At 41.0% G+C, this 576,716-nt stretch overlaps 5 protein-coding genes, 1 long non-coding RNA gene and 1 other non-coding gene across 20 annotated transcripts; 3 read left to right on the top strand and 4 right to left on the bottom strand.

Moving 5' to 3' along the window:
- Positions 1-59,673: 59,673 nt before the first annotated feature.
- Positions 59,674-125,730, bottom strand: GPR50 (G protein-coupled receptor 50). 2 transcript variants are annotated; one of them, XM_031945233.1, is made up of 3 exons: positions 125,449-125,730; positions 79,416-79,613; positions 59,674-63,454 (listed from the first exon to the last, which is right to left on the bottom strand). In XM_031945233.1, the coding sequence occupies exons 2-3, from the start codon at positions 79,600-79,602 to the stop codon at positions 62,586-62,588; spliced, it is 1,056 nt and encodes a 351-aa protein (XP_031801093.1). In that variant the 5' UTR covers positions 79,603-79,613; positions 125,449-125,730; the 3' UTR covers positions 59,674-62,585. The 2 variants fall into 2 exon arrangements, with proteins under 2 accessions (XP_031801093.1, XP_031801094.1); XM_031945234.1 differs by lacking the exon at positions 125,449-125,730 and adding an exon at positions 81,612-82,155.
- Positions 125,731-206,150: 80,420 nt separating this feature from the next.
- On the top strand, positions 206,151-219,998 carry LOC111721595. 2 transcript variants are annotated; one of them, XR_004230627.1, is made up of 7 exons: positions 206,151-207,373; positions 211,683-211,785; positions 213,991-214,181; positions 215,142-215,334; positions 216,868-216,946; positions 218,410-218,483; positions 219,199-219,998. It is a non-coding gene; the product is annotated as an uncharacterized LOC111721595 (long non-coding RNA). The 2 variants fall into 2 exon arrangements; XR_004230626.1 differs by having other exon boundaries at positions 213,991-214,190.
- Positions 219,999-224,947: 4,949 nt separating this feature from the next.
- On the bottom strand, positions 224,948-241,169 carry HMGB3 (high mobility group box 3). Of its 3 annotated transcripts, none has more exons than XM_003774828.4 (5): positions 241,070-241,169; positions 237,851-238,008; positions 236,950-237,089; positions 235,552-235,726; positions 224,948-233,382 (listed from the first exon to the last, which is right to left on the bottom strand). In XM_003774828.4, exons 2-5 carry the CDS (start codon positions 237,998-238,000, stop codon positions 233,242-233,244), a joined length of 606 nt encoding a protein of 201 aa, XP_003774876.1. In that variant the 5' UTR covers positions 238,001-238,008; positions 241,070-241,169; the 3' UTR covers positions 224,948-233,241. The 3 variants fall into 3 exon arrangements, with proteins under 3 accessions (XP_003774876.1, XP_031800789.1, XP_023362753.1); XM_031944929.1 differs by lacking the exon at positions 241,070-241,169 and adding an exon at positions 240,777-240,875; XM_023506985.2 differs by lacking the exon at positions 241,070-241,169 and adding an exon at positions 239,043-239,484.
- A 12,392-nt stretch (positions 241,170-253,561) lies between these two features.
- CD99L2 (CD99 molecule like 2) lies at positions 253,562-397,220 on the top strand. The gene is made up of 15 exons (XM_031945067.1): positions 253,562-253,607; positions 253,862-253,956; positions 254,123-254,314; positions 306,732-307,126; positions 317,469-317,560; positions 354,549-354,596; positions 363,731-363,826; positions 366,881-366,943; positions 367,304-367,366; positions 369,533-369,631; positions 377,067-377,129; positions 383,767-383,805; positions 385,970-386,089; positions 395,647-395,712; positions 396,017-397,220. The coding sequence occupies exons 1-15, from the start codon at positions 253,562-253,564 to the stop codon at positions 396,079-396,081; spliced, it is 1,542 nt and encodes a 513-aa protein (XP_031800927.1). The 3' UTR covers positions 396,082-397,220.
- Positions 272,189-272,297, top strand: LOC111721596. Its single transcript, XR_002770713.1, has one exon. It is a non-coding gene; the product is annotated as a U6 spliceosomal RNA (small nuclear RNA).
- A 3,339-nt stretch (positions 397,221-400,559) lies between the features above and the next one.
- Positions 400,560-467,791, bottom strand: MTMR1 (myotubularin related protein 1). Of its 8 annotated transcripts, none has more exons than XM_031944532.1 (18): positions 467,381-467,791; positions 463,138-463,243; positions 450,367-450,390; positions 449,741-449,767; positions 447,892-447,945; positions 445,071-445,146; positions 442,865-442,959; positions 440,886-440,993; positions 439,954-440,055; positions 439,560-439,643; positions 438,198-438,347; positions 434,506-434,694; positions 427,250-427,435; positions 424,612-424,818; positions 423,869-423,961; positions 420,999-421,112; positions 412,724-412,900; positions 400,560-403,309 (listed from the first exon to the last, which is right to left on the bottom strand). In XM_031944532.1, the coding sequence occupies exons 1-18, from the start codon at positions 467,509-467,511 to the stop codon at positions 403,145-403,147; spliced, it is 2,088 nt and encodes a 695-aa protein (XP_031800392.1). In that variant the 5' UTR covers positions 467,512-467,791; the 3' UTR covers positions 400,560-403,144. The 8 variants fall into 8 exon arrangements, with proteins under 8 accessions (XP_031800392.1, XP_031800393.1, XP_031800395.1 ...); XM_031944533.1 differs by having other exon boundaries at positions 447,892-447,942; XM_031944535.1 differs by lacking the exon at positions 449,741-449,767 and having other exon boundaries at positions 447,892-447,942.
- An 8,701-nt stretch (positions 467,792-476,492) lies between these two features.
- Positions 476,493-576,504, bottom strand: MTM1 (myotubularin 1). Of its 3 annotated transcripts, none has more exons than XM_023506976.2 (15): positions 576,152-576,504; positions 544,750-544,813; positions 542,150-542,222; positions 539,744-539,838; positions 526,210-526,320; positions 511,208-511,309; positions 506,147-506,230; positions 503,072-503,221; positions 493,429-493,617; positions 489,833-490,018; positions 487,864-488,070; positions 486,491-486,583; positions 484,808-484,921; positions 481,692-481,868; positions 476,493-479,087 (listed from the first exon to the last, which is right to left on the bottom strand). In XM_023506976.2, the coding sequence occupies exons 2-15, from the start codon at positions 544,810-544,812 to the stop codon at positions 478,920-478,922; spliced, it is 1,812 nt and encodes a 603-aa protein (XP_023362744.1). In that variant the 5' UTR covers position 544,813; positions 576,152-576,504; the 3' UTR covers positions 476,493-478,919. The 3 variants fall into 3 exon arrangements, with proteins under 3 accessions (XP_023362744.1, XP_003774868.1, XP_023362745.1); XM_003774820.4 differs by having other exon boundaries at positions 576,185-576,504; XM_023506977.2 differs by having other exon boundaries at positions 476,493-479,084; positions 576,185-576,504.
- Positions 576,505-576,716: the final 212 nt, after the last annotated feature.

Below are 576,716 nucleotides of genomic sequence, written 5' to 3'. Positions count from 1 at the left end.
CAACTGGGACTTCTGGAAGAGATGAAGGCAGGATAGGGGCTTTTCTATTTGTGGTGCTCATTACTTCTGAGACAAAACTTTTTTTATCCTGTAAGGTAGAGAGTGCTTGAAGAAGACCCTGGATGGACTCTCATCAGGGGGTTAAGCTAGCAAACCATCTCCTAAGAGTTCTTCCAGTGTTCCCGATTGTTTAACTGCAAAGCACTTCACCAACAGCCTCTATGGACCAAATTCTTCTATGTTTGCAATTTACATATTGAAGAACATAGTCCAGATGAGGCAGATGGAGGAAGGGTAGAAGCAATTCAGGTTATTGTGCTGCTTTCCTTTTAAATATGCTCATTCTTCTACACAATCCATTTGTAGCTTGACCTCCTACAGAGGGCAAGAAAAAGCTGGTGTGAAAATAAAAGAAATCAGGAAAATTCGGGCTTATGAGAATCAGTATTTCCCTCATCTGATTCAACAACAGACAGCAGGTCTGGTAGGTCTACAGATTTCCCAAATCAGAGAAGAAAGTGACCTCAGAGATAAAAGAATCCTTTCTTCTACCTCAAGAACCAAATTTATTTACAACATAAAGCCGAAATATTCAACTCATACCAATTCAAACATGTTTAACTCATTAAGTATTAATCACTCTCCAATCTATACATACATGCACAAATACAGATTTACATCTCCAAAAAAGGAAAATCAAACCATCATATCAAACGTACCCAAGTCCTGTGAAGCAACACTTCCCATTGGCCTCGTCCCAAAATGCCCATCTCCTGTCAGTGGTGTGTTTCTTCTTTGGACGCCCAGGGTCCTCATGCTCTCCCACTATTATCACCAAGTTGGGCATAATGTGGGGGAAAACTGTGCTATCAATCCAAGCTATCCATAAGAATGATGTGAATGAAGAGAAAGGAGGATTTCTCCACTCAGAAATCTCTGAACTTCTACTAAGAAAATCCAAAGGAATTGTCCTCTTGGGTTTTCTACGGGGCGATACTCATCCTGAAGTTCTCTCCATACTGTGGCTATTTCACTACAGATGTCTTTGCTAAAAAAAAAAAAAAAAACAAAAAAAAACCAGTGTGGACAAGAGATTGTTTGGGGGAAAATCCACAAAATGAAGCACCTTAACCAGAAGGGGTAACTGGAAAAGATGGAAGCAGCACAGGGACTTTTGCATATGATATTCTCATACTCCTCAATGAGACAGTTGCTTGAAAGAACATAAATACAGGCATGGGAAGTTAGGCCTGTTAAACCTCAGCCATTTCCCTGACAAAAAACAGTTGTACTTTCAGGTTATTATTTAAATAGCACACTAGTATCAATACGGTACATTAAATGAGGGGAAATGGCTCAAACAAAAAGGTTGTTCACAAGATAAGTCAAAAGCAAATTCTTAAATTAATTTCAGTTCAATTCAATTCTTAATGTATTTTTATAAGAATTTATTTTCTCTAGTTCCCCCATCAGTCCTATCCCCCCCCCTCCTTCCATATCAGAAGACAAAAAAAGTAGAAATAAGTCTTTTAATAAATAAGCAGTCAAATCAAATAAATTCCTTCATTAAATCCAACCATAAGCACGAATCTCATTCTGAATTGCAACCCTATCAGCTCTTGGATGGGAGGTCAATAGTGTACTTCATCTTTAATTTTCCCCATGTATTTGTGAAAGGTAAAATTAGGCTTCTTGTGAGGAAAGCCCTCTTAACGGACTGAACTATGCTGGTACTTGACTAGTGAATAGGGACCACCCACACCTCAATGGAAGTGTTCAAGGAACGTCTCGACAGATATTCGTCTATGGAAAGTTTCAGTGAATAATTAGTGTTTCTTGGCCTCATCATCTCTGAACTCATCACCACTGGGCTAAAATCGTTTTCTCCAAGAGCCACTGTTGCACAAGACGCAACGTTTCATAAAATCTAGAAAATGGAGTGCCTGGTACAACTGGGGCACATGGAAGGCCATAGAAGAAGCATACGTGGTTTGTCTTATGATCTTTATTCAGAGCCAACCAGTTGAACATGTTTTAAAGAGGCATGTGTTGGATAGCATTGGCTGAATAAATCACAGCATAATACCAAGGGATCACGGAGTTATAAAATGTCTCTGACAATTGATGATATCCAACCTCAAACCCTGTATAGGAAAATCAATTTTGTTGTATATTTTGTTGTATTTATATTATCTGTTGTATATAGAAAGGAAAGTAATTGCTGAGGTCAGCTCCTCCATTCCCCTCCAAGAAACAAAGAAACAAGTCTAAAACATAGTTTATAAAATGATGCTAAGTGCAATTATGTTTCATTCCAAATAGATTGAGTAGAGTGAATGGCAGTAGTACTTTTCTTACCTCCTTAAGGGTCTTTCAGCAGAAGCCTCCAGGGGCTTTCTTCAATGGCCATCTTTGTTCCAACAGTGGTTTTGCACTTGCAGCTCTCTGACTGGAAGTTTTCTCCAACAGCCTTTAAAGAAAAGGCATTTATTTTGGCAACATTCACAAAAGAGAGGACCTTATCCAAACGGGACTACTAGGCAGGACAGTTGACTTTCAGTTACCTTGACCAATGGTATCACCATAATGGTGATGGTCTGGCTGGAACTTTCTTCCCAATAGCCTTCAAAGGAAAAGTGTTGAATACCTTATCCAAGTGGTTCTGCTAGGCAAGCTGGTTGACTTTCTGTAGCCTTCTCCCAATGATGCTTCCATACTCATGATGGTTTCCCTGGGAAGTTCTCTCTCACCAAGATCTTTCTCAGCAGCCTCCAAGGATAAGGTAAATTATTTTGGCAAAATTTGCAAAATAAGAATACCTTATCCAAGCAAGGCTGCTGGGCAGGCTAGCTGACTTTCTCTATCCTTGACTAATGGTGCCTCCATACTGCTGGTGGTTTAGCTGGCAAGCTCTTTCTCAGCAGCCTCCAAGGATAAGGTAAATTTATTTTGGCAAAATTCACAAAATAACAATACCTTATCCAAGCGGGGCTGCTGAGTAGACTAGCTGACTTTCTCTAGCCTTGACCAATGATGTCTCCATACTGTTGGTGATTCGACTGAGAAGTTCATTCCCAACAGTCTCCAAAGATAAGGTAAATTATTCTGGCAAGATTCACATTCGACTGAGAAGTTCATTCCCAACAGTCTCCAAGGATAAGGTAAATTATTGTGGCAAAATTCACAAAATAAGAATACCTTATCCAAGCAAGGCTGCTGGGCAGGCTAGTTTGACTTTCTCTAGCCTTGACTAATGGTGCCTCCATACTGTTGGTGGTTTAGCTTGCAAGTTCTTTCCCAGAAGCCTCCAAGGAAAAGGTAAATTATTTTGGCAAAATACACAAAATAGAGCGCCTTACCCAAGTGAGGTTGCTGCGTAGGCTAGCTGACTTTCTCTAGCCTTGACTAATGGTATCTCCATACGGTTGGTGGTTTAGCTGGGAAGTTGTCTCTCAATGGCCTCCAAGGATAAGGTAATTTATTTTGGAAAAATTCAAAAAATAAGAATACCTTATCCAAGCGGGGCTGCTGAGCAGGCTAGCTATAGGCTGCTCCTAGTGGTACCTCCATATTGTTGGTGATTCTGCTGGGAAGGTTTTTCCCAACAGCTTCCAAGGATAAGGTAAATTATTCTCACAAAATACACAAAATAAGAATACCTTATCCAAGCAAGGCTGCTGGGCAGGCTAGCTAAATTTTCTCTAGCCTTGACCAATGATGTCTCCATACTGTTGGTGATTCACCTGAGAAGTTCATTCCCAACAGTCTCCAAGGATAAGGTAATTTATTTTGGCAAAATTCACAAGATAAGAATACCTTATCCAAGCGGGGCTGCTGAGCAGCCTAGCTGACGTTCTCTAGCCTTCTCCTAGTAGTACCTTCATATTGTTGGTGACTGGGCTAGGAAGTTCTTTCCCAACAGCCTCCAAGGATAAGGTAATTTATTGTGGTAAAATTCACAAAATAAGAATACCTTATCCAAGCGAGGTTGCTGAGAAGGCTAGCTGACTTTCTCTAGCCTTGACCAATGGTGATTCGATTGGGAAGTTCATTCCCAAAAGTCTCCAAGGATAAGATAAATCATTCTGGCAAAATACACAAAATAGAATGCCTTACCTAAGTGAGGTTGCCACATAGGCTACCTGACTTTCTCTAGCCTTGATCAATGATGTCTCCATACTGTTGGTGATTCAACCGATAAGTTCATTCCCAACAGTCTCCAAGGATAAGGTAAATTATTGTGGCAAAATTCACAAAATAAGAATACCTTATCCAAGCAAGGCTGCTGGGCAGGCTAGCTGACTTTCTCTAGCTTTGACTAATGGTGTCTCCATACTGTGGGTGATTCGGCTAAGAAGTTCATTCCCAACAGTCTCCAAGGATAAGGTAATTTATTTTGGCAAAATTCACAAGATAAGAATACCTTATCCAAGCAGGGCTGCTGAGCAGGCTAGCTGACGTTCTGTAGCCTTCTCCCAGCCGTGCCTCCATACTATACTGTTGGTGGTTTAGCTGACAAGTTCTTTCCCAACAGCCTCCAAGGATAAGGTAATTTATTTTGGTAAAATTCACAAAATAAGAATGCCTTATCCAAGCGAGGTTGCTGAGCAGGCTAGCTGACTTTCTCTAGCCTTGACCAATGGTGATTCAACTGGGAAGTTCATTCCCAAAAGTCTCCAAGGATAAGATAAATCATTCTGGCAAAATACACAAAATAGAGCACCTTACCTAAATGAGGTTGCCACATAGGCTAGCCGACTTTCTCCAGCCTTGACTAATGTTGTTTCCATACTGTCGGTGATTCAACTGAGAAATTCATTCCCAACAGTCTCCAAGGATAAGGTAAATTATTCTGGCAAAATTCACAAAATAAGAATACCTTATCCAAGCAAGGCTGCTGGGCAGGCTAGCTGACTTTCTCTAGCCTTGACTAATGGTGTCTCCATACTGTTGATGGTTTAGCTGGCAAGCTCTTTCTCAGCAGCCTCCAAGGATATGGTAAATTATTCTGGCAAAATACACAAAATAGTGCCTTACCCAAGTGGGGCTGCTGAGCAGGCTAGCTGACGTTCTCTAGCCTTCTCCTAGTGGTACCTCCATATTGTTGATGGTTCTACTGGGAAGTTTATTTTTTTTCCAAACAGCCTCCAAGGATATGGTAAATTATTCTGGCAAAATACACAAAATAGAGTGCCTTACCCAAGTGGGGCTGCTGAGCAGGCTAGCTGACTTTCTCTAGCCTTGATTAATGGTGCCTCCATACTATTGGTGGTTTAGCTGGCAAGCTCTTTCTCAGCAGCCTCCAAGGATAAGGTAAATTTATTTTGGCAAAATTCACAAAATAACAATACCTTATCCAAGCGAGGTTGCTGAGCAGGCTAGCTGACTTTCTCTAGCCTTGACCAATGATGTCTCCATACTGTTGGTGGTTTAGCTGGCAAGCTCTTTCCCAATAGCATAAGGTAAATCATTCTGGCAAAATACACAAAATAGAATGCCTTACCCAAGCGAGGTTGCCACATAGGCTAGCCGACTTTCTCTAACCTTGACCAATGTTGTTTCCATACGGTTGTTGATTCAATTGAAGTTCATTCCCAATAGTATCCAAGGATAAGGTAAATTATTCTGGCAAAATTCACAAAATAAGAATACCTTATCCAAGCAAGGCTGCTGGGCAGGCTAGCTGACTTTCTCTAGCCTTGACTAATGGTGTCTCCATACTGTTGATGGTTTAGCTGGCAAGCTCTTTCTCAGCACCCTCCAAGGATAAGGTAATTTATTTTGGCAAAATTCACAAGATAAGAATACCTTATCCAAGGAAAGCTGCTAAGCAGGATAGCTGACGTTCTATAGGCTGCTCCTAGTGGTACCTCCATATTGTTGATGGTTCTACTGGGAAGTTTTTTTTTTCCCCCCAACAGCCTCCAAGGATATGGTAAATTCTTCTGGCAAAATACACAAAATAGAGTGCCTTACCCAAGTGGAGCTGCTGAGCAGGCTAGCTGACTTTCTCTAGCCTTGACTAATGGTGTCTCCATACTGTTGATGGTTTAGCTGGCAAGCTCTTTCTCAGCAGCCTCCAAGGATAAGGTAATTTATTTTGGCAAAATTCACAAGATAAAAATACCTTATCCAAGCGGGGCGGCTGAGCAGGCTAGCTGACATTCTATACACTGATCCTAGTGGTATCTCCATATTACTGATGGTTCTACTGGGAAGTTTTTTTTCCCCCAACAGCCTCCAAGGATAAGGTAAATTGTTCTGGCAAAATACACAAAGTAGAGTGCCTTACCCAAGTGGGGCTGCTGAGCAGGCTTGCTGACTTTCTTTAGTCTTGACCAATGATGTCTCCATACTGTTGGTGATTCGACTGAGAAGTTCATTCCCAACAGTCTCCAAGGATAAGGTAAATTATTCTGGCAAAATTCGCAAAATAAGAATACCTTATCCAAGCAAGGCTGCTGGGTAGGCTAGCTGACTTTCTCTACCCTTGACTAATGGTGCCTCCATACTGTTGGTGGTTTAGCTGGCAAGCTCTTTCTCAGCAGCCTCCAAGGATAAGGTAAATTTATTTTGGCAAAATTCACAAAATAACAATACCTTATCCAAGCGGGGCTGCTGAGTAGACTAGCTGACTTTCTCTACCCTTTACGAATGATGTCTCCATACTGTTGGTGATTTGGCTAAGAAGTTCATTCCCAACAGTCTCCAAGGATAAGGTAATTTATTTTGAGAAAATTCACAAGATAAGAATACCTTATCCAAGCAGGGCTGCTGAGCAGGCTAGCTGATGTTCTGTAGCCTTCTCCCAGCCGTGCCTCCATACTGTTGGTGGTTTAGCTGGCAAGTTCTTTCCCAACAGCCTCCAAGGATAAAGTAAATTATTCTGGCAAAATACACAAAATAGAGCATCTTACCTAAATGAGGTTGCCACATAGGCTAGCCGACTTTCCTCCAGCCTTGACCAATGTTGTTTCCATACTGTCGGTGATTCAACTGAGAAATTCATTCCCAACAGTCTCCAAGGATAAGGTAAATTATTCTGGCAAAATTCACAAAATAAGAATACTTTATCCAAGCAAGGCTGCTGGGCAGGCTAGCTGACGTTCTCTAGCCTTCTCCTAGTGGTATGTTCATATTGTTGGTGACTGGGCTAGGAAGTTCTTTCCCAACAGCCTCCAAGGATAAGGTAATTTATTTTGGTAAAATTCACAAAATAAGAATACCTTATCCAAGCGAGGTTGCTGAGAAGGCTAGCTGACTTTCTCTAGCCTTGACCAATAGTGATTCGACTGGGAAGTTCATTCCCAAAAGTCTCTAAGGATAAGGTAAATTTTTCTGGCAAAATACATGAAATAAGAGTGCCTTACCCAAGTGGGGATACTGAGCAGGCTAATTGACTTTCTGTAGACTTCTCCTAGTGGTACCTCCATATTGTTGTCGACTTGGCTAGGAAGTTCTTTCCCAACAGCCTCCAAGGATAAGGTAAATTATTCTGGCAAAATTCACAAAATAGAGTACCTTATCCAAGCAAGGCTGCTGGGCAGGCTAGCTGACGTTCTCTAGTCTTGACTAATGGGGCCTCTATACTATTAGTGGTTCAGCTGGGAAGTTATGGCAAAACCCACAAAAATGAGTGCATTTTCTGAGTGAGGTTACTGGAAAGGATGGTGGCTAAGTATTTTTTACAAAAGCACTAGTGAGTTATTAATAAAGTTGCCTGAAATTAAAGTAAAATAATATGATCTCCAACTTGTAAGATTCCTCAGAGCTTTAATTCAATTAAATGCTGTTCAATAGGTACTTAAAAATATTTTTAAGAAGTTTTATTTCTGACTTGCATGATCTGATACTAAGTGAAAAATGAGTACAACCAAGAGAACATTGTACACAGCAACGAGACTATGTGACAGTCAACTGTGATAAACTTGTCCCTTTTTAAAAAAAAAAATAATAGCAAGTAATTCAATGTATGTTAAACATGTGCATTTCTTCTATACATATTTCCACAATTATTATGCTGCACAAGAAAAATAAGATCAGAAAGGGAAAAAAAGCAAGCAAACAACCAAGAGAATGTGAAAATAATGTTGTGATCCACATTCACTCCCCATAGTCCTCTTTCTGGATGCATGGACTTGACTCTTTTCAACAATGAAGCGATTCAATGAAGCAGATAGCTCTCTCCATCACCAGTCCATTGGAATTGCCATCTGCAGCCAAGAGAGAGAACTGTGGAGGCTGAATGTGAATCAAAGCTTAGTGTTTTCACTTTCTATTATTGTCATCATCGTTTCTTGGGGTTTTTTTTCCTTTCACCTTTTGATTTAGTTTTTCTGGTGCAGCATGACAAATATGGAAATATGTTTAGAAGAATTGCACAATTAACCTGTATTGGATTACTTGCTGTCTCAGGGGAGATGAGAAGTGAGGGAGAAAATTTTGGATCACAAGGTGAATGTTGAAAACTATTTTTGCATGTATTTTAAAGATAAAAAGCTACTAAAATTTTTTAAAGTTCTCTTTAATTTCTCATACTTTAACTATAATTATAAGAGAAGAAATAAAATCTTAATGCCAAATACACATAGAACAGAGTAGATGATCTTAAAATCGAGAATGAGATTTCTATTTCTTCTGCACATGGCCACTGAGGTTAGTTGCTTAATTTTTCTAAGGTGAATAAGGTGCTATATCGTTAATCTTATTGAATCATGGTCTTATTCATGGATTTATGAGAAGCAATTTCAAGTCAGTACAGACCACCAATCATGTGGAGGTTTTTCATCCTTCCATACTACCTTGTTTGACTATAAACTTCTGTCCCAAGAACTTCCATTGTACAAGATTTGTTTGGGCAAAATCCACAAAATGGATCTTATTGTGCAAATGGAGTAGCTGGGAGGGACAGAGGCAGGAATAGGGGCATTTCTGTTTGCCTGATCACACATGTGGGACCAACCATTTACAGCCTGTTGATTGTCCGGGAAAGTAATCCGGATGGACGCTCACCAAAGGATTAGTTGTTTGGCAAACCATGTTCCAATTGTGCTTCCAACTTCATGGTTATTAAGCCACAGAGCACTTTACGCCTCTTTGGACCAAATACTTCTTTGTATAAAATCTACAAATTGAAGAACATGGTCCACATGAGGCAGAGGAAGGATAGAGAAGGAATTGGGGTGAGATTGCTGTTTTTCTCTTGGGTCTGCTCATTCTTTTGAGTCACCCATTCCTAGGTTGACTTTCTACAGAGGATTAGATGAAACTGGTAAAAACAAAGGCATAATGAGGGGGAACTCAGGCCTAGAAGTACTCTAAGAGTATTTAGTTATCTTCACCAGACAACAGACCTGCTAGGTCTACAATTTTTAGAAACAAAGAAAAGTGACCTCAGATGTCAAACAAATCCTTCTCGCTACCAGAAGAACCAAGCTCATCTACAACACTGAGCAGAAATGTTCAATTTGGTTCAGTTCAGCAAGTAGGTTTAAAGCATTAACTTTTCCCCCCAAGTCACACACATACACAAATTCAAACACACAAAACATATTACATATCACCAACCAAAAAAAATATGAAAACAAATATACTTAATCAAGTGAAGCAACACTTCTCATTGGCCACCTCCCACAGTGCCCATTTCCTGTCAGGTGGTGAGTGGTCTCTCTTCTGGTACTTTCCCACTACTAGTTAACAGCAAATTTGGCATAATGTCAGGAAAATTGCACTATCAACCCAAGCTATCCATATATATTGAGCTGAAGGAGAAAGTAGAATCCCCCACTCACAAATCTCTGAAAATCTTCAAGGAAAACCCAGAGGAATAATTAACTAGGGTTTTCCATGTTCTTGTCCAACAGGACCCTCCACACCCTTGAGTTTTTCACAGTAAACACGTTTGCCAACACAAGATGCTCTTTTGGAGAAAAATCCACAAAATGGAACACTTTGTCCAGAAGGGACGGCTAGAAATGACGGAGGCAGGGACTTTTGTGTATGATATTCTCATATTTCTCAATGAACAGCTGGAGTCTGTAGGACTGGAAGAAATTGTTTAAAACAACTTAAGTATAGGCATGGCAAGTAAGGCCTGTTAGAACTCAAATATTTTTCCTCATTCAATGCACTAATCAGTATAGCAGATATTAATATGCTACTCAGAAAACTAATCCCTTCCTCTGCCAACCAATCCACAGGTCAGAAAAGAATTGTTAATTCAATTTTTTTGATTCAATTCTTTAGGTATTTTTACAAGTATTTTTTCTCTAGTTTCCATTGCATTTCTTTCTGTCCTGTCCCTACCTGACATTTGAAAAAACAAAAAATGAAGAATAAATGCCTTGTAATAAATATACAGTCAAATGAAGTAAATTGGTCTTGTCTTTAAATATTTATCTCACTTTGAATTATGAGTTCCGTTAGCTCTTGGTCAGGAGGTCAATAGCGTACTTCATATCTTTGATCCTCAGGAATTTTTGTTCTACCAAGTATCTGTGAGAGGCAAATTTAGGCTCGATGTGCAAAAGTCCCTCTTGACCTCCTGAGCTATGTATACACAAATATAATAAGCTAATGAGGAGTGACTAGAGATCGTGTACACATTACATCTATGGAAGTGTTCCCAAGAAAAGTCTAAACAATCACCAGGGGAAGGTTTCAGAGGATAGTTAGCAGTTTGGGATCCCCGATCTCTAATCTCTAATCTAATCTAATCATGTTGGAAGGTTTTTCTCCAAAAGCCACTAGTCGTACAAGATATAATGCTTCACACAATCAAAACATGTAGCATCTGGTACAATTGGGGCACATGGAGGGAAGTGGGGATAGGATAGGTTTATCTTTTTCTCTTTATTTAGAACCAAACAATTGAATCCAATAGTGACGATATATAGATATATATATTGAATGGCATTTGCTAGGAAAAAAAAAAATCGAGGCACTCGGGGATCACACTGATGAAAGCTATCTATGACAACTGACCATATCCAACCTCCAACCCATTAGGGGAGATACCTTTTTGTGGTACAATCTCAGAAAGGACAATTAACTTCTGAAACCAGTTCTTTCATTACTTCGACCCAACATAAGAGTCAAATCTAGAACAAAGCAGAGAAATGGATGGTGAATGTAATTATGTTCAATTCCACATATACTGGTAAGAGGTAAATTTAAACTAGAACGTACGGAAAGATGTCCAAAGCAAAATAGGTTTTGTGAAATAGCATCAGTACCTTCCTCACCTCCTTAGTAGTCTTTCTAGCAGGGTCTGATGGACAATCTTTATGAGGTTTTCTTTCCTTGTCCCAAAAAGGCCTTCAGACTTCCAGCTGTTTGGCTTGAAGTGCTTTTCCAACAGCCACCAAGGATAAAAGGTGTTTATTTTGGCAAAATTCACAAAATAAAATGCCTTATCCAAGGGTGGCGGCTAGAATAGATGGTGGTAGGATAACTGACTTCTGGTTGCCTTGTTCCAATAGTCCCTCCAAACTGCTGGTAGTTTTGCTGGAAAGTTCCTTCCCAACAGCCTCTACATAGAGAATCCACAAAATAGAGAGTCATATCCAACTGGGTCTCCTAGAAGGGATGGTGACAGGAGAGTTGATTTTCCTTTAAAGCACTTGTAAATGCTGGTGGGAGCCGACTTGAAAGAACCATAGAAAATTCATGTTATGTATAGCTTATAATATTCCTTGGAGTTTTTACCAGATGCAGTCTTCTATTCTGTACAGTGTATCCTTTGTAATTTCCAATTTCAAATATCAAAGTGACCTCATAAGTCAACCCCCATCTATCCCTGGTGTGAAGAAGAAATCTGATCTACAAAAGATCAGAAATGAATGGTCAGTTGGATTTGATTAAATGCAATTCATCAGACGTTTTTAAATGATTTTAATTCCACACACACACACACACACACACACACACACACACACTTGCCATATTCCATTATACAAAACAGTAAAAGGAAAGAAAAAAATACTAGTGCTAAATATTCATCATGGTCAAATCATGAAAATGCCCTTATTTGGGCACGTGTAGAAATACAAATCTCATTCAACATTTTAAGCTTATCACCTCTCTGGTTTAAGGTGAATGAGTAGGGGACTAAATCACTGGATCTTCTGCAATAGTGGTCTTATTCATAGATTTATGAGAGGCAATTTTAAGACACTAAGGACCAACAATCGTGAGGTTTGGGGGAGAGAGAGATCCTTCATCTAATCCACCTCCATACACAGTTGTTTGGCTTACAAGGTCTGTGCCAAGAGCTCCCATTACATAAGAAACTCCCTTTGGGCACAATCCACAAAATGGAGTCAATTTTGTGAATGAGGCAGCTAGAAGAGATGTAGGCAAGATAGGGGCTTTTCTGTTTCTGACATTCAGTACTTCTGAACCACTCTATTGTAGCTTGCAGTTGAAAAAGGAGTAGGTGAAGTTAGTTTCCTTTGACTCTGCTTTTGTTTGCACTAATTTCTAGGAGATCTCCAAGAGCATTTACTTTATCCAATTCACCAGACTGCACAGCTAGTGAGTGTAATTTCCGTGAATCAAAGATGAGAGGGACCTCAGAGTCATACAATCCATTCCCCTATCTGAAGAATCAAGCTCATCTACAACATGGAACAGAAATTGTCAATTGAATTCAGTTAAATTCACAATTCAGCATGTGTTTTTAAAAGCATTAATTTCTTCTTGTTCTCTCTATTTATACACACATATACACGTGTACACGTACACACACACACGCATACAAAGTATATTGTTTTAAAAAGAATATGAAATTGATCATACTAAATATGCTTAGATAACTGAACTAAATTTCATTGGCCACATCCAAAATTGGCCACCTCATGGCCAAGAAGCATTCTTCTTCTATGGTGTCTTATAGTATCCTCTTTCTCCATCAGTGTTGCTAGCAGCCACTTTAGCTTTGATGCCTGGAAAACTTTTACCAATCCAAAACCATTATCTGGGGATTTTCTAGGTTAGCAATCCTTGTCCCAGGACGTCTTTCCATACTGTCACTCCTTCAAAGTTCTTTGCTAACAGCCTCTATGGACAAGATGCTCTTTTGGAGAAAATTCACAAAATGGAGCATCTTGACCAAAAGGGGTGGCTAGAAGGGATGAAGGCAGGATAGGATGCATTTTGTGTACAGTGTTCTCCCCCTTCTTAATGACCAACTGGAGTCTGTAGTACTGGAGAGAGCTGGTAGAAAGAGCAGAAGCATAATCATTGGAAGTCGGGCCTGTTAGACTTCTCAAAGGTCTTACCTCACTTAAGGTACCAATCAGTAAAGCAGATATTTCTTTGACTGTCATTGTCAATCAGAGATTATGGTGACCCCAGAGTTCAATTAATTCATCCTCCTCCTGAAAAAAAAAAAGTAAAGTTGCTGTAAAACATTGATGAGAAATGAGGTTAATTTTTTTTCAGTGTACTTATAAATAAATACATTTAACAAGTCCTTCTCTTTTCTAGTTCCCATTTCATTCTCCATTTCCCATTTAGATATCAAAAAAAGGGAAAAAAAAGAAATCCCTCATAACAAATGTATAGTCACTTGAAAAAAATTCCCTCATTTTTCTTCTCGAAAACACGTATGGTATTCTGAATTATCAGCCTATGAGCTCTTTGTCAGTAGGTAAATAATGTACTTCATCTTTGGATCTGTGGAAATTTGGTTCTCCCCTAGTATTTGTGAGGGGCAGTTTTAAGCTTCATGAGAAAAACCTTCTGGGGCCTCCAGAGCTATGCACAAATTTAATAAAAGCTGCATGATGTTGAAATAGGGACCCCTTCCAAACAGACACACACACACACACAAACACACTCCTCCATGGAAGTGTTTAAGGTAAGTGTGGACAATGATTTTAGGATACAGAGGATAATTAGTATTCCTTGGCCCCACCATCTCTGAACTCATGGCTCTCAGGCTAGAAGGGTTTTCTCCAACAGCCACTAGTGCACAAGATGCAACATTTCACACAATCTCTAAAATGCAGCATCTAGTACAGCTGGGGCACATGGAGGGCATGATGGCAGGATAGATGATTTGTTTTTAATTATGATCCTTATTAAAAGTCAACCAGTTGAAACCAATACAAAAAAACCCCACCATACCTACAGATCACAGAGCTGAAAGACCTGACATTTGACCATAAGCAACCATGAACTCAGTATGGAAGACAGCTTTTGTTTGCATATGTTTAGAAAGTTAAGTAACTTCAAAATTAGCTCTTTCATTCCCCCAAGGGAACAAGCAGGCAAGTGGAAAATGCAGTATATAGATATGGATGGCAAATGCAAGTATATCCAATTGCACATGAATGAGCCAAGGAACAAATTTTAAGTTGAAATGAATAGAAAGTTGTCCACATAATAAGAGCTATTCTAAAGCAGAATAAATTTCCTAAAATGGCAGTTAATGCCTTCCTCACCTCTTCTGAAAGTGTTCCAACAGGGTTGGGGACTGGATGCACAATCATCAGGGCAGTTTTCTTCCATAGCCATCTTTGTCTCAACGATCCCTCTATATTTCCAGTGGTTTGGCTGAATGGTCCATGCCAACAGCTTCCATGGATAAAGTCCTTATTTCAGCATTATCCACAAAATAAAGCACTTTATCCAAGTGAGGCTGCTGGAGGTGATCAGGGTAGGATAATCACCTTTCTAATGACTTGTCCCAACAGTCCCTCGGTACTCTGCTGGTGCTTTGGTTGCAAAGTTCTTTCCCAACAGCCTCTGTGGATAAAGAGGAACAGGAGAACTGATTGATTTGTTCATACTTCTTTGCCAAGTAAATGTATCCTGAAGTACCGATGAGTGCCGGATGAAGATGGCTAAAAGAAAGGAAAATTGTGATCTCTGGCTTATGAAATTATTCAAAGATTTGACATGATGCAATCCCTTCGTTCTGGAAGTAGATGACTCTATGATTTCCAATCTTAAATGCCATAATGAATGCACGGATCAACTAATCCATCTCCCTTGTAAAGAAGGAACGCCATCTACAACAAAGGTTCGAAATAACTGGTTAGTTGAATTCTACTTAAATGCACTTCAAGTATTTTATGATTACTTTTCTCTCCCTTTCTCATTTCTCATACCCCAAACACAACTACCTAAGCAAGGAAAAAAATAAAATCCCAATGCCAACTATACATGGAAAAATAAAGTGTTCTCATTTAGCCATGTGTACAAATACAAGTCTCGTTCTGCATTTTAAACATATCCCCTCTCTATCCTGAGTTGGTACAAACAACAAAAACATAATAAACGGAACTCAGGCCAGCTTAACAAGATCTCCAAGAGTCTTTATCTCATCTAATTCAGCAGACCTGATTGATCTATAATTTCCAGAAATCAAGAGATAAAAGTTATCTCAGAGGTCAATGCAATTCATCCCCTGCTTGAAGAGTCAGTCAAACTCATCAACAACATGGGGCCATAATCAACTAAATTCATTTCAGCTCAACAAGTATAAAAGTACTAGCTTTCTCTCCAACATATGCACACACACACCAATAACCAAAATAATTGCAATCAGTGTGTATCAAATGTACCTACTAAAGTGAAGCAAAACTCTCTCAGTGTCCACATCCCCAAATAGCCATCTCCAAGACGTGACTTGTATGCTTTTGTTCCCCCAGAGCCTGGGGCTCCACCAGTACATGTTAACATCAAATTTATTCTTGATGAGGGCAAAGCTATGCTGTTAACCCAAGATAGTCATAAACATAATAAGATGTATTAGAGAGAAAAGACTTCCTCCATCTGAAATCTGTACATTTCTTCAAGGAAAATCCAGAGGATCTATTATCCAATGTTTTTTAGGGTAGGAAGCCTTTTCCCAGAGGTCCCTCCACACTCTTGGGTATTTATTTCCCTGTAAAGATCTTTGCCAACAGCCTCTATGGACAAGATGCTCTTTTTGGGAGAATCCACAAAACAGAGCACCTTGTCCAAATGAGGCGGCTGGAAGGGATGAAGGGAGGATATGGGGCTTTTCTCTTTTATGCTCTCATGTTCCTGAATGACCAATTTTATCCTGTTGCAAGAACAAAAGTAAACTCATGGGAAATAAAGCCTTATAACCTTCTCAGAGAATTTATACCATCTAATATGTCAATCAATGGAGCAGATGGGTCTATGATTTCCATGCAGAGTTGACAGTGACCTAAGAATTCAATTGGTCCACCCGCTTGCCTAAGAACAGGTCTTTTATAGCATAAGTCAAAAATGAATGACCAATTTGATTCTACATATACTTTTATAAGCATTTATTTTCCCTAGTTCCCATTTCATCTCCCCCCACCCAATAACTGAAAGCCATAACAAAAAGAAATCCTTTATAATAAATAATCAACTAAAGTAAGTTCATTTATTAATTAGTCCTACTCCAAAGCATATCCGATTATATGAAAAGTGATTCTCCCCAAGTATTTGTGAGGGACAAATTTAGGTTGGATCCCTTCTCCCCCACCATTTCTTGGCTATTGGCTAGCAGGTTCATCTCCAATAGCCACCATTGCACAAGATGCAACGTTTCAGACAGTCTAGAAAATGGAGCATCTGGTGCAATTGAGGCACATGGAGGGCATGGTGTATGATTTGTATCTTTTATATCCTTACTTTAGAGTCACCTCATAGAAATTGATATCAATGGTGTATGTAGAATAGCACTGGTTGGAAAAAAAACAACATAATATCCAAGGATCACTGAGCTGTGACGGTTGACCACATCGAAGTACTTTCACTTGTATAATCTCAGAAAACTAAGTAACTTCAGAGGAATACTTCCATTTCCCCAAGAGAATAAGGTATCAAGTTCTATATATTATAGTCTAGATATAGAATAAAAATGGATTGTGAATGGAATTATATGGATTTACCTTTAAACAAACCACAATGAAATATATAAGTTGGAATGGATGGAAAGGTGTTCAAATAATAAGAGCTGTCCTAAAGTAGAATGGGTTTCCTAAGATGGCAGCAGTGCCCTACTTACCTCCTTTGAAGGTCTTCCAACAGGTTGCACATTCATCAAGGAGTTTCCTTGGACAGCCATGTTTGTCTCAATACTTGTGGTAGTTTGGTTCTTCTGCCAACAGCCTCCTTGGATAAGGTCATTATTTTGGCAGTATTCACAAAATAGTGCGCCTCATCCAAGTGGGGCTGCAGGTAGTTGGAGTAAGTAGAGTAGTTGACTTTCTGTTGCCCTGTCTCGATGGTTCTTCTACACGGTTGTATGACTCAAAAGTTCCTTGCCAATAGTCTCTATGGATAAGGCCCTTACTACGATATAAATCACCAAATAAAGTTCCTTATCCAAGTGGGACCATTGGAGGGATGGTAGCAACCAATTGTACCCTGAAGTACTGGTCAGTCCTGGATGAAAATTGGTTAACCAATAATAGTCTGAACATGAAATCTCGAACTGAAGATTCTTCAAGAGTTTGAAGTAACCTTGCACTCGATCATCCTATGATTTCTAATTTCAAATGTGAAAATGGCATCACAAGTCAACTCATTCATCCCTAGTGTAAAGGAAGCTTATCTAGAAAAAGACGAGAAATGACCGATCAACTAAAGTCAATACAATTCAATGAGCAATTTTAATTGTTTCCTCTCTTTTCCTAAAGCTCAGTGTACAAAAGTGCCAAAAGAAGGAAAAAATATAATCTGAATGCTAAATATACAGTCAAAGAAAGGAAATATTCTCATTTGGCCTTGTGCAGAAAAGCATATTTCATTTGATACATTTTTAAACCCATTCATATCTCTGTCCTAATGTGAGTATGGCAGAGAAAAACCTATCATAACAAATATACAGACAAGCAAAGCAAATAACCTCACTGGCCATATCTGTAAATGACCATCTCCTGCTTTTTAAGCCTATAACATCTCAATTATGAAAAGGGTAATATACTTCATCTTCATTTCTTTGGAATTGGGCTTTTCTTTATGTAATTGAGAGAGGAAAATTTAGGCTGGCTGTCAAGAAAATCATCCCACTGTTCAGAGATATGGGTGAGTAGAATGAGCTACATTAATAAAGTAAGGGCCTTCCACTTACCAAAAAGTCTAGAGGGGGAAATTGTCAGGAGTTTTGCAGAGTAGAGAGCTCCTTAGACCAACCGTCTGTCTCAAAACCTTGGATTGTCTGGCTCAGATCTTCTTCAGGAACAACCACCATTCCACAAGATACACTATTTTCCACCATCTATGGAATGTAACATCTGCTACAAATGGAACAGACAGAGGGCATGGTGTCAAACCAGGAGTATCACTAAGACTCCAACTGCAGAGGCAGTCGATTGTAATCCGCACCGGTTGGTATGTTCCTAAACAAATCTAATATTTTGGTACCACATAGCACAAAAACCTGGGAGACTTGAGCCTTATCCCCTCACCCCCAATATGGGAGTTCACTTCATGTTGTCAAATCTCAAGAGTAGAAAGTGACCTCAGACATGAACACTCCTCATTCATTTGACAAAGAAAGAGAACCATCTAGAACTTATCTCAGAAATGGATGGCCAAGAAATTGCATTCGATTCAACAGTTAGAGGCCTCTGGTTAGAGGCAAATTTAAGTTTGATATATAGGGGAGATAGATATGCAAACAAAGAGAACTATCCCAGAATAAATTTCCTATGATGGTCATAGTGTCTCATTCATTCACTGAAAGTCCAAATACAATATGAAAGCATAATCACATAGAGGTTTGAGAAACACAGTCCTTGTCTCTGAACAATCTAGTCATACTCTTCATTTCCTGCAAAGCTCTTAGCCAGCAGCCACTCCGGATAAGGTCCTGCTTTTCAAAAGAACCTATGAAATAAGAGGACCTTATCCACCTAGAGCAGCTAATTATGGAGGCAGCAGAGTTGCTTTTCAGTTCAAATTGCTCATGTTTATAAATGAATAAATTATAATTTATTGTTCTCGTGAATACTGAAGTTGGTTGAAAGAGCAAAAATAGAATCATGGGAACTTAAGCTTGTAAGATCCCTCAGACTTTTTACCTCATCCAGTCTGCTACAGCAGGAGCTTCTACAATTTCCAATCTCAGAGATGAAAGGGATCTCAGAGGTCAATCAATCCATCCCCCAGCTGGAAAATTGTTCATCTATAACAAAGATCAGAAACGAAATGTCAATGGAATTAAATTGAAATCAATTCTGTAGGTATTTTTAAAAGCATTTCTTTCCCCTCCCCACTTTCCTGACTCCAACTGAACAAAAAGCAAGAAAACCATGGCAACTAATAGACAATGCATTTCATTCTCCATTTTTATTATCAGCATGACAAGCAGGTAGTAGTTACTGTGCCTCGTCTTTGGTCCTCTGGGAAAGGTGCTCCACGTTTATGTTTGACTTCAGGAAAACCATCTTTTCCATCAGAGCTGTCCATAGGCAGAATGATCTGAATTAGGATGAAGGAAAAGGACTCCACCTTCCAGGAAGTGCCAGTTCCAACCAAGTTCCAACCATGCAAAGTTCCCTTGTTCATCCATCTCTATTCTCTCGGGGTGTTGAAGTTCTTCTCCACCGGCCACTGTTGCACTAGATGTATCATTTATTAGAAAATGGAACACCTGGTACAACTGAGGCAGAAGGAGGGCACGGTGAAGAAGAAATAGCTGTCTCTTAGCTGTGCTTCTCTTGTGGAGCCAACAACTCGTAACTCGTCCACTGGGAAGCATCTGCCAAGTTTGATTTTTTTAAAAAAGCAAAGTCATATCTGGGGATGACCAAACTATGGGTCTTATCTGCATTGTAGACTCTCAGAATAGAAGGTACCATCAGAGGGATGTCCCATTCCTCTACTGGAGGAAGGAGAAAAATCTCAAAGACAGCTTAGAAATAGATGATCAAAGCAGTGACATTCAATTCACTATATATTGATCAAAAGGAAATTTCAGAGGGATGTGGGGGAAACTATCCAAATAATAAGCGCTACTCCCAGGTAAAGGAGCAAATACTACAAGCATCCAGAAAGCAATAATTCTAGTATGATACAGCCAGGCTAACACAAGATTTAGCAGCTTGTACATTAAATGATCAGAGGGATTAGAATGATATTCTGGAGAGCAAAGGAGCTAAGAAGAGAACCGAGAATCGCCTAGCTAGCAAAACTGAGTATGATCCCTGGTGGGGGGAGGGAAGGAATGGATATTCAATGAAAGAGGACTCTCAAGCATTCATGATGACCAGAGCTGAAAATCAGACTTTCCGAAAAAATCAAAAGAACCAAATGATGACGGCCTAAAGCTGAACAGGCTTCCTAGGATGAGAATAGTACCTACCTCTCCCCACTGGAAGACTTCAGACAAGAATCTGGATCCACAATCGTCAAGAGATTCTGGAGGAGCGTGACCCTTCTCCAAACAATCCTCAGTTGTTTGGCTGCAGAGTTCTCTGCCAGCAGCTTCTCTAGACCCCATTCTTCTTTGTGCAAAATCCACAAATTAAAGAATGTTGTCCACAGGAAACTATTGGAGGAATGGTGGCAGGATCACGGATTTTCTGATAGACGTGCTTCTTCGGAGGCACCCAATTGTAGCTTCTAAGACCAATGTATGCTAGAGGAAGCAAGAGATAGCAGAACTAAAATCCTGGGAACTCAGGCCTGTATGATCTCTAAGAGTTTTTACCAATCTAATTTGCCACACAGTACACTTGGACATTCACTGATTCAGAAATGAAAGTGACCTCAGAGGTCAACCAATCCACCCTCTTGCTGGAAGAAGGAAGCTTATCTATAACACAGCTCTGAAATCAACAATTGAATTCAATTCAAATCAATTTGACGTGTGTTTTTAATTAAATTTTTTTCCTTTATGACTGCCCTTGCTTAATACTGTACAACAGTGGGGAAAAAAATGAAACTATTATGACAAAGGTATACATCTCACTTTAACCCCATTATGCCTCTGTCAGAAGATGGATGGTCCTCTTGAATCGTGGTTTTCTCCATAGAGCTATGAGAAGCAAGTTTAAGAGCTTGATGTCAAAAACGAAAACGAATTTTGCTGTGGGTCAGAATCCAAATTGAGATTAGACATGAGCTTAACTGGAGGCAGGATGTGTTCCTCCAAACTTTCCAGAAAATCTTCACAGGGAGAGTGTGCAGGAATAGTCATCAAGGGTTTTGTAGGAGAGTAAACCTTGCATTCCTATTTGCTTGACTGCAAAGTTCTTTCCCAACAGCCTCTATGGCTAGGATCCTCATTTTGACAAGATCTACAAAAAGAGAATCTTAACCAACTGAGGCAGTTGTAAAATTACTTTTCTCTTTGATATGTCCATTCTTCTAAATCGCCTAATTGTAGCATGTAGACCTGGTAAATGCTGGGTGAAGTTCACTTGAAAGAACAGAAGGATGTGATGGGACGGAGAGCTTTAGGATCAGAGTACAGTATGTGATTTTTTTGAAAATTTCTAATCTCAGTGATGAACATGACCTCAGAGATCAACCAATCTATGCTCATCTTTAAAAAAAGAACAGAAACAATTCAGTCCTACATTTATTTTTAAAGTATTTTTCCTTTCCCCTCACCACTTGCACATACCCAAATGAACAATACCAAAGTAGGGGATATCCACCTACCTTGAAGACTTTGAGCAAAGTCCAAATGAGACAATTATGGACTTTACAACATTGTTCCAACTGTCTCTGAACTCTTGATTTTCTGGCACAGATGCACTTCTCCAAATGCCGCTATTGCACAGGAAGTACCTTTTTTAGCAATCTATAAAAGGTAACATCTGGTACAACTGGGGCAGATGGAGAGTATAATGCCTGAATATAGACTTCTATCTGTTAGTTACACTTCTACTGCAGAGTCAGTCAGTGGCAAATGGTAGCACTGGTGTATGCTGGATAAGGCTAATTGAAAAATGAAATAGCCCCAAGATCACCAACTTAAAGACATCCCAAGAGTTGACCCTATCAAACCTCATACCTAGTATATGGCTTTTGCTTCATGTTGTAGAATTTCCGAGTTAAAAGTAACATCAGATCAGTTTTTCCATTCCCCAAACAAGAAAAGGAAATACATCTAGATGTAGCTCAGTAAGTTACACTCAAAACATAACACGCTCAATTCAACATATATAGGTTAGAGGAAAATGTAAGATTAATCAGTAAAAGAAACTATCCAAGTAGTAAAAGCTATGCTACAGCAGATTGGATTTCCTTAAATAGGAGTGGAATCCCCATTACCACTTAGTGTCTTCAAGCAGTGTGGAGATGACCAATCCCAAGAGGTTTTAGAGAAGAGTGATCCTGATCCAAACAGTCCCTCTGGGTTCTTGTTTCTTTGGCTGCAGAGATCTTTGCCAACAGCCTCCATTATACAAGATATTCCTTTGAATGGAAACCACAAAATGGAACACCTTGTACAATGGAGGCGGCTAGAAAGGATGATGCCAGAGAGAGTTGCTTTTCTGTTAGATGTGTTCATATTTCTGAACCCATTGTAGCCTGCAGATGATGGTTATGGAAAGATCCAAAGTAGAACCATGTCCACTTCCAGACAAAAAAACTGCTAAGAGCCTGAATGCAGATTGGAGCATACTATTTTTCAACTTTCTTTTTATATTTTTTTTGGGTTTTCTTTCACCACATGATTAATATGGAAATATTTTACACGTGTGTAACCTACATAAATTTGCTTGCCTTCTCAGGGAGAGGGGACAGAAAGGGGAGAAGGGATGGAAGGGAACCCAAAATTTACAAAAATTAATATTAAATTTGTTTTTACATGTAATTGGAAAAAATGCTATTTTAAAACACAATTAAGGGATACCAGCCCTGAAATTTCTGAGATTCCTTTTTAACTTCATTCAATCCACTACCCTATATAGAAGATGATTCTATGATTTCTACTCAGAGATGGGAGGATCCTAAAGAGTTCGATTTATTCAAACTCCTGCCTAAAGTTGGAAGCTTACCTACATCCAACATGGCTCAGAGATGAATGGTCAGTTAAAGTTGACTAAATTCAATTTTCTCTTTATTTTTAAAAGCATTTTATTTTTTCTTCCTGTCACTTCCCCATTCCTACTAAACAAAAACCACCATTAGGAAAAATAAAGAAAATGGTCACAATGAAGAGACTTACTTAAACAAAGTAAATCCCATCCCTGATCAGGTTCAGGGATGCTCATCTTGGTGTGTATTTTCAGTCCATCAGCTCTCAATCAGGAGGTGGGATGGTGTTCTTCATCTTTGGTCCTCTGGAAGTGTGGTTCTCTTCAAGTATTTCTGTGGCAAATTTAGGTTTCCCGTCAGGAAACTGCTGCTTATCAGGCCTGTCCAACAAAAAGAACGAGTTCTTCATGAGAATGCGGAAGAGACCCTTCACCTCCCTGGAAATCTGGACACGCAATCATCATAATTTTTAGAAGACAGGGTGTCTTATCCTTATCATCTCTCTTGCTTGTCTACATAGAAGGAGTTAATATGTAAAATCAGATGTAAGTAGGGTAGCAACAGCCATCTCTTCATTTTTCTCCAGTAGTAAAGGCAGCTAACTGTGAAAGCTGTCCCACTGGTATGTATTTGATGAGTCTCATTGAAAAAGTCAACATAATATCTTGGTATCACTGAGCTAAAAGACCTCTGAGAAGTAACCTTGTTCAACCCCACACTAAGGGTGCAAGGTGGTTTCCATAGACTATCAGATCAATTCAAAGTTAAAAGCAAATTAAGTTGCAATGTATGGCAAGCTATCCAAATAATAAGAATTATGCTAAAGCAAAAAGTCTTTCCTGAGAAGATTAGTTTACTCTCCTTACCTCCCTGGAGTCTTCTAGCAGAGGCTCAAATGTACAATCAATGAGGGGTTTTGCTAGGTAGCCATCTTTGTCCATTCTCCTGCTCGTTTAGCTTAGAAGTTCTTTGCCAACAGCCTCTATGGATAAGGTGCTCATTTTGACAGCATGTACAATAGAGTACCTTATCCAGCTGAGGCAGTGGGAAGGGATGGCAGTATGAGAGTTGCCTTTGTATCGCTTTGCCTCAATAGCTGTTTTGCCAGCAGCCTCCATGGATAAGGTACTTATTTTGGCAAAATTCACAAAAAAATCAAGTGCCTTATCCAAATGGAGCCACAAGAAGGGATGGTGGCCAGAGAGTGGCCTTTCAGTTGCCTCGTCCCAACAGTCCCTCTACTTCTGGTTGTTTGACTAGAATATTCTTTGCCCACAGCCTCCGTGGATAAAGTGATTATTTTGGCAAAATCCACAAAATAGAATGCCTTATCCACGTAGGGCTGCAGGAAGACATAGTGGCAGTCTTCTTTGTTGCCTTTGTCCCAACAGTCCCTCCTCCACACTTCTGGTCAAGTGGCTAGAAGACTCCTTGCTAACAGCCTCTGGATACAAGTCCCTTACTTTGGCAGAACCCACAAAATCAAGTACCTTATCCAAGCAGGGATGCAAAAACACACGCTGGCAGGAAAGTTGACTTTGTTGCCTTGTTCTGAAGGTCCAGTCACACTTCATTCACCGGTCATTTAGTTGGAGGAAAATTCTTTGCCCACAGCCTCCGTGGATAAAGTGATTATTTTGGCAAAACTCACAAAATAGAATGCCTTATCCACGTAGGGCTGCAGGAAGACATGGTGGCAGGAGAGTTGTCTTTCTGTTGCCTTCTCCAAACAGTCCTTCCATACTACTAGTTGTTTGGCTAGAAGACTCTTTGCCAACAGCCTCTATGGACAAGGGCCTCTTTTTGGAAGAATCCACAAAATGGAGGACCTTTTCCACATGGGGCGGTTGGAAAGAATGATAGCAGGGTCGTTGTTTTTCTGCTTTATATATTCAGGTATATATACTTCTGAGCCAACCAATCAGCAATACTATATACCACAGTACATAGTACATAAGTCTCAGATAAAGCTGGTTGAAAGAAGAACAGTACAATGTTGGGAATTCAGGCCTATAAGTTCTCTCAGAATTTTAGCTTTTAGATCCAAATCACCACTCAATACAGTAAGCAACTCTGATTGCCAATCTCAGAGATAAAAGCAACTGAGAGGTTCACCAATTCATCCCCTGCCTAAAAATGAAGATTTTCCACAGTACAACTGAGAAAAATCACAGTTATCCACAAAGGGAATGAAAACTCATAATCTGGATAAACAATCACCAAGGGTTTTTCAGGGTAGTCCTCGTCATCTCTATAATCTTAATTGTCTGGCAACAATGTTCTTTGTCAATGGCCTCTATTTCCCAAGATGCTCATTTTCATATACTCTATAATATGTAATATCAAGTACCACTAGTCAGCGGGAGGGAATGGTGGCAGGAGATGGGCATTTCTTGGTTTTGCTAATACAGACAATTAATTGAAACTGTAATAGCATATTGAAGGAACTTCATTGCATAATCGGAGGGAACAGAAAAGGAGAGAAGGGATGAGGTAGAGGTAAGGCACATGGATCAAATCCATAGGTAATAAACAGTAAAAAAAGATAACTCCAATAGTTTCTCGGGGAAAAAAAGGGCTACAGGAAAATGGCTGAAGTGATAGAAAAAGAAATTGAAATAGAGAGAAAAATACATCCTTTGAGAGAGTTTTATACCTCCACAGACAACATGCTGGCTTAGGAGAAGGGAAATCAGAGCTCCTGGGAACAATTGGTATCAAGAACAGTGGGGAGGACATCGACCTAAGGGAGAAGACTGCACAGAAAATTCGGAAAAAAAAATAATCATGGGGAGGACAGGGTTTAGAACTGGGCCAGACAACTTGGGACACAGAAATTTCTACCCTCGGACAACCTCTATCCTCAGGAATTGAAATTTCTAAGAATAAGCCACAAGAGAAAATGAGTATGAAGGACAAGATCTATTAGGCATAAATCACTTAGAAGAAACTCAAACACTGAATATTTAATCCCACAATAAACACAGAAAGACTAAGAAGGAAATAAGTATAAAGAAATATAGAACAAAGAAGGGTTTAAAATAGACAGAAAGGAATAGAATGAAAACAAAGTACAGATATTTTTCAAGGAAAAAGCACAGAAAAACAAAGTATTACTAGACAAAGGAAGTTGGAGGACATGGAAGTTTTTAAATTAACCGTTTAATTGAGAAGGGAGGAAAAGAAAGGAAGAATCAAATAACTAAATACAAGGAAAAAAATTAATTTATAAGCCAAATTCTAAAACTAGGGAAAGGGACACAATTGGGAAGGGAAGGCAAGAGTTGAGGCTGAAAGACAGCCTGTGGGAATAAGGTTTCCATAAAGTAGATTAAGCAAAATTAATCATAGAAACAGAGTACTAACTAAAAAGAGAATTGGTAATCCCCCAAAATCCTAGAGCCACAAAAGGAATAAGACCTATTTCTCCCAATTTTAAATGTTTATAATTATATTGTAATTAAAAATACATAAGGAAACTACATTATTAAAAATACACTAAAGACCATGACATAACAAAATCAGTCTTAGCGAGTTAAACAGCAAATCATAATAACAATAATTATGTGAAAAAAAAACCAATGATATCTATATTAGCCAAATTTAACACTGTGTTAAACATTCATTTTAATTTACAAATCCAGTGAATAACCAAAACCCAAAATAAGTACAAAAAAAGAAAATACTGAAAATTAAAGGAAATGTATTCAATTAGGAACTTTAAAATACTATAGAAATTACAAATAAGCTAAAGCCTAGATCTTTGAAAAGACTAATAAAATCGATAGATGTATAATTGATTCAAGTATAAATTGATTTAAAAAGGACAGAAAAATCAACAGAAGAACATAAGTTAAAATAACAAAATCAGAAGAAATTTTTAAAATTATAAAAACCTACTATGAACTGTTTATCTGACAACAAAAAGTAACAGAGAATCGCCATATGAGAAATAAATTCTCAAAAGAACAGAATACCAGATATCTTAAATACCAGTCTCAGAAAAGAAAAGAAAAGCATAAAGGAATTATCAAAGGCAAAGCCTACTAGTACTGACGAATGTAGAGAAAAATTCTATGAACTTATTAAAAATAAATGTGATACCATATTGTACAAAATATTCCCAAAAAAAAAAATCAAAAAAGAAAGCACTCTACACATCTTTTGAGACAAATATAATTTTAATACCTAAACAAGAAAAGGATAATTAGAGGACATTATCACTAATGAATACTTATTCCAAATTTATAAATAAAATACTGTCAAACAGACTAAAGCAATTTATCCAGGAGCTTATTTATTATTATCCATTGGATTTAGACCAGGGATACAAATTTGTTCAAAATTAACAACTAATTCATCAATAATATTAAAACAAAGATATCTAGAACCATAGGATTATTTCGATAGATGTAGACAAAGCTTTTCACAAAATGTAATACTTATTAATGTTAACACCCCTTCAAAGCATAGTCATAGAGAGATCATTTCTAATACCCTAAAAAGTAGATAACTAAAACTAAAATTAAACATCTACAAAGAGCATGCAGTAGAAGCTTTCCTAGTAAATATGCATTTCCCATTATTTTTTGATATAGTTGTAGAAATTCCAGCAATAACAAAAAGAGAAATTATAAGCATAAAGATTGACGGAGAAAAAACTATCATCATTTGCTGATGACATCTTAAGTTACTTAGAAGATCCTAGGAATTTTGAAAAATCTGTGAAAGTAGAAAAGTGTGTGTGTGTAAAATTTAATTCAGAGATTTACATAGTGGAAATTTGCATCCTCTTCTATGCCATACAAAGTATATGGAAATGTTTATTTTTGCTTATTATTTGTTAAGTTTAGAATAAAAACAAAATGAGAGTTTTTTAAAATGTATAGTAGCATGAATTGTATTTGAGAAAAATCATATTTTTCAGGAAACTGGGAAAAAACCATTATCACAAGTTTCTCCCAAAATATCTCTTTTCTAATTAGATATATAGGGAACTGAATCAAATTTACAAAAAGACGCATTCTCTAATTGATAAATTGTCAAAGGATATGAATGAGCAGTTTACAGGAGAAATCCAAGCTATCAATAACAAGTTGAAAAAAAATCTTCTAAATGGCTAATAATGAGAGAAATTCAAATTAAACAACTTGTACCATCTCACACCCATTTAGTTGGCTAAAAATTTGGAACTATGCACAAAAAGTTATTAAACTGTTGCCTTGTTACTACCTATTCTTGACCCCAAAGAGATCAAAGAAAGAGAAGAGACATCTATATATATATATGTGAGAAAAATATTTAGAGCAGCTTTTTTGGAGGTGGAAAATAAATTTTGAGTGGATGTCCCTTCACTGGGGAATCTCTGAACAAATTGAAGGTAATGGAATACTGTTATGCCATGAAGTAAGCAAGGGAATGGTTTCCAGAAAACCTAGGAAGACTTTTATGAAGTGATGCAAAATGAAATAAGCAGAACCACCAGGAGAGCAACTTGCATAATAACAACAATATTAGCAACTTTGATCAATAATGGCCAATTATAATTCCAAAAGACATAATGATACATGTTATCCACCTCCAGAGAGAGAGAGCTGATTTTCTTCTCTTTTTTCTTTATTTTTTGGGGGAAAGAACATAGTTAATGCAGGAATCTGTCCTCCAATACACAAATCTACAATGGCTTTTGGTTTTCTTGCCTTCTCAACAGGTGGGGGGAACAAAAGAAGAAGAGAGAATTCAAAACAGAAAATAAAATTGAATTTAAAGGAAAGAGAAAAAATTTTCATGCATTTGCTCTTTGGGATCACCAGTGTTTTAGGGCAGGTAACTTGATGAACCTGGGCACCAAGACTGACACAAAAGATTATTGAAATAGCCACATTGAGCCAAAGTTGACCTGATTGCTGGAAAATAGTAGTTTCCATTTATTTGGAATGACAATGGACTCTTGACACAAAGCTATCCCCTCCCTCACTTCTGCCAGTCACTACAAGCCATGCTCAAAGAAAGGGATTTACAGGATTTCAGATGGACTCAGTCCCATTCTTTAAAACCCTGCAGCCCCCAGAAGATTTCATTTACAAAGAGGTAAAGATCCAGCGATTCTTTCCAGGAAAATCCAACAAATGCTCCTGGAGCTCCCACCTCTCATGATTGGTTTATAAAGTTTCATTGGTATTAAATTAAGTTCTCACAAGCAGCTCAGAGAGAGCACTTTATAAATAATACATCTCTGCAGCTGACCACAGCTGGGAAAGTCAATTAATTCAGTTGAATTTGCATATCAATTCAGCTTTGGAAGGAAGAGAGCCTTATTCCACAGCAAAAATGGAAAGAGTACACCTTCCTTCCACTTATTGTGTCCAAAGTAAGCCTGGATTTGTAGTTTGTTCTAAGAATAGAGTAATAATCTTCCAGGACCTACTCCTACTACTGTAACAGGAGCTGACCAATGGAGGATCCAACAAGAGGCAGGAGACCCACATGAAGACTCAGCGAAGCTGCTTCTATAAACTTTTGATGAAGTGCAATGCAAAGGGGGCCTAGCTCTCCATTTCAGAGCACGTACAAATATTCTATGGCTATTTCTTGTTCATTCATTGCATGGTTAAGAGGATCCTTCCGGTTAGCTGCTCAGGTAGAAAAATGGCCTACTGGAAGAACTTCCACTCTTTTCTTCCTTTTGGCCATGAGGTCTAGGTCAACTCTCTAAGCTCCAAAGGGCTGGCCCACCCGGTCCCTTGCCCCACCATTAGAGGCATTAAATTTTAGCGACATCCAGAAGATGGAAGCAAAGGTGGATAAGGGAAAATGAACCTGAAAGTGTGGTCCAATCTCAATAGGAATGTTTTCAGGAGCACTAAAGCTTGGAGTAAGAAAAGAAAGCCCCCAAAACAAACTAAAAAAAGTTCTTGTTTGCTTTGTTTGGGGCTCTTTTTTATTTATATTGATGAAAAGAGGAAGATCAAAGAAGGGGGAGGAGCATTGCCAAGATGGATGAGGCTGTGGTAGTGATGATAGATAAAAGACAGCTTCTCACCTCTCATTTTCTTTCAGTTTTCTCTGCCAAGGAAAATCATTTTGAGCCTGAAAAGGACAGACTGAATATAACTAATAAGGAATTGAGACTCAAGATAAATGATAAGAGAACTACTAGCTTCCCTTGATGAGTTCCAAGCAAGTTGCACTATATCCCCAAGGTACTGGAAAAAGAACTAAGAGATTTGATTGCTGAACCATTGTCATTGATCTTTGAAAGATGAAAGAGAATAGAAGGTGGGGGAACAATTTTAGAGAAGGGATCTTTTCTAAGTTAAGAAAATGCATCTTCAACCTATAAGCCCGGGAGTTTGACTTTCCTAAGGGAGGAAGAGGGTGAACTGAATGAAGCAATGAATCACCACAACCCCCAAGGAGAGTAACTAGCAGGATACCCTGTCAGACACTTTCATCAGGTGAGACCACCTGTCTATTCAATCATCTATATAGAAAAGTTCTTAATCCATTTGGAAGGAGGGAAATCCATTGGGGAAAAATAAGACAATGCTAAACAAAGTGCATTAGTTGGTTCAAGAGTCCTTAGTGGTCGATAGGGCTTGGACCAAAACAAGATACAGCAGTCCAATAAGAAGTCTGCTCAGTGGTAGAACAAATCCAGTTAAGAAATGGATAAGGAACGCCTAGGAAACAGGAGGAGGCGATTTGATCCAAAAAGGGCCACCAACATGCCACCAAGAACAGGTAACTTCAGTTTATTTTTTTCCTAAATTGACTCAACTGGTAGCTCAATGGAATATTCTAGGTCTAATGTAGCTAGATTTTATCACATGATATGACAGAATCTTTCATGATGTTCTTATGTAACCCACAGATGAACCCAGAAAGTGGCATTTTGGTTTGTCCCAGGGTGAGGCAACTCTACCAAAAGGCACTTTCCTCTTCACTCTAAGCAGCGTAAGGGTCTCCATATTCCATGGTCCACGCTTCTATTACCTGACTCACTCTAGAAGCTTGAAGTTCAGGTGACAGTAGTCTACTACCACTTTAAACCACATGAATCTTACTAGGTCTGCAGTGAAAGGCCCAAGTGACCTATGGGTACAAATCATTTTTTTTTTCCTTTAATAACATCCTTGAAAGGTTTAGTGAATAGACCTCTTTCCTGGAGTTGTGAAAACCTGGACTCAAATCCAGCTTCTGACGCTTATCATCTGTATGACCCTGGGTAAATTACTTAATCTGTGAGCCTTACTTTCTCATAGGTAAAAATGGATGGGGTGGGGGTGGAGTAAAGAAAATGACCTCAAGGATTCCTACCAGCTCAAATCTGCTCCTTTGCTACCTACCTCTCAGCAAAAGCCAGAAGTTGTAGGTCTGCATTAGTAAAGAGAGATTCTACCCCAGAAATTCTCCATACAGCGAAAATCAGAGGTCCAGATTAAAACAAGCACCATCCTTAGAGTATAATAATGTCCAACATTCATATAGCACTTTACGAATATCTCCTTTCATCCTCATGACAAACCTGGGAAAGAGGGACCATTATTATTCTCCTCTTACAGAGGAGGAAGTGGAGTCCCACAACTTGTAAGTGTTTAAGGCTGTATTTAAATTGAGGTGTCTCCATATTCCAGATTCAGAGTTCCATCCCATGTCCTATCTAGCAGCCTACAGACAATATGGTCTGGGTAAGAAGACTGGCTCGGGCAAAGGGTACGCAGGGGGAGATTTCATAACTCAAAAAAATTGGTCAGGAGTGTATTAGAATGCCTATTGTCCCTGGCCCTTCCCCCCCAACCTGGCCAGTGCTAGATTGAATCTCTCTTTGTCACTTTGAGGGATAGAAGATGGCCCCGGAAAGTTGGTCTTATTTGCCTTTCTCTGATTATTAAGTAATTTGAATAATTTTCAAGTGACTATTAGCAATTTGGGTTTCCTAATTTAAGAATTACACTTAGCCACCAAAAAATAGGCCTTAGTCTTATAAAATTCTGAATTCTTTATAGAATCTGGATGTTAAATTTTTTCTTTTTACATAAGATCTGGATGCTAAAGATTCCCCTCTCCTGCATCCCCACCAATCGGTTTTCTTTTTTAAAAAAAACCTCCAAATTGCATTGTACCAAACTCCTCCTTTACTCCATATAATCAAATTCATCTCTTCTGTCTCCTATAAGTTCTTTCTGTAGTTTGAGAAGATTTCCCCCCCCCCCTAGTGTTGAGATAAACACATCATTCCTGTTTCTTCCCTTTTTTTAAATGTCTTGTTTTTGCAAACATTGATCCAACTGGAATTTATTGTAATATAAAAGGCAGCAGAGTACGGTAGACAGAGAGCTCGATTTGCACTTGGAAGACCCACTTCCAGATGCCAGCTTTGTTCCTTTAAAACCCAAGGGATTTGGGGCATGAAATTTTTCTCTCTGTAGGCCTCAGTTTCCTCATTTTCAAAATAAAAGCATTAGATGAGATAACCTCCAAAATCCTCTCCAGTTCTGAATCCTTGGGTCTCAAATGCTGTGGTGTGAGGTGAGAATTTAAATATGTTTTTCACCATCTGATTTTCAAAACCATTATTCCAAAATATATATTCTTTCCCCTATGCTTTGTTACAGGGATCTATCAAATCCAAATCTATTATGTGCCTTTGCAAAGGATAACAATCAGAGCTGCGTTTCTATGGTACTTTCAAATTCTCAAAGCACTTCACATCTTAATCTCATTTTAGCCTAATGTGAATTAAGTTCCATGGGTATTATTAACCCCATTCTATAGACAGAGAGACTAAGATTCAGAGAGAGGATAGCCCTAGAGTACAGGAAAACCAAGCTAGGTGAATCCGGATGATTCTCTTCACCTTGTCTGCCTCTTTTCCCCATCTGTAAAAACGAGCTGGCAAAGAAAATGGCAAACCACTCCAGTATCTTTGTCAAGAAAACCCCAAATAGGTCACAAAGCAGAGTCAGACACCGTTGAAACCAACTGAATGATAGTTTTGGAGGGTGACAGTGCTAGTAGAAGCCAAGAGGTTGGATTTCCATCAAGGTCTTCTGGACCCCAAACCCAAATTCTCCATCTACTCTACATGCTGGGTTCCATCTAATATAATCTGACAAACATTTGTTGATCACTCAACCCTAGGCAATCCAAGCAACTGGCTTTTCTTCAACACCTACTTGGTGCTAGTGACTGAGGGCGACAAGAGGAAAGTAAAAGTGCTTCCATTCTAAATGATGAGGTATTCTAGTCATGGTGATAAGAAATGGGCAATATCAAGCTCACTTTTAGCTGATAGGCTTCAGAGCTTAAGTTTATCATTGTACTGAACCACTCCATTTTACATTTTTAGAAATAGAAAGGGGTCATCAAGCTAGCCAAGAGAAGAGGCAATCCTAGAAGCTGAGCATTCTCATTCTCAGTCCAAAGCTTATTCCCACTGCACCACACCTACAGAGCTCCAACTCGGGTTCAAAGTTCAGAATGATTCTTTTCTATTCAACAAATTTTGATTAAGCCGCTATTTTGTTTGAGAATTGGAAAAATGACAATCCCTGTTTTTGAGGAGCTTATTATCTATGAGTTTGAGAGAATCAGCCATGTACACAAAGGTATGATGTAAAGATCAAACATTTTGAAAGCAAAGGAGAGGGCCAACAAAATACTACAGGAAAATTGCCCAGAGGGATCACGGAGGGGGTAGCACTGAGCTGGTCTTATCTTACTTCCTCTAGCACTCTTCCCGGCATCCCACAGCTTCTTCAAACAACAGACAGGAGGGAGAGGAGTACACAGACAAGACCTCCTGGCAGAGACCATGCCTTAAGTACAGAATACTGCGTATGTTGTCAAACATGGCCAACGTGTCAATTTGTTTTGCTTAATAACTGTACTTTTTTGTTGGGGGGGTGGGGGGGTGGGAGGTTGGCACTTGTTGGGAAGGGACAGAGATTTTTTTTTTAAGAAAATCAATTGAAGATTTTCTTTTAAAAAAAAAAAAAAGCCCAAAGTGTATCTCAAACTGCTGGGGGTCCCCAGCTCTAGAGAGCATTAGGGAGGAGGCAGGCTCTGCAGGAGCCCCAAATCCCTCTGGGGTCCAAGATGGCTTTATTCTTCTGGAGCCAACTCCAAATGACAGTTTCAAGTCAATGTCAACTCAAGGTGGGGGAGCTGGAAGGCCCACAAATCCTAAGAGAATATGAAACCCCCATCACAAGGATAGAACACTCATCGTGGCCTGCTTCCAAAGCCTATTGAAAGCTAAGTTAATGTGAAAAATCTCTTTAATTCCCTTTTCAATTATTGCAGCGCACAGGGCTTCAATCCATGTTCTTTTCTGTTATGAACAATTCAACTCGGTTTCCAGTAATCCCCGTGCCTCTCACCTCCATCTGCTTCATTGGAGGGGGCGGAGGTCAGCCAGGGGAGATCTTTCTCTAACCCCACACCTATTCCCATGACAACCCAGTAGAGATGGTTATGCAGGAACATTACTAAAGGCTGTGTGTGTGGTATGGTCTGGACTCTTGGGACCAAGGGCCAGGGACTTTCCGGAAAAGAGAATGGGCTTCCATTCGATCGGGGGCAAAGGGCTAAGGGGTCAGATGGAGAGGCCCCGAGGCTGGCAAAGAGGGAACCCTAAAAGCCATCTAGGATTCAACAGGGGAGCACACACCTTCCCATGATTGCCCTACCTTCTCTCGATCTTCTCTCCTTCCTTCTTTCCACGTCTCTAGTCGTTGCTCAGTGGTTTTCAGCCATGTCCGACTCTTGGTGTTCTCATCTGGGTTTTCTTGGCAGAGACACTGGAGGGGTTTACCATTTCCATCTCCAGCTCATTTTGCATATGAGGAAAATGAGGCAGACAGGGTGAAGTGATTTGTCCAGACTCCACATGGCTATTAAAGTGTCTTGAGGCTGGCTTCAAACTCAAGAAGGTCGAAGTCTTATGGCTCTGCATAGACATGGAAAAGACCTGAAATACATCTATCACTTAGGATTTCTACCCCATTTTACAGATGTAAAAACTGAGGTGAAAGAGGGGAGATTGCCAGGGTCAATCTAAACAAAGCCTTCCGTCTCAAACAGAATATGATCAAGCTCTTAGGATCATTTACTTAAAACTACAAGGCACCTTCCTGCCCCACAAACACACATGCCCCTTCTCAACGTTAAAATAGACACCCACATTTCCAGCTAAGCTGAGGGGAATCTTCTGGAAAGAAATTCTTATTATTTAAATAATTATCCCCTCATTTCTCATTCTTTGGTTCAGTTTTGATGCTCCTGTTTGACAGAGGTTTGGATAGACGGCTCCCAGAGTTTTAGAAAGGAGGCTAAGAGATCTGGTAACTCCCCTCATAGTATAAAGGAGGAAACTGAGACTTACAACAGGGACCCCCACTGCTTGGACCTGGTGGACGCTGAATCGTCTTTGGGGTTGCAGCTGTGGCCGCCTACTAGCCCTTCCCCAGCCCCCCACCCCCATCCCAAGGACCAGCTCTCACCATCTACCACAGGCTGCTGGTTGGGCGAGTCAAACACGGACTCTCCCAAAATCGACCTTCAATGAACATTGTCTTTGAGTGAATGTTTGCAATCAAACACCTCAGTCAGGTTTAATGTCATGTGGCCAATTCAGCTCCCTGTGGACGTTTTACTCATCAGGCTGTTTGGAAATGTCTTGTCATTTTCAATTCTGCTTCAACTATCCTTGCCTCTTACTAGCCGTGTGACCTTGGACAGGTCTTTAATTTCAAAGCCTCAGTTTTCTGATCTATCAAACAAGGGGCTTGGACCAGATGATCTCCAGGGTCCCAAGTCTATGACCCTAAGTCAAGAGAAAGCTCATTTTTGTGCTGAATACAAATTGAGCCAAATCAGATTCCTTATTTTCATTCTGTTCAATCCACCCAGAATTTACAGAGTGCCTACATTGTGCCAGGCATCGGGCCAGAAGTCCCATCATTTGAGGAGCTGACATTCTCCCAGGGAGAACATTAACAACTGGGAAGGAGAGGCTGGGAAGGGAAGGTTTACCATGAGGTGACCCTTGAACTAAGCCTTGAAAGAGACAAAGCAAAAAAATTCATAATAATAAGCATAATAATCATAATAATAAAGAAAAACTAATAGAAGAAAAAAGCTTCTGAGGGGTGGGAAATGAGAAAGGGTTCCACGGTAGGCGGTGGGCAAAGCCTGCAGAGACACGGAATCAAGTTCAGGGACCATCTAGGCGGCTCCTTTGGCTAAAGGATAATGTGTGTAACTTCCAGATTTATTCTTTGCTTCTTGGGCTTCTAAAACACTATACTACCCTCTAAATGAACCATTTTTGGTCAGTATTCTTTGGTCCCTGGCTAAGTGACTTGCCTAGGAACATAGAGCTTCTAAGACAGAGACAGAATTTGAAAGTGGGCCTCCTGTACTTAGAAATCACTGGATTAGAGACCAAAGTCCTGCGTTCAAATCTTGGCTGATCTTTTTCACCTGTTGGACCAGATGCCCCGACTCTCTCGAAGCTCAGCATTCTTTCGAGTAGGCTGCTATAATGCTCCGAGAAAGTCACTGGATTTCCATCAGAAATCTTCTAGACCATCAGCCCCCTTTTTTTTTTATCAATATACCAGCTTCTATACATTTCTGTCCCACCAACCATGGTCCAGCCTACCACAGGATCTTCTACAGAGTAGGCATCACGGACGGTTGGTCAGGTCAGGCCTTTGCCTTCATCCTGAACAGCATTTTCACAGAGATCCTACTTTTGGGGCCTAACCTGGGGTAAAAATGTGGCTAATTCTCCCTCACCTACACAGATGGGCAACTGTAGAAAAGAGGCTAGTTAGTAAGTCTGGTGATAGGTTAAGGAACTTGCCCCAGTCACAGAGCCCAGAAGGATCAGGGGTGGAACTTGATCCCATGTTGCCTCAACACTAAATGAGCATCCTCTTTCCCCTTTTGATTTAAAAGAATTTTTAAGAAATCTTGAAACAACAATCTCTACCAACAAGAAAGCAAGCAGCCCTTGCTATCTATCCTAGAGTGAATCTTGACTGCTATAAAAGCAGCTGGGAATGGGGGGAGGAGGGAGGAGGACAGCACAGATGGGAACCAGAGAGGGAAAGGAGGGAGCATTTCAAGGTCTGTCTCGGTCCTTCCCCTAATCTCTCCCTCGTTGGCTTTCTGCATCTCTAACTTGAATGCCGAACCATCTTGTAGATGAATGTCAAAATCCAGGGAAGCGTCGATTATGGCAGAAATGCCATTGTCCTTGGAGCTCTTTGTCAATTCATCAGCTAAAATAACTGCTCACGGCTCAGTCAATTGAGCTGTGCTTTTGTTGTCTGATGGTCCGGTGGCCCACTCCTCCCACCTTGTTTGCATTAGCTGGGGTCATGATGCTCCTCAGCTATGTGGCTGTTATGGGTGTTATTCCTACAGTTCCTTTCTGTGACCTTGTGCAAGTAGTCAAGACAGTAGATCCAACCACTGCCTCTCAGATGCTTAACTAGCTGTGTGATCTTGGGCAACTAATTCACTTTTAACTTTTGTGCCTCAAATTCCCTCAACTGTAAAATGAAGTTGAACTCCATTGCTTCTAACGCTAATTCTATGATCTAAGTCACTTCTCTCTGGGCCTCAGTTTCCTCCTCTGTCAACTGAGAGACCTGTACAAGACAAGAGGATCAAAGGCAGACAATCGAGTCCAAACCCAAGAAGGTGGTACGGTCTGCTAGAACACGAAATCCCCAAATGAACAAGCCAACAAGAATTTATCAAGAGCCTGTTAACAGCAGGGCGCTGTTCTAGGTGCTGAAGGGAAATAAAGACTACATTTGAAAATAGTCCCTATTAAAAAAAAAAAAAAAAAACCTTACAATAGTGACCATAATTTACTCTGCTCAAAAATCATTCTACTTGCATAATAAATGCCTATTACTTAAAAAAAAAAAAGAGTCCCTATACTCACAAGGTGGGGCAGGGTGAACAACAACTAAACAGGTGAGGACATATGTGATAATCTTGGGAGGGAAATGGAGAGAGTATGAATAACTAAGAAAAATCAGAGAAGTCTTTCCATAGGAGATGGTACGAGCTGAATACAGAAAACAAAAGTTTAACTGCTGCTTCTACACTCTCCTACTTCTGTGACCAGGTAAGGCTCTTCCCATCTCCCCACAATTCCCCAATCTACACAGCCTAAAGGACTAGTGTCCTAACCAAATGGAGTGAAGAGCTTCAGACTTGGCAGATGTCCTATAACTCTGTACCCATTTTGACAACGAAGGCCACCCAAGGTCTACCTGAGCTGGGCATGAAATCCTTCTTGGGTATCTTTGCCTGCTGAGGCTAAAGAAACCTCTTTTTTAAAAACTGATGAATGACTGCCAAGTGTCTCATTTTGTCCCAATACCACACTGGGGACAAGCCCAAGTCGGGCCCCGGGCCACCACAGGAGATTAGCCTAGATGATGTTTGAGGTCCAACCCTAATATATAATGGTTCTAGCTGATACACTGGATGATTTGGGAAAGAGGAGGCTGGGATTAAAACCAGTTGGGGGAGTGTGGGAGCTGGGTGAAGGTGCTGGAAAGGGGATATTCATATCTTTAATTCATCAGAAAATACTAAAAAAAAAAAAAAAAAGGCAGGCTATGGTCTAGAATGAATTTTTACTTTTAAAATAAGTTTCAAATCCATCCCAACCCATAAGTAAAAGAGATGTTTGAAGACAGCCTCCCAATTCCAAATTTCTAAGGGGGGTTGGTTCACCAGAATCCCATGGGTACTTTTTCCTGGAAAGAGCTTAAAAGCTCTGGGGAAGAAGCAGGGAGTTCCCCTGGTCCAGGCTCCCTTCCAAACATTAAAAAGCTTCCCTACTGGGCTCTGGGGAGAAAAATGGCATGATAATTCAAAGCCCCACTATAATCCTATATATTAGGGAGAGAGAATGGCAGATTAGGGCTCTCCTGAGAAGGACGAGTAAGTGAGCCTGAGTTTAAAAGGCTCGATTATAGAGTGATAGAGGAATTCAGGGGAGGGCATAGGGTGAAGCAGCAGGAATCAGAGTTGGCCAAAAAGTCTCCCTGAAGGTGTGGGAAGAAGGGGATGGTTTGAGTGGGTCCTTAAGGCATTTGCCAGGATTTCAGAAGAGAAGGCATTTTAACCGCAGTAGGACTGAGTTGGGGGAGAGAAGAAGGGGAGCCCAAAGTAAGGAAGGCTGGCCTGGCTGGTGAGAAGAAGCTTGTGGTCCACCCACATTGGCTGGCCAGGGCAGGCATCGTCAAGGCTAAACCCAAATCCAACTCGATTCTCCTCAGGCCAGTACCTCTTCCAAACTCCTCTGTCCATTATCCATTCTCTCATACTATATATGAGGCCCCAGAAACAAAAGACAAAAATTAAAAACTTTCCTTTAGTTTATGTTCTACTGGAAGGGAACTTTTGTCCACAGATAAACAAATACAAAAAAATAAACGTCAACATATAAAGTAATGGGAGGGGAGAAAAAATGGGGAAGGAACACACTAACTAGGGGAATGAGGAAAGGCTTCTCATAGAAGGCAGAATTTCAACTGGGCCTTGAAGGGAATCTGAGATTCTAAGAGGCCGATGCAAAGGCTTGGAGATGGTAGATGGAATGGCAAACAAGATAGTTTTGGCTGGAACAAAGTGGGCAAGTGGGAACAGTGTGAGATTATTCTTCTTACATTCCGCTTTCCCAGTCATTCCCTATATATTAATTAGTCACCTAATGTTGTCAATTTCTCCTTTAAAATGGCTCTCACATGTGCCTCCTCATCTACTCTATCTTACTACATTTGTCCCCTCCTCTCTATTCTGACTGCACCCTAATCCTCCTGAATGCAAAATTACTGTCAGAGCTATAGCTGACCTCCCTGTTTCCAGTCTCCCTAGCCATCCTGGTACTTCTACTGGATCTGATCACATCTATCTCCTGCTCTAAAACCTTCCCTGGCTCCCCATTGATGTTAAGCCTAGGCTGGCTTTGCCTAACACACAAAGCCCTAAAGCACTGAATCTCACCTCTTACTACAACGGTAAACTGGGGACCTTACTAATCTGGCACCCAACCTGTCCTTCTAGCCTTACCTCACCCAAACTAAACCAAATCAGTCCCCTTTCTATTCCTCCCTTTTTCCCAGAATTCCAATCATTCCCACCTCAGTGCTTTTGCTCATGCTGTACCTCTACCCAGAATTCTCTCCTTCCTTTCTCCAGAAGTCTTTCTTAATCATCCCTGCCCACAATAATTTGGTCATTCAGCAAATATTGATTAAACGCTGACGGATCTTTCCATCCCCTGAACTCCCCTAACATTTACCATCTCTGTTCTACCCATTAATCATCTCCTACCCAATACTGGGAATTAAGTTGTATGTCTTACTTCCCTGACCAGACTCTTAAGTTCCCTGAAGATCATGACTGTGGTTTATCAGTTTCTCGATTCCTCATGCTACCTAAGTCACTGCTATGCACATAGTAGGTGTTCAATAAATCCACATTGAGGGAATGGATGAATAAAGAAGGGACTTTGAATGCTGGTTAAGATCAAATGTAGACTTAGATTATCGGAGCAAGGGGAGGGATGTGACCAGTGTGACTTTTTTTTGCAAGAAATCAGGCGGGGATGCTAGAGGATAAGTCTGTCTAGACTCCTGTCCAAAGGGATTTATTATTAGAAGACTCAGAAGATCCATGCTATACCATAAAACATCGTCCTGTAGCATGTTGTGTGGCCTCCAAGGAGAATATCAGAGCTGGACTCCAGAGAACTTGAGAAAATTAACTACACAAGAAGCTCACTGGTTAGAGCTGGCAAGCAAAGCGTGCTACAATGGAAAGAATCTGTTGTCAGAGAATCCGGGATGAAATTTTGCTTCTCCTGTTCACTGGCTGGGTAAGCTTGAGCCAATAGCTTTTCCTCTAGCTCACAACCTCATCCTGTGTCAAATGAAGGAGTTGGATATCCAGAGTCCCCTTTGGTTCTAAATGTTTGAACATATTCAAAAAACCGAGACCCAGGGAAGGAAGCTGTTCCCCAATGGCACACAGTGGGTCAGTGGCTAAAAGCCGAAGCCTCCATCCCCCCACACTTTTGCCGCACTGCTAGTCTCATCTGTGGTTTATCCCCATATGACGGTCCTTTCTAGCCTCCTGCTGCCTTTATGTGGGACTATTAGTGGTCCTGGCTGCAGGGGGAATAGCCAGCGATGCTTTCTCAGCCCATCAGCACGGTGGTTAAGCAATCAGTGTTAGATGAGAAAGATTACGGCCCTCGAAAGTCAGAAACCAGAGCGATTCTTGCTCCCGCTATCTCGTCTCGTCTGGCCCTTCCGTTCTCTATTCCTCAGTAACCTCACCTACTTATGCTACCTACTCCACCAAGGTGGTATGAGGACCAAGTGAGGGAATGCATGGGAAATGCTTTGCAAACCATCAGACACTACATAAATGGCAGATATAATGGAGGGAACATGGTACGGTGGAAAGTATGCCATTCTGGGAGTCAAGAGACCCAGTTTCAAATCTTGGCTCTATCACTGTCAGATTTTATGTCACTTTTCTGGGCCTCAATTTTCCTCCCCTATAAAATGGACCCAATATATATACATATATATATATATATATATATATATATATATATATATATATATACACACACATACTTAATATCTTCAAGATATTCTTCAGAAATCTTCAAACCATGATAGTAATATGGCCTATTGTTATTTATTAAGAAAATCTGGACAAGTGAGAACTTCATCCTGTAAAAGCTCTCTCTACTGGCTTGTTTTAACAAGAGACCTCGACAGTAGTTAGGAAGCCTAACCCTTTTGTGCTCAGGAGAAAGGAAAATTTCCTCAGAACACCAAAAGCGATGTGTCCATCGTGCTTCAAGAAAACCCATTTTTAGGAATCTGCAAAATATGTTCCCCAATAACAATTGCCTTCATCCGCAAGCATCGTGCTGGGGACCTTTGGCAATATCGTAAGACACCGGCCCTGCTTATAGAGAAGATAGGACACTGACATAGTGTTAAAAGCTCAATCCCACCTTGAGGATTTCAAAGTCTTTCCTCACAATCATCCTCAGAAGTAAGATTATCCCCATTTTACAGGTAAGAAAAATGGAGGCCCAGAAAGCAAGACGTGACTGGCACATAGATACCGAATGTGGAGTTTGATCCAGGACTCGAGTCCAGGGCTTACCGATTCCCAAAACATCCCCCACAGTGGGCGGCCCCTGGGAAAGAGAGCTGCGGCAGAGATGCCCTGCCAAATGTGTGGTGGGTGCAGAGAGAAAATGCAGCAGGAATCCAGAGGAAGGAGAGGTCTTCAGTCCTATTAAACTAATTGAGTCTGAGAGAAGGCCAGAGGATCCGCAAGACATCGTAATTAAATGAAACCGATCGATGCCAGCCCTTAGCAGCAGCAAAACCTCCAAAGCCATTGGCTGGGACGGGCACAACTGCTCTGTTTGAGGAGCCACAGAAATGAATTACGGCTGCAATTATGCAAGTGATAAAATGCTCATCTAAATGGGAGCTGTCAAGACTTCATTTGGTTAAATGCTCTGCCCAGAAGCAGGCCACCAGCCGCTATATCATTGCCCGTTTTTCTGGCCTGTGGTCCACATGATTAATGAGGACCCTTCTGGGCTCCTCTAGGAAAAAGGCAATCCCACTACTCAAGAGGGTGGAGGTTTCCAGCAAGAAGGGGGTGGAGCTAGTGTCTCTGCCCTCCATCCCTGAAACAGCTTCCCTCCTTCTCAAGCTCTGAATCAGAAGGTTGAAAGCAGGAAGGTGCCTTTCGAGCTCTTTTGTCCGAGTCCCTCATTATACAGCAGGAAACTGAGGCCCACTGACAAGAAATGATTTGTGGACACAGATAGTTAAGTACGAGGGCAAAACGACCAGCACTGAGGATGATCACGCTCTGCTACCATTACAGGTGAGTCCAAGGAAGCCATCCCAGGTAAAGGTCAAATAAATGATAGGATTTAGAGCCGGAGGTGTCTTAGATGCCTCAGTTTCCTCATCTGTAAAATAAGCTGAAGAAACGGCAAACCACTCTAGAATCTTCACCAAAAAAAAACAAAAAACAAAAAACAAGAAAAACACCCAAACGAGGTCATGGGGAGTCAGACACAGCTGAAAATAGAAGACTGAACAATAAACTCCCCAAGATTACAGATGAGGAAAGTGAGGTCCATTGAGGAAAGAATCTGTCCATGGTCACACAAGTAGTGAATAGCAGGATTAGTAAGAGCTCATAAAATGTGCATGTCATTTAAAGGTAAAATATTGGATGATAGAATCCTTTTTTTCTAAAGATCTCAACAGACCAAAATAATGTGCAGCTTAGAAGAAACTATTAAATATAGAGATAAATGTGAAGGTCATACAGTTGGATTCAAAAAACCATCTGCCCCAGTAGAAGATGGAAGGTGCTTGGCTAGGCCACAGTTCACCAAAAAAAAAAAAAAAAAAAATGGAGAAAGGGGAAGAGGTGAAATCAAGTGAACTGCAAGGTCAAAATGAGTCATGTGATCTGGGGTTATACTATTAGAAGCAGGGTATTCAAAAAGGAAGGAAATGAGAATGAATAACCTCTGGCCTGGTTAGCCCACCTCTGAAGTATTATGTTTGGTTTTAGGCACTCCATTTTTAAAAGGATGTCACTAGATCGGGGAGCTTCCAGGAACTGGCAAGCCTCAAGAACATCAAGAACTGAGATTGAGCCTGAGGAAGAGAAGACCAAATACATGTGGGAATAAAGGTAAGATTTTCTGTGCTTGGACCTTAGAGGGCAGAGCAAGGAAAAGCAAGTGGAAGGGTCAAAGGGGTAAAGGGCCAAAAATCGGGCAGACCGTAAGGAGTACAGAGATCAATTTAGGGTTGGGCCCAATTGTCAGAAGAAGTAAGAGGGCAAGAGCTTGCAAATTATGGACCCAGTAAGCTACTTTGGATTCTTGGCAAAATTCTAGGTGAGCTAATTAAAAGAATGGATCATGAGCACTTAGAAACACTTAGAATTAGAAGAATCCAGGGATCTTGCTCTGGAACATGTCCTGCCAGCCTTAATTTCATTCTTTTTTTTGGACAGGGTTGCTAGATCAGGGGAATGCCCCACAATGCCTGGATTTCAAACTATTCACTGTTCCCTCCTATTATTTTTGTGAATGAGACAGAAAGATGGAGGCCACGCAATCATCCAGTTGGATGGAGATGCTGAATTTGTAAGACCATCCCAAGCAGAAGCAATTTCACATCTCTAGCCTCTGATCTGAGGCCTTTCCTCACCTCTACCCCTTAACATTTTCTCCCTCCTCAGATGACTTTGCCACTTTCTCTCTGAATGTTATATTCCTTCCTCCCTCTGCTTCCCCTAGTAAAATGTGAGATATGTAAAAATAAGGGTTATCCACGTGTATGTATACACACACCAAAGTTATACACCTGAAGCCGCCAACTCAACCGTTCAATTTTCAGTATGAAAATCTACATCGTAGCAAACTACAAATAGGGGCTTCATTTATTTTGTTAATTATCTAGACTTTAGTACTAAAAATATTTCTAATGCAGATTAAATCAGTGTGTCATGGAAACATTTTTAGTAGAGTCAACATCCCCCTCTAAATATGTTTGTATGTATACACAGGCATATTGTTGCTTTGTGTCTGTATCCCCATTGTCTTATTCGTAATAGCTACCGAGTCAATATTTTTTTTAACTGAACCGAAGTCAGGTATCATGTCTCCCCTCAGCCTTCTCTTCTTCAGACTAAACCCTTTCATGTCCCCTCAACATGCTGGTCACTCTCTAATCTGTTAAGTCTGGAAGGTGACCCTCAGAATCCTCTTGATGGGCTCTGTCCAGGTCAGAGGACAACGGAACTACCAAGAGGAAATCACCTCCTGTTTCTGGGACCTAGCTTCCTCTTCTGGCAAATGCCTGGGGCACTACTCCCAGAATGGTGAAGTAAGGAGGTTAGCTGAGGTTCTAGAGCCATTAATGAAGAAGGCCAGAAAGCCCCCTTGACTGTTCTTGTGCCTTCCTTAATGCAGCCTAAGATAACACACACAGTCTGGCTACCCTGACTCTCCTTAAGTGGAGACTCATCTCTGGGCTCCTGCAGCCAGTCACTGGCTGCTGAATGGACTAGGTTAGCAGCTCAGTGGTGGTGGCTGCAGAGAGCCATGCTGTGCTTAAAATGGATTGGAAAGAGGAGCAAATTGTGTGGACGGAGTTGTACTCATCCTGTGTCTCGTTCATTCGTCCAGCCACAGGGATGTGCGGTATTGTCATTCGACTAACAAACAGGAAGTGCCCGCTATGCACTGGTTGCGATAGGTACTGGGGGTACCAATGATAGGCATCGGGAATACCAAGGGAAAAGACTCCCCCTACCCTCAAAGTTTTCCTGGGGTGGGATACGATATTTAAATGATAAGCAAATAAATACAAGGGGAGAAGGTAATCAGTAAGCCTAAAGGCTTACTGTATGCCAGCCCAGGGGATAGAAAGACAGAAAAAAAAAAACCCCACCCCCTCGTTCCTGTCCTGGGAGCTCATAGTGGACTCTGCTTCCAAAACCTCCCTCTAATCTACACCTTTGTCGAGTTGCCACTAACTTCATGGCCTCTTGCATAAAGACTAGCCTCATTTCCAATTCAGTACCATTGCCAGTGTGGCCTTCTAATTCCGTCCTCCTACCCAACTAGCAGGATGACCAGAGCCAAGTTACTTAACCGATCCTCATCTACAAACTGGATATACTGTGTACATCATAATATGGTTGGGAAGCTTATGACTAAGAGGAATCCTGGCAGAAAGAGAAGAAGGAAGTCTTGGGTTGTGGACTTCCACCCCCACCCCCACCCCCCAGGGGAACCCTAGTAAGTCACAGAACCTCTCAAAGTCCCAGGCCATTTCCAATTGAAAGGCTGATCTGCTTTTAGTAAATATGCTTATCTCCTCTCCACCAAATGCTCCTCCAGGGGAGCCCCCCTACCCTTTTACAATGCAAATGCTCCAGGCCCAGTAACTCAATCTGGTTTTTTCAGTTTAGAGGATTTCTTCCTAAGGTGTCTGGACTCTGAAAGCCCAAGGTTAGAGGATGTGGGAAGGCCAAGAAGGAAAGCACAACAGAAAATGGAAAAGGAAGGGGCAGGCCTCAAACAGACTTGGCTGACCTGAGAAGAGACCATCTAGTCCAGTTCTCTCATTATATAGAAAGGGAAACCAGGCCCACCAGAAAGAAATGACTTGCCCAAGATCACATGGCAGAGCGGGTGTGCAAACCAAGTTCTCTTAACTCTAAAGTCCGTGTTCTTTCTACCGAGTTCTCAGACACATTTTAGAAAGAAGCACGGAACCTATTTTGTGCTAAGATCAGTCACCTACTACTTCCAAAGTACTGAACTCCACCTGGTACCGTGCTGAGCACTAGAGATATGAGAGGAAGACAAAAACCCAATTCCTGCCCTCAAGGAGCCCCCGTTCCTACGTACATACAAGATACAGACAAAGGTGGAAGCTAATCTCGGGGGGATAAGCTGCAGAGAGGGAGGGAGAAAGGCCTCTAGCAAAAGGTGGGAGGCAGAAATAGAAAGGGAGAACAGACAAGGAAACAGTGCATAGCAGGAGATGGGAGATGAAAGAATAGCAAGAAGGATCATATGGCTAGATCAGAGTGTGTGTAGGGGAGTAATATGTAAGAAAACTGGAACAATACAGAGGGGCCAGACTGTGAAACAGGAGGCCTTTATATAGCTCCTGGAGGTAATAAGAGAGCCATGCTCAATCTTTCTATGCTCCGGTCTGACCATGTCACCCCCTCTCACCTCCAGGATCAAATATAAGATCCTGTTTGGCTTTGAAAGCCCATCATAACCTGCCCCTCCCTCCCTTTCCAGGCTTCTTACGCCTTCAACACCTCCCCCACCATCACCCAGCAGCCATCACCACAACCACACTCTGAGATCCAGAGATATTGTCCTCCTTGCTATTCCTCAAAGCTGGCACTTCATCTCCAGGCTCCAGGCATTTTCACTGGCAATTTCCCATACCTCGGGTGTTTTCCCTCCTCCGTTTCCCCCTCCTGGCTTCCTTCAAGTCCCAGCTAACAATCCTACCTGGGGCAGGGAGCCTTTTCCCATTCCTCTTCATCGCAGAGGCTTCCCTCTCTTGATTATTTCCACGTTATCCTGCATATAACTTGTTTGTACACGATTGTCCGCCTGTTGTCAGACTCCTTGAGGGGCAGGGGTGTCTTTTTGCCTTGGGTGCTTAGCGTGGCAGGGAGGGGTGACATGGTCAAACCTGAGATCTTTTTAAATCACCTTGGAAACTGAGGCTGGAAGAGGGAAGGCCTTGATGCAGAAAGCTGCTGCAACTGTCCAGGCACAGGTTAATGCCTCCCCCTGAACTAGAGTGGTAAGTGTGTGGAAGGAAAGGGACCTAAATATTGAGAAGGTAGAAAGGACAAGTTTTGTATGGGGGGAGGGGTAAGGGGACAGAGGGGAGAGCAGAACAAAGAGAGAAGGACAGCAGTGAGGTTAAAGAGCCTAGGGGACCTGGGCTATGCAGGTGCCCTGCCCTAGAGAGTCAGGGAGGTCAGGGATAGGCTGGAGCCAGCTCAAACCAGCTGGAGCCCATTGTTAAATCTCCATGGGAGGATTTACACCAAGGCTCGATTGTTTTGTAGATTGTCTGGACTTAAGAAATTGAAGGAGAAATTATTAAAAATGCAGATTTCACTTGAAAGAGTGAATTTTCCCCAACAACCAGTAGCTAAACAATTACTAGCTTGCCCCCTGCAGTTGGGCAGTTTGGAAAAGGCTAGTGAGTGGAGGAAGATAAAAGAGCTCTCTTTAGAGAGAGGATAGCCAGTGTTTCTGATTCCACACTAAAAGCCTAGCCGCAGGGGGGGTAAAGGAAAACCAAGGTCAGCAGACAAAAACTGACCTTGCTAAGGGAGTAGCTAGGCAGCCCAGAACCCAGGACCCAGGACCAAGATGGGCTCCACAGTATGAGGGACAAACCAGCTGAGCTGTGGGCGGTGGGAGATTCATTCCGAAGCTCAGTAGCCCAGGGAAGACTTTTATTTGGGGGAGGAGGACAGGTAGGGCTGGGTTATTAAACAATAGCACCACAAAGAGCAAAACTTATATTTGTTCAATTGAATTTTAAAAGACTTTAAAAGAAAAGTACTGGGCTAAGAATAAGGAGGCCTGGATTCCAGTCCCAGCTCTGACACCGTATGTTATTGGGCAAGACGCGTCCTTCCCTACGTGCCCCAGTTTCCCCATTTATAAAGGGGTGTGTGTGGATTAGCTAGATGGTCTCTAGGGCTTTTCCAGCTCTAACTTTGTAGAAATCAATGGTTTAAAATTATTTAACATGTATTGGTCTACCTGCCATCTGGGAAAGGGGGTGGGGGAAAACAGGGGGGGGGGGAAATCAATGGTTTATAGCAGGGGATATGGGAAAGTGCTTTAGAAAAAACACTGGGTGTGGAGTCAGGGGACTTGGATTCCAACCCTACCTAGGTCAGCAGCCTAACTTGCTGTGTGAATTTAGACAAGTAGGTCTCCTTTGACACCTGCAAATCCCATATTGATAAGTATCTGAAGCCATATTTGAACTTGGAAAGATGAGTCTTGCCCACTCCAGGCCTGACATTCCGTCCGCTGCAGCGCCCCCTAGCTGCCATGTGGCCTGCAGGGATCTTTATGCACTATTCAGTGGCCCCGTTTCTATTTGAGCCAACCCTAGCCGGTCTACTGCCCACTCCCACCTCTTCGTGTACTCTGTACATGAGGCTGCCATAGAGTTCTAGGGACCCAGGGACCAATCGCCTTGTGAGGTCACACTCCAGCCCAACAAAAGAGGTCGAAGTCTCACAAGGGTGAACGTGGACCTCCTGGGATGGGGCAAGAAGAGCAGAGTCGGACAATCAATTAACAGGGGTCAGAAAGAGAACGTGGACCTTGGGACTCAAGGCTCCACGGTGAGGAAAACAGAAACCTTGTGACACTAGAAGGTCACTGCCTGAGGAAGAAGCAGAATGGGAGAGGGAGGGAGAGAGCTTTGTATTTTAATTAATGAGCCTGGCTATCTTGGTGCAAAGCCAACAGACTAGAAGCCCACTCTCCAAGACACCGAGTTGTAGAGCAAGTGCCCTTCTAAACTTGTAAAGGGAGGCTCCTCATTACGACTTCCTTTTGCCAGTGAAATCATTGATCTGGGGGAAGGGGTGGGTGGGAAATAAATCATGTGTGCTTGAAACATTCATCAAGAAAAGTGGGAGCAGAGAGTATAAAGAAATTACTAGGACTAACGTAGGGAGACAAGACCAGATGGGAAGGGAATAGGAAGAGACTGGCTATCCCAGCTCCTTCCATAATGATAACCAAGATCTCACGAGTGTACCCGACTGGGGCAGTCAGAGAGAAATCCAAAGAGAAACTGCTACCTTGTCTTTCTAGCCTAAGGTAACCAATTCTACCAACAGAGAGCCGACTAGAGCGGAAACCGTGACAATAGCTATGAATCAGGATTGTGCCCCAGGGTTCTGAAGAAGACTGGGCCAACAGCCCAGGACCACGATATCTGATCCTGGACTCGGCACCACCCTGGGAAAGTTAATGTTGCCTATGTTGTAGTTAGGCAGTTCCTCACAACTAACTCCTAACAACTAACAACTGGGACCACCCAGGAAGACAGTGATCAGACTGAGCCCTTGATCTGACTGAGTTCACAGGAAATTTGCAGTTTCCTGTGATCCCTGAAGAACAGAACACTCAATTCCTAAAGAATAAGGCAGCAGAACCCCAAATAAAATAGGCCAAGATTATTAGGCTGCCACAATAGTTCTGACATTAGTGCAGAACCTGGCACCAAGTCTCAATTTGGGAAGGAAAGCTGGAAACGGAGAATAACTCCAAATCACTTGTAAGTGCATAGCCTCAAAAAGCAACATCACAACAGTTCGTCCACCAGATCGACTGGAAGTCATCGACAAATTAAAGCAAGAGTTTGAAAATGAGTTTTAAATAATACTGGAAATGAGAGGGATAGAGCAAAGATTGGAAAAGAAATGAGTTGCAGAGGAAAAGCTTGGAAAGAGAATCAACGGCTTAATTCGGTGAGTCCATAACACAATATTAAAATAACCAAAAGATCACAAAAGTAGGAAAAAAAAAGTTTAGTAGTAGCCCTTCTAGAAAACAACTGACCCCGGAAAAACAGATCAAGAAGGGATAAATCAAGAATCACTGGATTCCCTAGAAAGCCAAGGCCAAAAAAAGCCCAAAAAACCCAAAAAGAGATTTGGCCATCGTTCTTCTTTAAAGAAATAATGAAAGAAAACTGCCTAGATCCGGTAGAATAGCAATAATAATAGCTATCACTTATGTAGCTCCAGAGGCAACTGTTTTTGAATAATTCCCAGCTAAGAAAGGCTTTTACATTTTAAAATAAAGTTTGATTGTTATTTTAAAATGCAAAATCAATTCTTAGCTGAGGGGGGAGGGAGAAGGTCAACAGAATCGGACCCTCAGGCCATAGTCTGCAGAACCTTATTCTAATGTAAGAATTCTAATGGCATCAGAGGTTAAAAAGAAAGTCAAGTAAGACATCTGGTACATACATATATATAATTATATATACATTTTTTTAAGAAAAGGGAAGAAGGGGAAGATGGATGAGAAATGTAATAGTCGGATCTAAAAATAGGAGGGAAATTGGTTCAGGCCAGCCTTCCATCTACCATCTATGTGAACACAACAGTTTAGTGACACCACTGGAGCCACAAGGGAAGTCTGAGTCTTAGTCCTTTTGTGCCTGGTCATCAAAATCTCTCTTCCTTCAATTTCTGCTCTTGATCTTTCTGCTCTCTGCGGGTACAACTCTCAGATTTGGGAAGAACTTCCTACCCATTCTCCACTGCCCTTCGAGTTCCAATGTCCCATTTCCACCACCCACACTCCTGAGATCTAGCCTAGATCTCCCCTAAGTGAGTTACTTCAACTCTTTTGCGGTTGTCCTCTTCTGGACATAGTCCAGTTTGTGGACATCCCTCTTCAAATCTGGTGCTCAGAACTGAATTCAGGATTCCTGTCATGATCCGAACAGGGAAACGAACACCTCGGTCATTCTGGCCATAACAGGGCCTACTTGTCCAAGTGAATTGAGCCCTGACTAAATTTGACAAGACGGCTAATGAAGCCGATACGCTTATATGACTATATTATATTTATATTACTGTTCATTTCTAAAATGTTTCTATGACTTACAAGATGGGTATGGCCCAACCCCAGCAGCCGAGACCTCGCCAGTGTGGGTGTTCCCCTGACTGCAGCCTGTCCCCAGAAGTTCCCTCAAACTCTTCACTAGGGAGCCGGCCACCCAAGGTGCGTTGACTAACCTTGGATACAAATGGAAGCTAGGACTGCCCACGGGTCCCAGGCTCCTCTCTCCATGTGTCCTGCCCAGCTTCTCTTTTCCTCTCCGATATCACTTCTCCTGCATATTTTTCCTGGTCTATGATTTGTGGCCAGCTGCTCATGCCCACCCCGGGCCCGTTAGCTGCCAAGCTTGATGGCCCAGTCTTGTCCCGGGACAGCTGATTTTTATAATCCCCGACATAAAACATTACATTTAATCCTAGAAAATATCATCTTGCTGACTTGCAGTCCCCATTTCTAGCCTGTTGAGATTAGACTCTGCCCTGCTTAGTTGAGGAAAAGCATCGAGATCCAGAAGGGAAGGGAAGGGAAGTAAATGCTGTGAAACTAGCAAGGACCCAGGCAAGAAGGAAAGGCTCTGGAACTAGGGCTTAATTAGAGTCTATGGCGATGGTAATAACCGAGTCCCCAAAATAAAGTTCTTAGGCGAGAGACTTTGGGGTTGGGGAAGGGAAGGTCCTAGAGAGTGGAATGGACGACAAGAGCCTGAAGAGCAGAAAGGCTTCTCTTCCGTCCAGTCACCACCCCATTTTCTCCCTCCCTTTCCCTCCCCCCCCCCCAAGAGTGCTTAGCACAAGCTGGGGCACAAAACACACTCAATGAATTTCAATCGACTTTCTCAGGGGCCACGCCCAAGGAGCTTAAGAGGAAGGTCAGAAGGGATGTGGAAAAAAGGGGGGCCAAGGGTATTACAGAAATGCCCCCTTTCCCTTGGGGGGGAGGTCTCTCCAAGGCTTATGGGAGTTCAGCAAGGAACTCCTCAATTATGAGGGAGAGGAAGGAAGCGGTGAATAATTTTCTGCTCTTGATGAAAGCAGTAGAACCTGGCCCTCATCTGAACTGGATTTAGAATCGGAACCCAATGCCGGACTTGAGCTCCTTGAATTTTTCTCTGTGTGACCTTGTGCCAGTCACTTCAAACCCTCCGAGTCTCCACCCCCCCCCCATAAAGTAAGACTTCAAGGATAGGATAATGTGAGGGTCAAGTTCTTTGCCCTTGTCCACAAAGAGCTCTCAGAACTCCCATCTAAATTCATTCTCTTTGCCCCTTAATCCCTCTCTCGGCCTCCTTCCCAATCGTGGTGGAGAGCACCACCGCTCTCACCTCCCCATATCCTCCCCCCCCCCATATCCAATCTGTGGCCAAGTCCTGTTTCTTCTGCCCTTGTAACAACTCTTGGGTAGAGCCCCCTTTCCTCCAGCGCCCCACTACAGGTCCACATTACCTCCCACTTGGACTAGAGCGCAAGAACTCTGGGAGGGCTGCCTGGCAAGTCTCCCCACCCCTTTCCCTTACTCCCCCTCTCACCCCCACTCCAGTCCAGTGATCTCCCTAAGCGTACGGCGACTCGTGGGACTCTTACCCCCCCCCCAGCCCCACCCCATTCAGCAAAGTCCGGGAGCCCCAGTTCCCTCCAGGATCAAATCTACAACGGTCCCTTTGGCTGGCATAGCCTCTCCGAATGCGGCTCCTCCTACCTTCCCAGCGCTCTTTCCCAGGGCCAAGGCACTCCTCCAGATTCCGAGCATTTTCTTGGGCCGTCCCATTTCTGGACCGCTCTCCCCTCTCCTTTCTGCTCCTGGCTTCCTTCTAGCCTGGGCTAAAACCTCACCTTCCAACCGAAGCCTTTCCTGATCCTACTTAATTGATTAGTGCCTTCCCCCGGAAGATTAGCTCCAATTTATCCCGTCTGCATCTTGTTTGCAAATTGTCTGCCCCATTAGATTGCGAGCCGCTCGAGAGCAGGGATTAAGGATTGTTTTCTCCCTTCTCCCTATATCCCTCCAGCACTTAGCACAGGGCCTAACACTTACCTAATTGCTTAATAATAAATGCTTCCCTACAGACTCCTCGTTGTGCCTCCCCCCCCCCAGCCCCGTGCTCCCCTTTCTCTAACTTTCTCTTCCAACCAGCCAGCCTGGAACCTGGGGCCAGCCGAGCCTCCCAGCCTCCTCTGTCTCTCACCCCCACAGCCAATCTGCTCGCACGTTCTGGCAATCCCGACTTGGAAACGTCTCTTATATGTGTCCTCTCCACTGACACTGCCACCACCTGTTGCAGGCCATCATCTCCCTCCCAGCCTCGTCTCCCCCCCCCCCCATTCCAGGCCATCCCTCCCCTCAGCTCTCAAGTGTTCTCCCAAAAATGCAGGGCTGACTCATATGACTCCCTACCCCACCCCTTTAATCAACTCCGGGGCCCCCTCCTCTTCCCTCCGGGATTAAACATGAACTCCTCTCTTTGCCTCTGAAAGCCTGTCATAAGGCAAGCCCTCCTTACTTTTCCACGCCTCTATGCCATCCCAAACCCTCCCTATGTGCAGACTCCCAGCTTTTCCGCCTGGAATACTCTGCCTCCATCTTTTTTTCCCCGACTTCCTGAGACTCCTTGCAATCTCAGCTACAATCTCATAGACTACCAGAAGTCTTTCCCAGTCCCTCTTCCATCCTAATGGCTTCCCTGTGTGCAAGTCTCCCCTTTATCTTCCCTATAGGATATTTGTGCAGAGTTATTTGCATGCTGTGTCCCCCCCACCCCATGAGTTTGGGAACTTCTTCAGAGCAGGGACTTCTCCCCCCCCTTTTTTTTTTCTTATTAGTGTCCGATACAGAGCTGGCTGATTGATTTCTTCCTCTCCTACAGAGATCCCACGGGGAACCCGGAGAAGGGATGGTATGACCACAGGCTCTCTCCACAGAGAAAGTGGGGGCTGGGGAGAGGAGGAGGGTCATGGGGGTTCAGGGAGCGTTCTAAGAGCTCTAGCAGGGAATGTGATCTTTGACTACCTGAAGAATTCCCAGGAGGCCTGAGGCTGTGGTCACAAGATGGTAGGGCCAACTCTGAGCTGGTGAAAGTAGGGAGTTTCCAGGTTCTCGTGAGGGGTCCCCCCCACCCTTAAGTTCCATAAGGGCAGAAGCTATTTTGGGTGGGTCTCTCTTTCCCCAACACATAGCTCGATGATTGGCTTATACATAGTACACTTAAGTGTCTGCTGAATGAAGGAAGGCCGCTGGGTGTTCTGGAGGTCTAGCTGTGGATAAGGGGTGGGGGCCCGAAGCCAGAGGATTACTATTACTACGTCTAGAACTGGAAGGGGACCTTAGAGAATACAGCTAGAGAGCTGATCCCTTCCCTGTGCCCTCCCCAATGTTACAGATGAAGACCCTGAGACCGAGACCGAGACTTACCTGAGAACTTCTAAGTCGAGCCTTGGCTTTGTGTCCGATTCCAGCCCAACTGGGTCTGGTCCCACCTCTCATCCCTTTCACCAAACCGCACTGCCCAGGAGTCTGGGCAGATTAAGAGGCTCGGCAACAGGGAACAGGACCCCAAGCAGAGCTTGGAGGGCAGAAGCAGGATTCTAGTTCTTCAGAAGACTTGGCCGGGGCACCGGGGCAAGGGCTTCGGTCCTGAAGGAAGGGAGTGGAGGGGCAGGGCCTCGTGGCTCTGGGGCCTTGTGGCTCTGGGGCCTTGTGTCTCTGGGACTCGAGCAGCTCCAGGATGGGAGACGGGCCAGCCAGCTGACTCTTATAGGGGAGAGAGCTCCTCCAAGCTATGAATAAGACCTGAGCTATGAATGTGAATGAAGACAACTGATTCTCTGCCTGAAGCCTGCATTTATCGTAACCGGGGATGGTCAGGGGGCAGGTGGGGTGGGGGCGGGGGCCAGGGGCAGCATTGTGTAACCTGGGGAGGCAGGTCGGCCTTCAGCAAAGGTGTTTAGCTCACCAAGGAGCAGTTACCCGGAATCCCCGACTCCCTGCAGGAACTAGGAAAACCATTATCTCTCCCTGAAGTCCACGGCGGAGGCCTGTTTCCCTACCCCCCACCCCCCAACCCCAATCTAGGATTTGGGTCCTACCCAATCCAGCCTGACGTTTTTAAGTACCTACTATGCACAAACCCCCCCACCCCATGCTTGGAGCTGAAACCCCAAAACCAAAAGTGCCAAATGGGCAAGGGGGGAGGGGAGCAGGAAGTGGATGAGACAGACAAAAGAAAAATAAAAAAAGAGAGCACTTACGACTTGAACACCGGGGAAGGCTTCGGTGGGAGGCGGGAGCCATGGAGCGTTCAGGTGGAGGTACAGGAGTCCTTTCCTGCCGGGCATGCATAAGGGACAGCTGGTGCGTGAGATGGGCAAGGCAATGTTGCTGTAGGGCAGGGCTCCTTTGCCTTTTGTGGGGGTGGACCTCTTGGATAGTCTAGTTAAGCCTAGGGTCCGTTTTCAGAATGTTTTCAATACAGCAAATAAAATACATCGTAATACAAAGGAAACCATTTGTATTGAAATATAGTTGCCAATACATTTAAAGGCTTTAACATTTTCAAAGTTGATGGCCCCCAAGTTAAGAAGTGGGATGGGTGGGCGAGGGCAGACTGGGGAGATTGTCCAATTGACTTGAGAAGCTTTACAAAAGTTTGGGGATCTCCAAGGGGACCTAGTATTGAAGAGCTTGCACATGCGCAAGTGACTCTTTCTAAATTTGGTGTGGAACAATTGGGGATTAATTGGTTGTTTGGGACTGTTGTGGGACGAATTCATGCGGTCTGAGCCACTCCTCTGTGCCAGCCTCCATCACAGGCTTTGTCTTTTTTTGCCTATTTTGTCTTTGCCCCCTTTTCAGATGGATCCAGTTATGAACCTCCCCCCCACCTCCCCCTGCCCCACATACACCCTCACTTCCCAGGAAGGAACCGCTAATGGCTGTCTTAAAGCAGAACCACGTAATCATTCTATGTGTTCTGACCCATGCCTCCTAGAGAGAGGCCTTCTGGACCCCACGGTCCCAGCCCAGGCAGAATGGCGTAACTTCCAAGCTCAAGAGATGACACCCCGTGCATCTGGGAGCCACATGTGATCTTGGACTGAACATAGCCTCAGTGCCCAGGATGTGGGAAGTGGCCTCTATCCAGGGCCAGCGTCCCCTATCCCTGAAATGTTGGCCTTAGTTCTGGGCTCCGAGGCCTAGGAAAGACTCCGATGGCGAACCGGAGGATCCAGATGTAAGCAGTCAGGCTGCTGGGAAGTCTTAAGTTTACACCATACGGGGACTGGCGGAAGGAGATGGGAACAGAGAACCCGGAGTAGCCTCGGGGGATCCAATGATGGCACAGCCTCCAGCCAGGGCAGTGGGCTGCGCCAGGCCAGAGGGGCTGGTTAGCCATCTTCAGGAGCCGAGTTTGATAGGAGATTCTATTCTAGGTGTGGGTTTGACAAGACAGTGTCCCTTCCGGCTCTGAGTTTCTGAGGCAGGGTGGTGAGGACCCCCGAACTCCAGGGTTACAAAGCATGGCCTCGCTTACCTAAATTCAAAAGTTTGAGGAAGCCTTCAAAATAGAGAAGAGGAATTCTGGGCAGTGCTCACTTCTTGGAGAGAGGTGGGGTCCACTTCTGTGGCCCCTAGGGCTAGCAGGGAGAAATAGCAAGGTAACTGGTGAGCCAAAGAATGGTCTTTGCCCTCCTACGGTATCATGAATTATTTAGACAATAAAGGGGAGGATGGGCGAGGGGTCCTATCTGCAGCAACTCCATTTTGCTTTCTTTCTGGATGTCTAAACTCTTAGGCTAATACCAGAGGGCTGAATTCCTGTGCAGGGGCATGCTGGTAAATGTTTCATTAACAACCAGCTCTCCAAGGGGAAAAAAAAAAATACTTGTGACACTTTTCAATTTAATCTGTGATATTAAGATTTTGTCCATCACTCTCTTAATGAAGTCCCGGCGATCAACAAAATGATAAATCAAATTCTGATGTGTAACGTTTGCCAATTTCTGAGGTGTAAATAATGTTCGTGCTGAAAATGTCACTATCAGCTGGGGTTTGAGCTGGCTAGAGCAGGGCTCTGTGCCTGTGTGGGTACCTGGATGAAGGGGTGTGGGAGGGAAGGTGATAATGGGACTCACCTGAATGTTGGAAGGATGCTTTTCTACTGAATTCCAGGGGAGTCCAAGCCCGGGGTAGTCCTATATAGTTGGAGACCTGGATTCATCTCTGGAGCAAAAGCAGGATTCACCAGAATGCCGGGGGTTGCCCCGCTAGCAGCTGCAAATTTCCACCCCCCTGCCCACAAAGGGAACCCGAGGATTCATTTAGACTGGGTGTGCCTCTGAGCCTCTTCAGATGGAAAGAGAAGGTAGGATGGAAGAGAAGGGTTGTACTGATTATGGGCCACTTGGGGTCCCTTATATCCTGGGTCATTCAGCATTTTCTATGGGGTGAAATAAAGGTTGTCCTAGATCTTGTTAGCTTGAGGGGAAAGGGAGTGTGGGCACCCTTTGACCCACATCTGTGGAGACCTGATGACGAGCTTTAGTCAAGCTACCTTCTGGGATGGGGCAAAGCAAGTGAGAGCTATTCTCTGGAGGCTACACCCGAGACTGAATCCAATCTGTCTAAACCCAAAGTTTGGAGTGTTTGGGGCACTGGACCCTGAGTTCTATTGACTTGGAGGAAAAGTCTAACTGGAGAATGGGATGTAGAGAATAGGGAGAAAAGCGAGTTAAGATATTGTCACAGAGGCAATTAGGACCCACTAAAAACTTTTGAGAAGGAGAAGTGACATGATTAGAATCGTTGTGGCACCTGAGAGGAGGACGACGGACGGCATGCCCTGGCTATGAAGGGCTTCTCCACCATGGGATTTCACGTCCCAGTTCTGAAGAGAATTGGCTATGTAATCTTGGACAAGTTAGTGGGGTTAGTCAGTTAGTGGTGGCTTGGACTCTTGAGGGCAGCCTCAACAATATGGTGGCACATGGATTTTGGTTTCCCGTTAACCATTTTGGTCCCATCCTTTCCCAGATTCGGAGGCCTTATCTGTAAGACAGGGGGACTGGATGAAATCAGGGGTTCTTAACCTGGAGTCTGTGAATATTTAAAAGCAATTATTTTCAATGGAATTGGTTTCTTTTCTAATTCTATGCATTTAATTTCATGCATTTGTCAACAACAACATTTTGAGAAAAGGTCCACAGGATTCAACAGACTGCCAGAGTTCCATGACACAAAAAAGGTTAAGAACGCCAAGACTAGTATGTCCCTCCCAGCCATCCTCGGCCACTATGCTCCAGATCCTTCCCTTCCCTTCCCTTCCCTTCCCCATGAGAGTCCTAGCCCCCCAGTCTCCCATCACCATAGGGCTCTTCGAAGTCTAACTGACGGGAGAAATAAATTCATACAAACGTTTTGATAGCCAATTTTGTCCCAAAGTAGAATGGGCTGCTATGAGAAGTAGTGAGTTGCCCCTCTCTGTGGGTGTTCAAGCAAAAGTCAGAGGACCACCTGCTGGTTGAGACAGTGGAGGGATTGGTTCTAAAGTTCGGGTTGAATTAGATGGCCTCCGACATTCCTTCCATCCCTCAGACTGAAGTTCCAGCTTGGGTACCGATTGTCATTTTACCTCTCCTAGCCTCAGTTTCTTCAGCTGTAAAATGACTAGAGCTATGAGAATCCATTCACAATCTACTCCATAGGCTCCCTCAGGAGGAAAGCACTTTGTAAACCCTAAGGCTGCAGAGAAATGGGAGCTGGGAGGAGTCCATGGTTCTTTCTGTCTGAGAGAGTTCTTTTTCCTCCTTGTTAGTCTCTGCTTCTGCCTCCCTAACAGGTCAGTGAGACTCCACCCCCACCCTCCCCATCCCCAAGTACCCAAGTGTTTCCAAGGAAGTCAATCACACCTTTTTTTGTTGTTTTTTTCTAATGCCACGAAAATACGTTTTATTGTTACATTAAACACACACTTTTTAAGGCAGTTAGATAATAAAAATCCAGTGCTTTAAGGCATGATTTCATATAATAAATCCAACTCTAATAGAATTCTTTTAAATAAATTTAAATTTTTTTATTCTTCTCTCCTGACTTTTATGAAAGAATCACTATCTAGGTTTTAATATGGTGCTGATCTCTCAATCCTGTCCATCGATCATCTCAACTATCCAAAATTCTTGCCATTCAGTGTCCCAGGGACAGCAAAGTGAGTGGCAGAGCTGAGAAAAGAGGTCAGAGTGGGGACCCCAGCAGCTAAGAAAGCCATTAGGAAACACTAAGGTTAGCACCCCACATTCTCCCAGCCCAGATAGGGGCTGGAGGCCAAAGCGGTATAGACTAGGGGCCAGATTTCTGAAGCACCGCCATTCTTCCAGGCTTCTCTAGGCTCATTCTCCCGTCTGCCACCTTCAGCCACCGAGTTCTTGGTGCTCTCGGGTCCGAATCCTCTCACACTCTTCCAGCGGTGACAAATGGATTCACGGCTCAGCTGGTCGGCTTCATAGGGACCGTGGAGCCATCATCTCCTTTGGTTTTCTTCTTCTTCTTCTTTGTCCCCCACCTTGGGCTCAGGTGGAGGAGGCAGTTGGAGATTGGGTTCATTTGAATGGACTCCAAAATGGGTATTTTCATTAGAGTTTATTAAAGTGCCATCTTCTTTGGGGAAAATCCACAGGAGCAGAGGGAAGATATGAGGGAATTTGCACATTTGTCCAGGTGAGAGCCACTGGGTGAAGGAGAAGGGAGTGGAGTGGGGGTTGTGGCCCTAAGGGAGTGAAATAGTTGGGGTTGTGGCCTGAAGTGAGATGGAATCCTGGCCAACTCTAAGAAAAGAGACATGACCCCAAACAGTGCAGTAGCTAAAGGGGAAGAGTCTCTTAGCAAATGAGATGGCCTTGAATTTCTCTGAACAGAAAAAGCAACCTTACAGAGCTACATAACCACAAAGAGAAAGGAACAGGTCTGATGAGTGTTCCTGGTGGTTGTTCCTTAGAATGCTTGGTGAATGAAAGAAATGAATTTAACCACTAAGAAAACAATTTTTAAAAAATCTAACTAGGAAAATCAGTGGGCCACAACTAGATTTGTTTTTCCAGTGTGTCTGAGTTGAAGATTTGTTGAAAAAGAGAGATTAGAATTCATCACATAAATAAAGGAAAGAAATGTCCTTTCCATATTAATACTTTTTAAGCAATAAATAATAAATAGATGTGTGTGAAAATCTGTTCTTTAAATACTTCTTAAGCAATAAATAATAATAGGTATGTCTATTTCACGAAGAAAGGAGATTATGCTCCAGTTTGGTGGCGGACTGCCTCGAGTTGGGACTCTGAAAAGTGCCAGTGGGGCAGCTCTCAGGTTGAATCCAAGTACAGGATCTGTATCTGAGCTCTGCCTACAATGCTGCTGTCCATACTACTTCCCCGTAGCATCTACTGTGCAGAGGCCATTTGAAAAGTCACTTCGTTTCTGTGAACTAAACTTCCCTGCTGTTCTTCCTACTCCTCCGACCACTCCTAGCGACCATCCAAGTCATCAGACAGACCGGTTTTCTGCCTGGGAACTCATCACTCACTCCCCAAGTGGCCTTCTACTCGTGTCCCTTCCCTCTCTATCTCTTAGCTTCTTCTACTTCCACCCTATTCCCCTCCAAATAAGGTCATGGACAGCAATCTCTTCCTTCCTTTGTCCATTTAATTCCACATGCATCAATATTATTATCATTATCACTACTGGTTTTGTTCAGTATGTGGTAAAAAGTCTGGACATGGACAAGACGGATGAGGATGGGCTCTGTTTGTCCCTCTTAATATCTCCCTGTGGCAGAAACTGAGAGGGATGCTTCCAAGGAGGACCGGCCACTATCCAGTGGAGCATCCCTGAAATTAAGCTTCTACTCCAAAACTCTTGCGAAAATTTGATGATCTCATTTGTTCTATTTTTACGCCCGGTCTGGGAAAGAGAAAATTGACGGGGCTCTTTTGGTTACAAGATTCAATTAAGAAAGTATAGCAGACACGGCTTGGGACTGTCCTCTACCTTAACTTTCCCGGAAAAAAACAAACAAACAAACAAACCAAGCACCTCCCAAATGTGAAAGCCAGTGCTTGCTCAGATCTAGGCACCCCACTTTCAGATACTCTCATTAGAACGTTGCCCCGCCCGGGGGGGGGGGGGAGGGAGGGAATGAACACTTGGGACCTTTGGAGAACAGCAGCAGGAGGAAGGAGCAGCAGTACCTTCTGCCCTGGGAGATTCTGCCTGATGGCCAGGACTGGGGAAAGTGTTCCAACCCCCTCGGGGCACCGTTCAACTCTTCAACTGACTGACTGACTGACTGACTGGTTCTAAGAATTAAGTCAGAGGTGAGCTTCCCAATTGAATTCAGTAGACATCAGAGTAACTTTTTGCAGCTGAAATTTAGGAAAGATGCCATTCGTTTAAAGTACTGGATTATCTCACCGGCTTCCGTGACTGCCATTTGAAGCACAGGTGGGCCCGCTTAAATATGTGTAAATTCACGCTCACAAAACAGATTACTAGGCTGTCATATTCATGCGACCAAAAGATACTTCATTTACAAGAGGGCTTCACCACAAGCTTCCCTTAGGAGCTCCCCCAATATATCAATTGGTTATCTACAGAGATAACTAGCCACTTAACAAAGAGGCTGGGGGGAGCAGGGAAAACAAAAGGGGAAGAGAAAACTTGCGTGGGGAGCCATTGCCAAATGAAGATCAATCGGAAAGAAAGCTGAAGTAGCTGGGAAATTAGAATGGCAAACAGTGGGGAACTCGAGTTCCCTAAATTGTATTATGTCTTGTTAAAGATAGGCTACTATTACGCAAAGTATAAGGTACACTTGCACGATGAGCTAAAACACACTCACTAATTTGTACTTCTAAGCCTGCTGGTGTAACATGTGTAGTGTGTAGGTTTGTGTCGAGTATATGTGTGCATGCATGTGCACATAGGGGTGTGTGTATATACATGTTCATATAAGGGGTATGTTGTGTGTACATGTTCATAAGGGGTGCATTGTATGTACATGTTCATATAAGGGGTGCGTTTGTGTGTATATGTTCATATAAGGGGTGCATGTGTGTGTGTGTGCAGATAGGGTGTGTGTGTGTGTGTATGTGTGTGCGTGTGTGTGTGTGTGCACAGATGGGGGGGGTGTGCGTGTGTGTGCGCGCAGATAGGGGGGGTGTGCGCGCAGATAGGGGGTGCGTGTGTGTGTACAGACTGTGTGTCAGAGCAGGGAGAAGTACGGTGCATCAAGCAATTTAAGCGTATAGTATGCGGAGCAAACTTAGAACTGGGACCTGTCACTTAGCCATCACTAAGGACACTGGATGAGACTCGGTCTTCACAGGTAGGTGTCGCCTTGAATGCGCCTGGCCCGGGCGTAAGTCGGCTTGCGTCTCATCCTCATCTCACGGATTTGCTCCTGCAGGTCAACGACAAAGTAGTAGGCCGTCTCCTTGGTGTCACGGACGATGCGCTGGTATTCCTTGCGGAAGTTCTGGTTCAGCGTGCCATAGATCATGGCGTTCACACAGCTGTTGAAGTAGGCCAAGTAGTAGCTCCCGATGTATACCCACTCTGGGACACGTGGTCCCATCCCCAAAGGATCGAAGACTCCAGCAAGCTTCAAGAAATTCAGCGGGCCCCAGCACAGAGCGAACAGGACAAAGACCAGGAACATCGTCATGAAGTTGCGGATGTCGACCAGCATGAACTTCGGCTTGGTGACCCTGACCCGATGATTGACTTGGAGGACCAGAATCCAGATCTTCAGGTAACAGAACGCCACTACCGTCAGGGGGATGAGGAAGTGGAGGGCCGTCACTACGAAGGTGTAGAAGGTAGTAGAAGTGGGGACAAAGGTGCAGGTGTAGACCGTGGGATTGTACTGCACGGTGGCCACGAAGTAGTTGGGGATGAGAGCCAACATGGTCATCAGCCAGGTCACGATAAGGATGAGGGTGGTATTCCTCTCAGTGAAGATCTTCTCATACAGGAGGCTATGGCAGATGTAGCAGTAGCGATTGAGGGCTATCACCATGATGTTAAAGACGGAGCTAACAGCGCTAATGCTCGTAAGGAGGCCGCTCAGTTGACAGTGGAGTTTTCCCATGGTCCAGCCGTTGTTCAAGATGGCAATCAAGGTCATAGGGTAAGGATACACGGCAACAAGCATGTCGGCCACAGATAAACTGATTACAAAGACGTTCCCTGGAAAAGAAGGGTAGGGGGGAAAAGAAACAAAGAAGGAAAAAAGAGAAGAAGGAAGAAAAAGGATCAACTGAAGAACATTCAAATCTCATTGAGTTAGACTAATTAACAGAAAAGGTCAGTTGGAATTAGACAAGACCCGAAGGATATGGAGAGAAAAAATTGAAAGCAATGAAATTCAGAGTGGATAGTACTGGGGAGAGAAAGACACTTGTTCACGGCTAATAGAATCACAAACTTATTGAGAACAGATATGGCAGCCTATAGTACCAGACCCCTCAAAAACCCATCATCCAATGCCCAACCTTCCAGTGATGAGCTCCATATTTACTTAGCTTGGTCCTCAGGAAACAGAAACCCGATGCTAAGCAGGAGCAGGTCCTATCCTCAAAGTTTTTCCACCTTGGTGGACTTGCAAACATTGAGGCTTTCCAGACCTGGTACACATTGTCCCACATTCTGGGTGTTTCACTGTCTCCCACCGCTACTTCCCCTCTCCCAATATGACGTGGGCAGGCATTGCAATTTTCATAGATGACAGGGCTATGGACCCTATCCAGACCTCAAACAAATCCCCACAACTGTGCTTCCAAAAAATGCATATATCAAAACCAAAGGCTCCCACTCTACGAGATCAAATTGCGTCCCATTTTCAGAAAGCTGAAATGGAGTACTCTGGGCAGCTTGAGGGAAATAAGTGGAGGAGGAGGAAGAGAAGGAAGAAGAGTAAGAGAAAGAAGAGGAGGGGGAAAAAGAGGGGGAGAAGGAGAAAGAAGAAGAAAAATGAAGGGTGCTTAAAGACAAACTTGCCCCTTCCCACAGCCCTGATAACATGGCTCCATTTCCATCCCAGATATCCCCCAGTTCGGAATTTTCCTCATTGCAACTGGAGATTTACTTTGCCTAGCTCTAAATAAGTGAGTTCTTCTTTGAAAATCAAGAATGCTCCCTGCCACAGGGCTGGACTCCAGATCCAGAGTCAGGCAGCTTAATGAAATTCAAAGCCATGCAGTCTGAAGGATTGCACACTTCTCTGGACTATCATTAAGACAATGACAAAAATATAACTAGAGATAAATGGTCACAAAAGAGCATTAGGGATGCCATTTTCTTAAAAAGCTTTTTTTTTTTTTTAATGGGATCAGATATAAATGGGGCGGAAGTATAGGAAAGAGGAAAAGACTATGGCAAAATGGTTTACGGGCTATGGCGCCCCTAAGCTACTTCTTCAGATGAAAGTAGACATTTAAAGAAGTCCATTAACTCTTTGAGGATACTAAGGGTCTTTGCTGTTCCTACTAAGGATGCTTGGAGCCGGAGACAGCAGTCAAAAAATACATCCCGGTGTTCTTCCTCACAGGACCGTCCTCATTTCCCAAGATATCAGCCTTGCCTCCATTTCTATGAGTTTAAATATGATCACCTTCCCTTTGCTTGGGGGGAGGGGCACTTGAGAGGAAAATGACAAAGCAATTTCCCTTTGTTCAGTAATCAGAACCGGGACTGTGGCCCACAATCTTTTCACCCAGGCTGGGCAATTAAGTCCATTAACCAGGTCCTGATTAGTCAACCCACCAAAGCTGAGTCTGGAGCAGTGACCTATCTTTCCCTTTGACCTTCCCTAGTCCGGAATGCTGCCTGCAAGGTTAGCATAACCAGTTAAGTGAAGCTCGCCTTCCAATGAGACAATTTACTTTTGGCACATCCACTGAAGCAGTACAGCCTTTGGATGCAGACTAAGGATGGCATGATTAAAGATCGTTGATGCTGGTAATCGATCAAGGGCCACTGCTCCATCTTTTTGCATATTACCCTTTTCTGTGATTGGAAATAAATTCCCAGCACCCAGACTACCACCAAGGCTCTGTGGTATAAATCAAGGTCACTAACTCTTGTTCTAAGAGTCACTCTTCTGAAGAGGATTTTAATCTACAGCAAGAGAGCAAAGTGCTTTAAGACTGATTTGGAAATTTTTGTAATTTGTCAGTCGTTTGCCCGCTTGTTTTGACGCCATCATCAGCCTGAGTAGAAGCAGCAGCAGTTATTTGGTTACTTGTGCTGTGCTTCAGGGCGCAAGAAGGTGACATTTGATTTAGAAACGCTCAATCTTGATGTTCCCAATTTCTCACTATAGTCTTTCTACATCTACAAGCGCCTCTCTCCATTTCCCAGGAAACATTCTAAGCAGAGACCGGGATCTTTTCTCAGTCTCACATTGCCTAGGTTACAGATACATAGACTCCTACTAGATGTCAGAGATGGTTGGGACCTTAAGGATCAGCTAGTCTAAGCCCTGAACTTGTCAGAAGGGTTTCCCCTTCTGACTCAGGAAGCTCAGGGCTCAGGAAGGCTGATTTGCCCAAATGGGTAATCAAGGAAAGAGGTGGCATCTGGCCATTGTTTTGAATTTGGGGCACAGAATAAAGTAAAAGTTCTATGGATTAAAGGGAAATGGAGGCCAAAAGAAAAAATGAGAAGGGTGTGAAGAGGAAGAAGTAGGTGGGGGGGGGGTAGTTTTTTGGGGGGAGGAAGAGGATGTAGCCCTGTAGCATGAAAGTTACAGGAGGAGAAAATTTGTGAAATGTAGTCCCAGCATTGATTCATTGTTGGTGGAGTTGTGAACGAATCCAACCATTTTGGACAGTAGTTTGGAACTATGCTCAAAAAGTTATCAAACTGTGCATACCCTTTGATCCAGCAGTGTTACTACTGGGATTATATCCCAAAGAGATTATAAAGAAGGGAAAGGGACCTGTATGTGCACGAATGTTTGTGGCAGCCCTTTTTGTAGTGGCTAGAAACTGGAAACTGAATGGATGTCCATCAGTTGGAGAATGGCTGAATAAATTGTGGTATATGAAAATTATGGAATATTACTGTTCTGTAAGAAATGACCAACAGGATGATTTCAGAAAGGCCTGGAGAGACTTACACGAACTGATGCTAAGTGAAATGAGCAGGACCAGGAGATCATTATATACTTCAACAACAATACTAGATGATGACCAGTTCTGATGGATCAGGCCATCCCTCAGCAACGAGATCAACCAAATCATTTCTAATGGAGCAGTAATGAACTGAACTAGCTATACCCAGAAAAAGAACTCTGGGAGATGACTAAAAACCATTACATTGAATTCCCAGTCCCTATATTTATGCACACCTGCATCTTTGATTTCCTTCACAAGCTAATTGTACAATAATTCAGAGTCTGATTCTTTTTGTACAGCAAAATAATGTTTTGGTCATGTATACTTATTGTGTATCTAAGTTATATTTTAATATATTTAACATCTACTGGTCATCCTGCCATTTAGGGGAGGGGGTGGGGGGGGTAAGAGGTGAAAAATTGGAACAAGAGGTTTGGCAATTGTTAATGCTGTAAAGTTACCCATGTATATATCCTGTAAATTAAAGGCTATTAAATTAAAAAAAAAAAAAGAAATGTAGTCCCAGAAAAAAAAAATTTAGAGACAAAAAAATATTTAGCAGAAAAAAAAATCAGGACTCTACTCTTGGAAAGCCATTAGCATTAGCATCTAGTTTATCGTTTGCCCATTAACAGAGTCCCTATCTAGTCAAGCACACTCCAGATTATCTGTCCACTAAATCTTAATGGATTTATGGCAAGCTATTTTGATTCTGGAGCCTGCACAGTCTTCCACATTCAGCTACCATAGCTACCATCCCCAGCTTTGGCTATGATCCTTGCCTTGGGTTGACTACAAGCATCCTGGCTACATGATCCCAATGAAGAGGGGGGTTGGGGGGGAGAGGGCAAAGTGCCCTGGTCACTGGAGACTGATCTAAGCAGGGCCAAAGCTCTTCAGGGGAACTGCCACAAAATATAAAAATGTTTCAAAGAATATAAAAATAATAGACAAGGACACTAATTTTTTACAGGAAAAAAAGGTTGTTTTTTTTTTTTTTAACATATTCCTGCTATTTCCACTCTTTCTGTTATTGATTGCATTTTTGTTTTCTTTCTCGGGTTTTTTTACTTTATTTCTAGATCCGATTTTTCTTGGGCAGCAAGATAACTGTATAAATATGTATACATATATTGTGTTTAACATATACTTTAACATATTTAACATGTATTGGACTACCTGCCATCTAGGGGAGGGGGTGGGGGGAAGGAGGGGAAAATTTGGAACAGACGATTTTGCAAGGGTCAATGTTGAAAAATTACCCATAAATATATTTTGTAAATAAAAAGATATAATAACAATAAATAAATAAACAAACAAACAAATAAATAAGTAAATGAGTGTTCCTGCTAACCAGGTCTTAACCTATGGAATGTTAAGTTTTATCCTTGAAAAAATGGAAAATAGAAAATTTTTCAAATACATTTTAAAAGGGACTGGGTACGGGGATAGGGGGAAGAGTCTAGGAGAACCCAGCAAGTGGTCTTCATATGGGAGTAGAGCCAGAGAAGAGAAGGATTTTAGAAGTTAAATAATCACACACACACACACACACACACACACACACACACACACACACTCCTATCTCAATGAGGGTGAGGATGATAAAGTTGAAAGTGACTATTGCAAAAGAGATCAAGCCTAGTTTCCTTTTGGTGAAGGATCTTGTTGATCAAGTCAAGAGATAACATAGGACCCTGGCAATGGAGAAGAGAATTTGGCCATGGGATCTTGGACACATTGCTTTTACTCTCTGAATGTCAGTGCAAAATGGACTGACTGATCTCAAGGTGCTGGAAGCCTGGGAAAGGCAGTTTTGTCATCCCAGCATGTGGAAGCCTTTCTCCCTTCCCATTTCCCTCCCTAAAGGGACAAAGCCTAAACAGAGCAGCCTTTAGTTAGTATCTAAACAGGAACCTGAGTCTGGGCAGGACCAGCAGAGGTTGTGGCCCTCAGATCCTTGGATGCCCCCTGCTATAAGAAGGGGAGACTAGCCTCAGTCATTTATCTGAGGGACCTCTTCCTATACTTCCCAGTTACTTCTCTCCTCCCCCAACCCCCCAAAAGCACCCATAAAAGCTCAGGAAAAATAATACCCACTTGTTTTGCATAAATTTACATAAATTGTATAATATTTATGTCTAATTACAACTTAGTAATAAGTAGGCAGATCATTAAATAGGTAGCATATTAATTTTGCTGTGTTTTTCCCCCATTCATTCAGACCCTTCCTGAGCACTTGGGCCGGAAACACAAATCTCAATGGCTCCCAGTCCCTGCCCTGAAGAAGCTCCTCGTCTAGTGGGGGGGGGGGTGGAGGTGGGAGAAGTAGGATGGGCAGCAAAATGGGCTTAGAATGAACAGAGTCACGTTTTAGCCCCGGCAAATGCCTCCCTTCCTTCCCCCTCTCAGGGCCTCATCTGCTTCCCCCAGCTGCAAAAAAGGGGGGGAGGGGGCTGGGGGAGCCGAAGGCACAGGCGGGAAGGTTGGATTAAAGGCTCTCTCAAATCCCTTCCAGCTCTGACATTCTTTGAATTGACACGTACACAAATAACCAGAAGGTGTATTTAATTACAAACACTCTACTTCGTCCTGGATGTTCTGGCTTCATAATTTGTGACTTGCCCCTAGTGTGGCTGTCAGTGCACAGCTAAAAGAAATTCCAGGGGAAAAAGCTATGACCATTTAATGGGGTAATTTCTGGTGTCGGGAGACATTTCTGAAAATATTCCTGCAAGATGGAGTTTGCTCATTGAAAGACCTTTGTTCGAAGGGGGGGGTGGGGTGGGTGGGAAGCAAGAGTTCTGCTTGCTGGAATGAGAGTGGGGGGGGGGGAGGGCAACTAACGCTGACCTGTGTATTTGAAAATCAGTTTTTAAAAAACAGTTCAAGTGTCATGGACAAGGAGCTGTATGGCTTAATCTAACAGCATTCATTCCCAATGTTTTCATTTTCTTTTCGTGTTTTTTTTTTCTTTTTCTTAAATGCCCATTTGATGAGATTAGTGAAAAGGAAAAATAGGGAAAGATAACGAGGGTGAACAAAAGAGTACCTAGCAAAGAGACCGGGGAACAGTAAGTGTCCAGTAAATGTTTGTTGAATGAATGCATTAATGAATGCATGCAACACTGTCCTACAGCAAATGAGAGCTCTCCGTGGAGGAAGCAGCCTTGCCAACAGACTGGTGGTCCCTAAGGCAGCTGAGGAGCACAAAATTCGGAAACGACTCACTTGGGTTTCTCGAGAGAGTAGGGAAACTGGCTGTAACTCTGGGAGAGCAGCAAAATTGCCATTACTTGTCTGCAAGGTTGCCTGCTGGCTCTTACACTTCCCAACTAGAAACATTTCCTAGCCAAGCTCTCAGAGGCGGTTTAATTTCATGCTGAGAATTTACAAACCGCTACAACAGATGTAAAGCTGTAAGGAGTAATTACACAGCTACTGCTTACCCAAGCAAAACCCGCGTTTGCATCTTTCCTGCAGATTAATCAGTGAGAAAGAAAAATGACAGTAATTGATGGTGCAAATTACGGCTACAGGGCGATGTATTTAATGGGGGCTCTGAGAAGTTATGGGACAAATTGTCACTGCAAAGTCTCCCATCAGCCACAAATGATTAGGCAGACTTGGGCTGGGCCGGCCCAAAAGGTTGACAGCCAGTTTCACAGAATCACAGAGCCGGAAAGCTCTACAGAGGCCAACGAGTCTAAGCCACGACTGCCCAAGAATCCTCTCGAGCATCAGCCGCAGCAGTGGTCTAACAGCCTCTGCTGGGAGGGAGACCTTCACTGAGGGGAACCTCCCGAATTGCCAAGGCAACCCCCTCGACTCTGGCTTGTTAGGAAACGGACCCACAAGTGCCTCCCACAACCTGCTTGCAGCAACTTACTGCACCTAGCTCGGAAGAGTTTTTTTAACAACTCGAATGAATAAATAATAATTAGTGAACCAAAATACAATAGCTGACAGAGTGGGTTCACATCTGCTTTGTGCTTTTACATACATCATTTCATTTGATCTTCACAGTGCTCCTGGGAGGTGTTATCAGTCCCACTTTATAAATGAAACAACAGAGGCACAGAGCCGAAATGTCCTTGCCTGTAGTCCACAACTAGTGTCAGAGGCGAGTCAAACCCAGGCTGCCTCTCCAGATTCTATCCCTAGCACTCTCTCAACTCCATTATGCCATTATGTCTTGCACATCATCTTTTTTTGGTTGTTCTTACTTTTGGTTATTTTTTTATTATAGCTTTTTATTTACAAAACAAATGCATGGGTCATTTTTCAACACTGACCCTTGCAAAAACTTCTGTTCCAACTTTTCCCCTCCTTCCCTCCATCCTCTGCCCTAGAAGGTAGGTAGTCCCATACATGTTAACTATGTTAAAGTATATGTTAAATACAATATATGTATACATATTTATATAGTGGCTTGAACATCATCTTACACACACACACACACACACTCTTGTCCTCCTTTATTCTGGACACTCTGTCTCTATTAATGGAGCCTGAGCTTTCATTCACTTTTGTTTGTTGGCCATGACCAAAGACTGTGAAAGGATGAAACTACTAAAACCGACAAGGTTTAGACTCTATTATTTTTTGATACTATAAGGCTCATAGATTTGGAGCTGGGAAAGATCTCAGAAGCCATCTAGTCAAGTCCCCTCTTTTTTAACAGTGGAAGAAACTGGGGCCATGGAGGTTAAGTAATATTTGCCCAAGATCACACAGGTAAGAAATAGCAACCAGAATTTGAAATCAGTACAATAATAAGAGGTTTTGATCCAGTACCCAACAATTTAACATACTAACCACATTCTTGCTAGGATCAAAAAACACCAAGAAGTTGAAGTTGTAGCTACATGGAAGGGCTGTCACAACAAATGAAACTGAATATATCTTAACAGGCAGGACACGATTGGTTACCTACTAGGAAGTCACTTCAAAATCATCTGTCTGTGTGCAGGCAGATTAATGACCGATTAGAGGAAAGTCCCAAATCAATACCAAATTAGAAGAAAGACAAAGATAAGAAGGTACTTCGTGCACTTACAAACAACTCCAACCTGACCGATTTCAATAAACTGTTGTTGACCATGAAAAATGGGAAATGGATAAAAGTAAAGACATTGATTTTGGTTATCGCTATTTGGACAACTAAAATGTAAATTTTAAAAAATTAAATTTAAAGTTTCTCCTGTGTATTCTCATTTTCTTGTCTATATAATGAAGAATTCTCTTCCAGATCTAAAGACTAGGTGTGCAAGAATTGTTATCTTCTATATGGCACTTCATGTTAGCAACCATAAAATATATATTCACCATAGGTGCCTGAAGGTTATCAAAAACTCCTGAAGTATTAAACAAACAAACCAAAAAAAACACCTCGGCACAAAATAGACAACTTCCTGGTTATTGCTCTATCCTCACAAATCTCTGAGTTACATGTGAAGTGAGTATTATCTCCATTTTAAAGATGGAGAAGTTTAAAAAGGCAAAGAGACTTGGTCACAGGCAAAAGGCTACTAAACTAAGTACTGGAGACAGAACTCAAAACCCAGGTCTTTGGACTAATAGTCCACCATAAAAAGTAGCACTGAAAGGAAGGAAAGAAAGGAGAGGAAAGGAGGGAGAGATAGAAAAAAGAAGGGAAAGGAAAGAAGAGGGAGGAAAAGAAGGAAGACAGGAGAGAAAGAAAAGTAAGAAGGAGGAAGGGGGAAAGAAGGAGGGAGAGAAAAAAGAAAGGAAGAAGAAATGGAGAAGGACAGAGAGAAAGAAAGGAAGGAAGAGGAGAGAGAGAGAGAGAGAGAGAGAGAGAGAGAGAGAGAGAAGAAAATGATGAGAAAAGAAACCAAAAAGGGCAAAGCATGATTTAAGCAAGGCTTCCTGCACAAGTCACCAAGAGCTAGTCTTCCCCAGCCTGGGAGGGACTGTGCTCCGACGCAACAGGGCTCAGTGGAATTAATGTTTTACTCAAAGGAGAGGGTAATGAGTTCTAATCCTCCCTATTTCCGGTGCAGCCATGGGCAAATTTCTTACCCTCAGGAGGCTCTTGTTAACAACTAGCTCTAGGAACTGTTGCCAAGCATAAAAGGAGCCAATAAAATGGAGTGAACAGCGGGGTCAGCAATCCTAAATGCTCTCTAACAGCTCAGAATAAAAAAATTCTGCTTTATTAAAAAAAAAAAAAAAAAAAGTGTCTCACCCAAAAACTGAGCTTTCTAACAACACCCTTTTTCCTCAGTTCCAGTGCCAAATGTTTGCAACAGGATCAAAGCTATTGTTGAGAAGTAAATTCAGAAAGTCACTACCTGCTGGGGGGGGGGGGGTGTGGATAAATCTATATTATCAGCTCTACAATTTCCACACCAACCTTCTCTAATCTTGGGGATGGTTTTCCACTGGAATCTAATTTTATGCCCTCGGTTACAAAAATCCAAACTGCTTTGGTTAGAGTAATCACTTCTCTAGGCAAATGTTCGAGAATAAAAAGAAATCCTCGGTCCTAGGTACTGGTAAGATTTTCACCATATTATTTTTCCACCGGCCCCGAGAGGATTTTTCCTTTTTGAACCATTTAGACCAGGGCAGACTTAGAGTACAACGGCATGGCAAAGGGAGAAGAGAAACCCCTATCTGGGCTCTAAAGAGCTGGGAGTAAATTTTGCCTTTGCCGATCACTAGCTATGTGAGCTGGAGCTCTTTCTGAGCCTCAGTTTCCTTATCTGTTAAAAAAAAAAGATGGGGAGTAAAAGGGGGGGTTGGACTAGGTGACCTCTGAGATCCCTTCTAGCTCTAAATCTCGGACCAGACTGGGCTCCAAAGACCTGCCTTCACAGAAACATAGCATTTGTTTCCCATACAATACATTAGCAAGAGAGTTGCTGACTCCCTAGAAGGCATTTTCTCAATTCATTCTGCACCCAGACTGCCAACTTCATCTAAAACAATTAAGTGGATTAGGGAAGCTTTAGCTCAAGTGAAATTTCACAGCACAGCCTGAGGTTTGAGAGAAAGCCAAGAAGCAAAGCCACACAGTTAATGACAGGGATCGAGGTGATGTCCTTATCACTCAATGAGGGAAAAGAAAGAAAGAAAGAAACCACCAAAATCGGCTCGAATTCGGCTCTCCTTTTACATGAGAGCCCAAATCTGGCCCAGTTTGCACGGGGCGCCTGTGACATAGCCCACAGCAGGCCATCTTGCTGAACCCTTCGGAAACACGGTTAAAACTGAGCACACATTTCCTTGCCCCTCCCCTCCCCCATCCTTTCCCCAGGCCCCAAAGACCAGAGATGTAAAGGACACTTCCCGCCCCCCCCCATAAGCCAAACCAATCAAACACTTAAAACTTTTCCATAAATTCAGCACAACACATTGACATCCCGCATGATATTCTCCGGAACCTCACAAAAGGTGATCCCCCACTTCTTTTTTTCCAATCTTCATTTAGCTCAGCATATTTTTAAATAATAATAAATCCCCCTCCAAGAAATTCATTTGTTTGCTCCGGGGGAAAAACAAATGGCTGAAAAGCTCTTTCAGATTATAATCAAGGAAGGATGGGGGGGAGGGAGGGGCGAGGGCTTTAGGGGCCCCACCGAGGAGGTCCGAGATGCTCCAAAGCTCCATTTGGTATAAACAATGTCCTTTCCGAGGATGAAAAACCTGATTTTTATTTTAAATTTAAATTTAAAATTCACTGACGTGTAATCTACATTAAACAGCTGGACACACTGGCTTTATTTTCTCCCTTAATATTTTAATATGTTGGAGGGGGCAGAACTTCGGGGAGACAAGTCAAGGAAAGAAAATTGCTTTTGGAGTCTGGGAACCTGGGTATGAATCTCAGCCCTGCCATTTATTAGCTTAATGACCTCGGGCAACGCCCTTAACCTGCCTCAGCCTCAGTTTCCTTCTCTGTAAAAAACGGAGTTCTTCACCTTTTTGGTACCATGGAGCCCTTGGGCAGTCTGATGGCATCAGCCTATGAAACCTTTCTCAAAATCCCCAGATAATCATAAATTTTTCAAATGCATAAAATCAAATACATAAGATTGCAAAGAAAATCAATGTATTGAAATAGTTATCCAAATACAAAAAACAAAAGCAATTTCACAAACCCCGGTTAAAAACCTTTGTCTTCAGACCACAAATCCTCTCCTAGAAGAGAGCTGAGAACCCTTGAATTCATGGTGATGTGAAAATTAATTGAAAGGCCATGTCTATATAACCACTTGTTACAGTGGCGTGCTTTGGGAGGTCCCCCCCCCCAAGTGAATATTTGAATTCACTAGAGAGCTTAGGCCGGTGACAAGCAAAAATCCCCTCGTACTCAGACACACGCGGACCCCCAAAAGGAGGCCCGAAATCTCTGCAGCCGTAAAGCGCCGGCCCCCACACGCTGGAGCTCCCAGAGCTCGCCTGCCTTAGGATGGACACTGCAGGGGGCTGCGAAGAAAAAACCTTAGGAAATGCACCATTTCCCCTCTCCGCATCGCCGCAGCCCGGCCGGCTGCCTTCGGCCTCCTTCCGCTAGCCAAAGACCACTCAGATCCTGCCAGCCACAAGCGGTCGCGGCGCAGCCGGCAGTCCAGTCCGAGGCCTCCCCAGGCCCCTGCGCCCTGCCGCCGCAAAGGCCAAAAGCAGGGCCTCGAGAGGCCAGCAGGGATTTTGAGTGACGCCTTCCCATCAACAAGTAAATGCATCTCCTGTTTGTCACTGCAAGCATCTCCCCTCCCCCTTTGTCACCTTCTTTCCCTAAGTACTGTTCCCATTATTTGCAATGATTTCTACACAGGACTGTTGCTAGGCAGTCATATAAGCTATAGTACCATCATCTGGGGGTGACAAAGAGAGAGAGAGAGAGAGAGAGAGAGAAAAAAAAAAAAAAAAACCCGGGCGAGGCTTAGAAAATCGGGCCGGGGGTGCAGGCTGCAGGCTACTGTGCAAATGAAAAAGCCCACGGGAAGCTGGAAGGGGCAAGGAGGGAAACTGCAAAATGACTGCCCGTCCCTGAAAGTCTGCTTTCAGAGGCGATTTCTGGGTGGCTGAGGCTTTTTACCAGGCCAAATGCCCTTCCAGTTGAATCGCATTGCCTTCCTGCTCCTCACTTCCCCGGCCCGGGAAGACAACAGCCGGTGTCTGAGTGTGGGAGCAGCCTGTTAATTAAGGGATGGGGAGTGGAAGCAGGCCGAAGCCCCCCGCGGCTTCTGTGAAGGGGAGGGTCGCCCAGCGCCCAAATCCCATTCTGCCGCTTTGCAGGGGCACAGGCCGCCTCTAGGGGATTTTCCACAAACGTACAGAAGAGAGAGCAAAAAGGGAAAACGAGCCCAACTGGCGTGTGGAGGCGGCTGGGGTGCCCGTCCTAGGGGAAGGTCTTAACCCGGAGACGGGGGCTGGGGGAAGGGGGGGGCTTGGCCTGAGATCTGCCACCTTCCCAGAAGCTGGAGCAAATGCCGAGACTCGGCTGTTTTCTGGGAAGATTCTGCCCCCCACTGGGCAGCTTTTAAGTTCATTCATTTCAGCGGTGAGGCTCGTTGGCAGCTGTGCCTCAGTGAGCAAGCTCGCTCCTGAGGGGCAGTGGGCACCGATCTCCGGCGCCGACTCCCCTGCCCCCTGGCTGCTGCTCAGCCCAGCTCTAGGGGTGGGGGGCCTGGTCCCCGCCTCTGATCTTCCCTGGGGCTCCCCACACTCCCACCTAGGCATGAGTCCCGGGCACTAACTGGGTGGCTCTCACTGCATCTGGAGCTGGGGGCTATGAGAAGCAGAGCTTTCCTCCCCGATTCGGGCTCAGAGGGCGGGGCCTACTCGAATAAGACCCTACAAATGGGGTCTCATATGGCACGGGCCTCAATTTCCTCACTCTGGAAAATGGGTGGGTGAAATGCCATGCACCTTGCCACCTGCAGCACTGCCCTGTATTCAGCTCACGTCCAGACACAGAAGTGCCCAATTCCTCCCAGACTCTTGCTGGGCTCCACCCCTCCTCCCCCAGACCTCTGCTCGTTTCCTGGCATCCCCAATCCTATAGCAAGGTTGTCTAGACCCTACTCTGGCCGCAGGGCCTCTGTCATGGCCACTGGAGGGAGGGGGGGTGATTCTTGCCTCAAGATGGCTAGATACCGCACCGAGGTGTGCCCACCCAGGGCATCGTCTCTGCCAGGAGTGCCGAGGCTGGCCAATCAAAGCTAGGTGCGTGCCTCGGTGCACTGGCCGAGTGCTGTCATTGGGCTCCCTAGGGAAATCCGGCCACTCTGCTTCCTTCACACGGCCATCAGAGCCCCTCAATTTCCTTGCCAACTGTACCTCTGTGAACCCTCTTGCTGGAACTGCTCACCTCCCTTGCCCCACAGCTCTACCAGGTTTCCAGGTTATCATCATCATTGCTTTAGAGCTGGAAAGGACCTTAGAAGTCATTTAGTTTTCAGCCCACCTCACCACACACACACACACACACACACACACACACACACACACTCACACACACTCACACTCACACACACCAACCATACAATACTGGGAACCCCAAAACAGACACTTATTTTGAGCTTTCCCAAATTCCTATACTGGGCAGCACCTATATTCACCTAGTTCCTAACCCTTGCTCTTTCCAGGCCCTAGTTCCACAGGGGATTGCTATGGATGAATAAATGGCTGCTCTCTCTCTCTCTAAACCCCCCCCCCCCCATCTCTCTGCTTGGAGACACTGGCTCAGCAACCTTTATCTATAGCCCTGATGCTCATCTGCCATCTTAGGAAGGCTGTGGGGTTCCACAAGGGAGCCCTAACTTCACCCCCACATTTATTAGGGGGAGAGGTCACCAGCCTCTTCCCTCAAGTTGACAATGGGGTTCAGATTTCGGGTAGATTTAACTCTGCTTTTCTCTCCGACCTCAGACAAGGACAGTGCACTCCCCTACCACCTGAGCATTCTGAAATGTACTGGGAAGAAGGTCTCTCTGACCCCTTCTCCAGAGGAGCCCATACTTAGGTTCCTTTTAGCCCCAGGGGTAGCCCGTAAGAGACCCCCTACCCTTAGACACCCAGACATTTACTAAGGAGGGGGACAGAAAGGACACTACCCTTCTTTCTACAGAGGAGCACATATATAGGCTAGGTTCAATTGGGCTCTGTTCTACTCCAAAGATAGCCTGTGGGGACCCCTTAACAACTTAGACATCCTGATATTTAAGCGGGGATGGTGAGAAGGCTCTTTGTACCCCATTCTCTGCAGAAGAGTTTATACTTAGGCTGGATTCAGCTGAGCTCTCTCCAACCCCAAGGGAAGCCTGCAAGGACTCCCAACTCAGACACCCCAACATTTAAGGGATCTGCTCCTCCTCTGCAGAGGAGGGGATTATTTAATATGGCTTTTGTGAGGCTCTCTCTGCAAACCCTAGGAGAAGCCTAAAAGGTCCCTCTTTCCACTTAGATACCCGGAGATCTGGGGGCTTTTTGCCTCTTCCCCTCTGCAGAGGAGACCACACTCAGGGCAAGATCAGCTCTAGATGCCAATAGGGTTTCTGTCTCTGATACCAAATTGACCAGGAGGAGACCGTGATCCCACCCCGAATTATGTAGCCCCCCCTATTTCCCGAGGGTGTTTTTGAGTCCCCCTCCCACGGGGCTCTGCAGCATTTTGGCTCTATTCCCTGGCTTTTGCCTGCCCAGCTCTAGGAGGGTGAGCATGCCCATCTTGCGGACCCGGGAGTGGGGGCCACAGGACTCAACCCCAGTCTATCCCGGCAGACCCTGGGAGCTTTTTCCAGCGGTGAAACAGGCACTGGAGTCAACCCCCGCCCCTGATTTGAAGTCCCGGGGGAAGGGGGAGGGGGAAGGGAAAGGGGGGGAAGAGGAGGATGGAGGAAGGAGCTGCCTCTGCAGCACGGCACTTCAGTCAAACACACACTTTTTCTTTCTTTTCTTTTTCTTTTCTTTTTTCCTTTTTCAATTTCAAGCCGCTTTTCAGACGAAGGACTCTTCCTAGCCCTAGGCGAGGGAGCCTGTCTCCCAGATGTCTTCCCAACCCCAAGCCGCAGACCCCCGTAGGGGCTCGGCGACCCCCACCCATCCCACTTCCTGGCTCTGCCCAGTTCCCCGAAGCCCTGCACTTAATTAATTTCGCGCTGTTCGGCTGTGGCAGCCCCAGGCAGGCAACTGGCCTGCCCCCAGCCTCGGGACCCTCTAAAGGCTTAGAGATCGCTTCCCAATCAAATCCAGACACATTTCCTGTGCTTTCCCCGGCGTCTATTCGCAGCCTGGGCACTTACCTGGGCTCGCTCCTGCTCTGGACGCCAAGGAGAGCGGCTCTTCTGCCGGCCCCAGCCGCGCGACTGGTGTGTGTATGTGTGTGTGGGGGGGGGCCCCGAGGACCGGAGGGGCTTTTCCAAGCCCCCTGGGGGCTAGCTTTGCAGCCAGCCGCTCCCAAGCCCCTAGGCAGCCTCAGCACTTACCTCCTCAGCTCTCTGCCTCTGTCCGAGCTCGGGATGGCAGTCCCCCGCCCCCCCCCCACAGCTCGGGATCCCCAGAAACCTAAGCTCAGACACCTCGACATTTCCTTGGAGGAAGAGTCTCCTCGCCCCCCCCCCATCTCCCTGGGATTCCAGCTCCACGAGCCTTGGCTGCTATGCGGCCCCACGGGCGCCGCAGGCTGCAGGAAAGCCGCCCCCCCCCCTCCCCCGGCTCCCTCTCCGGGGGTCGCTCCCGTCCCACGCCAGCCCCGTGGCTCTCCGGAAAAGGGGCTCACTTCGAATTTCTCTCCTCTGAGAGGCCGGGGAAGGTGCGGACAGACTCCGGCCCGACCCTACTGGACCCCAGCTCGAACCCCTCGAGTTCTCCCCCCCAACCCCGGGCTGCCGGCTGTATCGAGGGCAGGCGGGCGCTAAGTCTGTAAGGTTCCACTCCCCGTGGGCTTATGCCGGCCTGCCGTCGCCGGGACTTGGGGACCGGGGCGAACAGCAGGATGGGGGCACGGCGGGCAGGGGCGCGGGCCACGGGGCCGCAGCGGGGTGCGGACGGCTTACCGAGGTTGCGGAGCCTCTCGTTCTTGGTCACGGCAGCTATGACAAACGAGTTGCCCACCAGGTCCATCACGATGGTGAAACAAAGCAGCAAGGACAAGAAGCTGGTCAGGAATATGTTCTGGGGCCGGGGGGTCTTGGGCTGCCACCAGTCGGGGATCGTGGTCGTGTCGTTGTGAGCCGCCTCCATGGTGCTGGAAGCTGGGGAAAGAAGAGCCCGGTGAGAGCCGTGCCGCCGCCGCCAGCATCGCCCCCCCCCCAACCCCAATCCCCGGGCCAGGCTCCCGGCCCCTCGGCCGGGACTCCCCGGGCTCGCCCGAGTGGAAGGCTGCCGGCCGCCGGCCGGCTCCCTTAGCTCCTGAAGCTCCCAAGTTCCCTCCGAGGAGCAGGCGCCGAGGCTCCCTCCCGGGGAGGCAACTTTGCTTTCGGCTTTACCTGCTCCCCACCCCGCTAGCCTGCAGACGCTTCCACCTCCCAGCCCTACAGGGCTCGAATTTGCCCCGCACCGAGGATTCGTCTCCAGGGCGTGGTGCCCGGGAGCATGCCCCTAGGTGTCCGAGAAACCGGAGCTTTGGGGCTCCTTGGCGGCGCCCTCCCGAAGTGGCGCTTCCCGAGCCCTGGGAGAGGCTCCTGCCGCCACCGCCGCCGCGGGCGCACTGAGTGCCGATCCCACAGCCCCTCAGTCTAGCTCTGCCGCCTGCACAGAGTGCGGGCTCTTAAGCCCTCCCCCTGGCGAGCGCAGCTGCCGCTCACAGAGTGCGGGCTCCTGCGCCCGGAGGAGGAGCCCGGCCGCCGCGCACAGAGCGCCGCCAGACCAGTGGCGGGGCCCGAGCCCTCAGCAAGGGCGGTGCCGCCTCGCGCGCCGTGCCAGGGCAGCGCCGGACTCCGGGGCGAACGGATGACCGCTGCCGCGCGCGCGCAAAATGCCAGGGCAGCTAGCGGGGGCCCGCGGCTCCCGGGAAGGGCGCCGCCGCCCCGAACAAAGTGCCGGAGCGCCGCCGGGGCTCCGCAGCCTGGGCCCGGAGCACCGCAGCCGTGGCCAGGGCGCCGCCGGGGCTCCGCAGCCCCCACGACGGGCGCCGCCACAGTGCACCAAGTGCCCCGTCCCCACGAGGCTCCGGAGCTCCCGGGAAGGGCGCTAGCGCGACCCAGAAAGAGCCGGGGACTCCGGAGCCTCGGGGACGGACAATGAAGCCGCGCGTAAAACACCGGGGCATCGTCGGGGTTCCTAAGTCTCTGGCGCCGACAATGCCGCCGGGTTTAAATTGCCGAGGCATCGCCGGGGCTCCGGAACCCCGGGAAGGCCACTGCCGCCACGAAGAAAGCGCAGGGGGTATTGCCGGGGCTTCGGGGTACCGGGAAGGGTGCTGCCCCTGCATATAAAGAGTGCATAAAGTCCCGGGGCACAGTGGGGGTCGGGGAGGAGATCCGGAGTCCGAGAAGGGGATCCGGGGTCCGGGAGGGGGATCCGGGGTCCGGGAGGGGGAATCTGGAGCGGGGAAAGGGAAACGGGAGCCGGGAAAGGGATTCGGGGGCCGGGAAAGGGACTCAGGGGCCGGGAAAGGGATTCGGGGGCCGGGAAAGGGACTCGGGGGCCGGAAAAGGATTCGGGAACCGGGAAAAGGAATTCGGTGCCCGGGAAGGGCGCTGCCGCCTAGCATAAAGTGCCGAAGCATGGCCGTGACTTCGGGGTTCCTTGGAAGGCAGATGCCTCCTCGCTGAAAGTGCCGGGGCATTGGCGGTGGATCCGGCCCCCCGGAAGGGGGGCTGCAGCCGTCTCCGTACCGGCTAGGCTCCAAAATCGGAGCGGAGCTCAGAAAGCATAGGGAGAGCAGACTCTGTTGCCTTTGCTCCCACCCCAAGCCCCAAACTCCCCGGATCTGATTGCGGGGGACCCCCGGACGCCTCTTCCCCTTCCGCTTCTCTTTCCCTTTCTCCCCGTGAGGAGGACGGGGAAGAGAAATCTGGTCAGTTAAACAACTACAACAAAATAAATCAATCCCCGTCCTCCCTTTACCCCCGGCCCGCTGTGAAGCGGCGGCCGGGCGCAGTCTCCGGGATTGCCGAGCCGCTGGGCCAGCCCGCCAGGGGCTTCGGAAGGCAAGCGGGGCTGAAGCGGCGGAGCTTCGCGAACCCCCCCCACCCCGGCCCCCGCCCCCGCGCCGGCTCGCGGCCCCTCGCCGCGGCCTCGGAGCTTACAGAAGGGGCTGTAATCCCCGGAGGCAGCGCCCTCCTGGCCGGCGGCGCCGGTCACCGCAGGCAGCAAGTCCCCCAGCAGGCGAGACGCGTTAGGCAGAAACATCGCTGCTGAACTGAGCCGGCCGGCCCGGCCGGCCTTTTATAGGGACTTTACCACCTGACTTCCGACGTAATACCTACGACATCGAAATTAATGACAGGGGCAACCTCCCAAACACCTGTAAGCACTTAAAGCCCCTTGGGAGACCTTTGGCCACCCCCCCCTTTTGGCAGAACTGACCTGGGAGGGGCTGGGACCGCCCGGCTCCCTTTGCAAAGCCGGAGCGGCGATCCCGGCCCTCTCCCGAGCTATTCACGGCCGTGGGGCTGCGCCTGCTCTTGAAACGGGCGCCTGGGTCACCCCGGGCCGGGAGCGGCGTGGTAACCTCAGCTACTCCGCGCCCCTCCGAGCAGTCCGGCTCGCCCAGGGCCAGAAGGAAGTTCCAAAGGTCGCGGGAGGCTTCCAGGGGAGTCGGCGTGCCCCCGGAGCCCTGCGCCGGGCATAGGCCCGGCCCCCCCAACAGCCTCCGCCTTCGCACCTAACCCCCCTCCACGTTTTTGCTTTCACTCACTGTCTTCCCGAAAGGCGAAGCTATCCAGCGACAGCGAAGCCGGGGCCACCCGGAGGCGGTCCTCTGAGCAACGAAAAGCTCAGTCCCATCCCACTCCTTAAGGGATCCCCTGGGGATGTCAAGGTGGGACCCCATCCTCCCAACTCGGAACTTCTGGTCTCTAAAGTGCCCAAGGCGCCGAAAACCAAGAGCTCTCTCGGCCAGCGGGAGCCAGAGCTAGAATTCGAACTCCCAGAAGCTCCAAGCACCCTCCATCCAATGGGAAGCCAGAAAGCTCCGCCGTCCACTCCCAAGAAGGGACACGGAGATGTTCAGGGTTCAAGTCCCGGAGAGCCCAGAAAACCATTTCCCCTTTTCCTTGGAACTCACTACATGAATTAAAAAGGAAAACAAATCCTAACCAAACACTTGTCTGTCCCTTTTCGTTTTCAGAAGCGCCAACTGCCTGGGTGAGCATGGAGCCCCCTCCCCAATACTGGCTGGCCCCAAAGTACCCCAAAATCGTGCTTTTAATGGATGCTAAAACTTCTTTCTTTTTTTGCTGAGGCGATTGGGGTTAAGTCAGGCAGGCCAGATTTGAACTCGGGTCCTCCTGACTTCAGGGCTGGTGCCTAAACCTTTTTTTTTTTTTTTTTTCAAGTGTTCACGGATTTATTAACAAAGAAACCAAACTCAGTCGCAAAGAAACAAATTTTGGTTTGGGGACTTGGGGCGGGCAGGGGAGATCTTAGAGATAAGGTGATTTAATTAAGCAGAGTTAATATTGGAGCCATAAGGAACCAGATGAGAAATTTAGTCCAAAGTCATTATTTTAAATGTGAAAAACAGCATCAGGGAGGCTATGACTTGGCCAGCATCATACAGCAAATGATGGAAGAACAGAGTTTTTGAACCGAGGACTTCTAGCTTAAGATCAGAATCTTGGATGCACCACAGACCTTTGAGCTTCAATGTATCTTAAGGCTAAAGCCCACTCGGACCCTTCATTTCATTTTGTTTGACTTGATTTACTTAATACAAATGTTATTACCAAAAGTTAGATTTCATCAGCCAGAACGTATCGTCTGGGTGTTAGAACTAGAGGAGGCCTGAGGCAACACTTAGTCTCCCACCCCCACATTTCCTACAAGGGGAAACTGAGGACCAGAGGTTACTTGTCACATAGGAAATGAAGAGGAGAGGGTTTTTCCGACCAGATTCTCTCTCTCTGGCTCCAGTTCTCTTTCTGTGTCCTTAAATCATGTTTCCAGCCCGCTCTCTTAGAGATTCAAGAAATGGCTAATTTAAGACTATTACTACCATTGAGTTGGCCAGAGCTCATAGCATCATACTTCTAGAGCTGAATGGGGGTCTTAGAAAATATTTAGCTTGGATCCTCTTATTTTATAGGCAAGAAGCCTGAAGAACAGAGAGGGTGAACAATTTGGCCAGTACTACACAGCAATTAAATAACAACACCAGGGTTTTAAGTTCTGGTCCTCTGGCTCCAAATTCGGTTTTTCCCACGGAACCAGAGGCTTTAAAGCAGGACTATTGTGGAGAACTTCTAATGCAAGGAGAAATGTTGATATTCTTTTGTTTCCAGTCTTGCAAAATGATTTTTGTTCTTGCCACAAATTAGCAAGAGTTCCTAAGAGCACAGCTTGGGAGCTAGAAGAGACCCTAGACAATATTTATTCCAAGGACTTCGTTTTACACAAGAGGGAGCTGAAGAATAGAGACTGGTTAAGTGACTTGGCCAAGACCACACAGCAAATTTCCCGAGTGTGATTGTTGTCACCAGGTGGTAAAAGATACCTTGGAAATTGACTACTCTAATTATCCTTCCCTCTTTCCTCTTCCTCCCTCCCTCCCTCTCTCCCTCCTCCTTTCCTCCCTCTCTGTGTCTCTATCTCTAGTTCTTTCTCCTCTTTCTCTCTCTGTGTCTTTCTCTCCCTTTTTCCTCTTCCTCTTCTCTCTTTTGTTCTTTCTCTTCTCTTGGTCTCTGAGTGTCTCTTTTTCTCTTCTCTTTTTTCTCTCTTTCTCTCTCTCTTTTTCTTTCTCTTCTCTCTGTCCTCTTTCTTCTTTATCTCTGTCTCTCTATTCTCTTCCCCCCTCTCCCTTTCTCTTTTTTCTTTCTCTTCTCTCTGTCTCACTTGCCTCTCTCTATCTTTCTATTCTTTTTTTCTTTCTCCTCTGTTTCTCTTCTCTCTCTTCCCTTTCCCTCCCTCCCTTTTCTCTTTCTCCCCCGTTTCTCTCTGTGTGTCTGTTTCTTTGTCTGTCTCTCTCTTTCTGCTCTCTCTCCCCCCCACATCCTCTCTTTCTCCTTCTTTATTTCTTTCTCTCTCTTTTCTCTTTCTCTTCTCTATGTGTCTGTCTCTTCTCTTTCTTTTTTCTCTCTCTTCTCTCTCCCTTCTCTCTTTGTCCTTTCTCCTCTCTCTTTGTCTGTCTCTTCTCTCTCTTTTTCCTTTCTCCTCTCTCTGTGTCTGTATCTCTCTCAGTCTCTTTCTCTCTTTTCTCTTTCTCCTCTCTGTGTTTGTCTGTCTCTGTCTCTGTCTTTCTCCATTTTTCTTCTCTCTCCTCCCTCTTTCTGTCTCTTTTTTCTCTCTTCTCTGTCTCTCACTTCTCTGTCTTTCTCCTCTATCTCTCTGTGTGTCTGTCTGTTTGACTCCTCTCTTTCTCTTCTCTCTCCTATTTCTCTTTTTCCTCTTTCTCCTCTCTCTTTGTCTCTCTGTATCTTTTTGTCTTTTCTCTCTCTTTCCTCTCTTTCTCCTCTCTGTGTGTCTGTCGGTTGGTCTGTCTCTCCTCCCTCTTTCTTTCTGTCTCTGTCTCTCTGTTCTCCTGTCTCTTTATTCTCTCTCTCTCCCTCTCTCTCTCTCTCTCTCTCTCTCTCTCTCTCTCTCTCTCTCTCTCCCCTTTTCCTCCTCTCTCACTTTCTCTTTTTTTCTCATTCTCCTCTCTCTTTTTTCTCTTTCTCTTCTCTCTCCCTTCTCTTTTTCCTCTTTCTCCTCTTTGCTTCTTTCGGTCTCTTCTCTCTCTTTCTCTTTTTTCCTTTCCCCTCTCTCTGTCTCTGTGACTCTTTCTGGCTTTCTCTTTCTCCTTTCTGTGTCTTTCTGTCTGTCTCTCCCCCCTTTTCTCTGTCTCTGTCTCTCTCTGTTTCTCTGTCTTCCTGTCTCTCCTCTCCTCCCCTCCCCTCTCCTCTCCTCTCCCCCCCCCCCCCCCCCCCTTCTCTCTCTCTCTCTCTCTCTCTCTCTCTCTCTCTCTCTCTCTCTCTCTCTCTCTCCCCTTTCTCTTCCTATTTTCTTTAAATATAGATAATCTACATCTTAGGATAGCTAGATGGCACAGTTGATAGAACACCAACCTTGGAGTCAAGAAGACCTGAGTTCAAATCTAGTCTCCAACATTTGACACTTACTAGCTGTATGACACTGGATAAGTCACTTAACCCTGATGCCTTGCCTCCCCCCAAATATAGATAGAAAGATATCTTAATTTTTTTTCAATTGCCAAAAATTATATGAGGTGACTTAATTAGAATTTAGAAAAGCAGATTTTCAGTTCAAAGAGGGTTCTTAGACAACAGTTCAATCCCTATATTTTAAAATTAAAATATTTTATTATTATTATAAATTAAGATGTTAAGATTATCAATTGAGTCAGATTTCATGAAATCATTATTTCTGAAGGGAAAAGGTCCTTTTATGTTGTTCATTAGTTACTCCAACCTCCCATTGGAGGACTAGAGGGGTTAGGTGACTAAGTCAACATCACACAGTACTGGAGTGGCAAAGCAGATGGACTGGCAGCTAGAGAACCTGAGCTGGCAAAGTATGTGTCTCATGCACTGAGTAATTTGAAGCTGGAAGGAGTCTTGTAAATCAGCCATTATTTTAGATAGTTTTTTAGGGGGTAAAATATTTGAATGATGACTATAAATGAGCTAAGGGGATTTAAGTAGTCAGATGAGATTGGTCGTAGCTATATTTTTTAGAGCTTATTGAGATCTTAGACATAATTTGGTATAACCTCCCTGTTTTCCATTCAAAACCAAAGAGAGATTAGGTAATTTGCTCAAGATCACATAGCAAGTAAATGGCTTGCCGGCAAATGAGAATCTGGGCTCACATTCTCTTGCTTAGAGTCCAACTCTGGTGCCTCTGTACCCAGTGGGCCCAGGAAAGCATCTGGTATAATACTTGTTAGATTTGGTTTGGTTTGGCTCTTAATTTTTTTTTTTACAGGGCAGCTAAGTGGTGCAGTGGATAGAGTACCAGCCCTGAAGTCAGGAGGACCTGAGTTCAAATCTGAACTCAGACGCTTAACACTTCCTAGCTGTGTGACCCTGGGTGGGTCACTTAGTTCCAATTGCTTTAGTCAAAAAGAAATTATTTCTATAAATTAAGTAGCATTAATTAGTCAAATTTCATGGAATCGTGGGTTTCGTGCCTTCTCAATGGAGGGGGTTGGGGAGGAAGGGAGAGAATCTGAAACTCAAAGTTTTAAAAAAACAAATTTTTTTAAATGTGTTGCATGTTACAGGGAAAACAAAAATATTTTTTTAAAAAATTACACAGCAAATGAGTGGCAAAGCAGATTTTGATTCCAGGGGCTTTGCCTCCCAAGTTTTTACTTCTCTTTCCTCTATACTTAAGGATTTAGAACTGGGCGGGTTCTTGGAAATCATCTAGTCTTTAGGTGTTTCTTGCTTTTGCTAAAATATTTTAATGGTGACTATAAATTAGCTAGGAGGATTTAAGTGGTCAGAGGGCTTTGGATCATATTTTTACAGCTGGTAGGGACCTTAGCCATCATTTAGTCCAAGCATCTTATTTTACACTCAAGGAAACTAAGAAACAGCAAGGTTCAGTAACTTTCCCAATATCACATAACAAGTAAAGGCAGAGAAATGGTTCTGGGCTCAGATTCTCTTGTTCAGGGAGCAGCTCTCTCACCTCTGTGCCAGTCGTCGGCCTGGGAGTGGATCGGATGTCATAATCATTAGATTTGATTTTTTTTAATTTAGTATGTCTATAAATTAATCAACATGAGTTAATTAATCAAATTTCATGGGAATACAGGTTTAGAAGCAGTAGGGGCCTGAGACAATATCTATTCCAATGAAATCAATCTGCAGAAGAGAAACTGAGGACCAGAGAGATACCGTGTTTTGGCCAGTGTCACACAGAAAGTAAATCTCAGAGCAGGGTTTTTTTTAAAGACCAGGTTCCTAATCCAGAATCCTTAGTATAATTTCTTCTTCATAGTTTCTTGGTTTTTTTTTAATATTCATCGTTATTATAAATACTTTGAGATTTCATTTTATAGATGAGAAAACTGAAAATCAGAGATGATACGGCAAAAATGATAAAGCTACAAAATGGCAAAAGATCCTTTTTTCTATCCCTTTTCTCTGCCCCCACATCTAACTTCTTGTTTTAGTTTGGTTTTATTTTGTTAAAATATTTTCTTATTGTTAGAAATTAATTTTTATTTTGTCAAAATATTTTTATACTTACTAGAAATTAATCAACATCTCTTAATTAGTCAGAGTTCATAGAATCATTTTTTTGAGCTAAAGGGGGCCTTATATCCCTCACTTAACAGATATGGACAATGAAGATTAGAGAGGTAGAGGATTTGCCCCAAATCACACAGCATATGGGTGGCAAAGCAGATTTGGGCCTAGCTCTTCTGGTTACTAGCCCCATTCTCTTTACCATCCTCTAAAGGATTTTGAACAAGGAAGGAATCTCCGGAATCATTTAGTTCAATTTCCTTGTTTTAAGAGGATTTTCCCTTTTTTCCTTATTACTATAAGTTAGTTAAATTGGCCAAATTAGCCCAAGTTCATTGGATCATATTTTTAGAGCTGGTGGAGATCTTAGCCATCATTTAGTCCCACCTCCTCATTTTATATGCAAAGAAACCAAGAACCAGACAGGTTAAGTGACTTGCTCAAGCTCAACCTGCAAGTCAATGTCAGAACAGTGATTTGGAAGTTAGATCGTCTACCTCAATCTCCAGCTTTCTTGCCACCATAGAAGAGAAAGTTTTTTGGAGAGCATCTAAAAACCTGGCCAAGCATCTACTTGCAGGGGTCCTCAAACTTTTTAAATAGGGGGCCAGTTCACTGTCCCTCAGACTGTTGGAGGGCTGGACTATAGTCAAAACAAAAACTTTGTTTTGTGGGCCTTTAAATAAAGAAACTTCATGCCCTGGATGAGGGGGATAAATGTCCTCAGCTGCTCCATCTGGCCCGCGGCCGTAGTTTGAGGACCCCGATCTACTTGGATATAGATACTCTATAAGATCAATCAGCTTGGCACTTTTCATAAAATAACCTTGTTAGTATTATAGTTGGGGGGGGGGTTCTCAAATTTAAAAAATTATTTCCATTAATTCCAATTAATTATGATTTAATTAATCAGGGTATATTAGCATGTAGTGTGGGGACTGGTAGGGACTTTAGACATGATCTATTCCACCCAACTCATTTTGCAGAAGAGAAAATGATGACCAGGGTGGTTATGTGAATGGCCAAGGTCTCAAAGCAAGGGATTGGAAGAGTCCATTCCAAGAGACTGGAAAAGTCTGGCTTCTCTAGTTCCCATGCATGTTCAGATCCGGAGCAGGAAGGAGTTTCTAACCCTACTCTGGTATGATCCCCTTGTTAGCTTTCCTCCGTTTTAACCTATATTTTTTATTCTTACTGTAAATTAATTAATGTGATTTAAAAAAAAAAAAGACAGAGGAAGATATTCAATTAGAGGCCAAAGGATCATTATTTTAAAGTTAGAGGATACCTTAGACAAGCTGGAATTGTGGTCACTAAACCATACAGAAGGACCCCTGTAGGCCACCATATTAATTTTTTAAAAACACATATTGACATTATCTCTGTCCTGTTGTATTTTTATTTACCCATTTAGAGTTGAATCTGAAGGCTACATGGGAATGAGGGATCATGCTTTGACAATATCTGGTCCAATCCCCTCATCTGCTAGATGAAGAAACTGAAAAGAATGACTTGCCCAAGATCCTCAAGTACCGATTTCAACTCGAATTCATATGTTTCTTTGGACTCAAGAGGTGGGAGGGGATTTTAGAGTTTATCTGTTTCAACCTCCTCTCTTTAAATTTGGTTTAAGACCACTACTATAATTGTTTTATTATTATCATTATTACCCCAAATTTTCTAAGGTGATTTAGTTGGTATCAGCTACAGGTTGAAAGGCTTTGAGCTGGAAATGTAAAAAAGTTTCCCATCATTTCTTTTCCACATTGAATTCCTCTTTGCTGTCCAGAGCAAGATCCAGAATTGCTATTTTCCTTATCACCTTTTCAAAAATGAAACTGTTATTAAGGCGAGCCAGAAATTGATCAGGCATTTGCTCCAGTAGGCTCCCAGATGGGTAACATTTCCAACTGGTGCCATATCAGGCTCAGGGGTACCCAAGAAAAAACAGTAAAAACAAGCAACTCAGTGTCTACTTAAAGATCCCCACTGCTGCTTGTGAAATCCAAGATGTCTATTCCAAAGTTTTTTAAAGAATTCTCCAAATTTCAAAATAGAATTAATTTCCCATCATTACTTGTTTTGAGAGAAGGGAGAATTCACCATTCTAGCTATTTGGAAGGGAGTGTTTAGAAATCATTTATATGTGACAACTCTCCAGGCACCACATCAAATACCACAGGGTGCCACTGATCATCTCTCGGGGGTACCACTGGGACCCTAAGGAGATATAAATGAGCTCTTGGGATCTGACTCCTCAGTGGGAGCGGGAATTGGGATAAGGATGTCCCAGAGCCATGTTCAGTTCCATTCAACAAACATTTGTTTCCGTGTCTGCCCTGAGCTAGGCATTATATGGGTAGCTGGGGATACAGAGAAAAGCACAGTAATTCTTACTTTCAAAGGGCTTCCAGTCTAGAAAACGTACACAAGTAAAGACAAAATAATTTCAAGAGAGAGTATTAATAACCGGCTGGGGATCTGCAGCCCCTCTGGAAGAAAGGAAGACTGGACCAACATGAAAGAGGACTGGACACAGAGGGCCCTGGGGAGCAGAAAGGGGAGTTGTTATCAAACTAGAGAAAGTAGCAGCAATGGGTCTAGGGTAGCCATCAAAAAAGAACTATCCAATGGAAAGAGATTCAAAGGATTTAGCGATACAAAGGAGTTAATATTACCATTATGAAAAATAGTGAACATTTTAAAAAATGGAAGCCAGTTGGGTATTCTTGTCCCATAATGCACCAAGACACTTGAAGATTAACAAGACAACAGCTTGGGAAAAGACTGAGGAAGGAAAGAGTCCATAGGAACTCCCATGTTCGAGAATGTTAATAAGAGGGACCATGAAAAGGAGAGAGGTATAAAGAGATCAGTTCAATCTAAGGTACACTTTGTGATCTGGGAGCTCATACAACCTCAAATGCGATTGATAAAAGCTACCTGGTGCCACCATATTGGTATGAGGAAGCAGAGTAAAAACGAAACTGCTGATCTGCCAGGTACCTGGGGGAAGGAAGAAAGCCGGGACCCTCAAGATGACCTTGATCCTCAGAAATGGCTTTGCCTGGTTGGCCTCTGGCACCCTGCCATCTCCCATCTCACCCCAAACCACATTCCATTCTCCACAACAACACTCCCCGGCCTTAGCTCCGAGACACCTGGATTTGAATCCCACCTGTGACATAACAACTCGGGGCAACCTGCTTTCCCTCTGTAAGGTCAGTTTCCTGATTTGTAAAATCTGGATGGCAATACTGCCCTCGGGCAGCTTAAGGTGCTAAGAGAAATTGTATCTGTAATTGGCATTGCCCAGGAAAAGGCTGACAGGTTTGACTTGAAGGGGAAAATCCCCCTCGGGAAGGTTTGTTTGTCTTTTGGCTCCACAAACTGAGTTATTTCATAACAGGGTGTTTTGAGCCATAGATGTAACTAAAGCAGGCCTCCTCTTCTGGGCAGGGTAAGTCCTCAGGCACTGATCCTGAGAGATGGCATACATGAGACATGGGGCCTTCCCCGGCAGCTGGCCTGCTCATGGGTGAGCTGATGCTGGAGAAAGCCAAGAGCACTTAATCAGACACATGGCCCTTGCTGGTGACAAGGGTTCTGCCCTGGGGGACGCTAGACAGGATAACACTGTGAACCCAAGGTGCCGCTGGGGATGTTCTCACCTTTTTCACATCTCACCTGCTCCCAGATCACGCAGAAGCCTGCTGGATGGGGAGTACCAAAGGCAGCCTTTTTTTTTAAGGAACCAGCTAGGAGGGTGACATCATTCAAAAATAGTACTCTGCATGGCCGATGCTGCCTGCTGGGCCCATTTTATACCCAGCGTTCCTATCTGTAGAGCATTCGCAGGTTGCCAAAGGGCCACCCATCTATCCATTATCTCCTTTGGCTCTCACTGGCACCTCTGTAGGGCAGAGGGGTCAAACACACAGACCAAAGGAGCTCCATGTTCCCATACCATTCCCAGGGTAGCTTCAAATGTCGTGGGGAAAAAGTTATTAAAATAAAGAAATAAATTAAATTAAATTAAAAAATTAAAATAAAAGAAATAAAAATACGATAAAACAGAGATAACATCCCAAGTCAATAGCCTGCAGAGTGGATGGAATAGCAATACCCATTTCTACTAGAGTTTGATACCATTGCTCTAAAGGGTTTATTATGATGATGGTGCCCATTTTCCAGGTGAGGACATTGAAACTTAAAAAGGGATTAGATATGTATACTTGTATTGGATTTAACATATATTTTAACATATCTAACATGTATTGGACTACCTTCCAGCTAGGGGAGGGGGTGGGGGGAAGGAGGGAAAATTTGGAACAGAAAGTTTCGGCAAGGGTCAATGTTGCAAAATTACCCATGCATAGGTTTTGTAAATAAAAAAAAAGAGAACAAAGGACAAACAATAACAACAACAAAAAAAGAGGATTAGAAGTGGTCTGACCAATAAAAAAAAAGAATGCTGAAAAATTTTGTTTATGTGTATTTGAGAAAAAAGAAAATTCAAATGAAATATTAAAAAAAAAGAAATCCCTTGCCCAGGATCACCGAGGTAGCAAGTGGCAGGGATGGATTTGGGTCTGGACTTCCAATCTCAGGATTCCCATATTGACTACTGACCTCTAACTTTGAGTCCGAGAGAGTTTATGGAAGTGTGAAGGTGTTACATGGTCTGCCTCTGGTCCCACAGCTTAGAAAGGTGACAAGGGTAAGTTTTCAACTCAGGTCTTCCTCACATCAATATCAGTATTGCATCCACTATCCCACATGACGTCGTTTAGAGTACCTGAGATCTTAGTGCGAGGTAGGCAAGGCTCACGCTAAGCAGAGACTTTGGGAGGTTCTGGGTGGGCACTCAAGACACCCAGGGCCCCAGTTCAGAGCGTGAGTGATTTCCTTATTATTGGGGCTGGGGGCAGGGGAGTTTCCATCCCCTTTATTCGCTAGCCACTGTCCCTAGGAGCTAGCAAAGGGCACGTTGCAGAATGTAGGCTGTTTTGAAGAGCTCTGCAGCAGCCCAGCCTCTTTTCTCTCCCAGGTCTTGTCCCCAGCCTCCTTGGGCAGACTTGGGCAAGCACTGCTGTGCTTTGGCTTGATGAGGTTCCTTGAGGGAGACTGAGCCAAATGGCTGAGTTTGTTAATCTGCAAAGTGCCCTCTGGGCAAAGACCTGGGATCAGCAATTGGAGAGGGCCATGCCAGCCCTGGTGGTGCAGTGCAGACCTCTCGAAAGGGGGATTCAGCTTCCCAATTCTAAAGGAAAAGACCGTACAAAGGCCCCAGAGGATTGCCTTCTATTCTGTCACTATGGAACCCTTGGAGGAGCCATAGGAGCTGCAGCTCATTAGAATGGGAGCTGACAAAGCCCTTGGAGACCTTTTAATCCAAGCCTCCCCATCCTTATTTAGCAGATGAGGAAACTGAGACCCAAAAAGGACAAGGAGGTTGCCTGGAGTCAAAGGATTTTCCTTCAGGTCCTTTGACCCCCCCAAAGTCAACACTCTCTCCATTGCCCCATGCTATCCCTCTTCTCCAGACTTAAGTGTCCTCTTCCAGAAAATGGAAAGGGGAAATAGATGTCTCTGTTGGTGTCTTACAGCCTCCAAGCTCTGGCATTCTAGGATTCCTGCTGGACGACTGGAATCAGGGCCACCCCCGGCTTACCATGGGGCTCTTCTGTCCTGAGTTTCTAACCATCTTACCCTTCCCCTTTTCCATGTTCTTTAAATATGTGCCTTCCTGTCTTTAGGCTGCATGGCCTTTTACCCTTTTGCTGCCAACTAGATGAGCCAAGGCCTTCTTCTGGTCTCCTTCCAAGTCCCACTTCCTCTTTGAACTTCTCCGATTGAACAGAAGCAAGGCGATTGAGTTCCTGCAGCAACCCAACCCGACCCAAGCCAGTGAACATAATCACTCTGCAGATTGTACTCAATAGTCAGTCAACAAGCAAATTGTTCACTTTCACACAGAATGGAAAAGCCAACATACAATCATGTAAAACAAAATTTAGACAGGTGATAATGGTGATGGGGAAAGAGAGACCGTCAAAGGCCACCTACAGAGGCAGGGACTTGAGCTGAACCTAGGAAGGCAGAAATGGAAGGCCAGAATTGATGTCATTTCGCACACAGTAGGCACTTAATAAAGGTTTATTGACTGACTAACACTACGGAGGCATGAAGATGAGAGATGAAGTGTCTTGAGAAACAAGAAGGCCAATGAGGAGAGGAGCAGGACAGTCTAAAGAAGACTAAAAAGGTAGAAAGAGCCTAGAGAGTGAAGGGTCTTCAAAATCAGGTAGAGTATTTTAGATTTGATTCTGGTGGTAATAGGGATCCACTTTTAGTTTATAGAATTGGGGGTGATGGGGCAGGGAAGGGATTGTGTGACGTAGTCTTCTATGTACTTTCAGATCCTAGCATCCCAGTATAGGATGGATTGGAGGAGGGGCGGGAAGAGACTTTAGGCAGAGGGACTAACCAGAAACACACACTCTAGAGCCTTTGAGCCATAACTCCATTGCCAAGCTTGTGCCTTCTAATCGCCAATTACATGCTTATAGTATAGCCACGAGGCAACTAGTGAAGCTGAAGTGGATAGACTGTCAGTGGGTAGACTGGAGTCAGGAAGACTCATCTTCCTGATTTGAAATGTGACCTCAGATACTTCCTAGTTGTGTGACAAGTCATTTAGCCCTGTTTCCTCAGTTTCCTCATCTGTAAAAGGAGCTGGAGAAGGAAATGGCCAACCACTCCAGTGTCTCTACTCAGAAAACCCCAAATGGGGTCACAAAGAGCTGAACACAACTGAAAAATGACCGAACAGTAAAGGGAAATCCCAGTCTCTGCATCATCAGCACCAGCTGGTTTTTGTTCTAAATTCTTCTCCTGCTAAGGGTCCTCATTATTTGTTTTCAGTGTGGATATACTGGCTCCCTGTGTGATCTTGGACAACTCATTTCCTTTCTCTAGAACTGGAGCTGGGGGGAGGGGGTGGCAATCAGCTCTTTGTCCTAAGGTGGTAAGTTGGTCCATGTCTTCCCTAGCCCACAGCCACCACTCCCATTCCCTGCCAGTAGTTTCAAATTCAAATAGAAAAGGAGCCACTAAATCATCCAAAAGGATACCTGTGGGCAGTATATTGACTTAGTTTTAATGTTTTATTGGATTCTTATTTATTTTGTGAGCTATTTCCCAATGACATTTTAATCTGGTGCTAGGGAGTCCTAGGGGACCCCAGATTCCAGCAACCTGTGTTTGACACCTCTGCCCTGAGAGTCCTGGCCCTCCTCTAGTTTGCAGAGAGTCACAGGATGCTGCCGGGGTTGGTTTGTCTTTCTGCTCAGCATCAGGACCCTGTGCTCCCTCCTACCTTCCAACTGAATTGGGATCCGATGTCCCCTCTTCTGCCTTGCCCTCAGTCTCCCAGGCTGCAAAATGAAGGACTTTGATTAGATTATCTCCAAGGTTCCTTCTGACCCTCACATTTCCTTCTATTCTGTCCTGCAGATGATCATTGATTCTCAGTGAGTAATGTTTGGGAAGAATATTTTTCTTTTCCATCATTTTTACTCTACCATGAACCACTGCTACATCTCCCTGGCTCACAATCAGCCAACAGTCTCGTTTTCCTGGTTTGAAGGTAAGAGTTTAATCAGCCTAAGACGTTGCTGGCTCCTCTCCATTCCCCCTTCTCCCCCCACCTCACTGTGGCTTAGCCCCAGTCTATCCCAATAACACATGCATCCTAAGCACTAGAAACCAATCGTTGAAAATGGCCTCACTCTGGCCTTGCAAGAATACAAAGCTATAATATGAAACCCACTGTTAACTGCCAAGAAGGAGCTGTCTCACAGGTAGTGAGTTCCTCATCACAGGGGGTGTTCGAGCAGAGTAGAGGTCAGAGAGCCAAATTCTCAAGGGAGGATGATGTAAAAAGGATTCCCAAACCAGGCAGATGGTTGGGGTTTATGATTCCCAAGGTCTCCTCCAACCCTGAACTCCTCTGAGTAGCCAATCGCTCAACCTGACTTTAACAAATGGACTCATTTGGGCCACTAAGAGAAATCGATAATAATTAGTGAACGCCTCTGAGAATATCTAGTGCCACAATTTCTCCCCTGTGACAGGAGTACTGTGTTTAAATTTTTAAGCAAGTTATTCACAAGGTAGATGTCAGGAGCAAAAAAACAAAACAAAACAAACAACAATGCGGCCTAGTGGCTATCGTGCCGGACCTAGAATTGGGAAGGCCTGGAGTTTCAATCCTGCCTCAGACAGTTATTAGCTGTGTGACCCCTAATTTCTCCCTATATCAAATGGAATCAATGGCCTGTGCTTTGCAACTGTTAAAGTTCTCTTAAGGGAGCATGACAGGGGAAGAAGGAACCATTCATAGCTGTTTGGGGCTCAAGTAGGAAGGACATTTCAAGGGAATAGCTTTTATTTTTCCTTTTAAAATTTTCTATTCTGTACTTCAATACCAAAAAAGAGAATATGTCCATATATAAAGTGGAACAGAAACACTATTCTGTATAGTTCGCTAAAAAAAAAAATTAACTTGTTACTTTCTTTTTTTTTTTTTTTTTTTTTTTTTTTTTTTTTTTTTTTTTTAATTTAATAGCCTTTTATTTACAGGATATATACATGGGTAACTTTACAGGATAACTTGTTACTTTCAAAGCTATCTTGCTTATCTGTGTTTCCTTCTAGACTTCCTTTGCTTCTCCTCTGTGCATTTTAAAAAATACTTCCATGACCCTATTTTCCTTTTTTCCTCACCTAATAGTATTTTTTCAATTACATGCAAAATAGTTTTCAGCATTCATTTTTGTAAGATTTTGACTCTACATTTTTCTCCTTCCTTCTTTCCTTCTCTTCTCCCCAAGACAGCAATCTGATATAGGTTATACAAATATGACCTTATTTTCTTTCTTGTCTTTCTTCCTTCATTCTTCCCTCCTTCCTCTCCTCCCTCTCTTTCTTTTTTCTTTCTCTCTCTCTTCCTTTCTTCTTTTCTCTCTCTTTCTTTCTTTCTCTCTTCTTCCTTTCCTTTCTTTCTCTAGTTTTCTATCTTTTTTCTTTCTTTCTCTATTTCTTTCTCTCTCCTTTCTCTCTTTTCTTTTCCTTTCTTTCTCTATTTTCTATCTATTTGTTTTTCTCTCTTCCTTTCTCTTTCTTTGTTTCTTTCTTTCTTTTCTTCCTTTCCTTTTTTCTTTCTCTATTTTTCTCTTTCTTTTCTCTCTCCCCTTCCTTCCTTTCTTCCTCTTTCTTTCTCTTTCTCCCTTCCTTCCTGCCTTCCTTCCTCCCTCTCCTCCTTTCTTGCTTCCTTCTTTCCTTCCTTCCTTCATTTCTTTTTTCTTCCTTCCTCTCTTTCTTTCTTTTTTTCCTTCCTTTCTTGTTGGTAACCTATCATTAGTTACCTCCTCACTAATTTCCCCCTTCAACTGAAAAAAACCAAACCAGAGCCTAATTACTAAGCCATTTTGAGAATGAGGCTTATGTACCACTGATGCCAGTCCAGGGCTTCCTTTTAGCTAGATAGGATAATGAGGTTACTGGGTGGCGTACATGCTGCGGGAGACAATGGGGCTAGCAACAAGCTCCTCTGCCAATTGGAGCATGGGATCAGGATTAGAGCCAGCGAGGACCACAGGGACCAGCTTGTCCAACCCCTTTAGAAGAGGAAACTGAGGAAAGTGAGAATCCTAGATCTAGTGCTGGAAGGGACTTCAGACTTTGTGGAATCTACTCATCTTCATTTTACAGATCAGGAAACTGAGGTACAGATAGAAAGTGCTTGCCCAAAGTCAGATGGCTAGTGGGTAGCAAAGGGAGGTCTAGAACTCCAAATGCAGGTCTCTTTCCATGACATCACATAGGAGCTGGCCAAAGCCTTCAGCATTGTTGGCAGGGGCATCCTGGAGCCGGCTTGAAGCAGCTCACGAGAGCCCATTGTTAAATTTTTATTAGCATATATATCTCAGAAATAGGCAAACATTAAAAACTGGGCCTTGATTTGTTGTTCCATGGATTGGCTAGTATGAAGAGAGTGAAGGAGAAGGCTGCAGATTAAGCTAAAATGTTGGACTTTTTCCAAGAGCCAGGTGTATGTCAGCATATCCTAGCACACTCTCACAGTGGGGCAATGTGGCGCCAGGCTCTAAGAAGGCCGGCCCGTGCTGTTGTCTAGTAAAATAAGGCCTGGGCCTACGGCCGGACAAGGGCAGTGTGTGTTGGACAGGATATGGTGGGGGACAGGCCCAGGAGGCAGACAAGCACATTGAAGTCCTACCTCGGGCACCTAGTTAGCTAAGTGCTCCTGGATCAGTCACTAGCCTTCAGGGAAGTCTCATTTTCCTCCTTCCTAAATGGAGTGGGGTAAGATAAGGCTCATCACCCAGCATAACCTGAGGGAGGGCTCCACCGGGTTGCGACCCTCCCTCAGCAGCCCCAGGGCCCACAGACCCTAGTTAATGGGCCGAAGGTCAGAGGGGCCTTGGCATTTCTTGCTGATTATCATCCGGTACATCAAGGGCATCTGTGTCCCTGTGGGAGGCTGAAATATGCTCGGGACTGCATTCCTCCCCCAACACCCATTTATCTGACTGCCAGGACAGCTTTCCCAGCGTGGGGAAGAGCCGGGATCAGCCGGATTCCTGGAGCTGCCTGAAGGCCTGGCCCCGCCCCCTGGGCCGGAAGCAGCTGCCTGAGCTGTGAGGTTCTGCTGCCCCCAGCTGGGGCATGTCCTCAGAAGGAGGCCACTTGAGGCATGGGCTGGGGGAGGCGCCGGGGGGGGGGGGGCGGAAGGGGCTCCCTCATTCCAGGCTCGCTGCCCCCTTGGCTCTAGCAGGGCTCAGGAAGCCTTAAGCAAGCAGGTGTCAAAATGGGGATTTTTCCTTCCATGGGGGCAGAATGAGAAATAAACCTGGCATCCAGTACTGCCTCTGATGCCTACTACCTGTGTGACCCTGGGCAGGTCATTTCACCTCTATATTTCCTCCAATTTCCTTCTCTGTAAAAAGAAGGCAGGGCAGCTAGGCAGCAGCACAGTGGGTAGACCACCAGCCCTGAAGTCAGAAGGAGCTGAGTTCAAATCTAGCCTCAGACACTTAACACTTCCTAGTTGTCTGACCCTGGGCAAGTAGTCACTTAACCCCAACTGCCTCAGCAGGGGAAAAAAAAAAGAGACTCTGGCCTCCCTGGCTTTGGAGGTCCCTTTTGGTCCTATCTATGATCCTGTGATGTCAATAGATGATGAAGAGCCATATTTAGGCCTTCCAGTACCTGGGACAAAATCAGTGGGGGAGGGGGGGAAGGTGGGTTCCTCCCCCAGGTAGGATAAAGTCATTTAGGGAAACCTCATGGCACAGCTAGCTAATGGGAGAAGAGAACATGGGGACTCGGCGGGCTGAAAAATGGTAGAAGAATGATGGTGGAGGCAGGTGATCCTGGGAGACAGTCACGACTATCTTAGGCCAGACAGTATGAAGCTGGAGGACCAGGAGATACGGGATCAGAAGACTAGAAGACTGCCTGAAGGAGAAAGAGATCTACCTCCACCATTCTGGGACAAAGGTTCACTTGCCCTTGACGGATGGTCCATATTTCCATTGGCCCACTGCTCTAAACTTTCTTCTGAGATACCTCACACAGACCTCTTTAGTTGGGTCTGGTAGCCCCGACACTCTGAAGCCTTCCTACTTCTAATATTATGGGTGGTGGTTCTCGGTACACAGAAATGGAGCAATGGCAGACCAAGTGACCCCACTATTTCTCAAGTGACTCTTCTTGTTTACATGGGGTGGGAGAAATGAATCAAACTTCTCAAGGGCACGGTTCATATTTCTCACATCAAAGGTCATCAAGCCTGGGGGTGGATTTCCACACAGAAGATACAACTTAAAATCAGCTACTGTTTCCATCTCTTCCCTGGAAGGACGGCTGGGAACCTGAAAGATCTTAACCTTGAAACTGCCTATGGGGCATTTCCAGGCAGAGAACAGGGCTTTGGGGGAGGTTCAGAGAGGGTTTCTGACCAGGGCCCCTTCCTTGATGATTTCTTGAGGCTGTCTGGAATGGACCACTTTGGCCAAAATTCTCAAAGCTTCCTGGGGTCCCTGGGAGGGACCTTTCTGTCAGCACCAGTACACAAGCAGCTCGGCATTCCAACCCCACCTCCATTTGCTGACCGGTCCCTGGCACATGGCAGAAGAATCACAAAATGGCCGAGCCGGAAGGAGCCAGAAAGTTAATGAAGCAGCCCGAGGTGGCAGCCGATCATTCGGTCAAGGTTACAGAGCTAGGAACCCGAATCCCATTCCAGTCACAAAATCAGAATCAGGGAATTTCAGAGTTAGAAGAGATTTTAAAGGGCCATGTAGTCTAATCCAGACCTGAAGGAGCAGTTCTTCCAGTCCATAGTTTCACAAGCTTCTCATCTCTTCCCTTTACTTCCTCCCATATCCAACCCCAACCTCCCCCCTCAACAGCCAGTCTGTTATTAAATTCTGTCATTTCTCCATCTTCACCATGTCTCACTTTAGTTCTTTTCTCTCCACTCATATGGCCACCCTCCTCACTTCCTTGAACTATTAGAATAGCCTCCTAATTATTTTTGCCACCAATCTCTCCTTTTTAACCACCTCTTCTCCACATAACTGCCAAGCTGATATTCCTAAAGTGCCAATCTGATTCTCAAGAAGCTTTGGTGGCTCCCCATTGCTTTTGGGAGAGAGTAGAAATTTCTGTTTTACATTTAGAGCTGTACACAACTGGGCTCCGATCTACCTTTCCAAGTTGGCTACGACATTATTTCCTTTCACAAACAATGTTCCAGACAAACCAACCTACTCACTGTTCACCGTATATAACATTTCATTTCCCACTTACATACCTTTGGACAGATGACCCTGGATTCCACACCTAGAACGCTGTCATTCTTTGTCTCTGCCTCCTGGAACCTCCAGGTCCTTTTAAGGTTCAGTTCAAGTGTTAGTACTCTGGGGGGGGGAAGGTATGGGGTGCTCAGGGAAAGCTTGCCAAGCCATTTTTCCGGCAGCTCATCCACCTTTGGCATCTGCTTGACCCCCCAACTCTCATCTGTGGCTCCAAGAAGCTGGAGCATACTAAGTAGCCACACCCCCGTAAAACTGTCTCAGCAGACGGGGTTAAACAGACCTCAAACCTGTCAGTTAATAAGAGGGATGACTTCCCCTCAGGTGAAGTCTTCCCTGGCAGAATAGGTGGATAAGAACAATTTGTTCCAATGGGCACGGAGGCGGTAGAAACAGGTATCATGGAGAGCTTAGAGCTCGGTCAGGCATGGAAGACACCAAGATCACCCATTGCATCCTGGACCATCGCCAGGAAGCATAACTTTTGCCCCGTCACTGGGCTTTGATGATGCTAGAAGAGAGAGTGAGGCCAATGGCTCCATGCAACTCCGGTTCACTTAAATCCGATTCGTGAGCAAGTCAAGACATCACCATGATGTCACAGGTGCTCTTCAAAAGGAAAGACAACAGTGAGTCTTTTCTCATGTATCTTTGTATTTTGAGGTCAGGGACTATTCCACTTTTCTCTTCATTCCCCAGTTTCTAACATACACAGGTACTTAATAAAAATCTGCTGATTGATTGAATAAGAATCTCACCTACACCCATCCCAGACCAGTAGTCATCCAATCTCTCCTTGAAGATCTCCTGTGAGGTCGGGGAACTCCCTACCTACCAAAGCAGCCCATTTCACTTGAGTGAAAGTGGAATTACTCCACTTGAGTAATTGTCAAGAAGAATTTCCTTCCATTGAGCCTAAATTTTCCCCAGCCTAACTTCTCATCTCCTCACCCTGCTAAGACCTAATGGGCACAAGTCCACTCCCTTTTCCTCCAGATATCTCTTCAAAGGCTAGACAACACTAGTATTTCTCCCTAGGGGCTGTTCTTCTCCAGGCTAAACCTTCCCACTTCCTTCCCATGATCCTTCAATGAGATGCTAAAGAATAGTGAATTTGGCATCAGAGGGCCTGAATTGGAATCCTGATTCTTTGACTGTCTCCCTGGGAGACCTTGGGCAAACCATGAAACATCCCTGAGACTTGGGTGTCTCGCCTGGAAAATGAGACTCCCAAAGGCTGCTTTCAGTTTTCAGTTTGTGAGCCCTTCCCCTTGCCCCTCCTGGGGGCTCTCTGCTGGATGTCCTTCCTCAACTTCTTCATAGTCCCCCCACCTGCACCAACACAAGCATTCATTCATAGAGTTGCTGGATCGCAGATCATAGCATCTTTAATTTAAGGATGAACAGAACTTTTAGGCTAAATTCAACTTCCTTATTTGATGGAAGAGGAAACCAAGGCACAGAGAAATTCAGCAATTTGCTTAAGGTCACACAGCTAGCAAGAATCTGAGGTCGGGGTCGAATTCTATCTCAGATCTTTCTGACTCCAAGTTCATCCCTCCAGCCATTCGATGAGTACTCTATGCCCAAGGCCACGGTCAAGTACCGGGGCTACATAGAACAGAAAATACAGAATATTCCCTGACCTTAAGGTCTAACTCAGGCCTCTGGCTTTCCTGGGTTTCCCTGAGCTGCCGAGACATATTGGAGGCTTCCAGGAGGTTCCTATCTTTTGGGGGTTTTCAAGAAGTTTGCTCTTCACCGCCTCAGCAGATAAATGTGGAGCTGATGGTTGCCTGCTAAGAGGATGATGTTGTTAATATATGTCACACCTGTGCTGACACTTGTCATCCACTCTGCTTAATTCATCATATTTAAGAGCAATTTCTTCGCTCCCCGTGGTGGCAGTGTGAGTGCTGCCGACACAAATTTCCTCTAGCGTAAGCAAGAACCAGCCAAAATAATTAGCACTTGCTATTTTGCAGCTTTCAAAATCTGAACAAGACTTTAGGGGAGGTGGTTATAGACCAAATTGGACGAGGACGGCGCCTCCAGTGGGATAACTGTCGTCAAGGACAGAAGGAAACATTAATGAATTTGGGCGGACGATTCGTCTTCCCTCCTCTTACACAAGCTGATGGCTGGTTAGAATTTTATTTTTTGAGGTAGCGACACCATGGTGGGCATCTCAAAGTAGTCCCTCTTGGCAAACTCCCACCTTTCTGGTTCTCTCTAACCTCTACTTGGGCTCCTAGAGTCTTCCATCGGATGCAGGGGAACTGGCCCTACCCATGGAAATCCCCCGATACACTTTCCAGTCCCAAGTTGGCAGCCTGATGTGCCTGGAAATATCAGTGACCCCGTTGTAGGGCCCCTGGCCTCTGGGGAGAGATGAGCTTGCCATCTAATCCTGGTACACAGCTAATCCTGAATACCACTGGCTTAGCCAGGCCCTCAGAAAGCCTCTGGCATTCCCCCTTCTCGTCTCCCCCAAAGAGCCCGACTTTGGCTGACTTCTGTTTCCTGACTGACTGCCACCACCTGTTGTTCCCCACCCCCACTCCCCAAGATCCCATTGCAAAAAGAGAAGCAGAGGCTCAGCTTCTGCTGGTCCCAAGCAAGCATACGATCAACCGTGGAAAACTGACCATAGACTCTTGACGGGAAATCACAAAGAATAAAGCAAAAAAAGAGAGGAAAACCTTACAAGTGCTAGCAGTGGGGGGGAAGGGGAAGATAATTTTCCAGGGCCTCAGTTTCCTCATCTCTGAAATGAGCGGGCTGGTGACCACTGACTTCCCTTTTGATTCCAGATCCCTGATCCCATGAAGAAAGCTATCAGAAGGAACAACAAAACAACCTTCTAAGGAGTAGCCATCCCGGCTTTGTTTGGAGGTGAAAGATGAGAGAACTTCCCAGAATCTCTTCCCTTTCCTATGCCTCCTTTTCTTGGGAAGCAGCCCCACCCAAACTTTTTCTTACACTTTGGAGAGGCTGTTCCTGGTCTCAGCTGCAGAGCACCAGGGGATACAGGACTGGATGGGAAGTTGGGATATCAGTAAATGTAACCTTCTAATAAAGAACACATCAGCCTTTCATGATGGCCCTTGATGCCAGTGCCTTCTCTCCATTGATTATCTCCAACGAAGCCTGCCTTCTGTTTGTCTTACGTTGTCATTTATCTATCAGACTCTACCCCATTAGACTGGGAGCTCCTTAAGGACATGATCCGGAATCTCGTTTTACCTTTGTATATCCAGAACAGTGCCTGGCACATAATAGGTACTACATAAATTTTTTTTGATTTGATGGGAGTTTCCTGTCTTACTAGGTTTAACTTGGGGGGGGGGGTGGAGGGAGAGGGAAGCCGTGAGGAGGAAGCTGCCTTATAATCACTGAATTAAACAAGTATCTACCCTTAGGAACTAGAGCCAAAAGGACATCATCCTCTAGGGTGCGTGGAATCTCAGATGATTTTTTTTCTCCAAGCCCTTGTCCATATAATAACCAATCTGACTGAAAAATCTATTATGAGATTCATGAACCCATGTGAGCTATAGTGATTTACTAATAAAGATTTAGACTAACTAGCTTACGACATTCATCTTTTATGATTTAGACTAAATTCAGATTATTCTTCTAGTCCACATGAGTAGGCCACTTGAGTCCCAATTCCATGCCCACTCTTGATAGAGTGAATCCCCTCATTCATCCTCTTGACTATTAAAAACACTGCATTATTCTTCTCATATTCCTCCATGATGGTTCCCCCACTCCTATACTCAATATACCACAAAAATCCAAAGCTTCATTTTCAGAAAGTATTTTCACCATCATTCTCCAGCTGATGCCCAGAAGTTACAATAAATGCATCAAACAGCTCACTCTCATTTCCCAATAATACACATTCCAAGAAAGCCAGAAAATATCACCCCTTTTGCAACAGCATGTATCTATGTGAATAAAAACATTATCATAGATCAGAACTCTAATTTGGCACATTTCCCTGAAAAAAAAAAAAAAGGCCCTTCCTAGTAGGGTGCTAATAATGATATGCATTTTCATGGAATAGATCGTTTTAGAGATAATTATTGTTGTGTTTTACACTAAACCTTAAATTGCTATTGTAAAATATTTGTTGTGTTGGAAGTGCAAATAAAACAGGGAATGAAATGTCGATATTGTCTTTACGCTGTTTTGTGAAACCTCAGATACAGTAGCTATCTTCTTTGAAATTAAAATAATAACCACTTTGTGTTACATGTACAAAACATATCAAAATTATAATTTAAGAAAATGCAATCAAGTGGAACTTATCGCTTAATTGTTGATACAAATTCATAATAATATTTTTGTACTAAATCCTGTGATGTACTTTGGCGGGGGTGGGGGCGGGGGCGGAGGCGGGAGGTTTACACTGCATGACAGTTTAAGCACACAAAAGTTCATAATTAAAACATTTAGGTCTATACAGAAACTCTCCATAACAGAAGACGCCATCCTATCCAATAATACCCGCACTTTGATGATAACCATGTGTCAATCTTTCCCTTTGTTAGACAGGAGAACCTTTAAGCTTATTGTCTATAGCAAGATTTATGACTACAAAATATTTTTTGACAAATTTTTTTAAAAATCGTGGTTTTTGTTGTGAATTTTTAAGAAAGCACCCAGAATTTTTAAGCAGCCAACAAGGGACACATTAGAAATGCTAAGAACAAACCCAGTATTTCAAAAGCAGTTAACTGCTTAGAACATAAGACAGTGTGCTCCCAATATCAATATTTAAGGATTAATATTTTGTTTAACGGTATGGGTACATACATAACCTATAGCAGATTGCTTGCTGTTTTGGGGAGGGGGGAGGGAAGGAAAAAATTTGGAACACAAAGTCTTACAAAAAGGAATGTTGAATCTACTGGTCATCCTGCCATCTGGGGGAGGAGGTGGAGGGTAAGAGGTGAAAAATTGGAACAAGAGGTTTGGCAATTGTTAATGCTGTGAAGTTACCCATGCATATAACCTGTAAATAAAAGGCTATTAAATTAAAAAAAAAGGAATGTTGAAAGCTATCTTTACATGTATTTGGAAAAATAAAATACCATTGAGGAAAAAATAAAAATTAGATCCTTAAGCTGCAGTATAATATATGGCATCTCATTTCCTTTCTCTGTGGCTTAGCCCAGACTGTACATACCTCATGCCTAAAATTCTCTCTCTCCTTCCTCTACCTCTTCAGTCCTTAATACCCTTTAAATCTCAGCTGAGTTGCCATCTCCTTTAAGAGAGCTTTTTCTGATTCCCTTAGTTGTTAGCTCTACTTCAAATCATGTATATTTTAGTTTGCCTGTACCTGTGCACATGTTACCTCCCTCTTATAAAAGACTTGTTTATGCTTTACTCTTGAAGAAGATTAATGACAAAATGTAAAGTCACAGAGGACAAGGATAAAAGGTGATTGTTCGTCCTTCCTTCACTAAGAAGACCAGTGACAAAATGGAAACTTATGGGGGGAAAGGTCTTCCTTTTATGTTTTTTTATCACTAGCAAGAGTAGGCTCTTAATACATGCTTATTGTTGAGGCACTGACACTATAAAAATAAAGATATAATTCTTCATGGAACTTACCAGTTATGACGTGTGTGCAAATAATGAAGTAGAGAGAGCTCAAGAAGAATTTAGGTGGGAGAAAACTTAGAACTAGCAGGTTCTCCACTGAACCTTAAGGGGAAAGAAGACTTTTGATATCTGAGGCACCAGAAAAAAAAAACCAGCAGAAAAAGTTTGGAGAAACACTCCTGATGCTAGCTGGCTGGAATACAATTGTAGAAGATTAATAATGCAAACAAAATGAAATCGCAGCAATACACAACTTCAAACAAAATATGGAATGAAATGTATAAGACTGCTTGCTATCTAGGGGAGGGGATGGAGGGAGGGAAGGGAAAAGTCGGAACAGAAGTGAGTGCAAGGGATAATGTTGTAAAAAATTACCCAGGCATATGTTCTGTCAATAAAAAGTTATTAAAAAATATGGAATGAAACAACTACCAAGAAAATAGAAGTTAAAAAGTAGCAAAAATTCTGACAGGGAGTGTGCGTGTGTGTGTGTGTGTGTGTGTGTGTGTGTGTGTGTGCCATTGTAAAAAAAAGAGCTAGTCCTGAAGCCAGGAAACATGGGTTTGATGTCCTGACTCTGCTCCATACCTGCTGTGCGACCCCCTCCCCCGGGCAATTCAAAAGTCTCTCAATGCTCTAGGTAATTTCCTAGGTCTATAAATTGCAGAAAAGATGAAAGCCAGCATTAGTAGGGGGGGATTTCCTCCCTTAAACTAATGAATTCACCCCTTTGGTCCTATCCTAAAAGTCAGTACTCTGATGAATATAAAAATGTTCACTGACTTATGATCCACCATTGATTGTTGTCTTGAATTTCTTTCAATAAAGTAGTTAAAAAATTCAGATGCTAGTGAATTATATAAATGAAATCATCTGAATGATTAATTACTGATCTATTTATCATTTAGAAGTCTGCCCTAGCAGCCAGGACCTTCGAAGTTTTTAAAAAATAATAAAGCATGTTTAATCATACTGTTCTCACAAAAATTAATATTTTAGTGAGAGCAAAGAGGTTTGTGCCATTAATAAATCACAATAAAATAGCATAAAATTGTTTATTTCATTTTATCTTCTTTTAATGTTTTTGTATATGTTTTATAACATTATATTAGAATAGTAGCACATGCATGTCATTTATAAATAAACTATTTTTTTTTTACTGATAGGAGAGCATTGTCAAAATCACGTAGAGAACCCTGGCTTGAGGCTCTAAGAGTTTAAGTGACTTGCCCAAGATCACACAGCTAGCCAGTGGCAGGGACCAGCCTCTTCTAAACCAAGCAGCTTCTCCAAAGCTCCTGACATTGAACTGAAGTATGCCTCCTTGCAGATGGATTCCATTCATTTCTAATCCCCCCCAATTTAAGCAACAGGTGAAAAAAGAGTCTGCTTCCAAATGCAGTATTTCTGAAATTTCAAAGGTAGGGCTTTAGACATTTAGACCAGATGGTACAGTAGATAGAGCAGCCAACTTATAATCAAAAAGACCCAAGTTCAAATGTTGCCCCTCACACTTACTAGCTATGTGCTCCTAGGCAAGAAGCACATTTTACTTCATTTTACTTTTTTTCATCCTCAGTTTTCTTACCTGTAAGATGGGAATTATGGCACCTACCTCACTGTGCCAGGGGACCTACTCTCGAAGCAGTGAAGTTCTTCCCACCCCAATTTTAATAATTGCTTTGTGCCTATGAAGAAGGGGGTCCTAATAGAGGTTTTGAGGGTTATCTCAAATGTTAAATGGATTTAATTTTTTCGTTTGTGTGGATGTTCCTTCTACTCCACATATCAACTTTTTTATACTTTAATAGGCCACTTTTGTAAAATTATCAGACTCCTCAAAGTATATAGACTTCTCAGAAGTTACTACTGAATGCAGTTTTTGTATATGTTTCTAGCCAGTAGATATGCCCATTTTTCTGTCTTAAATGTTATTTATATCACTAACTAAAGCTTCCTAAGCATGGAATCATTAACATTGATATTATTTGATAAATAAATTTTGTCCTGTGCCCCACCTTAAAAAAAAAGAAAGGATCTTCCCTTCCAGCCCAGGCAAAGGCTCTGCTTACCCAGATCTAGGCACCTGGGATACAAATAAAAGTGAAATAGTTCTTACCTTCAGAAAACTTGCACTGGGGAGGTGGGGAAGGGGATTCGGGAGCAACTTGTACACGGATAAGTAGAAAATATAGGAATAGAAATCTGACCTCAGATTTCTCTGGCACAGGAAACTAGGAAGTGAATGAACTCCCTCTTACTTTGATAAGTTGGCAACTTCTCGTCTTAAGCAAGGGAAAAGTGAACCTTTTGGCCAGAGTAACACAGTCAAGATGAGTCAGAGTTGAAGCTTCAAGTCAGGTCTTCCAAGCTGCCCTCAAGTAGTAAGTGATCTGAAGGAAGCTGCAGGGGCAGCTGGGAGAGTGGAGAGAGGCAGGGAGCAGGAAGGACTTCAAGAGGTGGAACATGAGATGAGCCTGGGAGGAAGCTGGGATTACCCAAGATGGAGATGAGAAGGGTCAACAGGAGATGAGAGCCATAGTTCGAATCTTTCCAAATGCCTACACTGCAGCCCAATACTCTAGGAAATCTCTAGAGTAAATAGATATAAAAAAAGTAAATAGAATAAAAAGAGTAAGAGAGGCAGACTGGGTGACCATCAAGGGCAAGGAGATGCCTGCCTTTGCCAAGCTGGACACCCCGACTAAAACATCAACTGAGACTCAGCAGTCTTAGCTTTTCAGGGCAGGGACCGGAGAAGCAGTGTAGTGGTTATTGCACCAGGCTGGAAGCAGAAGCCTCCCGAGATCATGACTTCACTACGTTCCCTTCATAGCAAGTTGTCCATGCTTAGGAGTCCCAGTAGCAGAAACCAGTAAATGGATGATACATGGATAGATAGATAGATACTGAAATAGACAGACATGTGTATAGATGATAGAGAATTATTTCCAATGTAATTAGCTTCCTTTGTAATCAAATGCATTTGATTTTAAGCATTTAAAAAGATTATTTTGAGAATGTATCTCCAGATTTCCTCAGAAAGTTCAGAGGAAGCTTGTTTCTTCCTTCTTCCTCTTCCTCCTCACCTTCTGAAGCACTGAACAGGATAGACTAGAAATGAGGAAGAGGGGAAGTCTTTCCCATTCCTCTGAGACTTTTCATTCCCCTCCTGCCCCCGACCCTCAGTGAGAGGTTGTGGAATCGAAAGGGAGCCAAAGGCTTCCTGCAGCAGCAGCCACAGCGAGCCTTTCCTTACAAAGCTCAGTGAGCAGTACTGGGGGAGCCGCCTGGAGGAAGTGGGGCTGCGTGACCTCTTGGGGCTCCCCCACCTCATCTCCATGCTGCTGCAGTGACCTACAGGCCTCTCCGGCCCGGGGCCCGGGACTCTATCAGATGATGCTTTGGCCTCCTGAACCATCCCACCCGAGGCAGGGACGGCGGCTGCCAGGATGACATTCTGCTGCCATGGGGCACCATGCCCGCCAGACTGGCCGAGTAGCCGCCTGAGAAGAGAGGACTCGCTAGCCGCCCTGCCCTCTCGTGGCCCCCTTGTCGGCCACCCCCAGGGAGGCGCTCTAGGACTCCCCCGCCCCAGAGCCTCCCGTTGGCGGCTCCCCTCCAGACCCGGGAGGCTCTTGGCTGGGTAGACGGAGGATCCCCATCAAGCCAGGCCTGGAACCCCTGCTGGCTCCTCCCAGGGTCTGCAATCTCCCTCCCCTGCCTGGGCCATCCAAGCATGTTTATTTCCCCAAGAAAAAGCTCCTCACCTCACGCTTGCTTTAGTTTAATGAAATAATTAAGCTGCTCAAATGAGAAAAGCTTTGAAGTAATTGCCCAAGCTCCGGTCCCTGGCAGGATGGCACTGAGGAGCCCTTCTCCCCCAAAGCGGCCTGAGGAGAGCAGCTCCCCACTCCCGCCCTGCCAAGGGCCTGGCTTTTCCCATGGCTCCAGGGCCAGCCCTCCGTGCTGCTGGCACTGATGGTGGGCGCTGTGCTGGCAGCCCTTGTCTGTGCCAAAAGCCAGTCCGACCTCCTCCCATGACACTGATCCATGCCCTGGGCAGTCTCCCCCTGCTCTGCCTTCCCACCCAGCTCCTCTGCTAGGGCTCTCCTTGGTCCCCAGGTCCCTCTAGGGTGTGTGTGTGTGTGTGTGTGTGTGTGTGTGTGTATGAATGTTTTGAGGGGGGCATTGTCCCTTGCTATTTCTCCTAAGTGATGGACGAAACCCCAGCCCCGTCCACCACGACACAGCCCCTCTCCAGACATCCTTCCTATTACACGGGGCAGTAAAGCTTAAATGGCACTGAGACTGTGGGGACACCCTGTGTATGCTTGGAGGGACCCGGAACGGCGCCCCCCCCCCGGGGTCCTCCTGCCCAGGAAGCCACCTGTAACTCCCCCAAGGCCTCCGATCCCGAACCTTTGCCCTTCTCATCAGTCCTCCCCACTGAGGTCTACCCAGCAGGCGGAGGGGAGGGGGCCCTTGAATTGAATGATGGGGGTGTCATTGTACTTCCTGGTCCCACTCATCTTACAGGGCCTTAGAAAGCTTCCTGCGTTACAGTGGAAGTCATTTCCCTTTTATTCGATGTGGCCCCTGTGGTCATTTGGCGAATAAATTGGGTTTTAGGGTCATGAGTCAGAAGCACAGGCCCTGTGATAACGCTCTCCCCGGGGGAACCTGACTCGACGTCCATCATTTGAAATCCAGAGCGGTCTCGGTTCGTAACCCCCCGGGAGCTTCAGGAGGGCCCGATTGGGCAGTAAGGGGCTCCTGCCAGTGGGTCGGAGCCCATGCCAGAGGGAGGGTTTCAGTTGGGTCTCCTCAGCAGGGTGCCCGAGCTCCCCTAGGCCAGCTGGAGCTTCTGAAAGAAGGGTGGGCGGCTGTGGACGGCTCCCCGCTGCTGCCATGCCAGCCTCGGGCCCGCCAGAGAGTCGACCTGCTCCTTCCCTGTGGCCCCCACCAGGCAGGGTCTGGGATCCAAACCCAAACCTTAGGTTCCTGGACTTCGGGGAGACACACAAGCCCGTGGGAGCTGAAATCCAGTGACACCCGCGGGGCTTCTCTTTCCCTCCTGGCAAAGGGCGGCTGCCCATGGAGCGGAGGCAGAGAGTCACAGAGGTGGTTGGGGCAGAGCCAGCAAGGAAAAGGGAGGAGGGATGTGGGGGTGAAGGCATGCCCCTGGGTCAGTAGGCGGCAGGGACTCGATGGTAAGAGGATCAGTGTCATGGTAAGAGGGGAAAGGTGGGGAGCAGCCGGGCCCACAAAAGAGCCTCAGGGCACCGGGGACGAAGGGGCAAAGCCGGGCCCGAAAGCCAGATCCTCTGACCCTTAACTGACAGGTCCTGCCATGCCCCCCCCCACCGGTGAGGGCCAGGGGCCCATGGCCACGCTGGCAGCTGACGGGCAGCCGGAGCCAGAGTCCCATCCCAGAGGCGTGTGGCTCTGCCTGGGGGAATGCCTCCCACGGGGCTCCGACTTCACTGCAGGAGCTGAGGGTGGCCCGCCCGGCCCCAGGAGCGGACTGCCCGGTCCCTCTTCTCCTGGCCAGGGGGGAGCATCCGCCACAGCTCCATTCTCAGGTTCCCCCAAGCCCATCTTCCCGGCAGGAAAGTCGGGTGCTGGCGGGGGTTCATGGGGAGGTCGCCGTTTTATGGGGCACGGGACTTGGTTTGGGTTTCCTGCTCTCCCCCCAGCCAGACGAGACTGCGCCCCAGCAGCTGCTCCCACCCGCCTTGGAGGGCTGAGCACTAAGCCCCTGATTCACAGCTGCAGCCCTTGCCCCAGCAGGGGTCAAAGAGCAGGCTCAGGGGCCGCAGCCGCCCGTCTGCTGGGAATCCCGCAGCTGCCCCCCAAGCCCTCTGTGCTTGCCCACGTGGGATGCCTCTTGCTGCCAGCCCCCCCCCCGCCCCCGCTCAGTTTGAGCGGCGGCACCCTGCCCTCAGTCTGCTTTCTGTGCCTCCTTTGCCCCCCCCGGGCCCCTCCCACCGACAGGACTGGAAGTGGCCGCTCACTCTGGCTCTGTTGCCAGTCTGTTCCTTCCTGTGTGGCCGGGCTCTCCTCGTGCCAGCCTTGGCCCACTTCCTCTGCCCACGCCGCCCAGCTCGCCCCTCTTCTCTTGCCACGGGATTCCTGGGCGTGGGGCACTTGCCCACTGGGCTTGCGGTGGTGCTTGCGTCTCCTGCTCACGTCTGCTTCCTGCCTCCCGGGCACCGGGCCTGCCCCACTAAACACACGCCCGGGCCCTCTGAGCGGGGCGCTTTCTAGCCTCGGCCTGGCCTGGCACCCCAGCAGCCGCCACGACCCAGCCCTGACGCTCCCACCTGGGCTGGTGTCCTGCCACGGGCTCGCTCTCCAGGGAGCCCGTGTGGGCAGGAGACGCAGTCACTGCCTGGCATGGGAGGTGCCTGCCCCTCCTGCCGCGGCCCAGAGGCCAGACTGGAGCCTCTCCGAAATCTCCCTGACCCTCCGGCCCGGGAGTCGTCCCGCCTAGTCCCCAGACCGTTCACTCTTTCCTTCACTCGTTCATTCATTCATCCATCAGTCAGTAGTCACATTGGTTACAAGCGGAAGGGGAAGGAGGGGAAGGGGCCCTTGGTGAGCATCTGTTCTGTGCCAGGCACCGCGCCAAGCGCTCCAGCCCGCTTGCTGCTTGCGACCACCCCGAGAAGTAGGAGCAGCTGGGTCTCTGTGCCCCGAGTCTCCCTCCCTCAGCTCTTGGGGCCCCTCTTAAAGCAGGGGACTGTGGACCTCGCCCCCTCAGTCACTGATCTCTGGGGCTACCCGTTATCTCCCCATCTGGGGGGTAAGCCCTTGAGAACCTGAGCTCTGCCCCCCTCCCCACTCTCCCTCTACCTTCTGCCCTCGGGGTCCTGTCCCAGGCAGAGACTACGATCTCTTGGCTGCTCCTTACCCAAGATGCTCCATGCCCTGACTCGGTATTTGCCCTGGCTGTGCCCCATGCCTGGAGGGCCCTGCCACCCCCTCTCTACCTCCCGGAGGTCCCCACTTTCTCCCCGACGCCAGGCCTTCCGGCCCCCGTCCCACGCTGCCCTCCCTTAGACCCGGATCCCCATGAGGACAGGACTGGGTGTTTGGTGCCTTTCTTTGTGTGCCCCCCAGATCCAGCACGGGGCCCGCGGGGCTCGCCGGCCGCTCGCCGAGTGGCCCTGACTCCCTCTAGCTCCACGGGGTCCAGAGACCCCCTCCTTCCCCTGGTGACCCCGGCCCCGTGCTCAACACTTGTGCTCGGCCATCAGACACTTGATCCGTGTTTCTGGCCTTTGTTGGCAGTTACTGAATCCGTCATGGAAACTTGCCCCTCCCACTGCGTGCAGAGGCCAGGGTGGGCCCCCCGGCCTCTCGAGGGTTTGCTGGGGACGCCTGGAGCCTGGGTCTCGCTTGCAGGGCATGTCAGGGGCTCCTTTTAGCCTGGGATCATCTGCTCCCAATGCTTGGGATACTTGGGGAAATGGAGAGAAGGCCTCTGTAAGCTGATCAGTGATTGATCTGTCAGCTGGACGGGCCCGGCCCCGGGGAGCGCCTGGGAGCCGAGAGCCTGTAATGGAGAAGGGGCCCGGAACCCCACGGCCCCGCCAACTAGCCGGCCCTGGACGCCGTGGCTCCGAGAGCCCTCTGGGAGAAGTTGCCCCCCCCCCGCTCCTGCCGCAGGCCACCCCTCCTTGAGCCACCTCAGAAAGGGCACTTCCCTTCTCTGGGGTTCAGCCTCCCGCCCTGGCGGCAAGCTGGCTTGGACTGGAGGGTCGTGAAGTGGGGCCCGGAGAGGGTCCTCCCTTGGGCCACATGGTTAGTCGGCCCCAGGAACAGACCGGGAAAGAGAACCCAGGACCCTGAGCCCAGTCGGGCGGCCCTTCCCAGAAGGCCGGGCTGGAGAAGCTCCCTTCCCCAACCCAAGTCCAATCTGCCCGGAGCCCTAGGGCTAAGGCGCCCCGGTACTAGGGAGTCCCGGGCCGGGGAATCGCCCTCGGACGCTGACTCCGATAGTACGCACCGGGTCAAAATGGCCTCCCCCCTCTTAGGCCCCTCCCCACCCTCCGTGCCCCAAAGCCGCCTGCACCTTCTCCACATCACTCCAACCCCCCAGCTCTTGAGGCCCCATGCTGGAGACCTGGGAGGGGGACGGGGAAGAAGCTGCCTTCTCGGCTGAAGGAAGGGGCCCGTGAGGGATGGACTCTTTGGTCCTGCGACGGTTAGGAGGCCCGAGCGACTAAAGCTAGAGTCCACAAAGGCGCGTCTCGTCAACCGAGGCTGGCAAGGGAATTGGGCAACGCAACGCCTGGCGTTGCAGAGAGGGAGGTAACAAAGTCTCGTTTAAAGGAAAGGAGAGGCGAAGGGCCTCGGCGTTTCTGAGGAGCACGTGCTCTCCCTCAGAAGCAACGGGAGCCCCGAAGGCCCGTGCCGGGGACCGGTGTGGGCCCCGGATCCTCACAGGCTGCTTCTGGCACATGGAGGAAGCTGGATTGAGTGAAGAGGGCCTGGCAGCCAGGAGAACCATTAGACAACTGGGGAAACTGCAGGTTTTTGAGAAGGAGGCGAAAGGGGCAACGAGAGCCCCATTTTCTGAAGCCCAACGTGGCCACGACAGGAAGGGCGGCTTGGAACTGGGAGAGAAGGGGTTGCAGGAGTCAGGGCGAATGTGGAAGAGGGGCAGAAAGGAGGCGGCAGCCCGGCCGGAAGAAGGGAAAGGAGGCAGCGTGACCGTGGAGATTGGGGGGCCCGAGGGGACAAAGGTGAGCTGGTCGGGGGCAGGGGACCAGTCCGGCTGGGGATGGGAGACGTTTGGGGACCTCGTGGCGGAGACGGACCGGGAAGCCGATGACCCCGGGAGAGATCAGAGCACCGTGGGGGGCAGACGGACAGACAGACATTTGGGGCCGTTCTCATGGAGATGCCCCCAAAGGCCATGGGAACCAAGGATGTTCGCAAGGGAGACAGAGATGTAGACTCGGGCCAACGGGAGGGAGCAGAGGAGGCCTCCCGTGGCAAGGTGGCTGGGGGGGGGGGCAGGAAGGGGAGGCAGGGAGAAGGCTCAAGAGAGCACCTGTCTCCCTGGGCCGGAGAAGGGAGAGGGGTAAGGAGGACGGCAGAGCTCCAGAAAAGGGCAGAGAGAAGGAGGGCTGAAAATAGCCCCTCGGTGTTGGCTCCCAGGAGGTCATCGGTGACCTTTGGAAGAGATGCTTTAGCCGAGTGGCCGCAGAAGAATTTCTATTGGTGGGGAAATTGAGGGGCCAGGGGCCTGCCTGCAGTAATCTGATCGCTCTGAGGTTCCTGAAATAAGCAACAGATGAGGGTGACAGCCAAGGTGCTACTTCTCTTCAGAAGGGCTGACAGTTGGCTCCCCTGTCAGGGGAGCGGGAGGCAGAGCTCCCCTCCTGGCTCCCTCTATTGCTCCGGCAAAGTCTGCCCCGTCTCCTTGTGATTGGGCCCGGGACCCCCCAAAGGAGGCGGCCCAGCCCAGCGAGGGTCTTGGTGTTGGACCCCACCCCTCCCAGCCAGTGCCAAGAGTGCCTGATGGGCAGGGGAGGAGAGGAGTTTGAATCCGGGACCTGCAGCTTAGGCCCTGGGTCACAGGGGCCCCCCATCTATCTCCCCATTTGGGCCTCGGGTGTAAATGAAAGGATTGGCCTCTGTGAGCTCCAAGCTCCCCCTCTCCCCTTGGGCTCCAAGCCTTCGAGGCCATTGTGTCCTCTCCATTGGTCACTCTCCAAATTGGAGAGGCCGTCTTCCTCCCGCCCATACTGGAACTGGAAGTCGCCCCTGGACTATCTGCATCAAGTGACCCGCCAATCAGCCTTCAAAGCCCTCCAGGAGCGGGACACTGACTATTTCCCAACTCATCCCTGTCCTCTTTAGGACCCAGCCCTAATTGTTCAGAAGTTGTATCCACTTCTTTCTAAGAAAATTGGGAAGACAGCTCTAAGCCCATGAATCCTGACTCCCATTTCTCCTTCTCTTAGTCCGGTCTCCCTCTGGAGTCTACCCCTTTGCACGTCTGATATAGAATTCTTATTGAGAACAATTAGTCTGCTTTCTTCCCAGTTCCCCACTCCCAGCACCATCTAGGGTGGCTGGCTGAGCACTTGTCAGGTATGGCAGAGCTGGCATTCCCTTTGTATACAGGTTGGACCATAGGGCTGCCAAGGCCCCTTCCAATTGTCCAGCTCTGATTCCACAATGAGGCTTGTTTCACCAGTGACCAGAAATCATTGGCAAGAGATGCTGCTGCTTCCCTGAGCTACTGGGGGCCTCCAAGCTGACTCAGCTGTTGGCCAAAGTCAACCGAGGACAAGAAGCACACAGTGAGGAGGCATCCCTTGTACCTAGACTGGCGTTTGGGGGCTGGGAGGTTTCTAGGTGGAAGCTTGGCAACTCATAGCCATTTAAAAAGAGGCTGCTTTCCCCCCCTAACTTATATACATGGCTTTGAGATTCTGGGACTGACTAGCCTCCCACATGAGGAATCAACATCATCCATGCGGACCAAGAAATATTATCACGTGCCCGGCACCTTCAGGACGCACTGCGGAGACAAAGGCAACATGGGGAGAAGAGCGCTTGAAAAGGGCCTGGGTCTTTATCCTGGTCCCACCTTTTGTAACTTCTGGTCCTTTTAGCTTATCTATCTTCTGGGGTTCAGTTTCCTCATTTGTACAGTGAGAGCACCGGACCAAGAGATCCCTCTAGCTCTAGCATTCTACTATTGTAAGAAAAGAGGAACCTGCCAGAGTTGGGGCAGAGAGAGACAAGGGAGGGGTGCAGTGTGGCTATGAGCAAGCTACCTCGGAGAGATCTACTGAGGACCCGAAGGAGCCAGGATGCTGGTCACATGAGTGGAGAGCAGGGGATATGGGAGAGAAGCCTTTGAAAAGACCCTCAGAATAATATAGCATTTGCACTCTTTCTATTATTGTTTGCTTGCATTTTGGTTTTCCTTCTCAGGTTTTTTTACTTTCTTTCTGGATCCGATTTTTCTTGTGCAGCAAGATAACTGTATAAATATGCATACATATATTGGATTTAACATATACTTTAACATATTTAACATGTATTGGTCATCCTGCCATCTAGGGGAGGGGGTGGGGGGAAGGAGGGGAAAATTTGGAACAGAAGGTTCTGCAAGGGTCAATGCTGAAAAATTGCCCATGCATCTATCTTGTAAATAAAAAGCTATAATACAAAGAAGACCCTGGGGGCATGAGCTCAAAAGGAGGCCTTCTCCAAATCAGCCATCCCTCTCACCAGGGAGATGGAGGACTCCCATCTTCTGAGGAAAGCTAATGGGCCACTGAGTCTCTGGGACACAAGGTGTCAGCAATGGGACTGATGCATGGCAAGGTTTTCCAGAAGACAGGAAGGAACCTGATGTAACTGAAGCGAGGCTGGCCTACATTTGGCTAGCAGTCTGCAAAGTCACGGACACATAGTATTAGCTCACTTCATCCTCCATAAAACTCAGGGGGTCAGAAGAACTAGCTTGAAATTGAAACCCTGCCCACTCCTAAGCTTCGTGATCCTTCTTAATAGTAGCGCCTTACTCCTCCATGTGGCTTGTTTGTACACAGTTTTTGGTAGCCTTCATGAAGCCCGGGAAGGCGTCCTAAGGAATAAGGCAAAGCCTTTCTACACGAAACCATTGGGGTGTTTCCCAGGACAATGGCCATCTTCTGAGGTGAGGAAGCATTTCCAGGCTGACTCAGCTCAAAAGGTACCTCTGTCCCGATTCTATCTCTTTTGAGGACACCGAGTGGGCTTTGGGAGAACCATTGCCTTGCTTCGGTTTTGATGTCCTTTCAACTTCACAAGCATTTAGTGAGCACCTCCTTTTTACCGAGCATTACCAAGCACTGGAAACAAAACCAAAACGACCCCTGCCCTCCAGAAGATTGCATCCTATTGGGGTAGGAGAATGGAGGTCCAAGGAATCTCATGAAGGCTTTTAGCTAGGGTTGATGGAGTCTAGGGATTCTACACGGTGGAGATGAAGAGGCAGTTAGTGCCTTACAGGGAGAAAGGACAGAGTGGGAAACATTCTGGAGGTGGAAGATGAAATGGCATGTTTAAGGAACAGCTAGATGGCCCACTTAATTGGAATGTAGAATAGGTGAAGGCAAGTAATATGAAATCAGGCTGGAAATAGAGGTGGGAGTTCTGGGTGGAAAAATGTTTGGATTTTGTCCTAGAGGCAAGAGGGAGTCACTGAAGAGGTTTGAGGAGAGGATTGACAGATCTGAGATCTGTGTTTTAGAAACTCAGCGATTCACTGACTTTAATATTTGTGTATTATTATGTGTATGTGTGTGTATTCCTCAAATCCCTCAAGTTCACCTTAAAGCTCCATTAGGGATCTTAGCCCTGGGCAGAGCAAAGAGGGACTGTTACATCCAGTTTGGGCCTTGCGTTTCAGGAAGGAACTTGAGAGCTGAGAGCAACCAGAGAAGGGGGACCAGACCTGTGAAGGGAATGGAGATCATACCATACAAGGATCAGGAGAAGGGCCCATGCATGCTTAGCCTACAGAAGAGCCAGAGTAGGGGTATTACAGGCCTCTCCAAGTATTTGAAGGGCTGTCATATGGAAAAGGGATTAGCATTCTGCTGCCTGGACCCAGGGGGCCCAACTCCCAGGAATGGCTGGAAGGTAGAGAGGGGCAGATTTGGGCTCCATGTAAGGAAAAGCTTGCTAGCAATTGGAACCGTCCCAAAGTGCAGCGGGCCTTGGCCCCACTCTCCAGGTCCTCGAGCAGAAACAGAATGACCGCCTTCTGGGGGACACTGATCACACTGGATCAGACCCCCAAGCCCTCCCTCCCACACCCCAACTCTGAGGGCTTGGGGTAACCCACACTCGGCCGCAGAAAAAGAAGCCTTGGGATGGTCCTGGGATTTGTGGTTAATCTGAGCCAGAGGCTTCGCCCCACTTTGCGGCCCTGTGGGGCAGGCTGCCTCCTGGTGCCACATTCCCACCTGCTGTGTGACAGCTGACTAATTTATGAAGCACAGGTGCTGGCAGCCTTCCCCAGGCCTTGAACCCTGCCAACATCACTCACTGCCTAAGGCCAGATGCTTCGAAAGTCCCACTTTACCATGACCTCAATGGCTTCTCATCCTCTTTAAGCAGGGACATGGGAGATGGGTGCTTGAAAGCAGTCAGAAGTCAGCTAGCTTTTCTCTCCCAACAGGTGGGAGCAAGCTGGAATGTGAAATTTCATATTTTCATGGTCGCAGAGGATTCAGAGCTGGAAGGATTTCCAGAGGTCATGGACCCCAGCCCCTCTCCTCATTTGTCAGACTAGCAGTTCAGTGACTTGACCCAAGGTCCTACAGTTAGTATGTTAAAGAAGCAGAGTTGGAACCTCCAGACTAAGCTTTCCTTCCACAGTAGCATAGGAGCCAATATGACAGAGGGCAGAAGAATCATGGGATAGAAGAAAAAGAACCCTAAATACGTCTGAGGGAATCACCTTGTAGAGATTCAAAATTAGACGTCCGACAAATGGCTCCAGTTAGCTAACTGGGTAGTAAATGGGAGGCTCTTTGATTGGCTGCAGGTCCTAAATTCTAGGTTGGCATCTAGAGCTGAGTCCTCAACAGGATCACAAGAAAAGAAAAATAAAGGGTCGAAGCTAGGTGGCGCTGCAATGGATAGACTACTAAACTAAGAGTGGGGAAAATTCATCTTCATGAGTTCAAATCTGGCCTGAGATGCTTACTGAGATGTGACCCTGGGCAAGTCATATATCCTGTTTGCCTCAGTTTCCTCATCTGCAAAATGAGCTGGAGCTAGAAATGGCAAGTCCCTCTATTATCTTTGCCAAGAAAATCCCACAAGTGGGATAATGAACATAACTGGAGAAAAAACAAAAATGACTGAACAATAAAGTCAGCTCACAAAGGGTACTTAATCGTGTGGGAGGGGAGGTTCGGGGAGGAACAAAACTCTCCTGAATCTCAATCAACAGTGTGCTGGTAAATATTTAATAACCATCTCTCCAGGAAAAAAAAAAAGTATACCGGACATACTTTTAAGTTTAATCTGCATTATTAACATTTTCTGCATCACTTTTCTTAGATCTAGAAAATCTACAAAACAATACAAGCCCTAGTTTGTGGCATTTCCCAGTGTCTGAAGTATAAAAGTTCTCAGTGAAAACTGAACACTAGTTTTGCAGTAAGAGTCAGTTCCAGATCATCAGTGGGCTCGCAATTACTTGGATATCTCAGCCCAGTACTTTCTTGGCTATGAAATATCCAGATTAGTGTTTTCCACTGTGGAAACAGATTGATAGAAGTTATAAATTCAGAGGGTATCTGCTGACTTGGAATACTCCCAACTAAAGGGAAATAGGACAAAATTTGCAGTGAATTTGAGGGGGAAACCCTATTTTCCTGTTTAAAAACTATCTACAAAACACATTTCTCATACTTTAAGAGAAAAGGTTTCTTGCAGAGAGGTTATGGACTATAAGGACAGAATGTGACATATTTTCAGAAATGGTCGCCATGTTCATTTGTTTTGCTTAATATGATTACCAAAAAGAAGATTCTACTGGGGGTGGGAAAGGGACAGTCATTGGAAAGTGTCAGCGATATTTTTTACAAAGAATATCTATGTTTGTTCAACTTTTTTTCCTTCAACCTGTTGTACGTCTAGTCAAGAGAAAGTAGTAGGGGGTTTTCCTATTGGGTAATTTGGGTCAAGAACTATTCTAATCTCAGATTTTAGGAATCTGCCTTGCAAGATTCTGAAGGACACGGGTCTCCGATGTGAATGGGGAACATTCATATACCCAAAGTGTACAAACTACTAAATGTCTTTTTGCTGATGCCGAGGCCGAGATAAAAGATGATTTTCTCTGGCTGCTGTTTTCTCTGGCCACGGTTCAAGCCTTTCCTGCCTCCCTTTACCAGTGGCTACAAGTTTGTTTCTCTTTGCATAAAATGCCAGAGCTGGAAGAGACCTTGGAGATAAGCCAGTTCAAACCTCCCCTTTTACAAATGGAGAAGCTGAGGTACAAGGACTTTAACTGCCTTCTCCAAGGAAACTGAGGTCAAGGGGGGAGGGGCGCTTGTCAGGTGCCCCAGAGAGGTCTTGGCCGAGAGTCCCGGCCAGGGAGCCTGCCTTCAGGTAGGCAGGGCTCTTTCTCTCCCCCCACAGCTTCTTTCAGCATCTCCTTACTGCTGCTCACGTCCAGTTCATGGCACGGTCCCGAGATGTCCGATGGAAGCATCGAACAGCCGCGGGTGAGGGGGCCGTGAAGGCGTCAGTCCCACCGCGTGCCCGCCAACTTGGTCTGCTTCCTGTTGTCAGCCCCCGGGTCTCTTACTCCCAGGTGCCTTTGCACGGGTGATCCCCCGCAGCCTGAGACGCTCTGACTTTGTCCCCCAGCTCCCTTCCAGGCTCGGCTCGGGTACCACCACTGTCTACACAGGCCCTTCCCTCGTGCCCTCCACGCGCCTGGCAGCACTTCCCACACTGGGGCATTCTTGGAGGATCTTCAGAAAAGCATCTGAGAGACAGTCACTCCAATGCCCATCCCTTTGGCTGGGAGAGTCCCCTCCTAACCATATACACCAAATAAGGTGAATCACCAAAAGAAAGAATTTATATAAACCAAAATATTTATATGGAGAGCACTTTGTATACAAACAAAGAGCTGGAAAGACACTTGATATCCATTGATAAGGGTGTTGCTAAAGAAATTGTGGGACAGGAAATGTGGCCCCAAATACTGTGCTGTCTCTTGGCCTTTGTCTCTCCTGGGGCTTAGCATGCTTCCTGGCACATAGTGGGGCTTTAACAAAGGCTTGTTGACTGACTGGCTGCAGGAAAAGACAAACATTGTAGACAAAGAGAAACCTAATATAGAGTGAAGTAAACAGAACCAAGAAAACAATCGGCAAGATGACTTTGACAGTATGTAGTGACAGGGTCACCTCTCCTTCCCTCCAAAGGGCAGAAAGGGCAAGGTTGGGCATGAGGACAAAACCAAAGAAGGTACTGAGTTCAGCACAGAATGGTGGATGTTTGCACTCGACTGAGAAATTTGGTGGATTTTTTCCCCTGGTAACCCCTTGACCAGGAAGCTAATGCCTCCTCCCTAAGCTTCCTCTCCCACCATGGGTTCTACTCCTGTGGTCTTTCGCTTGTCTTTGTAGAAAATGGGAATCATAATGCTTGTAGCAAGTGCATGAAGTACTTCCCCAAACACCCCAAGTGAGCCCCTGGAGTGGGACTCCGATGGGGGGAGGCTTGGGAAGCCCCGCTCCTGGAAGCCAGTGCCCAGGGAACGGATCTCCCCAGCTCCCCAGCTCCCTCTGACATGTGGCAAGCCTTGGGAGTGTGCGCATTTCCATTTTGCTGAGCCTTGGATTCATTATCATCACAAGGCCTTCATTACTGCCTAATTACCTGGGCTGATTTTCCCTGGTTTTCATATTAAAGACTAATTTACAGACAGCATTACAGTAGCTCAGCCACTGAAAGGCCATCACATGTGGCTCTTTTCCCTCTTCTTCCATCGGGCTGCCAGGCAACGTCCACAGGGACGGGCGGCCCGAGCTTCTTCCCGAGACCATTACCTCCTTCTCGGGATCGCCCATCGATTCCTGAGCTTGCCCCCAGTCACCGGGGACCCAGGCTGTTCCCCGCACGACCCCGTCCCAGCTCCTGAGACCAAGTGGGCAAAGGGCAGAGGCGCAGGCTCAGAGGCCCGGGCCTGGCCAGGCAGCCGGCAAGCATTCATTAAGTGCCTGCTGTGTGCCAGGCTAAGCCCTGGGAGAGCCCAAAGAGAGGCCGGAGCACTTCCTGACCTCAGGAAGCTGACATATCCCCCCTCATTGGATGGGGCGCAGGTCTAGGCATCACTGGGCAAATACTGGTGACTGATCACTGGTAAGGAAGCCTCAGAAGCCAGGGGCCAGCCTTGACTTCTCCAGCTGCCATGCCCGGCTGGGGGCAATCTGTTCCCTCAACTCCTCAAGGGGCTCCTCTTTCTGTCAAGGTGGCCTCCAGGTTATTCCCCTCCCCTGTGTAAAGCCCTCTTCCCCCTGCCTGGGCCATACTTGTGACCTCCCCGGCCTCTGTCCTTGAGGGTCTCTCCTGCTGCTCCTTCAGTGCCTGCCAATCATCTACAGGCAAAGTGAGTCCTTAGGCTGGCATGCAAGGTCCACTAGACTTACTCCCATTTACCTTTTCCAGTTTTTCCCCCATCACTCCCTTTCCCCATGGGAGGCAGACAACAGGAGACAGAACTGTTCCCCATACTCAGCCTGCTCTGTGCCCTTTCTGCACCCCTTCCTAACCTCTGATGCTCCCCATGAAGCTGCCCTGGATTCCTGGTCCCCCCGAGAGTGTTCTCCCACTGCTCCCATTTCCCAGGGCCCTTTGCCCTGTTGTACTCAAATTCCCCCCTGCCACTCTATCCTCTATACCTTGTCTCCCTTCCGGTAACAACGATAGCTGGCATTTGTTTAGAAAACCAGTTGTACAAAATCCAGCAGCAAGAGATATAAAGAGAAATTCCATTTAAAATAACTATTGAATATATTAGACTATTTGCCATCTAGGGGAGGGGTGGGGGAAGGGGGAAAATTGGAACACAAGGTTTTGCAAAGCTTAATGTTGAAGAATTATCCATGCATGTTTTGAAAAATCAAAAGCTTTAGTAAAGAAAAAAATAAAAATAAAAAAGTAAAATAAAATAACTGTTGATAATATAAAATATTTGGGAGTCTACCTGCCAAGGGAAAGTCAGGAACTATATCAACGCAACTCCAAAACACTTCCCACACAAATAAAGTCAGATCTAAACAATTGGAAACCTATCAAGTGCTCACGAGTAAGCCGAGCAAATATAATAAAAATGACAATATTGCCTAAATGAATCCACTTATTTAGTGCCATACCAAGCAAACTCCCAAGACATTACCTCACAGAGCTAAAAACCGATAATAACAAAATTTATCTGGAAGAACAAAAGGTCAAGAATTTCAAGGGAATTAATGAAAGAAAATGCCAATGAAGGTCGCCTACCTGTGCCAGACCTAAAACTATATTATAAAGCAGCGGCTTTGGCATTGGCTAAGAAAACTAGATGTAGAGTGCTTTGCAGCAATTGTTCCATTTTCAACCCTATGAGAGATCTCTGACAGAAATCTCCATGCCCATTTTAAAGATGGAGACACTGAGAGAGAGAAAGTCAGATTAAATGACTTATATACTGATAGTGTCAGATGTTGGATTTGAACCCAGGACCCCAATTCAGGCTTCTTTCCACTCCAAAGCTCCCTGAGCTCAGGCCCTGTGTCATCTCTTACCTTGGAAGTCTCAGCCCAGTGCTTTGCAAAAGAATAGGCCCCTGAAAGATTTTTGCCATGAATAAGAAAACGTCTTCAGCTTCCAGGAAGCCATCAGGCTGGCCTCCTCTCTGGAAGGTTGAGATGGGGCTACATGCTATTCAAACTGTCCTGGAGCTCTGACCCCGGTGATTTCCGAGTGCACAGGGCCGGGCCAAGCGAGGAGGCAGGCAGCTCCTGGCCATCATGAGCACAGGGCCTGGGGATCCATTTCCCTACTAATTTTCTAGGACTTCTCTAGGGAAGAGGAGGAAGAGAAAGTGTGGGGGAGCTGAGAGAAGAGAGAGAGGAGGGTACAGGGAGGGAAGGATGGGCAAGATGTGGAGGAAAGGCCAGGAGAGGGAAGCACAGGAACCTGTTTGTGTGACTCTACTTGGACTACCTCAGTCCCAAAGCTTCTAGGTCCTCCCTTCCTGTCCCTTATTACTTTTCCTAGGAGGCAGACACTTCTAGCAGAGGCTGGAATGTCCTGTTCCCTCTTTAGGTCCTTTGACTTTCAGGGATGGAGTCAGTTACCTTGTGCCTGAGGCTAGCTGAGGCCTGCTGCCTTTGTGGGATTTGTAGCTAGGTGAGTCCTGGCAGTCACCTCCACTCTCAGAATGATCACCTTTGACAGCTGTCTCTCTGTGAATAATCTCTCTTCCCTGTGTTTTTGTGTTGCTCCTCTCTCCTGGCTCTCCTACATATCTGACCAGCCCTTTTTAGTCTCCTTTGCTGATTCATCGGCATCTAACTCATCTCCCTAATTGTGAGTGTCCCCCAAGACTCTATCCTCTCTTTTCTCTCTACCTTCTCTCAATTGCCGATCTTATCAAATCACTTACTTACCTTCTCTTGGAAGATGACTCCTGGGTTTATGTAGCCATCACTAGTCTGTCTCCTGAACTCCAGTTCTCTGTCACCTCCAAGTCATCTCCACCTCTGTCATCTCCAAGATGTTGGTGCCTACCGGTCCAGAAGACATCTCAAACTAAACATTTTCCAAATCCAACTGGTAATCAGTCCCTATAAACTTGCTCTATTTAAGTATTTCAGCTCAGCCTCCGTCATCATCCATACTATGTAACCTTTCATCCTCAGCAAATAACTCCCCCCTTGTTTCCCATGGTTATTGTTTCTTTTCCCATGGCTATTGTTTCTTTTCCCATGGCTATTGTTTCTTTTTCCACATAATTTCTACAGATTATCCAGCTCCATACCATTCACACAACCTGTACCCTAGTTCTAGACAGCATCACCTCCCACCTCAAGCCTCTCTCCAGTCCTATCAATTTGCTACATAAACGCCAAAGTCATTTTTTGAAAGGGCAGGTCTGATCAACTCATCCATCTGCTTAACCAATTCCAGTGGCTCCCTAGTGCCTCAAGTATCACAGAGAAACTCAGCTAGCATTTCAAGCTCATTACAACCTGGTCCCTTCCTACCTTTCCAGTCTTCTTCCACATTATTCCTCTCCCTAAATTCTGGGCCCCAATCATACTTGGCTTTCAGCCGTTTTGAACAAGACACATTTTATTCATATACATTTTTATAGGTAGCATTAGACTATGCCTGTTGACTCCTGCATCAGACGTAAGCTTCTGTCTTCAGAGATCTAGCATCTGGCCCGGCTGGCCCAAAATAAAGACTTCATAAATCTTCTTTAACTGATTTTAATAATTCTTCTTTAACTGATTGACAGGCTGCCCTGGGCTCTTTGGCTCTTCCATGAGGCTACAAATCAATAATTCCTTCAAAATGCTTTCTACCCATTATATATTTATGTATACTATCTCACTTGAGCGACCTCATAAAGTCTGAGCAACCTTATAAAGCTGGTGGTATTCCATCTTACAAATGTAGAAACTGAGGCTCGGAGAGTGGAAATGATTTAATACAACTAGTAAGTGACTAAGCCAAGATTGAAATGGAAGTTTTCCTAACTCAAAAGTCCTGTTGTCCATCCCCTACTCTAGGAGGCCTCCCCTAAATACTGGTTCTTTAATTTCTGCGTCCAATGGGTATATGGTCTTTGAACTGGTAACCTGGCTAAGGGTTTGAAATCAGGCAATGGTGGAAACAGTAAGAGATTTTACATTCTAGAAGACTGTCATGTTTCAAAGGGGGAAAGGAAACGGGGCCAAACTCTGCTGGCATCCCCACCTGATTTCTCTTCTAAGTTCTTGTGTTACAAAGACTCTGGCCTTTGCCCTCCCTCCACGTGGTACTTGGACTCCTCAGGAGAGGTATGGGGGACCCCAAGGGAGGGGTCGTTATGGGTCCCATATTAACTCTGGGAACTCCTTGCTGTTTTGTCTTATAAAACATGTAATCTCTACACAGGCTATAAAAGGAGATCTCTCCACCTAAGAAAAGTAGGAACTCAGCAAGCCCCCCCTCCACTTGAGAAAAGTGGGAATTCAGCAAGTTCCCCTCTAGTCCTGGGAACCTCCAGGGAGGAATTTATTGTAGCCATTTGTTAATAACAAAGTACATCACAATCTCTTACATTTTTTAATCTGAAGGTCAGTAGCCTCAAATGTGCATCCCAGAAGATTCATGTACATTATATACAAAGTATACAAAATAGTTAACTGTATTTTCTTCTGATACTGAGGCTAAAATAAAGATAACCTTGCAAGAGAGAACTATAAAGAACAGTCTGTTTTTTCTCTTTTTGTTCCCTGGAGATATTTCAACATATCCTAACTCTCCCAATCACGTCACTGTCCCATTTTTTTTCTTTACATGTGTTCATGAAATTTGAGACCTTGGAGAGACCTCTCTGAAAGACCTTGGAGACCATTTAGGCCAAGCTCCTCCTTTTACAAATGAGGAAACTAAGGTCTAAAGAATTTAACTAACTGCTCCAGGGAAACTGAGGCCCATAGAAAGGAGGTGAATGTGAGGGACAGAACAATCAAAAGAGAATGCCCTGAAATTAGAAAGGATGAGCTTAGCCACAGAGAAAGATGTGAGGAGACCCCTGGCCCCACCCCTTTGCAGAGTCTGGGTACCCAAATGGAGAACATGGCACTGAATGTCAGATTTTTTCCCATATGTTGATTGGTTCTGCTGATTTTCTTTTCCCCTGGGGCCCCCCACCCCCTCACCCCCACTTGCTAATGCTTCCTCTTTGACAGGCCCTTTTCCTTTGCCTCTTGCACACACATGCTTATTCCCAGATTGTCCCTCTTCTCAGAATGCAGGCTCCTGGAGGGCAGGAGGTTTGGGGGGCCTTCTTTGTCCCCCCAGTGCTTAGCACTCTGCTTGGCGCTCAGTAAGCACTAATCATGCTTGCTCCTGGGATGGCTGAGCTCCTTCTGTGACACACTTATGGCTACAAGTAATGGCTCCCTGGGAAGGGGGAAGCAGATATCAATAAGAATATTTTTGGTACACGGTTGGCACTGGCCCCCTCCTCTGATCCTCAATTTTCTCCTTTAGAAAATGGGGGCAACGACCCTCTCCACAAGAACGCACCTTACACAGTTACTGAGAGGAAAGGGCTTTGCCCAACCTTGGGGAGCCTCTGGACGTTCAAGTTCCCTCCCCTGGCAGGCCTGCCCCTTCCCAGTGCGCACACCCCAGGGAGCCCCTGGAGCGGGACTCCGATGGGGGAGGCTTGGGAAGCCCCGCTCCTGGAAGCCAGTGCCCAGGGAACGGATCTCCCCAGCTCCCCAGCTCCCTCTGACATGTGGCAAGCCTTGGGAGTGTGCGCATTTCCATTTTGCTGAGCCTTGGATTCATTATCATCACAAGGCCTTCATTACTGCCTAATTACCTGGGCTGATTTTCCCTGGTTTTCATATTAAAGACCAATTTACAGACAGCATTACAGTAGCTCAGCCACTGAAAGGCCATCACATGTGGCTCTTTTCCCTCTTCTTCCATCGGGCTGCCAGGCAACGTCCACAGGGACGGGCGGCCCGAGCTTCTTCCCGAGACCATTACCTCCTTCTCGGGATCGCCCATCGATTCCTGAGCTTGCCCCCAGTCACCGGGGACCCAGGCTGTTCCCCGCACGACCCCGTCCCAGCTCCTGAGACCAAGTGGGCAAAGGGCAGAGGCGCAGGCTCAGAGGCCCGGGCCTGGCCAGGCAGCTGGCAAGCATTCATTAAGTGCCTGCTGTGTGCCAGGCTAAGCCCTGGGAGAGCCCAAAGAGGGGCTCCTGACCTCAGGAAGCTGACATATCTCCCCTCATTGGATGGGGTGCAGGTCCAGGCATCACTGGGCAAATACTGGTGACTGATCACTGGTAGGGAAGCCTCAGAGGCCGGGGGCCAGCCTTGACTTCTCCAGCTGCCATGTCCGGCTGGGGGCAATCTGTTCCCTCAACTCCTCAAGGGGCTCCTCTTTCTGTCAAGGCGGCCTCCAGGTCGCCCCCCCCCTCCCCTGTGTTAAGCTCTCATCTCCCTGCCTGGGCCATACTTGTGACCTCCCCGGCCTCCATCCTTCAAGGTTCCTCCCATTGCTCTCATTTCCCAGGGCCCTTGGCCCCCTTCCACTCAACTCCCCCCTGTCACTCTATCCCATATGCCTCGTCTCCCCTCCAGTAACAACATCTGGCATTTGTTTAGAAAACTAGTTGTAAATTGCTTCACAGAAATTGTTCCATTTGCTCTCTGAATCAGTTCTGTGAGGGAGCACTGACAGAAATCTCCGTGCCCATTTTAGAGATGGAGATACTGAGAGAGAGAGAGACAGAGAGAGATAAAGAGAGAGAGACAGACAGAGAGAGACAGAGTCAGAGACAGAGAGACAGACAGAAACAGAAACAGAGAGACAGAGTGAGTCAAGGTAATTTAGTGGTTAAGGTCACAGTGCTAGGGTTAGGAGCAGAGTTTGAATCCAGGACTCAGTTGACTATTGATTCAGTTCTTTTATTATAATCAAAGTTTAGGAACTTGTTCCCTGTGTCATTTTTTATCTTTGATGTCTCAGGGTTCAGCATGGTGCTTTATAGATTAATCAAAAATGTTTTTTGATTTTAATTGCAAAAAGTTCATGGCTGAGAGGAAGCCTTTGCTGTGGGATAACGTCATGGAAAGAGCCCTGATGTGGGGCCGTTGTCCCAGCTCCGGCATCCCCTTGCTGTGTGACTTTGGCCAAATCAGGGTGGCCTCCTCTCTGAAAGGTTAGGATGGGGCTACATGCTATTCAAACCGTCCTGGAGCTCTGACCCCGATGATTTCCGAGTGCACAGGCCCCGGCCAAGTGAGGAGGCAGGCAGCTCCTGGCCATCATGATGAGCACAGGGCCTGGTGGTCCATCTCCCTACTGATTCTCTAGGACTCAGGGAAGAGGAAGAAGAGAAAGTGTGGGGGAGCTGAGAGAGGAGAGAGGGGGGGGTTCAGGGAGGGAAGGATGGGCGAGATGTGGAGGAAAAGCCAGGAGAGGGCAGCACAGGAACAAAGGTGTAATTGCGACTGGTTCCTCCACTCTGCGACTTCACTGACCTGTCCATCCCTCGGCCTTTTTGATATGTATGATGGTACAGGACCACCTCAATCTTTACTTCCCTAGGCATTTTTTTAGCCTTTGCAACATCAGTGAAATCACTTCCATCCTGATGCTTTACGGTCCCTCTCCCTCTCTCTGCCTTTTGACCTTTGGGAAACCTATTTAACTATCTCCTACCTGAGGGACTGTAATAGGTCATACCATCCCTGATGTGGTTCAAGGGTGCAAGCTAAGGGGAGAGCTAAGGTCACAGAGGTTCAAAGACCTAAGGTGACCAGCTGGAGCCACAGATGAAGGAAATCCTAGGGAGAGAGGGGCACTGAAGGCACACTGGCCATTTTCTAACCAAAAACGATGCCGGTAAACCTGGAAAGGAAGGATTACGATTTTTCCGGTGCTCCACTTTTGCTTTCTCTTTTAAAAATCACAGTTTGAATCTGTTTCAAAGGATGCTATATTCCTTTTAAAGTTCAAATCGATCTATATATTCAACTTCCCTTTTGCCCCAAAGGCCTTTACCTCCTTCGTTAAGTCTCACTCAATTCTATCCCCTTTGTCTTCGTTTCAGCGCAAACCTTAGCCAGCAGAGCCCAGAAAAGTGCTCTGGGGGCCTGTCCCTGGTGCCTTCCTCCCCCTCCAGGCCTGACTGTGGCTTGCCATTTAGAGATCCGGGTGGCTTTTCTACCTGTGGTGCTGGATTTTATGAGACGTGGATCGTAAGCTCATGCCATATTAAAAAAACGAAACTAGACATAAGGGGGAGTATGTGACGAAGAAGGAGCCCAGCTGTTGTGCAAATCTGGCTGTTACCACAATGATGTTAATTAAATGGGCAAAGCCATGACTGTGTGCCCGATTGAGTTACAGCCTGGCCTCCGATATGCCTGAAGACACCCAAGGCAGTCTGTGGAGAAGTTAGGGCTGTCAACACCATGAGGACGGGCGCTCGTTTCTGTAGTCTCCTGGCTCACTTGCTAACAAAACCGGCTTACCCACAGGAGGGCTGTGGCAAGGTTAAAGGCAGCTTTAGGAAAGGGAAACTGAGCAGAATCTAGCCCAACTGTTTGTATGTTCAAATGCATTAGGAAACCATTAGGAGTGTTCTACGTGAGTGGTGAAGGCTCATTCTACTGACAAGATCTCCCAGAGTACACTGCTTTGAATCAGAGAGGATGTAAAAGCTACTTGCAAAATCTTTCATCACCCCTAACATTGAAGCTTTTGATTATCTAAAAGAAAACACAATTAACAACCATAAATGTCTCAGGTCTGGGTCACCCTCCTCCCAGGTTCTTCCCAGCTCAAGGAGGCCACAGAGGGAAGTGAAGCCTGCCTCCAACTTTGAAGGTCATTTGATATTCTTTGAGTAGATTTTAAAAAAAAACAACAAATCATGTCTTCTGACATTTTGTGCAAATACAAAAAGATTATAGAGTTGCAGTCAAATGGCTTGCTAGGATTAAAATATAACTGTTTCTTGAATAGAACAGAATCTCCCCCAAAATCCCTAAAAGAGAATCAGTGTGGATATATGGGAATTTCCCTTTCTGTATACCATCTTGACTATCTCCCAAGTTCTATTACCCTACCCCCAAACAATCCCACATTTATTTTCACCTGGTCAATTTGGGGACGAGGCCATAGGGGGAAGAGATGATTTTAAAATTTCTGATTTTTCTGCTTCACATCCCTCCAATTTACATTTTGTCTTTGGGCATGGAGACTTGTAGGACAGACTGATATTTTCTCTGTGCCAAAGGAGAACAGGTCCATAAAATTCAAGAGTATGTATGTTTTTCAGTTTATAACAGCGCATCTCTAGAACAGAATGTGGTTTGTGACTCAATTTCAGGAAACACTCATGTTTTCTGATGGCAGAGAAGAACGTGATTAATATCCTCAATTCTGTCTCCACTGAAAAGTGGGAGAGACTTTCCTCATTCTCTTAGATATGGAATATGATGCCAAGTTCTGTCCTAACAAGCAAACTGTGTTGCAAAAATGGTGTCTTGCTAATGTAATATGGATGAAATTCTTGGGGCTTTGCTATAAACCTAACCTTGTAGAGCTAATGGCTAGTAAGAACAAGGGACTCGTGTCCCTTTTGGAGTCCTGAATAAAGGCTTTTCAGATGTGAAGGGGAATTTCAGTGTGCCAAGTCTGAATAAGAGGAAATATCTTGACACTCACCATTAGGTCAATGGAAAGGTAGGGGCCACTAGGCATCTACTGCCTCTGCCCCCAAGGCACCATACCCTCTCCTTCAGAGTAGCTTCATCACTCAAGTCCTCCAGGTCCTCTGCCATTAGTGGGTTGGCTCAACAAAAAGCCTTTATCCTATATGAATGCCTATTTAGATTTATAGCATCTATAAGGGAGACTGTTGAGTTTGGCGTAGCCCACAACAAAATTGTATGAAAGATAAGGGCCACAAGGGACATGGCTTCAGAGCCATCAAAAATCAAAATTTCCGTGCCTCGATTCACAAACCCACAGGGCCAGGCTTTTGCTTTAGACTGACTGGCCACCTGCTGCTACTTATCTAAGACACCATTTCTTGTTTCCTACGTTGCTTCCTGACTATTCACATTTTGCTGGTCCAAACCACAGGACAAGGGAAATAATCCAGGGGACTATGATGACTTTGAGGGAGGGACTCTGGGGCAAGGGGTCAAGGTAGGAGATTTCCTTCCAAGTATCCCTGTCCCCCATGTCCACACTTCACTCCGCATGAATCACAGCCTGTGCTTTCATCACTGAAATCTCGCAGGTCTCCAAGCTGGCCAATGATGTTAAGCTCTGTCACCCTAACTACTGGCCCTAGTACTGGATGTGCCCCATATTGCCTGTAGATGCCCAATCTGAATAGTCTTAGGTACATTTTTACTGCTCACCCGGTCTTATGAATTTCTTCCTATCTACTGAGTCAGCCTATGCAATGAACAATAGAGCTCCAGCCAAGAGATTGGGAGGACTTGAATTTAAATCTTGCCTCAGGCACTGACCAGCTGGGGATGCTGAACAAGTGTAACTTCAGCCCTTCTCAACCTGAGTTTCCTCATCTATAAAGTGGGGGTAATTAATAGCCCCTACACCACAGGCTGCTGTCATGATCAGATGAGATTATACAGGGAAAACACTCTGTAAACCATAAAGCCTTAAAGCTAACCTTAAATATTAGCTATTATTATTATCATTAATTCATCCCTTGCTTCTTCTCTGCTTCTCATATTCCTCTTAGTTGTATCAAGAGCCACTCTTAGGCCTTTCCCATCTGTAAAAAGCATGGATCTTCACCCTCCAGATGACCTAGGAGAAGTGGGTCGCCTACCGAGCTACAACACACCAAGGGACTGGGACTTGCCATCCATCAAATGGGGACCAAGTCCTCTAATCCACTGCCCCCACCTCTAGCCTGCTTCCCCGTTTGAGGGTCCCACTGGCCATTCCTCAGCTCAAATCTCACTTCTAGGACCGAACACATAAACCTGAAAAGGTCAAAAACGTGCTGACTCTGTCAGCTACATCCAGTAGATCTTTAGCTTGACCCAACCTCACCACTTGATCAAGGCTGTTTATAAGCAAGTATACTCACCAGGAAAAAAATAGAAAAAACAAACTGCAGCCTGTAGTCACCTCTGGATCCCAGAATCAGCAACAAAACAGCACCGTATCTGATTCAGATGGTAGATAGTGATGTTCCCAGCAGTGATAGAGGACACAGGAGGCTGGCAGATGCTACATAAGTATGGATGAAGGCCACTGCTTACATATATTCAAAGATGTAGCAATGCCTGCAAATAACAGTTCACTATTTGCAATCTGCCAGGAGGCTGGCAGATGCTACATGAGTATGGATGAAGGCTACTGCCTACTCAGGGATGTAGCAATTTCTGCAGATAACATTTTGCTATTCCCAATGATGGCCAAAGGCCTCTGAAAAAGCACAAACTATAATATTTCATCCAGAGCACTAAAGTTTGAGCCTGAGAGATTCCCACTAGACTCCTCTTATAATCCTGAATTCTCAGTCTCCTAGTGATGCATACATACCTACATGTGCATGTATATACATAGAGGGAATATATAGAAGAAAGAGAGGAAAAAAAAAAGAAAGAAAACATATCCTCCCAAATAAGTACCAAAACAAGGACGCTGGTTAAATGTGCCTCAATGTCAAATCAAGCCCCTTGGGACTTGGGGTTCAACTCCAGGGGACGATTCTGAGCATGTCCCACAGACATTATTCAAGAAGGATGGTGCTGGCTTCATATCGGGGCAAGGAGAGAGGGAGGATCCCAGCCTCCTGAAAGTAACGTGGCCGAGGACTAGAGAAGACATTCATATGAATTTTTCCTTGTTGGGATGCAACCAGTGTTCCATCAGTCACAGATGGAGAGTCACAGGCAAGGTTCATATCACAGAATCCATAATAAAATGAGCATGGTATACCATGGTCCATTGATTATTTTGATCTGTCTGGGTAGGGTCAGTCTTCAAGAACTAAACAACATCATGTCTGAGAAATCTCAGCCTGATTTCCATTAACCTGAAACCCAGCTGTCCACATCATCCTCAGAATAAAATGGCTATGTTCTTTGCTCGTATCCTTTCATAGAAGGATGTTGTTCAGGATTCCTTTAATTATTTGATGAAATACGGTGGGAGACAAGGACATCAAGGACAGAGAAAAAGGTCCTACATATTCCAAAATATTCATACCAGCATTTTTAATGACAGCAAAGAACTGGAGACCGAGTAGCTGTCCGTCAATGGGGGATGGCAAAACAAACTGTGGTGCATGAAAATGGTATGACGATGCATAAATACTACTGTGCTCTAAGAAGCAATGAGAATGAAGAATTCTAAGAAGTACAGAAAGATTTACATGAACTGATGGAGAATGAAGTAAGGGGAGCCAGGGGGAAAAATGACTACAAAATGTAAACAGAAAGAACAAAACAGAAATGAATCCTGGGTAATGACCAAGTTTGGGCCTGGAAAAGAGATGAAAAATGAACTTTTCTCCCCTCTCTGCAGAGGACTCTGGATGTGGAATATTGTCAGAACATGACAGAACACTGTCAGACGTGAGCAGCGTGGTAGGTGATTTTGCCGAATTGGTTTTTTTCTCCTCATTTTTTAAATATCTTGATAGAACAATTACAAAGAAAACAACTTTGAAAGACTATAGAACTCTGATCATTGCAATGACAAATCAGTATTCCTGAGGGCCAAAGATGGGTCATGATACCTCCCTCCTGCCAGAGAGGTGACAAAAAGGAAGGACTTCATTTTTGGACCTAGCCAATGTAAAAAGATATTTGATTTGGCAATGCATGCACAGTTATTGTGAAGTTCGGTTGTTTTTTTTTTTTTTTAATTAAGAAAAGAGAGAATGAATTGCTTGTCAAAAACAAATGAAGAGATAAAATGCAAATCAGGAAAATTTGGAGAAAAAAAGAGAAGAGATGATCATAAATGCAAAAGAGACTAAAAAATGCAAAGGCACAGAAGAAGTACATCTATAGGTGAGATTACTTAAGTGAAATGAATGAACAGTCACAAAAACATAAATTACTACACTTGACAGAACAGGAAATAGGCAACTTAAATAAACCAATTTCAGATGGAGAAATAAGACACATCATTTATGAACTGCTCAGTAAAAAAGTATCTGGGGCCAAGTGGGTTCATGGATGAATTTTTTCAAATCTTTACAAAGCAAAACAAACAAATGATGAATTACATAAAATTATCTTAAACATAGAAAGTGATGACATGATATCTAATTCATCTTAATCAGGTAAATACAGTCCAGATTTTTAAACCAGAGATAGCACTGAAAAACTAAATGATAGGCTCAAACTCACTAATAAATAAATGTAAAAATATGGAATAGAACATCAGCAAATAAAATGCAAAAACATCCAAAAAGTATTTACCACAACCAAGTAAGTCCTATCTCAGAAAAAGGATTGTTCAGTATTAGAAAAATGATCAATATAACACAGTATACCAATAAGAAAACTTATTTCAAATTATGGAATCCTAAAAATAGGCAGAAGTATTTGATAAACTGCAGCATGTATTCATGATTTCAAAAAAAAAATGAAGAACAAAAAAAAAACCTTCAAAAGCGATAGAAGAATTTTTCCTTAATATGATAAAAAGTACCTACTTGAAATTCCATCAACATTCTAGGCAATGGAGAGACATTAAAGGAATTCTCATTAAAAACTGGAACAAAGAAAGAGTAGAATGATGAAAACATAATAAACTCAGATGTTTCTGGTAGCACTTCACCTTGGTGCAATATCTTTGAAGAAAACAACTGCAGAGACTCTGTAATCTCACAACTCTGAATGTATACCAAAAGAAGTAATTAAAAAAGAAAAAAACATCTATTTTAAAAATGTTTATAGCACCTCTACAAAAACTCACCAAGTATCAGGACACAAAAATACCTTAGAAATAAATGTTGAAAAGCCCAATTCAATAAGCAGCATATTTTTGGAAAGTAAAAGCTTTGTTACAAGAAATGGTTCACTGGGAAGGGGAAAAAGCGAAGAAGTATTCATAAATGAAGGTGTTATTTAAAAAAAAACAAGATATATTAATAAAAATAAAATTTCAAAGACCTGTGTTAATAGACACTTAAAACAAAATGATGGGAGACTAACTTGGTTGGTGTTGTCAATTCCTATCATATTGGTGTAGTCCAGTCAAGAAACCATTATTTCTTTATTGTGTATCTAATTTATATTTTAATGTATTTAACATCTACTGGTCATCCTGCCATCTAGGGGAGGGGGTGGGGGGTAAGAGGTGAAAAATTGGAACAAGAGGTTTGGCAATTGTTAATGCTGTAAAGTTACCCATGCATATAACCTGTAAATAAAAGGCTATTAAATTAAAAAAAAAAAGAAACCATTATTTCTGGAGAAATTCATAATGGTATTTCTATAAAATTTCATAAGAAGAACCTTGGTAAATTAATTTCCAGAGAATTAATTTATTTTGTCTTTTCAGATGAAATTTCTTTTTCTATCCTTTCTCCTGGGTCTTTTCAGTAATAAAGACTTGCTGATTAAATACTTTTGTATTCAACATGCTAGAGTTACTATCCTGTTTACCTTTTCTTGATTCTATAAAACATTCTAAGTCATCATATCACAATACTTGTTAAACCCATGTATTTTTCTTTTCTTGTTGTATCACTATTTATACATATACATACTGTGTAGATACATGTGTTTATGCATATACACATATACATACATACATACATACATACATAATTTAGGGGAAAGGGTCCAGGGACTGGACCTATGATTCCAATGACAAAAAAGAGAACTCTGATAAAAAAAATAATAATAAAATAAATTTAAAAAAAAACTCTATCAATGCAGATTACCAACTCCAGCTGGGAATTCTAGTCTCAAACAATTACATAGAACACTGAGAAGTCCCATAGACAAGTTGTCAGAGCACTTATTTAAACCCAGTTCTTCCTGACTCTAAGGCCAGTGCACTGTCCCAATATTATGTTATGCTATCTCTACAGTGTCTGATAGTATAATCATTTGTAATGCTAAAAATACTAGTGTAGACTATGGGCGTCCTTGCTTGATATCAAATATGTTATTGGGGCCATTTCTAGTGATTTACAACCAGGGCTCTTAAATTTTTTTCCACTTGGGATCCCTTTTCGCCCAAGAAATTTTGATATGACCCCAAGTATATAGGTATATATAAAATAGGTATGCAAATAAAACATTTACTGATAATTTAACCATAAGGAAATTTATCTTTAAAAAATTCTTCAGCATGCACATTATTTTATCATTTGTTAAAAGATGAAAGCAAATGTACATACTAATGAAATGGGTGTGCTTGTTTATTTTTACATAAAGAATTAAATCTTTGCAGAATATTTGATAACTTGTATTGTTCCCAAATTTTTCATGACTCCCACATTCAGTTATGTGACCTCATATGGGCTTATGACCCACAGTTTAAGAAGCATTGGCTTACACCATTGTAAGTAATCCTCATTCTTATTTTTAGATAATTGGTCATATTAAGCAAAATTCTTTCAACTTGTAGTATTTTTTAAACATAAGTATCTATATTTTGCCAGAAACAATTTCTGCATTTATTGACAGAATCATGTAATTTTTACTATTTATTATTAATATGGCTTATTAGATTTTCCTACCCTGCATTAAGAATAAAAATAACTTAAACATATTGAATATTTTTAATCTATTACTGAAGTCTCTTTGATAATCTTTTTTTAAAAATTTGTAAGCATACTAATTAATGATAACAGAATTCTTTCCCAGTTTTACTCCTCCCTAGATTGGGTATAGGGACCATATTTTTTGAGATACTTAGTAGTAGAGGGAATGTTTTAGAGATTCTGTATTTTTTGAAAGTTTATTTATGTAGCACAGAAATGATTTCTTCTTTAAATGTTTATTAGAATTCACTTTTAAATCTTGGTCGAGATTTTTTCTTTACAAATTCATGAGGAGTTTTCTCAAATTCTGTTTCTAAGATTGGCCATTTTTAAGATTCTCAACTGCCTCTTTTGTTAATTTAGATATTTTACATTTTTATGTCTATTCGTCAGTTTGGAGAGGTAGAATCTGTCATTAAAATTTCTGTTTTGTTGGGTATAATCGTTTGTGGTTATTTGCTTTATTTCTCCTCCAAAGTAGTTATTCATTTTCTTTTTGATCAAATTTGCAAATGGTCTATCAATTTTGTAAGTCTTTTCTTTGGGGATAGAATATATAGTTTTTATTGATCTAAAAACATTTTCTTGCTTTACATTTTAGCTACCACTAGATTGATACCACTCGGTGATCATGATTTCTGCCAAAAATTAAAAGTATACAACACTAAGAAATGCTGCATTTCATAAAAGAATATTTTATATGAAACACCTAAAGTTAGCCCCCAGAACAAAGTGACTTTCTTTTCCCTTTTCAATTATTCTTTTCAAAGAAGTTTCTGTAGATCCTATTTTAGTAGGTGGTAGCCAGACATCATATATATAAAACCAGAGGATACCTCCAGGATTCCTGGAGTCTACACTAGAAGCAGGATTACATGCAAACCACCCTTGAAAATTACCTTAAAACTCTGGCCAGTAAAGCTACCAACTACTTCTGGAAAATCACAGTCAGGATATTCAACTAGATGAGCTGCAGTGAATAGAGCATTGGGCCTGGAGTTAAGAAGACTTGACTTTAAATCCAAACTCTAACACTTACTAGCTCTCTGTCCCTAAACAAGTCACTAAACTTCTGTGTGCCTCAGTTTCCTCAATCTTAAAGTGGGGATAATAACAGTACCTATCTCCTGGGCTTGTTGTGAAAGGATCAAATGGCATTTAGCACAGAGTCTACCACATACTGAATAAATGCTTATTCTCTTTTCCTTCTTACTGTTATCTAACTTAAACCTTCCTTCTATAAATTAAGCCTATTTGTCTCTGAAATAAAAAGGGAAGGGACCCATTCCACCAGAAGTGTGAGGAGTGATATTAAGTCCCCTCTCTTGTGTCTACTTAGGCTAAATGAAACCAGTTCCTTTAGCCTTCCCTAATGTCTCTCTCTCTCTCTCAGTTATTCTCCAAATATTCCAGATCATGAAATTATAGTGGGATAGCCCAAACAAGTTATTTTTTTATTATGTCTTTTTATTTATAAAACATATGCATGGGTAATTTTCATCATTGACCCTCGAGAAACCTTCTGTTCCAACTTTTCCCCTCCTTCCCCCCACCCCCTCCCCTACATGGCAGATAGTCCAATACATGTTAAATATGTTAAAGTATATGTTAAATCCAATATATGCATATATATTTATAGCTGCACGAGAAAAATCGGATTTAGAAAAAATGTAAAAATAACCAAATAGGTTATTATTTTAGTAACAGTGATGAGAACTGAGCAACAGTTTTATCTATTTATTTTTTAATATAACTAATTTATGCACCGGTTTGAAACTTATCGAACTACAATAACAGGAGAACGTGCCTGACATTCAACATAAAAACTTGGGAAGCCCAAGCTCACTTCTCAAACCTTCCAAATCATCTCTACCATCTATCTTCTCTCAGAAGAAAATATATTCTTATACTTTATTGAGAAAACAGGAACTCCTCTTTCCCCACCTCCACATCATTTCCCCTTTTCTGAGCCTTTTTCCCATTCTCTGATTAAGAAGTGGCTCTTTCTGACAAGATCCATCATTGATCCCATTCCCCTCTGACTCCTCTGGCAGACTGCTCCCCCAATCACCTCCTCTCTCATTCTTCATCCTCTCCTTATCTCCTGGCTCATTTTCTGCTACCTACAAACATGTCAAATCTCTCCCATCCTTAAAAAACTTGACTGTGCCATCTCCTCCAGCTGTTAGCCTTGCATTTCCTAGAAAAAAGCTGCCTACTTTCTTTGCCTCTACTTCCTTTTCTCTCACACACATGGCTTCTGATCTCATTATTCAACTGAAACTACTCTCTCAAGTTACAGATGCGGTCTTAGTTGACAAATCTGATGGACTCTTCTCCAGTCTCATCCTTCTTGACCTATCCGCAGTACTGGACACTGCTGACCATCCTCTCAAGGATACTCTCTCCTCCCTGGGTTTTCATGATACTGTTCATTAAGCATTCTCTTACTTAACTGCCTACTTCTTCCCAGTCTCCAGTGCTAGATTTTCATCCATATGCCTCCTAATTGTGAGGGTACCCTAGGGCTCTCTCCTGGGCCCTCTTCTCTACAGGCAGCTAAGTGATGCAGTAGATAGAGCACAAGCCCTGGAGTCAGGAGGACCTGAGTTCAAATCTAGCCTCAGGTACTTATCAGCTGTGTGACCATGGACAAGTCATTTAATCCTGTTTACCTCCATTTCCTCATCTGTAAAATGAGCTGAAGAAAAAAATGGCAAACCACTTCAGTGTCTTTGTCAAGAAAATCCCAAATAGGGTCACAAATATTTGGACATGACTGAACAACGACCTACATCACAGGTTTCCATGGGCTCAAGAATGGGCTGTATGTAGATGACTCCCATATCTAGAGATGCAATCCTGAGCACCAGTACCATGTCATTAATTGCTCAATGTACATTTGCCATTGGATGTTTTGTGTGACTCATAAACTAAACAGGTACAAAACTGAACACATTATACCTCCTTAACCTTCTTCCAGACTTCCCTCTTTCTGTTGAGGGCACCACCATCCTTCCAGCCACCCAACTCATAGTCTTAGAGTTATCTCTGAATTGTTCTTCTCCCTCCCCCAAAAAATCGTGTTGGTTGCCAAGTCCTATAGACTCCACCTCCCTAACATCATTCCCATCTTTCACTCACACAGCCAAGTTCAGGCCCTCATTGTGTCTCATATGAACTATTAAAACAGTTTTTTCATTGGTCACCATCCTATAAGTCTCTTCAATCTATCCCTCGTACAACTGCCAAAGTGATTTTTCTAAAGCACAAGATTGACTATGTTATTCCCCTGCTCAATAAAATCCAACAGCTCAAAGACTTGAGAACTCTGATCAATACAATGATATCCTACAAGTCCAGAAGACTGGAGATGATATATGACCCCCACCTCCTGCCAGAGAGGTGATGGATGGACTTCGCGTGAAAAATGAGACATATCTTTTTGGACATAACTAAGTGGGAATTGGTTTTGTTAAATATACAGATTTGTTATGAGTGTTTTTTTTTTATTTTTTTTCCATTGGGGGTGGGGGTATGGGAAGGAGAGATAATCAATGTTTATAAAATAAACAAAAAGATCTAATGGTTCTCCATTACCTGTAGGATTAAATACCAACTTCTGCTTGACACGAGTCCTTCACAGTCTGATATATGTTATTACTCTTCCCCTTCAGGCACTTTGTGTTCCAGCTAAACAGACCTTTTGGCTGCTGCCACACACACACACACACACACACACACACACACACACAAAATCCCCCGCCTTATTCTGAACTTTGGCACAGGTTTGTTCCCCATATCTGGAACATACTCCCTCCCTCATCGCCACCTTTCAGAATCCCTAACTTCCTTCCAAAAACAGATCAAATATCAGCTAGTACCTGTTCTGTCCCCGCCACCACCCCATAGCTGCTAGTGCCTATCCCTCAAAATCCTGTTTTTAATTTTGTATTTATTTTCTGTAGAAACATATACACATATAATGCTTAACAGAATATCTAAGACATGGTAAGCACTTTTAAAAATCCCCCTTCCCCATTTTATTTAGGCAGTTAGGTGAATTGCAATAGATAGATTCTTGGGGCCAGACTCAGAAAGAGAAAGAGAAACATATTCACTGTGATTCAGAAATTCACTTAACCTCTGTTAGCCTCAGTTTCCTCAACTGTAAAATGGGGAAAATGATAACACCTACCTCCCAGGGATTTTGTGAAGGTCTAACATGATAATAATTGTAAAGCCCTTAAGCCCATCTATCATCTGGAAGGTGATAGATGCTACATAAATGTTTATTCCTGATTGTAACAGGGATCTTGTTTTTATTTTTTGTTTTATTTTTCTTTTCTTAATAAGAGGTTGGAGATGGGAGGGAGTGGGCAAGAGGAAGAAACCAATTTTTTTTTTGATTATAGCTTTTTATTTACAAGCTATATGCATGGGTAATTTTTCAGCATTGACCCTTGAAAAAGCTTCTGTTCCAACTTTTCCCCTCCTTCCCCCCACCCCCAAGAAGGCAGATTTTTGATGACTTAAGGCAGCTAGGTGGTGCACTGGATAGAACACTGGACCTGAATTCAAATTTGATTTCAGACACTTACTAGCTGTGATCATGGGTGAGTCACTTATCCCTGTTTTGCTTTTATTTCCTCATCTTCAAATGAACTGGAGTAGGAAATGGCAAACCACTCCAGTATCTTTGCCAAGAAAACCCTAAATGGGGTCATCAAGTGTTGGACAAGAATGAAATAAATGACTAAACAATGACAACAGTTGTTTTTTTACAAAAATAAAAGTACAAAGATAAGGATAATACTGAGATACTAGAGCCCACCATGGAAGTCTCTCCTCCCCCACCTCCATTTTATAGCTACTTAAGCCATAAGGGACAATGCAGGTTTAACTTACCATGATTGGACACAAACTGATGATAACTTCCTAGAAAGATAACAATTCAATTGAAATAGAGATACATCTGAATATTCCAAGATGCTCCTTATCCATTTTTTCCCTCCAAAGTGAGGTTAAGTTTATATAGGAAATGAAAAAGATGTTTTAAAGAATAATTTAGAGAATGATCTCCTCTGATTTTTCTTGTATAGAATGATGATTATGGAAATATGTATAGAAGAATTATACATCAATGTTATGGACAGTTTGTTTTTATTCCATAAATTAAAAATAAAATTTTTACAATTATAAAAAAAGAAGAAGAATTGTACATGCTTAACATATATTGGATTACTTGCTGTCTAGGGAAGGTGGGGGGAAGGAAGGGAGAAAAAAATTTAGAACACAAGGTTTTGCAAGGGTGAATGTTGAAAAGCTATCTTTGCATGTATTTTGTTTTTTGGGTTTAGGGTTATTTATTCTTTTCTAATTAAAACTTTTTATTTTCAAAATTGTATGTATCTAAACAACAACAAAAAGTGAAAATACTATGTTGTGATCCACATTCAGTTCCCACAGTCCTCTCACTGGGTGCAGATGGCTTCACAAGACTTCACAAGACTCCTGGAACTGTTTGCATATATTTTGAAAATTAAAAAGCAATTATTTTAAGAGAGAGAGAGAAAGAGAGAGAGAGAGAGAGAGAGAGAGAGAGAGAGAGAGAGAGAGAGAGAGAGAGAGAGAGAGAATTATCCCCTAAGAGTTAGACAGAAACCAAATGTATCCTCATCTAATTAGTGGTAGGTAGAAGATAACTTCTAGAGGTCTACTTCATGGAGAGTAATTGGATATATACTAAAACTTCTCCCTTGGAGTCAATATCCAAAAACAAAATACTAGACTAAAGGTCTGATGGAATGTGGCTAAGGAACAGGAAACTTCAGATGAAAAGCAACAGAACCACGCAAGGATAACTGATACCAAGATGGTTTTCTTATTCGCAAGGGAAGAACAGACACAAACAGGGAAATCTCTATGAACAGCCCCCATGATGCCTTACCCCAGTCAAGGGCAGCACACGGTGGGGATGGATGGTTTCTGGACATGGAGCCACACAACAGTTCTCAACTTGATTGAAAAACTAGAATCCCTATTTATAGCATTATATAGAATTTTAGAGAAAAAGTCAATGTGACCGCTATGAGAGACTGCTCTAGTATCTATGGGCTCAATAAAAAAATATTTTCTAAATTGCCTAACAGAAAATGAGAAATGAGGGGCAGGAGCAGAGAAAACTTAACCCCAATTACGCCAATCTAGCAAGAAGCTAGAAGGGTGAAGGGTGGTAATTCCCAGTCCCTGGGTTTATTAGCCTTGGCATGCTGGGGGCTAGGGACATACTGTTCAAAATGTCAAAATTGATATTTTTTTTTTTGCTTCTCCATGTTATTTGTAACAAAAGAAGAAATCAAGGGATTCCGATCACACTGATGGTACGGCTGAAAGTGTTTACCTAATGATAACACATCCCCATAATTCTCTAGCATCGCATCCCTAAAGAGAGACCTTTGATCTGGCTTACATTGATGCTATTTTTCACTCCCGAAATGCACGACCACATCCTTGAAAGTCGCTGAATTCTAAACAAAAGTTCCCATCTTTCCAAAGCCAATTTCACGGCAGCTTGCTCCAACATATCTTTAAGGCATAGAGTGTGTAAGTATTAAGGCAGAATAAGAAGACTGACACAAAACTAGAAAAACCTTGGTTTTGTAGAGTGCCTAAGTCATATGACCTACACTGTCACACCTGAGCATTCTGCTTCTGGGTTTTCCCTGTTATTTTGTTTGTTTGTTGTGGCTGCTGCTGTTATAATAATGGAAAGTTTAAAGTGTGTGAGGGGAGTATATCCACGTGTGACTTTTTCAAAAGCATTAATAAATCTTATTTTTAAAAGGAAGTTACTTGGGTTCTAAGTAACTCCCTACTACTGAACAATGAAGTTCAAAGGACCTCCCCGGTTTTCACTTTTGTAAAATGGAGTTAAGCTAAAGCAGTCAGTCCTCAGAGGAAAACTTCTTTCTCTAAAAAATACATATTAACAAAATAGAATATAAATGAACTGAGGATTCAATTTAAAAAAAAATAGAAAATCTATTGGCAAACTCAAAACAAGGCCTAAGGAGAAAACTTGAAAATCAAAGGAGAAAAATTCATGTGGAGGAACAAAAGATCAAGAATGTTAAGGGTAACAATGAAAAAACAAAAAGGAGATGGGGATGGGGCAAGGAGAATAGAAGATTGCTTACCTACCAGAACCAGATTTCAAACTATACTACAAATTGGTAAACATTGAAAGGATTTGATATTGATAAAAACATAAGAGAGATCAACCGTGGAACAGATTAAGTATAAACACAGCATTTGATAGAAGTCAGTGTTTGAAAGAACCCAGTTACCAAGTTAAGGACTCATTATTTGACCAAAATTGCTGTGAAAACTGAAAAGCAATTTAGTAGAAATTGGATACAGACAGACCTAATATTCATATTATATACAAAGATAAACACTAAATGGATATGACTTTAGACATAAAAAGTGACAACATAAACAAAATAGAAATTAGGTTTTTGCTAACAGTTCATATCATACATTAAGTTGCAAATATATATATATATATATTACTTAGCTATAAAAAGTCACATCAGAAACAAATTATAGGAACAAGAAAGAAAGTACCTTTTTAGATCAATGGCTAGGGGAAGAGTTCATGCCTAAATGAGTTACAGAAAACAAAATAAAACGGATAATTTTGATTATATAAAATTTAAAAGGTTGCACAAACAAATCAAATGCAGTTGAAAGTAGAAGGGAAATGGGAAAAATAGGGGAAAAAATCTTTGTAGCAAGGTTTTTAGATAAAAGTTCCATCTTTCTATCCAAGGTAGATGTTGTTTTTATATATAATTGGGGGAAAAATATTCAAATTAATAAAAATTAATAAAACTATAACACATTCTCTAATACATAAATGGTAAAAGGATACAAATAGGTTGTCAAAGGAAGAAATCTAAGCTAAAAACAGGTTTAAAATGACCAGAATCACTAATGATTATAGAAATGAAAATTAAAGCAACTTTAAGCATCTACCTCACTCCCATCAGACTGGCAAAGATGTGAAAGGAGGACAATGACAAATAATGAAAGGGCTGTCTGAAAACAAACACATTAACGCAATATTGGTTTCGGTGAGAATCAATCCAGCCATTCTGGAAAACAATTTAGAACGATACCCCCAAAAGTCACTACACTATAAATACCATTTGACCATAGCATTATTAGACTCCAAAGAGATCAAAGAAAAAAAAGAAAAGAACCTATATGTAGACATATATTTACAGCAGATCTTTGATAGTTGTCCCAAACTGGAAACTAAGGAGGCAAAAAAAAAAATGATGGTATGGAAATGTAATGGGATGATGAACACAGAAATATGTTTTGAAGGACTGCACATGTTTAAACCTATATTGGATTGCTTGCTATCTACAGGGGAGGGAGAGAAGGAGGGAGAAAAATTTCCATCAACTTTTGCAAGGGTGAAGTTGAAAACTATCTTTGCATGGATTTGGAAAAAGAAAAAAGCTATTAAAAATCAATCAATCAATCTGAAGGGATATTATTGTTCCAGAAATAATGATAAAATGGGCAGGTGGTTTCAGAGGAAACTGCAGAGAAAAGTAAGTGAAATTAGAACACAGACATACAATGACAACATTATGGAGCAAAATAAATTGGAAAAGATTCTAGAATTCTGATAAAGGCAAAAACTGTAGATAAAAACCCAGCACTCACCTCCTGCCAGTGAGGAGAGAAAATGGAAAGACAGAAACAGCTGCTTTTAGGCATGGCTAAGGGGCTAGAAGGATCAGGTGATTTACCAGAGCCAGGGCAGTGACCAGGCCTGGGGAGGCAGAGGCAGGATGAAGCCTCAGGTGTAAAGTAAATGACCAGGGTCACATAGGTTGAAAACCCAGGAGGGTGTGGGGCAGGGAGGGGACTGATCAGCCCCATGAGAAAGCCAGAGTGTCCAGTCAGTTCTGCCCACCTTGTGGGCATGGGGGAGGGCACCCAGCTTTCACTAAAGAAGGGAAAGGGCAGTTCTGCAGGAGGGGGCGGGGTGAAGGGCTGGAGGTCAGCGGGCAGGAGCTGGGGCTCATTCCCACTGAGGTGGGGCCCGTGGCTGGGCTTGGGCGGGCCTCTGCTGCCCCCTGCTGGCCATCTTGGCGATCTGCATCAGCCCCTCCCTGCTACACACTAAGAGCTCAGCCAGAACCTGCCCCGCTGACTTTAAGCCCAGCTCTCCCAACTCCAAATCCAGTACTCTCTTCTCCATTCATACTATGGTTTGGGGTTTTTGCCCCTTTGGGCTCCAAGGTCCTAATAGCTAAAATGATGAGAACTGGACTCATCAGATAATTCAGTTCTACCCAACTCTTCATGGCCCCATTTGGGGTTTTCTTGGCAGAAACACTGGCATGGCTTGCTATTTCCTTCTCCAGCTCATTTTACAGATGAGGAAACGGAGGCACCCAGAGTGAAATGACTTGCCCAGGGTGACACAGCTAGGAAACATCTGAGGCCGGACTGGCATTGAGATCTTCCTGACTGTAGCACCTAGCTAACTGGACTCTTCGAGAGTCTCTAACAGTCGTTGCAGCTCTGATGTCCTGGCGATCCCAGAGTAGAGTATTACAGGGAACAGGACCGAAAAATAGATTATAGAGAGGCACTGAAAACCAGACACACGCACCCATGGTTTTCTTAATCAAGGTGTTTCCCAAGAAGATGAAAGGCATCAGGGGCCTGTACTCAGTGGGACACAAACACGGGAACCCAAGTACATTGTGTATTATGGAATATGATGAATCTTTCCTTGTCAGGACCCATCTCATCTTGGCTTCCATATCACCAAGAGCTCCAGGCTAATCCTTCCATTAGGAGCCAATTAAGGTTGTGCAAATGTCATTTGGTGGCCATTAAAGCCACAAACTCTATCATCACATGACCTAAGATTAAACACCCTTGTTTTCTCTCTCCCGAAATTAAAACGTTTCTATTAGGCCAGAACTATTGGGGAAGACAGACCTGAGTCCCAACTGAGGACAGAAGGTCAGGGCTTTGCTTCAGGCCTCCACATGGAAGCAATTGAGGGTGGGGGAAGGCCCTAGGAGACTGAGCAGAAGTCAAGTCACCGGCAGTGGGGAGATAAGAGAAGGAGGCTAATGTTTAAGCTATATCAATGCATCCCTGTTCAAGCCTTGTGCCCCTCACCAGACACTAGCAGTGCCTTCCCTTAGGCAATGTCCTTTCCACTACTACCGCTGCCCCCCCCACTTCCATCTCAATTTTGTTCTGCCATTGAATAAATTTACTTGTCAAGATGGACACAGAGCCATGAAAGTTTAGAGCATTCTTAAAGAGTTTATCTGAAACCCATAGCTATTCCTGGAGTTTTATTAGTTTACCCCAACATGAAAGGATCTAAAAAAATATTAAAGGATTTGCTAAAGGGGGCTTATGGGATGATACAGCCAATAATTGGGCAGTGAACAGAGTGCCTGGCCTGGTGCAGGAAGTACAAATGTTCAAATGTGAACTCGGACAGGGACCCTATGGGAACCCTAGGCAAGTCACTTAACCCTGTATGCCTCAGTTTCCTCGTCTGGAGGAAATAGCAATCTAGTGTAGTTTCATTGCCAGACACAAGTAAAAAGGCCTAAACAACAATAAATGTCCACTAGTCAGACAGAAAGTGGGGGGAGGGAGAAGTATGTGCACGAGATGGGTGGGATGTTGAATAGGCAAAAAAGGTGGTGATCTGCAATCCTAGTGCAAGTGCCCACATCAATATTATATCAAGAACAAGAAGCATCTAGGCCCTGGACTCACATGAACTGATGCTGAGTGAAATGAGCAGGACCAGAAGATCATGAGATACTTCAACAACAATACTGTATGAGGATGTATTCTGATGGACGTGGCCCTCTTCAACAATGAGATGAACCAAATCAGTTCCAATAGAGCAGGAATGAACTGAAGCAGCTACATACACCCAGGGAAAGAGCTCTGGGAGAGGACTAGGAGCCACTACGTAGAATTCTCAATCCCTCTACCCTTGTCCACCTGCATTTTTTATTTCCTTCACGGGCTAATTGTACACTATTTCAGAGTTCAATTCTTTTTCTACAGCAAAATAACTGTATGGACATGTATACATATATTGTATTTAACTTCTACTTTAACATATTTAACATGTATTAGAAAACCTGCCATCTGGGGGAGAGAGTGGGGAAGGAGGAAAAAAGCTGGAACAAAAGATTTTGCAATTGTCAATGCTATAAAATTACCCATGAATATAATTGGTAAATAAAAAGCTATTAATAAAAAAAGAAGAAGAAGAAGAAGCATCTAGGCCAACTGAGGCCCAAAGACATTGAGTAAGTGGCCTGGAGTCAGTTTTTCCAGCTACCTATTCCCAATCCCACATGGGCCAGCACCATCAGTGCATGTCATAGTTCTTTCTTGAAATTAATCTAGTGGACTCAAACTATCCCACAGATGAGGAAACTGAAATGTAGATAAATGACTTATGCAAGGTCACACAATTAATGGAAGCTTTAAGGCTATATTCCCAGTTCAGGGCTCTTTCCATGACATTATGCCACAGCAAAGGGTTTCTTTCAATCATGAACTTTTTGCAATGAAAATCAAAAAACATTTTTCATCACAACATCTGCAACACAACACACTGAGCCCTGAGACGTCAAAGATAAAAAATGACACAGAATTTAACATATACTTTAACATACTTCTGCTCCTAACCTGTGACCTTAAGCATTAAATTACTCTGACTTCTCTCTCTCTCTCTCTCTCTCTCTCTCTCTCTCTCTCTCTCTCTCTCTCTCTCTGTGTGTGTGTGTGTGTGTGTGTGTGTGTGTCTCCATCTCTAAAATGGGCACGGAAATTTCTGTCAGAGCTCCCTACAGGGCTGACTCAGAGAGCAAATGGAAGAATTTCTGTGAAGTGCTCAACAACTAGCTTTCTTTTTTTAAAAAAAGTTTTATTAAAGCTTTTTGTTTACAAAGCATATGCATGGAGAATTTTTCAACACTGACCATTGCGAAGTCTTTTGTTCCAAAAATTTCTCTCCTTCCCCCCAGCCCCTCCTCTAGCTGGGAGATAGTCCAATACATGTTAGATATGTTAAAATATATGTTAAATCCAATATATGTACACATATTTATACAGTTATCTTGCTGCACAAGAAAAATTGGATCAAGAAGGAAAAAAAACTGGGAAAGAAAACAAAATGCAAGCAAACAACAGAGAGAGTAAGAATGTTATGTACAACTAGTTTTCTAAACAAATGCCAGTATTGTTGTTACTGGAGGGGAGATGAGGCATATGGGATAGAGTGACGGGGGGAGTTTGAGTGGAAGGGGGCAAAGGGCCCTGGGAAATGAGAGCAATGGGAGGAACCTTGAAGGATGGAGGCCGGGGAGGTCACAAGTATGGCCCAGGCAGGGAGATGAGGGCTTAACACAGGGGAGGGGAATAACCTGGAGGCCACCTTGACAGAAAGAGGAGCCCCTTGAGGAGTTGAGGGAACAGATTGCCCCCAGCCAGACATGGCAGCTGGAGAAGTCAAGGCTGGCCCCCGGCATCTGAGGCTTCCCTACCAGTGATCAGTCACCAGTATTTGCCCAGTGATGCCTGGACCTGAACCCCATCCAATGAGGGGAGATATGTCAGCTTCCTGAGGTCAGGAAGTGCTCCGGCCTCTCTTTGGGCTCGTCCAGGGCTTAGCCTGGCACACAGCAGGCACTTAATGAATGCTTGCCGGCTGCCTGGCCAGGCCCGGGCCTCTGAGCCTGCGCCTCTGCCCTTTGCCCACTTGGTCTCAGGAGCTGGGACGGGGTCGTGCGGGGAACAGCCTGGGTCCCCGGTGACTGGGGGCGAGCTCAGGAATCGATGGGCGATCCCGAGAAGGAGGTAATGGTCTCGGGAAGAAGCTCGGGCCGCCCGTCCCTGTGGACGTTGCCTGGCAGCCCGATGGAAGAAGAGGGAAAAGAGCCACATGTGATGGCCTTTCAGTGGCTGAGCTACTGTAATGCTGTCTGTAAATTGGTCTTTAATATGAAAACCAGGGAAAATCAGCCCAGGTAATTAGGCAGTAATGAAGGTTGTGATGATAATGAATCCAAGGCTCAGCAAAATGGAAATGCGCACACTCCCAAGGCTTGCCACATGTCAGAGGGAGCTGGGGAGCTGGGGAGATCCGTTCCCTGGGCACTGGCTTCCAGGAGCGGGGCTTCCCAAGCCTCCCCCCATCGGAGTCCCACTCCAGGGGCTCACTTGGGGTGTTTGGGGAAGTACTTCATGCACTTGCTACAAGCATTATGATTCCCATTTTCTACAAAGACAAGCGAAAGACCACAGGAGTAGAACCCATGGTGGGAGAGGAAGCTTAGGGAGGAGGCATTAGCTTCCTGGTCAAGGGGTTACCAGGGGAAAAAATCCACCAAATTTCTCAGTCGAGTGCAAACATCCACCATTCTGTGCTGAACTCAGTACCTTCTTTGGTTTTGTCCTCATGCCCAACCTTGCCCTTTCTGCCCTTTGGAGGGAAGGAGAGGTGACCCTGTCACTACATACTGTCAAAGTCATCTTGCCGATTGTTTTCTTGGTTCTGTTTACTTCACTCTATATTAGGTTTCTCTTTGTCTACAATGTTTGTCTTTTCCTGCAGCCAGTCAGTCAACAAGCCTTTGTTAAAGCCCCACTATGTGCCAGGAAGCATGCTAAGCCCCAGGAGAGACAAAGGCCAAGAGACAGCACAGTATTTGGGGCCACATTTCCTGTCCCACAATTTCTTTAGCAACACCCTTATCAATGGATATCAAGTGTCTTTCCAGCTCTTTGTTTGTATACAAAGTGCTCTCCATATAAATATTTTGGTTTATATAAATTCTTTCTTTTGGTGATTCACCTTATTTGGTGTATATGGTTAGGAGGGGACTCTCCCAGCCAAAGGGATGGGCATTGGAGTGACTGTCTCTCAGATGCTTTTCTGAAGATCCTCCAAGAATGCCCCAGTGTGGGAAGTGCTGCCAGGCGCGTGGAGGGCACGAGGGAAGGGCCTGTGTAGACAGTGGTGGTACCCGAGCCGAGCCTGGAAGGGAGCTGGGGGACAAAGTCAGAGCGTCTCAGGCTGCGGGGGATCACCCGTGCAAAGGCACCTGGGAGTAAGAGACCCGGGGGCTGACAACAGGAAGCAGACCAAGTTGGCGGGCACGCGGTGGGACTGACGCCTTCACGGCCCCCTCACCCGCGGCTGTTCGATGCTTCCATCGGACATCTCGGGACCGTGCCATGAACTGGACGTGAGCAGCAGTAAGGAGATGCTGAAAGAAGCTGTGGGGGGAGAGAAAGAGCCCTGCCTACCTGAAGGCAGGCTCCCTGGCCGGGACTCTCGGCCAAGACCTCTCTGGGGCACCTGACAAGCGCCCCTCCCCCCTTGACCTCAGTTTCCTTGGAGAAGGCAGTTAAAGTCCTTGTACCTCAGCTTCTCCATTTGTAAAAGGGGAGGTTTGAACTGGCTTATCTCCAAGGTCTCTTCCAGCTCTGGCATTTTATGCAAAGAGAAACAAACTTGTAGCCACTGGTAAAGGGAGGCAGGAAAGGCTTGAACCGTGGCCAGAGAAAACAGCAGCCAGAGAAAATCATCTTTTATCTCGGCCTCGGCATCAGCAAAAAGACATTTAGTAGTTTGTACACTTTGGGTATATGAATGTTCCCCATTCACATCGGAGACCCGTGTCCTTCAGAATCTTGCAAGGCAGATTCCTAAAACTGTGAGATTAGAATAGTTCTTGACCCAAATTACCCACTGGATACATGGGTCTCATGACAAGGTTAGCCAGTGCTGGCTTTCTGGGACCCACCACTCCTAAGTGAACACTTTACCCTTTTATAACCTGTCCAGAGGCACAGGCAGGACAGGAGGGTCTGTAAGGAAGACAGCTAATAGGTCCTGGGGATGATGCAGAACCCAGAGCAGGGACCCTTTCCTCTAACCCCAACCAGTGCCACTCGGGAGCCCAAACACCAAAGGTAGAGGGGAAGAGCGAGGGGAAGTACAAACCCTCTAACACTCATAAGAGGCCCAAATCTGAAAACAGCTGCGCCCATTTCCTTGTCACCAATGAAAGCTGAGAACTTCCTAGAAATGTGGGAAGTCTCTTCATGTTTCTGCTTCCACCACTGCTGTCTTCACTTAATGAGGTTACCAATCCCAAGATTCTACCCGTTGGGTAGAACCCAACGAGAAACTAAAGAACCACTTTTTAGGGGAGGCAGCCTAAAATAGGGGATGAAAAGCAAGACCTGGAAAGACCTGGATTTATATCTTGACTTAGGTATTTATTGTCTTTGTAACCCAAGGCAAGTCACTTAAACCCTCTGAGCATTAATTTCCACATCTATAAAATGGGAAAATAATGAAGGTTCTTGAGAAGATCAAGTGAGATAACATATGTAAATAAATAATGTGTATAAAGTGCTTTCAAGAGGTATTATTGATTTAAGGCTTCATGAAAGGAATGAAAACAGTTCATTCAGTCAGTCAATAAGCATTTATTAAGCCTTTACTTTCTATCAGGCATCATTCTAGGTGCTGGAGATGCTAAGACAAAATTGAAATAGTACCTCCTTGAACCAGAAGATCATTATACACGGCAACAACAAGATTATGCGATGATCAATTCTGATGGACGTGGCTCTCTTCAACAATGTGATGATTCAAACCAGTTCCACTTGTTCAGTGATAAAGAGAGCCATCTACACCCAGAGAGAGGACTGTGGGAACTGAGTGTGGACCACACCATAGCATTTTTACTCTTTTTGCTGTTGTTTACTTGCATTTTTTTGCTTTTCTTTTTTTCTTGTGTGGCATAATAATTGTATAAATATGTTTATATATATATTGGATTTAACATATATTTCTACCATGTTTAACATATATTGGACTACTTGCCATATAGAGGAGGGTGTGGAGGCAAAGGGAGGAAATGGAACACAGGGTTTTGCAAGGGCTAATGTTTTTTTTATTATTATTATAGCTTTTTATTCACAAGATATATGCATGTGTAATTTTTCAGCATTGACAGTTGCAAAACCTTTTGTTCCAACTTTTCTCCTCCTTCTCCCCACCCCTTCCCCCAGATGGCAGGATGACCAATACATGTTAACTATGTTAAAGTAGAAGTTAAATCAGATATATGTATACATGTCCAAACAGTTATTTTGCTGTAGAAAAAGAGTCGGACTTTGAAATAGTGTACAATTAGCCTGTGAAGGAAATCAAAAATTCTACATAGTGGTTCCTAGTCATCTCCCAGAGTTCTTTGCCTGGGTGTATGTAGCTGGTTCCGTTATTTACTGCTCTATTGGAACTGATTTGGTTCATCTCATTGTTGAAGAGGCCCACGCCCATCAGAATTGATCATCATATAGTATTGCTGTTGAAGTACCTTGTGATCTTCTGGTCCTGCTCATTTCACTCAGTATCAGTTCATGTAAGTCTCTCTGGACCTTTCTGAAATCATCCTGTTGATCATTTCTTACCGAACAATAATATTTCATAATATTCATATACCACAATTTATTCAACCATTCTCCAATTGATGGGCATCCACTGCAAGGGCTAATGTTAAAGAATTGTCCATGTATATGTCTTGAAAAATAAAAAGCTTTAATAAAAAATAAAATAAAATGGGACTATTTAAATAAAAAAATCAAAATCAATAAATATAGAAGTACTTTAGAGATACTGTGGATTTACTTTCAGACCCTTGTAATAAAATGAATAGCATAAAAAAATTAATACCTGCTCTCAAAGAGCTTACATTCTAATAGGTGAGGCAATATGAATACTTATCACTGTCTACATAATACAAACAAAATGAATACAAGGTGGTCACAGGAGGGAGGGTGAATCACAAAAGGCTTCATATAGTAGGTGCCATCTCAGCTGAGTCTTGAAGAAAATTAGAGATTGCAGAAGGCAGAGGGGTGATAGCAAGCATTCCAGGGCCTGGAAACAATCAATCCCGAGGGACAGGAATGGGAGACAGAGCACAGAACCAGAGTGGCCGGGATAGCCAGATCACAGGATTTGGGGAGGGGAATATCATGTGAGAAGCCTGGAAAGGTAAGAAGAGGCCTAAAATGCCAGAGGAGTTTATATGTGAGGCAATACGCAGTCACTGGGATTTGTTGAGCCAATAGAAACTACAGTCAGGCCTTCACTTTTGAAAAATGACTTTGGCAGCTATATGAAAGATGGATTGGAATGGGGAGCGGCTTAAGGTAGGAAGACTATTGCGATAGTCCAGTTAGGAGGAGACAAGGCCCTGAACTAGGATGGTAGCTGTGTGAATGATATGGGGGTGGGTGCTCAGTATAGAAATTTTGTAAAGATGGAAACAGCATTGGCAACAGATTGGATATGGAAAGTGAGAGTAAGGAGGTGAGAATGATAAATGTAGTGAGGGGAGAATGGTGATACCCTAGGTAGAAGGTAATCAGAAAATTTGGAAGAGGAGTAGGTTTAGAGGAAAAACAATGAGTCCACTTTTGGACATGTTGAGTGTGAGATGTTTCCGGGACCTCCAGGTGAAAACATCCACTGGGTGGTTGGTGATGTGGGCATGGAATTCAGGAGACAGACTAAGGTTGGAGAGAAAAATCCAGGTGTCATCTACACAGAGCTGATAAGTGAATATATGGGATCTAATTAGTGAGCGAGTACAGACAGAAAAGAGAAGAAGGCCTGGAATGGAGCTTTCGGGGGTACCCCCCTCAGCTAAGAGAGTCGAAGATGGGTGAGAAGGGCTGGCCATCTACACAAGAAGAGAATCAGGAAAGAACAATGTCACAAAAACCCAGAAAGGAGAGAATATTTAAGAGGAGAGGGCAGTCAAAAGTGTTGAAAGTTGGAGAGAAAACAAGGAGTATGCAGCTAGAGGAGAAGTCATCGTATTTTTTCATTGAAAAATCTTTGATAATTTTGGCAAGAAAGGTCTCAGATGAGTGATTAGATGGGAAGCCAGAAAAAAGGGGATCGAGAGTTTGATTTGAGAAAACATGACTTTGCTTTTTCCATGTCTGAAAAGGTATGTCTCTTTTCTACACCTCGTGTCCATTGTCCCTCTGTCATGAAGTAGGTAACATGCTTTCTCGTTGGTCCTCTGGAGATGTGATTGATCATTGCATGGATTATAGTTCTTAAGTCCTTCAAAGTTGCTTGTCTTTACAATCTTGCCACCCTTGCATAAAGAATTTTCCTGGTTTTGCACATTTCATTTGCTGTCAATTTATACTACCCAGGATTCCCTGAAATCCCCTCTTCTGTCAATAATAACACTTCACACTCACATGTCAAAATGTGTCATTCCCCAAATTGGCAGGTTTTGGACAGAAAAGGGAAGGAGATATATAGAATTATAGTTAGCAGAGAAGGTAGGATTAAATGAGGGCTTTTTGCAAATGGTGGATTCATGGGCTTGTCTGTATTCACTTGGCTATGAGAATGAAGATTACAGGTGGAGAGAATGACAATGTATCATTCTTCTGGAGAAGAGAAGGGATGGGATAAAGGATTCAAGAAGCTGTCAGATGAAAAGTGATAAAGGAGTCCCCAACCAATCATCTCAGTTTGTTCCATCAGTAAAATCTGAGGAGCGTGCTCCTTATGTTTCAATAAAAAAATAACCAAGGAAAGAGACCCGCTAGCTACATAGTAAAGCATCTATTAAGCACTATGTATCAGACACCATGCTTATTGCTGATGGTCCAAAGATGAGCAAGCTAGACTATCCCCATGGTGTGAAGGCAAAGACCTGGTTTCAGGAGTACCTGCCTTTACTCTGACATCTTGGCTCTACCTCCCGGTTTCAGGAAAGATAAGACAAAAACTTCCCTGTCAGAGGCAGGGCACTCAGGGTCCAAGGCTAAGGTTTCACAGGGAAGGAAACAAGGAAACAAAGTTGCAGACTTTGGTCTACAAAGTGGAAACAGCATGGTAAGAACACGGCAAGAAGGTCATCATTTCTCCAACCAAGTTCTGTGGCGCTCATCTTCCAACCAAGTGAAGAGAGGCCCTAAGGATACCGAGCTAGATCCATTTTCATTCTTTTAAAAATAAATTGTATTGATTTTCTTCTTTATGTATTTTTATTGACACTATTTTTACATCACCTACTTTTCCCATTGTATACCTCTTCCTCCCTCCTCACAGAGAACAGTATCTTATAATAAGGGAAAAAAGATTGCATAAACCTAAAGATGGTGAATTTAACAACAATGTTGTCAATTTCATTAGGCTTGAGATGGAAAAGACCATCTGCATCCAGAGAGAGAACTATGGAGACTGAATGTAGATCAAAGCATAATGTTTTTGCTTTTTTTTTTTTCTCTTTCTCATGGTATTTTCTTTTTGATTTGATTTTTCTTGTACAACATAACAAATATGGAAATACATTTAAAAGAATTGCACATATTTAACCTATATCAGATTATTTGCCGTCTTGGAAAGGGGGGAGATAAAGGGGGGAGGGAGAAAATTTTGGAATGCAAAGTCTTATAAAATAAATGTTGTAAACTAGATTTACACGTATTTGGAAAAATAAAACACTACTGAAATTTTTTTTTAAAAACCCAATGCTGTCACTTTCCATTGAATGCCCCTCTCATACCCCCAACAGAATTCTCCTTTAAGGCAAAGTAGTAAGGATAAGGAACATATGTATAAATCTGCACTCATAGTCCGCCATCTCTTTGCCAGCACCATTTTCCTTTAAAATTATTAAATGTAGAATTATGAAGGATCAACAATATGGTCTCTCCAAAGCTTAGCTCTTTTGAGAATTTGCTTGCTCATTCCTATTCTTTCTTGATCTCTCTTTAGCTTTAAAGGTCTCTCTATAGGTAATGAAAGAGTCCCCCGATCACCACACAGTGAGCCAAATAGAATCATTGTCAGAACACCTATTCATTATGAGAATATGTTTAGAAGAATTGCACAAGTCTGACATAATCCAATATATATTGGATTTGGGGTGGGAAGGGAGGGAGGCAGGCAGAAAATCTGGGAACACAAGGTTTTATAAAGGTGAATGTTGAAAACTACCTCTGCATATGTTTGGAAAAATTAATATTATTAATAAAAAAGAACATCTGTTCATATTCTATGGTTTCTCCAAGTGTTCAATTTTCTTTAAATGTGTATGAACCCCAGGTTAAGAACATCGGATCTAGTCCCACTAGCTGTATGACCCTGAAAAAGCCAAGCAAAGATCCTGCATCTTAGTTTCTACATTTGTAAACTGAGGAGGTTCAAATTGATGACCCCCCCCCCCAAGGATGCTAAAACTATGATCCTACAACCCCATGAATGAAGGTCCCAAAGAGGAAAGTAAATAAGCAAAAGTTGCTGGAAGAAAGAGTATTCAACTTAAACTCTTATGTAGGAATGAGGCTGAGCTGAGGTTGAGTCAAATGGAGTCCAAAATCTCAGACTCACAGAACATTTGAGCTAGAAGCAAACTTAGAAATCACTTCATCTAATCTTAGGAGAGAGTATCCTGCTTCTAGAGGGCTTTGAAGGCTGACTGGCTGGTCACTTGATGCAGATGGTCCAGGGGCAACTTCCAGTTCCAGTATGGGCAGGAGGAAGACGGCCTCTCCAACTTGGAGAGTGACCAGTGGAGAGAACACAATGGCCTCGAAGGCTCGGAGCCCAAGGGGAGAGGGGGAGCTTGTAGCTCACAGAGGCCAATCCTTTCATTTACACCCCAGGCCCAAATGGGGAGATAGATGGGGGGGCCCCTGTGACCCAGGGCCTAAGCTGCAGGTCCTGGATTCAAACTCCTCTCCTCCCCTGCCCATCAGGCACTCTTGGCACTGGCTGGGAGGGATGGGGTCCACACCAAGACCCTCGCTGGGCTGGGCCGCCTCCTTTGGGGGGTCCCGGGCCCAATCATGAGGAGACGGGGCAGACCTTGCCGGAGCAATAGAGGGAGCCAGGAGGGGAGCTCTGCCTCCTGCTCCCCTGACAGGGGAGCCAACTGTCGTCCCTTCTCAAGAGAAGTAGCACCTTGGCTGTCACCCTCATCTGTTGCTTATTTCGGGAACCTCAGAGCGATCAGATTACTGCAGGCAGGCCCCTGGCCCCTTAATTTCCCCTCCAATAGAAATTCTTCTGCGGCCACTCGGCTAAAGCATCTCTTCCAAAGGTCACCGATGACCTCCTGGGAGCCAACACCGAGGGGCTATTTTCAGCCCTCCTCTCTGCCCTTTTCTGGAGCTCTGCCGTCCTCCTCACCCCTCTCCCCTCCCTGGCCCGGGGAGACAGGTGCTCTCTTGAGCCTTCTCCCTGCCTCCCCTTCCTGCCCCCCCCCCCAGCCACCTTGCCATGGGAGACCTCCTCTGCCCCCTCCCGTTGGCCCGAGTCCACATCTCTGTCTCCCTTGCGAACATCCTTGGTTCCCATGGCCTTTGGGGGCATCTCCATGAGAAGGGCCCCAAATCTGTCTGTCCGTCTGCCCCCCGAGGTGCTCTGATCTCTCCCGGGGTCATCGGCTTCCTGGTCCGTCTCCGCCATGAAGTCCCCAAATGTCTCCCATCCCCAGCCGGATTGGTCCCCTGCCCCTGACCAGCTCAGCTTTGTCCCCGCAGTCCCCCACCCCAATCTCCACGGTAACACTGCCTTCTTCCCCTTCCTCCGGCCGGGCCACCACCTCCTTTCTGCCCCTCTTCCACATTCGCCCTGACTCTTGAAACCCCTTCTCTCCCCGTTCCAAGCTGCCCTTCCTGCCGTGGCCACATTGGGCTTTAGAAAATGGGGCTCTCGTCGCCCTTTTCACCTCCTTCTCAAAAACCTGCAGTTTCCCCAATTGCCTAATGGTTCTCCTGGCTGCCAGGCCCTCCTCACTCAATCCAGCTTCCTCCATGTGCCATGGTTCCTTTTGCTTCTGAGGGAGAGCACGTGCTCCCCAGAAATGCTGAGGCCTTTGCCCCTCCTTTCCTTTAAACGAGATTTTGTTACCTCCCTCTCTGCAATGCCAGGAGTTGCGTTGCCCAATTCCCTTGCCAGCCTCGGTTGACGAGACACGCCTTCCTCCCCGTCCCCCTCCCAGGTCTTTGGCTTCCAGAGGGAGGCCCCCTCCCCGGGGCTTCCCAATCTCCCTCCTCTTCCTCAGGGTCCCTCATTTATCTATCTCCACAGCCCGTTCCCAGGAGCAGCTCACCTTGGCGGGGGCAGGAACTGCTCAGATCTGGGGCTGGGGGGCTCTAGCATGGGGCCTCAAGGGCTGGGGGGTTGGAGTGATGTGGAGAAGGTGCAGGCGGCTTTGGGGCACGGAGGGTGGGGAGGGGCCTAAGAGGAGGGAGGCCATTTTGACCCGGTGCGCACTATCGGAGTCAGCGTCCGAGGGCGATTCCCCGGCCCGGGACTCCCTAGTACCGGGGCGCCTTAGCCCTAGGGCTCCGGGCAGATTGGACTTGGGTTGGGGAAGGGAGCTTCTCCAGCCCGGCCTTCTGGAAAGGGCCGCCCGACTGGGCTCAGGGTCCTGGGTTCTCTTTCCCGGTCTGTTCCTGGGGCCGACTAACCATGTGGCCCAAGGGAGGACCCTCTCCGGGCCCCACTTCACGACCCTCCAGTCCAAGCCAGCTTGCCGCCAGGGCGGGAGGCTGAACCCCAGAGAAGGGAAGTGCCCTTTCTGAGGTGGCTCAAGGAGGGGTGGCCTGCGGCAGGAGCGGGGGGGGGGCAACTTCTCCCAGAGGGCTCTCGGAGCCACGGCGTCCAGGGCCGGCTAGTCGGCGGGGCCGTGGGGTTCCGGGCCCCTTCTCCATTACAGGCTCTCGGCTCCCAGGCGCTCCCCGGGGCCGGGCCCGTCCAGCTGACAGATCAATCACTGATCAGCTTACAGAGGCCTTCTCTCCATTTCCCCAAGTATCCCAAGCATTGGGAGCAGATGATCCCAGGCTAAAAGGAGCCCCTGACATGCCCTGCAAGCGAGACCCAGGCTCCAGGCGTCCCCAGCAAACCCTCGAGAGGCCGGGGGGCCCACCCTGGCCTCTGCACGCAGTGGGAGGGGCAAGTTTCCATGACGGATTCAGTAACTGCCAACAAAGGCCAGAAACACGGATCAAGTGTCTGATGGCCGAGCACAAGTGTTGAGCACGGGGCCGGGGTCACCAGGGGAAGGAGGGGGTCTCTGGACCCCGTGGAGCTAGAGGGAGTCAGGGCCACTCGGCGAGCGGCCGGCGAGCCCCGCGGGCCCCGTGCTGGATCTGGGGGGCACACAAAGAAAGGCACCAAACATCCCCTCATGGGGATCCGGGTCTAAGGGAGGGCAGCGTGGGATGGGGGCCGGAAGGCCTGGCGTCGGGGAGAAAGTGGGGACCTCCGGGAGGTAGAGAGGGGGTGGCAGGGCCCTCCAGGCATGGGGCACAGCCAGGGCAAATACCGAGTCAGGGCATGGAGCATCTTGGGTAAGGAGCAGCCAAGAGATCGTAGTCTCTGCCTGGGACAGGACCCCGAGGGCAGAAGGTAGAGGGAGAGTGGGGAGGGGGGCAGAGCTCAGGTTCTCAAGGGTTTACCCCCCAGATGGGGAGATAACGGGGAGCCCCAGAGATCAGTGACGGAGGGGGCAAGGTCCACAGTCCCCTGCTTTAAGAGGGGCCCCAAGAGCTGAGGGAGGGAGACTCGGGGCACAGAGACCCAGCAGCTCCTACTTCTCGGGGTGGTCGCAAGCAGCAAGCGGGCTGGAGCGCTTGGCGCGGTGCCTGGCACAGAACAGATGCTCACCAAGGGCCCCTTCCCCTCCTTCCCCTTCCGCTTGTAACCAATGTGACTACTGACTGATGGATGAATGAATGAACGAGTGAAGGAAAGAGTGAACGGTCTGGGGACTAGGCGGGACGACTCCCGGGCCGGAGGGTCAGGGAGATTTCGGAGAGGCTCCAGTCTGGCCTCTGGGCCGCGGCAGGAGGGGCAGGCACCTCCCATGCCAGGCAGTGACTGCGTCTCCTGCCCACACGGGCTCCCTGGAGAGCGAGCCCGTGGCAGGACACCAGCCCAGGTGGGAGCGTCAGGGCTGGGTCGTGGCGGCTGCTGGGGTGCCAGGCCAGGCCGAGGCTAGAAAGCGCCCCGCTCAGAGGGCCCGGGCGTGTGTTTAGTGGGGCAGGCCCGGTGCCCGGGAGGCAGGAAGCAGACGTGAGCAGGAGACGCAAGCACCACCGCAAGCCCAGTGGGCAAGTGCCCCACGCCCAGGAATCCCGTGGCAAGAGAAGAGGGGCGAGCTGGGCGGCGTGGGCAGAGGAAGTGGGCCAAGGCTGGCACGAGGAGAGCCCGGCCACACAGGAAGGAACAGACTGGCAACAGAGCGAGAGTGAGCGGCCACTTCCAGTCCTGTCGGTGGGAGGGGCCCGGGGGCGGCAAAGGAGGCACAGAAAGCAGACTGAGGGCAGGGTGCCGCCGGTCAAACCGAGCGGGGGTGAGGGGGGCTGGCAGCAAGAGGCATCCCACGTGGGCAAGCACGGAGGGCTTGGGGGGCAGCTGCGGGATTCCCAGCAGACGGGCGGCTGCGGCCCCTGAGCCTGCTCTTTGACCCCTGCTGGGGCAAGGGCTGCAGCTGTGAATCAGGGGCTTAGTGCTCAGCCCTCCAAGGCGGGTGGGAGCAGCTGCTGGGGCGCAGTCTCGTCTGGCTGGGGGGAGAGCAGGAAACCCAAACCAAGTCCCGTGCCCCATAAAACGGCGACCTCCCAATGAACCCCCGCCAGCACCCGGCTTTCCTGCCGGGAAGACGGGCTTGGGGGAACCTGAGAATGGAGCTGTGGCGGATGCTCCCCCCTGGCCAGGAGAAGAGGGACCAGGCAGTCCGCTCCTGGGGCCGGGCGGGCCACCCTCAGCTCCTGCAGTGAAGTCGGAGCCCCGTGGGAGGCATTCCCCCAGGCAGAGCCACACGCCTCTGGGATGGGACTCTGGCTCCGGCTGCCCGTCAGCTGCCAGCGTGGCCATGGGCCCCTGGCCCTCACCGGTGGGGGGGTCATGGCAGGACCTGTCAGTTAAGGGTCAGAGGATCTGGCTTTCGGGCCCGGCTTTGCCCCTTCGTCCCCGGTGCCCTGAGGCTCTTTTGTGGGCCCGGCTGCTCCCCACCTTTCCCCTCTTACCATGACACTGATCCTCTTACCATCGAGTCCCTGCCGCCTACTGACCCAGGGGCATGCCTTCACCCCCACATCCCTCCTCCCTTTTCCTTGCTGGCTCTGCCCCAACCACCTCTGTGACCCTCTGCCTCCGCTCCATGGGCAGCCGCCCTTTGCCAGGAGGGAAAGAGAAGCCCCGCGGGTGTCCCTGGATTTCAGCTCCCACGGGCTTGTGTGTCTCCCCGGAGTCCAGGAACCTAAGGTTTGGGTTTGGATCCCAGACCCTGCCTGGTGGGGGCCACAGGGAAGGAGCAGGTCGACTCTCTGGCGGGCCCGAGGCTGGCATGGCAGCAGCGGGGAGCCGTCCACAGCCGCCCACCCTTCTTTCAGAAGCTCCAGCTGGCCTAGGGGAGCTCGGGCACCCTGCTGAGGAGACCCAACTGAAACCCTCCCTCTGGCATGGGCTCCGACCCACTGGCAGGAGCCCCTTACTGCCCAATCGGGCCCTCCTGAAGCTCCCGGGGGGTTACGAACCGAGACCGCTCTGGATTTCAAATGATGGACGTCAAGTCAGGTTCCCCCGGGGAGAGCGTTATCACAGGGCCTGTGCTTCTGACTCATGACCCTAAAACCCAATTTATTCGCCAAATGACCACAGGAGCCACATCGAATAAAAGGGAAATGACTTCCACTGTAACGCAGGAAGCTTTCTAAGGCCCTGTAAGATGAGTGGGACCAGGAAGTACAATGACACCCCCATCATTCAATTCAAGGGCCCCCTCCCCTCCGCCTGCTGGGTAGACCTCAGTGGGGAGGACTGATGAGAAGGGCAAAGGTTCGGGATCGGAGGCCTTGGGGGAGTTACAGGTGGCTTCCTGGGCAGGAGGACCCCGGGGGGGGGGGGGCGCCGTTCCGGGTCCCTCCAAGCATACACAGGGTGTCCCCACAGTCTCAGTGCCATTTAAGCTTTACTGCCCCGTGTAATAGGAAGGATGTCTGGAAAGGGGCTGTGTCGTGGTGGACGGGGCTGGGGTTTCGTCCATCACTTAGGAGAAATAGCAAGGACAATGCCCCCCTCAAAACATTCACACACACACACACACACACACACACACATACACACACACACACCCTAGAGGGACCTGGGGACCAAGGAGAGCCCTAGCAGAGGAGCTGGGTGGGAAGGCAGAGCAGGGGGAGACTGCCCAGGGCATGGATCAGTGTCATGGGAGGAGGTCGGACTGGCTTTTGGCACAGACAAGGGCTGCCAGCACAGCGCCCACCATCAGTGCCAGCAGCACGGAGGGCCGGCCCCGGAGCCATGGGAAAAGCCAGGCCCTTGGCAGGGCGGGAGTGGGGAGCTGCTCTCCTCAGGCCGCTTTGGGGGAGAAGGGCTCCTCAGTGCCATCCTGCCAGGGACCGGAGCTTGGGCAATTACTTCAAAGCTTTTCTCATTTGAGCAGCTTAATTATTTCATTAAACTAAAGCAAGCGTGAGGTGAGGAGCTTTTTCTTGGGGAAATAAACATGCTTGGATGGCCCAGGCAGGGGAGGGAGATTGCAGACCCTGGGAGGAGCCAGCAGGGGTTCCAGGCCTGGCTTGATGGGGATCCTCCGTCTACCCAGCCAAGAGCCTCCCGGGTCTGGAGGGGAGCCGCCAACGGGAGGCTCTGGGGCGGGGGAGTCCTAGAGCGCCTCCCTGGGGGTGGCCGACAAGGGGGCCACGAGAGGGCAGGGCGGCTAGCGAGTCCTCTCTTCTCAGGCGGCTACTCGGCCAGTCTGGCGGGCATGGTGCCCCATGGCAGCAGAATGTCATCCTGGCAGCCGCCGTCCCTGCCTCGGGTGGGATGGTTCAGGAGGTCAAAGCATCATCTGATAGAGTCCCGGGCCCCGGGCCGGAGAGGCCTGTAGGTCACTGCAGCAGCATGGAGATGAGGTGGGGGAGCCCCAAGAGGTCACGCAGCCCCACTTCCTCCAGGCGGCTCCCCCAGTACTGCTCACTGAGCTTTGTAAGGAAAGGCTCGCTGCGGCTGCTGCTGCAGGAAGCCTTTGGCTCCCTTTCGATTCCACAACCTCTCACTGAGGGTCGGGGGTAGGAGGAGAATGAAAAGTCTCAGAGGAATGGGAAAAGACTTCCCCTCTTCCTCATTTCTAGTCTATCCTGTTTAGTGCTTCAGAAGGTGAGGAGGAAGAGGAGGAAGGAAGAAAACAAGCATTTATTAAGTACCTACTACATGCCAGGAACTGAATATATTACAAATATCTGTTGATCCCCACAACTTTGTGAAGTAAGTGCATTCTCAATCCCATTTTACAGTAGGGGAAATGGAGGCAAACAGAAACAAAGTAGCTTGGCCAGGATCACACAGCTGATGTCTGAGTTTAAATCTGAACTCAGGTCTTCGTGACTGCATGCCCAGTAATCCAACAATTGTCTCTGGAAAGAGTGGAAGGAGACTGAGGGAAGACAGGTAAGGGGCAGGACATGGGGCTGCTCTAGAATGTGGCTCCTCCTCAGAAGTATAGAGCACAGGATAAAGTGCATTCATGGTCCCACCTCTCATGCCACAGAAGTGGATTTTCATGGAATCTCAGAGTCTGGGGGGATCTTGGCCTTTGTCCTTTCTGCTCCCTTCACTTGAAGCTGCCTCCAGTGGTACTGGATGAGCAGCTGGAGTACCTGGGATTGGATCCTGCCTATGTGACCTTGGGCACTATTACACAAGCCTTAGGGTTCTTATGGAGAAGAGAATGCCTGAATCCCCCCCCCCCACTGAAATGTCCTTGTCACAGTGACTGATAGCTCCAGTTCTAAGCCCTAGGAGGCAACTTCCCAGAATGCGCGCTGCTCCTTTGGGATGATCCAAGAGGGCCTTTACATGAGACCCTGGAAACACCCTCCCCTTACATTGCTTTCTGGGGTTGCCCCAAACCCCTGTAGTATTTCTGACCTTTCTGGGACCTAAGCCTCCCTGGCAATTTCAGGTTAGGGATTTACTGCACCCTGTCCCTAACTCCAAGGCTTCCCCTTTTCTTGGGACCCATGTTTGGCTCCTACTTTCCTCTTTCCCCCATGTCCTCACATACTCCAAACCACATGAGTACAATTTCCTAAGAGTGATTTGCAAGGGACAAGACAATATCCAAATTCAGGGATAACACAACAGGGTAACAGCCTATTAAAGAAAGTCTGTAGGCGCAGACTAGCAGGTTACGTAAAGTTAAAGCAGTTCTTGGGAGCTATGGTGCCATAGATCAATCATGGCCTTAAAAAGCTTAGAAAGCCCGGTTTAACCTGGCCAGCCCTTTAAGACATCATCCTGGACCTCTCCTCCCTTTCTTGGTTAGCCCCTGGCAAATGATTTTGACAATCAGTGCCTCTACTTCCCCTCCTTTTACTTTCTTCTAAAGCCTCTGTAGTCTGAGCTCATAATTTGACTGAACTTGTCCCCAATGATCTAAATCTCCCCTGATCTCTTAACTGCCAATTCATTTCTCAATCCTGTCCTTCTAGAAGCCTCTAAAGCCTCTGGCACTCCTGACCACCTTCTTCTCCTGGATATGCTCTGCTTTCTAGGTCTTTGCGGCTATGCTCTCTCCTGGGTCTCCTATCTGTCTGACGACTCCTCAGTCTTCTTTGCTGATTCTTTATGCAAGCCATGTCCACTAATTATGAGTATCCCCCAAAGATCTACCTTGGATCACCTTCTCTTTATGTTATTATTAATATTTATATTATTAAATTATCCTTTGTTTAATTTAGCTTGGTAAGCTAATCAACTAGGTAGGTCTTTATTACTCCCCCTTCTCAATAACTCCCAGTAACTTCCTATTGCCACCAAAATCAAATATAAAATCTTCTGTTTGACTTCTAAAGTCCTTCCCCACCTCAGTCCTACCTTTCCAATTTTCTTACACTTTATTCCCTCCTCTTTCTATTGTTCCTAGCTTTGCCATCTGAAGCCCAAAGGAATAAGTCAGTTCCCTGTTCCATAAGATAGTCATTCAAGTACTTGAAGACAGCTATCGACATCAAATATTCCCAATTCCATCTATGAAATGCATAGATTAACCTTAAAATTCACAATAGACAAGCCCTTACATTGAGGTCTGGTCCTTCCCCTTATCTGGAATGTGGTCTTGCTCCCACCCCCACCCCATTTTCAGGGTTCAGCCTCTGCTTGACTGTGTCATGTGACTTCTATGACTTCTGTGACTTCCCACCTTCCTACTCTTCTCAGAGACAGGTAGATGCCATAGCCTCCGTGGTCTCTTCCAGTTGTAAATCTGTAAGCTAAGGTCGTCTACTTTACTTTTAACATTTCACTTTTTAAAGTGATTGAACCAGAAAGTTTTAAATTGAACTCCCCTTTCCTTCTAAGAAATTTGCTCACCCAGAAAAATGGATCCTTTCCTGTTCTAACACTGGACCTAGACACCAGCAACCTGAAGAAAGCCTCAGTTCAGCATTCCCATTTTGGAAAAAAAAATAGACGCAACTCTTTAGTAGTGTTGAAACCTTTTAGGGGTACTGTAGATACCTCCCAGGAACTGCTTGGAGAGCTGAGGCACAACCCCAAGGCTTATGAAGCTCAATTGTCAACTTAGCTTCAGAAATCCACAGATTACCTTTTATTAGAAAGAAATTTCACTTAGAAAATCTGCCACTTAAAGACCCAGACATTGAGGTGATGGTCAGTGGCTGAACAAGTTGTGGTATATTGTCTTGCTATAAGAAATGATAAGCAGGATGGTTCCACAAAAACCTGGGAAGACTCACATGAACTGATGCAAAGTGAAGTAAGAGAACCAGAAGAACACAGCAATACTGGAGCACGAGCAACTGTGAATGACCTAGCCATTCTCAGCAATACAATGATCAAAGACTTCCAAAAGACTCATGATGAAAAATGCTGTCCCTCTACAGAGAAAGAATTGATAAGAGTCTAGATGCAGATTGAAACATACTATTTTCACTTTATTTTGGGGAGGGAAGGGTTGGTCTGTATTTTCTTTTACAAAATTAATATGGTATAGGACTACTTGCCATCGAGGGGAGGGCATGAGGGAAGGGGGGGAAAATTGGAACAGAAGGTTTCTCAAGGGTTAATGTTGAAGGATTGTCCACGCATATGTTTTGAAAAATCAAAAGCTTTAATAAAGAAAAAATATTAATAATATGGAAGAAATGTTTTCTGTGATTATCCATGTATAACCTATAGCAAATTACTTACCATCTCAGATTGGGGAGAGGAGAGAATTTGAAATTCAAAAGTTTTAAAAGTGAATGTTATTTTTAGTTTTTACACGTCATTGGGGGAAAAATAAAGTATGAATGTATCCTAAGGAAGAGAAAAAAATGTGGCACTAGGGGTTCAAAACGTCTCTGACTCCTGCATAATGTCCTGTTCCAGGCCAATGAGATCAGGGCATTTCCATGAAGACTTCCAGGATGCAGATATCACTAATTTGGACCATAGGGAGTAGGACACCCAATCAATACTTACTGCTCATTTCATCCACAATCAGACCCTTGATGCTATTGAGAAACACTAACTCTTTGGCCCCTTTGCCCTTTGGGTATGCAAAGAGTAAGTTTATTAGTGTGGGCTATCAGCTCCTTGAGTCTAAGGACCACTTATTCATTATCTACTTGTTCATTCATTCAATAAGCAATAACCGAAACCTCGATTTAGAAACAAAGGACCTGGGTTCAAAATCTGATTCAGCCACTGATTAGCTCTGTGATCCTATGTGAATCGTTTCTATTTTTGGACCCTGTCTCTACCTCTTTAAAATGAGGGGTTAGATCCAAGAACCTCTGAGATCTCTTTGTGCTCTCAGTCTGTGCTTATTTATGTGCGCTCTGAGCTAGGATAGAATAGAAAAGAGGCAATCCTCACTGAGAAAGGGGTTTTTAAGTCCTGACTATTACTCCTAGCTATGAGACCTTAACCAAATCTTTGCCTCTCTGGAGCCTGAGGTTCACTGATCTGCACTAAGGTGCACTGATCTGGAGTTAATAAATTCTTGTACAAAGAAAGTAAGTAATGAGGCCCCTGCACTCACCAAGCTCAAAATCTAGCTGGGGAAACGTGACGCAGATGTGAACTACCTGGAAAACAATGACAAGCTATCAAATGAGAGCAAGCTGATGGGGGAGCATCGGGGTGGTCCATTCCTGCACCCACACATGCACATTCCCCATTCTCAGTTTCCTATGCTCCCTGTGTCAGTAAGAGGTGCCTGAATGTGGTGCTTGAAGGCTTATGAAATACTCTAACACAATGGTGCCTCACTTTAGAGGATAGCGGTTCTTCCCATGGGGTCTGTGGGTAGATTGTAGGAGATCTTCAAACTTCAGAGGGGGAAAAATTACATCTTTATTTTCATTAACTTTTGAAATGCGGATATCAAATCTTAGACTGCTCAAGAAGCCTGTGATCAAAAGAAGCTTGAAAACAACTCAAAACCACCAAGTGGAATCTCACTTGGATTCATAAGGTCCCCTTTGGGGACTCAAGTGCCCACCTTGGAGGGTCCAAGTTCTTCGTCATTTGCTTCATTCAGATCAACATCTGGTGATAACACCAAGGGCTGAGCAGGGGGATTCAGCAGAAGAGAGGGAAAAAGAAAGAAGAGGAGGGGGGTGTGGGGAAGCTGGCTCCAGCCTCCCTCTCCCCACCCCGGAACATCTGTGGCTCTCTCACAAGGAGAGTCATACCTCATGTTGGCCGGCATAGGAAGCTTGGGCCCAGGGGCGTCTGTTCCCCTTTGCCACCGGCTCTGTTCGGTGGGACCAGCAACTTTCCCCTCGGTCCCTGGTGAGCAGAAGCCCAGCTTATGTTGTTGGCTGCCCGGAAATCCTCATCTATAAGTAACAGAATGGGAGCTGGAAGGGATCTCAGAGACCCTCATTTTGCAGAAGAGGCAGATAGATGGAAAAAACTTTCCTTGAGATCATCCAAATTACAGAGAAGGGGCAAAGCTCAAACCTGAATGCAGGTGATGGGAGCACCTTTCCATTGCACCACCCAGCCAGTATTTCTTGGAATGTGATTGGAAGTGAGAGTTCATTAGGGTAGGATTCCTCTCCTTAGAGAAATTTTATTCCTCCGAATGGGACACTGAGGCCACTCATGAGAACCCAACGGGTGATAGGATGGGGAGGGCCACTGACTCCTCAGGTAAAAGGCGACCCATTCAAGGGTCTAGACGGGAAAAGGAGGACTGGAGCTCGGCCCGGAGCTGGCTGACTTTTCAGCAAAATAAATGAGGCCTGGGAAAGGGAGAGGGGGGAGGGGGTGTCAGTGCCGAGCCTCCCCTGTGGCCGGAGGGCCCGCTGCTCAGCGCCACACCCAGCCTGGGACACGCCCCACCTGTGCACACCTTAGATTGAAAGAACCCTTCTTCCCAACTATCCCAACCATTTCTCCCTCCCCGGCCTCCCCCCTCTCCCCCCAAATCAGGCAACGGGCAGGGCTTGGACCTCGGCTGGACTTCGCCTAGGCCCCGACTGGGGACTCAGGGCTACAAAAGGCCCCGGGGCTGATGACGGTCATTGAGCTAGCTGATTGGTCAAAAAAGGAAAGGGGCGGAAGGAAGCGCGGAGGAAGCCTCGGCGGGTGGGCGGGGCCAGAGCAGGAACACCGGCGTGTCCCTCTGCTGCCCTCTGCTGGGCTGCTCGCGCCGCTGCACCGCGCCGCCTCGCCCCTCTCCTTCCTCTGCTCCCTCTCCCTCTTCTTCCTCCTGGAGGCCCAGAGAATCAGCAGGGATGCGCACGAGCAGCGCCCTCCCCCGCCCCCGCTCGGGATGGGCAGGAGCTCCTCGGCTAACTCTTGTTCTAGCTCCGCTGCAGGCAGAGGACGTGCGACATCAAAGCTGGGACAGAGCTTCCATCCCAGCTAGAATAGGCCCCGAGACACTTAGAAGCAGCACTGACTTAGGGACCCAAGGTTCCCTACTCCCAGTGCTGCTGACTGCACAGTATGGCCCAGGGCCTTCTCTCCTCTGGGTAGCAGTTTCTTCAAGTCCAAAATGATGGGGATTGGCTTTTGGAATCTCTATGGATCCTTCCAATTCTAATATACTGCCACTGCCAAGATAGAGTCCTGCCCCAGGTGTGATACCCCAAATTAAAGAAAAGAAAGAAAGAAAGAAAGAAAGAAAGAAAGAAAGAAAGAAAGGAAGGAAGGAAGGAAGGAAGGAAGGAAGGAAGGAAGGAAGGAAGGAAGGAAGGAAGGAAGGGAAAGAAAGAAAGAGAGAGAGAGGGGAAGGGAGAGAGAAAAAAGGGGGGAGAGAGACAGACAGACAGACAAGGAGGGAGAGAGGAAGAAAATAGCCAAGAAGTGAGCTCTGCATAGCCATTACTGGCAAGTATAGGAAGGAATATTCTGGAACCCAAGAAAGAAGACTATATGATCCATAAATGCAGGAAGTACTCAGGTTCCTATGTTTGTCTTCCAAATGATAGTGTTCTAGATAATTGGCATTCCATATTTTTCCAAGCTCTGCCTTTCCCACAAACACCAGGACTCCCTCCTGGCACTGCCAGAAGTTCACAATGGGAAGAGTTCTTGGAGGTCATCCAGATCAATACTTGTCATTTTTCCCATGAAGAAACTGAGGTGCAGAGATGGGAAGGCCCGGGCCAGAGTACCGTGTAGTGAGGAGACCTGGGCTCCCCAGTCACTAATTCAGGTTCTCAAGTGTGTGTCCATGGGCAAAGCTCTCTACTCCTCTCCCTAGGCCTCAGCAGCCACCTCTGGGAAATGAGAGAGTAGGACTAGATGAGAATGAAGGTCCCTCCCAGCTCAAATCTTCTGAATTCTGATTCCCAAGTGCTGGGATTCAGCTATCCAGCTCAAACTTTGTGATGTCATGAGAACTTTTCTCAGAGGCCATGGCCCAGGATTCATTTTTCTCCATTCCAGTGAGTTGACTCAAAATACAGAAAAGGAAATAGTGGCCTGCAAAGGGGAAAGGAATAGCCTGAGACCACATGGGTCACAGTGATCAAGAATGTCATTCGAACCCAATTCCACTGCTTCCAAACCCGGTGCTTCCACCCCTAACAACAACCTGCTTTCCCAACAACCCCTGGGTAGTGAGCAAGGATGATGGTTCCAGGTTTACAGAAGAGAAGACCAAAACCAATGGTGGTGGCCTGCTGTGCTCAGGGGAGTTACTCGGGGTCATCACCAGGACCCCTAGCCCAGGAGTTGTTACAGTGGCCCTTTCCCTTGCCTCTATTCCCAGAGGCACGCAGGAACCCCCGAGTATGTGGACACATGGAGAGCAGGGAACAGGGAATCAGGGTCTGGCTCTGGCAGCAGCCACTTTTGCAAATCTGAGCCTGGCCCCTGGCCTGCAAGCACTCGGTTCCCTCCCATAGGGGATACTGGGAGCAGAAGAGTTCAGGTACCAGTCCTGGCCTCCTGGGCTTCTCCAGCTGCCATCACTGAAACAACCTGCCGGGGTGAGGAGAGAGGTAGGGAGAAGCTGCAGCTTCCTCTCCTCCTTCTTCCCAGGAAAAGAGGAAAGGGGAGAAAAGGGGAGGAGAGGAGGGAGGAAGGGAGGGAGGCAGGGACTGGTTGGACGTCTCTGCATGGGGCTGCAGGAGGCCTCTGAGAAGAGGTAGAAGTGTCGTTCACGACGGTGGCCAGCAGGTGGCAGAAGACGGCAAAACTGCCAAAGTTGAGCTGAGCGCAGGCGCAGGCGCACGCGCACTCAAGGCACGCGCACGCGCACACACGCACGCAAACCTAGTACGCATGAGCACGCACACTGACGCAGCACGCACGTCACGCAAACGAGCGTAATAAACATGGACGCGCACACAAGCAAGGAATTCCCTAAAGCCCACACTCAAAAGCGACCCCAGCCTGTTCCCGCTTCCCCTGCGTCCCGCAGACCCAGCACACAGCAGCGGCCACACCAGCCACAGTCCATACCTAAAGCTTGGAAAGAAGCAGCGTTTACAGTCAAAGGTTCTGAGTTCAAATCCCAATACTGGCACTTACTCCCTGGGTGACTTTGGCCAAGTCCCTTCCTCTCTGGAGCTAAAAGTCAAGAGATGACATTCACCAGGAGTTGCTTCTCCATTTAAAATTATGCAAACAAAGGGACTCAGCTGACCCGTCCCCCCCTTTAGCCCACTTTGGGGGCTTTTGCCTTTGCCCCAAGGGGCCACTGACAAGCAGAAAGGCGGGGGAGGGGAGGGGGGGGGTTATCCCGAAACACTGAGCCTGACAAGCAGAAAGGCCGCGTGTACACCCCAAAACACTGACAATAGCTGCTTTGGGTCATAGCAAAGAGCTGCAAATGAGCAGGCGCCCCTAGATGGGGCAATGGCTAAAGGGAAGGTGATGGAAGGGGACTGAGCACTGAGCAGGGGCAGATGTGACCAAGACAGACAAGCCCGGGAAGGGGGACGGGAGAGGAGCAGAGCCGGGGATGCGACATAGCACACGAAAAGGAAAACCACCACCGACCATTTACGAGTAAACACCTTGTGTGGGCCTGGCCGAGGGCAGAATGCTGGGCCCCACTGGGGAAGACCCAAGTCCAGCCTCGGATTCTCCTGAGCCCAGTGCCTCTGGGCGAGTCCCTGAACCTGTTGGCCTCAGTTTCCCCAAGTGTAAGATGAGGAACATAAGAGCAAATGACATATTCATAAAGTGTTTAGTGTATAGGAGGTATTTAAGAAATTCTTCCTAGCCCTTCAAAAAGAACAGCTGTGCCTGTCTGTTTCTGTGTGTTGCTGTTGTCACTTAGTCGTGTAGTTGTGTCTGAGTCTGTATGACTCCATTTGGGGTTTGTTTGGCAAACATATTGGAGTGATTTGCAGTTTCCTTGTACATACACACATATACATGTAACACACATAGCCTGAGCCTCCCCCACTAGCAATGATCACTGACTTGGGCCACCATGTCCTACCAGTGCATATATTTTCAGATGTATTTAATGTATTCTTTAAATGCATTCTCTGGTTTTACCAATTTCATTCTCTTCTTCTTTTTCTATTTATTCTTTAAGAAATTGTATTGATTACATGGGCTATTGGACATCTTCAGCTGGAAGTTCAGTAGGTATCCCAGACTCAAAACACCCAAAACCAAATTTCTGATCTCTCTCCCTAATCTTCCCTTCTTCTAAACTGCCTAAAGGCACCCCCATCCTCCCATTCACCCATATCCTCAACCTCTTCCTCACCTCACATCCAGTCAACAGCCATATCTTATCCCTTTTTGCTCTATTACATCTCTCACATGTAGTCCCTTCCTTTCACTTGTGCAATCACAACTACGCTACAGGCCTTGACCACCTCTGACCTAGACTATCGCCATGCCTTTTCCTTTGGTCTGTCTTATCTTGACCGACTCCAACACCATCTACTCATCTGCTAAGGTGATTTTCCTAGAGTCTAGGTTGGACCCCATCACCAATCTACTCAATGAATTTTCATGGGTCCCTATTACTTTCAGTATCAAAGAATTTGACGGTGGGAATAAAGTCTATCACTTTAATTCTGAGCCCTTTCTCATCAGGAGCATCAGGGACAAAGACATAGAGGGAATAGTATATCCTACTATAAGGGGACTTTTTTGTACTTTGGTTTTTATGACTTTTTTCAGCAAATATCCTGAAGCCAGTGATTAGTTTCTTATTGATAATATATTGAGATAAACTTGGTCAGACAGATAATGACTGACAAGCACTGATATTGATAGGAATGAGATCTAGATATTGGAAAAGGCATCAAGCTGATACCAGTCAGACTTTCTAGAGGTTATATGTAACCCACTTCACTTGGCATTTAAAGTTCTTCCCCAATTCACATCTGGCTTACGTATGGTCATCTCCATGACTTTTCCCCAGAATTGACATCAAAATAAGGGAACACTTTCCCTTATATCCTTGTTCTCTTTCCCTTATGTCCCTGTTCTGTTATGGCAAATTTCTGTAATCACGTTGGATGACAGTTGGAAAACAATATTAAATATAAGCTAATTTAAATAGCATATTTGACTTAGTGCATATATAATAAGATATAGGTATACTAGCTACATATTCCTGGTTAAGTTAAAGATGTTTTAATTTTTCAATACTATGGGGATAATTAACCTCTGCCCTATGGAAAGGAAATGGCATCTTGTAGGAGACATAACATTTGTTAAGTAATCTGTTCATTTGAAGAGAGCTAAAAGCTAAAAGGTTTTTTTGTAAATAATATAAACATTTCTATAAACTTTAAGCTGGAATTACTTTGTAAGTCAGTGTATTTATGTATCCATCCCAGAACCTTTTATTGACTTTAGATGAATCTGGCAACTTTAAATGAATTCATTTTTATATTGGAATACATCTTATAATATTGGCTTCTGCTTTCTGTTTGTAGATATATATAGGTGGTTTAGGTGATGGATATTGGTGATAGATAAAATTGAATTCCCTGATCTAATAAAAGATTTCTTAAGGTTTGAGCTAATTCTCGTTATCCTGTCCGATTGTTGACAAAGTAAATTGTTTTGAGATTAGTTTTGTAGAAAACTTCTACAAGTGACCTGAGCTGGAGAAGAACAGATTAGAGCCACAGGACTGTATCAGATGTTTCTGGAGGAAGGGAGACATCTACTTTTTCCTTTATGTCTTTTATCTGTAAGGTCTATATATCAAAGGGGACTGCCCTCTTTGATTTTGTCAACGTTATCAAAGAGGATTGCCCCCTTTGATTTTTGTCAAGCCATTTTGTCATCTATTTTTCCATTGTTTCCCCTTTCACACTGTCCCCTCTAAGTCCCAAGAAACTCTTGATGAAGTGTCTGTGTTTGGTATAAAAGAGATGGTCAAATGATCATTCTTTTTAATAACCTGTTGGCCTTGTTAATAAAATGATTAAATCCCCCACACCAAAAATAAAATAAATAAATAAATGAGAGAGAGAAAGTGAAAGGAAGGAAGGAAGGAAGGGAAAGAAAGAGAAAGGAAGGAAGGAAGAGAAAGAAAGAGAAAGGAAGGAAGGAAGAAAGGAAGAAAGTTAGTTCTTCCCAACCAAGTTAGCTCTTCCCAACCTGGGCCTTTCCTACATTTCTAGACTTCTTACATATTCCTCTTTACACACTCTACAATCCAGCCCCATTGAACTGCTCACTGTTCCTCACCCATTTCCATCTCCAGGCCTTTGAAATGGCTTCTCATGCCTGGAATGCTCTGTCTCCCAAACTCTGATTCTTAGAATCCCTGCGTCCTTTCACTAAACTCACTAAACTCCCTAAACTCCCTCCTCATCCAGGAAGCCTTTTCTGGTCTTTCTATGTGTAATGACATCACATCAGCTGATTTTCCATCTACTTCCCTCTGTATTTATCCTCTACCTTCTGATTTATACATTTTCCCCCTCAGTCATTAGAATGTAAGCTTCCTGAAGCCAGAAGTTGGTTTTGCTTTTTCTTTGTATCCTCAGCTTTTAGCAGAGTGCCTGGCACATTGTAAATGCTCTAGAAATGCTTGTGGATTGATTGACTGGCCTCCTGTGTGACCCTAGGCAAGTCTCCTTTCACCCCGAGGATCCGAGGATCAGTTGTTCATCTGTGAAAAAGGAGGGTGGGATGTTTCTGAGGTCCCTTCCAGCTACAGGGGAGCATTGGCTCTAACATGACCCTGAATCACTCAAATGGGGAATGAACATTGATTGACTTAGAAAACCTCAACTTAACATTATCCATGTTGTATCACTTATTATTTTGTTACAAGTTTCCCAATTTTCATTTTAATCTAACTGCCGCTATCTCAGACCACACAGACAGCTAGGTGGCCCAGTGAAGAGAATGACCCTAGACAAGTCACTTAATCACTGTGCCTCAGTTTCCTCATCTAAACACCTCTCAAACTGGCTAAGATGACAGGAAAAGATAATGATAGCTAGATAATACTAGCACCTATTTCAGAGGATTGTTGGGAAGATCATTCGCCTTCATAAAGCAATACATAAATGTCAGTTGTTATTATTATTACTTCCCCCTTTGGAACCCAATGCTCCTGCAATGAAGGCTCAGACTTCTGGTTCCCAGACATACTTCCTGCTCTGATCCAGTCGCCGCTAAACAAACTTTGACCTTTTGGGCTCTGCTTTTAGCCCCTTGCCTCTAGGTGGGTCACCCTGATAGGTTATCCTGCCAGCATCATTCCCTGCTCTGTGGAAGATTCAGGGCCACTTGCTTATCTGGGCCTGCCCCAAATCCCACTTCCAAGTGGATCAGAGCAGAAAGTACAGCCTGGGAACTCAACCACACTCAGGCTTCTGTGGGAAAATGTGTTCCAAGGTGAGCACCCAACTTATGCCAAACTTTGGGCAGATAAATGGCATCAAGGTGATGCTTGAGGGAGTTTCCAGTGATAAGTTTTATGGCTCAAGTCAAGAGCTCCTCTGAATCTGCACATCATCTTTCCACAGATGATGCCTGCTTCTCTCATCCCCGGTCTCTGGATCTATCTCTTCCTAGAGAGCCCAGAGGCATCATAAAACCATCTTGTCCAAAACAAACCTATCATTTTTTCTTTCAAACCTGAATTTATCCAATGTTCCTATAGCAGTTAAGAGTGCCATCATTCTTCTAGGCACCAAAGTTCATGATTTTAGTCATTCTTGACTCTTCCCTTTCCCTGGCCTTTCTCCTCAGGCTGCCAAGTCTTATCACCTCTAATGGCACATCTTGCTAACTCTTTCCCCTTCCCTCCACTCCCATTGACACCATAATGTCTCTGACCTTGTGGTATTTTGTGGTATTTTGTGGTATTTTGTGGTATTTACAAGGAGGCAATAAAAACAAAACTTCCTGCCTTTAAGGAATTCATTGTCCCAGAGTTCTGTTTGTTGCATTTCATTAGAGCCAACATTATCTTCTCAGCTGAGCCATTTGTGCTAAATAAGAAGATCTCTACTGTGTCTGTATCCCAAAGAGATCATGAAAAAGAGCAAAAGACCCACATGTGCAAATATGTTTGTAGCAGCCCTTTTGGGCTGCTGGAACTAGAAGGAACTGGAAACTGAGTGGATGTCCAAAAGTTGAAGAGTGGCTGAATAAATTGTGGTATATAAATATAATGAAATATTATTGCTCTGTAAGAAATGAGAGCAGGCTGATTTCAGAGAGGCCTGGAGAGACTTACATGAACTGATGCTGAGTGAAGTAATCAGAATGAAGAGAACATCCTACACAGCAACAAGATTTTGTGATGATCAACTCTGATGAACGTGGCTCTTTTCAACAGTGAGGTGATTCGGGCCCATTCCAATAGACTTGTGATGGAGAGAGCCATCTGCATCCAGAGAGAGACTGTGGGGGCTGAATGTGGATCACAACATAACATTTTCACCTTTTTTGTTGTTGTTTGCTTGCATTTAGTTTTCTTTCTCATTTTTTTTCTTTTTTGATCTGATTTTTCTTGTGCAGCAAGATAGGTGTGTGTGGAGGAGCTGTACATATTTGACATATATTGGATTGCTTGCTGTCTGGGGGATGGTAGCAGAGAGGGAATAAGATTTGGAGCAGAGGGTTTTGCAAGGGTGAGTGTTGAAGGCTGTGTTTTGAAAATAAAAAGCTGTTACGCCCAGAGAAAGAACTTTGAGAGATGACTAAAAACCATTACATTGAATTCCCAATCCCTATATTTATGCCCACCTGCATTTTGGATTTCCTCCACAAGCTAATTGTACAATATTTCAGAGTCTGATTCTTTTTGTACAGCAAAATAACGTTTTGGTCATGTATACTTATTGTGTATCTAATTTATATTTTAATATATTTAACATCTACTGGTCATCCTGCCATCTGGAGGAGGGGGTGGGGGGTAAGAGGTGAAAAATTGGAACAAGAGGTTTGGCAATTGTTAATGCTGTAAAGTAACCCATGCATATAACCTGTAAATAAAAGGCTATTAAATTAAAAAAAAAAGAAAGAAAGAAAGAAAATAAAAAAGCTGTTATTTAAAAAAAAAAACAGTAAATAAATAAGAAGACATCTAGGGCATGACTCTTCCTACACTCCTAATGTCAAGGCCAAGGACCATACACTCCTTCTCTTCTATCTTTCTTCCTGCCTCCTCTCCCCCCCTCCCAATTAAATCCCCTCCTATGATTTCCTGGGGCAAAGTTCCTACCATTTGCCCTAGATCAAACTCATGTCTGCTTCTTCTCCCAATGGCTCTGGTCCAGTGGAAATATTGTAGCAAAGGTGTTAAATCCTAGAGAATGTGATGGGAAGGAAAGTGGCTAAGAAGGAGCTCTGCCACAATAGTCAATGACACAATAATCTAGTGTTTGATAAACCTAAAGGCTCCGGCTTCTGAAATAAGAACTCACAATTTAACAAAAATTGCTGGTGAAACTTGAAAATTGTATAGTAGAAACAAGGCATTGACCAACATGTAACACCCTATATACCAAGATAAGGTCAAAATTGGCTCATGATTTAGACATAAAGGGTGATGCTATAAGCAGATTAGGAGAACCTGGGATAGTCTACCTCTCAGATCTGTGGAAAAGGGAAGAATTTATGGCCAGAGAAGAACTAGAGAACATTATGAATAGGTAATTTTGGTTACATTAAGTTAAAAAGGTTTTGCACAAATAAAACGAAAGCAACCAAAGTTAGAAGGAAAATGGAAAGCTTTTACAGCCAGTGTTTCTGATAAGGCATCATTTCTAAAATATAGAGAGAATTGGTCCAAGTTTACCGATAAAGGGTCAATGAATATGAAAGACAATTTTCATAATTAAAGCCATTTCTAGTCATAAAAAATGCTCTAAATCACTACTGATTAGAGAAATGCAAATTAAGGCAACTCTGGAGTACCACTAAACACCTCTCAGGTTAGCCAAGATGACAGGAAATGATAATGATAAATGTTGAAGATGTGGGACTTGTGAAATGGTATACTTGTGAAATGATGCAACCCTTCTAGAGAGCAATTTGGAATTATGCCCAAAGAGCTATCAAACTGCATATTTGATTCAGCAGCATTTCTACTGCCGAATCCCAAAGAACATAAAAGAGGGAAAGGGACCCACATGTACAAAAATGTTAGTGGCAGCCCTTTTTGTAGTGGCAAGGAACAGAATGGATGCCCATCAGCTGGGAAATGTCTGAATAAGTTATAGTATATGAATGTGATGGGATGTGATTATTTAAGAAATGATGAACAGACTGATTTCAGAAAAGCCTGGAGAGACTTACATGAACTGATACTGACAGAAATTAGCAGAATCAGGAGAATAACACAATACACAGTAATAACAAAATTATGAGACATCAACTGTGGTGGATGTGGCTCTTTTCAACAAGTAGGCGATTCAGGCCAATTCCAATAGACTTGTGATGGAGAGAGCCATCTGCTTCCAGAGAGGGGACTGGGGACTGAGTGTGGATCACAACATAGTATTTTCACTTTTTATTGTTTGTTTCCTTGGTTTATTTTCTTCTTGTGTTTTTTTCTCTTTTGATGTGATTTTTCTTGTGCAACATGACAAATATAGAAATATGTTTAGAAGAATTGCACATGTTTAGCCTACATTGAATTGCTTGCTGACTTGGAAAAGGGAAAGGGAAGGAGAATGGGAGAAAAATGGAACACAAAGTTTTGCAGAGGTGAATGTTGAAAACTATCTTTGCCTGTATTTGGAAAAATAAAATACTATTTAAAATTCAAAACAAGAAAAAAGAAAAAGGAGTTCTGCACAGTTCTAACCAGTAACTGCATAGCAGAAATCTCATGGAACTCTTTGGGCTATGAAAGCCAGGATGAGATGAGTTGGGGTAAATGGGATCTTGTTCTGGTCCCCCAACCACTCTCCATCCCCTTCTAGTCTGTATAGTAAGTTTATAAGCAGCCAATATAAAGTAGCAACAGCAGGAAGTAAGATTGCAAAGGGAAACCTGGGAGTCCCTTACACATTGTTCCAAAGTCTGGTTTGTCTTGCACAACATGACAAATATGGACATATGTTTAAAAGGATTGCACATATTTAACTTTGTTTGCTATCTTGGGGAGGAGGGAGGTAAGGGAGAAGAAGAAAAATCTGGAACACAAAGTCTTTAAAATGAATGTTGAAAACTATCTTTACATGTATTTAAAAAATGAAATACTACAGAAATATTTTTTAAAAATTTAAAAAACCTTTCCCAAAGATAAAAGAGTCTAACTGATCAATTGTATCATATAGTAACCAACAGTCACATCCTGATAATGTGTGCAGAATCAGCAGAATCCCTCTAACTATTGTTGGCAAGGCCTTTCAGGCCTATGAAATGAAAACTCCAGACCAATTCCAGACCACCAGAACATCAAAAAAGTGCTGATGGTTTGGAGATGGAGTTTTGAAGTTTCGCCTATAACTCTGAGATGATTTGGATATTGATGATCTGAGCCCAAGGTAGCATAAATAAGAGTTAGTGTGTTCCCCCCAAAAAACCCTATACAAAGGAGACCTCAAACCACTGGCCCCAGCCCTGTTCCTCTCCATGGGGTATGTGCTGCCAACTCTAAGCCAAGAGCTTCTCTCCCTCCTCATCCTCTTCTTCACTGTTTTCCTTCACCATCCCATTCCCTGTCCTAAGCTGCACCATTTGCTTCTGTACCTCTTTTGCCATGTGCGTCTGCCTTTATGAGCTTTTCGCCTCTATGCCCACCCTCGGTGGTTATTAAATGGTGATTGTTGCCAGCCATGCTCTTTCCCAGAGAATACCCAAAGAACTAGAGTTGCCCGCCTTATTTGATAAGTTTATAGGTGAGTCCCAACAAAAAGATCCTGTTCATCCATAATATGTGATATACATCCAAAGGATGTAAGTGTGGGCTTCTAACCTGGCCCTATCAGGGATTCCAAGCTTGCTGGGCCCCTAGAGATCCCCAGTGTGAACACTTTGCCTTTTTGTATGCCCTGGTTGCATAGCTGGCACTGAGACTTCCACCTCTGACTTGGTAACTGAGAGGCAGGGAGGGAGGGAAGGAGGGACAAAGCAGGACAGGACTGACCCTGTGCCTTCCTGGAGGGCACAGTGGGAGGCCTCTTGAAATATGGCTGAGACAAGTGCAGTATACAACAACGGCCAGCAGTGGAAGCAGAGGACTGAGTGGCCTATCCCAGGCCACGCAAGCACAGCCAGACTGCCCCCTATGGCCCCCCCACCGTCCCTTTGCAAAAGGAAGTCTGGGGAGAGAGAGGCTGTACCAAGGAGAGTTCAGAGTCACCGAACCTGAGTTCAAATCCTGGTTCTGCTACTTACTAGGTAACCTTGGGCAAGTACCTTCCTTCTCTGGGACTGTTTCCTCATCTGTAAAATGAAGGAATTGGACTTGATCAGGGATTCTTAGCCTAGGGTCCATGAACTTGTTATAGTCAGAAACAAAGACACACAAAGACAGAGAGAGAGAGACACACACACACACACACACACAGAAACAGAGGCAAAGAGACACACACAGAAACAGAGACAGAGAGACACACAGAAAGAGAAAGAGACAGAGAGACACACATGCACAGAGAAAAAGACAGAGAGACATACACACACATATAAAAAGAGACAGAGAGACACACACAGAGAAACAGAGACACATATACATGGAGAAAGAGAAAGAGAGAGATACATGCAGAGAGACAGAGAGACACATATACATGGAGAAAGAAAGAGACAAAGAGACATACACACAGAAACAGAGACAAAGAGATACACACATAGAGAGAGAGAGAGAGACAGAGACACAGGGAAAGAAATAGAGACAGAGAGACACACATACACATAGGGAAAGAGACAGAGACATTCATAGAGAAACAGAGAGAGACATATACATAGAGAAAGAGGAGACAGAGAGATCCACAGAGAAACAGAGACACATATACGTAAAGAGAAAGAGACAGAAACAGAGAAACAAAAACAAAGAAATACACAGAGAGAGAGAGAGACAGAGATACACACACATACACACACACACACAGAGACATACACACAGAGAAAGAAACAGAGACAGAGAGACACATACACATAGGGAAAGAGACAGAGACATTCACAGAGAAACAGAGACACACATATACATAAAGAGAAAGACAGAGATAGAGAAACAGAGAAAAAGAAATACATAGAGAGAGAGACAGAGAGACACACATACACATAGGGAAAGAGAAAGAGACAGAGAGACACTCAGAGAGAAACAGAGACAGAGACACACACACACATAAAGAGAGACAGCAGACACACACAGAGAGAGTCACATACACACAGAGAGAAACAAAGTGACACACACAGAGAAAAACAGAAACAGAGACACACTGGTGGGCCCCATCCCGAGTGGGCCATCACGACACTGTAGGGCCATCCTTTCACTCCTACCCTCCTCACCACAGCAACAATTCCAAACCTTTCCTTCTCTCCTTGGGCCCCCACACCACTCCCTACCCGCCCCCAGCCTCTGGGCTGAGGACTTTGCCTCATCTGCTCTCTTTCCCAGTAGCACTCACAGATGGGACAGCTCCCAGGCTGGGATTTTCATCTTACTCGGGGGACATCATAGGAGTGTCCACTGAGAGCTGGAAGGGACTTGAGGGGTCATAGGATTTGACTCCTGGTTTTATAAATGAGGAAACTAAAACCTAGTTAGAAGTGACTTTCCAAGGTTCCCCTTAATGGGTGGGAGAGACAAGGTGTGAACTTAGGCCCTTGAACCCAAATCCGGCACCTTGTCCACTATACCACACTGGGACCCATGGAATAGGACTGGAGATCTGTGGAGACATCCTCTTGTGATCCACTTTGCCTATGAAACCTGAGGACCAATGAGAAGACCGTGCTATGAAGCTAAAAGAACAATAAGAAATGGTAGGAAGCCAGGGATAGAGGAAAGGAAATGAGGAAGGAAACAGGTATTTATATAGCACCTACTATGTGCCAGGCACTATGCTGGGTGCTTTACAAATATTATCTCACTTGATCCTCACAAGGTAGGTAGGTTATTATTGTTATTATTCCCATTATACAGTTGAGGAAACTGAGGCAAACAGAAGTTAAATGCCTTGCCCAGAATCTCACAGCTAACAACCATCTGAGGCCAGATTTGAGTGCAGATCTTCCCGACTCCAGCACTGGTGTGGACCCCCTAATGCTTTCATCCAGCAGGAGATCACACCTGGAAGTCTCTCTTTTTATTCTCCCCTCTTTCAAATAAACTGAACTGTACACATACAAATGGTAACACTGGCTTCATTTGAAGAATGGAATATACTGGGCAAACATCTTCCAAATTTCCTGTGTTGGGGCTGACTCAGGAGAAGGGATAACACTTAACCGAGTCTCCTTTTACAAGTTGGAATTATGCAAATTAAGTGAGGAAAATTTCCATACCCTTTGAACCAGACATTCCACTGCTAGTATATACTCCAAGGAGGTCACTGATAAGAAGAAAGGATCCATATACTCCAAAATATTTGTAGAAGCACTTTCTGTTTTAGCAAAGAACTAGAAAAAACAAAAACAAAAAGTAGATACCCATTGCCTGGGGAATAGATATACAAACTGTGATAGTGAATGCGATGTTACTTTTGTAACTAGAATGTTACGAAAAAAGAATGTTACTTTTTTGTAACTAATGATGAAATACAGAGAATCATGGAAAGCTCTATATGAACTGATGAAAAGCCAAGAAGACAATATATACAATGACTACAACAAAGTAAACACATAGAACAACACAAAGAAATCAAGAGTGAGAGTTGCAAAATTATAAAGCACAAATATAACCAAGGCAATCCCAATAAATTTTAGACAGAAAATACCATCTGCATCCAGAAAAAGAACTATGGAGATTGAATGTAAATCAACACATGCCATGTTCACCTCTTTCCTCTGTTTTATTTTTCTCTCCCATGGTTTTTCCCTTTCGTTCTGATTTTTATCTCCCAATATGATTCATAAAGAAATGTTTATTACAAGCCATTCTCCAACTGATAAATGATCAAAGAATATGAACAATTTTCTGACAAAGAAATTAAAAACTTTCTAGTCATATGAAAAAATGCTCTAAATTACTGTTGATCAGAGAAATACAAATTAAGACATCTCTGAGATACCACTACACACCTCTCAGACTGGCTAACATGACCAAAAGAGAATGATAAATGTTGGAGGGGATGTGGGAAAACTGGGACAGTAATTCATTGTTGGTGGAGTTGTGACCAGATCCAACCATTCTGGAGAGCAATTTGGAACTATGCTCAAAAAGTTATCAAACTGTGCATACCCTTTGATCCAGCAGTGTCTCTACTGGGCCTGTATCCCAAAGAGATCCTAAAGGAGGGAAAGGGACCCATAGGTGTAAAAATGTTTGTAGTACCCCTTTTTATAGTGGCAAAGAACTGGAAGTTGAGGGGATGCCCATCAGTTGGGGAATGGCTGAATAAGTTATGGTATAGGAAGGTCATGGGATATTATTTTTCTATAAGAAACAATCAACAGGATGATTTCAGAAAGGTCTGGAGAGACTTACATGAACTGATGTTGAGGGAAGTGAGTAGAACCAAGAAAACATTGTATTACAGCAACAAGATTATGTGATGATCAACTCTGATGAACATGGTTCTTTTCAACAGTGAGGTGATTCGAGCCAATTCCAATAAACTTGGGATGGAGAGAGCCACATGCATCCAGAGAGAGGACTATGGGAACTGAATGTATATCACAACATAGTATTTTCACCTTTTTGTTGTTGTTTGTTGGTTTCTTGTTTTCTTTCTCATTTTTTTCCTTTTTGATTTGATTTTTCTTGCACAGCATGATAAATGTGGAAATATGTATACAAGAATTGCACATGTTTAACCTATAATGGATTACTTGTTATCTAGGAGAGGAGGGTGGGGGAAGGGAGGGAAAAAAAGTTGGAACACAAGGTTTTGCAAGGGTGAATGGTGAAAACAATCTTTGCATGTATTTTGAAAATAAAAAGCTATTATTAAAAAAAAAAAAAAGGAAATGTGTAATAAAAAAAAAATATGACCCCAGAGAAGGGAGGTGAGAAGATCTATCCACATCACTCCTGTGCAGAGTGGGGCTACATAGAGTCTTTTTGTTTAGCTCTTAAATCTCTTCATAACCTGGCTCCTTCCTGATTCTCCAATCTCCTGCCAATCTCTTCCTCAATACACACCATTCGAACCAAGCATACAGGACTCACTGTTCTTCCTCTCCAAGAACATTCCACCTCCCATCTCTCCAGGCCTTTGCATTAGCTATTCCACCTGCCTAAAATGCTCTCCCTCCCAGTCTCCCAACCTTTTTTGCTCGTCTCGTTTGGTAGTGGTATCCCCTTTTTTTTTTTTTTTTTTTAATTTAATAGCCTTTTATTTACAGGTTATATGCATGGGTAACTTTATAGCATTAACAATTGCCAAACCTCTTGTTCCAATTTTTCACCTCTTACCCCCCACCCCCTCCCCCAGATGGCAGGATAACCAGTAGATGTTAAATATATTAAAATATAAATTAGATGGTATCCCTTTTATATGACGTGTTATTTACTTTCATCTGTATTCATTTTGAGTATTATGACTTAGATATTTTCTCCCTCACTGGAATGTAAATTCCTTTGCCTTTTCTTTATATACCCAGCTTTAAGCACAGTGTCTGACAAAGTTTTATAGATTGATCGATTGGCTTCCTGTGTGACCCTCGGCAAATTTCTTCTCATCCTTGGGGAACAGTATGCAATTTCTGTAAGATGAGGAGGGTTGAACTAAATGGTCCTTAAGGTTCCATACAGTTCAAAATCTAATCAAAAAGTGGTCAATGGCTCTGGTAAGACCCCGAACAAATCGAGTGAACTATATGGCATGTAGAAGAAGTTGAATCACTTGGGATGCCCAATGTGATGAGAACTTGGCTGACCTTATCCTACATTTGCCTTTTCCAAGACAGGTGAAGACAACTTGCAAATATCCTTTTGGCACACAATCAGCATCATGTTTGTAGTTGAGAGATAGCTTGCCCTGATCTGTTTCATGATTCATGTCAACAATCTTAACAAATCTAAAGTTTTGGAGAGGGCGAAGGCAACATAGGAGAGTAGCAGGAATCATCTTACTCTAAAACTCCTCCAAAAAGATATAGAAAATAGACCGGATCCTCATGGAGAAATTCAAGAAAAAGTCATAAGGAGTCATTTTTCCAGCAAAGGTCAGCACAGGGAGATAGAAAGGTCTATGGATATTGAGGGTGGGGTCTAGCCAGGAATACACTATAGGGAGCACTTCTGGATAAGGAGAGTTGGTATACCATGGCAAAAAGGGGGCCCAGAGATCTAGCACAGAAGAGCATAAACCTTCATAGAGTGCTGGAACAGGTTACTGCTTACTGTTTACTACCCAGTTCTAGCTCACAGATCCAGGGTAGTTTAAGAAGGGGATCTACCCCCTGGGACTGATAATCACAGGCAAGAGAGAGGAATAAGTTCTGAAATAAGCAGTAGCAGTATGGCTCAGATCCTCTCACTCCTAAAAGCAGAGCAAGATCTCAGTTTCAGCTTCTAACCAAGTCTGAAGCCTGCAGAATAATAACCAGGGCAGGAATTCTAGACTAGAGGAGAGTCTAATGTCCTTTCATTCTATGCCAGCATATCTTCCCAGCTGGCTGATGGGGGCTAAATCTAGCAGCACTCCCAAATACATATCAAGAACTTGCAAAGTTCAGACCAAAGGGATATTAATTAAGTCTTTTTCCTGAATCAGAATGCTCTGGGAGCACTTGGGTCTCCAGCCTAAGCTCTCTATGAGATCTTAGAATAACACAATATTCAGCAATTCAAGAAAACAACATGAAGACTAGGACCAAAAAAGTACACAGAGCCTAGCCTCAACTTCAAGTCCATAATCAGGAAGCAGGCTAGAAGAATGAGCAAGAAAAAAAAAGGAAAAGAAAAGGAATCCCACCATCAAAAGCTGTTTTAGAGAGAGGGATGCTCAAGACACAAGCCCATAAGAAGAGAATGGTTCTAAAATATCTATAAGCAAAGCCTCAAAGGAAAGCACACTTTGAGCACAAATTCAACTGGAATTCCTGGAAGAAATAAAGCAAGGTCATAAAGAAAAGTTTTTAAAAAAAGAATGTTTTTAAATGAAATGAAAGCACTGAAAGGGGGGAAAATGGCAAAGAAAGGAGAGCTATTGAAGAAAAAATTGAAAAAAAGAATTACACCAAGTAACAGCTTGGCCCAAGACATGCAAAACTTCCCCTAAGTAATAAATTACTTGGAATTTAGAAGGGACCAAATAGAAGCCAAAGAGATAACAAGAAACGTTAAAAAAAAAAATAAAGTCAAATGTATACATATATTGTATTTAACATATACTTTAACATATTTAACATGTATTGGTCTATCTGCGATCTGGGGGAGGGAGGAAGGGAAGGAGGGGCAAAATTGGAACAAGGTTTTGCAATTGTCAATGCTGAAAAATTATCCATGCATGTATCTTGTAAATAAAAAGCTATAATAAAAAAAATAAAAAATAAAGTCAAAAGACTGAAAAATATTTTTAAAAAAGCATATCTTAGCTAAAAGAAAAACTGACCTAGAAAACAATCAAGAATAAAGGTCTCATTTCTAAAATATATAGAGAATTGACTCTAATTTATAAGAATTCAAGCCATTCTCCAATTAATAAATGGTCAAAGGATATATACAGACAATTTTCAGATGAAGAAATTAAAACCATTCCTAGTCATATGAAAACATGCTCTAAATCACTATTGATCAGAGAAATGAAAATTAAGACAACTCTGAGATAACATTATATACCTCTCAGATTGGCTAAGATGAAAAAAAAGACAATGAGGAGGGGATATAAGAAAACTGGGACACTAATACATGGGGAGTTGTGAAGTGATCCAACCGTTCTGGAGAGCAATCTGGAATTATGCCCAAAGGGCTATCCAACTGTGCATACCCTTTGATCCAGCAGTGTCTCTACTGGGCCTGTATTCCAAATAGATCTTAAAGGAGGGAGAGGGACCCACATGTGCAAAAATGTTTGTGGCAGCCTTTTGTGTAGTGGCAAGGAACTGGAAACTGAGTGCGTGCCCATCAGTTGGAGAATGGCTGAATAAGTTATGGTATATGAATGTTAGGGAATATGATTGTTCTATAAGAAATGACCAGCAGGATGATTTCAGAGAGGCCTCAACAGACTTACATGAACTGATGCTGAGTGAAATGAGCAGAACCAGGAGATGATTATACATGGCAACAGCAAAATTATATGATGATCAGTTCTGATGGATGTGGCTCTTTCCAACAATGGGATGATTCCAATAACCCTGTGATGAAGAGAGTCATCTATACCCAGAGAGAGGACTGTGGGACTGAGTATGGATCACAACATAGCATTCTCACTCTTTTTATCGTTGTTTGCTTGCATTTTATTTTCTTTCTCATTTTTTTCCTTTTTGATTTGATTTTTCTTGTACAGCAAGATAATTATATGAATATGTATGCATATATTGGATTTAACATATATTTTTACCATGTTTAACATATATTGGATTACTTGCTACCTAGGGAAGGGGAAAGGGGGCGGGGATTGGAACACAAGGTTTTGCAAGGGTAAATGTTGAAAAATTACCCATGCATATCTCTTGAAAATTAAAAAGTTTTAATTAAAAAAAGAGAGAAAACAATCAAGAAGAAACTATTGAAGAATCATTGGAATATCTGAAAGCCATGACCAAAAAAAATCCAAAGAAACCCAGACATAAAATTTTAAGAAATCTTAAAAAAAAAAAAAAAAAAAAACAACTACCCAGATATCTTTGGGCCAGAGGAAAGTAGAAAAAGAAAGAATCCACTGGCCACCTCCTGAAAGAAACCCCCAAATGAAAACTCCCAGGAACATAATAGCCAAAATCCAAAGCTTCCAGGTCAAAGAAAAATAGTGGGAGAAGCCAGAAGAAAGAATTAAAGCACCAAGGAGCCACTCAGAATCACAATTTAGCAGCCATCACTATAAAGAAATAGAGAACTTAGAATGCAATATTCTAGAAAGCATATGATGGAAACTTACAACCAAGAATGACTTACCAAGCAAAACTGGGTATGATGGGGAGGAGCGGGTAATGGACCTTTAATGAAATATTGAACTTTCAAGCATTCCTGATGAAAAGAGCACAGATGCAAAAAACCTCACAACAACACAAAAATACCTCTGAAATTCCAACACACAAGTTAAGGGAATAATAAAACTAATGATAAGATAAAAAACAAAGAAGTGATCTTAGAGGACAAAAGGAGGATATTCAGATGAGATGCATCCCCTTTGTACCCTGTCATCAGGATCTCAGGAGTCTAATTGAACAGAAGGCCTGGGAGTGTGCTTTTAGGTATTACTCTTAAAAGAAGGATAGAAAGGTGAAAAGGAATTCTCTGGCAGGAAAAGAAGAGGAAGGTTAGGAAAAATCATCACTTATGATCAGAGTGTGCAAGGAAAAGTGTATACCAAGGAGGAAGAAGTGGAGGTGAGGGACTAACACTTCAATGTCACTCCTGTGTAATCCGGCTAAAGGAGGAAATAATCCTCATAACATAGGTGGACAAAGAAATATATTTCCCTTTAGAGTAAAATAAGGAAAGGGGAGATGAGGGATTAAGAGGGAAGCCACATTAAAGAAGGGATTAGTCCTAAGCAACACAAACTCTAACCAAAAATGTACCAAAAGATTTACAACTCCTTTTGAGGTGACAAAGAATGAAATCTTATAGAGGATGTCCACCTCTAACTTGATGAACTGGAAGGCACTGAGAGAAGGAAGAAAAGAGAGAGGAAAGGAGGGAGGGAATAAAGAATGGAGGTAGGTGATATGGACTTATTCTCTTGCCCTGTCAGGAAAAAAGCCCATTTGGTTATTATTAGATATAATCAATTCCTATACTATCCTGTTTGTATAGAGTGATTGTAAGTATGGAATTCTTTATCAGCCTCCATAGTCTACCTCTCAAACCTCTGGGCATCTTTAAACAACCTTTGAGATAATGATCAGCATATCTTTAGACAGGTCTGGGCCCTATGTGTCAGGTATTCCATCTGGCCCCTCAAGCCCTCCCTAGTCCAGAGAAAACCCCGAAGCTGTATTTCCCTATAAAAAATCTGCTTTTGGATGCAGATCTTTGCTAAGACCTTTTGAGAAGTAAACCTACAATGAGGTACTTCCTATCTTTCTCTCCCTCATGAGGCTTTAAAGGCATCTTTCTCCTTACTTTAGCTAACTACAATCAGTCTGTTTAACCTGTCTGTCAAAGGGCATAGCCAAGCCTCATGGCACATTCCTTTAATGGATTCTTCCAAACTCCTTTCCCTGGGAATGAAAACCCAATTGCTCTCCCAACTCTAGTTCATATTTGCCATTCTTGGTCCTCATTTTACCTCTTCATTCTGTTTGTAATCTCTTCTCCTAAATAAACCTACCTTTTGCCAGAGGATGGTCATTGTGAATTTGTCATATGTTAATTTAGAACCAGGAGTTTCTCTCATAACCTCATCACAGGTAGAAAGAAAGGGAAGGAGGGAGGGAAGAAGGGAGAGAGAAACAGAGGAACTGGCTGTCTGGTCTTCCCGGATGGGACAACAGGAAGCCTCTTGAAATATGGGTGGGAAAAACTGCAGTGAGCAACAATGGCCAGTAGGTGATAGCAGAGAGCTAAATGGACAAATCCAAGCCCCAGCCCATATGCAAAGAGAAGTCCATGGGGCACTCCAACCCAGCCTCTCCCCCCTGTCCTCCAGGCCCCACACATGGCAGCAGCTGCACCAGGCAGAGCCCACCCCAAAAGCCTGGGAAGAAGGCTGTGTCCAGAGTCACAGCAACGAGTTCAAATCCCAGCTCTCCTAGGTGACCTTGGACTGCTCATCTGTAAGATGAGGACTTGTGGAATTCAAGAGGCCTATGAGATATCGGTGGAGTTTGAAGTGTCTGATGGGTAGTTGTTTGATATGAACACACACACACACAGAGAAAGCTATTGTAATACAATAGGTTTCAGTTTGTATCTTATGTATTTTATTTTATGCATTGAGGAATATGAGCTCTGAGAAGGGGTGGACAGCTTTTGGGCAATTACCTAAAGGGCCCATAACCCAAAAAAAAGGCTGGCTAACCCTGCCCAGATGATCTCTTCCAACCCTGGAATCTCTGTTCCTGGGATAATTTGTTTAGGCTGTGGCGGCAGCAGCTGGCACCTTGTCTATGGCACCTGAGAAGAAGACCCCAACCAGCTGGTCAAGTAGCAGTGCCTTTACAAAGAAAGGCAAACAGCAGTCTCTGCTCTCCAGAAGCCCTGAGGCTTCCCAGAGGAGACCAGCTGCAAACAGGGCATCCACAGGAGAGTATGAAAAAGAAGGGAGAGAGAAAAAGAGGCCCATTTGGGCTGTCTTGTGATCCCGGATGGGACAAACGGGAAGCCTCTTGGAATAAGGGCGGGAAAAATTGTAGTGAGCAACCACGGCAGTAGGTAACAGCAGAGAGTTAAATGGTCAAATCCATGGAGAAGACACTAGAATCATGGAGCTTCAGGAAAGGCTCCTTCCTAGCAGAAGATGCAACTTTAGTTGAGACTCATAGGAAGCTAGGGAAGGCCCGAGGCTGAGCTGAGCAGGGCAAGGAGTGCCAGGCTCAGGGAAAGGCCACTTTTGTTTCAAAACTTGAAGTGTCCTCGGGAAAGAACAGTAAGGAGGTCAGAGACTGCAATAGTCGTCCAAGACCCAGTTGTAAAGGGCTTTAAATGCCAATCAGGGAATTTTCTATTTGATCCTGGCAGTAATAGGGTTCTACTGGAATTGACTGAATGGGGTTGGGGGGCACTTTGAGAGTCAGACCTGTACTGTAGAAAGTTCAATTTGCTGAGTGGAGGCTGCTGAGATTGAGGTAGAAAGAAGGGGAGACAGGGAAGGAGAATAAACAAAAACCTATTACCATAGCCCAGGAAAGAGATGATACCAGGGTGGCTGCAGTGTCAGAGGAGAGCAGAGCTTTATAAATAAGATGGTGTGAGGGCTGGGAGGGGGGTGGCGGGAAGAGACAGTGAGGGGGGTGGTATCTACATTGTGAGGCTGGATGCCTGGGAACAGGGTGGTTCCCTAAACAATAATAGGAGAGTTTAGGAAGAGGAGAGGTTGCAGGGGAGGGGAAGAGGAGAGATTAGAAGAAAATAGATTCTGATTTGCACAGGTTGAATTGAAAGTGTCCTTGGGACATTCAGTCTGAGGTGTCTAATAGGCTGGAGGTTGGGGCTAAATGATTAGATCTGAGAATCAGCTACATAGAGATAGATGATCATTGAAAACATGTGAGCTGTGAATTCACCAAGTGAAAGGATATAGAAGGTCACCTTGTGCCCTGAAAATTGGCAACGACAAAAAATTGGAAACAGTCGATGCTGGGAGGGTTGTGGAATGCTACAAATATGTTGTCAGTGGAGGTGGGAATTGACACAACCACTTTGGAAGGCAATTTGGAATCGAGGGAATAAAGTGATTGATATGTTGATAACATTTGAACCAGAAACCCATTACTGGGATTGTGCCCCAAGGAAACTATATATAAGGAGAAAGTAAACACCAAAATCTTTATAGCAACACTTTGGGTGATAACAAAGAATTGGAAATAAAGTAGACACCGGGAGGATGGGGAATGGCCAAACAAAGTGGGACATGAACGAAATGGAATGTCACTATTCTACAAGAAATGATAAATCTATGAATACAGAGAAGCATGGAAAGAGCTACATGAATTGATCCAGAGTAAAATAAGCGGAACCAACAACACAAAATACACAACGAATACTACGATGCAAACAGAAAGAACAAGCACATACCAGGTGAGTATCAGAAAATCATAAAAATCAAGCAGGATTCAAATGAAGAGATGAAAGAAGTCCCCAACCCATCCCTCTGCAGAGCTGAGGTGCCCACTGGCATTATATGGCATACTTTTTTTTTTAGACAATGTATATCAGTGCTCATTTTTTTCCTCTTTTAAAAAAATACCATTTGTTATATGGGACACCTCTCTGGGAAGGGAAGGGATGCGGAGAATAACAGCGATGATGTAAGAAAGAGAAGACATCAACAAAAACTTATTACAAATAAAGAAACAGAACAGGGAGGAGAGAAGAGGGCCCAGAACAGGATCTTGGGGGACACTCCCACAGTGATCAGCATGACCTGAATGAAGATCCAGCAACGGAGGCAGAGGAGGAGTGGTCAGAGAGGTAGGAGGAGAACCAGGAGAGAGCAGTGTCACGAAAACCTAGAGAGAAGAGAGCATCAAGAAGAGAGTGATCAATAGCATCAAACTTCGCAGGATTGGCAGAAGTCATTACTTGACTATGCTTTTCTGAAGCTAAATGAGATTCTGGCCCTTCTTCAATCCCCAGGCCCTCTGGGGCCTTGGGCAACTCCCTTAACCTGTGCAATTATGCCCTCCTCCCTGGCCCTCCACTCTCCAAACCTCTCTGGGTCTCTCATCTATACAATGAAGAGGGTAGACTAGAGGATCTCCAAAGTCCCTTACACCTCTGGGCCTATGGTGGGTGTCAAGCACTAGCTGGGGATAAATTCACAGATGGAAGTCATTCATCTCTCGGGGGAGAAGGGAACCAGACTCCTAGGCCAAGGTTCTCTCCCCAGCTTCTTCAAATAGTCCCTTCAAGCACCTCCTCTTCCCAGATTAGGGTTCCTAACTACTCTAAAATTATTTTGTATTTACTTACCAGAAGGAAACTTGTTTCACCAAAACATGAATATAAACTCCCTGAGGACAGGCACATTTAATTCACTCATTCATTTAGTTTTTGAATCTCCAAAGCCTAGGAAAAATGTCCGGGGCATAGAAAGCTCTACATAAATGTTTTTGAATTGATTTAAATGAGAAGGAAGGACAAAGGACTCACCACTCAGGCTGGAAATCTTAAAAGTAAGTGGATGTTCCCAGGGCCCTCACTTAAAAACTCCAGTATTTCCTGGGAAGGAAACTGTAAGGAGCAGTTGCCAGGAGCTAAAGTTCTTGCAAAGATGACGAATTGATGCAGAGAGAAGCAGCACCTCTCCTCACTCCATCTTGAACCCTTGATGAAGTAATTCAACTTCACACTATTCTCTACTCTTCAATCCCTTGTTCCCCTTGGCCGATCACCAATCAGACTTTGTCAAAAATCCAACCCCAAATTATATCCTCCCCTGTTCCCATATGCTGTTCACTGGAGCTGGGGGGAAATCTTAAAACCATGCTGCCTGATTCCACTCTCAGAGGATGGGCCCCATCCCGAGTGGGCCATCACGACCCTGTAGGGCCATCCTTTCACTCCTACCCTCCTCACCACAGCAACAATTCCAAACCTTTCCTTCTCTCCTTGGGCCCCCACACCACTCCCTACCCGCCCCCAGCCTCTGGGCTGAGGACTTTGCCTCATCTGCTCTCTTTCCCAGTAGCACTCACAGATGGGACAGCTCCCAGGCTGGGATTTTCATCTTACTCGGGGGACATCATAGGAGTGTCCACTGAGAGCTGGAAGGGACATGAGGGGTCATAGGATTTGACTCCTGGTTTTATAAATGAGGAAACTAAAACCTAGTTAGAAGTGACTTTCCAAGGTTCCCCTTAATGGGTGGGAGAGACAAGGTGTGAACTTAGGCCCTTGAACCCAAATCCGGCACCTTGTCCACTATACCACACTGGGACCCATGGAATAGGGACTGGAGATCTGTGGAGACATCCTCTTGTGATCCACTTTGCCTATGAAACCTGAGGACCAACAGAAGGAGCCATGAGGAATGGTGCCATGAGAAATGATAGGAGACCAGAAATAGGATTGGGTATGGAAGTCATCCTGAGCCCCTGGTGCCTTTGACCAGCAAAGAGCTGAAGATCAAGAAATAGGTCTCTTTCTGATTCTCCAATCCTCTGCCTAGGGCTTTCCTCCAGCAGAACGATTACAAATGGAGAGACTCTCATCATACTGAGAAATCTCATGAAAACAACTTCCAGGTTTCTTCAGTAGGGGCTAAGAGTCAGGAGAAAGGATAACATCTTACAAAAATATCCTTTCACAAATTAGAATTATGCAAATAAAATGACTAAAATGTTCATACCCTTGGAACTAGAGATTCCACCATTCAACATATATACTCCAAAGAGGTCAAAGATAAAATGAAAGGACCCACATTCTCCAAATTATTTTTTAGCAGCTCTTGTTCTGAGGAGAAAAAGCAGATGCCCATCAAGTGGTGGACAGCTAAACAGATATTGTCGTATGAATGTGATGGAATGATACTGTGAAGTGACCGACATGATAACTACAGAGGAGTTTTACAAGACCTAGATGAACTGATGCAGAGGGAAGGAAATGAGGCCAAGAAAACAACACACGTGATTATTACAAAAATAAACATAACGAGCACAACGAAATCAAGAGTGAGACTTGTAAAACTACAAAGAACAAACGTGGCCTTGGAAGCCATTTCCATACCACTCCTGTACATAGAAAGTCCTTGGCTTAGTCATTCAACCACTGGCCCCTTCCAACCTTTCCAGATCTTCCATTCTTTTTGACCCAGCTACACTGTCTCACACAGGATCCTCCATTTCCCATCTCCAGGTCTTTGCGCTGGCTGTTCCTCAAGTCTGGAACGCTCTCCCTCTCAAGCTCTGCTTCTAGAATTTTTGCTTAATACTCATGTTAAATATCACTTCTTCCAGGAAGTCTTTCCTGGTCTTCATGCCTGGTAATGGCATCTAATTTTCCATCTATTTCTATCTGCTTTTATCCTATATCTTCTGGCATATATATATTTTTTTCTTTTTTTTTTTTTTCCTACCCATTGAAATGTAAGATCCTTGAGACAGGTACTGGTTTTGCTTTTATTTTTTATGCCCAACATTTAGTACAATGCTTGACATAGTAAATATATTTTTTTTAATTTCCTGTTGATTGATTAAATCTAAGGCATGCTCTTCCCATTTCTGGGGATCAGAAAATGAGGAGGCAGTAGAAAAGATGGCCTCTACCATCTCTTCCAAAATCTCTGCTCCTAAGCCAAGCCCCTACTGAGTCACCTGAGCCCAAGTCTCACTGTCACCTTGGCGGGGGGAGGGTGGGGACCCCTTTGGCCCCTAGTTTCAATGGCCTGTATGACTCTTCTTACCTGGCAGAGCTCACCCCTCAGGTCCTGGGTGCCTTCCAGTCAGCACAGCTTCTTTCTTGCCTGTGTGACGATAGGCCAAGTGGCTCTTCTTGATGGCCAGCCATTCTTCCCATTCTGGACTAGCCTTTTTCCTCTTCATAGAAAAAACAGCCAACAGAAACTGTGGTTCCAGCTCTTGGAATAACTTGTTCTATAAGCTTTGGCAAGTCACTCATGGCTGGTTTCTTTATCTGTCAAAATAAATGAAATGGAGTACTTTAATTTTTTTTTTTCAAAAATTTTCAATTGTGTTTTCTTTTCCAAATACATTTAATTTTCAACATCTGTTTTTTTTTTTCTTTTTTCTTTTCTTTTCTTTTCTTTTCTTTTTTATTTAATAGCCTTTTATTTACAGGATATATACATGGGTAACTTTACAGCATTAACAATTGCCAAACCTCTTGTTCCAATTTTTCACCTCTTACCCCCCCCACCCCCTCCCCTAGATGGCAGGATGACCAGTAGATGTTAAATATATTAAAATATAAATTAGATACACAATAAGTATACCTGACCAAAAACATCTGTTTTTATAATAAGACTTCGTGTTCCAAATTTTTCTCCCTCCCTTCCTTACTTTCCCTTCCCGAAGACAGCAAGCAATCTGATATAGGTTAAATATGTGCAATTCATTTCAATGTATTTTCATGTTTGTCGTGTTTGGAGTTCTTTAATTGCAACAAAAATGTATTCAATATCTCTTACTGGCTATGCCCTGTGCTGGCCATTAAAAATACAAACACCTAAATGAAATATCCAGGCCTCGAGGAGAGCACTGTTCTATCATTTTGTTTCTGATCCAAAAGCCAATTCTCAGTTGAATCACTGGAGCTCAACTGGAAGAAGTGGCAACAGGATCCTCCCTTCCTTCATGATCTCAAGGCATGTGTTAATTCCTTTCCACAACCCTTCCTCTCTGTCCCTCCCTCCCTCCCCCTATCAAATCTCTACATATGGATGCTTGAGGTAAGGCCCCAGTATTCTGTCCCTGGCTGTAGCTCAGGTCTGCCTCCCCCCACAACGGCTGAGTCAACGGAAATGTATTAATTCTGGGAGATGGAAAACAAGGAGCCTATGCTGAGAAACAGGGTGGCTTTAGAGGCCAGTAAGTGGGGTTTGCCCAGTTATGACTAGTGAATAAATGGAAGAATTATCCTGGAAATTTTAGTGATGTGAAAAGTCAGGACAAGGTGTGTTTTTTCAGCATTTGGGGGAAACGATCGAGAAACTGGTGGGTATCATTTAACATTTTTGCATTTTCTCTTTCCTGTACTGGACAGTGCCTAGGACTGGAAGGATATTAGAGCTGGAAGGATCAACAGCCATCATCTGGTGTAACACAAATAAAATGCGGCACCACAAGAGAGAAGGTCCCAGGAACCAGCCCTGCGAAGTCACAGGGGCCCTGGCTCGGGGCTCACAGGGCAGGTCTGAGGGGTTCCCGCGGGGGGAGCCACAGGGCAGGGCATTCCCCAATATGGGCCCGGGTACTGGATGAGGTCACAGCCTTCTGTGTGCTCAAGAGATCACAGGCCGCACAGCTGGCACTGAGACTTTTGCCTCTAACAAAGGCTATGATACCTGGGCGCCGGGACCAAGGCAGAGAGAGAGGGAAGAAAAGAGAGAGGGGGAAGAAGGGAGGGCCAGGGGGACTGAAAGACAGCGGGTCTGACTCCCTGGGGTGTGCCTGCACCGGGCAGCAGAAAGCTTCCCCAGAGCTAGCTTGCACAGCTGCAGTGTGCGCTCGTGACCAGCAGGTGGCAGAGGCGCGCCGAACGGCATGGGAGTGCGCATGCGGCCTGTGGCCCGGGGAGTGGGGGCGCCGTTTCCAGCCCACACGCGAAGGGAAGCGTGGGGGGCACCCCAGCCCAGCGTCCCCGGTGTTCTCCGGGCCCCACACACGGCAGCAGCTGTGCCAGGCAGAGCCCACCCCAAAAGCCTGGGAAGAGGGCTGGGGCTAGAGTCACAGCAACGAGTTCAAATCCCAGCTCTCCCACTTACTGCCTGGTGACCGTGGACCGCTCAGTTTCCCCATCTGTAAGATGAGGGAGTTGGATTTCATCAGGACTTCTTAAACTAGAGTCCATGAATCTCTATGAGAAAGAGAGAGAGAAAGAGAGAGACTGAAAGACAGAGAGATACATACACACACAGAAAGAGACACACACCACACAGAAACAGAGAGAGACACACAAAAATAGAGACAGAGACAGAAACATACCCACGGAGAGACAGAGACAAACAGAAATAGAGACACAGAGATAGACACACAGAGAGAAACAGACAGAAAGACACAGAAATAAAGACAGACATACACACAAAGAAACAGAGACAGAAAGAAAAACAGACACAGAGAAAGAGAGAGACTGAGAGAGACAGAGAGATAAATACACACAGAGAAACAGGGTGCACACACACAGATAGAGACAGAGATACACAGAGACAGAGAGACACACAGAAAAACAGAAACAGAAAGACAGAAATACAGACACACCGAAACAGACAGAAAGAAACACAGACACAGAGAAACAGAGACAGAAACATACCCACAGAGAGACAGAGACAAACAGAAATAGAGACACAGAGACAGACACACAGAGAGAAACAGACAGAGACAGAGAGAAATAAACACACACACACACACACACACACACACAGAGAAACAGAGAAATAGAGAGACACACACAGAGAGAAACAGACAGAAAGACACAGAAATAAAGACAGACATACACACAGAGAAACAGAGACAGAAAGAAAAACAGACACAGAGAAAGAGAGAGACTGAGAGAGATAAACACACACACAGAAACAGGGTGCACACACACAGATAGGGACAGACAGAGACACACAGAGAGAAAACAGAGACAGAGAGACACAGAAATAGAGACAGAAACACGCAGAAAAACAGAAACAGAAAGACACAGAAATAAAGACACACGCACACGGAAACAGAGACAGAAAGAGAAACACAGACACAGAGAAATAGAGACACACACACACAGAGAAACACACAGAAAGAGAACGACACGCAGAAATAGATTGAGAGAGAGATACATACACAGAGAAACAGACAGAGAGAGATACACACACAGAAAAAGAGACAGAAAGACAGACACAGAGATATACACACAGAAAGATAGAGAGACAGAGAGACACACACACAGATACACTCAGAAATAGAGAGACAGAGACATACACACAGAGAAACAGAAAGACATACACCAAGAAACAGTGAGACACACAAGACACACACACAGAAACAGAAAGACAGAAACAGATACTGAGAAACAGAAAAACACATAGAGAAACAAAGACAGAGAGACAGCTCCCATGCCATTGGTTCCTTTGTAATCCTATGTGTTTTACTTTGTGCATTGAAAACCACTATCTAAGAGAAGGGCCCCACAGGTCCTCAAAGTAGCTATGGAGTGGCCCACGACACCAAACCACCAAACTCAGATGGTCTCTGGGGACCTTTCCAGTGCTCGAGGCTATGACCCACCTAGGAAAATTCCTTGGGTCATGGGATGGTGGAGAGGGAGCTGCTGGGGCTTGTCCTTCTCACTGGAAAAGGAGCCCCTTGCCCAGTCAGTCCACTAGTATGTATTAAACACCTACTATGTTGTAGAGACTGTGCCAAACATCTCCTTAGAGCTGGCAGAGTAGATTTCATTCCCTGGGCTTCTCAAAATATGAATGGGCCTTTAGTAACCTCAATTGCTAGGCCCTCTGGGGCCTGAGTATCACTGCCCTGCTATACTGCCCTTCACTCTGCTACCTGTGCTATCCTGGACCAGTCATTACAGCCCAACTCTGGGCCTCTTGTCTACAAAATGAGAGGATGGGTGTCCAAGGGGCCTCTCGGTCAAGTGGGGTGCAGATAGGTTCACAGAACCATGGTAAACCAATGGAAGTCATTTGTCGCCTGAGAAAGGTCTCAATTGGGGTCCTGCTTCTCAGACTCCTCAGCTCCTTCTAAAGCATCCCTCAGGTCCCAAAGCCTATAGGAGGCCCTGAGTCTCCCCCTCTGAAGCTCTCCTTGCTTTTTAAATGACCTGGTATTTACTTGCAGGCAGTCCCCTGTATACTATGGCACTCCCACTGAAGAAAACTTCCCTGAGGTCAAGTACTCTGGACCTCTTGAGTTCCCAGGGCCTTCGCTATTTGTTTGACACGTTTTCTGCTTCTAGCCACCCAGGGGAGCTGAAGCAAGCTTCTTCCCTCATCCCTGCCTCCATCATTGGCTGTAAACTGATGAGGGTTATACTAAATGGCCTCTAATGTCCCTTCCAGAGCTTTCTATAGGAAAATGTATTCCAAGATAGGAGAATCCAACCCCCAACATACTCTGGGGCAGGGAATTGGCATTAAGTTTACAATCAGGGCTGGTTTGCGCCAGTGCAAGCCAGGAAGCCGGCAGCTTTAACAGATCTGCCCAGGTCTTGCTCCTAGTCCCAGGGCACACCTTGCCTTGCCACCTTTCTCCACCTAGATAGGCCAGGTCTCCTGTCCAAAACTAACTTATCCCCTCCAACTTCTCCTTTTTGGTCAGTTGAGAGCCCGGTCCTCCTTCTGGGCACCCAGGTCCACAACCTTGGAGCCACAGCAGACTCTGCCCTCCCCTGCCAGAGCAGGCTGCCCCATCTCTCTCACATCTCTCCCCTTTTCTCTCTCTCATCTTTTCCCTTATCTCCCCTCATACAGACACTGCCCTACTTTGGGCCCCTAATACAGCTCATCTGAACTACCAGAACAATTTCACAACTGTCCTTCCTGTCTCCAATCCTTCTTCCCCCAAAGCAAATGGGACAAAATCACATTCTGACCAAATCATTTTCCAGAGACCCAGACCTGACTATGCCACTGTCCTGCTCAGAATCCTTCAGTGACTGCCCACTCTCTGTGGGTTCAAATACAAACTCCTGACACATAGGCCTTTCCCACCTTGGTTCCCATTTACTTTTCCCACTTTTTGATGGATGATCTCAAAGGTTTTTAAATGCTAGGATTTCTCAATAGCCAGTGTCTAAGCTGTTGCAGTTGGACCAGTTGGTTCCAGATTAAGGGGAGGGTCCCCTGAGCTCTGGTGTGGGGTGGCCCAAGGCAGGGAAGGGCTCAGAAAGGGCTACCACTTTCTGTCTTTCCTCTAGAGTAACAGGTGACCCCGGACACAGAGACACCTCAGAAACTCAGCCAAGGGGAATGGGAGGCTGGAAAAGCACTCTGCCAGATTTAAAGGGATCTGAAAATGCCACATGATTATTATGGTTATCAGCTTCCAGCTGCCAGGCCCCTGGGGGTAAGGATGACTTGGATTTCAGAGTTTTCTACTGCTTTAGTGCTCAGCTCAGGCAAGGTCGGTAGAGCAATGGGGAACCCCCTCCCCTCCAAAATGTTTAACAATGGGGTTCTCAGAAAAAGAAATAATGTATGCAGATTTTAATCTGCATTATTAACACTTTTATTAACACAATGACAACCAACAAAACAACAAATCCAGGCCTGATTTATAGCAATTGTTGATTTCTGAGGTGTAAATGCTCGCCCGGAAAATTTACTAATCAGTTTGCAGCAGACACAGCCTGGAATAGAATACACATCTCAGCATCCCTGAGGACCTTCTTGGGGGTGGGGGTGGGGGGTGGGGCGGGGGGGGGGGGGGAGGAGGAGAGCAATCAGCAGAGCCCTTGTGGACACACACAAACTCTGTCTCTTTCTCTCTCTCTTTCTCTACCCCAACACTCTCCCTCTCTCTGTCTTTTTCACTCTCTGTCTCTCTTCCTGTCTCTGTCTCTGTCTCTTTCTGTTTCTCTCTCCTGACCCTGTTTCTCTCCCTCTCCGTTTCTTTCTCTCTGCTCTGATGGCCAACTAAGCTTCCCTTAAATATCCTGGAGACAACAGTTCCCAAGTCCAAGTCCCAGCGGAGAGGCAGCATGGCACACTAAAAAAAGAACTCACTTTGGAGTCAGAAGACCTGGCTTCTCCTGCCTAGTAGCTGTGAGCTGCAGAAAGTCAATCAGGCCTGGGTTCTCCCCTATCAAATGAAGAGGCTGGACTAGATGGCCTTTGGGATGCCTTCCAACTCTTGTGTTCTCTGATCTTGGGACCTGTCTCAAAAACTTCCGAGCTGTGTGACCTCAGGGAAAGTCCCTTTCCATTTCTCACCTTCCATTTCCTCAACTACAAAAAGAGGGGTTTAGACCAAATGACCTCAGAGATCCCTTCCCTGTACTTCCGAATGTTCTGTTCTCAATTCTCACTGGGCCTCATTTTGTTTCTTAGTAACTGGAGCATGACTACAACTTCTGGAGGGCCTCCGGCTCTAGCTTTAGTTCCTCCCTGTTCCTCTCTCCTTCCAACACCCACATTCACCAAGAAAAAAGTGGTAGCTTTTAGTGAGCTTTGAAATGTCATGGGATGGAAAGGGTGTCTCAGGCCTGGAAGAGCAAATGTTATCTTGATCTTGCAAATGAGGAAGAGGGAGAAATCTTCAAACTTTCAGCCACTCAGCTTGGTGTTAAGCTCTAAAAGTAGAGTTTGTGAGTGAGGACTTCAAAAAGAGAGTCCTGGTCATGAGGAGCCTTTCTTGACATTAGCCTGCTAGGGCCAGGAAATTTTAGCTAGATTTCAATAAGGTGTTAGACAAAGTCATGTTGGCTGTAAGTCCAGTTGGGTGGCATAAGAAATAGTTGCATGAGTGAGAGCCGCCAAAGAGTAATGATTAACGGATTTATAGGAAATGGCTCTACGCTAACTTGGATGAAATCAGAGGTGGTGTGCTTGCCAAATTTCTTAGGGGCACAAAACTGTTAGGGATACCTGTCATGCTGGAACTGGAGATCCAAGAAAATCTCAACAGCCTATTATGATAGGCCAAATTTAATAATAATAATAATACATATAGTATGGGAGCGGTGTAATGGATAGAGTCTTGGCCATAGGAGAGGAAGGCCTGAATTCAAATCCAACTCAGACGCTAACCAGTTGTGTGATCTTAGCTGATGCTAACTAGTTGTGTGGGGGCAAGTCACTTATAATTTCCTCAACTTTAAAATGGGGATAGTAATAACATATAATTCACATTGCTGTCGTGAGGATCAAATGAGAGGATATCTGTAAAAGCATTTAGCAGGAAGTATATCCTTAATAAATGATTATTCTCTTCTCTAATCTTCCCCCTAATAAGGTGAAATTTAATAGACATGAAGCCCTATACTTGAATTAAAAAATCAAGTGTGAAAATACAGGATGGGGAGCATCTCTTAAAGTATAAAATCTGAACCAACAAATGCAGAAACAGCAGAAATATTAAATACATCCTTTGCTGACCACTATGCAACAAACACTCCATACAGTAAAAAGCCTTTGAAGAAAGAATTAAAAATTAATTGAGAGCAAGTTAATCCGAAAGAATAGCGAGGTCAAAAAGAAATCATAGAAACAATAAAAAAACTTTTCAAAGAAAATTCAATCAACAAGAAAACATACCCCAAACTGTTGGGAAGCAGCCAAAGTAGTCTTGAAGGGAAAATGTATATAACCACTTTCATCAAGAAAAAGATCAATGAATTGGGCACACAACTAAAAAGACTCAGAAAATCAACAAAAGTTTAAAACCTCTAACTAAACACCAAAGTAGAAATTCTGGGATTAACCAAACCAAAAGTCTCCAATCCATTGAATTGCTATAGAAAATGAAAAAGAAGCTGGCTTTGGGATGAAAAGAAAACACTGATAAACCATTAGTCTAATTTTTAAAGGAAAGGAAAGCAATTTTGCCAGCAGAAAAAGTGAAAAAGCAGAACTCAGAACAAATGATGAAGAAACAAATGAAAGGATTAGAAACTATTTTCCAGATTATATATGCCAACAAAATTTAATTTAATTTGGACAATTTAAGGGAAAAGTTACTAATATAAAGTATCCAAATTAATAGAATAGACTTTCAATGAACCAATCTTTTATAAATTAATTGAACAGACCATAAATGAATTCCCCCAAACTCCAGAACTAGATGGATTTATGAGTGAATTCTATGAAATATTCAAAGAACAATTAATTCCAATATTAATCATCAAGTATTTATTAAGTGGCTACTAAGCCTCAGACATTCAGCTAGGCGACTTGTACAAAGAATGAGACAATCCTTACTGGCAAGGAGTACAGAATTCAAAGGGGGAAGTTATGTCTCAAGAAGGCTAGAAAAATAGGTTGCATATGGCTTTAAAAGTTAAACAACCAGTTTATATTTTAACTTACAGGTGGGGGGGGGGCACACTGGGCTTGTTCCAGTAAACCAAGGGAGTCACATGGTCAGATCTGTGCTTAAGGAAAATTACTATGGTAGCAGTGAGGATAGACTGCATTGGGGAGATTTGAGACAAGGGAGACCAATTATGGGGGGGGGGGGGAGATATTCTAAGAATACAGATGATGAGGGCCTGAATTAAAGTGATAAATGTATGAATAAAGAAAAGTGACAAATGCAATAAGTGTGGTAAAAGTTAAAAAAAAATTAGTAGAAAAAGCAAGGTTTGGCAAGTGATTGGATACTGGGAGGGAGGGAGAGAGGATTCCAGAATAACTGTGAGATTATGAATCTGAGACACTGGGAAGATGGATGGTGGTGCATTCAACAAAAATCAGGAAGTTTGGAAGAGAGGAGGATTCAGGGGGCAAAAATAATACACTGGCTGTTTGGAAGGTATAACAAATGTCTCCCAAGGGAGGAAAAAGTCGACATTCTCAAGAGAAATAGTGGAAAAAAAGTGGTAAGGGGTCTCAATGTCCACAGCTACCGGAGCACAGACCCACCGTTCAACAAAAAGTGCTGGACAAACTGAAAAAGTCTGACAGAAATTAGATTTAGAGCTAGACCTCACACTCCAGTCACCATAATGGCCACATCATAAACTAACGAGAGGAGTAAGGAAGAAAACCTTTTTCACTGTCACGGATAGGGGAAGAGTTCGTGGCCAGATAGGAGGCGTACAATTATCTGATAAAGGTCCTACGTCATCTAAACACCCGTATCACATATACACCCATATATTATACATGTAAATGAATATACTACGTCTTCTATATTGCCAGAGGCAGAGCGAGACAGAGACAGAAACAGAAACAAAGGCAGAGACAGACTGGGACGTGAGAGTAACACACACACCACCTAAAATGGAGGCACCCACTTCTTTTCGAAATGCCAGCGCCTTATGTCTAGGAGAGGACATTCTCCATTCCCCTACCACGTGAGCGGGAAGCGCCTCTTCCCATTGGCTACGTAAGCGGAACAGCCTGCGTCTTGACCACTAATGGACGGGGACAGTGTCACACGTAGACAGTGGCGCGCTATCTCCTTCCGGCAGCGGCCCTGAAGTGACGACTGGACTGGCCTATCCCGCCACGGCTTGGACACGTGACCCTCCCTTCTGGGCCCCGTGAGCGTCCCGTACAGGCCCCGTGACCGGCCAGTTCAGGCCCCGTGATCGGCCGTTCTAGGCCTCATGGTCCTCAGAATCCGGCCTTTTTCTGTTTCATTCGTCCTTTTCAGTTCTAGGTGCGGGCAGTGGACTCCCGAGAGCCCGTGAGCTTGGAGGCAGGATTCCGGAACGAACAGCGCCCCGCCAGCCCAGCAGGTAAGCCCCGACAAGCCAGGGTGCCCGGACACAAAGGATGGTGGGGGGTGGGGAGGTTGGCCTTGGAATTCGGTGGACTGCTGCCAAATGGGAACTTCATAGGCGGAGAACCCATTTGCCCTCCTCCCCCGAGAGCCTGAGGGTACGAGGGGAGGATTGTAGCCTCTGGGTGTTGGCGGAGCTCGTTTATGCTTTCTGACTGTTAAGTAGCTAAAAGGAAGGAACCCGAAAACTTTGGAGCTTGAATTAGTGTCAGAGAAACCAGATATCTCCTTCTCTCTCTTGCCTTCCCCCCCCCCGGCCCCCCCTAGACCTCTTCAGGATATTGGAGAACCCTAGGGTGGGTGGAATGTAATAAAGCTGGCTCTCAGGCAGTGGAGGGGCCAGGGGAGTCACGGTTAACTAAGGAATTGATCCGAATTCAGCAGAATACAAAGCCCTTCCTAGTAAGTCAAAGTCTATGAAGAAAGTTTTTCTAAGGAAGAAATCTAGGCTATCAGTAGCCATATGGGGGGAGGAGGGGAAATGCTCAAATTCAGGAAAGTGCAAATTTGAAAAAACTCAGGGTCCACCTTCCACCCATCACATTATCAAAGATGGCAAAAGAGGATGTTCGATGGGTTGACGGAAAACAACCATGCAGATACACTGTTATGGAAATGGGAATTGGTCCAGCCATTTGGGAAAGCAATTTGGAATGATGCCCACCACTCCCCTTTCTCCCCCGTTGCTTAACCGCATATCCTTTGACTCAGCAATACCACAAGGCCCGGACCCTCCGAGAAAGAGGACAAGGACCCGTATGTCTAACGGTGTTTAGAGCAGTTCTTTTTGGGGTGGCAAAGGACTGAAAGCTAAAGGGGTGTCCATCAGTGGGAAATGGCTGGAAGCAAACTGGCGGATATGTGTGATGGAGCAAGAAATGATGAAGGGAAATTTGAACAAACTGGTTCAAAGTGAAGGGAGCCAAACTAGGAGAACATAGTGGCATTATAAAGACAAACAGCTCTGAAAGACTTCAGAACTCTGATCAAAGAAATTACCATGAGGACTTGATAAGGCATGCTGCTCACCTCCTGACAGAACTCATACACTCAACATGAAGTGGAAAATATCCATTTTCAGATAGAACCATTGGGGAATTGTGTGTATTGCTTCACTCTGCACATTTGTTAAAAGCAGTTTTTCTTTTTTTGTTTTTCAAAGGGAGGAGGAAAGGGGAATTAGGAATGTTTTGCTCTCCCACCCCTGCCCCCCCGCAAAAAGAAAAGCAGAAGGGGGAAAGAAGGTTACTGAAGCATTTTTTTTTTAATGCTCAGAGGAAAATGGAAGGAAGGAATCACAAACGGGGCAGCTTTGATACATATTTTGAATTTATTATGTACATAAAAAAAAACAAGTTTTTTGTAATCAGAGTTTCACACAGCATCCACTTTTTCTATTAGTTGTATATTTGGACACCCATTTTGGTGGGTGTTTTTCAAGTTAAAATAAAAAATAATTTTAAAAAAATCATGCCGTGAAAATGAGAAGTGAAACAGTTAATTGGAAGAAAAAAAATCTTTGCAGCAAGTTTTCTCTAATCAAGGTCTGATATGGTCAAGATAAATAAAGCACAGCTTCAGGTAAAGGAGAAGTATGTAAGTATAGAAATGGTGAAAGGATTTTAACAGGCAAGTCTTAAAGAAAAAAAATAGAAGCTATCAACAAACATGGAAAAATACTCCAAGTCACTAATAATTAGACAAGTGCCCATTTTGAAAACTCTGGCATTCTATCACACACCTACCAGCTGGACAAAGATGGCAAAAAAGGAAAATGAGTTGTTGGAGGGCCTGAAAGAAAATGAGCACACTAGCCATTAGGAAAAATGATTTGAAACTATGCCCCAAAAGCCACTAAACTGCACATACTCTGATCCAGTGATATACCTACTAGGTCTGTGCCCTCAAAGAGAGAGGAAAAGGTCTTCTATGTACAAAAATATTTATAGCAGCAAATTTGTTGCAGTGAAGAACTGGAAACAAAGAGGGTAGCCATCAATTGGGGAATAGCTGAACAAATTATGGTGTGTTGAGTGTAATGCAAGATTATTGTGCTGTAAGAAATGATGAAACAGACTTTCAGAAAAATCTGGGAAGATGGATTCAGACTAAAGTGAGCAGTACTGGGAGTTCAGTCTATATAGTAACAGCATAAAGGCAAAGATAAAAAGACTTTCAAAGATTTTACAACTCTCATTCAGTGCAGTGACCAACAGGATTCCAAGCCTGCCACCTACCTCTTGACCGACACGATGGATTTAGAAAGCAGAATGACTTACTTTGTTGCTTCTGTTTTACGAGGGGATTTATTTGGCTTGACTTATTCTTGACCATTTGTTTGGCTGACAAAATAACGCCAGCAAACACTAAGGCTTCACTATGTGCCAGGCACTGTGCTTAGTTCTGAAGATATAAAGAAAGACTAAGTACCAGATGAGGAAGATGTGTCTTCCTCTTCTGCTGGTTTGTTTTTTTTGCTTTTTGTTTTTTAAAAAACTGAGGCCTTTATCCCCTATCAATCAATAGTATGATATGATAGTCAAAAAAGTTAATGTAACTTTATTACATTAACAAGACCGTGTCCAAGACGAGGGAGTCCCATCCTCTGCTCTCTTCAAATGACATAAAACAATAGATTTAGGCCCCAAAGGGACTTTTGAGGCCATCTAACATCGAACAGACTCCCGCCTTTTACAGATGAGGAGGGAAAAGGACTCCCTGAGATTGCATGGCAAGGGAAAGAGATGGAATTTGAGGCCCAGTCTCCTAATTCCCATCTGCAGCCAGTACCAGCAAACCCATGCAATGTGTTTAGTCGGGGTAGGGGGTGTCACATTTCAGAAAGGACATTGACTAGCTGGAGTGTGACCAGGATGGCATGCGGGGTGCTGAGAGCTCTGCCTTTGTTTTCTGGTGGATCCAAAGCAGCATGGGGAGAGCTCGTTTGGGGTTATTTTTGTACACAGAATGAGTGAATTTTAAAATATACCACCCTATTAAATGAAATTAAATGGATTTATGTTATTTGCAGCAGAGCTGACAAGAGAAATACCATCTCTTTCTCTTCTCTTTTGGTGGTTAATCATGAAACTGGAACAAGGGTAATTTTGCCTCCAGGGAAGGGGTGGTGTTACTCCACAAAACATTGTTCCTGGCTGCATTGATGAAGTGCTGACATCAAAGAGCGTGAACTTGGGGAAGAGGACCGGGTGTTCCGGTAGGGCTCGGACACAAAACTGCCTGGATTGGAGAGATCTCCTTGTTTTAATTTCTTCGACCTTCCCCCCTCCAAGGCACACATGCACATGGTAAAGAAGATTCAAGCCTCTGTCTTTAATAAGCTCAGAAGATAGTAAATCTTAGTAATGAGAAAACTGCATCTGCTAGACATGACACACTGTATGTGGTCTGATAAATTACACTTGAAATTATCTTTTTGGTGTTCTTCAGTATAAATTTGTCATGCCCAATTTCCATGGTTAATTCCATTCAACTAGCCTTTATTAAACACAGCACCCTTTGCTGGGCCTCAGTTTCTTGATCTATAAAATAAGGGAGTTGGGGGGGCCCTTAAAAACACTTCCAACTCGAAACCTGTGATCCCATAAATTCTTTTCTTTTTAAGGTCTGGAAAATTATTTTATAATCTGCCCTTCTAAATGCCTATTGAACGAAAAAATCTCCCTATTTTCCTCCTCTTAAACAAAAACAAAGCCTATTATAATAATTTTCCATAGTCCAGCAAACCATTCTCACATCCTAGGACTAGAGGTGGACACCTCTCTGCATTTTAAGACCATTGTCTCTCTGGCAGGAGGTGAGTGATGTGTTTCATCTTCAGTGCTCTGACCTCCTGGTTTATTGTGGTATTTATCAGAGTTTTCAAGTCTTTCCAGGTTATTTTTCTCTACAATATTGCTTTCGTTGTCAAAATTGTTCTACTGGTTCTGCCCATGTCACTCTTCATCAGTTCATAGAGGTTAAAACTATCCATTTTGTCATATCTTATAGCACAGTAGTATTCCATCACATAATTTGTTCATTCCCTGATTGATGAGCACTGCATCAATATCCAATTATCTGCCACCCCAAAAAAAGCTGTGATAAATATTTTGGTATATAAGGTTCCTTTTCTCTCTTCAGTCTCTGGAATATAGGCCTATTAGGGGTTTACCTGGTTCAAAGGGTATGTGTGCATTGTTCAGGGACATTTCAGACATGGTTCCAAATTAGTACCACTGAGGTTCATAACTTGTGTGTTGCAGATCTTTTGGCAGCATGAAGCCTGTGGACCCTTTCTCAGAAAAATGTTTTTAAATCATTGAAGAAAATGACTGAATTTCAATTTAGAGGCTAGTGAAAATGAAGGTAAAATTTTTTTTTCTTCTGTGCAGTCTCATGGAGTCCCTCAAATATGTATATGAACCCCAGATTATGAACTTCTGCTCTACTCAAGATAAAATGTCCCAGGAACTCCTCAAGCTAGATTTTTTTTGGTTTTACCATCCCCAAAATTCTGTCTTGCAGAGTGGATCTTGGTTTGACAGGCTCCAACTTGGGGGCAAGATGAAAAAGAATTAGAATTTCCACTGGGGAAAGAACAGGCCCACTCCTTAGCTTTCCCCAGAGATAATTGACCTTCTTCCCAAATTGTACATTCTTGAAAAGCTAGATAGGTGCAAAAAGAAAAGGTGCCCTGAGCAGCTCTGATGCTAATGAGATTGTGGGATTGTGGGCTTAGTGGAGAGGCTGGGTGTAAAAGTAAGGAGGCGATACTCTTGGGCTGACTGCATCTTCAATATTGACTTTGGTCCCACCTCTTGAGAAGCTGATGATGAGGTGGAGTGTCCAGACAAGACAACCATAATGGTAAAGGGTCACCTAGTTGGAGGAAGAGGTGGAGAGGGGAGTGGCTAGCTTTTCATATAACTACAGGACAGTTTTGTGGAGAAGGGATTTTAGGCTGTCTTGCTTGTCCCCAAAGGGCAAAAGAGGCAAATTTAGATTAAGCATACTTCCTAACCATTGGAACCATCCCAAAGTGCAATCACCCACCCTTTGGAGGTCTTCAGGTAGAGGTCAAATAACCACTTACTGAGTTCTTTCCCTGGTGTAGTAGGTTGGACAAGATGGATAACTGAATATTTGTGGTACTGTGAATTCCCAGGCCCAGCCCCAGCCCCAGCCCCAGTTCTTACCCTTCTTTGAGGGGCTGTGGCCAAATGTGAAAGTCTGGCCAGTAAGGGAGTAGGAAAAGGAACTGGACAAAGGAAACTGGCCTTCCCCAACTGAATAAAAGTCCATTTGGACTGCACACATTCACTTCACACTGAATTAAGCTTGAGATCAAGGAGAATAGGGAAAGTAGAACTGCCCAAGTGCCTCTCAATGAATAGAAACTCCAGCTACTGGGCCACTGTTGCAGGCAGTCAGGGAGAGCCTCTGTTATGGTCTTCATCTGGGACAAAATCAAAGTCAGTCACTAGGGTAGGATGATTTAGAGTCCTCAGCATGTTTTTCTGATAATGATCTTGAGGGAAGGAGTTAGCACCTTTTTTTTTTTTTTTTTTTTTTTTTTTATGGATGAGAAGAGTAGGAAGAGCTTAGGACTTGATTAAATATGGGCTCTGCAACTAAGTGGCTCTGTGATCTTGGGCAAAACCCTTTCAACTCCAAGCCTAGGATCCACAGTCAACCACCCAGGAATGGACTCCTGGTTTCCTAATTCCCCCGTCTTCCCAGAAGATCCCTTTGGAGGCTTGTCTTAAGAAGACACTGAGTCATAGGCAACTGCACCCCTAGCTTACTCCTATTCAACTGGAAGTGAAGGATAAGTGAGTGCTAAAAAGTAAACAACTGGCCAGAGGAATTAAGCATCCCCTAGGCCATTACTTTCACCCCTCAATTTACTGAGCAAATTATGAGATCCTCCCCAGTTTCTTTTTACTAGGGAACTCCTGGAGGGATCCCCCGCCACAGTCTCCCCAGAATTCCACCTGTGGAGGGGGTGGAGGTAGTTAACTTTAAATTGTGGCCATTTACTTTCATTTTCACCCAACTGGATTTGTATTGACTGAAAAAGCATTTAAGGGCTTACAAATGCAGACAAGCTAGATGGTCCCTGCCCTCCAGGGACATGCTTTCTATAAGGGGGGAAATTAGACCCCTGAGAGAGTTTGGGAATGAGGAGGGAGGGGAAGAGGTTGCTTGACTTAGAAATGACCAGGAAATGACTAGGAGGTCCTTTTAGGGCAAAATCTGGTGAAAGCCCTGGGTTTCAGGGCTGAGTCCTGGTAGTTAAAGTGGGAGGGACTTAAAGCTACTGTAATGTGTCTTAAAACAATGAAAAGTATTTAAAAGAAATTCCTTGCCCTTAGGTGAGGCTTGACTCTAGATCCAGAATCTATTACTGAAATTACAAATCGCCCAATTTTGTTAGCCACAGTTGGAGATCTAAAGACCAGATTGAAGAAAGCGATTCTTCCTGGTTGAAGTGACTTGCTCAGGATTCCATAGCCAGTAACTGACAGGATTTCAGCTCAGACCTTCTCAAAAATCTCATTCTTCTCCTAGGGACCCAAAGCCTCTGGACCCAAACCACAGTTTCAATTGTAATGGAAAGTTTGACTCCTTTGCAAAATGACAGTCTCACAACAGTGGTTTGCCATTATGATGAGGAAGGACTGGCTGAAAGAGGCACAAGCACCGAGCTCTCTCCGTTTCTCTCTCCAACATCCTTTTTTTGTCATCGGCCAATGCGATGGGTGTGTGAAGTAAGAATTTCAGAGTTGCCATTGATCTAATTATTAGTGATTTGAACATTTCTTTAAATATAGTTATTGATAGCTTGAAGTTCTCCCTTAGAAAATGATCTGCTCTTATTCTTTGGGCATTTATCAATTGAGGGGCGCCTCTTATTCTTTGAAATTTAAATCAGTTCCTTGTATATCTTGGGACCTCCCTCAGAGAAGCCGTTTCTCTTCTAATCTTAACTTCATCGTTTTGTTGGTACAGAAGCTTTAATTTTATATAATCAAGATTGTCCGTTTATCTTCTGTGATCTTCCCTGTCTTTTGTTTGGCAGAGAACTTTTTATTCCCCTCTGCATAATTTCATTATGATATCACCCTTTATGTCTATAACCATGTGTTCATTTGAAGCTTCTCTTGATTTACCTCATTTCTACCAGACTGCTTTAAATGGCGACAAACATGTACATATCACTTTAAAGTCTACATTATCTTATTTGCTCCTCACAACAACCTTATGAGAGAAGGAGTACCTATGAGGTAGGCACTACAGGTAGTAGCATCTGCATTTTACTGATGGGGCAAGTGAGGTTCAGAGAGCTGAGTGACCTGGACTTGGTCACATAGCTAGAAAGTCTCAGGAAGGCCTTGTTCCAATCTCACCTCTGACTCCAGGTCCAGTTTGCTCGTATTATCCCACTATCCCTCACTGCCTTCCCAAGGTACAAGGGCTAGATTTCCATGTACTCTAGCCCCCAGGAGGTAAGAGCAGGCCTGTGTAAAAGTGGATAGGCTTGGCACATTGATTGAAACTGGTTTTAAGCCTGTGTTGGATGCAGACAAACAGACTCTCCTGTCTGAAGACAAAGTAAGGAGACTGCAAAGGAAAATTCATCTCCCTTTGTCAGTCTCAGAATGATTTGGCTCAGCCTTGAAAAGTTCATCCTAACAATATTTACTATTGTCTCTTTGCAGGGCCAGGACAAAGCCAGGAATAGGAAAAGGAGTAAGAAAAAGGACCTTGAAAGGAAAGGGCTGCGGGTCCCCCCTCTCACGAGTCAGTACTCTCAACCTCAGGCTTGGCCTGGAATTCACAGAATAACCTTGCTGCTTGTTGACTTTGCTTCCTTTCTTCCAGCCTGGGGAAAAAGGGCCCTTGCTTATAAAGGTAAACCCCTCCGCTTGTGCCCTATAGGATCACCATTGCCTCCTGGCCTCTGGCCCTGCCTCTCTTCTCACTTCCTACATGTGTGTCAGCTTCTGTCTCACTCTCATCTTAGTGTCTCCCTTTCTAAAGTCTCCTCCCTCGCCAACAAAGAAGTTCAAATCTTCCTTAAAAAAAAAAAAACCCCTGCTATTCCTCAAGCTTATCTTCTATGTCTTTCCTCCCTTTCACTGCCTTCTTAGAAAGAATAGTCTACATTCCTAACCTCCATTTCCTTGATTCAATTTAATTCCACATTTACTTTTTAAATACCAGGAACTATACTAGGTATGTGTGGGGAGATACAAAGCTAAAAATGAAAATAGTCCTTGAAGAGCTTACATTCTACATTCTTCAGGAGCAAACAACATGGAGATAAGTAAATCTAAAACAGAACAGAAATGGGGAGAAGAGGTGGGGAGATGAGGAATGCCTAAGGGTACTTGGGTTCATCTTTGAAGGGAGCTGGGGATTCCAAAAGGGGCGATTCCAGATTTGGGGGACAGTCTGCAAAGGCACAGAGGTAAGTAGTGGGTTTGGCAAGAAAAACGTGAAATTGGCTTTTAACTGCCCAGCAGAGGAGATTGTGTTTTATCCTTAGGTTACTCACAAGGGATCAGAAGTTGACTTTGAAGCCACCATTCTGTTAAAATTGTTCTCCCAAAGGTTCCCTTTTAAGTGGTAAATTCTCTGGCATTTTCTCAATCTTTATCCTCTGCCACATTGGGCACTATGGAGCAGCCCCTTCCTTCTCGACACTTCTGAACAACCTGACCACCCCTCAGTTCCCTCATTGTCCTCTTCCAGTACCAGCAGCCCTCTCAGATGGGGCTCCTCCGGTAATCTTCTGATCTCTCTACACTCACTCTTCATGATTTCTTTTGAACCCTGGACTCTATCATTAACCCCTTTGCAGCTGTTTCCTAAATATATATATATCGAGCTCTGATCACTCTCCCAAACCTCCAGCTCAGAATCTCTGACCCTGTACTGCATTTCCTTGTAGACTCTTCTCTATCTATTGCTATCGCATTGGGGGGTTTTATATGATTCATTGTGCTAATTATTTTTATGACCTCTTTGCATCCCTGAAGGAAATCCAGTTTGATCATGACAAATCGACCTGAATGTCTCAATAGCCACCTCAAACCTAACCTGTCCAAAACTAAGCTCCTTATTTTCCTTTTATACATCTTCTCTTCTTCCCCACATCTCCTTTAATGATACCATCAACCTCCAGTCATCCAAGATTGAGAGCTCAAAATAATTTCCCCCCTTTCTTCTCCTTCACGATGTCTTCTCCCCCCATATGCTCACACGGTTGTCAGATCTTGTGTTTCGACCTCCCCAGTGTGCCTCGGCTCCATCCCTTGCTTTGTATTTGTGTGGTCCACTTACCCTAGCTCTCAGCACTGCTGACCTGTATTATTGGCAAAGCCTTCTAACTGGCCTTCCTGCCTCTGGCCTCTCTCCTCTTCTGTTTCATCTTTCATACAGCTATGAAAATAGTCAAGACAAACTAAGGAACTGATTAGCTGATCTACTTATGGTACAGAGACTCTGCCAAAAGATAAAGGTTTGTGATTGTTTCCCTAAACTCTCCATCTTTCTTTCTCTTTTTCAAGTGCTCTGCAAGGCCCCAGTCTTGTTCACCCAGACTTTTATGATAGCCTGACCAGCCTCCCACTGTCTCTCCTCACCACTTCATCCTTCAAGTGACTGCTAAATCATATTCCCTATTGCAATGGAAAAAAATTTTAATTGACATCTTTTATTTTTACATCACATAATTTTTCTAATATATACAGTTTTCCCCACCCATCAGCAAAGGAGTGGGAAATAATGTCGACTCATTGAGCCATCTCCTTTGAGAAACCTTTCCTGTCTGTCTTAATTGTTCATTCTCTCTCCCTTCTCCTCAAATTAACATGAGTGTCTCCATTCTCGTACATAACGTGTCTCCCCCAAAAGATGAATGTCATCCCTTCAATGGCAAGAAGAGTTTCATGTTGGGGTTGGTGCGAGTACATTGCTAAGTGAATGCTTATTGGTTGGATTAAGTTGAAGTGCATTGTCCAAAGAGTCACCTTGCTTTTGGGCTGTCTGCCACCTGGGTCGCCACTGGCCTTCATCTAGATTCTGGCTGCTCCCTGGCACCTTTGCATGATGAGACTGGAATTTAAGATGCCAGGAGCAGTAAAACAAGGGAGTGCACAGGCAGAATCTGAAGCTGGGTATGGCATGCAGTATTGGCATTTACCAGGGACATTGGTACTGTAGAAAGAGAAAATTATTAGAAGGGTGAGGGAATCCTCAGTTTTAGTACCAGCTCTGACTTGATGGCTGCGGCATCTGGGGCCAAACTCCCTCTTCTGTCAAGTGAAAAGGCTTGATTGGTGTCTTTGGGGCTCCCAATCCTTGACCCTTCGATCGTGCCCTCACTGTATTTTCCTGGCTAAAGACATTTTCGTTTTTAAGTGTGCTTCAGAACGAAATCCTGCAGTTCTGAATAGCTTATTCCTCTGTGTGAATTTATGCTTTCCATATGTATGGAGCTCTGACCCGGCACTGGGAAAGTCGGGGCAGGAGGTCCAGTCAGCTGCGGCCTGAACAATGCTGGTCACGTGGTTCTGCTCCTCTGTGGGAGCTTGCTTCATGGAGGGGAGTGGGCTGCCCTGGGAAGAAGAGGAGCCCATTCCCGAGATGTCTTCAAGAACAGCTGCAAAGGGATTGCTTCACTTCAATGAAATAAGCACCAGGCAGCTATGTGCCAGGCACTGTGTTAAGTGGTGGGGCTCCAAGGACAAAAATCCAATAGTCCCTGCCCTTGGGAGGCTTACTTTCTATTTTGGATAATTAAATTTAGAAGGACCCTTTCATGTTTCTGCTTTTAAGTCTTAAAGCAGAAATGAATGCTGCATTCCACTGCAGGCTTTTCTTTATCTATTATAATCATGTGGTGGTGGTGATGTGTGTGTGTGTGAGTGGGGGGGTTGTTGTTGTTTATATGATTAATTGTCTTAATTATTTTACTAACAGAAAGCTCTTTGCCTCCCTGGAGAAAATTCAACTTGATCTTGGTGAATCATGGTCTACTGCTGTAATCTCAAGAGGTAGTGTAACACTGAACAGAATGCTTTCCTTGAAGTTACAGACACCTGAATTCATATCCTGCTCTATGTTTACTAGCTTTGTGAGCCTGAGAAAATCACTTGCCCTCTCTGAGCCTCAGTTGCCTCATCTCTAAAACCTGCCTCACAGGGTTGCTGTGAAATTCAAATGAACTGGTGTGCTTTACAAATTTCAGTGTTAGTTATTAATAGTAATAAGAATTATTTAGCTACAGAGAAGGCATTGCATTGGCAGAGGGATTTTACACACCTGGGAGCTCCCTTAGCAGTGAAATCATAATTTCCAGTCCCTACCGCTGTCCCTACAATTGTATTTTAAAATGTTTACCTATTCATCAGTAAAACGAGTCTATACTTTCTCCTTATAAATCAAGCTGAAATAGGCCTTGCTAGATCTTCTCTCTACGCTGTCTTCTCTGTATAGGATTTAGAGGATCCTCTATCCAGAGCTACAATGGGGCTTGAATGCTATTTAGTCCAGCCTCAACATTTTCTCTATGAGGAAGCCAAGTCCCACAGCAAGGTTAAGTTAACCTTATCAAAGTTAAACAAACTCGTAACAGCCTGAATTTGAACCCGGGTCCTCTGCCATTAGATCTAGTACTCCTTGCATTGTGCCACAATAGCCACTTTCCATGGCTTCTAGGGGATACTCCCTGAAGTCAGACACAACAATTCTCACATCCTTCCCCCACAGGAAGGCCCTTCACACCCATGAAGACAGCTGATAAAATGCCAGGACTGGAACCCAGATTTGCGGACTCCAGATCTAATGTCCTTTTGGTAAATGTGATTAACCAGAGAGGAACGAAGCGGCGGCTGCAAACACTATCAAGGCACTTTGGGAGTCAGTATGTGAGTATGCTCTCATATTGCAAGCTACCAGGGACAGGGGAATCATACTTTTCACTTCTGGAGAGAGCCCCTACCCCCTGGACGCGCACACACGTCCCCAAGCGAACCAAAGGATAAGAAAGTACCAAGGGTGATTAGCTAAGCTGAGCTGTAGTCTTCAGGAGGACCATACCCCTTAGCCTAGGGTCCATTCATTGTCTGAGCAGAACTGTCCATGCTAAGTTTGTGTCACGAAGTTTGGACTTCTCCCACCCTTTTCAGCTTTAATGGGGAGGTTACATTAGGTGGCCTCTGAGATCCCTTCAGACGTGCTGGGATTTGTGGGAACTACCCATATCAGAGCCGTGTGACTCTGGATGAGTCACTTAGCCCCGTTTGCTTCAGTTCCTATATCTGTAAAGTGATCTGGAGAAGGAACTGGCAATCACTTGGCAAATCTTTGCCAAGAAAACCCCAACTGGGGTCTTGAAGTGACACAACTGGACAATAGTCATCCCCTGAACTGAAGTGCCTAATACTTAGTAGGTGATTCATAAACATTTCTTGGGGTATTAGCCCTTAATGGCCTGGAGAGGGTCTGCCCATAGCCTTCTGGCTCAGGTTTCACTGCCCAAGTGAAGTTTGTGCTTGGCCCTATCACTTCCTCTGTCATACCAATCTCAAAGGAGGGACTTGCCCGGGATCATGAATTAGTGGGCTAGAGTAGTCAGCACCTCCCAGCTTTCCAGCTAGGCTATTTTGGGCAGTGCCAGCCAGGCTAGGCCCCTAGAGAGGATTCTCACCACAGCAGATAGGATTTCTTTGGAATTGTGTGGGAACGAAGCTTGTGGGGAACAGAAAGGTGGGATTGGTAGAAGTGTGCCCCTGGAAGCCCCTCATGGTGGACTTGCTCAGCTTGATTTCTGCAGGACAATTCAGTTCAATGGACATTTGTTAAGCTCCTGTTTGGTGCCAGGCACTTAACTACTACGTACTGGGGGGTACAAAAACAAACTGGAAAACAAACTCCCTTAAGGAGCTTCTGTTCTGTCCTAAATTGAGAGAGGTAGACAGTGAGCAAGCTTTTACAAAGGCACTGCTCTCGGGAGCTATGGAGTATTGATGCAGGTAACTATGTACTGGCAAGTTCTGTACGAGTAAATTGGAAATAATCAACAGGACAGGGAGCAGGGGCACTAGAATTAAGAGGGCTCTGGACAAGCTTCCTCCAGAAAGGAGGATTTTTTTTAGCTGAGGTTTGAGGGAAGCCCAGAGGAAGAGAATGCTCTGAATCCTGAGGTAGAATGTCTTGCTTGAGAAAAGCTAAGGATGCTGGTGTTAACTAATTCACTGAAAATGTGAGAGTCGCGGGTATATGAATACGTGACAAGCTCACTGGTAGCCTTGTGATGTAATATAAGCAACTGAAGAAAGGTCCCCGTATTGGGGGTAGGGGGAAGAACCCCTGTCGCATGGCGTGGACTGATGCAAACAATGAGATCTTGGCTCTGCTTTGAGTGTTGTTAATAAGAAGCCCTGGAAGGTTGGTGAACAGGTGAGTGACATAGTTATATAGAAGATGGATTACAGGGGAGACAGTAATGTTTATTTGGGAAGATTCCCAAGATCCTCGCAGAGAGCACTGAAGCCAGGGAACCTAGGTTAGATGAGTCCCAGCTCAGTTGCATGACTTGGATACAATTCCCTTCCCCTACAGGTGATAAGAAATGGGGAGGTGAGATTAGGTGGCCTTTGAGATCCCTTCGGGCTCTGACGTGCTGGGATTTGTGGGAACTAGCCGTCCCTTCCCTCTGGGGCCACATTTCCCCCTTCTGTAAAATGAGGGACTTGGCAGATCTGCTGCCAGCTCTGACATTTGGTGGGTCTAGAAGAATCCTCGTGTAGCCTGGAAATAGCAGTCAGGTAAGACTCTTCATCTTAGCTGCTGGGAGAGCCTCTAGTAAGTGTTCTCATCACCATCCCTTGGCCTCCATCACTGAGACTGCCTGTCATTGTCCTGTGCCACAGGACAGATTCTCAGCATCACAACAAGTCTTGCCCATACCAATGGCTTGCTCTCTGAGGATTTTGGAACGTGAAAAACACTCTCTAACTTGTCCAGAGCTTGCCATCTAAGTCTAGAATCTCACCGGGCACTCTCCAGGGCCAGGGTCCCTGCTAGGACTTCAGTGGGATAATAGTGTCTTCAATTTCACCAGGATAGGGCCAAAAGGACCAGAAAAAGAGATGAACCAATGGGCTGAGGAAGAGCAGGTGATTGGTGCAAAAAGGGAAAAACACGGAGGGGAGGGATGTGGCCCTATAGGAGAAAGCTGGGGCAAACTCTAATTTTGGAGTCAGAAGTCCAGGGTAAGACCCTGCCAGGCAACTGAGACTTTAAGTCATGTTTATCAGAAGCAAAGGAGGGGTAAAAACATGCATACGCACGCATGCACACACCTGGTGTGTGGTTGAGAAATACATCAGACTCAACAGGGAAATGAGCAGGGATTAGGAGAGATATCCTGGAGGGATATGAGCAAAAAAACAACAAATAACCCCCCCAAAAAGCAAACAAATAGGGGAGGCCCTCATATTGGAGAAAGGCTGAACACATTAGCTAGGATTGTAATAGAATAAGGAGAAAGATGATTTCAGAGAATCCTGGGTTAGTGATTCCAGCAGAACCAAGAGAACACTTTATACAAGGACAGCATTGTAAAAGACGACTCATTTCATTCAACAAGATGGGTCTTTCCCATTTGGGTTCTCCTTTGGTGAAGAGCTTGAGAAGGAAGAGGGGCTAGTAACAATGATGCCCCCAAACAGGGTCACTGGTTGCAAATTGGGACAAATTTCAACATTGTTTCGAGTGAATATAACCAAGTGATTTTCGAAGGAAGCACAGGATAGTTTTGACAAGTAACATCCAAGTGTGAAATGAAGTTTCGTAGGCAACAAACACTCTTGTGTTCTGTGTGTATAAGTGATCTTTCATCTCTGGGGTTGAAGTTCAGAAATATTAAGTGCTTCATAAATAATACCTTTTTGTTAACTAATAAATCCTAACATAGGATTAAGTAATGAGATATTTTTAAATACCGTACATTATAAAGGAAGAATCCTACTGGTATCAGGCATTTAAAAAGGAATGCCAAGGTCCCCATGTAGTAAGTGGCAAGATCAGGTACCGTCTTGAATCTTGGTTATCTTTTACTAAATCCTACTCTTCTAACTTGCTAAGGGCCCAACCACCCTGCCAGTTTTCTAGGCTCACAAACTAGCTAGCATTCTTTTCCCATCCCCCTCCCTCAAATCCAAACTGTTGCCTGTCAATTCTACCTTCAAAACATGTTTTTTTCTCCTTGCACTGGCACCACAGTCCCCATCACGTGGAGTATTGCAATAGCCTGCTGGCCGACCTCCTGACTTCCAAGTCCCACTCTGATTCAGCATCCATTTAGTTGTCAAATTAATCTTCCTGAAGTGTAGATTTGACTCGTGACTCACGCTTTCTGTCTTGATTCCTTGCTGTTCTTTGAACAACTGGCACCATGCTTTAACACCAGACACTTCCACTGGTTATCCCCCCATAACTGGAATGCTGTCAGACCTCATCTCTACTTCCTGAATGCTTCCTTGAAAGGCCAGCTAAAATCCCGTCATTTAGGAGAAAGATTTTCAAGATCCCCTTTAATGCCTTGCCTCTTTCCCAGCTTCACTTTATCCTGCATAGATCTTGTTGGTATTTAATTGTTTGCATATTGTCTTACTGTTAGAACCAGGATTGTGGTGTTTCTTTGTATTCCCATAGCTTAAAAGCAAGTGGTACTTAACAATTAAGGTGCTTAATAATTGCTTTTTGACTATCTAAAATTTTAAACAGTGTTAATAGGAAGAAGTCTAGAGTCGTAGTTGGGTGATGTGGGCTCAGATACCTGCTTGCCCATGTCCTGGGCTTGCTTCCTCTCAAAGCCTGTTTTCCCATTAATAAAGTGAATGAGTAGATCTAGCAATAAGAAATTGCTTAACACCTTTGGGCCTCCATTTCCATGAATGTGAGATGAGCAGTACAAATACTGTTTACTGGAGGAAGTTGCTGAGACGAGAAAACCTTGCCATGGTTCCACAAGCTAGGTCCTTAGTCAGAGCTGGGATTTGAATCCATTTCTCCTGACTGCAATTCCAGTTACTTTGCAACCAAGGAGTTGTTCCAATCTTTCGGCGCTAAGGACCTACTAACTACTTTAGTGAAATGAAGGTGAGTAATAATTTATGATTAAAGAGAATATACCCACACTGTAGTAAAAAAAATAAATAAATAAAAACAAAGGGGAAAAAAAAGGACAACAGGAAAGGGAGGGGGGAAAAATGTCATTGAAGCACTTTATTAATGGAAAAAAGAGATTTTAAAAGTGAGAGGAACAGTTTCAGTTGCAATCTTTTTTCACCATCCTATGGATATTGAAATATGCATTCTATATGATGTAAATTGTTTCTTTAGGAAAGCTATCCAAGTACCCACTTGGATACCCTCTCAGATGCAGTTTAGCACCAGCTAAAGCATGGAGGCTAAGGTCCAGAGGTGGAAGGAGGGTTCACACAGATACTATCACAGACTGTTCAAAATGTAAAAGCAGATGGATGCATAAGATGCTTGCCCAAACCAGAAGGGTGAAACAAATCCATCAGCAAGCATTTATTGAGTTATTGGCTCTTGGTTTGCAAAGAAATACTCACTGCCTTCAGGAAGCTCAGGTTCTGTGGAGGGAAACAATAAGTACCCAAAGAGGTACCCAGTATAATAAAGGTAACTTTGGGTTAGAGCATTGCAGGTGGGGGGGGGGGGGGGGGGGGAGCAGGAAAGGGCTACGGGAAAAGCTACTTTTTAAAAGGTGAACTGTGAATTGAAGGATTTGAAGAGGCACAAATGAGAGGGTGCTCCCAAGCACAGGAACAACCATTGGGAAGGACTAAGAGGTAGGCAATGGTGTAAGTGTATGAAGTAGGCCAATATGTGTGGAAGGGAGGCACGTGTAAGACTGGAAAGACAGATCACAAGAGCTTTAAGGGCCGACCAAAAGAGCACATTTCAAAGGCCAGGGCTTATCTTCTGCTAATGTCCTCCAGGACCCTGTGAATCTCACTATGGGGACCATCAGATTAAGAGTCAAGTTTGCTGAAGAAGTACAAAAAATATCTACTAGGGTCAATACTAGGGTCAATACCCTTGGGATTTAAGTCATCCAGCTGCATGTTTCTAAATGTAGAAAACTACTAAAGAACTAAAGAAAAGGAAGATTTTTGATAGTGAAATATGCTTTGTCATCCAAGGCCAAATGGGCAACCTGACTGTATTGAGCCAAACAAAACATTTTGAGGACTTTCTTGTCTTTAGCCCACTTATCTGGCCCAAAGTCAAAGCTAGACTTAAGGGGAAAAAATGGACTTGTTCATCAAAGGTCTATGGCAAAATTAAGAAATCTGTCATCTTAATGCCAAGGGAGGGGAGGAGGGGGGGAGTGACAAGGACATAACACATATTGTCTTGTAAAAATGCAAGAAAACAAGTGAATGTAGAAGCCAAAATGTTTATTTTTTTTATATCCAGCTCACTGGCCCATAGTGAAATTCTCAGATCGAAAGGCCTGACTTGGCCATCTGCTCTGTCCAGAGTCCCAGAAACTGCCCCTTCTATCCCACACTTTTTGCCCACCACAGTCCAATATATTGATATTTTATGTTCATTTTCTTAGATTCGCCTTGTAGCCTCCCAGTGAGGCTGGGGTTTCTTTTTGTAGCCCAAAGAGCTGGCATGAAATGGCCTGATAAATGAAAGGAAATTAAGTCCAAAAGCAACCAGGGTTCTAGGTTCCATCTACCACCTGAAATGGCTTTTGGGGGCCACTAAGTCTTGGGGTAGCTAGTCACTTGCCTTCTTAACTAAGAGGCTTTGGTGACAAAGTGAAGGAATATACATTATACTCAATTGGGTATGCCATGGAGTTCTTCTCATTCTCAACCCCATGTGTCTCCTTTAACAGCACCTCTCAAATGTCATATCAATCCATAAATACTGTAGTAGCAATTGCTGTTCTCTCCCTGTCCATCCTAGTCCATTTTCCATTTATCTGACAAAGAACAAATCTTGACACGTGGTCTTTTGACACATTTTCACTCTGTTCCACAGCTACTTTCTGACTTGCAAAATCCACCCTCAAGAAACCATTCCTAACCCCCTTTACTGCCTTCTCTCTTGTTGATCTCCATATTTTCTGTCTGTATCTCATTTGTACTGAGGTTGTTTACATGTTGTGTCCACTATGAGCTCCCTGCAGAACTCCTTGTGTTACTTGCTGTAACTTCAGAGCTTAACACAGGTCCAGGCACATAGTAGGGACAGAATCCAGACTCTGTCAGTCCTAGATATTTGTGTCAGCTGATCCCAGCTGGGGGGAGTGGGAATGCAGTATTTCTAGACCATCTAATGGACAAGGCAGATGTGGGCCAAAGGAGCTAAGAACTAACAGTTTAAAAATCTTTTCGTTCCTTTTTTTTGAGATGGATAAAAGGTTAGCCTAAAAGGGGGCTTGGGAATTGGTCTAATATTTTTCTGGTCTCTTCAGAGTGGGCTTCCAGAGAGACCTCTAATATGCAACTAGTGGGAAACTGGGCAGGTTCTGATAACAGCTTTTTTTTAGATTGTGTGTTCTCCCTTTCACAAAATCTCTTTTTAGGAATTGGAATTGAAGTCTCTGCCCACGAGTTAGATAAAGCCAAACCCTCTCTAACTTTAAGTACCTTTCACAACACCCTGAATTCTACAATGGAACAGGAGCCATCATGTTCCTTCACATCATCCTTCTTGCTCCAGATCACCCTCCCCGTGTACCATGATCATGAAACTTGACTCCTCAGGAACCCTGGTCACAATGATCAGTTTTTCTCACTGAGGCATTCCCTAGTCATGAAGAAGCCACTAGAGGGTATGGTGGCTCTAGGCAAGTAGTTTAATCTCTCACTTTACTCATCTATAAAATGAGGGTAATAAAGGCAGATTCTTTATGGGAGTGTTGTAAAGTTCAAATGAAATAATTGGCATTTATATGGTGACTTAAGGTATGCCAAGTTAATTAGCAACCCTGATGAGGAAACTGAGGCTGCCTCATAAAGCAGAAAATGGGAACAGCAGAAAGAATGAGCAGGGAGGACAGAGAAGTCCATTCTCTTTCTCCTTTACCTGTTCCTGAAGGATCGGGATAAGATTTGTATTTGTATGGGGATAGGATTGTATGTAAAACCAACTTTGGGGTTTTCTAGAATACCTGATGTGTTTTTGTGTTTGGAGTTCTTTTGAACCTAGCTTTCCCTATTTTACCCAAACTTGAAGTATGAATAGCCACTCGTATCAGCCAGCAAAGGGGATGGAGGATTTGATCTGTCCCATTTCCTTTCTGATTGGTTAGTAAGGCAGGTGGACTTGATCCTCTCCCTCAATTTTCTCAACAAAAAATGGGGCACCCCCCTCTCAAGATTGTTGTGAGAATTAAATGGGATAATTCTATAGTGTTTAACATTAGTGGATACCATTGCTTATTTCCTTCTCCTTCAAAGGATCCACTAGCCTCAGCCTCCCCTCTACAAAGATTACTAGTGTGCGTCTCCTGTACCTGCCAAGAATTTCTTTTGCAAAAAGAAGTAAAAAAAAAAAAAAAAAAGAAGTAAAAAAACTCTACTAGGAGTGTTCTCTAATTTGTAAAATGCTTCTCATTTTGTTTTTTTCTCTATATAACAACCTGATGTGAAAGCACATGACGCCACCTTCATTTTAAAGGGCTAGATGATCTATGGAAAGCATTTTGCAAACCTTGAAGCAATTCTATCCACGTGATGGTCTTATAGGTGAGGACATTGAGACCCAAAGTGATTGGTTCACAGGGTGGGTCAGCAAGCTGAAAGCAGTCTTTAGCATTGAGGCCCATTTTCCAACCTGTCTGCCTACTCTTACGGTCTCTTGACTTTCTGACCCTTATGCCAGGCTTAGAACCACACATGTGGCAACTGCCTGCTTCTCCAAAATTAACCCAATCCCATAAGCATCCAGGAAGCTATAGCAGCCCCCAAGAAAAAGGAAAGCCACTGAAGAGATGGAAGTTAAGAGCTATGTCACGTCCCCAAAAACCACTTACTACTAGAGTTTGGGCAAGTCATTTCCCTCCACTGTAAGGTGAGAAGGCTGGACCAGATCCTCTCTGGTCCTTCCATTCCCAAAACTCTGGATTTTGCAGCTAATGAACTGTTAGAGGACCAGGGAAGGACAATAACTTCTCCTGGGTCTAACCAGAGGGTTAGTACCAAATAGGGGCTAATTCAATCGTGTTGCAAAATAGCACGCCGTTTGAGATGCCCAGGTACAGACAACTTAGATTAGTGCAGATTCCCAGGCCAGGATCTATCTCCCCATCTAGAAGGAGGGACTTATTCCTCTCTCCCTTGGGACAAAAAACTTGGATCCAGTTCTTGCCCTGTGGCTGGGAGATAGCTTCCTTGGATGCTGTCCATAGGGTTTCAGGACTGCATTGGGATGTCCCTTAGCACATCGGGCCATTTTCTTCCCCCCATCAGCATCACTGTCTTACACAGCTGCCAACTGTCATTAAATCACCTTATTAGCATTCAGCTATACTATGGACTCAGTGGGTGCCTGGGAAACTGCCATTTATAACCTTGTTTCTATGGGGAAATGGGTTCAAGCAAAGTACTTCCAAAGCAAAGGATGAGGAAAAAAAGTTAGATGGGGGAGGGGGGAGTAAAACAGATGGGAAGAAAACAAGCTATGGAAAGGATAAGAGAAGGATGTCAGAAGACTGAGGAGGATGGACCATAGTGTGCTATTCTGCCCTCAGTTGTCATAGCCATTTCCTAGCTGGAAGAGGGGCCCTCAGTGGCATCTCCAGCACTCCAGGAGTCACCTCTAGGGAACATCCACAAGTAGCCTTGTGGGGCAGCTGACCCTCTCCCACAGCAATCTACTTCCCTTGGAAATCTGCCAAACTAACTCCCACCCATCACTCCTAGTTCTGCCCTCTGGGGCACCACATGGAACTTTGATCTCTCTTCTATGTAACTAGCTCTTGAACTACTCAGCATTCAGTTCTCATCCTGCTTGATCTCTCCGTATCTTAATGCGGTCTGATGATCTGCAGTCTTCTGGATCATCATGCCCACTAACTTAAGGGTGCCTCAGAGCTCTGTCCTGAACCCTCATTTCTTTCGCTCTTTGATGATCTCCACTCTCCTGACTATCACTGCTGATCTCTTTCTCCATTCCCTCTGTGGCCCAGATGCTTCATCCCTCTTTGCACTACGTGTTTCTCCCCTGCCCCTTCACCTCTAAGGCTCAGTGGGAAATGTTACTTTTCTTACACAAGGTAGCATTGTAGTTTTAGTTTATTGGAGTACATTGTATCTATCATAGACCAATGATAGAAAAGAGACCAATTTTGTTCAAGCTACTTCAAATTTGACCAGATACGGAACTAGCAGCGTGACCCTGGGAAAATCTGCCTCGGTTTCCTCCTGGGAAAGAGCTTCTTCAGGATTTCAAAGGCTTAAATAAATGATACTGGTCATTAACCCAAAGTCCAAGAAAACCAGTTAAGTTCTGAGGGCCAGTTCAGCTTTCCTTTGGTCCCTTTCCCCCTTGGCTCCATTTCCAATACTTCCTTTCCAGCTCTACTTCTATGATCCTATGCCTTGTTTACTCTCTTTATTTGGCAGAGTTTGACCATTCAAATCTTAATTTATAATTAGATGAGTATCTATATAGGTCTCCCTCATCCCACTTGAAACCATAGATATCTTTTAAATATGACCTTCCATGAAATGGTCATTGAGCTTCATCTCAGAAGCCATTTGTCATAAGCAGTTGCATATGACAAGGTTTTAAGCTTGAGGCGTAGAACTGGGATTTGTTACCCTGCTTTTCTCAACAGGCAGGATGCATAGATGAGGAGCCCCCTCCCCACTATGCCCTTGATGCCATCCCCATTTTTCTCCCCTCTCCCCAGTCAGAGCTCACCCTTTCTAAATTTCCATGAGTTCAGCCACTTTGGGGGGAGGTGTAGAACAGACAAGCTGGAAGCTCTCATGGGATTTCAACTTAGTCTAATACTAAGCATGGGTTAGTGGATAAAGATTTGACTTCTATCAGGGAAACCTCGTTTTGACTCCTGCTATGGCAATTGTAGTCAGGCCCCCCCCACCCCCAGTGTCCCCAAACTTTGATTCTGGCCAAATGTGGCCATTTTGTACTTTGGGTAGGTGGGGGTATGCACACAGGAAAACACTGAAATCTTCCCACACTTATCTAGTCCCTTTGCCCACCTCCATCTGGGCCAAGGCCAGAATTCAGCTTTTTTGAGAGTGCATCAGGAAAGCAAGTCTGATTGGGCGACCCTGCCTCCTCTCAAACCGAGAAAGGTTTTCTTCACCCTGATAGCCCCCTCATCGAACCAAATCTCAACTGGACTGTCTTCAACTGGACTATCATCACCCTCTCCCATTTCCAGAGTCCTGGTAAGATCACAGCCAAAGTCCAGGTTTTCAAACCACCACCCACGTCCCCAGCGGCACACTCATTTCAACAGATTTCTTTTTGGGAAGACTGATTAATAAACTTTATTACAGAAAATGAATGCATCCAAAAAGGTCCCTAGACACACTTTTTGACAAGAACATAAACATGGGAGAGACACTTTGACAACAGTTGCTACATTAAGCTCAGATGTTTTTGAGTATTTTCCCCCAAAGATCAGATCTCTTTGAGGAGAAAATAAAAGGAGAAAGAGAGACAGGAGATAGAAGCAGAACAGGGGGGGAAAAGTATTATTGGAAATGATGTATGGAGAGGTTGACATTGCAAAAAACAAAACAGTTAGTCCCAGTTCCACCCTCGATCAAGGCATCACAAAACATAGCCCCAGTCCTGATGGGGTCAGGCAACAGAAGAATGTTTTGCTAATGTTTTTAAACTAGCTTCAATTTTGATGAAATCAGATTAGCAATCCCACATCCCAACAGCCATTGCTTACATTCTACCTTCTCTGATTCCTCGTCCGGTTGGTCTTTAGAATCCCTCAACACACTTCCTAAAATACTAGTCCACTAGTTTGTGAGCTCCACAACATATAGGGTGAGAACAAGTTGGGAAATGAACCCAGCTCACTTGAGAGTTCCAACTGGCATGCCACCCTTCTGCCCTGAATGTCCCAAGGGACTTGTAACTTGCAGCCTAAGATGACAATTTGAAGACAAGGGGAACAGTCAAAATTGCATCGAAGGATTCGGAGCTGGAAAGGTAGGGTCACCTAAGCCAAAAGTCTCATTCTGTAGCCCCGAGAGGCACGTGGGAAACTTACTGGCACACAGTGCTGAAGTAAATACGACCGAAAGCAAAGGCCTTGGCTAGTGTTCAAACCAGCTACTGCTCATGTTGAAATGCCCACTAGGAGGGGCACCTTATGCCCCACTTCCAAAAAAGTGCCTGTGGATACTATAGCCCCATTGTCTGCTCTTGAGAACGGACACTTTGGGATGAGCTTAAATCAAGCCTGGAAATGGAATAGTGGTACATGGAGGAATAAGGGAACTTCTTTAGCCCAAGTAGCTCAATCTCTGAGAAGAAAAAACAAAAAGGAAGGAAGACTTGCAAAGAGTAAAAGAAAGGATGAAGATTATTTAACGGACTGTTTTCTGAAAAATGAGGCTCCACGGGTGACACTACTGGTCAGAATGGCTCACATCCAAAAGATCAAACAACCCTAAGCCTTTACCAAAATTGAGCATATAGGGAAATACTGCCCCAGCACAAAGGCAAAACCACCAACAAAAGACCATTTGAGCTAATTTGGAATTAAGGACCTGAAGGGGAAGAATAGGACCATTGCTTATCTGAAAAGTGACCCTCAGATTAGACTTTTGAAAACTTCAACATTTTGCTTAAGACTCCTGGGAGAAAGGTTCCCTCCAGACAAAGGACACTTCCCATGACCACTTGTAATTTTAACCTTATCTCTCTAGTGCCTGAGCCACAAGAATGCTACCTTTCCAGACACTGACATTATCCACCACCATTCTCCGAACAGTTTAGCACACATGGGTCATCCTCCCAGTCAACATTAACCCTAACCCCCAAAGCAATATTTCTACATTTTAATTATTAAAAGGAGGGAATGGAATGAGGGAGATGTTCTAGGGTCTCCCTCACATGTCTTCATAATCCCAACTTATATGGGGTTGGGGGGGAACCATAACCCCCCACTTACTGGCCATAATTGCCCTTTCTGGAAGCGGTAGCTGACCTGGGGTTTTTTCCCCAGAACCTAGGAGGCTTAAGAAGCTAGGAAACAGCTTCCTCTATGACTTGGCAGAACTGAAGTTTCTAGCATTAGACCAAAACTGAGGGGTGGCAGGGAGGTGCCCCCCAAGCAAATTTGAAGTAAAAAAAAAAAAAAAAAAAGATTTTTTTTTTTTAAAAGGCACATTTTAGTACATATAGTAAATGCATACCCAACTTAACCAGAGAAAGGGGGTGGAGAGTCAAAACCTGTTAGTGGAATTAAATCTCACCACCTGCTTTTCAGTATTTTTGAAAGTTGTTACAGGCCAGGAAGGGTCCCCTTTTTTTTTTTTAAACACTGCCCCCCCCCCAAAAAAAAAAACCCTCATCCAAGTTAACGGACTTGCATACCATCTTAAGGCTACTCATATAATAACAATCTAAATGACAGAGTAGCTTAAAGTAGTCACTCCCTTGAACCCCATCCCTGCTGGGGAGTGTTTTTTTTTTTTTGTTTTTTGCTGTTTTTTTTTAAACAGAGGTGATAGGGTAGATAACTAGGAAATAACTGACTTATCAATACCACATTCATGGGGATATGGGTCTTCCAAAGTACTGTTTTGTTTTGGGGTAGTCTACTTGAAACCCAGAAATTTTGAATGGTGTCGAGAAAGGTTTTTTTAAAGTGTAATACTGTTTATTTTGCTTCAAAAGACATTTTAGCATTCTAAACATACAAAAAAAAAACCAGAATGTTCCAAATTGTGTTTAAGAAGAGACTTTTTTTTTTGTTCCTTGCATCACTGCTCTGGCTTTCTGTTTGATACAAGGTGGAAGTCTACACTTCAATTTAAAACTACTGCACTTCAACTAAAAAGAAAAGCAAAATCCAGACACTTCTCATGCCAGCTGACCCCCACCCCCACCCCCCCACTTGTGACACCTAAGAAAGGGAGTTGGGTGCTATTTCACTATATATACAGAAAGACAACTTGTAAGCTAAATGGACACCCATTGCAGTATATCTGCAATCTACCCTCACAGTGTAGGCTTTGGGTTGCAGCCCCCTAGGAAAGGCAGACAAGCCTCATGCCCCCTTCAAGCCTGGACCCCAAGAATCTGTCTAGGGGTGTGGGGTTTTTGTTTTTACAAACTATAGATATGTACAGTTTTATAACCCATAATTTTCTAGCCAATAACCATATAGTTAAACACCACCTTACAAATTAAAAAAAAAAAAAAATGCCTGAAAACATTTGTAAATGTTTGTTTTACACCAACAACAAAAGTGCACAGAGTGAGGAGAACACGAGAACGCCTTTTCATTTTTAAAAATGTTTGGAAATATGTACAACTTTGATACAGTTTCTGGGTGCTCCGAGATACCCATGGCCACTTCAAGTAAACCAGTTACAATGTCTATCTAGAAGCACTTTTGAGAAGCTATGTGATCAGAAGCCAATTAAGCCTAATGAGGGCAATCAACACCATCACAAAGAGGTGTTTCATTTAAAGGTGTTTCCCCTACTCTATGGTATTCACATGGAGACAGAATATGGTACAGTTTCATTCGTCATCTTCTTCATCCTCCTCCTCCTCCTCTTCTTCCTCGTCCTCCTCGTCTTCCTCCTCTACCTTTTTCCGGGCAGCTTTAGCCGCCCCCTTTGCCCCATCGAACTTCCCTTTCGACTTATAATCTGCGACATCCTAGAAGGAGCAGAGAGGGGGCGCCATTGAAATTGATAAGCTCACCACCAGTGGTCTTACTTTCATCCAAGTGTGTGTGGGTAAGGAGTGTCCGAGCCCGCCTGGACCTTAGAGGTCAGCAGTCAGATCAACCCCCAGCCCCAAACTCACATGCTCACAGGAGCTAAGGGGTATGCCCAAGGTTGCACCACAGTGTAGCCAGAGCCAATTATCAGGCCTCCAGTCTAGGACTCATTCCACTACACCAGACTCCTTGGGCTATACCGATCTGGGAGTAGGAGAAATATTACAGTTGTGTCCGATAGCCTTGGAGGAAAAAGGAAAAGGCAAAAGACTACGATAAACTCATTTGCTTATTACTGAAAGACACCTTTCCTTCTTTGCAGAGGTGGGATGGGGGAGAGAAAGACTAAGTTTCCGCCCATTTCTTCTTATTCTTTGGCAAAAAAATTCATGTGTCTGGGAATGGAAGGAGATAGAAGTAGAAACTGGACCTATAGTTTCATTGGTATAAGGAACCCCCAGGTGAGGGGGCACCCTCTATCAAGGTCCAGGGTGGTGCCTCTTCTTCCACTTTTCTCTAAGATTGAGTTGCCTGGGGCACACAAACATGTATCAGACATAGAACTTGAACCCTAGTCTTTCTTGCTTTGAAGCCAGCCTTCTACTACTATACCATACTGCCTCTCATTGGAGATGAAGATAATGTAAAAGACAAAAGATAGCAATAATTTTTCTAAGAATATTGAAGATGACTTCTCAAGACTTCAGAAGGAGCTAGGATTTCATCCCTAGGCAGAAGAAGCGGGCATATTGCCTCACTTTCCCCCTTTTTAGGGAAAAGTCTTCATGAGTACTTGTGGCCAACCTCTGGAAATAAGCACCCCTTCCCTCACCCCATTCTGGGCTAAACTGGTCTTTGTGATCTCGCCCTGTCGAACTCAGACATCTTCGCTCACTTGCTCTTGCTCTCCTTCTCTTCTCCCCTCCCCTCCCCCCTTCTCTCCTCTCTGCCTGTTCATGGCACTTTTGATAGCCATGAATTTAGTTTAGCTGTCAATTTTTTATTTGCCCAGATTTAATTGTAGGGAGTTCACCAATATTAAAAAAATACTTGATCTCTTTTGCAGAACACGGCAAAACCAAAGCCATTCACCAGGTGTACGAACGGCTAGTGTACCTAATAAATCCCTGGTTATCCAGCATTTACAAAAAGAGGAGGGGTAAAGGAAAGAGGAAGGAATCCCACAAAATCTAAATACAAGTCTCCATTAAAGATCGCATAAGGTCAACCATGTAGCGACTGTGACTTCAGTGTACTACTTGATCCAAGGCGAGAGACAGGATTACATAAGAGTTGAAGGAACCTTAAAGGTCCACAATCCAACCCCCCCCTCATTTTACAGATGAGGAAACCGAGGCACGGAAAGGTTAATTGACTTGCCCAGGGTCACAGATCCAGTAAGTGTCTAAGGTTGGATTTCACTCCAAGTCCAGTGCCCTATCCACTACACCAAGCTACTCAGGTGGCCCAAGAAAATTCCAGTTTTGTCCTAATATATCATAAGACTTCTTCCCCCCCTTTCAGCAGACAGAAGCAGGACACAGCATACATTAACAGACTTGCCCAGGCTTGGAAGTTCTATGAGGCTTGGAGAAGGAGACAGAAGAGAGTCCCTGGAAAGTGGCAGTGATTTTTCTTTTAAAGTGAAACATTTAGGTTTGTTTTGTTTTGTTTTTTTTAATTTAAAAAAGAAAAAGATCTATGATCAACCCTCAACTATTCTCTCAGAATACGCACCAAAATCCCAGTTACACAATAACCAGTGAAAATCCTGGCACTATCTAGGTAAGATCTATTGTGGCAAGGCACTTCTCACATGGAAGTCCGAAGTTTCTTGGCAAAAAAATTTTTTGTGGCCCTGACCTGTGATCTTACTCTCACACGGACAGGGCTTTTCCTCGTGAGATGATTGGCAACTTACCTGTAGGTCCTAGTCTCGGAGAGTTGCTTGAGGACACCGAGATCAGGTGACTGACCCAGAGTCACCCTGTTAGACTGTGGCAGGTGGGATTTGAAGCCAGGTTTCCTGACTCCAAGGCCAGCCCTTGTCATCCACACCTGAGTGGCCCAAGCTCTTCCCCGGGCCCACATGTGTAGCTTCTTACCTTCTCGTATTTCTCCTTCAGTTTGGCTGCCTTATTATTATAAGGTTGCTTCTCACTGTCACTCAGATTGTTCCACATTTCACCAAGCTTCTTTGCCACATCCCCAATGGATATGCCAGGATTTGTAGACTTGATCTTGGGGCGAAATTCTGAACAGAACAGGAAGAAGCCAGACCTTGGAGAAAAAGTCAGCATGTTTAGTGTTTAGATGAGTATTCTGGAAAGCCTGAGCCTTAAGAAAAATAGTAATAAAATAAAATAAAAAATTCTGAGCTGCAGAGCTGTTGGACCCCCACGATTCCATTCAAGGGGCTCCTGAAGGTCATATCCCAAAAGAAGTTCTGTCAGAAAGGAATATACATGGAAATATGTCGATATGGATGTATGGGAGTAGGAGGGATTGTACTCAAATGTCAAGTCACATTTGAGGGTTTATACAAGTGCAAACACTTAAATTGTGTCAGAATTCTTAAAAGATTCTCTTTACCAGTGTGTTCCCCAGAAAAATTCCCATAGAAAGTTCATTTTGAACATGTTCTTTGTATAATTTTCTTTAAAACTAGTTCATAAATGAGAAGATATATACCCTGCCTTCTCTAGAGGTTTAGAGTTGGGGGAGAGGGGTTCTCAGTTTTACTGAATTTTTTTGTTTTGATACTTTAATTTCAATATAAAAACTTTGCTGGGAGAGGAAAGATTTAGGAGGGGAAGCAAGGTGATGTAAAAAGATACAATAAAAGTCTATTTTATCAGATTTGGCTTAAGTGAGAGCCATCTCTGTAAGACAGATTTACAATTTGGAAGGTCAGTGGTCTGATCTCATTTCACAGGCAGAAAAATTAAGAAGTCCTGAGTTACTTGACTTACTTTACAGAGGTAATAAACAATTTACTGAGAGTTTGAGGGCCTGTTATTCTGAAGAGGAAAAAGAAAAAAAAAAAACAAAAAACGTTTTGCTCTCAAAAAGCTATGTCAAGCTCAGGTCCTTCCTTACTTTACAGAGGTAATAAAGGAAGATGACTCTCAATTAAGCTAAACTACTCACCTGAGTTTTTGGGCAGCCCACTACAGGACTTCATCTTAAACTCAGGTTTTAGTTTTCAAAGCATAAGAAAAACAGATCTTCAAAAGTTCATCATGAACAGTGTGGTATAAAGATCTGGCACTGAATTTGGAATCAGGAAGACCTGACTTCAACTTCTGAGACTTACTGCACTGAGTTTCCTCATTTGTAAGAAAGTATTGGACTAGGTAGATGACCCCTAGTTCCTTTTCTAGCTCTAAATCTATGATTTATGAACATTTATCATCCATTCATAAAATGGAATTTAAAAAGGAAAAAAAAAATCACCCTAAGAATTCTGGTAACTGTATAGGAGGAAGGCCAAAATGACTTACGGTGGCCGTTTAGGTGCATTAGGATCCTTCTTCTTTTTGCCACCTTTCGCTGGTCCATAGTCTTTCATCTCTCTATCGTATCGTACCTTATCAGCTTTTGCCATCTCGTCAAACTTGGATTTCTCTTTCCCTGACATAGTCTAAGAAGAAAAAATGAGATGGGTTCACAAGCTAGGAACCAATGCCGAGGAGATCCATCGATCAGTCAACCACATTCAGTAAGTGCTATCGTTACTAAGTGCCAGGACCGTGCTCATCACAGAGGGTCCAAACACAGACAATTAATTTGGTTAAATGTGGAAGTTTCTGGCACCAGGTCAAAAAAAAAAAAAATCTGAGGGGCCAAAATCACCAATTTAAAATTGAAACAGACCCTTTCAAGTATTCTAGTCATGGTCCTAATTTTATTGAGGGAGAAACAAGGAAGGGAAATTTTACTTGCCCAAGATTATAGCTAAATGGCAAGATTAGAACTTGGATCCTCTGACTCCAAATTCAGCGACATTAGTTTCTTCCTTGCAGGGGGCAGTTACAGAAAGGAAATACAGAACTGGGGGAGTAGATTAAATATTCCAATGGATATATCAACAGAGTTATTTGATGGTAACTATCACACACTCTGTCAATTTTGGGTCTCCTACGCAGACTGGGAAAAAATTACTTATTAAAGCAACACAATGTACTCTTAGCTACAGATAACCTCAGTGAAGTATAGCAGAGATGCCTCTAAAGCAGAATGTACCAGGTCAAGTCACTACATCTAGACACCCCACAAAATGACAGAGGAGTTAACATCTGTGGAGGGAACTTCCATACCTAGAGTATACAATATGAAAACACAGGTATACATTTCAATTTTTTTTCTTTAAATGTTCAAAAGTTAAACAACATAATAAGGTACCTTCCACCTCTCCGAGCACTTTTTAGAAAACTCTGCAAAGTTAACAGGAACCTCTGGATTTTTCTTCTTATGCTCTTCCCGGCAAGTTTGCACAAAGAAGGCATAAGCGGACATCTTGCCCTTCGGTTTCTTAGGGTCACCTTTAGCCATGGTGAACTCTAGAAAAGATAAATTTTAGAACATGCATCAGTGCTGAGGAAGGAGAAATACCAACACCCAGCAAAAAAGGCAAGTCGATTCTTTCAGTTGTCAAAAAGAAAAAATCTCAAGAGAAGGCAGCAATCCTTCCAAGAGAATGACCCCAGCAGCCAGCCACTGGAACGGTTGGGCAAGAATGGGGAGCCTAGAAAGCACTGTTGACAACCAGCATGGACTGTGATAGCCGCAGCTCCTAGTCTAGAACGAAAGTTTCTAAAGATTGGTGCCGGAGAAAAGCAGGTGGCTGTTAGTAGCATCATCCACCTTGACGAACCGACTAAAAAAATCTCCTCCCTAGCTTATTAACAGATATGACAAAATTAGCATCCACTTGGGCTTTAGACCAAAAATAAATGAGTAAGTAAATAAAACTTCTAATTAAAACCCCTCCCCTTATTGTTTCTAAATGGTCCAGAGGAAAGCAATTTTTTAAATTCAAGCCAAAAAACATTTCACATTTTACAAAATTCTCTGAGAGAACTTCTTTTTAAAAGCAGGCAACTATGTTTTATATTATAAGAGAGGCTCCTAGTTAGTCACTTGATCTAAAGGGGAAAAAAGTTATTTAAAAGGCTGGTTCTCCCCTACTTTCATACAGTCTAGCCATTGTAAAACATACATTTCTCCCAGCTCCTATCTTCTCCAAAGTTTCCTTGAAAAACATAGTAGCCTCTAACCCTAATCCAGCTCCCCTACCCAAGGTCAGCAAATAAAACCCCCCAATTCCCATTAGTGAACAATATGGGGGGGGGCCCCTTTGTGGTCCCCCCTGCCACAGCTGGGGGCTGCCTGCTCCCTTAGCTGGATGTACCCTAACCCAGTAACAGTAAACTCTCCTTGGAGCGGGGCAAAGAGGAAAAGAAAGAGAGAGAGAGAGAAAACCCGACAGGTCACACCAAGACACCAATAATTCATCTTCCATTTTGTGGAATGCTCCTTGATGAAAGAAAGTCCCCCTGAAATCCTTCCCTGTACTCTGCTGTGATGTTCTTACCCCAAGGAAAGGCGGCTGAAAGGGGGGCCCGGCGCCCGATGCCCTTACTGAGGAAGCGAGAGAAGCTCAGTGCTACTGAGGAACGGAGAAGTGGGAGCTGCTATTCTGGCCCCAGCAGCAGCAGCAGCAGCAGCTCCAGCTCCATTCGCTAAAATGGCTTCTCTGCCTGTGTAAGGCTCAGGCTCAGGCAGCAGAGGCTGCTATTCCTAACAAAGCCACAAGCACGCACCCCCGGTGGCCGGTGGCCGGCTCTGGGGCGCTCGCGTTGGGGATCCCCGGCCCCCCGGGGCCCTCCCAAGGCTTCAGGGCCCCAGAGGAGGCGCCTCGCTAGCACCCTGGGCGGGTTTGCTGCAGTGGGGATGAGGGGCTCCAGGGACAGACGCTGGTTTGCAGGCTGCCCCCCTCCCCTCCAGCCTAGCGCAATACTCTGTATAACAAAGACTCCTGTTCAGCCATTACACTCTTCCGCGCCAGGGGGAAGGGAGAAAAAAAGTGAAAATCGCCCCCCGATCGCACCTCAAAGACTCCCCAAAGGCTCGAGGCCAGCAGAGAAAGGGGTCCAAGAGGGGGAGAGAAAAGATAGGGGGCCCCCTCGGGCCTCTAGAAGCTCTTTTCTCCCCCTCCAGCCCTGCACACATCTACACTCAGACAGCGAGCCACTACACACACTGCCCCCCCCCCTCCCATTGCTGGCTGCTTTCTCCCAACGCCAGCCATATTAATGCCCAACAGCACAAGAAGAGAGCGTGAGGGGGGACCTCTCAGAGGAGATACCGGGGGGCTCAGGGGTTCCCACCTGGCCAGAAGAACAGGGGAAGAGACGAGAAAAAGGAGAAGCTGGGCGTACCGGGAGGGGGGTGGGGGGGCTCTTCTTCCGAGGCGAGGACCGCGGGCTCTGGGAGAAGGCACCCCCACACACACCCCCGGCTGTCCCCATTCTCCCCCACTAGCCCCGACACCGCGCAAGCTTTAGCCCATCAGATGCTCCAGGGGCGACAGCCATGTTAATGCAGAAGAATCCCCCCCCCAGCCCCCCATGCCCCCCAGCACTGCGCACGGCTGGGGCTGGAGCGAACTGTTAAGTTTCCATCCCCGGCCCGCCGGTCGACAGACCGACTGCCCCTCCTGGGGACGGAGCGCCCCAGCCTAGGGTGACCACACAAAAGCCGTCCGCACTGCGCCCCGGGGGCAGGGCTGGGGGGCAGCGCGGCGCCCCGACTCGGGCCAGCCTCTTAACCAAACTGCTCGTCCTACCCTCCCCGGCGAAAGAGAAGGTGAGGGAAGAGTTGGTCGCGGTGTAAGGGGCTGCACCGGCCATATTACTAGAGGCAGAAAAATAACTCCGAAACGCTGTCCTAGCCCGCATGGACCAGAGGGGAGACGGGAAGGGGGGGGGGGGGGCGGTATCGGAAACCTGCATAGGCATCCCCTCTCCCCGTACCCCCAAACGCAGCCTGTTAGAGAACACTCCGCAAAGCTAGACTCCGAACCCTCCCTCTCGGCGAGGCTGCCTGTCCAGTGCTGGCGAACCCCAGGAGCCCGGGGCGCTAGGGAAAACCGCTGCTACAGCTGTTGGAAAACAGCTGGATCGCAGAGCTTTCCCTAGAAATCGCCTCGGACTGCCGGAGCATCGGCCAAGGGCGGGGGACGGGAGAAAAGGGGGGGGGGGGGGGGAAAGAGAGGAAGAAGCTGTGAGAAGCCCGAAAAAAATAATAATTTTAAAAGTTTAAACACCTGAATTTCTTCCCCTTGCCGGTCAGAGAAGAAAGGCAGAAAAGAACGAACAGTGGAGGAAAGGAAGGAGGAAAAGTAGCAAAGCGGGGTGGAAAAGAAACGGAGAGGAGAAAAAAGGAAAAGAGAGGGCAAAGGGAGGGGGGGGGGGGGGTTCGATGCGGCGCCGGCCGGAAAGTTGTGCAGAAGCAGCGGGGCCGGCTGCGCGGGGCGGCAGAGGCGGCTGGGGCGGCGGTGACCGTAGCTGTGGCAGCGGCGGCGGCGGCAGCGGCGGGAGCGGGCTGTATAGAACGTACCTGTATTGTTCGCTAGTCTGGGCAGCGCAGGGCACGACGCTCGGCTAAGCACTCCCCCAACCTCGCGCTAGCTGACTCCACGAGAGCCGCCTGATTGGCTAGCGGGCGCCACCGTTTAAAACAGCCTCCTCCGCCGGCCATTGGCCGCGGCCCTTATGAATATTCATGAGGCGGACGAGCCGATTGGGCCCGATCACTTGGGTCATTCATTCAAAAAGAACAACCCGCCTGGGATGGAGGGGCTAAGAAGGGACGGATAGAGAATAAGATGGTGATAATCAGTGGGCAGTGCTCACTGCGGCCAAAGTTAGGATGAGGGAAGGGTGGTAGAGGCGACTCCCTCAACCCTCCTGCTATGGAAACCTCCCAACCCCTGCCCTGGGTGAGGGACCCTTTGTTTTGTCTCGGCGTCCCACGGAGCTCCCAGCTAACCCGCTGCGGGGCCACTGGGACCCCCGGGCGCGCATCTCCAGAGCACCCGTCTTCTGCTGACTCCGCATGGCTCACCCACAGCGAGGAGCCGCAGCCCGCTCTGTTCAGCGTAAAGTTTTCTTGCCATCCCAACACGTTCATCCTTCCCTCGCCTTACCTTTGCAGCAGTTCAGACCTGGCGCCACTTAGGGGCACGAGATAGTGAGATCTGCTCCCCTGGCTGCCTGCCTGCTCCGCTCCCGGACGTGCGAGATTCGGGCTCGCAGACTGAGAAAGGAACTTCTTGCCCCTCTTGCGAGAACTAGCAAACCCAAACGCCAGCTGCGCCCACCCAAACGCCCCGGTATCGCCTGAACCACCTCGAAGGAGAAGCACTGAGTGATTGTCCTTCCCACTGATTTCCAGGCTTTTTAAAAGCTTTTTTAAAAGTTAGATCCGGGACAACAGAGTAAGGGACGATTTCCTGAAAAGCTGAAAAAGAAAAGGAGGAAACATTAAGAGGGTAGTTAAAAGGATAGAGTCTGGAGAAGAACCTAATGTGAGGAGAGAAAAGGGGTGACAGTTATTCCCCCTCCCCCAAAGAAATCCCTTTTCAGTAACAGCACAGCACAACTGACTCAAGTCAGTGAGCTCAGCAGGACGCTACTCACTGGAAAGATCCACAGAAAAGATCGCCAAATCACTCAATCCTGGAACTAGGACTGAATTTTGGAAGTCTAAAAGGGTAGACAGGGAAAGGAAAAAGCTAGCTCCTGTCCCTCTTCAGGACCCTTGGGCTACACCTAGCACACAGGTCCCTTGCCGGCTCATCTAAGGAGGCTCCCGGGGACAGTAGCAATTCTGAGGGAACAACCCACAGGCATCCATCTCGGTAACAGACTAACATGTAACCATGAGCTCACAGGCCAGTTAGGGATGCCCCGTGGACGGAGAAAACGGGAGTCTTCAGCTCAGGGTTCCAAAGTAGGGGGACACAAGCCTCCCTCATTTCAGAGCAAAAGACGGCCTACTGGTGATTTTCCCCAACTCAGCCCTGAATCTCCTGCCTCTGCATCTTTCCACAATAGGTCCCTCCCAGAATGCCTTCCACCCCATCCTCTCAGAATCTCTGATCTCTGAAAGTTCAACGTATGTACCATCTCCAGAGAAACTTTTGGGCTTCACTTCTTGGTTGTGCTTGCTTTCTCCTTCAGCTAACTGTCTTGTGCACACACTTACCTATTTACCTGCTGTATCTCACTCATGGTAAAACATCACCTGTAAAGGGCGGAGAGGATGGTTTTCCCTTTTGCCTTGCTATCCCCACTCCCAACTGAGTCGACTGTAGCTTTAGTGGGCTCTTTCTTTTCAGCCATGCCAGTTTGAGGCATCCCCAGGGTACCCGGGCACGTGCCTTCAGGTCCAGCCACTCTAAGGTACCTCAGCCAAATTGTTCAGCTGGCGAGCGAGCGACTGACAGACAACACAGGCTGAGAAGCCAAAAGTAGACTGGGAGGCAATCGGGAAGCATGTGGTGGGATCTACCATTTTTTTCTCCAATGGGAATACTAACAAATGCTGGTGAGACAAAGGGGTCTCGCTAAATGTGACTGGAAATAAACAAATAGAACAAAAAAGCTATTTAGAAAGGTTTCTATATAAATTCAAAAAAGTTTTTTTTTAATGAATGTGAACCTAATTGAATTCGACAGGCAACCAAGTTTTGCCATAATTCAATTTTAGACTTTCCCTGACTGAAGGCGAATGACATCAGTCTCTTCCACTAAGGTGGCTACACTCTCAAATTCCTCCTTTCTGCTTAAGAGTACTTCCTAAAAGGGATGTCTACTCTCTAAAGCAAATCACTTAAGCAGCACTAAGGAAGCCTTGCAATTGCAGAAACCCTATAGTAAATAGCAGAGAATACTTTTTTAAAGTGACAAAACTTCCCTTTTTCTGTTTCCCAAGTTAGATTGGCAAGTCCAAGGAGTACAAATAACACAGACATTTACAATATCCTTTACCCTAGAGGATGCCAGGAAATCATTGGGTAGCTGGCCAGCAACTCAGACTCACAGAATGAGAAAGAGGCTAAATCAAGGAAACTATACCAGTTCTCTGGGAAAGTTTCTTCCCTCTTCTTCCCCCCAGCCCCAATCTCCAGTAGAAGAGAGAGGTGGAATATTGAAAGTGCCTAACCACAGGTTGACTAACTAGCAAGAGGTTCAAGACAGGTGGCTTATAAGAAACCTACAGCCAGAAAACAGCCATGGAAACTAGAGGGTTTGGAGCGTAGGGGGAAGACTCCCATGCCTGGAAGGAGTGGGTGGGGAGAACAGGGCTGGATTTAATCCTCATGCAACTAGATAGGGAGTCACAGAAAGAACTCAGTGGAACAAAGATATAAAGTAAGAATCCAATGAATAGCCCCCAGTTTTCAAGTCAGAGGAAGATTAAACAGCAAAGCTTCTGAGCTATAAATAGCCCCTATATCTTCTCTGCCCCAGAAGTGATTGGTTCCAAGTCAGGTACGGGGTTAAGTGGCTTTAGTAGAGTGATAGAGGGGCCATGATGCTGAGCTAGGCCAATGATACTAAAGGAAGAGTTCTTTCAAAAGAGCTTTAGAAAGCCTTGTCAAGAAAAACTTTTTTAAAAGACTTAAGAACTCTCAAAAAGATGACCAACCTTGATTCCAGAGGACTCACTAAGGAAGTCTAAAACCTACATCCTATTGGGTGATGGATTTAAGATACAGAAGGAAAGACTTGCATTTTTGGAATGTACTTGACTCAATGTGCAAATTTGTCAAGAGGGTTTTCTTTTTCGTTTTCCATTGGGGAGGGGCAGAAGAGAAGGTAGGAAAATAAATGCTTGCTAATCAACAATAAATATGATACTTGCCAAGGAACAGATTTGAAACTTGAGGAGGGGGCGAGGGGTAGTTAAATGACCATTGGAGGGGCAGCTAGATGGCGCAGTAGATAGGGCACCAGCCTTGAAGTCAGAAAGACCTGAGTTCAAATTTGACCTGACACTTAACATTCCTAGCTGTGTGACCCTGGACAAGTCATTTAATGCCAATTGCCTCAGGTGGAAAAAAAAGAACATTGGAGCACGAAGTACCTGGTCCCAACTCTCACACTTGCTTTGTGGCCTTTCTCTCTCCAGCTCAATTTTGTTATCAGTGAACGTGAACACGGTGGATGATCTCTAAGGTCCCCTGCAATACTGAAAACTATTTCATAAAAGACTATAATTCAGATATCTCCCAAGCACATACCCTTTGTTAATACTTCTAGGTCTCAAACACTCAAAACTGACAATTAAGAAGCCTCCAATTAAATCAGGCTGTGTCCCCTATCTAAACACCAAGTACTCAGGAAAACATGGATTCTCAAGGTTTCCATTTTGGGAACTTCTTATGGCCACCATGCTGTTCTCTACTTGTAATACTGGGCAATAGCAGAGTTGGATTTCCTTTTATCCTGCCTCCTACTCAAGTTAGGGCTTTGCCAAAATCACTATGATTCCTTAAGTACCCACCTGTTCTATTAGCTAATCGTTGACTAAAAGGAGAAGCCCAGTAGCCCATGGGATAGAACCTCATGGAAACAGACATCTCCCCAAAACCTATAGTTTCACCCTAGATCCTGAGTGAAGTCCCTTGGGTTCTCAGAATATTCAAACTTTTTTTTCTTTTCCTGTTTTTTCCTCCTTTTTTAAGCTCTGAGGAGTTGCTCCCCTTTTATTTCACTACCCTGAATAATTCCCTTCCCCTTTCATCTCCCTCCTTGTATCTCCATCCTATTTCTGTCTCCTTCCCCCAACACCCCACCAATGGAAACTCATCCAGTTCTGCTGTTGGTTGTGCTGGCTGGCCCTCAAAGAGTACAGTGGACTCAGGGAATACCAGGATAGAAGTTGGGAAATTCCCCCCAGGCCACAGCTACAGAATGGCCCTTCTCCAGAGGACAGAGGACTTCTGCAAGTGATAGTATTAGCATTTCTCTGGGAGTCTAAACCCCTCCTAGACAAAGATACCGATATTCACCTTTGTCTCCCAGCACGAGAGACTGTTGTCATCCAATTTAATTTAATAAGCTTATATTAAGTACCTACCATCATCTGAGCCCCGGAGGGATGTCAAACAACAAAAGAATCCCTTACACTTCAGTCAGTTTTCCATACCCCTCCCTTTACCCTCTCCTTGGCCTGCCAGTCCAACTTAAGCAATCAGTCAACAAGTGGTCTGTGCCAGGCTCTCTACCAAAGTAGGGAGAGAGCCAAGGAAGCAGCTCTTCTGCCTGCACTAAAAGATCTCCCCTCCCTGACTTCTTCTCCCAGATACCAGGGCTCTTCTAGTAATGATACAACTTCCTAGTCTTTACCGGGTTCCCTGAGTCATAAAATGGCATTTTATAGGCATTTGGCTTCCTGCTTGGGAGGGAGGGGGAGTAGGAGGGCTGCCATAACACACAGTCTATGAAGATTTCCCTAGTTCTGCCCAATGGCTGCCCCTGAGGCCAGTCATCCACATATATGTACAAATAGGGAAACCAATTAGGCCCCTTCATAGCCACCATTGGCCTCCAAATTTGATCAAGTCATGGACTTGTAGCTGTGAAGACCTAACTTCAAAGATTAATTCCAACCCCTTATTAACTGCGTTTAGATTCCCTGAATCTTAGTTGCCCCCTCAACAAAAAGTATCACTAAAACTTCCAGTTTGGGGCTTTACATTTTTTTTTTTTTTTACTGGGGATTATGGGTAACAAAATGTGGCAATAGAACTTATACAGTTTCAAGCTCAATATTGTATACTGTGCTAAATTAGGCCCTGATCCAGAGTTACAATATATATATTCTATGTTACAATAAATGGAAAATGTAAAAAAATATTAAGTATTAAAAATGTAACAAGTCACTTATTTGGAAAGGCCCAGACAGGGGCATTAAGTACAACAGAACAGGATTAATGGATAAAAGCTACTGGAAGTAAGGTAGTTAGTTATAGCCTTGGGCCAAGGCAGGAAGACCTAAGTAGAACCTCAAATATTTACTAGTGTGTGACTCCAGCAAAGTCACTTAACCTCTGTTTACCTCAGTTTCCCCAGGTGTAGAATGAGAATTATAATAATAGCACCAACTTCAGGAGAGTGGTTATGAGGATCAGACAAGTTAATATTGGTAAAGCGTTCTTAGCACAGTGCCTAGCACATAAGAAGTACTATATAAATGCTTGTTCTCTTCCCTTGCCCTTCTTCATCAAAGGAAAGATGCAATCATTTTTTTTTTCCTTTTTGATCTGTTTTTTCTTGTACAGCAAGACAATTGTATCAATACATATACATATATTGGATTTAACATTTTTTAAAGTTTTTTATTTACAAGTCTATGCATGGCTCATTTTTCAGCATTGACAGTTGCAAAACCTTTTGTTCCAATTTTTCCCCTCCTTCCCCCCACTCCTCCCCCAGATGGCAGGTTGACCAATACATGTTAAATATGTTAACGTATATATTAAATACAATATATGTATACATGTCCAGTTATTTTGCTGCACAAAAAGAATTGGACTTTGAAATAGCATACAATTAGCCTGTGAAGGAAATCAAAAGTGCAGGCGGACAAAAATAGAGGGATTGGGAATTCTATGTAATGGTTTTTAGTCATCTCCCAGAGTTCTTTCGCTGGTGTAGCTGGTTCAATTCATTCCTGCTCTATTGGAACTGATTTGGTTCATCTCATTGCTGAAGAGGGCCACGCCCATCAGAATTGACTATTATACAGTATTGTTGTTGAAGTCTATAATGATTTCCTGGTCCTGCTCATTTCACTCGGCATCAGTTCATGTGAGTCTCTCCAGGCCTTTCTGAAATCCTCCTGCTGGTCGTTTCTTACAGAACAATAATATTCCATCATATTCATATACCACAATTTATTCAGCCATTCTCCAATTGATGGGCAGGATTTAACATGTTTTTAACATGTTTAACATATATTGGACTACTTGCCATCTAGGGGTGGGGCTGGGGGAAAGCAGGAGGAAATTTGGAATACAAGGTTTTGCAATAGTCAATGTTGAAAAATTTTCCATAACTGAATGGATGCCCATCAATTAGAGTATGGCTGAACAAGTTATGGAATATTATTGTTCTGTAAGAAACGACCAGCAGGATGATTTCAGAGAGGTCTGGAGAGACTTACATGAACTGATGCTGAGTGAAATGAGCAGAACCAGGAGAACATTATACATGACAACAACAAGATTATACAATGATCAATTCTGATGGACATGGTTCTTTTCAACAGTGAGATGAGTCAGGTCAGTTCCAAAAGTCTTGTGATGGAGAGAGCCATCTGCACACAGAGAGAGAGGACTATGGGGATTCTCATTCTTTGTTGTTGCTTGCTTACTTTTTATTTTCTTTCTCATTTTTTTTCCTTTTTTGATCTGATTTTTCTTGTGCAACATTTTATTTGTAGAAATACATATAGAGAAATTGCACATATTTAACATATATTGGGTCACTTGCCGACTGGAGTAAAGGTAGGGGAAGGGAGGGAAAAATTAGAACACAGGGTTTTGTAGGGGTGAATGTTGAAAATTATCCATGTATAGATTTAGAAAATAAAAAGCTTTTTTCTTGTACAGCAAGATACATACTTGAAAACCAAAAAAATTATCCTTTAATCAATCAATTAAGCTTTAATTAAAAAAAAAAAAGAAAAATGCAAATTGAAAGGCAGTATAGTCTACTGGAGCCATAAATGTGCCATCCTAGTCCCTGGGTGTGACGCTGGGCTCTGCTTCCTGCCAGCTATGTGATCTCGATGAATCCTTTTACCTCTGTGAACCTCAATTTCCTCATCTGAAAAATGAAGAAGTTAAGCTAGATGATCTCAAAAGCCACTCAGCTCTAAATCCTATGAGAAGCATTTAGTGAGTGTCTACTGTATATCCATCCCTGTGCTAGGTATCATATAAAAGAATAAAAGACAATGCCTACTGTCTGGAAACTTATAGTTTAACTGGGGAGACAAAACAGAGAATAAAAATAAAGAGTTAGGAATAACATTTCAAATGGACAGGGCTTCAAGTATTAACTTTCAAAAAATCACAGAGGACTCAAAAGATTCAGTGCAGCCTGTTCATTCTGCATATGTGGAATCTGAGGCCTTGAGAAAGGGAATGGATTATCCAGTCACACAATTAGCTGGTAGTAGAGGCAGGTCTCACAGGGTCTCCAAACTCTGGGTCCAGGGACTCATTTGCTATGGCACACTGACTCCCCAGCTTGGGCTGTTCCAGTGTTGCTTAAAAGATGTGTCCTCAAGTCCCATCTTTGAGCATTTACACTGTAGGACAATTTGCAATATATATATCAGAACAACAGATTTGGAATTTCAACCTCTGACTTGCAGTGCTGAATACAACCCACTTTCTCCTCTCTAGAACTGTTTCCCTAGCTATAAAATGACGGCAAGGAGTAAAGACAATGTCTAAGGGCCCTTCCAGTTCCCCTCTACCCTATCCTCTCTGTCTCAAAGCTGGAAAAACTTGGAAATAAGAGAAGGCAGGGAAAGAAGAGAAATTGTGAGCAGAGAGAAATTGGGGGGAGGGGGAGGAAGGGAACAGGTATTATGTTAAATTGTACCTCCTCTAAATCAGGGGATCTCAAGTCAAAAACTACCAAAAGAACAATCAGGGCCCTGTTTCTCCCTGGTATCTGAGTGTTAGTGGAACATCAAATCTGCTCCTTTTCCATTTGCCCTAATCTAATGAATCCTGACCACTCACCTGGATTTAGGAGGCCCTGCTGTACTCTATTCTCTGGCACCCGTGAACTGCTTTGATTGTCTACCTGGCTTCTGACTTACTGGACCCTCAAGCTCCTATTGACCTACCCCTCTCACGTTGTGTTCTCCGACCTCCCACCCAGTCTTGCTAGGCCAGCTCCAACCTGCTATCATCTAAGCACTTGTCAAACTCGGCTCTCCAGGATAGTTGGTCCAACATTCAGTGTCAAATCTGAGTGTAGCCTGAACTCTTCATGTTACTACTCCTCACACCAAATTTCATTCCTATTGGGCCTACTTAGTTCAGATGACCAGATGGATTGGAATTTCCATTTCCTGTTCCTCCCTGTCTAATTCAGTGCCTTCAATTTAGCAAGGGCTTAATGGAGTTTCTGTTCAGTTGAATTTTGGTAATGAGTTCCCTAAAAATCTTACCACTGACCCACTTGGTTGCTTATTCAATCCCGGTCTCTTTCCCTCTCTCCATCTTCCTCTTGCTCTCTCTTTGGCCTTTCCCTCTCTTATTCCCATGATGACCCCTTCTTTCTATTAAGTGAGAGTCATAGTTATTTCCTGAAGCTTCTATATTCCTCATCCCCATTTCCTGGAAGAATTAATATTCAACTGCTTTAATCACTCCTGATGGTTCTACCTCTTCTGAGAACAACCCTCCCCCCTCCCCCCAAACCTGGTTTCTGATTGACTCCTTTGATCTCTTCTCTAATCTGATCAAAAAAATTTTAAGTGCTTACAATGTGTAAGGTCCTCCAAGTAGAGAGATACTAGAAAACAACAGCTGATGCCTTCAGCAAGGCTGCATTCCACTTGGCAAATAGAGTCTGCTAATCAATAATTACATATGTGATCATTTGAGGCAGGAGAAGACACTAGTACCTAGAAAAATCAAGAAGGGCATCACAGATGGAGGTGGCTTTTAAACTAAGCCTTGACAGAAGCCAGGGATCTAAGGGGCAGAGAGGGAAGAGGCATAGGGGCATTCCAGGCTTGGGAGGGGAATGACCCATGCAAAGGCACAAAGGTGGATGGAATGTCCTGTTTGGGGAACAATATGAAGGCCAGCATGAGTAGAACAGACAGAGTGCATGAGGTAGAATCATAAATTAGTGTATGGAGGCTGCAGCCAGATCTTGAAGGATTTTTAACTGTCAGCCTAATGAGTGAGTTTTATCCTAAAGGAAACTGTCCTTGAGCAGGGCAGTGATGTGGTCAGCTCTGAGCTTCAGGAAGCTGATTTTGGCAACTGTAGGAGGCCAAATTGGAGAGGAGAGAGGCTGGACAAGTCCAATTAAGAAACTGCCTAAAACTGGTAATTGCTCAGGGAGGGATTGTTCAGGGAGCAATCAATTGCTCTCTCCCAGTGTATCTGAAATCTGCTTACATTAGCCAATCGCAGGTTACACTTGAATAGAGTTTTAAAGTTTATAGAACGCAAAAGATATTGGCCCATCCAAGCTTCACAACTGCCCCGTGAAGGGGGTAGCTCTCTCTATCTTATGCCCAGTTTACAGGGGAGGAAGATTAAATTTGGATGGGGTAGCTTGGGTGTGACCATTTGGGTAATATTTCAGAATCAAGATGGAAACCCAGGTCTCTTTAAGTCAAAACGATGACTCCTCTGAGCCAAGAAATTTGACAGTTTGCCAGGTTCCTGGATAGCTTTTGAGCAAAGGCTCCCAATCTGATGATCTTCTGAATAAGCCATCACCATCCTCTTTAGGAAAGGGGCCTAGAAACTTTGACCTTTCCCCTCACTCCCTCTCTTATTGGGAGCTGATTGATTCCCCTTGGCTCAGGTCTCCTAGCCACAAAGACAGAAGCAGTGCAGCTGGACTAAAGAGTTAAGAATAACATTTTTTTTTTTCCCTTTTGGATCTGATCTTTCTCATGCAGCATGATAAATGTGGAAATATGTTTAGAAGAATTGCACATGTTTAATATTGGATTACTTGCTATCTAGGGGAGGGAAGAGAAAAATATGGAACACAAGGTTTTGCAAAGGTGAAAGCTGAAAACTATCTTTGCATATATTTGGAAAAATAAAAAGCTATTATTAAAAAAAAAAAAAAAAAAAAAAAAAAAAAGAGTTATGAGTAAGAAGTTAGGCTAAGGCAACAGCTGTTTCCAGGCTCCAAGGAGAGCACTTGCCCTTCTTGCAAGCAAAGGAACCAGTGGCTGGCCTTAGTGGAGAAACTCTGAAGAATAAGAGCCAGGTAGGGCTCATGGTAAATATCCCAGGGTTCAGTTTAGAGCTGTATGTCTGATGATATTGGTCGAGCTTCCTCTCTACTTTCTCCAGCTCCAGATAGTTCCAGAAAAGGAAAACCATTCTCTTGCAAAGGGAACACTCAGATTCTATGGTAATGGGTACTTTAAAAAGAAATCCAGTAAAATATGAAGGAATCAAGTGGAAAAAAGTTTGGAAAACGTTGGGGTATGTATTAGTACCATTTGTGCCTTTAAAGAAAACAAGGGAGAGGGGGAGGGGGGGAAGGGATTATGCATTTGTATTGTACCTACTACATACCAGGAACTGTGCTAAGCACTTTATAAATATTATGGCATTTAGTTATCACAACACTGTGCTAAGTGCTTTCCAGGTATCTTATTTAATCTTCCAAAAAGGATTTTACAATTGAGGAAATTGAATCAAATAAAAGTTAAATGACTTGCCCAGGGTGACACAATTCAAAGGGAGGCCAAATCTGACCCCTCCGAATGGATCTATTGGGTCTTTCCATTTCACCAGCTAGCAGCCTTTATACTAACAAAAGTGGTTCTCCTCTGCATTGACTGACTATTCCATTTGTTTTGGGAGAGTAGGCCGTGCAGAAAGAGAATATGCAAGCATTCCCGTTGAATTCTGGGACCTTCACATCGAGCAAAAACATTCATTGTGAGGGAAGGAAATCATGGCCAGTGCTAAGAAAGAGGTTCTTCTGATGCAGTTAGCAGAGTATCTGCTCCTGCCTTCCACAATTGTAAAGAAAAATACTTATATAAACATTCTCCTCACCATCTCCTCTAAAATAATTATAGCTATCATTTAGATGGAAGGGCAAAAATACTGATTTGGATTCAGCATTTCCTGTCTCTGTGTCTCTCATCATCAATAAGCTTCTCCCACTCCTGGACAAGTTCTTCCTCTCAAACTAATTTAGAGCAAAAGCCTTAATGGAGAAACCCTTGGTCTCTCTGGCTCAGATATTAAGGAGAGACGGTGGGTTTTAAAGGACAGGGTTTCAAAAATCTCCTCTCCTACAGGACTCTAGGTTGTAGGGGGAAGTATTAATTAAGTAAAAGTCAAATCCAACTGTCAATCTATGGTCCCACAAACTTCATGTATATAAATAACAATGTAGAAAACCACCACTGAGAGATGAGGAGATAAAGAGATTCTAATCTTACATTTATACCTTCTTCCTCTTCCCCCTAGGAGTTCAAAAGGCAGAATGATGAAATTCTGCCTCTAATATACATGAAATAAAAGAATAATGGAGCCAGCAAGGAATGTAATTTAATTAGCCAGACAATTTAAAAAACCACAATTGAAAGATACTCCAAAACTTGGCACAAGTAAAATTGATACCTAATTTTTAAAGAGGTATGAGTAAAAAAAAAAACAACCCCACATTAGTGGATTCTATCTACACACACACACACTCACATCCACACTTTCTTAGATCCAGACCTTTCTTAAAGGACTGGATCTGATCTCAAAGAGTTAGTTATCCAAGATAAAAATGATTTCCTGGGTCATAGTAGCAGAATGGGAAGTTTTCTTTTTAAGAAATTATGTGCGTATATATATTAATCTATTTATTATGACTTATATATTCTATATATACAATAGATAACAATGTAATAACATATATTATACATCATAACATATATTACATATAATCAATACATATTAATCTGTTTCTCAAACAATTTCAGTTGGATTTCTAAGTTTGCCATAGGGTGTGAAAATTTTAAGTACTTTAAAATCCATCTTTCTAGCTCTAGGGATTTCAGGCAAAAGCACCTTCTGATCTTTACTGCCTCAACCTCTCATTTTAATGGTGGAGGGATTGGCTGTTATGAGCAATTGCCACTAAATAACCCTTCTCTTTCCAGTTGGTGAGAAGGTTGTGTGGTTACTTAGCAGGTGCCTGAGCTATTTTTCTATTCCAAATCTGTGGCAAAAGCCTGGATCCAGGGAAAGATCACCCTCAGCAGACCTCGAGACTAGATTTGGACCAGCCACTCGAGCCACGAGAGATGCTGGAGGTTCACCGAGACCAGGGCTGGAGAAAAGGCTTCTGGGGTGGGTGGGGAAGGAAGGGGCGCGGGTGGAGCCAAGAAGGCAAAGGCAGGAACCCGCCCAACCTCTCCCCCAGAGCGCTCCAGGTTCCTTCAAAGAGCGACTCCACAAATTGTAGGGCACCGGCCCACTCCAAAAGGCAGAGCAGAACATTTTCCCGCTGAAGCAACTTAGAAGCTCAGCAGAGAAAATCTGTGACCCCCGAGGGGGAGCCCAGCGCGCAATCCCAGCGGCCCCCTCCCCCCGCCCGGCCCCAGCCCCGGCCCAACCTCTGAAGCAGCAGCAGTCCTGGAAGCTTCTGGCCCTCTTGGTCCCGGGACACCACGGAGGTCTCGAAAGGGCAGTGGAGAAGGTATGTGGCACCCGGGGTGGAGTCCCACGTTCTGTCCCAACGCGGACCCAGCCGGACTGGCCACGCCCCTCCTGGCCCCGCCCTCAACCCCAGGGTCAACAAGGCGGTGGCAGTGCTAGAACCTTCTGGACCTCTCTGGGAGGGGGACCTCTCTGGGAGGTAACAGAGTGAAAGTCCCCCTCGTAGTCCCAATGGGGCCCCAGTCCGCCCTGGCCCCGCCCCTAGTCCCACCTTCGGAACCAGGGTCCGAAAGGGCGGGGGGACCTCTGAATGGGCAGCAGTGCTGGAAGCTTCTGGAACTTTCCACCTGGGGACACCGGAGGTTTTGGAAAGTCGGGAGCGAGTCTGTGGAACCGGGGTGGGAACGCAGTCCCAGCACAGCCCGCGGCAGCGGAGCCTGGCCCCGGGGCAGCAAAGCAGGACTTGATTGCTTTAGCGCTAGATCTTAGCAGAAAAGAGTGCTTGTGGTCAGATTCTTAGCAGGATCTCTGAAAACGGCTGCACAAAACTCCTAAAGTTTGGGACAGGGCACCCTCCACCCTGGAAACAGGGCCCTAACTTTAACAAAGAGTGAAAAGCCCAGTATTATGCTAGGAAAATGAGCAGGAAACCAAAAAAAGTTTCTGACCGTCAAAAGTTACTATGGTGACAAGGAAGAGCAAAACACACTCAGAAGATGATAACAAAGTCAAAGTTCCGACATCCAAAGCCTCAAAGAAAAATAAGAATTGGGCTCAGGCCATGGAAGAGCTCAAAAGGGATTTTGAAAATCAAAAGAGAGAGGAGAAATTAGAAAAAGAATTGAGAGTGGTGCAAAAGGAAATACAAAAAGCTAATGAGGAAGAGATTGCCTTACAAAGCCAAATTGGCCAATTGGGAAAGGAGGTACAAAAACTCACTGAGGAAAAGAATTCTTTAAAAATTAGAATTGAGCAAAGGGAAGCTAATGACTTTGTGAGAAATCGAGATACAATAAAGTAAACCCCCCCCCCCAAAAAAAAAAAATTAAAAAATCAAAAAAATGTGAAATAACTCAGTGGAAAGACAACTCACCTAGAAATTAGATCTGGGAGAGATCATTTACAAATTATTGGTCTACCTGAAAGCCATAATCAAAAACAAAAAAGAGCTTGGCTACCATCTTTCAAGAAATTATCAAGGAAAACTATCCTGATATTCTATAACCAGAGGGTAAAATAGAAATTGAAAGAATCCACCTCCTGAAAGAGATTTCAAAATGAAAACTCCCAGGAATATTATAGCCTAATTGCAGAACTCCTAGGTCAAAGAGAAAAGACTGCAAGCACCCAGAAAGGCACAATTCAAGTATAGTGGAGCCACAGTCAGGAGAACACAAGATTTAGCAGGTTCTACTCTAAAAGACCAGCGGGAGGGGAATATGATATTTTGGAGAGCAACGGAGCTAGAATTACAAGCGAGAATCAACTGTCCAGCAAAACTGAGTACAGTCCTTCAGTGGAAAAAGTGGTCATTCAATGAAATAGAGGAATTTTGAGAAGAGGCTTCTCTTACACTAGGTTGGTTTTTTGTTTTTGTTTTTGTTTTCCCCTAAAGTGCTTTTTCAAAAGTGTGCCTCTCACCACAACCATAGTGGGTGCTATTTTCACCATTTTACAGACCAAAAAACTGAGGTTCAGTGAGTGGTCCCACAACCAATAAGTGCCTGAGGCGAGTTTAGAACCAAGAAAATTTACTAGGAAGTCCAAGAGGGAGCATGGCTTTGGGAACAAGAAGGTATAGTAGTCTATCCTTGATCCTTACTATAGGGTACCCTGAGCTGTAACACAGCCACTCATCATGAAGATGAAAGGTTGTCAGTTGCTTAGCCTTTCCTGCCCTTGTGAAAGAATTAATAAGCCGTTTTGTGATTCTCTCGTTCCAGATCTGTAGCAGCTTGGCAGGGTGGCCGTAACACATGTTCCCTTTTGGAAGTTCATGACAAACACCTAAATCTTGCCCCATTGCAGTAGTTTTCCCTTCTTCCTATTCTATAAGTATTATCAAAGCTGATAGTGACTGCTTCTTCTATCTTCATGGGTTAATTAAAGGTATCGCCCCTGTATTAGATCAAGAATGGTCTACTCCTCATTGCTCCTGCCCACAGTTGCTGCCATTCCACAGCTGCCCTGCCTTCTTTGCTGAGCAAAGGGCTAGGGAGAACATCTCTTGGCAGGGGGTGGGGGGCTGGAGGGGAGTGAAGAGGGGAGATAGGCTTAAGGAAATGATGGTGCGATAAATGTGGTAGTATATATAGAAGAATTGCACAAGCTTAACATTACTGGATTATTTGCTGTCTAGGGGAGGGGTCGGGGAGGAAGGGAGAAAAATTTGGAACACAAGGTTTTGCATGTTGAAGACTATCTTTGCATATATTTTGAAAATAAAAAGCTAGGGGCAGCTAGGTGGTGCAGTGGATAGAGTACCAGCCCTGCAGTCAGGAGGGCCTGAGTTTAACACTTCCTAGCTGTGTGACCTTGGGCAAGTCACTTAACTCCAATTGCCTCAGCAAAAAAAACAAAACAAAACAAAACAAAACTAAAAAACTAAAAAGCTATTAACATTTTAAAAAAGAAAAAAGGAAATGATAGTGACTGCCATGAAAGCCATATAGCTTGTGGCCACTTGGGTTTGAGAAAGAACTAAGCCCAGATGCCAGCTTAGAACAAGGAAGTGATGAAGCCAAATTTATAGATAGAACAGAACTGGCCTTAACAGCAAGCTGGTGAATGCCAGTTTGGTAAACTTGCTTCAGATAAAGTGACCAGGAGAAACAGGTGAAGAGTAAGGTGAAATCCATGAAAACTAGAGAAATCTGGGAAAGTGCCTTCCTCAGCCAGGGAGCTGCAGTCAAGGGCAAAACTTCAAAAGGGATTAGAGCCCCTGGATCTTTCATGAGACTGAGGAGACAAGACCCTTGGAGAGATAGATAGTCTGAAGTATAGTCTGAAGTACATGGGAAGGTTCTTTGGGGACAGAGGAAAAGAAAAAGAAGAAAATAGTATGCTTCAATCCACTTTCAGTCTCTATACTTCTCTCTTTGGATTCATTTGGTATTTTCCATCCAAAGTTTTTGAGAATTGCCTTAAGATCATTGAATTGCTGATAAGAGCTAAGTCCATCACAGCTGATCATCACATAATCTTGTTATTACTGTGTACATTGTTCTCTTGATTCTGCTCATTTCCCTCAGCATCAGTTCATGTAAGTCTCTCCAGGCCTCTCTGAAATCATCCTGCTGGTCATTTCTTATAGAACAACAATATTCCTTTACATTCATGTACCATAACTTAGCCATTTTCCACCTGAGAGTCATCCACTCAATTTCCGATTCTTTGCCACTATAAAAAGAGCTGCTACATACATTTTTGCACAGGTGGGTTCTTTTCCCTCTTTTATCTTCTCTTTGGGATACAAAACCAGTACTTTACCCTCATTTTTCATGGGGAAACTGAGCCCAGAGAGAGCCAGTGCTCTCTGGCAAGAGCTGAGGCTTCCCTGACCTCTACCCAGAGCTTTTTCTTTTTAATACCCATCACCTCCTTTTCCTCATTTGGAGAATGAGTTAGTTTTAAGGGTGGGCAAGAAGGGAGGACCATAGTCAATCAGAGTATGTGTTATGGCTTCCTGGTAAAGCTAGCAATAATAGCAGCTTATCAAAGCCCATTTTGTAGCTGAATGAGGCCCTGGACCTCTTCCATTCAAGATGGCTACCATGAACCTTAGGAGGGTCAGAGTGCAGGGGACATCCTCCAATTTGTTTCTTGGTCAATGGCTTGGTTTTGGGGAATTAGAAAATCCCTGAGGAATTCCATTTATCAAGCATTCCATCCATACCTTCTACCCATCACGATTCTTGGCAGTATTCTCCCATAAATTCTTTATAAGGAGAACATAGTTCAATTCAATGTGATGGAGAACTTCATCAAGGTCTTCTAGCATTATGTGGAAACCAATATAGGTCCATTGGTTTATCCCTCACTTGTGCCGATTACTAGACCACTTCCATTTCCAATCTCACACTTCCTTTTGGGCAAATTATCATTGTAATATGTTACAGCCTACTTCCACCCACCATCCATTTCTATCATCCTTTGGGTCAGCTGCAGTTTTGACATTGGACATTATGGTGATTCATACAAGTCCCTTGCAAATGAAGATTATTTCATTCATTGCCCTTGTATCCCCAGTGAATTCCAGGCTCGGTGCCTGGAACATAGTCGGTATTTAATAAATGTTTTTTGGTTGATTGTATCTCTTGAATAATTAAGAAGCTGGGCCTTTGTTTAACTTAGGATGCTTGAAAATGTCACAAAATGTTTTTGTTTCTCCCAGAGGAAGATATTGTCATTAAAAAGATGAGGTTCCGTTTCAGGGGAAAACAGGATCGTCAAGCGCACTACATGGCTTCACCAAAAGTTATCTGTTCCCCTCTCTTTGTCCAGTTCTGTTTTGGGCCCAGTTCTTTTCCATGACCAGTGTCTAAGATCTATGAACCAACACTATGGATCATCCATTCCACAGCATGTCATAGTCCCCTCCCATAAGGTATCTTCCATGAATATGGAAAATCATGTGAATCCTTGAAAGATGTAACAAAAGAGAACTGACCCTTTGTTAGCAATCGAGGCATAAAACAGGGAAAGGCATCCTCATTAGAAGTATTTACTAATATCTAGCAGCATATCCAGGGCAAAGTCAATACATCAGCAAGCTTTTGGTAAACTTCTATGGTGTGTTGAACCCTAAGAGTCCAAACCAATTCTCTGGAGATAGGATGATGAGGTCTTCTGGATGTTTCTGTTTGCATTGTGGGGCCTCTTACATGAGATCCTTAATTAAAAATTCAGCACTGGAAAAGGCAAGTGAATGAAGAATATAAACAGGAAATATAAAATATCTTGGTAAAGCAAGACCATTATTAAGGTAGAATAATGAGGTTGGGCTCTTCATTCTTTCAGATTCTTGACATCTTTAAAAGTCTTTGATTCTTTGAGGAATAGAACTTTAAGAAGTGAGTATTTGGGATCCGAGACCTCTAACACAAGTACTCCCACGGACATAGGAATTCAATCATGCTTTTAGTTTTCTTTGACCTTGTGAAATTAATTATCACTCCTCAGCATGTTCTCTGTGCCCTTCCAAAAGAGAGAGAGAGAGAGAGAGAGAGAGAGAGAGAGAGAGAGAGAGAGAAAGAAAGAAAGAAAGAAAGAAAGAAAGAAAGAAAGAAAGAAAGAAAGAAAGAAAGAAAGAGAAAGAGAGAAAGCCACCTAGGTAATAGCACTTTCTGTTCTACCATGAGGAATCACACATGACTTTCTTGTCCTCCCTCCTTCCAAAACACACAAGTTACCATATGGGACCACCTGCCCCATCCCAGAGGTGCAGGGTTTTTCTACTTTCATCTGATGTATACAGAAAGCATCAGAAAGATTAGGAGAGAAGTTTATGTCCTTGTAAATGATATTAGTGGCAGTCTTCCTACTTTCCCAGTTTGCAAATGTTTAGCCTCCCTGATTGTGGGAACAATAACTCTTAGTAACCAGGGAAATGAGTCAAAGACACAAAAACAATTTTCCAGATGGATAGGGACCTAAGAGCTCCTCTAGTCCAACTACTTCATTTTTATAAATTGGGGGAGAAGGGAACTAAGGCAAAGCTTAGTGCAGAGAAACCAAGGTACTTGTTTAGGGCCACATATTCACCCACTGAGTCAATGGCTAAAGATTCAAAGCAGAGCACCCTTTGTTCTACTCCTTCATTTTCCCTTGTCTGACTTGACTCAACCATTGTCTCCTAAATAAGAGACTTAGAAATCTGTATCTCTGTGATTCATTCTGTACCTCATACCAATTTGTTTCAAGAAAGGGCTGCCAACTATGTCAGATGTGGCCAAGTTTCTATAATGTATTGGTTTACAAGGCACACAGGCTTTTAAAACATCCTGGAGCTTGAAGGCCACTGTGTTATCCTCTCCCCTCCCCTTGGCCTTGGATGGTGTTGGCTTCCTGAATCCCTTATGTGTGTACTCTACAATTGAAGTGATTTTTGAAATAATCCGAAATATAGATAATCCCCTAAAAAGAGGGGGACCCAGGAAGAGAAGAGATGGGGGAGTTTCCCTTAAAACTAGATTTTTTTTTTTTTAAATATTGAAGGTCAGGCCTGCTGAGAGGCCTTTTATGAAAAAGCAAAACAAAAATATCTACTGAACTTTTCTGAGTAAAAACAGACTTGCAAACAGCAATAGATCCTAAAGTAGAAAAAAGCTTTTCCCTTCTCAAGTTACAGCTCAGGTATAGGCCCCAGTGTTCTCCCCCCCAAAAATTTCAAGCATAAAGCCCAGCCCAGGAGATGGAGGATCATACATGCAACAAGCCTGGGGCTTAATGGCACCCAGACTCCTCTGGGACAGACGTAAGAACAAAGGTAATTACTAGTAACTCATACAATTCAGAATTCAGAAATGTTGCTTTATTCACAGGTTCTTCCATGGGGGCTCTGAGGACATTGTACTCTGCTTTGCCACGTGAGAAAATTGTTTTGAGCAGGAGTTACTGACTAGAGAGCACCTGGGGTTTCTGAGGCCTAGCCCATGTGGTGTGATGAAAAGAGCACAGAGACATCCTAGAGTGCAATCCTAGATGATTTATCTAACTGTCGAACCTTGGACCTTTCAGCTTCTGAGCTCCAGTTTGCTCAACCCCCCAAAGGGGATAATAATCCCAATCACAGCCTCCTTCTTGTAGTTGGTGGAGGAAAGTGCTTCACAAACTTAGCCCGCTGGGGAAAGGAGAGGCTCTTGCTTATATAATCAACTGCTAAGCGTGCTTGGAGTGTTCACCTGGGTTAGTTGGTCCAGTAACACTATCTTCCTAACTTCAAAGGCTTTTATCAGTGTGACTATTGCTGATGTTTCATGACTAGGATTTTTTTCCTCCAGAGATGAAACTATAGTGGAACTGCCCTCAGATTTCTTCTTAGCCCTTCCGGTCCTTCAGAAAGCATAGCAGTCACAGAACTTGTCACAGAAAAATCAAGAAAAAGTCATAAAAGTAGGGATCATACCAGATGGCAAATCTTTAGCCCCATTATCCATCTTAGGGTTCAGAGGTTGGGTTGTTTGGAAATCCTTAGCTTATCCCAGACTGGGTAAGCATGGAGGATTATCTCTTTCTATTTGTGGTTCTCCTACCTTGAGAATACCAGTGAAAGGGCTTTCTCCCTGATATTGTTAGGACACAGAAGAAGCAAAAGCTAGCTACTCTAAGGCAGGCTGTCTTGATGCATATGTATCTGTCTCAAAACAGCATCTCTATGGAAGTAAGTTTTGATTCCTTTCATCATCGAGGCAGACTCCATGATCTCTCCTACCCTTGTTCTTGGTTTTCCAGGTGTCAGTAGCAGAGCCAAAGGGAATCTTTGAGGCAGGCCATTTGGTCTACTAAGAAGAAGAGATAAAGGCCCCCCCAAAGATAATGACACACAGCCAATTAGTGGCAGAATCAGGGATAGAACTCAAGTCTCCCAGTACAGAACTTTACCATGTTAGCTTCTCTTAAAGGTTGATCCATTCAACAAACATTATTTTTCAGGTTTTTTGTTTTTCTTAACATTCTATAGTACTTTATTTTTCCAAATACATGTGAAGATAGTTTTCAAAATTCATCTTTGTAAGACTATGTATTCCAAATTTTTCTCCTTCCCTTCCTTACCTCTTCCTTCCCCAAGACAACAAGCAATCTGATATAGGTTAAATATGTACAATTCTTTTAAACATATTTCCATGTGTAGGGTTGTGTAAGAAAAGTCAGACCAAAAGGGGAAAAAAACCACTAGAAAGAAGGAAACAACCCTCCCCCAAATGGTGAAAGTAGTAAGTTTCCAGCCATATTCAGTCTCCATAGTTCTCTCTGAATGTGATTGGCAATTTCCATCACAAGTTTATTGGAAATGCCTTGAATCACAACATTGTTGAGAAGAGCCACGTCCATCACAGGTGATCATCACATAATCTTGCTATTACCGTGCGTAATGTTCTGACTCTGCTCACTTCATTTAGTGTCAGTTCATGTAAGTCTTTCCAGGCTTTTCTGAAATCAGCCTGCTCATCATTTCTTATAGAATAATATTCACATACTATCACTTTATTCAGCTGTTCCCCAACTGATGGGCATCCACTCAGTTTCCAGTCCCTTGCCACTACAAAGAGGGCTGCCACAAACATTTTTGCACATGTGGGTCCCTTTTCCTCTTTTATGATCTCTTTGGGATTCAGACCCAGTAGTCAACAAACATTTATTAGAACACTTACTTTGGGCAGAGCCCTTTGCTAAGTACAGTTATCACTTACACATCAAGACATTACCTGTGATGGTTTTGATATATATCATGGGTCAGCATGAGGAATTAAATGGGAATTCTTGGAGAGCTTTGTGGGAGCCACAAACAACATTTAAAAAGTTCTTTTTTTGAGCACCAGCCCTGAAGTCAGGAGAACCTGAGTTCAATCTGGCCTTAGACACTTAATACTGCCTGGCTGTGTGACCCTGGGCAAGTCACTTAACCCCAATTGCCTCAGCAAAAAAAAAAAAAAAGAAAAAGAAAAAAAAGTTCTTTTTTCAAATAGTATTTTTACTTAACATTGAACTATATATAACCTATGACCAAATATTTTACCCATATTTTATAATAAGGTACTATAAATATCCCATAAAAGAAAAAAAAATCAGACTTCTCTGATATGAAAGGAGGGCCAAAAAATTTTATGTGGTTTTTTCAGATTTCCAGAGTGCCATGCCCCAAATTTCTGCAATGTGAAAGGAATAACTGTACTGGGAGTGATACAAAATTCAAAAGCATTTAAGACATTTTTATGTGCCAGGCACATAGAGCTGGGGCCACAAAGGCAATAATGAAACAGCTCTTATCTTGAACAGGTTTACATTCTCCTGGGGTAGGAGAAATGTATTTGAGAGGGGAGGGCACTAACAACTGGGATGGAGAAGGGAAGAGGGAAGTGAGCTGAGCTTATATAAGAAAGTCCTTACAGAGTTAGTGATCTAGTAAGGGGAGAAGACAATAGGCCATGTGAGATCCAAGAAGGAGGCCCACAAGGAAGAGGACCTTAAGAAAGGCAGCTGAGGGAAGTACCACTTGAATTGAGCTTTAAAGGATGAGTAAGATTTCAGCAGGTAAAGGAGGATGGAGGAGCTCCAGGAATAGGGAATGGTATGAGCAGAGGTACAGAGTTGGAAAGTGGGGGACTGTTTTGGGGAAAGTGCAAAGAGTAAAGCCCTTCGATGATGGGAGAGCACACTTGAAGGGCTGCCTGAGGAAACATAGTTCTTCAACTAGTTCAAAGCCAAAGAATGGTCCAAAACCATTGGTCTGGAGTCTTCGTTCCTCAATATTCTCCCACTAGTCAAAATGACTGGAGGGAAAAAGATGAGGACAGAAATGAGCACCCGATGTCATGCTGCTCACTCTGATGACAGACCCACGACTCTGCTTTGTCAGCAGTCCAAGCAATAAAGGATTCCTGGAGCTAGTCTTTGAGGAGACTTTTTCAAGAACTCATTTCTCTGAGCTCTGCAGGAGTCCTCTTAGGATATGATCTATCTGACTTCTCACATCCAATTTGGTTTCATATTATTTTCTTGAGGAGAGGCTGTGGGTAAAAGGTGTCTCTGCCCCTAGGATGAATTTAGGGAGAGCCTCAGGGAATGGGATTGATGGGTGTCAGCTCTAAGAAAGGTGACTTAGGTACTAGCTCCCCAACCTCAGGGAAAGAGGTCTTCTGCCAAGAGAAGAGGTATTGCATGTGATAGCTCTTTCTTTCCTTCCTCCAGACTAGGTGACAGGCTTAGTCACAGGAACAAAGTAGGCAAGCCTCAGAAACATCCAGCATTTGAAGAACTCGATTGGATATCACACAGACTAGAGTTACTCTTCGGATCCTTTCCCCCACTAAACTGGCAGGCTGGGTCCCCTGAGAAGGTTATTATTTCTCCCATTATGGTTTGAAGGGTCCCTATGGGGTCGGGGGATGGCTTTCTGATGCTATGACTCAGAAGCCTCCACCAGTATTTTTTCTCTAATCTTTATTGATGAGTTAGTCAGATGTAATTAACTTTTAGAAAGGCATATTTACTAAAGTAGTATAGTAAGAACAAGGAACATAAAATACCCCCTCCAAAAGTCTCTCACAAGAACATATAGAATCCCTGGGAAAGTGGGCTCAGGTTTAGAGCAAAGCTCATAGAAGCCTCTTTGTTGGAGTCCTTGAAATATTCCCTTAAGTATAATGGAGCACTTTGCTGGGCTTCTCATTAAGTTCTGAAACATAAAATCTTAAAATGGTCTTTCCTTGGGGCGTCTAGTCTGCCCTTTATTCCTGAAGCAAGCAATGCAACAAGTTACTGCTGTTGGAGGAATGCTTTCAGGATACCAATGGGAAATCCAAATCTTTGAGCCTCTGGAGTTCACAAGTTCTCTGGTCAAGGGAAGGGAGAGGGAAGCTCTATCCCCTTCCTCGCCCCAAGTCCTTTCCTTTCAGATAGTTTTGCTGTAATTGTTCTAACTTTAGGCTGCCAGACATTTGAATCCTGGATTCTGAACTGGCTTGCTATTTTTTTTTTCCCAGAAGAACCAGAGGCTGTGATGGTGTATTACAGTAGTTTAATACTTTTGGGTGATTCAGTAGACATGTTCTCTCCTAATAAGGGTATCAGAGCTGGAATATTTTGATAGTTACTTTAAGTGGGGTGGGGTGATTGATTGACTGATTGATTGACTCACTTGAGCCTCTTCCCACTCTTTTTTTTTTTTTAATAGCTTTTTATTTACAAAACATATACATGGGTAATTTTTCAACACTGACCCTCGTAAAACCTTCTGTTCCAACTTTCCCCCTCCTTCCCTCCACCCTCTCTCCCCAGCTGGCAGATAGTCCAATACATGTTAAATATGTTAAAGTATATGTTAAATCCAATATATGTATGCATATTTATACAGTTATCTTGCTGCACAAGAAAAATTGGTTCTAGAAAGAAAAAAAACCTGAGAAGGGAAACCAAAATGCAAGCAAACAATAACAGAAAGCCCATTCTTACTTTGAATTCGGATTTCTACAATCATTTCTCTCCCTATAAGAACAACTCTCACCAGCTCTTAAGAACTGATATAGAAAAGCTAATATAAGATCCAACTATCTCATCCTGATCTGTTTGCAGCAGACCTTTCCACACACACACACACACACACACACACACGGTTGTTGGGGCAGGGGAAAGGGAGCTGCCCAAGAATGGGGCATGTCTCGTGGAGCATCACTAAGGCTCTAAAGAGAAGTGGGGAGGGAGAGTTAACAGTACAGAAACAGAGCTTGGTAGCTAGCCACCAGTGGACTTCCCTGCCCTCAATGCCCCTCCTCCTTAGCATTGTTTATTCTAGTCCCTGCCCTTGTAAGCCTTGAAAAAGTACAAGCTACCCTCTTGGGCTATTGAGTAAATACCATCTGTAGTTATCTGATGCTATACTAAGGAAAAAATGCCAATCTTGGCCCTGAGATTCCGGTAATAGGCAAGGCATTAATTAGATGAGATAGAATACAGAGCCATAACAAGAATTGAGGGGAGGAACCTAGATTTTTGTCCCAGAGTGCTAACAGCATCTGTTTTTACCTTTTGAAGGAGTAAAATGAACATTTGAGCCTCTTCTTTCCCTCTCCCTTCCATATGTCTAGACCTATGATTTCAACTCCAGGGGTACAGAGTCCCTCCCCCAAGACAAATTCATAGCTTGCCTGTAATTTAGAGTCATCAAGAATTATCTGAGAGATGAAGGGCCTTTCCCATGGTTACATAGCTAATATATGTCATAGGCAAAACTTGAACCCAAATGTTCTGATCCAGAAGACTTTTGTATTGAGTTAGCTAGAATTAATAGTTAGACTAAAAAGCTAATAGATTGCAAGCTTCCTTTTGCCCCACTGGTGATACCCCCGGTGGTCCTTCCTTGCTACCTTGCTACCTCCATTGTTCATATCTTCTTCAAGAGTGACTTCACAGCATTTCAAAACAACAGCTACCAGGAGATAACTCTGGTTCCTTTTTCATGTGAAGAGTATTTGGTTTTTTTTGTTTTGTTTTGTTTTGTTTTAGAATATTTTATTTTCTCAAATACACGTGAAGATAGTTTTCAACATTCTTTTTTTTTTTCTTTTTTAACATTCATTTTTATAAAACATTGTGTTCTAAATTTTTCTCCTTCCCTTACCCAAGACAATAAGCAGTCTGATGTAGGTTAACTATGTGCAATCCTTTTAAACCATATTTGGTTTTAAATCCATATTTGTCATGCTGTGCAAGAAAAATCAGAACAAAAGGGAAAAAAAAACTTGAGAACGAAAAAGCCCCTCCCCCCAAAAAAAGGTGAAATACTATGCTTTGATCCACATTCACTCTCCATAGTTCTCTCTCTGGATGTGATTGTCATTTTCCATCTGAAGTCTATTGGAATTGTCTTAAATTACCTCTCTTAAATGTTGAGAAGAGTCAAGTCCATCACAGTTGATCATCACATAATCTTGCTATTAGTGTGTACAGTGATCTCCTGGTTCTGCTCCCTCCATTTAGCATCAGTCCATGTAAGTTTTCCCAGGCTTTTCCGAATTCAGTTTGCTCATCATTTCTTATGGAACAATAATATCCCATTACCTTGAAGAATCTTTGTAATCTGAGGAGTGCCCTCTCTAGTGAGAAGAAGTAGGTGGCAAAGAGATTTGGAGATTGAGGACCTGGGTTCCAATCCCTACCCATGTGACCTAAGCAAATCCTTCCCTTCTCCCAGCCTCAGTTTCCTCCTCTGTCCAATGAGGAGGGGTGGCCTAACCCTAGGGAGAGAACAGAAGCCTCTCCACACCTGCTGATTCGGGACATTCCTTTAACAACTATACTTTCCTTAGCAGGAGACCCACAGTCTACTTGTAAAATTCATCAATTCCAAGCTTTCCATGAGGCCCAACACGGATGCCAGAAACCACATGAGATTGCTACACTTCTTCCTCTGTCTCCTAATGCTGCATTTATCAGGTTAGTGAAAATAACACACAGAAAGTTGTTCTCAAACTCTTTACCAAGTTTCTGCCCACCTAGCAGTCCCTCGATACCTATTTCCAAAGAATCTTTTCCCGACCCCACAAATTGCCCAGCCTTGCTTCGGTACACAAGGGCTCTCTGTGCGTGCCTTTCCTGAATTACAGGAGACTAGAGATTCTGCTAAGGCCCCAATCACACACCTAAGTGCTATAATGTTCGGAGGATCACAGAATATCAGCTTTGACAGGGCTCCTACAAATAACCTTGTCTAAGAGTCTCATTTTCTGGATGGGGAAGCTAAAGTCCAGCCAGGGTATAGGTCACGCAACTTGTAGAGGTCTTGAGATGAAGGAGATTTAATCTGGGGGCAAATGGAGAGCCCAGCCTCTCCACATAAACAGGCCATAACCATAGTTCTGGGCTGGAGTTGGTCATGGTGGGGCTGGGGTAAGGTAGGCACAGGGGTCCAAGTCCATGGCTCCCGAGGTACCCTCTTTGACTGGTTTCTAATTGAGAAGACTTTGTTCTTTAATTAAACCTAATAAACTTCTTTGCAACTTCTGCCAGTGGTTCCTAGTAGAACCTAGCAGAACAGGTCTGTTGGCCCTTTAAACACCGGAATCCCTTATCTGGTGTCTCTCAGATCCTCCTCTGGCTAAACTTATCTGCTTGATTTAAATGTCAGGTGATTGATCTCAGGCCCTTCAACATCCTGTTCGCCCTTATGTTAACTACAGTACAGGAGATTGCTTCTTGATAGAGGGCTCATGTTCTCCTCACTTGGGATAGGATTTGGCCCAGAGTCTAGGTCTGCCATGATAGAAGTTCCTAGTAGCGGATATTCCTTTGGGTTTACAAAGTATCTTACAAAAATGATCTCATTTGAGCTTCAAAATAACCCCATGAGGTGGGTACTCTGAATATTATTATTTTTCCCATTTTACCACTTAGGAAACAGCCTCAGTTCAGAAAGGTAGACTTGTCAACAACTGCTCAGCAAGTAGGCTTCTGAGGTAACATGCACATTTTATCTAGTTTTCCTCACCCCAGGACCACCAGTCTGTCTACTTTTAGAATCTCTAGGGGTAGAGAGAGAGTAGCCTCCTTTTTAAATGTTAGCTCCAGCTTTCCCAGTAGAGCCCCACTTGTCCTTCCCCAGGGCAGAAAACTCTGTCATTGATAAGCATTTATCAGGCACTGTACACAAAAGCTAAACAAGGAAACAATTCCTGTCTTCCAGGAGCTTTCATTCTAGTCTGATCATCCTTGAGTCTTCTCTCCCTCCCCCCCATACTCAATCAGTTCTCAAATCTTATCCATTCTCTGCATGTTTTCTGTCATTTTTTAAGTCCTGTCCAACTCTTCATGACCCCATTTGAGGTTTTCTCAGCAGGGATACTGGAGCAGTTTGCTGTTTCCTTTTCTGGCTCATTTTACAGACGAGGAAACTGAGGCAAATACAGTCACACAGCTAATAAGTGTCTGAGGCCAGGTCTGAACTAGGGAAGTTGAACGTTCCTGACTTTGACTGGTGTTCTAGCTCCCCGCGTCCATTCTACCTCCACATTATCTTGCATTGCCTTTTCATTCATTTAACCCCCACCTTAGTCCCAGTGTTCATCACTGCTCACTGAGACTTCTATAACAGCTTTCCCTTTGACCTCTTCATTTCTAGTCCTTTCTCTCTAAACCACCTTCCCCAAGCACCATATTTCTTCCCTTGTTCAAGAACCTTCATGGGCTTTCTGTTGCTTCTAGGATATAATATATATTCTTTATCTTGGCATTTAGAGCCTTCCAACATCTGTCTTTAGACTCTCCATCCCCATTCATATTACTTCTCATATAGGTGTTCACTATTCGGGCCACAATAACCTACTTACTTTCATGGTGTAATTGAGGAAGTGGAGGCCCTGAGAGGGACTGGATTTTAAAGGAACCAAGATCCAGACAAGGCATAGGTCATACAACTTGTAGAGGTCTCGAGATGAGGGAGATTTAACCTGGGGGCAAGTCAAGAGCCCAGCCTCAGCCTCTGCACACAAAAATGAAGAGACAATGGAGAGAGATATAGTGGAGGCAGAATGGACAAGGGGAGCTAGAGCACACTATCATGGATAAAGCACTAGTCAAAGTGAGAAAGATTCAACTTCCCTAGTTTAACCTGGCCTCAGGCACTTATTAGAGCTGGAAATCACTTGAGAGTTCATCTTCTGCCTGCACCAGCTACACATGTTTGGAAAAATAAAAAGCTTTAATAAAAAAAAAATAATAATAATTAAAAAAAAAAAAAAAAAAAAAAAAAAAGAGATGAAGAAGTGAAGTCTTGTTCAGATCACAGAGTGAGTTGGGGGCAGAGCCAGACCCAGAATCCAGGCTGGCTCTTTCCCCTGCATTGCCAACACTGGACTTCCCTGAATGAGAGATAGGGGAGAGAGAAAGAGAGAACCCTGCCCATTGTACTACCTATTTGTGAAGGTAAGTAGTGCAATGGGCAGAGTGGAACCCAGAGGAGATATGCATTCTAGTCTAGCCCCTTCCTCCTTTGTGATCTTGGATGAAGAATTCCTTTCCTCTCCCCCAGTGTGAGAGGAATCTGTAAGTAAATTACCTCCAGGCCCAATTTTCCCCTCCCCCTCATACCATCTCTCAACTGCCTAGTCTCTTTGGCTCATGGACCCCTCAGATACGAAAAGGAAATGCTCTGCTAGGGGCTGGATGAGAATGACATGGAGAGAATTTTTGTGGGCGTCTGGCAGTCTTGTCCATGACTCCAAAGCCCCATGGAGAGACACTGTGTTCCATCCCTGAGATAAAGCCAGCAACAACATGGGAGAATGTTCCCATCTGGCAAAGATCTTCAGGCATCCGGGCCAGGGCAGGCACTGGACCTTATTTAATGGGCTCAAGCACAACCAAAAACAGCCCAGAGGGGCTTGGACCTGGGGTCTGGGGCCAATCCTTTGTTTGCCCTTCCAGCCACCGACCCCTTTCTTCTCCTCTCCAACCTCCAAACTCCTCCCTCACTTCCCCTTCTCCTCCCCCCCACCCTCTTAAGAGAGAGGAAGCTCAGCTTTTAGGCCCAGAGGAGGGAAGGGGAGGGGCTGGACAGAGGTGATAGATGCAGACTCAGACCCCAGCCCCTCCTTTTCCCTTCCCTTCCCCTCCCCCCCCAGCTGTCTTTCCAAGGTCCTTCCAGGGGCTAGGGCTGGGAGCTTCATTGTAGGTATTGCCTTCCAATTCCCAGAGGGCCAAGTCCTAAAATCACAGCACAGGATCAGGTAAATTCAGAGCTGAAAAGGACCTTAGAGGCCAAGTGTCCAATCCCCTCATTTGACAGAGGAGGAAAGTGAGACTTAGAAAGATTAGTTGATTTCTGTGGGTTTGAATCCTGCTTTTGAGGCTTACTAGCTGTGTGACCTTGGATTAATCTTCAGTTTATCCATCTAAAGAAAGGGGGACAACAGCCTTGTGAAGTTAAACAGAAGCACTCTGATTAGTGCAATGATCAACCACGATTCCAAGGGACGGATGAGAAGCCTGCTCCCTACCTTCTGATCAAGGGATGGTAGACTCAGGGTGCAGAATGAGACATCCATTTTTGGACATTTTTCTTTTCTTATGGATGAAGTGGGAAAGAGAAAAAATAAATGCTTATGAAAAAATATAATTTTGAAAAGAAAGAGGGAGTTGGAATGGATGACTACTCTTAAGTATTCTTCCAGTTCCCAGTCCTAGAATCTTACCTTTGTCATCCACTGGTTTGTAGCTAACTGAGCAAGCTGTTTCTCTCTCTGAGCCTCAATGACCTCCCATGTAAAAATGGGGATTGGTGATTCTTGCACTAGCTAGGTTGTTGTTGTTGTCGTTTTTCAATAGTATTTTATTTTCCAAATACATGTAAAGATAGTTTTCAACATTTGTCTTTGTAAGACTGTGTTCCAATTTTCTTCTCCCTTTCTCCTTTACCTCTCCCCTCCTCAAGAGAGCAAGTAATCTGACGTAAATTAAATATGTGTAATTCTTTTAAACATATTTCCGTATTTGTCATGTTGTATAAGAAAAAATCAGACCAGAAGGGTGGAAAAATGTAAGAAAAACACAAACAAAAAGGTGAAAATCCACATAGAGTCTCCATAATTCTCTCTCTAGATGTGGCTGGCACTTTCAGTCTGAAGTCTACTGGAACTGCCTTGAATCATGGCATTTTTTAAAAGAACCAAGTCCATCACAGTGATCATCACATAATCTTGCTGTTCCTTTTGTACAATAGTCTCTGGATACAGCTCACTTCATTCAGCATCAGTTCATGTGGGTCTTTTCAGGCTTTTCTGAAATCCAGCTAGGTTGTTATGAGAAGAACACTCAGCAAGCCTTCTTGTTGGGTAGTGATGTGACATCATTCACGCCAGGATTGATTCCCCATTCTAGCTCCTGGAATTCCCCCTTCTTTGCTTCAATTGCCTTTCTGTCTCCTGCTTGTTTCCCATGGGGCCAGTGCTCAGGCACTGTTCCTACAGGGAGTTATTATCAGATGGAGCTCTGGCTATCAGCAGCTGATCAGACCACTAGGGAGACCTGCTTCTGTTTGCTTCCCAGTACTGCTCTGCCAACACTGGACTCATTTTTGGTAAGAAGGTTGAAAGGTCATGGTGAGGTTTTCTACATGAGCCATTTTCTTTATGGAGAGCTGTTGTTATTTGTTTTGAAAGAAGAGGGGAAAAGTCTCTGGTGACATTTGGTGAATGTCAATTGATGGCTTTCAAAACGTTTTCTTTTTCCTTCGGCCAACAGTATCTTGAGGGAGTCTATTCCCATCTGCCAACGATAAAAACAAATCTTATCTTACAAAAAAAAGGGGATGAAAGGGAATTTGCTTCTCCCCTCCCATAGGATCATGAGTTTTGAATTGGAGGGGACTAAGAGGCCACTCATTCCAATGCACTTATTGGAAGATGAGGGAATTGAGGCCCAGAGAAAATTGACTGGCTTAGGATAATACAGGAAGTTGCAGAGACAGCATTCAGACTGGGAGACCTTTGACTACAAAGCCAGTACTCTAGACTGGAGATTCTTCACCTGGGATCCATGAACTTGGTTTAAGATAATTGATGGTGCTTGCTTTGGCAGCACATATACTAAAACTGGAATGATACAGAGAAGATGAAGTATGACCCCCTGCTCAAGGATGACACACAGATTCGTGACGTGTTCCATGTTTTTGTCTCTGTATAACCTATATCAGATTGCTTGCCATCTTGGGAGGGGGGAGGGAAAAGAGGGAGGGAGGAAAAAATGGAATCAAAAGCTTACCAAAAGAAATGTTGAAAACTAAAAAATAATTCAATAGAATTGTTATTTGTAATCCTATATCTTTTATGATTTTAAAATATCAGACTGAGAAGTCCACCAACTTCACCAGATTGACAAAGGGGCCCGGGCCCAATAAGGGAGAAACCACAGCTCTCGTTGAGCTAGGGTGCCTTTCGGGCATAGCCTTCTTGTGACGCTCACTTACATGGAACACTGCTCCCAGATTGCTCTCCCTTCATCCCCATCCTCACCCAGGGACCCTGGTGGCCCAAGGGTATTGGCACATCAGTGTACAAGCCCTCTGGTGGGCCTTTCCCCCTTTACCATGGACTCTTGCCCAGACTTGGTCCCAGGAATGTTGTGGGGTGCAGAGAGTGGGGAGGAGTACCAAAGCGGAAGCTTGCTGGGTAATGGGATCCCTTACGCAAGTTTGTAGGGAGGGGCCCCAAGTGCTCCCCAGGTTCAACAACACAGAAGCTGCCCTTCCTGCTGTGGAGGCCAGCCAGGTTCCTAGCTTTTTTTTTAATAGATGTTCTTAGCTTCCAGCCCTACCCATGAGAGATGCTCCTCATTCCTTCCCTTTATACCCCTGGGTGTTTTCAATGCGGCACTGGGTCTCCAAGTGCTCAGTCTGTCTGTCATTTGTCTGTCTCTCCAAATTTCCAGAGAGCTCCTGACCCTTTATCTTGAAAGACTAAGTCCTGATTACAGGAACATTCCAACCAGAAAGTTCCTGAAGCCCTGGACTCTGGTCCACATAGAAAGCAACCAGCACCTGATATGTGAGCTATATCTAGAAGATCCCCAAACATTGATTAAGAGAGGCCCCTACATACATATGAGGTCCTCTGTCTGTATGCTTGGGGTGAGGGTTGGAGGTGAGGTGAGGAGAGAATGCAAAGATGAAATACCCGTTTATGAAACACCTGTACTGAGCACCAGGGAAGATAGAAAGATAAAACTCAATACCTGCTTTCCAGAATTTTGGACTGTGCTAGAGGGTACCAGACAGAGAGAGATACATGCAGAGAAACAGAGACAGATATGGGGAGAGACAAAGAGAGAACAAAAAGAGAGAGAAACAGAGACAGAGACAGGGAGAGACAGAGAAGAAAGGGAGAGAGAAACAGAGACAGAGAGAAGCAGAGACAGAAACAGAGACAGGGAGAGACAAAGAGAGAAGAAAAGTCAAGAGAAATAGAGATAGAAAAATCAGAGAGAAAGAGAAAGAGAAAAGGAAAGACAAAGAGAGAAGAAAGGGAGAGAGAAACAAAGGGAGAGACAAAGAGAGAAGAAAGGGAGAGAGAAACAGATAGAGAGAGAAGCAGAGACAGAGAGAGAAGCAGAGACAGAAACAGAGACAGACAGGGAGAGACAGAGAAGAAAAGGAGAGAGAAACAGAGATAGGGAGAAAAATCAGAAAGAGAAACAGAGACAGAGAGAGACAAAGAGAGAAGAAAGGGAGAGAGAAATACACAGAAACAGAGTCAGAGAGAAGAAAAGGAGAAAGAAAAAGAGACAGGGAGAAAAAAACAGCAAGAAACAGAGAGAAGAAAGGGAGAGAGAAACAGACACAGAGACAGGGAGAAAAAAACAGAGAGAGACAGAAACAGAGACGGAGAGACAAAGAGAGAAGGAAAAGAGAGAAACAGACACAGAGACATAAGGAGAAAAAACAGAAAGAGACAGAGAGAAAAAACAGAGAGAAAGAGACAAGACAGGGAGAAAAAAAAATAGAAAGAGAGAGAGACAGGGGAAGACAAAGACAAGAAGAAAAAGAAAGAGAAAGGGAGGGAGGAAGGAAGACAGAGAAAGGGAGACAGATGGAGAAGCAGAGAGACAAGACAGAGGGAGGCAGAGAGAGCTGAGAGGAGAAGAAAGATAAGGAGGCCAGAGGGGAGGGCAGGGAAAGGGAGGAGAAGGAGAATTTATTAAACACTGTGTGCCAGACACAGTGCTGAGTGATGGAACACATAGATAAGTAATCTCAAAGGATAATTAAAGAAGAAAAGAATACTTACTAATAATTGGAGATAATAGAAAAGTCTTCCTGGAAGAGATGGTACCTGAATTGGGCCTCCAAAGAAGAAAAAAGATCCAAGTTTGTTACAGGAAAAGGGAACAGTTTGGGCAAATTGGACATGGGAGATGGAGGATTCAGTTGAGTGCCTGGCCTGGTAGTCCAGTTTTGTGAAGGACAACACAATGGTGTGTGATAAGACTGGAAAAGCTAGGTGGAAGGTAGACCGTGCTGGGAAGAGACTTAAATGAGACTTAAATGTTAGGCTAAAGTGGGGTACGTGGCCTGAGCCCAAAGGATGTGTAGTTAAACACCTGGAGGCTAGGAAGCTAAGGGGCAGCCCACCTCGTCTTCTGTTACCACTTATGGGGCTCGGCTCCAACACAACCACATCTACCCCCTGGTTTCCCAACATTCTCCCATTCAGCCTCCCCCAAGCTCAGGCTTCCAACCCCCCTCCTGAGATAGCAGTGGTTCCCTCAAGGCCGTCGGTCTGTACATAATTACTACCTGGATACCTAGAGCATCCGGAACCAGTGGGGAAACCTACTCCTTCCTAACATAGCTATCCTCATCCCTGATCATCTTATGGCCACAACAGACACCCCCCTCCCAATCCTTAAAGAGGGGATTTGGATTGTGGGGCTGTGACTGATAAGAGCCCCATTTCCCCTCCCCTTTTCATTTTGGTTGGGGCAGAGCAAGTGGCATGCATGAGCAGCCATGATGAATTAGTTGGGATCTGTTTTGAAAATCTGCGTATGTTGTCTTCTCTTCTTAACCCCCTCTCAAACCTATCCTCCTTTCAAACTTTCTTATTATTGTCAAAGGCACCTCCATCCTGCCAATCCCTTTCTCACAATCTTGTCATTTCTACCTGACAATAATGATGATAATAATAACAGTAACATTTATATTGTGCCTCATCCATGCTGGACACTGTGCTAAGGACTTTACAGATATGATCTCATCTGATCCTTCCAACAACCCAGAGAGGTTAGGTGCTATTATTATCCCTAACTGAGGAAACTGAGGCAGACGGAGGTTAAGTTACTCAAACAAGGTCATACAGCTAGTAAGTGACTGAGGCCAGATTCGAACTCATTCTTCCCAACACTCTGTCCTCTGCCTCTTGCCTCTGTTGCCTTCTTTCTACTAACACTAACACTGCCCTGGAGCAGGCCCCCATCACCTGTCATCTGAACTACTGAAGTAGCCAGAGTGACCCAGGCCCTTTGTTCTCTAGAGCATTTCCCCAAATGTCACTGGAGGATTTAGTGGCCACATTTGATTCATTTCACCCTTTAGGTTTCCAGAACAGGCAAAGCCTATCAATTGCTAAGCCCAAATGGCAGACTCTCGGCCTCTTTACAAAGAGGAAGAGAGAGACTCTGGGGCTAGGGCAGAAGCAATGACAACCTCAAAAGCCAGGGGTTGACTGCCTGGGCAGTGTTCCTGCGCATGGTTCAATTCAATCCCGTTGGGATTTGGTGACTTTCTACTGTGTGCCAGTCACTGTTCCGAATAGGAAGGTATAAAGGCCAATGAAATAGCTGGGGATGGGGGGATGGCATAGCATGTGCAAAGAAATTTGGGGAGAGCTCTAACAACTTTGCGGAATGAGGAAACAGCACCTGAGCTGAGTCTTTAAAAAAAAAAAAAAGGGATTCTGAGAGAGACAGAGACTGAGACACAAAAAGTAAAGGGGAGGGAAGCTGGGAAGAGGTGGGTGTAAGAGAGAGGGAGTGCTCAAATTCCAGGAATGGGAAGCAGATTGTTTGAATGAATACTTGGAGAGGAGGAGGGGCAGGGAAGGGGGGCGCGCAGTTTTGGGAACAGCTGGTAGACCAGTTTGGCTGGAATGTGAAATTAATGTAGGGGAGTGACATTTATGGCTCAGTTCAAGTTGGCAAAATTCTTTACAAGCATCATCCCATTGGACCTGACAACAGTCATGAGAAGTAGCTACCACAGGCATTATTATCCCCATTTTACAAATGGGGAAATGGAGGCACAGACAAGTTAAGTGACTTGCTTATAGTCATACAGCAAGTAATCACCAGAGGATGATTTTTTAATCCATTTCAATAGCCCTCACATGATTTCAAATCGAATGTTCTTTTTACTAGTCTATGCTGCCTCTCACAATAGTTGCTTAAAAGAGCACTGCATTTGACATTAGAGGGATGGGATCTGGCTCTGCCTGGGTGACATTGGTCAAGCCACAGCCTCTCTTGCCTTAGTTTCCCCATCTGTAAAATGAGAGGGGTTGGATGACCCTTCAGGTCCTTTTCAACTCACAATATAGACTTCTTTGATTCTGTGATCTTTTCGCTCACAGAGCTTTGGCCAGAGGTCAAAAAAAGCCTTTGGACAGAGAGCAATTCTCAGCAGCCTGCCAGAGCTGCATGGAGCCAGCTCCATCATCCCATGCCATGCCCTCCTCCTGTTAGTCGTACCCATTTCTTTTTAGAACTCCCAACCATCTAGGCAGAGTAGCGATGGCTGCTTCTGCCTGCAGATAATGAACTTGAGACATTCTCCCATAAATCCAGTTTCTGCTGAAGACCCAACACAAAGGTCAGAGAACAAGGAAGGCAGGGAGGGATGTATTCTAAAGGCCCCAGTTTGATGTCTTGTAAATATATGTGCTGAAAGGATCCAGCTTGCAAATTCAGCCCTGGATAAAGTATTAGTTTCATTAAAAGTTATGTGTTTTCTTGGAACATGAGCATTTGGCAAATACATACTGGCAGTAGGTGCTCAAAAATGTTTACTTGATAAAAATTATCATGGTCACAGCATGAAAGAATGATTAACAAATTACCAAAATCCAGGAAAATGTCCAGAAGACTTGAAAGCAACCATTTGTGTTATTATTAAGTTAAAAGGAATAGGTGCTTTTAAAAAATAAATAACATTTAAATAATGGGAGTTTGTGACAAAATTGTCTATGCTTGTTTATAAGTTACATGCTCTGTGAATATTTACTATGTTAGGAAAAATGTTCAAAAGAAATCATACAATAATTCAATTCAGTAAGCGTTTACTAAGCCCCTATTATGTGCTAGACACTGGGCTATTTGAAGAGGAAACAAAGATTAAAAATAAACTTACATTGTATTAGGGAGAATAACAATTACACAGAAATAAATACAAAACATATACAAAGTAGTTTGGCTGAGGAAGTTCCAACTTGTGATGGGGGTAGAGGTTTAGGAAGGGTTTTCTGTAGGAGACTGAGACTTGATCTGATCCTAGAAAAGAGAGAGAGATTCCCAAAGGCGAAAGTCAGGCGGGAGAACATTCTAGCCACAGCAGATAATCTGTAAAAAGACATGATGTAAGGAAATAGATTGTAACATACAGAGAACAGCAAGTGGGCCAATCTGGGTGAGATGTAAAGTATGTGAAGGAGGTATCAGAATATGGAATCGACAAGCAAGGTGATTTCAGAAAAACCTGCAAAGATTTACACAAATTAATATAAAGTGAAGTGAGCAGAACCAGGAGAACATGATACACAGGAAAAGCAACATGGTGCCATGATGAACTGTGAATGACTTAGCTATTCCTAGCAATACAATGATCCAAGACAATCTCAAAGGCCTCATGATAAAAACCTCCATCTGCCTCTAGAGAAAGAATTGATATTGTCTGAATATAGACTGAAAGATACTATTTTTCACTATCTTTCTTCCTGGCTTGCTTTTTTTTTTCTTCTTACACAAAATAACTAATCTGGAAAGATGTTTTACATGACTGCACATGTATAAGAATATCAGATTACTTACCACCTTAGTGAGGGGGATGGGAGGGAGGGATAGAATCTGGAACTCAAAAAAAAGTTTTTTAAACCCTATGTTAAAAATTCTTTTCATATATAATTGAGGGGAAAATATTATTTAAAAAAAAAAAGACTATGGAATCAATCTGGAAACATAAGTAGGAGCCAGACTCTGAAGGGCTTTAAAGAATAAGCAGAATAGTTTGCATTTTATTCTAGAGGCAACAGGGTGCTAAGGAAGCATTATTGTGGCTTGGTTAGAGCTTTGCTTTAGGAATATCACTTTGGGATTGATTGAAGCTAGTTTCTATTTGTATGAGAGTAAGAGAGAGAAATATCCAGAAGGAAGGAATAAATGACTTATAAATGATTGAAAGGTGGAACTTCTATTTAGGAGTTTATTTTCTTTATTGTTTCAGGTTTTTGTGAACATTATAATGTTTTAAAGTTATTGCTGAAAGATTGGGGAATTTTAATGGGAAATTTCAAAATCCACAGGTATCTAGGAAATATGAATTAGGGATGGAATGTTACTGCATGACATTTTAATTTTTAATTAAATTAAATTAAAATTTATTCTCAAAAAAAGGAATATGACTTTTGTATCTCTCTGGAGGATGTAGGACAGCCTGGAAGCATGAAAACCATCTATGAGGCTAGATAGTCTAGACAAGAGGTGATGAGAACCTGAACTTAAGGAGTTGAGACATCGGGGAGAAATGGAGACCGAGGTGAGAAATGCTGAGCTTGAATCAATGAAATTTGGCAACTTATTGGATATGGGAACCAAGTAAGTGAAAATGAAGATACCAAGATAATTTCTAGGTTATCACGTGAACGTGGAGAAAGACCATGGGGCTCTTGGGAGAAGGAGCTATGATTGGGGGGGGGGAAATGAGTTTGGTTTTAGATGTGCTGTTTTTGAGGAGCCTCAATATTAGATACCCCCGTTGCCCAGTGAGCAGTTACTTAAAGCAGTAGGATAGAAACTCAGGGCCAGTTTGCAGTTGTCAAGGCTATTGTCAGAATGAGGCTGCCTTTGTTCTTGGTAAGACCTTCTGTCTTCATTAAAGGCATTTGGGCCTATATGCAAATGTCAATGTACTTGTATTCCCACAAATCAAAGCAAACCTCACCAAATGGGCACAGCGTGTAAATGAGGTCAGCAGCAAGTCTGAAATTGTTTTTTTTGTTTTTTTTTGTTTTTTTTAAGAAAACTGACAGAGGCAGAGCCAAGATGGCAAAGAAAAAGCAACAACTCCCCTGTGCTTTCCTCCAAGCCAGTCTGAACACCTTTAAATAATGCCATAAAAATGATTCTTAGAGCAGCAGACTCCACAAAAAAATGGGGCAAAATAATTTTCTTGCCAAAGACAACTTAGAAGGTTGACAGGAAAGATCCTTTGCATGTGTATGAGAGTGAAGCACCATCCAACCCAGGCTGTGCCAGCACAGATTGGGCCCAGTAAACCAGGAGCATACTTTGGGAATCAGTAGTGGCAACAGCTGCTTCCAGAGATCTCAGGCCACAGAGAATAAGGTTATCAAAAACTGGTCAGAAGGAGATTACAGGGGTCTCTTTCCTGGCACTAGAAGCAGAACTTTGTTCCTTTGCCCATATTTGGATCTGGGTTGCAGTTTTGGGTGGCAGTTCCAGGGTGAGGAGGAGCACCAGCATACCAGAACTTGTGGCTGTGATGGAACACAGAACTTCCTCACAGTTCTAGAGCAGAAAACAGTGATTGTGGTCATTCATGGAGTAGATCTCTAATCTAAGTGACCACAAACAAGGAGACCTCTCCTTAGATCATATCACCTTGAACGAACTGAAAACTTACAAGTCCTTAGAAGTATCTCTGAAAACAAAACTCCTGAAGCTTGGGGCAGTGTGCCATTACCTGGGCACAGAGCCCCACTTTAACAAAGAGTTAAAAGTCAAGAAATAGTCAAGAAAAAAAGAGTAAACAGCAAAAAAAATTCTGAACACAGAAAGTTACTATGGTGATAAGGAAAATCAAAACACACATGCAGAAAAAGATAACAAAGTCAAAGCTCCAACATTCAGTCTCCAAAAACTATGAATTTATCTCAGGCATAGGAGAGCTCAAAAAGGAATTTGAAAATCAAGTAAGACATAGAAGAAAAATTGGAGAGAGAAATGATGCAAGAAATATAAGAAAATCATGAAAAAAAGAGTCAACAGCTTTGTAAAGGAGACACAAAAAATACTAAAGAAAACAACACCTTAAAAAACAGAATTAGGCAAATGGAAAAAGAGGCATAAAAATTCACTGAAGGAAAAAAAACTGCTTAAAAATTAGAATTGAGCAAATGGAAGTCAATGACTTTGTGAGAAATCAAAAAATAATCAAACAAAACAGAAGGAAGAAGGAGGAGGCGAAGGAGGAAGAGAAGGAGGAGAAGGAGGAAGAAGAGGAGGAAGAGGAAGAAGAAAAGAAGAAGAAGATGATGATGATGATGACGACAATGGGAAATATCTCATTGGAAAACAACCAACCTGGAAAATAGGTCCAGAAGAGATAATAAAGCCACAATTAACAAAAAAGAACCTAGACATCATCTTTCAAGCTGTTATCAACGAAAACTGTCATGATATTCAAGAACCAGAGAGTAAAATAGAAATGTAAAGTTGATTGATCAAATTCTGAAAAGATCCCAAAATGAAAACTCCTAGGAATATTATAGCCAAATTCAGAGCTCCTAGATCAAGGAGAGAATATTGTAAGTAGCCAGGAAGAAACACGTAAAGTATCTCAGAAAGACAGTCACAATATCACAAGATTTAGCATCATCTACATTAAAGGATTGAACAGCTTGAAATATGATATTCTGTTGACTAAAATTTATAAGAATTCAAGCCATTCTCCAATTGACAAATGGTCAAAGGTATGAATAAACAATTTTTATATGAAGAAATTAAAATCATTTATAGTCATGTGAAAAAATTCTGTAAATCACTATTGATCAGAGAAATGCAAATTAAGACAACTCTGAGGTACCACTTGCACACCAGGAAAACATAATGATGAATGTTGGAAGGGATGTGGGACACTGGGACACTAATACATTGTTTGTGAAATTGTGAACTGATCCAACCATTCTGGAGAGCAATTTGGAATTATGCCCCAAAGGCTATCAAACTGTACATATCCTTTGATTCAGTAATGTCTCTACTGGGCCTGTGTCCCAAAGAGATCATAAAAAAGTGAAAAGGACCCACAAGTGCAAAAATGTTTGTGGCAGCCCTTTTTGTAGTGGCAAGAAACTGGAAACTGAGTAGAGGTCCATCAGTTGGAGGATGGCTGAATAAATTGTGGTATATGACTATTATGGAATATTATTGTTCTGTAAGAAATGACCAGCAGAATATTTCAGAGAGACCTGAAAAGACTTTCATGAACTGATGCTGAGTGAAATGAGTAGAACTAGGAGAACATTGTACATGGAAACAATAACATTATACCCATGTATATATCCTGTAAATTAAAGGCTATTAAATAAAAAAAAAAAAAAAAAGGAAACAATAACATTATATGATGATCAATTCTGATGGATGGAGCTCTTTTCAACAAAGAGGTGATTCAGGCCAGTTCCAATGGTCTTGTGATGGAGAGAGTCATCTACACCCAGAAAGAGGACTGTGGGGACTGAGTGTGGATCTTAACATACTATTTTTACTTTTTTAAAATTATTGTTTTCTTTCTCATTTTTTCCTTTTTGATCTGATTTTCCTTGTGCAGTTTGATAATTTTGAAAACATGTATAGAAGAATTGCATGTGTTTAATATATTAGATTACTTGCCATCTAGGGGAGGGGGTGGGAGGAAGGGGGGGGGAAATTCAAAAAACAAGGTTTTGTAAGGGTGAATGTTGAAAATTATCTATACCTATGTAGTAAAAATAAAAAGCTTTAATTTAAAAAGAAAAAAATATTATGTTCTGGAGCAAAACTGAGTATAATCCTTCAAACGGAAAATGGATATTTAATGAAATAGAGGATTTTCAAACATTCTTCATGAAAAAACTAGAGCTAAATAGAAAATCTAACTTTAAAATACAAGACTCCAGAGAAGATACAAAGATAAACAGGAAAGGGAAATCAAAAGTGACTTAATAAGGTTAAACCTTTAAATTTCTACATGAGAAGATGATACTTGAAACTCATAAAAACTTTCTCATTGTTAGAGAAGTTAGAAGGAATATATATATATAGATATATAGACAGAGTGCACAAATATGAGTTGAATATGAAGGGATGATATCTTACCAAAATAAAATTAAGGTTGAGAAAGAAGAACATACTGGGAGAAGGGGAAAGGGAGAGGTAATTATCACATAAAATTGGCAAGAAAAAGCTTTTATAGTGGAGGGAAAGATGAGGGAGGTGGGGGAGGAAAGTGAATGAACCTCACTCTCATCAGAATTGGCTCAAAGAGGGAATAACATACACACACAATGGAGTATAGAAATCTATCTTACCCTATAGAAAAGTAGAAGGGGAAGGGAATAAGAGAAGGGAAGAGGTTATAGAGGGGAAAGCATATTTGGGGATGTGGTAGTCAGAAGCAAAATACTTTTTAGGAGGAAGAGGGTGAAAGGAGACAGAGAATAGAATAAATAAAGGCAATAGGATTGAAGGAAATACATTTACCAATCCTAACTAAAAAAAAAAATTGAAGTAAATTTCTCTGATAAAGACCTTATTTCTCAAATGTATTGGGAACTGAGTCAAAAAATAAGAGCCATTCTCCAAGTGATTAAATGATCAAAAGATATGAACAGTTTTCAGAGCAAAGCTATCTATAGCCATATGAAAAAATGCCCTAAATCACTATTGATTGGAGAAATGCAAATTAAAACAGTTATAAGATACTACTTTATACCTATTATATTGGCTAATAGGACAGAAAAGGAAAATGATAAATATTGGAGGGCTTGTGGGAAAAATGCGACCATTGATGCATTGTTGGTAGAGTTGTGAACTGATTCAAACATTCTTTAGAGTCTCGCTTCTTAAATTGAGTCTCGACCCCATATGGGGTCTCATAACTGAACATGGGAGGTCACAAAATCATGATATATTATCGGTAAATGTTTGATTTGCATACCTATTTTATATACCTTTATACCCAGGTCATGTAAACATTTCTTGGGCAAAAAGGGGATGCAACTGAAAGATTAAGAATTTCTGCTTTAGAACAATTTGGAACTATTTCTCAAGGGTTATAAAACCATGCATGCCCTTTGACGCAGCAAAAGTGCTAATAGATCTTCCAAAAAGAAATTAAAAAACGAAAAGCAAAAGGGCATATATGAACAAAAATATTTATAGTACCTCTTTTCAGGTGACAAAAAATTGGAAATTGAGAGGATAGCCATCAATAGGGTTTGGGGAATGGATGAACAAACTGGTCTATGTCATTGTGATGGAATACTATTGTGCATAAGAAACAATGAGCAGGATACTCCTGGAAAAACTTCCATGAACTGATGCAAAGTGAAACGTACTGGGTACAAAGTAATAGCAGTATTGTAAGATGATTAGCTGAGAGTGACTTAACTATTTTCAATAATACAATGATCTAAGACATCTCTGAAGGACTTATAATGAAAAATGCTATCCAAACCCAGAGAAAGAACTGATGGTGTCTGATCACAGATTAAAACATACTTTTTTTAACTTTATTTTTCTTTTGTCTATGTTTTCTTTGACAACATGAAATATGGAAATATGTTTTGCATGGCTACACATGTATAATCTATATTGAATTGCTTGCCTTCTCAGTGAGAAGGTGGGGAGGCAGGCAGGGAGAGAAGTTGGAACTCAAAGTTTTAAAAAGAAATGTTAAATATTGTTTTTACATCTAATTGGAGGAAAATAAAATACTGAATAATTTTTTAAAAATTCAAAAAAAAAGAAAAACTGTTGATAAACAAATAAAAAGAAAAGAAAAATGGCTATATTTCTTTTTCCGATCACTCACATTTCTAGAGGACTTTTGTGTTTGAAAAGTACTTTCTTCATTTGCCTGGTACTTTTTTTTTTTTTTTTTGCTGAGGCAATTGGGGTTAAGTAACTTGCCCAAGGTCATACAGCTAGGAAGTATTAAGTGTCTGAGGTCCGATTTGAACTCAGATCCTCCTGACTTCAGGGCTGGTAGTCTATCTACTGCACTGCGCCACCTAGCTGCTCCTTGCCTGGTACTTCTTAACAGATTATCCCCTCTTTTCTTTTCTTTTCTTTTCTTTTCTTTTCTTTTCTTTCTTTCTTTCTTTCTTTTTTTTTTTTTGCTTTACCAATTTATTTATTTATTTATTTTTTTATTTAATAGCCTTTTATTTACAGGCTATATGCATGGGTAACTTTACAGCATTAACAATTGCCAAACCTCTTGTTCCAATTTTTCACCTCTTACCCCCCCACCCCCTCCCCCAGATGGCAGGATGACCAGTAGATGTTAAGTACATTAAAATATAAATTAGATACACAATAAGTATACGTGACCAAAACATTATTTTGCTGTACAAAAAGAATCAGACTCTGAAATATTGTACAATTAGCTTGTGAAGGAAATCAAAAATGCATGTGTATCCCCTCTTTTCAAAAGAGAAATGGACTCAGAGAGTTTGTGATTTGCCTAGTGTCACTTGGGTAAGTGTCAAAGCTGGGATTTAAACCCCACTCATCAGATTTCAAGTTGAATGCTTTTTTGGTTTCATTTCAGAGTATCTAAAAGCTTCCAATTCATTAGATATAACTCTACCTGATGACTAATAAAGTCTTTTCCTGTTGAGATCCGGAAAGGGCTTTGCTTTAAGGGCAAGTAATTTCTAGTAGTAATTTCTAAGAGGTACTTTAGTCTGTATCTAAATGATTGTGAAGTAGTTGAAGGGATTGCTCTATACAATTTAAACATTCCCCTTGCAATCCTGTTTATATTATTAGTTTGAAACATCTCTGAAGAAAGATTTTTGCTCTACAAAAGTAGACGTCAGCCTATTCCCTGAGGAATTTTCAACAATTTCAAATGAGTAGAATGCTAATAATGAGCTTTTATCATATTCAGGGGAAAATATGCCTGGATGCGCAGTCTTTTAGCAAGGATTTGTTTTTTATGGAAAGGAATGATCTACTGAACAGATCTGTACCAGGTAAAAGAAATGGTCCATCTCCTCTGCTCTGTTTGGGTGGTCTAAACCAATGAGACACTAGAGGTCTTTCTATCATCTACTGACTTCGGTCCTAATTTAGGATTAGAACATTTCAAAGGATCCTGGTTTTCATGATGAAAGATAAAATAAAGGTCTTAGCATGTCTAGGAAAAGTGTGGGTATGGAGTGAGAGGATCTGAATTCTCCTACTTCTATGAGCAGGTCTTTGAAAAAAAATCACTTAACTCTTTTGACTTCCATTTTCTCTTCCTTCAAATGAGTGGGTTGAACTAGATGACCTTAAAGAGCCATTCCAGCTATAATTCTATGTATGATATAAATTCCTCCCCCTATCTGTCCCCAAAATGTCACATTATGTGAAAACATTTCATAATCTCTCATAATCTAACAAAACATTAAATAATCTCTTATATTCTAACAAAACATTTCATAATCTCTCATTATCTAAGAATACTATCATTAAATCTTTCAACAGCAAGGACAATTATCACTAATTTATAGAGGGGAGCACTGAGGCTCTGAGAGGGGAAGAGATTTTTCCTAAGGGGAAACAGTCCACAAGTGAGGAAAAAATGAGTGGATCATTTTGCCATACAATAACCTCCAAGTGGCTATCTAAATTATTCTAACATACTAGGTTTTGATTGTAGATAACAGTTGGCAAAAGAAATAAACCGTTCAGCACAGTGAGATGACCTTCAGTTATGAATTTATGGCCAGATATAGATAAGAGTCAGGATGGGTTGATGGGTTTCAATCTACTCCATTAGAGGGAGTACCTGTATTAGTAAAATCACAGATGAATTGGAATTTGGGATACAGTAATTACAAATAGTTACAGTAGAAAACAACATGGCTTAAACTCTTATCAGTGGATGAGTTCACCTCTTGTCATTGACTTCCTTGAGATACAAGTCCACTAGTAGTATTTCTGGGTCAAAGGAGATGAACAATTTAGTTACTTTTCTAGCAAAAATCTCAAATTGTTTTCCAGAATAGTTGGATTGATTTACAGCTCTCTCTGCTGTGTATTTAGATGCTAATCTTCTCACAGCCTCTCCAAAACTGGTTATTTCTACCTTTTATCTTTGATGGGGATTAAGAACTATCTTAAAAGTTTTCATTTACATTTCTCTTAGTGATTTGGAACACTTTTGGGGGGTATATATTCCTTTTTAAGAATTAAATAAAATTTTAAATTATTTATCTTTTAATTTAATAGAAAATAGAAAGACAAAAAAGAAAAACAAAACAAAATGAAACAAAGCAGAACATTGTCATGTGCCCCTCAGAATGCCAGGGAGGATTCAAAATATAACAATGAAAATTTCCAGTTCAAGAAAGGATATATAATAGTAAAAGAAATTATATTCATGAGTGAGTGTTCATCTTTTCTTTACTTCTTTGGAGGCTGTTCATTTGTTCTTTAGTGTATACTTTTTTTACTTTGTTCTTTTTTTTCCCCCTTTCATTCCTCCCCACCTCTCCTAAGCAGGGTATAGTTAAGCACAGCTATATTTAAAAAGATGCATAGACACATACACATACCTACCCATGTACAGATATATATAGATATATAGATATATATATATACACACACATACATATTCACACACACACACACATATATACCTACATACACATATACATTCATACCTATCTATAGACCCCCCCCATATATATCTATATAGCTATATACACACATATGTAAAACAACATGCATGCATATCTATATATACTCAAACACATATACATATACACTCATTTGCCCATATGTAAACATGCATCTAAAACAATATTAGTATAGCTGACATATAATATAAATTTCTCTATTAATTTAATCTTCAAGCTTGACTGTGTTAAGATCAATGACTACTGTCTTTATTTTTTTTCCTAATGAATTCAACTCCTGATCTTTGTTGTGGTATTTATGCACATCTCTTCTTTTCTATCTCTGCTAAGTCTTTTACTTTAATTCTACTCCTTAACTTGCCTTGCTATTACTTAACCTTCACCCACCCAAGGATCCTTCTCTTATTTTCTTGCCTCCTTTCTTTGTATCCTTGTCTGCCTTATTTTGTTATACATTTTGGAGGATGCTATACCCTTCACAGTATATATGTAATATTGCCTATTTAACCCATTTCCCATGTGAGCAGGTTTTCAGAAGTATGAGTCTTCCTCTGCCCTCTAATGCCTCTTGTGTCTATTCTTCCTCTGTACCTTATTTGTATAAATTTTTCTTTTGAGCTACCCAATTCCTGATGTCAATCATAAACATATGATATACATTCCCATATAGAAAACATAAACAATTTGTCCTTGTTAAGTTTCTTAAACTTATTCTTGGAAATTGGCTCTTACATGTTAAAATTTCTACTGAGTTCTGATATGGTGATAGAAAATCCTGAAAATCTTCAAATTCATTGAATGTCCATTTTTTTTCATTGAATATTATGGATAATATTGCTGGCTTTGATATTTTTGACCTCAGGCCTTGTTCTTTTGATTGCTGGTATATATGATTCCAGAGTTATGGTCTTTTATTATGGCTCTGCTCAGTCCTATACAATTCTAATTGTAACTTCAGCATATTTAAATTGCTTTTTTCTTGTTTCTTGCAAAATTTTCTCTTTGAGCTAGGGGGTCCCAAAATTTGGCAATAATATTCCTATGTGTTTTCCTCAAAAGATTTCTTTGAGGTGGTGGTTGGTGGATTTTTCCCTCATGATCTATCACTCCATGACAATTTTCTCGAATTGTTTCTTGCATTATTGTGTCAAGGTTCTTTTTTTGATCACAGCTTTCAGGTAGTCCAATTATTCTTATATTGTCTCATCTTGATCTGTTCTCTAGATTTATTTTTTTTGTTTTTTTTTTATGTTTCACATTCTCTTCTATTTTTTCATTCTTTATATTCTGTTTTGTTATATCTTGGTCTCTTATAGCTTCACTGACTTCCCCTTGCCCAATTCTAATTTTCAAAGACTTTTCTAGTTGATTGACTTTTTAAAAAAACATAATCTTGTTTTGCTTGATTGGTTTTTAGTTTTTAAATTTTTTCCTCCATGTCTCTCATTTGATTTTTAAATTCTCTTTTAAGTTATTCTATAGACTTTCTCTGGGAAGGGAGTCATTTACCACTACTCTTTGGGGTAGAAGAAGCTCTTTTTACTCCAGTGTCCTCCTATGAAGATGAACCCCAGTCTTTCCTATTTCCATAGTAAATTTCTATAGTTAGGATCTTTCTTTTTTGCCTGTTCATTTTTTTTTTTTTTAATGAGAAGTATTAGTGTAAACACCTCTAAATGTGGTGGGGGGATGGTTCTGTAGCTTCACTTTAGCTCTCCCTTTTGACCTGGAACCCCAAAGCAAAGTTCCCCCTCTTCCAAGCGCCTGCAGTCAGAAGCCCTGCCCCACTGTTTCTGCACCCCCAGTGTGCTGATTCCTTTCCCTGGGATTGCATCTCAGCAGCACAGCTAGGCCTGGCTTTCCCAATAAGCTGAGGTATCTTCAGTCCTCCTGGACTCAGACTCCCTACTCCTCAAGCAGTCCTGAAGGTGAAAGTTTCTGTGGCTCCTGCTTGCTAACTTGATTGACATTTTTTGATATAGAAAGTTTCTTTTATTCCTATGCTTTCTATGAGTTTTAACATAAACAAGAGTTACATTTTTTCAGTCTTTTTCTGCATCTATTGATACCATTAGATTTTTATTATGTTTGTAATTAACTTTCTCTTATGTTTATGGTTTTTCTAATGTTCAGCTAGCCTAACATTCCTGGTATAATTGCAATCCAGTCATAATGAGTAATATTTTGACTATATTGATATAGTTTCTAGACCAATATTTTATTCAATAATTTTGCAAAAGTATTCATTGGTGATATTTAGCAAATAACATTAGGCCCAGTTCAAACATTATCTTTCCTGACCTAGTCCCCATTTGTGCCTCTCCAATCAGAGTTAGTCTCTGCCATTGAGGAGCACCCATAAGCCTGTGTTTTGGATTCTCTTGTGCTCTCACACCCTGTTCTTCTTCTCATGTCCCTTTTAGCCAGACTTGGAACTCCTATAATATTGAAAAGAACATGAGAATGTCACTCATCTAGCCCTTTATATCAGGAAACTGAGGCATATTCAAAACCAAGTAAAAAAATAAAATAAATATGGCTTTTATCTTAGAATGCTCTATATTATAACTCTTTGAGTCTCTGGATTATTTCTACAACTTGATTATAAGCTCTCTGCAGGCAGGGACCAGGTTACGCTCATCCATATCTTGTGCAGTTACCAATCAGAAGGTATCTATCAAATAATCAATGTTCATTGAAGGACTCAATGAGTGAATGAGTTACTTGACTACGTGTTATTTGTTACAAGGATTTCATTTTAGATTTTTGGCAAGGGAAAGGGGGGGGGAGAGAGAAATAATTTTTATTTTAACAAAGAAGTAAAACATATTTAATAATCATGTGTTTTGACCTGCGAGGCTAGTTGTTCTCTCTATAGATGGTGCTTAAGAGACCATAGTTCTCCCCAGATTCTCTTTATTCCTTCCATTTCTTTTTCTTGTATTATAGCTATAACTAGCATTTCTAGTACTAAACGTCCAAATGAAAGGTAAAATGGCAGAATAGATATATGGAAAACTCCAGAGCCAGAAGGACTTTCCTCTGCCATATACTGGCTATGGAAAAAGATCCCTTTCAGTTTGGTGGGGGTGGGGAGAGAGATTATGGCATTATTTATTTTCTCTCCTAAAAGAGTCCCTAATTGCTTCAGGAAAGGACCCTGAAGCATGAAGAGGTATTCTGATTTGGGACAAAGTCTGCTGAATTTGGAGTCAGCAAAGACATAGTTCAATCCCATCTCTGACATGTGTGATCATGGGTAAGTCATTTTTAGTTGGAGGACTTTAGTTTAGAGGACTTAAAAGTCCTCATATACAAAATGGGAATGATTTTATTTGTGCCACCTCCTTCATAGAACTATTATTTATAAACAAATATATTATAAAATATCATAAATGTAACTAATGAATATTTATTTTATTTCATTTTGCAAGACAATTGGGGTTAAATGACTTGCCCAGGGTCACATTGCTAGTAAGTATCTGAGGCTGGATTTGAACTCGGGTCCTCTTGACTTTAGAACCACTACTCTATCCTTTATGGTACCTTGCTACCCCACTAATACCTTTTTGTAATGCCCTGGATCAGAAATCTCTCTTTAATTGAGGAACCTCCCACCAAGGACCATTCAAATTCAAAAGAATGAAGGAAGAGAAAGGTTGACTAGGACATAACTTAAACTTTTTTTAAAAATAGCTTTTTATTTACAAGATATATGTATGAGTAATTTTTCAGCACTGACCCTTGCAAAACCTTCTGTCCCAACTTTTCCCCTCCTTCCCTCCACCCCCTCCCCTAGATGGCAGGTAGACCCATACATGTTAAATATATAACTTAAACCTTTTTTTTTTTTTAACTTAAACCTTAATCTGCATTATTAACTTTTCCCCCCATTACTTTCTTCTGTCTAGACAATAAATAGAATCAAAGCCTGATTTGTTGCATTTGCCGATTTCTGAGTTGTAAATGATTACACTGAAGACTTAACAATGGGTCAAAGGCAGCTGTAGCACACCCACACTGAATGCAGGCCACCCACTGTATTTGGTTGTAGCTCCTTCTTTCTCGTGTTCTTGTATTCACTAAACCTAAATTGAGTAACTTTTAGCCTGGCAGTAGCCCAAAGTATGGCCTTTCAAAATCCCACAGTGAGAGCACGGGAAAAGATCTTGTAAACCAGGGGGTTCAGATCTTTTTTTTTTTATCCCATAGTCTTCTGGCAGTTCTGAGGAGCCTGTGACCCCTTCTCAGAATAATGTTTTCATGTGCATAAAATAAAATATAAAAGATTTCAAAGGAAGCAGTCATCCTGAAATAAAGACATAATTTTTCCCATACAAGTTCATGGATCCCCTGAAATCTGCCTATAGATTTTTTGGGAGTCATTGGACCCCAAATTAAGAACTCCATGTATAGACATTTAGGTTTCTTGAAGGAACCTGAGAAATCATCTCTCAGATGTAGGAACTGACTCCCTGAAAAAATTAAATAGCTTTTGCAAGGTCATACAGATAGTAAATAATGGAGGCAGGCCCAAATATTCCTCCTTTTCTTTACTCCCCACTTCCAGGCGTACCTTTTTTTCCTCTCAATCTGATCCAGAATCATTGATGGATGAAACAGTGTGGTACCTCCAAAGCCATTTTCTTTGAGAAAGGGAAGGGAAACATTTGTTGTTTCCCAACTAGTACCAGTTTGATGAAGGGTTAACTACCAGTTTCTGGCTGGCCTTGCTTTTCAAGGAGAGATAGGAAACTGTCAAAACTGTGCCCCACCTTGAGCTAGCCTATGCTTTGATAACAGAGTGCATCCTGTATAGCCTTCAGTAAAGAGACAGCTGGTGACTGAGCTGCCCATGCTAGAAGGTGAGACACTGAGAAAGGACAGAGGGAGCCCCCTAACTAGGTTTCCTCCTTGCTTTCCAAGAAATCCCTCTTTTCTAAGAAGCCCTTCTCCTGTCTGGGGGCAATTCCTGTTGGCTGATACTTCTTGTTCCAGAAGTTCAACGACCCCTTTGATCCGTATAAACAGGCCCGCCTTTTGTCGCTTCCTTTAGAAACTGTTTTTTGAGCCAAACTTGGTGTTTCGTATTGTACTGTGCCATTCCACATTGTACCGAAATGGAAACTGAGGCCCATGACATTGAGATGCTACTGACACCCAAAAAGTCAAGTCTTGTGTGGTGCCAAAACGATAAAAGGAAATTTGAAAAGGTCCTCCTCCTTCGCTGTTCTTTTCAATTCACTTTTTTCAGATGTTAGAGCTTTACAGATGGAAGGAAACTTTGAGATCATCCAGAACAACCTTCTCATTTTACTCAGAACCTTGTGTCATTTAGGTCTTAATCTCTGATACAATAGACCAGATTCACCTTGGAGGGGGAAAATTGGAACACAAGGTTTTTATAAGCTTCCATGGTGAAAAATTATCATTGCATATTTTTTGAAAATAAAAAAGCTTCCAAAAAAAGAACCAACTGTCATTTTAAAAAAGGGAGAATTCAGGCTAACAAGACAACAGCGAAAGTTCACTTAGTAAAGTTCCAAGGGATGCAGGTCACTGTCCTTCCCCACTCTCCTTGGAGAAGAGCTTAAAGGTTCATCAGGGCAATGGTCAACTGCCTTATGGATACCACTTTTTGGTTGCTAAATGTTATCTTTGGCTCTTCGCTTTCTTTCTCCCTCTGTGTATATTCAAGTTGCCAAATCTTGTCAATTCCCCCTTCAAAATATCTCTTATATGGCTTCTTTGACACTGCAATCACCTTGGTTCAGACCCTCATTGCTTCATGCCTGGACTATTACAATAGCTTTCTGGCTGATCTCCCTGCCACAAGTCTCTCTCTACTCCAATCCATCCTTTACTCTAGCAAATGAATCTTTCTAAAGCACAAGTCTAAGTGTGTCATCCCCTTATACAATAAACCCCAGTTGTTTCCTATCACCTCCAAGGTCAAATAGAAAATCTAGTTCATGTTCAAAGATCTTTATAACCTTACCTCCTTTTCAATCTTCTTATATCTTCCTCCTCTGTGTAAACTCTGTCATTTAATGACTGGTCTTCTTGTTATTTCTCTCTGTTTATCTCTCTCTCTTTCTCTGTCTCTCCGTCTCTGTCTCTCTGTGTCTCTGTCTCTCTCTCTCTCTCTCTCTCTCTCTCTCTCTCTCTCTCTCTCTCTCACACACACACACACACACACACACAACTTATGACATTTAATCTCCAGAGTAGACATTTTCTGTTACTCTCCCACTAAGCCTAGAATGCTCTCCCTTCTCATCTCTGCCTCCTGACTTCCCCCAGATCTTAGCTAAAGTCCCACCTTCTGCAAGAACCCTTTCTCCTAGCGCCTTTCCTCTGTGGTTATTATTTTCACTTCTATCTCGTTTGTGAATGATTGTTTGTATGTTCTCTCCCCATTAGACCATGAGAGTCTTGAAAGAAGCAGCCAAGGGACGCCATGGATAGAGTTCTGGGCCTGGGAGCAGGAAGACCTAAGGAAAAATCCAATCTTAGACATTTACTATATATATGATCCTGGGTAAGTTGACCTCAGTTTCCTCAACTATAAAATAGGGATAATAATAGCACCCACCTCCCCAGGATTGTTGTGAGGATCAAATGAGACAATATAAAGTGCTTAACACAGTGCCCGGTATATACAGTAGGCATTTCATAAATGTTTCTTTCTTTGTATACATGGTGGCTAACACATAGTAGGTCCTTTAAAACCTTTTCGACTTGACAGGTTTGCTTGACTTAGCCTCTTATCTAGTGATGTAGGCATTCCCCTTGATACCTCCTTCAACACAATATATTACCTTTTTGTTTACAGTCTCTTTGGGCAATTTTCCTTGGCTCAACTCCAAGCTAATTTGAATTAATTTTTTAAGCATGACCCTGTGAGTCACCATATTAAATGTCTTCCAGATATTACAAGTTGCCACATACCCTGCATTTGAGCCATTCATTTGAAATAGCAGCAAAACAGTCTGCATGCTGCCATTGTCCCTAGTGATGAGCTCAATACATGCTCATTGATCAAGATGACAATGAACTTCAATTGGCATTCTGGGTCCTTTAGGAGTGTGGGCCACGGATTACTCATGGCGCTATTATTCTTCCCAATGGTGTCACCCAAATTCTGTCTGGGGGACAGACCTCTGGGCCAATAAATGCCAGATCTTATGCTGGGTCCCCATGGGACATGACTCTATTAAAGATTAAAGAGGGACTAGGACAATATAACCTCGGGACACAGAAGAACTTTCCAATAATTAGAAATGCACAGAAATGGGATGGGTTGTCTTAAGATGGAAGAAGCTCTCTGTAACTGACTGTGTTCAGGTAAAGATTGAATGGCCATGTATGGAGGGGGGTGGATCAGAGTCAGAGGACCTCTAAGCATGGTGCGCTGGTAACTGTTTAACAACCAATTCTCTGAAAATATACAACACATTTTAAATTTACTTTGCATTATAAACATTTTTTCCATCACTTTTTTAAGTCTAGGTAATTGACAAACAATAAATCAAGCCCTGATTTCTAGCACTTGCTGTTATCCATGCTCACACCAAAAATTTAACATTCAGCTCTCATGAGCTTGTAGCAGCTATTTTCAGCACACTCCTTTCTTTCTCTAAGATGACTTTTAACTCAGAGATTCTATGGCACTGAGATTATGTGTGTGGTGGGGAAACTGATTATTAATTTGGGATAATCTGAGAAATCATAGATAAGTAGATTCTAGGAGCTGATGTAGAACTTAGATGTCATCTAACCCAGCCTTCCAGTCACTGCAAGACAGCTCCAAGGACATTCCTCCCTCTGTATCTTCTTTCATGGTTTTCAACGTTTAAAAAAAAACCTACAAATCTATTAAGGGCTAGCAGGCCTGGCACAGGGAAACATATAGAGGATCTGGAGTTAGTGGTCCTAGGTTTGAATTCTGGCTATATTTCTTACTACATCTGCTAATCTGGGGAAGTCATTTTTTGGTCATAGGGTCTGTTTCTTTAATCTGCAGAATGGGACAGTTGGACGAAGTGATCTTTAAAAATGCCTTCTAGCTCAGAGTCGCTGATCCTATGAATGATCATTCAAGTTGGGGCTGAAGGTCCCTCCAGGCCATGAAGCTGGCTTTCTGGGATTTCCTTCTCTTCTCACTTCCTTTTTCCTGTAGCCTGTCCTATCTGCTTTTGAACTTGAGTCTTAGGCAGTTTGGTGATGATGATGATGTTGATGATGATGATGTGTTGCTTTCCAAATTAACCTGTGAACCCCTGGAATCCCAGGCCCAGGATCTTGGACTCCTTCTTTTTCTCTTCCCATGTCTCCCAGGGCCAGACACATAGTGGGCTTCAATAGCTTTATCTGTTGGTCCATTGTTGAATGAAGAACAGATTGCCATCATTCTACTCATGTATATATAAGTGGGTCAATCAGAACAATAGCTAGGAACAAGGGCAATGATCTTTTAGAGACGTTGGTTATTTAGGGTTGGGACAGGGGACGGCTCAGGGGATAGCGAACTGGCCCTGGAGTCAGGACCTGAGCTCAAATCCAGCCTCAGACACTTACTAGCTGTACGATCCTGTTTAAGTCACTTAACCTTGATTGCCTCAAAAAATTTGGGTTGGGTCAGGAAGGGGCTAGTACATGGTGTTGGTCAGTGAATATTCTGCTCATTGGAAGGCTGTGATTGCACAGGTAGTTAATGACAGAGGTGGGATTTAAACCCCTAATTTTAGAGTCTAAGTTCAACACAACATGCTAAATGGCAGTCATTCCATGTCTTGGCCATGGAGTCACAATAGGGACCTTCTGAAAGTATCTTTCATAGACTAGGCCACCTCTACACCCAAATTTTGGTGTAATGGACTTGGAGTAAGGATGACTTCGTATAATCAGGATAAAGGAATAGGTCCCTCCCAAACTTGGCACAGCCTGGGAGAGTTTAGCTCAATAATAGTTTCTGTTCAAGAATTCAACAGTGAGATCTACAATGTTCTGGGAGCTCTGGGGAGGGTGGAGGGAGAGGGGAGAGACAAAGAACAGAACTAAAATCTCTGCCCCCAAAGCATGGGAGAGTCTAATAGGGGACATGGGACCATCCACACACTTAGGCAGTTTGGTGATGATGGTGATGTGTTTGCTTTACCAATTAATTTGTGAGCCTTTTGAATCTAGAATGCAAAGTAGAATGTAATATGTGCACAGGAGAAGAACAAGCATGGGAGCACAATTGCAAGGGAGACAATCAGAAAAGGCTTCATGGAGGGCACAGGATGGGAACTGAGCCTCAAAGGTTCAATAAACACAGGACGTTCCAAGCAGAAGTAATGGATCCCAGGAAGTGAAAACCGAAGTGGGATGTAGCTACCAAAAGAGACAGTGGATTTTAGGCTATATTATTATTCTTTCTTCTTGTCATCTGTTAGTAATAACAGTACCTCATATTTGCATAGCACTTGAAAGTTTATCAAATGCTTGCCCCCAACACAGAGTGGAGGGTTCACATCTGGGGACTGCCTTTTAGGAAGGACATTGACAAAGGGAAAAGCTTCCAGAAGAGCAGGACAAAGAAGAACAGGTGGTCTGAGTGGAATGCGTTCCCTCCTTCCTACATCTTGGGATTCCTAGATTTCTCCCCAACCACCTCAAACACAGGCTTTTACTGATTCTCTGTCCCCCTCCCTTCCACCCCTCTTCCACTAGCCCACTCTCCTCTTTGAAATGTATTTATTGCTGTACACATCGTATTCACTCAATAGAATGTAAGCAGCTTGAGAACAGGGACTTTTTATTTGTGTCTTTATAGATCTTTAGTAAATGTTGAATTGAGATCGCAGATAGGAATAACTGCCTAAGAGATGCCCAGATATGGAAGGGACTACTTGAGGAAGTCATGAGGTCCCCAGCAGTGGAGGATGGATGTCCACTTGTCAGGTTTGAAGCGAAATTCTTATGCAGGATTGGGCTGGACTAAATGAATCCCATGGAGCCTTCCATAACTTTAAGATTCTGGGATTTTGAGGGTGGATGGTGAAGTGACTGGAAATTATGTCAGATGAAGGATGGTTGGACAGGCTTAACCTGGAGAAGATTTAGGAGGAGACAGAAAAGCCGTAATGTACAAGAAGGTTTGAACTCATTCTGTGTGTCTCTGGAAGGTAACATTATACAGATAGGGGAGTGGAAAGATCGTTCCACATATGAGAAATAGCTTAATCCAAGGTGGAGGTGAGAATGTCTCTGGAATATATAGTGCAGTTACAGCAAACTCAAATAATAAAGGGACCACTAAAACTACACATTAGGATCCCTGCAGGCCACATCTTCACTTAGAAAAATCACATATCATTATCTATGTTCTATTGTATTTTTGTTTATTCTGTTAAATGTTAATCATTTACCTTTGAATCTGGTTCAGGATCACTGGGAAATCTAGCCATGTAGTTGGGGCTGTGGGCCTCATGTCTGATACCTCTGGACTAGATTATCTCCAAGGTCTGGATCTATGATTTTCTGCTGCGATGGTCACTTCCCTCAAAGGCAAAGACAGGTTTATCTGAAGCTCATTCAGGCCATACTGGAAGGGAAGGGCTAAGAAATATGGCACTTGTTGATAGTAAGATACTGAGGGTGACAAATGGTCTGCAACTCTTTGTCATTTCTGGTGTAGTTTCACTTCCACCCTCACTCAAACTCAGAGGAAAAAGAAACTCGCTCCCTTTTCCTGTTTTATGAAAAGGAATGGCATTGAACTTTGGTCTTTTTGATCCAACAACTTGCACTCTTGGACACCGGGAAGCTTGATTCGCCCCTACTATATGTTCCTTTTAACTCTGTTCCCTCTCCCCCCCACCCCCTATCCTCTGCTCTCATATCTCTAGCCCCTCTGTATCTGGAACCCCACACACGGCCTTGCATGATTCTATTTGGTGATTCTTTTTCAGCAGAGGCCTTCCACATGGGTGGTCTCTTCCTGTTCTCTGGCTCTCCAGGGCCAGGCCATGAGTGGGCAGTAAGAGCGGCACATTCACTAAATGGGAAGAAAGGAGACAATTTTGCTCAGAATAATAGTTAATTATATCAATAATCTTTTTTTGTCAAGTGGAGAAAAATTGCCTTGGGCTCATTAAACTGGACTCCAGAAGTCAACCATTAAGAGTTCAAATCAGTCTTTGCAAATGGCCCATACTTGATGTTCACATAGCTACCTTGTTATTGAATGTTTTTTGACCGAATTCTATTCATGGAAATCTTCTGATAAGGATGTTTCAACATAAGGATTCCTTTTCCTAAGTATAATATGTAACTCTTTCTTCATTCTCAGGATATTTGCACCTAGCACTTTTGCATGTACATAAGAACTAAGGGGATGGCCTTCAAAGTAAGGTGAATGGCTCGGTCTAGTTTGGTGCCTGATAATCCTATCTGGCTGCCTGTCCTGAAAATGCTTTCTTCTTTACTCCAGGTGGCCATGCCCTCCAGTTCTGGTGTATTCTCTGAGGAAAAAGAAACTTGCTCCCTTTTCCTGTTTGTGAAAAGGAATGGCATTGAACTTTAGTCTTTTTGATCCAGCAACTTGCAATTACTGCCAAGGGTGAGGATAGGGGCAGAATGAGATGGGCAGTAGGATGGAGCATGGTACTAAAGACCTTGAATTAAATTTTGCCTCTATGATTTACCTGTTCAGTGACTCAGTCTGAGTCTGGGGTCTCCTCATTTGCTAAATGGGGAAAATAAATTCTTACTGTCTACCTCATAAGACTCATAATGATAAATTGATAGGCAGAGATTGTTAGAACTGGGAGGGAGATTTGAGATCATTAGTGCTACTCTTTGACTGTGCAGAGACAGAGACTTGATTTTGCCTGCTAGCTTGGGCAGGGCCAATACAGAAGCCACCCTTCTCTTCCCACAGAGCCTTGCAGTTTCTAACCCAAACCCAAAACAAACCTGTATCTTCAGGCAGAATACACTTATTACATTTTTTTTTTTTTTTTTTTTTTTTTGGCACCTTGGAGCACTGCAGATCACTTGCAATGTCTGGCTTGGGGGAAAAAAACTCAGAAATGTAGGATTAGCATTTCTATGACCTCACCGGCTGATATTTTCAGCTTGCTGCATGGCACATACAGATTTCAGAGCAGACATTTTTCAAAGGGATCTTTTAAACAGGGGTCTAAATATTGTAAACAAAAAGCAAGAAGATTCATTTTTATGACTCATAACTATTAAATAATATGAAATATAAAATAAAATTATATTATTATTCTAGTTTAGAATGAGACATTGCATTTATAACCACAAAGTCCTATTATAGTGTCTCATATGGCATGGAGATCACCCTAGGTACCCGAAGGATTTGCCAATTAAGCCTCAGGCATAGCATCTTCTCTCATTCTGTAAAGGCAGTGACTATAGTCTCTTGCCCTATGAGGCCTTTCCTGGTCTCCCAGGCAGTGTTTCTAGATATTCCCTGATTTGGATATTAGCTTGTTGAGCTCAGTGCCCGTTTCATTTTTGTCTTTGTATCACTAATACCTAGCACAGTACCTATCACATAGTAGGCACTTAATAAAGGTCTAGTGATTGATTTTATTTTCATCCTTGAAAAGTCTGTTCTGATTCTAATTGTGTTTTCTTAAATGATTTCTTTATTTCTACTGCTCCTCCTGACTCCAGAGCTGGACCCTACCCACTGTGCCATCTAGCTGCCCCAGTTATTTATTTATTTTTTGTGGGGAAATTTGGGGTCAAATGACTTGCCCAGGTTCACATAGCTAAGCCTGGTTAAGTGTCAGAGGTTGTATTTGAACTCAGGTCCTCCTGATTCCAGGGCCATCTTTATCTCTTCTGGAAGTTAGTTGTGTTTTCCCTTATCTTTATAGGCTTGGAGTTCAACTATGTCTTGGCTTGTTAAATCTTGGATTCTTTCTTGTTGAGATTTTATGGATTCTTTTGGATTACATTTCACCAATTCTGGGAGATTACCTTTGAACATTTGCAGAAGTAATGCTTAGGTCCTTTACTTTTCCCAAGTTCTTTTGAATGAATGTAATGGAATATCATTGTTCCTAATCCTAAGATTTCTGTGTCTTTTTTTTTTTTAATGTTTATTTTTCAGTAGTATTTTATTTTTCCCTTATATATAAAGATAGTTTTCAACATTTATTTTTGTAAGATTTTGAGCTCCAATTTTTTTCTCTCTCCCTTACTTATCTCCCCCCTTAATAAGACAGCAAGTGATCAGATATAGATTATACATGTACAAACATTTTAAATGTATTTCCAGATTAGCCGTGTTGGGAAAAAAAATCAGAACAAAAGAGAAAAACCACAAGAAAAGGCAAACAAAAAAAAAAGTAAAAACAGTATGCTTCAGTCTTCATTCAGTCTCCATAGTTCTTTTTCTAGATATAGATGACATTTTCCACCTGGATCAAGGGGTATGCACAGTTTGGTAGCCCTTGGGCATAGTTCCAAATTGCTCTCCAGAATGGTTGGATCTCTTCACAATTCCACCAACAATGTATTAGTGTCCCAATGTTCCTGCATCCCTTCCAACATTTGTCATTATCTTTTCCTGTAATTTTAGTTAATCTGAAAGGCATGTAGTGGTACCTCAGAATTGTCTTAATTTGCATTTCTCTGACTGTTAATGATTGAGAATACCTTTTCATATCACTAGAAATGGTTTTAATTTCTTCATATGTATATGTATATATGTGATGGTGGCAAACATTTTGAAACACAAAGATTTGAAAATTTAACATGCTAAAACTTGACTCAATTACTCTCTGTTGCATCTTACAGATATTCTTTCTCCTAAAAAACTTAAATTCTTAATGTTTTAAATCTCCCAGGGCTTCTGGGGGTACCCTGTACCCCCTTGTATAAATACAAGTTATTGCTATGAGAGGAGTGAGAGAAGAAACGAGAGGATTGTAAAGGTTATAATGTCTAAAGGACAGACTCAGATTGTTATTCAAGCGTGGAAGGTGGAAGGGGAAATGGGTTGAAAGTTTAGAAGATGTGAAACAGTTTATTGAAAACTGTATATATACATATGTGTGAAAAAGCACATATCAGCATTATCTATGTTTTATTTTATTATTAATTATTTAATTAAATATTGCCCAGGCCATTCCATCCTGGCCCTTGTTACACCCGGGGGGGGGGGGGGGGGGGGGGGGGGGGGGGGGGGAAGAGGGAGGAAATTAATTCACTTTTTTGTGTATAAATATAAACTTCCCCTTTAAGTCCCAACCATTGTTCAGTCCCTTTCCTGGCTCCCTATGTATGTATATCCATTAGAATGTAAGCTCCTTGAGGGCAAGAGTATCTTGGTCACTAGTATTTATATCACCATGTATTTAATATAGTTCCTGGCACTTAGTAAGTTCTTTATAAGTGTTCTATGAAAATTCTGAATAAATTAGGCTCTCTATTTCATGTTACTGATTATTTCCCTCCTATAGAATTGAAATTATTAGGATTTCAAATTATACATGATATTTGGTCTTTAAGGAGATTCAGTATAGCACTTTAAGGTTTGCAGTGTTTTCTTTGCGACAAACCTGTGAGGTACGGAATACAGGAGGATTATCCCCATGGTACAGTTGAGGAAATGAAGTCTCTAAGAGATTATAATCTTTAAATCATTGATGGATGGAGAAGAAGAATACATTGTACAAGATATTCTTGATTTGTGGAGGCAAGAGGGCTACTTGCACTGCACAGGTACAGGCCTGGGAAGAAAATTTAAGAACTAGTGTGGAATGTGTCACTTGGAATTGGTAGAAGTCTTCCACCAAGCCATGGGACTTTAGGCTTGAAAAAGCATTCTGCTCTGAGAATAGGTCTTAAGGTTCAAACAAAAGATGGGACTGCTTACCTAGAGCCATGTAGAGAATTAGCACCAGTTGGGGCAAGCAAAGAGGCCTCCCCAAGAAAAAGGTCTAAACATCAGTGAAGTGGCTTGAACAGAATAGTTTCAATTCTCTGAACTCCTGGCATTTTGGATCTCCACTCGAGTCACTTAGTTTAGAGGACTACAATGGGAGAAGAGTTTACCCTTTTCAACCCTTTGGATCCCAGTAAACTCCAAATACTCTGGTAATTTACCTACCCAATTAGGCTTTGGGATTTGAGAATTATGTCTGCTCTTCGCAGGCCTTGGGCCTCCCCTCCCTTTCCTCAGGCAAAAATTACCCAAGCTGCCAATCTCTGTCTGGGGATTTCCCTGACTACTGCTTTGTGCTAGAGCTAGTTTTATGAATTCCTCTTATAAACTCCTCAAAAAGAAAAAAAAAGAGCAGGCAAGTCAGCAAACACATATATAATAACTCAGTTTCTGTAGTGCCTTAAGATTTATAAAGACCTTAAGGTTGACACTGAGCCAGTAACATTCTTCCCATTTTCATGAGAAGGAAACTGAAGCTCAGGGAAGTTGAGACACAATAATTGACAAAACCAAAGTTCAGTAAGAAGTAAAGCAACCATTCAACCCCAGGTCCCCTGACTTGTTCTTTAAGGTCTCTGTCAGCTGTAGACCTTGTTGCAGTCCTTTTTTAGAGCCCAACTAACCCTTTCAGTCCTGGGTTTTAATAAACCGTAACAATAAGGGATTCTAATGAATTTAGCAAATTGGTCAGTATATGGAATGCCGTAGGAGTTGGGTCAGATCTTGAATGAAATATACTGAGCACAGAAAATCGTGAGAATGAACTTTATGATTTTTTTTCCTGTCTGATTTTCATCACTTAAGAGGTGGGGAGGGAAGAGGTAACAAACACATATTAGAGCAGCAGTACCACCTGCTGGTTTGAGTGCTGGCCTTGGAGAAAGGGATACAGGGTTCAAATCTTGGATCTAAAACATATTGGCTTTGTTACTTCGGACACATCACTTAACCTCTCAGTGATCAAGCCAGTTCTTGAGATTAGAAGCTCCAGAAAAATTATTGCTCTGCTTAGTGAGGGGAACTGGTAGGTTTTCCCTTTCTGTTTTCCTGGAGCCTTTTGTTTTAAGAACACAATCTTATATCCCCTCCCTCCCCTCCCCAAGGGGAAGCTATTGTGTTAAAAAGAACATTTAAACCAAACTGACAGTGACATTATATGACAGTACAGGTCATATTCCCCACCTTTAGTCTTCCTTTTCCATCCCCTTTTCTCCCCCCACATCCAAGGAGGGAAGAGAGGTTTTCTTATTGTGATGAGAGTTCCCACACTGGCAGTCCCCCTATAGTGATTTAGAACTGGAAGGTACCTCAGAGGTCATTCAGTCTAATCCCCTCATTTTGCAGATGAGAAAGTGGGGCCTGGTATTCAGCAGCCACACATTGGGGCCTCTTCTTCCCAGGGTCAGGCACCACAGCTTGAAAAAAGCTGCAGAGGAAATTGGGCTGAGATAGACATATTCCTTGCCAAGTTCCTATGCAGATTTCCTAGGAACTCAGCTAAGCCTATGAAAGAACTTGAGAGAGCAGCCTATTCCTTTGGGAAACCATCAAGGCAAAAAAACATTTTTTTTTGCCCTAGCTGGGTGACATTCAGTCCTTCAGAGAAAGACTAGGTGTTCTGCATTTAAATTTTTGAGGCAGTGGAATCATTTTCATGATAATGAGGCCTTGAAAAGGAGAAAAGTCTCCATTCCCTTTTATGCAGCAAGTTTATTTTATTTTATTTTTTTTATCTGCTATCTACAATGCTCTGGGCCAGTTACTGGGTCTATAAAGTAACATGAGATAGTTCCTGCCCTCAAGGAACTTATATCATAATAGGAGGAAGTGATGACATGTGTGTAGATAACTAAATGCAAAATTTGTGTAAAATAAATACAAAGTCAAATGGGCTGGAAGAGGGCACTAAGATGGGGGTGGTTGGTGGGTAATGGTTTGGAAAGGAGGAATTTGAGTTTAGCTTTAAAGGGAATTTAGGGATTTCAAGAAGCAGAGGTGAGAAGGGATAGATAGTACTCAGGCATGGACAAAGACATGAAGGAAGGAGAGGGTCTGTAAATATATGGAGAATAGTGTGAAGGTAAGTTTGGCTGAATGTAGAAAGAGACAGGGGAGTAATGTAAAATTAGTCTGGATAGATCAGAACCAGACTGCAAAGGGCTTGAAATGTCAAATAGAATAATTTGTATTTTATTGTGAAGGCAACTAAAAATACTAAAGTTTTTTGAGTAGAGTAATGACATAATTAAATATATTTAGGAATATATAATATTTGCAGATTTAAATCTCCATTTATAGCTTTATTTATGCCAATTTTTTGTCTTCTAGCTTTTTGAAAAAAATGTTAGATTCTAGTATATACACATATACATATAGATAGTTGCTATATTTAGCACATATGAATACAGAAATATTAGTTTCCAACCAACTATAACTTTTTTTTAAATTGTCTTTTCTTTTTCTTCTCTTACTCTATCGTCTTGCTGTTGAATGCTACACTGTCAAAGGTGGAAAGCAACTTAAGAGACCCTGTGATGGAATCCTCATTTTGCAGATGAGAAAACTGAGGCACAGAGAGCAGTGACTTGCTGAATCAGGACACACAGGTAATTGGTCACAAAGACAGAAGTAGAGCCTTCCAGGCCAGTGTAGTTTCTATCCTCTCATTCCTCCTACCACCCCAATCATCTCCTTTGTAATTTTCTCTGTTTTAGTGAAGGGATCCACAGAGGCTGATAACTATGAGGGAAAGGGAAATGCTAACGATAAAATCAAGGTTATGACCCTGATATAGTGGATCAATGGTGATATTATAGACAGAAGTGATGAAATCAAATGAATGAGCAAGTTTATTTGGAACATGTTGTGGTGCCAGTAGGAGGGGTTGAGATGTGTAGAGAATTGGAGAGAGGGTGGTCTGGAACTGATGTATAATTTTCTTTCTCTGTTTCTGCTCTTCCTGGTTTAGGTATCAATACCATATCTATATATCATAAAAGGCATTTAGTAGGATTCCTTCACTTATTTTTGTGGTCTGGGACGCAGAAGTGAAGTAGGATCTGGAGATATAAATTAGGGAGTCATCTGCACAGAGGTGGTAATCTAAGAAATTGGGAATAAATGAAATTGACGAATGACAGAGTGTAGAGAGAGGAGAAGGGATCAGTGGGAAGACAGGTATGTTAATTTACTGCTGGTGTGGTGGTGAAATGGTTCCACCATCCTAAAAACTAATTTTATGCGAGATAGTGTATTGTTCAGACCTTTTGAACTGGAGATCTCATTATAGGGACTGTATCCTAAGGTGGTTATGACACAAGGAGGGACCCATAGGTACAAACAATGTTCATAGCAGAACTGTTTATGATAATGAAAGCAGGAAATAAATATGGATCCAAAGACTGAGGAGTGGCTGGACAAATTGGGATATATGAATGTAAGGGCATATTGCTGTGCCATATGAAATGAAGAATTCTGACAAACGGTGGGGAGACTTATAAGAAGGGATGCCAGAGGGAAGGAAACTGAGCCAAAAGAACGGTTTCCACAATGACTATCTTAACTAGATAAACAAAGTCAAAGGGATCAACGAACAAAACCGTGGTCAAATACACCAGACAATGTTAAAAGTTACCTTGTCAAAGTTAGAGGACACGGTCCTCCTTTCTGTAAACAAAGGATGCTTTGACTTGGAGGATATATACTTTCACTGTGTTTGTTTACGAGTTTGAGAAGGTTCAATGTATCAAAACCAAAATGAATCAATACATTTTAACAGGAGAAAAAATAGAGAGAGAAACAAAGGCTGGGCCTTATAGAGTATTGATAGTATAGTTGGTAAGATAAGGAAGCCAGCCATGTGAGAGAGAAGGAGCAATTAGAGGGGTGAAAATAAGACTAAGATAATGTGGTGTCATTGAAGATTAGGAAGGAGTACCTGGTATTGACTGTGGTCAATAGTGTCAAAGGTCGCAGAGGGATCAAGGGGCATGAGGACTGAAAAAAAAGATCGTTTAAAGGAGCAGTTTCCGGAGTATTTGGGATTGCAAAGGGATGAGGAGAAAGCAATTTGTGTGGAAGATATTGGGCATACATAGCTTTTTGGGGAAGTATAGCAGTAAGGGGAAGATAGAGATGAGCTGGTGATGGCGAGATGTTTTGGAAGGGTCCAGGGGTTGTTTTAATCCGAAAGAGATTTGGGAATATTTGTAGGTAGATGGGAAGAAGCCTTTTTGGCCCCATTTTCTCACCTGTAAAAATAAAGGACCTAGAATAGGTGACAACTAAGAGTCCACCTGGGTGAAAGTAGGAGAAGCAGATTTATATTTAGTTGCAGGAAAAACTTTTTCTTTTTTTCCTAAGGAAAAACTTTCTGGCAATTAGAGCTGTTCCTAAGTGGAATGGGCCGTCGCTTGGGGTGGTAGAGATGACCCAAGAATCGGGGCGGGGGCAACCCTTTTTGAGCTGCAGTCATAGCACCCCGTTAGGCTAGGTTCGCTGGGGGCTGGGGGTGTGGTTGGAAGGCGCCCCGGGAGTCAGGCAAACAAAGGCTGCGCCGCCCCTTCCCTCCTCCCACCCAGCCCCACCCTCGGACTTCTGCCGCAGCAAAGTCGTCCTGTGGATTCGGGCGCTGGCCACGTCCTTTCTCCTCCAATCACGGCCGGCTCGGCCCGGGCCACAGCTCCAACCCGCCCGCTGCGGCGCCAGCCCAGCCTCTTAGGAGCCTTCTCTTTGTAGCATTGCTGTCACCCTTCCGATCTCCAATCATTGGAGTCCGCGCCCCTCCCCTCTTCGGGCCCGCCCCGCCTCGCTCCACCCACTCTCGAGGCCCTCCCCGCGCCTGCCGTGCTCCAGCCGCGTGCTGCGTGTGCCCTCATCCCGTGCGTGCGCGTGTGTGCGTGCGCGGAGGGCTGGTTCAGGCGTTCGGGAATCTCGTCTTCTCGTGCCGCCTGCGCCTCCCCTCCTCCCCGAAGGTCGGTTTTCCTCGCTCTCCCGTGTCCTAGCGCGCCTCCTGATCCTCTCGGGCCCCCTCTTTCATCTGTCCCTCGACACTTGCTCTCCGGCAATGCTCTACGGGGGCTCAGCGCGCTTCCTAGCCCTAGCTTTCACCTCAGCGCTCCTGCTGCATGGAGGTAAGGCTGGCCTGCGGTCGTTCGGGGGAGGGGAAGAAGGGGGGAAAAGTAAGAGAAAGAGGCATCCCCTCCCCCCGCCGCCCGGCCTGCGTGACGTCGGTTTCGCAGGTGCGAGTCGGCTTTGGCGGGAGGGGGGAGGGGCAGGGTCGCGGTCGCCCGTTCTGCGCGGGAGGGAGCTTCCCTTCCCCATTGCGTGCAGCCCCAGCAGCCCAAGCCGAGTCTGTCCCTGAGGGCGAATGGGAGACCGGCCAGACTCTACTTGGACTTGGTTAGTTAGGAAACAGGGACGGAACGAGTTGGCCAGCCTGGGGAGTTTGTCGGCCCGGCACGGGGTGTGCTTGAGCAAGCGGCCAGCCACCTTTGGGTCCTCACGTCGAAGGGCTTGCGGGGGAGGGGGAGACAGGAGGAGCCACCTCAGCCCTACTTTTGGAAGTTTGGCCTAAGCGAATGAGTGGGATGCCCATGACTTTTGTCCCCTGAAAGTTTTCCGTGCCCTGCCACACTGGCCTGCTGGCGGGGCGTTTGGAGGCGGGCACCTTGGAAAGCCTTGTTTTGAGCATCATCACCTTTGAGCATTTCCCAGCTGCAGAGCGTTGAGTTGAGTGGGGCTGGTGCACTCTAATGCTCTTCCTTGCTGATGAGCACTCCGGGACACCTGTCTCAGCAGATAGCTGTTATTGTTCTGCCTGGGAGGAGAATAAGCTTCCCTGCACTAGGCTCTTGTCCTGGAATTAAAGCATTGTCACTTCTGTTGCTGGTACCCCGTATGTGGAAGTTCAGTTGTTACTCTGAGAATGGAGTCACAGGAAGCACAATGAACGAATACAGGGGAACCACAGCTCCTCTCCCCCTCCCCCCTCCAGTCGACCTTCTGCATTTTAAGTGCATGCAGTGGACCACAATGACCAGATTCCAAACTGGGTTTTCAAAACCACGACTTAAAACATTAGGCTTGGGAGGTAGAGAACTGAGGGCTTAAACTGGAGCTTGGTAGGTTCAATTCTACCTAGTCAATCCCTTTATTGCAAAAAGGAGGAAGAAACAAGCCCAGAGAAGTGAAATCATTTACTCAAGACCACAAAGAAGATAAGTGGCACAGCAGATAATTCAGATTTAAATTTCCTGACTTCATATTGATGCTTGTTCTGTCAGAATTTCTTGCCTTTTTACTCGGTGCGGGGAAACAGTTTTTCTGATTGGAGGCCATGCTACCAAGTCTACCACAGTGGTCTTAGGTAGAATAAGAATAAACTGATGATTTGTTTGTGTGTGCGGGTAGGTAAGACTGGAGTTTCTGGTTTTAAAATCAGGCTTGGCCAAGTTTTTCTGGACTCAGTGAGGTGACAGATATTAGAAGCTAAAGAATAGGAATTAGCTATTTCTAAACAGGGATTCTTTCAAACTGCTTTATTGAAATAAGCACAACTTAATAAATAGTTGTTGGATCAAATAAGATTTTGTCTAGCTGTAAAGATCTTTGATCAAATTTGTGAACTTTAATTGTAATTGGTTTAACTTGGCAAAGACCTCAGTTGACCATGAAATTATCCAGAAGCTTCTGTTGTTTTGACTCGGTAATTTTCAGAGGAAGTTAACATGAGAAATCCCAACAGAACTGGATTCTCAATCGCTGAAGCCAGTCACAAAGAGAATAGGTGGATATCATTAGAAATCTTGTCAAAGCCTCAATGTATGGAAACTAGGAGTCAGGTTCTTAAGACTTCAAAGGGCAAGAAAAGCCATTCCTTTTTCTGTCAATAATCATGGATGGTAATTATGAATTTATTGTGTTTTTAATTCTGAAAATCCTTTGAGGACAAATTACCAAGTCCTTCTTGGGCCCTGAGCAAACCCAGAGACCAGGTTGTGGTTAGGGATTCTGGAAATGAAAGTTCAGATGTGGGGTGCATCCCTGCATCCTTTTTTTTTTTTTATTTTATTATAACATTTTATTGACAGTACATATGCATGGCTAATTTTTTACAACATTATCCTTTGCACTCACTTCTGTTCCGACTTTTCCTTTCCCTCCCTCCACCCCCTCCCCTAGATGGCAGGCAGTCTCATAGATGTTAAATATGTTATAGTATATCCTAGATACAATATACGTGTGGAGAAACGAACAATTCTCTTGTTGCACAGGAAGAATTGGATTCACCAGGTAAAAATAACCCAGGAAGAAAAACAAAAATGGAACCAGTTTACACTCATTTCCCAGTGCTCCTTCTCTGGGTGTAGCGGATTCTGTCCATCATTGATCAATTGGAACTGAATTAGAGTTTGTCTTTGTCGAAGATATCCACATCCATCAGACTACATCCTCATACAGTGTTGTTGACATATATAATGATCTCCTGGTCCTTCTTATTTCACTCAGCATCACTTCATGTAAATCTTTCCAAGCCTTTCTGTATTCATCCTGCTGGTCATTTCTTTCTTTCTTTCTTTCTTTTTTTTTCCCCTTTTTCTTTCTTTCTTTCTTTCTTTCTTTCTTTCTTTCTTTCTTTCTTTCTTTCTTTCTTTCTTTCTTTCTTTCTTTCTTTCTTTCTTTTTCTTTCTTTCTTTTTCTTTCTTTCTTTTTCTTTCTTTCTTTTTCTTTCTTTCTTTCTTTTTCTTTCTTTCTTTCTTTTTCTTTCTTTCTTTCTTTTTCTTTCTTTCTTTCTTTTTCTTTCTTTCTTTCTTTCTTTTTCTTTCTTTCTTTCTTTCTTTTTCTTTCTTTCTTTCTTTCTTTTTCTTTCTTTCTTTCTTTCTTCTTGGAAAGACTTAGATGAACCGATGCTGAGTGAAATAAGCAGGACCAGGAGATCATTATAAACTTCAACAACAATACTGTATGATGATCAGTTCTGATGTACGTGGTCCTCTTCAACAATGACATAAATCAGATCAGTTCCAATAGAACAGTAATGAACTGAACCAGCTACACCCAGCGAAAGAACTCTGGCAGATGACTATGGAACACTACATACAATTCCCAATCCCTCTCTTTTTGTCCACCTGCATTTTTGATTTCCTTCACGGGCTAATTGTACACTATTTCAAAGTCTGATTCTTTTTGTACAGCAAAATAACTGTTTGGACATGTACACATATGTTGTATTTTAATTTATACTTTAACATATTTAACATGTATTGATCAACCTGCCATCTGGGGGAAGGGGTGGGGGGAAGGAGGGGAAAAGTTGGAACAAAAGAATTTGCAACTGTCAATGCTGAAAAATTACCCATATATATATCTTGTAAATAAAAAGCTATTAAAAAAAAAAAAGAAGAAAAAGAAATGATCCACTTCCATCAGAATATATCCTCATATAGTATTGTTGTTGAAGTGTATAATGATCTCCTGGTTCTGCTCATTTCATTTAACATCATTTTATGTAGGTTTCTCCAGGCCTCTCTGAAATCATCCTGCTGGTCATTTCTTACAGAACAATAATATTCTATAACATTCATATGTCACAATTTACCCAACTATTCTCCAATTGATGGGCATCCATTCATTTTCCAGTTCCTAGCAACTACAAAAAGGGCTGCCACAAACATTTTGGCACACTTGCATACTTTGTTTATGCCATATTTTGAAGGAATGAAGTGTTTCTCAAGAAGGAAATGTCTAGAGCCATCTTTTTTAATTACTAAAATTTTAACAACTTTGGGTAGACATTTCTAAAATGTATGATAAGCCTCTTCCTTGTTAAATAGACATACATATTTCAGTACTTTAAAGGATATAGGATTTCATTCATACATATTTCCTTTTCATGATTTCTTTTATATGACACTGGATGTGTTTCACACTGCTTGCATTTTTTAAAAAGTCCATGATCAACTGTAAATATTGCCATCAAACTCACCTTGTTTGTGCTTCCTTCAGAACTTCTGTCCTTTTCTATGTATTTTATAAAAATCCCCATTTAAGTATGTATTTTTAAAAAATTCCTATTGCTAGCCTTCTACCCCTTCTCCCCCCAATTAGAAACTAAAGAGAAAAAACCCCCCAAAACCTTTGTGAGAATTAAGCATAGTCAAACAGAATTAATCCATATAGTGGCCATATCTAGAAGTATATGTGTCTGTACCTTGGGTCTTTTACTTTTGTCAGTAGGTGAGTAATGTGCTTCATCATCAATCCTCTGGAGACATGGTTAGTCATTGATCAGAGCTCTTCAGTCTTTCAAAGTTGTTTTTATTTATAATGCTGCTCTTTATAATATGGACTTTCCTACCTCTCTGCCTTAGTCCAAAAGTTGTTAAAACATTCCAACCAGATTAAAATGTAAATTAGAAATATTAAAAACAATGCAGTAGAATGTAGATAAATGTCAATATGTGGTCTTCTAAGTCAGTATGTACCCTATAGGATCCTTAAATACAGTCTAGTGTTGCTTCTCCCCCCCCCCCCTTTTTTTTTTAGGTTAAATATGTGCAGTCCTTTTAAACATTTCTGTATTTGTCATGTTGTACAAGAAAAAGTCAGACCAAAAAGGAAAAAAAAACCGAGAGGAAAAAACAAACAGGTGAAAATACTATGCTTTGATCCACATTCAATCCCCATAGTTCTCTCTCTGGATGTGGATGACATTTTCCATCCCAAGTCTATTGCAATCGTCTTGATTGACTGCATTGTTGTGAAGAATCAAGTCAATCAAGACGATCGACTGCATTGTTGTGAAGAATCAAGTCCTTCACAGTTGATCATCAAATAATGTTGCTCATACTGTATACAATATTCTTATGTCTTATGATCTGTAAGTCATTTTTTAAATCAAGGGCATGCTTTTTTTGGGGAGAAGGGGACACTTAGGCCTTAATTTGGAGGCCTATCTGTCCTCTGGGGACTAACCTGGTCTTTCTTAGCTTCCCTGGCTTGGTCTTTGCACAACAGAGGATGCTGGATGCCATGTAATGTTTTTAAAAATTGATATAAGTAAAAATAACTGAGGTACAAAGTGTATATGACATTTTTTTTTTTTTTAAATCCCCCACCTTGCCTCTTTGCTGAAAAGAGGCATGTATGATTCATTGAACAGTTCCTTAGGACCAAAATTGACTATTATGATTATTCAGAGTGTGAGAGATGTAGAAGACCCTTACCCAAAATGACTACTCAGAGATCACTTAGTAGAAGGCAGAAAAGTTGTTTATTGAAAACCTCCGGAGGATGAGCCGTCCCATCATGAGATAAGAAAGAGAAAGCTCGAGGTAGGAGGGCTAAAGAAGTAGCAAAGATACATAGCTTTTATACAAGAAATTGCATCACAAGTAAGAGAGCATTGAGAAGGGGAGGGTGAGGCATATAATTGGTTGTTGCTATTTGGGGAGATTGGAATGGAAGGTTTCTGTTTCCCTGAAATCTCCTGATTTTAAGGAAACAGAAAGTCAGGCCTTCAGGCTTAATCAAGGAGACAGTGGTCCAGCTAATAGACTAAATATCGATAAATGTCAAATACCAATAAATGTCATCAACTCAGGTTAAGTAAATATGTTTCTAGCTGGCCAAGGCTCAAGTAGATATGAGCCTGCACATATTATACAGGTCATAGAGGAAACAGAAATAATGAAAATAAAATACAGAAAAAGAATTCCTGTAAGTTCTTCACCTTATCTATTCCCCACAAGAGTATGACTTTTTTCACAATCTTTTCACTTACCTTGCTGTAGTTATGATGTATATTATTGCTTTGGTTCTGGTTGTGTACTTTATATCAATTCAGACAGATCTTCCCCAGTTTCTCTGAATTTACTTCAGGCATCATTGATTAAGTAACTGCTATGAGCCAGCCATTGTGTTAGGCCTTGGAGAATTTTTTTGTTCTTAGATCTGTAATTTCATAGAGTTTTTGGTATCCTTGTGATCACAGATCGGCACATTCGCAAAATATAAAATCTTAGAGTTGTCTAGGGACAATGAGAGATGGTGATTGCCTACTTCTCCATAGACTGCTTCTGGGCTGAGTATACAAATATAAAGAAAAAGCTCCTGATCTCAAAGAGTTTACATTGTACTTGGATAGGGTGGAAAAAACTTATACATATATAAATGATCTAGAATACATGCAAAATAAATACAATGGAAAAAATCAAGAAAAGTCTTTTGTAGGAGATGGCTCTTGAACTCATCCTTGAAGGAAGCTGGGACTTCCAAAAGGTGAAGTTACATTCCCAGCATGGGATACAGGTTGTGCAAAGTCATGGGAGCAGTAGATGGAGTCATGTGTACAGGGAACAAGTAGAAACAGAATTCTTGGGAAGAATAATGTGTAATCAGTCTGGACAGATAGTTCTGATGCCAGATTATGGAAAGTTTTATTTATTTCTCAATAGAATTTTATTTTACTAAATACATGTAAAGAGAGTTTTCAACATTCATTTTTTTTGAGAGGCGATTGGGGTTGAGTGACTTGCCCAAAATCACACTGCTAGTAAGTGTTAACTGAGACTGGATTTGAATTCCCGTCTGACTCCAGGGTTGGTGCTCTATCCACTTTGCCATCTAGTTGCCCCTCAACATTAATTTTTGTAAGATTTTTCTCCTTCCCTTATTTTTCCTCTCCCCCTAGATAGTAAGAAATCTGATAAAGGTTAAATATGTGCAATCCTTTTAATAATATTTCCATATTTGTCATATTGTGCAAGAAAAATCAGACCAAAAGGGAAAAAAGCACAAGAAAAAGCAAACAAAGGTGAAAATATGCTTCAATCCATGTTCAGTCTCCATAGTTCTCTTCTCTGTATGTGGATGGCATTTTTCGTTCCAAATCCATTGGAATAGTCTTGAATACAAACTTTCTTTTAAAAAAAAAAAAAAAGAGCTAAGTCTGTTATTGTTGATCAACACATCTTGTACAGTATTCTTTTTTTTTTTTTTTTTTAATTTAATAGCCTTTTATTTACAGGTTATATGCATGGGTAACTTTACAGCATTAACAATTGCCAAACCTCTTGTTCCAATTTTTCACCTCTTACCCCCCCACCCTCCCCCAGATGGCAGGATGACCAGTAGATGTTAAATATATTAAAATATAAATTAGATACACAATAAGTATACATGACCAAACCGTTATTTTGCTGTACAAAAAGAATCAGACTCTGAAATATTGTACAATTAGCTTGTGAAGGAAATCAAAAATGCAGGTGGGCATAAATATAGGGATTGGGAATTCAATGTAATGGTTTTTAGTCATCTCCCAGAGTTCTTTCTCTGGGCGTAGCTGGTTCAGTTCATTACTGCTCCATTGGAAATGATTTGGTTGATCTCGTTGCTGAGGATGGCCTGGTCCATCAGAACTGGTCATCATATTGTATTGTTGTTGAAGTATATAATGATCTCCTGGTCCTGCTCATTTCACTCAGCATCAGTTTGTGTAAGTCTCTCCAGGCCTTTCTGAAATCATCCTGTTGGTCATTTCTTACAGAACAGTAATATTCCATAATATTCATATACCACAATTTATTCAGCCATTCTCCAACTGATGGGCATCAGTTTCCAGTTTCTAGCCACTACAAAAAGGGCTGCCACAAACATTCGTGTACATCTTGTACAGTATTCTGGTTCTGCACACTTCAATCAGCATCAGTTCATGTAAGTCTCCAAGCTTTCCTGAAATTGGCCTGCTCATCATTTCTTACAGAACAATAATATTCCATTACATTCATATACCATAACTTATTCAGCCATTTCCCAACTGATGGGCGTCTACTCATTTTCCAGTTCTTTACCACTATAAAGAGTACTAAGGATGTTTTTGCACATGTGGGTCCTTTTCCCTCTTTTATTAACTCTTTGGGATGCAGACCCAGTAGTGAGACTGCTGGATCAAAGGGTATTTTATAGCCCTTTGGGCATAATTCCAAATTGCTCTCCAGAATGGTTGGATCATTTCACATCTCCATCAACAGTGAATCAGTGTCCCACTTTTCCCACATCCCCTCCAATATTTATCATTATCTTTTCCTATCATCTTAGCTAATGTGATAGGTATGAATACCTCAGAGTTGTTTTCATTTGCATTTCTCTAATCACTAGTGAATAAATCGCATGTCTTTGGCCCAGATGGAGCATAAGGTTTATTTAAAGTAATTTTGTCTCACCATCATCTGAATTCAATCTCTTACATGCTTGGTTAATTATTTTAAAATTATAGACAGTTGAACTATCATGGCTGTGGTTTGCAGAAAAAAAGATAGGCTAGAGCTAGATTGTGATGACTCTTGGAGTAGCTGACACTATTCTCAAAGCAGTAGCACTGCTTTTGAGGGTTAGTGTCTGTGGTTTGAACAAGAATTTCTGTACCTTGTGAGTAGCATTACATAGCGGAATGGGTGAGGAACTTGGAGCCAGGGTTTGAGTCCTAGCCAAGACTCTACAAGCTGTGGGAAGCAAGTATTGACCTCTCTGAGCCCTTGGTGTCCACATCTGTAAATTATTTACTTGGTTATTGGGAGAAAAGTGCTGTAGAAATGTGAGTGGATTAGTAGTTGATTTTTCATTGGGGGTGGACACATGCATGGATGTATTTGGATCCTTCGGTCATGCTTATCCCAATGGCACAGTCCCATCTGTGGGAACCACACATACATTCTAATGGATGTCTGGCATTCCTGAGTAGCTTGATTGTGGATCCCCTTTCCAAATTATAGGCTCCATCCTTCTATGAAAAGAATGGTGGTGATGTAAAATTGACTAGGATATAAATAATACCAAGTCCCAGCTAAGGACTCATTATCATGAAGACTCTTAGCAGTGCAGGATAGTACAAAAGAACATTGGATTCAGAGCAACAAGGTTTGGGTTTCAGAGTGGGTAGATTTTGCTGACTAAGCTGTTTCATCAGAATGATGTGAAGAGCAGAGTATATTAGCTCACAGTTGGCATTTATATTTAGGGATTATCTTTTTAGATATTTATGAGACTCGATTGTTTTCAAGGAGTTTTCCTCATAGCAACTCCATGATGTAGGTAGTGTAAGTAATAATGTCAGTGTTTTACAGATAAGGAAACTAAAACCTAGAGAAGGTGAAATGACTTGGGCCTGGTGACATAGCTTTCATTGATATTCCGATTGAAATTGCATTGTTTTTTCCTTTTTACAAATGCTCACAACCTTAGGTCTGGAAAAGAACCTTAGAGCTCATCTAATCCAATCTCCTAGGGCATTTAGATGGTGAAGAAGCATAGAGTGTTGGACCTGGAGTCAGAAAGACTGAGTTCAAATCTGTCCTCAAACACTTCCTATCTGTATGACTCTGGGCAAGTCACTTCACTACCCCAGTTTCCTCATCTGTAAAATGTGCTGGAGAAGGAAATGGCAAACCTCTTCACTATCTTTGTCAAGAGAATACAGACTCACAAGTCCAGCCTTCTCATTCAACAGGATGCAGAAATTGAGGTGCTGAGAAACTGACTTGGCCTGATGTCATTCAACCAGTAAGAGGCAGAACCACTTTTCATCTTGGTTGGAAAAGTACTTTGGCTGTAGCAGTATGAGAGATTGTTGTTAAATTCCTAGTAGCCTCCAAACCAGCCTGCTTTTTAGAGTAGCTTTTATCTCTAGATTTATCCTTCACTTTCTTAAATACTTAAATAGATCTATGATCAAATAGATCCACGATTTCCCTCCAGTGATGCAAAGCTCTAGCCATCCATGCCTGCCTGTTCAATGTGATACTCCTATGGGTTATATGTTAGAAGTCTTCCTTTCTTTTTCCCCAATTATGAGGCTGTCAGTTGAGTACTCTGGCCATCCACCTTTGATCCTTCACATTTTCAGTGTGATCAGCTCATCTTCTATTTTTTTGTCATTTACTTTTTGATGTCCTCATTTATTCTTGCTCTTCTTTAGAATTCCTTGTTATTGTATATGTTGCTGTCTACTCACATATGAGGTACTTTTTTATTGCCCTTTTTATGATGTCCATCTTTAGTTCCCTGTAGGCATAAACATCCTTGGTCTCACTGTTATACAGGCCTACCAATAAAATCTTTGTATTGAAAAGATGGAGCTTTGTTGTTGTTGTGGGAAGCTTAGGATAAGTAAAAAGTCTTGCAGTTCTCCAAAAGCAATCCAGTCCTTTCTTCTCCTTTTCAAATCTAATTCTGGCTTGTCTGTATTGTTTATCTCATTTATATTTATATCTGTCTGTTTAGATAACTATCTCGATAGCCATATAGCATTTCTGTACTGATGCATGTTGAAATCTGGATGATTGATGTTTTTCATTCATTTGATCTTTCCTCTGTGATGGATAGGCCAAAGTCCTTTGAGTGATTAAAGATCTCTTCCAGGAGGCTCTGTAAGGTGTTAGGGCTTGATGCAACCAACAAAATGTCATCTTTAAACAGGAGCATCTGGAGGCATTCACAATCTACAGGGAATCCTTTCTTGACCTGGACTCTGCGCTGGATCTCCGTCATCAAAGTGACAAATAATTTTGGTGAGCATACATCTCCCTGTTTTATGCCTCAACTGATATTTAATTTTAGAGAGTTATTGATCAGGAGAATCCTGAATGTTAAAAGAGTCTATAAGGGGGATGTTTTGTTGTGTGGAGTTGAATACTTTTTTATAATTGGCAATAAACACAACCCTATCTTTTATTCTCTCCATCCTTTAATTAAATAATTATGAAACAGTCAAGTTGTGGTCTATTGTTGAGTACCACTTGCAAGAAAACCCTACTTTTTCCTCTACTACTATCTTCATTAAGGATGCCTTCAATTTGTGAAAAGGTAATCCTAAAAGATTTTTCATAGATGGGGAAGTAGGCAAACAGGTTGGTAGTTATTGGTCTTTTCTTAGTCTCCCTTCTTGGCTATTAATAAGGTTTGAAGTTTTTTCTTCAGGCATTTGTGATCTTCCCTTCAGATAATTTGTATATTGATTCTGAATGCCCTCACAATTGCTTGATCCAATCAACTACTTTTCTCCATCTTTGTTTTCTCTAGTATCATTTCTACTTTCTCTATAAGTACTCTAGGGACTGTGATAATTTAAGCTTGTTGAAGTGATTTTTGTATACCTTTTCCATTTTTCTTTGTACTCTTTTAATTTTTATCCTTGAATGCCCTCATGATGACTTAGTTGACATTCTTGCCAAAGCTTTCTTTAACCTTTACTGTCTCTTTTAATAGTATGAGATTATACTACTCATAATCATCAATTGTCTTTGTAAGATTTTTTTTTCAAATTAGTTTTGCTTTTGGGTGGCCCTCTCTCCCAAATGCAAGTAAGACAAGCGTTTGCTAGGTCATTTTTGGGAGATCTTCCAATCTTTTTGTAGCAATTAATTTGCATTAATTTCTGAATGAGACTATAATCACCACAGATGTCATTTCTGTTATCCATTTCCCATTTTTAATAGGTTGTTTAAATAATTTAGGGTTTGATTTTAATTTTATACCATATTTATTCTTATTGTTTATTATAAATTCTGATCCTGGTTCTGAGAAATCAGTGGTGTGACTATCAACATATAGCTGACTTACAGATAACTTTCATTTCAATACATCTTTTTCAGTCTGTTAAAATGTGGTTTTGTTTTTTGTGATGTTTAGTGTTCACCGTGTTTATTGTCCCCCAATTTTTTTTCTCCTCATTTTATTTCTTTCTCAATTATAAGTAAACATTTTAAAAAATTGTTTTGTTTTGAAATTTTGAGTTCAAAATTCTCCCCTCATTCCTTCTTGAGAAGGTAAGTAATTTTATATAGATGTGCAGTCATGCTTCATGCTTCAACACTTCCATATTTTTAAGTCATTTTTCAGTTATGTCCCGATTCTTTGTGACCCCACTTGAAGTCTTCTTGGCAAAGATACTAGAATGGTTGGCAATGGCCCACCAAATGAGCCAACCAAAATGAGCTTCCTTTTCCAGCTCATTTTATAGATAAGGAAGCTGAAACAAATAGGGTGAAGTGACTTAATCAAAAGTCATACAGCTAGGAAGTGTTTTGGCATCCAGCAGTCCCTGGTTCCATTACAAGAGCAGTTACTTCTCTATGATTAGATGTGGTTTATTTCTAGAAAGCACTCATGTGCTTCAGAAACACGAGGGCCTCTAAGGTCTTCACTATCCTGTGGTCCAAAATCCTTCTTTAAAAAAAGGTCCACTTGGAGGACATTCAGAGATAGTGTAGGAAAAGGAAGGTGTATAATCCAGGTCTCCCCTCACAATTACTTTAAAGATCTTTTGGGAGTACCAGATCAAGGAGTGATTGGGAATTCCTTTTTATTTTTATTTTTTAATTTTTATTTTCAGTTCGAAATTCTCTCCCTTCTTCCATCTCCTTCCCCATCCACTGAGAAAGCAAGAAATACCCTTTTTATTACATGTATGAAGTCATGCAGAACATATTTCCTTCTTTAAAAAAAAAAAAAAAAGGAAAAAACAAAAAAATATGCTTTTGTTTGCGCTCTTAGCCCATCAGTTCTCTGGAGGCGGATAGCATTTTTCATTGTTTGTCCTTTGGAGTCATGGTGGGTCTTTCACTGTTCATTATCTTAACAATATTGCTGTTAGTGTGTAAATTGTTCTGGTTCTGTAGTGATAGGTATTTCTTTTCTTTTCTTTTCTTTCTTTTTTTTTTTTTTTTTTTTTTTTTAATTTTAATAGCCTTTTATTTACAGGTTATATGTAGGGGTAACTTTACAGCATTGACAATTGCCAAACCTCTTGTTCCAATTTTTCCCCTCCTTCTCTCCACCCCCTCTCCCAGATGGCTGGATGACCAGTAGATGTTAAATATATTAAAATATAAATTAGATACACAATAAGTATACATGACCAAAACGTTATTTTGCTGTACAAAAAGAATCAGACTCTGAAATATTGTACAATTAGCCTGTGAAGGAAATCAGAAATGCAGGTGGGCAAAAATATAGGGATTGGGAATTCAATGTAATGGTTTTTAGTCATCACCCAGAGTTCTTTCTCTGGGTGTAGCTGGTTCAGTTCATTACTGCTCCATTGGAAATGATTTGGTTGATCTCATTGCTGAGGATGGCCAGGGCCATCAGAACTGGTCATCATATAGTATTGTTGTTGAAGTATATAATGATCTCCTGGTCCTGCTCATTTCACTCAGCATCAGTTTTTGTAAGTCTCTCCAGGCCTTTCTGAAATCATCCTGTTGGTCATTTCTTACAGAACAATAATATTCCATAATATTCATATACCACAATTTACCCAACCATTCTCCAATTGATGGGCATCCACTCAGTTTCCAGTTTCTAGCCACTACAAAGAGGGCTGCCACAAACATTCGTGCACATACAGGTCCCTTTCCCTTCTTTATCATCTCTTTGGGATATAATCCCAGTAGTAACACTGCTGGATCAAAGGGTATGCACAGTTTGATAACTTTTTGAGCATAATTCCAAATTGCTCTCCAGAATGGCTGGATGTGTTCACAAATGATTGGTATTTCAAGGAGGAACACAGTTATTTTTCTAGTCCAGGTCAGTTTAGGGAGGTAACCAGAAGCCTCTTATTATAGAAGCCCCTTTGAAACTATTCCCAATTTATTCTGCTATACCTTGTTTGTAGTGGTTGTTTGTATGTTATCTCCTCTTGCATTGTGAGCCTCCTTGAGAACAAGGATTGTGTTTTTTTTCTTTGTATTCTCAGAGTTTAGTCCATTCCCTGGTACATATATAACAGGCACTTAATAAATGCCTGTTAACTGATTGATTCGTATTTTTTGTATTTTGTATTTGTATCTCCAGTGCTTAGGTGCTTAGTAAGTGCTTTTTCTTTTTTCTTTTTTTTATATTTTTGAGTCTTTTTAAAAAAAAATTATTTGAAAAAACAATAAGAAAAAAAACAGAAAAGGAATGCAAAATAAAACAAAACAAAAGAAAACATTGTCATATGCCCAGTAGACCATGTGGAAGGATTCAAAATGTATAACAACAAATTACGAGATCAAGAAAGTATATATAAGAAATTATATTCATAAATGATCATTTTTTATTTACTTTCTTGTAAGTTGTTCTTTCGTTCTCTGCTGCACACCTTATTTACTTTATTCTCTTCCTCTCTTTTATTCCTTCAGTAACACCCCTCCTGCCCCCAGCAAGCTATAGTCCTCTCCCCCTCTCCAGGCAATTGGGGTTAAGTGTCTTGCCCAGGGTCACACAGCAAGGAAGTGTTAAGTGTCTGAGGCTAGCTTTGAACTCAGGTCCTCCTGACTTCAGGGCTGGTACTCTATCCACTATGCCACTTAGCTGCTTCCCAAACTATAGTTAAGAAAAGATATGTTTATGTATACATCTGTAGATGTACACATGCATTTCTCCCCCTCCCCTCACATACATATATGTCTTTCCTATCCCTGCTGATTCTGCTCCTTAACTTGCCTTGCTATTACTTAAGATCTGCCCACCCAAGTATCACTCTCTTGTCTCCTTCCCTCATCTTTGCTTCTCTATCAGCCCATCCCTCCCAATTTCTTTCTTTATAGATTTGGAGGCTGCTTATACCCTTCATGGTATATATGTAGTGTTGCTTAATCCATTTCCAATGTGAATAGGTTTTTAGAACCGAGTCCTCCTCCCCCCTCTAATGCCTCTGTGTTTATTCTTTCTCTGCTCCTCCTTTGTATGAAATAATTACAATTTTTACCTTTATTCTGCCAATCTTTCTTTTGAGCTACTCTATTGTTGATGTGAATCTTAAACATATAGTATATATTTCCTGTGTGAAAAAAATCAATAATTTGTCCATGTTGAATTCCTTTAAATTGATCTTTGATCTTGGCTCTTATATGTTAAATTTTCTATCAAGTTCCGGTTTGATTGAAAGTCCTGAAAATCTGCAAGTTTGTTGAATGTCCATTTTTTCTCATTGAATATTATAGATAATTTTTCTGGATGTGATATTTTTGGCCACAGGCCTAGTTCTTTTGATTGTCAGTAGATACGATTCCAGGACCTGTGTTTTTTTATTGTAGCTGCTAAGTCTTGTACAATTTTAATTGTAGCTCCAGCATATTTGAGTTGTTTTTTTCTTGTTTCTTGCAAAATTTTCTTTTTGATCTGGAGTTTCCAAAATTTGGCAATAATATTCCTGTGTGTTTTCCTTAAAGGATCTCTTTGAAATATGGTGATCAGTAGATTTTTTTTTTTTTTTTTTCCTATTTCTACTTTCCCCTCATGTTCGATCATTCTAGGACAATTTTCTTGGATTATTTCTTGCATTATTGTGTCAAGATTCTCTTTTTGGTCACAGTTTTCAAGTAATCCAATTATTTTTATATTTTCTCTTCTTGATCTGTTCTTCAGTGTAATGGGCTGAAGTTTGAGTTGATGCACTGAGGTCTTAAGTACGTGAGGCTAAATAGTAATTGGGCTATACTCTATTAATATACATGATTGGATAAAGAATGGTCCCTGCCCACTCTCCATGCAAGTCCTGATGTGTTGTAGAGGAAATGACGATTTTGGTGGGTGGAGGCAGAGAGAGAGACAGGAAGGGAAGCTGGGAGAGATTGGGCCTGGGTTCCTTTCTCCTAGCTGCTGGTTGTGTGGCTGCTGATCCAGCTAGCTTCTTGACTCAGCTGCACACATTGCTATCCCTGATTCTCTTCCACCTCCGATCCTTCTTCACTGAGAATAAAGACTGACGATTTTCCCCTAACCTGAATTCCTGACTCCTGCTGATTTAAAAATACACGGTCTTCACACTCCAGATTTGTTGTTTTTTCTTATGTTTCACATTCTGTTCTATTTTCTCTTTATAATTTGTTATTTCTTGGTCACTCATTGTTTTACTGGCTTCCCCTTGCCCAATTCTAATTTTTAAAGAATTATTTTCATCTTTGAGACTATCTTCTTTTTTAGTTGGTTAACTTCTTTTTTTCATAATCTTGTTTTTTCTTAGATGGTATATATATATAATTTTCCTCACTGCCTCTCATTAGAGTTTAAAATTCTTTTTTGAGTTTTTCTATAAATTCTTTCTGGGCAGGGAGCCATTTCATGTTGCTCTTTGAGGTATCATCCTCTGAAGATGAACCCTGATCTTTCCTGTTCCCATAGTAAGTTTTTATAGTTGGGGGTCTTCCACTTTACTGGTTCTTTTTTTTTTTTAAATAAGAGGTATTAGTGTAGGCAACTCTAATCGTGGGGTGGGAGAGCTTGAACTTTACCAATCTATTCTGCCATCTTCCCAGAATCCTCCCTTTCATTAAGTGCTTTTTCATTTGATCATTCATAAAGTTGTCATGATTTCCATTCACATGTGACATTGCCTCTTCTGTTGGTGCTGGTCAGTCTTGGGTATTCTACCTAATGTGTTTATCTTTGATTCTAAATGAGATGGTGTGGAATAGCAGAAAAAAGAGTACTTGACTTGCAGTCAGAAAAATTGGATTTGTATTCACATTTCATCTGTTAGTTGTGTGACTAAATCACTTAACCTCTTAAGACCTTGATTTTTTTCATCTGTAAAATAAACCTAAGATGTTTTTTATGTACCTTAGGGTTGTTGGGATTAAGCTGCTTTATAAGATTAAAACTCCTATATAAATGCTAGCTGCTCTCATTTATAGGCATAGTCTTCTAGCAGGAACCTAACTCTGTGCAATATGACATTTCAGTATATTGCATAGGGTTAAGGACTGTTTGCTTAGCCCTCTCTGAAGGAAGAGTTCTCATCTAGATTTTGCAGTGGGCTGTGAAGGACTGTGTGTTTATTGAGAGGTGAGAGGAAACTGGGAAAGCTTTTGTTGGATGATTCTGCTTTTAAGGGAAAACAAGGGAGGTAAAATCTTTCTCTGTGTGTCTTGACTGGCCTCAGAAACCTCTACCCAGTAAGCCACAAATATTATATTCATTAAAACTCAATTTACTTTTACTGCAGTTAATATTAACATGCACAAATGTGTAGTTATTAAAGAAAAAAAGTAAACCCAGACAGCAGAAATCATGTTTGTCCTCCAGAGACTTTTTTGCCTGGGAAAAGGGACAGGTTTCAAAAAAGTGGTAGACGTAGATGAAGGGGGTTGGGGAGTATTCTTTGTTAATTGTAACAGTCTTAGGAGAAACCTAGAATATTATGATAATTCCCCTTTTATCCTTCACTTCTGCTTCTCTGGCCAATCAGGTATCTGTTGTGGTGTCTTTGAACTGAAGGTGAAACATATATACCCCGGTAAAAACAATGTCCTACTCCTTTCCTGAATGTCCTTTAGACTAGTTTTTCCTTAAGAGGTATTGAGACCTTTCTTGGGACTTGGTTAGTTCAGGGGACTAAAGACATAGACTGTTAATGTCACTTGTCATCCAGAGACAAAGCCACCATCAGTAGTAATAGGAGTTTTGCTCAGCTGCATCAACTCTCAAGGAGTTCTTAATACCTGTCCTCTTTCTGCTATTATCTATTTATTTACTTTTTGCTGAGGCAAGAGTTAAGTGACTTTGCCAGAATCACACAGCTAGGAAATGTTAAGTGTCTGAGGCCAGATTTGAACTCAGGTCCTCCTGACTTTAGGGCTGGTGCTCTACCCACTGCACCACCTAGCTGCTTCCTCCTTCTGCTATTTCTAAGCACATTTCCTTTTCTTAACTATTGAATAACCTATAGGTGTTTAGTACCATGGGACTAGTCTGAATCAGGCCCAGTCTAGAACAGTGTCAGTATATGACTGATCTTGTAAGGCATTCTGGGTTGGGAGTCAGTACATCTAGCTTTAAATCCTAGGAGGTTAGATCTCAAAAAACCAATTCTATCACTTTGTGTGGATCCATGAGCCCATATAAGCCTTTCCACATTCTCAGGAAGCGAAAACAGTAAGAATTATAATTAAGGTTGGCAATAGTGTATTTCTGGTAGTTACTATATTGCACTTATATTCTTTCTCCTCCTTCCCTATGGCACAAACATCTATCTGAGCAGATAGCATAATAGACCAGTAAATAAAGGAATTGTAGATAGAGAGAGGCAACACAGATAGGCAAAGAGAGAAAACAGGACATGGGAAGAGAATGAGGGGCCCAAAGCCCCTCTTCTTCCCTCCTCTCTCTGCCCTTGTCTCCTTTCTTTGCTTCTTCTCTCTACCCTAGCTCCTTTCTGCCCTCTTCTCTTTCCCTTTTGCCCTTCTCTCTCCAGCATCTCCCCTCCCTCTCCACTTTTGCATCTTCTTGCTTCTCCCTCTTATACTTTCCTCCATACCCCACCTGCCATAGCATGTGCCACGTTCTACCCAATGACCGGTTACATGGGATTGGCTCATGGGAATGTGAAAGCTGTTGGTATCTTGACTTTCTCACATATTTCATGGACAGCGGCCTTTCTTGGCCTAATGTGGGCCTCTTTGGTTCCTTTTGAGAGTAGCTCTTGCTTTTTAAGAATTCTTTGGTGCCAATATAAGAACTGTGGGACCTTAGCCTCTTACAAAAGAAATTCCATTTCATCTCTTCATTTGCCCCAAGGCTCCTGTTAGTTATTGAGTTCCTTTTCTCAGAATTTATTATTTTTAAACCTTTTTTTTAAAAAAGGGTATTTTATAATGATGATTGTTGGAGGGGATGTGGGAAAACTGGGACATTGATGCATTGTTAGTGGAGTTGTGAACGAATCCAACCATTTTGGAGAGTAGTTTGGAACTATGCTCAAAAAGTTATCAAACTGTGCATACCTTTTGATCCAGCAGTGTTACTATTGGGCTTATATCCCAAAGAGATCATAAAGAAGGGAAAGGGACCTGTATGTGCACGAATGTTTGTGGCAGCCCTTTTTGTAGTGGCTAGAAACTGGAAACTGAATGGATGTCCATCAGTTGGAGAATGGCTGAATAAATTGTGGTATATGAAAATTATGGAATATTACTGTTCTGTAAGAAATGACCAACAGGATGATTTCAGAAAGGCCTGGAGAGACTTACACGAACTGATGCTGAGTGAAATGAGCAGGACCAGGAGATCATTATATACTTCAACAACAATACTAGATGATGACCAGTTCTGATGGATCAGGCCATCCTCAGCAACGAGATCAACCAAATCATTTCTAATGGAGCAGTAATGAACTGAACTAGCTATGCCCAGAAAAAGAACTCTGGGAGATGACTAAAACCATTACATTAAATTCCCAATCCCTATATTTATGCACACATGCATTTTGATTTCCTTCACAAGCTAATTGTACAATAATTCAGAGTCTGATTCTTTTTGTACAGCAAAATAACGTTTTGGTCATGTATACTTATTGTGTATCTAAGTTATATTTTAATATATTTAACGTCCACTGGTCATCCTGCCATCTAGGGGAGGGGCTGGGGGGGGTAAGAGGTGAAAAATTGGAACAAGAGGTTTGGCAATTGTTAATGCTGTAAAGTTACCCATGTATATATCCTGTAAATAAAAGGCTATTAAATAAAAAAAAAAAAAAAAAAAAAAGTTATCAAACTGTGTGCATACCCTTTGATCCAGCAGTGTTACTATTGGGCTTATACCCCAAAGAGATCATAAAGAAGGAAAAGGGACCTGTATGTGCACGAATGTTTGTGGCAGCCCTTTTTGTAGTGTCTAGAAACTGGAAACTGAATGGATGTCCATCAGTTGAAGAATGGCTGAATAAATTGTGGTATATGAATATTATGGAATATTACTGTTCTGTAAGAAATGACCAACAGGATGATTTCAGAAAGGCCTGGAGAGACTTGCACAAACTGATGCTGAGTGAAATGAGCAGGACCAGGAGATCATTATATACTTCAACAACAATATTATTTGATGACCAGTTCTGATGGACCAGGCCATCCTCAGCAACGAGATCAACCAAATCATTTCCAATGGAGCAGTAATGAACTGAACCAGCTCAGCAGAGAAAGAACTCTGGGAGATGACTAAAAACCATTACATTGAATTCCCAATCCCTATATTTATGCCCACCTGCATTTTTGATTTCCTTCACAAGCTAATTGTACAATATTTCAGAGTCTGATTCTTTTTGTACAACAAAATAACGGTTTGGTCATGTATACTTATTGTGTATCTAATTTATATTTTAATGTATTTAACATCTACTGGTCATCCTGCCATCTAGGGGAGGGGGTGGGGGGGTAAGAGGTGAAAAATTGGAACAAGAGGTTTGGCAATTGTTAATGCTGTAAAGTTACCCATGCATATAACCTGTAAATAAAAGGCTATTAAATGAAAAAAAAAAAAAAAAGGTATTTTATCTCAAAAAATCTTTCTTTCTTTCTTTCTTTCTTTCTTTCTTTCTTTCTTTCTTTCTTTCTTTCTTTCTTTCTTTCTCTTTCTTTCTCTTTCTTTCTTTCTTTCTTTCTCTCTCTCTCTCTCTCTCTCTCTCTCTCTCTGTCTGTCTGTCTGTCTGTCTTGGCAATTGGGTTTAAGTGACTTGCCCAGGGTCACACAGCTAGGAAGTGTTTAGTGTCTGAGGCTAACTTTGAACTTAGGTCTTCCTGACTTCAGGGCTCTATCCAATGCATTTACTAGCTGCCCCTTTCTGTTTCTTTAAAATGAGAGACAGGAAACACTAGCTAAAAGGACTTCATTTTCTTTCTTTCTTTCTTTCTTTCTTTCTTTCTTTTTTTTTTTAGTATCAGCTTTTTATTTTCAAAATGTATACAAAGATAGTTTTTCACATTCACCCTTGCAAAACCTTGTGTCACAAAGTTTTTCTCCCTTTTCCTTCGATCCTCCCCTAGACAGTGAGTAATCCAATATATGCTAAACATGTACAATTCTTCTATATTTATATATTTTTTTTCACATTTTTCATGCTGCACAAGAAAAATCAGATCAAAAAGAAAAAAGTGAGAAAGAAAACAAAAACAAGTAAGCAAAAAACAAAAAGTGAAAATACTATGTTGTGATTCTACTCAATCCCCACAGTTTTCTCTCTGGGTACAGACAGCTCTCTTCATCACAAGACCAATTGGAATTGGCCTGAAGCACCTCATTGTTGAGGAGAGCCACATGGACTTTGTTTTCTTCTTTTTTTTTTTTATATCATAGTTTGTGATTTTTATTATAATAACTTTTTATTGACAGAACCCATGCCAGAGTAGTTTTTTACAACATTATCCCTTGCACTCACTTCTGTTCCGATTTTTCCCCTCTCTCCCTCCACCCCCTCCCCTAGATGGCAAGCAGTCCTATATATGTTGACTATGTCCTAGATACAATATATGTGTGCAGAACCAAACAGTTCTCTTGTTGCACAGGGAGAATTGGATTCATAAGGTAAAAATAACCCGGGAAGAAAAACAAAAATGCAAACAGTTTACATTCATTTCCCAATGTTCTTTCTTTGGGTGTAGCTGCTTCTGTCCATCATTGATCAATTGAAACTGAATTAGGATGGACTTATTTTTCAGTGCAAAATAGTCCTGCCTTTTTCTAGTCTGGACTTGGTCAGTTTCAAGGGCCACTTTCTAGCTAGTAGGTACAACCAGTGTGAATTTTAAGGACTGAGATAATGTTGTCTTTCAGTTGTTTTCAGTATATCTGACTCTTTGTGAACCTATTTAGGGCTTTCTCAGTAGAGATACTAGAGTGGTTTGCTATTTCTTTGTTCAGTTTATTTTACAGATGAGAAAATTGAGGCAAACATTGTGAAGTGACTAGCCCAGGTTGTACTTCGGAGGAGAGATCACTGGTCCTGGAGTCAGGAAGACCTTCTTCAGACACTTGACAAGCTGTGTGACCCTGGGCAAATCATCTGTCTGTCTCAGTTTCCTCAGCTGTAAAATGGGGATAATAATTACACTTATTTCCCCAGAGTTGTTCTGAGGATCAAATGAAATGATATTTGTAAATTGCATGGCACTGTAACTGGTATGTAATAAGTGCTGTATAAATGCTAGTTATCATCGTTGTCATCATCACTATTACCACCATAAGAACTGCTATAAATATTTTTGTACAAATGGGGTCTTTCCCTTCGTCCTTGATCTTCTTGATTCCACTGCCTTTTTGTAAGTTATGAGTTTTGTCTTCCCAGAACTGACAGCCTCATCTTTCAGAAATTGTTGAATCCTAGGTTACTTGCCTCTGTTTTCCATCTTTTGTAGCTTTTAGTCTGTACTTGCTTAGAGAATATATGCTTATTTTAGAATTAGTCTAGGCTAAGTAGGAATATGAAGTAAAATCTGTTGTCACTCCTCTTAAATAAGGCATTAAAAGCCATATAGAAGTGATTTATTTTAGCTGGTGTTTTTTTTTTTCTCAATAATATTTTATTCTTCCAAAAAACATGTAAAGATAGTTTTCAACATTTTTTTTTTTTTTTGGTTGAGGCAATTGGGGTTAAGTGATTTGCCCAGTCATACAACTACTAAGTAGTGTCTGAGGTTGGATTTGAACTTGGGTCCTCCAGACTTTACCCACTGTGGCATCTAGCTGCCCCTCAATGTTCATACTTGAAAGATTTTGTATTCCTTATTTTTACCCCCTCCCTTCTTACCCTTCCCCAAGATAGCAAGTGATCTGATATAGGTTATACATGTACTATCCTTTTAAACATATTTCTATATTGTCATGTGGTGCAAGAAAAATCAGATTAAAAGGGGAAAAATCCATGAGAAGGAAAAAGCAAAAAAAAAAAAAAAAAAAAAAAAAAAAGTGAAAATACTATGCTTTGATGCACATTCATTTTCCGTAGTTATTTCTCTGGATGTGATTGGCATTGTCTATCCCTCTTGCTTCTTGGATTTGCCTTGGATCTTTGAATTGCTGGGAAGTGCTAATAAGTCCGTCATAATCGATTACCACATACTCTTGCTATTACTATGTACAATAGTCTCCTGGTTCTGCTCACTTTACTCAGCATCATTAATTGGTATTTTAAATTAGTTGTTTTTCACTCCTCCCTCTTTTTTTTTTTTTTTTGTGTGTGTGTGTGTGGGGGGGAGAGGGGTGTGAGGCTTTTTTACTGAAGGGAAAAATTTTTTTTTATTATAGCTTTTTATTTACAAGATATATACATGGGTAAATTTTCGGTTTTGACCCTTCTAAAATCTTTTGTTCCAATTTTTCCCCTCCTTCCCCCCACCCCCTCCCCCAGATGGCAGGTAGACCAATATATGTTAAATATGTTAAAGTATATGTTGCATACAATATATGTATACATATCCATACAGTTAATTTGCTGCACAAGAAGAATCGGACTTTAAAATATTTAAAGTCTGGACTAGCTCCCTGGAGGCCTCAAGAACAGCCAGAGTCGGGATAAGTAAAAGTCCTTGGTCTTTAGGGGGAGAAGTGAAGGAGACAGACAAACTGCCACAAGCTCTCAACCAACCTTCCTTCTCCTCGTGCAAAGTGAGTCTGGCTTGTCTCACTCCACCCTCTAATCCTTCTTATGATTATCTATATACACCAGTCATGGAGCCTGCACTGAACAGTGAGAAGGGCCATTGTTCCAAACATATACCAAAAGAATCATTGTCCAATGGGTAATTAGCCTTAAGTGCTCGATTGTCTCATTCAAGCATACCTTTTAAGAGTTTCAGCCCTTTACAGAAATAATGTACAATTAACCTGTGAAGGAAATCAAGAAAGCAGGCAGACAAAAATAGAAGGATTGGGAATTCTATGTAGTGGTTCACACTCATTTCCCAGAGTTCTTTTGCTGGGTATCGCTGGTTCTATTCATTATTGAACAGATGGAACTGATTTGGTTCATCTCATTGCTGAAGAGGGCCATATCCATCAGAATTGATCATCATACAGAATTGTTGTTGAAGTATATAATGATCTCCTGGTCTTGCTCATTTCACTCAGCATCAGTTCATGTAAGAATTTCCAGGCCTTTCTGAAACCATCCTGCTCGTCATTTCTTACAGAACAATAATATTCCATCATATCCATATACCACAATTTATTCAGCTATTCTCCAATTGATAGGCATCCACTCAGTTTAAGGGAAAATATTTAATTTCAGTGAAAAATCTTCCTTAAACAAGTTTATTGCTTTTAAAAGATATTGCTTTCATTCCATAGTCCAAAATTGCATTCCTTTTAAAGAAAGACATACAGCGAAGCAAAACTAATTGTATCACTGGCCCTCACCATATTTTTCCTGAGAGGAAGGAAGTATGTGCTTCATCATCAGTCCTTTGGAGGCAAGATCTATCATTGCATTAATTTAAGTTCAATTGTCTTTTAGTATTATTTCCCTTTACATTATTGTGGTCATTGTGAATATTTTTTTGGTTCTCCTTACTTTACTTGGCCTTAGTTTATGCAGGTGATGTGAAGTTTGTTTTGAATTAATTTAAATATCTAAGTGTCTATTATGTGCAAGGTTTGATAGACCTAGTAGAGGTTTCAGACTCAAGGCCTCCAAAAATCTCAAGTGGTCCCTGTAATTGGGAAATGTCAATAAAAATACAGTATAACCATAATAATGTTGATTTGTGGTTTTCTAAGTCAGCATGCAGCCTATAGAGATTTTTTTTGAGTTTGGTGCCATTGGTGTAATGGATAGCGGGAGTAAGAGACAAGTTGACTATCTTCAACCCTCAGCAAGTTACACCTTTTCAATGACCCAGGCAACTCTAAGATCATTTTGTTACTGGTCAGGTACTAATCAGATCTTTTCTCCCCCACTCTTCCCTGAAAATATTCAATGTACTCTGTTGGATGATGGAGATACAGAGAGGGAAAAAAATAATCTCTGTTTTTAAAGATCACAAGATCCTAGATTTAAAACTAGCAGGGTCCCTTGAGAATTTTGTCAGGAATTAGACAGATTCACCAATCTCTTTGTGTATTAGCTGACACACAGTGAGATGGGTCTGTATTCAGATGCAACCAGTTCGTTCTCTGGGTATGGATAGGATTTTTCATCATAAGCCTTTCAGAATAGTTGTGCTTTATTGTACTACTGAGAATAGCAGTCATTTACATCTGGGCATCCCAGAACATTGCTATTACTTTGTATAAAGTATCTTTCATTTTGCTTTAGTTCATGGAGGACTTTCCAGGTTTTCTACTTTCTTTCTTCCTTCCCTCCCTTCCTCCCTTCCTTCTCCCCTCCCGTCTATTACATTTTAATCTGGTTCACTTTGTGGCCAATTTGACACCTTTGCTTTAGAGGACAGATTTCCCTCCTGCTTGCTCTTTCCATATTCATATGTGTGACAAGTGGTTTCATAAGTAAATAAGTAAATGTTATTTTGAGTGTCAAGAAGGATACTCAGGATTTTCAAGCCATCAGCCAACAAGCATTTATTAGGTGTTTACTATGTACCAGACTGGGCAGCTAGGTGGCTCAGTGGATAGAGGGCCCGGCCTGGAGTTAAGAAGACCTGCATTCAAATTTGGCCTCAGACGTTTCCTAGCTGTGTGACACTGGGCAAGTCATTTCATTCTGTCTGCCGCAGTTTCCTCATGTGTAAAATAAGCTGAAGAAAATGGCAAACCACTTCAGTATCTCTGGCCCCAAATGGGGTTACGAAGAGTTGAACATGGCTGAAACGTCTGGCCAACAGCAACAATGACATGTGCCAGACACTGAGCTAGTTGGATTTGGGCAGAGAGACGGAAGAGATCTTGTCTATGCACTTAGGGAGGTTACGATTGAGTTAAGGGAGGCAGCATGTATATATTTTATTGTTCAGTCATTGAGTCATGTCCAATTTTGAAAAGGTTGAGTGTGATATGTCTATGGGACAAGCAGTTCAAGCTATCCAAAAAGCATCAGGTGATGTATGAGCCTAGAGCTCAGGAGCAAGGCTGGGCCTGGAAGGGCCACTATCAGGGTACTTTGTACTTATTTTTTTTTTTTTTTTGCTCCAAAGGGTTTTCACTTTATCTCATTTGATGCTCATAATACCAATTATGGGTGTAATAGGGTATAATTATCTGCCCAAGTTTTACAGGTGAGAAACTGGAGCTATCCTCCAAGCCCATCATTTTAGGAGTCTGAAAACCAGAGTGGCTTCTGGAGACCTAATTGGGAGTTTTCCAGTTTCTGAGTAGCCAAGTGCTTTTCCTTATTTCTTTGCAAATAGGATCAGCCTCTGCTCATTGAAACCAAAAGGGAAAAACAAGATGAATTCAGTGAGTGAGTATTTAGTAAGCACCTGTTATATGTCGGGCACTATGCTCATACAGTGGGATACAAAGAAAGTCTAACAGGGAAAACCACATGGCAAATAGCCATGTACAAAATAGAGTGAAAATTGGAGATAACAGAGGAAAGGCTAAAATAAGATCATCAGGAAAAGCTTTTCATAGAAGATAAGAACTCCATATTTACTTTCCTTTATGTGGTTTAAAAGCAAATCTTTTATTGTCATGTCATACCTATATAATATATCCAAATTGACATTCCTTTTCACAAAAAAAGTTAAGCAAAATTAATTAGTATAGCAACCACACCTGACTATATATACATATTGAGGAAAATCATAATTTTAATAATTATCAGTATGATAAAATGTGTAATGAATATATTAATAATCTAGATTTTTCAGATCTTTCATTTTTCCAAGAGCTTCTGACTTGGGAGTTAGTCTTACAGTGCAGCTTGAAATGATCAATTCTTGACAACTTTCTCATGTGTATGTGAAGTGAAGTGAATCAAAGAATGCAGAACCTGTTCCTGTCACAGAACTCTGCTCTTGTCCCCCCCCAAGTCTTAGCTCCTGGGATTTGAAACAATTACTTAAGAACTATTCCCACAGGGTTAAAGAATACCCATATTGTCCTTCATTCTTGGACTTGTCCTGGGAAATCACCCAGGCCCTGAAAATGATTGTATTGTAATTAGACTCCCTCTCCCACTTGAGAATTGGGTATAAAATCTCTGCCTTTACTGTAACAGGCAGGATCTCCTGACCAGGAGAGCTTCCAGTGTACAAAGTGTATTCTTCATTCTGAAAGTGCTCCTTCATCTCTAAAAACCTGTCTGTAGGCTTGGTTTGTGTGGCTCCAACTATTTACAGTTTAGAGAGCAATACAATAAAATCCTGTTAATATATACATGTATGCACACATCTTTCCTTTGAAACATCCAGATGCTATACTAGTCATACGCAGTTTCCTAGAAACAACAAACCATCAATAGCACTGTACTGAATTTGGTAAATTAACAAAAAAGTCAATCCCACAACTACTTCCAAGATCCCTCTGCAAATAACTTCCAAATCAGCATGTCCTATATACCTTGTCCTTAAGTAACATAATTTTATCTTAAAAGTGGGCCTTGGGTCATAGCTATGAGCTAGGAAAAATACTGGTGATTAAATTCACAACTGAAACATTTCCAAAGAGAGTTGTGCTTTGGGATTTGGGTTTTGAAGGAGGCCTAAGATGTTTGACAGATATTAGTCTGTGTCTTTAAAGTCCAGGCTATAGGGACCTGATTCATGATTAGGTGACAATTGCCATTGATGTTCTGTTCTAATTGGGGAGACAGGGAGAACTTATAACATCGTAAGGATGACGTGCTTGTGAGTGCATCTAATGAGAAGGTTCACCTATCTCTGAGGCAGTTTGGTGGTGTAGTAGATAAAAGGCTGGCCTTAGAGTCAGAAAAATTTGGGCTACATTCCACCTCAGATTCTGTGTAATCTTGCATAAATCTCAATTCCTCATATGTAAAATGGTTAAAAAAAAATTATAATACTAAACTCCTAGAATTGTTGGGAGGATCAAATGAGGTATGTGTAAAACACTTAGGAGAATGCCTCGCCCATAGTGGGTGCTAAACAAATGCCTTTTCTCTCCCTTGTGGGCTTTCCTAGGACTTTTACTTTACTTTTACACTTCTGTTTGGTGAATTCTTTTTATGTGTACTTTATTCTTTGGTTCTACTAGATTTGAGAGTTTTTTATTTATGATTTCTTGAAATAATGTCCAGGCTTAATAAAAAACCCAAGGAATCCAGTGATGCTTAAATGATCACTTTTTGACCTGTTTTTAATATCATGTATCTTTTTATTATTATTTAATTTTTTCAGCATTTGGTTTTGCTCAATTATTTCTTTCTGTCTTATGGAGTTATCAGTTTCTGCTTGGCCTATTCTAGTTCTCAGGGAGTTTGTTAGTTGGATAAAGTTTCACTCCCCCCCTCTCCCCCCCCCCAAGCTATTCTGGGTGAGAATATCCTTCCAATACTTGCCTCAAATTTTTTTATTTCATTTTTTATCACTTGATATATTTTTCTAGGTATTTTTGTAGTACTTGTGGAATTGTCAGAGTGTGTGTGTGCACGTGCTGCTGGCAGTTTTTACAAAATTGCAATGACCTTTTGGAAGGATTTATAGATTTGCAATAATTTTTGATACTGATTGGCTTTTTCTTTGCTTTATTGCTCTTTTCTGCTTTAGTTTCAGAAGGGGATGGGGGATGGAGATTGAGGGGGGGAGGAGAGAGCCTCTTGAAATAGAGGAAGAATCTGGCAGGCTTACAGGCCCCTCAAATCCATCTCTGATCTCCCTGGGAGGATAATAGGTTTCTTTACCTGTACTGGCATTAGTTGTTCGACAACCATCTTTCCTGGGGGCTGCTGGCTAACTTTTTGTGTAGTGTATAAGTCACTAATTTCTCATTCTATCTTGTGAGAATTTAAGGAGTAGGTACAGGGAAGTAGGTACAGCCTGTCTGCTCGAGCAGTTATCTTGGCCAGAATTCCAGCCTTACTCTTACTCCTTTTCATGAGATCTGTATTTTAGGGAAATTGGACTTTTAGCCATTCCCTAAAATTGGCACTCCACAATCTACCTCTTTGTATTCATATTAGTTATCCCTCATTCCTAGAAATGACTTCCTTCCAGAATCCTTACATTCAACCGAGATGCCACTTCCTTTTAAAAGCCTTTTTCCCCTCCTCCCTTTAGTACTCCTTTTATTTTTCTTCTAGCATACTGTTCTGCTTTGTACAGCATTTATCAAGGGCTTACTTTTTGCCAGGCACTCTTAAATAGTACAGCAGGTATGTGATGGGAGGATGCTTTTTCTGATGCTCTGCATTGACTATACTGGTGCCTTTGGCTTTCAGTTGGTAGAGGTAGTACTGTTGTGAACATTTTGATTTCTTTCATGTTTTACATAGAACTTAAAATAGACTACAAAGATAATCTTAGGTCACCTATTCAGGTCTTGCAGAGGCTGAAAACGGGTACTCTTAATAGGTTCTTTTATTTCTGAAAGGAGCCAGTGCTTTCACCCTTAACTTACTTCATGGCAAGGTCAAGTAACAGCCTTCATCTGGCCTCATTTCCCTCTCTGTAAAATGAGGGACTCGGGCTAGATGACTGCTAAGGTTTTACCATACTTTATCTACAAATCTGTAAACATTGTTAAGGTATATTACTTTAAAAAACAACAAAAAATTTAACTTCTCCCCATAAGCAAATGCAAATGAACTTCAATACTGAATGTATCCCACAGTTCTCTTTTGTTGGATGGGAGTTTGATATAGCTTACTATGACTCCCCTTTGCAATGGAACCATTAAAAGAATTTGTCCACTTTGGTCTGACATGTAACTCTCTGGGCTTCTGTTTCTACATCTGTTGATTGTTGGAGTAAATGAATTAAATGCCTGCATTTTTTCTATAAAATGGAGATTCTGTGCTGCCAGCCTCACATAGACATAAAAACAAATGTCCTCCGTAGAGACATGGATGAGTATTAAATGGCTTTAGTCTGCTTTTGCAAAAGAAAACCAACTTCTAAATCATTCTATTTGTGATGACATTGGTACTGACAGAAAGGCCTAAATGCCTATGTTGGAAGCGAATTGTTTTTCTAGGCTCTTGTTTGTTGTTTGTAATGATTACGTTTCATGGTATTTGGATTGGCATGTGTGTCTATAAAAAGCAGTGTTACGCTTATTGAGAAAGCATGTATTTAGCTGTGTCACTTTTTCAAAACACAGTAAAAGGCACAGAAGGAAGCAAAAGAAAAAAGGTACTTGAATAGCTATAGAGATTTCTGTAAACAACTGAGGGGGGTATATGCATTCCCTCTTTGAATGCATCCTATGATGAGCCCATTTTCCCCTCCACTATTAAAAGCTCTTCCTTAGTGAGAGTAAATTAGCTCTATTCTACTACCTCTTCCTTCTGTCTTCCAGCACATCTCTCTTTTTCATCCCTATATTCTTTTTTTAGAGATCACCCTAACATAATTGATTCATATTTGTGCTTTCTTTTTGTACAGAATCCTAACTGCCCTAGTAATTATAATGTTCTTAGGACTTTACAGATATTGTCCCATAAAGGAATGTAAACAGTTAAATCCATTGGGTCCCTTTTGTGTTTGCCTTTTTATTTTTCTCTTTAGTATCGTGTTTGAATTTCAAACTTTTTTGTTTAGCTCAGGTCTTTTCTTCAGGAATTGTTGGAGTTGTTTTATTTCATTTTTTTTTTTTTCTCCTTGCGGCTTATTGTATTTAATTTCTGGCCAGGATATTTTTAGCTGTAATTCTATTCTTTGCCCTCTGGCATAGCAGATTTTAAGCTCTTTGCTCCTAAAGTGGATGCCACTAAATCTTGTGTTAACCTAACTGTGAAGTGTTTCTTTCTGGCTGCTTGCAATATTTTCTCCTTGACCTGGGAGCACTGGAATTTGGTTATAATAATCCTGGGAGCTTTTATTTTGAGATGTCTATCAAGAAGGTGATTGGTAGAGTCTCTCAGTTTCTATTTTACCTTTTGGATCTAAGATTCTCGGACAGTTTTCCTAGTTAATTTCTTCAAATATAATGTCTAGGCTCTTTCTTTGATCATTGCTTTCAGGGAGTTTAATAATTTTAAAATTATTCTTCCTCTGTTATATATAATAAGGTTAGTGGTAGTTATGATAAGGTGCAAGAATTGGGGTGGGAAATCCCCTCTGGTCGAGGCACAGGTCTTATGCGAATGAATTTGCAAACCTGAAATCTGTGTGGCTAAAAGGGATTTATTGGCACTGAGAAGCCAGCTTGCTAGGAAGACAGACTTCTTAGTGGGCAAAAAGGTCCTGTTAGGAAGATAGCAAAGATTAACAATGAGAAGAGAATATCTTCACCAGTGGGCAAAAAGTCCTATCGGACAGTTTGCTAAGAAGACAGCTTTCTTGGCAAGCATAATCCTGTTTAGGACTTCTGCAAAGGTATCTGGGCATGTAGCCCTAGATATATTGGGGATTGCTTTGATATTTGGGGTGGGGCATTCCTGAGAGATTGATTTTTCTATTCAATTCAATTTAACTGGGAGTTTGAGTCACTGAGAGTTGTTTGTGGCAATTCAAGGGAGGGTGATTGACCAAGATCTGGAATTGAATGAAACCACTTCACTGGGAGTTTGCAGACTTGGGGAGGGGTGGGGGTGGGGCAAAGATTTCAGTTTATGTCATGTAGATAGCTGTTTTTCCAATAAGATAGTTCACATTTTCTTCTATTTTTTCATTGTTTTGATTTTAGTCTTTTTTGTTGTCTCATGGATTCATTAGCTTCTACTTGCCCAATTCTAATTTTTAAGGAATGATTTTCTTCAGTGAGCTTTTGTACCTTCCCCCTCAGTTTGGCCATTTCCATTTCTTAAGGCATTATTCTCATCAATGGATTTTTGTGTATATATATATTTTTTTTACATCATTTAGCCAAATATGTTTTTTTGAGGTGGTATTTTCTTTAGTGTTTTTGTGTGTGTGTGTGTGTGTTTCCTTTATGAATCTTTTGACTCTCCATGATTTTCTTGTATCACTTACTCATTTTTTCCCAAATTTTTCTTCTGCCTCTCTTATTTGATGTTTATAATCCTTTTTGAGCTCATCCAGGAATTCTTTTAGTACATTCTGCCAATTCATAATTTTCTTTGAAGCTTTGCATATAGCTATTTTGACTTTGTTGTCTTCTGAGTTTTGATTGTCCCTGTCACTATAGTGACTTCTTTGTTTAGCTTCTGCTTTTGTTGTTATATTCATTTTTCCTTAACATAAAATTAAAAGTCATCATGCAGGAAAAATGTGCCAAGTGTCAGGGGTTTTTTGTGCTACTGTTTTCAGAGCTAATTTTGGGGGCCTGCAAGTTTTCGATTCTTCTAAAATGATATAATATAAGAAGTATGGTCTTAGCCTGTGCTCTGTTCTGTGACTATCCACCAACATTCTTTCCACCTTGGAACTGTGAGCAGGATCCCCTGCCACCTCTGTGGCTTCAAGCATTAATTTGCTAGTGCTTCTTTTTATCCTGGGATTATGACCCAGAAATGGACAGTGCAACAGAGTCTTGGGCCTGTTGCCAGCAAAAGATTCTTGTAATCTTCTGACCAGTTGTCTGATCCCTTACCATCCGTGGGCTGAGAGTTTTGGAAGCTACTGCCACTGATACAGCTGCCCCTGCATCCTGCTTTTAGCTAACGGGGCAGTCTATACTGTACTGTGCTTCACTGTCACCCCAGTGAGAGAACTTTCCTGCCAACCTTCTAAGTGGTCTTGAATTGGAAAATTGTTCCAGCTTGATCTTTTGTTGGTTTTGCCATGCCAGTATTCGTTTTCTGAGTTGTTTGGAGGGGAACTCAAGAGCGTTCAGGCCAGTTCCTGCCTTTACCATCTCGGTCCCACCTTCAGTGTTGGCACTTGTGTCGCTAGTTCCTCTGTCTCTTTGAAAACCAGCTTGCTTGTCTGTTAATTCTTGGTTCAAATGTTGCCGAGACCTAGCTTGCAGAATCTTTTTTTCTTTTCTTTTCTTGTTTTTCTTGCAGAATCTTAAGTATAACCTTGCTGACATGTGAAATGGGGTAGTTGTTTGATAATTTGAACATTCTTTGACATTGCCTTTCTTAAGGACTGCAATATTAAACTGATCTTTTCAGAAATCCAGTGGTCACTGTTGTGTTTTCCAAATTTGCTGGTGTATCTATTGAGTGCAACATTTTTGACACTTTATGCCTTACCTCTCCCAATATAATTTGACACTGACTTTCTTGCTTTTTTTCTTATACAAGAAATTCTGTCACCTGACTGAATTTTTCACTAGCTGTTGCCATGTCTGGAATTCTCTTTTTCATCTCTGCCTCCTACCTTCCCTAACTTCCTTTAAGTTACAGCTAAAATTCCACCTTTTATAAGAAGCCTCTCTTGATCTTCTTTAAATAGAATATCTTTTTCCTGCTGATGATTTCCAGTTTATCCCTTGTGTTTTGTTTTTGTTTTTGTTTTTGTTTTTTTTTTTTACCCAGTTTTCATGGCTTTCTTTTTCACATTAGACTTGGAGTCTTTTGAGAGCTGGGATTATATTTTGCTTTCTATGTATTCCTCTGTCTTACCCTAATGTCGGTTCATAATACGTTCTGACAAAATGCTTGTTGACTGAAGGAGCTATGGGAAAGGTGGGCATTAATAATGTCATTTAGATGGATTTGTCCATCCATTTTGTAATACAATTTGGAACTGTACAGAAAAAGTTACTAAACTGTACAAATCTTTTCACCCAGTGATACTGCAATTAGTTCCCTATACTAGGAGGTCAGAGATAGAAGGAAAAATCCCTTGTTTATTGAAATACAGCATCACAAAACCCCCAAACTCTGGAAATGAAGTGAGTTCCCACTAGTAGAGTATTACTTGAATGAATGGTACTATATGAGGCATCATACTCCCCTGAGCCATCACAAATAATAAGAATGCAAAGAAACTAAAGAAGATGTATGAGAGTGTAAAACCATGCTATAACTTTTAGGGCTCCTTGTATATTGTAGCTTTTGCCACAAGAAAGACCATAGAAGGAAAGTGAAATTATCTAGAATTATTCCTAAGAAAGGTATACTACTGTGGTGGAAGTGGCTTCTGATATTAATCCCTTTTAGAAAAACTTTGGAAGATTAAATTAGTATGTATCTGATGTATACAAAAGAAAACCTGAAGATTTATATTGCTTGATAATTATCCTCACTTTACAGATTATGAAACAGGCTACAAGCTCATTTCATTTTTGGTCAACTCAGATTTTTAGAAGGTACTTTTTCCCTTTTAAACTTATATTGAGCTTAAATTTGTTTTTTTAACTTCTTTGCCCTTCTCTTTATTCTTCCCTCTGGGTAAATAAAAAAAAAAAACCCAACACAAAAACTTGGGTAACCAGGTTTTTAAGCATAAAATAAGCTATCTCAGTAAATGGCATTTAAAAATATTTCCATGTTCATCTTCCCTAAACACAGCAAAGACCCTTCTGTAAAACGTTTCATGTCATGAAGACAACAGATTTGATTTAGTCTTTTTTTTTCTTTTTTCTTTCTTTTTTTAAATAGATTGTTGAAGTCTTGTAGCTTGAAGTCTTCTCTTTCCCCCCCTTCCCCCTTGCCCCCCACTAGAAAGCAGTTGCCATAGGCAGACAAGATTCAGGCTTATTCACAGGGTCATTTTGGAAAGAACTTTGTTCAGAATGTAGGCTTGGCCTGGGTGATAGCAACTTGATAGCAACTTGCTTGATTATACTCTCCCCCTTTTTCCCCCCTCACTCCATTTATTGTAATACAACAAGTATATTTGGTTTGAAAAACTGTCGTTGAGAAGCTTGAGTAGCTGGGAAGATACCCACTGTTCTGATTGGTAAGCCCAAAACTGCCTCCCTACCAGCTACTTAATTATTGATCCCTAAAAGTGTCCTGTGTCTTTTTACCTCCTTGCAGAAAATAAAAACAGTCAGATGTGATTAGCTCCCAATGCATTTATTAATACCAGCAATACCCTCGGAATTCCTCATCTCAGGTTAACTTATACAATTTTCTGTTTTTTAATTTGAGTTCTTATAATTAAGTAAAATGAGGGACAAGGAGCAGATAATTCCAAATTGAATTATTTAAAACAATTTTCCATGGAAAAATGCTTGGTTTGTCTGTTTCTAAAGCATATTGATATTTTTAGGTCTTAAATCAAGCCCTTTTTTTTTTTTTTTTTTTATTTAATAGCCTTTTATTTACAGGATATATACATGGGTAACTTTACAGCATTAACAATTGCCAAACCTCTTGTTCCAATTTTTCACCTCTTACCCCCCCCCCCCCTCCCCCAGATGGCAGGATGACCAGTAGATGTTAAATATATTAAATATAACTTAGATACACAATAAGTATACATGACCAAAACATTATTTTGCTGTACAAAAAGAATCAGGCTCTGAATTATTGTACAATTAGCTTGTGAAGGAAATCAAAAATGCATGTGTGCATAAATATAGGGATTAGAATTTAATGTAATGGTTTTAGTCATCTCCCAGAGTTCTTTTCTGGGCATAGCTAGTTCAGTTCATTACTGCTCCATTAGAAATGATTTGGTTGATCTCATTGCTGAGGATGGCCTGATCCATCAGAACTGGTCATCATCTAGTATTATTGTTGAAGTATATAATGATCTCCTGGTCCTGCTCATTTCACTCAGCATCAGTTGTGTAAGTCTCTCAGGCCTTTCTGAAATCATCCTGTTGGTCATTTCTTACAGAACAGTAATATTCCATAATTTTCATATACCACAATTTATTCAGCCATTCTTCAACTGATGGACATCCATTCAGTTTCAGTTTCTAGCCACTACAAAGGGCTGCCACAAACATTCGTGCACATACAGGTCCCTTTCCCTTCTTTATAATCTCTTTGGGATATAATCCCAGTAGTAACACTGCTGGATCAAAGGTATCACAGTTTGATAACTTTTGAGCATAGTTCAAACTTCTCTCCAAAATGGTTGGATTGTTCAGAACTCCACCAACAATGCATCAATGTCCCAGTTTTCCGCATCCCTCCAACAATCATCATTATTTTTTCCTGTCATCTTAGCCAATCTGACAGGTGTGTGAAGTTATCTTAGAGTTGTCTTAATTTGCATTTCTCTGATTAATAATGACTTGGAGCATCTTTTCATATGACTAGAAATAGTTTCAATTTCTTCATCTGAGAATTGTCTGTTCATATCCTTTGACCATTTTTCAATTGGAGAATGGCTTGAAATCAATTTTTTCCTGTCATCTTAGCCAATCTGACAGGTGTGTAGTGGTATCTTAGAGTTGTCTTAATTTGCATTTCTCTGATTAATAATGACTTGGAGCATCTTTTCATATGACTAGAAATAGTTTCAATTTCTTCATCTGAGAATTGTCTGTTCATATCCTTTGACCATTTTTCAATTGGAGAATGGCTTGAAATCAAGCTCTTTTAAAGTTATCTCTGATTTATATATAAGAAATTGGACCTGGTTTGTGTGAAATTTATTGAACTAAATGGATGCTATGTTTTTAGGACCAAATTGGTTTTTCTGGCAGAAAAGTGAGTTGTAAGGCTGTTGCTGCCTTCCTTAATCTTTGGGGTTTCTGGAGAAAGCACCAGTTTTCTAAAATCCTTTATTCAGAAATTCTTCAAATATTTGAAGGACTCATATGGAAGCAGGAATGCAACTTTAGAGGGCAGAACGAGGCCCATAGAGTGGATGCTTCAGGAAAACATATCATATCTCAGTATAAGGGAGAACTTTTTAAGAATTTGACTTGTTCTTTAATTCAATGGGCTTTTTCTTGGTGACGTACCTTGTACCTGGTGGTATTGAAGGAGAGGCTAGATTGTAATAGCAATACTTTGCAGCTCACAAACCACTTTTTTTAAAAACATGTTAAAATATTTGTTAAATCCAATATATGTAGATATTTATACAATTCTCTTGCTGCACAAGAAAAATCAGATCAAAAGGAAAGTAAATGAATAAGAAAACAAAATGTAAGCAAAAAATGTCAAAAAGAGTGAGAATGCTGTGTTGTGATCCACGCTCAGTTCCTGCAGTCCTCTCTCTGGGTATAGATGGCTCTCTTCATCACAAGATCATTGGAACTGGCCTGAATCATCTCATTGTTGAAAAGATCCACATCTGTCAGAATTGATTATCGTATAATATTGATGTTGCATTATGTTGTTGATGGTTCTGCATTATCTTTCCCTGTCATTCTAGCCAGACAGGTGTGTAGTGGTATCTCAGAGTTGTCTTAATTTATATTTCTCTGATTAATAATGACTTGGATCATGTTTTCATATGGTTAGAAATAGTTTCAATTTCTTCGTCTGAGAATTGTCTGTTCATATCCTTTGACCATTTATCAATTAGAGAATGGCTTGATTTCTTATAAATTAGAGTCAATTCTCTATATATTTTGGAAATAAGACCTTTATCAGAAGCTTTGACTGTAAAAATGTTTTCCCAGTTTATTGTTTCCCTTCTAATCTTGTCTGTATTAGTTTTGTTTGTACAGAAACTTTTCAATTTGATATAATCAAAATTTTCTATTTTGTGATCAATAATGATCTCTAGTTCTTCTTTGGTCATAAATTCCTTCCTCTTCCACAGGTCTGAAAGGTAAACTATCCTATGCTCTTCCAATTTATTTATAATCTTGTTCTTAATGCCTAGGTCATGAACCCATTTTGACCTTATCTTGGTGTACGGTGTTAAGTGTGGGTCAGTGCTTAGTTTGTGCAAAACTAATTTCCAATTTTCCCAGCAATTTTTATCAAATAATGAGTTCTTATCCCCAAAACTGGGGTCTTGGGTTTGTCAAACACTAGATTATTAAAGTTATTGGCTGTTTTGTCCTTGGAATCTAACCTATTCCATTGATCAACTAGTCTATTTCTTAGCCAATACCAGATGGTTTTGGTAATTGCTGCTTTATAATATAGTTTTAGATCTGGCACAGCTAGGCCACCTTCATTTGATTTTTTTTTTTTTTTCATTAATTCCCTTGAAATTCTTAACCTTTTTTTCCATAAGAACTTTGTTATTTTTTCTAGGTCATTAAAATAGTTTTTTGGGAGTCTGGTTGGTATAGCGCTAAATAAATAGATTAGTTTAGGTAGTATTGTCATCTTTATTATATTTGCTCTCCCAATCCAAGAACATTTAATATTTTTCCAGTTGGTTAGATTAGACTTAATTTGTGTGGAAACTGTTTTGTAGTTTTTCCTCATAAAGTTTTTGATTTCCATTGGCTTTTTAAATAGAAGCTGCTGCTTGAGCCTTGGGTGTGCTAAGGAACTCCTATAGCCAGTAGAATCAAGAATAAGGCTAACTACATACTTCTGTGTTATGAGATACCACTTATGCTTTAGGCCATGGTAAATTGCAGTGTATTGTGTACGTTTGAACCTGAAGGTTCATTTCATCTAGATGCTTATAGGATCTTGGATTTTAGATAAGACCTTAGAAATCACTTCATCTCATTTTCTTTCCCAGTGCAGGTCAGCTCAGCACAATATCGCTGACAGTACTCTACTCGCTATGATATGTCATCTCAAGTGTCAGTCCTTCAGAGAGTTGTCCTTTTTGTGAGAAGCAGTTTAGCTTATCTTTTTCCTCCGTTGGTTCTCACACCTTTTCTTTGTCCCCTTGTCTCCACTTATTTTGTCTTTTCCCATTTTCTTTAACTGAGAATTACTGCGACAGATTGGGGTATAGCTGTTGATAAAATTACCATTTAAACTTCTGTGTACACAGTCAAGGGAAGGAGAACCAAGTAGTTTTTGGTGCTTGCCTGGTGCTTTACAAACATTGATGAAGCAATCTGGTATACAGTGTTTCAACATAAGACAACAACCCATCACATAGCTTTCATATAAATACATTCTGTTACATAATGTCCCCTGATGCTGCTTTATGTATTAATTCAGGGAATTAGGCAGGAGTGTCCCTAAAAAAAAGCCACAACCAAAGTTAACATGGAAAGCTTGCCAAGCCGGTGGGAAAATTGGGGGAAAGGGTGGATGGTAGATAATAGTGGCTTGGTTGTTTTCAGACTATGAAATATGGTGCGCGTGTGTGCACACACACACACACACACCCTTTCCCAAGTACATATATGTGCTCCAGAAATGCCTGGTTGATCTCATGAATTCCAGAATGTCAGTGGAAGGAATAAAGTAGTCTTTGTGTAGACACAAGTCCTATCTTTTTTGCTTTGCTTTTTGGGATACACAGAACAGCCTCATGGAGTAAGGAGGTTGTGACAAGGAAATGGGCTGTAAGAACTGCAGAAGAAATAGCACATGGCCATATGTTGACAAGAGTATAAGACAGTAACTAGACGTGACAGTCCTCAGTTTTGATGGGTTGAGAAGAGGCCCTTGTAGTATTCTTGAACTTAATGTGATCAGTACAATGTCATCCACAAAAGAGAGCATGTGAAGACCTTTTTGTCTTATTTTTTTATTTGGATTGTGTGAAGGAAATCGCCCATTGCACATTCAGTGATACTATAGCTCTTCTTTTTTTGTTTCACTTGATAAGAATGATGGTATCCTTCTTATCAAGGAGTCTTATATGATCTTAACATTGGCTTGGAAGACCTGTAGGAGACAGCCTTTAAATCTTAATTTTGCTTTACTGAGTCAAGCCCTTTTCTTATAGTCAACTACTGCAACAGGATTTTGTATTTTTAATATTGTTCAAACATTTGTGTGACTGTGAAAGCATGGTGACATTTTAATAGCACTTTAAAGTTTACAAAGCATTTTACATACATTTGACTGTCAAAGTACTATGGGTAGGTACTGCAGATATTATCCCTCATTTTACAGATGAAGCTCAGAAATATTAAGCAATTTACTCATGGTCACTAAGTATCAGTGGTGGTCTTTAAATCCACAGCTTCTTGAAAACAAGCTTAGCACTTTATCTCCTATGGCCCACTGTCTCTTGAATATCCATTTTCTCCATATAGAGGATAGGTAGTATGTATATCTTGGCTCATGTAATCAACTGTGGCAGTGAGCTGGACCCAGAATTGATGAGTGGCTAGCTTATATTTAGGGGAAAGACTTGGCACTTTTTGTGATAGTATGTGAACACAAAAATGAATATTTTTAATATTTCTAAGTAAATTGTAGAGATATTTGTTGGTGGTTTATATAACTTGTGTTTCCAATGGAACTGTTTCTCTTATGTCTTAGAGAACTATTTCTATAGCAAAGGGCGTGTGTATATGTGAGAAATTCAGCAAAACTAACCAGTGTATTGATAAACTCTGATACTGTCTTCAGTGTTTCATACTCATAGATCCCCATCTTTGCAAAGATGTGGGGGGAGGTGCCTTCTATTATCTCATTTTTAGTTTGAGCTTAGTGACTATGATTTCAGAGCTTTTCATTTTGATTACTGTCTTATTTCCATTTATTGTTGTATTCATTGTGTGTGTGTGTGTGTGTTTTCTGGTTACTTTACTTTTATTAGTTCATGTAAGTCTTTCCATGCTTTCCTGTATCTATTATATTAATCATTCATTACAGCATTCCATTGTTCCATTATGTTTGTATACTAGAACTTGTCTAGCAAGTCTCTCTTGAGGATTTATGGAAAAGGATGGACTAAAGTTGGATGAGAAAGGCATAGAGAATTTGGCTTGCCCTGGGTCATACAGTTGATGGCTGAGGCTAGATTTGAACCCAGGTTTTCCTTATTCTAGGCCCAGTGCTTTACCTACTCAGCCATCTATTCCCTAGAATAGATGCTTAATAAATTTTTATTGACTAGATAGTGAAGTTAGAGGAAGTATTTTTATTCAGATCACCCAGCACACTTCCAAAACATCCCACAAAATGGATCAGACCAAAGTATAATTGGGAAGTGAACACATTACAGTGAATCATTTCTCTACCCTATGGCAACTTAGAAAGACAGAGAGTCCTGTGAACACTGGGCCTGCAGTAGTGGGGACAGGAGCATTCTAGTGTTCAGGGACTGAAAGGGAGGTGAGAAGGAGCACTAGGGTAGAACAAGATCTCAGGGAGCCCTAGAATTAGGGCTTGTTTCAGGAATGAGTGCCATCTGTCACTCATTGCCTAGTTCTGAGTCACAGAAACATGGCAGAGAGCGATTATCTTGAGTGAGATGGGGCCTAGCTAAATATTGAGCAAATAACAAATTTTAGAAACTTAGATGTATGTCTGAGCCCAGGTGCAGAGGGGAAACTTTATTTTAGCTCCTAGTATAGAACATAAGCCTATAGTGAACTAATTGGGACAGGAGACCAAGAATCAAGGAGTTCAATTGCTCTAACTCGTAGATCTCCCAGTGGACCAGCAATGTAGAAGTATCATACTTAACTCACCTATATAAACAAGGCAATAGATCCAATTTGCAGAACTTAGCACAGGAGTACGGAAAGGAAACTTCTCAATTCATACAACTTTGGAAGCACTGGAAATCTATAGGTTTTGATTATAGACTGATTATAGGTTTGATTACAGTGTAAGCAGCTACAGGATATATAAAAGGACAGAAGCTCAGGCCAGATATCCTTGCCCCTCATATCTTCCCCTCCCTTCCCACTTTAAAGAAGTGAGCAGAGCCCAGCATTAACTTAAAGTCTAAACGTCCAGTAGTAGGCTGTAAGAATGAGCAGAAAAAAGAGAATCTGACCATAGTGAGCTATTGTGGTGACAAAGAAGCATAAGAAATGACCACAAAAGACACTGACTTGAAAATGTATACAGGGAAAGCTTCAAAGAAAATTTCAGATTGTATGAAAGCCCAACAAGAATTCCTGGAAGAGTTAAAGGGACAACAAAATGATTTTAAAATCCAAGTGAGAATTATGTAAAAAAGATAACAAAAGAGAATTAAGAGCTTTGTAAAGTTGGTACAAAATCTTATTTTTTTAAATTATTAAAGCTTTTTATTTTCAAAACTGTGCATTGATAATTTTTCAATATCGATCCTTGTATAGCAGGTGTCTTGCTGCACGAGAAAGATCAGATCAAAAAGTAAAGAAAATGACTGAGAAAACAAAATGCAAATGAACAACAACAAAAAGAGTTAGAATGTTGTGTTATGATCCACATTCAGTTCCCATAGTCCTCTCTCTGGTTGTCGATGATGTCTTCATCATGAGATCGTTGAAACTGGCTTCAGTCATGTCATTATTGGAAAAAGTCGCGTCCATCAGAATTGATCGTCATATGATGTTGTTGTTGCCATGTTCAGTGATCTCCTGGTCATTTTATTTAGCGTAAGTTCATGTAGGGTCTGCTCAGGCCTCTTTAAAATCATCTTGCTGATTGTTTCTTGTAGAACAATAATATTCCATAACATTCATGTACCATAACTTATTCAGCCATTTCCCAACTGATGGGCATCCATTCAGTATCCAATTTTTTGCCACTTTAAAAAGGGCTGCTGCAAACATTTTTTGCACATGTGAGTCCCTTTCCCTCCGTTAAGATCTTTTTGGGATACAAGCTTAATAGAAACACTGCTGGATCAAAGGGTATGTGTGATGACCGCGTATTTTAAAATCAGCCGGAGTCAGGAATTCAGGTTAAGGGAAAATCTTCAATCTTTATTCTCAGTAGAGGTAAAGAAGGATCAGAGGTGAAGGGGGATCGCGATAGCAATGTGTGCCACTGTGTCAAGAAGCCTGCCAGCAGTCTCTCCCCGCCTCTCTTCCTTCCCCTCTGCCTCCACCCATCAAAATCGTCATTTCCTATATAACACATTAGGACTTGCACAAAGAGTGGGCGGAGGCCATCCTTTCTCCAAGCATATATATTAATAGAGTATGGTCCAGTTACTATTTAGCCTCACGTGCTTGGGACCTCAATGCATCAACGCGAGCTTCAGCCCATTACAGTATGCAGTTTGATAATTTTTTGACCATAATTACAAATTGTTCTCCAGAATGGCTGGATCCATTCACAGTTTCACCAACGATATTCTAGTTTTTCAACATCTCCTCCAACATTCATCATTATCTTTTCCTGTCATTTTAGCCACTCTGAGAAATATGTAGTGCTTTTTAGAGTTGTTTCAATTTGCATTTCTCTGATCAATAGTGATTTAGAGCACATTTTCACATGACTAGAATTGGTTTTATTTTCTTCATCTGAAAATTGTTCATATCCTTTGACCATTTATCAATTGGAGAGTGGCTTGAATTCTTATAAATTTGAGTCAGTTTTCTATATATTTTAGAAATGAGGCCTTTATCAGAACCCTTAAGAGTAAAAGTGTTTTCCCAATTTATTGTTTCCTTTTAAAGCTTCTCTGTATTAGTTTTGTTTGGTACAAAATCTTATGAAAACTGGAGTATTTGAATTGGTCAGATGGAAGTTAATATCCATGACATATCAAAGAGTAATTTTTATTTGTCCATTTATTTAGTTTAAAATTGATTTTATAAAATATTTTAAGTTCCAAATTCTCTCCCTCCCAACCCCTTTCACTCTTTGAGAAGAAAAACATGTGAAGTCATGGAAAACATATTTTTCCATATTAGTCATGTGGTAAAAAACAGTGAAATGCAGCAAACATAGAAAGTTTAAAAAAAATGCTCTAGTCTGCATTCAGATTTCATTAGATCTGTCTGTGGAGGTTATGGGTCCTTTGGAAATGTTTTAGACCATTGTATTGTTCAGAGCTAAGTTTTTCCACAGTTGGTCATTTTTACAATATTACTGTTACTGTGTTCAATGTTCTTTTGGTTCTACTGTTTTAACTTTGTATCAGTTCATATAAGTCTTCCCAGATCTTTCTGAAACCACATCCTTTGTCATCTCTTAAAGCACGATAGTATTTTATTACAATCATTCATCACAACATGTTTAGCCATTCTCCAAATAGACATCAAGAAATAATGCATAATGAAGTACTGATGATGACTTATAATGGCAGGGGATGGTGAATAGAAGCAGATAAGAGCAAGGATAGATTAAGGGAAACAGTGGTCAGAAGTAAAATAAACTCATAAAGAAGGAATAAGGCAAAAATGAGAAGGTAAAGTTTTAAGAGAAATAGGATGGAGGAAAAATACCTATTTCTTGATCACACTTATGAACAAATGGGATGAATATGCTCATAAAACATAGGTAGATAGTAGAATGGATTAGAACCCAGAATCCCAAAAATGTTTACAAGAAATACAATTCGAAACAGGAAAAAAAAAGAGACAAAACAGAATCTATTATGCTTCAGGTTATGTAAAAATGCTAAAAATTTTAATCATTCTCTCAGACAAACAAAAGCAAAAATAGACCAAATCAAAAGAGATATACAGAGAAACTAAATTTTGCTAAAGGTACCATAGATGATTTAATATCAATACTGAACATATATGCACCAAATGGCATATCATCTAAATTAATAAGGAAAAAGTAAAATGAGTTGGAGGACAGAGACATTAAAATGATAATAATGCAGAACTACTTATATCTGACCATAAAATTAAGAATAAAAAGCTAAGGTGATGGATAGAAATTTAGAAAAGTTAAATATGATAGACTTCAAGAATGTAGAATGGAATAGAAAAGCATATGCCTATTTCTCAGCTGTGCATGGTATCTTCACCAAAATTGACCGTATATCAAGACATGAAAACATCATTGAAAATCCTGAAAAGTAGAATTATTAAATGTATCTTTTTCTGTTCATAATGTAATATAAAAAAAACCAACAACTTTCAGCAAAGTCTTTTACTGAAGCATAGATAAAAAGTGAATTGGAAACTAAATAACTGAAACCTAAAGAATTGAGCAGATAAAAGAACAAATCATAGAAACAATAATATCATTAAAGAAATGACCAAAATGGGATAATTTTCTAAAATTTGTGAGATGCAGCCAAAGTGAAAATTTTTATCTGTAAACATTTGCATTAGTAAAAGATGGGATCAAATCAATGATTTGCACATGCAATTAAAAAATTAAAAAAAAATCAACAAATCCTCAAACACTACAATAAAAATCCTTAAAAATCAAAGTATAGAAAAACAAAATTATATTTAAAACAATTTGCTAATAAACCTGGGAGCTGCTTAATATAAATAAAGTAGATAAGGTATTGGTTAATTTGATTTAAAAAATAAAAGTAAAATCAGTTTAGCAGTATTAGACATTAAAAAGTTGAATCAGTAACCAAAAGGAAGAAATATGAACAATTTTTGGGAGCTGTTTCATCTAATTATATACCAGTAAAACTGACAACTTAAATGAAATGGAAGAATATTTGTAAAAATAAAAATTGCTTATGTTAATAAAACAGAAAATAGGATACTTAAGTAATTTTCTCTCATAGGAAAAGAAATTGAACTTTTGAGAAACTCTCTAAGAAGAAAATCCTCAAGACCTGATGAATTTACACTCGAATTCATCCAAATATTTTAATAACAATTAATTCCAATTTCATTTAAAAACTGCTTGAAAAACTAAAAACTTCTTCCCAAGTATTTTTTTTTTTTTTTGACACAAATATGGTCTTGATTCATAAAGCATGGAGACTTAAAACAGAGAAAGAAAACTATAGAGCAATTTTGTTTAATTTGAAAAAATTTGAAATAAAATACCAGCAAGGAAACTATAGCAAAGCATCACTAAGGTCATATGCTATGACATTACTGGATTTATACCAGAAATACAAGATAGTTCTATTTAAGGAAAACTGTAAGCATAATTTAGTAGGTTAATAATAAAAACAATAAAATATGATTATTCCAATAAATGTAGAAAAAGCTTTTGACAAAATACAGTACCACTTTCTGTTAAAAAATACTAAGTAAAGAAATAGAGCTTTCCTTCAAATGTCATTGTAGTATGTTTGAAAACAAGAGCAAGCATTATCTGTAATGGAAGTAAGATAGATGCCTTTCTAGTAAGATCAAGGGTGAAGAAATGATGTCCACTATCACCATTAATTTTCAGTGTTGTACTAGAAATAATAGTTATTGAAATAAATACAAATAAATGGAAAGACTAAGTAAGCATAATCAGTTAGGAAGCAGCTATAACATTTTACATTTATGCTTTTCCTTTTGTCTTTGACTTTCTTGGGGTATTTGCTCAGTAGTGGTATCATTGGATAAGAGGATTTTCTTTCGAATTTAGGATAGACATGGGAAATCCATGCTCAGAATTCTTGAGAATTAATAGTTTGTTAAGTACTTCCTTCCCTAATTCTGCCAGGTGCTAAAGAACATAGAGTAAGATCTTTCTCTGTGGTTGTTGTCCATTTTGTAAAATTGCTTAGTTGTTTTGGTGTCAGTGGATCAGAGCCCAATAAATTCCTGAAATCTTAATCCTGGTGAGAAACACTGTACATTTGAGTGATATAACTGATTTGGTTAGCAATAGGGGTTTATTCCTACCAAACTCATGGTACAGCCTGATGGACTCCTATTTTGCGTATATCATTGTCTATAAAGGCTAAGCCCAAATTTGCATGATGAACCCTATCATAATCCAGTATTTTTTAAAATTATAATAACTTTTTATTGACAGAACTCATGCCAGGGTAATTTTTTTACAACATTATCCCTTGTACTCACTTATGTTCCGATTTTTCCCCTCTCCCTCCACCCCCTCCCCTAGATGGCAAGCAGTCCTATATATGTTGAATATGTCACAGTATATCCTAAATACAATATATGTGTGCAAAACCAAACAGTTCTCTTGTTGCACAGGGTGAATTGGATAATCCAGTATTTTTGAGGCAATTAGCCAGAGTAGGTACCTAAGACAGCAGATTTGATGATATGTTGCTCTGGATTGGTGGAGAGAGCTTCAACTCTGGGAATTCTCTACCCTGATAAAATTACAAACTGGAACCAAAACCTAAGTGAAAACACTATGACATTGTGCAGTGGCATCTGATTCAACTAGAAAAGGATCTCTAGAGGCTGCATATTGACATGGAAAACCACAAATTAACATGATTTGTTTTGTTTTGTTTTGTTTTGTTTTTTTAGCTAAGCATTTTCTGTTTTCTATTTACATTTTAATCTGGTTGAATTGCACTTAGAAGTTTTACATACCACTTGGTCGGTGGGCCTAAGTTTGACACCTGTGGAAAGACTGTGGTATTTTGGTTTGAATCCTGGCCCCAAAACTTATCAACTGTATGATCATAGGCAAGTCATTTAACATGTCTGAGTTTCTGTTTCTTTGTTTATAAAATGGAGCCATTGTGAGCAAACCCTTAAATAGCCATATAAATAAGGTATATTATTTTTTAAGGAATTTGAACTTAAGGTTATGGATTTTCATTTGTGGAAATGGACTCAGGTAGGTATGATAAATAGCTAGGAATTTTTTGTTTTTTTGATCATCTGTGGCTGAAAGAGAGGATTGATAGTAAGTGATCTGAGAAAACAGAAAGGTTAGTCAAAGCTGGTTTGAGCCTCTTTCTTTTCTGCTGTTACATAATTAAAGGGGAAGATATTCCCAGATGATTTAATGAGTAGTAAGCTATCAGATCCTAAGACCTCAGTAGGTGAGTCAGGATTTTGGATAACTCATTTCCTTTTAACCTCTTTGAATTTTTATCCTCTTTAACCTATCCTCCAAATTTTGCTTTGCTATTGCATATGTTCGTTGTAAGGGTCCTAGGGGTCCATGATGCAGCTGACTTCATTCTTCAAAGAAAAATGATTACTTTTGAAAATGAGTATTTTATAGTTATTTCATGTAAAACCAGTTAAACTTATGATTTTATTTTTAAATAGGAGCTGGGAAGAGTTTGGAAGATGGACTGGGTGAATCTAAAAGAAAGGGTAAGTAGCACCCTAAAGCTTTTAAAAGGCTAATCCCAAAGATGAATGTGTCATTAGCTCAGTTGATACTCTTGGGAAAAGTCTCTTCAAGTCTAAATTCAATTTAGCTTCATATACAGTTGTTCCCATGATGGACTTATGGGATTGCTTATATCTCTGGTTAAAATCATTTTGCTTCACTCTCTAATAATAGCAGGAACTCTTTTGTGAGACTTTGGGTTGAACAGAATGCAAGACTTCATTCCCATCCTCAAAGGTATACATTAATAGGGGAAATAAGCTATCAATGTGCAAATTATTGCATTCTAGGCAGTGAGTAATTATGATACAAAGAAAACATTATAATTCAGTTTAACACTGATTTATCAAGTGCCTACTATGTGCAGAGCTTGTTGCTAAGCACTAGGGACATAAAAACAAAACAGCTTTTGTTGTCAAGTAGCTTTCATTTACTTGAATTTAGCAGAAGAAAAGCTTATTTCAGCTGTCACAGGATCCAGATTTGCATCTTAGACTGAACTATTTCATTGCTAAGGCACCTTTTAGTTCTTAATTCTTCTGAACCCCTGTCACTAGTGAAGACTGTGGAACAAGTGACATTTGAGCTGAGTCTTAAAGGATGAGTAAAGTTTCAGTGGGCAAGGACTTAGTAGTAATATAGTGCACTGAATTGATCTAAGCAATAAGACCAATTAGATTTATTGAAGTCCAGTCTATTGGAGATAATCTTATTTTGGGACACACCTAGACAGAAAATAGGCTGAGCTTAACAAATAAATACGGTTGGCCAGAACACTAATGCACTGTCAACTGTGAACTGGTCCAACCCATATATAGGACAATTTGGAAGTATGCCCAAGAGGTTTTAAACTGTGCGTAGCCTTTTACCTAGCAACATTACAACTATGTCTATCCCAAAGAGATCAAAAAGAAAGGAAAAGCACCCACACATGAAAAAATATTTATAACTCATTTTATCTTGAGAAAGAATTGGAAACTGAGGGATTGCTCTTCAATTGGGGAATGGCTGAACACATTGTAGTTTATGATTATAATGAAATATTCGAGCTCAAAGAAATAAGAGGATGCTTTTTTAAAAACCTGAATAACTTATATGAATTGATCCAAAACAAATCGAAGGGAACAAGGAGAGCAGCTAGGTGGCACAGTGAAGAGAGCACTGGGCTTTGAATCAGGAAGACTCAATTACATGAGGTCAAATCTGACCTCAGACTACTTATTACCTGTGTGACCCTGAGCAAGACACTTAACCCCATTTGACTCTTCCTCTATGCTTGTTGTCCATTTTGGTTGTTTGTCCATAAAATGAGCTAGGGGAAGGAAATGGCAAATCACAATAGTGTTTTTGCCAAGAAAACTCCAAATGGGGTCATGTTTGAAACAACTGATCAACAATGACAAAAGCATCGTAGCCAGTAACATCAGTATTGTAGCAATGGTCATCTGTGAAGGACGGCCGTCCTCTGATCAGTACAATAATCTGTGACAAATTCAAAGTTTTTATGATCAAAAATGCTAGTGAGAGCTCATGAATTCTGAGTCCAGATACAAGAATATTTTTATTTACTCTCTCCTTAACTGATGTGTAAATCTGAAATGTTTTGCATGACTTCATATTGTATGATGGATATCATATTTCTTGGCTTCTCAGTTAATGGGTGAGGCGTGGACGGAAGGAGAGAATTTGGAACTTGAAATAAAAATTTGGAAAAGTATGATTAAAAATGATAATTGTGCATAATGATATAATGCTATAAGGTTTGCAAATTTCTATGTATTTTGCTGAATTACATTGATATTCTCATGATAAAGCCTTTAAAAATGAGGAAAAAGTATATAATAATTTCTAGATACCACTTCATGTCATGTGTACTATTGGCTTCCTCTCCAACCCTATGCTAACATTCCATCATGCTTGTTCTTCTCTTTTCCTATATACTATTTCTCTGGGTGATCTCATTAGCTCCCATGTATTCAGTCATTATATATGTAAATGATGCATATATATATATCCAGCCCTAACCTCTCTTCTGACTTTTAGGTTTACATCTTGAAGTGAATATCCTATAGATATCATAAATTCAGGATGTATGAAACTGGACCCATACCTTTTCCCCAAAACTCTCCCTTCTTCCTAACTTCTTTGTTACTATTGAGGGCATCATTAGCCTCCCAACACTCGCCTTGCAAACTCGGTGACATCCTTCATTCCTCATTTTCTTTCACCCTCTTAAAGTAATCACTTGCCAGCAGATAGTTTGAAGAAAAGCTGGGTTTATATCTATCTTCAGACATGTCCTAGCTATGTGACCCTGAGAATATCATATATCTCTTATATATTCCTTTTTTTCTCCCATGACATCCTGGTTACGATGTCATAACCATCCTCGTTAGGCCTTGCTTGACTCATGCTTGACTAAAATTGACAAAGTATCAGACTTGGCTTGTGGACTTGGAAGCATAAGCTGAACCAGATTTAAATATAATTGGGAAATGTTTAACAGAATAAATACAAATGTAATATTACATTTGTTTTCCTTAATTAACATACAGCTTGTAGGGATCAGTTTTTATTTGAATTTGTCAACTCACTAGACAGTCTAGTCACTTTGCCTTATATCTCTTCTTACCTGTATTCTCTACACCGTTCAGTTTTATCTTTCTGAATTTTTCTCTTCTTCTCCTTCCCTAACTTGAACTCTTCCTACCTTTCTGGTCTATTACACTTTACTCCTGTCCCTAGACTCTGCAGTCTAGTGATAATTGGCCTGTTTTCTTTTTCTCTGACAAGGTGATTCAGTTTAAGATTTCGGGCATTTTCAATAGCTGTCTTTGCATTTCTCCTTCCTCATGTCTTTCTCCTGGTTTCTTTAGCTTTTTTTATCAGGTTGTTAGCTAAAAATCTTCCTTTTTTCCTTCCTTCCTTCTGAGGTAATTTCTGATTTATACTGTGTATATTTATTTTCTTATTATTTCAATTGTATATAATTGTTTGCATGTTATCACCCCCAGTAGAATGTGAAGTCTTTGATGGTAGGAACTATTTTTTGCCTTGGTTTTTAATCTCAGCACTTAACAGTGCCTGGTATATACAGGTAGACACTTTATAACTGTTGATTTGATTTTAGTTGGTGGTCAGAAATGTCTTTTTGTCTTCACTTCCTTCTGAACTTTGCATCTGAAAAAATCCGTGGCCCTCTTTTTTTTTTTTTGGCATCACTATTGCTAGCCAATGGACTCCCAACTCTCCTGATCTCCATTAAACCAGAAGAAGAAAAAGAAGAACCCAGACATCTTACACATCCAGTAAGCATAGCTAAGCCAAACACCATTGTCATGTACAGAAACATATGACTCATTTTGCACCTTGAGAATATCAGGAAGTTGGTATGTAGTTCATCATAGGTCCTCTATGGACATGGCTGGTCATTTCATGTAGAGAAGCCCTAGAGGGCTGTTCCCCTCCTCTTAAGATTAATCAGGAGTGCATATAAGCTTGAAATCATGGGAAAACATAAAGTCCTGGCACAATTATTGGGGCATTGTGAACTTTAAAGAAGATTGAGTCCCTAGCAACTAACAACATGCTTCAGAGAGTTAGATCATAGAAAACAAGAAACCAGGGTTGATTACAGAACAATGTCTTTCATAGTAACATCTGGTTTTCAGATATATAAGCAATATGATTTCTCTCAATAAATGGCTCTGTTGAATTATCAGCAATCCTGTCTCCTTATTTTCAAACACTACCAGCTCATTTGTGTTGTGCTGGCCACAACAATTTCATTCATCAGAATTTTCAAGGCTTTTTAAAAAGTTCTAAATCCTAATAATGAATGGAATGTGAGAAAAAGGCTGCAAAACTAGTGCTCTGCTACTTGGGGCACAGATCCCAGAAAGAAAGTCAGGTGCGATAGAAGCCCAGATGGCTTGCAGGCATCTGTCACCATCCTCAGTCACTAGAATAAAAGCAAAAGAAAAAAGAGAAGCAAGACCAGGCAATGACTTGCATTGGAGTTGTGAAAAAGAAAGAGGAACAGAGATCAATATCTAAAAACCTCAGAATCCCTGCCAGCTCTTTTCATTTCAATCAGAACCCATGATTTCGGTCACAAATCCAAAGAGTTTCAGATTTTGAAAGGACTTCAGCAGCTGCCTACCCTGATTCATTACTATATACCTTCAACAGAACTGGTTAGATGGTCAAGCAAGCTTTTAATTGAAAAGCCATCCAAGAGGGGTGACACACAACTCTCTGTGGTAACATGTTCCAGTTTTGTATAGCTACTATTGGTAAGAATTTTTTCCTCACATTCAGTCTAACTTTGCATCTTTTTAGCTTCTAGCCTTTGATCCTACTTTTGTATTCTAGTCCCAAGCACAGCAACAATAATCCCCCTTCATATTTTTGAAAGACTTTTGAATACTGGTATCATGTTCTCCCATGCTTTCAAAGTGAATAATGAAGAATTTGCATGTTGCTTACTCTTCTACCCTTGGACGTTTGCTTTGTCACTTTGCGTGGTTGATGTCAGGCTTTTGTTGTTGTTGTTTTGGTGACCCAGCTTCTTTAGAGTATATAATTAAAAATGAATCTAACATAAGACGTAAGAAATATTTAACAATTGCCTATTATGTCAGTGTTGTGTGAGGTTAAAGTTATGACAAACATGACTTTTAATAAGAGGGATATTAATTACCTCTATAAATACCTTAGATAATGTATTGCAAAGCCAAATTGAGATACTTTTTATATTATCCATTCTCTTGGATAATACATTTCTTCTTTCTTTTGGCTCTGACAGTCAAGAATTGATAACCTTAAAAAGGCAATAGAAATTGTTATCATCCCTTCTGGAAGGGCAAACTCCCAATGTTTAATAGTTGTTGAATCAGCCTAGGTCTTTGCATATGCAAAGTTGAAAGATAATTTCTAAATTTTGCTCAAGAATGATACTTAAACAGTATCATCATCAGAACTTCTACACACATATACACACTCTCCCATTCTTCTCTTTCCTTTCCCTCTCATTTCCTCTCTCTCTCCTCCCTTCGCCCCCTGTCTTTTTCTCTCTCCTATAGCTTTCATTTACATGATCATTTTTTAAATCCCTTGCTTGATTTTTTTTTTCCTGGCCTTACTAGTCTAATTCCTTTATTGTGTCATTAGGAAATTGAAACTTCGTTGAACTTCAAAGCTTCTGAGATTAAATATCTTGTCCAACCATTTCATTTTGTGGATGGGCAATCATAGATGCATTGATTGCTCCAGTTGGAAGGAGCCTTAGAAATAATCTGGTCTAGGTGCAGCATTTTACAATGAAGTGGGGGAGTTACAGAGAAGGAATTGATTTACTCAAGATCATGTAGCTAGTCAGTTTCAGAGGTGAGATTGACACCCACATCTTCATAGATCCGAAGTCTGTTAAATGTGTTCACTTCAGAAACCTTTTAAAAATAGGAGAAGAAAGTCAAATATAAGAGGTGAGGGGGCCAAAAAAAAAAAAAAAAAAAAAAAAAAAAAAAAAAAAAGGACCAAACCACAGTATTTAGCTGTGGCTGGATGAACTTTCTCATAAGCTTCCAGATTTCTGAATGCAACCAAACCTTGAGTTTCTTTGTTCCGCAGTGTCTGAGAAGCCCTGACAAATTCTGTTTTAATTGTGGGGGGATGCGGTATCATTAGTTGTTATTGGAGGTCCCTGTTTCTGGTTAAGGGTAGTGAGAGGTAAAGAATGCTTTTTGATTGTTTTTGCAAGTCATTTGGTATGAATAGGTTTTATTATTTTAAGAGATCAGTGCCTTGATGAAGCTCGTCATTACTCTTCTTAGAATTCATAGTCGGACTCTACCTTTGTCTAGTTTATACAATAGATATTAAATTCTAGTTAGGAGCTGTTCACAAAAAGTCTATCTACAGTTACTTAAAAATATTTTTTAATTTTTTAAAATGTGGAAAATATGTGGTTTGAAGATTTGCTGTTTGTAGTCATTGTGTATTTTTGCTATGCTCAGTTTTCACCTCTACTCTAAACACTGTCATTTTACTTGATGATTTCAGATAGCCTCTTTGATATCCTTCCAATTCATGGACTTCTCCAACTTTTATGGCTGGCATCTTCATTCTGCTGCAGTCCTATGAGGACTGTTCAGGCCCTTGATCGCATTTGAACCTGCAAGCATCCCTCCTCCATAATCTGGAAATATGAAATCAGTCAGAATATTCCTGACTAACCTTTGCAGCTCTTAGCATTTCTTCATCTCTCCTTCCAAACTTTTTCTTGTCTTTAACTTTCAGTAACTCTATCCCACTCTTCTTTTTCTGTCCATTGCCCCTTCTGAACACACATTCCTCATTTTAAAATCTTGACAATATGGTTATATAGTTCTGTTTTATTCTCTTCTGCCCTTAAATCTCTTGTCCTCCTTTGTATTGTTTTCCTTCATCCTTTCCTAAACCTCAATACTGGATTATCCTCATGCATCTTCTTGAATCTTACTTGTTCTTAGATTGGGCATTACTGGAACCATTTGGCAAAGCAGATGAACTGCCTTAGAAGATGTTGTATGGAGTACAAGTGGCCCCATCAGTTGGAATGTAAAGTATATTAAAGGAAGCAATGTGCAATAAACCTGGAATGTCCTGCTCAGAGCAACATGGAGCCATTTAAGTTGGTTTTGTTTTGGAGACCGAGACTCACTATATTGTTTTTCTTGAAGTACAACCACCACTTGTGGCCTCAGCCCCATTGCTGTTTGTTATGGAAGCTTTGACCTTCTCTGTTTGCTAGGTGGCCTGATGGTCCCTTATTGCTGGGGATTCACCATGTCAGTACTTGGCTTAGTGGGAAGAACAGTTTTAGCTCTACTAGAGAGTAGATTCTTGAACTCATCCAGCCCATACCTCCCCAGCAGCATAGTTTACAAGCATGTGCTACTACTTTTGGCACCACTGATAGTTTTCAGATGAGCAAATTGATATGATCAGACCTGTACTTCAGGAATATAGTTTGACATCTGTGGACAGCAGATTATAAAGTTGACAAGGACCAAGTGAGAAATGTAGTACAGAAAACAATTATAAGACCTGGCAGGTTATTAGGTGTGTGGGGTGAATGGGATAGATGTTTTGAGGATGACAAAGTTTGTAAACCTTGGAGACTGAAGGATTGTCACATCTTCACCATTTATAGGGAAATTCAGAAGAGGGGAAAGATGAGGGTTAGATAATGAGTACTCATTTGGACATACTGAGCTCAAAACATCTAAAAGATAATTATTGGTGCTAGCCTAGGACTCGGGAGAAAAATTAGATTTGAATATATAAATCTGAGGGTTATCTGCATGTAATTGATAGTTCATTCCAAGAGACCTTATAAGATGACCAAAGGTGTCAAGAGAGGAGGAGGCTCTCCTGGAGCAGAGTCTTGGGATCTGTCTGTCTGTCTATCTATCTGTCTAGCTATCTATCTTTTGCTGAGGCAGTTGGGGTTAAGTGACTTGCCCAAGGTCATACAGCTAGGAAGTGTTAAGTGTCTGAGGCCAGATTTGAACTCAGGTCCTCCTAACTTCAGGGCTGGTGCTCTATCCACTGTGCTACCTAGCTGCCCTGATATATCTATGTTTAATATTTATTTATGGGAGATGTTCAAATGATGATTAAAGAATCAATTAAATTTAATCTATTAAGAAAGGACAGATAGGTAGAAGAGGAGAGACTAATATTTTTTTTTGAACTAAAAAGCTCTTTATTATAATCTGTTAATATACTTCCATTTATCCAAAGCATAAAATATATCTCTGTTGCCAGCATAGCTTTTTTTTTTTTTTAATTTTTAATAGCTTTTTATTTACAAGTTATATGCATGGATAATTTTACAGAATTGACAATTGCCAAACCTTTCATTCCAATTTTTCCCCTCCTTCCTCCCACTCCCTATACTAGATGGCAGGATGACCAATACATTGTTAAATATGTTAAAGTATAAATTAAATGCAAAATAAGTATACATGTCCAAACCATTATTTTGCTGTACAAAAAGAATTGGACTCTGAAATAGTGTACAGTTAGTCTGTGAAGGAAATCAAAAATGCAGGCGGGCAAAAATATGGGGATTTCTGAATTCTATGTAATGGTTCTTGAGACTAATATTTTTAAAACTCAGGGAAGAGAACATTTTAAGAACAAGTTGGGAATAAGTGTTAATTGGGAGGACAAGGACAGAGAAAAGAAAAAAAATATTTCATTATCAAGAAATTGATATTGGTGAAGAAAACCAGTAAAGGTGGAACCAGTAGATACAGAAATATTGGAGATTTAGGGGTAGGGGGAGGCCTAAGGATTGTGGGTGAATCTCCTCTTGGAGAAGGAGGGTATGGGAGTACAATGTACAATGAGAGGGGTTATTCTTTGTAAGAAGAAAAGCCACTTAGTCATTGTAGGCTGGAGCAAAGGTGAAGATAAATGATAAATAGCAAGATGTTTTGAAATGTGGGTTAAAAGGCCTGCAAATAAGAGTATATGTACAAGATTTATAGAGTGTATTTGGAATGTAATCTCAACTAGTAGTTGGAGAGTAGGAAGGAGCAGATGGAATTTAAGCTGAGAAAAGAGGACTCTATGGGAACACTAGAAAAATATATTTGGGGAGGAACAACATTCTAAGAGTGAGGTAATGCCAGTGAAGAGCAGAGAAGGCAGATGGGGGTATCCATTGTTGATTTTGGCAAGATTTTAGAGGTTCTAGGACAAGGAGGCAGAGGATTCAAAAGGGGAGGGTAATCTATAGATAAACAGGTTTATTATAGGGTCAAGATTTAAAGGATGGGAGGAAAGTAAAGCTAAAGCAAGTAATACCAATACCCTTGGGGAACAATGAATTATTAATTATGGAAGCACTTGGGAACATGGTAAGGATAAATAATAGGGTTAAGAGGAAGTAGACACCTGTTTTCTCACAGCTGTCTCTTAACCTTAGCTTTAACTCTGAAAAGAAGATACTGTATCCCATTCAAGTATCCCTACACTAATACTTTCAGAGAAACAGATATCTTTTATTATATAAAGTACTGTTATTTTTATTGCATTTCATTGACCTTTCTTCTGTCTTTAGAGTTTGCAAAAGATTTAATATTTGACCAGACCGGCTCCTTGTATGCTCGAATTGAAAGATTTAAACGTGGAAGTGGCAAGCCCAGTCAAAAGTCAGGTAAGTGCATTTACTTTCTAGTTGGTACTCTTGTTTTTTCAAGTACCATTTTCATTTGCTTATTGCTTTGAGAAGACTTCTAGTATCTCTGTGTGATAATTACTTCATTTCTTAAAACTGTTTCATTTGCAAAATGAGGATAATAACAATAGCATTTACTTACATGGGACAGCAGGATGATAGAATGGATAGAGTACAGGGCATGTGATCGGGGAGACTGATCTTTTAAAAATTCAAATCTGGCCTCTGATGCTAAGCTGTGTAACCCTGGGTAAGTTACTTCACCCTGTTTGCCCCCAGTTTTCTCATCTACAAAATGAGTTGGAGAAGGAAATGATAGAGCACTATGGTATCTCTGCCAAGAAAGTCCCAAATGGGGTCATAAAGAGTCAGACGTGACTCAAAATAAAAATGACTAGACATACCTGGTATATGTAAAGTAGAGTCATCTATGGACTAACTGAAATATACAGAGAATATTGGATCCCATGGGATTTACTATTTGTGGATTATGAAACAACTAGACACTGTACAGTACAGTACAATGCAGATATTAGTTTCTTTCACTGAAATGAGTATTTAGGAATTAGTTTGATTTTAAAAAGACAACTAGGCTTCTTAATATTTGAAACTGTAAGGTAGTTTGACTTCTTTATAAGAGTTTAACTTATCTTTTTTTTCTCTGGGTCACAACCAGGACTCAATCTGTTTTACCCTGGAAAGGTGGGGGGGGAAGGGGAGGAAGGAGACTGAATCAGTGTGGTCATAAGATGTCCTGCCTGCTCATTTCATGAGATGCCAAGGAACAAGAAAACAGTCAAGACAATGAAAAAGAGAAAAACATGTGCAATATATCTTTGATAGGTGATCTCGGTTAAGGTTTGAGCAGGCCACTCTGTTGTCATTCTGTGCTTTTCTATATTATATAGCTGTGCTGTGCTGTGCTGTGCTACTACCTACCGTACTAAATTTTAATTTAATTTTTAGAACAAAATAGATCCCTTAAGAAAACAGATAAAAGAATGAATGTCTCAGATGGAAACACTGCCAGAATCGAAAAGAAGAGGCTTGTTAATACATTAGAATAAAAATTTGAGTGGCATGAGCATGGTCATGGTAAATAGGATGAGATGTCAAAGTGTCTGAATCTGTGGTACAGAATAATTTAAACCACACTGATGAAATAGAAGACAAAGGCAAAACTGCATCACCTTTTAGTGTTTTCTGATCAACTACATTAAATACAAGTCTTAGCTGGATGGATTTATGTATTGTAATAAAACAAACATTTTTTTTTATTATAGCTTTTTATTTACAAGTTATCTGCATGGGTAATTTTTCAGCATTGACAATTGTAAAACCTTTTGTTCCAACTTTTCCCTTCCTTCCCCCCATCTCTTCCCCCAGATGGCAGGTAGACCAATACATGTTAAATATGTTAAAGCATAAGTTAAATACAATATATGTATACATGTCCATGCAGTTATTTTGCTGTACAAAAAGAATTGAACTTTGAAATAGTGTACAATTAACCCATGAAGGAAATCAAAAATGCAGGTGGACAGAATTAGAGGGATTGGGAATTCTATGTAATGGTTCAAAGTCATCTCCCAGAGTTCTTTCGCTGGGTGTAGTTGGTTCAATTCATTACTGCTCTATTGGAACTGATTTGGTTCATCTCATTGTTGAAGAGGGCCACGTCCATCAGAATTGACCATCATATAGTGTTGTTGTTGAAGTATATAATGATCTCCTGGTCCTGCTCATTTCCCTCAGCATCAGTTCATAAAACATACATTCTTCTTAACAGAGCGGACTTTCAGACAAAAGACGTAAGGAAATGATTGAAAATGGGAATGAAGTAGATGATAAAAAAAAAACTACTATGTTGATTTGATCATTTTAAAAATCAGGTTCAATTGCATAGTATTAAAATTCCCAGACAGGCTTGCCAGCACAGAAGAATATGAGCTGGTAAATATCCTGATATTTTGAAGAAAATTATGCTTGTATTGATAAACATATTTTTATTGTACATGAAAGAGAATCATTCTGAATAAAGGATGCCTCCAATAAAATACATTTCTCAGAAGGAAAAAAAATTAAATCTGGATTTGTCTAAGGGTTACCTAACATTTCTATTAGGATATAAGGCAGAAGATTATTAAAAATAAAATGTTCTTGAAGGCTAAAGCCATTGATCACCTCAAGTTTTTTGGCAGTCAAATAGAACAAAATGAAAAATTAAACCTGTTTTTGAATATTAATTTTAAAATTATTTTAATCCATCTGTTGAAAAATAGTGGAAGACAACAATATCACATTTAAAGTATTAATGATTTTTAGATAATGTCCCAGTTCATTCAGCTACAATCTCTTCATTTTGTGAGAATGTGAAAATTTGTTACATATGTGTATATATCGCTGCATCTGCTAATGTATTTATAAAGATTTAAAGACAGTGAAGGTAATTCAGTCTGTGCTTCTTAAACATTTTAGTGACATTTATTAAATTTTTGTCATCATTGTAGGCTTATCTTAAAATTCAGTAACTTAGTATTTTTTGCTTTTTGTTGTATTTGTATTGAATTTGAATTAGAAATATACTTTTCTATTAAATTTTTTTCCATTATTTATTTCCTTTAGTCTGGAGCCAATCGTCATATTTTACACATAACTGTAATTTCAAATATTGCATGCATCCTTAATGGGATACATTATTCCCACTAGTTGGAACCTCACTGCTTTTGTTTTCCTTATATTTTATTTTTAATTGTCAAATTGTTTCTTCCAGTAGAAGGTAAGCTCCCTGAGGGCTATGACAATTTCACTTTTGTCTTTATATTCTGGTGTTTGCTGTAGTGCCTGGTACATAGTAGGTATTCAATAAATAAATAATAAAATTTAACGAAATGTTTGGCTCAGTAGGAAGTAGGAAGCTGATATAGACAGGAGACTTGGGAGCAGTGCCCAGAGAATTGGAAAAAAAACAACTTTCCCTTGGATTGATTTCAGTGCTGTGACTTGTAACTATAGTTTTGTGTTATTTTGTAGATTTTGACTTGGGTGATGCCTTAGGTCCTCAGACAACTGCTAAATCCTCTCCAAAGAAAACAGGTAATTGGACATCTCTGTGAGCATTTCTGACTCATCTTTCTATTGGTGTCTGGGGTACTTGATAAATAAATAATGGAATTTAATGAAATATTTGGCTCATTCAGCAGGAAGCCATGTAGATAAGGAGACTTAGCAACAGAGGTTTGCTTTGAAATGTGTTTTAAGTAGCTGCAGTAGGGAAGGAGCATTGGGGGGTGTGGGTGGGGGGTGTTAGCAAGACCTCCTTCACTGCACAGACTGCTTTCAGTCTGATTTTTGGTTTGAGGTTTGGGGTTGTCTTTCTCAGAGAACTGAGAAAATTTTCCCTCAGATTGATTTCAGTGCTGTGACTTGTAACTATAGTTTTGTATTATTTTGTAGATTTTGACTTGGGTGATGCCTTAGATCCCAGGACAAATACTAAACACACTACAAAGAAAACTGGTAATTCGCCCTCTCCATGAGCATTTCTGACTCATCTTCTTATTGATACCTTAGTAACACCCCAAATTCATCTAGTGTTCCTGCTCAGTTAATGAGGAGTACTGATGTACTTTTTGTATGTGTATTGTGAACGTTCCCTCATCATTGTCTTTGACTTCTGTTTCCTTGTGTTTTCGACATTCTCTCCTCTATTTGACGTATGCAGCCACTGTTGATTTTACCTTCTTTTCGTCACTACACTATTTTCCTAATTTCTTTCAAATTGGAACCTCTTTCTGCATTGATGATTAAAAGGTCCTTTCTGGATCTGGTAAAAAATAGTACTTGGCTCTGAGTTCAAATCTGGCCTCAGACACTTAACACGGCCTAACTGTGTGACCCTGGGCAAGTCCCTTAACCCCAGTTGCCTGGGGGGGAGGGGAGTGTGGGGGAGAAGGAGAGAACCAAAACACCCATTACTCATTAGGGCCCAATGAACCAGAACCCTTATTTAACTGGAATTTTTTCTGCACTGGGGGAGACTGATGACTAGGAATCAAATTGATAGAAAGATAGTTCTGAGACTCAGTTTTCTTCTTCTGTAGTTTTAGGAAATGACCCAGCAGTAGCACCTGACATAATACCTTGCTTTTGTCAGGTACTTCTTAAATGTTGAATTGAAACCCTCAAGATTTGCTATTTAAGTCATTCAGTTTCAGTTACCTGAATGTTCTACTCTGGTTTTTTTGTTTCCAAATACCCTGAGGCCTCGAAACAGTGCTTATCATACTCCACATGACACCCCAAAGTTCAGGCATTTACTGTGTTTTTAAGAAAATCCGATTGCAGAAGTACACGAGAACATTGTACCGTTGAACTAGGCTGAACAGATGAATCCGTTTGTAACAAGGGAATGACTTAGAAAATTCTGAGTTTGAACGGAATAGTTAGGAAGAAGTTGACTTGGGATGCAGACTGCCGTCAGCCATTCTATTGTAAATCATCTCAGGATGACCCCCCTTTTCTTTCCCATTATAGTCCTGACCTTGGGACTCAGTTAAGATACATGAAATTGATCGTTAGCCTAAGCAAACTAACTTCAGGGATAATGTTGCGACATCTACAAAAAACGCATTACAGTGCCATTGTAGAAGTCCTTTTTGTGTTGCCTGTTTCATCTCTTGATCCCTTTTCTCAGCTGCGATCTATTCAGATGGCTCTGTGAGGTGTTAGTATTTTTGTTTCCATGTGGTAATTAGCTTTGGTCATTTTTGTGCTTTGTAGAGGACCAGTGACATCACAGATGATGTCTTGACTTGCATGTGAATTAGATTTAAGTGAGGCTGAGTCCTATCAAGAATCAGAGTCAAGTAGGACCAGACCAGACCACTGATGATGGCCAGGATGCAGTGCATGACCTTCACATGTTTTCATGTCTGCCGAGCTCTAAGCACTCCATAATGCCTGCTTCAACTTCCTTCATGGGTATTGAAACAAATGGTTCTCATGCACTTATTTTGCAGGGGGGAAGTCTTCACATGCTTGGGGTAGATATCCTCTTAACTCACCTATGGATTTGAGGCCTGTTGGCTATCCTCAACCTGGTTTAGTCTGTCTCTTTGAGATGGGCATGCTCCAGCTTCATGGAGCTACAGGTGAAAGTTGCATGAAGCTGGACACCAGAGGTGCTTGAGCAGCCCTGAAAAGGGCTCTCAGCAAGCTCTCACACCAGAGACGCTAATCCTTCCTGATTACTCCTGACACCCCAATGTAGAGGGCCAGAACCCTGAAAAGGTATACTTGAATGTAGGACAGCATGGTGCTTATGGAGATGCAATGGTTGCGTGTGCTCAGTGTGCTGTGGTGATGCACTCTTACTGAGGTGGTTAAGGGAGTCTCAGACACAGAAGGCTCTTTCAGCCACAGCTCTGCATTAGTTCTCTGGTGGATCTTGAGATCAGCCAAGTCCTAGGTCTTAATGGAGGAGTGAAGGAGGCAGGACAGCCACAGCGAGGCTGGTCAAAGAATGGAATGCCTGTGGCTGAGAGTACTTCAGAGTTCCGGCCCTCTACACCCCACTAGTTTTTGTATATATTATTTGATGGGAGAAGAGGGTACTGTATCGTATTGCATTGTATTTTAAAATTCATATTCAACCTTATTAATCAGCTTTTCTTTACTTTTGAGATTCTGGATTTTCTGACTTTGATTTGAGTGATGCCTTAGATGATAGAAATGACAGATTCGATGGCGGTAGAGGCAGATCCGATCTAAAACCTGGTGAAGGTAAGTGACTTTGTTGTATTCTATGGGTTTCTTTCTGTTTGAAATCCACTGGCCAACTCTGGCAGCTTCCAGACTTACTTCTTTTTTGATAAACCTGGTGACCTTAACATTTGATTTTTGCCAGGGGCAAGTGGGGTAGCCTGGCAGTGAAAGATAAGTGGGGGCTTCAGTGCTTTTATCTGGATAATGAAGAACGAGTATGCTTTAAACCTCGCTTTCCTTGAAAATATCTTTAAAACCAGATCTAATAGGGGCAGCTAGGTGGTGCAGTGGATAGAGCACCAGCTCTGAAGCTCTGAAGCTGGTCAGGAAGACCCGAGTTCAAATTTGGCCTCAGACACTTAACACTTCTTGGCTGTGTGACTCTGGGCAAGTCACTTAATCCCAATTGCCTCAGCAAAAAAAAAAAAAAAAAAAAAAAAAAAAAAAAGATCTCATATATGTAAGGAGCATTTCAGGAGCTAGAATGTAAAGATAGGATAATTGTGACATTTAGTGAAAAGGATATTAAGCCCCCTCACAAATAATCCGCTGGTCATTAAGCATTTGTCTTTGTGGTGGGAGGAGGTACACAAAGAGGTGACAAAATCCCTGCTCTTGAGGAGAAATCTAACAGATGAGACAGCAGGTAAAAAAAATATGTATAAACAAGCCATATACAGGTTAAATAGGAAATAATTATCAGAGGAGAGTTGCTAGAATTCAGAGGAATTAGGACAGATTTCATGTAGAAAATGTTATGTTAGTTGGGTCTTAGAAGAAGCCGGGGTGGTCAAGAGGCACAGATGAGCAGGGAGAGTGTTCCAGACGTGTTAGGCAGCCAGAGAAAATGTCTGAAGTGGGAAATGACGTTTCTTATTTGTGCAACACCAAGGAGGCTGATGTCATTAGATCAAAGACTGTATGGAGAAGTGTAAAGCGTAAGAAGACTGGACCTGTGTATGAAGTACTGGTGAGGTGGCTAGGTCATGAAGGGCTTGGAATACCTAACAGAGGATTATGGATTTGAAATAAGGAATTTATTGAGAAGAGGAGGTGATGTGATGGTGAGAATGAGACAGGGAGGAGAACCAGGAGAGGTTGGTATCTCAAAAGCTTACAGAGCAAAGCGTTTCAAGGATATGAGGGTAATCTATACAGTGAAAAGTACAGAGAAGCCAAGGAAAAAGAGGCTTGAGGAAAGGACATTGGGGTTGCCAATGAGGTGATCATTGGTAACTTTGGAGAGGCAGTTTCTGTGGATTGATGGTTAGAATTACGTGCGTGCCTGAATGCATACATACACACATACATACATTTGGATTGTTTTTTTCAAAGCCAATAAATATAATACTTTTGGGAAGTCTTTTATACAGCCACTGATACATGTTCATGTTTGTATATGTGCGCATATATATGTACGCAAATATAGACATATGCACATATGTAAAATATACACACAGAGACAGCCCAAGATATTCTTAGTTCCATAAAGAACATAGCAATCTGCCAAAAATGAATGATTTACTAAATATAGAATCCTTTCAAATATGCTTAAGAAAATGATAAGTTTTTTTTTTCTTTTTTAAAGTAATAGTGCATCATATGATAAGAATAGTTAATACTACTAGCTCTTTAAGGTTTGTATGGCACTTTATACATACATTGTTATTCGATCCACACGACAACCTTGGGAGGTAGGTGCTGTTACTATTCTCATTTTATACATGAGGAAGCTGAAAGCACAAAGAAGGCAAGTGGCAAAGCCTCGTAGTTAGGAAGTGCTTTGGGCTATATTTCAACTCGTTTTTCTGACTTCCTAGTCCAAATCTCTACCTAGTATACTACCTGGCTGCAAGATTACCTTTGGTAGCTCTACTTAACTCAGTGGAGCCTTCCTGGATGTAAGAGTACATAGAGTTTTAATCCTGGTGGTGAAGGGAAGGGGAGAAAAAGGCTTCAAAGCCAGTCCTCTGCTATTTGGGACACAGACCCAGGAAAAGAGGGAATGGAGCCCTAGTGGCAGGCAGGTACCTGCCATTATCCCTATTCAGTATAAAAGTATAGTGCACTGTACTAGTATACTACTAGTATAAAAGCAAAAGAAAAAAGGAGAAGCAAGAAATTATTTGCATTGATGTTGTGAAGAAAGAAGAATAGAAATCAAGATCTAAAAATAGTAGAATCCCTGCCTGCTACTTATATTTCTTATTATGCAACACTTTCTTTGTCCCACTTAATTTCTCTGGTAAACTCTTTTATGGTTCTTTACTGGTTACAGATGCACATTTCATGCCAATTTTTTTTGAACACTCTAGAAATTTATTCTCAAACTATAACCTGAGTGCAAATACAACAAAACTTGTGAGAGTTGCAGAGTAGCAGCATACAAATATTAGGAAAGACATTTAATAAATACAAATAATTATAGAGATGTCTTTTCCTTTAAATTCAGTACAAAACACTGAGACACACAAATGTTGAAACAAGAATTCTTGAAAGTACACTTAACAGATTCTGTCAGTAGACTACAGGTGCCCCATCATGAAACCCATCACATTGTTAATGGAAGGCTGCCTCCAACTACTAACAATGAATTGGTCTGAGTAGAGGAGACAGTGATAATTAGTACTACCCTTTATGAAGTCAGTACAGTAAACATCAAGAGTGTGTATATGGATAGGCATAAGCACATATGCCTAACTACCTCTGAACTGTTCCTATATGTACAGTCCTAACCTAAGTGAAATGAGATGTCCCCCCAAAAAGAGAGGTTATTCTACATAGGCTTAAGTTGTAGTCTTTGAGTTTATCATCTAAGAGAAAAGGTAGAACTCAGGGTAAACGGAAGAGTCTGGATTTTTTAAAACTTTTTTTTTTGGTAAGCTATACGTGTATGTTAATTTTTAAGAAAAATACACATTTCTTTAAGAATTAAGAGGAAGAGAAAAATAAGAAAAATAGGGGAAAACTATGAGAGAAAAAAAAAAAAGAAGGAAAAAAAAAGTGAACTGGAGTTAAAAAAAAAAAAAAAAAAAAAACCAAAACCCAACAATTGGTATACAATGGAAAAGGGAAGGCCCTATGGAAATAGATCTTCATATGTAGCTCCTGCCAGTTTCTTAAGGGTTTTTGGGCAATTAGAATTAGTGCCATACAGTTTTGTTTGTTTTTCTTTTAATTAAAGACTAATGGACTCAAAAACAACTCACTCAGCACAAATCCTCATTGTAGGATATCACAGATTTTAGGAAATGGGATGATTTTAGAGATGAAATCATCTATCTACTCAGAGTTAATTTCTTAAACTTGAAAGATTTCATTTACGTATTTTGGCAGTGCCCAAGGAAATCAGCCAAAACCCAGATATGGCACATATTGCAAGGAATTGTACTACTGGGAGAAATATCTGATAGAGTTTTGTACTTTTCTGAAGGACTCAGGGTATAATTTTTTTCCTATTTATTTTCAAATCATTCAAAATTAAATCTATTTAAAAATAATTTGTAAGTTTGGCTTTTTCCTCTCAGAATTTCAGTATTTTATCTCATAAGCCATATACTCAATTTAATTTGCTGTTTTCTTGTCTGAACACCTTCTTTTAGATGTGTATGCTCGTAATTTGCTTCTGCATCTATTTAAAAAAAAAATTCTTTTTAAATTATGTCCCGAATAATTCTTTCCCTAAGTTACTATAGCCTTATTACACGATTTGAACTTATTTTCACTAACCAGTGTATTTCAACACAAATTTTACTGTGTTTCTAATTTACCTAAACAGTTGATTTTAAACTGCAGTAGCATTACTGAATTTCATTTATCTTTTGTTGCTTTCTGATTTCAAGACAAGTTTTCTTTTTCTTGGTGCGCTTTAGGAATCGTCTTCCATCTGGGATCCCCTAATCAGGACTTGATTGATGCCCTCGGGTTGGTTGTTTAAAAGCAGTAAACAACAGAAGGATAAATAAATTTCAATTCTGCCCACTTTTATCCTTTTCTGAACACGGTCTAAAATTTCATTTTCTGTCTTCTAATGAAAATTCCTTCTTATGATAAACTTATCTTTAAGTATTTTATTTTATACTTAAATTAAAATCATTTTTACAGATTAATATCCCAAAACTTCAGGCTTAGAGACTGGCTAAACTTCTTTACACTTAGCAAATGTGTTTACTTTTTAAATTATGAGTTGTGAAATTAAATTTGCAAGGTTTTAAATCTAATTTCTCTTATGCTATTTACTACATTTTTCTCATTTTAACTCTTCCCTGAATTCCTACTTCTCAGAATTTCTCCTGAACATAATAATGACTAATAAGGCAATCCTTAAAAATCCAAACTTCAACTTTAAATCAGTCCCCATTCATTTAAAAGCTCCCTTTTAAAGAATTATTGATCTGTGAATTTTGTTTTCATTAAATTTTACAAAATTTGCTGGTACTCTATAACCTTGTCAAAATGCTTTATAAATTAGACAGCTAAATTAAAATTTAGAAATGAAGAAAATTTGATTATTCCTTTTTCACAAATTTTTTCACAAATTTCACAACTTTTTTTTTTTTTTTAATCATAGTTTTCAGTTAATTTCTGTGTCTGTATTTCATCTTGGCAATTTCCAACGTGTTCAGTGTTGGAAACAGAAAAATGAGAGATTTGTCCTTTTTAGGAAAAAATTAACATTTTTACTTTTCCTCAGTTACAAGTAAAATAATTTTTATTTACATTTATTTTTAAAACTTTGAATTCCAGATTCTCTCCTTTCCTTCCCAGTCCCACCCCCAATTAAGAAGGTACATGTGAAGTTATACAAAACATTTCCATAAAAGTCATGTTGTGAAAGAAAACATAGATTCCTTACCCTCTCAAAAAAAAAAAACTTCTGGAAAAATAAAGTTTAAAAAAAAAAAAAGGTATGTTTCAATCTGTATTCAGATACAATCAGTTCTTTCTCTGTGTATAGACCATAAGTCCCACAAGCGAGGTTTGAGCCAGGTTATTTTGGGATTTAAAATGTTAATGAAGAATTTATATTGTTTCCAAGAGCTTAATGGGAGCATTGGAGGTGGTTAAGTCAGGGTAATCTTGTGGTCAGGAACTTTACTTAAAGGAAATCATCTATACCTCAGCGAAATTACTTTGCCAGCAGTATATAGGAAGGACTAGAGTTGGGAGAGAGCGAAGGAAAAGAGACTTGGCCTGTAGCAGTAATGTAGGCAAGAGGTGATATGTATTGGGTATTGGGATTGTAGATCTGTAAGAAGATGTCTAATACGGGAGGTGTTATAAAAGTAGAAATGGCAAAAATTTCATTCAGGAATGATTGTTTTGAACTGACGAGTTAGGGATGAGCAGATTTTCACCAGCAGCTTGTTTTATAGCTTAAGAAGAAATCGGGAGAATTCTTGGTTTTTGTTTCTTAAATACGGTTGACAGAAAATTTTTCAACACTTCTGTTACCAAAATATCTTGAATGAAGTGATATTCACTTGTCATGTGTTGTATGCATTAGCTCACTCAGAAAGGCTTACAAGTCATCTTCTGAAGTCGTTTTTTTTCTTTAATAGATGGTCAACCAGATGTCAAATGAATTTACTTTGCATTTTTAAATCTCTCAAGTCTTTGAGTAGGTTTTAGGGTCCAGCTTTCACCCAGAATAGCCTGTGAAGTATGTGGAAACTATGGTTCCCAATGAGTGGGCTCTTAAAGATAGACAGAAGCATGCTGTAGGGGAAGGGTATGTCTGCTTCTGCACTTGGTCACCATCTAGTGGAAGGGAAAGGGCAATACAATATCCTCCAAAGGCAGAATAGTGGGATTTAATGGAAGAGCTACTAGTGTCCTCTTTAGGGACTCAGAAGCTTCTGGGGAGAAGGGGGGGAGGGGGGAGAGAAACATATTTTTATAATTACCTTTTTAATGAGAAAATAAACTTATGAATAGAAGTAAATACCAAATCATACTATGAAGTCTGTGAGAAATGGCTTAATGTCACCACTATTAGCCTCAAAGGAAGAATCCAAATGGAAAACTTCTAATTTCCGTCATCGTCAGCCTTTGAGAAAATTAAACAACTGTTGTCTAGACAGTTTTAAATCATCTTGAGTTCAGATTTGAGAGTTGAATAAAAGTTCCATTTAACCAGTTCTTATTAAGTGCTTGCATACAAAAGGCATTATTGGTGATAGATGTTTGGTTTAGGAGCCTACGATTCTCTTAGGACTCATGATGACTTCTTATTTCATTTTGTGAGAATATGATTGGGGTAGATGACTGAAATGAGGAAGGCCACCCAAGCCCTTTCTTTGACCTTCTCTCATGGTTTTCTTTAGTTTCATTTGTTTCCCTGGGCTCTACCTGGATCTGAAGTCACTTTGGCAGTTCTGTTGCCCTGTTCCCACTGATCTTCATGTTCCTTTAATGCCCCCGATTTATGCTAAACATTACAGATTGTAATGGATGTTGGGATATTTTTCACCAAAATGTTGGTTTTCTACCGGTTCTTAGATTACTAAGTGATATTAACTATTAAGTGGTATTACATTCTATGAATACTCAGAATTACTAAATTTCATTGTGGCAAGGTACTTCAGTGGCTCTCTTGTCTAATGCATACTTTAGAGGGATCCCTATGATAAAAGGACCCTACAGACGGTTACCCTACCACCATTTGTAGACTTTGAGTAAGAAAGGAACACTCTATCTTTCAAGGTCACTCGTTCTACTTTTGAAGAACTCTAATTGTCAGGAAATCTTTCTCGACATTAAGCCTAAAACTTCCCTTTTTACATCTTCCACTCGGTCCTCATTTTGTCCACTGTGCCCAAATAGAACAAGTTTATTTTCCCTTGTTCATACTAATCTTTCCAACACTTAAAGATAACCCTGATCCCCTACCCTCAGTCTCCTTTTTTCCTGGCTAAGCATAGTTGTTTCCCTCATTCAGTCTTCCATCAAATGGGAACTTAAAGCCTTTTACCATCATCCTGTTGGCCCTCTTTGGGATGATCTTCACCATATCAGTATACTTTTTGAACTGTGGTACCTAGAATTAAACATAATATTCCAGTTGTATTCTAACTCCGTATATATAGTTCAGCAGGGCTGTCGCCTACCTGGTAATCCTGGATGCTGTGCCTCTCTTAATGCTTAAAATTCGGGTTGCTTTTTGCCTACCATATCAGGGGCAGTCCTTTAATGCCTTCAGATCATTTTCAGACAAACTTATCTAGAAGCCCAGTTGTATGGTTTAAAACATTGTATGCCTTTAAAAAGTTTTTTTTATTTACTTCTATTCTTGAAAAGATGGAGAAGAGAACCTTTTAAAACTATTCTCTCCTCCCGAGTTTGTGTTATATATGTGTATATATTTGGATGGTTGGTAATTTGACATTAACTCTCAGCAATATATGGAAAATCTGGCTCTTAGTATTCACTTTGTTCTTTTTCTCTTTCCCAGGTCTAACAGATAAGGATCTAGAAGATATTATAGAGGGTGGCTACAAACCTGATAAGGGCAAAGGTAGGAATTTTAACCCTTCCAACTAAATTAGACAGACTTACCCTTGACATAAAGTCATTATTTAGTTATGTGAAAATGTGACGTTAGGTGAAATATCATGTCCGTTTACCACAACATTCTAAATGGAAGCTCTGTTCTTTGGCAGTCAAAATCCAGGCTCTGTCTTTATGGAGAGAGAACTATATGCAACCATAAGAGGACTGGGGTGCATGTGTGTGTGTGTATGTGTATACATATATAGGGGGAGGGAGAGAGAGAATTCGAGATAATTATGAGAGGGAAGGTACTAGAATTAAGGATGAATGGAAAAGGCTTTGAAGGTGAGATTTTAATTGAGACTTGAAAGAAGTCAGGAGGTGGAGATGAGGGACAGTATTCCAGGGATGGGGGACTGGAGTGGGCGATTGAGTACTTTGTGTTTGTAATAACTAAAAGGTCTATGTCATTGGACTGAAGAGTAAAGTAGAAAAAGACTCAAGAGGAAGGGGCTGCAAGTTATAAAAGGCTTCAGAAGCCAAAGAAACGATTCTATTTTTGATCTCAGGAGTAACAGGCAGCCACTAGAGTATATTGATTAGGACTGGGAGACACGGTCATAACTGTACTTAAAGAAAATCAGTTTTCCACCCGAGTGGAGGATGGATTGTAGTGGGGAGAGATCTGAGGCAGGGAGACTGATCAGGAAGTAATTGTGGTAGTAGTGACACAAAGCAGTAGGGGCTTGGATCAGAGTGATGCCAATGTTGTAGTACTGAGAAGGAAATGTAGGTGAGATATTGTGAAGGTAGAATGGACAGGTCTGGGCAATGTGAAATTGAGCATTGACACCTAGACTGTGGGAGCATGTATGATTAAGAAGGTGGTGGTATCTTTGACAAATAAAGATTTGGGTGAAAGATAATGAGGTCAATTTTAGAGATGTTGAGGGGAATGCGTCTATAGAAAATCCATATCTCGATGTCCACTGGGGAGTTGTAGAGATAAGCATTGAGGGAAAGGACATGGAGCGATAGCAAATGAAGTATTTTATGTAAAGCAGAGATTGGAGAAAGGAGCCACTGAAGTTTATTTAGGAAGTGATTGAGTTAGTCCAGGTGAGAGGTTATGCAGGCTCACACTTAGCTGGCTTTGATTTTAATGAAAAGAAGGAGATCAATGAGAGATTTTAGTGAGACACTCAACAGGACATAGTGACTCATTAGATTTACAGTCTGGTAGGTTAAAGGAGGTTCTATCCTGTACTTCCCATGTCAGCCACTATCACCTTCTATGAGTTGAGGCCTTCAGAGAATAGTCTTGAACTATCTAATCATCTCCATTTCTTACTAGGTGTCTTTCCATCCTCTGATACTGAATCTGACTCATTTCATGCTTAGTATTCCTTTTTACTCTTGCTATCCAGTGGTCCTGAGCCCCTAGCTCCTGAAGAACAAATCCTTTCTCCTTACTCCAGCCATTTACTTATTCCCATTTCATTTCATCCCTGCTGTCTTGAGAGTTATAACTCTTGCTCTAGTCCTACAGTCTGCTCTCTACCTCTCTGGACAAAGCAGGGCAGAAAATTGCTTCTTTTTCTTTCTTTCTTTCTATCTTTTTTTTTTTTTTTTGAGGGGGTGGTGCCTGAAAAATCTGTTTAAATGGAAAGATGAAAGAAGTTTCTTGTATGTACATTTAATTATGAATGTAGAAAACCTAAGTGAAAATCTAAAATGTCCTCCTTCTGAAGAGGGGAAGACATTCTCTCATAAACATGGTACCCAGACAGTATGATTGCCTTGTATCTGAGAGTGTTCCAAGAGTTTGAAGCATAAGATCTTTCCAATATTTTGGATACTTGGGGTTAAACTAGGATATACATACATGTATGGCTAAGATCAAATGGGAAATATTATATCACTATTTTTGTCTCATATAGACTTGCTGGAGAGAACCAGGAATACTTTCTATCATCAGTCCTCAAATAGAGATTTTCATAATCAGTTTCTTCCACCCTCTTCCTGTTAGATGAACAGCCATGTAGACCGAGAATTTGTTGCTTCCTCCAGGGTGGGGCATTCTGCTTGTTCTCTCCCCCCCTCTCCCCTCCAAACACACACACACACACACACACACACACACACACACACACACCTCACTACCCAAGTGGCACCTTATTGGAGAAAATTCAAGACTTCCCTTTTCAGTGAACTAAGCTCACGCTCTGCCTGAAGGATATTTGGAACCCCCAATCTTTGGGAGCTTGTTTGACTTCGGTTTCCCGATGGGAGTAGTTTATCTCTAAATAACCTCAAGTAGAGGCAGCTAAGTGGTATAGTGGTTAGAGTGTTACGTGTGGAGTCGGAAGACTTTGATTCAGCCTTTCATCCTTACTAGTTGTGTGACCCTCGGTTTGTCTGCCTCAATATTGTCAGTTGTGAAATGGGGATAATGGCAACTACTTTTCAGGGTTATTGAGAGGATCACCTGAGGTAATATTTGTAAAGTGCTTAGTGCAGTGCCTGGCCCACTGCAGTTACTTAATAACTGTTTCCTTCCCTTTGCTGTCACCCCACCAAAAAACCTTTCGTTTCACATCTGTTTATTTTGAGACCTTTTTGGTATGGTCCTTAAAGCATGCAGGCCATATCACTGAGGGTCCAGTATAGGCACGCACAATCATTTGAATCAGAACAAGTCTTTGGGGAGTCAACAGAGAGCATTTGCATCTGCCCGTTTCATTTTCGAGTGTGCTAAAGTTATGAGACTTGTGTTCTTCAGCCAGGCTTATGGCTGCCTGGTTCAGTTGAGGCTCCACGGTCACAGCAGTTCACCCAGTGAGTTAACGGATAGGGGTTATTGAGCTCTTCTGCTGCTAGAGGAGCAGAGGGATGTATTGCATAGAATCCAGCCAAAGCTTTGTAGTCCTGAGCAAGAAATACTTGTAGTCCCTGCTTCTGGGGATGCTGAAGCTGTGGGATTACATGAATATCAGCAGGGCTAAGCCCTAACTAAAACGGCCAGACTGGTCCAGACTGATAGTGAGGTAGCAGGTCAAAGCTTAGGATGTGGGTTTCCAACTACCATTAAGACTAATGTAGACATTTTTTTCTTAAAAAGAAATATTTCTTGCTTTTTCCTTGTATGATACCTCCAGGCTAGCATAAGCTTGGGGAGGTGGGTGGATAAAGTGCCAGACCTGGAGTCACTTAACTGTGCTTGCCTCAGTTTTCTTATCTGTAGAAGGAGCTGGAAAAGGAAATAGCAAAGTATTACAGTATCTTTGCCAAGAAAACCCTAATTGGGGCACAGAGAGTAAGACAACCGAAAATGACTGAACAGCACAGGATATGGTTCAGCACCACCATTTCTTCCGAGATCTGCATACGTAGAAGAAATGAAATCAAACTATACTTGGACCTATGAAATTGAATACAAGACTGTATAATTTGTACTGCATAAGCACTTAATGATGGTTTGTTGAAGTCAAAATGCACTCTGGGATGTAGTCTATTTACGGTAGAACCCATGTAAGGAGAGAGGTGTAGTGAGAGATAGGACTGAATGAAGTAGGGGGTTTCCATATTTTGTAGGGTTAGGACTGTGGGGCTAAAGAGTTTGAATTTGATTGAAATGGCAATAGATAGCCAGCAGAGGAAATATGTCATTTAGATCCATCCATAAAGAATTTCAGTATAGTTGCAATGCAAAGGATGGATTGGATGGAGGGACCCTTCCCTCCATGTGGTAGGTAGAGTGACCTGAACTAGCCACTCGAAAAAGTTCTCTAAAGCAGTAATAATTTAATTAGAGAAGTGCAAATTAAAACAACTTTGAGGTACCATGTCACACCCATAAGATTCCCTAAAATGACAAATGTTGGAGAGGATGTGGGGAAAAACAGGCACACTGCTTCACCATGGAGTTTTGAATTAGTCCAACCATTCTGGATTGTGATTTGGCATGATACCCTAAAAGCTGTTAAATTGTAGGTATTCTTTGTCCATGTGATACTATTACTGAGTCTGTTTCCCAAAGAGATCAAAGAAAAAGGAACTATATGTACACAAATATTTATAAGCAGCTCTTTTTGTGGTGGCCAGAAATTGGAAATGGCACATGGGGTAGGGAGGACATAAATTTGGAAATGGTCAAACAAGTTTTGGTCTGTGATGGTGATGGTATACTATTGTGCCATAAGAAATGGCTGGGGGGTGGAGGGTGGTTTCAGAGAAACGTGGGAAAAGTTGTATGAATTGATAGAACGTGAAATAAGCTGAACCAAGGGAACAGTTGATATAGTAACAGCAATATAGGAATGATGATCAACTGTGAAAGAATTAGGAACTCTGGTCAACACAAAGACCTACCACAATTCCAAAGAACTTGTTGCTATCCACTTCCAAAAGAGAACTGATGAACTCACAAGTATAGATTCCCCCCCCCCCCCCTTTTCTTGTTTTTTTGGAGTCTGCTGGTGGTGGACTAGGGAAAGCATAGCAAATGTAGAAATTTGTTTTACATGTTTATACATATTTGTAATAGGCTTTTGTTTTTCTTGCCTTCTCATTTAGCGGGTGAGAGGGCACAAGGTGGGAGAGAATTTGGAACTGAAAAAAAAAAGAGAGAGAGAATAAGAGGTTTTTGTGCTTTAAAAAAATAAAGTTAAAAGAATATTTTTTTAAAGTAGGGCAGAACTAGTGTAGTTAGCAGGAGGAATTGAGAAAAAGGGATGGATCCCCAAGCTACTCAGTCATCTATCCCCAGAAACATATTCACCATGATCAGGAGAGGAAAAGATAAATGAAAAAAACAGATGATCCTTTGTCTAAAGAAACTTAGTCCCAAGCTCATACTTGGAAAATCTAAGTGAAAGACCTCCCCTCAGTGTCCCCCTCAGTAAAATAAGGGAATTTGAGCAGCTGGTCTCTAATGTGCCTTTTAGCACTGAAATTCTATGACTGGAAGACTTCTAGGACCTCCCAGGACAGAACAACAGTTTTTGAGTATATTGAAGTGGTCTCTAGAACACGCTATTGAGCAGTTAGCTGAGCTAACCATGTGGTGTGGACACTTGGGGATGTTGTGGAATGGCTTCCTGCCTCTGGACTTTGGAGATTTTTTTGCAGTTTGGACAGTTCCTCACTTTGAGGAAGTGGAGGTGGCAAGTTTAAAAACTTGCCTGGATAAGAGTGATTTTTACCTCTCATTTGAATGATTTAATGAAAAAGGCATTGATTAAGCACTTATGTTCCAGGTACTATGCCAAACCCTGTGGATACAAAAACAAGCAAACAAGGCAGTTCCCACCCTTGAGGCACTTAATAGCTAAAGATGAGACACATAGACCAGCTGAAGTTGGTAAGCAGGAGCTGGGGAGGTATAAGCCAAAATGCAGGCCACATGGTTTAGAGATGGCCGAGAAGTGGCCCAGATGGCCCGATTCTGGACAAGATAAGATGAAACCAGCTACAGAGCCCAAGGGTCCCAGAGATGGCGGTCTAAATTTCAGTGAGAGGAAATGGAGGGCCAGCGTTTGGGTGGTGGTTTTGAAATGACCAGGAAATTGCCCAGTGGCCTGAATCTAGGGAGGATAAGGTCAAAGCTCTCCTCTCAAAGTTCTGGATCCTAAGGTTCTGAGTTCTGTTGGAGGAAGGAGAGATGCCCATAGTTAGTACTTGTTTCTGGGGCTGGAGTGAATAGTGAGTTTTTGGTCAGTGGGACATAGAATTGGATAACATCAGTTATAGAGGATATGGCTTCAGAAAAGTCAAGGTTTCGCAGGTATTACTCCCTGTTCTAATCTGACTCAAAATTCCCAGACTTATTTTAGGCCACGGTTCGCATATAACTCATGAATGTCCCCCTTCCAAGGACAGTCTAGGCTGGTTTTTAGGTTCAGAGTGTTTCCTGGGGAAAGGTTTTATTTCTTAAGTAATCACTTGGTTTCACTGTACAAGGCCACCTAATAAATACCTCTTCTCAGTGTAGAAGACTGCATTACTAGAAAGTCACTTTCACTCTTAGGGTCTGTTGACTGACATAAATTGTGTCATTTTAGTACTATTGAGTCCAGTGGTTTTCTTTCCTTCAAAAACCACTGTTACAACCAGTTAAGTCTTCTTCCTTTGAAACACCTGGGATTGGCCTTCTAATCACCATAGTGACCTTTTGTAGATGCAAACTTTGCCTGCATTTTTTGGTCAAGAAGTCAGAACCCAGAGTCATCAGCCCCCGGATTTTTGTGTTCCAGGCAATGAAAATTCTTTGGTTGAATGTAGCCTGAATATAGTTGATACAGTGCAGGGTTCAAGATTTATTCCCACCCACTAGCTTTTTGATTCTGAGCAAGGCACTTAACTTTTCTGCACATCATTGTCCTTCTCTATAAATAAACCGACAGCTTTAATTTGATGACTTTGGAGATCTCTTCCAATTCCAAATCTTGGATTGCATGAGCTTTCGTGAGTTTTTGATTGGGTCACAATCTATTAGATTCTGCTGACTTTGGGAAAGGGCTCTATCAGAGCAAATCAGAAACACAGTTGCCCAGCAACCCATGTGATAAGAGAGTGTGATGGGTGTTGTGACTTGGGAGGAGGAGGAGGAGCTGAGTTTTGAGAGTATGGGCAGACACTAATTATTATCATACCTTTTCTAGGTGATGGCAGGTATGATAGCAATGATGACCCTGGAACTGGTAAGTTACTATTTGTGGAGATCACATATTCTTAAGCAGCAGTCCATTAATTAGTGTTGGTATTTTAAATATTTGATTTGTATTTCAATATAATTGGTCTCATTTGTAAACCTACATGTTTTATTCATTTAAAAAACAAAATTCTAAAAGGGGGTCCATGAAACACAAAAAAGGTGAAGAAACTGCTATAGGTTTTAGTCTGTTGGACAGTACGTGTTGGGTAATTGTCACTCAGCTGAGCCCCGAAGCATTCCTCCAAACTGTGTGTGTGTGTGGTGGCAAATATGTGCTGAATAGGATTAAAAAATTCAGTGATGACTCCTTCAGGGTAAGGACGGGTTCTTGGCCTGTAATCAGAAAACCTGGATTTGCCACTAGCCACATGATCTTACTTAAGCTGTTCAAACTCGGTGCCTTTGTCATCCTCTTTGTAAAGCAGTACTGATGATAATAATCAAGAGGTTTGAAAAACCATTTACAGAAATGTGATGTCATTTGAATGTCATAACAACTTTCAGAGGTAACAGGACTTGTGATTTGCCCAGAGTCACACAATCATGAAGTATTTAAGTTGAAAATATTACTCATGGGTTTGTTGAAATGGGCACTTTGAATTAACAAGTCTTGGGGGAAGGGGAGAAAAGGGGGATGGGCGGGTGGCAGGAGCCGGGTGGTGCCGCAGTAGATAGAAAATGGGCCCTGGAGTCAGGAGGACCTGAATTTAAATTTGGTTTCAAATTTGGTTCAAAATTGATTTAATACTTTCTGGTATGTGACCCTGGCAAATCACTTAACCCCAGTTGCATTACCAAAACAACAACAACAACAACAACAAAACAACAACAAAAAAACCTTGGAAAATACAAAGTGATATATTTAAAAAATGTAGATATATACTTTAGATGAATTTAGTGTTAAGCTCATATTTGAATCAAGTATATAGTCATGCTTTGACATTCACGGAGGACCCCAGGAGATGTGGAAAAACCGCAAGTGACTATAGGCCCCACCCCAGACCCTAATTTTAAAAAAATAATAATTCTGATCATATTTATTTTATTTTTTTATAATAGTTTTTATTTTTCAAAGCACACACAAAAATTGTTTTCAACATCCACCCTTGCAAAAACTTGTGTTCCAAGTTTTTCTCCCTTTCTCCTTACCTCCCTTCTCTCTTAGACATCAAATAATGTAATGTAGGTCAAATATGTGCAATTCTTCTAAACATATTTCCACATTTATCATGCTGAAAAAAAAAATTCAGATCAAAAAGGGAAAAAATGAGAAAGAAAAAACAAGCAAGCAAACAACAACAACAACAAAAAAGGTGAAAATACTATGTTGCGATCCACAGTCAATGCCCATAATCCTCTCTGTGGATGTGGATGGAGCCATCCATCACAAGTCTTTTGGAATTGACCTGACTGATCATATTTATTTAATGCACAAAATACTACTGATGTAACTGTAGCAACAGCTTAATACATTTTCTTTTAGAAAGATACAAGATACGAAGATCATGGTGGGAGAAAATCATGTGCCTGAATCTGGATCACTGACAAAGAGGAGGTGTAGCCTGTGGCTCTTTAGTGCATTTGACTTATTAAATTTTTTTTTTCCATTTTCTTTATATATGACTTTTTTCAGTGTGCCATAAATCTCCAAAAACTTCCATTTCATTATGGATGGCCAACCTGTGAATAACCAAAACCGCAAATGTGGAACCCTCGTTGAAGGATGAATGTTGTTAGGGGGAGGGATCAAACTTTACTCTGCTTGGTCAGATTGAGTTTTGGCCAAAAAAAAAAAAAAAAAACAAAAAAAACCCTTCCCAGCCATTTGACTTTTCCCAGACTGGAATAGGCAGGTGGTTGTGGAAGGTAGTAAGGCTCTTTTCCCTGGAGATCTTTGGTCAGCAGTTCAATGTGTAACAAATGGGGATTCTTTTTCAGGTGTGGATTGGACTAGACGTCTTCCGAGTTCCCTTCTCACCGAGGCTGTGTTCATGTGACGTCCATCTGCATCGTTCTTAACTGAGCGATGTCCTCAGATGATTTGGTGTCAGTAGTGAAAACACCCCAGACCTCTGTGTGGTGACTTTTTGTGTTTTTTCCATGCCTTTCCTCACCTATCTGTGCCTCTTTCCATTTCTTTTCTTTGCCAGGAACATTAACAGAAACCGGGACAATTGCCAGCATAGCCAGTGCCCTTGCAATGGCACTCATTGGAGCAGTCTCCAGTTATATTTCCTATCAACAAAAGAAATTTTGCTTTAACATTCAACGTAAGTGATTAGAGATGATCGTCTTTTTCTACTAGAGCTCTTCTCTTCTTGACATCAATGAAATGCTGTGAAAGGGAAGATGGTAGTTGCTTGTGTTCTTGGAATGGGGCCAAATCCTCAAGAGATTAAAAGCTGGTTTAGACCCAAGATCTGCTAAGATAATTGGTGGAAAAGATGTAGATAGAGACATTTACAATAGGATAGACTTCTTAGGTGGGGTTAAGAGTAGGTCTTCCTAAAGAGAAGGGACTTGATGTGATGACCTTTGGAGGTTCTCTCCAGTTCTGAAAGTCCCTGATTCTATGTATAAAAAAAGAAGCCTGGAACTAGCTGGTTTTACAGATGCTACTGGAAACATAACTTTCGCAACCCTCCCCTCCCACTCTATTGGGCTTCTGAAGCAGTGAATACAACCTTAAGGGTGCTGGTATTTGGGCTCAGTCTGCTGCTCTGAAATCCACGGAGAGCTCTCCCAGCAGCTCTTGCAGTCAGGTTGTCATACAAGATTTGCGGTTTCTTCTTAGGAAGGGGAACATCATGTATTGTTTGGAGAATTAAGTGGTGCAGTGCTTTTTTGCTTCCCTTCAAAAAAAGCTATGTTTGCAACTTTAACATATGTAGGTTCAGCCTGCTTTATGTAATTGTTAGGCTTTTGTGCAGTTACATGTAAATGACATAATTGTTGATGGGGTTAGATATTCAATGGGTGTAGGACAGTGGGGGCCTTTGGAGTCTTTGCAAGGGGCTAGTGCATACTAATTTAATGATTTGGTAACCTCAGATGTATACATGGTGTATATATACACCTTCAAGAGAGCTTTTACTTGAGAACACTGTTTTCTAAATGAATGACTACCTCAGCTGTGAGGGACTATCTTTCCCCCCTCCTTCCTCAGACTCCCTGCAGGGAGGTGCAAGTCGGGGCAGCTCCTGCCAGGTCTTACCCTGCCTTCCTGCACCTTCCCAATCCTTCTCTTCATCCTGGCCTGGAGCTGATTTTCTGCAGCTTCTAGGTGAATCTCCAGGACCCTAGAAGAGCACACTAAATTAGCCATGTCCCTCTGGGCTTGGGCTTACACTTCTGGTCATCGAGAGTATGAAAGTGTGCCAGGTGGGCGTGCTTGATTTTGGCAAACACCAGTGAGACTGTGTGAGTGGCAGTTTGTTTTTCCTTTCCAAATATTTGTGTTAGATCTTGAAGATTTGTTTCCATAGGGCCCCTGTGCAGAATAATCTGTTAGTTCGGTCATAGACAGCATTGTGCTGCCGAAACGTGAGCTTAGTCGAAATGGCCCGAGAGGGTAGAGATGTAGACCCTTATTTCCCTCTCTCATAATTTTGTCAGTATTTCATACAAGTGCAGTTGTTACCAGGCAAGCAAATGGCAGGCGTTGGGTATACAGACACAGAAATGAAAGTCTCTTTCCTCAAAGAACTCTGAGCAGGAGTCAGTATGTATCCTCATAGGCACATATGCAAAGCCAATACAAAGTAAGTTTGAAGGGAAGGCCCAAGCAACTGGGAAGAACTAGAAGAGTGTCATGTTAGAAAGCGTTCAAAGAAACTGCTTTCTAAGAGAAAGAGGTAAGGAGACAAGAGAGGGTTTTTTCTCTGGATAGGGAACAGCTGGTGCAGAAGATACTGAGATGGGAAATGGGGGAAAAGGTTTGATTAGGTGTTCAATAGGGCTGTAAAGATTTGTTGGGGCCAGACTGTGAAGGACTTGGAATATTACCCGGGAGAATTTGGAAGAACTTGGGGAGCAAAGTACTTTGCACGTCCAGAGAGAGAATTGAGGCAGTCTGAGTGCCGAGCCGGGCAGACTTTCTCTTGACTTCTTTCTTTTTTTAGTCTTTTTGTTCCTTTACAATGTGACTAATATGAAGGATTTTAATTGCTAAACAGAGGAGTTTGTACTTGATCCTACAAGTATTGGAACCACTGTGAAGTTATTGAGTATGAGAGTGACATCACCAGACCTGGTGGCTGTAGAGGATTAAATTTGAAAGGGGAAAAACTTGAAGCAGACAAGCTAATGAGAAGATGATTTGAGGAAATGAGAGCTTGAAAACACTTTGATTAAGCACTTACTGTATACAGTCCTGTGTTGACTTCAGGAGACACTAATAGAGAAAGTCTCAATGAGCTCCCACTAATTGGAGGAGATATCAGCTATAGGTCAGATCGAAGGCTTCTTGGTCCTTTGACCCTGTTTCAGTGAAGTTGCATTCTTTTTCCAGTTGTTTACTAAAATTGTCAGGCGCCAAGTTTAAAGACTGCCTCCATAGGCAGAGTTAAGTCATACTTGCTCCTGTGAAGGCTGTAATATGTGTTTATCACTTTAAATACTATTAGGATGTGGACCAATAAGGTGATGGCAGCTTTACTAAAATCTCATAATAAGCCAAATCAGCAAGCATTTATTAAGAAGTGCTTCTTTAATGTGCTAGGCACTATGCTAAATACCGGGAATACAAATTACAAATAGAAATTACGACAGTCTCTGACCCATCCTCAAGGGGCATATTGAGGGGACACGACATATAAAAGGAAGCTTAACAGTGGAGGGGAAGAGGGAGGAGAACAAGGTAGGAACATTGGAGAGAGAGGGTAGAGTGCAGCCTGAACAGGAATGATTAAGGACGTGAATACCGGGAAGAGGTAACCATGAATATGAAGTAGAAGGAGCATTAATTTGAACCATCAGAAAGGCATGTTGGAAAATGGTAGGCCCTTGGCAGCCCAGGACAGGAATGATAAACCCGAGGGGAATCTTTAGGTATGAATGTGAGAGGAAAGAACTAAGTACCTTGATGTATAGACATTGCTTCAGGCTTTCTGGTTTAGTGTGGACTTCTGGAGCTGCAGCTATTTATTCCTTTCCTAATAGTTTGCAGTGGTGATAAAGTAAATGGAGACCAGGGAAACTTCCTTTTGTTAACTTATGTGCAGATTCTGCTTAGGGGCACCTAGATGCTACCCTGGATAGAAGTTGGGACTTGCAGCCTTAGATACCCACTAGGTATGCCTCAGTTTCCTCACTTATAAAAGAGAATAATTAATAGCATCTACTCCCAGGGCTTTTGTAAGTATCTACTTGAGATAATATTTTAAAGCACTTGGCATAAAAAGGGATTTTTAAAAATGTTACTTAAATTTAAAGCATTGTACAAATGCTGCTGCTACATGTGATGACTACCACAACTACTACTACTATTACTACTATTTTTGAAAGCAAAACTTTTGCAAAGACTATTTTTATGACCTTGGACAAAACCTATATATTTGGGTTAGATGTTCATGTGATCAAACTCTCATTTTAGGCATCGTTGGGAGTGATTCTTGGAAGGTTTCATTATCTTTCTGTCCTTTTAGCCCAAACCAAAAGAAATCAAAACATTGATTTTTTTTTTTTTTTAATTACCTTTCATACCAGCACCTGGGGCTGCTTCTCAGGATTCCTAGAAAATCCAGAGATAGCATCAGAGAAGCCCCATTTATAGCCAAAATATTAGGAGCTTGCTTCTCTATAGTGTTGAGAGGGTCAGAAATTGGACCGCTTATTATATGGGCTGCTCACTCTCCTGGAAAGCCAGGATTTCTGAAGACCCTGTCTTGGCCTTTGTAGTTCAAATTCAGACTCGTGCAGCAGGGGCATGGTTGGGATTTTGATGAGCAGTAATGGTATGGGTGTGCTGAAGAGAAACCCAACAAGTGGCTATCCCAGGAAGCGGAGAAGTGGGTTGGTGAATTTTATGAGATGGTGGCGTGGCTTCTTCTCTGAAACTCGTTCTGGGCTTTCGTTTCTGGATCTCTTAGGCTGAGGCCTTGAGTTTTCTAGCTCTCTAGTTCGTAGACTTTAATAGACTTGGACCTAGTCTTTGGTTTTGGGGGTCTTAAGTTATCCAGATCTGAGTTGAGATATGGGGCTTTTTAAGACTACAAGGTGCTAGGAATTTCATTTCTTGATTTTGTAAATTTCTTCAATCTCTAAATTCCTGGGTCCCCTAAGCCCCTAAATGTTAGACTGTCAGACCTAGAAGATATTTCAATTTAGACTGAGACATACATAGACGATAGGGGCTTAGTTCTCTCACTATCCCTGTTTCTTTCTCTCTCTCTCTCATTTTAAATCTCTTTCTTGCAATTTAAATAGCTATCTAGTTCTCTAGCTATGTCTATTCTTATGTGTTGATCTCTACATCTCAATTTCTCTCTTCTCTCTATCTCTGGTTCTTATCACTGCCTCAGTCAACAAGCATGTGCTTAGAGGCAGATGTATAAAGAAAAGCAAAATCAGTCCCTGCCAGATAGTTATATATCTTCCTCTCTGTTCCTTCCTCTGAGCATCACAATCTCTCATCTTTATATCCCTATTTCTTTCTACCACTTTATTATAGCAATCTAAGTATTGCAATCTGTGTCTGTAGCTCTCAATCTAGCTCTGTTTCCATATACTGGATATATTTCTTTTGCTCCATTTCTTGTTTTTCCTCTAAACCTTTTTCCCCCTTCACACCAAAACAAAATTCTATTTCTGGTCCTTCATCCTCTATGGCTTATATCGCCCCTCATGAGCCCCATTGAGACGGGAAACATTGCATCCTTATTCAAGTTTTCTCCCACTGCTCATTTGTATTTATGTTCTTATCGTTTCTCTTCACTTACATGTTTGTATTTCAAAGTTTCCAGTGCTTAGTATGGTATCTGGCACATAGTAGGTGCTTAAATATTTAGTGATTGATTTTCTTTTTACCAAAAATGTTGGGAAATCCTCTGTTATCAGTTTTTCTGAATAAGTTATTCATGGTTGTAAGTCCATAGCTTTTGAATTTTGAAATATTCTTTACTCTTGCTCCTTCACACAAGTCTTGTGTGAACCTATACTTCATCAATACTAGAGCTGCTTATTTCTGGCTGCTTGCAGTAATTTTTTACTTTAACCTTGAAAACTCTGGATTTCCTATTGATATTCCTGAACTTTTCCCTTTGGGATTCCTTTAGGATGCAAGTAGCAGATTCAGTTTTTACTTTGCCTGGGTGATTTTAAGATCTGGGGCAGTTTTCTTTCATGATTTCCCAAACACACCGTGGGGACACTCTTTCCCCCCCAATAGCCCAATGTTTTGTAAATTCTCCTTGATCTGGAGGTCTTAATTTTTCTTTCCCCCATTTAAAAAAATGTTTTTTTTGACTTTGTTTAAATCTTTTTGTTTCATGGAATCATTAACTTCTGTTGGGCTATTCTAATTTTCAAGGAGTCTGTTATTGTGGTAACAGTTTGTACTTTGGGGACTAAACTTTTTTATTCTCTTTATAAGCCCCTCCTACATAGCTCCTTTCCTCTGGTTCTCCTATTTCACTTACATCATTTTTAACTCTTTCGTCATTTCTTTTAGGCATTCTAGTTAATCTTGCGGCAAGCTGTGGTTTTCTTTGAGATTTTGCTTGTATAGGTGTTTTGGACTTATTTACCTTCTCTGGGTTTGTGGCTTGAGAATTCTTAGTTTCGTAAAAGCTCTTCGATGTTTCTTCTTAGGGCAACTTGCTGTGAGCTCTTCAGGCTAACTATGATTCCGAATCCTCTGGGAAATCCTTGTATTATTATGTTGGGTGCAAGAATTATGCCTGCAATCTTCTCTTGGTGATCTTTACACTGCTACTTTGGGCAACTATATTGGGGCTGAGTCTGAGATCACCTCGGATATCCCTGTGTTGCTGACCTCGCCCCGGGCTCAAGATCTTTATATACCTATCTTTAATTTTTCCTTTCCTTTTAAATGATGATTTTATCATTTTTCAGTTTTGTGTCATTGGAGCTATTTTATTTATTTTTTATTGTCTCCTATCCCTTATTTTCTTAACTTTCTGATCTTGTCACCTGTGCAATTTTTTATGATATAATCTTAATAATCAGGACATAATCCTTTGTTGGGGTATATTGTATATGTGTTCTTTTTTAAACGTAATTTCCATCAAACTACTCTCTAGGGGAGCTACTCTTGTCAAATAAGTTCTTTCCCAGATCACTGTTAGTTTTTTATTTTGTTATTTCTGATTTTTCCTTGTCAAGTCAGTTTTATTGATCTATTTTTCTATTTTTTTTAATGTCTCCATTTTCAAAAAACTGGTTTTGAAAGATTGGGTGATAACTATGTGTGGAAATGAATCTTAGAGAAAGATAGGCATATTATAGAGTGTGACTAAGAGTTCTAAGTAGATGTGGTAAGAGAGAGATATATGGACACATACAGTTAGAGAGGAATGTATATGATGAAAGTTAATAGAAAGACTTTTAGAACTATAGACCAGAAAGCCATTCTGGCCTGATACTTTTCTCTTCCATGAGGTGGTTATATTTGAGGCTGGAGAAGGATGTGTTGTTCTCTCTTGGACCTTGTGAAAGGGAAGCGTAACAAACACATAAGGTACCTGTGCAATCACAAGTTGTCAAAAGGTAGAGCAGAGATGTCAAGGTTATGGGAAAGGGCATCAGAATGTCCCATCAGTTCCTTATATATTTGGAGGTCAAACGTACTGAATCCTCAGAAGAGTGCTCTTCGGCAGCATGCAGGGGGGCTAAGAGTAGAAAGGACCAGAAAGTCAGATCAGGCCTTTTTAAAAATCTACTCAGAGGAAGAAACAAAAATGGCTGAACTTTGAGCATGCAAACTGTAAGGCTGTGTAGGCAGCTACCTTTCAAAGAAAACAATTCATTTCACGCATAAACAACAACAACAAAGACCCCAAGGAGCCAAATTTGAAACACATGTTCTATTTAGAAATGTGCTAAAAGAAGGGTTGCATCTTGTGGTTTCATTGTACAATAAATAGATGTCATATGTGTACGTTGTCCATAGCCGGGCATCTGTTCAGTGCTTATTGTTCGTCAGGAATTGTACTGGGCACATGGAAGATATAAAGACAGAGATGAAAGTGTCCTTAGTCTTACGTACATTACTTTCCATCCCTGGGAAAAGACTTCTCCATATAATCTGCATTTGCTTCTTTATGGATGAGGACATGATGAGAAGGGAGACGTATGGAGAGATGAAGTATCGGTGCACTTTTAAACTTAGCAAATTAATGAGGTTTAGATTGTACTTTTGGGACCCCCTGTGTATGTGTCCTCACACAAAAATAGAAATTTAGCCTTTATTTGTACCTGAAAGAGAGAGCTAAAGATCTCTGCATCAGTGTGGAGGTCTATCAAGTTTGAAAAGTAGACATCTAGAACTTAAGGCTTGGAAAGTCTACAGAATGACTTTGTCTTCCTAGCTATTTGTCTGGGTCTTTTGATTTCTCGTACCCTGTCAGTGAGCTCTTATCAGCAAAGCTGATCAAAACCTTGAAAAGGTATGGGATGCTCCCCATTCACGGAGCCTCCCACTTTCTCAGAGGAGTGGGGCAGGTGTTTTGTCATATCGATTCTTTGGAGCTGTGCCTTTGGTTCTTTTGAATTCTGTCACATTGAAAAAGAAAATTCTTTTTCCCTTTATGTGGTCGTTGGAGTCATGACTCTGATTACTTCTGCATACAATCTGTTTACCTAATCCTCAGGCATCCTTTTTGTTTCCAGTTCTTTGCTAGCACAAAAAGTGCTGCTATATATGTTGGTTGTAGATGGGACTTTCTTTTATATTCTAATGTTATATTTGACTTTATGTCCCCTAAGATCCTACGTCAGGCAACCTGGATTGAAACTTTGTTTTAGTGACATAACCTTTCTCGAACTCCTTTGCCATTGGAGGAAAAGAAAAACAAAAGTGACATAAACCCACTTCAAGTAAAAAAAGATGCTGCCATGTGTGGCATTGGGTTTTATCATCACTTGATATGATTGGCCTTGTTCTTTTTAATAGTCTTTTATTTACAGGATATATGCATGGGTAACTTTACAGCATTAACAATTGCCAAACCTCTTGTTCCAATTTTTTACCCCCCCCCCCCAACCAGTAGATGTACAATAAGTATACATGACCAAAATGTTATTTTGCTGTATAAAAAGAATCAGACTCTGAAATATTGTACAATTAGCTTGTGAAGGAAATGAAAAATGCAGGTTTGCATAAATATAGGGATTGGGAATTCAATGTAATGGTTTTTAGTCATCTCCCAGAGTTCTTTTTCTGGGCGTAGCTGGTTCAGTTCATTACTGCTCCATTGGAAATGATTTGGTTGATCTCATTGCTGAGGATGGCCTGGTCATCATATAGTATTGTTGTTGAAGTATATAATGATCTCCTGGTCCTGCTCATTTCACTCAGCATCAGTTCGTGTAAGTCTCTCCAGGCCTTTCTGAAATCATCCTGTTGGTCATTTCTTACAGAACAGTAATATTCCATAATATTTATATACCACAATTTATTCAACCATTCAGTTTTTAGCCACTACAAAAAGGGCTGGATTGCCAGTGAATGTTGTTGGCTTTGTCCTTTTGTCACATACAGCACAATGTGTTAGGATGCCAACGTTGGATATTATCGTAAGACAATTTTTGTATACTCCTTTGGACTTTGAAGGGGGAACAAATCATAATTTCTCATATTGAACTTAAGGCTAACTCCTGTGTTCAACAACAACTTCTAAGAATAGGGAGGGATTTTAAACAAAAAACCAGCCCTCTGAACAATGTTTAATAAAGGTTACATATTATTTACTAGGCAAAATGAAAGTTTGTGGTGGCAAGGAGATGCAGTAGGAGTTTAACGTAAACATAACCAGGCAGAAGGTTGACTTCTCTAGTAGTGTCTTGAATCCTAGTTATCCAAGAAATAGGTAAGTGAATACACTTCACATAAACAAGCAGGGAGTCACTTACTTGGGCATTGGGGCTGTTGTGCTGATTCTTGTCTTGATGCAGCAGAGGGTGAAGGTAAAAAACACTATCTCAGATTCCTGCTTAGTCACTGCTGCACTGTCCATTAGAAAGGAACATCTCCTTGAAACAGTGTTACAGAAAGGAGATATCACTCTAGGGAAGAGATTGCCTTATCTTTCCAGGTGGAGGAAGGCACCAGGACTTCCAGTGGGCCTACATTATGCCCCACGTTGCAGTATCAGGTTACTCAATGAAGCACCTTAAATTACCACCTACATGGAGAAAGGGAGGAGACTTGAGCTAAGACTACAAAAATACCCAACCCAACGAGTTATATTATAAATTAATAATATTATTTTACATTAATTAAAGAGGAGACTAGAGGAATGTCATACACACTGGTTCTTCTTTCCTCTTCCCCTGAGTGATGCTCTCTTCTCTTCAGAGATGTTTCATTCCCTTAGGGCAACCCTGGAAGTGAAGGGAATCCTTCACTAGATGTCTTGACACTACTTCCCCTTGAATTCCCTTCAGTTAAAGCTTACCTTACTTTTAGCCCAGCATGATGGGGGCTAAAATGATGGGGAAGGGGAACACCTTCCTTTAAAATAGGAAATATTTTAGAATCCTACTTCACGGAACCATCAAGTGGGGGCTCTGTTTAGTCTTAAGAAAAAAAATTGTTAAATTGGAAAATAAGGGAGCTGAAGGGTCTGTCCTTCTTTCTTACACTTAGAGGGTGTCAATACAGATTATGTGAAAGGACAGAGTCTGGAAGGTGTGAGCACTGAAGAACCTCAAGGTAAGAGCTTATTTTTATGCTCTAAGTGTTACAAAAGTTGGGGGGAAAATGCATCAACCTCTCTGGCTCAGATACATCAGGATTAAAATTGTATATGTGTTAATAAAATCTCATGCAGGAATATGAAAAAAATTTTTTTAAAAATATATTGGCTTACTGTGTGGTAAGAATAATGCTAAGTTTAGTTTATCTTTTGTAGCCTTTAAGGTCTCTAGGTAAAAGTGAAGATTTGGATAGATAGCAAGTAGAGATACTATTTGTTTGATGAAAGTGACACATCTTCTCTTTTTTGGTCTTTTCCTAGTTAAATATTCAGCACTGCAACCCCAATCTGCAGAGAAACCTCCCCAAGAGACTGCAAAGATTTAAGTCCACAGCAATAAGTCCCTATTTCAGATGCTTGTATTTGTGCTTATCTAATTTGGATTGCAAGTTGTTCTCCAGCTCCTTGGAACAACTGGCTTCTTATTAACCCAAGTTGTTTTGTGGGTGGGGGAGGAAGAGTTACAATTTACTATGAGATAAGTGGCCCAGCCTATCTTGGCAATGAAAACCCAGGAGATTTATTCCAGCTCCTAGGGCCTACTGTTCTCTTGTACTCAGACAGCAATTTTCTAAAGGAAGTCCATGGTTCTCTCATGTAGTTGGAAAACTGAAATAAGGGTAGCAGGGGAAAAACAAACTAAGCATGTTGATAGACTGCATTACTGAGTAGAGTTAGAAAAATCCATGTTGTACTCCTCTATCTGACAACTTCCAAACCTGAGCATCTCCCCCCCCCCCCCCCCCAATTCTAAGGTGGTCTGTGCATGTGCAATCTGCTGCATTTCCCATAGATGTAGTAATTTTATTTATTTACTTGTACTGGTGTGGGAGTGTGTTTGACTGAAAACACCAGGGTTTGAGCCTCTCCAGCTCTGTTTTATTTGACAGCAAGAGGAGATCATCTTCCTTCTGTAGTCCTATGAAACTGTACCAGCAGAGCTTTCTTGGCCATCACTTAGAAAACTGAACGCATTAGTGCAATACTAGAGTTAATCCTAGGCCCTAATCGCATGTCCAAAGGGCAGGATGCAAAAATCTTTTCTATGTGTTTGTCAAGTTTGGTGCTAGCACTGGTCAAAGACCAGTATTCTAGTCTGGGCTTGTGGCAAGGGACATTGGTTCTGAGAGAACCTAATCACTAAGGGTTCTTTACCACTCAAAATGTGCTGCTCAGAATAAGAACCAGATAGCTTAAAATTGAACCATCCAGAGCTATTTCAGAAGATAAATATTTCATAGGCCAAATAGAATTCTATTTGCATGAAACCTCTCAACTCTGAGCAGAACTTACCTGAATTGGCATATCCTCAATTTCCAGACAAATCTGCTTTCCTGGAAACATTTTTCAACTAGTCTAACCATATTACTACTCACAGAAGAAATGTCTTGTGAAACTTTTTGGAAGTACTTTCTTAAAGCTGTGTAAAGAACTCAATGTTAATAAAGAAACTGTTTCCTTCAAAGTGGCTTTTTCCCCCTGCCTTTAGAGGTATACGGCAACCTTCACAGGTTACAAGGTGCCATCCCAGTGGCACCCAAGACATCTTTCAGACTACAGAAAGCTTGGGTTCAAATCCCAAACAGCATCAACTTGATAACAGCTACAGTTCCTTGTGGGGCATTTAGGACCTATTACAGAAAGTCAATGTTAAGTAAGTGCAGGTAGAGTCAAAGGAGAATTCACCAATATGAACTTAAAACAAAGGACAGGTGGTCCCCTTAGCAGAAAACGTTTGGAAGAGGGTGGAGAGTAGGCCAGCAAGCAGTTGACGTGTGACTAAAGTTCAAGAGAAAGATGAAGGCTAGAGAGTGGGGTTGGAACCCAAAAGAACTTGAGCCCAAAGAAACACCCAAACTGAGCAGAAGGTGATAAAGGATCCTGTAACCAAGTCATGGATTATATAGAAAGGAATAAAAATGAGATCACAAGGGCCAACATTTGGATTAGCAACAAAATTCTACCAGATTTCGAGATGACCAGCAAGATAAATCAACAATAAACATGAGACACAGTAATGAAATTGGCCAGGAAAAGTCCCATAGATTTTCATTTTTGAACTTTGGGTAGAGTGGCTTCTCTTATAGTCCATTGAGGGAAAAGAGTGAACTGTGTGTGGGGAGACTCAGAAGGGGTTTCAAATAACACCTACCACCCTTCAAAAAAGAAATATGTTCAGCTGAGGTTTGTGGGGGAAAAGATTATACAATCAATAGGTGCCTCAAGAGCAAAAAACTCAGAGTAATAACTAAGAATGGTTTGGAAAATTATATGTATATACACACATGAAAAAAATCTCCATAGCAGTGCTTAAAAAAAAAAAAAATGTGAAAGCTAAACAAATAAATTTAAAACAAAATGCCATGGAAGGAAATGGGGCAGAAGAGAGTTGAAGAACAATGGAAGAACACAACTTTATGTCAAAGACTTAGCTAAGCTAGAGCCAGAATGTACAGAAGTAACCTCACCTCTACCAGAAAAAGTAACTGGAACTTGGAGTTCTTGGAACTTAGCTTGCCACACATTAGCACGTGTGTGATTCTGGGCAGAAGTCTCCTAACCCCTGTGGTGTACATGTATCCTCATTTGCAAAACAAAAGGGTACCTGTCTCTTCCAAGTTCATGATTCAACACCCACAATATCATCTGCAGGAAAAACAGTAAAAGAAAATTATCCTGAAGTGGGGGGTGGGGGGAGGAGGGATGGAGGAGGCAAATATTAGTGTAGACTCTTAAAATCCCAAGTTAAAATTACAAAGGAACATAGCATTTAAAGGTAAAAATTTAGGTGTCAGTACCATTTTAAGAGAGCAAAGGAAAATGTCTTTAGTTGATGAAACCCAGTACACACTACTCTTATTCTTGAAAAATAGTCAAGCAGAATATGATATGCTGAGAAGCAAGAGAATAGATATAGAAAATACAGTGCAAAGCTTTTGCGACATTTCCTTGGGGGGAAAAAATCCAAACCAACCCCAACTACATATAAACAGGCCACATTTTGTTAGCAATGAAATCCACTCAAGATTACAAAACAATCTAGGGAAAGTGTAATCTAAGATGCATATTCCCTAATTGAATCATTGGTGGCTGAAGTGGTAGATATTAGAGATCTAAGAGGATCAACTTGTACAGGGAGAAAGTGGTAAAACGGAGGAGGAAAGCTGGAGACACATTTTATCAAGTTAATTTTAAGAGAAGCTAAACTCTGGTTTCTTGAGGATGATAAGGAAAAGAAAAAGCAGAGCAAGTGAGAACAAGGAATTGGGTCAGGGGATAGCATATGATGGGGGTTTCAAGAGCTGGAACTAGATTAACAAGCCTTTTCCAATTAATACCAGCCCTGAACTGAAAAGGCCACATCATAGTACAAAGTATGCGGGGGGGGGGGGGGGGGGGGGGGGGGGGGGGGGGGGGGGGGGAGAATTCTTACTTAAACAAGAGGTATGGATAATCGGAAAGAAAAATTTCAGGCACATGAATCTTAAAAGCTTTTCTATGAGCAAGAGAGAAGGAATAATTTTAGAGATAAGGGAAAAATCAAATATCAATATTCAAGATACATAAACGATTAATAGATATGTAGTGTTATGAGTCATTCAAGGTGAAAAGATACAAAGAAAGCATTTACAAAAGAGTAAATGCCAACTCCATCTACTAGCTTATTGAGTATGAGCACATGCTCATCACGGGAATGTAATGTAGAAAGGCCACTGTGATTCCTGATCTAAGTCTTAAGGAGTTGATTGAGCCTTTGGAGGTTAAATGGCTCACTGAAGTCTCAGACTTAAATGGCAAAAGCTAAACTTGAGTCCAGGTCTTCTTCACATAATAAGCTCTTCCAGGAAAAAAGCATATACAACGATCAAAATCACGTACATGAAAAAAAAAAAAAAAACCACTCGTGACAGACATAGAACACAAAATCAACAGTCTCAAGCCGTCACCTTTGGTAGCAAAGTGAAGGACCGCAACTATACACTGCCAGGTGCTTAGCTGCCTTTTCTTTGTTATATGAGAAGAGTGTCAGTGGGGATCAGGAAGGTATCCAGAAATAAATTATCTAAGAGACAGTAAACCTTATTTTAAAAACCTTATACACAGAAAATAAAACTTATTTTTAAAAACAACTGTTTTCCTCTATCTCTACCTAAATAACACACTCAAAAAAATAAACTTATTTCAGTCACATATTTGTGTCCTCTTAAAAACAATTATTTTCTTAGCAGTTGACTCAGGCTTAATTTCTGCATCTCCAGTGGCATTTAGGTAATAGGCAGGCACATCTATAATAGCAACTATCTCCCAGGGTTGGTGGGAAAATCAAACAGACTATAAATTAGTTTGCAGACATTAAAGTGCCGCATAAATGCTTCTGTCTTCGTTGTTGTTGTTGTCGTCGTCGTCGTCGGGGTGGGGGGTGGGGGGTGGGAAGGGCTTCTGAAGTATGCAAGTCCCTTGAGTGATTCCCTGAGCTGTTCATAAACAAACAACAAAAAACACCCTTCAAAAAAGAAGCATTTTCAGGTGAAGTTTGTGGAGAAAAGATTACATGAACTCTTTTCTCTGTGCAACTGTTTGACCAAGGGATAAGTTGTGTGCATAAAGCAGTGCACTCTGATCCTGGTTTAGCTTTAGCAAACGGGGAAATGGTACAAGAACCAAAAATTGGAGATAATAAGCCAAGCAACTAATCAATTTCAGTCAAAACACACAAGATCTATATGTTAAACATAGTTCAAGTACTTATGTATTTTTCCCCCTAAAGGAATACAAACCAAAATACAGTTAAAATGAAAACTGCCAAAGTCAACATGTATCAGTTTTAATACTAGAACGAAACTTTCAGATGAGGCAAATACAATATGGTACCAATTTTAAAACAAAATTTACAATTTTTTTTTAATATCACACAACTAAAAATAAAATTGAAAAGTCATCTTTTCTATAACAAAATTCAAGTGCTTTTAGATACAGAAGGAAACTTCCCCCCAAAAAACTGTTGTGCTTATTTCAGATAACTAAGAGAGATTTCCTTAAAGACTATGAGGTAACCTTAACCTAGGCAGTTACCTTAGAACGGGGTTGTGCTCAGAATTCACGCCCAGACAGCAACAGTATGGTCCAATGTGGTAAGACAGCCAGCCCGTGTGTGCTGCGGCAGAGGGCTGAGGAAGAGCCAACATGCTAGTCAATCTACTCTCTGAATTCCATTTCTCTCACCAAAAGGCCGGTATATACAGGCAGCAATAACTGTGCCCCATTTAAATGATCTGGTTTGGTCAAAAGGCCTTTAACCTATTCTACATTAACAGAACTGTTGTACCTATATGATTGCATCAAACTCCAGGAAGGAAAAAAGGGAAATGATTTCCCTTCATCATAAGTTTAAGCAGAAAGACAAATGAGACAAATACAAGGTGGTACCAATTCCAAAACTTGGTTTTAACACTTAAAAATAAAATAGAAGAAATAATCCCTTCCTCATTTATCTGCTAATCTGGTAATCCTTATACTTGGGGAGGATACTCTGTCTGCTGGCAGAATTCGAGCACTCATTCCCCTTAAATTATTATTATTAAGCATATGACTCAGGTACCTACCATAGACGGTAAAAATTAAAATCATAACTGAAATTATTACCCCAAAAAAACTTTTTTCTTGAGATCTTATATAAATATTTCTGGTGCCCTATAGAAAAGACCTTCATGTAACAGAAAATCTAAGATACATACAGTATGTCTTCTGTGACACCCTATATTTAAAAGCTAGATTTGAAACTTATCGTAATATGTTAATTTTTTAATTACTTAACTGTAAACATTTAAAAAGCACAATCTCTAAAGTGAGGTCACCGGAACATCAATGTTAATGCAACAGTAACTTTAGGCCAACTAAAGTCTACTGAGGACAGTTGATGTTTTTCTTTTGATAAAGGATGGCTTATCTTTATGTTCTGAATTGGTGATGTTGATTGGTGTTCTGATTGATCAATTACATGTCCCTTGGGATGATGAACAAGTATTAATATGCTGGCACGTGGTAGCATGTGGCTACAATATCAATGCTCTAAAACATATACCATGTAATGCAGTTAAGAGTTATAGACCTAGGACATACAATCAATTGATTACTACTACATTCATGGAAACCCTGATTGAATCATGAAGCTCAAGGCCAGAAGTGGAGCTACATGAGGTAACTGTGCACAGAAAACTCCCCAGAAATGAAATGACTACCTTTCAAACAACTAGCTGCTTTAGCGGTTGAAGGAAAAACAAACTTTTTATACCCAAAGTCAATGCCTGATGATTTTTTTTCTAAAAGGATAATATCAAGTATCTAAGAAATAAATTTGAGAAAAGATATTCCAAGATTAGAAATATCTGATATAAAATAATTTCAACTTAAACGAATCCAATTGAACAGATGATATTAAAAAGAAAACTAATGAAGTTTTTCATGTTCAGCAGTTTGGAAATGCAGAAAACAACGTACAATCATTGATATTCATGCAAATAAATAACACTAGACTGGTGTGCATGTCGCAAGACTTAAAGTGCTTCTATGCTATTGATAGATACATTTTTGAGGATCCGATCCAAATGTACCATATTCCAAAGACTACTGTGAAATTAACTAAAAATCATTTCATATACAACACGATTCATATGACACCTTCGCCAGGAATGTGAACCGTGTCTGTTTTAAGTGTGAAAAGGCATCAAGAGAATTGGCTCTTTTCAAAAAACAAAAAACATCACACTCATCACTTGGCAAGGACTATTCCTTTCAATCAAGGAAACATCCTTACCACAAATATAATGTCTTTTCTTTCCCCATAAAATACAAGTCGGTTTAAGTTTTATCAAAATAACCTAGAGAAATCACTTAACTGGCTGACATATGATCTTTAGTACAAAATGTCTCATATATAACGTATTCACTTTTGAAAAATGCTTTGTTCACCTTCAAGGTGACCGAGACACCATCTGCATTGGCTTCTCAAAAGCTGCCCAAGGAGGCATAGTGCTGCTCTCTCATATAATCAGTATCATAGACAAAATCCCTTTAAAGATCGGGATTGGTGATTCGAAATTAAGTCACGGTTGCTCAAGAGAGTTCCGCAAAGATGTCAGAATAGCCACACAAATGATCGATTATTTAAAACACCACAATAGAAAATAAAGAAACTCGGCCTAAATATAAAAAGACAAAATTCTATACTAACAATTACAAAACTCCCTTTTCTCAACTCTCTGTAGCCTGAGGGGGCAGGGGGGGGATGAGATGTCAATGTTGACAGTACACTAAAGATATTCTCACAAGTATATTGGGTATATAGGTAATCTTATTATCGTGAGAAGCATTCCTGGCTTCCATGCCATATCAAACAGATGTATGAACGGGAGTGACCGAGTGGGAAGGAGAGGAGCCTCGATCTGAAGAAGATGAAATTGATCGTGTAGCAGCTTCCCGCTGTAAATCTTCCACTCTCTTCTGAAGCTCTGATCTTATGGCAAGCAGCTCCTTGAGATTCTGGTGAATTGGCATCTGGTGAGTCAATAGAAACAGTTAGGTTTATTAGACATTGGAAGAACTTTATTTAACATCATCACCCGGATCCTGACCTCATGTTGTCGTAATAACACGATGACTTTCTGAGAGGCCAAATTCTTTATTAGAGAATGGCCTCTTTATATATGCCAACACATGCAGCACAGCTAATTCTTTACCTCTCTAAGTTTACAATGCTCGTCTGTAAGAATAACACAAAAGGATGAGAAAACAAAAGCAGAGAAGGAAAAAAACCTCTCTTTTTTAAAAGAATCAAAACATTAGAGAGCCATCATAACGGAAACCATAAGAGCAGAAAGCACATTTTGTGATCATTTTTCTTTTTCCCTTATTTCTGCATCTCTTGGCAGCATATGCACAATAATATAATTTGTAGATATTGAAAGGAAAACAAAACAGCTTTTAAAAAATCAAGGCGAAGAATTAAAAATTTATCTTGGTAAGCATGGTAAATTCAACAACACGTGATAAAAACCAAGTGTATGCTTCAAACTGAACAATATACATGGACATCTACTTATGTTTTAGAATTAAAACTTTTACTGACAATCTTAGTTTCATTTTACACAGTTAAATAACATGGTCAGCACATTAGCAGACATGGAATAGTGACAGCAAAAAAAAAAAAAAAAAAAAAAAAAAAAGCTTCAATAGCTTACCATTAAAATAAATTTAAACATTTGTTCCTTAAAAAGCTGAAGAAACCAATGAAAAGACAGTCTAATCTGGATCTGATTCTCACCAACTGGTTACTGGTATAGAAAGAATGGGAACTGAGTGGGAAGGAACACTCCCTGTTAAAATATGTGACAAAAGAGAAGAAAAGGAAAGACAGACCCAGCCTGCCATGAACTCGGCCATGACCTAAAATTTTACAAGAGAAATCGGGATAGGAAGCCCTTAAGATAAACATTATTCTTAGAAAAGATTCTGAAGAGAAAGATAAGGAGTCATCGAAAGAGACCTATAGAGACGCACAGGGAGCTTGGGGACAAATAGGAAACCGGACAAGACACATCAAGGCAACATTAGAAGAGATGATGGATGATGAACATAAGAGTACGGTCCCATCCTGTGATAAGAGTGACCATAACCTGCTCGGGGTAGTGCAGGCCGTGACAATGAACCAGCTCTCAAGAGAAGGCAAACCTTTTCAACTCTCAGCTTCTCTTCTCTGATTCAGGTTAAGTAAAGGGCTAGTAAGAGAGGTTTTAGCACAATGTTCTAACCCGAGGTCTTTTTGGATTCTGACATTTTGTTATGTAATGTTAGCTATCCTTCCCAGATGCATCACCTGCATATTTGCTAAGTGATACCTTAACAATAACATTCAACAGCACAGGGTCAAGCCAAGATCCCTAAGGTACTCCACTGGAGGCTTATGTTCAAACGGCCATGAAAGAATTAGTGACTATTCCTTGGATCTGGGTAGTCAGTCTCAAATATAAGGATACTATCCTATTATCAATCTCCATCTTTTCTAGGAAAAATAGCATGATTTTAGACAAATTAATCTCAACACTTAACTGACAAATACTCTACTATAATCTAGTTACCTACTCTCACAAGAACATTACTCTTATTTATATAACAAAAAAGAAAATGAGGTCAGGAAAACTTCCCCAGAGGTACTCTGTACTAAAGCTCCTCAAGCAAAGATCAGATAGTAATAAAGGTATGAACCAGCATGACAAATGGCTAAGTGTAAACATGCAGTTTCCAGTTTTCTTCAGTATAAAGCACAATTTTGTTCGGGTTTCTAAAAGAAACTCTTCTGATGATGTATATTCACACATATCGTTGACTTAACTTGGCATATATGGAAATATACAAAGAAAGAAAACTCTGAAAAATTCATGTAGATTCTACTAATATTCTCCCTGGCCATTATTCGAATAGCTTTTATTATTCAGCTGGACAGTATTCCAGTGCCGTGCAAGGAAACTGAATCACTTCCATTTGAATCATCTTAGGAAGATTCTGAAGCTCCTCTGGCAAGATAAGATACCAGATGCTGGTCCTTTCTCGAACTAAACCTCCCAGCTTTTCAAGTCTACGGCATAGAGCGCAGCTCCGTGGGGCTGGCCACATCATTCGAATGCCAAGTGTACGTCTGCTGAAAACATTATTTTATGGAGAACTCAAGACAGGGCCAAGCACTCACAGGGTGGTCAGAAAAAGCAATAAAAGGACACTCTCAAGGACTTTAGAATTGATTGTGAGATGTGGAAGACACCGGCACAGGACCACCCAGCATGGCATGCCCTCATCAGAGAAGGTGCCGTGCTCTACGAGCAAAGCAGAATTGAAGTAGTCCCGAAAAAAAAACATGAAATGTACAAAATTAGAGAATCCACCCCAAATGTTCACAGGCACTATTCGTGTCCTACCCGTGCAGAACGACCCCAGTTCGAATTGGGCCGATCAGCCACAGACACACTAACTCACCTCTAACACAGCCACGTCATTTTTGGTACAGATGACAACCAACATACTTTCTGCAATTGGGGAGAGGGACACCTCAAGGGAATGCAACCCTGTCTACAGAGCCACTTAAACACACTAAGGGACCTATGATTTTACTGATGTGGGAAACTCCTTGCTGCCTAGAGCACTGACAGGTTAAGTGACTTGCACAGGGTACTGTAACCACTATGTGGTAGGGATGGAACTTGAACTCGGGTCTTCCTGGCTCTGAGGCTGGTACTATGCCATACACTCTCATGAGTTAAAAAAAGATATATGAATATACACACACTCATACAAAGACATATATGCTTAATGCTGGTAACACTCATGACAGAGAATTGTTTATATGAAAATTTTCATACAATTGTACAGCTATCAGAAATATTCCAAAAGAAAAAAGAAAACTTTGAGACTTAACTGTGCAAAAGACAGTGCATTTCTATGTATCAGAATTTCATAGTCTAACTGACTCCTGACTGAGAATCCTCAGTCACAAATTGTCATCCAACATTTGCTGGAAGACTTTTCATGATGGTAATTCTACCATTTCCTCACTTGCTAATATTCTTCTCTAGAATATAATTTTCTCTGGGAGCAGGTTTCTTGGGGGGTTCTGGGAGCAGCCTTCGTTTCAGTTCAGTATAATCACCCCAAATGCAGCCAGGAGTTAAAAGTCCAAATCCTTTATTGTGTCCTTCAAAATCTTCACTTGGGGTTCGGCTAGTTTTCCGGAAGCCTTCCGGATCTTGGTTTCAGTGTTGTCCACGAGACAGCCTGCCATCACTTCTCTGTCTTCCTTAGTTCTCTTCCTGGCTGAGTTTGTGGGAGCTTATACGGTCTCTTATCAAAGGTGTGAATCTTCTGGAACTCTACTAAGTACTAAGTACATTGCTGAACTAGAGAACTGTTAAGCACCATGCTAAATTAGATAACTATTTTCTCTATCAATTCCACTGACCTTTAGTACCTTGTAAGAATCCTAACATTCACTCTTTGTCCCCAAAGGCTCCCCACCAATTCCACTTCTAGAGAGCTGTAATCGTTAGGAAACTTTCCTTCTCCCATGCCAACATCTACCTCTGTGACTCCCACCCACCGTTCCTACTTCTGTTCTCTGGGGCCCCAAAAGAACAAGTATAATTTATCCCCTTTCACATGGAGATCTGTTTTTCCAATAAAAACCAGAGACCACAAAGGAGTAACATTTTGAATTTACCACTTGATTTAGATTACATAAATAGTTCAATCAGGTTGCTCCTGTGACTCACAAAAGGCGATGTTTTTCACTGTAGCTCCTTTACAGAATCCACTCTAATTCAAATACAGTTTCAGAAATTAAGTTTCAAATTCCATCCTCAATCATTGGAAGAGATACTGGCTAAATGAACATCATTGGGAAAGTTAAGGAGCTTATGAAAAACATAATAATGACTTAAAAGGAGAAGGAAAGGAGAACTCAAGCCAAGTTACTAACTTTACTCTGGGATCTTATCCTCCTACGAATGCTTCCCTGTTTAGTGGTTTCACTTGTGGCCAACTGACTCCATTTGGGGTTTTCTTAGCAGAGATCATAGAGCGCTTTGCCATTTTCTTCTCCAGATCACCATACACATGAGGAAACTGATATAAATGGGGGATTAAGTGACCTACGCAGGGTCAGATAGCTAGGAATTGTCTGAGGCTGGATTAGAATTCTGGCCTTCCTGACTCCTAGCCCAGACCTCTGTCCACTGCCATGCCACCTAGCAAGCTCTTTGAATCCATAGAGCACCATATTAGCATTCTGGTACTTAACACATAGTACCTTATAATTATTTGTATACACATCTTAATGTCTTTCTTTTTTGACTTAGTACAGTGTCCGGCACACAATAGGCATTTAATAAATGCCGGGGACCTTGCAAGCTCCCTAGTCTAGAACTATACATAATGGCCCCCAGTCTTAGTGCAGTTTGCTGCTTACACATGCTCTAAGACTTATTCTTATTCTTGTCTTATTCTAAGACAAGAATTGTAAGAATCTCATCTTCATTCCCTTTTATACAGTACCTTTCTTCTAAAGCACTAAAAGGTACCTAACCTGGAAGCATGCGACCATTTTCGTCACCAAAACTAGAAAGGAAGGAAATGAAGTTGTACACTTTATGGTTCAAGTATGGGATTAGCTAATGGTAAGGTTAACTGACATCTCTATAAACTTAACATGGCTAAGAATTAAGCAGAGAAAGAGGCTACTTACAGTCAACTTTTACTACTGTGACCTAAAATCAAAACAATTCTACACAATGTAGAAAATGGAACAGGTAACAATAAAGACATAAGCAAAAAGGTAGGAGTGGAAATAGTATGATGTGCTTTCAACTGGTCTAAAATTAAACTTATGTAAAAAAAAAAATCATTTCAACACATCTATTATGTGTCTCAAGTACAAGCACTAGGGATATAAATATCATTTGATTTCATAGAATTCCTTAGTTATAAAGGAGTTCCATAATCACCTAATCAAACCCACACCTCCAAATCAATCTCCACTATAACAAGTTCAAGCAACTTCGTTGGTAGGGCCAGCAATATGGGTACAAAATAAAGAAAAACAAAATGCTCCTTAGTCCTTGCGAGGCTTCCTTCTGCAGTAATATTTCGCAAAAAAAAAAAAAAAAAAAAAAAAAAAAAAAAAAAAAAAAAAAAAAAAAAAAAGGTATTAAAAAGCATACAGCTTTCAAACCATTAACTTGGCTATGTTGGTACTCAATGTGAAATCCTTGTCCAGTGACCAAGGAAATAGCATCGTACTGTAGGAATTGAAATATCAAAAGGGACAACATAAACAAAATCACAAGATATAAACAGGTTGTTGAACAGACACAAATAAAAGTTGATAGAGTTCAGGTTATCAAGTACAAAAAAGCAACAAACATTTCACAGGACTCTATCATCTTAAAGACCACCATGAAGATAATTAGACTTCTTATACTAATCTCTGTTAGAGGATGAAAAAGTAGAGCAATCTGAAGAATTCAGTAAGAACCTCCCAGTTATTACTCAACATATATTTTGATACTCAGTGACTTCAGCACAAAGGAGCACACAGGGGGTTATCATGAAAAATATGGATCAGGTTTAAGCAATTCAGGAAAACAAGAGGCTTGTAAACAACCAATCTACACATGGTGAATATTTTTGGACATTTTGAACAATGAATAAAATCCCTCCAAAAACGGCCAACATCTTGACAGGACACTACTGGTTATCAACATGGACATGAGATCTTTCAAAATCAGCTACGTGGAGTAAAGACTACTGATTTGGGAGATGATAGAAATCAAAATCTGGATCAAAGAAGGGGAAAAAAGAAGGAAAAAATGCTGCCCAATTATTTTGACCAAAGGTAAGAACTTCACATTATAAAATGTTATATTTTAACATTTATGGTATAAAATGGAAAATCAATAAAGGAACTGATGGGACCATAACCATTTCTTAACAAAGCTTAACCAGTAAAAAGTTAAAAAAAAAAAAAAAAAAAAGGGGGGGGGGGCCTCTGTACCAACCAACACTTGATTTTTGCTATATGTCCTAATATGGCAGCTAGGTGGCACAATGGGTAGAGCGTTGGGTCTGGAGTCAGGAAGATCAGAGTTCAAATCTGGCCTCAGATACTTCCTATCTGTGTGACCCTGGGCAAGTCCCTTCACCCTGTTTGTCTCAGTTTCCTCATCTGTAACATGAGCTGGAGAAGGAAACGGCAAATTATTCCAGCATCTTGGCTAAAAAAATGACTGGGAAACAACAGATCTGGCAGCAGAGGCATCATTGGCTTAGAATATAAACTTTTTTTCAAATTCCGATGTAGGAGGCTAGGAAAAGCTTTTTTACAGTATTGCCTTTTTAAACGATGACAGAAATATTGGCACAAGGCCCAATTAAGCTAGATCGTCCCAAGAACATTCAGAGGTCAAATGTGGAGGACAACAGGTAAAATGGGGAAGAGAGCTGCCCAGCTCACTCTAGCTGTCTCTCCATCAATGACATTGCCACCAACACAACTGGATTCTAACAGACTACAACGTGCTATAGTGTTTTAACTGAAATCTATGACTCTAATGGGGTAGCAAGCTTAAATAGGAGAGCAGCTCTGACTTGAGATTTGCCTGAGGCACTGAGAAGTCAAATGACTTTTTTCAGGGCCTCACAGCCATCATGTGTCAAGAGGCAAGACTAGAATCCAGGTCTTAATTTTGAACACAGCACTTTACCCACTATGCCACGTACTTCTCAAGGCACTGTACAAGAAGTATAGGTGCCACTAAAGTTAAGAGAGTAAGAGCATCTGAACTGTACCTCATATCCACAAAGAAAATCTGTGGTAAAAAAAAAAAAAAAAAAAAAGCAGCAGTTTGGAGCATGGTGGAAACCTGATTTTCAAGTTATCTGAAAGTAGGGGAAGAGACTAAAAGTCATCTGAAAATATCACAGATGTTATTACCAAACAAACAAAACAACAACAACAACAAAAAAAAAACCAATGGGGAAATCAGTACCTCTCAATTCATATGTCTCCTGAGCTATGAGTTCAGAATCATTTTACCCCATATAGAGGACATTATTGAAGAAAATATAAGAGAATAGGAAGAATTTCATGTACAACACTTTATACCTCCAGTAAACCACATCTTTGCAGCCACACAATTGATTGAAAGAGAAGACATCACATATCTACCCCAATTGTTTTTAACTTTTTAATAAAAGCATTTGACTCAGTAGATCAAATGTAGTCGTTCTCCACTAACAAAGTATCTCTCATATATATGGTAAGAGAACTATAGTTTCCTAGTTGAATCCAAGAGATAACTTTGATGAACTTCTGATTAGTAATATAAAGTGAAGCAGAAAACAATTAGAAATAAACTCAGATATTTGCAGCTGTCGGGGAACTCGCCGAACATAAAGTAGCTTGTTTGAGGGTCATAATTGTGCTGCTTGTAACAAGCCACAGAACATTTCAGAGCCTTCCAAATGAGATTCCTACTCACTCACAAGAATCTGACCTAGCTATAAAGGAAAAATGAAGAATTCTCAGGTCCCAGCTTTGATATGCAATTGTATCATCAACTCTTGGTGCTAGTCTTACCCTTCATAGATCTTGGACAAACACCACAGAGGGTTCATTACAGAGATCCAGACATGAAGAGGAAGAAGGAGAATAGGCAGGATTTCACTTGGGTAACTGAACAATAACCCCAAGATTCTCCTTGAAAGAAGTACTCACCTTTAAACACCAATATGACTATGGAAATGTTGCAGGTCCGCCAATAAGAGCGTAACGCAGATTTTTAAAAATCAAAATTACGCATCACCCAAAAGGGCGATAGAGTGGGACGTGGTGAGAATAATTCTATTGCAACACATTACCAATAATGAATTACATGCGAAAAGTTCCATCAAAGATATCAAAAGACAAGAACGATACAAAAAGGAAATAGTAATGTAATGAGAGTGAGGGATAATTAATCAAGTGCCTATATGTCTCATTGGTATCTGAATAATGTGAAAGGACAAAGGGCAATACCTAGCATGTTTCATGGATTCCTCATAGAGGATTTAAAAGAAGATATGGGCAAGAGCTATACAAAAGAAAAAGGCACAGTTAGGTTATAAGCCATACCTCTGAAGGCATATCCACACTGATGAAATCAACATACTAGCCATGTGACCCTGGACAAGTCCTTTCACCCCTTTTGCCTTGATTTTCTCATCTGTATAATGAGCTGGAAAAGGAAATGGCAAAGCACTCCAGTTATCTCTGCCAAGAAAACTCCAAAGGGGATGACGAAGAGTCAGATATGACTAAAATGAATGACTAATGGAGACGATAAAAAAGATATTGCTATCTTCCATATCTTGGAAGCCCAAGGCCAAAAAAGGGAAAGATGTGTGTGAAGAAATTAGCTTGTTTATAGAAGCAATGGTAATAGAAAGTCAATCTTTGATCATCTCATTTCCTGTCAAGGAGACGGGAAAAAAATAAACAAACAAAAAAAACAGAACATGTGTCTTGATGTGAGAATGGATTGTATAAGGGTATCAGGAGTCCAGATGAGCAGTAGTCAAATAGCCAGAGGCTGGCATAGTGGGATGGCTATACTTGCCAGGGTGGTAACCCCCGAGTTCACCATTATTTAATTTATCTCTTACCCTGGGGCAAATTTTAAGTACATAAGGGAAGAAACAGCTTTCAATATAGGTTAAAGGCAAGTATTTGTTTTGTGAATCACCAATGTCCTGCCAAATTTACAAATTATTTATACAGACCTGTCAAAACATTTCAGATACTTTCTTTTTATCCTGTCCTTAGTATACAGATATGCATATCCAAAATATTCAAATGCTTTATATATTTTCAGCACTTTCATTTTCTCTAATAGACTGCTTCATACAAAGCAAGACGATCCAGCTTCAAGTGCTATATCTAGTAATGGATGAATGTGTTCCATACCACTTATATAGGAAGAGAGGGACTGCATTAGTTAACAGTAACTGCAAAAAAACCCAAAACAAAACAAAACAACAACAAAAAAAAAAAAACTAACAATACTATAGCTTTCTAGTGAACTACGGAAGAACTATTGTGAGTTAATATACTCACAACTGCTGAAAACAGTAACATCGAGATGAGGAGATAAAATGCAAGTTGAAAAGTACCAGGATAAATACCATGTCAAAATCAATGAAATGAATAAAAGATCACTCAAAAATTAAAGAGAAGCAAATGTTCACCATCCTTACTTGTCTACTTATCTTCCATATTTTTTGAATACTATTTTTACTGGAAAGAGAAATTTTTTAAATCAAATTATCAAAAAACAAACAAACAAAAAAAAAAAAAAACAAAACAAATTATCAAATCAACTCCCAAAATACCTGAGGTCTCATTCGAGGATTCCAACGGACATAATAGTTTACCCACAATTCCAAATGATTCAGACTAGCAACAGGATATAAAACGTGGTTTTCATAATTCACATAGAAGGGATTCGAAAATTCATCCAGTTGGCTGTTGATATAAGACCACAGAGATATAGTTTTCGTGTTCACACCCTAGAAAGATAAATGGAGAAAAAAAAAAAAAAAAAAAAAAGAACATAAATACAATTAATTTCTTCCCAATATTTTCATGACTCGCACAAGAATCATTGCTGGTTTTCTTGAACAGGATTAGAACAATGAAATAAATCAGCATCTGCAATAATCATATAACAACTCAAAAGCATACTCCCTGGGCATACAACAATGGAAAAAGGTACAGTTCTTGCCTTTGAGGAACTTCCGTTGGAACAGAGGATGAGGAGAGAGGAGGAATGCAAAATAGAAACACTTAAGGAGGGAAGGAAAAGGGGGGAAACAAAGGAGGTAATACTAGAATTGAGTCTTAAAGCTAGTGATTTGAAGAGGTAGAGGAGAGAAGAGAGCGCATATTTCAAGCAAGGAGGCAAATACAGGGAACAGCCAGTAGCTTTACTTGGTTGGGTTGTAGAACAGAGACAGGTAACTGCATCAAGCACTATGATACATAGTGCTTGATGCAAGCATATCAATGCAGATGGGATTCAGATTTGAGAGCTTTAAACGGGAAGCTGAAGAATTTGTCTGATCTCAGAGTCAAGAGAGCCAATGATAATTTTTAAGCAGCGGGATAACCGAGAATCCCACAATGTTAGAGCTGGGAGGAACGCCAGCGGTCATCTAGTCTGATCCATACTATCACACGTTTGCCAAGCCCTCATTCAGTCTGCCTGAAGACTTCTAAAGTGGAGGAACCCAGCAGCTCTCAAAGCAACCCATTCTATTTTGAAGAAATCTCATTATTAGGAACCCCCCCCCCCCCAAATAGGAAGCCTCTGTCTTCCTTTTTGTAACTTCCATCTACGGCTCTTGGTTCTGTTCTTTGGAACCAAACGGAACAAGTCTAATCCTTTTCTATATGATAGTTTAAGATACATGAACGTGACTTGTGTTCACTCGGAATCTTTTCTTCTCTAGGCTAAACATTCACACGGTTTTTTCTTAGTCTTTGGTGGTGAGGCAATTGGGGTTAAGTGACTTGTTCAAGGTCACACAACTTATAAGTATCAAATATCTCAGGCTGGGTTTGAACTTGGGTGCTTGTGACTCCAAGGGCTGTGCTTTACTGCACCACCCACCAGCCCCTATTCCCACATTTTTTCAACCAATTCTTACATCTTAAGGCCATTCACCATTTTAGAGAGACGTTCTCCTCTGAACATTCGCCATTTAATATCCTTCAATTATGATGCTCAAAACCAAGTACAACAATCTGAGGTGAAGTAGAGAGCAGGTCAGCTCTGGCACCTCCTTATGCCTAGAGGCAATCCTGCTCTTACTGGAGACCGATATCACATTCATTTTTATGGCTACCACAAGACACTCACTGCTCACTCATTGACATTGCAGTCAGTCCTTTTTATAGATATTACTAACCATGTCACTCCCATATTGTATTTTAAAGCTGACTGGTCCCGGAAAGGAAGGAGAAGGCAGAGGAGGAAGACTATGAAATTGTAAATTTGGATGGCAAAAAATAGAGGTGTCCTCAACTGAAATAGCCAAGACAGGTAGAGGGGTAGGTTTTAGGGGGAAGATAATAAATTCCATTTTGTACACACGGAATTTGAGAAACATCTGCAGACCTATGTCTTAGGAATGTTAATTTGGTAGGTGTGTGGAAGATGGATTGGAAAATATATTTTAAGCAGGGAGAACAAGGAGGCAATTCTAATAGCCTCTGTGAGGCGATCTGGGCCTGCTGAAAGGAGGAAAGGGGACAGATGGAAGAGATGTCAGAGAGGTAGGAATGAAATCTGGCAACTGACTGGAAGTAGGATATGGTGAAGGGAGAGGGCATCAACGTAAGAATATGTGATTTAGAGCAGCTTGGAAACTTAAATATCATCTTTGACTCCTCCTTCTGCCTCCCCAGCTGCCAAGTCCTAGCTTTTCTATCTGTGTAACATCTCTGACATTCATTGTCTTCTCCCTACTCATATGGCCACTATTCTAAAGCAAACCTTCATCATCACTTGCTTTTTCATCATCACCACTTTTATGGCTAGCAGGCCATGCCTGGAGTCTAGTCTGTCCTCAGAGACTTGCTAGCTGTGTCACCCCAACCAAGTCACTGCACCCATTTGCCTCAGTTTCCTCATCTGCAAAATGAACAGGAGAAGGAAATGGCAAACCACTCGGGTATCTCTGCCAAGAAAACCCTAAATGAGGTCACGAAGAGTAGGGAAAGGACTAAAAGGACTGAACAATAAATGACATACCTTTTTGCCTCCAGCCTTCCTTCTCTAGTCCATCCTCCGCATAGGAGTCAAAATCAACCTCCCTATGGCACAGGTACAAGCTCACCATATTTCAGGGATACCTCCCTGCTGCTAGCATCCAAGCTTTAGAATACTGTTTCAAATTTTCCACAAGCTGGTTTTCCTCTAACTTCCTGGCTTTACTGAACATAATTCTCCTGCACCTACTTCATGTTTCAGCCAAAGAGGGCTTACCAGCTGACCCCTGAACTTGGCAGGCTAGGCAGGCCCTTTGCTCAGAATACATTTCCTTTTCATTTCTACCTTTCAGATTCTTTATCTTCACTCAGGACTGAGTTTAGTACAGACTCCTTTGGTTATCCTTCCTCAGTGGTTTTCTCTTCGCAAATATTACCAGTCTGTTCTCTTTCTCACTTCTGAGATAGCATTATACTTGGGTATATGGGAGAAGTAAGTCACATGATGGAGCTGACAAAGCAGGTACTCGCTCTCAGGAAATTGGGGATTTTTAAAGTCTACTTTTGATAGTCGCTAAACCATGTGTCCTAGGCAAGTTATTTAAGTGTTTGGGGCCTTAGTTTTCATGTCTACAAAAATGAAAATGCTAAAGTGCATGATTTTAAAGGCCCTTTCCAGCTTCAAAGCCACGATTTTTCATTTTGGGCCTGGTATCCTGAAGGCCCAGTATACCATAAACATTTAACAAATGGTTACCGAATTCCCTTGAAGGGACTTTAGAGAGATTATCGGGTCCATTATATGAACAGAGAAGTCAAGTGAGCTGCACATAGTCACCCACACCTAAGGGAGGGGGCAGGGATTGAACCTGGCTTCTCTGATTCTAGGCCAAAAAGTTTAGTGCTCTCTTGAATAAACAAAGATTTTTAGTCCAAAAATAATACAAGAGTTCAGACTGTGAACATAACTTACTGCACAGTTTAAAGATATTAGTGTCTTTGTTCTTACGTTAAGGCTAAATAGCAAAGTGAAGGGAACCTTCCATTATGAGAAGGCAGAGTTTATATAATCAGAAAAGCACAGGCATTTATGGGGAAGGGGAAATCTTTATCTAAGCGTGGAAAAAGCTTTCACTAGCAAGATTAAATGCATTTAATTCAAGAAATCTTTATGCAACCCATATTGTATGCTAGCATTGTCATATGCTACACAATAAGCGATCCCTACTTTACTACAATACATTCTTTGGAAATAGTATAACCATTTGCACTGAATTCAAGGAAAACATTACAACTGGTCAACATGGATTCACTACCATTTTACCTCTTTAAAAAACAAACCAAAAAAAACCCCCAGAAAATACCTGGTAAACTTGGTAGGCTATTTTTTTCTTAAATGATACACAAGACAAGGTACTATTAAAACATAGATGAAGAAAACTAAAATATTATTCAAAAGTAAAAATCAAAATCGAACAATTTTATTTAGGGTCAAGTAACTTGTCACTTAAGAGACAAATGAAAGCTTTCATTCTGAACTTCTCATTTGGGGGGCATTCCATTAGAAATTATATTTAATTAAAAAAAACCCAGCAAACATAAAACCATTAATTTTATGTTTCAGAGGTTCAGTTTCTCTGGCTTTATTTTTAGATTTCTAATGCCCTTTTTTCTTTCATAAGTTACACTTTGAAGGAGCTTTTACCACATTGTTTGTCAGTTTACATGACAACCAAGCAAGTAATAAAATCTTCAGCTCCACCTAGTGGGACTTAAAAGTATCTGAGTTTTTTTTTTTTCTTTTTTTTTTTTTTTTTTTGAGAGAACTTACAGTGCTGTCAAAGTTAGAGCTCTACTCCGAGCAGAATTCAGGGTAAGATGAACCCACCTTGGATCTCATATAAAGGGTTTAATTATCAAAACAGCAACAAATTGTTACCGGCAGTTTGATCTGTGGCTGTTCCACAGCATTAGACAGAGCTTCAGATTTGTCCAAAGGACAAATTGAAAACAGACCACTAGAAGTATCAAAGGTAATTATCACCAAAGAATGAAAATGTCTGCATCTGATCAAAATCATTACTTTTCAACTTAGGAGTTTCTGTAATCTGAAAACATTCTCATGATATTTCCCTTAAAGATCATAACAATTCTCAGTCTAGACACTCACAGAAATCACAGAACCTCATAATGCACCGAAATCCAACAATACCAACATATCCACTAGATAGCACATCCAGCTACTGGAATCGAAAGACCTCTGACACTATTTGTATTTGGCAATCAATAAACTTGCATGGACCTCAATTTATATAGATGTATATATAATATATATTTTATAAAAAGACAAAGTTGGCCCAGCTCTAGATCTATGATCACAGAAGGAATCACGTAACTCATCTGAAGATCTCTAGTAAGGAAGCATCTTCTTCGGGAGGCAGCCCACTCCACTTCTGGGTGTTTGAAGAGTTACATTTTTCTTTACAGCAGACACAAATCTGCCCCTGACCATGCTGCTTCTCTGTTCAGAAACCACTGGGGCCAAAGCCAATCTGTCCACTGCCTAAGCAGTCAAAGGATATGAAATTGCCTAGAGCAGAGGCTTCAAACTAGCAAAGTGGTCCCAAATCATATTAAATTAGGGAATTTTTAATTGGGGAATGTTTAACAAAAGAAAGAAAAATACAGTACAGAGCGAATGCTGATGTGTGGGTTAAAAAAAAAAGTTAACATGTAGTCACAGGGATCCATTTTAATAAAAGCACATCAGAACATCTGTAAGGTTTCTCTTCACACTGAGCAAATTTGACAAATACGACAAAAGATAATAAAGTCTGTACCAACATAAACATGATCCAACTAGTCTACAAAGCAATCTGGAATTATGCTAAGAAAGTAACTAAGATGTATACTTTGACCCAGAAGTCCCCCTGGTAAGACATATATCAACTAAGTCAAAGGTAGAAAGAACTGTCCTATATCATAACAAAATCATTACGGCAACATTTATCCTAACAGTAAAACAAAGGGGGGCAGTCTATGATCATTAAATGGGAAATGGCTAAACCAATTGAGACAGCTAAATGTGATAGAGCCTTATTGCACCCAAAGAAATGAGAACTATGAAGAACATATGGGACATGCAAAGACTTCTATAATTGTGTACAAAGTAAAACAAAACCAAGAAAGTAACATTCACGTTTATGACAGCAATGTAAATTGAAAACATGAACCCCACTCTTCCCCCCAAAAGCTATGTATTCAAAACAATCCAGTTTGGCAGTGAAGAAGAGATGAGAATGTGCCTCCTTCCCTTCCTTTCAGAGCTGAAACAGCATATATTTCACACTTCATTAAATTGTTGATCGGTTTGAATGAATTACTTGTTTTTAAACTCTTGTTATTTGGGGATGGGAAGCTATATTGGGAAACTCAAGTGATTAAAAAAAAAATCTTTAAAAAATATTTTAAAACTGACAACTGAAACTTTTCTACTGCCCAGAGCATTTGGTCTTGTCCACCTCCTTGAGTTCTTTAAGCCAATAATTTTGTATGACCTATGAATGACGCCATAATACCCAAATGGCACTTGGCCGGAAAAAAGATCCCCTTCTTCCCCCAGGCCTAGGGGATCAAATGCGAGCTTCTTAGACAGTCAATTGAGACCCTCAACAATCCACCTTTAATAGAACTTTTCTGCCCCTCACACTCCTCTTCATACATTCTGTTTCAGGCAACCTAGACTAGCTTTCTCTCCAAATTTGATGTGAGCCTTTGCACATTTCATGCCCTGTGTGAAGTCACTTCTATCTCCCCCAAGATATTAATGCTTTCTACTGCACATTATCTGCCACTCGGCCTTCAAATCGAAAGCTCCTCGAGGATGGGTCTTGTTTCATTTTGGTTTTTAATACTAATAGCATTTTTATAGTGCTTTAGGGTTTCCAAAGCACTTTAAAAAGATTTCATTTTATCTCCACAATCTTGGAAGGGAGGTGCTATTAGTAGCCCTATTTTACAGATGAGGACACTGGGGCAGATGGAGGTGAAGCGAGTTGCCAAGGCCACAGAACTAGCAAGTATGTGTAAGGCTGGATTTGACCTCGGGGCTTCTTGCCTCCGAGTCTAGTGCTCTATCCACTGGGGCACCAAGCTGCCTTTGTAGTTGATGAAGATGAGGTTGCAGATCCAGAGCAGCTTTAGGGGGTCCAAACTGGCCTGCCATCAATCCCCTTGGGCTGCACAGGACTTCTCAGACTTTGCCAGCATGCTGCCACTGCCTCACTCTGGATCCTCCAATCCTGGAAAACCTTGGCCAGGCCAGGCCTCTTGCCACTATCACATCACCCTATGGCCCTCTTAACTACATCTTCCACTGCCTTAGTTTTCTTGTCAGAAAACACACTGGTGACTCAGTTCTTTATGGGCCGATTTCTCCGGTAGAACTTTATTCTAACAATGGTAACATCTCCTTTCCCCGAATCTTTTAAAAAACTCACTGCCGGCCAGACTATAGCTGGCTTTCCTTGACCCTGGCTTTCTCCTTCCCACAGGAATAAAAAAGGAATTATTAGATTATGGTATGTGCATGTGTGTGCAGGAGAAGGGGTAGGGGGGAATAAAAGTATTTAACCAACTACAGACAAGTATTAACTGTAGTAGAATATAGAATATATTGTAGTAGAATAACGTAGTTAGAACTTATTGATCACTTATCAAACATAACAAATGAATCAATTTATATTAGTAAATGTTCTGCTCTCATTTAGCTTCTCTAGTTGGTACTATGCTAGTGTCAAATTCACAGAAATATGAATTGGTTTGTGGTTTACTATACAAACCTTTTTTCATGCTCCACAGAATAAGCCAATAGAAAATAAATGAATATACCTTTATTTTGGAAATGTTTTAGGCTCCTTTGTACCTATTTACATTCAATATGCCTAGTATAATCAATACCTAGTACATTCAATATACAAAATATTGAAAAAGTCTTGCAAATCATTTTTAAAATCACTGAAATGATTTCTGTAGATGATGGGATTTAAGAACCAATAAGAGATCAGCTGTAATATAGCATTATATTACTAGAATGACACTGATAATACCCCTCTCACCCCTTTTGGTTTTCTGTCAATGAACTGGCCACCAAAAGCTCTGAAACAACATATTTACAACTTAAGATTACAAGATTCATTTGACATTTCTGCAGATTAAAGTTTAGTTTCTTTATGGAATATTTTGTCTTGACATCTATAGCTTTCTAATGGGCTTAATATTTTTCTGTTCAGTCGTTTTTCAGTCATGTCCAACTCTCTGTGACACCATTTTGGGGTTTTTGGGGGCACAGATACTGAAGTGGTTTGACATTTCCTCTTCTAGGTCATTTCATAGATAAGGAAATTGAGTTATACAGAGTGAAGTGACTTGCCCAGGATCACAGAACTAGGAAGTATCTGAGGCCAGATTTAAACTTAGGAAGATGAGTCTACCTGACCCAAGGTTGGGCACTTCATTCACTGCAGTGCCACCTAGCAGACCCTTACTTAAGACCATTATTCAATTCAGGAGGATTGTTCATTTAGCTTATAAAAATTAAGTAGTAGCAATTTTCTACTAAATGCCACAGAAAATCCCTTTGAAACAAAAATCCTGAAATCAAACAAGAGACCATTATGTTATCCGATTTAATCCCTCAATTTGTAGATGAAGAAAGTAAGGTCCAAGAAAGGTAAAGGTCACTTACCTGAGGTTAAACAGCTAATTAATAAGGAACTCAGAATCAGGACCCAATTCTCTCAAATCCTAGTCTTCTATTTTTTCCACTAAGCCGCTTGACTATAAAATCATCTGAATGAACATCATCAGCATAAAACAAAAGCAGGATATATTTACCTCTTTTAACCGTTGCTGTTCACAGTTGCACAAAAAAGTCCCAAAGAGGCAACTGTAGAGATGATCCAAGATGGTAATCAAGAAGAGCTCGTTGAATTCAAATGCTGAGGGAAACTTAAAAGACGGAGAAACATTTGATTCAGATATTAAAGCACACAATCTAAAACACAACCATATCAACTACAAAAATGCTTAGCTGTAGTTTAGCATCTGACTAAATGGGAACAGATTACAGATATTTGGCAAGAAAGCAAAAGTTCTTTATCCACCCAACTCTTTTGGCTTTTCACAATTTTAACAAATTGGAAAGTAGCTTAGGATTTGTTGCAACTTAAAACAAAGAAAAGCTTCCAGGGCACAGAGAGATTTTGTTTAAAACCTCCCAGGCAATAGTACGTATCAGTGTTGCTGACAGAACAGACCGGGAAGTGTACTTGGCCATCCTGCTGCTGCTGCTTGAAGTCATGAGCTGGTACAATGCCCTAAGCTGGAATTGGGTTCTGCCACTGATTTTTGCCATTCTCACTTTTTATTATTGCTTTATTGGGGAGATGGGAGGAGGTGAATGCATTCTCAAGTCTTGCATACATACTTATACTCTCTCACACACACACACACACACTCTCTCTCTCTCTCTCTCTCTCTCTCGCAGCTGGGAGCTATTAGTTCTGTGTCTGTACAGTCTGGCCATTAGTATTTTGGTGGTAACTAGACACACGGGGAGCATAGCAGAGAAAGGCCACCTCTAGTATTCTTATGAAGCAACCTCAGAATCAGAAGGCTCCTCTGAGGTCATCTAGCCTGATCCACATCTTAACGGGAATCCTCTTAACAGGATCTCGGACAAGGAACTAGTCTCTGATTGAAGACCTCCAGTGATAATATTTTGGGACTAGTATTAACACACAAAATACCACACACAATAAATACTATCTAACTAAGGTCTTCCCACAGCAGAGATGACAGGATTTCTCTGGCTACTTCCTGGCTGTGTGAGCCTGGGCAAGTCATTGAAACTCTCAGGGCTCCAGACAATTTCCAAGATCCTAAGTTGTAGAGCAGGAGCTCTGAAATCACAGAAAAATCACACTTCCTTTTTAATCATTAGTATGCATCTTGACTTGTGTGACTCATTTCAGTCACTAGTTATTCAATTAAATATTAAATTAATTTATACCAATTAAATATATATGTAAAATTGAAGAAGCAGACTATTACTTCAGTATGCCAAAAGTCTTCGTGCAGTTTTAAACTTTAAGTGCATAAAACGGTCTTAATTGAAACAAGCCTTAATAGCTTAAAATTTCACAAAGATTTAGAGCACCTCATATTTTCATACAGGGCTTCTGGAGTTAAAAATCAGCTAACAAGGATTTTAAAAAAATTAATGAAATTCTTATTGCAATTTCATTATGGAGAAAGCAGTAAGTGCAAAACCAGTGTCGTCAATGTTGAGTTGTCCAGTCCTTTGCCCATCACTGGTCCAAAGAAGTCAACGAAAACCCTGGCCTTGCACTATGGTAGGTAGTTATTAAGGTTGTGAAGACATCTTTCTCTCTAAATTCCCTCCAACACTTGAATTTGAGGTCAGTTGTATTTTCCTCTTGCTGACATATGACTAGCACTAATGGACCTGCTCCTCCTGCTATTCTGGAGCCGCAGATGCTGGCATCTGATGAAGAATATGGCCGGGAGGTGTGGGGTAAAGTAGAAACAGAGACGTAAAGGACCATAAAGAACGTCTCTCCTCCATCCTCCTGGTATCACAAGTGAAAAGCTGAGACTTAGTAACACCTCCTTGGCTCTAAATGTGTCTGACTTTTGGGCAGATTCTTGGTGTTGCTGTCATCACACCTGCTGTACTGGTTCTTTTCCTTCTCCTTACTCTTGCTGCTCTTCTAATGTGTCATGATAGTATATGAGCTAGTATATGAGGGGAATCAAAAACTAAGTTGGTTAGAGTAGTTCAGAAAGGAAGAGTAAGTTGTTTTTGAGAGGAGCATTTCTCTACAAAGTACAGGAAATGGATTTTGTTTCTCCAGAGGTACGTCTCTGCTTCCTTCTGAGTTCTTGGCTATAATACAGAGCAATTGCCAGATAAGTGACCTCTGGAGTAGTGAATCTGTCCTTTAACTTTCTTATTTTTAGTTTTCATAGAAATAATTCAGCAGAGGGATTCAGCTTATTTGTACAAGCAAAGGCTTGGGTCCTCTTAACCCACGGCCATAAAACCTGACAGTGCACAAGGAGTTGGGGCCATCACTGGCAAACACACGATCGGCTTCTTAATCTAAGCAGTGTTGCTGAATGTATACCTACACCTCAAAGGGATCAAAAGATAGAAGGAAAAGAATCATTTTTTGTGGTAGCAAAGAACTGAAAACAACATGGTAGCCTACCAACCGGGAATGGCCGATGAAACTGTGGCATATGAATGTGATGGAATATTATCGCACTTCTAGAAATGAATTCAGGCTTGAGACGTCTAGTATGAACTGATGCAAAGTTAGTAGAACCAGGGAAAAGAGTTTAGAAGAAACCACAGTAGCATGAAAGAAAACAACTTTGAAAAAGAGAACAATGATCAAAGCAGTAAGCCGTTATGACTGAAAGAATGATGATAAAGCAGGTTTCCCCCACCTTTTAGAAGAAAAGGTACAGAGGACAACATATTCTCAGACAGTACTGTGATGCGATGCAATCAAATTGTGTGCAACAGTATCAAAAATGCCCATCTTCCCATCAATGAATACATAAAGATCATTCTATCTGGGAACTTGACTGAAAATACAACTAATATTCAATTGCATTATAAAATGTTTTAAGCAAAAGACTAAACATTTTTGCATAATATTTTCTAGGTCTCTTACCTGTTTTGTCATTTGCCAGACACAATCAATGAACTGAAGAAATATAGGAGATCTGTCGGCATCCGCGTGGTTGTCATCACCATGGCCCACTCGCTTTTAAAAAGAAAACAAACAAACCAGATAAAGCTAGGCATCCTAATGTTGGATGGAAGTAACCAAGAATTGAAGTTTCACGTTTGTTTTTATTCCCCTTACTTGGAGACTTTTCCAGTCTCTCTCTTGTGCTATTACATACAGATGTTTTGTCACTTTTTTCACGTAACTGAGGTTATTAAAGACGTGTACAATCAACAAACTTAATGATTTAAAAAACATTTTGAAGCCTGGCCACCTGCTCAGGAGAGATGTAGGGTTCCTTTTATCTACATGAACTGCAAATTGGCAGCTGATTACATAATAAACACAAAAAAACTTATCTGAAAAACTTAAGAGCTTCTTCTTCTTTCAGCAGCATCAACAACCTGGGAGAGACCCACGATATCCTTGTTTTTATCTAAAAGACTAAATATGTCACCTTTGAGTTGATTCTCAAGTTAAGCCCAGTGCAGCCTAAATGCAAAGAGCTAGCTGGTTCTTAAATAATTATTTGGGAGTAATAACTGCAATGAGGATGCAGAAAGAAGATACAAAGACATACATCAGGAGCACGATGAACTTTATATTTCATGTTATTCTATTATAGTAACCCATTATTCCTAGGATACAACAGAAAATAAAGTTAAGATGATGACATCACAGCTTACCAAGGCAAACCTGTGCCCAAAGCTTGTCCACTCTTTTTCTACAAGGGCCTCAAATCCTTGAATGGTACGGTAATAGCTGTCCAACATAAGCATAGCCAGAGATGTGAGCTGTGCTGTTCGATCCCAGCCGTCACTACAATGTATCACCACAGAAGTTTTTCCAGATTCTATTTTATCAGCAATTCTTAATGCTCCAGCAAGAAGCATCTTCAGAAAAGAAAGCAGATATTTTTAATACCTTTTAATAAAAAACTATTTCACTTCCAGGTTAATAGGAAAGCAGGGATTCCACGCCTCTTTACTCCAAGTCATTTGCATTATCCCCTTCTCTAGTTCCTCTGCAAATAGGACTTCACCTAATACTTCACTTAAGGAACTGAGTTTATTTGTTTCACTTTCTTTTTCTAATTACAGACTTGAAATCACCAGATCATCCCTATTTTCTTTCCTTCTTCCTCAGGGGATGAGGTAGCCCTACTCACTTAATTAGCATCTGACACTGGATAAAGCATTCAACCAAACTCTATATACTCCTTAGTAAAATAATAGTAATAATAAGACCATAATGATACCCACCCTCACAGGGTTACTTTGAGGATCAAATAAGGCAATGTAATGTAAAGCAAACCTTAAAAATATTAAGTGTGAACCACCATCATTCTCATCTTCCTTGCCTCTCTACTCCTGTCTGAAGCTTATCCTCTTGTATCTCCTGGAAGAAATCTGACCCTTTGATCATCACCCTTTCTCCCAATTTTCCACCTCTCACCCTTCTCTGGCACACCTCTGCAAATGAAGTTTCAGTAAGCCCTTCTCGCTTCTGGAACAGAATAACCCCTGTTGGACCTGTAAAGCTTTTTTCTATCTGGCTGCCGCCAAGGCTTCCACACTCATTCAACCTTACTCCTCCCTCCCTATTCTTGCTCCTACTTTGTGCCTCCATGCCTTCAAGGCTCAGTGAAGAGGCCTGGAGAGGCCACTCTGAATCCTCAGTTGTTACTGTCCCACTCACCCTGCAGATCATTGGGCAGCCATTCTGTATCTCCTAACCAAGCTCTAACCCCTCAACAGAATGCAAAGGTTCTGGGGGCAAGGTCCATCTCTCTTTGGTATCTGTATCTGGATGCCTCTGAAACTCTTAAGTTTGAAGAGCTTTATGTGCATTCTCTTCTGGGCATCTCGGAAATGCTGTGACAAAGCTATTTACAAATGAGGAAACAGACTAGGAAAGTCACTTGTCTGTACATCTTTGAAGTGCTGGAGGCTCCTTGATTAATTACAACATTAAATACAACATCACTCTATACAATAGCAAGTCATGAGATAGATTCACTGAGAATTCCTTATCAAGTAAAAAGTATGTAGCACCTTAGCACTGTAAGGAACTTTAATGTCACTTAGTTTAAGCAGAACCTAATGCACGAAACCACCTTTGCACAGCCCTGACAGAAGAACTGGCCAACCACTACTTATCTGAACCTTTTTGCTAAAGGGAAGCTGGCTGGTTTTGAGCGGCTCCATGGATTTACTTCCTCATAAAAATATCAAGCATAAAGCTGACTTCTCTGTATTCTTTGCCCAGTATTCAGTGGGTTTTCTTCCCCCTCTAGAAAGATGCAAAATCAATCTTTCCATGATAGTTCTCCAGTTCCCTGGAGGTACCTGTGTTCCCCCATCCTATCCCAGCCTAATGTCCCCTATTCCTTAAACAACTAGCCAAAGGAACACTCCTTGTGGGCAGGCCCTGTTAGTTTCCTCTCTATCTCCAGCAGCAAGCAAGTATCTGGTATGGGCAATGCCCAATGAACCCTCGCTGGGGAGGATCTCTTAGATGGCACGGCCAAGCCGCCTCTTACCATCCTGGTTGCCTTCCTCTGAAGGTTTATTTCCTGGCTCATTACTGTCCTTTTTGGAAGGAGGCTCCTAGCACAATGCAGCATAAGCATATGGGTGGCCTGAAAGGCACAAATAGCTTTCTCAGCCCAAGGCTTTTCTTGGCAGCCATTTGACTGTGGCTCCATTTCAGATTTAAGCCTTGGGACCTTTTTCACTGCAAGTGCTAACTAGCTATGCCTCTCCAGTTCTGGCCATTAAAACCAGTGTTCCTTGAGGACAGGCTCTGTTTCCTTTTCATATTGTGCCTCAAACCAAACAGAAGAGACTGACTGTTGGGAAAGCTGGGAGATATGTTGAGGGAGGAGAGTTTGCATCCTGGTTCAGCTACTCACAATCCAAGTCAATTAACTACTCTGAGGCTCAAAATTTCTTGATCTTTAAAATATGTTAGACTACATGATGATATAGATGTAAGGTCACTTTCCACTCATGTTCTCATTTAACTGACAACATCCTTGTTGTGAAGCACTACCTGTGAACACCTTTTCCTCCACCCCCAAGGACATATCAATATTTCTGTTCACGGAAACAGAGGAAAAGAAGTTAAGTATCAGGAGATAACATTCATCTGTAAGATGAACAGAAATATACTTTTGCTATAATCACAGTTTTAATAGCAGAGTTCTTAAGTTAGAAACTCCTTTACCCTTAGGTAATTCCTTTTTTTTTTTAATTAAAGCTTATTTTCAAAATATCCACATAATTTTCAACATTCACCCTTGCAAAACCCTGTGTTCCTTACCCTTATGTATTCCAACCAATGTGTTGCATCCACGTTGGATAGCCACTTGGCCTCATCAATCGAGGGATACACAATTTCTTTCAATTTACGTAATGATTCTCTCATCACATGAATATTGTGAATTTCCAAGAATATCAGCTCAGCGTTTGGATAGGCACTTTCACTTTCATATCCTCCACCTTTTGCCTATTTAAAATAAATTTAACACATTTAACACTTCCTACCTGTGTGATTCCGGGCAAGTCACTTAACCCCAATTGCCCCATGCAAAATAAATAAAATAAATTTAACAAGCAGGTGGTTTATACAGAAAATAGCATTCAAGCTATTTTCAGAAACAATGATTGGTACTTGAACCCCCCCCCCCCCCAGGTTTGTTTTAAAGTAGTATTCTCACGTAAACTTTCTTTTTTCAATTTAATAAACACTTATTAAGCTATTATATGCCAAACATTGTGATAAAAGCTAGAGACCCAAATAAGAAAAAGGAGCAGCCCACTGTTGGAGAATGGCGCGATGAGATTTCAGGCGAACAGTTTACCCTAGTAAAGAGGGGAAGGGCCTGTTGTTCTGTGGAGAAGCCAGGCAAAAGTACAGATGAGAACAGACCTTCTTTATGAAGAACTCATGCTGATAATGCTAACTGTGTTTTGGTCTCAGTTTCCCTGACAAAGAAAGGCTAAAGCCATTTGCAAATCCAGATCAAATCTCAATATGTAATCTCTCACAAAATTTCTTCAGTGTAAAAAGATTTCCACACTCCAGCTAATGACACAGATTTCAAGAAGTTTAGATTTAAAAAAAAAAAAAAAATCCAGTACAGCAAAATAATCTGGAGAACACTTTGGGATATTTTGGGGAACTAAAATGTACTTGTATTTTCTAATTATGAACTCCTTTCCATAATATAACTCTGAGAAATTGGTATTGAAATAACTTTTGTGAATGAATACTTTCTGTCATTATCAAGAATAAAGATACAACAGCTGGCAGAAGGAAAACAAACAGAAAGTGGAATTTATCCACATTTTTCTAATCTTTTTTATGGTCAGTGATAATTCAACTATTGGATTTGGACCTTTACACCTCAGTCTGCAATGTGCTGGACGCAGAAGTTGAAATGGTACTCAAGATGACAGTCGGGGAGAATAGCTTGATCAAACGAGTATACACATCAATGAAATCACAATGGGAAATGACATCATCTTGAAACAACACATAATCATTTCTCAAGTTATCACACAAGAAGAGGAAGGTAAGAAAAAACAGAAAAGAACAACAACAAAAAAAACCCCCCAAACTCACACCTATCAACTTTACTTAAAAGGACACACCATCCATCAAAGCAAACTGAAAACCTCCAGACCATTCAATCCTACATGATTATTGTCCATGTGTTCCCATAAGTCTGCCACAGAAGACCTCACAAGGGGTCCAGCCAAGATGATGGGGACCTGATCCAGGTCTGTCCATTTGGGTAAACCTCACTCATCACAAATCTCTTTCATATCTTTAACAGTGCTTTCTCTGCACAATTTGTGATCGGTAATAAACATAGTTACCTATTTATGACCACTCTGAGTGAACTGCAATTTTGAGTCTTTGCAATGCATGTTATTCCATAATACCCAGACACAGAGCATTTTCTTCCTCATATTCAATTATGGACCCACTTATTTGTCCATGTGTGGTATATGCCCAAGATACATCAATTGCAAATCCAGATCAAATCTCAATGTCATCTCTCACAGATTGCTCATTCAGCTACCTATCAGTCTGAATAACATTTGATTTTTCTCTGTAGATCATTAGATTATAGATTTCTCCCAGATAATTCTGTGATGTTCCAGAGCAAGATGTCATCAGACCAACATCCTCTGCAAAGAGATCTGGAGGACCTTACCATGTAGAGCAGGGACTATTAATTTATTTTTAGTGTTAGACTCCTTTGGACAACTGGTGAACCTTGGGACTGCTTCTCAGAAGAATGTTTTTTAAATAACTAAAGGAAATCCTTAATATCAGTTAGAGGTGAGTGAAAATAAATATGTAATTTTTTCCTCCATCCCGCTTCATAGACTCCTCGAAATTGAAGACTTGTGATTTCATAGGTAAAGAGAAAACCCAACAAGGACACTCCGTTTACTAATGAAGATCAGTACCAGTTCCTCTGTTTATAGGCTTGGAGAGTTGTCTGAAGGCATTGAGAGGTGAAGTGTATTGTACAAGGAAGGCCTTTATTAAATGTTTAATTGAATTGTATTTCTAGAAAAGGGAATGAGAGTAGCCAGACACACAAACAAGTTTTAAGTATGAGCTACCTAGATCTGGAATCAGAAAACACATCTGCTAGACATAGCCCAGACACTGAAAGAGGATTCAACTCCCTGAGATTGTTTTTTCAACTATAAAGAGAGGATGGATTATAATAACAAACTACCTCAAAAGGTTGTTGTGAGAAATATAAAGTCTCATATGTGTATGAGTGGTTCTTCTTATTCTTCAAGTTTAAGTTAGATCTGCCCTTTTGGAAGCTCACTGACAGAAGAGTAGAGGATGGGCTAGAGTGGGGGAAAGCTTGCTTGTGGCAGGAAGGCCATATGTGGCAAGCACTTTACTTCATAAAGTGAACTTTCTCTCATTTGATTCTAACAATCACCATGGCAAATAGGTACAACCACTCACAATTTACAATCGAATAAATTGAGACAGAGGTTATATGATTTGTTCAGGGTCACACAACCAGTAAGTTTCTGAGTTTACATCTGAACCCATGTCCTCCTAACTCTAAGCCCAGGGCTCCACCCACTGTTTCCTAAATGGCAACTGTGAATTATGGGAAAGCTAATTTTTATAGCAATCTGTCTTTATAGCTTGGTCATACATTACTCACCCTCCCAATACTTGAAATTTCAGCTACAATAGACAGCCTTCTCTCTCATACACATTCCATCACCCAAACTCTCGTCTCTTTGTACTGGCTCTTACCTTGAATGCACTCCCCCTCCTTACTTTTGTGTCCCACAGAACACCCCCCCCCACACACACACACTTTTTGCTTTTAACACAAACACCACTTTTTTTTAATTATAGCTTTTTATTTACAAGATATATGTGCATAGGTAATTTTTCAGCATTGACAGTTACAAATTCTTTTGTTCCAACTTTTCCCCTCCTTCCCCCCACCCCTTCCCCCAGATGGCAGGTTGACCAATGCACATTAAATATGTTAGAGTATAAGTTAAATACAATATACGTATATATGTCCAGACAGTTATTTTGCTGTAGAAAAAGAGTCAGACTTTGAAATAGTGTACAATTAGCCCGTGAAGGAAATCAAAAATTCAGGTGGACAAAAAGAGAGGGATTGGGAATTCTATGTAGTGTTTCATAGTCATCTCCCAGAGTTCTTTCACTGGGTGTAAGCTGGTTCAGTTCATTATGGTTCTATTGGAACTGATCTGATTCATCTCATTGTTGAAGAGGACCACGTACATCAGAATTGATCATCATACAGTATTGTTGTTGAAGTATCTCATGATCTTCTGGTCCTGCTCATTTCACTCGGCATCAGTTTGTGTAAGGCTCTCCAGGCCTTTCTGAAATCATCCTGCTGGTCCTTTCTTACAGAACAACCTAATATTCATATACCACAATTTATTGAGCCGTTCTCCAATTGATGGGCATCCATTCAGTTTCCAGTTTCTGGCCACTACAAAGAGGGCTGTCACAAACATTACAAGCACTACTTTCTAAGTGAAACCTTTCTGATCACAATTACTAGTATTTTCCGTCTGTAAATACTTTTTATTCAACTACTCTGCATTTGTTTCATTCTATTCATATTTGTTTTATTCTATTTTCTCTTTATTTTACTCATTTATGTCCTGTCTCTCTCCTTAGAATGCAAGCTCCTTTAAGGAGGGATTGCTTAATTCATTATATATTTTGCATCTTCAGTACCTAGCAGCTCTAAAAGTAGTTAAATAAGAACTATTTTTATATGCATGTCAACAGGCAGCGAAAAAGAAGACAGATGGAGTGTTGGCTATAAGTAATAACAAGAACACCAATGCTGCTGGATCCCAGATTATGGAGAGTAAAAGGTAAGAAGACTGGAAAGGTAAGGAAGAGACCTGGTTGTGAAGGGGTTTAACAATTAAAGGGAATAAGGAATAACTGCAGTTTATTGAGTTGGGGAGTGATATGGTTAGCCCTGTGCTTTATCAAAATCACTTTTAGCAACTGAAGAGAAGACGGGTTGGAGTTAGGAAGAGCCCTGAGGTGGGGAGACCCATAAGAAATCTGCTGCAACAATCCAGTCCAAACATTCACAAAGTATCCAATATATGCAACTCCAAGCATTAGGGACTGATTAAATCAGCCAAGGAGACCTATTATTATAAAATAATATCCTTTGGTCTAGTGCAACTATTTTCCCCCCCCTTTTTTTCCCTTCAGCATCATTTCCTATAGGTGATTTGTGAAATTCTTTTCTAACTGCAACGGTTTTCTATCTTCAGGAGTGGGGGTCAGTTTCCTTGCATTCCAGGATTCAGGTTTTTTTTTGTTTTGTTTTGTTTTTTTAAATGTTTTCTTGGGAGGTCTACAATCCTTAGGCTGTCCCTATACATCCTGCCTTTAAGATCAATACTTTGCTTGTATGGAGGGTCATGCTTTTTGAAAACATCACTGCTTCTTGCTTCTCTTCTTCCAGATTGCCTTTCCCTTTCATGCATTTGTGTTCCTAATTTCTTGTTTCTTTGGCAAATTGCCACCATAAATTTAGGTCTTTCAATTCTCCCAACTACTTCTGTTGTGCAGGCCATAAATTCTGCTTTTACGATTCTTATTTCTCTTTTAAACTGTTCAGTGGAAACATCCTGCTGTGGTTCCATGATCTCTTGGGAATCCATAGGGTCTCTTCTGTCTCATCAGGTATTGATTCATTTTCCTATTGATTTCATTTCTTGGGTACTTATTCATAAACACCTGAACTCTCCTACCTAATTAAATCCTAATCTGTCATTATTAATATCGTTTAGATTGGTGTATCTGCTTATGTTCAAGCTCTTTAAGTGAGCTTTCTTTCTCCGGAGATCTTTGGTAATGTCGGTCTTTTCCCCTTATTTTCTCAAATTTTCATTTTCTGACTCCTTCCCTCTTTTGATGGCTCTTCTCCCTCTCTACAGACTGGATCTCAAAGGATCTCAGCTTTCTTTCTCCTTCAAATCTAGAATCCACCAGTCTCAGTCTCTGGCCTGTGACTTCTATGGGGAACGGGGAACAACAGCCTGAAGTTGGCTCTTTACCTCAAATTTAGTAGAGTTCCACAGTCATATTACCTGTCCTTTCCCACTTTCCTCTTTTCCTAAGGTCACTGATTGAGCTCTGTCATGGCAAAGAGCACAGCTAAACAGTACACCCCTATTGAAGCCTGTAGCTCTGTAGTACTGGATGGGATGGGCTAGAACCGAGTTTTGTTTTAACCAATGGGACAGCTTGCTGCCAGAGTATGGGAAGTGGTGGGGGAAGGGATGTGGAGTGAGCATGCTGGGAGTTGAGTATTACTGTGCTAATTTCTCATGGTTTTTACATTATTTGGCTTCTTGACGTCCTAAACTGTGGAAGGAGTTCAAATAATTATATCTCTTGTGCACAATTCCCGTTTTGGAGAGAGATGAGAAATCCTCCATGTTCTTGATCTAGGAAACCCAAAGTCTTCAGTGTCATTTACATTTCCTCTATAATCATATCTGGGACTATGCTCTAAGAGATGGGAATCTCTAGATGAATGAGCAGACACCCATGTGTTTCTTGGAAACCACAACTATAATGAGGATGGGAAGGGGGTAGAGATTGTAAGTTAGGCACCAAATTCCCTGAGAGAAAGGAGAATGACTGAGCATCATAGCAAAAAAGAGGTGGACTAGGATGAACTCTTCTGAAGAGCTTTCCTTTACATCTCCCCAGTTACTGCTCTCTCCTACTTCAATTTTCCTAGCATGTATACTGTATTCCCCTTGAGGGCAAGCACTACTTTATTTTTGTTTTTGGACCGAGCCCGGCCTAGTGCTTTGCACAGAGAAAAATTTTAATCAATGCTTGTCAAATGGCACTGTTCAGATTTATGAGCAATTGGATGTCAAATTCATTGAATTTTAATATAGACATCCACGTCACTGGGCACGTGCAGCACCTCTCATATAAATATGCTGATAGCTAATTCATTTGACTGGTCTTCCAACTACATGTCAAAATGCAGACAATAAGCATTTTGATCAGTTTAGTTTCTCCTGTACAGATTGTTATGTTAATTTCTGAGTAATCATGGACTCCCTGAGGTCACATAATGTAAGAGATACCAGGAATATGAAGGAAAGGATGTGATGAACAGGTATATGCAAATACACAACAGATTCCAAATTCTAGATATCAGTTGCTGACGATGGGATTGAATATCCTCACACTCCTGGAAGCTTCCCTCTCCCCGCCAATTGTCACTTGCTTATTGTCCCACTGAAAGAATTTAGGCATCAAAGTCTCACAAAATCAGAGAAAAAAATGCTTAAAATAAAAAGCTTGACTGAGATAATAACAATCATCTGATCTTCATTCACAATTATCACATGTAATCAATCAACCAGAAAATACAAAAGAACAGTATCAGCTCCTCTGGGGAAAAGGGGAAACAAAGCATTACTGAGGAAAAGATAAGAGAAAGAAGCCAACAATGTTGGCCATGACTTGTGAAAACTTTTAATAATACAGTAAATTCTTAATAAAAGAACTTAATTCTCAGAGGATTCTAAGTTCATGGTACCACTCACTGGATTTCATAAATTAAACCTCTGGAAAGGAAGCTATGAAAGTTAAAAACGCACTTTTTAAAATTCAGAAATGCTATTGCCTCAAGTTCGCTTCAATGAAATAATTATTTTTTCTTGGGACATTCAGACCATTTCCAGACACATAATTAGTTGGCACAGCAGACAAGATTTCTGCCCATCGAAACCACTTTCCCAAAGTGGTAAAGAGGAAAAAAGAAAAAAAGTACCTCATCTCCTAATATTAAAAGTACAGATCAGAGACTAGCATAAACACCACTCCAAATCTGCTGGCTGCTCAGAGTGCTTGACGCCCTAAGAATGGCTCTATTTCTAAGTAGGAGAGAACTCACTCACTTAAAAGGCAGACTTTTTCTAAAAGCCTTATTACCCAATTGCATCTTTTAAGCAACTCTAATCATCACATACCTTGTTAGTATCAGCAACGCTGTTTTGTCGGGCATCAAAGATAATAAGTTTATGTGACTGGGCATTAGCATCCATTATAGTCTGCAAATATTTCTCATCTTCTTTGCAGCGTTTATCATTCGGGCCCACAAGTGGCTGGCTGCATCGAGTAATTGTTGCCTGACTCTCAGGATGAATCCAGGACAAGACCTAGTTTGTTTGGAAAAGACATATGTCAGTAGAAAGACTATAATAAAAGGAGTTGTAACTTCCTCCCTTCCATATACTCTACCATCCAGTGAAAGTGGCTCCCTTGCACAAACTCTTCCATGTTCAGTTTTTTCATAGTTTATGTCCATACCTGGAATACTCTCTTTCCTCATCTCTATATCCTGTTTCCCCTGGTTTTACTTATTTACTTACACACCCACCCACACACCCACCCACCCCTCTGAGAGGGTGAGGGAAAAGAGGAGAGTGGGATAGTTGAGTTGATGAGAGGTGTACAAAGAATGTCTAGGCAGCAGTAAGGGCTCATTTGAGATTGCATAGCACAAATAGGTAGTGGGACCCACACGTGTAGAAGTGAAGCCAGTGAATGGTGAGAATAATCCAAGGCTGAGGCTCAGGAAGGAGCATTTGGGGATAAAATAAGGGGGTCAGGGACTCAAAAAAAAAAAGACAGTGTTAAGTTAAACTGACTCACCAAGACATCAAGATGGGGAAAAGAGAGAGTGGGATAGAGTAGGAGAGATGATGTGGGAGAGAACTGAAAGATCAAGACACTGGAAGTCACAGTGCAGATGAAGAGCAGGATTTGCTAAGGACAAAGGAAGAAACGGAAAGCCAATAGATCATATTTAGATAAAAGGATGGGTTTTTCAGAATTCTCAAACGTGGAGGCAGTATATTTGTAGATGATGGCAAGATCAAGGATATGATCATTTTTGTGTTTGGCCAAAATGAGGTATAGGAGTATATCATGGGAAGTAAATTCAGGAAATGAGTGGCTAGGGTATTTGAGAGAGAGTGTCGACATGTATGTTAAAGTCCCATTATAAGAGCAGTAGCTGAAGAGGGAAGAAAAATTATAAAGAGGGTATCAAACTTGCTGAAGTTTGAAGGCACATGACTTGAAGATCTGCTGACAACAGCTACCAGGATTTGCATTAGGTGGCAGACATGAATAATATGGGCAGAACTTGGAAGAAGCAAAGGGGAATGTAGGGAGTATTCCAACTCTTCGAATTTGACTAATGTGCTGAAGGGAATGACAGAAGGTGCAGCCAGTACTGGAAAGGTGGCCAGGGTTCCTGTGTCATTCGGGAGTGGGAGGTCCCAGGTTTCAGTGATTGCTAGAAGATGAAATGAGTGGGATGAGTTAGGATGAAGGAAAGTTTGTCCTCTATGGAAAAAACATTCCAGAGGCCACAGTGGAAAGAGTAGGTGGAGACAGGAATAAAGCATCAAGAGATGGGAGATGGGGAATAGGGTGTGGATGACGGGATGTATAGGATATAGCCATCGTTAGTGATGCTGGAGAGCAGATGGAAGACAAGCACAATGGAAAATGGAAGGCACATAGTCAAATGGGAGGCCTTTTCACTCCTCTTTTCCCTTCAAAGGCTGAATATTAGGCAGGAGACAAGTGCAGCAGGAGATGGAAATTAAAAATGCACAGGAAGAGAAGGAAATTTTGCTACCAACTGTGCAGCTAGACATAGAAGTCTGAGGTGAAATGGCAGGTTGCTCCTGTTTGCAAAGGCTCTCTCCATGTTGGACATATCAGAAAGTAGATGGCGCCATGTATACAAGAAGACGGAAGGCGCAGAGTCAGAGGAGTATACAGCTCCTCTTTCCCCTAGAACAGGACATTAGGTGGGCACAGGGCAGGGTGCATTGGAGCAGTACATTTTTCCCAATGTGTACCAAATGCTCTCCTTTATCATCTCTGCCTCCTGGCTTCCTTCAAGTTCAAGTTAAAATCCCACCTCATACAGGAAGCCTTTCCTCCACTGATTATTTCCAACTTATCCTTTTTGGGGTTGGTTTGTATATAATTGTTTTCATGTTATTTCCCCCTTTACAATGTGAGTACTTTGAGACCGGGGACTGACCACATCTTTTACCTTTCTTTGAAGCCCTTAGCCCAATGCATGATATAAGAGGTGCTTAATAAATGCTTCTTGACTACTTCAATAAAAGCGATGAGAATCACCCACAGTTCCAATGGTCTTGTGATGGAGAGAGCCATTTGCACTTGGACAAAGGACAGTGGGAACCAAGTGTGGATCACAACATAGTATTTTCACTTTTTTTGTTGCTGTTTGCTTGCATTTTGTTTTCTCACTTTGTTTTCCTTTTTGATCTGATTTTTCTTATGCAGCATGATAATTGTGGAAATATGTATAAAAGAATTGCACATTTAACATATTGGATCACTTGCCGTCTGGGGAGGAGGAGGGAAGGGAGAAAAATTTGGAACACAAGGTTTTGCAAGAGAGAATGTCTATGCATGCATTTTGAAAATAAAAAGTTTTAAAAATTAAAAAAAAAAGAAAAAAAAAAAAAAACTAAGGCTCAGTTTAAAGTAACCCATTCAAAGTCACCTATTTGGGCTACCACTTAAAGAAAGCTTTTAATATTTCCAAATTCATACAAAGATAGTTTTCAACATTAACCCCTGTAAAACTTTGTGTTCCAAATTTTTCTCCCTCTCTTCCCTCCACCCCTCCTCCTAGATAGCAAGTAATCCAATATAGGTTAAACATGTGCAATTCATCCAAACCTATTTACACATTTATCATGCTGCACCAGAAAAATCAGATCAAAAAGGAGAAAAATGAGAAAGAAAAGCAAACAAAGGTGAAAATACTAAGTTGTGATCCACATTCAATCCTCATAGTCCTCTCCAGATGCGATGATTATTACATAAAATAACAATTTCATTATTACTATACCACTTACTTTAAAAACAAAGCCTACCTACACATAATATACTTCCTAAAGGTGAACATATAATTAAAAATCAATGTTACCTAAGTTTTAGAACTAAAAGCCTGGAGTAGCATGAATCGGGTTTGACTAGATGCTCTCTAAGAAAAACTAAAAGGTATGTTAACAACCTAAGACTTCATTTGCTCCATTTGCATTTGATCAGCTTCTTTTCATTTCTTCTTTTCATATCTTACTTTCCCCCTTTTTCCTTCTCAGAGGCAATGATTTGTGATGCTGAAGGCAAATTCTAAACATGACAGTTCATTCTTGGCTGCTATTTTATTAATAAAAGTCTCCGTCCCCTGCAATTATATCATATGTTTATGGAATATTCTACTTACCAACTAAGAAAATGTTGCATTTTCTCCAAGATCAGCCTTCGAATATTAGCGATGAAAATTTTTTAACAAATTTACATTCATTCTTTCCTGTTACTCATTCTTCCCCTTTTCGATTATATTTTGAGAGAATCACCTTCTAGTTGGCCTATTAGCAAAGTCACCTTTGTATATGTGACTGCTACTAACCATCATAATGCTGCATAATAGCCATAGAAGACTATAAAGGTAAGATAATAAACTGAAGCTTATTTTTCGACTTTCTAATTTGTTCAACAACTTGCCTATATCTACACTTCTACTCTTCAACAACATTGGTCAGTTTTCACAAGGAACATCTGTTTATAAGCTAATAAAGCCTTTATGTTTATTACTTACAGGAACTCTGCCTTTTGCTCTAAATGCTGCTACTTTTGTGAGGTCATCATCTTTCACACTAGTTGGCACAACAATAATAGCAGGATACGTATCACAAAGCTCATAGCTACTATTTATTTTGGATATTTTCCAGCTCTCATTTGGTAAACCCTAGAGGAAAAAAGCAAGAAGCATCCAACACAAATCCTATTAGTCACTTCTTCTCAATGTAAAACTCATGACATCTTACTTATCATTACTTTAAAATTTAAGACTGTTAACAATTTTTGTTTCATGTAATCCATTTTAAAGCAACCCAAGAGCTTAATTAAATTTAAGAATTTCTAAATCATACAGAATTAAATGATACCACAATCTACATTTCTTATTATACCAAAAAAGTGTTAAGCTAATAGCATACAATGGAACGAACAAAAGGTAGTGAGGAAAAAATGTTATCGTTTGTATACGTTTTGTGTATATCTATATATCCTTATAAAATATAAACTTTTATATTAAATACATATGCCTGAAAAGTACTTTAGAAAATCATTGTGAGGAAAGGGGAAGGAGTCCTGCATCTGGACTGAATAATCTATGCTAAAATCTAAAAACCTAACTTAAGGCTTTAGTGTGGATCTTCACTTGAATAACAAAAACTTTAACCATTTTGAGTTTGAAATCTCATTTTGTGGCAAAAGGACTAAAAAGTAGAGGATATTAAAGGATCACTATAAAAAGGCAAAGCTAAGAAACTAGATTATCTAAAACTAAATATTCATTTCCTACATACAGCTGACATCTTGTAAAATATTTGCTCCATCATTATATACTTCAACAACAATACTATATGATGATCAATTCTGATGGACAGGGCCCTCTTCAACAATGAGATGAACCAAATCAGTTCCAATAGAGCAGGAATGAACTGAACCAGCTACATACACCCAGGGAAAGAACTCTGGGAGATGACTATGAACCACTATGTAAAATTCCCAATCCCTCTATTTTTGTCCGCCTACATTTTTGATTTCCTTCACAGGCTAATTATACACTATTTCAAAGTCTGATTCTTTTTGTACAGCAAAATAACGGTTTGGACATGTATACATATATTTAACGTAAGTTAAATACTTTAACATATTTAACATGTATTGGTCAACCTGCCAACTGGGGGAAGGAGGGGAAAAGTTGGAACAAAAGGTTTTGCAATTGTCAATGCTGAAAAATTACCCATGCATATATCTTATAGATAAAAACCTATAATAAAAAAATAAAAAATAAAATGTTTGCTCCAGAAAGAAGTATAAGCATTTCCCCATCAAATTAAAAAAGACTGTAAACAAGTGTTTTCAATTTAAAAAATAAATTTTTTTTTTTTACCTGTCTCTTGTATTCGGATACGGGGTCATAAACTTTCCAGCCATTAGATGGAAACTTTTCTTTATAGTTGAATGCAAATAAAGCCTGAATCAAAAAACAAACAAAAAAATCCCCTACGTTGATGTTTTCCCCTATTGCCAGACACCCAATCTTAAAATCTCTCATTGTGATAAAGGCTGGATTTGCGAAACTTTCAAATTTAAATCTATAGAGTTTAAGGTAGTAGATTGGTAGCCTTACTGGAATAATCCAGTACCGATATTGCTCTGAGTATTCTAAAAGAAAGGTAAATTGAAAAGTGAAAGTAACAAGCAAAAGTAAAGCTGGACTTTACAATATTGGATTCTTAAATCCCCACAAAAAAGTATAGCAATGCTAACTCAGATATACTTACTTGCCCATTGGAAAGAGGAAAGGCGTATCTACTAAGATTTTCAAATATCCCCAGCTTGCTCTGTTCTTCTTGTTTATAGGCAAGTCGCAAGTTTCTCATATCCTGGTAATTGCCCAAATGTACATGTTGTTACATAAATATGAAAAGAACAGTCATAAATATTTCTCAAAGTAATATTGATACCAAAAGTGCATGAATTTTCTGTTTCACACGAAGAGTGAAAATTACAAGTATAGTTTAATGAGAATTCAATGGCCAAGGTAATAAAATTTTAAAAATATTTTTAATTGTGGGATTTTTAAGAAATACCTTATCAAAACCTTCCTTCTCCTGACTTTGTACCCATTCACTGGTCCTCTTTCATGTCTGGATTGTTCTACCTCCTCTCTTGGTTTTCTTGGTCTCTTTCAAGTCTCAAGTCAAATCTCACCCTGTACAAGAAGACTTTTCCCAGACCTTTTTAATCTTAGGTCCTTCCCCCAAGATGATTTAACCTTTCTATATCATTTTTTGTATGCAGTTGTTCCCATGTTCTCTTCTTCTCTAGACTGGGAAGAACTCCTTGAGAGCAGGAACTGTTTTTTGCCTTTCTTTATATCCCCAGGGCTCAGCAAAGTATCTGATACACAGAGGGTGCTTAATTAATTCTAGCTGATTGACCTTATCATTCTAGAAAAAATAAGTTCTCATCTGCACACTCCTTTATGTCTCCAGGCCTGACCTCCCTGTTTTGGAGACTTAGGATATAGAACAGTACTAATTTGTGAGGTCTACACTAAAATAAATAAATAGGCTTATGTGAATGTACAAAAGTATGAATTGTGAAACATCTTTAGAAATGTCATTTAACATTGGCAAATGAAAACCACAGTATCTCTCTCTCTTTCCCAAGATAAAAGGTTTCATTTGTTGAATATTACATCATATCATACCTTGCAAACAATCTCTATGCCACAGGAGTTATCTCCATGACTCTGTACTCCAATCTTTTCAACTCTGCTTATCACTCCAAGGGGAACATCAAGGATAAAATGTGGATCCTAAAGTTTCCAAATTAAGATAAATGCACTTCAATGTCACCCAACAGGTAAAATATTCCACTTAAGATCGCCACTGAGTGAAAGATCTGTTTTTACTCCTAGCTCCCTATGACTTATGAAGTTCTTTTGTGTCATAGCTATGACTTATTAAGCCTATCAATACCATTCATTTCTCCCCATTTTAGCCAATTTTATTTGAAATTAATAGAAATTCTAGCAGTTGCAATAAGAAAAAGATTAGAAGGATTAACATTGGAAATAAAGCAGTCAAAACATTATGTGCATGTGACATGATGGAGAGTTTAAAAAAATCTCACTTCAGCAAAAAAAAAAAAAAAAAAGAAAAAAAAAGGCAACAATAATGACTTCAGCAAAGGCTCAAAATAGATTACTTCAAAGAAACTTATTTGTATGCTTGTATACCAGCAATAACGATAAAATAATTAAAAAAAAATTCCATTTATTGTAACAATAAAAATGACCAAATTAACCTACCTAAAAAAAACACTCAGGACATTTATAATAAGGATAATCACAAGATTATAATGAACAAAATAAGGCACTGAAACAACTGAGAGACATTCAATGATCACGGATGGGTAAGAAGAATCAAATCATATTTGTATTTTCATCAGTTTGGGAGTGCCCTCCAATAACTCATTGATATCTGGGTCAGAATAATGTGACAAAATACCCATACACTTCAAATTATTTGAATATTTAATTCAATACTAATTAAAATATCAAGTATTTTAAAAAGTATTAGTAAAAAGAAAACCATTAACAAAATAAAACCAGACAAAACAAAAATACACAAGAAATTGTGTTTAATAAATATAGGGGTGTGTGTGTGTGGAAACCTGATCTGTGAAAAAAATGGATAGCAATTTGGTGGAAAAAGGATTTGACCCACCCCTCACCTCACATATCTCAGTCAAGTTCTAGATAACAATAGGTAGTAACAGTTACAAAAAAAACACCAATTAGGAAAATAAGATATCTAAAAATTGTTAAAAATTTACATAGAATAATTTTCAAGTCACAGTGCATGTGGGCAAAGGATATGAACAATGTTCTAAAAAGGAAACATGAATTGCCAATAATCACTTGAAAAAATTAATTAAAATCTAAAAAGATGCAAATTACAACTTCTAGGTTCTCTGTATCCATCAAATTGACAAAGATAAAACTGAATTTTAGCAGAGTAGTAGGAAAAATAGGCTCACACAAAGAACTACAAACCTGTATAATTTCTTCTGGAGAACAATATTTTTATACTTCATGTTGCCATAATTATATCACCTGTAATCACTGCTACTGGAGAGGCTTGGGGAGATACAGAAACTCAGTCTCAAAAAAGAAAATAATAATAAGTATAACTTTTGTCCCAATAATCCATGGTTGGGAACAGATCCGAAAAAACGTTTATTGAAACAACAAAAAGTTATTGATTCAAGGATTTTTGTGTAAGCATTATTATATGTTAATAGGTTAAAAAAAAACTGGCAACAACTTAAACAGCTAGAGGAAAAATAATTAAATAAACTGGGGTTCATTAGTGTCATACAAATTCAATACAACTAAGCTTAACAAATATAAGAAATACTAAGAAGTCTAGAAAGATCTTTTCAAAATAATGAAATCTGAAAAAAAGTAGAGGCAAACAATTATTCGCTATGATCAAGTAAAAGTGAAGATGAAAGAATGGACAAAGTACCTTAATGGTGGTTTTGAGGGACTGACTGAAAAGTGATGACATTTTAGATACTCAAATTAATTTGCAGAAATATAAATATGGATTTAGTTAATTTTTAACAGTGCTATTTTCCCATTTTCTCTAGAATGTAATTATATGTTTATTAAGAACTTACCCTCTCTACATTTTTGAAGTACATTTTGAAATCAGTCACCGTCAGTGTTCCACTAACCGCTCCCATAAATGGACAGATATACATGACATCCTTAACTGAAAGAAAGAAATGTAAAAATGCATCTGTTGTTGGGAAACATTTATGCTTTAATAAATGTCACCATCCTGAACAATCAAATACTTATGTTTATGAAACACATTAGTCTGTAATATTACACGAAATAAAGAAATAGCGTTGAGGTATATGGTTCAAAAATGGAAGTCTTCCAATGATGGCTTATAAGAAAACGCTTTGAGTTGGACTCAACGACCTTGGACGTCAACTTCAGTTCTGGCATTCTGTGATTCCACATCACTTTTTGTCACAGGGATGGTTTATTTAATGGGTTTCACAAAGCACTAAGTCTGACTCAAATATCTCATTGTGGCATGGAGGTGACCCCAATTTCTTGAAAGCAAGGCTAGTGAAGAACAAGTTCTAACAGGGTCTACTATATAGGAAAGTCAGACTGTGACTGTCTCCTAAAAACCAAGCCCAAGTAAGATTCATCACCAGGGGACTGGGCAATTGGTGCTGAATAATCTGCTTGGCAACAAAGAAAAATAGAAAATGGCCTTCAGTTCCATGAGCCTCCTTTCGCTTTCTGTGCTAGAGATGGCACAATGACAGAAAAAGGAAATAGAGGGTACTAAGAATCACAGTATTTCAGACAGCATTCAACCCAAACCACTCTCTCCAAAATTAAACAGGATCTCTTAATTTGCCAAATCTTCTCAGTCCTCAACAATTTTGACCTTTTTGCTGCATGTAACACAATCATTCCTCTTCTCCTTGATAATCTTCTCTTCTGAGTTCAGACATCACTCTCTCCTTGTTGTTCTTCCTATCTGATCACTCCAGAGTCTGTTCTGTTGTATCTTAATCCAGGATACACTTGTCAGCTACAGATATCCCTCAAGGCTCTGTCCTGGGTCCTCTTCTCTTCTCCCTTTCTACTATGCCACTTGGTGACTTCAACAACCTCCCTAAATTCAATTACCAACTCTTTGCTCACACTACTTCTCCAGCCTTAACTTCTCTGCTGAGCTCCAGTCTTGTACCTTCAACTGCCTATTAGACATCTCAAACTGGATATCCTGTAAAACATCTTAAGCTCAGCATATCCAAAATGGAATTCTTTCCCCTAATCCCTGCTGCCTTGCAAACTTTTGTCCTGCGGGCACTACTTCTCCAGTCTTCCAGTCTCACAACCCTAGCGTCAACCTAGACGACTTCTTCTCTCTCACCCCTACATATATTTCCAAATCCTATTGATTTTACCTTTCTAACAGCTCTCAAATATGCCCCCTTCTTTCACTCTGCCACCCTAATCTTTTCACTCCTGGACTATTCAGCCTGTTACTGGGTCTGCTTGCCACAAGTCTCTCCTACTATCCCCTAAGTGATATATCTATGTCATTTTACTCAATAAATTCCAGTGGCTCCCTAGTCTTCCTATACCTTCCATGTCCTCTCAGATTCAATGATGCTAACTTCCTTGAAGAGCCTCAAACAAGACACTCCATCTTGTTAGCTCCTGGCATCTTCACTGAGTGTTTCTCATGCGTGGAATGCTCTCCCTTCTCATCCCCATCTTCTGGCTTCCTTCCAGCCCTAGCTAAAATCCCATCATGTACAGAAAGCTTTGCCCAATCCCTCTTAATTCTAGTTTCCTCTGTTGACTATTTTCTATTGTTTGCAGTTTGCCTCCCATACTAGCTTTTGAGCTCCTCGAGGGCAGGGACTGTCTTTTGCCTATCTTTGTATTCCCCAGCACTTAGCAGTGTCTGACACATAGGAGACACTTAAGAGGTATTTACTGTCACTCCAAGAACAAGAGAACAATTTCATAGGATCTCATATCTAGAGCTGGAAAGGACCTGAGGACATTGAGTCTAATTCCCTTATTTATAGGTGAGTAAATTAAGGTACAGGGTTATGATAAGAGAAGATGCAGCTCAAAAAGGGTCTTCCATTTTCTCAGTAAAGCACAAGGGGAGGTCTTCAGGTATAAGAGGAGGTGAGTGAGGCATGGGAGGTTGAAGAAAAAAAGTCATTAGAGAAGATTATGATAACAATGGCCACAATAATAACATTAATGGTAATTTAGTTCACTTTATAAAAGATAATGAAATCCATTCATGTCAAACGCAGATGTTGTACTTACCAATAGCTTTGATTGATTCTCCTGGAAACAGTGGTGCCTCTTCCATTTGGGCCAGCTTATTTCCATCTCTGAGAGCCTGGTAAGGGAAAAAAACCAAACAGGATTAAATTTTATTTTCCATAGCTGTACAGGAATGCTACATTTTGCCAAGAGCACACAGAAACAGAACAGTGCTCATCCCATTTGTCACAGCACAGCATCACAAAACATCACACTGGCCATTGCAATAAGACATTATGTTATATTGAGACTTCACAGATACAAATCACAACACCGGGAATAATTTGAAAAGACAAGCAGACATGAATGATAAAGATAGGGACTAGACCTATAATTTCATTAGTATGGGTAACTCCCAGGTGAGGAAACTTATTTCAATGTGAGCTGGCAAGTTCCTCTGCAACTTATAGTTTTAGCTTAGCACTCAAAGATAAATGACTTAGGGTCACACTCTGTGTGTGTGTGCATGTACATGTGTATGTGCGTGTGCATCAGAGGTATGACTTGAATCCAGGTCTTCCCTGCTTCAAGATTAGCTTTCTAATCAACCATGCCATGCTGTCTCTGTGATAATTAACACAGTCAAGGAAATTAGCTGCATGATTTGATAGTTCAGTATTTAAAAATTGATCGATTTTCTGTAATAATAAATGGGAAATTAAAAATAACTATTTCGTTAAAACATAAATTTGATTGAATTTCCAAATGATCCATACAATACTTCAACATATTTTATTAGGGTTCCATTTTTAAACCAACCTAAACGGTTTCATATTCTCCATGGTATCTCTCCTTCAAACCCACAAAATAAAGTATGTGACAAATACACACCCAACCCCACACTCAAGAGTCAACAGCAATGTTTCCTTGTTGCATAGGCCTTCTGACAAATTCTAGTTTAGAAATCATCTTCTTTTTCCAACTACCCAAGTTCATTAAGTTCACATTTTTCCTTCAGTCTTGTTTTTACTTCTTCCCCCTACCCCCAAAGAGAACTTTGAGTTAAGTGTATTGCCCATGAATACTTCAAAGTATTTAGGCAACAATTTGTAGAACCCATTTAACTTTCAGGTTACTGTCAGACATAAAAGGCACAATTCAAAAATGTGAAATTAATTTTTTAAATATAATAAAAGGAGAAACTTGTCTGAACACTTTTTAACATGTCAGTGATTCAAGAATATCAAAAATTATTCAGTTTCCCTCGAGACACATGCTAAAAATTTTTTTTTGCTTTCAGTAACTGATGTCATGAACTAATAATTTATTTCATGCCCCAGTAAGAAAGCTATTTTAATTGAATATTTAATTTTAAATTACTATGGAATATTTTACATTACTAAACTAAATTAAGTCATCTAATATTATGTGCCAAATGTATTAAAAATAAATGCGGAGTGCTTGTTTAAATACACTTATTTCTAAGTACTGCTTAGAGAGCTAAAGTGAGTTGTTCAGTTTTATCAAACTACAACTTTTCTGGGGGCTATGAATAACTTCTCAGTTGGAACTACATATTAAGTCACACCAAAATTTGACAGGAAAACTGCTTAAAAGCCATTTCTCTACATAAAAGGACATCAAGAGGAAAGACTACACTTGGAAAGGATGGAAATTGGGTGCAACTGACAAAGCTCATCAGATCCTCTGAAGATATGTGCTCTAGAGACCCAGGCTGGGGATTCATATGCAAGGTAGGGTTTTCTACAAATTACTATATCTATATTAGCTAGAAAAGTAGCTACTTAGGATACTTAAGAATATGTCTTTGTGAGATAAAAGGCAAAGTCAATATCTTTATTAGTAAGCTAGGATGTACTTTTAAAATGACAAAAAATATACTACCAAAACAAAATAAAAAAAAAGAAAAAATGACAATATTTTAGATTTTTAACCAAAGAGAAATTAGAAAACTGAAGTTTTAGTGCACATGTAACAGATTATAAACAAAACTTACACTTGCTAAGTGCAGTGGAACCCCTTTACAGACCTGTCACATTTCTGAGTCTTTTAATTATGGGAATCTGTCACTGCTTTGGTTCATTGGACATGATTTCACTTAGAGCTACCTCAAACCCAAGTGCTCTCATTGGGTTTTCAGGTTAATCAAATACTTTGTGTCAACTTGCCAAGCTTGTTCCTGCTTCTTTTTGTCCCACCCTCTTACCTGTCATTTTCTGTACAGCCAAATCCTGGTACCTATCGCCCACAATAAGTTCTACTTCCTAAATGAAGTCTTGTCAGATTAGCACAGTTTTCCATTTCTCCTCGAAACTACCAAAGAACTTCTATATCCAATGTAACATTTAATTATATAGTCTCTTAAATTATTCACTATTATTTTCATCCCAACAAGGAGGGAAACTCCTTAGGGGTAGAGATTTTGGAATATCCCTCAGAGCCTAGTCTACATTGTAAGCATTCAAATTTTGGACTGATTAATACAAATGTATCCTATATACCAAATATAGATGACTAAAAACATGACAGCCCACACTGAAACTACAAGGAACCTAATTTAAACCCCTTCAAAAACTCACAAGGCACTTCAGGATTTTGGAGTACTTCAAGATTATCATTATAATAAGCATGTATCATTATCAAACTGAGGAGCCCTGGACGTTTCCAGTGAAAATTCTTAAGACCCACATCTGGATATCGGTTGTATCATAAAGGGGTTCTACTGAACTCAGAAATGAAAGGAGGGAGGGACTATAATGGGACAATGATTTTGCAAGTTTTGCTTTTCCAGAAATTGAAATTAAAATGGTTTCTAAGCACAGGATCAGTAGCTATACAACAAACAAGTAAAATTTGCCACCTGATCAGCTCCAGCTTCAGAATGATAGCCATTGTGTCCTTCCTGAACCTCCTGCTGAGCATCAGGCGAATGGACAAGAACGCAGAAAAGGAAAAGAGAAACACGTGCAAACAAATAGGTGAAAGAACAGAATTTTTTTTTTTTCCCTAACAGAGACAGTATGAGTGTAAAACTCAACACCTTTTACAGCTTTGTCACTCACAACAAATTTTTCCCCCTTGGAGTTAAAGACCCAGTTTGATGGACAAATGTCTTAGCATCCTTCTAAAACGGAATGACTATTCTTTGCTGGAGGAGGGGAAAAGAACAATCTGCACCATGGTTTTCAAGTGACAGAATATGCTTTAAAAAAAAAAAAATCACATAATTCCAGAATAAAGAAAACACAAAGGGGCACATAATATGCTCAAAAATAGATAACATAGCATGCTATGGAAGCTATATAAAAAGAAAAGTCATGCAAACAAAATTTAAAAGAAACCCAAAGAAATTTATGTTTTTAAAAGAGCAGAGCATACTTAAATTTTGTTTATTTGCATAGGCAGGCAACTCTGCTGGTAGCAGCAAATTTTATATTAGACAAATATACATACCATTTACTTTTTTGTTTTAGATTTTTAATTTTCTTTATTAAACTGCTACATTATAATTTATCTAATATATATTTATATATGTAGTACACTTACCTGATTATATACTGTATTCTGCAGATTTTTTTTTAAAGTGCATTAAATATTGCACTTTACATTAGTTCCATATTAAATATTCCAGTCATGACAACAATGTGCCTCAAAAAATGGTTAAAAGGTCAAATTTACTTTTCTTTGGTAACCTACCAATTGCTTTATAAGCTACTGCTTATGTCCCCAATATGACCTCTTTACTTTTCAATTCTTTAAACAGATAGTATGAAAAATAAAAGTTTGTAATCCTTTAAAAAAGTGATGTCAATTCTATGAGATCAAATAATTTGTTAAAAAAAAAAAAAAAAAAAAAAAAAGCCAGATCTATTATAAAAGAAAATTTGGTTTCACTATCAAATTTATACATAAAAAGATTATACCTAAAGAGTTATTGTATTAGATTTCATATTTCCAAACTTTAAACCATACCAGCACATATGACAACTGACATTTTCATACTTTGTCATTAGTTTGCAATTTGTGTCAGGCAGAAATCAAAACCATTCAAAGTTGTACAATATATTTCCATTTGGCAAAAATTTTATATTTTCATTCTTAAAATATAAAGCAAAGTAGAATTTTTTTGGGGGCTGAGGCAACTGGGGTTAAGTGACTTGCCCAAGGTCACAAGGTAGGAAGTATTAAGTGTCTAAGACCAGATTTGAACTCGGGTTCTCCTGACTTCAGGGCTGGTGCTCTATTTACTGCATCACCTAGCTGTCCCTTAGAATTATCTTTTAATGATGGTTCTTCAGAGGAAAATAAAAGTACAAACACACACCACTCTCCAATATACAATAGCACTTTGAAGTCCATGCAATTAGGAAGAAATACCAAATAAAATCTTGTATCATAACAATATGGATCAATAAAAGAAAAAGAAAACATTCTCATTAACTGAAAGGCATTTTTATTGGTGGGGAAAAAGAGAAATAATGAAAAACCAATTAAAATAATAAGAATTTTAAATGTTTAATTTTAAGCTCTATATTAACCTATAAAAGTTGAAAACATTAAGTCATTAAAATGGTTAGCTTATTCAAATCCAGATAATTTTGAGGAGTAGAAAGGAGATTAAACCACTGTTGCTAAATTGTACATTTCTCTTCCTCTCCATTATTAAATATAAGTAACTTTAAAATAATAAGAAAATGCATGCACATTACCAATCGTGTTCCTGTTTTATAGGTGTTCTGAAGGGACAGAGCAGGAAAAAAATGGAAAAAACAAAACATACTCTACTAATTATACTTACTACTAAAGATATTCCCTATTAATTAATATTCCCCAAAAGTACTAAGACTGAAGATGCCAAAATTACCTTCAAATTCAGTATCAAATAAATCCAGCGAATTGACATGTATTATCCCAAATTAAAAATTTATTGAAATCTGCTACAAAGCCAACTTAGTCTTTTTTCTGTAGTTCAGTTCTATAGCAAGGATGATACAATAAAAATAATATAGTACTCTGCAGTAGTAGGCATGCACACCCATTTGGTCAGAATTCACATAATAATAATCAGCTAGTAGCAAACATTTCTAACAACTTAAATATATGACTTCACATATACTGGTTTTTATTTGCACATGAAACATTATAACAAACAAAGCATTTTTATCACAACATTTAAAGCTATGACATAGCGAGCAGTTTTATCTGGTTAATTCATAATATTGTTGATAAAGTAAAAAAAACAAAAAACCAACACTAAACAGACTTAAATTTTCAATAAAGCGCAAAAGACAAACAGGTAGGAGGCCGATTTGCTGAAAGGCAAACATATCCTTACCCTGATGTCAGGCCTCCTGAAAACCTGTTAGTTAAAATACAGAATGTCATCAGAATGTAGAGACACTAGCAGGTTGCGCAATATATGAGGGAAAAACATTCTAACACTACATATACATCAAGAAAGAATATCCACCTCCAAAATAACATCCAATTCAATTTAGCACCTACCACATACAAGGTACAAAGACAAAAATGAAAACGTTCTGCTATTCAAGGACCTTGTATTCTCTCCTGGCATCATTTTCAAATCAAGATTAAATTAAGCTCACATCAAGTTCTAAGCCCAAGTAAAACACCTGATTTCACATCTAAACTTGTAACAAAAGCTATTTCAGGCAGTCCTCAGTTTAATTAAAATTGTGTCATGCCTGAAAAATATATAAAATACTATGCCAGTAGCTCAGAAACAACTGTTCCCCCCATAATATAAATTAATAAAGCTATATCACAAACATTTATGAACTACCTATCATGGAACCATATTTTAATTTAATTTTGTTAATTTTATTTTATAAACTGGGAAAAGAAAAAAAAATAACTGCCATTTATACAGCATACCATAAGAGAAGTTTCAACATAAAAATACATTTCTATTTCAAGAAAACCTAATAAATACTATACCTTATTTTCAAAGCAGTCCAGCTTTTCTTTACTTCCTGTTGGTTTTCTTTTGTTCTCTACTGTGCACTTTTTACCCCCCCCCCCAATCACCATGCTAAAGAAGGATACAATTGAGTATGGATATGTATATATACATAGATATACACATTCATATATATACATATATACTCATACACATATGTAAGATTGTACTAGGCTTATTTCTACCTGTCATCTGTTTCTCTGAAGGATAGCATCTTCCTTCATAGATGTTCAAGTCTTTTACTAAATCAACAAGCTTATTTTCAACACCATAGCAATATTCCAACCCAATCACATACTGAGAGACTGTCTATGAAAGTTTCCCCACAATTTTTTGCATCCCTTCTGTTCTTGGCTATATAGGCTTATACAAGAAAATTTTAATTTAAAAAATCAAAATTATCCTTTTTACACTTCAACAATACTCTCACCTTATAAAATAGTTTAATGTCTGATACTGCTGAATATATTTCCTTAACATCTTTTCCCCCGATTTTGAAATTTCTGACCTTTTGTTCTTCAAAAAGAACTTTATTATTTTTTCTAACTCAATAGTTTTTTTAGTAATTTAATTGGGATGACATTAAATAGATTTAGGTAAAATTGGCATTTAAAAAATTATATTGGCTATACCTACCCATGAACAATGAACATCACTTCAATTATTTAGATTATATATATATTAAAATGTATTTTATGTTTATGTTCATATACTTCCTGTATTTTTTTTTTGGAAGTTATATGCTCAGGTAGTTTATACTTTTTAGGTATTTTAAATATTCTAAAACAACACTGAATAGGATTGCTAACAGTGTAGTTTTTTTTTTATTTTTCACTTCTGATTTATTCTATTTTAACTTTTAGATCATGAATACCATATCCCTGCTTTTTTTTTTTTTACATACTAAATTCTACTTGTGTCCTTTATGTTGACTTTGTGTGTGTGTGTCATTTTTATAACATTTCCTGAAAGCAACATATTGTTGAATTCATATTTTTAATCTATCCATTTCCATTGCATTTGTAAATTCATCCTATTCACATTCTAAGCTACAATTACTTGTGTATTTTCCTACTTGTTTTTCCTCATTATCCTTTTAATTTTTTCTTTGATGCCTCATTTGCATGATAATTACTGCTTTTTACTTTTCCCTGTATTTTATTTTTTTAGAATCACCTCATCATACTCAACTCAGTCCTCACTTGTCTTTCAAACTACCCAAATAATGACAATCTTGAGTACTGCTAATATTTTCATATATACAAAGGAAATAATTGGATTTCATTGAGTTCATTATAATTAGTCTAATATTTAGCTTATGTTTCTCCTGAAAGTTATATGTTGAATCTTCTCTTAAGTTCTGAAGTTTTGTCACACACACACACACAAAAAAAAAAAACCCCCAAAAATCTTTAAGTGTCCATTTTTTTCCATTAAGTAATTTTACTAAAGTATAATCTTTTTGGTCATAATCCCATCTCTTCTGCTCTATGGAATAGAGCAAGGGTACTCAAACTACGGCTCACGGGCCAGATGTGGCAGCTGAGGACATTTATCCCCCTCACCCAGGGCTATGAAGTTTATTCAAAGGCCCACAAAAAGTTTTTGTTTTTACTATAGTCCGGCCCTCCAACAGTCTGAGGGACAGTGAACTGGCCCCCTAGAATAGAGTATTCCAAGACTTACAGTCCTTCAATGTAGTACCCGCTAGGTCTTGTGTAATCCTTATTGTAACTCTGTGATATTTAAATCGGATTTGTTCCCCTTTGTTGCTTACAATAATTTCCCCTTATCCTGGGAGCTTTGGAAGCTAGCTATGTCATTCCTGCAAGTTTTCCTCCTGGAATTGGAAACTGAATGGACGCCCATCAATTGGAGAATGGCTGAATAAGGGATGGTATATGAATGTTATGGAATATTATTGTTCTACAAGAAACAATGAGCAGAATGATTTCAGAAAGGCCTGGAGAGACCTGCATGAACTGATGGTAAGTGAAGTGAGTAGAACCAAGAGAATGTTGTGCACAGCAACAAGACTATACAATGATGGACGTGGCTCTTTTCAACAGCGAGATGATTCAGTCAGTTCCAATGATCTTGGGATGGAGAGAGTCATCTACACCCAGAGAGGACTGTGGGAACTGAGTATGGATCACAGAACAGTATTTTCTTCTTTTTTTATTATTATTATAGCTTTTTATTTACAAGATATATGCATAGGTAATTTTCCAGCATTGACAGTTGCAAATCCTTTTGTTCCAACTTTTTTCCTCCTTTCTTCTATCTCTTCCCCCAGATGGCAGGTTGACCAATACATGTTAAATATGTTAAAGTAGAAGTTAAATACAATATATGTATACATGTCCAGTTATTTTGCTGTATAAAAAGAGTCGGACTTTGAAATAGTGTACAATTAGCCTGCGAAGGAAATCAAAAATGCAGGTGGACAAAAAAAAAAAGAGGGTTTGGGAGTTCTATGTAGTGGACAACACAGTATTTTCACTTTCTTTTGTTTCTTTTTTGTTTACTCTCATTTTTTCCCCCTTTGATCAGATTTTTCTTCTGCAGCATGATAACTGTGGCACTATGCATAGAAGAATTGTATATGTTCAACAAATATTGGACTGTTTGCTATCTAGGGGAAGGGGCAGGGGAAGGAAGGGAGAAAAAAATTTGGAACATAGGGTTTTGCAGGTGTGAATTTTGAAAACTATGTATACATTTTGAAAATAAAAAGTTTTTTTTTTTTTTAAATAAAAGTTTTCTTCCTGGGATCTTTTTCAGGTCATAACTAGTGGATTGTTTTTCTATTTCTACTTTGCTGCTTTATGCTAGAATTTCAGGGCAATTTTCTTTGGTAATTTCTTGTAATAGTCTATGAAGAAAATTTTTTTTAATTGTCATTTTCAGGTAGTCCAACTATTCTTATAGTATTTTGCCTTGATCTCTAGAGATCAGGTGTTTTTTGGTTGAGATGTTTCCTTATTCTTCTTTTTTTTTTTAATTCTTTTTATTTTGTTTTATGATTTCTTGATGTCACAGAATGTCATTAGCTTTACTTTACTCAATTCTAGTTTTCAAAAAATTATTTTTCTCCTTAAGATTTTGATTCTCTATTTCAAGTTGCCTGATTTTCTTTTCATAAGTTTCTTGATTTTCTTGAATTGTTCTTATTTTTTCTCCCTATTTTTTCCTTGACCTTTCTTATTTTTAAAGAAAAACTTTTTATACCTTGCTTCTTATGTTAGTATTCATCACATCCTTGAGCTAAGTTGAACTCAGTTACAACTCCTGTAGGATCTCATGTTATTTTAACATGTATTCGTTGCTTTTCACGCAGTATTTATTTTTGTAGTCAAATCTGATTTTCTTTACTTATGTCGTCTGACAATCAAACTGTAATCTGTTATAGGAAATCACACTGCTCAAATCTCCTGTTTGCATCAGAGATACCCTCAATGGTTGCAGAGCCTATTCCCCATAGGGTTAGTTTTTTTTGGGTTTGGGGGCTCTGGGTTTTTCTTCCATTTTCTTCCCTGTTTTTTGAGGGGAGAATTCATTCTTAGGGTAAAAATCTTCCCATCTGCCAGATTAGAATTACTGAAGGCCTCTTAAATTATGGTGGGAAAAAATGTTTTCTGAAAGCCTCCCTACACCCTTTATGAAAAAGGAAATCCTGTATATTGAAAATAAATAAACTTACTACAATAAAAAAAAATCTTTAAAGAGAAGGGAATCCATGTACATTGTTCCATGTTCAAATTACCCAGGAATTTCTGATGATTTACCTCATGACTTAATTTAAGAGGCCTTCAGTAATTCTAATCTGGCAGATGGGAAGATTTTTACCCTAAGAATGAATTCTCCCCTCAAAAAACAGGGAAGAAAATGGAAGAAAAACCCAGAGCCCCCAAACCCAAAAGACTCTGCTTTGCTATCTTGACCTTAAATTTTAAAATGAGAATAAAATGCATAATGGTCAATAATGGTATCTTTCCTTGCTTGTTTTGTTTTATGTAGCGAAAAGCCATTTTCCTTCAAGGATTTGAAAAAAATCTAGTCAGTAATACTGCAGAAAAAGTAGAAGTACATTTCTAAAGGCTATTGGCCCACAAAAAGGGAAAACAGCAGGACTTAACCTTCAGGGCAAGGCAATACAGCCTCCAAAAATTACATAAGACATTTCTCAACTGCCACTTCTTTAGGTAGGAAAGTCTGATCCTGCCATCTCTGCTGTAACAAAACCCCAACTGGATAGCATTTGCTGTGTGTGGTATTTTGTGTGTTAATACAAATCACAAAATATTATCACTGGAGGTCTTTAATTGGAGGCTGAATGACCACTTGTCTGAGATCCTGTTGAGAGGATTCCCATTAAGATATGAGTCAGCAGCAGGATGAATACAGAGAGGCTTGGAGAGACTTACATGAACTGATGCCGAGTGAAATGAGCAGAACCAAGAGATCATTATATACGTCAACAACGATAATATGAAGATATAATCTGATGGAAGTGGATTTCTTTGACAAAGAGACCTAATTCAGTTTCAATTGATCAATGATGGACAGAAGCAGCTACATCCAAAGAAAGAACACTGGGAAATGAATGTAAACTGTTTGCATTTTTATTTTTCTTCCCGGGTTATTTTTACCTTCTGAATCCAATTCTCCCTGTGCAACAAGAAAACTGTTTGGTTCTGCACACATCCATTGTATCTAGGATATACTACGACATATTCTACATATATAGGACTGCTTGCCATCTAGGAGAGGGGTGGGAGGGGAAAATCAGAACAGAAGTGAGTACAAGGGATAATGTTGTTAAAAAAAAAAAAAAATTACCCTGGCATGGGTTCTGTCAATAAAAAGTTATTATAATTAAAAAAAAAAAAAAAAAAAAAAAAGACATGAGTCAGGCTAGATGACCTCAGAGGAGCCTTCTAATCGAGAGGTTGCTTCATAAGAATACTAGAGGTGGCTGTTCTCTGCTATGCTCCCCATGTGTCTAGTTACCACCAAAATACTAATGGCCAGACTGTACAGACACAGAACTAATAGCTCCCAGCTGCGAGAGAGAGAGAGAGAGAGAGAGAGAGAGAGAGAGAGAGAGAGAGAGAGAGAGAGTGTGTGTAGGTATGTATGCAAGACTTGAGAATGCATTCATCTCCTCCCATCTCCCCAATAAAGCAATAATAAAAAGTGAGAATGGCAAAAATCAATGGCAGAACCCAATTCCAGTGTAGAGCATTGTATCAGTTCATGACTTCAAGCAGCCCTGGAAGCTTTTCTTTGTTTTAAGTTGCAACAAACCTTAAGCTACTTTCCAATTTGTTAAAATTGTGAAAAGCCAAAAGAGTTGGGTGGATAAAGAACTTTTGCTTTCTTGCCAAATAGCCATAATCTGTTCCCATTTAGTCTGATGCTAAGCATTTTTGTAGTTGATATGGTTGTGTTTTAGATTGTGTGCTTTAAAGCTAAATCAAATGTTACCCTGTCTTTTAAGTTTCTCTCAGCATTTAAATTCAACAAACTTCTAAATTCCCATCTTGGATCATAGTTATAATTGCCTTTGGACTTTCTTGTATAACTGAATAGCAATGGTTAAAAGAGGTACTAACTATGCTAGACAAGATCTGTCAAATACAAAACATGATAGATTTTAGAACTAGGAGGTATTTTGGAGAGTGAGTACCTAGTTTTGTTCAATGTTCAAATGAGGAAAATGAAGTGCATGGAGAAGAAAGGATTTACTCAACAGTTAGCAGGAGATCCAGGAGTAGATATCAGCCCAGAGTATTCCTTCCATTACACCATGTTTCATTCCCTGGCCTAGCTTTATGAGTTGTACGATTACAACCATCACCTAAGTTGCTTTTTACTAATATAGTTCTTAAATTACTATTTTTAAATGGAAGTGTAAGCAACTATGGCATTTGCCAGTGGTAAGATTGTCTCTGATCTAGAGTTAAATAAGATTCCTGGCTCATTTTTATATTGTTAAAAAAAAAAAAAATATATATATATATATATATATATATATATATATATATATAATAAGAGAGATACATAGTATAATCTTTCAGCCCAGAAAAACTAACATAATGCCTTACTGATTTAAAGTACCAAACACAAAGACTAATAGCTACTTAATCTCAAAATAAAGAAACTTTTTTTTCCTAGTTGTTATACTCAAACTAATCTTTAATATGAAGTAATGTGAATAAATGCACTTATGTTATTATGGTTTTACTACCCCACATATTCCCTTTCTTTCTCTATGAAAATTTTTGCTAGATAAATAATTCTTAATTATTCCACATTTTATTTTGTCTAGAATTATCATATATTATTCAGCTGATAACGTATCAGTATTTACTATATCAGAGCAACAGAGTCATCAGCAGCCTCAATAAAGGATAAAGGAAACAACTGTTAGGGAAACATCAGAAAAATACTCAAGCCCCAAGTTGTGGTTAGTTAAATTTTACTCTTGAAGATAAGATTCATGGGAATGTAGTTTACTATTGTTTCAAGCTTTGATTACATGGATAGTTGTCAGAATTGTCATGAAGCCAATAGCAGAAAATGGCACATGCCACAATCTGGGAACTGCTAAAAGCGGTTGGTTATCTGTGGCTTGCATAAAGTTTTGGGGACAACCTTGGACACAGCCCACGGAGGCTCCTCCAGATTCTACTGCCCCATTGTGCCACTCGCTCCCTGAAAAGGAAAATTCCCACCTAATTCTGAGCCTTGCTTTCGATACACTGTGACTACACAATTGATTCCTATCTGACAGCCAAACAGAGCTAAGGGAGTTTTTCCCTCTGTTAAGATATATGACATTGTTATAACTATGTCCCTCTTTTTCCTTCTATTGCAAATGTCTGTCTATAATCAAGAAGCTTTACAAGTACAATATTAAATCTATCAGATAACAGATTGACACTGACACATCTTTGAGTTGTTAGAATAAGATACAAGTGTAAACCACCTTACAATTTTCACCTATATTTGTAATCAAATTATAATATAGGGATGAAATCCTAAGGGGGAATGATTAGACAAGACAATAAGATAAAGATGCAATGTTAAAGATTTCTAAATAAAATAGAATAGTAAATTTTGAGAGAGCAACAGGATTAGACGGTTTCCTCTAAGAACTATATATGTATGTGTAAGATTGGCTTCCAAATTTATCTACTGTAAAAATACAGGCTTTGAGTATGTTTTGGTAATAAGTTCTCAAAATCTGATTATGGATTTATTAAGAATCAATGAATTTACACATAAATTGTACCGATAATGGTAAACAAAGTGAAATTAATTTCCCATTGTTAACGTATCTGTCTGATCATTTTAAATGACACAAGAGTTTATTTTACGGTTGGATTTGGACAAATTTTTAAAAGATTCTTGTATTGGGTATAGGATTTAGGTAAGGACAGAAATAGCAAATGGTATATAAACTGAAATTCATTGAAGTTTCAAAATTGGATAACCAAATTTCAGTGACTGTACTAAATTACATTAAGTAAAAGATATTCAGGGACTAGATTATTATATAAGACATCTGGGACTCAAAATGTGCTGATTAAATGGATAATGAGAATGGGTTACTAGGCCCTTCTCAAAACCAGTCCATTTTGAGCACTTCAAGTAGTCTGATCAAAAAATTCCTTTTTTTTGTTGCAAAATTCAATTTATATACTATCTCAGTATTAAATTTTTTTTTTTTTTTGCAAAAACACATTACATAACATTTATAAGACATACTTTATACATGGGACATTTATATTACCCACCCCCCACATATAAGCATGTACTTTATATATAATGTATTTATAAATATTTATGTATCTAGAGCATACATTTATAGCCCACTATCATATAACAATATACATATCTGACTTAATGTAATTATGTCTGATGCAGAAATCGTCTGAATATCTATTGCATTATTTGAACCTAGCCCTAAGTAGCTAGGAAATTGGACCATCAGATCCAAAAGTTGATGCAAATGGTTTTCTCACGACTGTACCTCTCAAACAACTCATATACCTTGTTTGAAAACTGGCCCTGTGCTGATCAATTATTGTTTTTTAAGGACTCCTAACAAGTCCTCCTGACTACTGCCACAGCTGCCGAATCTGTGGGTGTCGTTCTGTGCCCAACTGCCAAGGCCCTGATTCAAGCATATGTTGGCAATTTCTCTCCTCTTTATTCTTGCCCCACCCCACCCCTTTCTGCTTGCAAGCAAATAATGGCTAGCAACAATATCTGGGACACACCAATAGGTCCCCTTAAGGAACTTATCTCCTTGTCAATATTTCATGCTGGCCAAACTGGCTTCTCATATAAGCCTCACTGCCTTATATCTACCTCTCCTTTATTGGCCATAAGGGTAGGGGTTCTTTCAGATGTCCACCCTTTGGCCAAAAGGGGAAAATGTCAAAATATTTTGGAGATACCCTGGTTTCTCAGTGCTAAGGCTCAGCAAGTAAATTGTGACTTGAGCTTGGCATAACAACAATCCTTTGCACTTGGAATGATCTCACCCTCCAGCAAAGTGCATAGATGTGACCAACACCAGTTGTTCACTAAAGGACTTATGATTTTCATATTAATAACTGTTTAGATTTATTGGATCCCTTTATTTCCCAGGGACCCGAGATCGCTCCATCACACCTCTCAACATCCTCACAATCCCCGTTTCTTGTAGTTGCTAAGTGAACTTAACCAGGTACCCTACTCCTGTTCCCGCCATGCCATCTCTGGTTCTGTATCCTACTATAAGACAATTTGGAGACTGTTCCTACAGAACCCACGAATACCTGCAATGGCCATGTGTGAACCTGCCTTGGGAAGTACTACTCAAAATCTAATAATAATTATGTCATGGTCTTGCTTGTAGGTTTTTTTTTAAATGTATATAAAGCACAGCCTTTGGTCTGGATTGTTAAGCCCTCCTCCTCAGGAGGACTTCCATTGTTTTTGTTTTTTCCCCCCCTCATTATGAAATTAAACTTCTATTTGATCCCTGGCTCTATCTCTACCTCGTTCCTTTTGGCTTTGGCCACCCACAGGTTAGAAATGTGGTTGACATCATAAAGCATTCAGTTATTTACCTAAGATAATATTATTATCAGTTTCTAATCACTAATAGGGCAGTTAGGTGGTGCTACAGTAGATAGAGTGCTGGGCTGAGAGTCAGGGGTACCCGAGTGCAAATCTGGCCTCAGACACTCCCTAACTGCATGACCCTGCAATTACCCCATTTGTCTCAGTTTCCTCATCTGTAAAATGAGCTGGAGAAATAAATGGCAAATCCTTCCAGCATCTCTGCAGGAAAGAATCAGATGGGATTACAGACAGTCAGATACAACTGAAATGACTGAATAACACAATCATTAACAATGAAAAGGATCACTTGCCAGTCTAAGAGGAATCTAATGCTACAAGGGGCTCCTGAGCCTATGGCTGCTACTGTTGTCCTTGTTTGTCCTCCTTTCTTGAAGAGGACCATGACATCAGGAGATGCCATGACAAGCAAGTGAATTGGATTGAAGTGAGGGAGAGCTGGGCAAGGGCACCTGTCTCCCTCTCCCCTCCAGAGCCATCTGGATCCAGCATAAGATATAGATCAGGATGACCAGAAATGGCCAAGACCTTGGCACTTTTAAGCTAAGGTTTTCAACAGGTCTCAGTTTGACTGAGGCAGCGCCCATTCAAATGAGTAAAGCTAGGTAAGAAATAAGGCAAAGAATCTCCTCTTTCAGCTATTACCAAAAAAAAAAAAAAAAAAAAAAAATCTAAATAAATAAATGAATGAATGAATCTGGAAGGAGAAGATCCTCAGGGTTTTTGGCCAAAGCAGAAATGATTGCTATTGACATTCAATCTGAGTCAATCAAGAACCAAACTGCTACTAACTCAATTTGGGATACATCTTTGTTTCCAATTGCCTTGCATATGGCAGTGATGCTCTCCAATTTATGCGATACTCTTGGTAGAAGAGCTTTGAGAATGACTGAATTTCCAGACCAATTAAGATGGTGGCATGAAGCCCAGCCAACAAGGAGGGAGTTTTATTGCTGACAAGCGAACTTTCAACAGCTCAAAGATTTGTGCTTTCAATTATCAATGATCTTCAAGAGTTCATCTGAAAGAGTACATGCTAGCTAGATCTCAGTCAGGTGACCCAAGCCCGTTTTCACTATATAAAAATATACTCCATCTGACTACCTTTATTGATCATACAATAAGGGAAGAGCTAGGAGAAAAATCACTAAAGGCAGGTAAAAACCAAATCAAACCAATGACTTTGTGACAATGTTCACAGCACCACAGAGCTAAAGCAGGAGCGCACTGAAGGCATCGAGTTCAACACTTTCTTTTTACAGATGAAGAAACTGAGGCCAAAAGAGGGCAAGTGACTGCTTCAGCATACACAGGTAGTACTTGTATCCAGGTTTTTCATATTCCAAGTCCAGCACCCATTTCACTAGACTATACTGCTTCTCACAAGGAATCACTGGCTACTAATTATTCCCAAGTGAGAAACCAAGCATCTCCCGAGCCTGCACGAACACCTGAAAAAGAGCTTAGTTAAATCATAATTGCTAAAAGAAATATAAACCCATTTTTAGCGATTCTACTCATATTATTTTGCAATGACACACTAAGCTCCTTAACCAGGGTTTTTGTTCTCTATTCACAACTTCAGAACATGAGAAAAGATAAAAAAAATTTAAACAATTGAATGCATGTAAACAAGAAACAGAAAGATCTGGAAATACAACCACTTCAATGGGCACTAAATAGAGAACTTACCATATACTACTTTTCTGGGCTGATTGTGTAAGAATTTTGTAGTTTTCTTTTAAAAATTCTAGTTTTGTGCATACCCTTTGATCCAGAAGTGTTACTACTGGACTTATATCCCAAAGAGATCATAAAGAAGGGAAGGGGATCTGTATGTGCACGAATGTTTGTGGCAGCCCTCTTTGTAGTGGCCAGAAACTGGAAACTGAGTGGATGCCCATCAGTTGGAGAATGGCTGAATAAATTGTGGTATATGGATATTATGGAATATTATTGTTCGGTAAGAAATGACCAACAGGATGATTTCAGAAAGGCCTGGAGAGACTTACACGAACTGATGCCGAGTGAAACGAGATCATTATATACTTCAACAACAATACTATACGAGGATCAATTTTGATGGACCTGGCCACCCTCAGCAAGGAGATCAACCAAATCAGTTCCAATGGAGCAGTAATGAACTGAACCAGCTACACCCAGCAAAACAACTCTGGGAGATGACTAAAAACCATGACATTGAATTCCCAATCCCTATATTTTTGCCCACCTGCATTTTGGATTTCCTTCACAGCTAATTGTACAATATTTCAGAGTCTGATTCTTTTTGTACAGCAAAATAACGGTTTGGTCATGTATACTTATTGTGTATCTAATTTATACTTTAATATATTTAACATCTACTGGTCATCCTGCCATCTGGGAGAGGGGGTGGGGGGAAGGAGGGGAAAAATTGGAACAAGAGGTTTGGCAATTGTCAATGCTGTAAAGTTACCCATACATATAACCTGTAAATAAAAGGCTATTAAAATAAAAAATAAAAATAAAAATTCTAGTCTTGCACATAAAAAATAGAATTAAATTTAAGTTTTGTCATGGTGAGATTGAGCCACGTACTTATACACAGTACCTAAGTACAAAGACAAAACTCCAAATCAGAACACTCATGAAGAAAAATCAATCTACTCACAATAAAATATTTTTCTGAAAGGTAAGGGCAAAATCAGCTAATTATTAGAATTGGAATCAAACTACCATGTTCAAGTGTTTTGAAGATTTGACTACTGTAACAGTAGCCAAATGGTTTTCTTTTTGTCTTTTTTTTTTTTAAATTTGCATGTAGAAGGTTCAGACCTTGACCAACAACAGAAAAAAAAAAAAAAAAAAAAAACACTCAACCAACGTAAAGGAATAAAAAGCATCAGCTGAGAAGATAATCAGTCAAAGATCCACTCAATTGAGTAACAAACAAAACTTCAGTTGCTATTCTGTGTCTGGAACAATGAAGTTGGCATTGTCACTTACCCGGTAATCTCTGGATATGCTTTCAGATGGCACTGACCCTGAAATCTGACTAGAAATTGTAGCAGCTATTAGCTGTTTGCACCATTCAACATGGGATCCTGTAGGGCTAAAAGAAAGAGTGTAATTAAAACCTTGCAAATTAAACAGGCTCCCAAGGGGAACTGAATTTAAATATAGTCATGTCTATGTAGGATGCATATTTTCTAGAACACTTAGCCATTATTATAATTAGCATAAGAACCCAAATGCTGACTGAAAGGCCTGTCAGTTGTATTGGAATTTATTTAACTCAAATATGGAAACTTTCATTTAAAGATTCTGACAGTTACGTAGTGCAATTCTCTCCATTTGTAAATATATTCAATTAGGATATCCATCAAAAACAAAGTGTGGCTCATGTCACTCATGAGATAGTGTCTGCATACAAGTTAGAGGACCAGCTTAGATAAATGATACATATTAGCCAGAGGATCACAGGAAAGGTCACCTAGGCAATTTCTCAGTGCCCCAGGAAGCTAAGACAAACTGGCAGAGAAGGTGGAACTTTGGGTTGGCAAGAGCTCTTCTAGGAAATCACAGATCAATTCCCCCTTTCCCCTCAAAAAAAGAAAGAAAAAAATTGCAGCCTCAAATAGAACATATACCTAAGGCATGGGTCTACTAAAAGCAAATACAATTTATCCTTTGCATGCTTAGCTCTTCACCTTAGTTCTGGCAGATACTACTAGATTGTGTCTTCAGAAGATGCTATGGCTTAACACATTTACTGACTGGTGGCCAATACTCTGGTGATGAGCCTCTGAAAAACTCCTTCTTGGACAGTGGACTCTTCCCAGACTCAGAATGTGAGCTTTTCATGCTTGGTGCTGTAGTATCTGCCACTTTTTTATTCCCTTGGTAGAGATGTTTTCTGAAAACCCAAAGTCAACTCACCATGATAGGAATAGGACTTTACTGGAGGCGTACCAATACCTGTGATGGCAGTAGCTGTTGCCTCCTAGGTGTAATACTTTATTTGACCTAAAGAAAAATAGGCTGTCCCATACTTCCTTAACTTCCAATATCTATTAGAATATCAGCTAGAATTACAAAACAATGAAGAGCGTGCTTACTGGGGGAAAGTTCCCTAAGGAAACCCTCAAGCTAGTCAACAGCCAAGTCTAGTAGATCATATCTACTCTCTTTTATTGGTCTCCTTTCTTCTACTCAGAAGGCTACCCCCAAGATTGGGCCCTCACTACCTCTCCCCCGGACTGGTCTATCAACCTTCCATTGAGTAGCCCTGCCTCTACCACATCCCCTCTTCATTCTCTGCTCCATACAGCTGCCAAAGAGACATGCTAATGCACAGGTTTCTAATCCCACTCCTGCTCAATAAGTTTCAGCTGCTTCCTCTTGCATGGGGGGGGGGGGAGAGGGGGAGGGGGGGAGGGAAGTCCTGTGCCTTTTAATGCCCTTTACAACTGACTCAAATCAGAATTCAGGTTTATTATACTTAAGACTTCTTGCACTCCTCAGTCCAGCCAAAATGGTCGTCTTTCTTGCTGTTATTTACACAGCACTCTATCTTCTGTGGGGTCTTTCACACAGGGTTTCTAGTTTCCTGTTCTTGCCTCATCTCCATCTCAAGCTCTCTAGCTTCTTGCAAAGTTCAGCTCTTCCTACATCAACCTTTTCCCATGCCCTCCTAAATACTGATGTCATCCTCCAACTAATGACTATTGCTATTATTATTATTATTTTTTTTTTTTACAAAACATACGCATGGCTAATTTTTCAACACTGACCCTTGCAAAACCTTCTGTTCCAAATTTTCTCCTTCTTCCCCCCAATACATTAAATATGTTAAATCCAATATATGCATACATATTTACACAATTATCTTGCTGCACGAGAAAAATCAGATGAAGAAGGAAGAAAAAAATTGAGGAAACAAAACGCAAGCAAACAACAACAGAGAGAGTGAGAATGCTATGTTGTGGTCCACACTCAGTTCCCACTGTCCTCTCTGAGTGTAGATGGCTCTCTTCATCACTGAGCAAGTGGAACTGGTTTGAATCAACTCATTGTTGAAGAAAGCCAAGAATAACATTACTTTTTATTTACTTCGCATATTCTTATTTGTGTATATGTTGTTTCCCATGATAAGGTGTCCTTCCTTGGGGGGTAGAGGGTTTTATTTTTACTTTCATTTTTGTCTTTCTGCCCCATTACCTGGCCCAATACACAGAAGGCACTAAATAAATGTTTGCTGACATATTTATTCTAAAGGTAATTGACATTACAAGATAACCTCAGGCTCCATCTCATTTTCTAGTTCTAAGCAGCAGTACAATTACTCCAAGTGCCAACATGCATAGCTATTTTTAACATAAGCATCCTTTAATTTCCCTCTATTTGTTCGTACGATTAATTAATGAGTCATCAGGTGAAGGGCAGTGTGGTATTAAGGAAAGAGAACTAAGATTTGTAATTAGAGGCCTCACGTTTAAACTGTGCCTTTGCTCTATTGCTCCCAGTAATTTACTTCACCTGAACCTCAGTTCCCTTCACTGTACCGGAAGGGTGGACCAAAAGATCGCTTAAACTTCATTCCAGCTGTCTGTAATCCCTGATGATATAGATGGCAAGACTGTTAGCACCTATAATTAACCATCCAAGTATTAAGAAATAAAGGAAAAAGAAAAGACAAGTTAACTTGACAGTTGTCAGAGTCAAGAAACCTGCAGACTTTTCAAAAGCACATCCCTTCTTAAATCACTAATAAAGCACCAGTTGGCGAGGGTTCCAACACACCTCATTCTATCCCAGACCATTATTTCTACCTGCTCTTTCTCTTCAGCAGGAGGGAGAAAAAAGGATAGATTTTCACTTTTCTGTTTAACCTCAAGTCCTTGGTTGATGAGAATTTTTTTGTTTGTTTTGTTTTTTTTTAACAGGTGGATGCTGTTCTTTTTCTAATTGCTCCTTCTCTTCAAGGCAAATATCACAGATTTGAAATAAAGTTTCTAAGTAATTAATCGAAAGGACACCGAATTTAGCATGCAGAAGGAAGGTTCTAGTCCCGACTCTGCCGTTAATCAGTACCGGTTTTAGTCACAAATAAAAAGTGCTAAGTTTTGATCTAATGACTCAATTCCTGGATCATCGTAAGTGATAATGAAAACACCTGCTTGAGCGTCCAAAGTCACAGAAGAGTATGGACACGACCCCCAAATTCATAGCCTATATTAATAAAGGTTCTAGTTTCATTTTTAATTCAATTGTAAACAAGAGATTCACAGGTAGCCACATTTTTAGTTAAGCAACCAGACAAGGAAGTGCAATTAGAGTAAGGCAACAGCAAAGAGAAGAGGTTTTTCTGGTTGTTCACTCATTTGGGAACTCCCTATAGTTCAGCGCTTTGGGCTAAGACATAGGAAGTCAAAATCCGAATACTACAAATTGTCAGTCATATTTTCTCCCTCCTGATGATACCCTCTGGTGCCAGGGCTGTCAACGAGGGGGCAGACCAGAGTATCAGGTGCCCTGACAGCCCAACGCTTTGCCTCTGCCGTGCAGTGTGCTCGGGTCTGCTGGGTAATTTTCTGCTGCAGATTCCTTGGGTTAAATGCAAACAAGAACGTCGGTCTTGTTTTAAGAGGTTTCATCGGCAGAAGAAAAGAGTATGCTTTCTTCCCCTCCCAAATGGCCTGGAGGGATTACACCGAGCCCACCAACCCAATTAAAAAAATCAGACAATCCGAATCCTCCCCCCAACACCCCGAAAACAAAATAGTAACGCGCTATTTGAAACTTGCCCCATTTTTCCTTTTCCTTCCATAAATAAATAGAGCCGGAAGAAAGGTTTGTAAGGGGAGCAAAGCGCCGGCAGTCCGGGGTGGGAGTAGAATAAGTTACTCGGGCGAAGAAAAGGAGGCGACACTAGGCGGGTTTCTGAGCAGCAGCAGGTGGGGGGGGGGGGGGAAAGAGGGCGGTGCGCCCGTGTCTCACCTGGAGCAGAGTATTCCCCGCTCCCGGAACAGGACTGGGCACCCAGAAAGCGCTTGACAAATGCTTACCGACTCGGGGAGGACGCGGGGCACCCCTCAAAACACGCAACCCAGAAAGGGGGGGGGAGCCAGAAAGCCAAGGGAAGCGTGTGGGCGCGCAGGACAAGCCGGGGGGGGGGGCCGGGCGGGGGGGCGGCGGCGGCCCTCCCCCCCCGCCCCCCCCCCCCACCTCGCCCCGCTCCCAGCCTCACCTGTCCAGGGTCTCCACGCTGGGCTGCCTCGAGCCCACGGCCAGGGCGCCTACCGGCCGGGGAGGCCTCCGGCCGGTTCCGAAGCCACTGAGGCCCCCGCCGCCCTCCGCGCCCGGCGCCCCCGGTTCCATGGCGGAGCCTCGAAGTTGGGGGGCGGCCGGTTCGGGCCTCGTCAACGCGAACTGCGAGGGGGGCTGCACGGAAGGGGAGGAGAAGGAGGAAGAGGAAGCGGCCGAGGGGGTTCGCCGGGCGCCGCTTCGGGCCGCCGCCCTCGCTCCTCGCCCCGCCTGGGACGGCTTCAGGCAGCCCCTTCCAGCGGTTCTGCCGCGGTCGCCGCCATTAACAATCACCTGGCGACTCCTTGCTACCCATAAGGCCCCGCGCCGCCGGGCCCCCGGGTGGGTGGCTACGCCCCCGGCCGCGAGGGGAGGAGCTGGTGCGCGGGATTTCCCCGCCTCCCGGAGGATGCTCTTTCCCCACCTTGGCGGCGGAGCCTTTTCCCGGGCAGAGCCCACCTGTTCTCTTCCCGCCAGCCGGAGGTCCCGGATAGGTTTCGGTCCAAGAACTTGGAGGAGGGAAAAAGGGACTTCGTAATTCAAGGCCTTTCTACTGCTATTTTATTTCGTGTCTTTAAAAAATACGATTCCGAGGAGTTCACGGTCTTCGCCAGAGTGCCTACGGGGTCCAGCACACGCAAAAAAGGGACCAGCCTGGGGGGGAGGGGGTCGGGGGGGATTAGTACTCTCTCCAAAGATTGCTCGGTGAAGCCTTCTCCGGAGAGCTCTCGTTAGGGCAAATTGTCCCTTCAGCCCTCCGAGCCTCAGTTTCCCTTTTGGGCACGGTAATATACGGGATTGATACAATGACAGCGATAGCTTCTTCTAGTTGCAAATCTCTGACTCCCAAAATGCCCCCAATGTGAAGTCCTGTGTCTGGCATCGAAAGCCCTTAGCAGACTGGATCGCACGCATCTCGCCAGGCTTAGATTGCACGTCCCCATGTCCAGGCCAAATCTCTGTAACTTGCTCTTTCAGGACAAGCCATTTCTGTGCCTTTGCACAAGCTCCCTTCCTTACCTCCCATGCCCAGCTGGAATCCACTCCGTTCACCTCTGCTTCTTGGAATCCCTAGGTCCCTTCAAGCTTCAGTTCAAGTACAACCCTGTCACACAAAGTCTTTGCTGATCTCAAGGTTATTGCCGTTCGTCCCCCTGCTTGCCCACTCCCCGAGAAAAACGAAGACATATTTTGTATTGGCTCATCTGGCTACATTGGAGATCTGGGCTGTTCAGGGGTTTTTTGTTTGTTTTTGTTTTTGGCTGAGGCGATTGGGGTCAAGTGACTTGCCCAGGGTCACTCAGCTAGGAAATGTTAAGTGCCTGAGATCAGATTTGAACCCAGGTCCTCCTGACTTCAGGGCTGGTGCTCCGGGCTGTTCAGTTTTGATGCCTCTCTCTGACCTTAACGCTCAATAGGTGATTGAGATTATCCCGAGAGTTTCTTAAGTGGTCTCCTAGTCTAGATCCTTTCTCCCCTTTTCTCTCCATCTTGTACACTGCTGTCAAACTGATATTCCAAAAGATCAGACCATATCCCTCCTCTTGTCAATGAGATCTGGGGGCTCCCCATTTCCTCTGTGATAAATACCAAGTTCTCTGTTGACATTTAAAGCACTTCACAATCTGGCTCCTGCTGAGCTTCCTAGACTCTCATTTCACATTACTCCCACTCACATATTTTACGTGCCAACCCAATTGGTTGCTGTTTTCTCTTACCCAGAATTCCAACACTGGCCTCTATTCAGTCTTTCGACATTTATCAAACCACTTCATTGGGAGCCTTTTATCTTATCTTTTTTGACCTGCCAATAATGGATCATTTCTACCATGTTACCTTTTTTCATACTTACACGCCACTGAACAAAGTGGAATAAAATCAGGAAACTGTGCTGACTGGATCCACTACACATTTATTTTACAAAATCTCAAGTGGGTCCTCATGTGGCAAGGCAATCCTTTTTACCCCCCTAATTGACTCACTATCTCACTCACCACAGTGGCTTTTCCAAACCTTTCATCCCTTTTCAAACCTGCCTACCCCCTCCCCCCAAACTCTAGTTAAGAACTTTGCCTCATATTTCATGGAAAAAAAAATTGAGACTATTCACTGAGAGTTCCCTCTTTCCTCCTCTTCATCTTACATCCTACAAATGCCTTCTGCCATTATTTCCACCTTCACCCCTGGGAAAGGGGTGACTCATGTTGCCAAGGCAAACCCCTGTAGATGCACAAGTGATCCCCTTCCATCACATCTTTTCCTGCACATTACCCCCTTTATTATGTCCACTCTTTCATTTATCTTCCATCTCTGTCTACAGGCTGCTTCCTTACCTCCTTACTTACATACCCATGTGTCCCTCCACCCTTAAAAAACCCTCACTCGATCCATCCATGCTTGAAAGCCATTGTCCCACATTTCTGGTGATTCTTAAATCTTTTTATCTAGTCTTAAGTGTCTCCTAACCTCCAGTATTTCATTTCCAACTGCCTATTGAGTATCTTAATTTTCCATAGACATGTTAAATAAAGTCCAAAACTGAACTCATTACATCTCCACCCCTAATTTTATACCCCATACCTCCCCGATTTCTCTCCACGTATTCTGCAGTCGATTTACATTAGAAACACTCCATCCCCTAACTCTGGGTATTTTCTTTGCCTGTCCTCCATGTCTGAAATGTTCTCCCTCCTCGTTTCTGGCTCCTGTCTTCTTTCAAATTCCAGCTAAAACCCCATCTTCTACAAAAAACCTTTCCTGATCTCCCTTACTGCTAGTAAGGAGATGGTCTTGGATGCAATGGGAAATCTTGGCTTTTTAAAACTAAGGTCTTGTACACAAACTGATGCTGAGTGAAATGAGCAGGACCAGGAGATCATTATATACTTCAACAACAATACTATATGATGACCAGTTCTGATGGACCTGGCCATCCTCAGCAACGAGATCCAACCAAATCATTTCTAATGGAGCAGTAATGAACTGAACTAGCTATACCCAGAAAAAGAACTCTGGGAGATGACTAAAAACCATTACATTGAATTCCCAATCCCTATATTTATGCCCACCTGCATTTTTGATTTCCTTCACAAGCTAATTGTACAATATTTCAGAGTCCGATTCTTTTTGTACAGCAAAATAACGTTTTGGTCATGTATACTTATTGTGTATCTAATTTATATTTTAATGTATTTAACATCTACTGGTCATCCTGCCATCTAGGGGAGGGGGTGGGGGGGTAAGAGATGAAAAATTGGAACAAGAGGTTTGGCAATTGTTAATGCTGTAAATTTATCCATGCATATAACCTGTAAATAAAAGGCTATTAAATAAAAAAAAAATAATAAAGCTAAGGTCTTTAACATGTCAATTGCACTGCTGTCACCTCCCTGATGTCATGGCCATTTTGAAAAACAAAGGATTAACAAGACCAACTATCTCTAAGGCAGGGGTCCTCAAACTTTTTAAATAGGGGGCCAGTTCACTGTCCCTCAGACTGTTGGAGGGCCGGACTATAGTAAAAACAAAAACTTGTTAATTGTCCTCAGCTGCCGCATCTGGCCCGCGGGCTGTAGTTTGAGGACCCCTGGGTCTAAGGTATCTCTCAGTTTGTTTACTTACAGTTGTTTGCAAGTTATCTCCTCCATTAGAAGGTGAGTTTCTAGGGAACAAGGATTAGCTTTTGCTTTTCTTTGTATCCCTAATGCTTACTTAGCACAGTGGCTGGTACAAATGCTTTGTACCAGCTTAACAAATGCTTACTAATTGACTGACCCAGGTTCACATAGTATGTATCTGAGACAGGACTTTTTTTTTTTTTTTTTATTAAAGCTTTGTATTTTCAAAACATATGCACAGATAATTTTCAACATTCACCCTTGAAAAACCTTGTGTTACACATTTTCCCCTCCTTTCCCCCCATCCCTTCCCCTAGATGGCAATAATCCGATATATGTTGAACATGTGCAATTCCTCTATGCATATTTCCACAATTATCACGCTGCACAAGAAAAATCAGCTCACAGAGGAAAAAATGAGAAAGAAAACAAAAAGCAAGCTAACAACAACCAAAAAGTGAAAATGCTGTGTTGTGATCCACACTCAGTCTCCAAGTCCTCTCTCTGAGTGCAGATGGCTCTCTCCATCATAAGACCATTGGAACTGACCTGAATCATCTCATTGTTGAAAAGAGTCAAGTCCATCACAGTTGATCATTGTATATTCTTGTCGCCGTGTACAATGTTCTCTTGGTTCTTCTCATTTCCCTCAGCATCAGTTCACCTAAGTCTCTCCAGGCTCTCTGAAATCATCCTGCTGGTCATTTCTTAGAGAACATTAATATTCCATAACATTCACATACCATAACTTACTCAGCCATTCCCCACATGGGCAGCCACTCAGTTTCCAGTTCCTTGCCAATACAAAAAGGGCTGCCACAAACATTTTGGCACATGTGGGTCCCTTTCTGTCTTTTATGATCTCTTTGGGATCCAGGCGCAGTAGAGTTACTGCTAGAAAAAAAGGATATATACAATTTGATAGCCCTTTGGTCACAGTTCCAAATTGTTCTCCAGAATGTTTCAATCAGTTTCCAACTCCGCCAACAATGAATTCTTATCCTAAAAGCTGAGGTCTATGGATTTGTCCAACAGTAGATTACTACAGTCATTGATTATTTTGTCCTGTGAACCTAACCTATTCCACCGATCGACTACTCTATTTCTTAGCCAGTACCAAAATGGATTTGATGACCGCTGCTTTATAACATAGTTTTAGGTCTGGCACAGCTTCGTTTGCATTTGTTTTCATTAATTCCCTTGAAATTCTTGACCTTTTGTTTTTTCAGGTGAACTTTGTTATTATTTTTTCTAGCTCTGTAAAATAATTTCTTGGGATTGGTATGGCACTGGACAAGTAGATTAATGAGATAGGACTTGGAGGAAGATCTCTGTGACCCAGCTTGCCCTTTATCAACTACATCAGAAATGTAAAACAGGCTAGGTGCAACAGTGTAGACAAAACCACATTAAAATGTAATGGGGAAACTGTTAAAAACCTAAATAAAAATACAGAAAAATTTAAATCATTTTAAATAACATTTAAAAACTAAGTCAATATGTGGCCTACAGGAGTCCTTATGTACTAATTAGCGGCTCTGTTTCTATTTGAATTTAACACTACTGAACCATACCATATTGCTGCTGACCTTACAATGTAAGAGATGCTCTATGAATATTTGTGATAATTTACTCATAAAATTGTTTGACATACTTAGAAAGGCTTAGAAAAACTGTGAAAACTCAGGAGCAGAAGTTATTTTCTCCATTTCTTCCACATTAAAAAAAACTTTTTAAAGAAAGGGAATAGCTGTTCTTAGAACATATTTCTCTTCTGAGCCATCCCCTTCCCCACCCCCCAACCCTTTACATACCCTTCTACTCTGCAACTCTGGTATGGTGGCAGGAGGGTGCTCTGTCTTTCTTTGACTTTTACTCTCCTCTCAAGAAATGCCCTTAACAAATCATTTAGGTAAGACTCAGTTATATAGACTGGGAACAGTAATACAGGTAGAGAGAGGCAACTATAAAAGTCTACTCAGTGTGACTCAGGCTTAACTGAGACCTTGCTTCCGATTTGTGCGCTTTGATACCTGTTTCTATACATATGTTGTTGTTATGGTTTTAGTCATGTCCTATTCTTCATGACCCATCTTCTAGTGTTCTACCTTTCATCATTTTTATACTGTCCATAGGGTTTACTTGGCAAAGATGTGGGAGGGGTTTGCCATTTCCTTCTGCAGGTAGAGGTTAGTGGCTTACCCAGGGTCACACAGCTAGCATTCGAGGTCAAGTTTGAATGTGGGTCTTTCTGATTCCTGGCCCGGTGCGTTCCACCCATTGTACCACCTCGCTGCCCTAATGGCCTTGGATTGTAACAGATGGTTGTGTTGTGAAGACACTACATAAGAGAGGGATGCTAGGAGAGAAGCAAAAGGGTTTCCAGGGCCACTGTCAGAAAGGGAGAAATTCCAGTTCCCATAGGATGCAAGCATAGAAGTTACCAGGGGCAAGATGCCAGGGAGCCTTTTATTCAGAGGTGACTTGTAGCCACTTGGTCTTTTGTTGGAGCTTCCAAGCCTTGTGGCTTGGAGGTAACCATGAAGTACAAGTTCTAGTGTGTCCTGAAAAGCTCACTGCCAGGTTGGTCTCAGTGAGTGATGAGTTTTTGTCTATTAAATCTTAGAAGTGATCTGTTTTTCATATCCAAAATAATAGCTAATTACCAAGAAATCACAAATCCTCATGCCTGAGCTCAACTCAGGTATCACCTCCTGGTATCATATCTTCCCTAATTCTATGACTAGTGTCCTTTCCCTCTTAACAATATTTTTGATTCTTTATGTGTCTTATAGTCCTGCTAAAATGTGAATTAACTGGGGGTAGGGATCGTTTTCTTTTTGTCTTTCTCCAATACCTAACAAAATGCACTGGACAGTAGGCGCTCCATGCTTGTTGAGAAGCACGGGATCCAGAACATGGGAGGTGATAGTCCCCATGGATTGTGCCCTACGCAGACCATATGTGGAAGAGTGTTCAGCATTAGGTACCACAATCTAGGAAGGTCCTAAACCCCAGGTTAAGAACCCCTGCTCCAGAAAGAAAGATTTCATTGAACAACTTTGTAATAAGGTGCAATTAAAGTAAGTTAAAAAAAAAAACCCAATCCAAAATGACCCTGTAAAATAAAAATAAATACATATATTTAGATTCCCCTCTCCCCCAGTCTCTGTGGGTTTTGAAATTTAAAAATAAGTTCCTTAGATTACATCAATGAAGACGAGAAATCCTGTTCCTGTCAGCCCTTTCCTTACTCAGCAAGCTATGCTTCCACTGAGGCAAGCACCATCTTGTGGCCTTATTTTTGTACTGCATGAATTAGCAAAATCTCCAATAGCCAGAAAGGCTATTGACTTGATAATCAGCCAATATTCATTTATCTCCTACTCCAGGCAGAACTCCTAGGAAAGAGGCCAGAAAACTAGCCTTGGAGTCAAGGCAGCTGTGCTTCCAGCTCTGGGCCTGTTACCTCATCTTTAAAAGGGGGATAATAGAGTTGTGAAGAACAAAATAAAAAGAGAAGTAAGTAAAGTGCTTTGCAAACATTAAAATCCTATATAACTGTTAGCTATTGCTGTTATTAATCATCATGTTCTCATCTTTTTGGGGTAGAATTCAGATAGGAATGGTTCCGGGACAAGGACCTATTCTATTATTATTCTGGAACATTATTCGAGCATTCCTATTCCCATTATTTCCTCTTTTTCTTTTATATTTCACACCATTATCATTGTTATCGGAAAGGGATGCACAGTGAAGCCCCCCTGCATGACCACATGATATGCTTATCTGGACAAAAACCACAGAGGAACTCGATGGCCTATTTACCAGAGGGGCATGTTATCTAAGAGATAATAGTATCTGTCCTAGACTTAGAAATGAGGCTACTGAGTCCAACCCCTCATTTTACAGAGGAAGTGACTGGAGGTCCAGATTAAGGGACTTCTCCAGAGTTCCCTAGCTCAGAAGCATCTGAGGTAGGATTCGAATCCAGGGCTCTTGACTCTAAATACAGTCATCTCTTCATACTACCATGCTGTTACCAACTTGAAAAACTCAATGGAAGAAATCTTCTTCAATCTTCTAGTCATTTTCCACTCAATACGCATTCATGATTAGGCAGTTTAAGATTCCCAACTTTAGACAGTATTTTCACTCTTTTCTTTCTACCTCATTTCACTATCATATTCTCATAATTTCAAGATCTTTTCTTTCTACAGGACCACTTTTTCTTGGCATCATTTTGCTAACATGCTGATCAAAGTGCCTGTATCATCGAGCAGAATGATACAGAAAAAGGAACCACAAAAAGGATCTCATTTCTACATGGAAAAAAACCGTCACACCATCAAACTAAAAGAAATCGTCATGATGTGCTTTACAATTCTGCAATACGCTTAAAAAAAATGTTGAGGACTTTTCTACATGCTATAAGTGAGCAAATAAAATCCTCAGCCTACAAAACATTCAACAAAGAGATAACATTCAAAATTAGGGGAGTGGCGGGTGGAGGAGAGCAATATCAATATTTACGGAGGAAAGAACACTGGATTTCCAAAGTCAAAGGATCTGGGTTCCAATTCCCCCCTTTCACCACATTCTACTTTGTGAGATCCTTAACATCTCTGATACTCTCTTCTTTTTCCAACTCCAGTTCCAATTCCAATGACATCTCTGTGATACTCTCTCAAGAGGGGAGGAAGTCTGGATCTTTATTTTAGTAGTACAGGGGAACTCCCAAGTAAGAGCACTCCTGCCATCCATACTCTTAGAGAATTTCAACAATGAACAAAAAGATGCAGAAAGGAAAGAGACTTGGCCCAAAGTATAAGTAAAGGGAGACACTGATAAAGCAACTGTTCCAGTTACACATTGTCTTGATCTTCAAGTTTTAGGAATGGAAAGGTCATGAGATGAGTAAGTGGAAGCTCCCGGGAGGGGGTGGAGAAGCTTTCCCCTAATCCCATAATAAGCAGAACAGAGACTTGAACCCAGGTCACTAAATCTAGCACCTTGTTTTTTTTTTTGTTGTTGTTTGTTTGTTTTGTTTTTTTTAACTCCACCACACTCTCTACTTCTCAAATATAAAAAGGAAAGGAATGAGATCTGGGATTCCAAAGATTCTGCTTAATTTAAGTATCACCTTTTAAAATGAAGATGTCTATGAAAATAAGGATTTAGGTCAATATTCATGCTACTGTTAAGTACAGTTAATTGTCATAAAAAGACACAGCAGAGAAATCACTATGGTGGATTATAGAGAACTATTTCAAGAAATCGATATAATTTAAAAGGGTGAAACAAAAACGGTGAAATAAAAAAATTCTGACTGAAGCGTTAAAATGGCATATCGCCAAAAGGAGTTTCGTGGATGCATACAGACTGCTGCCATTCAGATGGTATTTGAAGATGCTCATAGCTTTAAAAGAACACAAAACATTGGATTTTCATAGCCTTTTATTGAATGATAGCCAATTTCACTTTAAAGACAAATGAAAACTTAACCCATTACATTTTTGCTTTCTGATGCATGATCCAACTGAACAAGTTTTTCCAGGCAGTCTTGGAATGAATTACTTCATCAAAAGAAAGGATGCAATCTCATCTGGCCTCTGGATGTCTTAAGGGGATCTGCTTAATGTCACAAAACTGCAAGACCATTAATTGCAAGTCTTGCCTTAACGAGTTTCACTCTGGTTGAGGTTATTCTCATAAAGTATTGACTAAATAAAACAATCATATTCAGCTATATAATTTCTCTCACACAATCAACTGTTCTTTTCCCCATGAAGCTTCGCTCTGTATCTCCATCACAGAACTTTATAAACAAAATCCAGAGTAAAGGCAATTATGCTTTCAAATCTGTATTATAAAGTTATATATGTAGAAGTCGCTCAAGCAGAAAACATGTATTTGAGTCTCCTTGCTCACTGAATTAATGCACTTACTTAAATGCCCGTTAATTAATACTTAGAGAGCTTTTGAAGAACCTTAGAACACTGCTACTGAAATACAATGAAAAGCATACAAAACATAGAAAGAGGAAATTATAGGTAGAAATCCTGGGAATTTAGAACATAATACAAATAGTTACTTCCCTGAAAATATAGTGCAATCTTTTTAGTACAATACATTGATCATAGCAGGTGTTCAATTATTATTGCAGTGAAAAAGTTTTTATAACACATCCCAAAGTCCTATTAAGCTTATTATGCTTAATTTTTATGGGACTAAAACGTGTGGTTAAAATGCAACGCATGATATTTACAGTGTTACAGTGTTTAAAAAAGAAAAAAGCGTGATCATGTCAAAAGCTGTTTCTAGACTTACATTATGTGTATATTACACCACTGCACTTCGAATGGCTTATTTGGTAGACCCATACAGCTACGGCCTATACAATAATTTACAAAGATAAGTTTCTTCTTGCTTAGATAACTACTTGAAAATATAATCACATCAGCTATAAATAGTTTTTTACAAATTACTGTAAAACATAGTGAATGTATCTGGATAGCCTAAATGCTTCCCAAAATAGGTTTACCATATGAATTAGTTCAAATAGCAAAGAGAAAAGTTTGTGCTTCTTAAACTGCATTTAATAGCACTGAAAGGCATACCCGAAAAAAAGCAAAATTGCCAAATGCTTCAAGTAAGAGGTTGTAGAATCAGTTTTATGTGGTTGCTGGAAAAACCATTTAAACTGAAACTTCTCACAATCCTCTCAAGAAGGACACACATCCTCACATAAAATGTACCCATGGAGAGTCACCCTAGATGTACAATGCAGCAAAAACCCACAGGAGAGATGCTCGATCAAAACTTTGGTTCCTATATGCAGGCTGCTCTGGCCAGGCACAGATTTTCAGAAAATATTGACAAGAGCAGCACAGCGGTGACATTTACAACGAGGCAATAATGAGGTTTTGTTCCAAATTGAAAACCAGTCCCTATTTTAGACAACTTCTTGAAAAGAAGACATTTTAAAAATGCTTGGAAAGCTTATAAGTGTTTTCTCATATTTAACTGAGGCCTACCAGAAAGATGTTTTCTTGGAAAAAATAAACCTCTCTTAAATATACCCAAACAGACCTGGAACTGCACCGAGGGGGGTGTTCTCCTCCCAACAATGCAGCTCCTGACACATCCATACTTGCCCAGACCATGCGACGCTTTTCTCCATCCTTCCATAAGTTTGCCATGGGGTGAATTTAAATATGTCGGAGACAAAGTTTCATTTCCAGAATGAGGAAAAACTCTCACCTACAATGACTTTTCCTAAATGCATCATCATTTGCAATGGTAAAGAATTTGGCCATTATTTAAAACATCTTACTTCTGGAGACCTACACTAAGCAAGTTTGAGTTTTATATTGGCATTAACACTAGCATCTTTTATATCTGGTTGCATTTTAGACAATGTTAAGCAACATAAGCTGTTAGAATAAACTCAGAAAAAAAATCTATTTCTAACTTTTTAATCTCTAATTCAAAACACTGAAGCTTTGTTTAAATACATAAAGTAGATTGTATCCATAGCATTTAAGATGTAAACTACAATTATGTTAATATAAACACTTTTAAAAAACTAATTGCATTACGTTTTTTCTCAAAACCCTTCCTAGCATTCCGATGGCTGCGAGAACGCTGCATCTCCCTCCAATGGTAGACTATGAAAGGCACATGTTTAAGAGGTTAGGACTGCGCTAGTTCAAGCTCTATGTGGATGCGCTCGAAAGAAAGAAAAAGAAACAAAGAAAGAAAGAAAAAAGGAAAACAAAACCCTAAGAAAAATGTGCAAATCAGAAGCATTCAAAAATTCCTCTTTTAGGATGGGAGATCTAAACTAGCGCGGGGGTTCTCCCTTTAAAAGGGAGTTTGGACATGGGGCATCATTTGGGAGGTGGCCGAAGAGGAAGCCGAGGAGCCGGGGAGCTTGGCGGAATTGGTCATTTTCATTTCTTCCAGCCTCTTCACGTATTCATCCCGTAACGCCAAAAGCTCCATGTAACGCTGCTCCACTGGGTTTGGCTGCTGGAGAGACACACACAAAAGGGCCACCCTTTATTTTGACCATACTGCAAAATGACATTTGATAAACTGAATTTGCCATGAAATCGATACATTTCAACAAAGATGATCAAATAGTAAAATTCCATTTCTCAATCTGTTTGTCTCCATTAACTTCAAATTCTGAAGATACCCATTACGAGTTCAGCCAGCAGACAACAGCACACAGATATATGTCCATATGGTTTCCTTTTAATTTTTCTAGTGCTGCTGCAGTGGAATGACATTTGAAAATAATTAAACACGACTCAATCCCATGCTGTTCAGCTTGCTACTATTTGCTGGAATGTTTTGTCTTTTTTTCTGGACCTAATCGGGTCCAAACCATGCCCACCCAAAAAAATTGTGTCCAAAGCAGTCAAAGGACAGTGTGAGAATCTCTGGCAAGCTAAAGGAAAGGGGCAGGGAGTGGTGAAGGCAGGGGGTGAGGGATAAAGAACAACAGGGGGGGAGAGGGGAGAGGGAAGGGGCGAGAGGCTAGTCTATCATAGCGCTGATGCTCCTAATATGATAAATGGCTATTTTTGATTCTATTGGGAATATTCTGCTTCTAGTTAAAGAGAAAACTGAAAAAGTATACTGGGGCTCTACCAAAAGCACCACCAGTCTATTTGGGAATTCTGTCCGGGTTTTTTGATTTTCAATTGTTTTAGGGGGTTAGGGAAAAGCTGAGACATTGAAGAGCTACTGATCATGTTACAGTGGTTCCCAGACCCTAGTACTTTGAGATCCACCGCTATGGAGCATCTGCTTAGATGTTTTTTCCTCCACCTAAATATCATGACCCTGGGCCACATGCCATGCACCCTTTAGGTGCTCCATCCTTGTCTGTTTATCGGCTAGATCACAGCTTGCTGACTATTTGGCTTGCCGACTAATCCCTGAGTGCAGTGTAAAATTGCATTACAATTAAATTGTAAGGTCTTTTTATCTCAACAAATCCTATGAAAAAAGCCCAGGCACGGATGTAAAGCTATGAGGATGCACCCCATTGTGGTAAATCATCCAGACAACTGACTTCTTTTATTTCTCTGTTGTGTTCCAAATGAAGAACAATGCTATCCATCCAAGCTCAATTACATCATCAAGTCTTCAATTACTCTGAGCTTATGTGACTATAAGGGAAATAGATTCTACTTGTCCTTTTCAAGATGGGTTTTCAAATGCAATTCTTCATTTATCATTTCTCCCTTTATCTGGTCACAAATGAGTTGATTTTAATTCTGCTGATTTTCAAGGAGACCTCCTTATTGCCCAAAAGGAAGCCGACAATCTCTACAGAAAGCACTGACCTATTGCTTCTAATTGCTGGTGGCAAAAAAGGTCAAAATAAACATAGGGAAGCCAGATTTTATGAGACAAGTGCAGTGTTGTAGCTATGGGATATTATTAAGGAAAACATTTTCCGTAATTGCAGTTAAATACAAAAATCCGGTAACCCTGGAAAAGTATTGCCTTCTTTACTTGCCATCGGAAACACAAACTCTTGCTAAGTAAATTCTCTCCGTGTGCTTCTGAAATCACAGATTCAGCTAGCCGATGTTCTCGGGCCCGGGAATCTCATGCTTCCCAAAAGAATACACATCACTAAGCAGCAGGAGCCTTTTTCATGCAAGCATCAGAGACCTTAAAGCACAAGTGCCAGCTTGAAACTGGCAACATACCAATGAGAGAAAACAGGACCCTGACTGGCATCTTACCAGCTGCGCGAATGGGAGAAACAAAATAGGAGACAGCACACAGAAAAGGGAATCTGCTGGTGCCCCAAAATTCCTGTCTCAATAAAAGCATGTTTCTTCCCAAAGGCGGGATTGTAAAGGTTGGGCTGTTGGAGACAGCATGTTCCTAAATCTCCCCACCAAAACTTCAGGGAAAAAGTTAAGCAGAAGAATACCGAGTACTTGTAATGCTCGGAACAAATAGCTCAGTGAAGGGATACCGGGCTGTTTGGTAAATGGTAGGTTCCATGGGCTCAAAATGAGATGCAGGGCTTTTCACTAAACAAAATACACGCACGCATGCACACACACACACACACACACACACACACACACACACACACACGGCTTTTAATTATGGTCGGTAAGTGGCCAAAGAAGCCTTGCAGTTCAATAACCAGTCAGTTATCCTTCTGGAGTGAAGGACCCTGATAAAAAGAAATAATTCTCATGCCAGGACCCTAGTAGATATAGCAAGACCTGAATGGGGAAAGGGAATATTCCATTTTCTCATTTTGGCCTCTAAGGTAGGGTAGAGCAATGTAGTATTGTCTATGTGATAGCTGTCAACTTCATGATGGTAAAGGAAGTTCCTGGAAAAACACAATTCAGAAACTTCCAAACTTCTGTCGATGGTAGAAAATTCATAAAATATCCTAGTGTCTAGGTTGGCTTTTAAATGGATTGAAGCTACTGATCTAAATAAACTCCACTCACTTCCAAGTACCTCTTTTGGGCTTGGTAGTTTTTGTCATGAGATTCAAAACCATTCCCAGCAGCATGATCTAAGATGGAAAAGAATTACTGATCTAAAACATCATGGCCTTGCTAATAATTTCATTTCACTTACCTGTTGCCTCATTCTGGTGTTCCATCTGATATAATAATTCACCCAGAGCTCCAAATGGCGCATGCTGGCAACTGGGTATAAAGCTCGGTTCAATTCCTTAGTATAAAAAGGGTTTGTGTACTTTCTTTTATCGCTGTTTATCATTGACCACAAAGACAGAGTTTTCATCATGACTTTCTGTAGAAAGAAGAAAACCAGAAAGCCCGGGTGAGAACAGAGACATCCCAACAGGTGAGCAGCATGTCAGGCCGCGCTTGTTTCTAGAGGGGTGACCCACCTGGACCTCTCTTAATTGCAAGGAAGCTAGCGAAGCTCACAGAAACACAGAATTAGAGGCAGGAGACCAAGCCGATGAGAGTTCAGGGTTGGAAGTCGGGAGGACTTGGTGCTTATTAATTGTGTGACCCTGGACAAGTCATTTAACCTGTTTTGCCTGTTTTCTCATCTGTAAAAGGCTGATAGTAACAGTCCCTATCTCGCAGTGTTGTTGTAGCTGTCCCGAGGATCAGATAAAATAATATCTGTAAAGCACAAAGTACAGTACCTCGTTCACAGTAAGCACCATATTATAAATGTTACCTAGTTGTTCTTGAGATGGGCAAATTTCTTAATCTCTCTAAACCTCAGTTTCTTCATCTATAAAATGGGGATGAAAACAACACTGACTTCAAAGGGTAGTTGTGAGGATCAACCCAATTTGCACATATTAAATACTTGACAAACCTTGGAGCACTCTACATTTACAAGCTGTTATTATTATTATTGTTAGTCACTGAGTGCAATTCCCTCATTTGCTACATGAGGAAACAAGTCTCTAAGGTTGAGATGATTTGTGCAGGATGAGCTTCCAGTTTTCAAACTCTGAGCCCAGAACTCTTTCCATTGGTCCGGGCTCCATGGGAAGCCCATCACCGTTGTTGGTGAGAATCCTTTTTGGGGAGCTTAAGAAAGACGCCGAGTGGCCTGGTGACCCGAGCAGAAGTGTTTCTGGACTAATCAAAAATGTGGGTCACATATGGATTGGTCATTTTCTTCCAAGTGATCAGACAGCTATTATTTCCTCATTTAAAAGTGTTTACAGCAGATAATTCGTTTTTGTTTTTATAAAGCCAATGAAGTTTTCATCTTCTGTGTAAAAAGGGAAGGCATTATTTAACTGCCGGATGGTTTATCCACACAGAACTAACATTCAGGTGATCTGGAAACGCCATCCACATAACTGAATGTTCATTTTAAAAATTTAGAAGGCTGTTATCTTATAAAACAATTTTCCCAAATTGATAATTTCTATCAAATACTAGTTATTTTTTTGTTGTTTGTTTGTTCGTTTTTTGCTGAGGCAGTTGGGGTCAAGTGACTTGCCCAGGGTCACACGGCTAGGAAGTGTTAAGTGTCTGGCACCAGATTTGAACTCAGGTCCTCCTGACTTCAGGGCTGGTGCTTTATCCACTGTGCCAACTAGCTGCCCCCAAATACTAGTTATAAATGAGAGAAAGAAAAGAAAGCTTAGGAAATAAATGTAGTAAAGAAAAAATACATAGACAATAAATAAAAATACAAAACATAAATTTCTTGGGCAGCTACAAAAGGCATATATTCTATTCCTGCAGCCAATAAATATTTGTTAAGTGCCTTTATGTGCCAGAAACTGTGAGAAGTGCTGGGGATACAAAGAAAGGCAAAAGACAGTCTTTGTTACCAATGAGCCAGCACGCAAACAGCTTTGTACAAAGAAGTGACAGACAGGATAGACAGGAAAAAGACAGGGGAGGCACTGGGATTAAGGGGAATTGGGCAAGGCTTCCTGTCTGAAGTGGGTTTGTAGCTAGGCCATGAAGGAAGACTGGAGGCAGAGATGAAGAGGGGAAACATTCCAGACACCAGGGCTGGAAAGAGAGGTGTCTTGTGGGAGGAGAGGCAAAAAGACCAGTGTCACTGAATGCTTTTAGAGGCTGTTGGTAGGTGGAGGTGTAGGAAGACCAAAAGGTGGCGGGGCAGGCTGTGTTTGAAGGGTTTTAAATGCGAAATAATAGATTTTCTTTCTGAGCCCTTAAGTGACAGGGAGCTCACTAGAGTTTATTAAGTGGGAGGTGGGTCTCAAGGTTAGATCTGCCCTTTTGGAAGCTCACTGACAGAAGAGTAGAGGATGGGCTAGAGTAGGAGAAAGCTTGCTTGTGGCAGGAAGGCCATTGTTCCAGATGTGAGGCACAGAGTGGCAGAGGGGCCAGATGTGACAGATGTTAAGAAGGTAGAAATGAGAGAATTTGGCAACAGAAATGGATATGGGAGATGAGAGAACATGAGGAGTCGAGGATGACAGAGAGACTATAAGTCTGGGTGACGGGGAGGATGGTGGTACTCTCTTTGGTAATAGGGAAGTTGGGGGGAGGGAAAACTAAAGGGGAGACAATGAATTCAATTTTGGACATGTTAAGTTGAAGATGTCTCTTTTTAAAGAATTGCCTATTTTGTACAGATTTTTCCTCTCCAGGTTTCATGCCTGACTCTGAACCTTTTCTCCCATATCCCAGAAGTCACCCTGGAGTTCACGCCACCCTTGGACTTCTTACACTATACGTACATTATGCCCCTGTGGTCCACTCCTCTGGATGTTTCCTCCCAAAAACTTTATTTTAAGGAAAATGCCCCTACCAATCATGCATTTGTTCCTCTTCAGGACTCTGCCAAGGACCTTTTCTCCCTCCTTCCACTCCTCACTCTCCCTACCCTCCTTTAAGCTTTCATACTGTGCTTTCTTCTCTCATTAGAATACAAGCCTCTCGGAGGCAGGCAGGGATTATTTTTCTTTCTGCTTGTCCTTGTATCTCCAGTGCTCAGCACAGTGCCTGGCACAGAGAACACGCTTAATAAATAGTGTGGACTTAAGCTGACTTGCCAGAGCTTGCACTTCACTACCATGATAGACCTTAAGGTTATTTTCTTTGTGGGTATTAGCTTGAATGTGAATGGCAAAGTGGCACTAAACACAAAAAGCAGCCAAAAGAATCTTCAGCTTCCTTCAAATTATTTGCTGTCATGGCAGACTTCACATAAACCAGAGAGTTTGTATTAGAAGATGAAGAAATGTTGGTCATATGGAACTGGAATCTACCCACCTCTTTTTCTCGAGCATATTCACTGTTGAATAAGAAGGTACCAAATCGACAACTGTACAGATTATCCAGAATGGTAACCAAGAATTGTTCATTGAATTCAAAAGCTGTAGGAAACTGGCAGAACACACACAGAGAACAGATCAAAAAAAAAAAGGTAACTTTAAAAATGATCAATTATAAAACGAGCATTTCTAGTTTTGTGGTTGTTTTCTTTGCCGTGGGTGCTTTTATTTGAACTGCTCTTATGTCAGTCTACAGGTAAAACTCCTCCCGGCCCCCAAGTACTGGCACTAATCTCAAAACTTTTAGGGAAACTTCATTCACATTTATGTTGGGGGCAGGGAGGCAATTCAGGGGGCCATTCATTGTGGCTCTGACAATTAAAAAAAACAAGTTATTGAGGTGGGAGATAGAAAAAGTTTTTGGTTTTTTTTTAATGATTACATAATTTGCAAGCAAAGCAATACTGGTGCTTTTCCTCATCTGGGTAACGAGCATTTATATTGAAGAGAGGATGCCAGAAAATCACGAGGTTTGGTGAAGCCTGCGAAGGACAGAGACTGGGTTGTTTTTCTTTGTATATTGTTTAGTGCTATGCCCGGCATGTAGGAAACACCTGACCAGAGTTTGAGCACAGTACTATCAGCACATGCAAATGCTGTGCATGCTGAAGGGCCTTCCATCCAGAGCAAGGCTGACCTTAGACACCTGTAGTCCCCCTAGAGGCATATACGCCTCATGTCACATATTGGAAGCTGGTCCGAATCCTGATTGCTTTGGGAATTGCTTCTTTTTCCCTCCCTCTTTCACTCTGTGTCCTAAAGAATTGCTTCAACTGTTATCAGACCATAAAGACAGCAGTAGGACCGTAATTGGCCAAAAAGGGCAACTCCAAACATTACCTCTTCCAATCCTTGCCATGTACCTACCAAACACTTTTGGCTCCTGTCATGTCTGAAATCTCTGGGGAGACAATCCCTGCCCCTGAAAAGCTCTTCCCTCCCCAAGGCAAAGAAGACTACAAAACCCCACCCACTCACCCCAGCACCCGTGTTTAACTGTAAGAGAGCCAATGCTGGGAAAGCACTAAAAGAAATGATGGGAAAAGCTAGTAAGCTCAGATAATCCTGGGATAGATTTGTTCAAAATGGCAGAATACCAAGCCCTGCTCTCCCAAAAGATACACTGCTATTTGTTTACCTCCATCCACCTCAGAGGGGCAGACACAGTACCTGACGATGAGACGTCTGTCCTACAATCCTTCCTTCTATATTCCATGAAAACCACTGGGTAATTTCACAAGGAGATGACTGACAGTTCTAAGAAGTCTATCCCTGTTATAATCTACCCTGCAGATCTAAAACATTTTTATCATGGTCCTTCAGTTCCCCTGTTTGGGATACTCTACTCCCTCCTCTTTTTGACCTACTGAGATCCCATTCATCATTCAACAACACAGCTCCAGTCCCATCCTCCCCCCACTAAGAAACCTGCTGAAACTTGTCTAATTCGAACTGACCTTTCTCTTCTCTAAATTCCAGAGTACCCCACATAATCTTGCATTTTATGACACATTTTCTTATACTCCCTACTTTATGTATTTGAGTAATGCATTTACATGATACATGTATACAATGATACAGCTATAAAATGAAACATTCTTCAACTTGATACATGCAGTACCTGTTTAGACATCTGCCATACACAATCCATGAATTGCAGAAAAATGGGAGAGCGGTCAGTGTCAGCATAATTTTTCTCCCCATGACCTATTCTCTGAAATGAGACAAAGAAAGGTATTTGAATAGAATTTCAAGGAAGCAGGTTGGTACCCCGATTTGCCTTCCTTAGTTTAAGCAGCACCTGAATTCTGAATCAGAGATACAACACACAAATACTTTAGCACTTCCAGGATTTCCGATTTCACCGTTATTGCTACTCCCTTTGCCGATATGGCTCCCAAAGCCCCCCCATCACTTAGAATACAATCTTCAAGGGTTGTTGTGACCAAAACCATCATCCTCCTGGCACCAGCCTGGTCTGCAGCACACCCCAGTACCAGTATGGTCACTCTTCTACACCATGACAAAAGAATGGAGGATGGCTGTGGAGGTTTACAAAGCAGTACATGACATAGAAAAAGGCAAGCGGTCCAGGCTTTTGAAATGCTAGAAATTCAGTGTGTGCACTCCTCTATATGAGAATTTCAAACCTGGATATTCTGCAGTATCATAAAAGTATTTTGTGTTATTACAAGAACATCTATTATTTTTAACCTGAATCTAGGTGGGCTACATTTAGGTGAAGGACACTTGTGAATAAAAAGGAACAAGTTATTTAACAGAAATGTTTTAGGAATACAAAAAACTGACAAGAGTTCAGGTGATTTTCACAGTTACCAAGGTACCAATGCTTAGGTGGTACAACTTTGAACCAGAGGGTCAGCATGGTCAGTGAAAAGTGTATCCAATAAGGAATCTCAAGGTTAGAGTTTAAATCCTGTCTCTGGTATGACTTTTTTCCATCTAGAAAATAAGGGACTTGGATCAGATAGTCTCTAAAATCCTTCTAGAATTAGATATATAATTCTATGATCATGGACAAAGGAATGTACCTCTGCCCTTAAAAACAAAAACCAAACATATTTCTTCACCACTTTCTTTCCAATTAAATTTTGGCCTCTTATGGGATACGGATGAAGCATCAAAGTCTATATAAAATGATTTTAAAAAATTAGCACGAGCCTAAATAATAACAGGCATTTAATAAATGTTTGGTGAATTAAACTGACTACAAAAGTAGTTTCAAAATTTGGAAACTACAGAAAGCAGCTCTTTTCTTTTAATGTGATTTCCGAAGATTTCCAACACTAAAAAAACTTTAAAATGGCAAAACAAGGTTTTAGAAATACTTTTTAGTAATCCAAGGAGCTGTGCATTTTCAAAAGATGTACGATTTTAATACTCTACAGGCAAAGGAAATGCATGCTTCAAACAGCTAGTTTTTCCATCACAGACATCTGTAAGATTTAAACTCTAATACAACAACAAAATTACCGATGCAAATTTGTGTCCAAAGCTTATCCACTCTTTTTGTATCAATACTTCAAATCCCGTAATGGTCCGGTAGTAGCTGTCTAACATTAACATGGCTAGAGATGTGAGCTGTGCCGTTCTATCCCATCCATCACTGCAGTGCACCAATACCGAGCTTCTCCCAGAGGCCACTTTATCTGCAACTTGAATAGCTCCTGTTAAGACAAACTGTTAAGCAAAAAACAAAACAAAACACTTTAAAAAATGCTGATAATTAAGATGAAGAAAAATACTGCTGTGATTAAAATTTGTTTTAAATATCAGCAAAACCTCTATTTTAAAAAAAAGTTTATTTCTGGAACAGAGAAATTTCCAAGCATGGAAAATTTGGACATCTAGAATCAGCTGATTTTCTCCAATCTAAATTCATTCAAGAAGTAGAAAAATTGCTTACATGGATGTATTTATGAGCAGGAATGAGAAAAAGGAGCAAAAGAATAATGAACAAAAAATTGAGGAAAATGACTCCAGAGAAGTTGGATTAAAGTGGCCTCCAAGTCCAATCACACTGGATTCCATGTTCTTAGAACTAGAAAGACAGGGAAGAGAAGGGAAGTGGGACGGAGCCATTGACGTTTTTCTAGAGGGAGGATAGTAAAATTTGCAAAAAACATCTCTGCTCAAGAAGAGATAATTTAAAAAGCAGGTTGAATAGAGCATCAACCTTTAAGAAGCTGCAAAAGAAAGGAAAAAATGACGGGCAAAAAGGGTGACCAAGAAAATAACAGCAAGTGCCAATTTCTCAACTTTCAAAAACCTCTGTCAATAGTCTGGACATGAATATGAAGAGGAAATGGGCAGGCCTTTCACAAAGGATTTTCCACAATAAGCTGGCACACAAGTGGCAAGAATATAAGATCCTAGAGTTTATTGTTCATTAAGCGTAAAAAACCCCTCTGACTCATCAGAATAAAACGCAGCCCTAAAGGCTCTCCTCCCAAAGGTAGTCACCAGTAGCAGGGGGGATGTGGGCCTAGAGATCAGACAGAAAAGGATTCCCTTCTTATAGGGTTCCCCACGTGTTATATACAGATAACACCATACTAATCACAAGGAACCCCAGAACCAGAACAAGATAAAGGTCTCACTTCAGTGACTAGAAAAGACTGGGCTATCTATAATGGAACCACGTGTAAAAAACACCCATTGCCCTGGTGGTACCACGCAGCTGGCCAGACAAGTCTTGAGTCAGTCCATTCAAATGCTTGGGTTATCATTACAACTGGTCATTTCTATAGTCATATGGAAAAGAACTTTCTAAATTCTAATGGTCATGTGACAAGCCTGGTATTTTTCCTTTGACTGTAGTATCTCAATAAAACCTCATAAATCTAGGATCAGTCAAGGAAAAGTCAAAGGTCAATTATAAAATCAAACTGTTGTTAATGAGGTTTTATCTTTCTTACCATTTAGTCTTAAAACCTTAGTCTTTCTTCTTTTCTTCCTTTCCTTCTCTCCCTACCTCCAATCAATCACTAAATCCCATTAGAGCCTTCCTTCTTGGGAATTTCTTTCCCCTTTCTTATCAAATATCATAATCCCAGGCTAAAGAGAATGTTTTTAAAGAAACAATATAAGCATTATACACCAGAGAATGTATAATAAGCTTATCTGTGCCCTAAAGGCATGATGAAGCTCATTAGAATGCGTGTGGGAGAGTCTCCATTAAAGAAACACCTGAATCCAGATTCATCAAGGGCTACTTCCTTTATTTAAGCCATGTCTCCCACTTCCACAAAGTATTGATCAGGCAGCCAATTTCCAGGATTAACATGTACTGCCAATTCAGTACCACACTAGGCTGTATTCAATAAATGAACAGCGGTAACAAATTCAAATGTCTATTATTCCAAATATAAACATTTCACAAATAAGTTGACAATAACATAAATTTAAAAGTCCCTGGCTTTAATTTTCGAAGTGGACTTACTTTGACATGTTCTAGCCAATGAGTTGACTCCAGACTTGATAGCCAATGAGATTCTTCTACATTAGGATAAACTATATCCTTCAGTTTTCTTAAGGATTCTCTCATGACATGAATATTGTGAATATCCAGGAAGAAAATTTCTGCATTGTGATAGACATCATCACTTTCATATCCTCCCCCTGTTGCCTAAGAAAGAAAAAAACATGCAATGTTTTCAAAGTGCTTTATAATCACACATTTTTACAACTGAAATGAAGTAAGTGGGGCAGGCCTGGAAAAGTCCACCTTCTACACAAATTTATACACAGATATAAAATTAAAGTAAGTTACTCATGGCAAAGAGAATACACTCTGTGACACGGAGGGAGAAACAAATATGCCCGATTTTATATTCCAAATGATTTTTTAAACAATGCAATTAAAGTCATCTTTTTGGTCAGCATTAAATACTTAGGAGAGGAGAGGAAAACTGGGTTATTACTATGGCTTCTCATTTTAAAATCTGTTCCATTTAGCATTGGATCATCCTGCCATTGTGATAAGGAACAGTGATTTATGTGTAAAAACCATAGCTTCCATCTGTTTAAAGACAACAGTGGTCTGCGTTTTGGCACCAACTAGGGAAAAGGCTTGAGAACTTTGAAGGAACACAATCATCTCCACCAAAGGCTAGTAAAGAAGGAAAGTATACACTAACTCAGGCTGACTTAAAAGGGTGAGCAAGAAGGCATTAGTAAGGCTGGCTGCCAAGAAAACATGATTGGAAAAGGACAGTCACATTACAGATGTCACACAAAGGTTCCCTTTCCTGTCTATTTCTAACCCTTGGAGGGAAATGATGCAGTAGCCATAAGGAGGGGGAGAGGGGGAAAGGAGAGACAGGAAGGAAGAAGGAGACTAAGTCAGGCATCAAATATCCAGAATATCGACTGGATTGAACGAACCTCAAAGGAGGAGACGGATGATGATGATGGTAGAAGGAAGACAATGGGGAGTGAGGAGTCTTCTGACTCCCTACTACAACCAATGGGTCTGAGATATGGGTGAAAGCACAACCACTATTCGAAAGGATGGCCAGGTACGGTCACCTTTTCCTCAGCAGGTGGAAGCCGGATCTCAGTGAGTGCCAGAAGATGGAGGAATGAGAAAGGAAATGGTTTCAGATGAAAAGAAGTTTATTAATTATGGAGAAGGCATTCTAGAAAGCAGAGTAGAAGGGGAAGGTAGATTTGGAGTGGAGCATTTGAGGGGGGTCGAGTTTAAGAACATCAGAGCGAAGCATGTGGTGATGATGTTGTGGACAGAATAAGCTGTTGCCAATCAATAGTTAATAAATATTAAGTGTCTACAACATGCTAAGCACTGGGAATAGAAATCTGGGGAAAAAGGCAATTCTTGCCCTCAAGGACCTTACAACATGACAGAGGAACCTGAAGACCAAGGGACCAGGGAAGGTCTGCATTGGAAGCATCGTGGCAAAAGTCAGGAGTCCTGGAGTGTTGCAGCCAAGTGAGTGATGAGATGTCAGGTCCTTCAGGGCATGAGTGTATCAAACTCATCTAGGTGGTGAGTGGCAGGGTCATGGCTTGAACCCAAGTTCCCTCATTTGTAAATAGTCACCAGCAGCTCTACTATTGCAGCATTCACCGAGACACAGTTTTACTAAGTACAGATGCAGACGGCATTGAATTTGGATAGAGATAAGATTGACTTGTTTCACAAATTCAAATATGGCTTTCAAAGTACACAACTACCTTTCGAATACCTTGATATTTTAAATACCCACATTAAAAAGATTTCCATGGAAATAAAATATAATTTTATATATGCCACTAACTCTTACAGATCCTGACAGAAAGGAACAGAAGGTCTATATTGTAGAACTGGGGCCAATCCAACAAGTCCACATTTGGCTTGGAAGGGCATTATGGGCTTTTCTTCCAGCTGTAGGCACCTCCTTTTAAATTGGATTGGATATGTACCAATCCTAAAATTATCTGAATCCATGATGGCACAGAGAGGCAGCCAGAAGCATGCTGAGGAGCTTACCTGGGATCAGATCTTTCATGATTAATCAGTAAGGAGGCAACACTTACAGAAGCACTGAAATCTTTTCAGAGTCTTGTTTCATTCCAGACACTATCATGGGATCAGAGACTTGGAGGTAGAAGACTGTGGAAGTCAGCTAGTGCAACTCCTTCATTGCCAGATGAGGGAACTGAGTGCCCAGCAAGGTTAATTAACTTGCCCAAGATCTCACAGATATGCAGCAGAACCAGAAGTCAAGCCTCTCCCTCCAAAGCCAATGCTTGGGCGTCCACCTGGCGAGGTGGTTGCCCTCTGCATTATAAACCTCGGACAAATAGAGATACACTTCAGGTATCCCTAGGCAAATTGTCCAGCAATCCCAGTTATCCAGAAGACAGCCTGGAGCAAGGAAGGAAAAGAAGAATTCCCGGAGCACCCAAAATCGTGCAAAGCCGGTGCCCTCATGGCCCACTGCCTCATTTTAGAGACAAGCTAATAGGTGTTCCTGTGTCTTTTTCTAGCCTACAACACACTATAAAAAGGTAAAATAAGAGGCCTGCTTGGTGCAGGCAAAAGGAGAGTAGTAAGAAATGGTAGCTGACAACTCTATAGATATCAGGAGGTGGGAGGCCTCCCTCCGCCCATGACAAGAAGTATCAAAGGTAGACAGGGAGCTAAAAAACCAACCACCCCCATTCGACCTGGAGCCATTTAGTGTAGGGGGCAAATAGCCTTTCACATCTCAATGGGTCCCAAGGGTGCCCGATGCAAGCAATAATGGATATTCTTCATTAGCTATCAAGATAATGTTTGTTTTCCGGAACCTCCACAAAAGGGGGTAGGAAAGTGTTCCATCTTATAAGGTTTGTATCAAAAACATTTAAAATAAAAAAGACTAACACTTAAAAGGGTAAGCTTCAGTCATTTGGAAAATCCTTTTATATGACACATATCTTCAAACAGGCCAGAGAACTGAGATACTATTACATACACACAGAGAATGGAGGTACAAGATTAGGATTTATAATAATTTTATTTTTTGGTAGCTTTGAGTAAAGCTCTATACCCTGTCACAGCAGTAGTGTGTCCAAATGTCCTGAAGTACAAAGCTAGGCTATTCCAGCTGCCTTCGAATGTACTGACTGCTGTTTAAATGGCTATGATATCACACAAAACTAATTTTACCAAAATCCATTCTGTGGTCCAAACTTTCCCCTTAAACAAACAAAAATGTTCTTATTTCAGTTTCAGTATTGAGTTTCACTTCTCCCATTTGACCCTCCCCATTTTCTCTGCTGTAAATCGAGGGAGCTGGACTTAATGATCCTCACCTCCTGGGAGCCTCAGTTTCCTCATCTTAAAAACGAGAAGATTGGACTATGGCCTTGGTTCCTTCTAGTTGTAGATGGAGCATTCTATGATTGCTATGATTTTTTTCCAGTTCTGACTAATGCAGTCTATGAGCTTTGTTAATTTTAATGAATAAAAAATAACACTCACCTATAAAATACTTTCTGTTTAAGAAAAACCAAACCAATTCCAATCAGGTCATTAACTAATATGCTTACCTTGTTGGCTACTGCATTCACACTGGGTCTTGCATCAAAGATCGCAAGTTTGGAAATCTGTCCATTAGCCTCCCTGATAATATCAAGATACTTTTCATCATCTTTATTCCTTTTACCACCCATGCCAACAAGAGGCTGACTGCAGCGCATGATGACATTTTTATTTTCTGGATGAATCCAGGACAGCACCTAGGAAAAGTTCAGACACTGTCAGCCACTGAGAAGCACAACAATGACATGTGTACCACTGTGAAGGAAAGCATATCAATCAGCCAAAAACTATTATTATTTACATGCAATTTTATGGCTCTTTCCTCCCTCCACGGCATTGAACACTTCTGAAAATATCACATAGTACGATTAGGTTGAATTACATTGACTAAAACTAGATTTCATCACTTAAAAAGACATTTTTTTATTGTACCTCTGAAGCTATCATATAGGCACAGCCTTAACAGAGAAGTATTTTTGAAAATTATTTGCTAGGAGCAACTAGGTGGTACAGTGCATAGAGCACCAGTGCTGAAGTCAGGAGGACCTGAGTTCACATCTAGCCTCAGAAACTCAATACTTCCTGGTTGTGTGACCCTGGGCAAGTCACTTGATCCCAATTGCCTCAGCAAAAATAAATTAAAAAATTATTTTCTATATAAACTCAGCAAGTCCCTTCTGGCTAACAACCATTTAGAATACTGCAAGGGGCCCAGAAGGAATCTGGAGTAGGGCGAGGAGGCTGCTGGTGTATGTATATGAGAAACGGCAATCAAAAGATCTCTGAATACATGATGTCTTTCTGATTTTCAGCACGAATGTGTAGGCTCCTTTTTTTCCCAGGGAAAACTCCTCAGTCTTTTATTCTGAGATTCTTTACTCTCATTTTAAACACACTAATAAACAAGTGATTTGGTTTCCCAGTTCCTATCAGATTAGAAGTAGGAAACTGGGGAATAGGAGGGTACTAGGAGAAAGTCTTAGAAGCAGTCTGCTGACAACAGCAAGAAGGAACTTCTGACAGGGAAGGAAGGAACAGAAAAATTATAAAAAAGAAGGAAGAAATTTGAAAAGCATGCACAGAAGTCTCAGGCAACTTAGCGTAAAGTCCCTGATATGTATTTGGTATCATTTGAAGGAAGAACGCAAATGAATAGTTATTTTATGTTCACAACAATGAGGACAAGGAAGAGGAATATGTTTTGGAAATATCCACATCCAAATAGTAAAGATTTCAGCATTTAAAAAGAATAAATCAGTTATGTTGAATAGCTCATTTTCTCCTGCTGCGAGATAAATGAAGTGTTATCGTATATTATATTTATAATTTGGCTTTGTTATACCATAATTCTAATTTCACTTTCTGCTTGCTTTCTTTCTAAGAGGCACCTTTAAAAATCAAATATCAAATGATACCTAGAATTAATTTTGTTAGACCCATAATTAAAGGGACACGCATTTGCTGGATCTGTCAAGAAATTGGAGTTTAAACAAAACTGTAAAGTGTAAACTCCAAAGTCATCCTTATAAAGATAGGATTTTTCACCACACCCAACAAAAGCCAACTTCCAAAAAGGAAGAGGAAAGTCTCTGGCTTGGGCTTCTAAGTTTATATTGATGGCAATTCAGTGAGAAAAGCAAAGAGCCAGGTTCTGTGAGGATGAAGTTGGGGCATTGCTTCTGAGCACTCTAGGATAAAGCCTCACTAAGTAGAAAAACTTGGGAGGAAGGCCTGGCTGACAATGACAAGCTTCTGTTAGAAAATATTTTGGGGAACAAGTGCAAGCTAATAACCTTCGAGTATAATCTGGTTCGTTTTTCACATCCAAAAATGTGTATGTAAATGCCACCAAAAAGGGATGTACTATTTTTCTACTAAGAGTTAGGACTATACCCTAGGGTCTTTTGTGACTATAGGTTCCAGTGTAGTGAGGCATCCAGGCTTGAGCAAGGTGGGGAAGAACAAAACCAACGAGACTGTGAAGGCTGACTCCGTGACCTTGGCTGTAGCAAGACAGTGTTGTAATCAGAGCCAAGAACCGTGTACCTCTTCAAATATGGTCAGTTTAGTTTTCATTGTCCATTATCCTCTTAGTCCCTCAGTTGAGAATCTCCTCTCCTACTTTCATCAATCAACAAATATTTTATTAAGTCCTTCTGGTAGGGCAGGCACCATGCTAAATGCTAAGCTACAGAGATCAAAAACAAGCAGCCCATGACCTCAAGAAACTTATGTTGTTGCGGTGGTCATTTTTAATCATCTCTGATTCTCTGTGGCCCCATTTGGGATTTTGTTCGTACAGATACTGGAGTGCTTTGCCATTCCCTTCTGCAGTTCATTTTATAGAGGAAGCCACTAAGACAAACAGGGTGAAGTGACTTGCCCAGGATCAGCCAGCTTTTGAACTCGGGTCTTCCTAACTCCAGGTCTGGCACTCTATCATTATAATACCACCTAGCTGCCCCAAGAAATTTCCATTCCAATGGAAATGACAGCACATTCACAAATAGGGTATCTACCGACTACATACAGACAAGATACAAGGTAACCTTAGAAGGGAAGGGCATTCAGCTCGAGCTCCCTCATCTCACAATCCCTTGACACCATTTCCCACTAGCTTAACTCTGATCTGTTGAAGAGATGGCCCTTATGCACAAAGGGATGGGACGGGAGATGTAGAAGGGGACACAAAAAGAGCAATTTCTTTTCAATAACCCATGTGCCGGTGGCTAGGCAAATGCAAACAGGAGCACCATATTAATTGTCTAGGAGTTGATCCCACATGCCAGTAGGTCTACTGGATATTTTTTAAAGTATTTTCTATGCACCAGGTACTAGGGAGAAACTGTAAAGAAAACCCCTCCCTCCAGCCCATTTCCCCTCCACATCCTATCAAGTCATTGAGCCATCCCCTCAAGCCTTCCTGCCATATGCCTGCAGCCATGTGCATGCTCCGGTGGCAACAAATTACTCCTACAGTCAGTTCCTCCATCTGCTTTATCTTTTATTTCTTCTGGTTCCTTATTACATACAAACATGGCCAATTTCCCCCTCATATTTGAAAAATCCTCCCTGGATCCTAGCTATGCCATCCTTTACATATATATCTGTGTGTTCAGATGTATGCATGTAGACATACATCTGTGTGTATATATATATATATATATATATATATATATATATATATAGAGAGAGAGAGAGAGAGAGAGATATCTGTATATATCTATATATATATAGACATATATCTGTCTCTCTCTATATATATTCATAAACATACATCTGTAAATATATATATCCACATCCATATCCATCTTTCTTTCTTAGCCAAACTCCTAGAAAAAGCTGGCTATATTGATTGCTTCTACTTTCTCTCCTTTCACCCTCTTCTACAATCTGGTTTCTAATCTGCTTACTGAATTGCAACTGCTCTGGGCAACGTTACTAATGCTTACTCATTTGCTAAAACCAAAGGCCTTTTCTCAATTCTCAGTCTTCTGCAGTTTCTGACACTGCTGTCCACTGCCTCTTCCTGGATACCTTGGTCTCTCTGGATTTTTATGACATTCTCGGATCTCTACCCACCTTATACGTTGCTACCACTTAGTTCCGAAGTCTCCATGCCATCTTCATGCATTGCACACCCTCTAACTGTGAATACACACCAAGGCTCTGACTTGGGCCTTCTTTTCTTGCCACACTCTTACTTGGTGACCTCATCACTTCCTATGTGTTCCATTATCACTTCTATATAGATGACTCCCACATCCATATATCCAGCTTAGTTTCTCCCCTATATTCCAGTTGAGCGATGCCAACAATGTCCCATGGCACCTCAACTCCAACTTGTCCAGAAAAGAATTCTTAATCTTTCCTCCCAAAACCAAACCCTCCCCCAAACTTCCCTGTTTCTGTTGAGGGCATGAACCTAGTCACTAGGGCTAAAACTTCAGCGCCAATCTTTGGCTCTTTATTCACCCCCCAAAGTCAATCAATTACCAAATCATGCTGTTCCAATCTCCACAACTTCTCTAGCTTGTATTCCCTTCTCTCTCATTAATTCTTCTCTCATAAACTCTTCTAGTTCAAGCCCTTGTTAAATCTCATCTGTCCTAGGCAATAGCCTTCCATTTGGTTTCCCTGATTCAACTTTCTTTCTACTCCAATCTATCCTCCACATAGTTGCTAAAGTGATTTCCCTGAAGTGATTTCACCCTATAACATCCTACAGTAGCTCCCTATCACCTCAAGGATCAAATATCAACTCTTCTCTTTGGCATTTAAAATTCTTTAAAACCTGATCCATTCTTACTTTTTCAGTCCTCTAATATCACTTCCCTCTACATACCCTATTTATTGTTCCTTACACACAATACCTCATTTCTTTTCTTTGTGTTGGCCATTCCCAATGTCTCCAATGCTCCTCATCCTTAACTCTGCCTCTTGGAATTCTTGCTTTCCTTTAAGATTCAGTTCAAATGAAACTCCTATAGGAAGACTTTCTAGTCCTTCAAGCTACTAGTGCCATCTTCCCTTATATTCTCTTTGTTTACATTTTATATATTCCTACATATCTAGATGTTGTCTCTTCTGTTAGAATGTAAGACCCCCAGGGATTGTTTTGCTTTTCTCTTTCTGAGCCCAGCACTTTGCACTGTGCCCTTGCTAGGTACTATCAGAGCAGGCAGATCTAAATGCTTGTTGATTAAGACATGTACAGATACCAAGAAGTACAAATTAATTTAGGAAATAATTCACATTAGGTCTACATTCCATAATTATGTCCCATAAGTATTCTTTAAAGCACATGAGCTACTAGACTCAGATGTTAACAGCAGACCTAAAGAACTCTTAATTTCTTAAGTCTTCCTTTTGAAAAAGCTACCAATTTCAGAATAGATATCTCTGACTGATAAGACCTGGAAATTTGCAGACGGACAAATAATTCAAAATGTCAACACAATAAAAATATCGTGTACACAGCACATCTCAGAGTATCAACAAACCTTTTAAGATAAAAAAATTGCTCCCCAGGGGTCAACCCAATGAGCCACTGTCAATATCTGAAATACAGAAAGCGGGACGGGTAGGTACTACAAGAACAGAGGAGGGGAAATGCTAATTCAGTTTTCAAAAAAGCAAACAGACAAGAATCTGTAAACTGTGAGCCGATGAGCTTGATTTTGATCCTGGAAAAACTCTAGAGATAGGTGTTAAATATCTGGAAAAGGAAATCGTGATTACAAAAATCCAGCATGGCTGGAGGGGATGTGGGGAAAATAAGGACCCTAATACACCTACTAGTGGAGCTATGAACTAGTCCAACCATTCTGGAAAATAATTTGGATCTGATGCTCAAAAGGCTATAAAACTTTGAATACCGTTTTATCCAGCACAACGCTGTTATTAGGTCTATGTGCCAAAAAAAACTAAAGAAAAAGGAAAAGGGCAATCCATATGTTCAAAAGTATTCACAGTAGCTCTTTCTGAGGTGGCAGAGAGTTGGAAACTGAGAAGATGCCCATCCATTGGGGAATGGCTGAACAAGTTGTGGTATGTGAATGTGATGGAATACTCTTGTGCTATAAGAAATAATGAAGGGGATGGTTTCAGAAAAACCTGGGGAGACATATAAATTAATGCAGAATGAAGTGAGCAGAAGTAAGGGAACATAGTAACAGTAATATGATCGTTATAAAAATGATCAACTGTAAAACATTCTGATCAATACAGTGATCAACAACAATTCCAAAGGATTCCTAATGAAAAATTGTAGCCATTCAAACTTGCAGGCAGACTCTAAAGCACATTTTTGTCCTGCTCCTCCTCCTCCTTCATGTTTAAAGTGCGAATGTTTTGGATGACTTCATATATTAAACAAAACAACAAAGAGCCTACATGGTGCTTTCACCAAGAACGGGTCGTACCAGACTAACTTTAACTCTTTTTTGAGGGGGAACAGCATTATAAAACTGGTAGATGAAAGGAATGCTATGAATATAGTTTGCTCAGACTTATACAAAGCTTTTGCTAAAGTATCTCAGACTGTTTCTGGAAAGAAGAGGGAGATGATTACATATATGTAACCTATATCAAATTGCTTCTTGTTTTAAAAAGAGGAGAGGGGATGTAACTAGGTGGTGTAGTGGATAGAGCACCAGCCCTAAAGTCAGGAGGACCTGAGTTCAAATCTGGTCTCAGACACTTAACACTTCCTGCTGTGTGACCCTGGGCAGCCACTTAACCGCAATTGCCTCAGCAAAAAAAAAAAAAAAAAAAAAAAAAAAAAAAAAAAAAAAAAAAAAACCGGGGAGAGAGGAGAGGAGAAGAAGAGGAGAAAAATTTGGAATTCAAAATTTTGTAAAAATGTTAACAATTGTTTTTTCATATTATTGGAAAAATAAAATATTATTAAAAAAAGAAAATATGGAGAGACGTGGATTAGATGAGAACAACAGCAGATGGGGTCAGAATTGGTTGGATGGCCAGACTCGGAGTACTTGTGAACAGGAGGTCTCCAGGAAGCATCCTATGGAACTTATCAATGACTTTAGTCTCAGATGGCATGCTTATCAAATCTGCAGTTGACATAAAACTAAGATCTAACATATTGGATGAGTAAGGGTCCAAAAAGATCTTGAGAGACTAGAATACTCGGCTGAATCTAAAGAATGAATTTCAATTATCTTATCTTCCAGTCCTATCGTTTGGATATTTAAAAAAATTAAACTCACAAGTGTATGATAGGGGAGTTACTCTGAAAAAGATCTAGGAGTTTTCAATGAACTATAAGCTCTCGGTGTGATCCTGGGAAAGTCACTGAAGCTCTCAGAAAATTTTCTGGGATTGTGAGTTGCAGAACAATTGCAGGATTCTATTGGTAGCAAGAACTTATGTACAGCAATGAAATCACAAACCAAAACCAGCAGTGTGATGTGGCAGTCAAAAAAGCTAAAATAATCTTGGGGTACTGTTGGAATCTTTACAAACTGTTAAGCCATTAGAAGTGATAGAGACAATAATTATCTAATTTAGCATGGTTCAATATGATTGATTTGATCTTAGAAGGAGATATTTTGGGCCAGAACTTGAAACAAGGTACTAAGTACAACTGATAGAAACGATGCTTGTGTTCACACCTTTAGAGAGCTCATAGAAGCAAGAAATATTTAAGTACTCATTGGAGTTCACAGTTTTTAGTATGAGATATCTGAATTTACACCTCCCTTAAGCCCTGCCTCCAGAAGGAGGAGTTAACCTTTGGGAGATCATATATATAGAGGAAGCTCTTAGAGCTTGAAAGAGTTACTTGAGAACATTGACTGGGGTCGGAGAGGAGCACTCTGGAAGGAAGCCCACAAGCCCTCTCTCTTGAAGGCAAGAGAGATATTCATTGCATCTTTCACCTTGGTGCTGGCTGGAGGCTGAAGAAAGCAGAGGCAGAAGCCAAGGACAGAGCTGCAAGAGCTCTTGGAACCAAACAGAGAGATAGGCCTCTGAGCTAACTGGGCTATATTAAAGGACACAATAAAAGATCTGAACTTTTATCAGCTGGCTACGATTTTGGGTGATTATTTACTTGTAACTGAAACTAAAGCTGCCTCCAGAAAACCTCCCCGAGAAAACCCTCTCTCCCAGAGAGAACTATTATTATTTTAAAGAAGAAAACCACCACAGGGTACAATAAGATAGGCCCAGCTTCTAATAATAATTCAGTGATAATCCCACAACATTGTCTCTGTCAGACCTCATTTTGAGTTCAATTCTGGTCTCTGCAACTGAAATTTAAGAAAGTTATCGAAAAGATAGGGAGTATGAAGGAAGGAGGCAACTGGTATGGGAAAGATTATTGAGTCTATAATAACACAAAAGACTGATGAAAGCAAATGGGGATATTTAGCCTAGAAAAGAGAATATTCAGGAATGACTTGAAAGCTATTTTCAAGTAAATCAAGGGTAGTCACGTAGAGGATGATTAGACTTCCTCTGTTTGGCTCCCAGAAGTAATGGATTAAAGATGCAAAGAGACAATTATAAGTGTAACATCAGGAAAGAAACACCAACCCTAACAATGACCAACAGTGGAATGAACTGTCTTGAGAGGTGGTGAGTTTCCCTGCTTGAAGCCTTCTCAGGAATCATTGGATTCTCTGAGAAATGAGATTCCCTAACACATAAAAAGACTTTTGCAGGACTTCAAAAACTCAGGGGGATCATTGGATTCCCTGACATGTGAAGCAATGGACAATAGATTGGTTTTGGACTATCTCTTGGCTGCTGAAGAAGGTGTATGTGTGACTGTTGTTTACATACCCTCCTTCTAGGACTTCTGGTGATCTTTTATAACACCATGTTGATTTATATTGTTTGTTATTCCACTACTTGTGTGTACAATTCATTTTTGTTACACCACATCGAGCCTGCACTGACTGTGGGGAGAGTCATCCCTAATAGCCTCTGCGTTATTGCTATGTGCTTGTATAATATCTCCCATGCTGATAGGTTTGTGCATAATAAGACCCTTCAGCCCAGAAACCCGCTAGCAACCCCCATTTCCCTTTGGTGCTTTTCATCTCCTTTCCTGAGATGTCAGGGAGGGTGTGATCCCCTCCCCTTGGGGGCTCTGACCTCCCTGAGGAGTCAGGGATGGCATGACCACCTGTGTTCTAAAACAAAAGAAAGCGGGAGATGTAATGGGCTGAGGTTTGAGTTGATGCACTGAGGTCCCAAGTATGTGAGGCTAAATAATAATTGGACTATATTAATATACACGATTGGATAAAGAATGGTCCCTGCCCACTCTCTGTGCAAGTCCTGATGTGTTGTATAGGAAATGACGATTTTGGTGGGTGGAGACAGAGAGACAGGAAGAAAAGCTGGGAGAGATTGGCCTGGGTTCCATGCTAGCAGCTGCTGGTCGTGTGGCTTCTGGTTTAGCTAGCTTCTTGACTCAGCTACACACATTGCTATTGCCCATTCTCTTCCACCTCCGAGCTTTCTTCACTGAGAATAAAGACTGACAACTTTCCCCTAACCTGAATTCCTGACTCCGGCTGATTTTAAAATACGCGGTCTTCACAAAGCCTGATGTGTTTTAATGGAGATTACCTTCTGAATGTGGTTGAAGTAGATATCTGCTGAGCTTCTTTCCAATTCTCAAATTCTGTGATTTTCGTGATACATCAAGTATAGCAGAAGGAACCCTCTCCATCCTAACTCTAATCTGCCCCTGCCATTTAAAAGTAGCTAGTAAGATAATAAGGAAGAGTACAGATGAACATCAATTCATAAGCATTACAATATAGGAATTTTTTGGATTTGGATTTGTGATTTCAATGTTGTACATAAATTCTTTTTACCAATAGTTCTACAACTGTTCTGCAAACTTATAAATCCCTCAGAATTGTCTGAGAGCTTAAGTGACTTACCCAGGATTCCAACGAGAACATGTTAGAGACCAGAAAATATGCAATCCTACATTTAAATGATCACAAGTGCTAAATCAGCAGGGTTGGAATTGGTAAGATTTCAAAATATAACAATTAATTTTGCCAAAATCAAAGATCATTTAGGTCACAAGAACACGAGTTATGTAGAACACTCAAAAAGTTAATAAAAGTTATTTTTTGATAACTGCTATTAAGGTGGACTCACCGGAATTCTATTGCGGGATCTAAAAGTTGCAACTCTCCTGAGATCATCATCTGTGGAATGATACGGTACCACCAGAATGGAAGGATAAGTTTCACACATTTCAAAGCGTTTATTGACAAAAGATACTCTCCACTGGCCATTGGGCAATCCCTTAAAACAAATAAGAAGAGCAAATTCCATTATTTTATGTTTGATTTAATTTCAAATTTAACTTCCAGGCCACATTTCATTTCTGGGACTATTTTGCTCCTTTGGAGTTAGTTTTGTACTCAGCACTGACCACATGGTGGCGATAACCTACCGACTTATCACAGACGAGCTACACCAATGACAATTAGAAAAGTTAAGGACAGGAGAAAAACACTTATGGTTTACATAAGCAGATTTTTAGTTGCAGAGGTTCCCTTGAATTTGAGGCCTCTCTGTTCATATTAAATTACTATTTTCTACTTACATAATACATACAACATTAAGATTAAATAATAGCAATGAAACTCATATTTTCCTTTCCCCACCAAATGAAAGCCTTGTGTTCAATTTGAGGGTAAAGATGAGAATCAGCAAGTTCCTGCTCCTTCTTCCAAAAGGGTATAGATTTTCCAGTCTATTCAAAATTTCTAGAGTAAATCTATCAAGAAAAATATACAGGGAAGCTCCTTTGGGGAGACTCATTTTGTCACCTACTATGAGTCTTAAATAAAGTTGTTTGGGATTGATTAGTCTGTGGCTGTATGGGAAATGCACTGACTTGCAAACCGAAGAGACTATAAATGTGGTGCTATGATACTTAAGGTAACCCCCCCTACAACTTAACCCTGATAAATTTCAACATCAAATTCAAATTCTGAAGGGGGCTGAACTATTCCTTCTCTTTGTTCCTTCATTTATTGCTACACCCACAAGAAGTAGTTAGTGAGGGCATCTATTTGGGGACTGGAAGCTGTGCCTTTTCCTGAGATCTGGGCCCAGAAACCATGGATTCAAGAGGGGCTGAGTCTAGACACTCCTTAGCCCAGCAGAGAGTAAGAAAAAAACCAAAAGATTGAACAGAACAGCTGTCCAACACCAAATCCTTTTGCCACTTCATACATGCATGCAATCTTGGAACTATGTTGTTCCAAGTGAAAAAAATCTTAGTTTGGGGCAAATCTAAAAATAAAGTAAAAATGGTCCATGTGTTTTACATGTCTGAACAAAGTTTCCTCTTCGACATCAAATCGATCCAGTAGAGAAAGAAATTGCGAGTGAAAGAACAAATCATCACATAAGTCAATTTCAAATTGAATTCCTTTTTATGGGATCTAATAAATGCCTCACACAGACTCTTTTCAGAACCTAACACTCAAACACAAAATTCCAGCACATTGGATCTGATGACAAACCAAGTGATGATCCAGTGTCCAAACTAGAGAAAACCAAGGAATACAGAAGAGTTTTTTTTTTTAAGGTCCTCAGGTTGAAACTTTCCTTCAGACAGACCAAGTTTTTATTTCAAAAGATTATAAACAATGAAAAAACACAAATACAAAATATTTAGGCTTGATTTTTGAAACTTATCCGACAGCTCCAAATAATTTTTAAAATTATATGGTTACGATTAGGAAAATTAGAAAGTGTCATGAGACAGTACATTGCTCTAGACATTCCAGATTTGGGTCTATGAAGGGTCAAAATCATAACTCTTCTTTACAGCAGGACATCCCAGACATCTCTTTACTAAAACTTTTAAGAAACTACATAGATGCAGGGCTTATTCCCCACATCAGCATCAGGTTAGGGTTCTACTGTAACTAATTTTCCAGCTAAAAGTGTAAGAGACTACTAACTTAAATGATAATTCCCATTTCTCTGACACAAAAGATTTACAAAGCATTTCCCCCACAACAATCCTCTGGGGTAGCCTGTCAGAAGTAGTATTATTCTCCTCTGACAAAGAAATTGAGGCTCAGAAGTGAAAAGACCTTTCCTTATAGTCACTTAGCTAAGTAAGTACCAAAGGCAACCTTCAGTCCGAGGTCTATCTCTTGACAATATGTAAAACACCAGGGAGTTGGGAAAAAGATGGTTGGACGTGTAGACTCAAGAGAGATCTTGGTCCAAACCTGATACAAGTGAGGGAATGTCACTTGCCTTTTCATTATTCTATGCTTATGAGTTTGTAGGTTTAAATTGGAAGGGACCTTTAAAGGCCATTTTACAAATGAGGATGATGAGGCACAAGAAGGAGCAGTTGACTAAGGGCATACAGCTGACAAGGGATGAGGGTAGGATTCAAACCCCCTCCCTCAGACCCCAAGCCTGGCACCCTTTCCACAGCAGCAGGGTGTCACCTTCTCCTAGTCTGTTTCATCAGCTATAAAATCGCAATGATAAAATCTTCAGGAACCTAGACTCTGTACCAAATTCTAAGCTCAGAGAGTTGGGGTGAGGTTCATGAGACTAATGCACATAATGTGCTTGGAACACTACTGAAAAGTTTGAGCTTATTGTTAGTGCCAGTAATGTACTTTCATCAAACCTTCCTTTGGATAAGCAGCTATGAGGAAGCAACTTCAGGAAGACAATTTAAATCTCACAAGTTTGTATGGAAAAGGCTTATGTTAGCCACCACCTGCTGCTAGTGTACAGAAAGAAAAGTTAGTCTCTCAAACTAAAGAATTTAATGCAGAAATAAAAAATGAACTATAAAGTAGCTAAAAAAATGTCAAAGACTCACCTATAATAGTGGCCTATAATTTATTTTATACACAAAGCAAAGATCTTCCTCAATTTTGTAGAGAGGAAAATAAAGAAATGGAATCAATATGGTCCCTGGTGAAGTGAGAACTATGACCTTGGGAATATGTGAGGCTAAAGGTATGAGTAATCACAGAATAAACCAAACAGTACAGTATATGCTATCTGCAATTTGGATAATATTATTCTCTTATAATTCAGAAGCTCATTAGGATATTTCTGCTTTCCAAAGAACATGACCGATTACAGATCATTACAATGTGTATTTTTATTTTAATTTACTATTATTTTTTGGTAATTTGCTATATGAAAATCATGGCACAGTACTTATCAACTTACCTGTCTTCTATATTCTTCAATTGGATTATAGACCATCCACCCATTTTCAGGAAATTTTTCTTCATTCAAAAAAGCAAATAAAGGCTAGGAAAAGACAAGGGTAAAGCACTTAATGTCTATGGCAAGGGAACTAATGATATCTTAATAATATATTCTATAATTTGAATTTTCCCCCCTCAAATTTCTATAGACATTTTCAGATTATGCAATGTTTAAACTTGTTATCTTTTTAAACCAGATTTACAGGAGAAATGAACAATAATGGCAGGGAGTAGGGAGAGTAGCATTAAAAGCATTAAAAATACCTGGAAAAAATGTTGAATCTTTTCCAGAAAGGTTTTACTTATTAAATGATTCTGTTCTTTTCCTGATTCATCAAACCATTATTCAGAATGTTTTTGGTTTCCACAGCAAAAATATTTAAAATAAGTTGCTGTTCTCTCAAAACTGAAGCTGGCAAGTTTACTGTAAACTAATCAATTATCAATTTAAAAGTCTTTTAAAATTGTGACCTCTATTAACCTATCTCTTAGGACCATAACTTCACCAGTGGACGGTAGATCCTTTACCACACAGCAGGAGTACAATCCCTCTACCACCCAAGGCCTTATTAGCAGATTTCTTTTTTTAAACTACAACTTATGAAACTATTTTTTAAAGTTCATCACTTGGTGATCAACTTTCTGGTGATGAGCCCCTCAGAATTTAGCCATACTGGTCCTGGCTACAGGATAACAGACAACACATAGGTCTACTTCTGGGCCAATACCAGAAGCTTTTCTAATTTTGTATGGATGACTACTCTGCCAGTGTAGTCATTGGGAACCCAGGATGTCACCTCCATATCAAGTTAAGGTAGAGGAAAACTTTTGTGGAGTAGGGGAAATTCCGAACTAGTTTCACTGATACAGGTCAGAAGAAAATAGACAATTATCCAGAAAGTTTTGTAAAACTTAAGCAACTTACACCAAAATATCTCAAAACATCTGGGGAAACCTAATAGAAACTGGAGGAACAGTTTAAATGAACCATTTATTGAAGTGGAAGAATGACTACAGAAAGAAATGATCTCAAGAAATTCTGATTATTCTAACTCCTTTTCAATATTTGGCATTTTTTAAGGTACATTCTTATCTTTTACACTCTCATGTCCTATAAGTTTTCAATTCATACTTTTTCAAAACATGGTCATGGCTGTGTCAATAGGAATAAGCAGCTTTATAGAGCAGCACTTTTCTTTGAAAAAGCTCAAAGCGCTCCAATATGTCTCTTTAATAACCTTACAAAACTGGTACAAGATTTCCCCTTGCTCCAGTGAGGGAAATGATCCAGTGCCTCGCCCCAATGGTATTATGGCTTGTCAGTGGCAGAGCTGGGACCAGAACCTAGATTTCCTGATTCCCAGCAGAATGCTCTTGCCTCTACCCTGGTTCAGCAGCCAAATTTTTTTGCTGAAGAAACTAAACGAAAAGTCAAAGTTGCTACAAGAACTATAGAGATTTCTAATTATTTTCTAAAGCATTCTGCTATATTTGATTATGCTGTATGATAGATCAGACAGATCTGAGACCATTGTGTTCAATTTCCTCACTTTGGTAGAGGAGGAAACTGAGGGTTGGAGGTGAAAACTTCCCCTTTTGGATTACAAAACATGTTGATATGAAATGACATTTGAAAAGATATGCAATATATATGAATGTGACACTTAATAAAAATAAACATTTTTGCAATAATCTACTTACAAGAATTCACAATAACATTAAGAAAAAAGAAAATGAAAGCAAACCAATGAATGTTATTTTGAAAATATGAAATATACCTTAAAACTTTATTTAGAAACTGACTGAATTAAGAAATGAGATCAGGCCAGTGAATTCACTTACAGCACATCCAAACTCTTCTTTTGTAGGCCATTCTAAGTGGAAGGTAAATAAAGCTCAATTCCAAGTTCAAGGCATAGAGGGAACAGACTGAATGTTTGCCTGCGGGAAGCAGGAGGGGCCAGAGGGTGGCTCAGAAGAAAAACACCCATAATCCATTCAATTCATGACTTGACTTGGAAGTGAGCTTTTTTAAGTTTCCAGATGCTCTTTCTGTGAGTCCAAAAGCAAGTGTAACCTGAACAACTCCAACCCTGCCTTCAAATAAACTCCAGCAGTCTCCAAAGGTCTATTGGGGTCTCAGTTCTACCTCTCACTTGGTACATAACCTGTTCTTCAATTTTTAAATATGTCTGAGACCATGCATGCTGAAACCAACACAAACACATCTCACTTTAAGCAGAAGGTTTGTACTGAGAAAGGTGCATATAAATTAAACTCTTGTAAAATGAATAATTTTAGGAGGTTATAATTTTAGAAATTTTTGAATGAAAGAAAGACCTTGATTATAAAAGAGTGCATGATACAGCAAGCCTCTTAAAATGATACTCTGATTTTTTAAATTACAGCTTTTTATTTGCAAAACATATGCATGGGTTAATTTTTCAACACTGACCTGCAAAACCTTCTGCTCCAAATTTTCCCTCCTTCTCTCAACCCCCTCCCCTAAATGGCAGGTATTTCAATACATGTTAAAATATATGTTAAATCCAATATATGTATACATATCCATACAGTGATCTTGCTGTACAAGAAAAATCGGATCTAGAAAGAAAAGAAAATCTGAGAAGGAAAACCAAAACGCAAGCAAACAACAGAAAGAGTGAAAATGCTATGTTGTGGTCCACACTCAGTTCCCACAGTTCTCTCTCTGGGTGTGGATGGCTCTCTTCATTACTGAACAATTGGAACTGGTCTGAATCAATTCATTGTTGAAGAGAGCTACATTCATCAGAACTGATCATTGTATATAACCTTGTTATTACTGTATACAGTGATCTCTTGATTCTGCTCATTTCCCTCAGCATCAGTTCCTGTAAGTCTCTCCAGGCCTCTCTGAAATCAGCCTGTTGGTCATTTCTTATAGAACAATAATATTCCATAACATTCACATATCATAATTTATTCAGCCATTCCCCAACTGATGGGCATCCATTCAGGGATAAACTTATTTTTAAAAGCTCAATAACTTTCTAATAAAAGCTTATCATGTAATTCAGATATAATCCTGAAAATACAGCCATGCACACTGGTACACATAATGATCAATGGGACACAGGAATGGAGAAACCCCATTTTGATGTATACTCTGCTCTTTTGTGCAAAGATGCTTCACAGGATAGTTACACAAAGACAAGTCCTTCCAGGACAGTCTTTTCATCATTTTTAGTTCAGGCAGTAACACTCTACAGTCAGAATAAAAGTATACTATCTTTTGTTTTAAGAGTTAGTATATTGGAATATTCTGTGGAGAAACTGGGATTAGATGAAACATGTTAAAGGAAAAACATATGCCAGGCTATTATGTATTTCTGATCAAGATAATTACCCTCTCTCTCTTTTCCCTTTCACAGGGAAAACCTCCTAGAAAAACCTTTCTTTCCTCATTGCTTCCACTTCTCATCATTCCTGAACCCCTTAGATGGTTGGTGATCAACTTTCTAGTAATGAGTCCCTCAAAATTTAGCCATACTGGTCCTGGCTACAGTATAATAGAAAACACACATGTCTACTTCTGGGCCTATAATGGAAGCTTTTCTAGCTTTGCCTGGGTGACTACTCTGCCAGCGTAGTCATTGGGAACCCATAATGTGCCTCCTGACTTTGGCACCTACTAAATTCCCGGAATATCACCATATAAATGAAGCTACTCTCGCTGACAATCTCCTCATGAACAAATTCAATGACTTCTCTGCTCCTTTGAAGCTTTTGACATTGCTGACTACTCTTTCCTCTTAGGCACTTCTCTCCCTTCTGGCTTTTTTTTAGGGGGGGGTGTGGGGAGAAGAAAGTATTGGGGCATTTTCTCTTGGTCCTACTCTTGCATCTGTTCTCTCTTAGATCATCATGCTTATCCCATTCCTTACACGTGAGTGTATTTCAGGGATCTGTCCTCTTCCTGTTTGTTTCTAAAACCATTCTCTTGATGATCTCTTCAGATCCCAATGGATTCATTGATCACCTTTATGTTCCTGATCTACATCTATAGTCTTCACCTCTCCCTTGCGTTACAATCCTGTTTCACCAACTGCTTGTTGGCAATCTCTAAATCGATGTGGGCATCTTGAACTCAGCATGTCGCTGTCTTTCTAAATTCTCTATTTGTGTTGATGGCACCAATTATCATTCTCATCGCTGAGACCGAAAACCCTGGACCCGTCCTCAATGATGCAAGCTCACTCACTCACTCACTCCTCATATACAACAGTTACCACATTTTGTTGATTCAACCTCTACAACATCTCTTATACATGTGTTCCTTTTTCTTCATCCATGTGGTCAGCAGGTTAGCTCAGACCCTCTTCCCGTTTCCTTTGTCACTAATCCGGACTCTACACAGGAGCACAAACTGGGCTGAGTTAGCACATGCCTGCCTGGGTAGGACCTCTTCAAAATTTCCCTTTTGACCAGAATACAATGTGTATCCCTTTGCTTGGAATTTCCAGGCTTGACCTCTGTTCAGGCTTACTGTTCACTTCTGTCCCTTACACACTATCTACTCCACTCCAACAGGCTAAGGAGCCGGTTTTTATCCATTCCACTCTCTCTCCTATCTCTATGCCTTTGGACTGGCTGTCCTCTGGGCCTGACATCCTCTCTGATCGTCCTCTGGAGCACCATCTTCCATATGAGGGCTATCTGGAGCCATGCCAGATAATACTAGGCAGTAGCCTCAGCAAATGATTTTGTGTTAATTTTGGATTTACTTTTCTCCGTAGAAGATGTTTTCCCCAACAGAACGTTAGCTCCTTGAGGACAGAGACGACATCCTTTTCTGACTTTGGATCCTGCAGCACCTACCGTAGTACCCAGAACACCCCAAGTCCTTCATAAATGCTTGTCTGCTTTACTTATTTATTTATTTGTTTATTCAAATATAAATCCTTGTTGAATGAAACGAGATAAAAATAAAATATTGAAACACATACTCTAGAACTTGAGGGGAAAAACATTAGCTTACCAAACCATGTGACCGTGGAAAAGCATATTTTGTGAGGATTTCAAATATGTCTCTTCTGCTATGACCTTCCTGCTTCAAAGCAAATCTCAAATTTCTCATATCCTAAAGGGAAGATTAAAAAAAAATTACCACCATATAGTCATACTAAGACTTAGACATAGTCATACTAAGTAAAAATATTCAAATTAATTTAAAAATCTTTGATTGACTGAATATCAAAAGGACAATTATTCTATGTGAGTAAATGAATGTTTGATTATATAGTACTGTAAATAAACATTTATGAAACACCTTCTGTGTGCCAGGTGAGCAACAGAGTATCAGGCTTGGAATCGGGAAGACCTCAGTTCAAATCTGACTTCAGCATTTAATGGCTGCAACCTGAGGCAAGTCACTTCCCCCTGTTTGCCTCAGTTTCCTCATCTGTAAAATGTGCTGGAAAAGGACATGGCCAACCACACTAGGATCTCTACTAAGAAAACACCGAATGGGGTCACTGAGAGTTAGATATGATTGAACCGACTAAACAATAAATAAAATGTGCCAGGTACTGTGCTAACTACTGGGAAAGGAAGGCAACAGACTAGTCCAAGAATGCTGGGGAGACAATATGCAAACACCTTTGGAGAAACATGATTGAGGCAGGGTAAAGTGAGACAGACTCAGAGGGAAGGCATCAAAAAGTTTTCTGTAGGACTTCTAGAGAAGCCGGGAGGTGGAAATGATGAAGAAGTGAGTTTTAGAGATGGGGCATGGGCAATGAAAATGTCACGAGACCAGAGAGGAAATGTCATATGCAAGGAACATGGAGGAAGCCCACATCACCAGATAGATGACTGCATCTGGAAGACAGTGGCTGAGGTACGGAGGGGTGAGGTACAAGAAGACTGGAAAGGTAGGGAGAGGTTTTGAATGCTAACTAAACGATTTGCTATTTGATCCTGAGGACAACAGGAAACCACTGGGGTTGACTGAAAGGGAGTGAGGGAGGGACTGGGAATGAGGGTGTGTGTCACATGGTCAGACCTGCACTTTAACAAGATCAGCTTGGTAAATGAAGAAACATCTCTCTATATATGTATATATATAGTGTATAAATGTAGAATGTTTGTAAAAGTATATGTATGAATAATATATATATATAATGTATTAATGCAGAAATATGTAAGAATTGCACATGTTTAATGGATATTGGATTACTTGCTGTCTAGGCGTGGGGGGAAAGGAGGGAGAAAAATTTGGAACACAAGGTTTTGCAAGGATGAATGTGGAAAACTATCTTTACATGGCTTTGGAAAATAAAAAGAGAAGAAGAGGAAGAATAAGGAGGAATAAGGAGGAAGGAGGACAGAGCAGGAGGAAATGCAAAGGAAGGAAAAGAAGGAGAAGGAGGAGGAAGAGGAGATGAAGATGGGAGACACACAGACACAGAGGGATGCACAGACAGATAGACATGGGGACCGACAGACAGGGGACACACAGACGAGATAGGGGGACATACAGAGGGGGATACACAGAGGGACACACAGACAGACGGACAGAGGGACACACAGATGGACAGGGGAACAGAAAGACAGAGGAGACACACAGACAGATGGACAGGGGGACACACAGACAGAAGGGGATACAGAGAAAGAGGGACATACAAACAGAGGGGGATGCACAGACAGAGGGACACACAGACAGATGGACAGGGGGACACACAGACAGGGGGACACACAGACAGAAGGATAGACAGATGGGCAGACAGACTCTTTTTATATGGCAAAATAACTGTTTGGACATGTATACATATATTGTATTTAACTTCTACTTCAACATATTTAACATGTATTGGTCAACCTGCCATCTGGGGGAAGAGGTGGAGGGAAGGAGGGGAAAAGTTGGAACAAAAGGTCTTGCAATTGTCAATGCTGAAAAATTACCCACGCATATATCTTATAAATAAAAAACCATTAAAAAAAAAGAAATTGGGTGGCTGGAAGATTAGAAAGGGGGAAAGGTTTTAGGGGAAAGACAATGAAAAATGTCACTGGACAACTTGAGTTGAAAGTGTTTATACCACATGTGATTCAAGGTGTTCATTGTAGATGGGAGACTGGAAGCCAAAAGAATGCTGAGGGCTAGACAAATAGATCTGAGTATCATCTATATAGAGATGACAGCTGAATCCGTGGGTGTTGATCCGATCATCAGATGAAAAAGAACAGAGGGAGAAGAAAAGAGGGTCCATGGGAGAGCCTTGGAGCCACTCACAGTTGGCGGAGATGACCTGGATAAAGAGTCAGCAAAGCAGACCGAGAAGCAGTCGGCCAGGTAAAAGGAGAACCAGGGGAGATGAGTGTCACAAAAACCTAGATGTTAGGGAAGAGGGTCATCAACAGTGTCAACAACTATAGAGAGGTCAAGAAGGGTGAGGTCCAAGAAAAAGCTATTCATTTTGAGACAGCAGCTTGAGTTGAATGATGAGTTCAGAAGCCAGACTGCACAAAATTTAAAACGTGAAAAGAGAAGAAGAAACAGTCTTCTTTATGTAGTTTATCCACAAAAATAGTACCTTCAAAGAGAAGGCAAAAGTTAGTAGTTTAAAAAAAATCCCTTGTCTTATGAATCTTTGAAATCACTGAATTTAACTGGACAGCAGGACAGACAACTTGGAGAAGCAGAAGACCTGGGGCTAACGAACCCTGTGGTGCCTCCAGGAGGGGGCGGACTAGGATTTCTTCCCACCACCACCCTTCCTCATCACCACAATGATTGAAATTTAAAAAAAAATTTTAAACAGTTTATGATTCTTCATTGTTTCTTATTAATAGCATTTTATTTTTCCAAATACATGTAGAGATAGTTTTCAACATTAATTTTTTGTAAAACCTTGTGGTCCAAATTTTTCTCCCTCCCTTTCTCTCTTACCTTCCTCAAGACAGAGGTTAAATATATACAATCCTTTTAAACACATTTCCATTTTTGTCATTTTGTACAAGAAACATGAGACCAAAAGGGGGGAAAAAAACCCCACAGGAATGAAAACAAACCAAAAAAGGTGAAAGTCCTATGCTTCAATCCTCATTCAGTCTTCATTGTTTTGTTGCTGGATGAGGGTGGCACGTTCCATCCTAATTCTATTGGAATTGTCTTGGATCACTCTATCGCTGAGAAGAGCCAAGCCTGTCTTAGTCAATCATAATCTCTTTGCTACCGTGTACAATGTTCTCCTGGTTCTGCTCATTTCACCCAGCATTAGTTCACGAAATGGACTTTCCAGGCTTTTCTGAAATCAGCCTTCTCTTCATTTGTCATAGAACAATAATATCCCATTATTTTCAATACCATAACTTATTGATTCATTCCTACCATGATGGCATCCACGTAGTTTCCACTTCCTTATCACTACAAAAAATGGGGGGCGGGCACAAACATATTTGCATATTCTCTATTATCTCTTTGGAATACAGGCCCAATACAAACACTGCCAGATCAAAGGCTATGCACAGTTTGATAGCCCTCTGGGCACAGTTATGATTCTTCATTGGACATAAAATAATTTATCTCAAGTAATTAGGAATCATTTGTTTTTATTTTTAAAAAGGCTAGATGTCAAAGTCATCAAATGCATGTTAAAATATACATTTAAAATGTCTTTTAAAGTATGAACTTTTCTTTCAATGCTCCTTTATCAGTTATGCTTAGGAGAATTGAATTGTACCTTAAAATTTCATTCAAGAAATGTATTTTCAATATACGATCTCACCTTGATAGATTTCTAAACTAGGTCACATTAAAGAGTCCCACAATATCAATGAACAAACTTTTGGTTAAAAAATAAAAATGAAACCAAAAAACCAAAAATCAAAACCAAAACCCAGTATCTTGTAGAAACTTAAACTCTTAATAAACAAGAAAATTTTCTTTAAGTAGAATGTGAAAAATCCAAAAATTAGTTTCTAATCTGTCATTTTGAGGGGGCAATTCAATAGGTATAAAATTACTTTTATAAATTATTCATACTTCTAGTTCCCCAGGTTTAAAACCTTATTTTCATTCTTGACTCCTCACTCTTATCTTACAATCCAATTACCTGCCAAATCTTGTCATTTCTTTCTCTAGAACATGTCTGCTTTTATTTCCCTTTTCCCCATTCACACAGCCACTACCTCAGTTCAGAGCCTACTGTGACCTCTCACCTGGACTCTGGACTTCTGTCCAGCCTCCAGCTACAGTCTCCTATTTAGTCCTCCCTCCTTAAATCTCTTCTCAGTCCAATCTATTTTTCCTGGTGTGGCCAGTGACTTCCCTAAAATCCAGGTCTGATCACACCACCTCACTACTCAATAAACCTGTGCGGTTGCTTATTGCTCCCTAGGATCAAATAGCCAGTGCTTAACATTTAAAGTGCTTCACAAGCCAGGCCCTGCCTATCTTTTTAGGATTTTCACATATTAGTCTTTGGTGTTGTTCCTGCATCTCCAGATTCTGTGTCTTTGTACTGGCTGTCAGCCCTGCCTGAAATGCCCTCCCTCCCCATCCACACTCCTTCAAAACTAAGCTCAAATGCCACTTTCTGCAAGGAAATATTTCCTTGTACCCTCAAAGGGTCTGCCTGCCCTTCTAAGATCATATTAGATCAAATCTATGCCATTTCTTGTACCTATATATAGTTATAGAGTACATCCTGTCTCGCCCATTAGAACAGAAGCTTTTGTCTCTGACTTCCTTGGCACTTGGGGTGGTGTGTGGTGCAAGACCAGTGCTTAAAAGATGCTTACTGGCCAGCTGAGCTTGAGCCTCTTACACTATCTCCTCACTTAGTGTGGGGACTAACTCCTTCTTACCCATCTGTGTTCCTTCCTAACCAATGGAAAGCTGATTCTCTTGGACACACCAAAAAGCAGCTCTATCTCTCACTTTCTTTTCATCTTTTCCAAACCCTTTTCTGTCTTTAGCTTTTGTCATCAGCTTCAATTTGTTCTAGGAGTCACTGCTCCTGACTAGTTTTTCTTACACTGTGCTAAGCCATCACCTGCCTTTGCTTTGATCTTCTGCAGCTTTTCAAATTCCCAGATGGTTGGGGCTCCCTTTGCATGAGCACATCAGTCTCTTTTTTAAAAAAATTATTTATTTTTAATGCACATTGCTTTATGAATCATGTTGGGAGAGAAAAATCAGAGCAAAAAGGAAAAACCATGGGAGAAAAAAAAAACAGAAAAAAGAAGTGAACATAGCATGTGTTGATTTACATTCAATCTCCTTAGTTTTTTTTTCTAAATGCAAATGGCGTTTTCTGTCCAAAGTCTACTGGGATTGCTTTGGATCACTGAACCCACTGAGAAGAATCAAGTCTTTCAGAGGTGATCATTGTACACTTTTGCTGTTTTTGTGTACAATGTATTCCTGGTTTCATATCAGTCTCCTTAGATAACTGCTCCTCACCCCCCATTAAAAATTATTTTCTTTTACTGTCTTCAGAATTTCAGTCTTGACTTTCCTAGTCCCCAGCTTGATTTATTCTGGAGAATTTTAATCCATTGGATCCTACCTATTTTTTCCCTCTCTCAAGTCTCTCTCCCTTCTCTTCTCTCTCCCTCCAACTTTCTGAAATCTACTTTTCTAAAGTCTAAAATATAGAGCAAAATTAAGCTCTGATTTCCACTCTCTTTGTGCCTTTTCCTTCCTCTTCCCTAATTTTTCTCAGGGAAAGAAAGGTAGGGTCATTTAATAAGAGACCAAATCCTACAATGGCTAGAGTGCTTAAATATGAGTCAAAAGACCTGGATTTGAATGGTGCTACCTCTAGTCTTTTCTAGCTGAGGACAGAGACCTTCATGAAACAACATAACTGACAGCCTACCCATATTACATCAGTTCTGCCTTCTAGCCTTCTTGCTTAAACTCTTGTCCATGTTTTCGGTGTATTATAGACTCTGACTTCTTTTATCTTCTCCTAAATCTTCTCTCTCTTCCATGCTTCCTCCTCCAACTCCTGAATTTCATCAATGTTTCCCCCCCTCCCCAAGGGAATTGGGGTTAAGTGACTTGCCCAGGGTCACGCAGCCAGGAAGTGTTAAGTGTCTGAGACCAAATTTGAACTCAGGTCCTTCTGACTTCAGAGCTCGTGCTCTCTCCACTGTGTCACCTATCTGTACTGAGTATGTATTCTTAATATACAATGCCATACTGCTATTTCCTGTTGGTATGGAAGCAGAACAACAGATTTGGAATTAGAGAACCTGAGGTCAAACTCACTTTCCTCAGTTAGGAGCTCTCTAATTCATTTTTTAAAAACAATACTTTGCACATTTTAAAAAAAAAGAAATCTGAGGCTCAGGGTTCTATCCTGAAATTCTTTTTTGGGTTAGCTACTGTTAATCTTCCTACATTGTAGCTACTTTCTGTGGCATTTTCTTGGGAAGATCTAGCTAGCTAGCTTTTAGCTGTTTTTCTTCTATCCTTGCCTTTCAGTTTATATGATATGATATAATATAATAATATTATATGGTTCTCAAGATCCCAAGCAAATACATCCCCTCCCCCTCCAGTTCTGGTTAGGTCCTTTTCTGCATTATTTCTGGATATTAGACCGTAGTCTAGATATTCCAAACTCGTTCTCAGATGTGTTTTTAACCTCTTCACAGCCCAAATCTCTTGTTCTTCCGAATCATTTTTCTCCAGCAGTGATGAAAAAACAACCTTTGCCCTTAAGGGCCTTGTTTTCTCGAGCAGTAGCAATGCTTTCATGATCCCTTTTGGCATTATAGTTTCTGCCCACACCCCAGAATAGGTAGTCATCATCAGGTCTGACAAGTCTTGGGAGGTTCCCCGTTTTGATGTGGGTGCACCTGCCAGCAGAATAGCGGAGCTCTCTACTTTTGTGTCAAGGAGTCACAACCACCGATGCTTGTCTGTTTCTTCCTCTAAGCCATAGTGGACAATCTCTCATCTAATGTCACCTATTACAGGATCCTGACCTTAGAGCTGGAAGAACCCTTCTACATCATCCAATCCAACTTGCTCAAGGTCATACAGCTGAAAAGTGGCAGAACCAAGATTCAAACCCAAAACCTCTGCCTCTTTCCACTCTACCAAACTGTCTCTCACCTCAACATTCTTTGATGGCCAAGTAGCTGCTTCCCCTTCAGTGGATCCAATTCCCTCATATTCAGGATAGTTTCCTGGTTATTAATTAGCTCTGCAAGCTTGGCAGTCCTCTCCTTTCCTTCTGTGATCCATTCTTCCATTCTCTAACTTCCTGACATTGAAGAGAAGTCCCCTTTGCCTCTTCAGATCCTATTTCTTTTTTATTTTTACACTGAAGCCCTTCATCTCCTTTGGAAAAGAACACTTAATTCTCCATGATAATCTAGATAATGGAGAGACATTCTTTGAGTCTCTTTACCTTTGCTTCCAGGAGGAAGGTCACACTGTACTTTTCCCATGAATAAAAATTACCATTACTCAAATTTAACTTGAAGATAGATAACAACTTAGAATTACATAATTAGTAACATCACTGAATGTTCCTAATAGCACTTTGTTCTTCTCGAGGCATTCTAACATCAAATAACTCAAGAAACTTCTTGGAAACCTCTAACTCCTCATTTTAAAAATAAACATTTTAAAATTATGAACATAAATCCTCCCCCAAAAGTATTTCTATAATACCAAGCAGACAATAAAAGACAATTGTACCTGAAACTATGAATCTCTACTCCAAGAGATTGGTTTTTTTTGAAGCATATATTTCAGCATGTTATCTTCAAGCAATCTTGCTTATCTATGCTTCTATACATAACCATAAATGCTCTTCTGTACATTAAAAAATGCCAATGGCTCTTTTCTTGAGGCAGAGGAAGGTCAGGGAGGGGAAATCACTGCTGTTAGCTTCTATCTCCATTAAAGCCCTATCTCTTAGTTATAAAAAGGAGAAAAAAACTTACCATAAACAAGCATATTCTAATCCAAAATCCCTAATAAATAATGATGCAAAAAATTTTAAATAAAATATCAGCAAAGAGACTACAGCAACATATCACAAAGATTATGTACTATGACTAGGAATGTAATGGCTAGTTCAATATTAGGACAACTATAAATATAACTGACCACATTAAAAACAATAATAAAAATATGATTTTGACAAAATACAACACCTGTTCTTGTTCAAAACACTAGGAATAAATCGTTTCTTAAACAGAATAAGGAGTATACATCCAAAACCAAAAGTCAGCATAATCAGTAATAAAACTAAACTGGAGACTTTTCCACTAAGATTAGGATGACAATTAATTTCCAATCCATTTCTATCAATTTCCATTCCATTCCTATTTAACATAGTACTAGAAATGCTAAATATAAGACAAGAATAAGCATATAAACACTGACAAACCAAATAATCACATTTTTTGCAAAGGGTGGAATGGTTTCATAGAAAACCCTCAAATCAATTAAAAACCTTAAACAATTAACAACTTTAGCAAAGTTTAGCAAAAACTTTAGGATACAAGATAAATCTACACAAATAATCAATATTGCTGTGTACTGCCAACAAAATCTAGCAAGAAGAGGATAAAGAGAAATTTCAGTTAAAAGAACTGCAGAATGGATAAAATACTTGGAAGCCTATCTGCCAAGTCACACTAGAACTATATGAACACAATTATGAAATACTATTTACACAAATAAAGACAAATCTAAATAATTAGCAAATAACTAATTGTTCATGGGTAGGCCAATGAAAAAATAAAAATGATAAAAATACCCCAATTAGTTTACTTATTTAGTGCCATACTAATCACTACTAAAAGGTTACTTTTTAGAGCAGAGAAAACCCAAAATTTATTTGGAGTTTTAAAAAAGCCAAGAATATTAAGAAAATTAATGGAAAAAAAGTAGAAAAGAAGGGGGCCTAGCAGAACCAGATCTCAAATTATACAACAGAGTAATCATCATAAAAACAATTTGGTAATAGACAATAAATAGGCTATTCAGTAGATCAAGGACACATAATAAAATGTATAGTCTGTTGTAATCCAAACACTTCAGCTACTGGGATAAAAACTCACTATATGACAAAACCTGTTAGGAAAATTGGAAAGCAGCCTGACAAAATCTAGGTACACATCAACATCTTACACTCTGTATACTAAGAAAAGCTCTAAATACGTATATAACATAAAGGATAACATCATAAATTTAAAAAGCAACGAAGAAAATACCTCTTAGATTTATGGATCATGGAGGAGTTCATGGCCATAAGAAGAATTCAGGAAGTAAAATGGACAATTTTCATTGATAAAATTATTTTTTTGGATAAACAAAACCAATGCAGCTAAAATTAGAAGTTAAAAAGGTATTTTTCTTCCACCAACTTTCTCTGAAAAAGGTGTCACTCATAAGTTTTGTGAATAAAACCTCATAAAGATCTTATTAGAGTATATAGAGAATTATGGCCAAAGTGGAGATTACATACACAAATAGTGTTCATGTGTGTAATGAGTTGTTTTTCTTATATTCTCAATGAGGGTAAGAAGTTAGGGGTGAGAAGGTGAGAAGTCAGATCCTGGATGCTTAAAACTATTACATACAAAAAGAAAACTTGGGAACTTTGATTAATGTAATGACCAATCACAATTTCTGAATTATAATAAACATGCTACTTATACTTAACTTGTGATAGAGAAGTTGTCATAACAGCAAAGACTGAGACTTTTTTTTAGATATGGCCAATTAGAAATTAAGTACTACTTTACAAGTACAAGTACTACTTTACGTTTACAACAAGGATTTTGTTTTTCTTGCTTTCTCTGTGGGAGGGAGGGAGATGGGAAAGGTACAGGAGGGAGAAGGATGTTGACCTTTGAAGCTAAAATAAAATTTAATTAAATTAATAAATGAATATATAAGGAATGGCTTGAAATATATAGGAAACAGTTTCAAATTTATAAGAATAAAAGCCATTTCCCAACTGCTAAATAGTCAAAGGAGAGAAATAAGCAATTTTCAGAGGAAGATATTCAAGTTGTCAATAGCCATATGAAAAAATGCTCTAAATCACTATTATTTAGGGAAAAGAAAATTAAAACAACTCTGGGATTCTAGCTCATACTTACTGGATTGGCAAAGTTGATGAAAAAGGAATATGACAAAGGATGAATGGGTTGTGGGAAAATGGATATATTAACGCACTGTTGGTGGGATAAACTGATCCAGTCATTCTGGAAAGCTATTTAGAACTATACCTTCAAAGTTATTGATCTGTGTATGCTCTTTGACCCTTTAGTATCACTACTAGGTCTATATCCCAAAAGAGATCAGAAGAAGGAAAAGGACCCATATGTACAAAAAATATTAGTAGGAGCTATTTTCAGTGGCAAATAACTGGAAACTGATGGGGTGAACACCAAATGATGTACAGCTGAACAAGTTATGGTACAAGAATGTGATGGAATACTATTGTGTATTAAGAAATGATGAAGGAGATGGTGTCAGAGAAACCAAGGAAAATTTGTATGAATTGGTATAAGATGAAGTGAGTATATCAGAAAAACAATTTATACAATTCTATTCAATATAATAATATTACAAAAGTATTGTAAGGACAAATGACTATGAAAGATTTAAGGACTCTGATCAACACAATGGCCAATTAATACTCTAAAGGACTCATAATAAAACATGTTACCCATCTCTTGATAGAGAAGTGATAATTCAATATACAGATTGAGACTTTATTTTTGGATCTAGATAATACAGGATTTTTTTTTTGCTTGACTACATATAACAAGGGTTTTGTTTTTCTTATTTTTTTTTAATGGGGAAAAACAAAAGGGGAAGAGAAAAAGTAGGTAAGATGGAAACAATGAAGATCTGAAAAAAAACTGAATTAAAACCAAACAGCCATACATTCAGGCAAAATCCGATCATATGATGGCCATATTTTTTAAAATGTATGTTTTTTTATCTTAAGTTCATTACCCTTCTGTCAGGATAACCTTCACTAGAGATCACTTGGAATCATGGTTGGTCCTGACTTTGATGAGAATAAAATCATTCAAAGTTGTCATTCTTTACGATGTCAAAGACAATATTCTTCTGGTTCCATATTAGTTCACGTAAGTTTTACTTGTTATTGTTTGACCTTAGGTCTCAAAGAAGACTATGAAATCAGGAAGGTGATGCCATGACATGCAGTTGAATTGGATTTAAGTGAGAAAGGGTTGTGCAAAGTCACCTGCTTCACTTTCTCCTAAAAAGCCATCTGGGTCCAGTGGCCAGATATAGATCAGACTGGAGATGGTCCTGGATACAATGGGAGTCCTTGGCCTTTTTAAACGAAGGTCTTCAATAGGTCTCAGTTTAACTCGGGCAACAGTCATTCACTGATTGAAGCTAGGTAAGAATTGAGCCAAAGAATGGTTTCCTTTTACCTAGTTAAAAAAAAATCAACCTGGTAGGGGAAGACCTTCAGAATTCCTGGTCAAAACAGAAACAACTGCAATTTATATTCACTTTGAGAAATCAGGGCCCAAACAATGACCGACCAGGGTTTAGCCTTTGACCTACTGTTGGCCAATCAATGAGAGCAGAGTGATCTGAGTTTAAGGAATGGTTCTTAAAAAATAAATCTAGTCAGTAAACCCCAAGGTATCTTGGGAGATTTCAGCACTCAAAATTTATATTCTTTTGGAAATAGGATTCTCTAAAATCACCTCTTTCATCATTTCTAACATTGCATTTTAATTCATTACATTCCTAGATCAAATGTGGTCTAGCCATTTCTCAAGTGAGGGGTATCTCTTTAGTTTTCAGATCTTTGCTACCAAAAAGTGCTACTAGAATATTTTTTAATATATGGATTCCTTTCCTTTTCATTTGATCCCCTTGGGACAGAAATGTAGTAGTGGGGTCTAATGATATACACAGTTAATTGACTTTTGGGGCATAAGTTTCAAATTGTTATGGCTAAATCAAATCATGGCTTCACCAACAAGTCAATAACATATGTGTCTATTCTTCCATAGTCTCTCCAACATTTGTCATATCCTTTTTTGGTCTTCTTTGACATTCTGATGTGTGTGACCTAGCTATCATTTTAAACACTGTCAAATAATAGTAGAAAGAAAGAGTATTTGTACCCATTTGTAATGGTTCTATCACTGCCAGGATTACTAGCTCTAATGATTAGAACTATGATATTAATGGGATGCTTGCTGCTTCTAGTAGGAAAATGTTAACATCTTGTCCTTGTAAAGCCCCCTTCCAACTACTCAAATAAACATCTGCCATTCTTGGTTTCACTTGACTTTTGTGTTTTCATTTCAAAGTTCTTTTTGAGCTTTGGGCTTTTCATTAGGAATGCTTGAAATCTCTTATTTCATTAAAGGCTTATTTTTTTCCCTTGTAGAAGTATATTCTCTTTTGCCTTCTGGAATATTGTATTCCACGATCTCTTCTGGTTTAAGAAGAAACTGCTAGGTCTTGTGCGATACTGAATGTGGTTCTTTAGAACTTGAGTTGCTTCATTCTGGATGCCTGTAATATTTTTTCCCTTGGATAGACAAGATTCCTCTGGATCTTGTCTATTCTTAGGACTTTTTCTTTTGGTGTTTCTTTAAGGTGGTGATTGATGGGTTTTCACAGTCTTCATTTTGACCTCTGTTTCCAAGAGGTTGGGGCAGTTTTCATTTAAGATATTTTAAAATATAGAGTCTAGGCTTTTAAAAACAATGGTTTTTTAATGGTTTGTGATAGAGAGAGCCATCTGCACTCAGAGAAAGAACTGTGAGGACTGAATGTGGATTGCATATAGTATTTTCACTTTTTTGTTGCTGTTTGCTTGCGCTTTGTTTTCTTTCTTGTGTTTTCCCTTTTTGATCTGATTTTTCTTGTGCAGCATGATAATTTTGGAACTATATATAGAAAAATATATTGGATTAGTTTCCATCGAGGGGAGGTAGGGGGAAGGGAGGGAAAAAATTGGAACACAAGGTTTTACACGGGTAAATATTGAAAACTATGCATAAGATTTGAAAATAAAAAGCTTAAATTTTTTTTTTAAATAATGGTTTTTAGAGAATTTGGTGATTCTTAAGTCATCTCCCAGGCCTGTTTTCCAGGTTATTTTTTTGATATTTTTCTCATTGAATTTCTTGATCATCATGTCAATTCTTAGGTTCTGTGCTAGACTAGATATGTAGGAGTTAGGCTAGACGGTTCAGGCAACCAACGTAGCTTGAAGTCCTTATACTCCTTCATTTTTAAGTAAAGGATCAACAAATGTTCTACCACATGCAGGAACCCAAAAAATACACAAAGTAAGTTATGATTTTTAATTAGTGTTTCCATTCTGTTAATACTGATTTTTATTTTTGCCAAGATCATTAAATATCAAGTAAATAAATTCAGGCATCCATTCTGGGGAAAATACATATAACAAGAAGACAATTAAGACCAGGTTCCCAAATTTTTGTCAGTGATTCAAAATGATCAAGCTTATATAGATAAATTTCTACACAGAACCCTTTCAGTTCTGTTATTCTATGTAATTTTTTAAAAAGCATGACCATTTAAATACAATTTCTGTTGAATACAGCTGAATGATTCACTTTATAATGAGTTATGGAAGTACTAACTTAAAGCATAGTTAAAAAATCTGAATACTAGTTGTCTATCTATAAATCAAAGTACAAGACAGATGGAGGAAAAAATGTACTTTTTCAAAGCTAGTTTTTTTGTCAATAGCTGCAACTATAATGGTTGATTATATAAGTACTCCAAAGACTGAAGGGTCTCAAGCAACTCCAGCACTCTAAATAGAAGTATTTCAATTTTTAAAACTGTCAATAACTTGGTTTTTTTTATATCTATAAGGCATAAAGAACTTCCCACAATTATACATAACTATTTAGCTGCAAAAATCTGATCAATTTCTAGATTATTTTATTAACAATTATTTTCAAGTGTTTATGGTTCTAATGATTGGTCTAATCATCACTCCAACTCTGTTAACAATTACCAGCAAAATCAATTTAATAATCACCTTCCTCTAAATATGATGAGAAAAGCTCAAGTGTCTCTCTGGGAACACGAAAAAAATGGAATCCTACAAGCTCCTAAGAAAAAACATTGTTAAGAGTTTAGGGTTTTTTAACTTTTGAACTGTACTGACACTAAGGATGCAGAAAATATTCCCAATATACTGAAACAACTGAAACCTCAAATTAAACTATTAAAAGTTTCCTTTGCTCACCCAAACCCAGCTTCAATCAGAGATGAAAGCTTGTTTATCAGTGGATTTCCAAATACAGTGAAAAAAGAAGGAAGTGAAGTAGTTTTCCCCCCAATAAGGACAAATTATTACTCTCCATTGTTCTAGCTGATCATGTCACTTAAAAATCAGGGAATATATAGTGTTGACTTAAGAAGCACATCAAAGTGGTAGGCAGCAGCTAACAATAATAAAAGAAATAAGATAAAAAAATTAGATATATTTCTGCTCTGGAGAGGATCATTAAATTTCTTCAATCTCCAAAACAGAGCACCGAATTAAGCACTAAAAACTCACAAACTGGGATTTATATTCACTCTGAAAATTAGAAACCCTATCTAGAATCACTGGGCTAGGAGTTGAGAGATCTGGGTGCTAGTTCTTTGATTAGTCCCTTTGATTAGTACTCTTACTACATCTCTTTAGTATAATAATTGTTAGCATAAGAGTAAGCAGACGTTTTTTGGGGGAAGGGGCAAGGGAGAGCAGGATATTAATTTTTTTCCCCTCTAGGTTTGGCAACAAAAGCAGCGCATGTCTTGTGTAAAATGTTGCTCTTAACAGTTTTGGAAAACTACATCTTGAGAATGTGATACAATTAAGGAAGGAGGTGAACATTTGAATGGAAAAACATTTTCAAAATCTTAGGTTTATATAACTGTTTCAATTTCTAGAGCTTTTTTGGTTTGTTTGATATCATTTATCCCTTGCTTCATAACAAAAGTGTTAAATATCTTACTTTACAAGTAATGTCCAGTCCATAGGAATTCTCTCCTCGGCTTGAAGCTCCTCCCATTTTTTCAACCCTTGCAATGACACCCAAAGGAATGTCCAGTAATGCCCCAGAATCCTAAAAGAGACATAAATACAAAAGTAAAGATTTTTGTTAAAAATCAAGAAGTCAACTACACATTTCTGGGTCCTAGGCAACTCTTTATAACTCTGTGGTATAAATTAGTTGTTGATCTGCACTGGCAGAAACTGTACTCACCAGAAGTTTTCTACATTAATGAAATCACATCCCCACCATCCTATCCTCAAACAAATCATGAATCTATCAAAACTTCATAGGCAGTATACTGCAGAATTTCTTACCTTGAAATTTTAAAATTTTATAGATAAAAGTGTGGCACAATAGAATATACATAAACAGCAAGGATTAAAATAGACTTATAGGCCTAAATCTCTAAAAACAGTCTCCCAAAGTCTAAAATCTCACATGGAACAGATTTTTTGAAGCCCATCAGTTTCTCTGAATTATCTATCTATCTGGAGCCACACAATATGTACTTCCCTATATCAGTTCTTTCTCTGGAAGTAGATAGCAGTGTTGTTTATAGTTGATTTGAATCGTCATATTGGTCATTGCTATTCCTGTACAAAACATTCTCTTGGTTTTGCTTGTTTCACTTTCTATTATTTTCTACAGGTCTTTCCATATTTTTCTAAAATCAACCTGTTCATCATTTCTTACAGCACTGTAGTTTTTAATCACCATCATATACCACAACTTATTCAGTCATTCCTCCATTGATGGATACCCCCTCAATTTCCAGTTTTTTTGCCATCACAAAGAAAGCTGCTATAAATATTTTAAACCATGTAGATTCCTTCCCTTTTCCCTGATCGCTCTGGGAAAAGACCCCATAGCTTTTAGTTTTTATTATTTTCATCTTTTCTTAACAGCATAGCAACACTTCATTCATATACCACAATCTGTTGACAGACAAGTGTTTTGTTCAAATCTGGACTGAGACATTTAACATGTTTTAGCTGTGTGACCCTGGGCAAGTCATTTAATCCCAATTGCCTCGGTTCCCTTCCCCCAAGAAAAAGAATATCTGAATGTCCTTTAATTCATTAAAAATTCATTTTTCTCCTTGCAGGATTACACTCTGCTTTGTTGGTTAGGTTATTCTTGGTTACAAACCTAGCTCCTTTGCTTTTTTGGAATATTCTATTCTATGCTCTTTAGGCTTTTAAGTAGAAGCTGCTAAATCTTGTGTTATCCCAACTATAGCTCCACAACATTTAAATTGTTTCTTTCTGTTTGCTTATAATATTTTTTCCTTGACTTTTGAAGTTTTGAAAATTAGCTATAATGTTCCTATGGATTTTCGTTTTGGGACCTTTTTCAGCTGATGATTGGCAGATTTTTTTCAATTTCTATTTTACCTTCTAGTTCTAAAACTTCAGGGCAATTTTTCTTAAAATTTTTTTGAAGTATAGTGTCTAAACTCTTTTTGATCATGACTTTCTAGAATTCCAACAATTTTTATATTGTCTCTCTCTGATCTGTTTTTTTTCCTTCTTTTGATTTTATTGTTTCTTGATGTTTTATGAAATCATTAACTTCTGCTCAATTCTAATTTTTAAGAAGCCATTTTCTTTAGAAAGTTTTTGGATGTCATTTTCTAATTGGTTTTCTTTTATAATTTTATTGACTTTCTTAAATTAATCTTATTTCCTTTGCCAATTTTTCTCTCTCTTATTTGATTTTTAAAGAGCTTTTGAAGCTCTTCCAAGAACTTTATTGGACTTTTGACCATTTTACATTTTTCTTTGAAGCTTTACAAGTTATTGTTTTACTTCACTGTCATTGTCTGGGTTTAAAGTCCGATTTTCTGTAACTACCTATGGTCAGGTTCTTTTTCTGTTGTTTATTCATTTTTTTAACAACCTATTTTTTGTCTGTGAAGTTTACATTATGGTTGGGCTCTCCTGTCAGGGTGTGGGGAAACAAGATCTCAGGCTTTGAGATTTTGTGCTATTGTTTTCAGAGTTCTAGCTGGGGAAATAGGAGGAGGTGGTCTGTGACTTTTTGGTTCCTCCAATGTGCTATGATCCAAGACCAGGCATGATCATTGCTCTTCCAGTTTATACCTTGGTTTATGAATGACCTCAGGTACCTTGAGCCACAACCAGGACTCCGGCACAACCACCACCACAGATGCACACTCACTCCCTACAATCCAGGAAATGCACCATCAGCCTCTACTCTCTCCCTGCCACAAGCATCACTTTATGCTCTGCCTTGGAACTGAATCCAGAGAGTCTGCTCTCCTGTGAGTGACCACAATCAGTCCTCTTCCTCTTAGAATTGGGAGCAGGGACCCTGCCCCTCTGTCACCACACTCAATGGCTGTGCTGGTTCTTCCTCACCCGAAAACACAACCTGAGACTCTGTCCATCCAGTAAGTTTGGGCCCCTGTCCATTATTAGTAAACACCCTCCCCCCTCTCTGTCCCAATCAGCTGCAACCCTGATATTGTCACTGTGGTGACAGAGGTGACATAGCTACGCCTCCCTCATCAGGGCTTGCACTTTGTTGACACACTTTCCTCAGAATGCAAAAGCAAAAACTACAGAAGATAACTATGATGCTCTTTGTACCACTTAAAGAAAACAAAATAACACTGACCCAAGACAGAACAGAAAAAAGGACTAGACATGTTTCCAATGAGCACTAAGGCAGAGGAAAACAGATGGGCTACAAACCAGAGGCTCTCTACAAGAGTCAGAGAAGATAAAATATTTAAGTAAGGCCCACCCTGAAATGAACACTTGTCAGTACTGCTGGATAAGGGTCGAGCCAACCAATATTTTGAGATGATGAACTCATGATGAACTAGGTTTAAGGGAAGCTGCCAGGGAGGTGAGGCCCAGCACTAGTATACTATCTGCTGTTATTTTCTCTTTAGATTTATGCTAGGTGCGGCCTTGGATACTAACCTTTCTGAGAAAGACAAGCAGGGGCCCATATGGCATCTCTGTATTCCCCAAGTATCTAGCACATGGCTCTATGATCTAGCCCTATGCTGCTACAGAGTCAGTGGTGATCTGAGCAGTAATGTGTTCTGGAGATTAAACTTAGGCATACTTATTTTTATCTTCCGAGCCTGAGCTTAACTATGTACACCTAAAGGATAGGGTACTGAGTAGGGAATTGCAATTACAGATTATCTACTGGTCCACCAGTATAAAAATGCTAGTATGTGCTATGTTCTGCTTAAGTGAACTCACAAAGACAAACTGGAAGTTTTAGGAATAAGAAAATTATCTTTGCCTTCTCTTGACAGTGTTAACTGACTAAATATCATTAAACATTTAAATGATCTCTAAGGTCCCTTCTGGCACTAAAAGGCTATGAATATGATTAAGTATGTAAAGGAGTTGAATATACTTTTGAGTAGAAGAAAATAAAACTTCATAAGAATAATAACTATGTCATCATTAAAGAACAAGAGATAGAAAATCTTATTTTATTCATTTCTTAAAGGAACCAAACCTTGAGGCTGGAAAGCAGGTGAATATAACACATGCTTCTAAACATGTTGCATGGCCAAGTGCTACACCAGGGTTTCTCTGTTACTTCCATAAAACAAAGTGAAAACAGATACCAAAATCAGTTGAGGAGAATGAATTGAAATGGTAATCTTCAGAAGATTTAAAGCTACTTGTTGGTGCTGATGAGAGTTGATCTGAGAAAGAACACAAATCTACCTCAAACTGCTACCAAATTCAGAGCTCTCACTGCAATGAACAACACAAGTTATAAGTACCACTGGCATCTGTTGGACGATCCAGCACCTATCCAAAGATTAAGATATCTAATATTTGAGAGTTGCAGTTCATTGGGCACATTAACTATTTATTTTTTGGCCTTAGCTTCTCCAAGTTTTATCCCTATTTTATCAACAGAAAGCCAACTAATGTATCTCAAGTCCTTGCACAAATCCTTTTCGTGAATTATAATATGATGATGCATATAGCAAGGCCATAAGAGAATCTGACAGTTGAATAGCACTTGTTTATCTTTTGTAAAACTACAGCTGAAGGTATTTGCTCACTATGCTACTCAATAATCTTCATATGAGAACTCAAACAATAAATTTGTTTGACTTTAGTTCCAGGAAAAAATTCTGTTTCTGTAAATGAATTTACATCCATTCTTTTGTCAGAAAACAAAAACCACGGCCAAATGTATTTGCTTTGCCTAAGGAGCCAGAAAGTTTACAGCCATACTGACTGCCCAAATATTTAAAAAAAGTGTCCAGTTCTGATGCTTGAAAGTATATATTCCCCTTGTTTCTTTCAAATTCTATTTTATCCTTTAAAGCAATATTTTGCACTTCTAGTAATTTATGAGCCATTTCAAGTTCTTCTGTCAAGTAAGCAGATATTTATATGATCCAGTCTAATTCTATACACATAACATATATGTGTAATATAATACTATATCACATAATATTAAACATATAACAAACTAGAAGGATCTTCTTATTTTTACAAAGAAGGCTTGGAGTAAGATTAGATTTAAACTAATGTGAACATAACTGGTAGAACACTATTGGACTACCAGAAAACCACAATTTCTATGCTACTAGGCTCTAATCAATCAATCTTTCAACAAACATTTACTGACCACCTACTATGTGTGAGGCACTGTGATGAACGCTATGAATAAAAAACAATCTCTGTCCCTGCTTTCTAGATATCTAGGGAGGAAAAACTGTCCAGATAGCATAGAATTTTAAAAAAGATAGAAGTTCAGGAAGGCTTCTGAAAGAAGGTGGCATCTGAGCTGATTTTTGAAGGACAGGGAAGATTCTAAGAAGTGGAGGTAAAGGAGTACATACCAGGCCTGAGGGCAAGCAGTGAAAATGGCACTGGAGACAGCATATTGTGTTTGAGGAATAGCAAGGCCAATCTAGGCGGGACTGAAGTGTGAAGGAAAGGGAGTAGTGTATAATGAGATTGCAAAGGGAAATTGAGCTAGGTTGAGAAAAGGTTTTAAAGCCAAAGAAGGTTATGTTTGATCCTAAAGGCAATAGGGAACTATTGAAGTTTATGGGGTTAAAGGGAAATGGCAGGGAAAGAAGAGAAGAAATAGGGAGAGATAGAATAATTGATCATGCCTTAATAAAGGAATTTCAGAATTCTTTATTGTTAATGAATGTCAAGGAGGCTTTAGGAATTATCGGCATGGTTCTAAATGCAACTACAAAGCCCATCTCCAGTATATCTACTTTAAGTCCAGAGATGCCACAGCAATGAATTAGCCCTGTCTTTCCCAATTGATGTCCCTTACCTGACCCCAACTCAGGACCACCAATACCCTAGCAGAGGGGTCCTGATACTATGGTGTGAACTACATCTTCACCTAAAATACTCTATACACCTCAGAGGCAACTATGGAACCTAGCTGCTGGTCTGCATGTCTCGCAAATTAGGTGGTAGTCTAGGCCTGTACCCTTGAGGCAACTCAAGATCACCCAGACTCCATCAAGACAAAATTCAAGAGCTATCTTAGCATCACATTATGGGAACATGTAGTCTAGAAGCAATGTTGGAGCTTAAATAGAGGGATGCTGAAGTTCTGCTGACATTTCTTTGGATTTATGCTCTAAAGCAATTACAAAAGGTGATCCAAAGTGTCGGTGTGGGTAGTTTGATAAATCTCAAATAGGAAGGGACACTGCAGTAACTTCACCAAGTGAGGACTATCCACCACAGTGGATATCCACCAAAGCCTTACTTTCCTGTCTATCACAAAGCAGATAGTTGTGTGGGATTACCAGCAAAGTCCATTCAGGAGAAGAAATGGAGGTCTTGATTCCAGATCTCATGAAATGGATTTTCGGGTTAAATTAGCCCTCACCAGATACAACAGCAGAGTTAGAGCTCCCTTGCTGCAATTTCACATATGGAATCTGAAATATGCCAGGGTACACTACAGAAAAATGACATTAGATTGACATCACTGTAGCACATTCATACAATTTCCAAATCTGGTAGCAAATCAACAACTCGTTCTCTTTATTACTACATAAGTGCAAAAACACCACTGTGACTGTGTTTTCCTCTTCCCTATGACAATTTAGGTGGTTCTCTTTACATTACCTTTTGCTACAAATAACTGTTTACTTTTATACTTGCAGAAGAAAGCTTAGGGTCGTGAATAATAGGGTCGTGAAATCCCCTTACTCACTCTATTTTCTACCCCGCCTTCTCTTTTAGTGGAACTGATAAATAAGGCAAAGTGCAGTTGGAACCCTGTTGTTGTTCAGTCCTTCACCTGCGTCGGACTATTTGTGACTTCACAGACCATACTATCCAAGGGATTTTCTTGGTGAGACTACTGAAGTGATTTGCCATTTCCATCTCTAAGGCAAACAGATATTAAATAACTAGCCCAGGCTCACATAGCAAGTAAGGATCTGAGGCCAGATTTGAACTCAGGTATTCCTGCCTCCAGGCCCAACACTCTATCCAGTGGCCCACCTGGCTGTCTCAGTCCTTTCTGACCACTCTGAAAACTGCCTCACTGTTGCTATTGATCTTTCTCCCAAACCTCCCCCTAGGATTGTTACCCTGATAACAAACATAGTAAGAGTAAACTGAATCTCCACAGTGGCAATGGCCAAAAATGCTTAAGTCTTTCTATATCTTCGCTCCATCACCTCTCTCTCTGTCAGGGGATGGGTAACATGCTTCATTAACACATGGTGGTCATTTCAGAGGTCGAGTCTTTTGCAGTAATTTTTCTTTACAATGTTTTTGTCCTTGTATACAACATTCTCCTGCTTTTTTTTACTCTGCATCACTCCATACTCTAAGTTTTTCTGAAATGGTTTCTTTCACAATTTCTTCTGACATAATAATGTTCCATTATATTTCTATCGCACAATTCGTTCAGTCATTTTCAAACTGTTTAAACAATTATGAAACTCCTAGATTCTAGTTCTTCCCCCCTCCTCCTGTTAATCTCCCATTCAAAAACAGGAAGTTTGTTTTATTTTGTGGCTTTTCCTTTCTTGTTACCCTTTCCTTTTTAGATACATTTAAGTTCTTAAGGGTCACTTGTTTCTTTTCCCCCTATTAGAATGTTAGTACTACATCATCATACAGTCCTTTCCAATTATCATTCTAGGTTTCTCTTGAGTCTTGTGTTTGCATTTTAAAGTTCCCACTCAGCTCTGGTCTTTTCATTAAGAATGCAAGAAAGTTGTTTATTCCATTAAAGAACTGTTTTTTCCCCTGTAAACATATACTCAGCCTTGCAAGGCAAGTTGTTTTTGGTTATAAGCCTATCTCTTTTACCTTTTGGAATATCATATTGCATTATCTCTGGTTTCTAAAAGAAGCTGCAAGGTCCTGATTTGTTCTTTGGCCCCTGAACTGCTTCTTTCTGGAGGTCTGCAATATCTATATCGATATCGATATATAGATATTGGTATTGATTGATATAAGAGCTCTGGTTCTTAGCTAATCCTGGACTGTTCCTTTTGGGCTGTTTTTTTCCCCCCAGGAGATGATTGGTGAATTTTTTCTATCTTTACTTTGTCCCCTGGTTCTAATAGATCTGTACAGCTTTCATTCGTGATTCCTTGAAATACAGGACTTTTTTGTTATGTTTCCCTTGATTCCTGGGTATTTCAAGTTTTCTATTTATCTCCAATCTTTTCATCTGAAATTCTTGGTAGTCCTCCATTTTCAAGTCAATAAGCATTTATCAAGCATCTACAATGTGTCAGGCACTGTGCTAAGTTTTCCTTTTTGGATTTCTTAGTGATCAGTAGATTCTATTTTTACTTTGTCCTCTTACTTGAATAGATCTAGGCAATTTTCTTTCATGATTTCTTGAAATTCAATATCCAGGCACTTTTTTTGGTTGTGGTTTTTAGGCAGTTCAATGATTAGAAATTTTCTCTTCTTGAACTATAGTTCAGGAAAATTTCTTATGAGCCATTTCAAGTTCTTTTGTCAAGTAAGCAGATATTTATATGATCTAGTCTAATTCTATACACATAACATATATGTGTAATATAATACTATATCACATAATATTAAACATATAACAAACTAGAAGGATCTTCTTATTTTTACAAAGAGGGCTTGGAGTAAGATTAGATTTAAACTAATGTGAACATAACTGGTAGAAAACCTTAAAATTTCTTCAATTTTTATTCACTTTTCTATTTTATTTTACTATTATATCTTCAAAGAATCTGTTGCTTAGATAAGGTTTTGTACCTCTGGTCATCCTGCCATCTTAGGGGAGGGGGTGGGGGGTAAGAGGTGAAAAATTGGAACAAGAGGTTTGGCAATTGTTAACGCTGTAAAGTTACCCATGCATATAACCTGTAAATAAAAGGCTATTAAAAAAAAAAAGGTTTTGTACCTCTTGTGCTAGGCTGCTAATTCTGCTTCCAAGTCTTTCCTCTGCAGTCCCCATTTCTTTTCTAGTTCTTTCCTCTAATATTCTGATTTCATTTATAAAACCATTTTTAACTCTTAAAAAAACACCCTTTGCTTCATTTCTCCTAGGAAATCTAGTCAAATTTGTTGCCAAGCTGTGTTTTTGAATCTTTGTTACAGATATTTTGCAGTTATTCTCTTCTTTGGGGTTACTCCTTAGGAGTAATTGTTGCCATTACAGCTCTTTATGGTGGAAAGCAGTTTTTTCACTTATTTTTTTCCTAGCCTTACTTCTCAAATTTGGACTCTGAATACTTCTGGAAGAAATATCTGGGCCTTACTTGGTCCATTCGCTTGTGTCCTATTGCTGTATTCTCTGGGTATGGAGTGCTATGAATATCAGGATATCAGGATGAGTTCAGATTGGAGGCCTTCAAGCTTTCAATGCATCCAAAACAGTCTAAGGCAAAATCTGAACACTGCTCCCCAGATCTGAACTTTGCAAGTTCCTGATCTCAGTTTGGGTCTAGGCAACACATCTAGTCTTTTTTTTTTCTTTTTATTTAATAGCCTTTTATTTACAGGATATATGCATGGGTAACTTTACAGCATTAACAATTGCCAAACCTCTTGTTCCAATTTTTCACCTCTTACCCCCCCACCCCCTCCCCTAGATGGCAGGATGACCAGTAGATGTTAAATATATTAAAATATAAATTAGATACACAATAAGTATGCATGGCCAAAACGTTATTTTGCTGTACAAAAAATCAGACTCTGAAATATTGTACAATTAGCTTGTGAAGGAAATCAAAAATGCAGGCAACACATCTAGTCTTGTCCCTGCTTGGAGCACCAACAAACTATACTTTCTGATCCTGCCTCTGTCAGTTAATTGAAAGTCTCTATAGAGCAGAGCAAGAGCAAAAGGACTGCAGATTTCCCTTTGGTCTGAGCTCCCCAAACTGGTTATTCAGTTGTGGACTTCAGATACAGCTGAGACTGGATCAGAGCCACACAACAGCTGCTGCTCACTACTGTTCATATTCCTTACCCAGTACACAGTCTCAGGACCATGACAGCTGTTTGCCCTGGTCACCATTCTTAAATGAAGGTCACTGCCTCAATAATAAGACATCTGGGACCTAACTCTAGGATATAAATGAAAGTATGGCCATTCATAGTTGTTCCTACTCCCTGCTCAGCTTCAGGCCCATCCATGATAGATCCAATACCTTTTCTTACCCTAATGCACAGCTGCAGGCCCCAGTTCTATTCCTGAACATGGAGTCTTGCAGTACAGAGACAGAACTACACTCCTAGAAACCCATTCTCTAATCTTCATAGACTTCAATTTGTCTCCCTATGTTTAAGTCAAAAAATTACTTATTTTCACTTTTCCATATATTTCCTCATTAGTTCTGGGTCTTTGTCAAAATGGGATGGGGGCAGGGAGGGGAAGAAGGTAGAGAAGCTGGGTTATATTTCTTCTTCCTGTTTTGCTATCTTGGTTAATTGCTAGGCTTTTTTTTTTAAATCACAGTTTTCAAGGAGTCTAATAATTCTTACATTATATCTTCTTGATTTATTTTCCAAGTTAGTCATTTTTTTTTGCAATCTTTTAATATTTTTCTAATATTCTTAGCTGTCATGGAAACTGATTTCTATTTGTCCTATTCTAGTTTTTTGAGAGTTCATTATTTGGGGAAGGTTTACCAATTTATTTTCTTTTTCTTTTTTTTCCAGTTCTTTCCGCTAGAGATTTTTTTTTTCATTTTTTTATCTTTTGCTTCATTTCCTCTATGGTGCTTTTGGAAAATTCATTTTTTCTTTGAGGTTCTGCTTTCAGTTACAGAGAGAATTTCTGAGAAATACTGAAACCTGCAATAATTTTTTATACCTATTAGTATCTTCTTTGGTTTACTCATCTTTCTAATTTTGATTCTTAAACTGAGGCTTTATACCAGGGACAGGTTCTGCCTTCTGTTGTGCTTTTGGGTAAAGTGGTATGTTCTCCTTGGGCTTACTCTAAGTCACCTGAGTTCCTACAATGACTTTAAAAAAATTTTTTTAAGGGCAGGAGCAGAATTTATTTATTTGTATTAAAGCTTTTTATTTTTCAAAACATATGCATGGATAATTCTTCAACATTAATCCTTGTAAAATCTTGTGTTCCAATTTCCCCCCTTTCTCTGACCCCCTCCTCTAGATGGCAAGTAGTCCAATATTTGTTAAACATGGTAGAAATATATGTTAAATCCAATATATGCATACATATTTATATAATTATCTTGCTGCACAAGAAAAATCAAATCAAACTGGAAAAAAATGAATAAGAAAACAAAATGCAAGCGAAGAACAACAAAAAGAGTGAGAATGTTATGCTGTGATCCACATTCAGTTCCCACAGTCCTCTCTCTGGATGTAGATGGCTCTCTTCATCACAAGACCTTTGGAATTGGTCTGAATCATCTCGTTGAAGAGAGCCACTTCCATCAGAATTGATCATCGTATAATCTTGTTGTGGTGTACAATGATCTCCTGGTTCTGCTCATTTCACTCAGCATCAGTTCTTGTAAGTCTCTCCAGGCTTCTCTGAAATCTTCCTGCTGGTCATTTATTACAGAACAATAATATTCCATAACCTTCATATACTATAACTTGTTCAGCCATTCTCCAATTGATGGGCATACACTCAGTTTCCAGTTTCTTGCTACTACAAAAAGGGCTGCCACAAACATTCATGCACATACAGGTCCTTTTCCCTTCTTTAAGATCTCTTTGGGATATAAGCCCAGTAGGAACACTGCTGGAGCAAAGGGTATGCACAGTTTTATAGTCCTTTGGGCATAGTTCCAGATTGCTCTCCAGAATGGCTGGATCTGTTCACAATTCCTCCAACAATGCATTAGTGTCCCAGTTTTCCAACAACCCCTCCAATATTTGTCATTATCTTTTAATCTGTCATCTTAGCCAATCTGCAAGGTGTCCTACAATGATTTTTAATTCCTGAGGTCATGCATCATAGATCTTTGAAGTCCAGAGTACTACACCTTAAGGCTCCTCTATTGGCTTTAGGACAGAGTACGAGGGATCATTAGAGCCTGGGAGGCACATGGACTGTCCAGAGAATTGCCATCTCATGATATTCTGTCATTGCCCAAGGCTAGCAAAATCCCCATTCTAGAATTTTCTTGGGGGAGTCTTCCACTCTTGCTGCCTCCAGATGCAGAACCCTGCAAGCTATACTTGTATTTGGTCTAGTTGCAGTTGGGAAGTTGCACGTGGTAGCACTGAGTTTACTGGGCTTTTGGCTGACTTTCTCTGCAGTTCTGAGTGAAAAATTATTTTGCTATAATTTTCCATTAAATTTTTTGGTCATTATTCAGCAAATTTCAGGTTTTTGCTGGAGTAGGTACAGAGTTGGGCAGTTTGTCTCCATTTGGGAAGCCATACAGGCCCAAAGTCTGATAATGAACTTTACATAAAGGAAAAAAGGAGACATGCCATAATATTGAACCCACAGATCACTCAGTCAGGTACATGCCCCAAGAAGGTAAAGGAAAGAGGTCCAATACATTTCAAAACATTTATAGCAGCACTTTTTGTGGTAGCTAGATATTAGAAACAAAGGAGATGCCCATTCACAGGGGAATGGCTGACAAAATGTGGTAAATGAATCTAATAGAATTATTGTTGTGATTTAAGAAACAACTGTGATAGAATTCAGAGAAGCATGGGATGATTTACACAAACTAAAGCGAAAGAAGCAGATCTAAGAATACAACATACACAATAGCTACACAAATGTACATAAAAAGAAGAAACAAATCTACAAACCATATGTTATGAAATAATGACATAAAGTGTCTCCAAAGAAGAAATAAAAGCATATCTCCCTCCATTCTTTCCAGAGGTAAGGGACTATGGATATGGAATATTACATATATATTCAGATTCAGTTGATAAATGGATTGGTTTTGCTGACCTGCTTTCCAGCCCCTCTTTTTATTCTTGTTACAAAGGATATTTCACCAGATGGGAAAACGGGGATAGATTCAGAAATGTGATGATATACCAAAAAAAATCTATGAAAACTTAAAAAAAATTTCTTTAAAAAGAGGCAAATGTTATCCTAAAGAACTAGCATGTGGAAAGTAGCAAGTCAGAATTTCCCCACTGCTCTGGCTGCTCCTCTCTCATTCACAACTTGCCGCTAAGACCACTCCTAAAAGATGTTACACATCCATCCCTGCTTTGCCCTGGAATTTCCTATCACTAAATCCTTACTGCCATCCATTTGCTTTGGGCACTGGCAACCTATAACACCTGAAAGCCCTGCAGATGAAGTCCAAGTGACAACCACTCTGCTCTCTTTCTCCCCCTTTTTCCTTCACTGTCATTCGTCAAATATATTTTCCCTTACATTCTTTACCCTCTCCTACCATACCAATTTTCAACAGTGTCTATTAAGATTTTCTCTGGTATGCAATGGCAAATTTGGAAATTTATAAATTTGCAATGCATGAAAAGGATGACAAACACTAAGCTAGAACCACAGCTACTCTGGTTTCAAAACCAAATAGTGCTTTTTTAAAGAATACAAATTACAAGGTGAAGAGCCAATTAATAAGTCTTGTTTTGTAGGCTTAAGAGGCTGTAGAGCAAGGGCTATTAAGCTTTTTTGTGTCACGGAGTCTTTTAGGAGTATAGTAAAACCTATGGATGCTTAAAACAACGAGGATTACAAAGGAAATATTATATAAAACTGCAGATATTAAAATATTTAAAACCAAGTTCATGGACTCCAGGTTAAGAACTCCTATTCTAGATCTTCTTAAACTATTTGTTCCCTGTTCCCTACAAACATCAAACTATATTTCTATATTCCCTCCATGTAAAGGTTTCAGGTTCCATACTGTTTTATATAAATCCAGTCATTGATACTTGAGTAGCAAGTATACTGGGCAGCATGCATTTTTGAACCACAGTAAGCCTAACGACAAAAGAAAATTAAAGTTTATAATTTCTAGTCATTCACAATCATCTTTAAATTCTTATGTTCTACTTACCGTTTCCAAGCTTCTTAAATACAAGCGATAATTGGTGATATAAACTCGTCCTTTGATGGGGCCATTGAATGGACATATATAAATTACTTCTTTGTCTATTGAAATTTAAAAAAAGTATCCAAGTAAGAACTAGAGAGGTTTAAAGCAAGCATTGGCGATGTTTTTTTTTTTTTTTACATTATCATGCCAAGGAAGTATAAAGCATTAGAGTAAATCAGTATGTGACACATCCAGGGTAGAAGGAATGTCTCACTGAACTTTTTCCCACAGAGATCAAGACACCTGAGGCAAGGAAGGATCTAAGTATTTGGCCTTGCTGAGCTCTGGTTTAAGACACACAAATATTACAATGGTGGGTTAAGTATTTAAGTACTAAAAAGACATAATAGAGCCATGGTTTTCAAAGTATGGTCTAGACAATTCTGGGGATCTCTGACACCCTTTTAGAGGGTCTACAAATTCAAAGATAGTTTTTATTTCCAATATGGTAAATGTCTATAAATATAGTCCAGATAAACAAAAACGCTTTGGAGAGATCCTCAATCATTTTTAATTAGGATAAAGATACTGAAAACAAAAGTTTGACAACCACTGTATAGAGGATAGTGACTGAGTCTGTGGTAGGATAAAGGATAAATTAGAAGGCTGACTGTATTTATAGAATAACTTAACAGTTTTTCATTTTTTTACAATTGCTATCTCTTTTCTGCTCAAGCATAAAACCATTAATAGCTAGTAAGATTACTTCACAGTAACTTAAATAACAACCTTAAAGTGTTATCAAGTTTAAGGTCCTGCCTCCTACGGTATTGACAATTATATATTCTTTCACTTGGGATAATGACAATAAGACGAATACAGATTTTGTGGTGCTTTTCCCTCAGTAGGCAAGTTGCACACTTTTAAAAATACAACCTCACAAGCATCAGATTCTGTATGTATGGATTACGGCCATGGACTGGGCCAAAGTAATGATCCATAAAGGACCCAATCCTGTAATGACCTCATTAATCCTCTGTATGGCATAAGCAATTCAGACTTCATCTCCATAATTTTCCTTCTGAAACAATATTAACAGACTTTGTTTTTCAGTATTGAATAGTACTGGTTAGAGTTAAAAGATAATAATAATGTGTCCTAAAGAGCAAGTACACAATTCTTACACTGCCTGCAAATTATGAAATGTTTTTCAGCATTAACATGCCATGATTGCTATTTCTTGAGGCTGCCTAGACTCAATATATATTTATTTGACTTGTTGACTTAACATGTTTTGCAATATGACATGATACATTATTTAGAATTTATGCTTCAGGATCCTTAGTCCTCCTCCAACAAGGCTCTTCTCTTAAGTGGGTAACTTGTAGAACACTTTTGAGTCTTGACAAAAATTAGGAACATACTACTACTTCTAGGTTGAAAAAGTTACCAGAATAGCCGAGCACGTGCGATATAAGAACGTCTCTTGGGGTAGAATAAGGCTTCTCTAATCAGACAGGTGGAGGGTGGGGGTGGGGGTGCTATTAGTGGACAGTAAGTTATATTAAAAAACAAAAGCAGAATTTATTTTTAAAAATAAAGAAAAAGTACCCTAGCAAAAGAGTTCCCAGTAGGGAAAAATGCCTCCTACAGCTTTCCAAAATTAGTAAGTACACAGGATGTCATAGGAGTGAGTATGAAACTGATACAGGAATATTGTAAGAACTGAAACCTTATGGTATCAGTACTTGGCTCAGATAAAGTTCATGGATATTCCTGTAGTCTCATATTTGAATGATCTGACCATTATGAAGAAGATAGCATCCTTTTAAGCCTGAATTATCATGAAAAAAATAAACATGATATGCAACATCTTATCTGGAAAATCACTTCCAAACAGGATAGTTTCAAAATACAATTTGTTAATCTATAAACCTACCAGGTTTTTAGAATGCTACCTTCTAGATCCCGGACTTTCTAATTTGGGGGTTAGAAATCATGGCTAAGTATATTAGATTTTTATTTTAATAATTTGGAGATCAGTATTTACAGCAGGTATACTTACTATTCCAAGTAAAGAAATATTTACATTTTAAAGTCTGGAGGCTATATAACTTAATATTATGTTGGACCTACCATATAAATAGTCAGTTTTTAGCTCAGAGAAGGAACTTTCTAGAGATAAATACCAAATTTCTTAAACAATCCTGTATCTGGCACAGAAAAATAGCAATTATAATCAAGTTAACACAAAGCTCTTGAAACAGATATAACATCAAAGAGCCAATGAAAAAAATAAAATTCTCTCTTAACAGCCCTGAATAAAAGTGCCCTATTTGTCTAAATTTAGTCTTTAGAAGATAAGACCTAAGTGATCAGAGTCATCTGATATTTCTCAACACCGCATCAATTTCTAACAATCCTTACCCGTAATTCTAGTTTCTCCTGGAAGTCGAGGAATTTCTTCACAGAGGTCTCGAGTGAACCCATCTCTTGAGCTCTGAAATAAAACAAGGAAATCAGAAACAACTATAATGCCTAGTACAGGTTCCTTAGATTTCAGAAACACAAACTGAGCTAGAAATACATCTTTTGAAAAAAGAAAAAATGGAAGAAAAATGAACATTAATAATAGTGTAAAATTAGTGAATCGCACTCAAATAAAAACGTAAGAAATATTTAGTATCAACAGTCACTTGCTATGCAATCACTGGTCTGTTTTTAAAATAATATTGGAATACTCTTCAAAAAATGGCTTTGCCAGTCAAATGATTCCACTTTTCTTGTATAAATTATTCAAATTAAAGACAGTGGCTTTGCACAGTCAGTAAAAATCTGATTTCCAACTCTGAAACAAAGATTAAAAGGCAATCATTAAAAATACTTCAAAAAATTTCTAGATTTCCTCTTATTCCCAGAAAAATGTTAGCCTAAGCGTAACAGGCAAGTCTGTTCTGGCACATTTTCCACATGCAATATGTAACATTCATCAGAGTAATCTTACAGTTTATGATCAAGGGAAAGTTTCATTTCAGTGTGGTCTCAACTCACCGGCATGACACATCAGCCTTTTTTCAGGTCCAACTCATCATAAATATTAAGTTTCAGAGTTTGCTAAAATGATTTCTCCCAAAGGTAATTGAGTAAGAAGTCAAGCTAGCTCCTCCAGTAAGCTCTAGCTCATACACAAGACCTGGCACATTCACATAATGTGGATGCAAGGGGGGAAAAATGGTCTCTGGTGACCTGGGAGTTTAGCAATAATCCTCGCCTAGTTTCTCCAGTGACTTGTGAAGTCCAAGAACCCACCTAATAAGCCATCAAACTTTGGGGGGGGTGCTCTTTGGTGCTTTTCATGTAAGTCTCTCCCTTCCTTCTCCCTCCCTTTGGTCATTTTCCAATTTGCATTTCTTTAATTCATGTGTAAATGCCATAAATGCCTCACTGTCAATTTCAGAAGTGTTCAGGCGACCCCCTGCAGAGAGGGGCTTCAGTGGGAGAATGCCAGAAGCTGCTCCAACCACCTGTTTTCTTTCAGATTAGATGCAAGTTTACAGGCCAACCATAGAAAACTTTAAATTGCATTTGTTTGCAGCAAGTTTGTAATGCACATTTTAATGAGAATATTACACATAGCTTCAAGCCAGGAATGTCTTGCTACTGTTCCCCCCCCCCCCCAACCACACACATACACACACAGAAAACTAAGTCATGAATCATGAAACCAAGGAGAAACTGACACTGGCAGTTAATATTTTATTTCACCAAGAAGAAACAGAGAAACATAACTGCTCTGTGGACCTTTTGAGGACCAAATTATTGGGCCAGTTGGAGAAAGCATTAATGATCATCCAAAAAAGTATGTGGCTAACAGAAGCTAGGATCTGAATGAACTAGGATATAGAAAGCATCCCAAAAGTCTGAGTGCAGTTTTAATCTATCACAAAGTTAAAGTGCACCAAGGCTTCTGGGACCCTCTGTTTTAGGACACCAGTGTCACACTCAAATAGAAACAAGGTTTCTCAATCCGGACATCCCAAGGATCTCTGATGGCCACAGAATGACTCAGTTTGAAAATGTCATTGTTTTATCTATGTTAGATTACATTCTTGTTGATTTTGTTAAGCATTTAGCAATTGCAACTTAATTTGGTTCCGGCAGCACTCAGGAGTGCATGACACTTCCTTTTTAGTATATTAAAGTTGCCCTACATTAGAATTAGTTTGCTGCCCTGGGTTACTATGTAAATTAAGCATTGATCCAATATCATGTTGTATAAAGACAATGAATTCTAGCCCTGTTCTGTTATAACAAGCATAATAAAGAGCTTCAAGGTTTGCAAAGTACTACCACTGTCCCTATTTACAGATGAGGAAACTGAGGCAGGCAAAGGTTAAGTGACCTGCCAGGGTCCCAAAGCTAGGAAGTGTCTGAGGCCGGATTTGAACTGAGGAAAATGAGGCTTTCTGACTCCAAGCTCAATATTCTATCTATTGCAGAGCCTCTTAGTCCCTTATCTAGGAGGTACCTGAGGTCATATTTGAACTCGGGTTCTCCTGACTCAAGGTCCAGCCCTCTACTTGTCTTTGACAAATCACTTAACCTTTTCTGAGTCTCAATATGTTCATATGTAAAATAAGGGCTGAAGAATCTATCTCACTTACCTCACAGGGCTTTGGTAAGTGTCTAAGCAGTTATGAAAAAGTGCTTTGAAAAGTATAAAGGGCTTCATAAATATAAAATATGTCATTTCAGTATAAAAGCAAAAAAAAAAATCACAAGTTTAGGGAGCTCCCTCCATCAATACAGTCATCTATGACAGTCATTAAATCGTAGAGAAAACAGTAAGTTTAACAGACTTGTCCAGGATCAAACAGTTAACATATGTTAGACCTGTTTTAAACCTAAGTCTTTAAGACTTCAATCCCATTCTCTCCACCATACCAGCTTGTCTCATTTCAAAATAATAACAGGAGAAAAATACAAGTAACTGACTAATGAACACAATATGAAAACACTATACTTACCCTCCTAATTGAATCATTCTCCAAGGAGCGGGAGTTATATTTAGGTGTGGATGCTGAAGCCATCCTAGAAGATTTCGTAGAAAGATAACATTTAAGCATCATGTGAACTGGTGTATCAAACCCAAGTATGAATAATAACCAGAATTAGTATGTTATATATTTTCTAATTCACTGCAACAAAGACTTGTTAAAACCTCTGTTGGAGGTCGGGGAGAGGAAAAAAGAGATCATGTTTTTTTTAAAATGAGGTCCCCGCCCTCATAGAGCTTATAGTCTAGTAGAAAATGACACATACATCAGTAAATACAGCCCCAAATAATACATAAGTTCACCACATAATCAAGAAAATCTCAGTTCAAATCTCAGCTCTACAGTTTGAAATTCTTTGATTATAGATAGGCTATTTAACCTATGGGTCAGAGTTTTCTTATATATAGGCTTATAGAAGCATATATGATTTGACTTTTCTTTCTTGTTCTCAATCTATGATCCTGAGATGAGTGTATTAGAAGCAAAGTATTATTTGGTAAGCTCTCATCCCTGACTAGAAGAATCAGGAGAGGCTTCCCCAAAACCTTAGCCTTAAGTTGGACTTAAGGAATGGACAATAATTTAACAAGCTGAGTGGAAGGAAGTTCCAGGCATAGGGAACAAAGTAAGCAAAGGCATGGAGGTGAGAAAACATAAAATGTAAGGGAGAGCAAGCAGTCCAGTTTGGATTGAGTACTGAGCATGTGGAAGGGAACAGTATGATAAAATACCAGTCAAAGATTTTGGAGGTCTTTTGAACTCCAGGAAAAACAATCTGAATTTTACTCAATAGATATTAGGGATTCATTGAAGGGCTTTGAGCAAAATATCTCTTCATATGGAACAGCAACATGGCAGCTCAAACAGAAAAGACAGAATGAATCAGAGGAGAAAATAGAAGGAAAATGTATTAAGAAGCTATTTTAAGAGTCCAACCAGGTGGTAATTATGGGTCTAGCACCTGATTAAGCAGCAATAGGAAAGAAGAGGAGGGCAGATGCTAGACATATCAGAGAGGTATGGACAAGATGTAGACAGCTGAGGAAAGAGTAAAAAGTGACCAAAATTTTGAACACCAGAGAAATAACTACATGATTATGTATATTTAAATCCTGTAGCTAATAATTCTCCCCACTTTGTTAAAGTGACCTCTTCCTAAGTGTTCTTTTCCCAAGAAACAGTATATATTGTCTAGCATGTTCCAAAAAAAACCCCTAAAAAACCCAAGTTTTACTCACTACATATATGAAATTTAAATGACTATCACTGCAAAGTATTATCTGAAACACATGTATTTGATAAACATTTTATTAGGTCTCAAAATCATATATCCTAATTTTTTTGGAGACAAATAGAATAGTGAAATAACTAGGGCATGAAGGAAAAGTTAAAAGTTTACCATGCATCTCAAAAGAACTGCAAACCAATAGCAAAATTAAAAATATTGCATCAAATCACTAATTAAAAAAACTCTAAAGTTTTACCTCATATCCAGAAAATTAACACAGATAAGAAAAGAAGAATTGATGTTGGATAATTATAGAAAAACACACACTAACACATCATTGCATTATGAATTGGTCCAAAAATTCTGGAAAGCAATTTGAAATTATGCTAAGAAAGTGACTAAAATGGCCATAGCGTTTGCCATTGATCCCACTGACTTTTTCAATGTATTGGTTAGTTTTGCTGAACTGCTTTTCTTCTGTTACAAAGAATGTCTCTCCAATTTGGAACCATGCCCAAAGGGCTATCAAACTGCACATACCCTTTGATCCAGCAGTGTCTTTACTGGGTCTGTATCCCAAAGAGATCATAAAAGAGGGAAAGGGACCCACATGTGCAAAAATGTTTGTAGCAGCCCTTTCTTTTTGTAGTGGCAAGGAAGTGAAAACTGAATGGATGTCCATCAGTTGGGGAACAGCTGAATAAAGTTATAATATACAAATGTTTTGGAATATTATTGTTCTATAAGAAATGATCAGCAGGATATTTTACAGAAAAGTCTGGAAAGACTTACATGAATTGATAAGTGAAGTGAGCGGAACCAAGAGAACATTGTACATAGCAACAGCAAGATTATGTGACAATCAACTAAAACAAGACTTGGCTCTTCTCAGCAATACAGTGATTCAAGACTATTCCAATAGATTTGGAACAGAAAGTGCCATCCATATCCAGAAAGAGAATTATGGAGAATGAACGTGGCTTGAAGCATACTGTTTTCACCTTTATTTACTTTTTCTTTCTCGTGGCTTTTCCCCCTTTGATCTAATTTTTCTTGTACCACATGACAAATATGGAAATATGTTTAAAAGGATTTTACATATTTAACTTCTATCAGATTGTTTGTTGTCTTGGATTGGGGTGAAATGAGGGAAGGAGGAAGGGAGAAAAATTTATAATACAAGCTTTTAGCAAAGGTTAATGTTGAAAACTATCTTTGCCAGTATTTGGCAAAATAAAAAAAATATGAAAAAAATGACTCTCTGTGGGGGAACAGATATAGCAGGAAATGTCAGAGATATTAAAAAGAAAATAAATCAAGAAAATTTTCAGAGTTTAACATGATATATTTATTCAAGTTAAAACATTTAAAAAGAATAGGTTTTATTTAATCCAGTTTAAGTTTGTCAAGAAAATGATTTAATCAATGTTTCATTGAAAAACTATTTTCTTTTATATATATGTGTGTGGGGGTGTGTGTGTGTGTGTGTGTGTGTTTTCCTCATAAGTTGGTGCCAGAGGACTTATTTTTAGGAGAGATGCAGTATACATTTTAAAGCTGGGCCTTGCCGTTTTTTTTTTTTTTTAGATCAATGTGACCTGTAAATAAAGCCTGCATTATAGAATAAAAAATAAGTTTCAATTGTATTGATTTAGTTTTCATGAGAGGAGCATTTGTTTTCAAATGCAAGGAGAACATGAAGACTGCTTACACCCCAGCTATTTTTGCTGTCTCCAATAAGACCAGAAAAGAAGCTTTTTACATTTATTGATTGAACAAACAATATATGAAAATCTGATTAAGACCTGACCAAGGAATTGATTATTTTTTAAAAATGTAATAAATAAATTAGCCAAAAGTTGGACTAAATAAAAGCTTAAAATGGGTCATTACAAAGCCTTGAAAAGTACAGTATAATGAGGCTAAGCTACTTGGCTATGCAAAAAGACCTGCAGCTTGGAAACCTGACAACCCAAGTCATTAGTGGGGTCCCTGAGGTAGTCAAGAGGGTTAAAGGCTGGCAAGAAGACAAGCAGCAGAGAATCTCATGACATCATGGGAAGAGGAACTCTCTCTTGAATCTGCTAACCTCTAGCTGAAGATCTGGCTGGAAGTGACAAGCCTCATGAATCTGGGCATTGTTTTTCAACCACCAAAATTTGTCCACAGCTAGGGAAGGTGGAATCCATCTCGAAAGAGGAACAAGCTGCCAGAAAAGTACTGGGCCCAAGTACAACATGTGGGAGAGAGAAGATAAATGATCAGACTAGGAGACTAGGATGAGAAGAGGAAGGAGATAAAAGAGAAATTGATTCTCTCCCCTCCTGGTTCCTCTTCCTTTTCTTCTTTCCTTCATTCTCTTTTCCTCTTTTCTCACTTTCTCTTAAAGAAAGAGAAACAAGAGTTTCTATCTCTGTTCTTTTCCACCTTTCTTCTTTTCTTTCTTTCTCTTTTCTCTATTCTTTTTCTTTTTCTATAAGAAAAAGGAAAAGTTAAACTTTCACACTCTCTGACTGAAAAAAGGAAGGGATGTTCTTTTTTCTCTTTGTTTTCCTATCTGCTTTTCTCACAGAAATGTTTTCTATTCTTTCTCTCTGTAATGTTACTTTCCATTTCTCTAAGAGAAACAGAGCAAATTACTCTTTTTTTAAAGACTCTCTTGCTTTTTCTTTTGCTCTGCCTTCTTTGTTTTTGGAGAAAAACAGTTTCTCCCTCCCCTTCTCCCCCCTTTCCTTTCCTCTTCCTTTCCCCTCTCATTCCCCCTCCTCCTCCCTTCTGTTTCTCTAAGAGAAAGAGAGAGAGAAAATGAAAGCTTCTCTTTCCTGTCCCTCTTTTCTCTAAAACGATAAAAAAATTAGTCCACAGCTTAGGAAGGTAAAAATCATCTCCCTAGAGAAACAGGTCAACAGGAAAGTACTGAGCTCTAGTACAACATGTAGAAAGGGAAAGGTAAATGATCAGTTAGAGGATGGGAAAAAAGGAAAGGAGTGTGGGGGAGGAGGTTTCTGGTAGCCAAATTCCTGACCTCTCTTCTTCAAGAGACTAAAGCAGTTGGACAACCAATGGAAGTGGCTTTGAACTTGCACAAGTTGGGCTAAGAGCTTTTTAAAACTTCATTATTTTTCTCTTCTTTCTTGTGTTCCAGAAAGGGAAACAATCAATAATCAACTTGGTGCCTTTTTATTGTGAATAGGGCCACTACTAGGGAAGGCTTGGCTCTTCTAAGTGTCTAACATTGCTTGGCAATATTTAATAACACAAAGGAAAAACAAAGACTCAAATTGATCAACAGGGGTGAGCTGGGCTAGTCTCCTGGGGCTGGCTTGAGGACTAAAGAGAAGCCCTTGATTGTAACGCATTAATAGTGTTATTGTGAAAGGATGTTGGTTGGGACAACGGTTTAAGAGGCATGCCTATATGGGCAAAGGGGGATTGTATTTCTCTTAATCGCATGCACTGAATTTTAATTCGCTAGGTTTTTATTTTACCTTGAGAACTGTTTGTGGCCAAATATAAGGGTACTTTTCCCCTTGTTTTTCTTATGTTTCCAGTGAATTTCAAGTGCAATTCAAGAATATTATTATATCTAGAGTCTCTGAATAGCATGAAATTTGAAAAAGAAGTTAAATCTTTCCAGGTGATTTCTGAAGGTTTTTCTTTTCTCTCAACTTTTAGATTGAGCATCAAAGAATTTCAGGTCACATCTGAGGTTGTCTTTTCCTGAGCTTGGGGTTTCTATCCTTGAAAAAAAAATGTCAATTAAATGAGAGTTCCATTTATAATTTAAATGCCTGTTAACTCATAATTTACTGTATGAGCTTATGCTGATTTGCAATCCTTAGGTTACATAACACTTTGTGAAACAAAGGCTTTCAAATTATCAGGCCACTTTAGATGGCAAGCAATTTAAAAATAAACCTTAATATTTTTTTCTCTCCAACAAAAGCAATTTGGAAAAGTGGGGAAAACGTATTAATATTTCCACTAGTTTTGAAAACATTCTGTGATGTGTCACTATTAATGTCTACTTTTTTGTGGCTTTTAGCTTTTTCAAAAAATAAAATAACAACTATCAGAACTAAGACTGTTCATTTGTTTCATCTTATACACTTTTCTCTGACCCATCACAGTAGATTTTTTCCTAAATGAAAAAGAACGTTCTCCACTTACGGAAAAGAACAGTGTATGATCTCTCTTATTATGAGATTATGTTTCTAACCTACAGACAATCTCATCAGGCTGTGTTCTGTCAAAATGATGTCTGTCCAACTGCAAAACTACAAGGATTGTTTATAACTACCATAGACTGCTTCAAGTGCTAGCCTAGTCTTTCCCTAAGAACTAATAGCTCATTGCTTGTATAAGCTCTGGCTACTTCATCTATTAACACACTGCATCCCCAAGTCAGATTTTAAGTGCAGCTATTTCAAAAGTTTTATCAATTAGAATAAGCAAAAGTAATCCTGACACAGGTGACCTCACCTTTTCCAGCACTGAAATAGGTCTTTCAACTACTCTCCTCTGAAGTGTGCCATTACTATGACTAAACTATGGCAGATAATATTAGATTCGTCCTGTGTACCTGTTCTTGTAGAATTCTTAACAAAGAATTTCTTAGTATACTACCTTTTATTTGGCCCCAAGTACCCAGAACTATGTCAGAAGTTTTCTGGGGGACTCACTTTAACTAATATCTACTTGAAAACAGTAAGAGATGAAGTATTTACTATCCATAACAAATATGTATATAAAAACTAGATCTAATCACACTACTCTCCTAAAAATAAAAAAAAAAACCCAAAGCTATGCCAGACTATATCACAGGATCAAACATTCAGAGTTGAATGGGACCATAGAGGTCATCTAACAAACCCTCTCATTTTATAAAAAGGAAAATTGAAGCCCAGAGAAGTTGTGACTCATCCAATATCACATAGCTAGTATGATATTGCCAGAATTTGAACCCTATGACTTTTAATCCAGAGCTCTTTTTTTCTGTGCCATGTACAAAAGTTGAAAAAACAAACAGACAGTGATGTACTATTTATTCAGCTGTGCGACCTTGGGCAAAGCATTTAACTCTTTGGGTCACAGCTTCCTCATCTGTAAAATTAAGGGGTTGGGCTGAGTGATTTCTGAGTTCCACCACAGCTCTAACATTCTTTGATTTTTAGCTCATTACCAGTAGATTGGTCACATGACTCATGGAACAGATTCTCGTTAATGAACTCTAACACATTACCTTTTCTTACACTCAGAAATTCACTCTAATTTTGTTTCCTATTGATTTTGATAGTTAATTTTAAAGATCCCAGTTCTATAAGACACATAGCAATCTTTGGCCAAAAGCAGTAAGATTCTGAAGCAGTAAGGCTTTTCCTATATTGGTGAGGGTCTTAGACAAATTTAGTCACAGAAATGCTTGTGACCAATGACAAAGATGTTCAAGTTATTTGACTGGGTTATACATGTGCAATGTGGCCTGGGAACCTACTGATTTCTATCAAAGGACTTGCAAAAGTGCTTTGTAAATGCTTTAGGAAAATATCTGCTTCCAATATCTGGTATCTCCAGGAGCAAGTTAAAGATAGTCGTGTTCAAGAACTATACTCATAAATGAATGAAATGCTATCAAGAAGCCAAGGTCAAATATCTCACATCCTCTATGAAGATTACTTCTAAATAAGCACAACTTAGTTGTAACAAGTGATAGCACAAGGAGATAAGAGGAGCAAGGAAGAATTCATCTTTCTGATCTACAGATAGAGGAAAAATTCATGACAGAGAGGATCACAGAAGATAAAACAGACAGATGGATTATGTAAAAATGTTTTTAAAACTTGTACAAACAAAACCAATGTAGTTAAAATTAGAAGGGAAATGGGTAACTGCAAGAAAATCTTTGCAGCAAGTTTTTCTGATAAAGATTTCATATACAAAGTATTTTATCAGTTAAAATTAAGGTAGACTGAGGCACAAAATTCTAAGCACGATCAATTTATTAGTAAAGAGAGAATTTACTAATAAATAAGCTCTCAGCTTTCCTAGCAAAGCTAAGATCCCTGTGAGGAGTCTGGTTCTCTTACAGTTTAGGGAGGACAGAACAAAGAAGAGGACTTCATAGGCAGGGAACAAGTTATAATTGGTTAGAAGAGCTCAGCATCATGAATGGCAAAACCAATATTACTAGTTAGAGAGCTGAGGCATGGAAGACAACATGACTGGTTGGGAATTGGGAATAAGGGGCTCCCAACAACCCCCACCCCCTTCCCTTCTCTGACTAACAAGTATTCATTGTTTGAGTCCATCTGCCAGGTTAGAGATAGTGGATCAGACTTCTTTGGATAACAAAACAACATCCTTGAAGGATAGCTTGGTGTTAGAAACATTCTAGACAAGGGTCCCTGATGACTACCTGCCTTCTTTAGGGGAAGAGATTTCTTTTACACAAGAACAGAAAAACGATCATCAGAACTAGACATCTACAGTTAACGCATTACAAGCCAGCAAAATTTCTGATCTTAAAGTTCATAGACAAAGAACCACGTTTTAGACAAAATTAATTAACTACAAACTGGATCAATTAAAAAAGACACAGCATTAACCTCATTATTTCAGTATATAAGCAACAGATCCAAATTTGTAACAATAAGAATCATTCCCCACTAGATAGATTAAAAAGGTCAAAGGATATGATCAGGGAATTTTTAAAGGAAAAAAATCCAAGCTAGCACCAGACACAGGGAAAAAATGCTCCAGACCAATAGTAATTATGGAAATGCAAATTAAAGAAAGTCTTAGGCTCTACTTCAGACCCATCAGATTAGTGAAAATGACAAATGCTGGATGGGCTGTGAGAAAACAGTCACACATATTCCTGTTTGGGATCTCCTGGTTGGGAGAGCTGTGAATTGGTCTAGCCATTTTAGAAAATAATTTGGAACTATGCTCCAAAAGTCATTAAAGTGTGTATACCCTTTCACCCAATGATACCACTACTAGGCATATATCACATAGTAGCAAAAACTAATTAAAAAGCCCCTAACACAAAAGCCTGTAGCCAAGAAGAGGTGAGCAAAGCCTTTAACAACACAATCTTCAAGGTTAAGGATTTCAAACCCACAATCTACAAGCGCATGGAGCTCAAAGTCACAAAAATATATAACCCCTAAGATTACCAAGCGTACTGTGAGCAGAACTAGGACACGCCACCCTAATGTCAACCTGCCTACTGAGTCTAAGAGATTCAAACCCAAGGTTTATAAGGCCCCCTGAGATCCAGGTTACCGACCTCAAGACTAACAGTCCCAAGCCTACATGCTTTCAGGTAAAAGTACTAGTGTGAATTCTGAAGAGCATTTTTTCCCCTATCTTTGGCACCGTTATACAAAAAGGAAGTAGGAAGGCACAAGAAAAACAAATTAGGAAGTTTTCTACATGAACTAGCAATTTTCTATATAACTAAGACATTAGTTATTATATTAACTAATTTTAAATATCCAAAAGCCATCCTACAAAGATATTACCTCCTCCCACCCCCATCATACACCCACACACAGACTTAAGTGGTATCAGTCAACTCATCACCATGGGACTTAATATCGGAGCATGAACAAAGGTCTAAAATAAGAACAAGAAGAGATCAAGTTGTGCCAATCACTTGGCACGTACAGCCACTACATCCAGCAAGCACATTAAAAAAATGTTTGCTGAATTGAACTACTGACTCTATATCATAAGAACACTTTTTGTTGAATTTCCCCCTAAATTTGTATATTCCAGGGAAATTACTTTTAATGTTTATATGTAAAACTTTAGATAGAGGCAAAATTTTTAAAAATGTTAACATGTTAGCAGTAGTAACAAGGAAAGGGCTAAGTTCTACATAATAGCCTATTTTTAACTTATACACTAATATTTTAAAAGATTTTTGAATTTTCATTTTTTATTATGAATTCAGCATTAACTTTCCTTGGTTACTCACATATAGAATCACAATCAAAAGGGACCTTGAAGGTAATTAATTGAACCTCTCTTTCACTATGCATGCATGTGAGGCAGTGGGTTCCACAGTGCACAGAGCACTGAATCTGGAGTGAGGAAGACCCGAGTTCAAATTTGACCTCAGACACTTCTGAACTTTGTGACCCTGGCCAAACCACTTCACCTCTGCCTGCCTCAGTCTCCTCATCTGCATCTCACGAAGTTGTTGTGAAGATTTAGTGCTAGAAGGTCATCTAACTGAGCTGATGAATAAGCAGACTCACAATCTTATATGACAATGGGACGATCATTCAATCTCTTGATTTTGGTTTCTTCATCTAGAAAATGAAAAAGCTAAAAAACCTTTTTTCTACTAAAGACACCTTCTGGCACTCTGAAAAAGCATATGGATTCATGCTCAGAATAATGGCTTTAAATGCATAAAATAACATGTAGGATTACAAAGGAAAATCAATTATACTGAAATACAGTTATCAAAAGGGATTATTTTGTAAAAGTTAACCGAGTCAAATTAAGAATCCCTGGACTAGGTGATTTCTGAAATCCCTTCTAACTCTAAACCGTCAACTCTCTGATCCTATGATATTTATCAGGCTCTAGTTCAAAGTTTTTTCTTATAAAGAAATGAAATGGGCTTCTCTCATTTGCAGTCTGTGGTCTTAGTTTCATCCTCTGCAGCACTAGACCAAATCGGTCTTTGCAGTGGCAGTTGCAAAAACATCCCTTTTTTTGAGAGAAAAGGGCTGAAAATTATTCTGTAAATAATTTCTTCCCCAAATATTGAGTGGGGACTTATAAGATAAAAAATGCCCTAATAAATACAATGATATTTATCAAATGTTCTTTTTTCCCCTCCCTCCTTCTCGTTCTCTATTTATCTCTACATATATGTATATATATATATGTGTGTGTACATATATATATATATTTATATATATATGAGATAGATATTCTTCCTCTAAGACTTACTCCTGTATTTTCTTTTAAATCTGTTTACTTGCCACCACCCAAAGTCCATTTCTTCTCAGATGTTACATGACCTCAAACTCATTTTCTTCCGCTTAATTCGTTTCCACTCCCAAATGCTTCTCTCCTATAAATGGCACCATCCCATTCCTACTTTCTAAGACTTAAAACCTTAGAATAATCTTTGAATCTTTCTTCTCTTTTACTTCTAATATTCAGTTATTAACACTTAGTATTTCCTTCCTTCCAAATGCCTGGATCTCTGTCCCTTTTTGTCACTCTCCTAGTCCTCATCTCTGTTAAGAATGACTACAATAGCCTGCTGACTGACTTCTCTGATTCCTGCCTGCCCTTTCTCTAATTCAACCTTCATTTAATCACTACTCTCATCATGTCTTTTTCCTCAAAAGTCTTAGTTGCTGCTCTGTAATTCCTAGCACATCAAATCTGCCTGCCTTTGAGGACTCTCTAGAATTTGACCACAACTTGTCTATGAGATCCGAACTCCCACTACCTTACAAACCTCTCATTTAAGTCAGGGCCATTCTCTTGTTGTCCAGTCACATGTCCAACTCTTCATGACCCCCTTTGCAATTTTCTTGGCAAAGGTCCTGGAGTGTTTGCCATTTCCTTCTCCAGCTCATTTGACAGATGAGGAAACTGAGGCAAACAGGGTTAAGTGACTCACCCAGAGTCACACTGCTAATAAGTGTCTGCAGTCAGATTTGAACCCCAGAACTCTATTCACTGTACCACCCTGCTGCTAATCTAAATCCTAACAATCCTTCAAGGCCCATTTTTCTCACCTCCTCCGTGATGCTTCCCTCAACTACTTCTGTCTACATTAATCTCTCCCTACTCCTACTTCCTAAACATATCACACATGCTTCACTTTTTAATGCTTACTTATTACTTGGGCATACCAACTTGAATCCTCCTCAGATTCACATGTGTATGTTTTATCTCTCCAAGTACCCTTTTGTTAGCTCCTTGAAAGCAGGGGTTCCATTAATGTTTCTGGTAAGCATCACCACAATTAACAATAGGAAGATAAGTACTAGCTTTCTTAAAATAAAATACTTCTCATGGGATTTTTATAAGCATCAAATAAAATAATACATATAAAGTATTATACAAACCTTGAAGCACTACTACATCAGGAACTAGAAAATTGACAGTGCCCTCTCCCCCTTCTCATGGGTGCCTGTTTTTGTATAGCTAATGAGCTAAGAATAGTTTTTTACATTTTGAAATAAAGTTTTATCATATTTTAAAATTGTAAAAATTATTCATAGTATGTGGACCATATAAAAACAGGTTGAGGATTAATTTGGCCCCCAGGCCATAGCTTGCTGATCTCTTCTGCACTATAAAAATGCTATCTATCCTAATTGTCACCATTATTATTACTTGAACGATCCACAGTTTCATCTTTAAGAAGAAACCTTCCACCATTTCAGATGGTAGCTCCTAAACGCTTAGAAGAAAGTTTCTTGAGTTGCTGTGGCTGAAAACAAAAATCTTTTCACAGCCAACTTTCCAGTGATGAGCTTTTCCAAACTTAACTTGGCTGATCCTCAGATGCCAGACAGACAATCCATCACCAGGCCTGTACTCAAAGCCTTTCAAACTTGAGAAAAGCTGCCAGAGCTTAAGCAATATCAATATTATCTTTGAGAATTAAAAAAAAATTGACTTTGAATTATTTAGAGCTAAAAAGATTATCAATGAGGAGAGGCTTAAAAGAACAGTCATTTAAAAAAAATAATTATATGGACACTTGGACTCTCTGTACTGCCAACAAGCCACATACAGGAGAAGAATCAGTTTCCCCCAGTAGTCCCCAAACCCTTCTGGACTGTAGAGAAAAGGGCAGCATGTCCTGCCACAGTTTTCCACTGTCCTTTTAAAATGGCTCCAGCCTCTGATTTAATTTGTTGGTTCCCATCAACCTAATGCCAACTTCCCTCTTACCTGACAATTAAATGAATAGTGGCTAATCCTCAGGACCCAAGGGTAGAACTAAGTATAAAGCAGAGTTCAACAACTATTTTCTGACTTACTGTTTCGCTTTATCGGAGTTGGCAATAGTACCAAAAAGTTGACTGTATGTAGATACTTAAAAATAATTAGCTATTATATAACATCAGGATTATTGCATAACAAATACCTAATGAGGTTAAGTATGTTTTTCTTTAAGCAAAATCTGATTTTACAGAAAAAGAGTATTTCATTTTAAAGACTATCCTCCAACAAAATGCAAGTAAATCCAGCATAGTTTCGGAAATGCCTAAAAGCAAAATGTTAATGTCACTTACCTAGAAACAAATTGATTTGAATCAATGTGTTGAGCATGTATGAAAGCTGGCTTGAAAAAAAATATTTTCTTAAAGTGAAGACAAAAAAATCAAAACCCACAAAGAAGCAATTAGATGAGTTGCAGAAGTTTTAAAAAGTATAACTATCTAAAGCTCAAATCCATAACCAGAAATGATAAGGTGAAGGTGACAATTAAAAAATTTTCTTAATAGTTTCATTTCATATTGTTTAAGTATGGCTTTACTTAATTTAAGTCCTAAATATTGGGGAATAACTAATTAAAATACTAATAGTTCTAAAAAGAGGTTTCATAAACTATTACAACAAAGTTGATGAATACCTTTGAAAGAGACAAATGTAGTACAAGTGTGCTTTGTGGGTATATTTGTGTGTGTGTGTGTGTGTGTGTGTGTGTGTTTAATTTATGGCAAGAAAGCATAATACGTTTTAACTATATATGGAAGGGGCCTGTGAGTGTCTCCTATTTATGTTAAATAAGTTTTATAACGAGCTAAACCACATGAAACAAAGAAAACAGAGGAATGATTATAATCATATTGAAAGAAGTATTTTCTGATCTGAAGACTTAAAACTAAGAAGAAAAGAAAAATAAAAGCAAATATTAAGACATTTACCATTACTATTCAACATAGATGACGTGCGTATCAAGCAAAATAAACACTTCTCAATATAAAAGAAATCTCATGAGTAGAAAAAACGATTTCATATGAAAAAGACATTTAAAAATTTTTCGGTGACTACTGTTTCAGTATTATCATCAAACTATCTTATCTGTTTTATGTGTTGTATATCCAAGGGAATGTAAACTCCTTAAGGAGATTTTTAAAGGGAAAACAACCTACGTTGATACTTAAAAAGCTAATTATTTTCTCTCAGGGTCCACAGGAGACATACTATGAAAAAAGTGATGCTAATTCAAGTAGTGATTTAAATGTGTGTGTTTCTAAGCACTCTCTCATTGGTTATGTACAGGAAGGCTCTGAAACTAGTAGGTGAAATACACAGACACGGGACAAAAGGGCCTTTGTCTCAGTCTGACTGAGACAACACTGTCCTGCCAGATAGAAAGATTTCAGGCTGGGTTCCAGGACCAACAACACTAAGAGTAGAAACCACCTACAAAGCATGATTTAAGGCTGCCAAAAACCCAACTATCCCACAATTTCCCCTCACTGTCCTTCCCCAGCTCAGTGTTTTCCCTCCTACCTGGTGTCAAGGTTCTACTCTGTGAATCACTAGTATGTTCAAATCACATGAATTTCAATTTCAGTTTTAAGGAGCCAAGTGGACCCAGAGTTTTGGCCACATAGTCAGGATTTGTAGAGGTTAGACTCTACTGGCCTACTAGTACAGATGTGCCAACTAATTAGATAAAATGTTTTGCTAAAATTTCATGCAAGCCAGACTTGCAAGACGAGGTAGACCATGATTCTGAGTCAGAAGAACTTTAGAGGCCATCTAGCCTAAGCCCCTCATTTTACAGATAAGGAAACTGAGGCCAGGGAAGTGAAGTGATTAATCTGAGATCTGCAGAAGCAGGATACAAATCTTTGATCTCTAACTCCAAATCCTGTATGATTTAATCCTGTATGACCTTAAGGTCTCTTCCAGTTCTAAGAATCAGTAATTCCAGAACTGGGTTCTATATCCCTCTTTCTTATTCCTCAATTCTCAAACCTCCCTTTAAAAAGCAGAGATTGTAAAAAATGAGAGGGTTAGACTAGAATTCTACAGTCCCACCTTATTCCGAATTGCTCATTCATCCCATGCCATCTTATCCCTAAGGAACTAATGCCCATTGTCCACTTTTGTCATTGTACTTTGAGGTTGGAGCATATAATACCAGGCTGGTCTCTGGACCTACTACAGTCCTGCTAGATCCCTCTGGCTACTATCCTTGTGATACTCCTCCCACAATATTCTGTTCTTTTCCAGATGAGAAAGCAGAATTTGTCTAAAGAGGGGATAGTGAAGGATCTGGAAAATATGAGCAATGACTGAAGGGACCAATTTGGAAGGGATGAGACAGTGTACTCCAACACATATGAAAGAAGAATAATGCTCAGTGTAGCTCCAATGAACAAAACTGGAATCAATGGGTAGAAATCAGGAGGAGACAAATTTCAGCCCAAAACAATGAAGAACTTACTGACAAAGCTTTTCACAAACCAAGAGGGTCCAAGAGCTTCTGATCCTGGAAATACTCAAACAAGGCAGTCCCTTGTCAGGTCTTATAGGGAGGGCATTTTCCCAGAAGTTGTACTAGATGACCTCTGGGGTCCCTTTTAATCCTCTGTCACATCAGCTTCGATAGTAAGGAAAGCATGATGGCATAAATGTGTCATTCATATAGCACATTAAAGTTTGCAAAGCACTTCACACATATTATCTCACCAGGTGCTACAGGTATTATAGTGCAGGTTAAACTGTGACTTCAGAAAGGTGAAGTGATTTGTCCAGGGTCACTCAGATCAGAAGTGTCAATAGCAAAATCTGAATCTGGTTCTTCCCAACTCCACATTCTGCACTCTATTGACTATACCAGAGACTTTTGATGTGGGGATCTGACATGATACCAAGTGGTGTGTGATCAAATGGAGGGTGGGAAGAGGGATTCCACCCCACCCTGTGCACAACAGCCAATGATGGGATCTACCTCTAAAACTAGTATATCTTATCTCTTTATATCTTCTCTCTTAATACTCTCCTAACTTTGGCTCCTCCACTGTAAAGGCTCCTAACCTTCCCCCTTCTGTCCTAGGTTTTGGCTATTTAGTGTAGTTATAAAGCAAATGCCACCAATTATCCACAGTAACAGCTACACAGATGCCACTGGGAAAATCATCATAATGATCTTCCCTGCCTCCTGCCCCCAGATCAGCTGGTGGTTATGGCAATAGCCTTTTCTAATTGGTCTCTCTCTCAAGTCTCTCCCCACACTCCTCCATCCCCTACACAGCTGCCAAAGTGATTTTCCTAACGCAAAAGAAGAATCCAGTAACAGGCACCCCCCCCCCCCCCCCCCCCCCCCCCCCCCCCCCCCCCCCCCCCCCCCCCCCCGTCCTCACCAGTTCAGCAAAATCTAGTAAGTTTCAAACATAAACTCTTCCATTTGTCATTTAACATATTTAACTACCTTGCTGCAAACTGTCTTTTCAGATTTATTATTCGTTATTCTTCCCTTTACCATATTCTCTGGTCCCCACCTCTTCAACAACCATGAAAATAAAGTTCTCAACATCAAAGTCCTTGGGAGTAGGGGGTAAGGGTGGGGAAAAAGGGAACAGGCATTTATTAAGTACCAATTTCTTGTGTCAAGCATTTCATAAATATCTCATTTGATCTCCATAACAATCCTAGGAGGTAGGTGCTATTATTATCCCCAATTTACAGTTGAGGAAACTGAGATAGACAGAAGTGACTTGCTCAGAGTCATATGGCTAGTGTCTAAGTCTAGATTTGAATTTAGGAATCTTCCTGATTTCAGCAATCTACCACTGTACTAGCAAGCTGCCTTGGCACTGCCAAATGGTTCAACATCAGAAACAGATAAGATTTTATCAGAGGAAATGACATTAAAGACGGTGCATTACCACAGCACCCTAAGGACACCAAGGTATTTTTTCCAGTTTTCTCACAACTGAAACCACCTTTACATGTTATCTCTCCCATTAGAATGTGAGCTCCTTGACAAGCAGTGACTATCTACTTTTCTGGGAAGCAAGGAGGGTATATGGAGAGCAGGGGTGAAGGTCTGGCATACTTCTGAACGATGAGGGGATCAGAGATCTTGGTACTAGTAGTTTAAAAATAACAAGCCATTTTTGAAAGAAATTCAAAGTTCCTGAACCCATGTTCAGGGGTGCATTTCTGGGTAATGGTAAGATCAGGGGCAATGAGCATCCCTGTGCAGAGCTGAGGTAGAGTGGAAGAATGAGTCATGGGAGTTAAACAGATTGAGAAAGTGGGAAGTTAGGGGACTTAGAGGAACATCAACATAAGGGGTACCCCTTGATGACAAAAGGAGTTTGGAGAAAAAAAAGACTATGAATCAAGCACTAAACTCACTGAAAAAGGAAGGAGAATGTCCTGGAATCAATCATTAAGAGCTATCAGAACCTGGATTAGGAAACTAAATTAAGGTATACTGCTATCTATTAGCAGAACCACATTAAGAAAAAAGGATGGATGTATACTGAAAACTTAATGCTCAGTTGGAATCAAAGGCCATTCATTCCTGCTTGTTATTGCTGGATTGTGTTCAGTGACACACAAAGAAATATGACTCCTGCTGAAAAGTTCTCAAGGTAGTGACTTATGACCTATTACTTACTTGTTGTATTGGGTGTCTTTCAATAAAAAGTATCTTAAAAACAATTCATCTGCAAGATCACATTTAATAACCATTTATTAACAGATATTTACAAGGTCACCTTACTGCCCCAAGGACATAAAGATTAAAAAAAAAATAATGTGTCACATTCAATCACATTGTTTTCAGTAAGAGAGATATTAATTCTATTATATAATTACAAGAAAATCATTTCTGGACCATTAGTAAAATGAATTTTTGTATCGTTAGTGAAATAAACATTTTAAAATATTATTTTTAAATTTTCATCTCATTCTTCTTAATTTCTATTTTTGTGTATGTTTATATAATGTATATAACACATTAGTAATATATGTTTATAAGTTATATAAATTATATATATGTAGTACTAGACTAATATGTTACTAATGTGTACTAATATTATACCTCTGTTGTGGTATTGTGTTCAAAAGTCTTTTACTGTTGGGGTGCTGGATTGAAAACATTTGAAGCACCCTGCACCCTCCCATGCTTTGTGGCCTCTGCACACAGCGACGTGACAAATGATTACAAAGAAGGGTCTTTTTTTTTTTTTAACAAAGCTATTTCCTCATTACAGCATTGCACAGTAATGCAACAGGTAGTGCTGAGATCAACTCATATCATGATCTCAAAGGGGACCAGAGAAAAGTCAGACTATGGTACTACCACAGGCAACAGTTCCATCAGCAGAAAGAAAATCAGTACCAACCTCAAGTACAAGAAATACCCTTAAACCTTACTCAGCCTACCATTACCCAAAGGGGTAAAGTATTTGGTCCAGTTAGTATGAGCCTAGGAAAACAAAAAAACAAAAGGATCTCCAGGTAAGCATGAAGCAGTAAGCTTTTAAATGTAGAAACCCAGGCTTCTTCAAATCGGTGATATATTAAAGAAGGCTGGATCTGCTTGCTACTGCCAATCTCTCAAACTTCTACTTTTACTGTCCAAAAAACATGCACGACAAGAATGAGAAATGGAAAAGTGCACCAATGGTTGCCTGTCTGGGTCAAAGAAGCAATAACACAGCCTGCTGATATTGTCTGTGATGCAAAATATTGGTGAATACTACTGGCAAAGGGTCTGAGAGTGAGTTAACAGCAAAAAGATTCAAATCTTGCCTCTCATAATTACTAGCTGTGTGTCCCTAGGCTTAGAGTCTTAGCTTCCTTATCTGCAAAATGGAGGTAATAAAACATCCAAGACTGTGAGAATCAAATGAGATAAGAGATGTAAAATATTTTGCAATTCTTTAAAGCGATACATCAAGCAAAAATGGGAGATTGTGAAGTCTCTGTATTCATCTAAGATTACCGATTCTGAAAGGGCATGGCAGATCAGAAAACAAGGCCAGCTACCCTTATTCTTCTATCCCATTCCTCAGGTAGAACAGAGGCTATTAAAGGACAATGATAATGTTTGCTTTTGTCCACGTGATACCTTGTATGTAATAGTAACAATAAATACTGATGATCATCTAGTCCTTAAGTTATAAATGAGAAAGCTGAGGAGGAGGGGATCCACTAGTTTGTCCAAGGTTACAAAAGCTTGCTAGACTGGAATTCTCACCATAGAGGAAGCTGTACCAGAGATCCAGAAACCAAGAAATAGCCCCATTTACCAACCCTGAGATGGAAAAAGCAGCAAAAGCCTGTGAATAATAGTAAGTTTAAAAACAAAGATGGGAAACTTCAACACATGCTCACTTTTAGAGAAAGAACACACTTCAAAAGATTTCTCCAATTCAAGATAAGCTTATAACTTCTTTCTTTCTTTCTTTCTTTTTTTTTTTTTTTTTAGCCTTATAACTTCTACAGCTGCTAGCTCTGACTCTAGCTACATTTACTGTCATATACCCTGGTCATGAGACCAAAAGAAGAGACCAAAAGTCTTCTAATTTACCTTTGGCCCATATCAGCAAATATGACAGCGGCCCAAATGTATGGTAAATTTTGCTGGGGACAAATTTAATTCGTCAGTACTAACCAGGGTGGGACATAGGGCATCCATATAGAAAGCTCTGGGAAATTTGCTACAAGTATTTATGGTATTTCTAGTATATCTAAAACCCAAAGTAACCTGGAAGAGGGCCAGATTGTTGATGTTTTGGCAATTAAGACATTAAGTTACCGATTTACATTGGTAAAGGCTCTCTATCAGGCTGAAATCACATGAGTCTTCCATCAATCCATTCCAACCCTTCATCTTAATTTAAAAACAACACCCTATTCTCAAAGTGATGGGCAATTAAACATGGAAATTACTGTTGATACAGAGGAGAGTGAGATGAGTGCTAGGAAAAGATCTAAATAATGTACTATTAGAAATTTAAAGGAAAATCACCTTCAACTGGAAAGTCTAGGGTTCAGGAAAAGCATTATGGAGGTAGCAGCACTTGATCTGGTTCATGATGGGGAAGGGGGTATTTTTTTCTAGGCACTGAGCTAAGAACCATGAAATAAATATCGGGAAGTTTATAGGAAAAATCAATCAACCCTCAATGATTTTCAAAAGTTACAGACTGGTTAATTTAATAAGGAAGAAGAGTCATGCTGGTAAACACAAAATGGCACACACAATTTCGTAGAAAAACTGGCACTTGGTTTTGTATGCGAATTGGATTACGAATAGAGAATCTCAGAAATAAAGAACTACATAAAAATACTGTAGCAAAATTCAGAATTCATTTCTATTAAAACTCCCTCCAAAACACAGAAATGGAAAGATCCTTTATTAATAGGATTAAAAGCCTAAAGTTAAAGCCAAGAGCTAGCAATACTGGCAATGATGGAGCAATGGAAGTTTCTCTTATACAAACATAGAAAAATTAAGGATGCTCTTTCTCCCCACTATCAGTTGACACTGTTCTAAAATGCTAGTCAGATCATAGCCATCGGACTGGCAAAGAGAGGCAAAAAAGGAAAATGATAATATGTAATGGGCTGAGGCTTGAGTTGATGCACTGAGGTCCCAAGCACTAAATAGTAATTGGACTATACTCTATTAATATACATGCTTGGATAAAGAATGGCCCCCGCCCACTCTCTGTGCAAGTCCTGATGTGTTGTATAGGAAATGACGATTTTGGTGGGTGGAGGAGAGAGACAGGAAGAGAGGTAGGGAGAGATTGGGCCTGGGTTCTATGCTGGTGGTGCTGGTCTCGTGGCTTCTGGTCTAGCTAGCTTCTTGATTCAACTGCACACATTGCTATCTCCGATTCTCTTCCGCCTCCGATCTTTCTTCAATGAGAATAAAGATTCACGATTTCCCCCTAACCTGAATTCCTGACTCCGTCTGATTTTAAAAATATGCAGTCATCACAATAATATTAGAAAAGCTATAGGAAAACAGAGACATGATTTCACTGTTGGTGAAGCCATTCTGGAAAGTAATTTGGAATTATGCTCCCAAAGTCATTAATATGCATATCTTTTGATCCAGATATAACACTACTAGGCTTATACTGTATTCTAAAAAGATCAAAGAGAGAAGAAAAGGGTCCATCCATACAAAAATATTGTAGATCTTTTGGTAATAGAAAATTTAAAATGTGAAATTAAAAGGGTACCCATTAATTAGGGAATGGCTGAACAAACTATGGCATATTTATAAGGAAATATTATTTTGCCATAAGAAATGATGAAAATATTTGTAATGGGCTGAAGCTCGAGTTGATGCAGAGTCCCAAGCACGTGAGGCTAAATAGCAATTGGACGATACTCTATTAATATATGTTTGGAGAAAGAATGGCCCCGCCCACTCTCTGTGCAAGTTTTGATGTGTTGTATAGGAAATGACATAGAGACGATTTTGGTGGGTGAAGAGAGGCAGAGAGACTGCTGGTCAGGTACGTGTCCCAACTGCTCTCACTTCCTATTGCCATCCCCCTTCACCTCAGCAATGAATAAAGATCCAGGATTTTCCCTGAATTCCTGACTCTGGCTGATTTTAAAATACGCGGTCATCACAAATATTTTAGAGAAACTTAGGAAGAACTGCATGAATAGATGCAGAGTTCTGTGAGCAGAATTAGGAAAACGATTTATACAATAACAATAACACTCTAAAGACAAAACAACTTTGAAAAACTTATAAGAAATCTAATCAAGGAAATGACCAACCATGATTCAAGTAGCATGTTATTCACTTCCCAATAGAGAAGTGACAAACTCAATAGAAGAATGCTTTGGACATGGCCAATGCAAAACTTTTCTTTTTTGCTTAACTAAGAGTATTTGTGGTACAAAGGGTTTTGCATTTTCTTTTTTTTCCAACTGGGGAGAAGAGGCAGTGAGAGAAGATTAATGCTTGCTAAATGAAAAAAGTAATTTTTAAAAAATGCTAGGCAGGGCATCAAGAGGAGAAAATTGGAGGCATAAATAGAAGCAACCAGGAGAAAAAATCATATCTATTTGCATATGGTTTACTTAGAAAACCCCAGCAACTCGGTGAAGAAAATAAATGAGAAGATTAATGGCTTCAGTAAAATAACAAGATACAGAATAAAGTCTCAACAATCATTGATATTTCTATGTAGAATAACAAAACCTAGAGAAAATGCTAAGAGAAATAGCATTCAAAATAAATACAAAATGTATAAGATAATCTGAGAACTATTGAGACAGAGACAGTCTGGCAAAGTGGATAGAGACCAGTCTTATAGTTCAGAAGTAATCAGTGGCTCAAGCAAGCAGCACGTTCAATTTTGGAGTTGCTGATCACCAATAGGACAGGAAATTTCTACAAAGGGAGTTCCTCGTACTGATGAAAACATGTCTGGACGAAAAAAAATCTACCATCAAAACACAGGATAAATAGAAAACTGATAACATTTACTGAAGTGCTTACTATGTATTAAACACTATATTAAGTATTTGTATAAATTAAACTATAAAACACTTTTTAGAATAAAGACTTATATCATTGGAGAGATATTCAGTACTCGTGATTGGACCTTGCCAATATGGTAAAAATGCTGATACTAATTCAATTTATAGATTTAGTGCCATGCCAAATTACCAAAGGGTTACTTTATGGAACCGGACAAAATAATAACATACATTTTGAGAACAAAAGGTCTTTAATTTCAATGACTTTTAGAAGTGGGAACAAAAGGAGAGCAACATGATCAAACCTCAAACTACATTTTGAAACAGCAACAATCAACAAAAAAGCTTTGGTCTTGGTTAAAAACATACACCAGAAAAACAGATTGATGGAAGAGACTAGAAAAAACAAAAACTAGAAACAATTAAAAACAATAGCCCAGTGTCTGCTAAATATAAGAACATAAATTACCAAGAGAAGGACTCCCTATTTGGCAACAATTGTTGGGAAAATTGGGAAGCAGTTTGACAGATTAGCATCTTATGCTATATCCCCCAATAATCTCTGAACAGAGAAGCAACTTAAAAATAAAAAGATAAATCATTTTTTAAAAATTAAAGATGACAAAGGAAATACATTTCATAGCTATAGTCAAGGGAAGAATTTTTTAACTATGAGGGAAATGATCAGAGAAGACAAAATAGACAATTTCAATTACATAATATTAAAATGTCTTGCATGAACAAAATCAGGGCAGACAGAATAAGAAAAGAAACCATTAGATGGAGGAAAAAACCTTTGTATCAAGTATCTTTGCTATAAGTCTGATACATAAAACATATTGGAATTGACAAATATTTGAGACCAAAAGTCATTCTCTAAGAGAGTATTGTTAATGAAACATAATTCCTTTCAGCAGAAATGCAGGAGAGTAAAGGCTACAAGGGCTAAAATATTTGCAAAGTCAGATGCTCAACATATCAGTAATTTATATTTAACTTTTGTCCTTCTTTGTCAACAAAAGAATCAAATTTTAGGCTAAGGAGATGGGGAAATTATTTTACATCAGAAATTACTAAGGCAGAAACAAAAAGCATCAATAAAAGCCTATTTAAAAAAAGAATTAGAAGAAAGGGCAGAAATGAGAAGATGATTACCTAAGAATCATCAAAAGAATCAAGGGCCCCCATTATTGTTTAGATATTTTTGATGAACTTTTGATAATGTCACCTCACATTCAGAAATTATTTGAATTTGTGGTCTGTGAAACCTTTTGTCCGTACTGAAAATTTCCTATTTCTGGACATTTAAGAGATCTCTTAGAATTATAATCACATGTTCTTTCAGTGACTTGAGACAGTGTCTTGCTAGACTTCCCTCTTTCATTTCTGTTCAAAAACAATTTGAAAATGCTTATATTCTTAATCATTTCACCAAGTCTTTTTTCCCACCAAGTTTTTAAAAGGCAATATTTACTCTAAAGCATTTTTAAATGGAGAGATGGAAGGAACTGGGAAATGAAAAGATACTAAATAGATACATTTCTTTTGTTTTCTTTCTTTTTTTTAAATCCAGCAACACTGCCCTTTTGTTAGCACTCTAAACTCATTTGGACAAGCTGAGAACTCTGGAAACCAATTATGATTTTCAAAATCCTCAAGAATAAACTGGAATACTGCAAAGGTAAACTTCTGACAGCCTCCCCCCCAACTCCCCCAGAACACAAACATGGCAGCTCAGATGACAACCTCCAAGCATAAGGCTGTCAATGATCTCTGACCTGTCAGATTTGATGACTCTTTTCAGTGGGCATCATTCTTGACCTCTCTGCTGCACTGACACTGCTAAGCACTATTTTCTCCCCAAGGCTCTCTTCTCTGGATTTTCCTACTCTGTTCCTGTATCCTTTCCTAAGTGTCCCTGGTTAGCTCATCATCAATATCACGTCCCTAATTAGGTGTTCTATAAAAGTCTGTCCTGGGCCCTCTTCTCTCTCTACATTCTTTGGTGATTTCATCATTTCTCGTGGCTTTATCATCTGTACTCAGATGACTACATCTATCTAATCGGCTCCCATTTCTCCCCTGAACTTCAAGTCTCCATTTCCAAAGGAATGTCCTGAAGATATCTCAAAGTCCAAGGGCTTCAAACAAAACTCGCTGTCCTGTCCTACAACCCTATGCCTCTTCTAGACTTCCCTATTTTTGTTGAGGCCACCAGCATTCTTTCAGCCTCACAGGTTCATAAACTCAAATCCTCGTTCTCATCTCACATGTATTCAACCAACTGCCGGATCTTACCATTTCTAATTCCACAGTACCTTCTTTCTCTCTACCATTGTCTAGGCCCTCAAAACCTCTCTCTCAGACATTGGCCTCCCTGCCTCAAATCTCTCCCTATTCCAATCTATCCTCACAAAGCTGTTAAAAAGGGATTTTCCTTAAGCATAGATCTGACCATGACATTCCCTTATTCAATTAACTCCAGTGGCTCCCTATCACCTCTAAGATGAAACTGAAGCTCCTCTGCTTTTTAAAGCCCTCTGTAACCTAGACCCAACCTATCTTTTCAGCTTCACTGTACTATTACTTCCCCTCTCATATTCTAACAGTCCAAATTTTCCATTTCTCACACACAGTATCCCATCGCCTCTACCTGCGCCTTTGGTAGCGGCCATTTCCCATGCTAGAAATTAATTCGCTCTTCATCCTTGCCTCCTAGTATTTCTCTCTTCCTCCAAGACATGGCCTAAGTACTACCTTCTATACAAGACCTTTTTTGATTTTCTGTCTCTGCATAACATATATTTAACTACTTTGAATTTTGTTAGCATTCTTTTTATATTTGTTGTCTCTATATTTCCATATGAACTTATTTCTCTACTAGAATGTAAGCTCCTTGAAGAGGAAGAATTATTTCATCGCTTCTGTTTTTAACCATAGTGCCTGATTCTATTTTTTTCTTTTTTTATTATAGCTTTTTATTTACAAGTTATATGCATGGGTAATTTTACAGCATTGACAATTGCCAAATCTTTTGTTCCAATTTTTCCCCTCCTTCTCTCCATCCCCCCCCCCCCCCCCCCCCCATGGCAGGTTGACCAATACATGTTAAGTATGTTAAAGCATAAATTAAATACAATATAAGCATACATGTCCTAACAGTTATTTTGCTGTACAAAAAGCTGATTCTATTTCTTAATAAAAGTTTGCTGACTGATAAATCCAGAGAAGAAAGGAAATCTTTAGCAGGATGAACTGGAGAATGCAGGATTAATATATTAGAAGATAATCTGAGCCTGGATCCCAGGTCTACTTCTTATGACATATGTGTCCTTCCTGGTCCTCAGCTTTCTTATTTATGAAAAGGCAGATTTGGACTCCAGGGTCTCTGAGGTCCTTCTCAGTCTGAAATGCTACAATCCTTGCTACAAAAAGGAACTGTGTCGAACCGAGAATTAATTTAGAGTTAAAGTTAGCAGTATCAAACTGAAACAGCAACAGGGGTATAAAATACTACGTAAGAGTCTTGAGGGCCACAGACTGACTTAGAAAATGATCTATTAACATTATCTATGTTCTACATATTTTTATTTGATTAAATATTCCGCAGTTAAACTTTAATCTGGTTCAGACTACAATGGGCATTAGGGAGGGTTGCAGATTGCAATGGAGTATTTTGATATCTCTGGCTTACAAGATAATGGATTTGAACTAGTGACAACCAGATTTTTGTGAAGGAATTAAAAGCACACATGGCTGATTTAAAGACTGTCTATTTTCTTAACCTGTGAATAAGTTAGAAAAATTGGCAAAATGCATGGGATATAATCAGTTAAGTGTGTGAAATTAGGAATCTAAAGAAACTCTTTGGTTTGGGTAGATTTCCACTTCAATTTAGCTATTTGTCCAAACCCAGTACCACCACCAATAATCCTCAACAGCAAATAATTTAATACAGTATACGAAGCATGCGTGAATGTTAAATAATAAGACTGAAAAATCTGCTTTCAAAGGATCCATTATTTCATTGACAGAAGTATTTTACTCTACTGGTAGAAACCAACATCTTCTCCTCTTCCTTGATTCTTGTCCCTGCCTCTGTAAATCTTACAAAAAGTTAAACTACTCAGCCCAATAGAGGCCTTTCTAGGGTTCACACACTTTATAAATCAGAACCAGAAGGGTCTTAGAAGTCTAATCCAAACTTTTCATAAGTCACAGAGGCACTTAGTGGGAGATCTGGGATTTCAACTCAAGGCCTCTGACTCTTTAAGTCCCCTGCCCTTTCCACTGACTCTAAACACCTCCTACTCCTCCCAACTTCTCTCTCAAGGTCTAGGGTATCACTGGCCTTCTCATTCCCCAGTTTCAAAACTTCCATGTCATCCCCACTCTCCTCACACAGGAATCACTTGCCAAATTCTGTTTCTCTCCAACACCTCTTTCTTCCATCCCCTTCTCCGTCCATCTGCTATGCTTTGATCAATCAGGCTCCCTTCCTCTAATGACCATACAACTCCTCAATAATGTTTTTGATACAGTTCTCTGCAACTTGCACACCCAAATGATCATTGTTCTTTTTAAGCAGCCACCACAGTCCAATTTATTCTAATGCTTTAATAATCTCTCTCAAAAGTATCTCTGTACCTTCCCAAGGTCGATGAGCTACAGCATAATCTCCTAAATATACTCCACAGTTGTATATCTTTACCCCAGACAGTGGATTTGGTTTTTGACAAAACCCAAAGGTCAGAGCCAATGTGGTATAGTGGAAAAGATGCCACATTTGGAGTCAGGGGATTTGGGTTCAAAGTCTAGTTCTGTCACTCAGGTGTGACTTTGGATATGCCATTTAAACTCTCCAGCCCTCAGTTTCTTTATCTGTAAATTGAAGAATTAAGTCCCTTCCAGCTCTAGATATGTGATCCTAAGATCACAGAAAGCCAAGACTAATGAACAAAGTATATGTTCAGTCTCAGAAAAATAATTTGGGATCAACCACTTTCCTAATGTGGCTCAAACTGATTCTGAAAGCAGCCCCAAAATGGTTTCAGAAATGGTAACATCATTGGGTCAGGCAAAAAAGGCAACCTGTGATTTTGTCACAGATTAGGAATTCTCTGTGTTTTACAGACTTAGAGTTGTCTGGAGCACTGAGAGGTTAACTGACAGCTACTGTGAGCTGTTGAATAGAGCCAGAGAAAGTCCTGCAGCTGTGCTGACTAGATACACTACAAACTTATGTTATCTAATCTCCAGGGAGGCTTTGCTATAGCAAGAAATCTTTTATTTTCCCTAACTGATTTTCTGGTCAGCTAGGTGACACTGCAGTAGATAGAGATAGAACACTGGGCTTGGAGTCAGGAAACCTCCTGGAAACCAGCCTCAGAAACTTCCTAGCTATGTGACCCTGGACAAGTGATTCGACCCTGTTTACCTCAGTTTCCTCATTTATAAAATAAGCTGCAGAAAGAAATGGCAAACCGCTCCGGTATTTCTACCAAAAAAAACCCCAATGAAGTCACAGAGTCGGACACAATTGAAAAAACCCAGCAACAACAAAATGATTTACCACCACACTCTCCACATACATTTCCAGCCTTCCCTTCATTCTTCAAGGCTCCAACAGCATCTCTTTTGACATATACTCTTAGCTAGGCTCTTGCTTCAAATTTTTCTGAAAAAAAAAACTTGAGATTCCCTAGCAAAAACTCCCTCTTCTTCCCTTCCTCTCACAACCCCCTGACATAATGATTTTACTCTTACCTCTTCCATACCAGTCTTAACAAGGTGGTCCTTCTCATTAAGGTCAACTCTACACTCACCCTTGATACTATCCCCTCTTCTTCTTCAGTAAAATGCTTCTACTTTCATTCACCTTCTCTAATATTCAATCTTTTCCTATCGGTTCCTTTCTCACAGCTTTCAAATATATTCAAGTCTCTCCCATTTGCAAAAAATCCTCATTACATTCTATACTATCACCTTGTATTTCTACTCTTTTTCTCAGCTAAACTCCTTGAAAAAGCAATACATACATGGTGCCTCCATTTCCTCTCACTTTCCTAAGTCTCTGCAATCTGACTTCTAACCTCAACATTTCACCAAAATTGCCCTCTCCAAAGTGACCAATGATCTCCTAAAGACCATATGTAATGATCTTTTTTTCCCAATTCTGATCCTTCTTGACCCCTCATTAACCTCTGATACCCTTGATCACCCTCTTCTAGAAGGTCTCTTTTCTCTAGGTTTTTGGGAGACATCATGAGATCCAGCCCTATTTAATCTCCCTCCAAAGTTCCAAGCCTGCATCACCAATTTTCTCCTAAACATTTCCAATTAGATACCCTATAGGCATTTAAAATTCAACTCGTATAAGACAAAACTCATCTTCCCTCAAAACCTTTTCCCAAACTTCCCTATTAACATCAAACACATTACCATCCTTGTTATCCAGTTTCATAACTTCAGGGTCATCCTCACTTCTCACTCATACAATCACTTACCAATACTGTTTTTCTACAACCTTCCCTAAATCTATCCCCTTCTCACTCACAAAACTAGTACCTAAATTCAGGCCTTTGTTTTACCTAGACCAGAGCTGCTTAAACTTTTCCCACAGGCAGCTTGAGCCAGAGAATGACCCCAGGACATACAAATCAAACATTTGCTGATGAGAAATCAGAATTTTATGACCCCATCCCACCCCCCTACACACATTTAGTCACATGAACCACAGTTTAAGAAGCTAGGACCTAGATGACAACAACAGCTTTCTCTTTGGTCTCCCTGACTCAAACCTCTTCCCATGCCAATCCACCTTCCACATATTTCAAAAGCATGTCAATTCTCCCCCCCCCCCCCAATAAACTCGTGTGGCTTCAAGAATCAATTACAAACTCCTCTGCTAGGTGTTTAAAGATCTGTCCAATTTGGCCTCAGCTCCTTCCTACCTTTCTATTTCACTTCTCTCCCTTCTTTATCCAGCCACACTAACCTACTTGCTGTTCCATGCACTCATTACATCTCTCATCTCTACACCTTTGGGTTGGCTGTCTCTCACACTTAGAATTCACTCCTTCCTCACTTCAGGCACCCTCTGGTTTTCTTTAAAACTCAGTTCAATCACTACTTTCCTCATGAGACCTTTCCAAACCTCTACAGCTGGTACTACACCCCCACGAAAACTATCTTGTATTTATTTTGTGTATATTCTGTATGTGTGTACACACATGCATGCATATATGTTCACATACACAGGTATGTATACATTGTCATTGTTCAGTCTTTGTAGTCTCGTCTGACACTTCGTGAGCCCACTTGGGGTTTTTTTTTGGCAGAGATCCTGGGGTGTTTTGCCATTTCCTTCTCCAGCTCATTTTCCTATGAGGAAACTGAGATAAATAGGGTGAAGTGACTTGCCCAGAGAAACACAGCTAGTATGTCTGAATCCGGATTTGAAGTCAGGTCTTCTTGACACCAGGCCCAGTGCTCTATCCGATGTGCTATCTAACTAACATGTGTGGTGTGTATATGTGTATGTGTGTGTAATATACATGTATGTATGTGTGTATATGTATATATGTGTGACTGTTCTTAGATGGCAGAGACTATTTCACTTTTGTCTCTGTCTTTCCAGTAAGTGCTGATCGGAAGCGCTTAATAACTGTGTTCGAATTGATTGTTATTTCAGCATCAGGGCTCGGTTCCAAATTCTCCTGACTCCGAGACTGGCTCTTCATCCGCTATGCTATAGTGCTTCTTAACACATTTATACAGCAACAAAAAAAGTCAATGGGAACTGAGGCCACATTAGGGAAGGGATATAATCCAAGCCTAGGAAGGTGACAGTCTAACCATACTGTGCCATAGTCCCACTACATTCAGTCAGAAGTATCACATTTTAGAAATCTGGAGAGCACCCAGAAAGGGGTAACAAGAAGAGTGAAAGGTCCCAAGAGCGTACAATAGAAAATGGTTGAAAAAACAACAGATATTTAAACCAGAGAATGCTTAGGAGGAATGAGATAGCTGTCCTATGGAAGATAAGACCAGTTTTTCTTGACCAACAAGGGCAGAATTAGGAGCAAAGGCGCGAGTTAAGATTCAGAAATGACATATAAGGAGAAACTTCCTAACAATCAGAACCATCCAAAAGTGGAATGGATTTGACTCAAGAGGTAGGAAATGAATGAACCCTCCCTGAAGGTCTATAAGCAAAAAGCTTGACCAATTATTGAGGATGTCATGTTAATTCTGGACGAGATGGTGTCTAATGTCCCTTCCAACTTTAGATCTTTCTAATCATGTTTGCTTAGGGATATATTAAAATAGTTTGGATTTCCTGAGCACACAGCAAATTAAAGACAAGAAATTCAGATTATCCTTGTTATTGTATACTTCTGCCAGAAAATCAAAGTCTAACTGGAATAAGAAGAGGTAGGAGATAGCAATCATTCTTAAAGTTCTCCCTCAAATCTCCCCTGAATTTCAATGACAATTCATTCTCTCAAAGTAAGGGAAAAGCTCACACTTACTCAAAAGCTGTTTTCTTATTTATAGATAGGTTAAGTGCAGGTTTTCAAGTCTGTAAGTAGGGGGGGGGGGAAGGTTTCTCTATATGGATTTGAAGTATTTTAACTTCTAAAATTATCTGGCAAAATATGTTTGCCCAAAAAACATTACCAGATCATAGAATTTAGTTAGAAGAGGCCTTTGAGATCATTTAGTCCAAGACCTCTCAATTTATGTTTGAAGAAACTGGGACTCACAGAGGGAATTAAATAGCAAAGCCAGGATTCCAAGGAAGGTCTTTGAACTATAAATCCAAGGCTCTTCCATGCCATCATATAATAAGCAACTTCAGAACGAAAACAGAATAAACCTTAACCATTTTTCAATAGAGACATTAAAGGAGAGGACAAACAGCAGTAGCCAATGTCTAGCTTCCCTATTTAGAATACTTAGGAGTTTGTGGAATTCCAGGGACAACTTTCTCTAAAGCCTTTCCACGAGATGAAAAAGTGGTTTCCTGTTCCGTTTTTCTTACCCATTTAGGATATATGAAATACCAGAAAATTAAATGTGTCTGAGCACAAAAGCAACAGGTTAAAGAAACTGTACTGATCCCCACACCAATAAATACAAACTGATCACAAGGAAGACTGACCGGGAAAACTGCAAAGTCAAGAAAAATGCAGTTCTTTCCTTTCACCCTTAGCTACCCTCTCTTATGTCTTTTTCCTTTTCTGGGGATATTGGCTAGGAGGAAAGCTGGACAGGTGTAGAGAGGCTAAGGGGAGGGGATTAGAAAGGGAAAGGAGGAGGAAGGAAAAGAAGAAGGAAAGGAAGAAAAGAAGAGGTGGGAAAGAGGAGAATGAGGAAATCAAAAGGGAGGAAAAGAAGAAACAGAAAAAAAGGGGAAATTGGGAAATGGAGGAAAAGAAAGAAGAAAGACGGGGAAAGGAATGGGAAAAAGGGAAGGAACAGAAGAGGGGGTCTCGAGAAAGAAAGGAGAGAAAAATATGGGAAGGGGGAGAAAAAGAGAGAGGAGACAAGGGGGCAAGAGGAGAAAAAGAGAAAAGGAAAGAAGGCAGAGAAAACGAAGAGTGAAAGAAGGGGGCAAGCACGTGGGTGCCCAGCTAGCCCGCTCACCCCGGCCTGGGCCTGACAGCGAGCGTTCCGCACCTTGGCGCTGGGCTGCCCGCGCGTGTGTCCGGCCGTCCGTCGGTGGGTCCCGAAAGGGGCAGCTGGGGCCTGTGGGCAGGGAGGCCGAGGAGTCAGGCTGAGGAAGCTCGGGGATCCGCTGCCGCCTCTTCCTTCAACTCCACAGAAAGGAGTGTCCTCGCCTCCCGAGCTGGAGCCAAGGCTGCTCCAGCTGCCTGACGCACCTCGGCCCCGGCCACCGCCACCACTGCTGTTGCCAAGGCTGCTCAGCGCCAGGGGCCTCACTCCGCCCCCTCACGACCCCCTTCCCTTTCCTCCTCCCTTTCCCCACCCCGCCAGCCTCCCTCTCCTCCCCTCCCTCTCCTTTTCCTCTCCTCCCACGGGTTCTCGAAGGGGGTCCTGTCACGTGACCAGCCGGGGGGGGGGGGGAGGACGGAGTAGGGAGGAGGTGGGAAGCGGGGGGCGGGTGCTGGGTGGACCCAAACTAAGGCGACAGGAAAGGGTCTCCTCCTTGCCCCGGTCTCTCTTCTCTTACGTGATTGGCTGGGAAAAA

This window comes from Sarcophilus harrisii, chromosome X, assembly GCF_902635505.1.
Source record: "Sarcophilus harrisii chromosome X, mSarHar1.11, whole genome shotgun sequence".
Lineage (NCBI taxonomy): Eukaryota > Metazoa > Chordata > Mammalia > Dasyuromorphia > Dasyuridae > Sarcophilus > Sarcophilus harrisii.
Note: the sequence above shows the minus strand (reverse complement) of the source record. Positions and strands in the feature narration are given on the sequence as shown.

Excerpts from the sequence above, each read along its gene's own strand:
- GPR50 (XM_031945234.1), bottom strand. The coding sequence starts at position 81,714 with ATGTTTCTGCCTAACGCGTCTCGCCTGCTGGGGGACTTGCTGCCTGCG. Across the intron at positions 79,614-81,611 it reads CGGGGATTACAGCCCCTTCT|CTTCCAGCACCATGGAGGCG; the intron begins GTAAGCTCCGAG and ends TTCTTTCCCCAG. Across the intron at positions 63,455-79,415 it reads CGAGAGGCTCCGCAACCTCG|GGAACGTCTTTGTAATCAGT; the intron begins GTAAGCCGTCCG and ends CTTCTTTTCCAG.
- MTM1 (XM_023506976.2), bottom strand. The coding sequence starts at position 544,812 with ATGGCTTCAGCATCCACACCTAAATATAACTCCCGCTCCTTGGAGAAT. Across the intron at positions 511,310-526,209 it reads GACTGGACATTACTTGTAAA|GATATGAGAAATTTGAGATT; the intron begins GTAAGATATTTA and ends TCTTCCCTTTAG. Across the intron at positions 503,222-506,146 it reads TTGAAGAATATAGAAGACAG|GGATTGCCCAATGGCCAGTG; the intron begins GTAAGTTGATAA and ends ATTTGTTTTAAG.
- HMGB3 (XM_003774828.4), bottom strand. The coding sequence starts at position 238,000 with ATGGCTAAAGGTGACCCTAAGAAACCGAAGGGCAAGATGTCCGCTTAT. Across the intron at positions 235,727-236,949 it reads AATGCACCTAAACGGCCACC|GTCTGGCTTCTTCCTGTTCT; the intron begins GTAAGTCATTTT and ends TTTTTCTCCAAG. Across the intron at positions 233,383-235,551 it reads TGAAGGAGAAATACGAGAAG|GATGTCGCAGATTATAAGTC; the intron begins GTAAGAAGCTAC and ends TGCTCCTTCTAG.
- MTMR1 (XM_031944532.1), bottom strand. The coding sequence starts at position 467,511 with ATGGAACCGGGGGCGCCGGGCGCGGAGGGCGGCGGGGGCCTCAGTGGC. Across the intron at positions 440,056-440,885 it reads GCATAGAGATTGTTTGCAAG|GATATGAGAAACTTGCGACT; the intron begins GTATGATATGAT and ends GGCAATTACCAG. Across the intron at positions 412,901-420,998 it reads AACAGCAACGGTTAAAAGAG|GGTGTGAACACGAAAACTAT; the intron begins GTAAATATATCC and ends TTATCTTTCTAG.
- CD99L2 (XM_031945067.1), top strand. The coding sequence starts at position 253,562 with ATGCTGGAGGTTCACCGAGACCAGGGCTGGAGAAAAGGCTTCTGGG. Across the intron at positions 369,632-377,066 it reads CGATCTAAAACCTGGTGAAG|GTCTAACAGATAAGGATCTA; the intron begins GTAAGTGACTTT and ends TCTCTTTCCCAG. Across the intron at positions 377,130-383,766 it reads CAAACCTGATAAGGGCAAAG|GTGATGGCAGGTATGATAGC; the intron begins GTAGGAATTTTA and ends TACCTTTTCTAG.